The sequence below is a fragment of the Acartia tonsa genome, chromosome 13, assembly GCF_053477335.1.
Source record: "Acartia tonsa isolate MP-2025a chromosome 13, ASM5347733v1, whole genome shotgun sequence".
Classification (NCBI taxonomy): domain Eukaryota; kingdom Metazoa; phylum Arthropoda; class Copepoda; order Calanoida; family Acartiidae; genus Acartia; species Acartia tonsa.
The window spans coordinates 724,170-1,300,885 of record NC_137272.1 but is presented as its reverse complement, the minus strand read 5'-3'; the positions used below and the strand labels follow the sequence as shown (position 1 = coordinate 1,300,885).

Here is a 576,716-nt window from a genome sequence, read left to right as displayed (position 1 = left end):
GGAACTATTTCTACTTTTTGTGAGAGGTCCTAACTTTTATAGCAGTTCCATAAACACCTTTGTACTTTGCAGTTACAGTAGAGAAATAAAAAAAAAATGACTCACTTACTAGAAAAGTAAAATTGCAAACTTATTAGGTTTTTTTAGTTTCTAAGCTTATGCGTTTACAAATTTGTTTGCCCATACTTTGAAAACAGTAAAAGTGTCTGACTATGACGTCAGAAAAAATTAACAATTAACCAATGAGAAGCCAGTATTTACAATGGTAAAATATATAGCGGCCTCTCATTGGTTAATTGTAAATTTTTTCTGACGTCATAGTCAGACACTTTTACTATTTTCCATACTTTATTCATAAAGTGAAAAGTCAAGGACAATATCCAACCCCCACCCCTCATCCCTCTTGATTTTCAAATAAAGTGAAAATATGGGGAAGGAGTAGTTTTCCCATATTGGAATTCCTTTCAGTTAGGTCAGGGTATAGGTTATACTAAAAGTTAACACTCTCCATATAAATGTACTTCTTTCGAAAACAATCGGGGTTGCAGTTCTGTGCTCGCTAGACACTTTAAGTAAAAGCACCAAGGGGACTAGTCCTAGAAAAGAAAAAAATCAATTGATACATGATTCGTTAGTTAGCATTTTTTAAGGATGAGAAGGATTTTGAAATGTTTTGTAACTTACTGTGACAAAAATACATTGCAGGTCCTTAGAAACATCTTTTAACCTTTACATAAAATCTTTATTCCCTTTTTCATGCATCAAACTGCTGAAAACAAGGATGTGTAGAAAAGTAATCCTTATAATAAAGTAACAGGATATCTAAAAGGATAAGTGCTCCTTTACAGTGAAGCTTCTTATAAGTCTGGGAAAATTGTATAACTATTTCGGGGGAGGGTGCCTCCACCCTATTCAGAAAAATTGCTCCAAGAAAAATAGCCTTTGAATAAAATTAGGGGCTTAGAAGGTAGTATGAAGATAAAAAAAAGTTACTTTAGTATATATTTAAGTATCTCTTTACTCCGTTTCTAGAATATAAAAAAAATGATTTCCTGGACAACTATAGCTAAATATTTTAGTTTACTTTATTCTTCTTTTATTTTATTATTTTACTGTACATAATGTACAGAATATTGTGTTTTGATGAGATACTAGCTGTTGCTCCCTGGAATCTAGGGGTTCTGTATTCATAGCATAGGGAGATGCAGAAAATAGCCTAAAACCATCCCGTAACCTTTGGAACTCAATCGGTTCCGTAGTTATTGAGATCTTAAGTGTCAGACAAAATAAACTTTTCTACTTTATATAAAAATGTCTATATTCATATCACTTTATTCTGTTTCTAAATTATAAAAAAATGATTTCATAGACAATTATAGCAAAATATTTTAGTTTCTCGTATTCATTCGAATCCGGTGGACAGGAACCGGTTCTCATCAATACGAAAAAACTATGTCTAGCATCGTATTATAAACCGCTTTCTACGAATATAGAAATGTACAATTCTATATCCGCGGAATACGGTTTATAATACGATGAAAGAAATAACTATTATTTCATTCTTCTTTTATTTTATATTTTACCGTACAAAGATTTTAAAAGTTATTTTAAAGATATTTTGCAAAGAGAGAGGGGACAATGGGCTGTATATTTTATAAATAACGCTTTCTAATTCGTTGGCTTAACAAAGGGTTGGTTGTCTGTTGGATGCTACTTAACCTAATACCCAAGTATCGCATCCCATTAAAAGCGAATTGTGATCTAAATGCTGATCACTTAAAAATCGAAGAAGAATCCCAGACAAAGGTCGAGCTTTACAACGCAATTATAAGACGCGGACTATGTTTCAAGGTGCGTGGAGAGGTCTAAAAGCCGACGCGACACAAAGCGCTCTAGATGTCATCATATAGTATGATCCTTTTTAGGTGATTTTTAAAAAAATATTTTATTTATTATGCTGTCATTCTTTTGATCAATTATTAACTTTATTAATGAAAAACAATTTAATGAAACTTAAGTACTTGTTTATTTTACACTTTAACGAAGAATATTTTTTTTTAAAGAAGCTTTTCTATAATTAAGATAAAGCTCTTATTGTTAACTTAGGGAAGTTAGAATTGTCCTGTCAAATTCAAACGGCATGACAATTCCTGAAACAGTTATAACAGTTATTTTTGGAATAATGAATCTCAGGACAACAAAATGTAAGTATCTCATTATACAATTTTTATTAATTTTGTTTAGACTTATACATTTATACTGTTATTAGGTTTTGACACTCTACATAAAGAGTTAATATTCGTTTGTCCTACTGTCTGATTTAGAGCTTATGGTGTTTTTTTTTTACTTTTTGTACAACAAATTTTTGTATGTTATAACTATCCTATTCATGGGAGTTTTGAAATACTGATTCCTATTACCACAAGGTAAACTGTTATTAGCGAAGCTTCTCTATAATCAAGTCCTAAAAAAGTATGTATGTCCTTAAACAGTATCCTGTATTTGAAAAGTTTTTCATCAAATTTACTTACATTTTTATTAAGACTTATGCATTACTACTCTGCATATTCAGTTTTGACACTCTAGAAGTGTTAATGTTCGTTTGTCCGACCGTTTCAGGGCTTCGCTTTTATGGATGTTGTCATCCTTGTTTTATTTATTTAATAAATTTTCTAAATTGTTTCTCCAGAATATCTTGAATCAATATGCTAATAGAGTCTGAGACAGGGATCTAAAGGGATAAGACAATGGCCGGTAAATTGATGTACAACCCCCAATGATGATAAACAAAATTATCCATTCCGAAGATTACAAGTGGCTGAAACGCTTGGACACTCAACCTCATGAACCAACCAATCAACACAATCAAAATCTACAAAAGTCTCCAAATTTGTTGAGCCAACAAATAAGAAAAAGGTATTATCTCCATTGATGATACACAAAATTTACTTTTCTGTAGATTACAAATAGAGCTTGAAACGCTTGGACACTTAATGAACACCCAAATCAAGATCTATAGTCCCCAAAGTTGTTGAGCCAACGAATACGGCATTATAAAACTTTGGGGACTAGTGTTATAAACAGTCCAATGGCCTTCCCTCCCTCCCTCTCTGGGTCTGATGAGTTTCAAGAATGTCCCCTCCCTTCCTCCCTGGGTCTGATAAGTTTCAAGAATGTCCCCTCCCTTCCTCCCTGGGTCTGATGAGTTTCAAGAATCTGTTCCATAATTTATTCTTTAAACACTTTACACTGAATCTGGGTAATTTCGTAAAGTGCAGATAAATCAAACTAACCCGCAACCATGGTTCAACACGAGGCGCATCTGTTTGTCGACGGGGAGGTGATAGGTTCGAATCTCGGCCAGACACCGACTACTGGCGTTAAAAACGGTTCCTACTATTGTTAAGTCAGATGCGCGATATGAATAGTTAGACTAGGGGGGAATGCCTTGGCTCATAAACAGGCGCAACTCATTACCATGCACAGTCAGACAAAGGTCGTGCAATCAAAGGATTGGTTGTCTGTTAGATGTTCCCTAACCTAATTTCCTTAGGAGTAATCAGGGAAGGAAGGGATATTTGTCTGTTTATAACACAGAGATATAGTCTCCAAAGTTTAATAATAAAGTTTTCTTATTCGTTGGAGGCTTTTTAATGAATTATGATTGGTTGGTTAATTAAGATGGGTGTCCAAACGTTAAAACCAGTAATTGTAACGTACTGAAGGGAAAATTTGGTGTATCATCATTGGGGATGTACGTCAATTTATCGGCCATTATCTTATCCCTTTAGATCTATGAAAGTATATGAGTGTCCTTAACAATTATTTATAATTTTGTCAAACTGTTCAAAGTTACCAACATTTAGTTGAAGTATTTTGGCATGCTAGCCAATTAATTCAACAACAAATATTAAAACCTATTATCATATCCAGAGATCTAAAGGGATAAGACAATAACCAACAAATTGATATACAACCCCAATGATGATAAACAAAGTTACCCCTTCTGTAGATTAAAATCAGTTTGAACACTCTTCTTAATGAACCAACCAATCAAAAGTCTCCAAAGTTGTTAAGCCCAGCGAGTACGAAAGCGTTATTATAAGACTTTGGGGACTAATGTAATAAACAGTCCATTGTCCCATCTCTCTCTGTATGATATCACTAAATCTAAATTTAGTAAACATAGTTTTATAAACATATATATAATTTACATGAATTAGTGTGGGAGGTTTTGTTAGTATTAGTAAAATAGCCTAAAACGACTCTTAAGACTTAATTTTAAAAATAAATTTGCCCATATCTAACTCAGTACATGAAGAATCCAATCGGTTAAGTGGTTACTGAATTCTGAACAGACGGAAAAACATAAAAACTTTACTGCATTTTTTTTAAAGTATTAATAAAGTTCTTTTCATATTTTAAAATATTATTAGATAGTATAATAGGGGTGAAGCGTTTCAAGCCCCTATCTGGCGAAGTCTGGCGAAAGAGCCCCTAGCCTAGTGATTCTATCCAACAAGATACTTCAAGTGTTTACAGATTGAAGGTTTATTCAGAACTAAAGTTATATTACAGAATTACAGTTTATATACACAAAATTATAGATATTGGGTAGGCAATCAAAAGGGGATGGAGATGATGGGGAAGCTCTGTCCAGGTGAGGGAGAGAAGGGTAGGTCAGCTGAGGGGGTAAGGCTGGTGTCCCCAGAGAAGGGGTAGGTAGCTCTGCTGGAAAAGAGGGGAGGGGAAACCCCTTCTCCCCGTTATCTGCTGGCAAGGTGACCGCGTTAATCAATCATTGGACGTTTGGCTGAGGGATCTTTGTGAGGAGATTAGAACACCTGATAACTTATCTACAATAGGCTGGTAGCAAAGCTTCTCTGGGAAGCGACAGTCTGTCGTACTACCACAATAGAATATCATTAAATTTTGTTGGTATATCTATATATTACATTATTTCCCTTAGTACTTACTATTTACTTACTTTTCAGATTAATGTCAGCGAAGCAGCTGATAGTCCCTAATAAAAAATAACGTCAACAATACAAATGACCAATGATAGACCAGTATACATTTTAATTGACCAATGGTAAAATATACACTGTCTATCATTGTTCATTTGTATTGTATGACGTCATTTTTATTAGTCACTATAAGCTGCTTCACATTAACAGCCTTGAAAGCAGTACATGGGAAAAAATCCAAGTTTTTTAGAGCTTTTTAAAATGATTTTATTTCTTTTCTAGTATTTGTTATATTTTATTTCTATACTTAATACATAATACATGTCCATTTTGTCTAAATTCAATTTTGTTTATGTAAATTTTTAAAATGGTCTGCTTCATGGAAAAAGGAATTATATATGAGCTGTTTCGCAAAGATGTACATCAATTTATCGGCCATTGTCTTATCCCTTTAGATCCATGGCTGTTTCGGCATGCTGTCGGAACACCGTGACAAATTAGAGACGTTAAAGATTATACCTACTGCTTCTGTGCCAGTCGCTTAAGAAAGAGTAAACAGATATGGTTCTTCTTTACAGTGAAGCTTCTTCAAATTTCTATCTAGAACCTATAGAGGCCTGCCCTCTTGAGGCGTAGTCGTTTGTAAAATACATTATCAAATAAAAGTAGAATTTATCAACTGTTTCTTTAGACAGACACACAAAATGAGTTTTAAATAAGATGATCAATATTAAGAAAATTTAGAAGCCCTTCTTGAAGTTCTCAAATCTAATTTTATACTGATCGTTTATACGTAAGTTTATAACAGACAAACTGACTTTTGAAATTATAAAATTACTTAGCAATTTCCAATACATTAAAAGACAAAATCAACTCAAAAATGAAACAAAAGAGTACAGATAGGTATAGACCTTTTATCCAGGTAAGATGTTTGCGCATAGAAGTATTAGCCTGGTGTGGGATCTTGCTAGAGGTATTGTCATCTCTGGACTGTGTACCTTTCATCTAGGTAAGATTTGATGATTAGGAATAATGACATAAGCCTAGTACGAGGACTAGTATATTATAAAGCTTGATTTATCCTTAGAAATATCTGACTTAAACATATATATGAATGAAATAAACTTTGGACAAAAAAACAAAGGGATTGTTATATACTTATCCTTTAAATTTGGACGTGTCAGTGTAAGAGAGAAAGATACTCAAAACAACAGTCTTTAAAATATGTTTTTTTAAATATATTCCATAGAATTCCTCTACCCTCAAAAAAGTTATGCTCAACTTAATGAACCAACCAATCAAAATTTTATAAAAGTCCTCAAAGTTCATCAACCAACGAATAACAAAACGTTACTACAAAACTTTGGGGACTAGTGTAATAAACAGCCCAATATTCCCTGATTGAACACTTCATGTTTAAGATCTGAACTATGGTTTTAAGCTATTTTTCAACAACAAAAAATTTTATTGTTTGTGTATAATTTTTTAAAAACTGTTACTTAAGTCGGAAGATGCAAATTAGATCAGTTTCTACTAGAAAAAGATATAAAAGGATAAGAGAGAGAGAGAGAGACAGAGAGAGACAGAGAGAGACAGAGTGAGAGAGAGAGAGAGAGAGAGAGAGAGAGAGAGAGAGAGAGAGAGAGAGAGAGTAAGAGAAAGAAGAAGGGGAAAGAAAGAGATTTTTCTTTTAAGATTTTTATCTGTTTAGAGAAAATAGTATTATTTCATTATATCTTTTTAAAAATGCAGCTTTTCTTTAATTCTTAATGTCGGTCTGTCTGTCCAGTCTGTCCACATGTAACGTTTTGGAAATTGTGAATAACTCGAAATAAGATACATGGCTGGAATTTGTTTTGTTGTGATAATATTTTCGACCTACAAGTATCTACTCTACAACTCACTTGGTCCGTCAGTCTAACTGAAATGAAAAATCGAATTTTAATAAATGTTTTTACATAACACTTTTATCTAGGAAAATTTTTTTTTTATAAATCAGTTGCTATTTAATTTAGATCTGAAACCTATTGTAAAAAATTCAATATGTAAATTTGGCGAACCTTCTCAATGATTTACTTTGTACGTTTGTGTGTATATTCTTTTAAGAATGTTGTCATCCTTGTGAGAAGCGTTGCTACTCAATGATCAAGTTTTGTCCGTTCGTACTTCATCTCACTAATAGCATAAAATACTTTTTACAATGTAAATTAATGAAATTTTAAACAGTTGATAGTGCCTAGTAAAATATGACGTCATACAATACAAATGACTAATGATAGGTCAGTATACATCGTAATTGACAAATGGTAAAATATTTTCTTGCCTCTCATTGGCCATTTGTATTGTATGACGTCATTTTTCATTAGACACTATTCACTAACTTTTTTAGTAGTGTTTTTATTAAATTTTCCTCAAAGTGCCTTTTCGTGCACAGAAACTCTTCCCCTTGTTTTAGAATAAATTATAACTAAGTAGGGGGGGGGGGGGGAGGTTTTCCTTCAGTTTGTTTGTTACTTTAGGTTTGGCTATTTTGCAGGGGGTTCGATATAGGAAAAAACACCCTCCTTCCCCTCATTATTTTCATTTATTAAAACAAATAAGGGGAGATTCAGCACCCCATAGGTACTTTAAGGGAAAGCAATTTTATTATCTAAAGCTATTTTAAGTTGATTTTGCTGCGCTTTTTATGGACATATTTTGTCGTTGTTAGATTACATCTAACCATGATTTAATTTAGCTAATCCAGAAGATTCCCAGTCTGAAAGTCTAAAACAAAGTAAAATCTTTCTCATGTTTGATAGATTTTTTACATGAAGGATCGGACAGTTTGCCCAAATGTCTGTAAATAATGTTAATTGTTAATGGACGCATGTTAGAATCGTCCTACCGGTTTAAAATTCCATTCTATTAGCAGTTACTTTTTAATTTTTTTTTCTCGTATTCATTCAAATCCGGTGGATAGGAACCGGTTCTCATCCATACGAAAAAACTATGTCTAGCATCGTATTATATCCAGCTTTCTACGAATATAAAAATGTACAATCATAAGATTAAAACCAGTTTTTTTAGCCGGTGTCTTTGGCACCTCGGGGCTAAAAAAACTATTATCTAATTCAACAACCATTTTATTAAATCAGAACATATAAGAGGCTTCAGTTTAAGGGAGAGCTATATTGGTCCAGCGATATCTCTCAATAAATACATACAGACAGACAAACAATGAATATAGTAATACTACAACTACTATATAAGTTTAGAGCCTCCTACTCAAGTGTATAGGAGGAAAATTGTAGAGAATCAGCGCTGAGAAACAACAAAAATAATGAAGGTTGCATCTGTAACTTTATCATTCGTGCAGGAAGAATGGGGACAATGGGCTGTTTATTGCACCAGTCCTCAAAGTTTTAAAATAGCGTTTTCTTATTCGTTAGATTAACAACTTTGGGGACTTTAATTGAATTTCTGTTGGTTGGTTCATTAAGTTGAGTGTCTACTAATTGTAAATAACAGACGGGGTAATTTAGTGTCTTATCATTGTACATCAATTTATCGGCCATTGTCTTATCCCTTTAAATTCCTGATCTATCTGTGTAAATAAAAAGGAAAGAAAATATTCTACTATCGTCTGTAGCAAATTTGTAATACTGTCAATTTTCACCGATAGCCGTATTCATTAAACATCTATATTTTTTAATAGTCAAATTACAACTGCTTTATTAATTTCACATTAATAAGATTTTATTTGCATTACAAAAGTATCCTATCGAGCACAATTTATAGAAACACATCTTATCTTCCCATATTAAAAGTAGGATTGCCTTATATATTGGGTAAATTTTGTGTTTTTCACAATAAATCTTAAAAATGAAATATCTGCCAAGAAGGAGCAGCTAGGATTTCATTCTCAATGGATTATGCTTGTCACTAGGTCCTATTTGAATGCTGCCTTGTCCGTTTTGATGTTAATTTTTGTTTATCCTTTATTTGTTAAGGCAGGGTGTGTATAGTTCTTTTACAACATGACGTCATACAACAAAATGACCAATGATAGGCCAGTATACACTTGAATTGACCAATGGTAAAATATATACTGGACTATCATTTGCCATTTGTATTGTATTACGTCATCTTTTATAGGCACTAAAAGCTGCTTCTTTAATCTAGATACATACTCTCTAAAAACAGTAAGAAAGTAAGAAATGGATAAGTTTGTGAATTCGGTCCCGTAGCTCTATATATCATTTTTTCATTAACTTTTTTACTCAATCTAATTTTTCCATTTCTTTTCATCAAAACCTGCTTCTACATGGACAGAAGCCATGAAATTCGAGTATAGAAAAAATTTAATTATTATGAAGAGCAAAAATACGTAATTGTACGCATTTATATGGTTATTGGGCAGCGATTGGGGTAAAAAAGAAGCAGCCTATAGTAACAAATAAAAAATTATGTCTAACATTAAAATTAACCAATATAAATTTTACCATTGGCCATTTACAATGTATACTGGCCTAGCATTGGTCATTTTATATTGTATAACGTCAATTTCTATTAGACCCTATAAACTGCTTCAAGAGAATTTTGAAATAGCTGGTTGGTTACTGTTTTTCTGTGTCCGCTCTTTTTGGTATGCGCAGCTGCTATATATAACTAATGTATGTCCGTCCGTTCGTCCATATTTCACTTTTTACTCAATCTATTTTTTCCATTTCTTTTCATCAAAACCTGGTTCTACATGGATAAAAGCCATGCAATTGAAGGATAGAAAAAATGTTTTTTTTTATGAACAGCAAAGATACTATTTGTACGCATTTTTATGATTATTGGGTAGCGATTGGGGTAAAGAAGAAGCAGCCTATAGTAATAAATAAAAAATTATGTCTAACATTATAATTAACCAATATAAATTTCACCATTTACAATGTATACTGGCCTAGCATTGGTCATTTTATATTGTATAACGTCAATTTTTATTAGGCACTATAAGCTGCTTCAAGAGAATTTTGAAATAGCTGGTTGGTTACTGTTTTTCTGTGTCCGCTCTTTTTGGTATGCGCAGCTGCTATATATAACTAATGTATGTCCGTCCGTTCATCCATATTTCACTTTTTAAAATCTAATTTTTTCCATTTCTTTTCATTAAAACCTGCTTCTACATGTATAAAAGACATGCAATTGTAGGGTAGAAAAAATTTAAATTATTATGAATAGCAAATATACGTAATTGTACGCATTGTTAAGTAAGGTTGTTGGGCAGCATTTGAGTAGGAGAAATTTTAAAATTACTAGTGGATTTCTAGGCATCTAAAGAGATAAGACAATGGCCGATAAATTGATATACATCCCCTATAATGATACACATAATAATCCATTTTGTAGATTAAATTTATTGGTTGAAACGTTTGAACCCTCAACTTAATTAACCAACCAATCAAAATTCACTCAAGTACTAAAAGTTTTGAAGCCAACGAATAAGAAAACGTTATTATAAAACTTTGGGGACTAGTATGATTTAGCCCCTTGGATAATGCAATTCAAGGATAGGACAAAAATTTAAGACAATATTTGGGTATAGTCTCTTTCGTGGCAACGCCTCTTAAGGGGCGATTCGTCGTATTTTCACAGTAGCTTTATTTTAGGTTAGGTTAGGTTAAGTTAGGTTGGGTGATTGCCCCACAGGGTTAGGTAATTGGCCCCGCAGGGTTAGAACATCCCGCAGGGGCTAGAAATTGGAGAAAAGCTACAAAACGATGAATTGCCCCTGAAGAGGCGTTGCCACGAAAGGGACTATACCCCAATATTTGTCACAATACCAGCTGAGTATCTACATGGATATTCAGCTACTATTGAAGTCATTTTTGGATACTCAGCTACCATTGGGAAAACGAGTGGATATTTAACTACCATTAGGGGGGGGGGGGGTAAAACAATTATTTTGGATTTTGTAACAAAGGTTTTGATATGAAATCTAATAGAATTAACTTATATTAGTAGCGCAGCATTTATTTAAGTAAAAATAAATTTAGTAGGTAATGTCAATAATATTTTTTGTCCCAAAATAACTAAATATCAAACAAGTGTTTTCTTTAAATAATTTATTTAAAATAATGAACAAAAGTGAGTTGCAATCACTGTAAGTCATACAGACGAACGGACTTACACTAATGGAATAGCAGATGCGCCATATATTAAATATGGGAGGAGCGTATTATACAATATGTGTGATCGACATGATTAAATAAAAGGGGGTGGAATTTCACGTAATGTTCTACAATTTAACCTGGAAATATTACTTTTTAAAAGTTAAGCTCTTCTATACTTAATGTTAAAGTTAGTCTGTGGGTCTGTCTGGAATGGTTTGCATTTTTTTGTAATTTATACATGTTAGAATTGTCCTATCAATTTAATAAAAAATGTACTATTTAAAATCGTAGCAACACAATAATAGAAAGTCCGTATGTCCATTTTAAACATGTTGCTTTTTAACCTTTTTAACAACAATTTTTTCATATAACATAATAAATGAAAGCAAAGCTTTTATATAATAAGGGTCTGTGCGTCTGTCCATCCATACTTAACTTTCGTTTGTTTAGGCATTTTAGAATTGTCCTATGCATTTCAAAATTTGCGATATGATTCCTGTAAAGTACATTATAAAGTACGTAATTACCAAAATGTCCGTATGCTCAACTAGTCAACTACGCTTTTAATGATTTTGTCATCCTTGTTTTAAAGTGCAAGGTGCAATAAGTGGGTGGAGATTTTTCGGCTTCTTTTTAAACAATAAATAAGGATTGATTTATATCTTAATGGTATTTATTAGTCATAAGTTTGAGGTTATCTAATTTGAATGAAATTCAAAATGTACAAGTTTTATATAAAAATAATGTTTTTTTTATTTTAAATTCAATCTAAATATAACAATACGGGTACAATGTTATAAGCAAAGCATCTCAATAATCAAGTCCTAAAAATGTCAGTATATCCTTAAACAATACCATTTACTTAAGCAGTTTTGCAACAAATTTACTATTATCAATATAATTTTATTTAGACTTATGCGTCCTTTAATTTTAGATCTCCCCTTTTTTGATGTTTTAATATTTGGTCGTAAATCTGTATTAAACTTAAATGCTAGGTGTGAATTGCTTGCATTAATATGCTTTATTATCATGGGAATCATCAATATGAAATGATATAATGAAAATACCTATATGAAACTGTTTTGGATATTCAACTACCAGAGGGGAAAAGTGTGGATATTCAACTAACATAGTGGAAAAGTGTGGATATTCAACTACCATAGTGGAAAAGTGTGGATATTCAACTACTCTTGGGAAATATGCGTGGATACTATTGGGAATTCGTGGATACTCAGCTGTTATTGAGCCCAATATTTTAATCTGTCTACCTCATAAATGTCAATAAAATATTTGAGTTTAAAGAGAAAAGAAAATCTTAATGTACTTTCCCAATTATATTATACAAAAATACCTAACTGTAAAATCATTGGTTAAAAATTTGACATTGCTAGCTTTTACCAAACAAGTTTTAATAATAGTACCTAAATCAAATTAAAAAGATAAAACTTACTGGACGAGTATAATTTACAGACTACAGTAGAATATCAAAATTTCAGGAACTCGCGGATAGGATAATGGATGATAATTTAAACATTTCCTTAAACATTTTTATTTTGTATTAAATTCGTTTTCAATATTTCTGATTAACTTAATTTGTATGCTTGATGAGAAAATGTTCCTCGCTTTAAGTTTTGGATTGACCCACATCGTTCAAACTTTAAGAAAAGTGGAGAATAGTCTCCCTAAAATTTGAAGTGATTTGGAAATCACAGAGACTATAACAGAATGCTGAAGTAAATTGTTTTATAATAATAAATACAAATCTATTCTTTTTAGGTCTGACTTAAATCATATTTGCTTAAACTTTAATAAATTATTATTTTTTATGACTTTAAATAAACAATCAAAATCAGGAAGCTTTCTATAAATTTAAAAAAAACTGTTATTTGACTAAAAACTTAATTTAAATATTATTCAATACAACCTCTATTGGGTAAAACACAAACTAAAATCATAGAAATAAAAATATTCTAATTATGGGGTCATAAAATATGAGACCTAAGGGTGTTACTTTCAACTTTGAAGATGCTGGTTAATTCAGAACAAACAGGGTTATTTCGGACAGGTGTTAATAACAAATTTTATCAGGGATCTAAAAGGATAAGATAATGGCCGATAAATTAATGTACATTCCCAATGATGATTCACAAAATACCCATTCTGTAGATTATAATCAGTGGTTGAAAAGTTTGGCCACTCAACTAAATAAACCAATCAATTACAATTCAATAAAAGTCCCCAAAGTTGTTAAGCCAAAAAATAAGAAAACAGTAAAAGTCCCCAAAGTTGTTAAGCCAACTAATAAGAAAACGTTATTATAAAACTTTGGGGACTAGGGTAATTCACAGACCCATGTCCCCTCCCACCATGGAATTGTATACTACTTTATTATTACACTAGCGGCTACGCGGCACCCCCCCCCCTCATTTTAAATTTTTAGTTAAAAAAATTGAAGAAAAAAAATTTGAATGGGAATTTTTCATTTTTTTGGGGTTGGGGGTGTCCCACCCCCCAAGAAAACAGTTATAAACCTACCCGGGACCTATGAGAAGCTACCCTGTTAAGGAGAACCTGATCGGTTCAGTGGTTATATATTATATTATAAGGATGAATATTCTAAAATATATAAAATTTTACTGGTGGGATTCGAACATAATTTTTCCAAACCCCCCCCCCCCCCTACATACACTCTTTCAATTATCCCTAATATTGAGATTTTTACCCCCTATAAATAAATAAAAACAAGGAAAAGCGAATCACTGAAACGGTAAGAATATAATGGACTAATGGACACTTGTATAGTGTTAGAACTGAATAATCAGAATATAAATGTATAAGAGTCAAAGCAAAATTGTGAGTAAATTTGTTGTAAAACTGTTTGATACACAGAATAATGTTTAAGGACATACTTACATTTTTAGGACTTGATTATAGAGTTGCTTCACTTATAATATTGTACTCTGTTGTCCAAGGAATCAGTATACCAAAAATCAGATCAATCGAATAATTAGATAACATAAAAATTTGTTTTTAAAAAAGTAAAAAAATCAACATGTTTAAAATGGACGTACGGACATTCTGGTAATGATTATAGAGTTGCTACGCTTTCTAAATCCAACCTAACTACTACAGGAATCACCATGCAAAGTTTGAAAATTTGAAATAGATAGGACAATTCTGGCATTCCTAAATTAACGAAAAAAGCTATCCGTTACGGTACTACGGTAGAAGCAGCAGTAGTTACTAATTTATAAATGTTATGGTTGAGATAGATTTATAACTGTTAAAAGTGCTATCCGTTACGGACAGACGTACGGACGGACCGACCCTAATTATAGAAAAGCTCCACTTTTAAAAAGCTTGAACGGCCCTGTCCAATAATAACCTACATCGCCCGAAGACTTCCTTTAAATATTTAGACGTTATTTGGGAGGGGGTGGGGGAATAGCTTCTCACATGTTAAGTTTCATGTTTTACAACATAACAAGGACATGTATATTCATAATTAGCAAAGTACAATAAGTGGCAGAACACAAACAAACATAATATATATGGATGTCATATAGAAATGGCACGCGAAGGGTTAAGAACGCCCGCAGTAATAGACTATACACTTATTAGGTTTAAGATGATATGGGGGAAGGGGGGTCCAAAATGTGTCTGAGTAGTAAAAGAACCCAGTATAAATATTTATGGTAAATATTGATGTAACAGATCTATAGTAAAGATGTATATACAGATAACTACCTCCCTCCCCTTTTCCTTTTTCGTCTGCTGGTAAATTGTCAACTGCTACTTGGCTGTTTTAATATTCTCGAAACCATAGTTTGATTTATAATGACCCTATTGAGAGTCGGCACAAGGACGTTGGAATGGGGAGATACAGTTATTTAATCCCTTCCCCTTCTAGTGTTTGACTCTAATATTGATGTAATCGTATTTTGTATGTAATGCTTATGAAACTGTATTGTCTATTTTGTTTACAGACGTACAGACATGAACATTATATTATAAAGTAGTTGCGCTACAAAAATTCCATGCCAGGGGGATCTTGAAACTTGAGATATTTAACAGCGAAGCTTTTCTATTATTAGGATCAGTCCGTCCTTAACGGATAGCTTTTTATCTTTGATACTTAAATTAGGCATGTTATAATTGTTTTTTGAAACAATGATTCCTAGAACAACAAGGGTGAAGCTCTGAAATGGAAGGACAAACAATCATTATAACTTGTATAGTGGCAAAACTGAATAAGCAGAATATAATTAATACAAAATTGTAAGTAAATTTGTTGCAAAACTGCTTAAATACATGATACTGTTTAAGGACATACTTACATTTTTAGGATTTGATTTTAGAGATGATTTGCTTATAACATTGTACCTTGTTGTAATTGGAAAAAAAACAGATGAATAGACATACGGACTTTCTGGTAACGATTATAGAGTTGCTGCGCTTTCTAAATTTTTCCCTTTTAGGATAGAAATTATCATAAAGAGTTTGAAATCGATATGTTGATTCTTTCTAACCTGTTAGACCTATTGACGTACAGACGGACGAACTGACTCATCACAGAAATTTGAAAAGGTAAATGTTTTATACAAAAGGTCTCCCTCTACAAAACCGTCAAGACTGTTCGAAATTGTGCTCAACTCAATGTTGGTTAGATATGTTTGAAAGTAAGAAAAAAGTATTTATTAATTTAAAATTCAGAACATTTATGTTTTTATTTATTCTTATTATCTATGATTTTTTACAAAATTGTGTACTTATGCATATATAACAAAGATGTAAATTACTTCATAATTGTGATCTTTTTGTCCAAATAAAGATCATACATTTAAAACAAAAACAAAAAATATTAAGCTCTAGTGAGAAAAATTTAAAGTATATTTGACATCCTAATAGTGAAATTTTTGTTAAAACATAGTTTCTTAAAATATTTAATATGCTACAAATATTTTTGCTTTAAAGGTTACAATTTTAGCTGGATAAATGAAACCTTTTTTTGGGTAAGGGGTATCCTAGAATTTGGGAATTTTTTCAACATCATTTCTAATGCTTTAGCATGGCAATGCATCTTATATTAAAAGTCTTCATTCTTTAAGCATGATAAAAAGAACACCACTTTATGGGTTGAGTTTAAGACCTTAAAATTTGAAATATTTTTCACTTAACACAAAGTAAGGAAAGCATAAAAAAAAAGTTTTTAAGTAGCAAGTAGCATGATAAATAAAACACTATTCTTGGTAGGGGATCCTAAAATTTGGGACATTTTTGACTTTGAGGGGGGTAGTAAAAAGCAAAGCTTCTTAAAGGTATGGTAGGTCCGTCTGTGCGTTAGTTAAATTTCAATTACAGATTTAAAAGAAAAGGTGTGAATTTTTTTTCTCGTATTCATTCGAATCCGGTGGACAGGAACCGGTTCTCATCCATACAAAAAAACTATGTCTAGCATCGTATTATATCCAGCTTTCTACAAATATAAAAATGTACAATCATAAGATTAAAACCAGTTTTTTTTTGCCCGTGCCTTCGGCACATCGGGGCTAAAAAACTGGATTTAATCTTATAATTGTACATTCTATATCAGCGGAAAGCCGTTTATAATACAATGCGAGAAATAACTATTCTTTATTAAAGGGCGATTTATCTTGGGAGGTACCTTCTTTTTTTGTGTGTACACCCAAGAATAATAAATCTAGAATCTAATCAGACAGATAGACATCATGTTACTTTTATAAGGATAATACATACATAATATGTTTAATTATGAATGTAATCGATGTTGTATTGAACAGCTAAATAAATTCTATTATAACCCTCTATCCGACATAGTTTCTTAATACCACAGAGGCTCTAGGGTCACTTGAGGCTGGGGGAAAAGCCGAATCCTTTCCAATTTCAATTTTAGTTTCAAAAAGAAAAAGTAAGAAAATATTGTTGGGATGGGGGGGGGGGGAATAATTTTTTTCTAGTGGGGATTTGTTTTAGAAGGGAGGTGGTAACCCTTTTTTTAATTTAAACCATCCATGACCTATGAGAATGAAAGGCTACATTGTATGAGGTAACCGTATAATTCATTACTGACACACAGACATCCTGTTACAATTTTGTATTTTATAATTAGAATTGATTATCCTCATCCTATTGTATAAAGTTGTATTTAGCTTTCTTGGCTATGTAGCAAAGGATCTTGCGAACCACTAAACTGATATGGACATGGTACTCCTTTAAGTTAATCTTCTGATATGTCCAGGAAAATTTTAGGCTATTTTAATTTTAGATTTAACCCATCAGATTGCTCAAGGCTATTTTTCGGCCAAACATATACCCAGGGCCAGGGGCTGCTATTTAGCCAATTAATTCCATTTGAAATTGTCAAAAAATAAATACTTTGTTGGAAGAAAACTTGATTTTTGGGGTAACAGAAAAGGGAAGTGGGTAAGAAGGGATGAAAAAAGGGAAGGATGTTGAAGGAAAATTCTCGCTTAGATTTGTTTGTCAGAATCTCAATCACATTCACATTCCATATAATATAAGTATAACCCTATTACTTTGATAATAGTTAGGGCACAGCCATTAGTATAAATTAGAGGAATAATCCTCTCCATAAAACGAACAATAGTCGTTGTGGACCTCTACCCGTTAGCGTTTAATGTGTAATCAAAAAATTATATTTTTTTTAGTTAGCATTTGAAAAGTTTTGTTTATTATTACATTCATACAGACAATTTATTAATTTATTTGAATTAAAAATATTAAATTAAGTATGTTAATTACATTTTTAATATCATAAGAGGTTTTAAAACAATAAAAAGGTTTAAAATAAACAATACATAGCACCCCCCAGTAAGTAAAATGTAAACTAAAATTAAGGGAAAGCAGTAAATAAAATATGGATACTCTACAGGGGGAGAGAGGTAAAATCCGGGGATGTTTATGGGCAGGGGGTTGGATGTAGTAAAAGAGGGAGGTGCAGGGTGTAGTTAAAATATACCCTGCTGGGGGGAATAGATTTATTACTGTAGATGGCTAAGCAGACATTATGATTTCTTTCATGACTAAGAAGTAATTTATTGCTTACGATTATTTATTACACTAGTCCCCAAAGTTTTACAATAACATTGTATTATTCGTTGGCTTAACAACTGTGGAAACTTTTACTAAATTTTGATTGGTTAGTTATTAATTTTAGTGTTTAAACTTTTCAACAACTACTTTTAATTTACATAAGGGGTAATTTTGTGTACAACAGTTTAACGGTCATTGTCTTATCCCTTTAGATCCCTGCTATCTAACTGACAATATAATATAATTTTTCCTATTGGCCCCATTAAGAAATGACAATCTAGACTTTCTAGATTTATTGTCGGAGTTAACAGAGACACATGAGAACCAGGGAATCCCGGGGATCTAAAGGGATAAGATAATAGCCGTTAAATTGATCTACATAATTGTAGAAAAAAATACATCTTTTGTAGATTACAATTAGTGGTTGAAACGTTTGGACACTCAACTCAATAAACCTACCAATCAAAATTTAAAAAGTCCCCAAATTTGCTGATCCAACAAATAAGAAAACTTATTGTAAAACATTGGGAAAAGACTGGGGACTAGTGTAATAAACAGCCCAATATCCCCTTTCTCCCTGTATGAAAACATATACTCGCCACCAGCTGGGTTAAAGGGGGGTAAATTTAGGGAATGTTAGAGAGAGAGGGGACAATGGGTTGTATATTACGCTAGTCCCCAAAGTTTTATAATAAAGTTTTCTATTTGTTGGCTTGACAACTTGGGGACATTAGTATAACTTTGATTGGTTGATTAATTAATTTGCGTGTTCAAACGTTTCAACAACTAATGTTTATCTACAGTAAGGGTAATTTTATGTATCATTATTGGGGATGTACATCAATTTATCGGCCATTGTCTTATCCCTTTAGATCACTGGGGGTATTAGCGGGGAGGGTGACGGAGGGTTGTAAAATATTTAAAACAAAATTTGGATCAGGGCTAATATACAAAGGAAGGTTAGTGCTTGCATTAACTGGACGCAGAGGTTTAAGAACTTGTTACACAAAAAAAATAATCTGGAATACAAACAATGGCGTGCTAACCGAAGGGGGCATTTTTGCAATTGCCTTCACCTAATGCCCAGCCAGAAACGTCGTAAGGAAAATCGTAAGGAGATATTTACTATACTATCGCAAAAATTGAATTTACGATTTTATAGGGATTAATTCGAATTTGTAGTAAAAATCGTGACTATCGTATGTATCTCGCATTTCATGTTTGTCAACACACACTTACAAACAGACACACAACCAACATTTTCAAAATCATAGTGGTTTATAAATATAGTTTATAAATTGGCCACTAGGTATTCACATTACTTTAAAACCTTTCTGTTATCAAACAAAATAATTTAAAAACTGGTATAACAAAATATCATAATGTGTTAATTGTCTTTTATTGAAAAAAAATTTGTTTTTAAACATTCTCATTTTAAACCACAGCAAGTGTACAAAAATGTCTAAATAGCAATTAAAATAAGATAAATTCAGTAAGAAATTGATTTTTTAATGAACTTTTTATTTACGATTTTAGTACGATATCGCGCGCGATCTATACGATATCACCTGCGATTTCATAGGTGTATCGCGCAGCTCTAAGTACCTTTTCGACCATTTATTGTAACATATCGTCGATGTGCATTGGACGACTATTTAGCGATATCGTAAGAACTCGTGCTCGATTGCTACACGATATTGTGCGCTATAGTAGCGTGATAGTGATGCTACTTTCTGGCTGGGTGCCTATTATGCCCCTCCTAGCCACTGCACCCCGGGGTAAAAATTTTAGAATGAGGGGAGGGGACACTATTTGTTATAATGTCTATAATACCCCCCCCCCCCCATCCTAGACAAAGTACTTTGCACGCCACTAAATACCAAAGTCAAGATACTAAGGTCGTCAGTTTGAAAAGCTATCTCCGAGTAATTTAGTTATTCAGGTTGCAAGGTTTTGAGAATTGCTTAATCATTTTATTTACAGTTACTCTTTTTTAGTTGTTTGACCAGAGACGTAATTAAATTAATTAATAAAGCCTTTCACTATTCAACCATTTTATAGTTGTTGCTCCACTTACAGAATATGTAATTTACAGGGATCTAAAACAAAGGCGGACTAATTGATGTACATCCACAATGTTAATACACAAAATTACCTCTTCTGTAGATTAAAATTAGTGGTTGAAACGTCTAAGCAATACTTAATTTACCCTTCTATAGGTTACATTAACTGGTCAAAACGTTTGGACACTCAACCTAATGAACCAACTAATCAAAATCCATTAAAAGTTCCCAAAGTTGTTATTCTAACAAATAAGGAAACGTAATTGTAAAACTTTGGGGACTAGTGTAATAAACAGTCCATTGTCCCCTCTCTCTCTGTGTATTGCTCCACTCTCAGAATATGTAACTATCCGAGGAATTTAAGTTGTATCATTCAAGCTGTCCAAAAGTTTTATGAGGATATGTCTACCTGTCAAAACTCCTGGGTTCTAGGATTATTTCTTCAAGCTAAATTACCAGAATGAGAGAGGACAGTGGGCTGTTTATTACACTAGTCCCCAAATTTTTACAATAACATTTCTTATTTCTTATACAGAAACCACTATTATGAGAAAGTGTGTCTACCTTAGTGGTTGAAACGTTTAGACACTCAACTTAATGAATCAACCTATCAAAATTCAATACAAGTTCCCAAAGTTTTTTAGCCAACAAATAAGCAAACATTATTATAAAACACTGGAGTCTAGTGCAATAAACAGCCCAATATCTCCTCTCTTCCTGCATTTGACTTCTTATCCTGCTGTAACAATATAATATTACAGTTTATGCTTGACTACAGAAACCACTATTATGAGAAAATGTGCCTACCTCCTACCCAGATTTAACTATTGTAGTCTACAGTACACATATGTTATCAGGGATAAGACAATGGCTGATAAATTGATGTACATCCCCAATAATGTTACAGCCTATGCTTGACTAAAGGAACCACAATTATGAGAAAATGTGCCTACCTACCCAGATTTAACTATTGTAGTCTACAGTACACACATGTTATCAGGGATAAGACAATGGCTGATTATGGCTGATTCCCAAAAGTTTTATAATAACGTTTTCTTATTCGTTGACTTAATAACTTTGGGGATATTTAATTTTGATTGGTTAATCCATTTAGTTAAGTGTTCAAATGTTTCAATCACTAATTTTAATCCACAGAATGGGTAATTTGGCGTATCATCATTGGGGATGTACATCAATTTTTTTTTATCATTGTCTTATCCCATTAACTCCTGCATTACACAACACCGTTATTAGGTAATACAAATATAATACACCAACACATATAGAGCAGCTTTACTTGCAAAAAAATTATAAAACAACATCTAGTAAGTAAACCTAACCAGAGCAACACCCATCAAATCAACACTTGTCAAAATACAAAAATTCTGGTGCAATTTTTAAGCTAAAAATTTGGTGAATCTCTGGACCAATTTTTGCAAAGTTCCAATTTGCAGTTAAAGTTTATTTGATTCAGATTTCTGCATCTATCTATCCATCTACAGGGTGTTTTGATTGAATTTGTATTAAAGAAAACTATACAAAATCGTTAGTAATTTTTTAGCAAAACTATATTGTTTTAGAACTTTATTATACAGGTGCTTTGCTTATAACATTATACCTTGATATAATAGGTATCATTATTCCAAAGATCAGATGAAAAGACTAATTATAACAAATCAAAAAATGTTGTTAAAAATGTTGCTACGCTTTCTAAGTGTTATAGGAATCATCATTCAAAGTTTGAAATCAAAAGAACATTTCTAAGATGTCTAAATCAATGACAAGAGCTAACAGTTACGCAAAAAAGCTAATTATAGAAAAGATTTGCTTTAAAAAATAGGCAAATTATGATATTTTATCAATTTATTATTTCAAGGCAGCACAATATCTTGAAAAACAGGTTGGGACTTCACTAAGTTGGTACACAAAATAATCACCAGGACAACGTGTTACTGAAACCATTTTTCTGCAAAAACAAGAATCTCCATGTCCAGTGAAGCATGCCTCCACAGTCCTCTCTTCTCCAACTTGAATATCATCTGTGTCTCCTCTGATCCAACCACTGCCATAGGTTCCACAGTGATTGATGCCAGGGTCTGATGATGATAGGACAGTTCCTGCAGGCTCCATTATTCTGTAATAGCCTTGTCCCTGCCATCTTGGACTTGTTACATCCCCTGGTTCCAGTCTGTCACAATAGTAAAAGTTGCTATCCAAATCAGAATGAAGATGAACACTTCTACTTTCCTCATCTAAAACATTATATTGAAAACACTGAGGAGATGTGACACAGCTGATTCTACCAGAAGAACAGCCATAGCAAGGTATCACATCCTCACAAATTGAGTATAGAAAACAATATTGCGGAAACGGAGTTGACTTCTCGTACCACGTGTAACCGACACAACCATTCGTATCATAGCAAAGTTGGGCACACTCATCAGAAGATTGGGTAGTAATTTCATCAATTATTGCATCTGCCTCAGCTAAACAGGATCCTTCTAATACTTCTGTAACAGTACCACTATGTACTCCAACAGACTCAAAGATGTCTTCCAAGACAGCAAATTTGTAGCACCAACCAATGACACCATCAAACCTCCAGGTGTAACCCTTGCAGGTGGAATTGGATGCACACATGACAGAACATTCTTCAACAGTTTCAATACCATAATAGGCAACATCTCTGCCAGGTTTAAATTTCCATGTTCCCCCATTGACAGCATTCATACACATTCCCTCCACAAATTCAATTTTGACAGCTAAACGTACAAAAAATATTATAATTAATGTGATAAACATCTTGTATTATTCTGTAATGATTTTAACTAACTGCTTAAAAAATAAAATTTTTATCTTTTGATATTTTGTGGTTTTATTTTTGCAAAGTATATATAATTGTTTAATTTTGTGTAATGTTAAATTTTATAATTGTTCAAAATTATCAAATAAAAACAATTTGAATTAGAAACAATAAAAAGTCATTTTCTATCCTAAAATAGGTCATTTGAAAAATATAGACGTTTATGAAGATTCTCTAGATGTTCATCTAACTTTTATTCTTATTGGTGAAGTATTTGTATAATAGCAATAATAGCTTTAAAGTAATAGCTTTAAGTATTTGTATGATTAACTCTAACACCACATTTATTATATTGACACCCTGTATTTGTATGGCTCACTCTAATACCCTGTTTATTATATGTTGGTACCCTGTATTTGTATGGCTAACTCTAATACCCTGTTTATTATATGTTGACACCCTGTATTTGTATGGCTAGCTCTAATACCCTATTTGTTATAAGTTGATACACTGTATTTGTATAGCTAACTCTATTACAATATTTGGATCATGGAAAGAAAACAAAGTCATTCCTAAATTAGGACAGAAGTCACCTTCCTAGGAAGGACATAAGTAGCCTTCCTTAAGTGAGAATTTGTTAGATGAAGGGCATAACATGCCTCCCTTAACAAAGATTTTGCAAGATTGAGGACATAAGTAGCCTCCCTTCACCTCACAAAACCTAGCTTTTTGATTCTTCACATAGCAAAATCTTGCATAAAATTGGTTTTTGGTCCATCACATAGCAAAATATTGGAAAACTTAGCTTTTCTGTCCTTCACATAGCTAATTCTTGCAAAACATAGCAAAATCTTACAAAACATAGCAAATTCTTGCAAAACATAGCAAATTCTTACAAAACATAGCAAATTCTTGCAAAACATAGCAAATTCTTACAAAACATAGCAAATTCTTGCAAAACATAGCAAATTCTAACAAAACATAGCAAATTCTTGCAAAACATAGCAAATTCTTACAAAACATAGCAAATTCTTAGAAAACTTAGCTTTTCTGTCCTTCACATAGCAAATTCTTGCAAAACATAGCAAATTCTTACAAAACATAGCTAATTCTTGCAAAACATAGCAAATTCTTGGAAAACTTAGCTTTTCTGTCCTTCACATAGCAAATTCTTGCAAAACATAGCAAATTCTTACAAAACATAGCAAATTCTTGCAAAACATAGCAAATTCTTACAAAACATAGCAAATTCTTGCAAAACATAGCAAATTCTTACAAAACATAGCAAATTCTTGCAAAACATAGCAAATTCTTACAAAACATAGCAAATTCTTGCAAAACATAGCAAATTCTTACAAAATATAGCAAATTCTTAGAAAACTTAGCTTTTCTGTCCTTCACATAGCAAATTCTTGCAAAACATAGCAAATTCTTACAAAACATAGCTAATTCTTGCAAAACATAGCAAATTCTTGGAAAACTTAGCTTTTCTGTCCTTCACATAGCTAATTCTTGCAAAGCATAGCAAATTCTTACAAAACATAGCAAATTCTTGCAAATTATAGCAAATTCTTACAAAACATAGCAAATTCTTGCAAAACATAGCAAATTCTTACAAAACATAGCAAATTCTTGCAAAACATAGCAAATTCTTGGAAAACTTAGCTTTTCTGTCCTTCACATAGCTAATTCTTGCAAAACATAACAAATTCTTACAAAACATAGCAAATTCTTGCAAAACATAGCAAATTCTTACAAAACATAGCAAATTCTTGCAAAACATAGCAAATTCTTACAAAACATAGCAAATTCTTGCAAAACATAGCAAATTCTTGCAAAACATAGCAAATTCTTGGAAAACTTAGCTTTTCTGTCCTTCACATAGCTAATTCTTGCAAAACATAGCAAATTCTTACATCACATAGCAAATTCTTGCAAAACATAGCAAATTCTTACATCACATAGCTAATTCTTGCAAAACATAGCAAATTCTTACAAAACATAGCAAATTCTTGCAAAACATAGCAAATTCTTACAAAACATAGCAAATTCTTGCAAAACATAGCAAATTCTTACAAAACATAGCAAATTCTTGCAAAACATAGCAAATTCTTACAAAACATAGCAAATTCTTACAAAACATAGCAAATTCTTGCATAAAATAGCAAATTCTTGCAATAGGGGTCCCAAACTCAAATACAAATTTTCAGCGCGATCCGAACACCGGTTCTGGAGATACGGTGACCTGGTGTCCTTGTCCAAAAATTTTTTGACACTTAGAATATTTACGACCTGGTGTCCTCTCAGTAGGTACGCTTGGTGTCACCTTGGTATTTTTCTTCAAAAAAAGTGTCAAAATATTTTTGGACAAATTTACTAAGGATTCGAACCATTTCCCAAATTTTACCATCGGTACCAAGGACACCAGGTCACCTTATCTCAAGAACCGGTGGTCGGATCGCGCTGAAAATTCGTTTTTGAGTTTGGGACCCTTATTGCAAGAATTTGCTATGTTTTGTAAGAATTTGCTATGTTTTGCAAGAATTTGCTATGTTTTGTAAGAATTTGCTATGTTTTGCAAGAATTAGCTATGTGAAGGACAGAAAAGCTAAGTTTTCCAAGAATTTGCTATGTTTTGCAAGAATTAGCTATGTGAAGGACAGAAAAGCTAAGTTTTCCAAGAATTTGCTATTTTTTGCAAGAATTTGCTATGTTTTGTAAGAATATGCTATGTTTTGCAAGAATTTGCTATGTGAAGGACAGAAAAGCTAAGTTTTCCAAGAATTTGCTATGTTTTGCAAGAATTAGCTATGTGAAGGACAGAAAGCTAAGTTTTCCAAGAATTTGCTATGTTTTGCAAGAATTTGCTATGTTTTGCAAGAATTTGCTATGTTTTGCAAGAATTTGCTATGTTTTGCAAGAATTTGCTATGTTTTGTAAGAATTTGCAATGTTTTGCAAGAATTTTCTATGTTTTGTAAGAATTTGCTATGTTTTGCCAGAATTTGCTATGTTTTGTAAGAATTTGCTATGTTTTGCAAGAATTTGCTATGATTTGTAAGAATTTGCTATGTTTTGCAAGAATTAGCTATGTGAAGGACAGAAAAGCTAAGTTTTCCAAGAATTTGCTTTGTTTTGCAAGAATTTGCTATGTGAAGGACAGAAAAGCTAAGTTTTCCAAGAATTTGCTATGTCAAGAATTAGCTATGTGAAGGACAGAAAAGCTAAGTTTTCCAAGAATTTGCTATGTTTTGCAAGAATTTGCTATGTTTTGCAATAATTTGCTATGTTTTGTAAGAATTTGCTATGTTTTGCAAGGATTTGCTATGTTTTGTAAGAATTTGCAATGTTTTGCAAGAATTTGCTATGTTTTGTAAGAATTTGCTATGTTTTGCAAGAATTAGCTATTTGAAGGACAGAAAAGCTAAGTTTTCCAAGAATTTGCTATATTTTGCAAGAATTTGCTATGTGAAGGACAGAAAAGCTATGTTTTCCAAGAATTTGCTATGTTTTGCAAGAATTTGCTATGTTTTGCAAGAATTTGCTATGTTTTGCAAGAATTTGCTATGTTTTGTAAGAATTTGCTATATTTTGCAAGAATTTGCTATGTGAAGGACAGAAAAGCTAAGTTTTCCAAGAATTTGCTATGTTTTGCAAGAATTTGCTATGTTTTGCAAGAATTTGCTATGTTTTGCAAGAATTTGCTATGTTTTGCAAGAATTTGCTATGTGTTGCTAGAATTTGCTATGATTTGCAAGAATTTGCTATGTGAAGGACAGAAAAGCTATTTTTTGTGAGGTTTTGCAATGTGAAGGACAGAAAAGCTAAGTTTTGCAAGATGAAGGACATAAGCAGCCTTCCTAATGTAAGAATTTGTCAGACAAAGGACATAAGTCACCTCCCTTAAGTTAGATTTTGTTAGATGAAGGACATAAGTAGCCTTCCTTAGATCAATTTCCAGTGACTTCTGTCCTAATTAGGAATGACTTTGTTTTCTTTCCATGATCCCAATATTTATTACATGTTGACACCCTAATTTTGTATGGCTAACTCTAATCCCTATTTATTATATGTTGACACCCTGTATTTGTATGGCTAACTCTAATACCCTATTTATTATATTGACACCCTGTATTTGTATGGCTCACTCTAATACCCTGTTTATTATATGTTGGCACCCTGTATTTGTATGGCTAACTCTAATACCCTGTTTATTATATGTTGGCACCCTGTATTTGTATGGCTAACTCTAATACCCTGTTTATTATATGTTGACACCCTGTATTTGTATGGCTAGCTCTAATACCCTATTTGTTTTAAGTTGATACCCTGTATTTGTATAGCTAACTCTATTACAATATTTATTATATGTTGACACCCTAATTTTGTATGGCTAACTCTAATGCCCTATTTATTATATGTTGACACCCTGTATTTGTAAGGCTAACTCTAATACCCTGTTTATTATATGTTGGCACCCTGTATTTGTATGGCTCACTCTAATACCCTGTTTATTATATGTTGGCACCCTGTATTTGTATGGCTAACTCTATAAATCTGTTTATTGTATGTTGATACCCTGTATTTGTATGGCTAAATCTAATACCCTGTTTATTATATGTTGAGACCCTGTAATTTTATAGCTAACTATAATACCATATTTATTATATGTTGACATTCTGTATTTGTATGGCTAACTCTAATACCCTGTTTATTATGTTGGCACCCTGTATTTGTGCATCTAGCTCTGCTGCGAATGAGATGAATTGAAATAGTCCCCCTGGGTATTTATCTTTCATTCACAAGGAATAAAGATATTTAGAATCTGACTTCATAAAATTTGAGATTTATTTAAAATATTTATTTAATTTGAATGGGAGCTTTTTGACGATTCGGGTTCTAAATAATAAATCTATAGTATAACTACCTAGATACCCTTGTCTGGGACCTTTTCCGTCTGCTTCTAAATTGCTTTCTGATCTTTTGTAGCGACTTGGCTGTGTTAATATTCCTGACACTATTGGTTGATTTTCTAAGATATAATTAAAAGTCGGCACAGGGTCATCAGGAAGGAGTCATGCAGTTATTTTACCCCTTCCCCCCTCTATTCTTTAACTTTAATTTTTAGACTTCTCCTCAAACCTTGAAAAATACTATGCGTCTTAATTGCGGTGTAAAGCGTCTATTCCTCATGTGGCCAACTAACCATTTAATGATTTTTGCCTCTTTTGGGCCAAGGCATTCCTAAGGCAACAATTTATGTCACGCACCTGACATAGCAATTATGACGTGTTGAAATACGAACCTCCCCGACGATGGGCGGATGCGATACATGTTGTTATGCCACGGTTGCGGTTTAGTATAAAGATATTAAAAATCTGACTTTTAAAAAAAAGGTGAAAAAAGTTAGAATTTATTTAAATAATAAATTAATATACTGCCCTTAAGTAAAAAATAAACTAATGATATTGGGTTTCAAAAATGCTTGTTTTTAAAATATCAATTCTTAATCCATTACACCCTATCCTTTGTATATATAGAGTCTACCTATTAGATGAATTAACTACTGAATGCAAACCTAGAAAAAAAATAAGTAATGAATAATTGAAATAAAACAAGGACCATTTCGATCAATAGTTAAGTTTAGGGATCTAAAGAGATAAGACAATGGCGGATAAATTAATGTAGGTACCTTAAATTACGACTTCTGTAGATTAAAATTATTGGTTGAAACGTTTGAACACTCAGCTTAATTAAACAACCAATCAAAATTCAGTAAATGACTCCAAAGGTGATAAACCAATAAATAAGAGAACTTTGTTATAAAACTTTGGGGACTAGTTTAATAAACAACCCAATGTCCCCTCTCTCTCTCTAAAAAAAGATATAGGCAACCCTGTATCATTATAGACAAGAGTTTTTGAGATTGGGTTAGCCTAATATATTTCAAAAAATTTACAAGGTCCCTACCACAGCACCCCAAAATCTGTTTTGGGGGTAAACACTTCTTTAACCTTCCCCCCCCCCCTTGGACGTCTATAATACGATCCAATAATAAAACACTGTTATTGTATCCTTATTTATATAATCCATTTATCCCATCCCTCAAAAACTCTCTCCCAAGGAAAGGGATAAATATTATGACAAACAAATTCTTAAAAGAGAAAAAAAACTTATGTAGGGATCTAAAAGGATAAATTGACATACATCCTCAATGATGATAAACAAAATTACCCCTTCTTCAAATTAGAATTATTAGTTAAACAGTTTTGATTAGTTAATAGTTAGGATATAAATTTGAATAGTTAATGAGGACAAGTAATTTTCAGAGATCTAAAGGAATAAGACAATGGCCTATAGATTGATGTTCATCCTCAATGATGATACACAAAATTATCCCTTCTGTAGATTAAAACATGTGGTTAAAACGATTGAACGCGCAAGTTAATAACCAACCAATAAAAAATGCACTACAGTCCCCAAAGTTGTTAAGCCATCTAATAAGAAAAAGTTATTATTAAACTTTGGGGACTAGTGTAATAAACAGCTCATTTTCCCCTCTCTCTCTGAATAAAAGTAATCATGACAGTTTTGGGAATGTGTTTCAGAATCCTGGCCCCTTTTTTTGTTTTCTAATCTATTAAGTATCAAGTCCGTTTGATGACTACAAACAAAAGTCTTAACTTTACTATCTACAATTAGAACTTTCAGACGAGGGTCATGCAATCCAAGATATAGTTGAATAACTTATTCTTTATCTGATCCTTAAGTGATTTTTTTTTTACAAAAATCTGAACAGATATAAAATTGGCTTTATAGACGAAAATGGTTAAATAATAAGATCGCAATATTATGGAAATGTAAGTTTAAGCAATTGATTTTTAAATGTGCTGAGAGAGAGGGGACAATGGGCTGTTTATTACTCTAGTCCCCAAAGTTTTTTAAAAACGTTTTCTTATTTTTGGGCTCGACAACTTTTTGGAGAATTTGATTAGTTGAGTGTTCAAACGTTGCAAACATTAATTTTAATCTACAGTAGGGGTAATTTTGAGTTTCTTTATTGGGGGTGAACATCAATTTATCGGTTATTGTCTTATCCCTTTAGATCCCTGATAATATGTCCTTCTTGTTCTTTTTCACTTTTCCTTTTTTAGTTTTACTTTTACTACATCAACCAATTTAATTGTTGCATTCTGCTTTTCCCAGGGATTCAAAGGGATAAGACATTCGAGAATAATTTGCTGTACTATGATGATAAACAAAACCATCCCTTGTATAAAAAAGATCATTGGTTTCAACACTTGTAACCAATTGATCAAAATTTAATAAAAGTCCCCAAAGTTTTTGAGCCATCGATGACAAATCCTAAAACTTAAAGTACCATTGAAATATACATTCCAATGGTCCCTTCCCTCTCTCCCTGGCTTTTACCAAATTTCAGAATAATCTATATATAGTTTTAGTGGCGAAGCTTCTTCACAATTCTTAATTGATTTAATTGACAGTCCTCAAAGTTTTATAATAACATCTTCTTATTAGTTAGGTTAGCAACTCTGGGGACTTTTATTAAATTTTGATTGGTTGGTTTATCAAGTTAAGTGTTCAAACATTCCAACCACTAATTTTACGCTACAGAGCGGCTAATTTGTGTATCATCATTAGGGATGTACACCAATTTATTGGCCATTGTCTTATCCCTTTAGATTCCAGATTTTTATTGACAGTAACCTTGATAGACTCTAGAGGACGGTTAGTATTAATTGGTCTCATTTTGGTATATCTCTGTGCCAAATCCTGCCGGTACACTTACTTTGATTACACGACCTTTGTCTTAAAGTACTAACTGTGCATGGTAATAAGCTTTGGGGCATTGTATTAAATTACTTTAAAACGCTTAAAAATATATAATACAATAAGTCCGTCCGTCTGTCTATATATTATTAAAAGCGAAGGCTTCTATTTACAATTAGGGTAGGTCCATTCGTCCGTAACAGTTAGCTTTTTTTGTTAATTCAAACAGGTTAGAATTGTCCTATTTATTTTAAACTTTGCATGATGAATCCTATAACAAGTAGGTACGATTTAGAAAGAGCAGCAACTCTATAATCGTTACGAGAAAGACCGTACGTCCACTTAAAACATGCTGATTTTTTGTACTTTTTGGCTACTAATTTTTGTATGTTAAAATTTCCGATTCATCCGATTTTTGGAATACTGATTCCTATTACATCAATGTACAATGTTTAGAGCAAAGAATCTCTATAATCAAGTCCTAAAAATGTAAGTATGTCCTTAAACAGTAACATGTATTTAATCAGTTTTGTATAGACATGTGCATTAATATTCAGTTTATTCAGTTCTGAGTCCTGACACTCTACAGTGTTAATGTTTGTTTGTCTTTCCATTTAGAGCTTCGCTTCTATGGATGTTGTCATCCTTTTGTTTCTATGCTCCTAGTAATGTTATTTTTCATGATTTTGATTTTTGAACTCTAAATGTAACTAAATCAGAATTAAATTTATTTCTAATTCCATAGCTTTCAAAAAATCAAGGAAATAAGTGCATTGATTTTTATTACTTGAATTTTTTGCCGCACTTAAGTTAATTTGCAATCTAAAACTTAGAAGTTATTGAATGACTTTTTATGATTATGATTATAATAGCTGACCTTTAACTTTTTAAGACTTCTATTATGATTTCACAATAAAGATATATAATGAAATATAATAAATAGTCACCACTCTCTGTTTTTAAACCATGTATTGTATTTACTCAAATTCAAAGATTTTACAATAAAACAAACAAAAAGTTTAAGAAGCAAAAAAGAAGAATTCAACTGTTGTAAACTTTTTCAATAACTTAGATTCCATCCCACCCAAGCAGATGTCGTGTTCATACAAAAACAAGGATGACAACATCCATAAAAGCAAAGCTCTGAAAAGGTATAACAGACGAACATTAACTCTTGTCAGAACTGAATTATGAATGTATAAGTTTTTACAAAATTATACGTAAATTTGTTCCAAAACTTCTTATATACAGAATTCTGAAGGACATTTTAAGACTTGACGTATGGACATTCTGGTAATGATTATAGAGTTGCTATGCTCTCTAAGTTGTACCTAACTACCTCATGAATCACCATGCAAAGTTTAAAATCGGACAATTGACATTCTGAGTTAAGCAGCCATTTTGACAAAACATATAGAATAACCACTCTTTAATGTAATTATTATTTCTTGAATCTTACACAAGAATATCATGTAAAAGTGAAACTTGTAGCCGGCCAAAATAACGACCCACCAAACCCCTTTCTACCACCACTACCCCATCCCCTTCCTACTACTCAATGAACGAAATGACCAATAAGTGATGTCCAACGTTTTTCTGACCTTACAGGACTAATGCCGCATATTTGCTTAAATTGCAGCTAGTGTTAAAATTTGGCACTTAGTTGCAGGTTTATGAAAACACCTTGTTTTATTCTGCATTGCACTGGATGAGAGAAAAAAAGGCCAACTTTTACTTTTTTACATATTTGGGTTTAAAGTGTTTTTAAAAGCGAAGCTTTTCTATAATAAGGGTCGGTCCGTCCATACGTCCGGAACGGATAACTTTTTTTATTACTTTAGGCATGCTAGAATTGTCCTATCGATTTCAAAATTTGCATGGTGATTCCTGTAATAGTTAGGTACAATTAAGAAAACGTAGCAACTCTATAAATGTTACAAGAATGTCCGTACGTCCAAACATATTACTTTTTAACTTTTTTAGCAACTAATTTTTATTTAAATAACTATTCCATTAATCTGACTTTTGGAATATATTCCTAGGACAACAAAGTACAAAGTTACTTATTTAATAATTTATTCTTTTAAGAACAAACTATACATAATTAAATCACATATTAATTTAAAGGAACTATCATACATTTAAATTTAAAAAAAAAACATAAACAATTTAAAGAATAATAAAAACATTAAGCTAACTACACAGTAATAATAGAGTTAAAAAATTGTAATTAGTAAATTGTCAAAATATATGACATTGGACCCGCTAGGCTTCGGGTAGGGTGAGGGGGCTGCTCACAATGGGCTATAGTGTGTACAAACATATAGCATTCATCAGTATTTTTTTTCATTAAATACTGGATAATAATGTTTATGGTAAACATTTACCAAAACAAATAATAATGTTCCCATGTTACTTTGCATGGGCAGACATATGATAATAATAATGATAATCAAATAATTTTGTAGTTAAATATATTTATGTTATTCTTCAAGTAGATATGTTCTTCAAATTGATGTAGTCAAGATTCCACGGAAATAAAGATGGAGAAAAACCGTCTGCTTTGCTATAAATGAAGTTTACTATTGTCACTTTTTACACTATATACAAGATCCACATAGACAGGTATCAATGCTTCTCAGTGCTGATTTCTTATGCAGTGTGTACCATGACATTGAATTTGAAGGGGAAAGTGTCAGAGATCACTGCAAGTCGTCGACAGCAAGACGCCAAAGTTTCAATAAAGAAACCCTCTACCCATAAAAAATGGCAGCTGCCTGGCATGAGTAAAACCAGGAGATAATAACTGAAACATCAGGAGTTATGTAAAAAACAAATTAGTTATCTCCAAGCTAAATTGTTTTGTCCCATATTTACCAATGTGATGATGCGAAGTTAGGTTCAGATTACAGCCAAGCATCACCCAGCGGTCAGGCTTGGGAGGAGGGAGAAGGGGTTAACAGGTTCTTGTAGAATGATGTAGGGAGGTTCTTCCATAAGGAGGGTGAGGAGGAGGGTTGGTCTGCAAGTAGGGTTTGTGGGGAAGTATATTCCCCAACAGATAACACAGAAAAACATCTTGGAAACAAAAAAAGAATTTTTTCTTATATTTTAAGCTGGCTTCACTGAATGGTTTTGGTATGTGGAAATTTCTTCATGCTGGTTTTCTCACTTCTTTACATAAATTGGTTTCAAACACATTTTTTCAACCTGTATTATATATAAGCTGACTGTGTATAAGAAAGACTGAATAATTACAGCCATAATGGGAGCAAGCCCTTAAGCGTCCACACACGGCAAAGGCTACAACATAACTGACAAAGTACAAAGTTATAAACGAAGCATCTCTATAAGAAGTCATAAATTCAGTTCTGACACTCTAGAAGTGTTGATGTTCGTTTGTCCTACCGTTTTAGAGCTTTGCTTTTATGGATTTTGTCATCCCTGTTTTTACGAGAAACAGGTAGGGAACATTGGGCTGTTTATTACACTAGTCCCCAAAGTCTTATAATAACGTTTTCTTATTCGTTATTTAAAAAATTCTTCAATGTTTTTAAGCCAACTATCATGATTGTAAATCATTGGTGACCAATATAATTTTGTCCAATGTCCCCTCCCTACCTTATTATCCCCATAATTACTGGTGCAACAGAAGAATAAATGACATATTCAATTACTATTTCCCCACATCCACATATTAACAAGGATGACAACATCCATAAAAGCGAAAATGAAAAAACCGAAAATTAATATCAGTTTTAATAGCCAACAAAAACTGGAATCAATCTCAAATGTTTCCCTTTTACTATCTGCGGAAAGCTGTCTATAATACTATGCAATAAATACCTATTAATGCCCCTATATATGACTTTTCTTTATTTCCTAAATTATTCAATCGATCACTTTTGCTATTTAAATAATTACATTTTAGGAAATTATAAAATAAGCAATACACAAGTCATGTTAATAAACTTAATTAAACAGACAGACGTACGGACGAAACACAAACAAACCTTGCTTATAGAGTAGCTATGCTACTACAAAAAAGATGATTGGTGTAGAATTATGTGCTATATCCCCTTGGTACAAAAAAAAGAATCTTCATGTACAAAATTGCATAGCTATTCGTTTAAAAGGGAGGGATCCCAGGGACCTAAAGGGATAAGAAAATGGTTGATAAATTGATGTACATCCCAATGATGATACACAAAATTACCCCTTCTGTAGATTAAAATTAGTTGTTGAAACGTCTAAGCAATACACTTAATTAAACAACCAATCAAAATAAAGTCCCCAAAGTTGCTAAGTTATCGAATAAGAAATCGTTATTATACAACTTTGGAGACTAGTGTAATGAACAGGATAAATAGTGTAATAATAATTATCCTCTCTCTCTCTCTTTCTCTGATATAAAAATATATTAAGAGTAGCTTTTCTCCTAATAATAATTTACTTGTAACCTTCTTTCTCTCTCTAGCCATCTCTCTCTCACTCTTCGTCTATTTCTCTCTATATTCAAGTAGGGCTTTATGGCTTAATGGTTATTGAAAGCGAAGCTTTTCTACACATAATGTGTGACCATTCATACGTTTGTAACGTATAGCTCTGATTGTAGATACTAAAATAGTTTAAAACCTTGTTTGGGTTTCTATACAGGGATCTAAAGGGATAAAACAATGGCCGATAAGTTGATGTACATCCCCAATGAAGGATACACAAAAATACCCCATCTGTAGATTACAATTAGTGGTTGAAACGTTTGAACATTCAACTGAATACACCTTTAATAAAAATTCAATAAAACTCCCCAAGGTTGTTAAGCAATTATTATGAAGAAAACGTTATTACAAAACTTTAGGGACTAGTGTAATAAACAATCCATTGTCCCCTCTCTCTCTCTTTGGCTTACCATAGCTTTCAATATCATGTTATTCCCAATGTCGGCTTTGTTTAGCATAGCTGTTATGAATGTTGTCATCCTTGTATTATTACCAAGAGAGAGATAGATAGAATAGGAAATATGATTATCTAATCTTATAGGTAATATATTCTTGGATCAAGAATGATATATGAAGATAGGACTTGTATGAATGTTATCATACTTGTATTATTACCAAGAGAGAGATAGATAGAATAGGAAATATGATTATCTAATCTTATAGGTAATATATTCTTGGATCAAGAATGATATATGAAGATAGGACTTGTATGAATGTTATCATACTTGTATTTTTACCAAGAGAAAGATAGATAGAATAGGAAATATGATTATCTAATCTTATAGGTAATATATTCTTGGATCAAGAATGATATATGAAGATAGGACTTGTATGAATGTTATCATACTTGTATTTTTACCAAGAGAAAGATAGATAGAATAGGAAATATGATTATCTAATCTTATAGGTAATATATTCTTGGATCAAGAATGATATATGAAGATAGGACTTGTATGAATGTTATCATACTTGTATTATTACCAAGAGAGAGATAGATAGAATAGGAAATATGATTATCTAATCTTATAGGTAATATATTCTTGGATCAAGAATGATATATGAAGATAGGACTTGTATGAATGTTATCATACTTGTATTTTTACCAAGAGAAAGATAGATAGAATAGGAAATATGATTATCTAATCTTATAGGTAATATATTCTTGGATCAAGAATGATATATGAAGATAGGACTTGTATGAATGTTATCATACTTGTATTATTACCTAGAGAGAGAGAGATAGAATAGGAAATATGATTATCTAATCTTATAGATATTATATTGCTGGATCAAGAATGATATATGAAGATAGGACTTGTATGAATGTTATCATACTTGTATTATTACTAAGAGAGAGAGAGAGACAGATAGATAGAATAGGAAATATGATTATCTAATCTTATAGATATTATATTCTTGGATCAAGAATGAAATATGAAGATAGGACTTGTATGAATGTTATCATACTTGTATTATTACCAAGAGGGAGAGAGATAGAATAGGAAATATGATTATCTAATCTCATAGATATTATATATTTGGATCAAGAATGATATATGAAGATAAGACTTGTATGAATGTTATTATCCTTGTATTATTCCCAAGAGAGAGATAGATAGAATAGGAAATATAATTATCTAATCTTATAGATATTATATTGCTGGATCAAGAAAGACATATGAAGATAGGACTTGTATGAATGTTATCATCCTTGTATTATTACCAAGAGATAGAGATAGATACAATAGGAAATATGATTATCTAATCTTATAGATATTATATTGCTGGATCAAGAAAGGACAATGGGCTGTTTATTACACTAGTCCCCAAATTTTTATAACAACATTTTCAACCGCTAAATGTAATCCCCAATGACATTACACAAAATTACCCATTCTGTAGATTAAAATTAGTAGTTGGAACATTTGAACACTCAACTAAATTAACCAATCAATCAAAATTCAGTCCCCAAAGTGTTTAAGCCAACGAATAAGAAAACGCTATGATAAAACTTTAGGGACTAGTATAATTTGTCCCCTCTCTCTTTGCATTCTTACATAATTATAACTTAGACTTGATAATTCGTGTAAAATTAATATCTTTGTGGATATATCTAGTCCTACAATTTTCCCAATAAGGAACTTTCTTTTTATACATGATCCATATTTTTTATCGGGGGGGGGGGGGGGGATATATTACTTCTACCTATATTGACAAAATGTGTGTTTGTGATTATAGGACAATATCTGTAATAATTAATTAATTAATAAATTTAACAATTTGTGTGTGTATGGAGATTTGGGACAGCGGAAAGTGTCATGTGCGACGTTATAAAAAATACTTCTATTATCCGTCTTTTTTATAGGGGTTTCCTTCTCCACTTTTCCTCTCATCCTTCCTTTAATGACGTCACACCTGACACTTTCCGCTGTCTTATGAGATTTCAACTAAATATGACAATGCAGGGACAAGGGAAGTTCTTTCTGACCAATAATTTTATTAAAATTATGTAACTTTATCACGAAACCTATATGAGTATCTAATATTATGAATGGTTCAACTCTTATAAAAATCGGCTAGTAGTAAACTACTTTAGAGTATAAATTCGCTAAACCTCATCAAAAAAAGTGTACACTATTAAATTTGAAAACAGCTGAATATTAATCAAAACAAACAATCCATTGAACATAGTGATTTTATAAATTTTCAATTTATGGTCTAATTAAACGATAAAATTATTTTTTTCTTCCATAATAATTTATCAAAACAATGCCCAATAGATCGTGTTATATTTTTGTGTGAATATATATTCATAAAAAATCCAACAAAGATTTCGGAACATGGCCTGTTATTCGTTAAATTTTTGAATACACGTTTATATCATAGGTGATTATTTAATGCATTGCAAACAAATTGATAATATTTCAGCTATATCAAGTAAAGTGATTTTTAATTATACTATTTATGTAATAATTTCAGAAACGTTTGGTAAAATGTAATCAGTTTTAGAGATTGCAAGAAACAATGTCTTGCTGGTAACTATTTTAATTAACATTTATCAACCAGAGGCGTGCTGAAGGGGGTGTTTTATTTCAAATGGATAGGAATAAAATTGACTTATTTTAGTAGCGAAGCCACCATCCAATTCTCGTCGTCAGTCCGTCTGTAAGTGCTTAACACTATGAGGGAAATTAGGTTTACTAAGCTACTGTTAAAGCTACACATATGAATTTTTCTAGCGCATATTTGAGCAAATAACATCCATAGCAGCCGGACTTCTTTAAAGCAGCCTTTTAAGTTTTCTAATATTTTGATTTTAATATATTTTTGTTTTTAATCATATTTTCGAATCAAAAGTTGTGTGGGTAATAGTATCAAAATTAGGTTCCCCGTAGTTCTAAGAATTTTGTATTATAACAAATGGACAAAAGGACAAGTGGCTTTATTGTTAAATTTTACGTTTATTTTATTTAACATCAAAAGGTTAGTCAATTTAATTTCAAAATATAAAAACAGATTGACAAAAAGACATACTACGTCATTTATACACATGAGCTATTCTAAAACAAGGTTGATAATTTTTTTAACCGTTTCAAATATTTATTTCCACGAAATGGGTTTAAACTTATCTAACTCATAGTTTTAAAAATATTAGTATTTTTATTGAAAATCATACTCTTACAATATTTTTTTTCTAAAATGGCAATTTTTACTTTCTTAATTTTTTTTGCGTACTTGCGTAAAAGTTAATTTTTCTATAGAATATCCGGGAAGGGTCCCTTTCGTGGCAACACCCCTTAAGAGGCAATTCTTCGTATTTTCAAAATGACTTTAAATAGGTTATTTTAGGTTAGGCTATGTTATATTGGGTTAGGTGATAGCCCCTCAGGGTTAGGCAATTGGCCCTGCCGAAATAGGAGAAAAGCCACTTTGAAAATAATAAGAATCGCCCCTTAATTCTGCATCAATTTTCTGTGGAAGACACCCTTTTTTATTAAGACTATTGCTATAAATCATTAAAATCTTTATGTTTTATCTACAAGTTAGAGAATCTTATACAAAGACAATGGTTAGACAAACAAATATGATTATAGCAGTTCTGCTAAAATATCATGCATACAATCTTATTTGTGTAAGAAGAAATAATTTAGATATTTGTTCTAGGAGAATTAGTAGAAGACAGCTAAGCACAGCCAATGAAGATATATGAAAATGTAAGAAGAACAAAAGAAATATTTGAAAACTTTCATGGGCCAAATTTAAAGCGGGAAGGGGTAGTTAAAGGGTTAGTGGGAAAAATTATGGAGGAAAATCCTTCCTGGGTATAACAATAAAAAAGTACTTAAAGTAGTAAGACTCAACACGTTTACAAGGTCCTTTAGAAATAGGAAGGGGGGGGGGGTTAATGCAACTATCTCGTAATCAATGATTAAATGGCACTTAGAATCCGAATTTCATTACGAAACTTATTAATACTTGGTATGTATATTGGTTATAGCTTAATCGTTTAGCTGTTTTTTTGCTATTTTCCGGCAAATCTGTCATAAATTACGTAGGAATCAACAGCAAATAGTACCAGCAAATACTGGCCAGAACCGTTTTGGAGAGGCAAAGAGGATTATGTGGAGATTGGTTTCGTGATGGATTTGCCCTGAAAATAGCCAAAAAATGGCTAGTTGCTACTTTTCCAACTTTTTGTTCAATTTAGGGAAAATAGACCTATCAAGGATTACTTATGCCAAGTTTCGTAACGAAATCTGGATTCTAAGTGCCATTTAATCATTGATTACGAGATGGTTGCATTACCCCCCCCCCCCCTCCTTTTTTAAAATTGTAAGCTCTGATTAAAACCTTTCTTAAATTTGACCTCATAGATGCTATAAAATCAATTTCCTTCAAGCTTTTAAATGATCAAACAAATTAAGGTTAAGAAGAATCAATAGCAATATAAAATTATCCAAATAGATATCTTTGAGATCATTTAAACAGATTGGTACAAATATCATTGAAATAAAATGTCTTCTTAGTGGCCAAAAAATTAGCCAGTTGTACTTGAATTAAAGGCTTTGATTTAACATTTGTAATAGCTGTAGCCTGTAGATAGCTAGTTTAGAATATTACATTTCTACACAATAGTATGACTTACTTGCATTTTAGGATTACAACTGAAAAAATGGTTCGGGTGGGTTTCTAAGAAAGGGTGTTTTAAGCTAGACAGGAAAACAATTAGATTATTTTACTGCATTGATATTTGTTATAAAGGTCAGCAATTACATAAAATAAAAAAAATAAGCTATTTCATGAATATATTTTACTAAAATTTGTAATCATTTATAATTTATTGTTACCTATGTATTGTTATCATTTTTAATTGTTTTGTTAAGTTTCTTAATTGATATGTAAATATATCATTAATTTAAAAACATTTTTATATATTATTGTTTAATTCAAAATAAAAGGTTAGTTAGTTTTGTCTAAGTCTGTATTATATTTTTTAATAGCCTCGATCTAGGGGCTTTTTATTCAAATAGGCAGAAGGTGACTACAAAAATAATTTAAATCATTTCAAGACCTAAATATCAAATTAGAATGGCCTGAAACCATTACTAGACCTATTTTAAGATTCTCTCAAAGAGAGAACGTAATCGGTTCAGTAGTTATTGTGATCTTAAGCTTCAGACAACAAATCCAAAATACAGTATATAGGACTAGTGGCTAGGGGACTCTATCTCCGAAGGGGTAAGGAGGTGGAAGACAAATAGTCTAAAACTATCCCAAGATCTATGTGAGGCTTTACTGTAAAGGAGGACCATATCGGTTCAGTGGTTAGCAGTGGTTAGCAAGATCTCTACTGACAAAAAAATTATAACTGGTAGGAGGGGGAAAAGTCGACCTCATCCCATTTCAAATTTGAGTTTAAAAAGAGTTTAAAAAATATTTTTGGGGGGAGGGGGGTAAAGACACCCTCTCCAAAAATAGTTTTAAACCTTCCCAGGACCTATAAGAAGCTTCACAGTAACAGAGAACAATATCGGTTTAGCAGTTAGCGAGATCCCTCAGGACAGACAAAAAACGCTTACTACTTTATATAATAGGATGACGATGATATCTTTTCAAAGATAAAGTTTTTTGCATGCCCATTTTCCTTTAGTTTGTCTGTGTTTACTTACATACATTAAGATTTATCATCTATAATACAAGATTTAAAATATTTTTGTGCAAGCAAAGAAAAGAAAATTTGATGCGCTTTGTTAAATATGTAGTTTATAATCTGGCCGCTAGGTGTCTCAAACAAAAAATATAATATGGGTCAAAGATAGATAAAGTACATAATTAATAATCATTGAACATACATGTGTTTTGAAAATTGTTTATGATACAATTTTATGAAAAAAAAAGTAAGAACAAGAAAAAAATTTAACTGTCAACTGTATACTTGTTAAATGAAATAAATCGTTCTCTATTTTCAGAATTTTGATTAGATAGGCTTATAGTAATATTGTGGTCAACAAACCTGACAAAATCAAGTTAGTATTGCATCATAAATTGATCTTTGACGATCATACTGAAGCTAAAAGTTGATCTAGCTGCAAACTGGAATAATTTAGATTATGGTGAAATATTGCCTCTTACTATTGTTTGCCAGAATAGCCTTCCCTTGTCCCTGATGACAATGTATCTTTAGGTTGCCGAAAATATGAACACTGGAAAGGATTCAAATTATATTTATTTAACAGTGTGATTACTTATATGAATGTATACTGTACACAGGCGAATTTTACAGCTTATACCATTAACGAAATTAAATCGACAAAAAATCACAAAACCTATACGTGATTTTCAGCTGTCGTTGGGGGGATTTCGCTTGTTGGCTATACCTTATTCCTGCGAGTTATCTATCTCAAATTCTTAGAATCGTATTATAAAAGATAGTATCTATATTATCATTCTATTTTTTTCATGAAGTACTCAATAGAATGATTGCTAAACACTTTGATAAAACGCAAAGCTTATTGTACTAAGCTTAACTTCACTTTGTATGTTATGTAAGTTACTTTAAAATATCTGGGGGGGGGGGGGGGGGGTTATTTTACAATTTTACAGATATAGTTACAAGTTAGATTATCAGCAAAATTTTTAACTTTAAATTAATATTTCCTCCAATTTCTCTAAAAAATCAAAGCAATCTTGCAGTGAATTGAGGTTTTATAACCACCCACCCACCCCTAGGGGTCATATATTACACCTTCCTTCAAATAGAATAACACCTACTCTGGGTCTACCATAACTTTCCTGAAGATTGTTAGGCATTCAAGATTTTAACAGACATACATATGATACATACAAAAAGAAAAAAATAATTTTTTTTTACTATAGTGTATTAATAACTGCTAATTCCTTAGAGGCCTCTATGGGCACTTGAGGAGGGGGGAGTTGAATTCGATAACCCTATTTTTTATTTTAGATTTTAAAAGAAAAAGACCACCCCCAATCCCCATTTTTATTTTTTATTTCCCCAAATAGTTATAAATCTTCCTAGGACCTGCGAAAAGTTACCCTGTAAAGGAGCAACATATTGGTTCAGCCGTTAGGGAGATTCTACGGTACACACAGACACACAAACATCCTATTAATTTATTATAACAATAATTTTTCTGTTCCCATATATCCATGCTGTCATCTATAATAATTTCCAAGAAACCAATTATTTGTTATAATGATGACATTATCTAGCAAAAAGAGAGGGGACAATGGGCTGTTTATTACATTAGTCCTCAAAGTTTTATAATAACGTTTTCTTATTCGTTAGCTTAACAACTTTTGGGACTTTAGTGAATTTTAGTTAGTTGGTTAGTTAAGTTGAGTGTTCAAACGTTTCAATCACTAATTTTAATCTATAGAAAGGTTAATTTTGTGTATCATTATTGGGGATGGACATTAATTTATCGGCCATTGTCTTATCCCTTTAGATCCCTGATTATCTAGTAAATTGTTATAATGTCATCAGAACTACAGCTAAGCAGTTTTTTTATCTCCATTCATTTTTATTTCTTTCTAATATTCTTGGAATTAAAGTACATATAATAAAAGTAGACAAGAAATTGCCACGAAACTAACCCACCTATGTTAATTAAAAAGAACAAGTAAGTGTTATACAGTAAGATTATTATAATGCTAAAATAATCACGAAACAAATATTTATTTACCTAATTTTCATAACAAATTTAAAAACAAACTTACAAACTAGATAAAATTAAAAGTCTATATGAAGAACAACAAAGAAAACTTAAAACCACCAAAAGCCCATTAAATAACGGTTTAACCAAATACTTTCAAATTGATAAATTCTAGGCTTTTGATTATTTTATAGATATTTTTACCATTATCATTTCATATCTTATTTGCATATTATATTAGTTTAAATGCTAAATGTAAATTCGCCACAGAACTATTCCCCAGGGAAGGAAGGGACATTGGGCTGTTTATTACTTACATTAGTCCCCAAAGTTTTATAATAACGTTTTCTTTTTCGTTGGATTAACAGCATTGGGGACTCTTATGAATTGTGTTTGGTTCATTAAGTTGGATGTCAATACGTTTCAACCACTAATTGTAATCTACAGAAGGGGTAATTTTAAGGGATTTACATCAATTTATTGGCCATTGTCTTATTCCTTTTGATGTCAATACGTTTCAACCACTAATTGTAATCTACAGAAGGGGTAATTTTATGGGATTTACATCAATTTATTGGCCATTGTCTTATCCCTTTTGATCCCTGACTATTCTCCTAGTAAAGTCTGAAACATTTGTAAATATTTTGCACCAAGTTTAGGCAAAGTGTTTCTAAAGCTTACAGTTTCAAATAGCTGGCATACATCTTGTCAGCTCTCTCTGTTACAGTTGGGGGTATGAATATGTATTCAAAAGATAATAAAGAAAAGATAAGAATACAGGTAGAAAATTCAGGCAAGCTAGCATGTACTAAATTATGGACAATTGGGGGTATGAAACAGAAACAAGGTATAACCAACAAGCGAAAAAAATCTAAAATAATATTTGGCGGCAAATGTAAAGGTCGTCAATTCTACATTTAATGTATTGACCCCCAACGAAAGCTAAATTATGTATAGTTTTCATGATTTTTTTTGGATTAATTTAATTGTTGGTATAAGCTGGGTATGAATATGATTTCAAATAGCTGGCATACATCTTGTCAGGTATATGTTATAGTTGGGGGTATGCATATGATTTCAAATATCTGGTATTCATCTTGTCAGCTATATGTTATAGTTGGGGGTATGAATATGATTTTAAATATCTGGTATTCATCTTGTCAGCTATATGTTATAGTTGGGGGTATGAATATGATTTCAAATATCTGGTATTCATCTTGTCAGCTATATGTTATAGTTGGGGGTATGAATATGATTTTAAATATCTGGTATTCATCTTGTCAGCTATATGTTATAGTTGGGGGTATGAATATGATTTTAAATATCTGGTATTCATCTTGTCAGCTATATGTTATAGTTGGGGGTATGAATATGATTTCAAATATCTGGTATTCATCTTGTCAGCTATATGTTATAGTTGGGGGTATGAATATGATTTTAAATATCTGGTATTCATCTTGTCAGCTATATGTTATAGTTGGGGGTATGAATATGATTTCAAATATCTGGTATTCATCTTGTCAGCTATATGTTATAGTTGGGGGTATGAATATGATTTTAAATATCTGGTATTCATCTTGTCAGCTATATGTTATAGTTGGGGGTATGAATATGATTTCAAATATCTGGTATTCATCTTGTCAGCTATATGTTATAGTTGGGGGTATGAATATGATTTTAAATAGCTGCTATACATCTGACCCCCAATGACAGCTGAAATAACATATATCTGTATTTGGTATGAATATATGTATATATATCTCTTTGGGTGGTGGCATTACCCTGCCCCAAATAGTTATAAACCTTCCCATGTCCTATAAAAAGCTTTACTGTGATCTAGCAGTGATCTAGACCTAAAGCTACACACAGACAAACATGTTAGTTTTGATCGTGGAAAGAAACAAAGTAGTGGGTGTCGTTGTATATTCACAGTAGTTAGGTAGATTATTTTAGGTTAGGTTAGGTAAATGTTAAAGGAACCATGCAAAAAATATACCGCTTTAACTGCTGAAAGACTGCCACAAGTAGACCAAATACCCAAAATTTGAAGCCTCCAGCTTCAAAAACAGAAAAGTTATAGACATTTCAAAATCATATTTTTAGTACAATGAAAATTTTGAAAGTTTTTCATTGCTAATAATAGAATTTTCATTATTAAAATACGTCGCCTAAAAAGAAAATTATAAGCTTATTTTTGGCAGAAACTTAGGATGCCAGTAACTGATAACATTTTTACAATAAAAATACTCTTCTTTATAGTCAAAATCATTTTAAAAAATTCAGTTTAATTTGCGTTGTATTGAGAGTACTGTAGCGTGAGAATGCCAGCCTTTAGGATTTTCAGCTAATCAGAAGTCTGAGTCTGCGCTAAGTCACCTGAACAACCAATCACAGCTGAGCATCTGTATTACTTACATTAGTTTAATTTTTTCCAGCTTTGATTTTACACTTTCAAATGCAATTTAAACCGAATTTTTTAAAGACATTTTGACTATAAAAAGGGGTGTTTTTATTGTAAAAATGTTATCAGTTACTGGCATTCAAAGTTTCTGACAAAGATAAGTTTTCAATTTTGCTTCCAGATGACATATTTTAATTTTGAAATTTCCATCCTAAGCAATGAAAATCTTTCAAAATTTTCATTGTAATAAAATAATCATTTTGAAATGTCTGTAACTTTTTTGTTATTGGAGCTGGAGGCTTCAAATTTTGGGTATTGAGTGTACTCGTGGCAGGCTTTCAGCAGTTAAAGTGGTGTATTTCTTACAGGGTTTCTTTAATTATTGCCCTGCAGGGGCTAGAAATAGCAGAAAAGCTACTGTGAAAATACAATGAAACCCTCTACTTTGTTCCCATAATCAGTTAGATTTATATCATTTTCAGATCATGGAAAGAAAACAAATTAGTGGGATTTTTAAAGTAGTTTTCTTCAATTACTAGCCCATGATCTTACACTGCATGGCCAATTTCCTAACCTTGCGGGGCAATCATTAACATTAACCTGGCCTAACCTAACCTAAAATAACCTTCAAAAGCTTCTCTGAAAATAAAATGAAAATTTTATATGGTCACATACAATATTCAACATAAATATTTTTTTATATAAAAGCTGCTTGAATACCCCCACTGTAAAATGTATGTTCTCTGTCTGCCATCTGCTTTTGCATAGCACTCAAACTATATTCAAGACATTTCAGGTCATTTCTCTTCTCTGCTATCTTTCTGTCTGCCCTATCTATCTACATATTACAGTTGTATCTATCTATATGTAAGACATTTCAATTTTCTTTATGTTTATTAAACACTTTGTTTAATTTCATGTGTTTATATGTAAAACAAATATATGTAAGAGATCCTTTAGTTATGCCAATAAAAACACAGTGTAGGAACAATCCAACATTATTCTTTCATTATCACTTTTCTATTTATTTCAAGTAATAATTCAGCTTTAAACATTGAGTTCACAGAATAATGCTCTTCTTTAATTTCTGTTATCTAAAATTTAGGCGCTCGTTCTATAGGACTGAAATCATGACTGAACATATTGGGTAATAAGTTTAAGTGTGTTTTTCTGTTTGAATCATAAAACATGCAATTAACAATTTCAAAAATAATGTATTTATAGAGTATCTATGCTTGCTGTGAAAAGTCAAACCAAATAGACTTATCGCTCCTCAAATATTTCTTCTCTATATTTAATCTTTAAATAAATAACTGAATTATAGAATTATCAGTTTTCTATATCAAGTTATAGGATTGGCCAGCGACTAGGGGATCAGTTAATAGAAAATAATTTGTTATTTGATGGCTTGCCATGATAGTTACCAAACATGACCCCCTCCAAAAACAAATTTAAATTACTTAAGAAAATGGAATTGAGTGTAGACATCCATCTATTTTAGGTGCCCCTAGAGGCATCAAGGGGGGGGGGTGTATAATAATAAATGTAAAATACTTTCTTGACAATATACTGATTAGCCTCTTCCTTTATTCTTAAGATTATAGAATTGTTAGACCAACTAAAATAAATTTATTAACAGTATTGTGATGTTTAAATCAGCTGATTTTTAAGAGTATATGAAAGGGAAGATTATAATAATAAACAAAGCTGAGATTATGGAAAATTAAATGTATCCTATCTGTATATAAAAGTAACAGGATGTATGTTTGTATATAGGTACCGAAGGATCTTGCTTACCGCTGAACCAATATGGTTCTTCTTTACAATGTAGCTGTAGTTCCTGGGAAGGTTTATAACTATTATGAAAAAAAATATTATTTACTTTTTCTTTACGAAACTTGTGGAGGGTTGAACTTCAACCCTCTGCCCCCCCCCCCTCACCTCAAGTGTTTCTAGATGTATTCGCTAGTTAACATAAACTGGTGAGTTACTGTAGAATGTTTGAATTGGAAAGAAGAGTGATAGAGAGAATTTTTACACTTACAAGGATGTTAACATACATACCCGTGACTTTGGCATAACACGTAGCGCATCCGCTCGTTGTCGGGGAGGTGATAGGTTCGAATCTCGGCCCGTTGCCGCGTCATAACTAAAGACGTTAAATATGATTCCTACTGCTGCTATTTCGGGTTCGCAACAAATATTGTTAGCATAGGGGGAATGTAATGACCCAAAACAGGCACGCAACTCATTATCATGCACAGTTAGGATTTCTCAGGTCGTAAAATCAAAGGGTTGGTTGTCTGTATGACGTTTTGGCGCGTAATTTGGTTCAGAGATACACTAAAATAACATCTAATGGTGTATCCCGTCCCCTAGAGGTTATCTAGGTTAGGTTAAGATCTATCAGTGCCTACACAAAGGTACAAAACAATTATGCTAGCGATTTCCCCTAAAGGGGTATGTCAAGCAAAGAAACCCTTGTTCCTTTTTATTTATTAACAATTAAATAAGGTATGGGGGGCTAGTTTTTCATTTGTTAGTTTTTTTTTACTTTAGGTCAGATTAGGATAAGTTTTATAGGGTATTGGGTAGCCTTGCAGTCAACAAAGAAGAAAACGTTATTATAAAACTTTGGGGACTAGTGTATAAAACAGTCCATTGTCCCCTCTCTCTCTGTGAACCAAAAAATATTTATAAAGATTAAGTAAATTATAGAGTACCTACCCTAAAATAATAAAGCAAATCTCTATTTAATTGAGACTGTACCCCCCACCCATTTTTCGCTTGAAAACGTTGATGCTTTTTTTGAGGTAGGATATATTTCAACAATGGGTGGGGGATAAAGAAACGCGCGAAGTTTGTAACCCCCTCCCTTCCCCCCAAAGAAAAATAGTCATACTAATTGTACATTTTCTGTGACTCCAAGGGGGAGGGGGGTTATTTTTCGAAGAAGAAAAAACAAGATCCACCACAAATAATCCTCGAAAGTGTAAAAAATCATCGAAATTGTGTTAACTAAAATAAATGGCCTGTCAATAATTCATTTTCATCTAGTGGTTCAGATCTTTTATATAGGCTTTTCAGCCAGAATACAAGGATCATAGAATCCATTTGTAGGATTCATTAGTAGATTTAAATCAGAGAGAGAGAGGATAATGTTTTTTTTATAACACTAGTCCCCAAAGTTTTATTATATTTTCTTTTTCGTTGGCTTGACAATTTTGTGGACTTAAGTGAGTTTTGATTGGTTGGTTCATTAAGTTGAGTGACCAAACGTGTTAATAATTAACTGTAATCTAGAGAAGGGGCAATTATGTGTTTTAAAATTCATTTTCATCTAGTGGTTCAGATCTTTTATAGACTTTTCAGCCAGAAGGAACAAGGATCATAGAATCCAATTGTAGGATTAAGAATAATTTACCACCTTTAAAATTACGTAAATAATGACCTAAAACTAAGGTTGCAAAATATAGAGCTAACGGAAGCAATAAAATACTTTGACTGTGTCATAGGTGGGAATTCATTATCAAACTAGGGAACAAAATTTTATCTCAATCAGAAGCTGATAGAAGCAAGAGGGGTTGTTCAACGCACCCCCCCCCCCCCCCTCCTTGACCGAAAAAGGTCCCGACTATTAAAGGTTAATTGTGTTGAAAAAAACAAATAATGGTTAAATTTCCTTTTTGTAGCAAAGTAAAAAATAACTTTGCCATAAATTTTATGAATCGGGTAAACTGATTAGTTGCTGCTTTCCAGGGAAGCTTTAAATAAGCCTATGAGTTGTCTAAGACCAAAGCACCTCTACCCCAAATGCTAAAGTTAAACCTAAAGAATTGGCATTGAACAAATTTTGTTTTACAAGTTAGATAAAAAAAACTAAATCTGCAAAGAACGCGGAAACAAAAGTTTTTACTTAAAATAGTTTGGTGTAGATGTGTTTTGTTCAAGTCATGGAAAAAGGGATAGGACAACGGAATAGTTATTTATTGCATGAAATGAAATGAAATGAAATGAAATATTTATTTTATGACACATAGTAAAATAGGCATACATATATACATGACATAAATAATCACAAACAAGCAGTAAAATTGATCATGATTAATTAATTACAGTATAATAACAAGGTTAATAATATCCACATAAGACAAAAAAAGTTAATATACGTGTCAAGGAACAGTGAGATTATTATTGTTCCTCAAATTATAGTTACCATTTAATTCCCCCCTTCTTGGCCACATATTATTAAAAGACCTGGGCAACAAGTTATTTATGTACTCATAAATAAATTTTAATTTAAAATAAAGTGATAAAGATTCAAAGGGTAAAATATTGAGCTCTTTAAATAAAGGTCGAGAATGACTATAATAAGTTGCTTGCTTAATACATCTTACAGCCATTTTTTGTTTTGTTATGATACCAGTAAGATTTGAATGTGATGCACACGAATAAATAAGGATTCCATAAACCAAATGACAATGAAAAATAGAGAAATACAGAGCCTTGAGGGCTTTTTCAGTAAGTAGACTTTGGCATTTTCGTAGACAAAATAATGATTTAGAGAGTTTTTTGTTCAACTCATTTATATGAACTTTGAAATTCAAGGCTGGGTCCAGAAAAATACCTAAAAATTTTATAGCTGGAATATCACTTTCATGGTTGACAAAGTCAATTCTATGTCTAAGTAAAGGGTTAGGGTAAAGGGTATTTGGTTCATTATCATCAAAATAGAGATTGATTTCATTCCAAGGAATAAGAGAGGGGGTAGGATAAAATATAGTGAATTTTGTTTTGTTGGGATGTAATGACATTTGATTAGCCCTAAACCACTGGGAAATATTTTTGAGTTCTGCATTAACAAATTCAACAAGCTCATTCAGGTTTTTACCAGATGCTAATATAGTGGTGTCATCACAGAAGAGAAGGACTTTTAAAAGTGTTGTTTTAGGCAAGTCATTAAAAAATATAAGAAACAAAATAGGACCTAATATGCTACCTTGGGGCACTCCACTATCTATCTCTAATGGATCAGAATCAAAAAGGCCAAATTTAACAAATTGATTTCTACCTGTTAAATATGATTCAAACCAATTGAGCATATTGCCATGGATGCCAAATTTACGTAACTTCATTAGAAGAGTATTTTTGGGAACACAGTCAAAGGCTTTACGAATGTCACAAAAGATTCCAATTGTATACTCCTTGTTATTCATAGCTTTACTAACGTGATTAAGTAGGTGAATCATGGGATGAAATGTTGAGTTATTTGGCTGGAATCCAAATTGTAGTTCATCAATAAGATTATTTTCAGAAAGATATGCTTGCAAGTTAATAGCAATAAACTTTTCTAGAATTTTTGAAAATATAAGAAGTAGAGAAATTGGCCTGTAATCATTAAGATTGAAAGGGTCTCCGCCCTTTTTGAAGACAGCAGTTACTTTTGCAATTTTAAATTGGTCAGGTACCGAACCAAGTTCAATTGATTTATTGAAAATATGGCATAAAGGATCTAAAATATAATGGACGACTTTTTTTAATAAGAATGATGAGATTCCAAGGTTGTCACAAGATTTTTTTATCTCAAAGTTATTAACAATTTCGGTTATATTTGCAGGTGTGATTGGGGGAATATTAAAAAGATTGCCAGATTCTTCAAGATAAGAATCAGGTGGTCTGTCAGTAGGTGGTATAGTCTGTCGAATATTAAGAGCAATACTAGAGAAATGCCTATTAAATGCCTGTCCTATGTTCTTTTCACCAAGAATGTCATTACCTTCAACAATAATTTTATCAGTTGTAAATTTTCTTTTTGAGTTCAAACCAGCTGCATCTTTAATAATTTGCCAACTCTTTTTAAGATTGTTTTGGTTGGAGACAAGAAGATTACTGTAATATAACTTTTTTGCAGTTTTTAAAACTTTGTTATAAATATTTTTATATTTAGTATACAATTCCTTATTCTCAGTTGTTGGAACTTTTGCTAATCTAGATTGTAATTCAAATTTCTTATTCCTAGACCTTAATATACCGTTGGTCATCCATTTTTGAATGAAGTGGTAATTTTTATTAAATCTGATTTCTTTAACAGGAAAGTTTTTCTCAAAAGAAGATTGAAATAAGTTTTGGAAAATAGCATAGCTTTCTGTAGGGTTATTTTTTTCAAAGACTTCATTAAAAGACAAATTACTTAAGTCATCTTTAAAGCTTTCAATATTATTGTCAGAAAAGACTCTGGTGGAAATTACTTTTGGGCTTGGCTTGTGTTTATTAGTGCTAATAAAATGAAAAGTTGAAAAGTGATCACTCAAATAGGTGGTTATTATTCCGGCAACCATTTGATCCTTAATATCATTTGTCCATATGTGGTCAATAAGTGTAGCTGTATTATTATGGGCTGACACTCTAGTAGGATTAGAGATCAGCTGCAGGAAGCCAGCGCTGAAGAGCATGCTGACGAAATCAGCTGTATAGTTATGTACATTGTAAGATAATAAATCTAGATTAAAATCTCCACAGAGAATAGCTTTACATTTTCTCTCATTAATAGAATCTAAAATACCTTGAAAATGTTCCAAAAAAAGCTCAATTTGCATATTAGGTGTGAGATTGTTTACACCAGTGCTAGGAGATCTGTAAAAATTACCAATAACAAGTTTTTTCTTGTTGTTAAATTCTAATTCAATAAATAAGCTTTCAATAATTTTTTCATGAAAAATGGAGTACTCATTTAGAACAGAGAAATTTAAAGATTTGTTAATATAATATGCTACCCCTCCACCAACGAAAGTTGATCTTGTTTTAAATACAATCGGATGATACAAAGATATTTCAAAAATGGATGGAATGACAATGGAGTAACATTCTTGTATACAAATGATGTCAAAAATAACCCCTTTTTCTTTCCAAAAATAAATTAAATCAGAAAGGCTAGAAAATTTAGCATTTATGGATTGTAAATTTATACTTAAAATAGAAATGTTTTTAGAGTTATTAAATTTTTCACAAAATTGATCAGGAGAATAATATGAACTATCTAAATCAATTTCTTTATAAATATCAAAATCTTCGTTGTCATCATATAACAATCTATGAAAATTGTTGTTACTTAAATTGTCTGTTCCAAGCCTATGGAATGTTTCATTCATTTATATTAGATCTAATAGTAGGAGAGAATAATAATCCCACACACACACATACGTGGTAAAGTATACAGGTAAAATGAAGGGGGAAAGAGTAATCAAAAAGGGAAAAGGGGCGGGAGAAGGAGGGAGGAAGGAAATAGTATATACATGTGAGAGAAAAAAGGGTTGAATTTATCATTTACGGCTAAGAAATTATAGAAGTTTAGGGTGTCCGACAATTTTTAAAACAAGTGATAAGGTTAAGTTATTAAATCAGATTTACTTTAATTGAAGAATGTAGAGGAATTAAATTGTTTCATGAATAAAAAAGTAAAATTAAAAACTACATGAGGTAGATTTTAAGATTAAAATGAAATTAATTCTTTCTATGAATCAGCATTAAAACGAGAACGAGCAAGATCATTATCATTTGGCAATAAACCTGTAGTTTTCACAACTTCACCTTTAGGAGCTCCATTAATCACATCTTGCCAGCCCTGATTTTCATTTAGAGAATTGATGCTGGCAGCTCCAGGACCATCTGAAGACTTCTGACTCCCATGGGCTCCACGAACTTTCATAGCAGGCTGACCACCACGTCCACCAGGCTGCCCCCCACGTCCAGCAGGCTGCCCCCCACGTCCAACAGGCTGCCCCCCACGTCCACCAGGCTGCCCCCCACGTCCACCAATCTGACTGCCACGCCCTCCAGATTCTCTACCTTCTCTGCCTGGACCTTTTGATCTCAATTGGCGATTGTTAGAGGGAAGATCTGCTCGGCTTTTTCTACTAGCTGCTGGATCATGAAGTGCAGCTACAGCATTATCAACAACAGCTGATGGCTCAATCCTTATATCATCTACAAAAAATACCTCAGAGTGCTCAGCTTCAGTAGTGCCATCTCTAGAGGCTGCCTGTCCTTTGCTATCAGCCAGGGAGAACCTAATGTTACCATCAAAAGCCCAAGCAGCCTTGACTCTAGCGTCTTCTTTCAAAGCTAAGAGATACTTGTGATTTCTAGCAGTTAGGTCAGGATAGGCAGAGTAATATTTTACCCCCATAGTGGCCTCAGCAGCAGTTGGATTCGGCATATATTGCCTCTTATATCTAAGGAAAAGATTTCTCATATACCTGGAAACAAATCTTATAATTATGGTTCTAGGTTGATTATTCTGTTTCCTACCAACAAAGTGACCATTTGAGAGAAGGTCAAAGCATTTGGGAACACAGTCAAGCTTTTCAGGACCCCATTTAGTGTTCACATCAAGGACTTCAGGCTTAGGGGTAAGCTTTCTCAACACAGGTTCTATGACAGCATTATAAGCTGTTGTCATACAAGCTTCATCAGCTCCAACTTTTTTGACTAGATCAGAAGGCACAGATAGCCCATGTATCCTGACTGCCCAATTTCTTGCATACTGTTCGTTGCTATTGCAATATAGCTCTAGCTTAGAAACATTAGGTGGAGCTTTTTTTTCACCATCTTTAGCTTGGCATATAAGTTCAATGAGTTTTTCTGCTGTCACATTATGCTCAGTGAGAATCTTTGATAAATTCTCAATATTTTTATCACTTTGAATTTCACTGTTATTAGTCGCCATTTTAAAAATAGAAAATTGTTGGACACCCTAACACCAATAATTTCTATTTATAAGTCATACAGGATATGTAGAAATATACGTCCGGTCAGTTCAGCGGTCAACTATCAACCTGATTGCATTGTATTATATACAGCTTTCTGCGGATATTAAAATGAAGAATAAAACTGGTTTTGAGAATTTTGTTTTAATATTCGTGAAAAATTTTCTTTTATAGGATGCTATATATGATTTTCCAGTATGGATGATAACCGGATCTAATTCACCGGATATTAATCGGTTTCGAAGCCATACTGGAATAGTTATTTCTCGCATCGTATCATAAACAGCTTTCCGCGGATATAAAATGTACAAATATAAGATTAAAACCAGTTTTTTTAGCCCCGAGACCGAAGGCCCGGGCTAACAAAACTCGTATTTATTTTATGGTATTTACTCTTTTGCCCCCACCCTTTATAGTTCTTGATCTTCCCCTACCCACAAAAAAGCTTGTGCTTCTTTGAGTGCATTTCCTCTATATCCCTGACAAAACATAACCGAAGAATTTAGAATTTAGTTTACTGGTTGCCTTTCTTATCTTTTAAACTTTTAACATTTTCCCCATACACCAAAATTGCTCGCTATTTCCTTTTGTAATGTTTTTTGTGAATATTCCCTTGAACAATGTATATAGAGGGGACAATGGGCTGTTACCCTAGCTCCCAAAGTTTTCTTATCTTACAATTTTGGGGACTTTTATTGATATTTGATTGGTTGGCTTATTAAGTTGAGTGTTCAAACGTTTTAACCACTAATTATAATCTGCAAAAGGGGTGATTTTGTGTATCATTATTGGGGATGTACATCAATTTATCGGCCATTGTCATATCCAGTGTTTCCTTTTTTGTCTCAAGGCTAATCTGGGGAGGGGAGGAGGGAGGGGGGTCAGAATGTAAGTTATAAATTGAAAATTGTACAAAAAGTTAAATAAAAACTTTTTCAATTTTAAGAATTGCGTTTATGAATTTCTTTGTGTGTCGAACAAAATGTATAATTGTATTTTAAGTTGAGCAACTTCTATAAAGATTTTATACGTAGAGATCTAAATGGATAAGACAATGGCTGATAAATTGATATACATCCCCAATGATGACACAAAATTACCCCTTCTCTAGATTAAAATTAAAGGCTAAAACGTTTAGACATTAAAGATGATGAATCAACCAATCAAAATTTACCAAAGTCCTCAAAGTTGTTAAGTCAAGGAATAAGAAAACGTCATTATAATACGTTAGGGACTAGTGTAATGAACATCCCATTGTCCCCTCTCTTTCTTTTTCTCTTTACATACAAAAAGAGTTAAACAGATGCCATGCTCCTCTCAAATAAATTAGCTGTAACAATTATAAGAATAGAAATGGCGGGCATGTCTCATAGATAAATAGATAGATATATTATAGATAGATAGATTGATTGATAGATAGATAGATAGATAGTTACAAATAAGAGTTAAACAGATGCCATGCTCCTCTCAAATAAATTAGCTGTAACAATTATAAGAATAGAAATGGCGGGCATGTCTCATATATAAAAGATATATTATAGACAGATAGATTGATTGATAGATAGATAGATATATAGAATAGATAGATATATAGAATAGATAGACAGATACAAATAGAGTTAAACAGTTGCCTTGCCCCTCTCAAATAAAATTAGCTGTAACAATTATAAGAATAGAAATGGCGGGCATGTCTCATAGATAAATAGATAGATATATTATAGATAGATTGATTGATTGATAGATAGATAGATAGATAGTTACAAATAAGAGTTAAACAGTTGCCTTGCCCCTCTCAAATAAAATTAGCTGTAACAATTATAAGAATAGAAATGGCGGGCATGTCTCATAGATAAATAGATAGATATATTATAGATAGATAGATTGATTGATAGATAGATAGATAGATAGTTACAAATAAGAATTAAACAGATGCCATGCTCCTATCAAATAAAATTAGCTGTAACAATTATAAGAATAGAAATGTCGGGCATGACTCATAGATAAAAATATAGATATATTATAGATAGATAGATTGATTGATAGATAGATAGAATGATAGCAGATATAAAAAGAGTTAAACAGTAGCTTTGCCCCTCTCAAATAAATTAGCTGTAACAATTATAAGAATAGAAATGGAGCGAGCATGCCTCATAGATAAAAAGATAGATAGATTGAGTGATAGATAGATAGATAGATAGTTACAAATAAGAGTTTAAGAGTTGCTTTGCTCCTCTCAAATAAAATTAGCTGTAACAATTATAAGAATAGAAATGGAGCGAGCATGCCTCATTTAACAAAACTTTTTATAACTAACTTCAACTAATTTACTCTTTTATATATAGGGCTCTTTTAACATTGAGAGATAGATAGATAGATATATAGGTCCTAACCAGAGTACGAAAATAAAAGGTAAAAAATTCAGGGATTTAGTCAAATGTAAAATGTAGTCCAAAAGGAACAAAAAATTAAGCAACAGGCTAAATAAAAATTTAAGATGAACAATTTAAAAAATTGGTTTATCTCTTTGATTTAAATCCAAAAATGGATATAGTTCGAAGCAGCTTATAAGGTCTAATAAATGACGCCATACAATACAAATGACCAATCATAGGCCAGTATCTATTTTAATTGACCAATGAAAAAATTATACTGGCCTATCATTGGCCATTTGTATTGCATGACGTATATTATATTATGGTAATAGAAAATGCTTCATAAAGTCCTTCTTATTCCTGACATAAATTCATAATTAACGTGCATCCCTCTATTCCATGGTTATAATAGCGTTTTCTCATTCGTTGGGTCAACAACTTTGGAGACTTTCAATGGATTTGGATCTGTTGGTTTATTAAGTTGAGTGTCCAATCTTTTCAACCACTAACTGCAATCTACAGAAGGGGTGATTTTGTGTATAATCATTTGGGATGTACATCAATTTATCGGCCATTGTCTTATCCCTTTAGATGCCTGTGTCATAAGAATATATATATGAAGGAATATTTGTATGCTGGTACAAGACCTATTAAACCCGCGTGGATGGAATAATAAACAGCTACAAGATGATATTGGATATTTAAAATATGGATACATACTTTTTATTACAACAAGGGCAATTTTTGTCACAATAAGCGCCATTTATTTTGATACTAGACCTAATAAACGGGTGTGGATGGAATAATAAACAGCTACAAGATAATATTAGATATTATAAATATGGATTACCACTTTTTCCACAATAAAGGCCTTTAGAAGCAAAGGTATATACTGGTTCATTACATAATAAACCTGTTTGGATGGTATAATAAGAATCTACAAGATGACAATAGATATTTTAAATATGGATACAAACTTTTTAAGTATAACAAGGGCAATTTTTGTCACAATAAGCGCTATTTTATTTTGATACCAGACCTAATAAACCAGTTTTAATGGAATAATAAGCATCTACAAGATGATATTAGATATTATAAATATGGATACACACTTTTTAATATAACAAGAATGATTATGGCCATAAGTAGTAAAAAAAATTACATAATAAACCGGTTTAAATGGAATAATAAGCATCTACAAGATGACATTAGATGATATAAATATGGATACATACTTTTTAATATAACAAGCGCAATTTTTGTCATAATAAGCGCCATTTTATTTTGAATCTAGACCTAATAAACGGGTGTGGATGGTGTAATGAACAGCTACAAGATGACATTAGATAATATAAATATGGATACACAATTTTTTAATTTAACGAGGATAAGTAGTAAAGGTACATACTCTTTCATTACATAATAAACCGGTTTAGATGGAATAATAAGCATCTACAAGATGATATTTAATATTATGAATATGGATACACACTTTTTAATATAACAAGAATTATTATAGCCATAAGTAGTAAAAAAATTACATAATAAACCGGTTTAAATGGAATAATAAGCATCTACAAGATAATATTAGATATTATAAATATGGATATACACTTTTTCAACAACAAAGGCCTTTAGAAGCAAAGGTATATACTGGTTCATTACATAATAAACCAGTTAAAATAAACTAAGAAACATCTACAAGATGACATTAGATGTTAAAAATATTGATACACACTTTTGAAATAAAAAAAGACAATTGTGGTCTTAATAAGCGCCATTTTATGGTAATATTAGACCTAAAAAACCGGTTTAGATGTAATAAGAAACAGCTACAAGATGACATTAGATATTATAAATATGGATACACACTTTTTAATATAACAAGAATGATTATGGCCATAAGTAGTAAAAGAAATTACATAATAAACCGGTTTAAATGGAATGATAAGCATCTACAAGATGACATTAGATATTATAAATATGGATATACAATTTTTTAATAAAACTAGGTTAATTATGTATCCAATGGGTCTATCATATGATAATAAACAATGAATTTGTGTATGCATCTATCCATATTTATTATATCTACTATATGTAGCCAGTGGGTCAATCATATGATAATAAACAATGAATTTGTGTATGTATGTATCCATATTTATTATATTTACTATGTGTAGCCAATGGGTCTATCATATGATAATAAACAATGAATTTGTGTATGTATGTATCCATATTTATCATATCTACTATATGTATCCAATGTTTCTATCATATGATAATAAATAATGAATTTGTGTATGTTTCTATCCATATTTATAATATCTACTATGTGTAGCCAATGGGTCTATCATATGATAATAAACAATGAATTTGTGTATGTATCTATCCATATTTAGTATATCTACTATGTGTAGCCAATGTGACTATCATATGATAATAAACAATGAATTTGTGTATGTATGTATCCATATTTATCATATCTACTATATGTATCCAATGGGTCTATTATATGATAATAAACAATGAATTTGTGTATGTATGTATCCATATTTATTATATCTACTATGTGTAGCCAATGGGTCTATCATATGATAATGAACAATGAATTTGTGTATGTATGTATCCATATTTATTATATCTACTATGTGTAGCCAATGGGTCTATCATATGATAATGAACAAGGAATTTGTGTATGCATCTATCCATATTTATAATATCTACTATGTGTAGCCAATGGGTCTATCATATGATAATAAACAATAAATTTGTGTATGTATCTATCCATATTTATAATATCTACTATGTGTAGCCAATGGGTCTATCATATGATAATAAACAATAAATTTGTGTATGTATCTATCCATATTCATCATAACTACTTTGTGTAGCCAATGGGTCTATCATATGATAATAAACAATAAATTTGTGTATGTTTCTATCCATATTTATAATATCTACTATGTGTAGCCAATGGGTCTATCATATGATAATGAACAATGAATTTGTTTATGTATCTATCCATATTTATTATATCTACTATGTGTAGCCAATGGGTCTATCATATGGGAATAAACTGCTGAATTTCTCGCTTATAGACACACAAACTAATAGACACACACACACATACACACCATGCACACACACATACACACAAACTCATATATACATTAAACATTAGAGTTCCTTTCAAAATTAGAATTTTCGGATCATGTAAATAAAACGAAGTAGTGGATTTCGTCGTATTTTCACAGTAGCTTTTCTTCTATTTCTAGCCCCTGTGGAGGGCTCTAACCCTACCGGGCCTATTTTCTAACACTTCGGGACAATCATGAAGATTTACCCAACCTAACCTAAAATAACCTATCAAAATCTACTGTGAAAATCTACTGACAAAACCCGTTACTCCGTTTTCTTTTTCTTTCCATGATCTGAATTTTCTTTACTTCTTGATTGGAAGGTGTTATCTACATTCTAAATTAGCTGGAAGTCTATTTGTTCCGTAAAATCTCAAAAATGAATATATGTATAATTAGAAAGAGAAGGGACAATGGGCTGTTTATTACACTAGTCCCTAAAGTTTTATAATAACGTTTTCTTATTCGTTGGCTTGACAACGTTGGGTACTTTCAATGAATTTTGATTGGTAGGTTTATTAATTTTAGTGTCAAAACGTTTCCTCCATTAATTATAATCGACAGAAGGGGTAATTTTGTGTATTAACATTCAAGATGTACAACAATTTACTGGCCATTGTCTTATCCCTTTAGATCCCTGACATTTGAAGTATTGCAGACAACCAATCCTTTAATACATGACTTTTTCTGGCAATGCAGGTCTAGGCCAACCTCAAAGGTTGGACATATGAAAAAGTTAACTTAAAAAATGTGGGGGGAGGGTATCAGTGTTCAAAAAGCACTTTGTAAGAAATCACCAAAAATTGGGACTCCCTAATATTCCTATGTACAAGTACACACTTTATTATTATGAGTGCAGCATATATAATAGTATTTTCAATGACACTTCAGGAATATAAAGGGATAAGACAATGACCGATAAATTGACAAAATTACTCCTTATGTAGATTACAATTAGTGGTTGAAACGTTTGAACTATCAATTTAATTTAATTTAAATCACCCAATAAATATTCAGTAAAAGTCTCCAAAGTTGTTAAGCCAACCAATAAGAAAAATTTATTATAAAACTTTGGGGATTTATATAATAAACAGCACAATGTCTTCTTCCTCCCTGATGACACTTACACTATTCCCATCCCATTTTTGGTGCTGTAGTAATACATAATATTAAGCCCCATGGCTAGCCAGATTTTGAAGTGTGACAATAATTGGCCAGCAAGACTTTGGAATCCGCCTTTTAACACATTAAAAGTAGAACATGGCTATAGAGAATAAAAACAGGGATCTAAAGGGATAAGACAATGGCCGATAAATTGATATACATCCAAATTACTTTGGAACCCACCTTTTAATACATTAAAAGTAGAACATGCAGGGAGGGAGATGACACTGAGTGAGCTGTTTATTACACTAGTCCCCAAAGTTTTATAATAATGTTTTCTTATTTGATGTCTTAACAACTTATGGGACTTTTATTAAATTTTTATTGGTTAGTTCATTATTTTGAGTGTCCAAACGGTTCAATTACTAATTGTAATCTACAGAAATTTAGTGTATAATCATTGGGGATGTATTTCAATTTGTCGGTCATTGTCTTATCCTTTTATATCCCTGAGAACATGGCTATAGAGAATAAAGTTTTAAAATTAGGTACACAACATTATTTTAACTTTCAGGGTTCTTTGAATTTTAATTTATTAGACAAAGATGACAACATCCATAAAAATTGGGCATATGGCTCGATTGTTTATTATTATTGTTATTTAAGGTTAAGTTAGGTAAATGTTAATGATTGTAGTGTTAGAGCCTCGTATGCTGGGGCTAGAGGAGAAAAGCTACTGTGAAAATATGACGAAACCAGCTACTTCGTTTTCTTTCCATAATCCAGCTTCTTTTAGTTCCAGGCATGGTTTTTAACTATTTTTTGGAAGAGTACCCCCACCCTCTTTGTATCTTATGGATATTCACATACTTGTTTTGCAGGGATCCAAAGGGATACGACAATGGCCAATAAATAGATGTACATCCCAAATGATTTTACACAACATTAACCCTTCTGTGGATTACAAATAGTGGTTGAGACGTGTGGATACACAACTTAACAAACCAACCAATCAAAATTCACTGAAGTCCCCAAAGTTGTTAAGCCAACAAATAAGAAAACATTAATATAAAACTTTGGGGACTAGTGTTAAAACAGCCCATTATCCCCTCTCTCTGTGCTTGTTTTGGCTTTTGTGTTCCTTTCTCACTAGATGGAATATGTATTTAATACAGTTTTTTGTAAAAATATGTCAGGGTTATTTGTTTCACTTTTAATTTAATAGAAAAAGATAAAACATCAGTAAAAGCGAAGTTCTGTAATGATGGACTAAACGAACATTAATACTTGTAGAATAAGCAGAATAAATATTATGTACATATAAGTCGAAAAAAAGTAAATTTGTTGTATTCCTTTCTCCCTATATGGAACATGTATTTAATACAGTTTTTGTATAAATCTGAAATGTCTTCCTTACATCAACTATTTTTTTCTAGGGTTAATTCATCATTAAAGGGTATTGGTACCCTCCCCCAAAATAGATTAATTCTTCCTGGGATCCAGTGGTTAACGAGATACTTCGCTGCAAACATGCAGACAGACAAAAAGACACCCTGTACTTTATTTTAAGGCTTATTTATTCCTTCCTCCCTAGAACATATATTTAATACAGTTTTTGTATAAATCTGAAAATATCTTCCTTACATCAATCATAAATATATGTCATTGGACATCTTGCCAGTTTAGCAAAATCAGGGATCTAAAGGGATAAGACGATGGCCGATAAATCCCCAATGATGAAACACAAAATTATCCCCTCTGTATATTACAATTAGTGGTTGTAACATTTGGACGCTAACCTAAATGAAGCAACCAATCAAAATTTATTAAAGTCCCCAAATAAAGGAAACGTTATTGTAAAACTTTGGGGACAAGTGTAAAAACAGCCCATGCAATATCCCCTCCCTCCCTGCATTGGTCATCTTTTTAGTTTAGAAAAACATAAAAAGGGAAAATATTAGGAAAACAAGGATGACAACATCCATATGTTGCAAAGGAAAAGAATCACGGAGCGAGGGGACTTTGAGTTGTCTATTATTTTGTTACTTCATTATATGGTAAAAAGAATGTCTATTAATAAATTTGCTTAAGTGATTTTTATTTTTAATCCAGTTTCTCAGCTAGTTCACCCAGGGTCTAAAGGGATAAGACAATGACCAATGGATTGATGTACATCCCCAATAATAACACACAATTACCCCTCATGCAGATTACAATTAGTGGTTAAAACACAAAATAAACAAACCAATAAAAATAAAAAAAAACGTTATTATAAAACTTTGGGGACTAGTGTCCCCTCCCTTCCTGGCTAGTTTACATGTCAATACTTTGGTGTATACTCAATCATAAAAATTGAGATTTATTTTCCACAAAAACTATTTTCACTCAATTTCATGTTACATATTTTCCAGTATGGCTTTCAAACCATTTTACCCCATTAACCATTATATTACATATTCATTCACAGTTGATGATGATTCTACTTTTATTGGTAATATAATACTTCAAATGATCACCATATCTGAGAAAAGTAGGTATCAGGGAGGGATGGGACATTGGCCAATAAATTAATGAACATCCCCAATGTCAATACACAAAATTACCTCTTTTGTATATTACAATTAATGGTTAAAACGTTTGGACACTCAACTTAAAAAACAAACAAATCAAAATCCAAAACAAATCCCACTCAGTTGTTAAGCCAACGAATAAGAAAATGTAATTAAAGAACTTTGGGGACTAGTGTAATAATCAGCCCATTGTCCCCTTTCTCTCTGGATAAATATGAAGTGATTTCTAAAGATGTTAAATAGCTGTATAATACATAATAGTTTTTGCCCCTTGGATAGTTAATGAAAAGTAATAATTTTGAGATGAAATTGTCATGGGAATCTTCTTTATTGAATAATGTCCCCTTAGAGTCACATTATCTAACTAACTTTATGTCATATTTATTCATCATTTCTTCGTTTCTCTATAGATAGATAGATAGATAGATAGATAAATAGATAGATAGATAGATAGATAGATAGATAGATACATGGATAGATGGATGGATAGATAGATTGATAGATAGATATATGGATACCCTTGGAGTCACATTATCCAACTAACTTTACTATAGATATTCATTATTTATTTCACTTTTCTATACTTTAAAACTAATCCGAAGAAAAAAAATACTTATTTTATTATGTTTAAAATTTTAAAGTAGCGGGTTTCGTCGTATTTTCGCAGTAGCTTTTGGTAAGTTATTTTAGGATAGGTAAATGTTAACGATTGTCCACAAAGGGTTGGGAAATTGGTTCCACAGGGTTAGAAATCCCTTGCAGAGGCTATTGAAAATATTAGAAAAGCTAATGTGAAAATACGACGAAACCCGGTAGCTCTTTTTCTTTCCATGATGACGAAAGCTCTATGATCCAGATTTTGTTATTAGAACAGGACAAAAAACGAACTTGACCAAAATAGTTTTGTCAAGCTAGCTCAATAAGTGAAATTATAAAATAATCACACTAATTGTTATATACCTCAATTTTATATAAAAACAATTAATTACATTTGGAAATAATTTTATATACAGTCCCATCCTTCAAGGACGTCCATGGGAGGGGTATGTGGGTTATTAAACCCCCCCCCCCAAAAAAAAAAATATAAAAAAAAACTTGGACGTCCTTGCCATCCTTCTACCACTACAGGGATAGAATAGAGTACAGTTCAGGGATCTAAAGGGATAAGATATTGGCCGACAAACTATATCCTCAATGATGATACCTAAAATTACCCCTTTTTTGGACACTCATTGAAATGAACCAACCAATCAAAGTTCAATTTAAGTCCCAAAGGTTATTAAGCCAATGAATAAGAAGCCGATATTATAAGACTGGAATAGTGTAATAAACAGCCCAATGTCACCTCCCTCCCTGAAATATAGTACAGTTACTGTTTAAGATTGATATGTAGCCATATGTAGTGGGGGAGGAGACATTGGGCTTTTTATTACACTAGTATCCAAAGTTTTATTAATATGTTTTATTTTTCGTTGGCTAAGCAACTTTGGGCATTGATTGTCTTGTTTAATTAAGTTGGTAGACCAACTTGCTTTATAATTTGCGTTTTTTTCTTAATATGGGCATCTGAAGATTACGCAAACTATAAAGCATAATTTTAATAGAATAAGGCTAAATTTTAAAAGTAAATTAATTCCTTTTTTCTTTGTCTGTTTTAAGTTGATCAAAATAATCTCAATGTACTTAAAAATGTCTGGTTTTAAATGAAGGGGCTTTGAAATGCTAAAATTTGTACCTTTATAAGAGTCAAGGCTAAAATGTAGACAAAAGATTTTGGTTAACCTATGATGGAACAGAGAAAAAATATAAAATCACTTTAAAAAGCAGTAAAGAAATATTTATTCAGTTTTATCAAAGTAAAAGTTTATTTTGGATTAAACTATATTCTTTTTTGAATCCAATTTTTTTCTTATAAATAATAAATTCTGCATTTAACTATAACATAAAAAATCTTTTAAGACATTTCTTCAAATCTCCATATCTTTCTCTTTTTGTAATTAAGATTCTCAAGAAAATTATCTAGGTACTAAGATTAAAAGTAAGCTAAAAAAATCCATGAATTTTTGTTGTTTTTTAAAATATTTGCAATACTTATTTTTGCAATGTAAAAATACATATATTCGCGCAGATTTTTGCGTGTGGAGATCTGAATGAACCAATGGGAGACCGAGAGTTAGAGGCAACACCCAAAGTTTCAAATTTTGAAGGCGGACACCATAGCTGACTTCATGGCAGTCCTGGAATACACAGTTGAGAACCAACAATTGACTTGACAAGACCTTCCTCACTCGTTCCCCCATTTGTTCTAACAGCATCTCAAAATAGTTTAAAATGCCTAATTAGTATATTTAAAATGTCTTAGTAAAAATAAAAGGAAATTTGGCTAAAAATAGCTCTTTAACATATTTTTTTATGGCAATTTTTATTTTGCGTCTTAGTTGTTGATGAGTAGGTAGTAGGATGTTTGATTAGATTTCTCTCAAAAATAATATCAATATTGGGTTTCAAAGATTTGTAAGTAACAGGATGTTTGACTAGTAACTAAAGATCTCTATCAAAAATAACATCAATATGCCTTGGTTGTCAAAGATGTTTCAAAACAAGAAATTAAGGTTTATTCATCCTCATGAGAGATACACTACCTGTTGTGATAAATGATAAATGATAAAATATAAAGAACTAAATTAATAAAAAGTAGATGTTGAGTGATTGAAATATCAAAATACACTAAAGAAATATGCCCTGTCCTATGCTTATATACCCAGTAATTTTATGTTTACATTTTAGAACAGGTTTTGTTGTACACATGTACAACGACTTTTTAATAAAATAAACAAATAAAATTGACTTATTATACCTAAAAATAATTAAAGAATTAATAAAAAATGTTAAATAAGCTAAAATTAGATATAAAAAACGATAAAAATTAAATAAAGAAATAAAATAAAACTTACCATACTCTTTGCATCTTCATGATTTTTAGACTCTTTGTAACAATTTACTAATTTTGAGCAATATCAAATACATTTTAAAATACGACAATTTTATGTTTTGCAATACCTAATTTTTCTACAACACTACCCAGTGTATAGAAAGAATAATAACCCAAAAATAGCCGTAGGATCTTAGGTGAGAGTGTCTGGAGGTAGCAGACAAGGATCTTATAAAGCAAACTACTAAGCATAATCTAAAGAAGGGGTAAGTTAGTGTATCTTCATTGGGGATGTACATCATTCTATCTGCCAATGTCTTATCCCTTTAGATCCCTGCATTTAACCCCACTTACATAATCATATACATACTATTGATCAATTATTTACGGTAGGTAATTTATTCATTTTCCAAGATAATCCTTAAAATATATGAGTAACAGAATGTTTGTGTGTCCGTAGCTTATGATCTCGCCAACCTCTAATTGTACTTTAATATGAAGTTTCTAATAGGTCGAGGAAAGGGGGAGGATGGTATATACAATGCATTCCAAAAAAACTCGTTCCGACATTTGTTAGCTTTGAATTGATTGGGGTGGGGTACAAGATGTTACATCAGAACTAGAGACAAACTTTTCTACAAAGTAATTATACTTTATTTTTATCTAAATATAGGGTGAGGTAGGGTATTTATCTTCCATTGCCCTATCGTCCATGTTGTAAAATATTTTAGAGATTGCCAATCCTTTGTAACAATTCACCTGTGACCATTTGTAAATTAAGCCTTACCCCAATTAAAAGATACTAAAAAGGGGAAGGTGGTTAATCCTATTTTGCTATACCTGGCCTAACTTGGACAGGTAAATTAGCTAGTAATGTGTAGACTTTTGTTGAATGAATTTGTTTATATTTTGAACCCACTGTGTTTGTGACTTAAGAGTGAAGTATCTCTACAATTCACACTTGTTTAGCCTTACATGTCTGCAGGATTCACGCTACCACACTGCACTATGTCCATTATTAGTATAGTATGTATAATAAACCAGGGACAAGGGAATGATATTCCGACAAACAACTCTAAAGAAAAATTTCCCCACAACCCCCTTCCTCTTTTCCTCCCCTTCTTTCCCACCCCTCTTCACTTACATGAAAAAACAAGTTATACCACAACCTTACACCACAAGGTTTCATGATTTTTGTCCACATTTTAATAGAATTGATTGTTAGAATAGCTAGGCCTGATAATAAACATGTTGATTTCTTAGCTGTTACATCAAATTGTAGTATGATTTAATTATGAAGATTACTAGGATAATGAGCGGAGTGGTATTAATGTGTAGCAGGGTGAGCCGGTTCGAACCCTACTTAATGGCGCAAGGTCTGATAGATTCCGCGAACTTAAATGGCGGCCGATTAAAAATGCAGATGATGATTTGAATGTGGCTTTATTATAACTAAAGTTTAATACAACAAAGATCAATATATATAGTCAATTACACAAGTTATAGATAGATAGAGGAGGGCGTTGTAGATAACAAAAGCCTGGCTGGCATCGTGCTGGACACGATGAGGGGGGAGAATGGGGGTGAGATAACAGTGGTGCAAAGGCGTAGCTGGGTAAAGGGGAAGGCTCCTCAGATGGTGGTTTGGTGGCTGTTAAACAATGACACATATTCCGTTAACTGTGTTCTATTTATAGCCATCTCTTGATAACAATCAACAAATAAACAAGGTGAAAGCGTAGCATCTCTGTTATACAATCCGGCCCCGTGCTACTACAAATGCATGGCTTCTCTATATCTACATATTATAAGTAAAGTAAATGTTGCATTATTTAAACTGATTTTTTTCATGACTTCTGAATTTTTTAATATTCCAATCGCCGTTACTCTATAACAGTAATATTTAGCTTGTTTTTTTTATTTTTTAAATTGTTTATTTTATTAAAGAAGATGGTAAATGACATAACAATTGATCAGTGTTTAATTTCAATTCTAGGCTTTTCTCAATTAGTTGCATCAGTATATAACATTTTATATATAAAAACATTTATTTTTCAAAATATTAATTACAGAAAGTGCAATTTTTGAGATAGTTCAAAAGTATTACATACATGATAATATTGGATATCTTTAAAATTAAATTAATTAAGTTTTATGTCTTTACTGCAGGGCTTGGCAGTCGTGTGTATGTCACCTTTATGAGTTGGGGTAAACAAACATTTCTACAGTTTTAGAATTCAGATGGAAGTCTAAACCTGACCCAAAGCATCAAAATGGGTTTAACTTTAATGCTTAGTCAAAGCTGCCAAGCCCTACTTTCCTGTGAAATAAATCTGACAAATATGATTGATAAAAACTAACAAATTAACAAATAAATATGTTTCATGAATTACAAAAATAATATAATATATTTTTATAGAAAAAAAGTAACTACTTTAAGTATAACTTAACAATTATTTTTCTTTTATTAAAACTCTTATTCAGTAATGGTTAGTGCTATGTCAATAATATGGATTGGCAAGCAAAAATATATCTTTAAAACTGATTAAATCATAACCATCCATAATAAAATATTGATAAAAACTTGAATTAAATAAATTAAGTTTAACACATGTAGCGTATTAACATGAAAAAAACAATCTGAGCTCATTATTACCAATATAAATACATACTGGAATAGTTAATTATTGCAATTTGCATTGTAATATTTATAATAGACAGCTTTCCGCAAATAGTATAATAAAAATCAAGATTATTTCCAGTTTTGTTAGCCTTGTTAGCCAAAGGCACAAAAGATACAAAAGAAACATAATTTTTCTTTTTCTGAGAATACAAGTAATTGACTTCTGGTACAATATATGAATTTCAAAAATAGTTTTATTTCATATTTAGCAAATGTAGCTTAAATTCTCAGAGGTGAATAGATAATATTTGTCTTGAATATTTTTCGTGTTGTCTATGTGTAATTTTTTAATTAAAAGTAAATTGTGCTTTAGTGGTGATCATAGAATTAAACTTTAAACAATAATAATCAAAATTAAAATTTTACGTATTCTATCTTTTATATCATTCTTTTTCCAATGTCCCTCATAGCTCTGCTATAGAATATTGGCTACTTTACACATAAGTTGCATGTTGGAACCCACCCAAGAGGGAGAGTGGGATCTTTTGGAAATGTGGAAAATTGGTAGTTTTAGTCTACTAAAGGTTTTTGCAAATATAGGTATAATATAAAAGTATATCTTTATCTGAAAGAAATTAGTTGACACTAGTTCTGAGATTGTTGATTTGCCATGTTCTTTGTAATGATAATAATTCCATTCAACCATTCAATGATAGTATTTGCTCTTGACAGATAAATAGAACTCAACAACGGCATCAAAGATACTAAGAGCACTGAGACCCAACCATAAACCCAAAGAACTTCCAAGGTCAACCACAAGACTAAATACATCATATGCATAGACCTCTGTGTGAACTATTATTTCATCTTTTATACTAAATCTAATTGCTGCATTTTCAATCCTTGTTGAGTGCCTATTAAGCTCAGTAAGCTTAAATCTCATGGCTAAACATGGGGGCAAGCACAGCTCTAGAAAATCCATTTTTCCTGCAGTGAAAAATTTGCTCATCTGATCTTTGATCTTTGCTGCTTTTGTTTCAGCTACATGTATTACAGTTCCGTCTTGGCAGGTAAGATTTACACTGTTGTGGTACCAAGGTGGTAAGCAACCATACCAATCCAACAATCTTTTCTTAAATTCTTTTTCATAACATTCTGCATAGCTAGAACCAATTCTTTCATAATCAGTACATTTCCTACCATCATGAATTTTCATATCATGCAGTATGATTTCGACTTCATAATTTAAATAATCATAAAAGTCTTTGTCTTTCGGACCAAAATATATTTTTGCAACATTGAATCCATAAATACTGAACTTATTGATGCCTCTAGAATCAACTATATACAGAGCTGTTGTTTCTTTTACTGTCAGAAATGTTTTCTGTCTTATTTGTAAAATTTCTAAACATGTTCCAAAGGGCACTAAGGCAATCTTTTCTGTTTCTGGCCTATCCCAAGTTTTTGGATCACCATCTCCTGTGTGGGAATGCCTAAGTGAAACTTTAGTGTAGTCATTTTTAACAATCCTATCCTGAATCTCTTTGAAGGACAAGTTTCCATCCTTACCATTCCATGAAAAGCCATCTATACCAGTTACAGTACCTCTAGTAAATGATGTAGATATTTCATAACCATAACTTCTAGATTTGATGTAGTCAAACTGACTAACCTGACAGAGATAGAGCAATGGCCTTTTGATCTCATCAAAGGTAGTTGTTGAGGTTTGTTGAACTATTGGTGCTGAGATATACTTGAAAATTGAATTTTGAAATTGATACACAAACAATCCAAAGGCAAAGATTTGAAACAATCCTCTTGCAAATCTAAAGCTTTCCATTTTGTCAAATCATTGTCATTTCTGTAACAATTAGTAAATGATAAATTTGATTTTTATCCATGTAATGTTTCTTTTTTGATTATCTATAAATTTATAAAACCACTTGTTATATCAGAGGTTACATTTATATTAAAACCCATTTCATTGGTTGTAAATTACAAAGCAGTAGTTATGTTTATATGTAAATACCATGGATACACTGCTGATGTGCCAAATTCTTAAAAGTTTTACTAATTTCAATTGTTTTTAAACATCAACAATTTTGTGATTTTTAGACCCTATAAATCATTTCTATCTGTCATATGATTGTAGTTGGTATAATTTTACTTCTTAATCCTTATAAAAAAGTAACAGGATGTCTGTATGTATATTTGTACCAGAGGATCTCACTAACCTCTTGTTTGATATGGTTATCCTTAAAGCAAAGCTTATCATAGTTCCTGGGAAGATTTATGATTTTATTTTCCAGATAAAACTAACATTCAAAAGAAATCACTTTTAGAAAAAATACCCCCCCCCATCCCCCCCCCCCAAAAAAAAATGGTTCTTTTCTTTTTAAAACTTAATCTGGAAGCCGGGGACTAACTTCCCTCTCCCCCCCCGCCCTCCCTTGATTTTCCCCATTTTCTTCTTTCGATTTCTAAAGAGAGATTAGTGTGTTTAATGAGGATATGCTGGTTGCCCTGCTCATATAATTGGCTTTTTTTCTTAATTTATTCATGAAATTCGCTACTTAAAATCAATTCAGGCACCTCCCTAGTTTTCAAATTACTTTTACAGCACTTCAAAGAATTGTTTATTTTTAGGGTGTAGTCCAACATTAAATTCAATGGCCTGATGCCATTAACAAAAATTATTTTAATCAATAGTCAATATCCTTCCCGGCATGTTGGTCAACCCTCCAACCCCCCCCCGGCCCCCCCCCCCCCGACAAAAAAAGGGTTTTGCAATGAAAAAAGAATTAGGATAAGAAGTCTGTTCAAGTTTTAATGTAGGTGGTTTTTGGTTTGGGTAGGCTTTGTTTGGTTGGATAGGGAATATCCCATTCCCGAGGTGTTAATGTATTAAATGTTAATTCCGGAAAATTTGACTGTCTTTTAAAAAAAATGGATATATCATATGAGGATATATTGACAGGGGAAAATTAGTCGTCAAATTAGGTTTGTAAAAAGTTCCCCCCGTTAGAGGGGAGGGAATGATTTAGTGGGGTTGGATGTGGGGTATCATTATTTTGGTCAGCTGCGAGTATCAATTTATTAGAGTACATAAAAATCTAGTGCAACACCTAAGTAATAATATATCAATTGCTGGAAACATGAAATACCACATCCATCCACAATAAAAATTTCGCTGCGCTATAAATTGTATTATACCCGCCCCTGAACCCCCCACCCCCTCCCAAAAAAAAGGTAGTATTTCATAGGTATAAATAAAATCTTACTATATTTAAGAAACTAGCGGCTACGCCCCTCTAGGGGCACTTGAGGAGGAGAGAGTCGAATTTAATAATTCAATTTCTTATTTTAGATTTTAAAAGAAAAAGTAAAAAAATTTACGTTTGATGTTTGTTTTTCGTTGAACTCTCTTTCTAAAATTGAGAAATTTTAAAAAAATTTAATTTCTCTAGGGAGGGTGGTGGTACCCTCCCCCAAAATAGTTATAAACCTTCCCAGGACATATGAGAATCTACCCTGTTAAGGAGAACCCGATCGGTTCAGCGGTTAGCGAGATCCTTCGGTACAGACAAACACACAAACACACAAACATCCTGTTACTTTATTATAAGGATATAACACAACGTAAAAAATTCCTTGCAAAATGTGATAAAAATCTGACTTACGTTTTGTCCAGGGACCTATGGGATAAGTCAATGGCCGGTAAATTGAAGTACATCACCAGTGATGATACAAAAAATTATCCCTTCTGTATATTACAATTATTGGTTGAAATGTTTAGACACTTATTTTAATTAACCACACAATCAAAATACAATAATAATCCCCAAAGTTGTTGATCCCTTGCAAAAGAAAGCGTTATTATAAAACTTTGGGAACTTGTGTCATAAACAACCCAATGTCCCCTCCCTCCCTGGGTTTGATCACTAGTTTTATTAAAATATAAAGATGCCACCATCTTTGGATTGTCCTGTTGACATATTCAATTAATTGCAAATTTACCACAAAAACTCATGAGAAAAAAAGGAGTCATTTTTCACGTATTTTCCATAAAGTTATGTGTTACTTTTTAGGCTTATCAAGTTATTAAGTCAAACTGTTCTTAATTTTGACGAAATTCATATATATGAAATGTTTATAATTAAGGCCAGTTTGACGTAATAAGCGCATATGACTAATCTCTAACCAGCAGCTTTACGGAAAATACGCAAAAAAAATTGTTTTCTTGTCATTAACATTCCCCTTATTCTTGTCTCTTATCAATTATGTATAACATAAAATTATTTGTTTAAAAACTTACTTTATTCTTGTTTAGTACTTTTTAGAATTACAGAATTTGTATGTATTTATATGTTTTTTGATTTATCAATTTGTGAGCTAAAAAAGCAGCTTATAGTGACTATAAATAAAATGACATCATACAATACACATGACCAAAGATAGGCCAGTATATCATTGGTCTTTTGTATTGTATGACATCATTCTTTATTACGCACTATATGCTGCTTCGTAAATAAAGTATATCCTCTTAACTGAATAAAGGTTTATTGGTTTATTTCAATCATTAGAAATCTGGCTTCAACGGTTTGGTATTTTTTCAAAATTTTTGTGCTTTTTGCTTTGAGAGTTGCTATACTTTTAGGATTATTCCTCATTTTTACAGGAATCTCTATGCAACGTTTGAATATTCCAAAATCACAGTGATTGCTTATTTTAGGAAAGCTAAAGGGATAAGACAATTGCCGACAATTTGATTTACATCTTAAATTCAAATACACAAAGTGACCCTTCTGTTAGATTACAATTTCTGTTGAAACGTTTGGACACTCAACTTAATAAAACAACCAGTCAAAATTCATTAATAGTCCCAAAGTTGTTAAGCCAAGGAATATGAAAACATTTTTATAAAACTTTGAGGACTAGTGTAATAAACAGACCATTGTCCCCTCTCTCTTTGAGAAAACCTAATTTTACAATCAATTTACTTTTTAGTAGCGAAACTACTCTATAATCCACTTTGTATGTCCGTCAGTCCGTCCGTCTGTAACGCTATGGGGGAAATGGGATTTACTAAGCTCCTATAAAAGATAGAAAACTGAAATTTTTAGACAACATTCCCATCATTAAGGAGCACAATTAATTGTAAAACATTCAAGACGATAGGACTGCTTTTTAGCAGGTTTTTGGCTATTTTTATATTTTCCACATTTTTCCCCATATCTTTGGTATTTATGGTCCGATTTTCAAAATTAAATTTCCCGAAGTTTAAAGAAAACTGCAATGACAGTCAGACTGCCTTTTTGCAGGTTTTAGGCTATTTCTATAATTTCAATTTATATCAGTAGGCAAACAGAAAATTTCTTTTCTAAATATGATGCCTCTTATGTTCTCAACATCATGTTCATCATTTGCCATTGACAACGCATGCCCTTTCCCAGTAGAGCAAAAGGGCTAAGTCTGGAGCTGTGGTGCTCTGGAAAGGTCAAATAGATTCACAATTCCATATTGTTTTCTTATTGTCATTAGGCATAAATTACATTTCTTTTTTAAAGCAAAGCTTTTCTATAATTAGTGTCGGTCCGTCCGTCACAGAGAGATAGTTTTTTTCGTTTATTTAGGCATGTTAGAATTGTCCTTTCAAACTTTGCATGGTGATTCCTTTAGTAGTTAGGTACGATTTAGAAAGAGTAGCAACTCTATAATCGTTACCAGAATGTCCATCGTCCATTTTAAACATGTTGATTTTTTTTACTTTTTTAACAACAAATTTTTATGTGATCTAATCATCCGATTAATCTGATTTTTGGTATGTTCATTCCTGGAAAAACAAAGTATAATGTTATAAGCAAAGCAACTCAATAATCAACTCCTAAAAATGTAAGCATGTCCATAGACATTATCCTAAATCAAGCAGTTTTTCAACAAATTTACTTACAACTTTGCTCCGATTCTTATACATTTATATTCTGATTATTCAGTTCTGACACTATATAAGTGTTAATATCCGTTTGTCCTACCGTTTCAGTGCTTCGCTTTTATGGATGTTGTCATCCTTGTTTTTATTAGTTTTAACACAACATTGTTGGGTTTACAATAAAATTTGAGGAATGAAAAATTCAATATCTAACAAATATTTTAGCAATGAACAAAACATAAATTTGAAAAAATAATTCAAATTGATAAATATATTTTAAACATAAAATATCACATCAGGATAACATGTTGCAATAATAATATTCAAATGATAATTTATTTTGCATGAAATTCAATAATGTACTATATCAATGAGGATAACAAAAGCAGTAACAATACCAAACTTCATGCAAGGTCAAGTAAGAATAAATCAATCAAATACCCATAACGGTTCCAAGACAAACGTAGGAGTCCCATACGTCGGAGTGGACAAATCTTTACAGATTAGGTTAGGTTAAGATCTGCATGTACAAATAAGCCATTTAAAAAACCTACAAGACGGTCTAAAATAGGTTAGGTTTGGTTAAGTGTCCACTCCGACGTTTGGGACTCCTGCGTTTGTCCTATGACCCCCATAACAATTGTAGTTAAAAATGATCCAACAACTGCAGGGTTAGAGCGGCTAGAAATTGGAGAAAAGCTTATGTGAAGAACCCAATTATGTCAAAATTAAACCGACGAGGTGCGAAACTGCGATATTATTATTAAATAAATCCAATCTCTTACAGGGCAATTTGAAATTACAATAGTATCATTTAAAACAGTTACAAAAGGATATAAATATTTTATTTACTTTGATTTGAAGTCTTCAAAGTTATTGGTAAACTTACGAATATAATTATATATATAAATTATAATTCTATAATTAGGGTTGGTCCGTACGTCTGTACATCCGTCCATATAAGACAGACAGCTCTTTTTTGTTATTTTAGGCATGTTAGAATTTATGTATTGATGAATTGTTCTTTTGGTGATAAAACTGTCCGTTAAAGTTTAATAGTGAATTATTGTAAAATCCACGAAAAATATACCAAATCCACATGAAAGAGGGGTCAGAGGTGAATTGTACGAAAGAGCAAAGTTGCTTAAAATTTAAAAAAAATTTAATTTTTCTTTTGGTGTTGAAACTGTAAAATGAAGTTTAGTAGTAATTTTTTTAAAAATCCTCGATATTTCCACTAAAACCACATGAAGGAGTGGTCAGCGGTGAAGTGTACATAAGAGCAAAGTTGCTTAAAATTTAAAATTATAAAATTGTTCTTTTATTGATAAAACTGTAAATTGAAGTTTAGTAGAAATTTAAAACCAAATCCGCGAAAATTCCACCAAGACTGAGTAAACATAAATAAGCAAACCTTTAGTTTGTGCATAAATAGACATTCCATGTTGTACATTTTTTTCACTAAAACCAATAGTTTTTGAGTTATGGAATTCTGAACCGTTTTGGCCAATTCTGGCCGACTGCGCACCGCAGAGATAGTAAGTAGTAGAAGGTGAGCATGTTACGGTAATAGAATATGTAGCACTGTGTGTGGTAGTAGTTGTGGTATAAATTGAAGTCGACCAGTAAAACATAATTTTACCCTTTCTCTTTCCAGCCTTAGCTCCTGAGTAACTTGAATCAATTTCCAAATCTCTGCTTTGCCTAAAATTTAAAAATCATTACAAACACTTAAGAAATATTTTTTTATTTTATTAATAAATGCATTTTTTTTAATTTAAAGGGTGCGGAGCGCTTCGCCCAGAGTTAAAAGTTCTGTCATAACCTAACCTAAAATAGTTGTTCTCTGCCATAGTCATAGTTCTGTTAGGGGGGAGAGGTATTAAAATTTTCAAAATTGAAAAAAAATACTTTTGCTTCAAAAACAAAAAATTAATTATAGACATCTCATACCTCCTTAAATATTGATTTTAGGGGGGGGGGACAAGAATTGTAATGTTATTGGGGTTGATTAAAACCTTGTGCATGCTACTTTTTGCAAGCCTAGTTTCCATAATTGAATTTTCCACACAAAAAAAGATGTTGCAAATGAATTTAAATTTTTTTTCAAAAATGACAAAATTGTGCTAAAATTTTATTTGGTCTAATTCCTTTATTATGAGTTTAAGTAGGGAAAAAAACTGGTAATATCATCTTACAAATATTTTTTTCAATTTTGAAAATTTATGTACCTACCAACCCCCCCTCCCTCCAACAGAACTATGAACTCTGGCCGCGGCGCTCGGCACACTTGCCTGCCTAGCCGCAGTGCTTGGCTTCCTAGCCTAAAACCTAACCAAACTTACCTAACAGAGGGAAAGAGTGATTCTGAATTGTTTATGTTATTATTAGGTCCTTCCAAAATATGCCGCTTCTTTTTACCAGTTTGTACGACACAGGAAGGGACTATAAAAAAAAATAAAATCACTTAAACAAAGTAATTGGTACATGAGAGAGTTATGAGATGGTTTTAATTTCTTGAAACAAAAGATAGGAATTGAATCCTATATCAAACCCTTAATGCCATGGATGGAGAAAGGGACTTACAACAAATGTAGGAGTCCCAAACATCGAAGTGGACAAACGCAGTAGTCACAAATGATACTAATAGATAAATGTTTTAGTACATACTAACTGAATACTCTATCACTCACAGGGAGGTCATACCATATCGTCAAGTCAAGTCATTAGAGGGTCAGTTTTAGTGGTCTTAGGTAAAATATCTGACCCAGCATATTACCCTGACAACAAAAACACCTTTGGAAGTGATTTGGACACCTAGAACTGATTCTATGGCCAATATACTAACCCAATACATGATTTTAGAGTACAAAGGGATCCTTGGTTTGAAAAATTTTTCAGATCTCAGCCCACAGATGAGCAAAGGCGTTCTTTAACTTTTTAGAAATTGCAAGGCAAATGAAAGGCAGTTACCGTTTGAACTTACAGTCTAAAATGACATAAGAGTGCCCTAAGGACAGCCTAAAGACCGGTAACTGATTACCTTAATGTTCAGGTTCAAAGATTCATTCTTCGAGTATTTTTGAAAAACCTTGATTTCATCTTCTACCACTTAGAATCAAGATAGAACCAAAAAAAATCATGTTATTGCTTATTTTTATGTATAGAACAGGTATTTTAACTGCGACCCAAAATTTTTTTTTTTTAATTACCTAATGAGGGGGGTATAGCAGAATTTGTTGTCCAGCAAAGTGTACTGGTTGTTATTGTAGTTATAGATGTACTGGTGGAAACCATAAATCTAAAACACTGGGGACTACAGTCAACAACAGCAGCAACCAATATACAGGCCAAAGCAAGAACCTTCATCATTTTTCTCTTAAATTAGAAAAGGAAGTTTACATTTTATTTTATTCAAGTAAAGTTAGTATGGAAGGATATTGTGCAGAATTAAAACCCAACAAGGACGACAACATATTTAAAAGCGAAGCACTGAAACGGTAGGAAAAACGGACATTAACACTTATATAGTGTCAGAACTGAATAATCAGAATATAAATGTATAAGAGTCGAAGCAAAATTTTAAGTAAATTTGTTTAAAAACTGCTTGCTACAGGATAATGTTTAATGTTTATTGACATACTTACATTTTTAGGACTTGATTAAGGAGTTGCTTCACTTATAACATTATACTTTGTTGTCCCAGGAATCAATATACCAAAAATCAGATCAATCAGATGATTAGTTCACATAGAAATTATTGAGTTGCTTTGCTTATAACATTATACTTTGTTTTTCCAGGAATGAACATACCAAAAATCAGATTAATCGGATGATTAGATCACATAAAAATTTGTTGTTAAAAAAGTAAAAAAAATCAACATGTTTAAAATGGATGTACGGACATTCTTGTAGTGATTATATAGTTGCTACGCTTTCTTAATCGTGCCTAACTACTAAAGGAATCACCTTGCAAAGTTTGAAATCGATGGGACAATTCTAACATGCCTAAATTAACGAAAAAAGCTATCTCTCTGTTACGGACGAACGTACGGACTGACCCTAATTATAAAAAAGCTTCGCTTTTAAAAGTATAATTAGAGATTTGTTTTTAATGCATCAATATCCAATATTTTTTAAGCTATATACATGTTTAATGTTTATACTATAAATTCAAATCAATTCTAGATTGTCGAATTATTTTCCTCACATTGGTTCTTTAAATCATAAAGAAGTAGTTCGATTTTTACAGCTGCATTTATTTTAATTTAGATGATTAAATTTTTTTTTCAGTTATTTTAAACAGATTTTGCAATAAGTAATCATCTTTGATAGAATTTTTTAAAAATTTTATCTTAGCAATTTAAATAGTGGAGTTACTCTATAATTCACATTGTCTCTCTGTCCGTCCGTCCGTCCGTCAGTCAGTCCGAAACGCTATGGGGGAAATGTTTTTTTTTGGCTCCTTTTCATGATAGACAGCTTAAATTTTTAGGGATTAAATTTTTTCACATTCTGTATATTTTCACCAAGTTTCATTAAGTTAAATATTTATTAGGGTTCTTGATCGATTCCTATTTTTTAAGTTTTTCTAATTTAATCAACTCATACGGCTGAAACTTTTAGGGATTCAATATTTTCATATTCTACATATTCTCACCAAGTTTCATTAAGATTTGTATAGTGCTTGTGGTGCTAGATTGATTCCTAGTTTTTTCAAGTTTTCATGATTTTCTTGACTCCTATTCAAGATAGAAAGCTGAAAACAAGTTCAAATTCTACATGTTTATCTTGTTTAACACTTAAGCAAGAACAAACCAACGCCAATGAATAAAATTAATGTATATCGATATAAAAGCACATCCTTAAGAATAAGAATTTGGGTTATAAAATTTGACTGTCCCCTCCTCAAGTACCCCTAGAGGCCTCTAGGGTCGTAACCGCTAGTAATATTATATGGTATTATCAGTATGTAATCACTATTGTAAAAGTTTATATGTAGTGTATTATATGTTTATATGTTGGGTAATAACTGGATATTTTTACAAAGTTTTAAAACTCCTGCGCATAAAGCATAAAAAATTGATAAAATTAATATAAAAAGATTAAGAGGATAACGCCCAATTCTCTACATCGACATTTCTCATAAATTGCATTAAAAATATTTTGAAAAATTACTCTTTTTTAAAAAATTGCATTAAAAATATTTTGAAAAATTACTCTGTTACTTGGGTCAGTTATCATTTAAACAAAGATGACAACATCCATAAAAGCGAAGCACTAAAACGGTAGGAAAAATGGACATTAACACTTTGATTGATACATGGGTAATGTTTATGGACATACTCAAATTTTTAGGACTTGATTATAGAGTTGCTTCGCTTATAACATTATACTTTGTTGTTCCAGGAATCAATATACCAAAAATCAGATCAATCGGATAATTAGGTCACATAAAAATTTGTTGTTAAAAGAGTAGAAAAATCAACATGTTTTAAATGGACGAACATCCTGGTAATGATTATAGAGTTGCTACGCTTTCTAAATCGTACCTAACTACTACAGGAATCACCATGCAAAGTTTAAAATCGATAAGAAAATACTAACATGCCTAAATTAACGATAAAAGCTATCCGCCTCAGACGTACGGATGGATGGACCGACCCTAATTATAGAAAAGCTTCGCTTTTCAAAATTATTTTAGGAATTAATTTTAAGTACCCCTTTCAAGTTAAACCAAGTTAAATCATTTCAATGGTGCGCCAAATCGGGGTGAGCCAACTTTCCACCAATGAGAGCACAGCATTTTACGAAATGCCGCGCTATGATTAGCTGAAATTCGGCGCACCCCGATTTGGCGCACCATTGAAATGATTTAAAGATCCAGCTCAGCCTACATCTAGAAATTATTTTTGTTTAGATAATGTAAAAGTTTTGAGCCAAAATATGAACTTGCTTAATTTAAGTTTAGCCTCTAATTAAATAGATAAGGTTGATAGAAAGTTTAAAATTAATTTAGTATAAAATACGATTTGACAGATAATTTTATTACAAAACACGCATGAGGGATGGGTAATAAATAATATAACATTTCTTAAAACTTAACGCAATATTGTTTTCTTATTGTCATTGGGCACAAAATATATTACTTTTGTTTCATTGGTTTTGAACCAAGTTTATAATAAAATTGGATATATTTTAGCCCTGAACAAAATATATATGTAATAAAATAATTCAAATTTATAAGTATATCCTTATACTTAAGTAACAGGGTGTCTGTGTATCTGTGTGTCTGTACCGAAGGATCGCGCTAACCGCTGAACCGATCGAGTTCTCCTTAACAGGGTAGCTTCTCATAGGTCCCGGGAAGGTTTATAACTACTTTTTTGGGGGGTGGGACACCCTCAACCCCCCCAAGAATTGAATAATCCCCCCCAAAAAAAAAAATTTTTTTTTTAATTTTTTAACTAAAATTAAAAATGAGGGGGGGCACGCCCCCCCCAAAAAAATTTTTTTTTTCCCCCCCCAAAAATTTTTTTTTACTTTTTCTTTAAAAATTTAAAATAAGAAATTGGGTTATAAAATTTGACTCTCTCCTCCTCAAGTGCCCCTAGAAGCCTCTAGGGGCGTAGCCGCTAGTTTCAAACATAAAATAATTACAATATTTTCACCAAGTTATAATAAGATTTGTATATTGCTTGGGGTGATTCCTAGTTTTTCAAGTTTTAATGATTTTCTCGACTCCTATTCAAGATAAGAAGCTAATTTGTAGATACATTTTTCCACCTAGTTTCATAAAGACTTGCTTATTGGTTAGGCTGCAAGATCGATTCCTAGATTTTCAAGTTTTCTATATGAGCTTTATGCTCTAAAAGACCATTATATTTAATTTTTTTAAATTTTCGCGATTTATTTGATTCAAGTTTAATTTTTTCTGTATGATCATCCATAATTTTGAGCTTTGCTACTAATGGATGTTGTTGTCCTTATTTATTTATCTCTATTTATTGCAAAGCACTCTAAGATCAATTTAGAACATCTTATTTCTAATTTAAAGAACATCTAAATTCTAATCTAATCTAAAATCTATTTAACCACTTTTCCTCGTATTGAAATAAAACAACATCAAAAAACTTTTGGGAAATAACTTTTTGGAATGGTATGACCAAGAAAAGACCAGTACTGATTTTCAAAAAGGACCAAGAACTTATTTCCATTAAATCTTAAAATGATGTAAGAAAAATGTCATCTGAAACAAAAATAATCGAACCACCGGCGATTTCAGCGGATGTAAAAGTTTTAATACCTAATTTTGACCTTTGCATAAAAAAAACTATATAGGATGGCAAAAAAAACTATATATATGCAAATTCACATTGCAAGTAGATTGGTGAGTATACTTCTATAAAAAGTAGTAAGTTTTTTTTTGTCAGAAGCTAATGATCTTGAAAAATGTCGAATTATTTGTATTCTTACAGGATTTAAAATGTCTAGGTATGGTTTGTGGCTATTTTTCTGCCACTCTCTCGTTCCCTGGAGGCTAAGAGCAAAGCAACTAGTAGAGACAAAAAGTATCAATATTGAATAGACAATGGTTAAAAAGAATCACACAGGGATGGGATCTAAATATAACACAATGGCCGATAAATAAATTGATGTATGTCCTCAATAATGATACACAAAACTACCCCTTCTGTGGATAACAATTTATGGTTGAAACGTTGAAACTAAACTCCCCAATGTCCCCTCCCTCCTTGAGAATGGCCACAGCTTGAGACTAAGAAAGGTGCTGGCAACGTATCCACCTTATTTCTTTTCTTTTGCGACTAAGGACGTCCAAGCTTTTTTTTATTAGTGAGGGGGGGGGGGGGAATGCCATTTTCATCTGAGACCAAAGCAGAAAATATTTCCTAGGAGAACAAGGTACAATGTTATAAACATAGAAATCTTATAATCAAGTCCTGAAATTGTATATATGTCCTAAAGCAGTATACTGTTTTTAAGATTGAGCAACAAATTTATTTATAATTTGTTTAGACTTCTACATTCATTTTCTGCTTATTCAGTTCTGACACTCTACGAGTGTTAATATTCGTTAGACCTACCATTTCAGAGCTTTGCTTTTATGGATGTTGTCATCCTAATTCATACCATATTTTGTCCTTTTACATTTATTTTATATGTACCCATATTTCTTATACCTGTATACAATATATTGTGTATATGTAGGTTTTACTTATAGGTTGGAAATGGAGATTAAATAGAGTAATAATAGGATTTATTTACTGTTTAAAGAGGGGGCTTGCAAAATAAAAATTTTATGTTTTCAAACTTTTTAAAATAAAATAGGAAAGGTATTTTTTCTATGCCTAATCCCAGCAGGGGTCCCTAATACTGAAGGGCCTATAGCTGATTGCCCTAACCCTGAGGGGGAATGAGCCTCCTCAATGTCATAGACACTGCTTACCAAAGCTCCAAATTTTTATGACAGTTTGCCCAGGGATCTAAAGAGATAAGAAATTGCAATAAATTGATCTACATCCACAAAATTACAACTTCTTAAAATTATCATTAGTGGTTGAAACGTTTGAACACTCAACTTAATGAAACAACCAATTAAAATTCATTAAAAGTCTCCAAAGTTGTTATGCCAACGAATTAGAAAACATTAGCATAAAACTTTGGTGACTAGTGTAATAAACAGTCCAAAGCCCTCTTTTTCTAGTTTGCCACTAGAGAGCTTTATTGGGGATATATATAAATTTATCGGCCATTGTCTTATCTTTTTAGATCCCTGCGGTTTGCCACCTTTTCTTCTCTCTCTAACCTGTAACCATGACAGGTGGAGTCCCCAAAGTTTTTAGGCCAACAAATAAGAAAACATTATCATAAGACTTTGGGGACTAGTGTAATAAACAGCCCATTGTCCCCTCCCTGGGTATTTACAATGTCTGTTGGTTTTTACAGGGATTTCGAAGGATAAGACATTGGATGATGAATTGATATCGCCTGGTCCCACAATTACGAGCAACAAAATAAACCCTTGCCACTCTTTCTAATCTCTCCAACCTGAAACCATGACAGGTGGAGTTTATGACAGAAACATACATGTAAGAAAATTCAATTTAGCACTGTGAAAAATATCCACATTTTAAATATGCTTTATGGCCCAGAGAGAGGGAATAATGGATTGTATATTACACTAGTCCCCAAAGTTTTATGATAACCTTTTCTTATTCTTTGTGAATTTCTTTTAGTTGTGTATCATAATTGGGGATGTACATCCATTTATCGGCCATTGTCTTATCTCTTTAGGTCCCTACAGAATGCAATTTAGCACATAAATATGCTTTATGGCCAGATACATTACTTTAAACAAAACTTAACAAAATGGATCGTTCGTTCACAAAGTTTTGGCTTTTGATAGATGGGGGGAATAGTTAGATAGCCTAAAAACCATCCATAAATAGCAATCATTTGGTAATTTTTCAAAGGAAAGTCTTATTAATGTTATTTTCTTGAAACCATTTTTGATATTATCTTGTTGATCTAATCCAAAACCTATGTAACCTTACTTTTAATCTTGTGTATTGTTTCAAAATTAAAAGAAATAATCGAAACGCCTGTCTAATCTGTGTCGTAAGTCTGTACCGATTGATACGAGGGGTTGGATCCAGGTAGAAAGGGGACATTGGCCTGTTTATTACACTAGTCCCCAAAATTTATAAAACGATTTTTTATTCATTGCATTGGCCTAACAACTTTGGCGACTTTAGTAAATTTTGACCTAAATCAAGATGAGTATTCAAAGGTTTCAACCACTAGCTTTATCTACTGAAAGGATGTTTTTGTGTATTATCATTGTAGATGTTATTGTTCATCAATTCGTCGTCCATTGTCTTATCCCTTTAGATCCCTGCTCTATCCCCCAATGAATCTGTAGATGGGGACACATCTGCTAATAATACAAGGATAACAACATCCATAAATGAGAAGCTCTGAAATGGTAGTACAAACGAACATTAACACTTGTAGAGTTTCAAAACTGAATAAAGAGAATATAATAGATAAGTTTAAACAAAATTTTAAGTAAATCTTTTGCAAAACTGCTTAAATACTGGATATTGTTTAAGGACATACTTACATTTTTGGGGACTTGATTATAGAGAAGCTTCGCTTATTATAACATTGTTCTATTTTATCCAAAATCAGTAATACAAAAATTAGATTAATAGGGTAAACATTGCTAAATTGAACCTAAAAGTTATAGAAATCATCCTGCAAATTTTTAAATCGATGGGACAATTCTAACATGTCTAAATTAACGAAAATATCTAATTAGCTATCGTTAAGGACGTACGGACGACCATAATTATAGATAAGCTTCGCTTTCAATAAATATAGTCTGAAGTCTGAACTATATTGTTGAGATAGATATAAGAATGATAAATTTTTAAAATTGAGTTATTCTGCATATTTGAAAATTAAGTTACAAAACGTGCACTGAATTTATTAGTAGCGCGACTACTCTACAACTTGATTTTATAAAAATGATAAAAATAAATGGTCGAATAGACTTAGTTATTTATCGCATCGTATTATAGACAGCTTTATGTGGATATTAAAATGAAAATTTTTAAAGATTTAAACCAGTTTTGTTTTAGCCCACCAAAGGTTAGTTTTGTGATTTTTTTTCCCGAGTCGCCGAATGATTTTCAAAAGCGAAGCTTTTCTATAATTAGGGTCGGTCCGTCCGTACGTCCGTCCGTACGTCCGGCTGTCCGTACGTCCGTAACGAATAGCTTTTTTCGTTAATTTAGACATGTTAGAATTGTCCTATCGATTTCAAATTTTGCATGGTGATTCCTTTAGTAGTTAGGTACGATTTAGAAAGCGTAGCAACTCTATAATCATTACCAAAATGTCCGTACGTCCATTTTAAACATGTTGATTTTTAAAAAAAATTTAATTAGTTTTTTTCGTTAATTTAGGCATGTTAGAATTGTCCTATCGATTTCAAATTTTGCATGGTGATTCCTTTAGTAGTTAGGTACGATTTAGAAAGCGTAGCAACTCTATAATCATTACCAAAATGTCCGTACGTCCATTTTAAATATGTTGATTTTTTTACTTTTTTAAATAGTTTTTTTCGTTAATTTAGGCATGTTAGAATTGTCCTATCGATTTCAAATTTTGCATGGTGATTCCTTTAGTAGTTAGGTACGAGTTAGAAAGCGTAGCAACTCTATAATCATTACCAGAATGTCCGTACGTCCATTTTAAACATGTTGATTTTTTTTACATTTTTAACAACAAATTTGTATGTGACCTAATTATCCGATTGGTCTGATTTTTGGTATACTGATTCCTGAGACAACAAAGTACAATATTATAAGCGAAGCAACTCTATAATCAAGTCCTAAAAATGTAAGTATGTCCATAATCATTATCCTGTATCAAGCAGTTTTTCAACAAATTTACTTACAATTTTGCTTTGACTCTTAAACATTCGCATTCTGATTATTCAGTTCTGACATTATACAAGTGTTAATTTCTGTTTGTCCTACCGTTTCAGAGCTTCGCTTTTATGGATGTTGTCATCCTTGTTAACCTAATATTCGTAGAAAATTGTCTATAATAAGATGCGATACATGTTTTTTTAATATGACTGAGAACCAGTTCTAATCCAGCGGATAATAATCGAATTCGAAGACATATTAAAAAATTAAGTTACTAAACGTGCACAGAATTTATTAGTAGTGCGGCTACTCTACAACTTGACAGAGAGAGACGGGACAATGTGCTGTTTATTACACTAGTCTTAAATGTTTTATAATAACGCTTTCTTATTTGTTGCCTATACAACTGTGGGTACTTTTGCTTGGTTTATTGAGTTTAGTGTCCAAACGTTTCGACCATTACTCGTAATCTACGAAAGGGGTAATTTTGAGTATCATCATTGCGGATGTACATCAATTTATCGGCTATTGTCTTATTCCTTTAGATCCCAGCATAAGAATGCATAGAGAGACAGATCAAAATTTTTAACAATTATGGACAAGGGATAATGTATCTGAAAAAAAATGTTTACATTAAATGTTTTCCAGTGAAAATCATGTTTTAATTGAATACTGATACAACAAAATAATCAGTTGTCTATCTTTAAAAGCAGCCGAATAACATTTTTTTCATAATTAGAGGAGTAAAGGACTGGGTAACATTAAAAGTGAATTCAATTTAAATGCTTATTCTTAATGTTGGAAGCAGCTTATAGTGCCTAATAAAAAAGGACGTCTTACATACAATACAAATGACTAATGACAGGCCAGTATAATTTTATCATTGATAAATTACAATGTGTAGATGCAGAAGCCTATAATTGATGATTTGTATTTTATGACGTCATTTTTTATTGGGCACTATAAGCTGGTTCTTAATAGTGTACAGTTGAACTAAACCCCGAACAAACATATTATGCAAATCTGAATTTTCAAAATAGCAGCTTTATTATTCATTTAGGATGATTTTACAATAAATATGAAATGTAGATGCCTCTTTTGGTTACAAAATTCCACTGTTATTTTTTAATTAATCAGCACCAATAAAGCACAAGATCTCAAAAACAGCATTTGGGGGAAATACTGGTGAACAAACATATTATGCAAATCCAAAACAAAGCAAAAAAAATGTTTTTTTGGCACTTTTCTCCTCTTTTAAAGATTGATTATGATAAAATAATATTTTTTTAAGGGATTTATGCATTAATTATTATGAAATATAGTATAAGGTAGAAATTAATGATTTTTCTAGATAAGAAATGTTTGAAAAAAATAAATTCGATCCCTAGGTATCACTTTAGAGGACAGCTACTGACCCCCAGTCTTATGGATGAACCTAAATACATGTTAAAGATAAAAATTACCCTGAAAATTATACAAAAATGTTTTTTGGTGTGTTGAAAAAATCAATTTTAAAATCTTGATTTTGAGGATGATGACCTTTAAGATGCCCCTATTGGTGGTGATGGTGAGCCATGTGTTATCAAAGTGCATGTCCATGATGACAACTTATATATTAAACTATGATCCAATTTTTGTAGCTATAGCATCCTCCAGCCCAGCGTTATTAAAAAAGAAAAGAATTGCAATTTTATTTACTTTAATTCATAAGGTGAATACTGTAGTTTTTAGAAGATGGTTATATTTCTTGTTGGAAGGCTCCATTGGAGGCTGCTATGACTACAAAAAATGGTACATAGGTTAATAGACAAGTTGTTGTAATGGGCATGTACTTAGATGACATTTGGCTCACCATTACCACCAACAGGAGCATCTGAAAGGTCATCATCCTCAAAATCAAGATTTTAAAATGAATTTTTCAACACATAAAAAAACATTTTTGTATACTTTTCAGGGTAATTTTTATTTTTAACATGTATTTAGGTTCATCCATAAGACTGGGGGTCAGCAGCTGTCCTCTAAAGTGATAGGGATCGAATTTATTTTTTTCAAACATTTCTTATTTAGAAAAATCATTAATTTCTACCTTATACTATATTTCATAATAATTAATGCATAAATCCCTTAAAAAAATATTATTTTATCATAATCAATCTTTAAAAGAGGAGAAAAGTGCCAAAAAAACTTTTTTTTATTGCTTTGTTTTGGATTTGCATAATATGTTTGTTCACCAGTATTTCCCCCAAATGCTGTTTTTGAGATCTTGTGCTTTATTGGTGCTGATTAATTAAAAAACAACAGTGGAAATTTGTAACCAAAAGAGGCATCTACATTTCATACTTATTGTAAAATCATCCTAAATGAATAATAGAGCTGCTATTTTGAAAATTCAGATTTGCATAATATGTTTGTTCGGGGTTTATATTGTAGCTTTGCTACTAAAAAGAAAAAAGCCATATCACAAGAAGGATATGGATTATTTTCAATAAAAATATAGGAGCTAACTTCCCAACCTTCCAATAGCTCTATAAAATATACCTATTAGAGAATAGAGGATCAAAATTTTAAAATGTTGGAAAAATTATTTTGCAATGTTTAATTTTAATTTCTAAGTTCTCTAATAAAGTAAACACAAGCCCATTTTATTGTTTACTTTAATTTCGTAAGGTAAAGTTAATGCACTTAATAGCAGTGTTCCGCTGTTCAATATTAAACACTAAATATCCAATAATTGAACTGGGTTATACAGGGTGCGCCACATATCTAGGGACTTTTTCTAAATTGTAAACAAATTAACATAAAATCGTCAATTTTAAAGATTTTATTAAATTTTAAAAACTGGGTAGCAAATTAGGTATATGACTATTAGATCATTGAATAAAATCGCCGCCAGCATCAATCACCGCTTCTACCCGCCTCCTTAACCGCCGGCAGGCCAAGGTCAGAATGTAACTGTCCAAGCTGGCGAAGTTCTCCTTGATAGTGGCAATGAGGGAGGTCTTTATGGTATGGGTACGTCTATTGGTGCATGCTTCAAAGTAGCCCAAGGTCCAAAAGTCCATTGAATTAAGGTCGGGCTGCTAGGAGGCCCCATTTCCTTAGGAATGTGAGTAACCGCAGGATCCAAATTCACCCAACTTTCAAGCTACCCTTTGACACGGAGGCTCTTATTTGGACCACAGTTGAGCTAGAACGACGTTCTATACCTTTTTGGAAATGGCAGGAAGTTTCATCTAGGGTTGTCAGCGCAATTCATAGTCTAAAATGAGTTTTAAGTTCCATATGGGTCTCTGACGTCGAGAAACGAGAAATTTTCACGATTTAACACGATTTTTGCCGTTTTTGACATCTCTAAATCTGCCACGTTTCACTTTGCCGGAGTACTAAAGCCAAGCCATTTTAGATAAAGAGCTGTAGTCTTTTCTAGTGTCTTACTTATGTATCTAACAGTATCCCCAGCAAGTTGCATAACTCTAGCTCGTCTACAGATGGGCTGAGGTCCGATTTAGTGGGCCCTAGTTGAGAATCCAGATTATACCACCAGCAAACTTCGAATCTGCCTTGTTGAACATAAGCGCGGCCAGCTCGGAGTACGAGCCCATCTTCGCCCAAAGATTTTTTTGTGCTAAAAGGTCATTACCTAAGCTTTATATAGTGGGGTCAAGCGTCCTGATTGGTCAAGTAGTTTTGACGCTATGGCCGTTAAAAAAGTCCCTAGATATATGGCGCACCCTGTATACTAACTAAAAGGCATACTATTTCAATTACTTTCCTTCCTACAGTATACGTTACGAAAAATGACCAGTCTTTAAAATGGTCTAGACCCCCCTGTAAGGAAGTTGTAACCCTATTTTGTGTGTGTGTGATCTTTATATACATGTATGATGGTGTTTGTATCGGTCAATTAGAATTAAGAACATTTTCCGACATTTAGCAGACTCTGAAAGAAAATATTCAAAATGAAAAAAATCAGACCCTTATTTTTTAAAGTAAATTTTACTCAAGCTCAAAAATCACATAGAAAAATTAAGTTTAGCCTAGGGGTTATTCAGAGTTTTATCTCAAGCATAAAATTCTGCTTCTATAGACACCTTACTCAGCTTCATAGCTCTCATACAAGTCATTTGAGCACAAAAAGCATGTATCAAGTACTCAAAATCAATTAAATTTGGGCTTTGTGCCCAGGGTGCCCAATTTTCATATCTCAGCCCACAGAAGGGCTAGAAAAAAAGTTCTTTAGCTTTTTGGTAATGGCAGAAGGAATAAAAGACAGTTACAATTTGAACTCATAGTCTTTAGTGTACCCTTAGGGCCGTTTATAGGCTAGAATCAAGACATTTTCGATTTTCAGGATTCCAGGAATGAGTCTTTAATTTGACTTTAGCTCGCTAACAGTGGAGCTAGGGTTGAGATATTGGAGTTTATTTGGAGTTCTTTACCCTCTCACTGTGGTATCTCAGTGTACTATCCTAGCTTGGTAACTTGATATCTCAAATATCAAGGCGCTGAGACAACTTTTAGTGAGACCGTTTTGGTAGAGGTAGGAAAAAATTCACTCAAAATACATAATTGGTTGATTTTTGACATTTTTAATATCTTCTTTTATAGCCTGCAAAATGTGGGTAATTGTTCTTTAATCTCATTTACCGTAACAAACACCGGTCATTTTTTGTAACGTATACTGTATTTATAAACCACTAGCAGATAAGTCCCTAGAATTCTCTAGGGGCCCTTGAAGAGAGGGGGGGATTCAAAAGCACAATATTTACCTTAGGTTTAAAAAGAAGAAGTTTTTTAAAAAAATCATATTTTTGGGAGGGTTAATTTTTTTTCTAGGGACGATTTCTCTTGGAAGAGTGGTGGTACCCTTACCCAAAAAAGTTGAAAACCTTTCCAGGACCTTTGAGAAGCTACACAGAGATCCTGTTACTTTATTGAAAGGATTGTATTTGTAATGTTACATTTGTTTGGAACCAAAACAATAATTTTGCAAGTAACTTTAAGTGGTCAAGGCATTCCTTCTTCTCTCACTATTTCAGTCTTATGCCCAACATAGTAGAAGTAACAAAGATTTTTTAATGTCTTTAGTTATGATGCAGAGTTGGCCTAAGATTAAAACCTTTTCTGAAAATGAGTGGATTCAATATGTGTTATGCCACTGAGTATTTAATGAATTGTACCTGGTTACAGGCCAGGTCATATCTCCCTACTCTAACAATTAGTTCATTAGTCAGACAAAGCATCAGCACCATTTTAAAATGTATAGTATAACACATTGTTTTTCAGAGAAGTTGGAATAAAAAAATTTGATATTTTTTCTTCTTATAACACCCTGAAATATGTGAGCAAATATTGTCTTAGTTTCGAAATTAATTACATTCCCAGTTTTTGCAGAATCAGTTGGTTCAGTTTTAAGTATTAACTTTGCAAGAATGGACCTTATCAAACTTATTAAGTTTATGTTCTGGACAAAACTTTGGCCTATCAAAGTGGATTCCAAGGGAACCATCAGGCATGATATGTTTCATCTAGCAACTGTTATACCACTAATTGGTTCAATTCTCTCAGCATCTCTGGTGTTGTATTTGAGAATTCCAATTCTGTCAGAGCTAGATTATACCAAAATGAGCCAGAAAATAGAGGTTGGAATGGTAATAGGAACCATATTTGGATGTCAGTTGACAGTAATGACAATTCAAGCATCAATAAGATGCATGGATGCCTCTATATGTGACTCAACAGCAAGACTGAAAAGAAAATTCATTGCTAAAGTCACTTTGCCTCTTGTTTATTCTCAGCTTTTCTGATAACCGCACAATTCAAATTCATCCCAGATTTTTCTCAATCTGATATTCTTGTAAATATCCTTTTCTGGATATCACATGTGTTTATGAATGCTTATGCTTTGACTATGCAAATTAGTTATCTTATATTCATGTATGTCTGCTGCACATTTATGATAGACAAAATGGAAGCAATAACTAACAAGAATAAAATTTCTGTCAAAGACCTCAAAGATATCACTAATTGTACAAAGAAAGTTAGCTCTGCAATGAATATTGTTACTCCTATGTTTTTCTTTATTCTTCAGTGCTCTTTCATCTTTGCAGGGTATTTAACTATTATGGACCAAACCTTTCCTGCCTATGCACTGTTTTTCTTTATTTACTGTCTTTTTCATATTGTCACCTTTCTCAACATGATTGATGAATGCTATGGATTGGCATATCAACTTGCTTGTCAAGCAAGAGAAGAAGCAGCACAATGTAAATCAATATCTGAGATGATAATGATCCAAGCAGCAATAATAGAAATGGAAGCATGTTTTCCAATAACAGCAATGGGATATTTTACTTTAGAAAAAAGCACTCTTACATCTTTGGCTGCTAACACCCTGACTTATCTTATTGTTCTTATTCAGTTCAACTGGGAATGAACTGAGCTAAAAAGTTTTAGTTATTGTAATCAATTTATTTTTTTGTATCAATATATTAAAAGATTGATATTCTATCTTAATGTTCTAAGAATTTGATTGTGTTTTAATAACAAAATATTTAAACCTATAATAGTTTATTGCAGTAATTTATCACTTTTTTTATTTGCATTGATGTATCATATTGATTTATATTATGAATTGCATGTAGCAATTTTTATATCAAATTTTTTACTGTTAGAACTAATCTAACTATTCTTAAATATGATTAAAATTGTGCTTGATGAAAACGGAAGCAAATTTAAATCTAATTTTTCTGATTGTTGTTGTGCTTTTATAATAAAATTATTATTAAAATCCTGTGTATCTTTGAGTATCTCACACTAGAGATGTTAAAAATGAAACCTAAGTCTGCTTTGTTTTGGGCATGACTTCAATAAAATGAGTAGGGGGAATGCCTTGGCCAACAAACAGGCACAACTCATTACTATTAGTACTTCCAGAATAAGGTTGTGTAATCAAAGGGTTGGCTGCTGTTGGGTAACCCAATATCAGGTGAATTGACGCTTTACACCACAATTATGAGACTCAGACTATGTTTCAATCTAAGTGTATTTGGCTAAAAACTAAAGTGACACCTTACCCTCAAGGGTTGTATGTAGTGTCTTTCAGATTATTTCTTAAACTTTATAACAGGCATTCCATGTATTGGACCTCTAAGTCTTATAATTCTATTCTATCCCTTGGATACTCATCAATGATTGAATATACTTTATAACAAACATTCCATTAATTAGTCCTCTAAGTCTTATAGTTCTATTCTATCTAATAACAGACATTTCATGGATTGGACCTCTAAGTCTTATAATTTTATTAGCCTTCTTAGCCCCCTAGAAGTAATTGTATGCAGTATCTTTGAGGTTATTTCTTAAACTTTATAACAGGCATTCCATGAATTGGACCTCTAAGTCTTATAATTCTATTCAATCCCTTGGATACTCATCAATGATTGGATATCAATATTGAGAAAACCTGGAAAACTTTATGAAAAGTTTTTCAATAGTATTTTTGATTACTCCGCTTCTGCTCTTTCCCCATCTATATAGCTTTATAGAAAAATATATGAACATTTTTGTCCATAAATAGCGCATTATGACAGCAATTTGTAATTAAGAAAAGTAACATGTAATCAGAAATCTAAAGCGATAAGACAATGGCCGATGTTCATCTCCAATTATGCTACAAAAAAAATTCCCTCCTCTGTATTACAACTATTGGTTGAAACGTTTGGACACTTAACTTAATGCATCAACCAATTAAAATACATAAGGAGTCCTCGAAGTTGTTCAGCTAACGAATAAGAAAACGTAATTATAAAAGTTTGGGGACTGGATTGGAATAATGTTTCTGACATACCCAAAATGTAATGTAGTTGCACTTCTTACATTTCAAGAATGACACTTTGGCAAAAAACATAGCAAAGTCAAAATAAAATATATAGAATTAGGCATGATTTAGCAAATAAACAGTATAATACAATACAGTAAAAATACAAATTTATTTCTCTTTTGACAGAAATAATCTAAGAAGTAGCTAATAGTATATTTCTATCAATCTTCAGTGAAGGCAAAAAGCAGCTATTACAATAACTTTAGACTCTATATAACTAGAGTTTTATTTGGATATAATATCATTACACTAACTTCATATAAAAGTAACAGGATGACCGTCTGTCTGTCTGTTGCTAAGGATATCGCTTGCTGCTGAACCGATAAGGCACTCTATTACAGTAAGGCTTCTTATAAGTCCAGGAAAGTTTCTAAAAAGTAATTTCTTGTCCCCAAAAAATATCTATCCCACCCCCCTCTCCTACCCAAATTGTTTTTATTTCTCCTGTTTAAAACTAAATTTGAAAATGGAGGGTCGACACCCCCTCTCCATTGCGGCCATAAACGTGAGATAAAAATAAATTAAGCAAAATTTAAATTTGTGATTTTTCTTTAGAACTATTCAATATTTATCCTTGCTATTACAGAAAAAATCCAATTTATTGCACAGCCTTTATTTAAACGTTCTAGCTGTGCTTAAAAATTTGACAGTTTCCGATATACTTTTATTATTGATTTGTAATAGTCATGACGGCGGTGTAAACCAAGGCTCGAACCCTTTACTTGAATAGGACTAACGAATGTGTCACAATTCAAGCAATAGAACAGAAAGGTAGGGGACATTGGGCTGTTTATCACAATAGTCCCCAAAGTTAAAAAAGGTTTTCTTATTCGTTGGCTTAACAACTTTGGGGACTTTAGTGAATTTGATTATTTTGTTTATTAAGTTGAGTGTTTAAACGTTTCAACCACTAATTATAATCTATAGATGGGAAAGTTTTGTGTGACATCATTGGGGATTTACTTCATTTTATCGGTCATTGTCTTATCCCTATAGATCCCTGCAAATTTTGGATATGATAGTTAATTATAGAGAAGCTTTGTTATGCAAAAAAGTGCATTAATTTGATATTAATATTGTTTTATTGTTGGTTTCTATTAAAACTTTTATATTTCTTTGCATTAACCAATCAATCGATCTTTTGCTATAGCACAGCTACTCTGCATAAGTTTGATGGTTATTTTGACATAGAGAGAGAGAGAGAGAGAGAGAGAGAGAGAGAGAGAGAGAGAGAGAGAGAGAGAGAGAGAGAGTGGGCAATGGGCTGTTTATTTCGCTAGTCCCAAAAATTTTATAATAACGTTTTCTTATTCGTTGGCTTAACGACCTTGGGGACTTTTATGAAATTTTATCGGTTGGATCGTTTAATTGAGTGTCCAAACGTTTCAACCACTAATTTGAATCTTCAGAGGGGTTAATTTCGTGTATAATCATCATTGGGGATGCACATCAATTTATCACTCATTGCGCAATGCATTTTCAACAATAACAAGGATGACAACATCCATAAAAGCGAAGCACTGAAACGGTAGGACAAACGGACATTAACACTTGTATAGTGTCAGAACTGAATAATCAGAATATAAATGTATAAGAGTCGATGCAAAATTGTAAGTAAATTTGTTGAGAAACTGCTTGATACAGAATAATGTTTATGGACATTCTTACATTTTAGGACTTAATTATAGAGTTGCTTCGCTTATAATATTGTACTTTATTGTCCCAGGAATCAGTATACTAAAAATCAGATCAATCGGATAATTAGATCACATAAAAATTTGTTGTTAAAAAAGTAAAAAAATCAACATGTTTAAAGTGGACGTACGGATATTTTGTTGATGATTTTGGAGTTGCTACGCTTTTAAATCGTACCTAACTACTAGAGGAATCCCCATGCAAAGTTTGAAATCGATAGAACAATTCTAACATGCCTAAATTAACAAAAAAGCTATCCGTTACGGACGGACCGACCCTAATTATAGAAAAGCTTCGCTTTTAAAAATGACGTTTACGTGTAATAGAAGCAAATCTTTATAAAAAATAAAAGACATATGTAGAAAAAAGGAGAGAGAATAATAGATTAAAAGAAAAGAAATAGATAGAAAAATAGAGAGAGAGAGAAAGAAAGAGATGGAGAGAGAGAGAGAGGGAGAGAGAGAGAAAGAAAGAAAGAGATGGAGAGAGAGAGAGAGAGAGAGAGAAAGAAAGAAAGAAAGAGATGGAGAGAGAGAGAGAAAGAAAAAAAGGAAGGAAGTAAGTGAGTTGTAAATTATCCGCATATCTGAAAATTAAATTAGCTACAGCCAAAGAAGATAAAGTATAGAATAGAATCCAGGTAGAAGATTCTGCCTGGCTAGCCTGAAATAAAATTAGAACTTTTGAAAGCCCTAAATGGCTACAAGGCTTGTAGTAAAATCACATGATTTCAGATATTATCGAGAAATGATATAAAAAATAAATGCCTTTTTTAATAGTATACTAAAAGCCATACAGCCAATCGTCCAGCCATATTTGTCCTATTCACAATGGATTAAAACCTTATAGTATAAGCAAAACTTTAAACAAAAATTCATTTCAACATGAATTTAGTAAAAAAATGACTTAAAAAATATTTGGTTAAAAAATAATGATCACGGCATTTGTATAAGGGTTGCGCATGAATTTGTTTACAAAAAATCCTTAGCAGCTGATTTTTAATTCTTTCAAGGTCTGAGAGTAAAAGATGTTTATATCCAATTATATATTTTTAAGTATTTTAATTTCAATTATTATCATAAATTATTTTATTAATTGTTGAGTTATACGCAAGTTACGTTTACACTTCGTAATCGAGTGATTAATCAAGTTGCGTCATAAAGTACATTGACAGTGGTGAAATGTAAACAATATTTGATAAACATAAATTTAATTTCTATGCAGTTAGAGGAAAAATCTAATACTTTTCGATATATTTTCATTAAAAAGATATTATTTCAGTTTTGTCCCAACTTGACATGTGTACCATTCAAGTTTCATATTATGTTTTTATTGCGCAAGCGCAACTTTTCTTCAATATTCCCTAAAATATTTGAGGTTTTCATTTCTATTCCTCCTTATTCTATGGCTACAGCAGAAGCATATTTGAAGAATCTTTCTCGTATTCATTCGAATCCGGTGGATAGGAACCGGTTTTCATTCATACGAAAAAACTGTGTCTAGCATCGTATTATATCCAGCTTTCTACGAATATAAAAATGTTTATAATACGAAAGCTGTTTATAATACGATGCGAGAAATAACTATTCTATCGAAATAAAAAACATTTCAACGCTTACCCTGAAAGTTCTTGGTCTTGTTTTATGACTTTCTATAAAATTCATACTTTTAAATTAATAGGTATATTCAATAGAACAATTAACACGAACATTATTCTATCAAATAATTATTAGCCTAAAATTCATTGAGGTCAATACAAAATTCTTCTTAGCATCTGATTTTCGGAAAACCAAAATTAAACTGGGTTTAATCCATTAATTTTTCATTTTATAATCCCCAGAAAACTGTCTATTTTGATAAATAACTTTTTTTTATTTTAGACTTTTGTTGTTTCTGATGTAAAATATTGTTAGCCGTTATTGCTTAGCTGCTTATGAATTATATCTAGAGTATCATCCTTGTTTTATATTGTACTACAAATCAGGGATCTAAAGGGATATGACAAATAAATTGATTTACATAACCAATGATTTTACACAAAATTACCTTTTCTGTAGATTCAATTAGTGGTTGAAACGTTCAAACACTCAACGTAATAAACCAACCAATCAAAATTCAATAAAAGTCCCCAAAGTTCTTAAGCCAATGAATAAGAAAACGTTATTATAAAACTTTGGGGACTAATGTAATAAACAGCCCAATGTCCCCTCCTTCCCTGGCGACAAATACATACTAAGTTTAATCAAGACAGTCAAACATATAGTTAGAGCTATAGAGGAGCTATGCCACAGAAAAAAAAATGTTAAAGATTGACTTACGAAATTCAACTGCAAGCAAATAGAAACTACATTTGGTTTCTTACTGTTAATGCAGGGATAAAGAAAACGGTTTATATAAGATAATCAAATTGATTTATTTTTGGGTGCAACCAAAAAGTAAGTATGTCCTCAAACTTTATCATGAATTTAACAGTTTTATAACAAATTTACTTTACATTTTGTTTACACTTATACATTAATATTCTTCATATTAAGTTCTGACACTCTACAAGTGGAAATGTTCGTTTGTCTTTTTGTTTCAGAGCTTTGCTCTTATAAATGTTGTCGTCTTTGTTTATAAGTATTTTTCCCATAATCAAAGAAAATAGCCTAAAACAATCACAGTTCCATTATCTGTTGCCTAAAAGGTAGAACCCAATCGGTTCATCCGTTACCGAGATCTTAAGCTTAAAACAGACAGACAGATATCGTTGTATTTTGTATCATAGATTGTATTGTATATTTATTTATCACTTTATCTGTGACATAATGTATGACCCACCAAGAATTATTTACAATACATTGGGTTTCAGACAGATTGACTTAACATTGCTGTGATAGATAGATATATTAGAATAGATAGATAGATAGAAATATAGAATGATAGATAGATAGATAGATAGATAGAAAGATAGATAGATAGATAGATAGATAGATAGATAGATAGATAGATAGATCGATAGATAGATAGATAGATAGATAGATAGATAGATAGATAGATAGATAGATAGATAGATAGATAGATAGATAGATAGATAGATAGATAGATAGATAGATAGATAGATAGATAGATAGATAGATAGATAGATAGATAGATAGATAGATAGATAGATAGATAGATAGATAGATGGATAGATAGATAGATAGATAGATAGATAGATCGATAGATAGATAGATAGATAGATAGATAGATAGATAGATAGATAGATAGATAGATAGATAGATAGATAGATGGATAGATAGATAGATACATAGATAGATAGATAGATACATAGATAGATAGATAGATAGATATATATATAGATAGATAGATAGATATATAGATAGATAGATAGATAGATAGATAGATAGATAGATAGATAGATAGATAGATAGATAGATAGATAGATAGATAGATAGATAGATAGATAGATAGATAGATAGATAGATAGATAGATAGATAAATAGATAGATAGATAGGTAGAATGATAGATAGATAGAAAGATAGATAGATAGATAAATAGATAGATAGATAGATATTTAAATAGAAAATAAATAGATAGATAGAGAGATTGATGAACAATAATCCTTTCATAAAATTGATAGGATGTGTTTCTGTCTGTGTGTTTTTAGCTTAAGATTTCTCTAACCGCTAGCCCGATATGGAACAGTGAAGCTTTTTATATGTTTGGTTTGATATTTGGAGAGCTTGTACCTCATACCTCCCATGGCAACGAGTCAAAAATTATTATTTCGTGAATTCACTGTTTTAATTTAGATGTTTGATTTTATGATTAATATACACACACACACACAGAGAGAGGGAGAGAGAGAGAGAGAGAGAGAGAGAGAGAGAGAGAGAGAGAGAGAGAAAGAGAGATAAAGAGAGAAAGAGAGAGAGAAAGAGAAAGAGAGAGAGAGAGAGAGAGAGAGATAGAGAGAGAGAGAGAGAGAGAGAGAGAGAGAGAGAGAGAGAGAGAGAGAGAGAGAGAGAGAGAGAGAGGACAATAATCTGTTTTATAAGAACCTTTTCTTATTCGTTTACTTTACAACTTTGGGGGAGGCTAAAGAAGGAGTAATTTTGTGTGTCACAATTGGGGGTGTAAATTAATTTATCAGTTATTGTCCTTTCCTTTTTAATGTCGCTATATTATTTCTTATTCCGCTCTGTTCAAGACGACATTTATTGTTTAGAATTGTGTGCGGCATTTACGGATTACACTGCGCATTATAATTGTTTATTTACATTTTTATATTTTTGTGAGATTTTTTATTGATTTTTGTATTTTTAGATACTTTCTCGTAGCAAAGTTATTATATAATTCGAAATACACGTCTTTAAGCTGGATTTAGTTTAGGGAAACGTGAATTTCTCGGCTGCAGTATAAGAAAGACTGTAATTTTCTTTGTCAATATTCCATTATAAATTCATTAACAGAGCAATCTGTGGTGGCTAGACTGCTTTTAAGCAGCTTTTTAGCCTCTTTTTATTATTAATAAACTATTTTCAGATAACTTTGTTTTGTTTATGGTCCGATTTATAATTTTTATATCATTTTTTAAAATTATGCTATTAATTTGAATTAAATTTGCCTTAATTATTGTTAAAAAGAATAAGGTAGAAATAATTTATTTTGTATGCCTTAACTCATTAAATTCACCTTCAATAAACCATCAAGTTGCATTTGACACTAGAAAAACTTTTTTTATCTGTATTTATAGCTAAAAATAATTTTGTACATATTATATATATATACCTATTGACATTTGGGAATGTTTATTTATTGTAAATACTATAAGCGGCTACGCTAAAAAAAAGCTGAATGCTAAACCATGCAAAAGAGAGGGTTTGCTTCTATTATAGGAAGAAAACTGATGCATATAGAACAAATTCCATGGCTCACCCCAATTAAAGAAGTGTGTAAAAGAGATCAGAGAAATGTATCATGGAAATAATGAAAACAAAAGTAGGTTTTCTCATTATTTCCATGATACATCTTTTCTTATTTCCATTAACCATTTACAAGTTTGGAAGATCTTTTGAAGCTGATCCAAATGCGAATGATATACCTACTTGGAAATACTACAACTGATTATGCTTACAGAAGTTATCTTCCAGAAACTGAACCGTTTTAACAATACTTTTCATCAAATATGGGGGTGGATCCAAATTAACCTCACCATTTTGTAATTAAAAAGTATTTTTGTATTGCAACTAAACCTGAGTATTGGCATTGATTGATTAGTTATAGTTTCTTAGGGTTTGGGCCTAAGTAGTCATGGAGTAGGCTGAAATACTTTTGTATAGCCACTAGTAGTGTTCCGGAGCCGGGAGCCGTGGAGCCGCCATATTTTGCCGGAGCCGTAATTTTAGTTAAAAAACGGCTCCGGCTCCGGACTAGATAAATAAAGAGATTTTTTATAAATTATAAATTGGTAACTCTGTTTTGTCCTTTTTAAGTTTTTCAAGTCCATTTTTATCAAAAATTGAACTTTTAAAACCTTCAAAAGTCAAAAATTAAAAATCTTTTTTTTTATGGGGAAAAAATATATGTCGAGTTTTTCATGATTTTAGGTTGGAGCCGGAGCTGTATTTCCAGATACGGCTCTGCAGAGCTGGAGCCGCACCAAAATCAAACGGCTCCGAAACACTGGCCACTAGGGCTATCAAGCTCCACGTTCAAGCACATTATGACTTGACCCGCAATCTCATGAGAACTACTCATTATTACCTTATTTTCAGGTGTCCCAAATTAAGTCACAATAATGAACGACACTCTCTGCAGAGGAGCTTGAGATAAATGTAGAGCTGATATTATGTACATGACTATTGAGTATCCAAACTTACTCAATAATCCTTCTTACACAACCAGGGGAAGTTGCATAATTATTGTGAAGAAAAATTCAACTCAACACATGCGAATTGAACTCAAACTTCACTACCTTAGCTCAGATTGTTACCACTGAGCCACGATGCCTCTTTGAGTATTAACATTAACTATCTGGGTTTTGTATTGTAACTCAACAACAAATCAAGAGATTGGTATTAAATTGATTTGCTGTTGAGTTACAAAGCAAAACCCAGATACTACAAGGAATCCATATTAGTCAGAGCAGAAGTAGAGGAACATTATGTAGTAAGTTATATTATAAAGTTCAAAGAATTGCTGGCTAAAAAGAAAAACATATGTGAACGTACCTAATGTCTACAATATCCACTGTGAAGAAGAGTGGGGCTTGTGACTTTGTTGTGTAACTATACAGTACACTATACTACAAAGTCACAAGCTCCACGCTTTTTCATGTACTCCAGCTTGCCAGAAACTTGACTTGAAGTTCCAAAAACCAACCTGAAAAGAATAGAAAAGAAAAAGCATCTAAAAACAGTGAATGCGCATTCAAACTAATTAAACCGTTAGTATTATTTTTTAATTTTATATATTTTGTATTTAAAAAGGTAGGTATTTCTTAAAATATGTTCAAAATTTTTTACTACAATTTGATATGTTGTGTTTTTTTACTTTAAAAATTCCTTTATTTTTAATAATATTTAAGATAATAAAAATACTTACCATCTACCTACTTGTAGTACACATTGAGTTCAAAATTTTTATCTGTAATTTTCTTCTTGATTTTTTTCTATTTATGTGAAGTACATAGAATATCGTAGCTACTATATAATCAGAGCATTTCCTGACTTTCTGTTCGAGTTATTTAGAAAAAATTATTATAATGGTGTATTTAGGGTATTAAAATATGATATTGATACAGAGGATAAAAAAACAGATTTTATAATTATTTTAGTAACTAATTGACAATACTGAACTTTAAAATTTTTGTATTTGTTCATTATTTTAATTTCAGTTAGATTTCTCCCTGTAAATCAGGTACCTATCCAATGAATATGTTATTTTCGGTTATACATATATAGAAAATGTGCTCCTAGCATCTAGGAGCTTTATATTTGTAGGAGTAAGGAATGTATAAAAATAGCCTATAACCAAACTTAAATATAAAAATAAGTACCCTAAAAACAATATGCTTATATAAAATGGAGAATTAATACAGTTCAATAGTTATCAAAATCTTAGGCTACAGACAAAAAAACCTTAGGTATTACTTTATATAATAGGATTACCAATTTTTTGTTAAAACAAATATTTAATATGAAATACAATATTTTTTTATTAAAAATGTATTGCCTAGTTTCTCTTATTTATAAACATATCTGTCCATGTAAATTATTTAAAATGTTATTTTTTTCAGACCAAGTTATTATATAACTATGGCCTCGTTTAGTGAACAGATATTGCAGTATGAAAAAATGATGGAGGAAAGGCTGAATAGTTCTTTCGAGAATCGGGACCGGTTACAGAACCATTTCGAGAATAGGGACAGAATCAATAGCTCCTTTCAGGACAGAGATCGGCTGGCAAGTTTTGACAATAGAGACAGGATACCCAGTTCTTTTGAGAATAGAGACAGGCTGAATTTTGAGAATCGGGAACGGATACACAGCTCTTTTGAGAATAGGGACCACTGCTTAATAACCTAAATAAATCTCCTCTTTTAAGTGATTTTGTTCAGTCATTTTATTAAAATATTTGCTAGTATGGCTTCGAAACCGATTAATATCCGCAATGAGCTGCCTATATCACGATGTAATAAATAACTAGGTACCTAGGAATAAGGTAAAGCCAACAAGCGAAATATATCTAAGATGGTATTTTTGGGACAGACAAAGGTCGTCAATTTTAATTATGTATTACCCTCCCCCCCCCTGTTGTTGATTTAAGCTAAATTGATCCCGAATGTTTTCTTTATGTAAAAAATATCCCCTTTTGTTTTCTGGTTTTTAAGTATTGGTTGCCCACCAGGATGAACTCTAATAGTTCCTGGGGAGCCGCGGAACAAGAAACAATTGAACAGAAACACAATCTCGGAGATCCTTGGACAGGGGCAGCTTTGCCTCCTGGCGGAGTCAAGGTAAACATCAGAGGAAGCAGCTTATAGTGCCCATAAAAAAAAACGTCGTCATACAATACAAATGACCAATAATAGGCTAGTAAACATTTTACCATGGGTCAATTACAATAAATGCTGGCCTATCATTGGTCATTTGTATTGTATGACGTAATTTTTATTAGGCACAATAAGCTGCTTCACAACAGATTCAATAAAATTGATAATAGGTTGAGGGGAAAGGGGGGGGGGGTGTAATGAAATCATCGCTAGTCACCAGTTTTATTTAAAATTAGAGTTTGGGAATACCTTAATACCTTTTTCACATAGTTAAATTTTCAAATAAACAAAAGAAGATCTGCTGCCTAAATCTTTTTGCCTGTTTTGTCGATATTTTATTTCTTTTTTAAAAAAGTCTTATGCCTAGGCATATTTATGGCTAAAAAAAACTGGTTTTACCTAATCTAATAATTGTACATTTTTATATCCGCGAACGTTTGTATGTCTGAACATGAAAGAAAAGTAATCTTTTTTTTCAATTTAAAAATGGATCAGTGTTTATTGAAATTAATCTTGTCTTGTTTTTTTTGCAGGTAGAAAAGCCAGTAGCAGTGAAAAAGAAACGGAATCTTAAAGAAATGTACAAGAACAATCCTGATCTAACCTGTGAAATCTGCCATAAATCATACAAGGCAGGCGCTTAAGTTTCAAGGCATTAGATTGAAAATAAGTATGATAAAAAGGACTACCTTCAATTACCTCGTACAGGCGGGATTGCAGTCAAGGACCTTATCGACTTGATGTACTGTCCAGGTCCTGGTCCAGCAATCCAGGAGAACTAAGGATGACTGTTACGCACCCTTCTCTGTTCAAACACCCAAGGATATTAGGTTCAGTAACATCCAACAGACAACCAACTCTCTGTGATGCACGACCTTTGTCTGAGAAGTCCTAACTGTGCATGGTAAAAAGGACTAACTAATGTGTTGACAACTAGTGCAGCTTCAATAAGCTTACATTTTTACAGATGAAATAATACCTAGTAAAGTTACAATGAAACAGTATTATCCAAAATTACATATGTTATTCTCATTATCTGAAAACATTTGAGGTGGATTCTAATAAAGTTAGGGTCGCAGCTGCAATGCTGTTTCAACAAAATTGTTTTTGTGAAAAATCCTACAATACCACATAAAAAATCTACAAAAATCAAATAAATCATAATTATTATTAACATAAGATTTTTAAAAAAATTTTGTTGATTTTTATGTGATTTTGGAGAATTTTTCACAAAAATAATTTTGGTGTGGTAGCGATCCAATTTAAAAAAAAAGAATTGACCTATATACACAAACTCATTATAACATAAGAAAATCCTGGCAAAGCTTAAGGAAATTTAAACAATTAAATTGTCTTAATATTCGCAGATTCATCTGAAATGAATCCGTCCATATTGGAATTAACGGATTTTGGATTCTAACTTTAGGTTAAAAAACTGTCCAACTGTCCTCCTTAATTTCAACTCTCGTCCTTTTCAAAAAGTTTGGATAATGGAAAGAAAACGAAATAGTGGGGTTTTTCGTTTTTCACAGTAGCTTTTTTTTCTATTCTTAGCACCTGCCGGTGGCTCTAACCCTGCGGATAATCAATCATTAACATTTACCTAACCTATAATAACCTATCACAAGCTACTGTGAAAACACGACTAAACCCGCTACTTCGTTTCCTCTCCATGATCCAAAAGTTTTGTATTTTGTAATGTAAAACCTTACAACTTAAGTTTTCTTTAAATTACAGCAAAGAAAAATTCTGAACATGCACATGAAAACCCACTCCGGGATAAAGCCATTCAAATGTGATAAATGTGATATGGCTTTTGCTTTTAAGTCAACCCTGACCAACCACTTGCCCATACACAGGAGTGTATATTCTAGCTATTTATCTATATATCTATTATGTAACTATTTAAATATCTAGTAATACTTCTAAAGCTGAAGGTAACTATCTCTATCTAACTAATTGACTAGCTATCTATCATGCATAATATACATAGGGGTGTATATTCTGCTGGTGAGGGGGGGGGGATTACAGATCTATAGTATAGATGTATATACAGATAGCTACCTCCCTCCACTTTTCAATGACCATATTCGTCTGCTACCAAATTTTTTTCTACTACTTAGCTGTGTTAATATAACCCACACCATTGGTTGATTTTCAATGACCCAATTGAGATTCAGCACAAGGACACTGCGATAGGGAAATACAGTTATTTAACCTTTCCCCTGCTGGTGTTTTACTCTAATGGGGGAATAAAAAATATGTAGGAGGGGAAAAAATGAAGAAATATATTATTCATTCCTGAAAATTTTTTTTCCCATCTTCTTGTGGGAAAAAATGAAGAAATACCTAAACAGTAATGCATTTTTTTCCCTCCTTGTGGAGAAAAAACAAGAAAATTATGTGGGAATAAATAAAATAAAGAGTAGGTACTGAAAACAATTTTCTATTTTTTCCATCTCCTTGCAGGAAAAAAAATATGAGGGGGAGGGGATGAAATATTTTACAGGAGGGGAAAAAAACAAATCTTGTGCAGAATATACACCTTTACCCATACACAGTGATGAGAAACCATTCTCATGTGAAATGTGCGACTATGTTTGCAAAAGAAAGAAGGACTTGAACAGACACATGATTAGTCATATCCCCAAGTAAGTTATTTTATTATTTACTAGCGGCTACGCCCCTAGAGGATTCCAGGTGAATTCTACCCTTCCCTTTTTAAATTTTTGTTTTAAATATTTTTTTTTTATGGGGGGGGGGGGTAATTTTTCAAGGGGCAACTTTGGCACCCACCACCAAAATAGTTATAAACCATCCCAGGACCTATGATAACCTAGAAAAAAGAAATTTTGTTACTTAATCATAATTTAATTTGTTCATTGTCATTTCTTTTTAAGATCCTTGAAAATGGTGGCCTAAAAATAGTATGGTTATTATACAATTGTAAATAAGTACATACCTGTTTACTAATGGATTTTTCCTTGTTAATATTAATAAATGTTTTTCTTTTTTTCAGGCAGGAACGCCAGAACCGTCACACGTGTAGTATTTGTGATAAAACTCTAGTCTCTAAAGAGTCATATGACACTCACATGAAAGGCAGGATATAAAAGAATTAGGATTTTGTAATAGGAATTATTACCTACCCATTCGATGAGTTTAACTTTAATGGTGGCATACTCAATAATGCCAGGGTGATATAATAATTGAGTAGCTTCCACGTGAATTGCGGGTCAGCTTGTAATGTAACGTAGAATACATTCAACCGTGCGTGAAGCTTGAGTATCAATCTAAGATTGGACAAAGGATTCTCACTTCCAGTCTGAATTCCAACTTGACAGAATCAGGGCTACAAACAACAATAACCGCACACTTAAAATATTTTTTTTTCAAAATTAGAATTGTTCATATTTTATTTATAGTTCAAAAATGTACCTATTGGTATTATCTTCTTAAGATTTTTTTTAATTTTGAATTTTCAAGGAGGGAGGGAACATTGGGCTGTTTATTATACTAGTTTCCAAGTCTTATAATAACGTTTTCTTATTAGTTGGCTTTACAACTCTGGGGACTTTTATTTGATTTTAAATTGGTTGGTTCATTACTTTGAGTTTCAAAACATTTCAACCACTAATTGTAATTTATAGAAGGGGTAATTTTGTGTATATTTATCATTGGGGATGTACATCAATTTATCGGTCATTGTTTTATCCCTTTAGATCCCTGGTAGGTACTAAACATTATACTTTGTTTGTCGTTTTACCGACTAATTTTAATCTACATAAGGGGTATTTTTGTGTATCATCATTGGGATGTACATTAATTTATCGGCCATTGTCTTATCCATTTAGATCCCTAGAAATTACTTCTGTAAAAATTACCTATACAACATTGTTTGTATGTTAGCGCAATCCAGATTTACATAGTTTTGCCAGTGCAGAATATATCTAATTCTTTTATATTCTGTCTGAAACAGGTGTTCACGGTGAAAACGGTGGAAACAAAGTTGTTTGTGAGATATGTAATGAAGAAGTCAGTGTGCCCCATTATAAAACACATAAAAACAGGCAAGGACATAGAATTAGCTTATACCAACAACGAAATTGATTCGAAAAAAAATCACAAAACCTATACGTGAAATTTAGCTGTCGTTGTGTGTGGGGGCAGCACTTAGTAGAATTGATGACCTTTTTATCTGCCCTCCAAATATCATTTTAGATTTATTTCGCTTGTTGGTTATAACTTGTATTTATTGGAATCTATAATATCTCAAATTAATGACTTTTCCATATGATTTATTTTGGAGACTTTTAATGAATTTTGATTTGTTGGTTCATTAAGTTGAGTGTACAAACTTTTCGACCAGTAATTTTAACCACTTAACTTGGTATCTACGTCTCTTGATGACCACTGCAGGCATCTGAACATCAAACCTTACGCCTGCTCTGAGTGTCCGGAGGCTTTCTTCAAGAAAAGAGATTTGGATGTCCATACCAATATTCATCAAGGCAGGAGCATGATAAATGATTTGTATTAAACTGGTTTATAGATTTATAGATTTATTAAAAACTTTGGGTACTTCAATATAATATTAATTGTTTGGTTTATTTAAGTGTATAAACTTTTCCACTAATAAGTTTAATACCTAATTAGAAGGTGCAATTTTGTTTGTTTATTTTTACAATTACAATTTCTGATTATTTTTATTAAAACAAAATACCTAATTAACACAGAAGTAAAATGCAGAAATAAGAAGTTTTAATTAATCTGGATAACATGAAAAAAGTAGGATCATGGAAAGAAAACGAAGTAGCGGGTTACGTTTTATTTTCCCAGTAGCTTTTGAAAGGTTAGGTTAGGTGTATGTTAATGACCCCCCTCAGTGGCTTAAAATAGGAGAAAAGCTTTTGTGAAAATACGACTAAACCCGCTACTTTGTTTTCTTTCCATGATTCAAAAAGTATGTCATAGTGTGTTTAAAAATAACTGGAAATGGTTCGGCTTCTATGATTCTATGTAATAATTCTTGTTAACTTATAAATTCATTTATTAAAATAATACCTAACAAAAATACAGGAGTTCGATTTTCATGTGAGCAATGCGATAAAACATTTTATGACAAGGAGCACTTAAAGAAACATACGGCCTATGTTCATACAGGTAGAGTTATTTATCGCAGCGTAATATAGACAGCTTTCCGCCGATTTAAAATGTACAATTATTTTTAGTCCCGAGATGCCGAAGGCACGGGCTAAAAAAAACTTGTTTTATTCTTATGATTGTTAATGTTCATTTTAATATTGGTAGAAAACTGGATATAAATCGATGCTAGGCTTAATTTTTCACTATGTCTGAGAAAGTGAGAACTGGTTCTAATGCAATAGATTGATTGATTGATACATAAGGAAAAAGGATAAGAGGATGAATACTCACCCCCTTTTCATGGTAAAATACTACTTCCCCATCTCTAATTTTTTAAAGATAATTTAGCAGACGAAAATCAAAAGCCGCCCAGGGCTTTTTGTATGTCAATCATAAATAATAATGTGAATAAAAAGAAAAGCGATATTTAGCCAACAGCCGTAGGCGGTCAGAATCAGCTGAATGTTTATTATGAAAAAAATTTCCCCCTTTCTAGAAATGAAAGGATTCATCTTTCATGCACAAATTTCTTTAAATGAAAATAAATTCTTTGTAATTTTTAATTAAAACATTAAAACGACAATATCTAAAAGTAAAAAGTAAAAAAAAATATTTTTTTAGATGTTGTTATTTTAGTATTTTTTATATTTAATAACAAAATTTTCTTTTTATTTTTAATATAAATATTATATTCTAATTATTAAAACTTTACATATTAATTTTGTAATCCTCCCATTTGAAAAGTGGTGGAATAGCAATAAAATTTAGCGCGGCAACAGCGCTAATTAGGCCCCTGGGCCCACTGCCTATTCTCGTCTTCTAGTTGCTTTGATTCCTCTCTTTTATTTTTTTCTCTATGAATAGATATTAATCCACTGGATTCGAAGCGATTTTGGTACATTGTAAATGCTGTGGAGGTGATGGGTTCTATTAAGGCTGAAAAGCATAAAGAAAAGTAAGGAGGGAGAGGACAATGAACTTTTATTACACTAGTCACCAAAGTTTTACAATTAACAACTTTGGGTACTTTTACTAAATTAGATTGGTTGCTTTATTAAGTTGAGTGTTCAAACATTTCAACCACTAATTTTAATCTACGGAAGGGGTAATTTTGTATATCATTATTGGGGATGTAATTAATTGGTCATTGTCATATATTAGATCCCTAATAACTTTAAAGATACTTTTGTTGTTGACAGGTCAAAGATATCCCTGCAACTGCTGTGGATTGCTCTTTAGATCTACAGAACGGCTGGATGGCCATGCAAGGCGAGGATTATTTATTTGAATTTGTTGGTGTTGAACTTTATTTAAAACATAACTAAAGACGTTAAAAAAGGTTCATACTGCTGTTATGTCAGATGCGCGACATAAATAGTTAAGAGTATGGGAAATGCCTTGGCCCATGATCAGGTGCAGCTCATTATATTGCACAGTTAGGACTTCTCAGACAAAGGTCGTTCAATCAAAGGGTTGGTTGTCTGTTAATGTTACTTAACATCCAATTATGTTAGTATCCACCAATTATAAGCGGTTGCCCTTGGGTTCTCTAGAAGATTACTGGAAAAGACAATCCCGTCTCAATTAGGTACCTAATAGGGATTTATTTTGAAATATATTTCATATAGCTGAAACATTGATTAACTAAAATAAATAATCCTCGATGCCAGGAATTGTATCCTTGTTGAGAAGCCCTGGGCGTGTGACCAGTGTCCAAGAAAATTCAGCAAAGAATGCAAACTCAAAGGAAAAAAATCTACGAAATTATTAATTTTGATACTATAATCGGGTATGGTACCTTTCGTGACATCGCCTCTTAAGGGGCGTTTCTTTGTATTTTCACAGTAACCTTTCTCCTATTTTTTAGCCCCTGTGGGTGGGTGGGACCATTTATAATTGATATTTAAAACAAGGATGACAACATCCATAAAAGCGAAGCTTAACAATTCTGGCATAGTAACAAAAGCAAGTGTAAAGCAACAGCTACCAAATCGAATCTGTGAAATCTACTATTCTTTTTTAATTTTATCTTAACGGTTTTATGAATCAGAATCACCCGGCTAGAAATAAGTAGGACAATTATAACATTCCATAATTACTATTCTTTCTAAATTGTATCTATTTTTTTTTTAATGCAACCTTCTCGTAATCAACGCGCAAACGGCACTTAGAATCCCAATTTTGTTATGAAACTTGGCATGAATAATCCTTAAAAGGACTCTCCACAGAAAAATCAACTTTGGATTTTTGAAAATCTAACCTGATACTATTATTCTCTGTTCAATTTTAGGCATTTTTTGTTTTTGTGGCATCGCGATCGAAGCCCTTTGAAAATTTTGTCCGCCGCCTATTTGTACTGCCGCTATAACAATATATACTAAACTTTCCTCCACTCAATATATGTTTGCCGCTAAAGAACATTTGCTCCATTGCAACCGGCCGCTCTACGATTTATCCTCTTCCTTGACTGGACAATCCTGCTGCCTCCATTTTGTGTTCGCCTCCGCCAAATATAACCATCTTTTGCCGCAGTTGCCGCATTCATCGCCCTTCTCCGCCGCTACTCCGCTATACATTGCGTACGTGGCTATACACAACACCCCCAGCCTCCATTTAATTTCTGAACAAGGGAGAGGGGAGCATGTATTAAAAAGCGATGAATAGCGGAGTAGCGGCGGAGAAGAGCGATGAATGCGGCAACGGCGGAAAAATAGAAGCTAAAAATCACTAAAGCAGCACAAATTAAATGGCGGGAGGATTCACTTAAAGGAGGTAAAAAATTTCAAAGGGCTTCGATCGCGATGCCACAAAAACAAAAAATGCCTAAAATTGAACAGAGAATAATAATTTCAGGTCAGATTTTCAAAAATCCAAAGTTGATTTTTCTGTGGAGAGTCCTTTTAAGGTCTATTTTCTCTAAAATAAGATAATGTTGGAAAATTAACTACCTAAACTACAGAAAAGCTTTTAAAAAAAGGCATAAAACTTCAAGCGACACACTAAACCAAACCGTAGATTTTTTTCCTTGTAGAACATCTAGCCAACGAGCATGGAGGGGATGACAGCAATTTATTAAAATGTGAAGTCTGCGGTAAAAGAATTGCTAAAAACTGTCAGCTGATCAAACACATGAGAGTGCATACAGGAATTAATCAAAATCGATTTTAAATGGAATTAAATTTATTTTTGGGGATAATGGGCTGTTTATTACTGTATTTAGTCCACAAACTTTTATATTAACGTTTCTTTTTTTTTCATTTGCTTAACAACTTTGGAGACTTTTTGAATGGTTGATTCATTAAGTTAAGTGTTCTAACGTTTCAATCACTAATCTTAATATATAGAAGGGGTAATTTTGTGTATCAACATTAGTATTGTTCATCAATTTATCGGCCATTGTCTTATCCCTTTAGATCCCTAGGAGTTTGGACCACAATGGTTCTTACTAGAGACGTTAAAAGAGTAATAGTTTCAGTAGGGGAAATGCCTTAACCAGTAAACAGTCCCAACTCATTTTCTCCACTGAAAAATATAAAGTATAAGAAGTAATGGGTTCGAATCTCGGCCAAAATTGTGTTATGGTTAAAGATGAAGAACATGCCTAAATTGGAGCGCAGTGACTAAAATGGCTTGTGTCCCAACTATTGAAAGAATAACAATAATGCACACATCTCTTCTGAAACATAAACAGACTTGATGTAATTTACGGAGTAAGCTTAAACCCCAAAATCTTAACTCTGGAAAGGATAAATAAAATAAGTAAAAAATCACAAATAAACAATACAAAAATATATTAACTTGGTGTATTTTAACTATAGCAACTTGGTGTAATAAATCACTGGTTTGAGTCAGGGAGTAAGGGAGGGGACAATGGATCGAATTTTCAATCTTTAGGAGTCTCAGACTTTGGGGACTGGCTTAAAGGGAATGTGCTAGAATTTAGCAGTTTCTGACTTGAGTTTGGGGACTTGCGCAAGAAATGCCGTTACTCACTATGTTAGTTTTGAATATATATAGTTTTGCAGACAGAGAGTAGTTCAAATATAAATACACGGCCACCCTCCCATACTATATTTCACTTCCTTCATCCCCACCTCCTTTTTAAAAGTAGACGAAAAGGGAAATGGAGAAGGGAGGTGGGGGAAATAAACAGGATAAAAAGGGGCAGGAAGGCGTGCGGGTCATATACTTGCCCATCCAGCTACACGCCTGCCTGCCACTTTTTTTCCGTGTTCACATCACTTGCCCCCAAATCTCTTTTCTCTTTCCCTGTCATCTGAAGAGATCCAGGGAGACATTTCTAGTAATTAATTACAGAATGGTTATGTCAGTCTGTAATACTGGTAATCTTATTTTCAAATGATTGCTTTTTTTCTTGGAACTTTTTTCTTTGTTTATGGTTTTCTAGATTTAATCAACAATCACTTTACAATTTCCACCATATTTTCGGGATTATTCTGGTTTTCATGGCCTTTCTTAAAAAACTCTTAAATTGAATTAATTGGCCATTGTCCCCTCCCTTACTCCCTGGGTTCGAGTCCCATCAGTTCTTCCTGGCCTCTCACTCCTTTCCCAGCTTGGTGTATTTCATTAGGTTTCTTGCCAACATGATGTAGATTAACCTAAACAGGTTATAAAGAGGGAGGCCATTTTCTAGTAAATCCCGTAAAGGTGTGTGTTATAAGGCCTAAAAATAGTAGTAGAACGATAAGGTGCTCTATATATTTGTATTCCCTATTGAATAGAACAATAGGGAATTTTTTTTTTTTTTTTTGATAACCGTACCTGGAATATCTTTAAAAAATAAGAAATTTCTATCAAACGCTTTGTTTGGCTCAAACTGACAAAAATTTAAAAAAAATATAATTATAATAATAATGTTTTCTATAGGTACAAGGTAAAGGTTAAGAACAATCTATACCATTAATCAAAGGAAGAAGCCATTCTTTACAGGTTGATTTATTCTAGGTGACAAAAATTAGTTTTATGTTTGTGGAATTTCATGTTTGTTTGCTTTGAAGTAGAAGGTTTCAATGTGCATTGTTTCATTTCAATTTCACTACAGCGAACAACTACATTTTAGAACATTTTTTTCTGTAAATTAAACTTTCATTATCAAAAAACTAACTTGTTTTTCAACTATATTTTGGTCAATCTTTATTATAAAAAAAAATATTCTGGCTTTAAAATAGGATTTGAAACTAAAAATGACATACTACACAACAAGCAAAGAAAGAATATACGACTTAAAGAAACCTTGATGAAAAGAAAAGACAATTTATACATTTAGATTTTCCATATGACCCCATTTTTTATCAAACTTTATAAGGTATTTTTTTAGACATAAACCTTTGTATACTTTTAGTTTTAAAAGAAATAAAGATTATGATATCTAAATAAAAATGAAAGTAAGAAAATTAAACACTATAAAAGCCATTGACATGCAACCTCCACTTTAAATCTCTTACCTTCTTATATAGATTGTATATCTGAATGTTTTCAAAATTGTCTGTATGTAACTTGTTGTGTTGGTTTGTTTCACTAAGTCATTGTATTAATGATTTGTTAAAGTTTCATTTTAATGTTCACTGCTCGTACAACCTGTAAAGAATGGCTTCTTCCTTTGTTTAATGGTATAGATTGTTCTTAACCTTTACCTTGTACCTATAGAAAACATTATTATGATAATTATATTTTTTTTATTTTTGTCAGTTTGAGCCAAACAAAGCGTTTGATAGAAATTTCTTATTTTTTATTCCAGGTATGGTTATCAAAAAAAAAAAAAATTTCCCTATTCTATTCAATAGGGAATACAAATATATAGAGCACCTTATCGTTCTACTAATATTTTTAGGCCTTATAACACACACCTTTACGGGATTTACTAGAAAATGACCTCCCTCTTTATCATATTAATTCTAACAATAAATTGTACATACTGCTGATATGCTGATACATTATAAGGGAAATACCAAGGTCTAACCCATGACCAAGCACAGTTAGGACTTCTGGACAAATGATCAAATGATTAAAGGGTTGTTTGTCTGTTAGATGTTTTCTGATAAATTGACTGTCCAATGCATTGTATACCAATATAACAACTCTGTTTTTGTCATAATATCCTTTTATTTATGTTGCATTCTACTTTACTGATCTTTTAAAGTTTTTATGCCTTTTTGAAAAAAAGATAGGTATTACATTTTTTGAATATGTGTGTCCCTGGCCTTGGGACATCTAAATGATGATCCAAAAAGTTTTCCAGTCCGTCCGTTCTTTTTTTGTACCTAATCATATGTAAACACCTTGCTTTTTTTTCAAAATTGGATTATCTTTTTGTTGTCTTGAAACTTTGTTAGGTACTAAGTACAAAAAAAGTCATTTGATATTATAAACAGAGAGAGAAAGGACAATAGGCTGTTTATTACACGTGACTAATCATAATAATAACGTTTTCAACAACTCTTTTTGATCTACAGAGGGGGTCATCATTGGAGATATACATTAATTCATCGACCATTGTCTTATCCCTTTAAATCACTGTATTTTAAATCAATTTGATTAACACAACAATACAGGCGAGAAGCCATATTGTTGTGATTCCTGTGGCAAATCCTTCACCCACAAGGCCAGCTATATTGGGCACAAGCGGGAGAAGTGTGTCTACGCCGACAAGGACTTTGAAATGGACGTTGAGCCTGGGAAGAAGTTTGACTGTCTGGTTTGTAATATTGATTTTTCAGGTAGGTACCTACTTATTATTTTTGTTGACTAGGTATTGTGTTCCAGAGAGAGAGGGGAAATGGGCTCCTTGTAACACTAGTCCCCAAAGTTTTATAATAACGTTTGTACTACAACCCACTAGTTAGAGATGTAGCAGTGCGGCAGGTGTCCCAGAATGAACAGCTGCCATTAAAACAATCAAAGAAGCTTTCAATACTCGTTTATTCAGGTAGAATACAGCGGTTTTAAACAACCTAAAATAAAATCACAGAATTAGGTTGTTATAAATGAACTACAAATAAAACAATAAAGTATAATACAGAATTAAAATACTAAAATTTGCATTGCTTTGTTAGTTTCTTTTTAAAGTCTTTTTTCGATTTCGGGCTTTTCAGAATAGTGCATTTCATTAAAACAATCCAATGGTTCATTAGTCAAAGAATGTAAAACTTACTTCTCGAATCCAGCTCTTTCCACTTAATAATTTCCAGAACTACAGGCTTATCAGATCATCTCATCAACATAACCAACAGCAAATATCCACAGCAGTAATCAATACAGAACAATTCCACGGCAGTCAAGGACTTAATACTTCAGACCACAAGCCAGATTTGAGGATAAATCCATATGAATCGGTGTTACAGTGGCAGAATTTCAGTCTAAAAACATCAATCATATATTTTATGTTAGAAGGAGCACCATTTATAGAATAATCAAGGGTAACTCTGTGTTTTTAAGCTTTGACTTTGAGGCTTTCTAATTAATTTGAAGGAATTAATATAAAGGTGAGTATTCTGTACCTTAATTTTAGCGAAGGATCTCCTTTTTCGCTATTGGTTCCAAGTTCTTCGTTCCACTTGGTGAATCCTGTAACGAAAAACCATAATTAGGTGATATTTGGATAGGCAGCAATCTACACTATAACTTTGATTCCAAATTTCATTAGGTAGCTATTCAATCAACAACATTTTACCTATGGTTCTTCGTGCTCAAGCTTTCCCTCTGATCCGTCACGAGGGGCACCAACAAACTTCTCCACTAGAGATAAAGAGGGCAGATCCACTCTCAACAGGCTCAGCTAATTCCAGGCCTTAATAATATCAAATTAAGCCCAAACTTTTAATGGACTACAATGCTTTTAAAGTTAACTTGGAGGCCGTTACGGTACTCATTTATTGGTTCTTTACAATTAAATAGGAACAGTGAATTCAATGGAATCATATCTTCAACTTTGGTTTAAATGAAATCTTTGCATATACGGCTTCGCTGGGTGAATGAATTGACTATTTTAATATTTGTTTTACCTTGTATCTCAGCAGAGACAGTTTAATATTACATTTTGAGAACTTTTTCACTCGTTAGCACTTTCTGAACTGGATTAGCCCATATTATTTGATGTAGATATAGGTTTCTTTATCACTTTTTACATATATATATAATACAATTTAACGATAGTTAATTTAACCAATTTTTGCTTAAAAGAAACAAAATAAGTTGTTAAAAACTAATAAAATTGGAAGTAAAAAGCTCAAATTAATTTTATAAATGCTTTGAATTGATTTAAATGTGTATTTTGTACCAAAAAATAACAATTTTCTTTAAACTTTTAGATAGACTATTTTCCCTTGCTTTTATTAAGATGGCTGACGTTAGACTGATACAACGAATATAGAGATTTGAACGCTTGCGCGTCATAGATTAATCACATACATAGATTGGATAATATTTCATATTATTTCTTACAAAATTAAATATTCTTTGCTAAAAATGAATTTGAAAATAAAAATGGCTTTTGCATTAAACAATTACAATTTAATATAAATTTACGTTTTGTAAGTAATTATCATTATTTCCGATACATATTTTTTGCTCTATGGTGAAGAAATAGGTTGCGTGAATTTACTTTAACATATTTTAAATTACTAAACTTTGGCCTTGTTAGGGAAGCCTTCTCTCAGTCTTCGTGGGGTGATTTGACTGGATTCCTTCTAAATATAAAACAACGTTTTCTTATTTGTTGGCCTAACAACTTTGGAGACTTTTTTTAATTAGTTGATTCATAAAGTTTAGTGTCCAAACGTTTAAAATACTAATTTTAATCTTCAGAAGGGTTAATTTTGTTTATTAACAAATCAATGTACATCAATTTAACGGCCATTTTCTTATCCCTTTAGATTCCTGATTGTGTTCTCATGTATAGGAAATGATAAGATACAAGCATAGAAAAGTTTTTTTTTTACATTTTTACACCAATGAGAAATTTTTAAAAAACCTAATGATCATCGTTTTATGACTGTCACAAAGATCTCCAAAACAGCAGTCACCATATAACTTTTATATTCAAAATTTTAAAAAATTAGTTGGATCATAGAAAGAAAACGAAGTAGCGGGTTTCATCGTATTTTCACAGTTGCTTTTCACCTATTTCTAGCCCCTGCGGGAGGCTCTAACCCTTCATGGCAATTTCCTAACTCTAAATTCATTAACAATAACCTTACCTATAATAACCTATCAAAACCTACTGTGAAATTATGAAGAAACCCGCTACTTCGTTTTCTTTTCATTATCCAATAAGTCTAAGTTATTAGTGTTTAAAAATGTTATAAGTAACAATTATTTTTTGAAAATCTTAAATACCATTTGTTTTAGGCAAATATGAACACGATGTGCACATGAAAAACGTTCACAAGGATGAGAAACGATTTGTGTGTGAGGAGTGCAACAAATGTTTTGGAAGCCGGCAACATCTCTACAGACACAAATTCACCCACAGCACCGAGCGGCCGCATTCGTGTACATTTTGTGCCAAGGCATTCCGCACAAAGTATCACTTAGACAGACACTTGGTGTGTCATTCGGGGGTGAAGCCGTTTGTTTGTGACGTGTGTGAACAGGCTTTTTCAAGAAAAGATCGGCTGAATAGACACATTAAGCAGGTGCACTCGGACGAGCCGAAAGGACCGCTGGAAAAGATATTTGCATGTGAATTATGCGAATCAGCGTTTGCGCGAAAGGAGGGCTTGAAGAAACATGTTAAGAATGTACATGGCAAGAAGAAGTCTAAAAAATCTAAATCTAGGGATGTGTGTTTTAACATTACGAATGCGTTTGATATAATCAATCAGATCGATTCAAATATCATAATAAAATAAAAATCACCATTCAAATACTTCCAAGTTTTTAGATGATTTTATTTTAAAGAAAACGTCAGCTTTTTTGTTTAAATTGGCAATGGTTATATTATTTTTTTTATCTCAATCAACCCCGTTACTGTTAGTCTTAGGTACAAATGCTTGTTGAAATGATTACTAAGATCAATACCTAATGCAAGTTAAAATGTATGGGTCATGGAAAGAAAACGAAGTTGTGGGTTTCATCGTATTTTCACTGTAGCTTTTGAAAGGTTATTTAAGGTTAAGTTAGGTTAAGTAAATGTTAATAATTGCCTTGCATGGTTAGAAAATATGCCCCGCAGGATAAAAGCTACTGTGAAAATTAGACGAAACCCGCAACTTCGTTTTCTTTCCATGATCCAAATGTATTCCTTAGTACTATTTTCTGGCCCTGTCTTGGCTGTTTTTCATTGATTATGTTCTTAGCTAAGTAGTAACAGCCTTTTCCATCCACAGAGGTTTATGTTTTATAATCTGTTAATATAAAAGTAACAGGAAATTTCTCTGTGTAGTTAAAGATCTCGCTAACCACTAGCCCTATATAGTTCTCCTTTGCAGCACAGTTTCTTATAGATCAAGGGAAAGTTAATAACTACTTTTGGGGAGTTTGGAGGAGGGTACCTTGACAAAAATGCTTACTTTAAAACAATAGGCATTGAACCAAGGCATCTTTCAAATCACCAGGGAGGGAGGGGACATTGGGATGTTTATTACACTATTCCCCAAAGTTTTATAATAAAATTTTCTCATTTGTTAGATTAATTACTTTGAGAACTATTAATTCATTTATTATAATCTTCAGAAGGGACTACTTTGTTGAACACCATTGGGTATGTACATCAATTTATCGACCATAGTCTTATCCCTTCAGATCCCTGCATTGAACCAAGGCATCTTTTAAAACACACAAAAATTTCTCTAGTTCAATTCTCGACAGTGGGGAGCCCGAATTTAAACCTGAAAAACGAAAACTACGACCAGTGAAGAAAAGTCCGCGCATTAAGAAAGAGGAGTACTATGACGACGAGGAGGCAACTATGGAGGACGATTATGAAAACAATATTGTAGAATATTCTTGCAACGTGTGTGGGGATTCTTTCTACGCTATGGAAGCACTCATGTATCACAGGTAAATAGTAGGGTTTGGCCGGATATCCGGTCGGATACTGGATATGTAAACTATCTGGACCGGGTAACCAGCTAATTTATAATGCCGGATATCCGGCCGGGATTTCGACAATTTGCCGGGTATCCAGCCAAATAAGTATCCGGCCCAATCCTAGTAAATAGACATATTATATCTAGATGGTCCATTTGACCCCAAAATTCGTCAAACATAAAAAGAGATTCCATAGCAGACAAACTACACCTTTGTTTAATTTTTGCAAGTTATATAAGGAACAAAATTTTTTTGAGTATATAATTTCTAGAAAGCTAACAATATTCTAATATAAGGTATTCAACTATTATTGGTTATACCTGTTATGTGCTTCATGCTAAACTTTGGGAAAAAAATTACAAAATTTAATTTTCCCATGAAAAGCTATATCTTAAGAAATTCGACTATTTGCAGCAGACTTATTATGCCAAAGAAATGAAAAAAATAATCTCTTTTCTATATAAATCTGTAGGGTAAAGCGGGGCGATCTCGGTATTGGGGCAAAGACTTTATTTTTTTACACACCTTCATTAAATGACATTTTTCTCCATGTTCTAATCGACTGACAGAAAAAAACATAAAATCAAATTTGTTCCTTATTAAATTGCCTACAAAAAAATATAAAATGAAATTTTAGGGTACTTATTGGGTCTCAAAGTCGTACAACAAAAAAAATTTTTTCGATTTTTTTGCTTCGGTCGGAAAAACGGTAAGTTGAACAAAAATTGGTAAGAGCTAGAGCTTAAACGTCTGTAGGGGACTTATTAAAAATCTAATGGGCTATCCATTTCCGTTTAAAACTTTAAAAAAGCTTGTATAGTTTTTTCTCAAATCGACTTTTTATGAGGCGGGGCGAACTCTGTTTTTTCACTTTTTATACTGTTTCAATTTTTTTATAAAAAAGTGAAATTTTCGAGAAAAAAAGTCAAATTTCTGGTACTTTGAAATTTTTTTATTTTTTTTTGTAGAAAAAATTGTCCAATCTTCATAAATTCTTTTGTGAATGCTCTTTATTACATTTAGCAACTTTAACCTTTAGGGTATGCTGTAATTAAATCAATATGTCATAGGTTTTTTGAAGCTGGAAAATCGACTACAGATTTTGCCAAACTTCTCTTTTTTTTCAACTTGAATATTTCAAGGCGGGGCGAAGTCTGTGCCGTTTTTTGGATCAATTTTGACAAACTTCCCAAAGTCCTAGGTTTACGTCCTTTTAGGACCTGATCGACTTTTCAGAGATCTTTCTACTGGTCTTGGTCCCATTTTTAAAAAAATAATTTTTACGATTTGCAGGTTAAAAAAAACGAAAAAACACAGAGTTCGCCCCGCTTTACCCTACACAATTTCAACCAATGTCATGTCTGGAATTTACCTTCACTGTTAGATTCTACGTTGGCTGCATCTACGCTGCGAATCTACCACCAACAACATCGGTGCCAAGAGCCAACACCTACAACAGGGAACTATGCCCTGTTTCCAAAGTATCACCGTCATCCACTACCAGCACCAGAGGCCCAGGTCTTTCAGTAAAATCGACAATGAAGTTCTACACTCAGCTCCATCTTTTTAATTAGTTTGACAAAGGATCAACCCCTTTCCAGCCTGTTTGATCCGGCTATTACTGATCAAGGCTGGCATTGAGCAAAATCCAGGTCCTACCTGGATCTGTCCAGTGTGCAGCAAACAAATTTCTGAACACAGACCATCCGAAGAATGCACCAAATGTAATCTCTGGCTCCATGTGAAATGCTCTAAACTTAAAAACGCAAATGCACGAAAAAAGCTACCTAACTGGATTGGACCCTGCTGCCCCCCACCCCCCGTTACCCTTTCTTCCCCCCCTCCCCCTTCATCAAACCCTCCACCTTCCCCCCCTCCCCCCCGCCTCCACTCTATACCAACACCTCAACTTCCATACAACAAACTAAACATCCTACAGCATAACATCAATGGTTTATCCAGCAAAGTAGATCAACTACTATACTTTATAAGGAAACATAAAGTACACATTGCAGCAATACAAGAAACAAAATTTACCATCAACACAAAACCCGCTGATATTAAAGACTACACACTTGTTAGGAAAGATCGCCAAACCAACAAAGGAGGAGGACTCGCCTTCCTTATCCACAGATCCATCCAATTCCAGACTGAAATAACATCTCCAGCACTCGTCAACGATCAACATATTAAAATCCTGACAATAACCATCCCAGGTAGAATGGATGCATTACAAATCAGTAATGTATACATTACCCCAATCAGCAGCTGCCAACAAGATTATGTTCCAGACATTACCAGCATCTTTGAACAGGCCACCCCAAACTCTTTAATCTTAGGTGACTTTAATGGCCACCATTCTTTATGGTATAGTGAATCTACTGAAAACATTAGAGGTAGACAAATTGCAGATCTCATTGGCGACATCCCTTTTGGTATCTTGAATGAAGACACTCCTACTCGAGTCACAGCCAATAGCTCATCATCACCAGATATATCAATGGCATCATCCAACTTACTACCTACCTGTGACTAGAAAGTTTTACCTGCTTTAAATTCTGACCATCTACCAATTATTATCTCTCTAAACACAACAACACAGAGAGTAAAAGCAGAAAACAAAACATTTATCAACGTATCCAAGGCCAACTGGGAGGGCTTTACTGACTTCACAGAAGAAATCTTTGCAAGGATTCCACATAACAACGACGTACACAAGTCTGAAAAATCATTTAGAAACATCCTAAATAAAGCTGCAAACAAATTCATACCAGCTGGCAGGTTACCCAATGTCATCCATGAGGTTCCCACTGAGGCAGCCAGGCTTATAGATGAACGAGATGGCCTCAGAGCCAACAATCCTGCAGACCCTAGAATACCTGACCTAAACAAAGAGATAAATAATAAAATCAATGAACATCAGAAAACAAAGTGGAAGGAACATCTCAATACCTGTGATCCCGGCTCAAAAAAGCTCTGGAATACGATCAAGTCTCTGTCAGGCAAGCCAAACCAGCCAGATAATCAGGCCATTTATTTTGGCGACAAACCTTTCTGTGACAGAAAAAAGCTCGCAAACAATTTCAACAGCCAATACACACCAGGACCAACATCTAAACCAACAAAGCAATTTAGACGAACACTGCGCAACCTTCAAAAATCTACCAAGGACCAGAAAATAATCATCACCACCCAGCAAACATCCGAAGCCATCAAGAAATGTAAAGCCTCGAAGGCTTTAGGTCCAGACAACATTTCACCACTGATGCTTAAACATCTCGGCCCACATGGTATAAGGTATTTGACCAATATCTTTAACAACTGTGTTTCCAAAGCCATAATACCATCACTCTGGAAGACCGCGCGCATCATACCCTTACTCAAGCCAGGCAAGCCATCAGACCAAGGCAAGAGCTACAGACCAATATCTCTTCTGTCCCCAGCCGCCAAAATTCTGAAAAGCATTCTTCTCCCCCAGATTACTGAATCCATACCTTTCGCCCCCCATCAACATGGATTCAGAAAAGGACATTCTACCACAACTGCACTTCAAGAGATTAAAACATACATCGAAAAAGGTCTCAATAAACCAAGGCCAGTTGAGAGAACTATATCTGTTGCTATTGACCTTACCCAAGCATTTGATACTGTCAACCACGAGATTCTGCTGAACGACATCTATGAACTTAACCTGAACCACCACCTTAAAAGATTCTTGGCTGCCTACCTCCGAGGCAGACAGACTTTTGTTGAATTTCGTGGCCGCAGATCCAGGTACAGGAAAATGAGACAGGGTGTACCACAAGGAGGGGTCCTTTCACCTGTTTTATTCAACCTATAACCAAGATGCCTAATCCATCAGGTAACATTAAATTAGTCACGTACGCTGATGATTCAAATGTCCTCAATTCTGGTGTACACCTGGAACCTGTCTGCTCAGAGATTAATGCTTATTTAAACACCTTAGATAATTGGTCCAAAGAAAGGAATTTGTTTATCTCCCCAGCTAAGTCAACAGCCACAGTCTTCAGCACATGGTCTAATGAATGCAGTGAACAGCTAAACATTTCCATCAACGGCACCCCTGTTCCCACTGTCAAACACCAAAAATTTCTAGGTGTAACCTTCGACAATTTGTTGACATTCAAACACCATGCTACCGATATTAAATCCAGAGTTAAATCTCGCAATAACATCTTAAAATCACTTTCTGGCACCACCTGGGGTATGGAAAAAGAAACTATTCTTACTACATACAAGGCAATAGGACAATCAGTAATTAATTACTGTAGCCCTATCTGGACCCCCAACCTGGCAGACGTTAACTGGAAACATCTCCAAGTAGCACAGAGTGAAGCATTAAGAGTAGCACTTGGCTGTGTTAATAAAACGCCCATCGATCACTTTAACACAGAATGCAAAATCATGAAAGTCAAGGACCACTCTGAAATGCTGTCTAGACAATTCCTCCTTGCCACTCAAAAAGATGACCACCCTAATCATGTTAACCTTCACGTCCCTCCACCTCGCCGTATCACTAAGCAAACCCTCCAAACTAGATTTGGAAATGAGATCAGAGACATGATTCCAGAAAGTGGTGTAAACAGTCAAAATTATAAACCACTACTTAAACAAATCCATACTGAGTGTGTAAGAAAATCCATCAACAACCTTACAGTCAATAAAGTTCTAGACGCCCCTCCCCCCCCTGTTAACGAGGCTGAAAGAGACTTTCCCAGACAAACAAGAAGTATCCTATGTCAACTAAGATCCGGATATTCTTCTATGCTCAACTCGTACCTGTCAGCAATTACAGAGAATACTATACAGATAGAAGACAAATGTCCCAAATGTAACCAACCATCACATACAACCAACCATCTCTTCAATTGTCCTGCTGACCCAACCAACTTAACTGCTGAATCACTATGGAACGACCCTCTGGCTGCTGCGACATTCCTTGGCCTAGATACAGGCCAACCCTTCGATGATCATGGATAGACGGGCGATACATTTGGCTACAACAACAACAACCTTCACTGTTCTCTTATTGGCTGATATAGAGAGTATATCTGAATATTAATTATCAACAGATCTATATTATAATTCAAGTTGTATATACAGACAACTACCTCCTTTATTTTTTCAATGACCTTTTTTGTCTGCTTCTAAGTTATTTTATGCTACTTGGCTGTGTTTATAAAAGCAACACCATTGGTTGACTCTCAATGATCCAATAGAAAGGTTGCACAAGGTTGTTGTTATGGGAAGATACAGTTAGTTAACCCTTTCTCTATCTAGTGTTTTACTCTAATGTCTATTATCACAGGGAATATGCGTGTGCTAAGAATGTTATTGGTGAAATCCGAGTGAACGGTGTGGTGGTGGATAAAATCAAGGCCGAGGTGGCAGAGCCGCTAGAGGAGTATTGTTGTAACATCTGCCAGAAGCCGTTTCCAGACCCCAACGATCCAGGAATGTTGATTAGGAATTTTATTGGGGGCGGGTTGGATATACCACCATCTTTGGTCTAAAAACAATATATAGTTTATTGTAGACATGAAAAATTGTTGCATATAATGAAAAACAAACAGTATGCAAGTTACTTATATATTCATTAGATAAGCAGTTCTTTTTTCCAATAATTGAAGTTTATTTTTTTGATTTTTCTCAAAAGATTCCTTTTTTTACAGCTTATTGAAAAAAAATTTATGTTTTAGAACGTTACAAGACTTGGTATTGAACTACTATTATTTTTTTGTAAGTTTCTTTTTTCCCTTAAATACTAAGCATGCTTCAATTATCAAGTCTATTTTAAAACAGGGATCTAAAGGGATAAGACAATGGCCAATAAATTGATGTACATCCTCCATGATGACAAACTAAATTACTCCTAGTGTAGATTAAAATTACTGGTTGAAACTTTTGAATACTCAACATAATAAACCAACTAATCAAAATTCAATAAAAGTCTCCAAAGTTGTTAAGCCAACAAATAAGAAAACGTGTAAAAAACAGCCCATTTTCCCCTTTCTCTTTGATTTTAAAATCCTAATTCTCATCTCCCCATAGAATCTCATATGCGAGCTTGTATCAAGAAGGAGAAGCATGAGGAAAAGTTTCAAGTCTCCAAATTTGAAAATGACGATTCCTGTGATATACGCATCACAACAAGTACAGATGTCATGACTCTAGATGCGTACAAACAGGGATGAACAGTAATAAAATGCTCATTTCTCGAAATCGTACGCAGTCATACGCAATGTTGGAAGGGTGATGCTAATTTCAGATATAAGATTTCGCGATTTCAGAAAAATTTATCTCTATATAATAGCGAATTAGATAATCTTGCATCGTTCTTGAGTCACCCTTCCAACATTGCGTATGACCACGTACGACTACCGAGAAACTACATTATATTACTGTCCATCATATACAGGGCACAGCAGTTATCAAACAAGAAAAGCAGGATATGGAGAATAGTTTAGGACAGGAACCTGCAGAAAATGAGAAAAGTTTTGACAAAGAAGAGGTTGAGCTGAAACTTCAGAAGCTGGGTGTTGAAATTAAAGTACAGAAAGTTGATGATGAATTAAAGGTAAGTTTCTCAGGGGTGTATATTTTCAGGGAGAATGTTTTGATTCTCTATGAAGACAAGAACTCAGGGATATAAAAGGATAAGACAATAGCTGCTAAATTGAAGTATTTCCCAATGATGTTACATACACAAAATTACCTATTCTGTAGATTACAATTAGTGGTTGAAACGTTTGGAAACTAAAGTTAATAAACCAACCAATCAAAATTCATTAAAAGTCTCCAAAGTAGTTAACGGGCTAAGCCAACTAATTCTGTATTTTAATTCTATAGGAAGACTAGAACTACAATATTATTCATCTTCCTTACCAATAGCCTAATCCACAGAAACATTAATTTTCAACGGTATAACTAGGGATCTTAGGGGATAAGACAATGGACAATAAATTGGTATATATCCCCAAACATAAAATCATTATTTACACTTCTGTAGACTATTGATAAAAAGTTTGGAAACATCCATCTAAATTCAATAAATGTTTTTGAGTTAATGAATAAAATAACGAGGTTATGAAACTTTGGGTACCAGTGTAATTTACTTGTAACTTAAATTTGATACCTAATTTCAGGTTAAATGCGACAGTTGGTGAACTAAATCACATACACACACAAACACACATACACACATATATACCTTTAGCTTGATACTTAATTTCAGGTTAAATGCGACAGTTGTGGAACCAAATTGGTACCCAAAAATATAAACTTTGGGTACCAATTTACAATAGCTACACACACACCTCTTTAACTTGATACTTAATTTCAGGTTAAATGTGAGAGTTGTGGAACTAAATTTCTGAATGATAAACATTTAAATTTTCATCTCAAGTATAATGCCGTTTGTCAGGTAAATAGTTGTTAATCACGCATCGTATTATAAACAACTTTCCGCGGATATGAAAATATATACAATTATAAGATTAAAACTAGTTCTGTTGGCCCTGAGATGACGATATATTTTTATATTCGTAGAAAATTTGGATATAATACGATACATTACATGATTTTTCGGTATGGCTGAGAACTGGTTATAATCCACCGGATATTAATCGGTTTCTAAGCTATACTGGAAAAAGATTGTCATTGTCGTCTTTGCTATGAGCGCAGACGTCAATTTAGGTTGCTAATACAGTCCTCAGATATTAATCAATGTGTTCCTCCTAAGTCAGTGTATGGGGTTATATAATATTTATAATAGCCAGCTAGAAAAAACTTTTTATCAGGGTATGCAAGTCTCTCTTACAATATCCATGTATATTATATCCATTTATTTGGATCTTGGACAAAATAGCCTCGGAAAAAATAGCCTCAGGACAAAATAGCGTCTAGGACAAAATAGCCTTAAGACATTTACTTAAGAAAAATAGCCTCAACTGTTACTACATAGGTGGTTTAGGATTTCGTGGATTTTACAAAAAAGTGTTTGGTAGATTTTTTAGTTTAATAATTTTATTTATTTTTACCTAGGTATCATGTACGAGCTGCGGAACCAAATTTAAAAACAAGAAGCATTTGAATTTCCATTTAAAGTACAATGCTGTATGTTTGTCTCCACATAAGATGAAACAAGAAAATTCAGAAGGAAATAAAGATGACGAAAAAAATACACCAAATGAAGAGGAAAGTATTTCTGAAGATGAAAATCCGTTAGATGTTGGAGAAAAAGAACATGCCGAAATGACAAGCGAAGATGCTTAACGTCATTTTCTATAATAATATGTTGTAGTAAAAATTTAAAACAAGGATGACAACAATAATAAAAGCGAAGCTCTCAGACGTTAGGACAGATGATTATTAACACTTGTAGAGTGTCAGAACTTGATAAGCAGAAAATTGATATTAAAGTCTAAATAAAATTTTGTCTATAAAGGTGATTCAAAATATTGTACCTTGTTGTTCTTGGAATCAATATTCAAAAAGTCAAATGAATAGGATAAAGATATACAAAATAGTCGTACCTATTTGTTATAGCAATCATCATTCATCATGCAAATTTTGAAATCAATAGGATAATTTTAAAATGTTAAAATTAACGAAAAAGGCTAACCGTTACGGACGAATGGACCGACCCTTATTATAGTAAAGCTTCAAATTTAACAGTATACCTAATAATAAATCTTGCATTAATTTTTTTTTCCGGGACAAGGGACATAGAACCTAAAAAAACAAATCTGATTCAAATTTACATTTTTGTATATTTAGTCTCATTAAACTTCAGTAACAACAAAAACCGGCATGAAAATATTAGTTCTGTTTCAATGTTTTATACAGTATGTAAATAATTAAAGGTTGACGTGAAAAATTTAATTTTCTTCGGATGTCAAACACCCATATCGCTGTATTTATTAAATGATTACGGGTAAGAAAATGCTGTTTAACAAAGTCGTACGCGGTCATACGCAATATTTGAAAGGTGACGCAAATTTCATTTATCAATTTTCGCGGTAAAATATTATTTAATTTACATATTTTCTCTAAAAGATAAAAGCGATGCATGCAAGATTTTTTTAATTTGCTAGCATGTAAAGATGCATTTCATTTTCTCAAACCGCGTAAACTGAGATCTGAAATTTGCGTCACCCTTCCAATATTGCGCATGACCCCGTACAACTTTTAGAAACGGTATTTTCTTGCCCATCATCTTATTAAATTAATTGTAAAGTGTTTGACTCATATACATACACATTATCTTTTATCATGCTTAAATATTGTTTAACCTGTTTTTAAAATTTCTTATTCCCAGTTTAGTTGTTACCTATGTGTGTAATGTATATTTATGTAATCTTATGGATCTTAAGCAGGGTTTCGGATCCGGATCCGGATCCGCAAAAAATCAATGCGGATCCGAAACCCTGATCTTAAGGGATAAGACAATGGACGATAAAATTAGGTCCATCCCCTATTATTATAAACAAAATTATACCTTTTTCTGTAGATCAAAATTTTTGGTGGAAAATTAAGAAACTGTCAGTTTGTACAACCCAATAAAGATTTAATAAAAGTCCACTAAGTTAAACAAATGAAATAATGAGAAAACTTTGGGGACCAGTAAATATTTTTGTAGTCTAATGTCCCGCCCCTTGTTGGAAATACATTTTAGTCATCAGTGTAAAGTGTAATGCGGCCACTTGTTGTTAAAATAATTGCTGCTATGTAAGGCAAATTAATAAATAGTTATAAACCTTCCCAGGACCTATAAGAAGCTATCTTGTAAAGAAAAAACAAAATCGGTTCAGTGGTTAGCAAGATCCTACGGTACAGACAAAAAATCTTACTACTTTATTTATGTAGAGACTTAGTTTTAGCACGTGTAATTTAGTTAAAGAAAGCTTTTTATCAAATATTACCTTTTTTTCTGAAAATAACCTGTTTTTCAAATTCTCATTAAATTCTAGATATATATATTATATTGTCACTATGTAATTGTAATATAAGTGTTTTATGTAAAAAAAAAAACTAGGTAAGCTTTTTTAAAAATTTAAGTAAATAGTTAAATTAATAAATATTACCTAATTAATCTATGTATAAAATGTAGAATTTGTATAATTGTAAAAATCCGTAATAAAATAGTGATAATACAATGTTTTTATTTTGCTTGAATTTTTGTAATCGAAGTTATCTATATTTAGGTTAACTCGTGACCGTGGCTCAACACGTAGCGCATCCGCTCGTCGTCGGGGATGTTAATATCCTTGAGTGTTAGACAAGAACGTCCAAGCTTTTTTATTTAGGGGAGGGGGTGTTCACCCCGTTATCCCCCCACCCCTTGGACGTACCTGATGTTAGAGTATCGCATACCATTACAAACATATGATGGCTCTGGATTTTTTGATGATAACTAAAAAATCGAAGGTGAATTTCACCCTTACGAGTTAAGGACGGCGTCCAAGCTTTTTTATTTGGGGGGGGGGGGGTAATCTTTATTTCATAGAGGCATTTTTTTTACGGCACCCCCAAATTCACAGGGGGGGGGGGGTAATCACCCCTTTACCCTCCCCCCTTAGACGTCTATGGTTAAGGTATCTACATTTAGGTTGTGTTGTACATGACCTCAAAGTCCCTAATGAACACTAAAATCTCCTGTCAATCCTTTTATCTATAATACAAAGTAGAACGATGTCTGTCTGTCTGTCTGTTTGTTTGTAGCGAAGGATCTGTCTATAATACGATACGATAATTAACTATTTTAAGTTTATATTTATCTTCTTTTTTACTAAAAAAAAATAATTCAAAATGAATATATAAAAGTTTGAGTAGTAAAATATCTCAAAATATTTTTTTCTATCATGCCATTTTAGATAGATTCAGTATAGTATTTACTTATAAAAACCAAAATATAAAAGAATATTTCCTATAATTTTTAAATTCTTTCATCATTAAATCTTTTGTAAATAGTCTTGATGTTAGTATACAAATTAATTAGGTATTTATTTTCAGACAAAAACACGAAAGGAGATTTTTGAGTAAGTTTTCATCGTGAACAAGGTTAATTTTGTCCATAATTTTGCGAAGCATAACAAAACAATAACATTTAAAAATAAAATTATAATAATCTGTCATCTCTAGAGTACATCTGTAATACTTTTACCTACATAGTGACGGACACACCCTACATAAAGGGTGTTTAAAAAAAACCAATCGCTTCACTCTTTTCAATATAAACCCTACAGTTTTGGTCAAAAACTAACAAAAAATGACCCAAATCATGTCCAAGCAATGATAATGAGAAATAACTATTGAATTTTGATTTCTACTCACCTGTCCTGAGCACTACAGCTCGAGTCCTAGCCCTTGTGGAATTTTTTCCCTATGTGGAGAGTGCATATTTTATTACAAATCAAGACAGTTTTGTCTTTTTTTAAAAAGAATAAACTGTCTAAAGTACTTGAAATCTTGCAGATAGACCCCATAATGTTTTGAGTATTTGATAAGGCATATAAAGACCTTTCTATAGACGCCTTAACCAGATTTCTGATTCAATCCTTGCCAATTTGGCATCAAAAGACAGACCAATCAAACATTGAGACATGACTGCTCTGTCTTTAAAAAAAAGAACAAACTGTCTTAAGTACTTAAAATCTTGTAAATAGAACCCATAATGTTTAGAATTTTTGATGGGACATATAAATATCTTTCTATAGACACCTTAATCAGGTTTCTAACACAATCTGAGCCTTTTTGACATCAAAAAGAAAGATCTGTCAAACATCAAGAACTAGAGAGACTTTTCATGTCTAAATGTTTGATGGGTCTGTATTTTTTATGCCAAATTGGCTAGGATTGAGTTAGAAACCTGGTTAAGGTGTCTATAGAAAGGTCTTTACATGCTCCATCAAAGATTCTAAACATTATGGGGTCTATCTACAATATTTTAAGTACTTAAAACGATTTGTTGTATTCTAATCTTCAAGTAAGGAAAAATTCTCCACAAGGGCTAGGACTCGAGCTGTAGTGCTCAGGAGATGTGAGTAGAAATCAAAATTAAATAGTGCTTTCTCATTGTCATTGCTTGGACATGATTTGGGTCATTTTTTGTTAGTTTTTGACTAAAACTGTAGGGTTTATATTGAAATGAGTGAAGCGATTGGTTTTTTTAAAACACCCTTTACATAGTTACTATATATAAGATATGGTTTTAAGGAGATAGTTTTCATTGAATACATCTGGAATAAGGAGGATGTGCTTAAGGACCATTTGGGCAGGGGGGGGGGGGTTTACTCGAGAACCCTTAGAGCTAGAGGGAGCTAATTTTGGATTTAAGCTTCTATGGGGCCAAAGTTACTTTTAAAATTATAGTCGACCCCCCACCCCCCCCAAAAAAAAAATTTTTTTTGGGGGGGGGGTAAAAATTAGGCAATTTGGAATCATTTGAGACCATGTTATTTTTTTCAAAAATTTTTCCCCTTACAAGCAACCCTGCGGGGGGACTTAAGTCATTTTTTTCAAATTCTTGTTTATGAAGGTATATCTTAAATACAGTATGCTACTCTCTTAGTTTTAAAGATAATTGGATGAAATCTTTTTGATTGTGTCACTAATTACCCCAAGTTTTGGTATCTTTAAAAAAAACGGCGGCGGGACCGCCGCTCCCGCCGTCCGCCGCCGTTTTCCGCCGCCACCAAAAAAAGAAATTTTTTATTGCATTTCTCGCCGAATTAGGCAATTTGGAATCATTTGAGACCATGTTATTTTTTCAAAAATTTTTCCCCTAACAAGCAACCCTGCGGGGGGGACTTAGTCATTCTTTTCAAATTCTCGTTTATGAAGGTATATCTTAAATACAGTATGCTACTCTCTTAGTTTTAGAGATAATTGGATGAAATCTTTTTGATTGTGTCACTAATTACTTCAAGTTTTGGTATCTTAAAAAAAAAAAAACGGCGGCGGGACCACCGCTCCCGCCGTCCGCCACCAAAAAAATTTTTTTTATTGCATTTCTTGCCGAATTGGGCAATTTAGAATCATTTGAGACCATGTTATTTTTTTTCAAAACGGAAAACGGCGGCGGATGGCGGGAGCGGCGGTCCTGCCGCCGTTTTTTTTAAAGATACCATAACTTGGGGTAATAAGTGACACAATCAAAAAGATTTCATCCAATTATCTCTAAAACTAAGGGAGTAGCATACTGTATTTAAGATATACCTTTATAAACGAGAATTTGAAAAAAATAACCAAGTCCCCCCGCAGGGTTGGTTGTAAGGGGAAAAATTTTTGAAAAAAAATAACATGAACTCAAATGATTCCAAATTGCCTAGTTCGGCGAGAAATATAATAAAAAAATTTTTTTGGTGGTGGCGGAAAAGGCGGCGGGAGCGGCGGTCCCGCCGCCGTTTTTTTTAAAGATACCAATAGTTGGGGTAATTAGTGACCCAGCCCAAAAGATTTCATCCAATTATCTCTAAAACTAAGAAAGTAGCATACTGTATTTAAGATATACCTTCATAAACGAGAATTTGAAAAAAATGACTAAGTCCCCCCCGCAGGGTTGCTTGTTAGGGGAAAAATTTTTGAAAAAATAACATGGTCTCAAATGATTCCAAATTGCCTAATTCGGCGAGAAATGCAATAAAAAATTTCTTTTTTGGTGGCGGCGGAAAACGGCGGCGGACGGCGGGAGCGGCGGTCCCGCCGCCGTTTTTTTTTAAAGATACCAAAACTTGGGGTAATTAGTGACACAATCAAAAAGATTTCATCCAATTATCTTTAAAACTAAGAGAGTAGCATACTGTATTTAAGATATACCTTCATAAACAAGAATTTGAAAAAAATGACTAAGTCCCCCCGCAGGGTTGCTTGTAAGGGGAAAAATTTTTGAAAAAAATAACATGGTCTCAAATGATTCCAAATTGCCTAATTCAGCGAGAAATGCAATAAAAAAAATTTTAACCCCCCCCCCCCCCCAAAAAAAAAATTTTTTTTTGGGGGGGTGGGGGGTCGAAGATAATTTTAAAAGTAACTTTGGCCCCATAGAAGCTTAAATCCAAAATTAGCTCCCTCTAGCTCTAAGGGTTCTCGAGTAAACCCCCCCCCCCCCTGCCCAAATGGTCCTTAAGCACATCCTCCTTTTACCTACATAGTGACGGACACACCCTACATATAGAGTAGCTATACTAAATAAGATATGGATGTAAGGAGATAGTTTTCATAGAGTACATCTGGAATACTTTCACCTACATAGTGACGGACACACCTTACATATAGAGTAGCTATACTAAATAATATATGGATGTAAGGAGATGCACATTTGGAATAATTTTACCTAAAAGGCCAAGAATTTTTTAGTTTATCTACACATTAAATTACATCAAATATTGTTTATTCCAGGTGCAAGAACAAAAAAATACATCATGTTCAAGTGTCATATATGCTGCAAGGAATTCTCTACAAAAGGCAATTTGAAAACACACGTGCGGATCCATACAGGAGAGAAGCCATACTCTTGTGATACATGTGGTAAAGCTTTCCGTACAAGTGGTGATTTAACCAACCATAAGAGTATCCATACAGGAGAGAAGCCATACTCTTGTGATAAATGTGGTAAAGCTTTCACACAACAAAGTCATTTAATTCATCACAAGAGTATCCATACAGGAGAGAGGCCATACTCTTGTGATACATGTGGTAAAGCTTTCCGTACAAGTGGTGATTTAACCAACCATAAGAGGATCCATACAGGAGAAAGGCCATACTCTTGTGATACATGTGGTAAAGCTTTCCGTACAAGTGGTAATTTAACCAACCATAAGAGGATCCATACAGGTGAGAAGCCATACTCTTGTGAATTATGCCAGAAATCTTATCACTCTGGTTCAGGCCTGTCAAAACATAAAAAATCAGGTGAACATCTCAAAACATTAGAATCTTCTAAGAATACAGATCCATTTTCTGCTTCTACCATTTTTGTTGATTGTGGTGAAGCTGATGTTAAACTAGAAATAAAAGAAGAAGAAACTCTTGATGAGGATCCTCTCTTTATCAACATGGAAGCTGAGGATCTTGAAGAAGGAAAAGAGGAGTAACAATATCAATATCATGGAACATAAAATTAATATAAAAACTTTATGGTTATATAAAATTATTAGTAAAATAGATAACTTAAGCTATGTCTTAAACAATTAAGTGATAATATTTTTAAAATCTTTAGTGTAAAATATAGTAGAAAAATTGTAATTTGAAAAGCTATTCTTATATAAAATTAGTTGTGAAAAACTTTGTGCTTTAAATTCAAAATTATTAGTGAAAAAGGATAAACTAAGCCTAGGTCTTAAACAGTTCAGTGATAATGATTTTAAAATCTTTGATTGATGTTTCTTAAAAATTAAATTTGTGTATGTATTGTGAAATGAATAAAAATGTATTATTTTTGCTTACGAAGATTTTATATTAGAAATTAGTTTACAGATGTTGTGTTATATTTTTATGTAACCCTAATACAATAGTAATATGATGTATGTCCGTCTGTAGCATAAGATCTTGATAACTGCTTCCTTTTGGTTTAGGAAAGTTTTATCTGTGTTAAAAGTAACAGGATGAGACTGTCCGTCTGTCTGTAACTTAAGATCTCACAAACCAATAAACAAATAAACAATCAATCATACTTATACTTTATACAAGTTTCCTAGGTCCAGGGAAGGGTTATAACATAGAATAAGGGTTATAACTATTTTGGGTAAGGTCAAGGAATCAAAAGGAATAAGACAATGGCTGATAAATTGATGTACATCACCAATAATGATACACAAAATTACTCCTTCTGTAGATTAAAATTAGTGGTTTAAACGTTTAGACACTTTATTAATCAACCATTCAAAAATATGTAAAAGTCCCCAAAGTTGTTAAGTTAAATAATAAAAAAAACGTTAATACAAAACTTTGAGGACCAGCGTAATAAACAGCGTCATGTCCCCTCCCTCCATGGGTGATAGCACCTCCGTTCTCTCAAAGAGAAACCGCCCCTAGAGATAATTGACCCCTTCGCACATCCTCTGTAACCCTGTGTACGCCAATGGCCAGAACAAAATATAGATGGAGGGGACATTGGTCTGTTCATTACACTAGTCCCCAAAGTTTTATAATAACATTTTCTTAGTCGTTGGCTTAACAACTTGGGGGACTCTAGTGAAATTTCATTTTTTTTTCTTAATTAAGTTGGTTGTCCATACGCTTCAACCACTAATAGCAACCCACAGAAGGGGAAGCTTTGTGTATCATCATTGGGGATGTCATTCAATTTATCGGCCATTGTCTTATCCCTTTAGATCCCAGAGTACATTTAACAGGACAGGACAGTAACAGGATGTCTGGATGTAACCTGATTTGATAGGATAGCTTCAATTATAACTAGATTTGCAGGGATCTTAAGGGATAAGACAATGGATAATAAATTTATATACATTCACAATTTTGAAGAAAAAATTACATCTTCTACAGATTATAAAGTTATTGACTTAACAGTTTGGACAACACTAGGCGAATATAAACCAATACAAATTTAATTATTTTGAGAAAACGAATGAGTAAAACTTTAGGTACCAGCGTAATTTACAGTCAAACGTTCCCTCCTTCCCTGTATATATGTGTAAGTATATTTCATTCATAACTATTCCACCAATGATTTTGAATAAACATTTGTCAGAAAAAATTTTAGATTCTAGCATACCCATTATTCATAAAACTATTATGCCTCCAACTTTTTCGCAGGTTATTATAATGTTTTGTATTCTATTCTTTGTAAAGTTGGAAATGTGGTCTAATGGATAAGGCACCAGACTTCGGATCTGGGGATTGCAGGTTCAAGTCCTGTAACACTCGAAATCTTATTTTCATTTGTGAATTTTAAATTTTTATTTGTGAATTTTCAATTTTTATTTGTGTAATTTTGTAAGGAATTTAAAATAATGTTTATGATTTTTATTTTCTATTGGCTTCGCTCCTAGCCCCTAGAATGGGCGACTTATCAACAAATATTATAAGCTTAAATAAAGAGTTTTCCAATAAGGCTTCGAATCGGATTAATATCCGTTGGATAAGAACCGGTTTTCAGCCAAACTGAAAAATAATGTATAGCATTGTGTTATAGAATATTTTCCATGAATATTAAGATAAAAATCATAATAGTTATTTCTCGCATCGTATTATAAACGGCTTTCCGCGGATATAGAATGTACAATTATAAGATTAGAACTATTTTTTTTAGCCCCGAGGCGCCGAAGGCACCAGCTAAAAAAACTGGTTTTAATCTTATAATTGTACATTTCTATTATCGTAGAAAGCTGGATATTATACGATTCTAGACATAGTTTTTTCGTATGGATGAGAACCGGTTCCTATCCACCGGATTCGAATAAATACGAGAAAATTAATTCCAGTTGTGCTAGCACGAAGCTTCGAAATTTCAACGCAATCTTGAAACTCTTGTAAAAACGTTTGGAATTTAAAATTAATTTAATATCAATGCCGTTTATCCTTAAATAACAAATAATGTTTTCTATTTTCGTATCCAAGGACAACTACAAAAATGAGTATACAAGGGACAAAAAATATTTCGCAGCCGGCAGTATTCGAACCTGCGCGGGGAGACCCCATCTGATTTCGTGTCACACGCCTTAATCACTCGGCCACGACTGCTGTTAGATAATAAGATAATTAAAAGCGAAGCTTTTCTATAATTAGGGTCGGTCCGTACGTCCGTCCGTCCGAGATAGATAGCTTTTATTCGTTAATTTAGGCATGTTAGAATTGCTCTATCGATTTCAAACTTTGCATGATGATTCCTGTAGTAGTTAGGTACGATTTAGAAAGCGTAGCAACTCTATAATCATTACCAGAATGTCCATATGTCCATTTTAAACATGTTGATTTTTCTACTTTTTTAACAACAAATTTTTATGTGATCTAATTATCCGTTTGATCTGATTTTTGGTATATTGATTCCTGGGACAACAAAGAACAATAGTATAAGCAAAGCAACTCTATAATCAAGTCCTAAAAATGTTAGTATGTCCAAAACATTATCCTGTATCAAGCAGTTTTTCAACAAATTTACTTACAATTTTGATTCGACTCTTTTCATACTTTTATATTCTGATTATTCAGTTCAGACACTATACAAGTGTTAATGTCCGTTTGTCCTACCGTTTCAGTGCTTCGCTTTTATGGATGTTGTCATCCTTGTTTTACATTCAATTAAAACAAGTACAAGATATAACTGTAGCTTAAGATCTTGATAACTGCTAGACCAATACATGGTTCTCATTTACAATGAATCTTTTTGTAGGCCCGGTGCAGGTTTACAACTATTTTGGGGGAAAGTTCCTTCATACATCCAAGATAATTAGAAAACGAAACCACCCTTTAACCCTCCTCCCACTAAAAAATATTTAAAACCACTAAACCTTCCTAATCTAAATTCTCCACTGAAGATCTTTTAAAATTCTTCAAGAGAGGCGAAACCATAAAAAGAAAAAAAGCAAAGGTGCAATTAATCTAGGATAATAATTTGGACACAAATTATTGATATTAAAACAGTAGCTTTTTTAAAAATAAATGTAGAATATAGGTGGATAGTATGACAGGGATAAAACTGTCGTCAATTTAGCTTGCCAATATGGATTCATTTATTGGTCAGATCATTCATTTAGTAGAAGCAGAGAATATAGGGTAAAGCGGGTGGATAGTTGGAATAGTTATTGTAGCCTGCTGCAAGTGTCATTTTATTAGAGAACATGAAATATGGTGTAAGATCCAAGTAAAAATATATCCATTACAGTAGGTTATTTTGAACTATTATAAATTGGTGGGCGACATTTTATATTTTTTCATGTAAAAAAATATGTTAGATATTCGTTGAAAGAGGTACTATCCACAAGATAGTAAAAAATAGTTAGATAAAACTTCTCTGATTTATTGATATCTATAATACAAAGTAGCTTGATGTCTGTCTGTCCGTCTGAAGCTTAAGATCTCGTTAACCACTGAACCGATCGGATTCTACTCTTCAGGGAATATACCTACTGGTCCTGTGGTGGTTTTAGGCTATTTTCTTGGGGGATGGGACACCCCCAACCCCCTCAAAACAAAAAATCCCCCCCCCATTTTTTTTGCAGAACATTTCCTTGGTCCTATTTTTTGCAGAACATTTCCTTGGTCCTTTATTTTGCTGAAGATTTCCCTGACCCTTTTACGAATTTCGCCTTAATTTTTTTGATCACCTCTTGGTGCAAAGCCCCTAGAGGCTAGGAGAGAAGCCGCTAGTACATTATACAAAGATAAACATCCCAGGGTAGAAGGGGACATTAGGCAGTTTGTTACACTAGTCCCCAAAGTTATTATAACATTTTCGTATTCGTTGGCTCAACTTTAGGGACTTAAAGATAATTTTGATTTGTTGGTTCATTATGTTAAGTGTCCAAACGTCTCAACCACTAACTGTAATCAAAAGAAGGGGTTATTTTGAGTATCATCATTACATGATTACATTATAGAATGTACATTTCTATAATATAGATATGTACAATGTTTATAAAACTTTAGGGACCTTATAACTTACAGCCTAATATCCTCTCCCTACCTTGAATTATTATCAATTAAATCACAAAACCTTATCCCAAACTGACCTTGGAGTAAACAATGTAACGCGGCATTATTCATGCAATGCGCACCAACCAAAACAAAAACATTGCACATGACAACAGACAGCTTTCATTTCATTTCGCGGAAAAAGTTTTTGATAAGGAACTTTATTAATATAATAAACACAACTTTTTATTAAGAAATAATAATAATTTTAATATATTTTGCTTTAGATAAGTAAATATTTCAAAAATAATTGCCCTTATAAGAATGTCGACAACGCATAAAACTATATTAATTTTAGTTAATTTAAATAAAGTTGAATTTGTGATTATGTTAACGCATAAAACTCGGTTAATTTTAGTTTAATTTTTCTTAATAAAATATTTTGATTTTAATTGTGTTAACTCAAATTAAGTGAAATTCTCCCAAACGATAAATTTTCTTAAAATACTAAAGAAATTTAAGTAAGATATTTTTTGGGTACCGTTATATTTCAAAGTATGACGAAATAGTTGTTTATTACACTAGTTCCCAAAGTTTTATAATATCGGTTTCTTATTTGTTGCCTCAACAACTTTGGGGACTTTAGTTAATTTTGATTGATTTATTCTTTAAGTGGAATGTTTCAACGTTTCAACCACTTAATTTACCCTACAGAAGGGGTAATTTTGCGTGTCATCATTTGGGATGTTCAACAATTCATCGGCCATTCTTTTATCCCTTTAGATCCCTTGTTATTTAACACATAAAGGCTATTTTTCAGATTTTTTGTTGCATTTCCAAATGATATTATTTTGTTAATAATGGACGAAAAAGAATATCTCAACGTAGATACGGGAAAAGGTAATTTTATTATTCATTGTTTTTTAGTAGCGAAGCTACTGTGTTCTTCTTTTTGTCTGTCCGTTCGTCAGTGTGTAACGCTATTGGGAGGGGGGGGGGGCATAGTTTTCCTGCTGCTATTTGATATGGACAACTAAAATGTCTATTGGGGATTCCCTGAACAACCAAGCATCCATATTTTAGGTATTGGGTCCGTCGGTCGTGCTTCTAAAGAACAGAACATCTGCTCTATATTTCACTTTGTCCGTTTGACTATTAAGAATGTATTTCGCTACTTCTGGAGTAGTTGGTATCCTTGTTTTAATTCAATTATCTCATTAATAGTTTGGTTACTATGGAAAGGAAATATTTATAGCATTAGTCACAAATTGGAATTCCAATTCATTATTAAGTAGTTACTATGTTTTGTTTATGATAAACAAGTGTGCTTTTTTTTTATGTTATAATAGATATGTTTCAAAGACATCTTCTAACCTAAAATAGAATTAAGAAAATATGTAAGTAAGTAATTTAGAGGTTTTGGGAAACGGGATGCATGATTTGTAAATTCGACTCACAATCAGAGAGAGAAGGGACAATGGGCTGTTTATTACACTAGTCCCTAAAGTTTTATAATTGCGTTTTCGGTATTATCCTCTTAGAAATTGAAAAAAAAGAGGATAACGCCGCGTTTTCTTATTTGTTAGCTTAACAACTTTTGGTACTTTGATTGGTTAGACCTTTAAGTTTAGTGTCCAAACGTTACAAACATTAATTTTATATAATATCACTAATTTATCTGCTCTTGCCTTATCCCTTTTGATCCCTGTTGTGCAATTAAATTATTTCCAATCTTTTCTAGAATGGAGAACGCGCCTAACGACAGCGGATGGCTCCAGTATTGAGTTGGATCCGAGTCTCCTAGATCCTAATCCTTCACCTAGAAGTGCCAGGTATAGCTTTTACAGTATGGCTTCAAAACCGATTAATATTCTCTGGAATAGAACAACCGGTTCTCAACCATACTGAAAAATCAGGTATAGCATCGTAGTATAGACAATTTTTTACGAATATTAAAATTAACAAAGCTGGTACCTAGGTTGGTATTAATTTTAGGATTTTTTTGTTTTTTGTTTTTTAGTTTCAGCGAATTTTGATCGGGTTCGAAGCCTTATTAGAAATGTATTTCTGTACGTTCACACAAATCTTTATTCCTTATTTTTGAGATAAAAGTTATAATTTTGTAAAAACGGGGTTTAAACATATTTTCCGATTCCCATCTTTCAGCTACATGTATATAATCATCGTTGATTTTAATCTAAATATTTGGACCATGAAAAGAAAAAGAAGTAGCGAGTTTCGTCGTATTTTAACAATAGCTTTTGATAGGGTATTTCAAGTTAGGTGAATGTTAATGATTGCCCCGCAGTGCAGTGGTTAGAAATAGGAGAAAAGTTACTGTGAATATACGACGAAACCCACCACCTTGTTTTCTTTCCATTATCCAAAATGTTTTCTTTTAAGGAACGAAGACGATGAAAATGCTGAAATGTATGATCCTCTGGACGATTTGGGACGTACACCTCCCAGGACATCCATGATGAAGTGAGTACATTTATACAGGGATCTTAGGGGATAAGACAATTACCTACAAATTGATGTACATCTTCTGCAAAAATGATTCCCTCTTCTGTAGATTGCAATTATTAGTTTAGACAATCAACTTATTGAATCAACCAATCAAAGGTCCCCAAAGCCAACAAATAAGAAATCGTTATTATAGAACTTTGGGGACTACCATAATAAACAGCCTAATGCCCCCTACCTGCCTGAGATTTTCATCTATTTACCAGGGAGGGAAGAGACATTGTATTGTAAAATACATAGGTACCAAAAGTTTTATAATCACGTTATTGATTGATTGATTAATTTGATTGATTAGCCATAGTCTCTTAGGGTTTGGACCTAAGTAGTCATGGAGTAGGCTGAGACACTTTTGTATAGCCACTAGGGCTATCAAGCTCCACGTTCAATCACATTATGACTTGACCCTCTTTCTCATGAGAGCTACTCATTATTACCTCACCCTCGCCGAGTATGGCAGGTGTCCCAAATTAAGTCACCGTAATAAATGACGCTCTCCGCAGAGGAGCTTGGGATAAGGTTAGTACTGATATTATGTACTTGACTATTAAGTATCCAAACTTACTCAATAATCCCCTTCTTACACAACCAGGAGAAGTTGCGTGAATGTATTCAACTGAGAAATTCGAGTTGCCACATGGGGACTAGAACTCGAACTCTCATCACCGTAACTCAGTGCGTTACCACTGAGCTACGACGCCCCTATATAATCACGTTATCTTATTCGTTGGCTTACAGTTATGGATACCCTCATTGATTTTTGTATTCTAACAATCAATTCTACAAAAATCACAAAACCTTTTAAAGTAAGGTGGAAGTATATTTTGTTATTTCATGTGTAAATAACTGCAATCATATCTCCAAGGGTTTTTTTTACTCCCTTGTCAGATAACACAAACAGCGGCTTGGGTAAATCCTCTAACTTGACTAATGGTCATAAATGAGGTGTCTAGTCGCAATTATTTACTTATGACTGACTTTATGTTCTATTTTGCATTATGATTAATTGTAATTGTTTTTTCTTCTATAAATTTACATAAACGTTGTCATATGTATAATAATTGAATTTGAAATATACATACATGTAATTGAAGAGGGGTGGATAAGAAGGGGAGGGGAAGGGTTTTGTGGGGGAAATTTTTCTTTAGAATTGTTTGTCAGAATCACATTCCCTTTTTCATATAAACTAGTAGTGTTCAAACTTTTCATTAATAGATTTATCTACATAAAGGGCAATCTTGTTTATTATCATTAGGAATATATTTCATACCAATTTATCGTCCAATGTTTTATCAATTAAGAGTTAAAAAAGTATGGGTAGAATTTAGAAAGCTAATTGTGATTATAGGCATGGATCTTCAGGAATAAGACAATTGATGATGAATGTATATACATCAGTAATCATGATTATCGAGCTTGGGGTATGGTCGGACCTCCACGTGGTCCAAGCCGGGAACATCCATCCGGATGGCTAACCGACCAGGAGGCCAGAGGAGACAAAACTGTAATGTACAGGGCAACCTGGAACCTGCAGCCGTCTTTTTTTGGCAACGGAGGGGGAGATCAGTAGCCGAGTTCTCTCTCTCCTTAAAAACATGTAGGCCAGACACTGTTAGTGCAAACGCACGAGCAGTAGGCAGTGTACTAACGGTACAGAACGCCCTAGAAGAAGAAGAAGAATCATGATTATTAAAGTACCTAGATTAAAATTAGTGGTTAAAAAGTATGAACATTGAAAACTTTTTGTGTCTTTTTAAACTTTTCCAATTTTATTATTTAATACTTACCTTATCGTTTTAGGAATCGAAAATGGTCGCACGATAGAAAATATGCTAAAGAAATGGAGAAAAGAATTCAAGGTAAAGATTATTATTTAAGAAAACAGAAAATTTGAAAATATTCAATCCTTATATAAAAGTAATAGGATTTTTATCTGTTTGTGTGTGGCATAAGATCTCGCTAACCGCTGTATTGATATGGTTTCACCTTTACAGTATAGCTTGCTATAGGCCCAGAGAAGGTTTTTAACTGTTTTAGGGGAGGGTACATACACCCCCTAAGGATAAATTGAGACCCTTTTGTCTTAGCCGCTAGTGTATATAATATATAAAAATCCTTCTATATACCTAAAGAAGTAAGCTATTTTTGTCTGTAGCGTAGGATCTCGCTAACCTCTGAACCGAAATGGTTGTCCTATGCAGTAAAGCTTCTTATAGATCAAGGGAAGTTTTTTAAAAACTATTTTTAGGAGGATATCTCTTCCCCCCCCCCTCAATGTTTATCCCTTTCCTTTTTAAAACTGAAATGAAAATGGGGGGTAGTCCCCCCTCAACTTAAGTGGCCCCAGAGTCTTCTATGGTTATAGCCGCTAGTATTATATGAACTAGATATAAGAAATCTAATTTATCGTAATGGACCGAACTTTTTTATATTTGTATATTTCATCTAATAACAAAGATGGATCATGGAAAGAAAACGAAGTAGCGAGTTTTGTCGTATTTTCACAGTAGCTTATGATTGGTTATTTTAGGTCAGGTAAATGTTTGCCCCGCAGGCTTAGGAAATTGGCCCCGCATGGGCTAGAAATATGAGAAAAGCTACTGTGAAAATACGACGAAACCCGCTACTTAGTTTTCTTTCCATGATCCATCAATAAATAATCCTTGTTACCGCAGGTCCAAAGTCTCCCTCAGCCCGACAGCTTAGAACCAAATCACTTCAGTTTGCACTCAGAGGAGGCAACTCTCCAAAAGCTAGCAAAGCTAGAAGGGTAGGTCTTACTTTTGTTCCAGTGACTTAAAGGGATAAGACAAAGGTCCATAAATTAAAGTACATCTCCAATGATTATGCACAAAATTACCCCTCAGCCCGACAGCTCAGGATAAAGTCACTTCAGTTTGCATTCAGAGGAGGCAATTCTACAAAAGCTAGCAAAGCTAGAAGGGTATGTTTTACTATTGTTTTTCAGAGGTTTAAATCTTCAGACCTAGTTAAATTTCTTTCCCCTCGCTCTTCTTTTTTTGTTTAGGTACCTACCTATCTAATTTACTCAATAAAATTCAGAATATTTTCGTACCTATTTTTTTTCAACTCTCTCTCCCTCTCCTTTTGGGAGTTGCACCAGGGAACTAAAAGGATAACACAATGGCCGATAAATTGTTGCACATCCCCTTCTGTAGATCATAAGTTTTAGTTGCAACTTTGGACACTCAATTTAATGAACCAACCAATCAAAATTCAATCAAAGTCCCCAAGGTTGTTAGGGCAACGAAAAAGAAAACATTATTTTAAAACCTTGGGGAATAATAGTGCAATAAACAACCCAATGTCCCCTCCCACCAGGCATTATGAAATTTTTTACTTTATTTAAGAATCAACAATCTCTGAAGACCCAGACAAACCTGCGAGATTTTATCCAGGATGATCCAAACCAGTTTGAATACAGCCTAGAGGATTCAGGTAAGGCTTGTCCAGTATGGCTTCGAACCTGTTTAATATCCACTGGATAAGAACTGGTCCTGAGACATACTTAAAATCATGTATCGTTTCGCATTGTAAACAATTTTCTATGAATATTAAAATAGAAACCATAACATTAATAATCGGGACTAACAAGTTACAAAACCGAAAGTATTCTAATAATTCTTCATTTTACTATCCGCGCAAAGCTGATTAATATACGATGCTATAACTAACTTGGTACTATCTTTTTATGTCAAGGACATGAAACGAGGGAGGGGATTTCGGACTAGGTATAAATCACATAGATAACTAAAGTTGTATATTTGTTTGTTAGAAAATTTTGGTTAGGTACTTTTTAATTTTATCAAATTTTGATTGGTTGGTTGCACACTATTTGTGTCCAAATATTTCAATTAATCGTTAGGGATATGTATCTATTTATCGCCCATTCTTTTATCCCTTAAAAACACAGAATGTGGGTTGCTAGAAAGTAGTAGTTTTTTTTATTTTCTTTAAGTGTTAACTTATAATATCAAATTATCATATTTGATAGGTATAATCTTTAACTGGCCACAAAATCACAAACTAGAAATATCATACTTTGAACACTCCAAAATAAATAAACTGTTTGGTATTTTTTACTCAAACATATTTTATTAGGTATAAAAATTTTAGAAAGAAGGTGTATCAACTTTTTTTTTTATAGCTAGCCGGTTCTTTTAGTAAGTAGTAGATGTAAAATTTTTCATAGAATTCAGATATGCAATCGGTTTTTTTTGTAGACCTCTTATTTTTTAAGTAATTTAAGTTTTAAAAAAAAAAATTAAGTCGATTTTAAGGTACTAAAATGCCACAAAAAAAAGAAAGAAAATGGCCATTATGAACAAAAATAGCAAGATCTTTAATTTGACACCTTACTTTTTCAATTCTGTCAGGTAATTATTGAAAAAATCGATTTTTTTAAACCCACGAGAATAAAAACTTTGAACTTAATTTTATCATTTCACAGGTAAAAAAATATGGGTTCATATATACCTTTAGAATCAGAAAAATATTACGAATCCATTGTAAGCAAAATTGAAAAAAAAAGTTTACAATAAAGTATATAAACTACAATAAAAGGAATTATATGAAAATATCATATTATATTATACAGGCAACGTCTTAATTCTTGAATTGAGTATAAAAATGGGAAGGGGGTAAAGAGGGGGTAAAAAAGGGAAGACGAAAGTGTTGCCTGAACAAAAAATATAATTGGCCATTTGTTTATTTTTTTACTTTTTTTCAATTTTGCTTACAATGGATTCGTAATATTTTTCTGATTCTAAAGGTATATATGAACCCATATTTTTTTACCTGTGAAATGATAAAATTAAGTTCAAAGTTTTTATTCTCGTGGGTTTAAAAAAATCAATTTTTCAATAATTACCTGACAAAATTCAAAAAGTAAGGTGTCAAATTAAAGATCTTACTATTTTTGTACATAATGGACATTTTCTTCCTTTTTTTTTGTTTTTTAGTACCTTAAAATCGACTTAATCTTTTTTTAAAAAACTTAAATTACTTAAAAAATAAGAGGTCTACAAAAAAACCGATTGCATATCTGAATTCTATGAAAAATTTTACATCTACTACTTACTAAAAGAACCGGCTAGCTATAAAAAAAAAAGTTGATACACCTTCTTTCGAAATTATTAGGTATTTAAATAGGTTCCTACTTTATTTTCTTTTTACTAAAATTAATAGAAATATATTAAGTTAATCCTAAAAAAGTACTCGACTTAAAAATGAATTCACGAACCTTTAATTAAAGAGTAGCTTTACTTTGTTCCATGTTTTAAATTATAAAAAAAAAACTAATTTCAAGTTTAATAGCGATCAGACAAGCATTTCATGATAGGCGTACTAACATACAGACCTTAAATATATAATAGCTTCACTCATAAAAATAAGGGATAGTGGGGACAATGGGCTGTTTATTACACTAGTCCCTAAAGTTTTGTTATTCGTTGGCTTACCAACTTTGGAGACTTGAGTGAATTTTGATTGTCTTAGTCAATAAAATTTTGTGTTTAAACTTTTCAACCAGTAATTGTAATCTACGCAAGGGGTAATTTTGTGTATTAATATTTGGGATGTACATCAATTCATTGGCTTATATTGTCTTATCCCTTTAGATCCCTGCATAAAAATACTTATTGTAATGTAAGCTTACGGCCATAAGACTCTTTATCCTCAGATAATAAAAGATTATCAAAGATAATGTTGAGGCAGGGATCTAAAAGGATAAGACAATGGTCGATAAATTGATGTACATCCTCAATAATGATGCACAAAATTACACCTTCTATAAATTATAATTATTGGTGAAACGTGTGAACACATAACTTAATGAATCAACCAATCAAAATAAAATTAAAAGTTCCCAAAGTTTCTAAGCCAACGAACAAGAAAACTTTATTATAAAACTTTGGGGACTGGTGTAATAAACAGCCCAATGTCCCCTTCCTCCCTCCCTGATGTTAAAGCCTCTTTTCGCAGTACTATATTTTTATCTCTTTTTTTATTAAAAGAAAGAACATGAATGTTTAAGGTTTGGGTTAATGTTAATAGCACAATGTAATAAACCCCCCTCAACCACCCCGTACAAAAATATTTCCTCCCCTAACCCCTAAAATATTATACCCATTAAGTGATGTTTTAATTTGACCCTCAAAATTAAACATTTTGGGGATAACCCCGGCCCAAGTAATCCACAAAATCCTTATACTAAAGTAACAGGATGTTTGTCTGTGTATCTGTCTGTGTGTCTGTACCGAAGGATCTCGCTAACCGCTGAACCAATCGGGTACTCCTTAACAGGGTAGCTTCTCATAGGTCCCGGGAAGGTTTATAACTATTTTCTTGGGGGGTGGGACACCCCCAACCCCCCAAAAAATTAAAAATCCCCCCCCCCCAAAAAAAAATTCTTTTTTAAAATTTTTAACTAAAATTAAAATTTGTTTTTGCCCCCCCCCCAAATTTTTTTTAAAACTTTTTCTTTTAACATCTAAAATAAGAAATTGAATTATTAAATTCGACTCCCTCCTTCTCAAGTGCCCCTAGAGGCCTCTAGGGGCGTAGCCGCTAGTAAGTATATATTGTAAATAGTACCTACCAATAAGTAATAAGAGAATTTACTCTCCCTTTTAAAAAATCTACAAAACATATCTCAGAATTGATTTCCATTTTTCATTATTAAATTGGAAATTTTGAATTTAATCTAGATAATAATCTAAAAGGTTTTGGATCATGACTAGAAAACAAAGTTTCGGGCTTCGTCGTATTTTCACAGTAGCTTTTGATAGGTTATGTTACTGAAAATACGACGCAACCCGTTTCTTCGTTTTCTTTCTATGACCCAAGGTTTTCAATCATAACAAAAATTTGGTTTAGTCCCTTTCGTGGCAACGCCCTTACGGGGCGATTCTTCGTATTTTCACAGTAGCTTTTCTCCTATTTCTAGCCCCTGCGGAGCTCTAACCTTTCGGGGCCAATTGCCTAACCCTGCGGGGCAATCACCTAACCTAAAATAACCTTTAAAAAGCCATTTTGAAAATTCGATGGGTCGCCCCTTAAGGGGTGTTGCCATGAAAGGGACTATACCCCAGAATTGTTTTCCATGTTTCATTGTCTTCTTTCCATGACCCAAGTTTTCCAATCATAACAAAAATTTACATGAAAAAACTTGATATAGAAATCTGTACTCATGTCTCATCATAATCTAAATATTCTTTAAATATCTCTGTTTATAACGTATCTTGCTATGTTACTATGGGAAAATGATATATATCAGGAGTCTAATTTGTAAGGAAAGTTAATGTAACATGAGTAGCGTAGCAACTCTTGCGTTCTTATTTCTTTATTATGTACTAGCGGCTTTGCCCCCTATAGGCCTCTAGGGGCACTTGAGAGAAGGGGTGGGAGGTTGGAGGTCTACTCTCGATATGGCAGTTTAGTTTTAGAAAGGGTGAAGTTGCCCTCCCCCAAAAATAGTTATAAATCTCCCCGTGACCTATAAAAAGCTTTATTTATAAGAAGAAACATATCGGTCTAGCATGGCCTTTCGGTATTAACACACAGACAGACAAACAAACATTGTAACAATGATTTAGATAGTTTCACGAATTTTGAATCTTAGTTTGAATTAGTTATACTTACATTATTTTTCCATTTTATTAAAACAATTACATGGAAAGATTATGTGTTCAAGTTACCATATAGTTTTCATCAAACTTTGAAATATGTTACACTTGTCTTCCTTTTTCGGCTACGCAGATTAAAAACAGGCATATCATGTCAATATACCTACGCCTAATGTCAAGCAGTTTTCTTTCTACTATTTATTTTGGAGGATTTTGTATTCCAGGAAAAAATATTTCATTGATAAATAGGAAAAAAGCGAAAATCTGCATATTTTCGCGTGCCACTTAATTTTCCGCTAATTTTCTTGCTATTTATCCCGAAATCATTAACTTTGTTTTCGCGATTTAAATTTTTTTCCAAATAAACCCATTAAAATAAAGTAGTTTACATACTAAAGGAATAATGTTTAATTCCATATCTTTAAAGCAACAGTATTTTATCAGTCTACCACATACTGACGTACGGACGAATACGCTTTAGGATTTTGAAAGAAATAATTAATTAATAATTAAAGAATAATAATTAAAAATCCGTTAAAAACATTTTGTGAAAACTTTGCATTTGGTGAAATATCATTGCCGCTTCAATTCCTGTGTTTCCCCTTCATATGATTATCTTGATAGACCACAAGGTCTACAAAGAGAGGGGTAGGTTTCTGGTAGAATCCGTAAAGGTTTGTGTTTTAAGGCTTATAAATAGTAGTAGAACGTTAATATTCACTAAATATATGTGTATTTCTTATTGAATAGAACTATAGACAAAATTTTTTTTTAAAATTAACATAAATTTTTATCGTTCTACTACTGTTTTTAACTTATAACACATAACCTTTACGGATTTTACCAGAAACCTATTCCTCTCTTATTAACAGAATCAGCACTGTCCTAATTAATTTACTTACATTACTCATTCTTTTTATTTTTTTTTGCTATTGTGTACTTTTGGTTGATAATATTTAATAAACACTTTGCAGCCGTGACACTTTAGCGGAGGTTATGAAACACCTTTTCATGCATACTTCCATGTGACAAACTGAAAGAAAAAGTTCTTCATAAATAAAGAAATCTGTAACAACTAAAAATTAAAATCTATGGGGGGAAAGTTAGAAAACTTTACTCTAAATCCTAAATGTAGAACTTTATATGTAGTTACCTAGTAGATAACACCTTTTTTTTTTTAAACTGTCAAGAATTATTTTAAGTCTTAGAAAAATATAAAATTATTTTTTATATTTCATTTCTTTTAGGCCTACACCTTTATTTCTGGAAGTTTTTTAACAGCTTTCCCAATACTTTACTTGTTTTTACCTCATACTTGCCTTCTGTCTTCAGGGAGATAGTATTCATTAATTATAATATTGATATTATAATAAAGCAACAGGATGTCTGTCTGTCTGTCTTTAATAACGGATCTCGCTAACCGCTGAACCGATATGGTTCTCCTCTTCAATGAAGCATCTTATAGGTCCAAGAAGAGTTTTAACTACTTTAGTGGAGGGTATCTAGATATTGAATTCGACAACCCAATTTTTTCATTTTAGTTTTAAAAAAGCAGTAATTTTTTTTCCAGTGGCAATTTTTCATGTGAGGGTGGTGTTATCCTCCCCACAAATAGTTTAAACCTTCCCAGGACATTTTAGAACCTGCATTGTAAAGAAGAACCATATCGGTTCAGCGGTTAGCAAGATCCATCAGTACAGACATATAAACAGAGATCCTGTTACATTATTATGAGGATAGATTTTTTATTCTTTGTTTCATGAAAAGATAAAAAATTAGTCAAATCAGAATTTTTTTTACAAGAATCGGGGGAAAAATTAATTTAACTGCTATTGTCCCCTTCTATCCCTTACAGTTGACAAATTATAAACAAGTTGAATTAAAATGTCGATAATTATTTATAACAGAGAGGGAGGGGACATTTAGCTGTTTATAACACTAGTCCCCAAAGTTTTATAACAACATTTTCTTATTCGTTGGTTCAATAACATTAGGGACTTTCTTTGAACTTTGATTGGTTGCTTCCTGAACTTGAGCGTCCAAACCACTAATTGTAATCTACAGAAGTGGTAATTTTGTGAATCATGACTGGGGATATACAAAAATTTATCGGCCATTGTCTTATTCCTTTAGATACCTGTATTTTTAATCGGCTGATAAAATGTACTAAACGACCTAATAACGTGTTACATTTTAGTGCAGCTTTTCTTTAACTCTGGTAGGTCTGTACGTCCGTTTGTATGTCATTTTTATTGGTACTGATCATTTGTACAACTACAATTTAAATGATATAATTAGGGATCTATAGGGATAGGACAATGGACGATAAATTGATAAACTTCCCCAATGATGATTACCCCTTCTTTAGATTACCATTAGTGGTTAAATAAAACGTTTGGACACTCAACCTAATGAACAAACCATTCAATATTCAATTTAAGTCCCCAAAGTTGTTAAGCCAATGTATAAGAATCCTTTATTATAAAACTTTGGGTACAAGTGTCAGTATCTTATCTACGTGATTTTGGCGGTAGATTATTTCATCATTTAATAAAAAAACGCATAAATAACCCAGTTTCAACTGGTATTAATTGTTAACCCTAGAACTTATATCAACAGATTTAAACAAGAATTGAAAAATAGGGTTAAACTTGAAACGTAATTTTTATCAGTTATCATATAAATTAGTCAAATTTAGCAACTAAAATAACATAGTTTTCTTGCATATAAATTGATTTTAAGGTTCCAAAAATCCTTATACTAAAGTAACAGGATGTTTGTGTGTCTGTGTGTTTGTAACAAAGGATCTCGCTAACCGCTGAACCGATCGGGTTCTCCTTAACAGGGTAGCTTCTCATAGGTCCCGGGAAGGTTTATAACTATTTTGGGGGAGGGTACCACCACCCTCCCAAGAGAAATAACAATAAAATAAAAATAAAAAAATGAAATATTTCCGCCGCATAGTGTCGCTAGCGTAGTCGCGCTGCGTAGAGACATGAATTTAACAGCTGATAACATAGACAAATTATTTCTCAAATTAGATATTTAAAATAAAAAAAACCGGCGTTATCCTCTTAGAAATTTTTTTTTCATTTTTTTTCAATTTTGTACCCCCCCCCCCCCCCCCTCCCCCCCCGACTACCGACGAACAACTATTTTAGGTTATGTTAGGTTTAAGGCTAGGGAGCCGAGCGCTGCGGCTAGGCAGGCAAGGGGGCCGAGCGCTGCGGCTAGGAGGCAAGGGGGCCGAGCGCTGCGGCTAGGCAGGCTAGGGAGCCGAGCGCTACGGCCAGAGTTCATAGTTCGCTATCGGGGGGGGGGGGGGGGGGGTGGGTTACTCAAATTTTCAATATTGAAAAAAATTTCTAAGAGGATAATACCAAAAAACCATTTAAATGCCACTAGAGGCATCTAGGTGCGTAGCCGCTAGTTATAAATAAAGTATATCCAGCTACAGACAACTTCCGATATTTTGTTTGTAGCTAAATATCTCGGAAATTACTTTCATAAATGGTTTGTATTTTTTGGGCAAGTTTAATAGTTGTCTAGGGGTGGTTTTAGGCTTTTTTCCTGACCTCCCCCCCTCCTTGAGGTTAGGGGCGAAGCAACTAGTTTTTGATATTTTATTTTTAAAATCTGGCTATTTTTCAAATTTAGCTAGGTTATGTAAACTCTTTATTATGAAATAGTGTTTATCTGCTCATTAGTAATATTTCTGCTTTTATAGTACAAAGTTATCAAGTGATCTATACATATTTATCAGGGATCTAAAGGGATAAGACAATGGCGGATTAATTGATGTACATCTTTAATGATGATACACAAAATTACCCCTTCTGTAGATTCAAATTGGTGGTTGAAACGTTTGAACACTCAACTTATAGAATTAGCCAATCAAAGTCGTCAAAGTTGTTAAGTCAACGAATAAGAAAACGTTATTATAAAACTTTAGGGACAAGTGGAATAAACAACCCATTATCCCCTCTCTCTTTGGCGTATACGCTTATTAGTAATATTTCTGCTTTTATAGTACAAAGTTATCAAGTGATCTACATAGATAGATAGCAGGGAGGGAGTGGGCTGTTTATTACACTAGTTCCCAAAGTTTTATAATAACGTTTTCTTATTCACTGGCTTAACAACTTTTGGGGACTTTAAATTAAGATTGGTTGATTCATTAAATTTAGTTTCCAAATGTTTCAACCACTATAGGGTAATATTGTTTATCATCATTGGGGATGTACATTTATCAGCCATTGTCTTATCCCTTTAGATCCCTGAGTGTTTATAGTTTTTATAAGCTCATTAGTAATATTTCTGCTTTTATAGTACATAGTTATCAAGTGATCTACATACATAGATAGATAGATATCATCTTAAGTAAATAACAATCAAGTTATTTAAGTTCCATTGACTAAAGTGAACTATGTTAAAAATAGTGTTGCAACTCTAAAATTTACATTGTCTGTTTGTTAGTCAGTTCGTAACGTGATTTTCACAATCTAAACATTTTCTAAAGTTTCACTGAGATTTGCTTCCACGTTAGGGTGCTAGACCTAATCATTATTTAGAGATTACCTAGACGGCTGAAATTTTAGAGATTAAATAAGTTTTTATTATACATATTTTTTTCACCAAGTTTGATTAAGATTTAAATCTTTGTTTGAGTGCTATATCGATTCATAAGATATTAACGTTTTCCTTACTAGCTAAGGCCCTAATCGAGAGGCTTAATACGGCAATTTCATTTGATTTTGTATGATTATAAATTTTCAGAAATTTCTTATCTACTTCCTAGTGGTTCTTTTTGCTATTACAAAACATTTACATTAATTTATCGGCCATTTTCTTTTCCTTAGAGCCCTTATTCTGTATTACTACTAGCCGGTTTGACCCTTGCGGCTAGTTAAAAAGTACTATCGTCTACCTTACTCTAGTTACAGCAGTAAGATATGCTGTTGGGTGTTTTTATTAAACTGCTAAATAATTTAGTTTGGACATCTTTTGCTGAAAAGTTAACACTAGTTATTAAAAAGTGTGTCCATTAGAATATTGAAAACGGCGTTTAGACTAACAATTTTCTTGGATGCATGTTAGGCATTGGTCCACGTAAGGATTTAGTTCATTCTGTATGGGTGGAAAAATACGACCGACCGCCCCACCTCTTTGTCAATGAAATTTCAAGTTTAAAAATAAAAGTTATATTGGTACATCCCTCAGCTTTTTAGATAAAAAATATGATTGATTTAATTCCTTTTTTTTTTTTTTTTTACTTGTATATTTTATTTTGCTTCAAGACAAAAACACTTTTACACCGCTGTGTTTTTTTAGAAAGTTGTTGCATACCTTGATTGCAGTGACAGGGAAAGATCAATGGCTTTTTAAACTTTCAAGTTTTTTTTTTATAAAATCCTTAATCATACATTTTTCTTATAAGCCAAAAGCTTTATTCTCTTCTCATATAGGATGTCTATTTGTGTGTAGAAAAGGATCTCGCTAAAAGCTAAACCGATATGGTTCTTCTTTACATGTAGCTTCTCATAGGTCCTGGGATGGTTTATCACTAACACCCTCCCAAGATAAAATGAACCATCCCTCCCAATTTTTTTATTTTTTAAAAACAAAAAGTAGAATAAAAAATGGAGGGGTCATGGAGGGGTCAACCCTATACAGGACTATAGGGGAGTAGCCGCTAGGTACTAAAAATATAGTGCGCCCTCTAAATATAATAGAAATTGTTTTTATAATGATAATTTTGAGCTAAATGTAATGGACTATGCGTACTATTGTTTATATACCTAAAGCATACCTAAAGTAGTAGGTAGGTAGATTTACATAGTATCGAAAGCATCAAGTTAAAAAATGCGGGCTAGGAATACTTGAGTTCATGTAAAACAACTAAAGTTATAAGCTGCTAAAAAATATTTAGTTTTAACTTTTTTTTGGGGTGGGGGGTTGGAAGGCTGCATTTTAACCACCTTTTCTATTTAAAAGAATTATTGAGATTTAGGTTTGGGATGGAAACAAAGGGGTTATTTTTTTTCGCGTATAATCTGTAAATTTGTGTGTACTGTTTAGTCAAATGCGCTTATTAAGTCAAACTTAAACTGTTCTATATTTGACCAAATGTATAATAAATATTAAATTACCAAAATTAGCAACAGCTTGACTTAAAAAACGCATTTGACTAAACGGTAACACAAAACTTCAAAAAAAAAAAATCACCAAAAAAATGACCCCCTTGTTAAAGACAGTTATTATTACTTGAAATAATTTTCTTAATCGTCTAGTTGACCAAATTGTAAAGAATGCTTGCTAAACTTATTTTATGGAAAAAAAAATAGTAAATAAACAGCATAAAATGTCTGTAAGATATCTTTTCTATCTTTATTATAAGTGTCATTTAATCACCTGGTTGAAATGGATAAAAATGGAGAAAAAGCCAAACTATTTAATATTTAATCTTAAAATTTGAATTGTATTTGGCGCATTTGCTTTTTAAGTTTTGGCGGATTTTTTGCTGGTGTTGTATGAGCACCCTCTCAGGAGGAATACGGGTTTTCCGACTTTAGTAGTCTGAGGTTCAAGGCTGCAATTGTCACTTATCAGATTATATTCTACACTAACACACTACTTTCCGGTTTCTTAGTGCTTAATACAAGAGTTATAACAGTTTAATTTATATATGAAAGTTATTATAACTCAACTGTGATAGTTATGTGATTAAATATCTTTGGTAATATCGTAAGTGGTGAAAAAAAAGAATATAGGAATTTGAAACTTTTTGCTTTTATTGTTGCTGTTGCTGTGCTAATACTGTTTCATGAGGGAATATTTATTATGTTAAATAGTTATTAGTGAAAAGTTAATGATAGTTGTTTGTCAGTGATTTTGTATGAATGTTAGATTAATAACAAAACTATATCTTTTCTATTATATAAAGTAGTAAGTTTTTTTTTGTGCGAAGCTTAAGTTTCGATAACTTCAGAACTTATTGAGTTCTTCCTTTTAGGGAATCTTCACACATGTCCCAGGAAGGTTTTAGGTTATTTTTGAATACCAAGCCCTTAGTTGCTATGGGCGTAGTAGCTAGTTAATTAAACAGTATTAAAGCCAAGTTTCTCTATGTTTTTGTCTTTTTAAGTTTTCATAAACAGCTAGATATTAATGCTCAAAATTTTAAGACAACAAGTTACACCTACCCCTTAACAATTTTTAATATTTTATTGTTTTTTTTTGTTCATTCCCCGCCCCTGAACGGCTACATGCCCAGCAGTTAGATTAAATCATATAAGGTAGTAAGCTTTTTTTGTCTGCAATGAAGGATCTTGCTAACCGTTGAACCGATATGGTTTTCTTTTACAGCGAAGTATCTTATATGTTCTAAGATGGTTTTAGGCTATTTCATTTTTTAAAAAATTAGTCTTGTTATGGTTTTAGGCTGTTTTTTCTGCCCTTCCATATCCCTTCGAATATAGAGCCCCTAGATGCTAGGGGTGCAACCTCTAGATTCAATAAATCTACAAATATATTGACGGAAACAAATGTAAAAACCAGTCTTTAATATCATGATTCATCATGTTATCATTGCATGATAAAAAACTAAATACCTATTCAATATGCTGTTATATAACTCTAAAGATACTGATATTTTATTATAATACTAGCGGCTGCGCATCTAGCATATAGGGGCTGCTCTATATTTGAAGGGATATGAAATGGCAGAAAAATAGTCTAAAACCATACCCAGACTTATTTATGCAAATAGCATAAAACCATCTCTGGACCTATAAGAATCCTCACTGTAAAGGAGAACCTTCGCTAAAGACATAAAAAGCTTACTACTTAAAATACTAGGAAATAAGCTAATAAGCTTATAACTTTATAATAGTGCTAACATCTTTGATATGTTACAAAAGGGGTTTTACCTATCCACCCAAACCCTTCCCCCCTCATAATAGCCTAGAACATGTCAAGGACCAATACTAGGCTTTCCTAAATATTGTAAAACACTTGGTAATACAGTTTATTATGTTTAAAGACGATTTTTCTTGGGAGGGTAATGGTACCCTCCCTAAAAATAGTTATAAACTTTCCATGACCTACTAGAAGCTACATTTTAAAGGAAAACCATATGGTTTCAGTGGTTGTAGAGATCCTTCGGTATAAATAGACAAACGGACATCCTGTCGACACTTTTATATAAGAATTGTTTTGAACCAACTTTATTATTCCTATTCATACTGCCAGTCATTTTATTACAATTTTCAAAAGTGAAACTTTTCTATGATTAGGGTCGGCCTGTCCGTCCGTCCGCTTGGGATAGTTATAGTTAGCTCTTTTCGTTAATTTAAACAGGTTAGAATTGTCCTATCGATTTATAAAATTTTTATGAGGATTCCTGTATTAATTAGGATACAATTTAGGAAGCGTAGCAACCTCCAGAAAGCCCATACGTACATTTAAAACATTATGATTTTTTTCTTTTTTGACAACAAATTTTTGAATGTTATAATTATCCTATTCATCTGATTTTCGGAATACTGATTCCTATTACCATAAGGTACAATGTTAAAAGCATATCATCTCTGTGATAAAGTCTTAAAAATGTAACTATGTCCTTAAACATTATCCTGTATTTAAATAGGTTTGCAACAAATTTACTTACAATTTTGTTTAAACTTTTGCATTAATATTCTTATGCAGTCCGGACATTCAAGTTTTAATGTTCGTTTGTCCTATCGTTACAGGGCTTCGCTTTTATAGGTATTGTGATCCTTGTTATTATGAATTTCTGATATTGGTGTAAAATTATAGAATAAAATGCCAGTCTAAAATGTTTAATTTTTCACAGGTTGAAAAAATCATTCTTTTTCAAAAAGTACATCAAAACATTTCAAACAAACATGTTTTTGTGTTTTAAAAAATACTCTTAATATCTTAAAACAAAGAGTTTCTGCATTAAATATTTACTTTATATTTGATCAAAGAGTTTTTAGTGTAAATTTTTGGCAATTGAATGATTGGATAAAAACAGGTTTTTCAAAAATGGAAAAAGAAGAGGTTTCTGGGATATGAGGGTAAGTATCAGGGATCTAAAGGGATAAGACAATGGTCGATGAATTGATATACATCCCCAATGATTTTACTCAAAATTACCTCTTCTGTAGATTACAATTAGTGGTTAAAACGTTTGAACACTCATCTTAATGAATTAACTAATTAAGTCCCAAAAGTTGTTAAGCCAACGAATAAGAAAATCGTATAATTAATGGTTGAATCGTAAGGACACCTACTTAATAAACCAACCAAGTAAAATTGATTAAAGTCCCCAAAGTTGTTAAGCCAACGAATAAGAATACGTCAATATAAAACTTAGGGGACCAGTGTAATAAACAGTTCATTGAATTTTGATTGGTTGGTTCATTTAGTTTAGTGTCAATCACTAATTGTAATCTGCAAAAGGAGTAATTTTGTGTATCATCTTTGGGTATGTACATCATTTTATCGGCCATTGTCTTGTCTTATCCCTTCTTAGAAGTACGTCCGTAACGGATAGCTTTTTTCGTTAATTTAGGCATGATAGAATTGTCCTATCGATTTCAAAATTTGCATGGTGATTCCTTTAGTAGTTAGGTACGATGTAGAAAGCGTAGCAACTCTATAATCATTACCAGAATGTCCGTACGTCCATTTTAAACATGTTGATTTTTTTCCTTTTTTAACAACGAATTTTTATGTGATCTAATTATCCGATTGATCTGATTTTTGGTATATTGATTCCTGGGACAACAAAGTATAATGTTATAAGCGAAGCAACTCTATAATCAGGTTCTAAAAATGTAAGTATGTTCATAAACATTATCCTGTATCAATCAGTTTTTCAACAAATTTACTTACAATTTTGCTTCGACTCTTATACATTTATATTCTGATTATTCAGTTCTGACACTATACAAGTGTTAATGTCCGTTTGTCCTACCGTTTCAGTGCTTCGATTTTATGGATGTTGTCATCCTTGTTTTTGTATTGTTTGGGACAATTATATTGAATGTGAACATAAAGTATAAATGATAAACTTTGTATTTAAGTGCTCTTCTAAGAATATAGGCAGGAGGGTGTGGACATTTGGATGTTTATTACACTAGTCTCAAAGGTTTTATAATATCTTTTCTTTACCACTCTGTGAACTTTTATTGAATTTTAATTGGTTGGTTTATTAAGTTGTGTGTCCAAACGTTTCAACCAATAACTTAAATCTACAGATGGAGTAATTTTGTGTATCATAATTGGGAATATACATCAATTTTTCGGCCATTGTCTTATCCCTGTAGATTCTTTTATTTATGTACTCTTTCAGAAGATTAATAAAAAGACTATCTATCTATCTATAGTACAGATATTTATAGATTATAATTAAATATTCTGTTCCTAAATTAGATTCTTCTATTGGAATTTTTAAAGTTTATTTTATCATGTATTTTGAATATGTATGTATAATATAAAAAGGAAAACGTTTGTTTCTTTTTACCTTAAAGTTTTATAATAACGTTTTCTTATTTCTTGGCTTTACACCTTTGGGGACTTTTAGTGAATTTTGATTGGTTGGTTTCAACCACTAATTGTAATCTTCAGAAGGAAAAAATATGTATCTCTTTATAGGAGATTTACATCAATTTATCAGACATTGTCTTATCCTTTTAGATCCCGGAGAAATATCATTTTGCTTATATTAACCTAATCAAAATAACTGTTTGAATCATTAAATTTCAGTTGTTTATTTTCAATAGCAGCTGAGAAATTTCCCACATAGCGTTACGGACAAAGTGAATTTAAGAATGCCTTCGTGACTTAAAAAGAAAACCATATTTATTTGAATATATTTTAAAAACCAATGTTTCTTTGCTGAAATCGCATTAACCCATTAACAAAAAATATTTAAAGTTTTTGTATATCGTCAAATTGATTGAAATTTTCTATTGATTTTGATAGCTTATTATGAAGATTTTTTGTGATATTAATATGGATAAAATTAGAACATTCTTTATTGGGAAACCACAAGAAGCACATTTTTGTACCAATTAACCTTTTCTTTAAAAGTATGAAACTCGAAACAAGAACGCCAAAATTAAGAAGTCAATTTGTAGATAATTAAAATAATCCAATTTTAGTAAATAAATCTTTTTGCAATTTTATATATCTAGATTATGTTAAAAAGTGAACTATTGGGAGATTTAATGTAATCAAAATGTTTTGATTAATTTTTCCAGAATATATTCAAGAGATAAATATATTTTATCTTTTAAACAAACATTCTGTACAAACACAACTTACATTATTTCTTCTATGATAGAGTTAGTTGACAACAAAACCAGTGCATAATGTATATTTTGTGAAAAAAATATATGCTTTGTCATAGAGAGAGGGGACAATGGACTGTTCATAACACTAGTCCCCAAAGTTTTATAATAATGTTTTCTTATTTATTAGCTTACCAACTCTGGTGATTTTACTGAATTTGAATTGGTTAATTCATTAAGTTGAGTGTTCAAACTTTTCAACCACTAATTGTAATCTACAGAAGGGGTAATTTTGTGTATCATAATTTTGAATTTACATCAATTTATCAGCACTTGTCTTATCCCTTTAGTTCCCTGATGTTTTGTACATGGATGAAATGAATCTGATGGATATAGAACACATTCTAGATATAAACCTGTTGATCCAATGTTGTTGGTTTACCCCCCACTCCATTTCCAACACCTCTTTTCCCACAGGACATATTTTATCTCTCTCCTCCTTTTTGATATAGTTACTCCACTCTTCCCTCCTCTCTCTTCCTGCTCTCTCTCTGTCTCTCTGTTTACTCCGAGAGTAGAAAATATTCTCTTCCAATTCTTTTAACACAAAGGTTTAGTTTAGTTTTGTTAGCAAGTGCAAACAGAGTTTTGGTTGTGTGGAAAGCAATCATGATAATAAATCATTTTGTGATATATTTGTTTATCATTAGTTAGCTTTAGTTTGTGTGTGTATTTGAGTTTATATTTACCTTTTCTTTCATGTCAAACAACAATTAACCCATTGTTTTACTCAAGCAAAGCACATTTAGTACCATAATATGTTTATATTATTATAATATGTGTTTTTTGAAAGGATATTTTAGTTTTTAATTTAATGCAAAAGCACTATGTGTGCGTGGTTGTGATTTATTTATGATTGAAAAGTATAGTAAAATGTCATAGCTACCTTCTTTCACTGGTAATTAAACTTTAAACTTTCAGTAAACATTAATTGATTAGAGCATTTTAATAAGTGTTGTTAACTTTATATTTTGTTTTAAAAACTTTTAATAAGATAAATTACAATTTAATCTATTTTTTTCAAGAGCACTTAATATTATGTATTTTCTTACATATTCTGCAAAATTTGACAAAGTAAATTTCTCAAGTCAGTAAATTTTGTAAATTCTTGGAATATTAAATTTAAAGATTAAATTCATCTCAGTGAAAATTCATGTCAGGTTTTCCTCAAGGAGATTGTAGCAACTCATTAGTCCTAAAATTTGAAATTTCTTTTAAAATATGACTATCTATGAACAAGAGTTGAAATTCAGTACATTACAGCAGAGAATATGGATTTAGATCACAAACCATACATTAAATAGATATTGTTAAGGTGAGAAATAAGTGAATCATAGTGCAGCTTCAATCTAATAAAATACCTAAAAAAATAAACTTTATGAAAATAAATAATCTATCAAGTACTTTTTAAAATAAATTTTAGGAAGTTAATTAATCTAAAAATTATAAAATTAATTAGAAATTAAAGATAATCTTTTTCATTAATAGTTGAATTAAAAAGAAATAAGTGGGTCATTTTTTTGCGTATTTTCTGTACTTGAGTTTAGTCAAATGTACTTATTAAACTGTTCTTTATTGTGAATATTTCATATATATACATCTGGTTATAATTAGGAACAGTTTGACTTATTAAGCACATTTGATTAAATGCAAATACACAACGTTTCAGTAAAGTGACCTTCTTTCTTATAACCCTGTTTTGTGCATTGAAATATTTATATTCTCAAATTATTCTATTGTTGTAATTATATTGGTTTGAATCTTTCAGAACAATGATTTTGATTTGAAAAATGAAACAGATTAAGGAAATAATATTGATGTCTCTTACTTTATAATCTTTCTATTGTGTTTTACTATTTAATTTTTTTTATCTTTTGCAGCAAAGCTACTCTTTAATTCTAAGACTGTTATAATGTTTGTAGGATTGCCTGTAATGCTACATCAAATTGCTATGTGGAAAAATGCTTTATTGAGCTGTTTTTAAATAAAATATTTCTTTAATGAAGTTTCTTCATGACTTGAGCTTAAGAACTTGTGCTATTAATCTTTCCATTTTATTTTGTGCCATGGTACTTTTGGATTTTGTCATCCTACTTTTAATGTATAACATGTCATATTTAAAGAAGCCAGATTTATTATTTAAAAGTGCAATCATCTCTAAAAATTTTATAAATATTGGAAAATTTGAAAGTATGAATGGGTTTTAAAAGTGGTCAATCATAAAATTTACTTGGCAGAAATATTGGAACATCAAAATACAATAACTAAAAAAAATGGCAAGAAAAGATTTTGATAATAAAACATTTCTCTTTTAATGTTCCTTAGAAGGACCAAAATAATATTCTTCTCTCTAAGAAAGTGAGTTGCTAATTAAATAGTTTCACAGAAAATTTACTCTTTAATTAAAAAATATAACCTGAACATTTTTTTACAATTTCATAAAATAATGATATTATAAAAATTATGACATAAATATGACATTTAAAATTAATAATTTCACTTCATAATAAGTTTTGGCTCTTAATTTTAATAATTTTCTTTTTAAAATTCTGTTACTTCATAAATTTTTCTTTAAAAAATTATTAAAATCTTTTAGAAAAAAAGGTATTAAATATATAATTCTATTCACCACAATTTTTTTCTTTTTCCCCTACTCTGTAAAATTTGAAAGATATGTTTATTTAAAATGAGCTGTTCTTTTTTAGAATGTTTATATTTAATATTCTTTTCAAAAATAGAATTCATGGATAGGAAAATTACATATTTAACTTGAATATGTACATTTTTTAGTAGGACATCAACTCTTTCTTTTTCTATCCTTCACATTTTACAACTAACAATTTAAGCTCATGATTGCACTTTTTCCAAGTATATTCTCTTTTAAAGGGTGTATAGAAAAAACAATTGCTTACAATTTTTATTATAAACTCAACATTTCTTGTTCAAAGTTTAGTTTTGGTCTTTCCAGAGCACTACAGCTCGAGACCAAGCCCATATGGAGAATTTTGCCCTATCAAGAGAGTGCATATTTTATTATAAATTAAAATGGATTTATTTTTGAAGAAAAGATCAAACCATTAAAGTAATTGAAATCTTTGGGATAGACCCAATAATGTTTTAGAGCTTCATTGATGGGTAATGTAAATACCGTTGTATAGACTTAATCTTAGACAATTGGGCACAATAAAGACAGACCCGTCAAACATTGAAAACTCTAAAAGACATAGTCACCTGCCATAATTTTGAGAGTCATCTGATTTCAAGTACTTAAAACAGTAAAATTATTTTTTTATTTACACCCTTTATCTATATTGTTAGGTAAATTTGTGCATGAAATAATTATGCAATAATAACATTATAAAAATTACTTGCAGAAATAATAAATAAAAAAAACAAAATTTAAATTAAATATTACCTACGTCCTACATGTTTTATGAAGAATTAATAGAGATTATCATTAGTGATTATAAATATTATGTTACAGAGAAAATCAACATCTCAGCTAAAACTTCTCATCAATAAGGAATATGATTCTTATGATCTTATATCAATATGATCAAGAAATAGAATGTGTTTTCCATGAGTAGTACAGTAATAACTAGCTAGTAAATGAAATAAAACAGTCATATGCAGTAAGATATAAAATAAAATTATTAATAGCCCCTAATTATCTCATTAAAAAATTCAATGTTTTTAATATTTTTGTGATTTGTATAAAGATTTATGAATACAACTAAAGTGAGAGTCTGACTAAAATCTTAAAATTATAATACCACAAAATTTATTCAATATGTAAAGTGGTGGTTTCTGTTCAACATCAAAACTATTTTATGATATCATTTTACTGTAACACAACACTTGAACTAAATTCCAAGAGATCTCTTCTTGGAATTACTAGTTGAGATTGTAAGGAATCTGATTCTAATTAAAGGATGATCCTTATATTCAAGATACTATACTAACTCCCATAGGAAAGCCTTACAATTGTAATGTGTTGCACAGAACACATACATAATATCAAAATATTCCAGTATGGCCTATAAACTTTTTAGTATCCGGTGTATTAGAACCGATTTTCAGCCATACTGAAAAATCATGTGTAGCATTGGGTTACAGACAATTTTTCACGAATATTAAAATAATAATAATATTAATATAAGTTGCCTTTAACAAAACTGGTTTCTATCTTATGATTTTTATTTTGATATCCATGGAAAGCTGTCTATAATGCTATGGGTTAAATAACTATTCCTGACTTCTATTTCTTGATATGTTATTTATATTATATTAGACGGTAATGTTTTCTCCACATGTTTAAAATTCCACATTTGGTAGTTGGTATTATTTTTTTGATGGGAAAGAAAGGGATGCAATTAAGGGAAAATTTGCATATCCCTTGACCCCTTTTTGATATCTCTGAACTCTGGTGTTACTAAATACAACGTATTGGCTGGATACATATTTAGTTGGAACCTTAGTGAGTGTGACTATTTGTTAACAGGGATTTTTGTTGTATAATATAAACGTTTTTATTGCCGGATATCCGGCCAAACCTACTAGATATTAAATTGTTTGGCAATTTAAAACAGCACCTCTTGATGGAGGTAAAACAGAAGTTGCCTACTATGAGAATCCTGGCATACTTATGGTGGTTCATACTGTTGATGATGCAAATATAGGTAGCTATTACTTTTCCACTATCGCTTTGAAACCAATTAATATCCAGTCGATTAGAACTGGTTCTCAGACATATGAAAAATTATGTATAGCATCATATTATAGGTTTACAGTATAAAAATGTACAATCATAAGATTAATAACAGTTTTTTAGCCTGTGCCTTTGGCATCTCAATATTGACAATATTAGCCAATTTTACTATCAATGTTAGTAAAATATTCAATGAAATATAATTCGTTATTCTAACCTGGAATGAAATATCAAGAGTATGAAACAAAAACATTTAAATTTTTGAACTAAGCAATAAAGTATTACATTTAATTTGAAACTAGCATCCACAGGTGAAGGGTGAATCAATGGCCTAAAAACTATCCTCCAAATACCTATAGAATACTTTAAAAAGTATTATTAACTCTTTAGAGGGAAAATTTTTTTCTACTTTACATAAATCACAATCAAAGGTAAAATACCTTTTACATGATATTTCCTATTTCTTGATTATAATCCAGATATGTGTTTCTATTCCAATATCCTGTGGAAATTGTATATCAATCGGATATACATTATAGTCCATGGACTGGACAGGTTTTCAGCAGGGATCTAAAGGGATAAGACAATGGCCGATAAATTAATATACATACCCAATGGTGATACAGAAAATTACTCTTACTGTAGATTACAATTAGTGGTTGTATCGTTTGGAAACTCAACTTTATGAATCAACCAATCAAATTTCATTAAAAGTCCCCAATGTTGTTAAGCCAACGAATAAGAAAATTTTGTTGTAAAACTTTTGGGACTAGTGCATTAAACAGCTCATTGTCCTATCTATTTTATTTAATTGTTTATCTATTGAAAGATTGCAAAATATTTTTATTGAAAATTAAACAAAGCTTATTGTTGATGATGCAAATCTTAAAAGTGTAACAAAAACAAAGAGTGCTAAATAAATATTTGTATTTATAGTTTTTCTTATCTATGAACATACGTTTGTATGTACATTCATTCTTATTTTAGTGTCATATCATTATAATCAGGGATCTAAAGAGATATGACAATGGCTGATAAATTGATGCACATCTCAAATGATGATTCACAAAATTACTCCTTCTGTCGATAACAATTAATGTCTGAAACGTGTGGACACTCATATGAATTAACAAATAAATTAAAATTCAATAAAAGTCCACAAAGTTGTTAAGAAAATGTTATAAAAAAACTTTGGGGACTAGTGTAACAAACAGCCTAATGTCCCCTCCCTTCCTGCAAATTAGTTTTGTACAATGAAGCTTAGTAGACTAATGCAAGTCGACTTTGGATTGTTAAAAAAAGTACGACTTTTCATTGATTTAGTAGCTTAAGTTTTTAAGAACTTCATAAAATTTGGGAATCTTTTCTGCAACATATTTAGCTTAGTTTACGGCTGATTTTGATTGTACCATTATCTGTAAAAAAAAAACAAGGTTAGTAATTTTTATCCTTTGAAATTATTTTTATAGAAACAATTTAACAATTATACAAGTTGATTTTAAAGACACAATATTTAACTAGCTACCTACGTTTTGACTAAATTTCGACTTTTTAAAATGACATTTTATAGCGGATCTTTGACTATATATTTAAGGTATAATACATCAAATTTACATGTTTCTTTTAGTTTTTGATTTTTCTCTCTTACAATACATGATATTGCCTGTTTTCCAAGCTTAATTAATGTTTTTTTTAGTATTCTTCAAACCTTAATTACAAGATCTCTACTACAATAACAACCAGGGATCTAAAGGGATAAGATAATGACCGATAAATTGGTGTACATCCCCAATGATGATTCACAAAATTATACCTTTTGTAGATGAAAAGTATTGGTTGAATCGTTTGTGAGATACTAATGTTTTAAACAACTTTAAAATTGACCTTTTAATTTTATGCATCTATCAATCTGTCACAGTTGAGAGAGAGAGTGAGATATCCGGGATCTAAAGGGATAAGACAATCGCCGAAAAATTTATGTACATCCCAAATGATGATACTCCAAATTTCCTTTTCACTAGAATACATATATTGGTTGAAACGTTTGGATTCTGTTTCGGTACGCATGCCTTGCCGTACACGAAATCTTAATCTCCAAGCCCTCCGAATGACCAACATGTGAATGTTTACAAATGTGTATTTATTACCATGAAAACGGTGCATCTAAAACAAAAATATAAAGATTAATTACATAATATTAATGGTTTATTATTTTTGTATATCGAGGTTGCGTGATTTCAATTTAATTAAAAATATAAAATTTCTAAAAAACTTTAAATTGGCACGAAACATATTAAATAGCATCAGAAATTGATAATTTTAGATTCAAATGATCAATAAAATTAAGGAAAATATTCGTATGTCAAAAGTTAGCAGTTAAATGGTCTATTTGTTGAAAAATTAATGTTTTAAATTTCTTCGTAAAAATATACCATACTACACTTATTATTAAGAATTAAGATAAATTCTTACCACATTATACGTCAAACTAAGCAGGAAGGCTTATTTGAGATCTTCCACGGATTAGAGCGCATGTATATCCATCCAATACATTATTTTTATTCACGTAGCTCTTCACATGGGAATCAACAAGGAAAAAATGTGCGCGCCTTTGTTTGTTTACAAGCGAAGCGCGGAGATAGTTAGGAATGCCGCGTAACACACTCATTCTCTGGTGTAAGGAAAAGGGAATTAATGGGTTCGAACTTGTCAGGGAATACAAGAAAATCATTCCAACACACACCCGTCTAGTCACTGGGAATCGAACACAATAACTCATCTTAACATCATGCGTGCAGACAGTGTCCACAAAATCACAATCTCATAACGCATAAATTACAAGAGTTTAAAATGGCATGGCCATCAGGCCTAAAATTAATTATGGTAACTTACGAACACCACAATAACTCAAACCGACTCCACTACCACATAAGGATAGGAATAAGGAATGGGAAAAGCATTCAACATTCATGAAATGCACATTTACCACTCACACATCTCATTAATCATGGCCTCATAATCTCAATTAAAGTTAGAATTACAGACCATGTAATTGCGAATACATGAATTAATAATCAATAGTACCTAAACTTTGATTAGGTACCTACATAATAATAGGCAAATGATTTTTATATTAAAAATCGCATCAATAATTAAATAATCAACTCAAACTTTTAATCAAAAGAAAGAAAGATTAAATAATGACATTTTTTCTACTAAATCTTTTTGCTAGAAAAGAAAAATAGAATTTTCATAAAAAACTTCTCAAAATTAAGCATTTTCTCCAGCGGAAAAATACTCGGGCTTACATCTAGACATTCTTAGATAAGATAGGTAAATCCTTAAATCTAACATGTTTAATAAAATAGATACTTAAATCTAAATAAAATATGACTGTAAAAAAAATCATCAAACATCGGAAAATTAAAATTTCATAATTTTAAATCTTCGTGAATCAAAATTGCGTAAAATAAACTTGCAATTGAATTATGCAAATTAAATTACCAAAATAAAACAAAAGCTCAATTATAAGAAAAGAACTTCTCTAAATGCTGAGTTTGCAATTTCTCTCTGTTTTAAGAAGAAAGCAACTTGTACATATTCATACAGTCAAAATTAAGGCAATTTGGGGCCTCAGTTAGAATGAACCCCTCAAGATACAAACTAACCAATCTTTCAATATTAATAATGCCATGTTCCAGCTATCCTGACGGACGTTATGTCTTTCCATCACAATTTTTGATACTGCATAATTTCCGACAGGATTTCTGGCGCAGGGCTCCATCAACTGAAAATAAACATAATTAGTGATGTTTAAATCAAATCAAAAATTAAAAGAATCATGAATAATTCAAGAAACTTTAGAATCATCAATCAAAGCAACCAAAATAAAATTATCTTATGCTTTAGTTTTGCCGTTCTGTAGTATGTCTGGCCGAGGTAACAGAGCTAAGATACACTATAGAGCGGTCTTATTAAGCTTAAATCTTCGAACTCAAAGAATCTACTTAATTCAAGGCGAAAAATCTGCATTTTCTTTAGGTACATCGGTTAAAAGGTAAATAGAAATAATTTTAACATATATGTAATATTAAATTATCTATGTGATCATAATAAATCTTAAAGAAATATTTGTATGATGTAAAATCTCATTGTGTTACTTTTTATCATATCGAATTTCAATTAAACAAGGATAAAAATGTTCGTATTTGCGTAGGTACCTAGGAAAATTTCTGCGAAAAAAATCCCTGGTCCCGGAAAGACTTAAATCATTGAAAAAACTTGCGTAAACGTATAAATAACTTAAGTTTGCATTTCAAATGAAAAAATCTTGCGTCGATTTGAAAGTTTAAACGAAATTGCGTCAAAATTTGCGTTTTTTGTCTTTCGAAAAAAATATCTGATAAATCTACCGTAAAAATAAAATTCAAAGTTAACAAGAACGATACTTATACTAAACTTTGGGTAGATTGATCTTGAGCAGACGTCTTGCGGAAGTCTCGTTACTCGTGGCGGCTGCGTCATCTGATAATTTGAACTTGCAAACCACGGTCCTCCCACCTGGGCGCACTTCTTCCACACGCCCCAATCTGAACTTCTTCATCAAATTTGTGCTATCGTCGATCAGCACCACGTCTCCCGGCTCGAGCAGCACCTTGTTGCTGCGCCACTTGACGGACTTGAGTAGCTCAGGCATGAGCTGCTCCTTGTACACCTGATGGAACTGACGGGTCAACTCCTCCAAGTTCTCCAGCCTCCTGGTGATGGGCTCTGTACAACCTGTCTCAAAGGTGCAGATTGCATCGTTGGTCCTGCCGCCTAACAGATCAGCAGGTGAAATTATTCTCCAGCAATTGACGTCATCTCCTTGGGTGGCATAGGTCAATGGCTTAGAATTCAGGACTCGTGCAGTCTCAGCACACAACACCAATAAATCATTGAAGGTTACAGTAGCACCAGCCAACTTCTTGTTCAACACACGCTTGACCAGCCCAACCTGCCTCTCCACAGTACCCACGAACGAGTGTGCTGCGGTGGGCACCAGATGCCATTCAAAATGCATTCGGGTATCCTTCAAAAGTTCATCCATAATTCGTTTGGCACCAGCCATGTTGGTGCCTCTGTCTGTGGTAACCCTTCTAGGCATATTGTAAAACGCCTGAAGTTTTCTCAAGCCGACCAGCACGGCTTCAGTTGAATAATCAGTCAACACATCAACAAACACAGCCTGTGTAAATCTACAGGCCACAATCAACAACCAAACTTTGTACTTGGTCTTGGAACTCCTGGTACCAACGCCAGGCTTCGTAACTTCGATCGGCCCCGCAAGGTCCATATGCACCTCCTTGAAGGGCACAGAGGGCTCGACACGATCTGGCAGAATATTAGCAATTGCGGGACTCGAACGCTTGGCATATTCAATGGAACATGCAGCACAACTCTTGACCACTTTCATAGCCTCCAAGCGGCCATGTGTGATCCATGCATACCTGCGGCTTTGCGCCAACGTCTTACGATGGCCTCCATGCCCCAATTCATCGTGGGACTGTTGAAGGATGAGCCGCGCCAGCCTGTTGTGGCGGCTGAGCAAGACAACACCTGGGCTGTCCTTCATAATCTTCCTGGGGCCTCCAGCAGCGGCCTCAAGAGCCTCATCTCCTCTCCCGGACATTTTCAATATTGTAAATGTCCTAAGAGGATAACATCCATCATGACCCACAATGGGCCAACAAACCTGGACCTTGTGATGATAAGGTTGAAGGGAGTCGAATTTCCCCTCAGCGTCCATGGTCATCTCCTTCTCTTGGTTGAAGGAAGTCAAAAACAGGTCACAAACAGAATCCATGTATGTATTTGTGAAAGTATAGTTCTCATAATGCTTAGAACTATCATTGTTGCTAACATCATCCTCAATTGTTGTAACGCCACGTTTCTTGATAAGCAGCGTTTTAAAGCAGTTGGCAGCCTTAAAGTGGCTGTGAATTTGCAAATAACGTTATATATATAGGTAGATAACTGGCAATTAGAGATAATTTTTTAAAAATATTGCCTTAAAAAATGACAATTATTCAATTAAATGAAAAAGAATTTTTAAATTTTCTGAACTTTACACTACCGTGAACACCATTTTTAAGAAAACTGAATAATAAATGCATTAAATACGAATAATTGTAGTGATTTATAGATAATTGCATTCAAAATAGTTAATACGTTATGTTTTTTTTTAAAATGACCTTTAAAAGTAACACACAAGATAGTCATTTTAATGATAAAAATGCAAAAAATAAAAAAAAGTAACAGATCAAAACTTGAAATGTTATTTACTGGCCCGGCTTTTTGCGTTACCTCTCTCTCTCTCTCTCTCCTCTCTCTCTCTCTCTCTCTCTCTCTCTCTCTCTCTCTCTCTCTCTCTCTCTCTCTCTCTCTCTCTCTCTCTGTCTCTCTCTGTCTCTCTCTCTCTCTGTCTCTCTCTCTGTCTCTCTCTCTGTCTCTCTCTCTCTCTCTCTCTCTCTTTCTCTCTCTCTCTCTCTCTCTCTCTCTCTCTCCCTCCCTCCCTCTCCCTCTCTCTCTCTGTTTCTCTTCTTTCACTTTGCTATTTCTACCTCTTGGTTAGTTGTTAATTAAATATTATTTAAAGTGTAAAAAGATTAAACCATTCAAATCTATAAAAAGTCATTCTAATCTAAATTTATATTTTCTAATTTCTATTTAATATTCAAAGGGATATAAAAGGGCAGAAAAATAGCTTAAAACCAACGAACGACTTTTTTAATAAAGATAAAATAGCCTAAAACCTTTCCCAAAAACTATAAGAAGCTTCACTGTAAAAGTGAACCATATCGTTTCAGCGGTTAGCGAGATCCTTCTCTACAGATAAAAAAAGCTTACAACTTTATAAAATTGTTAAATCTTTTCATTTAAAACTCACCCTTCAGTATGTGATTGTATGCAGGGAGGAAATGGATATTTGGCTTTTTATTACATTAGTTCCCAAAGTTAATGACATTTTGTTAGTTGGCTAATTAACTTTGGGGACTTTCATAGAATTTTGTGTATATTTTCATTGTGAATATCCATTAATTTAACGGCTCTTGTCTTATGCCTCTAGTTCCATGGTTAATTATGTAGCAATGGGTGTGCGGGTGGTGCGTTAAGTGTGTGTGTGGTTAGTGTATACTACGATAGTGTGTGTGTGCGTGTGTGTGTGTGTGTGTGTGACAAATTGCAATAACTATTCATTTTGGAATAAAAAAAGTAATGTTTATTTTTATGGAAAAACTTTAATAAAATGATTGAATTTTTTGCTGAAGTATATAGCAAATATAATAAATTTTTACTTTTTGAACAATTTAAATCTTAAATATCATTCTTTCTATAGATTTAAGCAATTTTTCTATTGTCTTTATACCGGCTGAAACATACCGAAATTCTGTTAATGATTTTATAAAATAAACCAAACTTTTTCTTTACATTTTAAAGAAAGTTCGAAGACAAATATTATTAGAGGTTTATTACAAAATTATTTCCTAAGTATTGATTTTTTAGTTTTTATCTGCAAGCGAAGAAATGGCTTTTTTTCTTATAGTTTAATTGTTGCTCAGACTTTAACGTTAACTTCGTGTTGAATTGAGCATGGCATTTTAATCAAATTTTTTTCTAACTTCTTGGAGCTTTTAAGAAATTATTGTACGAAAATTACTTAAAAAACAAGGAAAGGTAAATAAAAATGAATTCTGAAAAAACTAATTCGTGATCTCTTTAAGAACTGCGGCCACAGTCCTCCTTGCCTGCCTGTAGGTCCTTCTTGCCAGGGACCTCCAGAAATCATTGTCCACTACCTGTGTGAACATTACCTTGAGCTTCGCCATCTTGGGATTTAGCTCGCTCTCGGGAATGGATGCATTTACCTCACCCGCCGTCTTAACGGGCCACTGGTCCTGTTCCAGGCGCAACCAGCTTGGACCATCCTGGTATGTAGATCCAGGTTGTACATCCTCAATCGTACACAAACCACGCGTCGCCAGATCGGCAATGTTGTGCTGGGTTGGAACCCATCTCCAATCTTCAGGGCTCGTCAACTGTTGTATCTCGGAAACACGATGACTGTTAAAAACATTTAACATAACACTGTCACTGGATAGCTGAGCTAGGGCGCAGCTGCTATCACTAAAAAACACTTTGCCAGAAATGTTGAAAGGTAGGGCTCTGGCAACAGTATCCACAAGCCTTGCCAAAATTAGACAACTAAGCATTTCTAACCTTGGTATAGACTCAATCTTCACTGGTGCGACACGTGACTTGGCGCAACACAAAACTACATCATATCCTCCAGGAACTGGCCATCTCAGGTAGGTGATGGCTGCATAGGCCTGGTTAGATGCATCGCAGAAACCAACAAGCATTGGAAGCCCCAACGGCTTATCAGGAACCATTGAACGTCTGAACGACACATTTCCAAGTGCCGAACGGTCCTGGAGGCTGGACACGAGCTCCGACCTCAACTCTCCAGGTATAACATCATCCCAGTTACATCCATGTATGCAAACTGAGCGCAGACAAAGCTTGGATTTAAGCAGCAATGGCGCTGCTAGACCCATTGGGTCATAAAGTTGTTGCACAATTCTCCAAACTTCACGTTTAGTTATCAACTCAGGTAGACTTCTCCAGAGGTCCTCCAGATCCAGATCCTCCAGTAACTTTCTACCCTTAATCTTCTCGCCGTGGTTGGCTCTGACAGGTAGGAACAACTTATCCTGTTTAGGGTCCCATACAAGGCCCAGAACTTTCACACTGTCAACATCATCTCCAGTATAAACAACAGATTTAAACTTGAAATTGCCAGGTGCAATCATATCCTCCAGCTCTTGGACCAGCTGGACAGCTTCAGGTTTACTATTATGACCGCTCAAACAGTCATCCACGTAAGTACAAGTCTTCAATTTGACCGATGGAGGATCTTGATACAAAACAAATTCAGAACTGAGTGGTTGCTGAACATCTCTCCACACATCCTGCTGGGCTACAACGTCACAACCTCTAATTTTCTCAGATCCATAAACATCTTGAACATCCTGCTGGGAACGTCCACCAAAAATACGACCAGTGAGTCTGAGGGCGGTCACGGCCATATCTCCAGCCAAGGCCTCACCAAAGTTGATGGTTTTGGTAAGGTAGACCTCTGGCTCTCCATCAACTGTATCAGCGAAAAAAACACGTTTCAGCTGAGAATCTTCATAGGTAGCTAATAATGAATTGTAGAACTTCTGAATATCAGCCACGAATGCACACTTATAACTTCTGAACCGGATAAGATTGTGCATCAGAGTATATAATGGAACTGGGCCGTCCATCATAATACTATTGAGGCTTAGCCCCTTGCAGCAAAGGCTAGAATTGGCGCATATCCTCAACGGCATGGAAATAGACTCTTTATATGCGCAGACTAGGCTCGAATAATACACGGGCTTAGTATAAGCTAGGTCTTCTGGCGAAGCTTTCTGATACACTCCACGAGACACAGCTTCTTGAAACACTTGGCAGAAGGTGCTGTATTCACCTTTTTTAATCATTCTCTGCCGGTCACGTAAGCAGATCTTATAGGCCTGCTCTGAATTGTCAAATAACACACTTGGCGGCTGCTTGTAGGGATATGAGGCCGTCCAAATATGGTTCTCAAGATCTAATGTCAGACCTTCTTCAATCAGCTGCCGCTTACGCACATCCAAGGCGGACTGCCCGGCGGCTATGGCGGCGCAATGACGGCAGTTCTTACAACCGCTGCACATTGATGGCGGCTGTATTCCCAAACTCTCAGTACTCAGGAACTCCATCTTGCTGACCTCCAACTTCACAGCTTTACAGGCGACAGGATTAGCAACAGTCCTGCCATCTGCAGACACAACTAAATAGCCTGTACCAAATAGGCTTCTGTACAGTCTAGAATCACCAACCATTTTATCTGCACACGGGAACATAGCTGGTGTTAAATGGCCGATTAAAACATCAATCTTGCCGTCGACCATAGAAAAATTATCAGGCTTCATGTTGAAAATATCGGCGGCGGCTGTAGGATCAATAGAACGCAACCCTTCTTCAGTACCAATGCTGGGCACTACCGCCGCCTCCAGAATATGTGAATTCCGGTTGCGGTCAACCAAACAAATCTTGACTGTAGGACATGCTTGGCTCTTTCCATCTGCCAGAGAAATAGTAGCTGTGCGACCAGTTGATGGCAACTCTAACTTCTTGGCAATACTTCTAGAAATCAACGTCAAATTTGCTCCACTGTCCCACATGGCATTGACGGTGACTTGACGTTTGTCAGCCGCCAACGCCGGGACCTGCTGCAACATCAGCATAAAATTGTTCTTGCTAAACAATTGTGATTCATACACTGCCGCAACTTGTCCACTAGCAACTGATTCATGTAATAATGAATTATGAGGCTGGTTGCAACTGTCAATGGTACAGCTGCCAAGCTTATCGGCTCTGGGACAATCGGCCACCTGATGCCCTTTTTGTAAGCAGAGCAAACAGGCGCCTATCTTCTTGACGAAGACTTTGCGTTCAGGAACAGACATATCCCTAAACTTGGAGCACTTAAACAACAGGTGATCAGAGTTACAACCTTCCGACGGGCAAGGCTGTTTCTTCTTGGTCTTAGCTGGAGACCCAGGTTTACCAACGGCTGTAGCTGCGGCCGCAGGATTACCTTTCTTCTTGGAGGGGGTGTCTACATCGATTGAACACCTCATCAAAATGGCGCCACGCTGTTCCTCTATAATCTTCAACAGCTTAGGAATATTTGGGGTATCCATCGAGCCCAACGCCAGGTTGAGCTTGTCCTGGAAATCACGTGGCAACTTCTTGGATAACATTTCCAAAAGAATAATGGTCAACCACTGGCTTGTGGTGACTTCCTCATCATCATCATCTTTAGTCAGCTGCTCGAGCTGGCTAACTGCACCACCAAACTCTGCTAAGACTGTCACAATCTGGTTGGAGTCCGACGGTTTAGGCTTCTTCTCCCATTGGTTGAAAAGGCAGAGCATCTGACGTGTTTTGGACTTAAAACGTGCGTCGAGGTAAGCCCATTGAGATTCATGTGATTGAATCTGAATTAACTGAAGTCTCAACTCTTTATTTCTGCAGACCTTTTCACTGCTCAACAATAACTGTAAATATGACGGGTCCTGTCCTACGGTAAGCTTTTTAAAATTGTCCTTGAAACTTACGTAGGCTGACTCTGAGCCGTCAAAGCTTGGAAGAAGGCGTTCGTCGACACGATTCATATATCCTGGCGTGAATATAGAACCGGTGCCGAACTGTGGTGTGCCAAACGGCGACACAAATGGCGATGCTGTCGAAGCACCCGCCGTCGTTGTAGGCGGCTTCACAGGTTCAAGCTTAACCTCGGCCAGCCGTTTCATCAAAGCAGACAAAGTGTTTATAATTGGTTCTGGTAAGGGAAAGTATGACCCTTTAATAACTTTCACAATCTTTATGCAACGATCATATAGTTCAGCCTTATGGTCAGGCAAATTATCACCAACTAAATCAACAACACTTTGAATGTCACTGAGCTCCTCCATAGCATCTAGAGCATCTTTCAGAGCGTTATAATCCTTTTGCACAGTAATTATATTAGAATAAATGTCACTAAACTCCTCAAGCTCTTGGATTCTCACACCAAGCTTGCTAAAACCGACCATAATGCTATCGAATGTCTCGAACTTGTCATGGACAAGGATTGACTCCTTAGTGAAATGTCTAACATCAAGCTCTGAAGATTCACTGACCAACTTCATCACTTTATTTAGTTCACTGGTTAGGGCCTCGACGGCTGGGCGCAGCCGTAGTCCCAGTTGAGCGCCTTTATTCTTTTTAGGACCCATGATTGTCACAATAATTAACTGTACTGATTACGATTATAATAGTGTGTGGTAAGGTATCACAACCAACACATTCACAAAACTTCACAGATATTTTCTTAGCCGCATCTGTTCTGTCTCGTTTTCATTGTTTCGGTACGCATGCCTTGCCGTACACGAAATCTTAATCTCCAAGCCCTCCGAATGACCAACATGTGAATGTTTACAAATGTGTATTTATTACCATGAAAACGGTGCATCTAAAACAAAAATATAAAGATTAATTACATAATATTAATGGTTTATTATTTTTGTATATCGAGGTTGCGTGATTTCAATTTAATTAAAAATATAAAATTTCTAAAAAACTTTAAATTGGCACGAAACATATTAAATAGCATCAGAAATTGATAATTTTAGATTCAAATGATCAATAAAATTAAGGAAAATATTCGTATGTCAAAAGTTAGCAGTTAAATGGTCTATTTGTTGAAAAATTAATGTTTTAAATTTCTTCGTAAAAATATACCATACTACACTTATTATTAAGAATTAAGATAAATTCTTACCACATTATACGTCAAACTAAGCAGGAAGGCTTATTTGAGATCTTCCACGGATTAGAGCGCATGTATATCCATCCAATACATTATTTTTATTCACGTAGCTCTTCACATGGGAATCAACAAGGAAAAAATGTGCGCGCCTTTGTTTGTTTACAAGCGAAGCGCGGAGATAGTTAGGAATGCCGCGTAACACACTCATTCTCTGGTGTAAGGAAAAGGGAATTAATGGGTTCGAACTTGTCAGGGAATACAAGAAAATCATTCCAACACAGATTCTTTAATTTATTGAATCAACCAATAAAGATTCATTCCCCAGAGTTGTAAATCCAACGAATGAGAAAATGTTATTAAAAACACTGGGGACTAGTGTAATAAAAAGCCCATTGTCCCCTTCCTCCCTGGAGATATATGGAGATATATACATATTAGAGTGTCAAAGTGAAGTTTAATTTCAATTTAAAAACAAGAATGACAACATTCATAAGTAATTGGGAAATTGAGTTTTATTTTGTGTATTTTAGACTTTAGTAACGCGTTTGATAACCAACGATGATTTATAACTATATTATTTTTACAAATAAAAAAAAACATAATTTGCTAGAATTTATTGAAACATTTAACTGTAACTTTATTTAACCAAATGCCTTTTTATTTTCGTATCCGCAGACAAATGTTCTATTTTAACCCCGTTTAAATTTTTATATAAATAGAAAGCTACAGACAAATTCTATAACAGAGTTGCTTTATCTCTAAAATGCTAAATAGATAAAATATTCAACATAGTATGATCATGTTTTACTTATCTCTTAAGTTATTTTAAAATTTATTTCATGGAAATCCTAGGAAGTTGAAATTTAACCCTTAATACTTTTAATTAGGTTTGACTGCTTTGATAGTAAAAAATTCGGCCCGTTCTCTATAACTTCATTTTTAAAGTTGTTTTTTTTCCTAGGAATCTAAAAGGAAATTATAATGGCCGATAAATTGATATACTCTCTCAATGATTGTACACAAAATTACCCCTTTTGTAGTGTAAAATAAGTGGTTGAAACGTTTGAACATTCAACTTAATTTACCAACCAATCAAAATTCAGTAAAAGTCCCCAAAGTTGTTAATCAACGAACATGAAAATATTATTGTAAAATTTTGGGGACTAGTGTAATAAACAGCCCATTGTCCCTCTTTCTCTGACTTTTTCCAATATTTTACAATTTTATATCAATAGGATGGGGGGGGGGGGGGTAATTTAGTCCCAAACCAACATCAAAGGAAATTGACAAATAAATTGTTGTGGAAAGCGATAAGAAAAATGTAAAACCGCTTTCTTGTCAAAATTTTGAAAATGAATCTGTCTCAGAGATAAAGTAATATGTAACACAGAATAGTTATTTATCACATCGTATTGTAAACAGTTTTCCGTGGATTTAAAAATGTACAATTATAAGATGAAAACTAGTTTTATTAGCTTCGAGATACCGAAGGTATGGGCAAAAAAAACTGGTATTAATATTATGATTTTTAATTTAATATTCGTGGAAATTTGTCCGTAATAGGGTGCTTTACATGATTTTTCATTGTGGCGTAGAACCTGTTCTTATTAACGTATGTTAATCAGTTTCGAAACCAAACCAAAATAATAATTATCATTTTTAATTTGATTATCTCTTTACTTCGAATTTGTCTCTTGAAAATTATGTATTTTACTTTCACTAGTCATACGCTTATGTTCAAACGAGAAATAAGTGTTTTTAAATAATAATAACATTTTATTATACTAGTTTTTTATTATGATTTGTTATTACGGGATTTTAATCATGTTATATTTGTGTTTAATATATATTGTTTAGCCTAACTTTTTGAAGCCTTTAATCTGCTTAACTTTCTTCTATACATTATCTCTTTTTTGCTCTTTATTTAATGACCTACAAAGCTATTTTACATTACCGCTTGTCCGTAATTTCTGTAGAAAGGAAAAGTGATTAATTTTGTCGTTTTTTGTTTTAAAGTTTCAAAGTTTAAAACATTTATTCAGCAAGTGTTTTTGTCCAGATTGAAATAAATTTTCAGAAAGTTTGCTTATTAATATTCCCCTTTTTTTTTTAAAAAATCTAATCTAAAACTGACTTTGTTATTTAAGCTGTCCTTATTTTAGTAAGCTGTCTTCCTTGTTTTCTAATAATATTCCCCATTAGAAAGACTAATTTGCTAGTTTTATATTTTGATTAATGATAATTAAAATTGATTAAGCTTGTTCCTTGTCAACTATAGAAAAAACATAGAAAAAGTTTCTTAAAAAATAATCGAGAGCTTAAAAGATGAAAAATCCCCCAAAAAATATGTTTAAAAATCACCTAGAAATAAAACAACACAGGGTCTTACACATATTTGATACACCTATTGGTTGATTCATTAAGTTGGGAGTTCAAACGTTTCAACCACCTATTTTTATCCATAGAAGGGGTAATTTTGTGTATCATTACTTCGGATATTCTTCAATTAATCAGCCATTGTCTTATCCCTTTAGATCCCAACTAGATGTTACTTAATTACTCAACATACGGCGAACATCTTATTGACTATAAAATCTTTTAATTGCATGACATTTGTCAAAATCTATACTGTAGTTAATTTGCTTATTTTTGGGCCAGGGCATTCCCCTTCACGTACCGGACATAGCAGCAATTCTACAATTGTGAGTGTCCTAAATGATGTCGCATATTTGAAGGTATTATCCATTAATATGAACATTTTTGCTTCTGGACTTCTAGCATGTCATTTTGTTTTTTAGCAAAAAGTGGAAAATCATGTAATTTTTTTTGCTGAAATTTCAATATTTTTTTAAAACATGGACAGGATAATAAGTTATCTTTGAGCTTGTACGTGGGCTAATATAATTTTTAGCTTTCCTATAAAAGATTATTTTTGTATATGTGTGCAGTGCATCCCTGAGAAACTAGAGTAAAAGTAAAAGTAGAGAGAGAAGGGACCATTAGCTGTTTATTACACTAGTCCCCAAAGTTTTGCACTAACATTTTCTTATTAATTGACTTAACATCTTTGGGGACTTTTGTTAATTTATATTAGTTGATTCATTATGTTAAGTGTTAAAACATTTCAACGACTAATTTTAATTTACAGAAGGGGTAATTTTGTGTATTAACATTGGGGATGAACATCAATGAGTCGGTCATTGTTTTATCCATTGATATCTTAGCTAAGACATTTTATACTATCATAACATGATTAAAATTGCGGAATAAATGTCTATATCCTTGTAAAAATATTAGCAAATTTATGTTTGTGATTTTTCCTAATTGGGTAAAATACACAAAAACTAGTATTTTATATTTTCTTTTTTAGTGCTAAAGTTAAAAAAGGATATAAAAACGTAGTTAGTTTATGGATGAAAACATCCATAAATGCGAAGCTCCAAATTTAGAAGGTTGATGATAGCCAGAGAGAAGACAATGTACTATTTGTTACACTAGTCCCCAAAGTTTCATAATAACGTTTTCTTATTCGTTGTCTTATCATTTTAGAGGGAATTTTGATTTGTTGGTTCGTTTAGTCGAGTGTTTAAACGTATCACGCACTAATTTTAATCACAGAAGGGGTAATTTTGTGTATCATTATTGGGGATGAACATCAATTTGTCAGCCATTGTCCTATCTCTTTATTTCCCTAATTAACAACCCAATGCTTAGCCACTCTCCTATTAATCAAACTACTGGTAATTAGATTGGCGTTCTAGATATTTTATTTACACTAAAATATTTCTGACAATCATGAAAAAATCCACTAGTCCCTAAAGTTTTATTATAACGTTTTTTTATTTGTTGGCTCAACATTTTAGAGGACTTGATTGGATGGTTCGTTTAGTCTAATGTTTTAACGTTTAAATCACTAATTATAATCTACAGAAGGGGTGATTTAGTGTATCATTATTTGGGGAGTACACCAATTTATCGGCCATTGTCTTATCCCTTTAGATCCCTGGAAAAAAAAATGCCAGTGAAACCTAAAATTGGTCGGCGTAGGATAACAATTGTAGGCATTACTTTACCACGAGAAGAAGGTAATTCAGGGACGTCTAAGCTTTTTATTTAAGGGGTTTGAAAAGTTTGAGGGGGGTAATCTAATGCATTTTTCAAAATGTTGAGTGGGTAAAATGTGGGGTTTCAATATTTAAGGACATCCCCTTACACCCACCCTTGGAGTCTATGGTAGGCATAGTTATTTTTGGTTTAAACACAAATAGTATAGCATGATAAACAAGTGTATGATGATAGATTAATTGATAAAATTTGAATTAATTTCCGCAGGATACAAACCGGTTATGAAACGTGAATATTAAGCAGACTAATATAGTAATAACCTACGAAAATATAAATGTAAATCTTATGATTAATATCTTAATATCATTTAAGTTTGGTCAACTGGTTATAAAAGCATACTGAAGATCTGTATTATTGGACTTTTAACGACTGCTTCTAAAAACCGGGTTTGTGCCTACAGAAAGATAACAAAAGTCTAAAAAACAAAAACTTTTTGTATGATCATTGAAGTTTTCTTTTTTTTTTACTTTATTGTAAGGTAAAAATGTTCGAAAACAAAAACAAAAATCCGCAAAGCTAATAATTATAGATTTTTGTTATGTTTTAGATGGGAGTAAATCAAGATACCTCGAGGATGAAAGAGGGGAGGATTTACCAGATTTGGGTAAGTTATATTATTTTTTATCCTGTTATATAAAGTAGTAAGGTTTTTTGTCTGTAGCTTAAGATTTCAATAACTATTGAACCACTTGAGTTCTCCTTCTTAGGGAAGCTTGAGATAGATCCTTGGGTGGTTTTAGTCTTTTTATTTTGAATGTTTAAGCCCCAGGATTGATTTAGGATATAGTTATGCCACCTTCCTAACCTTAATACTAAAGCCATATAAATTACCTAGATGCTAGGTGCGCAGCAGCTAGTAAGGGCGGGGGTAAAGTGATGTTTGCCCCCCTCAAACTCTTAAACCTCTTATTTCCCCCCAAAAATATAAAGCTTGGATGTCTTCGCCTTTATAGTTATGTTTGAATTTTTATGTGAGCTTCCAACTTTGTTTTTTTCTCGTCATCCATTTATTTGTGAATGTATTCTGCGAAATAAATCACTTTTTCCCAAGAAATTGATAAAGCAATAAATGAATAAATGATAAAAATGATTATATATTATATTTGGTATAATCTTCAGATTGGAGATTATTGTTTAAAAAGGTATCTAAGGAATAAGACAATAGCCGATAAATTGATTTACATCCCCAATGATTATTAATGAAATTAAACACATCTAACTTTTCGATCTGGACTAAAAGTTATTTTAAGATAATAGCTTCTGGTAGAAAATGTTGATAATAAATGTTAAGTTTTTATGTAAATTGAATGGGAGAAAAGTCAAATTAAATTACAGTGTCATTATATGTTGAAAATAAAGTCTTAACCTAACCTAAAATAACTTATCCAAAGCTACTGTGAAATTACGACGAAACCCCTTTAAGAGGCGTTTTCATGAAAGGGAATATACCTAACTTTTTTTGTGTTAACTTGAATTCAATGATTTCTTTATTTCAGGAAGGTCTCGGGCCAACACGATGTCGCTTGGTCCAGAACACGGGGACTCATTGCGGACAGGAAACACATTACGTCAGGCTGACAGCCTTCCAATGGGATACAGGCATCATAATTAATGGAAAAAAACTAATAAAAAAAAATAATTATACCTAAATATGACGTAGCTCCAAGAGTATGTCCCTAAAGTTTTATAATAACGCTTTCTTATTTTTTGCCTTAACAACTTTGGGGACTTTATTAAATTTGGATTGGTTGGTTTATTAAGTTGAGTGTTCAATCGTTTTGACCACCAATTGAATTGTAATCAAAATTTTGTGTATCGGCCATTGTCTTATCCCTTTAGATCCCTGTTTTCCTTGGGGCTTTTTCTAGTGGGAGGGTGATGGTTCCCTCAACAAAAATAGTTATAAACTTTCCCAGAACCTATGAGAAGCTACACTAAAGAACATTAAGAACAATACCGGTTCGGTGATTAGCGATATCCTTCGTTACAGACGGAAAGACATCCTGTTACTTTATTATAAGGATTAATTATGTTAATGAAACTAGGGTGAAGTCAACAGCTCGGTTCATGGCCCTGAACTCCTTCCCAGTGCCTGTTTCCACAGTTACAGCTTCACAACATCACAGGAACACAGTCAATTTATGGAATATTATGGATGTTGATGACCTCTAGGGGGCTAGGTGTCTTTTCAGGGTTCTAGACCTCTCCACGTACATTTTAACATAATGTGCGGTGTAAAGCGTCCATTCGCCCGATAGACAACCAATCCTTTGATTGCACGACCTTTGTCGAAGAAGTCTTAACTGTGCAAGAGTTACATCTGTTTTGGCCAAGGCTTACGTCGCCCACCAGACAAAGCAGCAGTAGGAACCATTTTCACGTCTTTCGTTAAGACGATGTGTTCAGCTGAGATTCAAACCTATTGCCTTTCCGACGATGAGCAGGTGCTCTACGTGTTGAGCCACGGTCAGGGGTATATATATTATGGGTGATAGATATATCTTACCCCGATTATGATAAACAAAATTCCGTCCATTGGTAGTGGAATAGGAATAAGGGAAAGCCATAGCCAACAAGCAAAATAGATTTAACATAATATTTGGGAGGCAGATAAAAATGTCTTTAATTCTAAAAAGTGTTGCCCTCCAACGACAGCTGAAAATCAACTTTCACGAAATTAATCAATATAAAAATGACCAAATTGACCTTGCAAAACTACCAGTATAACCTCAAGTGGAACACACACCCCTAGAAAAAGATCTTCAGTGTGTGAGAGTCAAGATAGGATTGCTTTTCACAGGTATTCCAGTTTTTTAAAATAAATACATAAAAAAAACGTCTTTTTTGGAGTCCTTACAAAAAAGACACAGGATGTATGTCTGTTTGTTTGTTTGTACCGAAGAATCTCGCTAACCGCTGAACCGAGATGGTTCTCCTTTACAGGGCAGCTTCGTAAAGGTCCTGGGAAGGTATTCTGGTGTCTTCCCTCCATGTGCATGTCGAGCACTGAACCATAAAACCTTACTTTTGGGGCGTCGTAGCTCAGTGGTAACGCACTGAGTTACGGTGGTGAGAGTTCGAGTTTTAGTCCTCATGTGGCAACTCGAATTTGGCAACTTACCCTGGTTGTATAAGAAGGGAGATTATTGGGAGTGGTTTGGACACTGAGACTTAATTGTCACGTACATAATATCTGTACAACCCCTATCCCAAGCTCCTCTGCGGAGAGCGTCATTCATTACTGTGACTTAATTTGGGACACCTGCCATACTCGGTGAGGTAATAAAGAGTTGCTCCCTTGAGACAGCGGGTCAAGGCATAATATACTGTAACTTGAGCGTGGCGCTTGATAGCCCTGGTGGCTGAACAAAAGTGTCTCGTCTTTCTCTATGACTACTTTGGTCCAATCACTAAGAAACAAAGTCCTTACAAATTAAAAAAAACATCACTTAACCTGATCTAAAGAAATAAACAAACAAACAAAAAAGCTACTCTCCTATTTCATTTATGAAACTTCACAAATAAGGGTTGGCGGTTTAATGTCCTCAACAAGGCACCTTGAGGGAAAACTCTGATATTGTTTTAAGCTATTTTTGCTTTAATGTAAACACACATAATTTTAGTATTAAAAGTGATTGCTTTGCCTCATAAACTATCCAAACTCTGAACTATGTAGGACTATAGGTACATTAAGAACTTCTGAGAAAGTCCATAAACCAACAAACATTTTAGTCGCTGATTTGTTAGGCATAAAGCCTTTGAAAAATGAAACAAAAACATTATTTTGTCAAAAACTTACATACTTAACCTTTTTGTACTCCTCTGTCATTTTTTTAAGCTACAAAATAATTAAAATATTGTCTTAAATTATTGTATTCCTACCTTTATGGATTTCTAATAAAGTACTTAAAATACTAAAATTGTATAAACATTAATTAAATATTTTGACAAAACAAATCTAATTCTTTAAATCTTTTGCACTTGCAAATATTTGAAATTGTTTAACAGTAATAAAATATTTGATATGTAATTTTTAGTAGCGAAGCTTTTCTATAATAAGGGTCGGTCCGTCCTTACGTCCGGAACTTGTAGCTTTTTTTCGTTGATTTAGGCATTGATGAATTGTCATATCGATTGAAAATGATTCCTATAAAAATAAGGAAAGAATTAGGAAGCGTAGCAAAAGACCAGAAAGTCTGTACGTCCATCAAAACGTGATGATTCTTTTACTTTTTAAACAACATTTTTTATGTGATGTAAGTGTCTTATTTATCTGATTTTTTAATACTAATGCCTATTTCAACAAGGTACAATGTTATAAGCAGTATCTCTTTAATCAATTCCTAAAAATGTAAGTATGTCCTTAAACAGTTTCCTGTATTTAATCAGATCTGCCACAAATTACTTACAATTTTGTTGGATTTATTTTGTGCCTTTTTAATTCGACACTCTACAAGTGTTAATTTTCGTTTGTCCTATCGTTTCGAAGCTTTGCTTTTACAGATGTATTCATCCTTGTTTATTTGTTTTCAGTATTTTAAGTGCCCTTTTCAAGAGTCAAACAAAGAAGGAAAAACAGAGGTAACATTTTAATCATTAGTTTTTAGTTGCGAAGCTACTCTACAATTCTAAATATCGATACGTCTGTCTTAAACTACGTGCTATAGGCCAGATAGCCATCAAAGGTAATATTTCAGTGGTTAAATCAGTTTCTATTTAGGATGGACGGCTGCCCTGTTTTGTTAAGATTCCTTTAACACAGAGCATCAACTTCCTGTTGGTCTTTTGATAATGTGCTGAAGTAATTTTTGCAATGCATATTCATTTTTTTATGGAGGGCAAACTTGCATAATTCACGAATTTCACATTTTTAGCGTTTTTTTTTACCTTTATTGTATCATATTTTATTACTACACATTACCTACTATTCGCCGTTTTTGAGATCTTAATTCTTTTTGTTTTAGGTATGAGCATGCAGAAAGTTATGACCGTCAGCCTTCTAAAGAAGAAACCATCTATCAAAATGAGGTAAAAAATAAGTATTATATAATATGTTTTCTCGTATTCATTCAAATCCGGTGGATAAGAACTGGTTCTAATCCATACGAAAAGACTATGTCCAGCATCGTATTATATCCAGCTTTCTACGAATATTATATAAAATATCCGCGGAAAGCTGTTTATAATACGATGCGAGAAATAACTATTAAGGTTATTTATTATCAAAACCTTTTCGAATTTAATTTGAGAATAATTGACAAACATTACCTAGGTAACTTCTAGGAATATTATAAAAATAAGAATATCATATTTTATTATTTTATACCAATATTAATGTACTTCAATACTATGATTTAAGTATGTTTTAACCAGGTATGTTCCGGTTTTGGGCTGCCTTTTATCTAACTCTTGTTTGGGTGGGCTGTTTTGGGAACTTTCATTTTTAAGCTGATTTTTAGTGCAAGAGGGGGAGTAGTTAAAAGAGAGGGTTACTTTTATTTTTTTCCTATGCAAGTACAATGGTCCATACCTATAACAATAGAAATAGTTATCCTGTTATATATAGCAGTAAGCTTTTTTTGTATGCAGCAAAGGATCTCTCTAACCACTTAACCGATATGGTTCTCCTTTGCAGTGAAGCATCTTATATGTCCACCAGGGAAGGTTTTAAATTTTTTTTGGAAGATGGTATCTTCACTCTCCCGATAAAAAATGCGCACCACCCCCCCTCTCAAAAAAAAAACTTGATTGACTTCCTCCCCCCCCCCCCTTAAGTACCCCTAGAGGCTTCTAGGGGGAGTAACCGCTTTACATGGATAAATTACTATGTAAATTGTCCTACAAGTGTTTTTATAAGGGTGCCCAAAACCCCTTTGGGAAACAGGGCCTCCAAAAATCAATTCATCCATGATTTAACCAACCCAATATTTGTAATTGCTTTCCCTAAAAGGATTCTTTGAAAACAAATTATTCTTTCAATAACATTCATCTAAAATTTATTTCCCGTAAAACATTTTTCTATTGTTCTGTAGTTCATGTTAAAATTTCAATTGAAGAACATCAAATTCTACTTAAAAATTTATAGATTTTTCGAACAAACAATTAGATGTAACTTCGAGAGGAGAGGATAGAGATTTTTCCAGGAAGGAAGGGACATTGGACTGTTAATTAAATTACACTGGTACCCAAAGTTATATAACCACTTTATCTTATTCGTAGGGTTATAAACTTCTATGAAATCTTGATTGGTTAGTTACAAACTAGTAATGTACAAACTTTTCAACCAATAATTTTAATCTACATTAGGGTTGATTCAGTTTATCATCATTAGGGATTTAAAAAGAGTTATTGTTCATTGTCTTATCCCTTTAGTCCTTGTATTTTTCAGGTTGTGCAAGATTTGGGGAGGGGTGGGGGGTGGCCCAAATTTATTTAATAAGGAAATAGAAATATGTTGACGTCCCTGCCACCGTAGTTTCTTCAGCTTATAATACCAAAGTAGAAGGATGTCTGATTGATTTAAATTCAAGCCTTGGGGGGTGGTTTTATGCTACATACTTTTTCTGCCCCTTTTTACCACTTTCTTTAGATTCTAGTGGCACAACCGCTAATGAACATAAAATCTTAGCATTCGTTCTTGTCCTTATTTATTATTGTCAGGGATCTAAAGGGATAAGACAATGGCCGATAAATTGATGTACATCCCCATTGATGATATTGCTACATAAAATTACCCTTATGTGGTTGAAACGTCTGAACACTCAAATACTTGGACCAACCAATCCTAATTCAATATAAGTCCCCAAAGTTATTAGGCCAACGAATAAGAAAACATTATTATAAAACTTTGGGGACTAGTGTAATAAACAACTTATTGTCCCCTCCCTCCCTAATTATTATTGTCTGAAAAACTTTCCATTAACTGACAATAATTGTTGATTTCATGAAGGAAAGTTGCGTAATTTTACTAGAAAATAAAGTTTTTACTATCTATCTATAATAATACAAAGTAGAACGATGTCTGTCTGTCTGTCCATCTGTCTGTCTGTCCGTCTGTCTGTCTGTCTGTCTGTCCGTCCGTCCGTCCGTCCGTCTTAAGATCTTGGTAACCACTGAACCGATCTGATTCTACTCTTCAGGGAATATACCTACTGGTCCTGTGGTGGTTTTAGGCTATTTTCTTGGAGGGTGGGACACCCCCAACCCCCCCAAAAACAATTTTTTTTGGTAGGGGATTTCCTTGGTCATTTTTTTTGTAGAAGATTTCCTTGGTTCTTTTACGTATTTCGCCAAAAAAAATTTTATCACCTCTTGGGGCAAAGCCCCTGGAGGCTAGGGGCGAAGCCGCTAGTTTAAATATATACTATTATAATTACTTTTTGTAGTACAAGAAAATCTAACGAGTTCTTCGTAAAGGGATTGAGGTTATAGGTACAATCCTTATAAACAGGATTTTGTATGTCATTCTGTTTTGTCTGTACCGAAGGATCTCGCTAACCGCTGAACAAATCTGGTTCTCCTTTACAGCATAGCTTCGCATAGGTCCTGGTAAGATTTATACCTATTTTTGGGAAAGGGTAAAACCACTGCCACAACAGAAATCGCCCCTAGAAAAAATTACCCCCCCAAAAAAATTTAAACTATGTATCTAATATAAATTTTGTATTTTTTTTCTTTTGAAATCTAAAAAAAGAGTTATCGAATTCAACTCCCCCGTCCTCAAGTGCCCCTAGAGGCCTCTAGTCAATTAATTTAGTCGAAATAACTATAATAAACATAAACCTAGTATATTAATTAAAAAATACCACTTGCATAGTCCCCTTTACTGAAATCTCAGTGCTAGTTCTTAATCCTATATCCATGACAAAAAAAGTTGTCCCGGGTTTTTCTAATTTCCTGTATAATAATAGAAATTCCATTCCTATTAATAGCTACACAAATCTATTTTTATCCTATCTGATTATTTTTACCAAAAAGTTATTTTTTTTATATATAACCCAAACAAATTATTTTATAACACGGAGGAAGGGGACATTGAGCTGTTTATTACATTATAATAAAGTTTTATAATAACGTTTCTTATTTGTTGACTTACCAACTTTGGGGACTTTTATTGGATTCTTATTGGCTGGTTTAGTAAGTTGAGTGTCCAAACCTTTCAATCACTAATTGTAATCTACTGAATGGTAATTTGGTGTATAATCATTGGGGATGTACGTCAATTTATCGGCAATTGTCTTATCCCTTTAGATTCCTGATCCTATCTGATTTTTTAAAACAAAGAGTTAATTGTTTTTTTTTATATATAACCCAAACAAATTATTTTTATAACTAGACGATTTTTTCTCAATAAAGTCTCTTAAAGTGACGTTAAGTTATGAATACACCTAAATAAAATAGTTAAATAAGAGATTAAGGGATATAGTACATAAAGATAGGGATATATAGGGATGAGACAATGGCCGATAAATTAATGTACATTACCTCTTCTGTAGATTACAATTCAAGGTTGAAACGTTTGGACATTCAACTGAATGAACTAAACAATCAAAATTCAAAAAAATTCCAAAGGTTTTTTTTGACAGCAACTAATTTTGATTTATCCCTTAATTCATAAATAAACTCTTGACAACGTCATTGAAATTTTAATTGAAATATTTTAGAACTGACAAGGTTGTTCTAATACACTGTAATACGTCATACTGTCGTAATATTTACGTTATTATTATCATCTATTATCAATGGAAATTATTAAATTATATACCTCATTTCAAATTTTGACGTAGCTCTGTATTATTTAAAATATTTAGGATATTTAAAATTATCTTCACATTTTTATATCATCATGGAATATTATTATATTATTAACTAGCGGCTTCGCCCAAAGCCTCTAGGGACTTTGCCCCGAGAGGTAATTAAAAAAAAATCAAGTACCTCTGGAGACGACACCACTACCTAATTTAAAATAATTAAAAATGGGGGGGATTTTTTTCATTTTTGAAAATAGCATAAAACCACTACTGCACTGGACCAGTAAGTACAGGGTGCGGCACATAAATCGAGACATTTTGTAATTTTTAAAGAAATGAACATAAAATCGTCAATTTTAAAGATTTTATTGAATTTTAAAAACTGGGAAGCAAAATAGGTATATGACTAGTAGTTTATTTAACAAAATCGCCGCCAGCCTCAATCACCGCCTCTACCGGCCTCCTCAACCGCCGGCAGGTCCAGGTCAAAATGTACCTGTCCAAGCTGGCGTAGTTCTTGATAGTGGCAATGAGGGAGGTCTTTGTGGTATGGGCACGTCTATTGGTGCATGCTTCAAAGTAGCCCTAGGCCCAAAAGTCCATTGAATTAAGATCGGGCTGCTGGGAGGCCACATTTCCTTAGGAACATGAGCAACCGCCAAATTGACAAAATCCATGTTTTTGCTCTCATTTGGGCTAGGATTTAGCTACAGTGGATTTTAAGTACTCAAAATACGTGTCTCGATGAGCTTAAGACACATAAAAAGTTTTGGGTCAAATTTCCAACTTCTTCCCTGTCGGGCCCTACTGTTTGTGATTTCTTAAGGCTCAAAATCTTTAAAAATCGACCTCATTTCGGCTAGGATTGAGCTAAAATGGATTTAAACACGGCAAAATGTGTGTCTCAATGAGCCTAAGACACCCACAAAATTTGGGGTCAAGATTCCAACTCCTTCCTTGTCGGACCCTACGTTTTGTGATTTTGCGCATTAAACCACCGGCGCATTTGGAATCTGCCTTGTTGAACATATGCGCGGCCAGCTCGATGTACACGTCTATCTTCGTCCAAAGATTTTTTTTGTGCTAAAAGGTCATTACCTAAGCCTTCTATAGTGGGGTCAAGTGTCCTGATTGGTCAAGTAGTTTTCGCGCCATGGCCGTTTAAAATATGTCTCGATTTATGTGCCGCACCCTGTATATTCCCTAAAGAGTAGAATCCGATCAGTTCAGTAGTTACCGAGTTACTTTGTATTATAAATAACTAGCGGCTACGCCTCTAAGAGCATCTAGGGAACTTAAGGTAGGAGGGGGAAAGTCTAATACCTCTACTCCCCCCATTCCCACATTTGAATTACAATATTTTTTTTTTTTGGGGGGGGGCATTCTTCATTGTATCCTTCCCCAATAAAGTTAAAACCTTCCCTGGATAAGCTTCACTAAAAGCAGAACCATATTGGTTCAGCGGTTAGCGAGATCATTTGACACAGACAAACAAAAGCTTTCTTCTTTATATTATTTGATTTCTAAATAACTTTTTTTTATTTACTTTCTTTATATTTGAATTAGTGAGTGAGACAAGGGGAAGTGCTTAAAGAAATAGACTAAAACCAACCGTTTAAAGGTTTCCAGAAAAGCAGGGTTTCGGATCCGCATTGATTGTATGCGGATCCGGATCCTTGAAAATAAAAATAAAATCACCAAATTTTTCAAAAAAAATTTATTCTATAATTTGAAGTCAAAAATACTTTTAATTTTCAAGTCTGAACCTAAACCTTAAAGATTGGCTCTCATCAAGAGAATGTCTGAGATTTTATATAAATTTAGGTAGATTTTTCCATTTTTTCCGCATTTTTTTGAGTCCAAGGATCCGGATCCGGATCCTTGGACTCAAAAATATGCGGATCCTTGCGGATCCGGATCCGGATCCGAAACCCTGGAGAAAAGCCTAACCAAATCAGAACAGCCATTTTGGAGTTATTTAGCTTCAGAAAAAAATCTTTTTTTCTTTATATTATAGGACAAAAAAACTCAGGTATCTAAAAGGATATAACAATACATCCCCAATGAAACTACACTAAACTACCCCTTTTCTGGTTGAAACGTTTCGACACTAAACTATATGAACCAACCAATCAAAATTTGCTAGGAGATTCATTGAATAATAAACAGTTCATTGTCCACTCCCTCCCTGAATTGTAATACATATTTCAGATGAAGGAACTTATCTGGTTGGACCTGCAGGCATGGTTTGCTGGGAAATCCATTGATAATACACAAAATTACCCCTTATGTAGATTATAATTATGACGTATTTCAGGTGAAAGAGTTGATCTGGTTGGACCTGCAGGCATGGTTTGCTGGGAAATCCATTGATAATACACAAAATTACCCCTTCTGTAGATTATATTTATGATATACTTCAGGTAAAGGAACTGATCTGGTTGGACCTGCAGGCATGGTTTGCTGGAAGATCCATTGATAATCAAGACAAGTGGCTGATCAGGTGAATAATACTGAGAATTTTAATCATTTTATCGAATCTCCATATGTTGATTTGAAGTTCTCTTTCGCAATATACATTTGGTTATAACTAAGAACACTTTACCTTAATAAGAGCATTGGACTACAAGAGGGGCGTCGTAGCTCAGTGAGTTCGAGTTCAAGTCCCCATGTGGCAACTCGAATTCTCAGTTGAACATATTCACACAACTTCCCCTGGTTGTGTAAGAAGGGCGATTATTAAGTGGTTTGGATACTTAATAGTCACGTACATAATATCTGTACAACCCTTATCCCAAGCTCCTCTGCGTTGAGCGTCATTCATTACGGTGACTAAATTTGGGACACCTGCCATTCTCGGCGAGGGTGAGGTAATAAAGAGTAGCTCCCTTGAGACAGCGGGTCAAGGCATAATGTACTTGGGCGTGGAGCTTGATAGCCCCAGTGGCTATACAAAAGTGTCTCGTCCTTCTCCATGACTACTAAAGAAACACTAAGAAACTATGGCTACACACACATACACACACATTGGACTACAACCCAACACCCAAATTTACAGAAATACGCGAAAAAAATACCCCAATTAAAGAATCAACTTTTTTTTTTTAGTGAAAGAAAGAGTGCTGATAGTTTATCCATACAGATTTCAACCTACAGGTAAATTTCTTTCTCAGTACGGCTTCGAAACCCGGATTAACATCCGCTGGATTAAAACCGGATCTCAGCCATACTGAAAAATCATGTATAGCATCGACGTATTACAGACAATTATCCATGAGTATTAAATGAAAATCATAAAATTAATTACAGTTTTGTTTGCCAAACCATCCAAGGAACTCTGTGAAGCTTCCATAAAATGGAGAACTCAATAGTTTGTGTTGTTATCAAAATCTTAAGTTTCAGAAAAAAAACTTGACTAGATGGAAGTCCGTCTAATTTTTGGACCGGATTTGAATTCTTACAAGAATCCGTCCAAAAATTAAACGGATTCTCCGCGGATTCTGGATTCTAATTTTTTTGACGGATTCCGGATTCTGGATTTTGGATTCCGGATTCTAGCAATATTTTAAAGGCCTATAAAAAAATAAATTAAGGGATTAAATTATACCGAGTACTGGGAAGAATCTAAAGCTGTTTTTTTCCCTATTTTCTGATCTCTCCACTTGGTGGTGTAGGTGGGGAGAGATGGGGGGTGTTGATCGTTGCCTTCAAAGAGGGAGAGGGGGGGGGGGGTTGAAAGAAAAAACTAAAGACGCCAATTTTAGCCTAACAATTAAGAATCCGAATCTGCTTTTAAAAAACGGACTCCGGATTCGGATTATGGATTCCAAAATTGGGCGGATTCTGGATTTCGGGTCGGATTGCTAACCCTACTTTATATATAATAGGATTGTATTTTTTTTCTAGTTTTCAATACCTAGGTACTAACTTTGTTATTTTTGTTTTTTAAATAAGTTTTATAAATTTGATTCTAGTTTTTGTTACTGTGGAAACAATATTTTTTTCCTGACCTAAAATGAATGTAATGTATTTAGCTTTTTTACTTTTCTTTTTCCTAGGATTTGAAAAATCTAGCGAAAAACAAAATTCTGAAAAAAGTTTTGAAATGAAATTAGTTTGAATGGCAGAAAGAACGAATCCAGGGATCTAAAGGGATAAGAAAATGGCAGATATATGGATGTATTTCTTCAACGATTATACACAAAATTACCCATTCTGTAGATTACAATTAGTGGTTGAAACATTTGTCACTCAATTTAATGAACCAACCAATTAAAATTCAATAAATGTCCCCAAAAGTTGTTAGGACAACGAGTAAGATAACGTTATTATAAAACTTTGGGGACTAGTGTAATAAACAGCCCAATGTCCTCTCCCTCCCTGGAAGGAATGGTAAGCAGCATCCTGATTTTTAATGGGAGCGGAGCTTATCCCAAGGTTTTTGTGTACATTCTGATATTGTATTTATCCTATTAAAAAGTAGTAAGTCTGTAGTAAAGGACCTCATTAACCGATAAACCGATATGGTTCTTCTTTACAGTGAGTTTCTTGTTGGTCCTACTTTATTTTTATAAATAAGTCAGGGTATGGTTTTAGGCTATATTTCTGTCCTTCCATATCCCTTCGAATATAGAGCCCCCAGATTCTAGGGGCGCAGCATTTTTGAAGATTATCTGCTATCATAGAGACTGCAATATTAACACTGATTTTATAGCTTTAGGGTAACGGTGCCAATTTACAAAATATATAAATTTTCTGCCTTTGATAGCATTTGTCTTAATGTAGTCTCATTTGGAACATAAGAAATAGCGGCGTAAAAAAAGTCACCTCTATTTCTCTTGAATGATTGTCTGTAAAATACGGCGGGAAATTCCAGTTCGACAATGTTGAATGTACTGTATTAAAGTAACTGCAAGGTAAAATCCGAGTAACTACATGTTTTAACTTCTTTTAAGACTTGCTTCCTTTGTGTTGGTTTATAAAAGAATCACATTTGCTCTCCAGTATAAAGTAAATACTAAATGTAGACATACTAACATTTACAGACTTGATTATTAAGATGCTTCGTTAAGAACATTATACCTAATGACCCTAGGAATCTATTTTCTAAAAGTGAATGTAATGATTAAACGGACCTTCTGATCATGGAGAACTAAATTGGTTTAGTAGTTATTGAAATCTTAAGCTACAGACCAAAAATATATATAATATATTTTAGGATTAAATATTTATTCCCTTTTTCTAAATATTGCCATTCTTGTTTATTTTGTTGAAAGTTTGTGTTATAAAATATTGATTCTTCTCTTCTGTATAAAAAGAATTCAGGGAGATACAGGGTAATTAACGGGGATCTAAATGGATAAGACGATTGCTGATAAATTGATGTACGTCCCCAATGATGATAAACAAAATCAACCCTTCTTTAGATTACAATCAGTGGTAGAAACGTTAAGACCACCAACCTATCAAATTCAATAAAAGTCCTCAAAGATTTAGCGAACGAATAAGAAAACAAACGTTATCATAAAACTTTGGGGACTAGTATATTAAACAGCCCACTGTCCCCCCCCCCCTCTCTCTCTGTATAATTCTACTTATCCATCTCTCCGTGTCGAAATTAAATAAACTCAACAAAATTCCAAATTGGACGCAACAATAGAATTAGAGAACAATATATATTGACTTGGTAATAAAATATTGATAATTCCTTTATTTTTCTAAATAATAATATCTATGATAAATTCACTGAGTGAAAAAGTCTTTGGTACTTCTTAGTTATTTATTGAAATATATTTCGGTGGACACTGCACCCTCTTCAGTCTAAATGACACAAATCATATTAATTTAATTTACATATTAAAAGATAGGTAAACATAAAGAAATTTGTAGAACTATAAAGGCAAGAAAATGTTGCTAAATAAAGAAAATAATATGATCAACCTTGTAGTTTAGCTGGGTGTTAAAAGTAAACTGATAAAGATTTTTTTTAGCAAGAGGCAATAATCAGCAGGGGGGGGGGTGTTTAAAAATAATATCTAGTTATTTATCGCATCGTATTATAGACAGCTTTCCACGAATATTAAAATGAAAAATTATATGATTTAACCAGATTTGTTAGTTCCCAAAGTTTCAAAATAACTTTTTCTTATTTGTTGGCTTAGTCTACAGAAATGATAATTTTGCGAATTAGCATTGGGAATGTACATCAATTAGTCTGCTCTTTAGATTTCTGTTTATTATATATATGTTTAAAAAAAACATTTCATAACTATACTTTATTCATTATAAAATAAATGTTTCAATAATACAAAATTGATATTCATCTAAATTTTACAAAATTATAAATCAATATATATGTTCAATTTGTTAACAATGAATTTATAATTTCATTAAAATTATATTCTTATTAAATTCCCCTGTACTTTTTTCGTTTTTAAAAAATTAATATTGGAAAAAAGAACATTATTATGATTTAGAGGGAGGTGGGTTGTTCTAATATTCCGTAAAAGTTTGAGTTTTAAGGCTTAAAAACAGTAGAAGAACGATAATAATTCACTAAAAATGTGTATTCCTTATTTAAAAGAACTATAGACAAACATTTTTTTAAAGTTAACATAAATTTTGTCGTTCTACTACTGTTTTAAGCCCTAAAACTCACACCTTTACGGAATTTTAGCACAACCTACCTCCCCCTTTGTCGTTTCTTAAATGTCTTGGTTTGGTTGTTTTAAAGATCTTAATGAACTGATAATATATAATGTTTGGCCATATAAGAGAGGTAGAATGTCTGTCTGGGTGGTTTTAAGGACTGACATGGGTATATTTTACCATGTAGCTTCATATAGGTCATTGAGAGGGTTATAACTCTAAAGGAATAATACAATCGCCAATAAATTGTTGTAAAATCATCCCCAAGGATAATACACAAAATTGACCCTTCTGTATATTAAAATTAGTAGTAAGCTAAAACACTCAACTTAAATAATCCATATTCACGAAATCCCCAAAGTTGTGAGTCAAACAAATAAGAAAACGTTATTATAAAACTAGTGTAATAAAAAGCCCATTACCCCTCTCTCTCTATTTATAACTACTTAAATATTACATTTTGTTATCTCATTATTTTCATTGAATTAAAAATTATATTTTATTAAGGTTTTCTCCTAACCAAGATTCTGAAGAGAAAGATTTAGATAATGAAAATTTAGAGGTAAAATATTAATTACAAAGTCATAGTTCTTTATTAAAATGTAAAATATAAAATGTAGAATTTAATAAAATTGTAAATACTACAGTCGTTTTGAATATCATATTGTTTTATTATACAAACGATTTGCTTCTCACCTAGTATCCTTGGGATGGCGGAGGAGGTAAGGTGAAAGCTTAGATCCACATCATCGATACATTTATAAAGCTTCCATGAGAAAGAGAGGGGTAGGTTTCTGGTAGAATCCGTAAAGGTGTGTGTTTTAAGGCTTAAAAATAGTAGTAGAACGATAATATTCACTAAATATGTGTATTACTTATTGAAAAGAACTATAGACCAAATTTTTTTTTAAAGTTAACATAAATTTTTATCGTTCTACTACTGTTTTTAACTTATAACACATAACCTTTACGGATTTTACCAGAAACCTACCCCTCTCTTTGCGGTTTTTTTTCTCACGGGAGCAACCCTTAAGAAAATAGCTTAAAACCACTTAGAAAAGTAGAGCCAATTGGTTCAGCAAATTTGATTTTGCTTTTTTGGGAGGCGGTTCCTTTTTTTGAGGGGGGAAGGGGTGTGGAGGGTTTCCCATCCCTCAAGAAAATAGCTTAAAAACACCACATGACCAGTGGGTATATTCCCTGAAGAGTAGAGCTCAATCGGTTTTGCGGTTATCTATATCTTAAAATTCAGACGCACAGATTGACAGACAGACATATTATAGGATATATTCTAGATAATTTTGCTATTTTAGGAAGTAATACGAGTTAGTTACGAGCCTCAGACTTCTACAGATTCTGGTCTCAGTACTGCAGAAATTTTCTATGATGCACAAGAAACCATAACATCCAAAGCTAAGCTTAGTCCACCCTGTATAGGTAATGGGGTTTGATAATCATTTTAACAAAGTAACAGGATATCTGTTTGTCTGTCTGTATGTATGTATGTCTGTCTGTTTGTCTGCCTGTCTATTCGTCTGTCTGTCTGTTTTTCTGTCTGTTTTTCTATCTGTCTGTCTGTCTGTCTGTCTGTCTGTCTGTTTGTATGTCTGTTTTTCTGTTTGTCTGTCTGTCTGCAAAAATAGTCTATGCCCCCCTCCATATATTTAGGTTTTTTTCGTTTTAGGGGTTCCTAAAGCCAAGGTGAACTTACCCTGCAGGGCTTTCCAGTATAACACCTAGCCCAACTTGACCTATAGTAATAAACAAACAAATCCCATTATCTATTTTTTTTTTATAGAAATGAGTGTGTTAATATTTAGATCCAAGTTTGGAGTCTGCCTTAGCCAAGCTAGGATTATCCAATCACACCCGCCTTCAACCATCTTCAAGTATTAGTCAAGTTAAGAGAGAACCATCGCCACAACCTATAGAAGGGACGATCAGTGCTTATTTTATATGAGGTTCAGGTTAAAAGAATATTCTTGGTATAAATTTTTGTCTAAAAAGTTAAAGATAAATATGTAAGACATATTATATTGTCATAAGCATTTTAAAACATATTTGAGGTTTCGTGTAACATTTTCACTATTAGAAAGTTCGGGTATTGTCGGTTCCGTGACATTGCCTCTTAAGGGGCGTTTCGTCGTATTTTCAAAGTAGCCTTTCTCCTATTTCTAACTACAGTGAGGGAGAGGGGGGGGGGCTTTAACCATGCGGGGCTAATTGCCTAACTCTGGGAGTAAATCATTAACATTTATCTAAATTAAACTAACCTTTCAAAAGCTACTGTAAAAATACAACGAAACGCCCCTTAAGAGGCGATAACCCGAAAGTTCCTAAGCTGAGACATCCTATTTGAAATAATTTCTTTTATAAAGGAAAAAAATTCTAAAATAAGCATTGGTCCCACCTAAAGATGAAGGAGAAGAAAGTGAGGAAAAACCTGTTACAATTTATCTGAATACTATTGGTGAAGATTCTATAGGAAAATATTCTACTTTTGATATTAGGTATAATTTTGGAATTTAGTAACAAAACAAATAATTTTATAGCATAGATGTATTACCAGACAATCTGGATCCCCGTGTTGAGGACCTTTTACGTCTGCTAGCAAATTATTTTCTGCCCTTTTGTGCGACCTGGCTGTGGTAATATTTCCGACGCCATTGGTTGATTTTCAAAGTCGGCAAAGGGTCCACAGGAAGGGGACATATGGATATTTAACCACTCCAGTTTTATAAAGCTTTACATAGGTTCTGGGATGGTCTTAGGCTATTTGTTTTTTTGATTATATTCTTGGTATTGTTTTATTGTTAACTGTTCATTCTCCCCATCGAATATAGCAAGGGACGCAACCATTAGTGTAATATAAATCCTTGAGTTAATCTTAAAATAAGAAATTGAGAATATTCTGATTCTAGATGGTATCACAATGAGCTTCCCCCAAACCCCTATCCACCAGGTAAGAATGTTATTACTTGGGCCAACAAAACTGGAATTAATCTATTGTTTTTTATTATACTATCTTCGGAAAGCTGTAAGTTAGTTAGGATAGGTTATGTTACATTAATAGAATTTGGGTACGAGGTAGCCCGGATGGTTTAGAACACTAAATTAATAATATTGGTGAGGAGTGGTTGGGGTTCAATGTTCGATAGGTACTTTGAGGGGGAGCACCATTTTTAGAACGCTACAAAAGTAATTATTTAGTAACTTAATTTTTATCACATTTTTCAGCGATCACATCTAAAAAAAACAGAAAGGGAGGGGAAATTAATTTCACTGGTACCCAAATTTTTATTACCAAGTTATCTTGATGCATTAGCCTATAATATTTTTAATTTCGATTAGTTGGTTTCAAACTAGTAGTATCAGAACTTTTCAACCAATATATAAAATATATAGACGGGGTAATTTTGTTTACTAATTACAAATGGGATGTATCTTATACTTTAGAATAACACAAGGTTGAAAATGCCAATTTTTTTTATCTATTTCAGGATTGTGTTTGTGATAGTTTGATTATAACCTGTTCTGAACGAATCAAGAATACTAACAACGCATTAAACGAGGTATCACAAATTTGTTTTATTTAAAAAAAAAGGATCTAGTTTTTTCTTCTACCAATTCCAAAAAAAAAATTTATCTGTATGGTCCTAGGGACATTTATAACATTGTACCCCAAAAAGTTTATCTGTCTGTCCGTTTTGTCCGTTCGTTACGTCCGTTTTACTTGGTTTGGAAGGCCTCCGGGATACTTCAATTTTTTTAAAAATGTGATCTTTTTTTTCTTGATAAGATTTCTCGTTTAAAGGTTAAGGCACCCTCCCTAAAAATATTTTAAAACCTTCCCTGGACATATGTATAAGTAGCTTTACTATTAAGGAAACCCATATTAGTCCAGCAGTTAGCGAGATTCTTCGCTACATACAAAACCCATACTGTACTTTATAAAATAGGACTGTTGAAAAAAATAAGGAAAAATCCTCCAAAAATATGGAAAAAAATACTCCAAAGTAAAAGTACACCTTTTTTATTTTTCCTCTTATAATGTGATGCATTTTTTTCTATACCTAGTAACAAAAGATGAATGAAGTTAATAACTTTTTTTTCAGTTAATTTTTTTAGTAGCGAAGCTACTCTATAATTCACTTTGTCCGTCCGTCCGTCCGTCCGTCCGTCAGTCAGTCCGTCAGTCAGTCCGTCCGTAACGCTATGGGGGAAATGGGATTTACTCAGCTCCTATAAAAGATAGAATGCTGAAATTTTTTGACAACATTCCCATCATTAAGGAGCACAATTGACTATAAAACATCATTGGCGTTCGGACCGATTTTTAGCAGGTTTTAGGCTATTTTTATATTTTTCACATTTTTCTCCATATCTTCAGTGTTTATGGTCCAATTTTCAAAATTTTTTCAGTTAAAGATATCAAAATTAAATTTCCCGTCGTTTAAAGGAACAACCATGAAGGCCAGACTGCCTTTTCAGCAGGTTTTAGGCTATTTTTATATTTTTCACATTTTTCTCCATATCTTCAGTGTTTATGGTCCGATTTTCAAAATTTTTTCAGTTATAGGTATCAAAATTAAATTTTCCGTCTTTTAAAGAAAACAACCATGACGGCCAGACTGCCTTTTTAGCAGGTTTTAGGCTGTTTTTTATATATTTAACATTTTTCTCCATATCTTCAGTGTTTATAGTCCGATTTTCAAAATTTTTCAGTTATACATATCAAAATTAAATTTTCCGTCTTTTAAACAAAATAACCATGACGGCCAGACTGCCTTTTTAGCAGGTTTTAGGCTATTTTTATATATTTAACACTTTTTTCTATATCTTCAGTGTATATGGTCCGATTTTCCAAATTTTTTAAAAATTAAATTTTTTGTCCTTTTAATAAAACAACCATGACGGCCAGACTGCCTTTTATCAGGTTTTTGGCTATTTTTATATTTTTTACATATTTCTTTCCATATCTTTGTATATTTTGATGCAATTTTCAAACTTTTATGGGATATCTGTATCAAAATAATTTTTCCCATTGTTATGAGCATCTTTAATATAATTTACTTTGACCATCGTCATCATGCAAAATAAAACAAGGTTTCATGTTTATTTTATCCAATAAATCTATTCTTGATTTTAGTAAAAACCTTTTAAATCTACGTATTCCAATCGACGATTTTTTGTGCTTCGCTACTTATGGATGTTGTCATCCTTGTTTTATATAAAAAGAACTCTTTCATTTTATACCTAGTTAAATCTTTATATATTTAAAGGATCTAAAGTTTTAAAAACACGTTAATGTCGTTTTCTCATTCGTTTGCCTACTTTGGGTATCTTTATTACAGGGAGGGAGAGGAAATTGGGTTGTTTATTACATTAGTCCCCAAAGTTTTATAATAACGTTTTCTTATTCGTTCGCTTAACAACTTTAACAAGACTTTAATGAATTTTGATTGGTTGTTTTAAACGTTTCAACATATAATTTTTATCTGTTTTTTGTATTTTTCGGCGATTTCTCTTTGAAGGGTGTTGGTTAGGGCGGGTTCATATCGGAATTAGACAAAGAGGGGATATGCAACAGATAAAGTTAACCTTTAAAACATTTATGACCGAAAAAGAATTTTAAAAAATTGAGTTTTAGAACCCGACCACTAAAAAATATATTTGATTACTTAGGGTAAAGCGGAGCGATCTCGGTTTTGAGGTGAAGTCGGTATTTTTTTGACTACCTTCATTAAATGACATTTTTCTCCATGTTCTAATCGACTGACAGAAAAAAACATAAAATCAAATTTGTTCCTTATTAAATTGCCTACAAAAAAGTATAAAATGAAATTTTTAGGGTACTTATTGGGTCTTAAAGTCGGACGACAAAAAAAATTTTTTTCGATTTATTTGCTTTGGTCGGAAAAACGGTAAGTTGGACAAAAACTGGTAAGAGCTAGAGCTTAGACATCTTCAGGGGACTTATTAAGAATCTAATAGGCTATCCATTTCCGTTTAAAACTTTAAAAAAGCTTGTATAGTTTTTTCTTAAATCGACTAAAAGTGAAGCGGGGCGAATTCGGTTTTTTCACTTTTTATACTAACTTTTTCAATTTTATATAAAAAAGTGAAATTTTCGAGAAAAAAAGTCAAATTTCTCGTACTTAGAAAAAATTTATTTTTTTGTAGAAAAAATTGTCCGATCTTCATAATTTTTTTTGTGAATGCTCTTTATTACATTTAGCAACTTTCCCTTTAGAGCATGCTGTAATTAAATCAATATGTCATAGGTTTTTTGAAGCTGGAAAATCGACCACAGATTTTGCCAAACTTTTCTCTTTTTTTCAACTTGATTTTTTTAGGAAATTTTGCTAATAGAACAAATTTTTTTTTGGCCAAATCTATTCAAAATTGCCTGAATTTTAAGGATCAGGCCTTTAAAAACATAAAAAGTTATTTTTTCTAGTAGTATTTTTATGTTTTTTATCAAAAAAATTTTCGAAAAAAAAAGGCAAATTTCGCGTACTTCGGAAAAATTATTTTTTTTGGTAGAAAAAATTGACCTACCTTAATAAGATTTTTTGTGCATACTCTCTATTACATTTAGCAACTTTTACCTTTTGGGCATGCTGTAATTAAATCAATACGTCATCGATTTTTCGAAGCTTGAAAATGCCCTACGGACTTCGCCTCAAGGCGGGGCGAAGTCGGTGCCGTTTTAGAGATCAATTTTGACAAACTTCTCAAAGTCCTAGGTTTACGTCCTTTTAGGACCTGATCGACTTTTTTGAGATCTTTCTACTGGTCTTGGTCCCATTTAAAAAAAATAATTTTTACGATTTGCAGGTTCAAAAAACCGAAAAAAACACCGAGTTCGCCCCGCTTTACCCTATTAATTATACAAAGACGACATTCAAAAAAATTTTGAATCAGAACTATGGCTTCATGGTGCTCCCTGGAAAGGCCTTGAGGAGCTGAATCAGTAACTTTTGTCCGTTTCAAAATATCTCGTTCCTAGCCTTAGAAATCACTTAGAAACCACATTTTTTAAAGGTTTATTGAGAATTGTCCAATTTGTAGAGGTTTTTTAGATTTTCTCAGGCTAGGAACGAGATTTTTTGAAACGGTCAAAAGTTCCTGATTCTACTCCTCAATGCCTTTCCTGGGAGCACCATGAAGCCATAGTTCTGATTCAATAAATTTTTGACTCCCATTTACAAATAGCTAATTGAATGTCTGGTCGTCAGCGGTTTTAAGACTTAGGATAAATTTTAAATCATCCAGAGGTGTATTATACTCATACAAATCATTTGCAGATCCCCGCTTTGGCCTCAGAAAAAAATGTCCAAAATCGACCCACCCTGTTGGTACCCTCCTTTCAAATAAATATAAACCTTCCCGGGACCTATGAGAAGCTACCCTGTAAAGGAAAACCATAGTAGTTCAGCGGTTAGCGAGGTCCTTCGGTACAGACAGACATAGATCCTGTTACTTTATGATCACTTCTAATTTTTCTTAAAATCTGTAAAACCGGATGAATATAAAATCGTCAACTCGACTGTATGACGTTGTAAATTAGAAAAATACTGTATGACGTCGTAAATTAGAAAAAATGTAAAGAACAATACCAAATAATTTCAATTAGAATTAGTTCCTCATAATTCTATGTCGCACATTCATCAATGAATAGCAGATTCATAATTTATACTTGGATCTAAAGGGATAAGAAATGGCCAATGATGACCTACAAAATTACCCCTCTTGAAGCTTAAGATTAGTTATTGAAACGTTTGAACCTAATAAACCAACCAATTAAAATTAAGGTTGTTAGGCCAATTAAGATGAAAACGTCATTATAAAACTTTGAAGACTAGTGTAATAAACAGCCCATTGTCCCCTCTCTCTGTAATTTATACATGATGTGATCCGAATAAGCGTAGCTGATATTTACTTAATTTTTTCTTGGATGTCTGTCGGTTTAACGATTATGAATCAGGGATCTAAAGTGATAAGACAATGGACGATAAATTGATGTGCATCCCCAATGATTACACACAAAATTAGTCCCTCTGTACATTACAATTGAATTAGTTGCTTAAACGTTTGGATACTCAACTTAATGAACCAACCAAACCAAGTTGTTGAGCCAATGAATAAGAAACGTTATCATAAACTTTGGGGACTAGTTTGATAAACAGTACAGTGTCCCCTCCCTTCCTGACATGTAATAATGAGCAGATAGTTTGTCTACAATTAAAATTAAATAATAAAAAATTCGGATCAGGGAAAGAAAACGAAGTAGCGTTTTTCATCGTATTTTCACAGTAGCCTTTCTCCTATTTCTGGTCTCTGTGGGGGGGGGGGGGCTTTTACCCTGCGGGGCAATCATTAACATTTACCTAACCTAAAATAACTTGTCAAAATCTTCTGTGAAAATATGACGAAACTCGCTACTTCGTTGTTCTTTCTATGATCTAAATTTTCTATTTAGATGTAAACAAAAGAATCATTGCGTCATAAATGAAAATAAAATATAGACTTATTAATTAAAGGGTTATTTATAAAGAGATAAAAACTGTATGCAGTGTACTCATTCTTAAATATTATTATTAAAGTAACAGGATCTATGTCTGTCTGTACCGAAGGATCTTGCTAACATCTGAACCGATATGGTTTTCTTTTGCTATGTTGCTTCTTATATGATCTTAGAAGATTTGAAACTATTTTTAGGGACAGGGTGTCGGAGCCGTATAATTTTGATGCGGCTCCGGCTCCAGCTCCGGCTCCTACCTTAAAATTAATATATAAATTTTTGTTCATTATTGAATTTGATAAAATAAAATAAATGATATAAAATATTTTGCTTTTATTTGATTAAAGCTATATAAAAGTAGAATGATGTGTGTCTATTTGTTAAGTAACAATAGTTTTTCAGTTTATTATATGGAAATAGACCGTTGCCAAATTATAATTTTACTTTAAAAAATCATTTTTAGCTAGTCTGGAGCCAGAGCCGTTTTTAACGAAAAATACGGCTCCGGCTCCACCAAAAATGTTGCTGCTCCCGGCTCCGGCTCCGAAACACTGTTTTGGGAGGGTACCACCATACCACCGAGTGAAATCGCACTTAGAAAAAATAACCACACCTCGAAAAATCTGGAAATAATGATTAACTGATGACTTGTGCTTCAGGTTGAAAATATTCTACAGCAGTTAGAAAGTATAGAAGCACTGTTCCCTTTATCCAGTCAACTAGTATTTATTTTACTATCCGCGGATAACTGATGCCTTGTTGTTTAGGTTGAAAATATTCTACAACAGTTGGAAAGTATAGAAGCACTGTTCCCTTTATCCAGTCAACTAGTATTTATTTTACTATCCGCGGATAACTGATGCCTTGTTGTTTAGGTTGAAAATATTCTACAGCAGTTGGAAAGTATAGAAGCCCTTTTCCCATCATCTAGTCAACTTGTATTTATTTTACTATCCGCGGATAACTGATGACTTGTTGTTTAGGTTGAAAATATTCTACAACAGTTGGAAAGTATAGAAGCTCTTTTTCCATCATCTAGTCAACTAGTCAGAGCATATCCAGCTTTTGGTGATGATACTTTTAAAACCAGGTCAGTGTAAAATTTGTAAACCTTTTTGGTGCCCTCGCAAAAAGAAGAACCCCTCCTTTTTTGGTAGGGGGGTTAGCTTTTTTCTGCTTTTCTAACACCTGCGGGGTCCTAACCCTGTACCCTGTGGGGCTACCCTTAACCCCTTAAAACCTAACTCTAAAACTAAATTAAAATATGAGGAGGGTGGGAGTATATCTTTTTATTTTGATTACGCTGAAATTAAATAAAAATACGCTCTCGCACATTTTTTAATTTAAAAAAAGGAATTGAATTCAGACATTCTTCAACTGCTTCGTAGCCGCTTGTTCATCTGATTTTTTGAGCTTCGCTTGTATAGATGTTGTCATCCTTGTTTTTAATCCATTTTGTACTTTAATTTGAAACTTAAAATTAACAATTCCTATTAAACCGAAAATAAGAGTATTTTTTCTTGAAAATACGTTCTGTAGGTAATAAATTAAGTTTAGAAGAATCAGTGATCTAAAGGGATAAGACAATAGCTGATAAATTAATGTACATCTTCAATGATGATATACATAATTTCCCCTTCTGTAGATTGGAATTAGTGGTTGAAACTTTGAACACTCAACTTAATGAACCAACCAATCAAAATCAACTAAAGTTCCCAAAGTTTTTAAACCAGCAAATAAGAAAAAGCTAATATGAAACTTTGGGGACTAGTGTAATAAACAGCCCAATACCGAAATATTTCAGTAATTAAAAAAAAAGAAAATACGTTCATAAATTAAGTTTAGAAGAATTAGTGGCGTTATCCTCTTCAGATTTCAGTAATTTTTTTTATCACATTTAATGTGAGAATGTTGCTATTATCATATTCAAAATAAATGCTGTAATAAGCTTTAAAATATTTAAACACTAGTCTCTCATTGGACACAAAATGACGTCCAATAAGAAAAAGGAATAAAAATATTGGAAAGAAAATTATTTTATTTCAAAATTAATTCTTGGCATTTTGGAATAAAAAATATAGGGGAAAGAAAATTATTTATTTCAAATTTATTTCTGGTCTTGAAATAATATTCATTATTTTATTTTAATTCGAGTGTCAACCAATAAGAAATAGGCATGCTGTTTTAAAAGTTTGGAATAAAAATTATTATTTTTTGTCAATTCCTTTTTTCAGAGTATAAAATGAGAATAAATTTTCCAACATCATTATTGATTTCTAATTTAACATTTCATACAGTGGGTAATATTTATTTCAACATTTTTTGTCATTCAAAATCAAGTGTCACAAAAATAATAATATTTAACATAAAAAAGAAATTTTTAAAATAATTTTGTTTTCTTTATTTGTTGAAGATTTAAGCCCAAGCTTTTTCTGAGGGGGGAGACCCCCCTCAACCCCCCCTCTCCTGAGGGGGGAAACCCCCCTCGCCCCCCCCCCCCCCCTGACGCTCTCTTCTTTAAATCTTTCATTATTTCTGTAATTTATTCTAACTATCTTATAAATTTCAAAACATGAGATAAAAAGGAAATAATTTGCTGTACATTTTTAAAAAATTAAAAAATTGTAAAAAAAAATTCCAACATGATTTTTAATTTTAAATACAAGAATATTTTTTCCTATATGATATGTTAAATTTAAATACAGGAATAATTTTGTACTGTGGAATTGAAGAAATAAATGCTGTACATTAGAGTGGCTTGATTTTCAATGATTTTCTAATTTTAAATGTGCTACATACACTTTCTGTCTGAACATCATATAAGAGACCAAAAAATGAAAAGAAAATATTTTGAATAATGGGGAGGCTCGCTGATGCATGTAAACTTTTAGAAAGACACTTGTGGGGAGAATTTTTTTTTTTTTTTTTTGGGGGGGGGGGCAATTATTTTCTTTCAAAGTATAGCTTTATGCACCTTCCCAATTTTGTATTGAAGAGTAGAATAAGAATAAAAAATCTGTTTTTAAACCTATTGATCCTAGCAAGAAAAATCCATAAATAAATTTAAAAACCAAGAGATTTTACATTTAATTTAAGATTTTTCATGCTTGGATGAATATTTTTTAAAACCAATTTGATATTCTTATATTAATCAACAAGACAAATTCAAAAAGATGCATAAAGCAATACTTTGAAAGAAAAAAAGTTGCACCTCCAGAATAAACTTCTAAAATTTTTAATGCATGGAAACACCTTCCCCCCATTTCCCCTCAAGGACAAAATCAATTTTTTATATTTAGGTTTCTTATATGACGTTTAAACTGTAGATGTTGATTACAAATTCATTGTCCAAAATTGATCCACTCTACTGTACATTGTCATAATTTAATATTTGATGTGGGTATAAACATTAGACATAGATGGTCAATCTGACCCCATTTTTTCTTAAAAAGAAACCTTGTTCACTTTTTGTTGTATATGAAATACAGCCCTATAGGCAACATTATTTGCAACTAAATTTTGCAATGATATAATTTTTAGAAAGATAACTTTATTATAAGAAATTAAATTATTTATAACTAACTTATTATATGTTGTGTCATACGCTTCACATTATATGATGGAAGAAATATTTTCTTCAAATATTTCACCCAAGGAAAGCTTTAACCTAAGATATTCAACAATTTATAGCTGATACATAATGTAAACAAAATTCCCTTGTGCTGTCTCTAGGTTATCTCTATTGTATAAATGAACGTACAAAAGAGGAGGAGAGAGAGAAGGAAATAGACAGAAAAGTGAGGGAGGGGGGAGGGGGAAGAAATATAGAGAAAAATAGACAGAGATATTCATTGTTCACCCTTAGATGATGTAAATTTTTTGATAGACTTTTTGAATTTAAGAAAAAGATAGAGAATGAGACAAAACCAAGTATCGTATTTTCTTAATATTGCTTATACAAGAAAGGTCATTCAAAATTATTTCACCAATATTAAGGTCAAGTGACAAAAATTTAAATTTCCACCTACTTCGCCCCCAGAGGGGGCAATAGTAGAAGGAAAATTCAAATTTTGATCACATGACCAAAATTGTTGAAATAATTTTAATATCCTTTCTAGCATTCACAATATTACGAAAATATGATAAATAACTATTATGAAAATACGTTCATAAATTAAGTTTATAAGAATAGTATTACGAACAGATTTTTACTTTTAATTTTATGTTTCTTTAAAAGCACAAGTTTTCATAAAAACAAATCTTTTGCTTTAAAGGCATTTTACAATAATATTTTCTTATTCGTTGACTCAACAACTTTGGGGACTTACTGAATTTTTATAGGTTGGTTTATTATGTTGTGTTTCAACCACTAATTTCAATCTACAGAAGGGTAAATTTTAAGGTTAATCATAGGGAATGTACATCAATCTATCAGCCATTTTCTTATCCCTTTAGATCCCTGTAAACTAGTACTAGTGTAAGATTATAATTACACATATTAAATTTAAAATACTGGATAATCTTTTTTTTTCAACGTTTTTTGGTAAATATAGATGTCTACGAAGAATAAAACCATTATTAACATTATGTTTATTTTATATGAATTTTATACGTGTTTAAAGTATTTTTTATTTCATATATCGATTTATGTAAGAATATTTGTTTATAGCATCGTATTATAAACAGCTGTCCGTTGATGTAAAAATGTAAAATTATAAGATTTCGCCTCTTTGGAGCTATCAAAATTGGTTTTAATATTATTGTACATTTTTAAATTCGTAGAAAACTGGCTATGATACGTTGCTATACATATTTTTTTAGTATGGCTGTGAACCTGTTCTCATCCACCGGATATTAATCGGTTTCTGTAGTTGAAAAGCTTTTTTTATAATTTCTCGCCACCCTTGAACCGATTAGATCTCTATTTCATTCTAAAATTCCATCTTGGGAAGGGCAAAGGCGATTATGACCAATAGCAGTAAAGTAAAGACAGAAAAACATAAGCATTTTCAATAGTAGCTACGCTATTACTTATTATGCTTTTTTTGAAAATAAGGCATCTAGTGTTCAGTTCTTCCACCAATTCAGAAAATGTTTTCAATGCGTTCTCGTCATGTCTATTGCATTAAAAAAAAGGCATCTAGCGTTCAGTTCTTTCACCAATAGAATTTTTTTTCAATACTTACTCGTCATTTCTATGGCCTTGTGGTCTTATTTTATAAAGCAGATACCCAAAAAGTTTATTTTTAACTGTTATTTTTTTTTCAGGGTTCGAGTATTATGTATGTGGTTTAATCTCACAGATCAGCTCAATAAGAAAATTGAAATACTTGGACAGATTTTAAGAGGTACGAATTAAACTGAGCTGGATTCTTAAAAAACAATTAGGATCGTTGGTGTGGCAAAATTGTTTTTGCGAAAAATCCTCCAAAATCACATAAAAAATCTACAAAAAATAAGATAAAATCATAGAAGGGTTATTAACATACGATTTTATCTAATTTTGTAAGTTTTGGAGGATTTTTCTTAAAAACAATTTTGTCTCACCAGCGATGCATTGACCATAATTGTTTTTAAGAATCCACCTCTGTTTTATCCCATTTTTGAAAGGTATATTAAAAATATACTCTGACACCCGTAGAATCATACTGCAGAGCCAACATCTATTTTATTAGAATTTCAAATTGTAATTTCTTTTATTAATGAAGCACATTTGGGTTCATTTTTATAAGTCTTTCATATTTGGGTAAAATTATCAGCTTATAGATTGTTTTGCTTCAATAATATTGTACTCTAGTACAGAGTAAAATTAGGTCTTTTAATTATATCTATTAAAACTCTACCTAGTATTCTCATTTTTAACTCTGCAGTAGGTATGATTCTACAGGTATCAGTTTAAATTTTTGATATACCTTTCAAAAATAGGTTAAAAACAGTTTATAAAAAGATTACCTAGTTACTAGAGTGTTGCTATGGATATTCTCCAAAGGTTTTGTCGGCGTTTTCTTTCAAAGTGCCTTGTTGAGCACTAATAGTCTAATAACCCTTATTAAAGACAGATAACAGACTAACTTATACCTGAGAACAGTTAGGACTTCCAGACAAAGGTTGTGCCAACATAGGGTTAGTTTTCTAAGGACCGTAGAATTATGTTATTATATAGCAAGATTTGGTTGAGATATACACCAAAATAAGATAATAATTTTTTTAGTATGGCTTTGAAACCGATTAATTTCCGCTTAATAAGAACCGGTTCCACGCCATAACCAAAAATCATATCTCGTATTGTATTATATGTATTATAGACAATTGTCTACAAATAATAAAATAAAAAATCATAATATTAATAGCAGTTTTGTTAACCCGGGCCTTCGGCCTTTCGGTGCTAACAAAAATTGAATTCTACTATTGGCGGAAATTTGTCTATAATACGATGCGATAAATAACAATTCCAGGTTTTGGCGGGCGGCACAAGCACCTTATTCCGTGGCCACAGCTGGACCTAACTGTGACACAGGATTCGGATGAAGGCATCGGCACCATCAACTCAGATGTGGAACAAAAGTAAGTTATCAACCAGGGAGGGAGGGAGGGGACATTGGGCTCATTAATACACTAGTTCCCAAAGTTTCATAATAAAGTTTTCTTATTCATATGCTTAACAACTTTAGGGACTAATTATCAAATTTTGATTGGTTAATTCATTCAGTAGAGTGTCCAAACATTTTAACATTAATTGTAAACTACAGAATGTGTAATTTTGTGTATTATCATTGGGGGTGTACCGATGAAGGAATCGGCACAATCAACTTAGATGTCTAAAGGAATAAGACAAAGGCCGATATATTGATTGTCAACATTCCTCTTTGTAGATAACAATTAATGGTTGAAACGTTTGGTCAATCAACTTAATTATCCATCCAATAAGAATTCAATTGAAGTTCCAAAAGTTGTTAAGTCAACGAATAAGAAAACGTTATTAACAAACTTTAGGGACTAGTGTAATTGATTAACAGCCCAATGCCCCCTTCCTCCCTGAATTGAAAGAAGAATAACAAGTAAACCTATATGCATAGGAGTGAAGACAAGAGTGCAGGATCTACTGAGACGTTTTTGGAGACTTTTAATGAATTTTGATTCGTTGTTCATTTAAGTTGAGTGTTCAAACGTTTGAACCACAAATTGTAATTTAAAGAAGGGGTAAATTTATGTATTTTATTATTAGGGATGTACATTAATTTATCGGCCATGGTCTTATCCCTTTAGATCCCTGTTTTATTCTACTGTATTGAATTTTTGAAAATTACTGAAAACCAGAATAACAAGTAAACCTATATAATATGCATAGGAGTGAAGAAAAGAGTGCAGGATCTGCTGAGACGTCAAGAAACTCCTCTGGCACCCAGTTACAAAATACTTCTCCTCATAAGGTATAGATTACTGCGCTCCTAGCGGCTAAGAGATCTGTTGTAAGGAAAGTGAGAAAATAGCCTAAAACCAACTTTAGAAATAATATATTGATGTCTGTCTTTTTGACTATGTCTGTCTTTAGCGAAGGATCACGCTAACCATTGGACCTATAGATCTCCTTTTTAATACTAAAATTGAAACTGGATTGTCGACTTCCACTTCCACTCGAAGGATCCTGCTAACCGCTGAACCGAATTGGTTCACCTTGACAGGGTAGTTTCTCATAGGTCCTGGGAAGGTTTATAACTATCAAGAGAAATCGCCCCTAGGAAAAAAATTACCTGCCCCACCAAAAAAAAAATCTGTTTAAAGAAAACAAATAAAAAATGAATGGGGGTTCGTTTGAAAGTAATTTAAATAATGGAACATAGCAGGTCGTAGGCTATTTGGAGGATGAATAATTGCATCTCTTGAATGTAATGTCTCTAAAAAAACTCCTTTTTTGAAAATATACAACTTTTTCCCCTTTTTGAAATTGTTTAATGCTAAACAGAGAAATTTAAGTGCAATTCGAATTCAATATTGATTTTTCCTATTAAAGTTTTAACATGTCAATTCCAGGTTTTATCGTCCTCTATTTGATTTTAAAAATAATTTCAAAAACAATTTTTACTCTCATTCGGGAAATTAGAATTTAGACCACATTTCCATTACCTAAACGGGGAAAAAACAGTTTTTATTTTCAAACAATGTTATATCATTCAATCAAAAACCAGTAACAGATAAATTGAGCTATATAGAAGATCCGCCATTTAATTTTTAAAATTGTAGGAAGGAAACGAAAATGGCATGCTAACTTCATTAATGATGTCATAACAATTCTAATAATAATATAATGTTTAGGTTCACTCAGGGTTGGCAAAAATCCGAGTTTTTCTAGAAAAGTCTGCGGACAATTAAAAAGTCCGGTTATAACCAGATAAATCATGGAAAAAACCAGAATTTTCAAAGAAAAGCTAAATTCTACTGTTTTTTTTATGTACATTTTGATTTCTTTCTATTTTTTTCAAATCAAAATTTTGCTTTTCTTTTGTTGTAAATTCTACTATTTTTACACTGCGAACGTCATCTCTTAGTTATTCAAACAATTCTAATAATAATGTAATTTTCAGGTTCACTTTAGACTAACAGCTGATGCGTTGACGTCATCTCCCAGTGATTCCAATAATTCTAGTTCCAGTGAATCTACTGCTGTAGTTACCAGTTCAGGAATGAATGTTTGTTTTCACCAGTCCCCAAAGTCTTTTAATAACATTTTCTTACACGTTTGCTAAACAACATTGGGTGGGGACTATAATGGAATTTGCATTGATTGGGTAATTTGGTGTATCATTATTTGGGGATGTACATTGGCCATTGTCTTGTCTCATCACTTTAGATTCTTTGTTTTCTAGTAGCGCAGCTACTACATAACTAGGGCGTATTCGTGTCCCATTTTGTACGTTTGAAAAAAAATGAGCGAAGGGCCGTCTTTCTATTTCAGGTGCAATTTATTTTGAGTTTTGATGTACACCCCCTCCCCCCTCACAAAAAAAGGGTGGAAACCTTCCCTTGATTTACAAAAAAGCTTTACTCCAAATGCGAATTATTTTGCTACACAAGACAGACAGACAGACACAAGACATCCTATTACTTTTATGCAAGGATTAACAAGCAAACATGACAAATAAAGGTGCGGCTACAGCCAAGATCCAGGGCGACGGGCTGGCGGTCAGAAAACCGGTTAGACAAGAATCAGCTGTCAGTCAGCTGAGCGCTAGCTTTCTCAGGCAAAAAATCCCTTTGTTTTTAAATCTCCGACACTATAGTAAAACACTAGAGGGGGAAGGGGATAAATAACTGTATCTCTCCATCACAATGACCTTTTGCCGACTCTCAATTGTGTCTTTGAAAATCTAAAGTGTCGGGAATAGTAACACAGCCAAGTAGCAGAAAACAATTTGCTAGCAGACGAAAAAGGTCATTGAAAAAGGGAGAGAGGTAGTTATCTGTGTAAACATACTATAGATCTTCTAATAATATTATTTGTTAATGACAGAGAAAACCTATAATCAATCATACTAAAGTCTAATTTAAGTCTGATAAAGAGACTTCACTAAAAAATAAAGGATTTTTTCTCCCCACAGTGATTCCTACACCGATACGGGAGATGGAGAACTTTGCACAAATCCATACAGGTATTTTCTTTTCCAGCATGGCTTCGAAACCGATTAATATCCGTTAGATTAGAACCGGTCCTCAGCCATACTATAAAATCGTATCGTACAATAGACAGTTTTCAATAATATTGAAATGAATATTATAAAATTAGCCCGTGCCCTTGGTATCTCGGGTTAACAAAACTGGTTTCAATCTCATAATTGTATATTTTTATATCTGCGGAAAATAATTGCCTTTAGTACCTACTTCCATTGATATATTTTGCGGGAAGAAATTAACAACTCAATAGCTACACAGAATTAAAATCTTGATTTATTTACAAGCATAGTGTTTGAAAGAGCTTCGCCATTCTTAATATAGGTCTGTTCGCTACAATTGGATGATGAATTTATTTTACCCTTCCTAGAAATAAAAGACAAATAATCATAATATAAATGTATAGGTAAGAGTCATAGCAAAATTTTAAGTAAATTTGTTGAAAAACTGCTTCATACAGAATAATGTTTATGGACATACTTACATTTTTAGGACTTGATTATACCAAAAATAAGATCAATCGGATTATTAGATCACATAAAAATTTGTTGTTAAAAAAGTAAAAAAAACAACATTTTTAAAATGGACGTACAGACATTCTGGTAATGATTATAGAGTTGCTACGCTTTCTAAATCGTACCCAACTACTACAGGAATCACCATGCAAAGTTTGAAATCAATAGGACAATTCTAACATGCCTAAATTAACGAAATAAGCTATCCGTTACGGACGGACGGACCGACCCTAATGATAGAAAAGCTTCGCTTTTTAAAACTACTTGGAATTATACTTGATGTTTAATATAAATATTTACCAATCTATTTAATCTTGTTAGTGGAATAATAAAGTATGATTCAAAATATTACACCTTATACAATAATTATATAGATAGATAGACAATAATATTTCTCTTATTCATTCGAATCCGGTGGATATGAACCGGTTCTCATCCATACGAAAAAAACTATGTCTAGCATCGTATTATATCCAGCATTCTACGAATATAGAAATGTACAATCATAAGATTAAAACCAGTTTATTTAGCCGTTGCCTTCGGCACCTCAGGGCTAAAAAAACTAGTTTTAATCTCATAATTGTACTTTCTATATCCGCGGAAAGCCGTTTACAATACGATGCGAGAAATAACTAATATCCATCTATATAATCTTGTTAGTGGAATAATAGGCACTTAAGTGTTATTCAAAATATTAAAATAATAATTATATAAATATGATGTTATAAAACTGCACGATAAGGAATATTTCTAAATTCAAGTATTCAATTACTTTTGGGGTCGATTTATGCGGATTTTTTGTTTAATTTCTCTATAAAAAATTTTTACCCTATTTGTTTGTCTGACTTATTGATATGCTCAGCTTTGCTTTTATGAATGTTGTCATCCTTGTTTTGTAGACGAATTAGAGTTAAACACTGGAGGGGGAAGGGGTTAAATAACTGTATTTCCCCATCCCAAAGACCTTGAGCCGACTTTCAACTGGGTCTTTGAAATTCAACCAATAGTGTCGGGAATACTAACATAGCCGAGTAGCAGAAAACAAAACAGACAAAAGGTCCTTGGAAAAGGGGGGGGGCAGGTAGTTATCTGTATATACATCTATAGTATATATTGTAGACGCTACGTGGAGAAGATGTTAAAAACGAAGGGAATAAGAAAAACACTGGCCAGCCTGCATAAAATCACAAGAGTCACTCTTAGCAGGAATTCATACAAAATAACAATATCCTTATAATATAGTAACAGGATGACAATCTGTTTGTTTGTCTGTCTGTCTGTACTAAAGGGAATTAGACAAAATTTACTCCTATCTCTAGCCCCTGAGGAACCAATATCCTATCCCTGCGGGGCCATCATTTACATTTTCTTAACCTAACCTAAAAGAAACTACCAAAAGATACTGTGAGATGAAAATACTGCAAAACCCGCTACTTCATTTTCCAAAGATTTATTCATAAACTATTTAAAAGATTTTTTGTCTGTTTTGTATGAACAACCACTCTGATTATCACAGAGCCAAGATAGCACTGGAGCGTCCTGTATCTGCTGATGACATACCCCTGGTGGGACCCAATGTGTATCATCCCCACCTAGAGGAGAGATTTTCTTCTGGTGGAGGAGGGATGGGTTTAGATAGTCAAAAAAAAATTGTGAATTAGGAAAATTTAACTTAGTCAGTGTAGACAATAAAATTTTGTTAATAGTAGAAAACTGTATGTACTCAATTGTTCGTTTTATTTCCAAAGTAAGGGTTAGATTAGATGAGGTATAGAATTGTCAGCAGGGTCTAGCCATGAATTGTAATAATCCTTTAAGCCTAAAAATATTGATATCTAACACCCATCGGACAACCTTTACAGGGAAACCAGATTACAACGAGGACGAGATAGAGTTGTCCAAGTACGGGTGCTGGAACCCGGAGTTTGCCCGCATGAACCTGCCCAGCTTCCGGGCAGCATACCTGTTTCTTGCAAGAGTACCTAGGAATGTTCCATATTGTTTGGTTTCAACTGAAAACGTATTCTGTTTTAAAAATTTCAAAATTCCTCCAATAAGGGATAAGACAATAGCCGATTATTTGATGTACATCCCCAATGATGATACTTTAGTGAATTTTGATTGGTTGATTTATTGAGTTGAATGTTCAAACGTTTCAACCACTAATTTTAATCTAACCAAGGGGTAATTTTGTTTAACATCATTTGTGATGTACATCAATTTATCGGCCATTTTCTTATCCCTTTAAACTGAAAATAACTTTTTGGGCTTTTTAAATTAAAGAAATGTGTTCAAAATTCTTTAAATTAGGGATTTTATCCAAGGGATCTAAAGAGATAAGACAATAAAAATGTACATCCCCAATGATTATACACAAATCACCACTTCTGTAGATTATAATTAGTTGAAACGTTTGGACACTCAATTAACCGAACCAACCATTCAAAATTCAATAAAAAGCTAACGAATAAAAAAAAAGTTATTATAAAACTTTGGGGACTAGTGTAATAAACAGCCTAATGTCCCCTCCATCCTTGATTTTATCCGCCTACTATAGTCATTCAAGCAACATGTAACATAACTTATTTTTTCTGATAACGTATAATTGATAGTGAGGGGACATTACACTGTAAATTATACTGAGCTGGATCTTTAAATCATTTCAATGGTGCGCCAAATCGGGGTGCGCTGAATTTCAGCCAATCACAGCGCGGCATTTCGTAAAATGCTGTGCTCTCATTGGTGGAAAGTTGGCTCACCCCGATTTGGCGCACCATTGAAATGATTTAAAGATCCAGCTCTGATACCAAAAGTTTTATTAACATTAACTCTATTGTTGGTCCAAAAACCTAGTGTCTAAACTTTTTCACCAATAATTTTAATTTATAGAATTGTTATTTTTGTCTTATCCCTTAAGATTCCTGAGCTATTGACCTTTCGTAGTTGCAATTCGCTTTCTTTTGCTAAATACCTAAACTTTTTTAATTTGGAAAACAAAACAAAAATGGAGCATTTTTGTTGCAGAGATCTGATACACGAATGCCTGATTATCCGCCTTGAACAGAAACCTGTAGGTATGTCAATTTATAATAAACTAGCGGCAACGCCTCTAGAGGCATCTAGGAGGGGTGAGTTAAATTTGATAACCCATTTTTTTGTTTTTTATTTATAAAGAAAAAGTAAAACAATTTTAAATTAAAATTCTTTTATTTGGAGGGGGGGGATTTTTTTCTATGTGCGGTTTCTCTTGAGAAGGTGGTGGTACCTCCCCCAAAATAGTTATAAACCTTCCCATGACCTATGAGAAGCTACACTGTAAAGGAGAACAATATCGGTTCATGCATTAATATTCTGCTTATTCAATTATAACACTCAACAACTACCATGTTCGTTTGATCTACCATTACAGAGCTTCGCTTTTATGGGTGTTGTCATCCTTTTTATATTATTCATTTTTATTTAGAACCATCTGAGCTTTCCATACGACAGCTGATGAGAGAATGTAAAGAGGCGCTCAAACTTGCTGTCACGGAGAGACAAAGATATATTCTCAGAGTTAAGGTTATATAGTTAGATAGACGGATAGATAGATAGATAGATAGATATACAGACACACAGACAGACAGCTGATGAGAGAATGCAAGGAGGCGCTCAAACTTGCTGTCACAGAGAGACAAAGATATATTCTCAGAGTTAAGGTTATATAGATAGATAGATATATAGGTAGATGGATAAAGGCGCTCAAACTTGCTGTCACTGAGAGACAAAGATATATTCTCAGAGTTAAGGTTAGCATTTCAATTATTGTTTATTTTAATTAAACTAATGAAAGCCTGCAAGAAATCCACCGCTATACCTGCTTAAAGATTGCCACAAGGAGACCCAATACCCCTAAGAAGCCTTCAGCGGTCAGAGCGGTGATTTTCTTGCAGGCTTCCTTTAAGAAGAATAGCTATCGGTATATCTAATCATCTTAGTAATTTTTTTCAATTTTAAAAATATCATCTGTTTAATTATTTTGTAGGCTGCCATTGTTGATGTGGAGAAGGACAAGGAGTTTCTTGAGAGCTTTGACAGAGAAATGCAAGAATATGATGATCATCTTACTGATACACTTGATGTATATCTTGAATATCTTAGGTAGATACTGGATATAGATAGATAAAATTTCCCATAAAATTGGACTTAAAAAGAGCATTTGACCAAACCGTTACACAAAACTATACGGAAAATGCGCGAAAAAATTACCACCTTTGTTGGTTAAAAAGTTTGGACACTACTTGCTAAGGCACAACCAATCAAGATTTAATTAAAGTATCCAAAGTTTTAAAGCAAACTATGATAGGTATCGTGTTTAAAAAACTTTGGGTACCAGAGTAATTTACAGTCCTATATCTAGGGATAAAGGGTATATTTGGCTGTTTATTTCACTAGTCCCCAAAGTTATATAATAACATTTTCTTATTTAATAGCTTAACAACCTTGGGGAAGTTTATGGAAGTTTATTCGTAGGTTCATTTAGTCTACACGTTTCCACCACTAACTGTAATCGACATTAATGGGGATATGCATCAATTTATTGGCCATTGTCTTATCCCTTTAGATCCCTGCCCATAACTCCTCCCTCCCGGGTTAAATTACCTTTTTTTAAGGAATTTTGTGACAATGATTCAAGGAGACGTATCTTTGCTACTTTCTACTTACCAGAAGAACTTGTTAGAACAGGTAATACAGGGATAAGACAATAGTAAGCACCCCAAGTACACTAGAGTACCCAAGTACATTAAAGTACCCAAAGTATAGGAATTTTGTGACAATAATTCAAGGAGACGTGTCTTTGTCACTTTCTACTTACCAAAAGAACTTGTTAGAACAGGTAATACAGGGATAGGACAATAGTAAGTACCCAAAGTACACTAGAGTACCCAAAGTACACTAAAGTACCCAAAGTATAGGAATTTTGTGACTATGATTCAAGGAGACGTGTCTTTGCTACTTTCTACTTACCAGAAGAACTTGTTAGAACAGGTATTACACGGATAAGACAATAGTAAGTATCCAAAGTACACTAGAGTACCCAAAGTATATGAATTTCGTGACAATAATTCAAGGAGACGTGTCATTGCTACTTTCTACTTACCAGAAAAACTTGTTAGAACAGGTAATACAGGGATAGGACAATACTAAGCTATTTAATTTTTTTCAAGCTTTGCTGAGGTCAACATACAAGGTTAAGTGTTCTTTCTTAAGTTATCAGGAACACGGGATGGAATATCCATAGAAAAATCATTTTACCTCAACTTTACGCCATTTTTTCGCCTGTTAAATATAATACCTAGTTTTTTACTATTTCATTATTTTCAGTTTATTGTAATGGTAATATGCTAATACAATCAAGTTAGGGTTAAACAGCTTTCCATAAGATAAAAAATCCCATGAGTAATTTTTAAGGAATTTACTGAATATGAAAAATCACATGTTACCTGGTTTATTTAATGCTAGATGGCTCTAGGGGCACGTAAAATGATATTATCAGCTATTTACCAAAAAAATATCTTTTCGCCCTTAGATGGGTTAGTTATGTTGAATTCTCTTAGGTTGTTGGTGGTATCCTCTCCCAAAATAGTTATAAATTTTCCCATGACCTATGAGAAGCTACACTGTATCATATCGGTTCAGTGGTTAGCTAGATTCTTCGGTACACACAGACAGACAGACAGACAAAGATCCTGTTACTTCATTACAAAGATAAATATTGTTAATTTTTTTTGTGTAGGAGTGGGATTTTATAAAATGTACGTGTCCCCACATCCCTGGGGGAGAATCAAGGGCTGGTAATACATTTTGTCAGGTAAGCAGAGTGTTATAGATACCTTTCCGTGGTTATTAACATGAAAATATAAAAGATTAACCGGTTTTAGTCTAGCGGATATCAATCTCTCAATGTCTCTTCTTCTTTGAATATTTTTTTCCAGTATTGCTTCGAAACCGATTAGTATCCGGTGGATCAGAACCAGTTCTTAGCCATACTTTAAAATTATGTAAAACATCGAATTACATACAATTCTCCACAAATATTAAAATAAAAAAATAATACCAGTTAATACCCTTTTTCCAACCATTAGTATAAAGGGGTCGAAGGCACGGACCATCAAAACTGGGATGAATTAAATTTTTCATTTATTAAATTTTTCGTGGATATATACGTATGTAAATAAATTTATGTATATCTAATGCAGAACTAGTTAAAATGACTAGCGGGGGGTTTTTTAATTTTTTTATTTTTTTTTTGGGGGGGGGGGTTAGTCCTTAACCCTCATTTTTAATTTTAGTCCTAAAAGGAAAAACTATAATTTTTTTGAGTGGGGGTATTTTTTTTTGGAGGCGGGAGGGGGGTTTATAGGTGTCCCACCCCTAAGAGAATAGCTTAAAACCATCACAGGACCAGTAGGTATATTCCCTGAAGAGTAGTGCCCAATCGTTTCAGCGGTTACTGAGATCTTAAGCTTCAGACAGACAGACATCGTTCTACTTTGTATAATAGATATGATAAATTATAATATTCAACTGTTTAGATGGCCCGAGGTATGTTGTCAGCTATTGAGGATTTCCTACAAACTGGCAACGACGAGATCATGAAGGTAATAAGAGAAGGGAGGGAGGGGTCATTGGGCTATTTATTAAACTATAGTCCCCAAAGTTTCATAATTACGTTTTCTTATTTGTTGGCTTAGCAACCTTGGGAACTTTTTAATTTTAATTGGTTGGTTTATTTAGTTGGGTGTCCAAACGTTTCATTTCCTAATTGTAATCTACAGAAGACGTAATTTTGTGTATCATCATTGGGGATGTACATCAATTTATCGGCCATAGTTCTATCCCTTCAGATCCCTGCTGCTTATATTAATAAATTGAAATAGTAAATATTGCAGCAAAAACAAACAATATTTTTTTTTCAAAAAAAAACAGTTAATTGTAAAACAGCAATAGTTTAAAAATGAAGCTGGGTGTTTTTAGTACCCCCCCCCCCCTCTGATACACCCCCTTAAAACACCCTAGCGTATGTTAATTTGTTTAATTAAAAAAAAATAAACAAATTTTAATTTTAACAAATTGTTAATATAAGAACTACATTTTTTTATATTAGATTAAAACATAGTTATTTCATCATTACAATATTTTTTGTTTCTAACCGGAAAATTTTTCTATATTTTTAAGTGTTCTTTCCAAATGTGATATTTTATTGTATTTCATATTTTTTGTTAACAAAATTTAAAAAAACTAAAGGCCTTCTTCATTTTTATCTAACGGTATCTAGAATCTAATGTATCTGTGTTTAAAGGCAGATAAATAGCCTGAAACCATTTCAGGGCGTAAATCTGAAAAATTTAAAAGCCTAAAACCATTCTCGGACCTATGTAAGGCTTAATCAGTTTAGTACTTATTGAAAGTATCTCTTTTTGGAATGTTGAATACTTTTGCAACGTCATTGGTTTCTAAGCGCGCGCGCGGCGCAAAACTGGTTTTTAATATTATAATTTTCTCTTATGAATGGCAGCGCACCTCTGCTATTTTATTTGAAAGGGGAATTATCAATTTTTATTTCTACTACCATATGACATCAAAGACACATTTCATTTTAAAAATAAATACTTCACTTCAATTTTATTGAAAATGATAGGTATATTTTTTGACATAGAATTTAATAAACTAACTTACCGATTGCTGATATTTTATACCCTAAAAAACGAAAAAAAAATTTAAATTTTTTTGTGATTTCTTTTAGGAGGGTGGTGGTACACTCCCCCAAAATAGTTATAAACTACCCTGTTAAGGAGAACCCGATCGTTTGAGCGGTTAGCGAGACCCTTCGTTACAAACAGACAAACAAACATCCTTTTACTTTATTATAAGGATTATAAGGATATATTTTAATTCTTTATAAGAGACAAAAATAGTAATATTTTATGTTTTTTTTCGCATAAAGACAGTTTTTTTTGTGTAAAAGATTGATTGTGGAAATTTTAATATTTTTAATAAAGTACATGGCCTAAAAAGTGGTTTAATATTATGGCAAATTAATCATCTATGGGACGCATTAAATTTACGAAGCGGTAAAATAACATAACATAACATTTATTTTACTTTATCAATGGTAACACAAAAGTAAGGAATCACAAAGTCAACTAGGACGTAATTTGTTTTTAAGAATTAGGTAATACTTGGAGATGTAGATAGTTGTTGGTAAAAGTTTTTAGATAATATTTTCTTTACAAAAATTAAAAAATATATCGAGGTACAAAGTATGAAAAAATTATTAGATAAGGGAAAAAGTACTGATGAGTTATTTTATTACTGAAAAAAAAAGAATATAGTATTGGTAGATTTTAATGAGGTACAATTATTTATGTTTTCATTAAGTTTATTAAAAATCTTAGGAAATGTTTCACTAGGAAAACTTTCCAAGCTTTTCAGTTTGAGAATCTGAGATCTTATTTGTTTAACCCTTGATGAGCGAAGGGGTGTAAAATCTGAAAGCGGTATCTTGCTAAAATAAGCCGATTAAATTTTTCTATAAAAAAAAACTATAAAAAAAGAACGGGTATAGTCCCTTTCGTGGCAACGCTCCTTTAGGGGCGATTCTTCGTTTTTTTTTACAGTAGCTTTTCTCCTATTTCTAGCCACTGCGGGGCCAATTACCTAACCCTGTGGGGCAATCACCTAACCTAAACTAAAATAACCTATCAAAGGTCATTTTAAAAATACGACGAATAGCCCCTTAAGGGGCGTTGCCACGGAAAGGACTATTCCCAAAAGAACTTATTTTTAATAAAGATAATATGATATATAAAATCTGCAAATAAAATTTTACAACATTTTATTAATATTAACACTTGTTTTCATTTAATTGCCTCTAGGAGCATTTGATTAAAATTTCCCTGGTCCATTTTATCAACACTTGTTTTTCTATAATTGTCTTTAGGAGCATTTGCTCTTTTAACTTTTATTTTGTTTTCTGAGTGTTTGTAAGTTAAAGTTATTGAGTATTGATTATTCGTGCAATTAAAACGAATATCATGTTTTGTTGAATAAGATTTCAATATTATTGTATCCAAAATCTTTCTTTCTTTGTTGCTGAGAGGACGTTTAATTGTAAAATTGGTAAATATATCTGGGTACAATAATCTTATCCTCAGATCAAACCTAAAGAAAAGAAAATAGTTATTCCTTGCATCGTATTATAAACAGCTTTCCGCGGATATAAAATGTATTATTATAAGTTTAAAACCAGTTTTTTAGCCGCCCCGAGATGATGAGGATATGGGCTAAAAAACTGGTTTTAATCTTATGATTGTACATTTTTGCATTCGTAGAAAATGGGGTATAATATGTTGCTAGACATAGTTTTTTTTGTATGGATGAGAACTGGTTCTAATCCACCGGATTAGAATCAGTTTTGAATGAATACGAGAAATTATTTTGAAAAAGTACTTAAAACGGTTTGTTCTTTTTCAATTCTCCAAATGGGCTAGGTCTTGAGCTGTAGTACTCTGGAGAGGTGAGTAGACTTAAGATTTAACATTTTTCTCATTGATATTGCTTGAGCATGAATTAGATTATTTTATTTAGCTTTAGACCAAAACTACGGGGTTATCCTTATAATAAAGTAACAGGATGTGTGTTTGCCTGTCTATTTGTTTGTACCAAAGGATCTCGCTAACCGTTGAACCGATTGGGTTCTCCTTAACAGGGTAGCTTCTCATACATCCCGGGAAGGTTTATAACTATTTTGGGGGAGGGTACCACCACCCTCTCAAGAGAAATCACAAAAAATCAACTTTTAAAAAACTTTTTCTTTTAAAATTGGCCGTTAGAATAAAACTCCCCTCTTCACAAGTTTCTCTAGAGGCCTCTAGGGGCGTAGCCGCTAGTATTGAAAAAAGTAAATCTAACTTACCATTTAGTCAGCCGCCTCATTTTCTTAATATCCACCAGAGGTAAAAAGGAAAATATATGTTCCATTGCTAGATCTGGTAGTTGTTGTAATGGTGATAATTCATCATCCTGAAGCATAAAGAAAATTTTAATCTATTTCCTCGTATTCATTCAAATCCGATTTATATCCGGGGTATTAGAACCGGTTCTCAGCCATACGAAAAATTATGTCTAGCATCGTATTATATCCAGTTTCCTACTAATATAAAAACTTGTTTTAATCTTATAATTGTACATTTTATATACGCGGAAAGCTGTTTATAATTCGATGAGAGAAATAACTATTAGAAAATAGAAATAGAAGAGTAGAAGAATATTCTGAACCCTTTTTTCGTCAAATCTAAGAGAGAACATTCCTAGCAGACAAAAGTATTGTTTACTTTCGACTCAAGCTGATGTGGATTCTTAAAAAATGATAGACTCGCAATTCGATAGTGAGGCAAAATTATTTTTGTGAAAAATCATCCAAAAGCACATTAAAAATCTACAAAAATTAAACAAAATCATATGTTAATAACCCTCTTAAGATTTTATTTCATTTTTGTAAATTTTTTTATTCGATTTTGGAGGATTTTTCACAAAAATAATTTTGCCTCACCAGCGAGTTGCCAGCCTAACTTTTTTTTTAAGAATCCAACTTTGTTTCAAGCTTTCAAATTGTAAACGAAATTTTTGGGCAATTAATTCTGATTCCGCAAAGCTTTCTACTAAGAAAATATACTGTTAACAGCTGACTTTTATGTATGTATGAAATGAAAAAAAACATGCCTTCGTAGGAAAATGTGTACATAATTTCAACCAATGAGATCCAATGTAAATTCCGATGCGATTCTCCTATTGGCTCAATCAGACATTCCCTCTCTTTCTTAGTACCTTTATTTATTAGAACAACAAATTTGACACATTAAATGTTATGTAGACTTTTTTTTTAAAGTGTCAAATAAGTTTGTTTTTAAAAGCATTTTTTGTAAACAAATCCTTGGGAGAATTTCTATAATCCTTTTTTCATTTAATTTCTACCAAAAGGGCCGGATAGTTGCATGAAGTGTATGTAACAATTTTTATTTCAAGCGTAAGTTTCAAAAATACCGTTTAAAATATATAATTTTGTATTACAATAAATAACAATTAAATAGGCACCACCAAAATAGTCATCATGCTGTTTGTGTGGAATCAGGACAGCCATATAAGTTGCATATATTCAAAAAAATATGATTAAATTGAAGTTTAAATGTACTTTGTGCAACTATCCCTTTTGTTATAAAGAAAGTTTTCCATAACATCAGGAATGACTATTTGCTATTTTTTTTACATTTTTATAGTTACTAAATTTTCGATAACCAAATATGCATGGTAAGCTGACAATTTATTAAACAGATTTTTAAAGATGGTTGAAAACTCAATGGCGTGCACATTACAATGGGGGGGGGGGGGGATGAAGCATAGAGGATGTGAAGAAAGGGAAAGGCAACGTAACCAATTTGAAATTAAAGGGGGTTGTTGACTCCTCCCTGCAGACCCCCTCTTGAAGGCCTATGGTTCAAATAATGACATACCAATGGATATAGAATACGTGGATATTGTGACAGATTCTCGCATACCCTGATAAAATATTTCTCTCAGCTGGCTAATATAACAATACCCCTCATTCCCTCACCCCCATATGACTTTACACCATCCCCTCCCTTTACAATATTGACCAATATATGAGGACTGTATTAGCAACCTAAATTTACGACAAAAATTCCACTGTCACAATATCCCCGTATTCTAAATCCATTGATGTACCTTTTGATCGTATCTTCTTTGTAAATCACCAAATTTTCTTGGTATATTACCCATTTTATTTCTAATAGGAATAATCTGCAATATTGATAAGTTTAAATACTTTTGTTTATATTTATTATTAATTTATATATTCATTTGATTGTCCATCATCTATAAAAGCGAAGCTCTGAAACGGTAGGACAAACAAACATTAACTATTGTAGAGTGTTAGATCTGAAAATGTATAAGTTTCAACGAAATTGTACGTAATTTTTTTGGCAAAACTGATGATTAAAGGATAATAAAATCATACATAATTTTTGTCAAAAAAGGTTAAAAATCAGCATGTTTGAATTTAAGCAAATTTAAGTTTAAAAATGTTAACTTCACATTAATATCCAAGTTGCAGACTATAACTAATAATAAAAAAAAACTTAGAATACGGAAGTGTATGGAAAAGTGGTTTTAAAAGGGGAATTCCCTCTTTTTAAAATAATTTAACTGAGCATTGTGCCAGGGAGGGATGGGACATTGGGCTGTTTATTACACTAGTCTCCGAAGTTTTATAGTAACGTTTTCTCATTCGTTTGAATAACAACTTTGGGGACTTGAATTTTGATTGGTTGGTTCATTAAGTTGAGTGTTCAAACGTTTCAGTCACTAATTTTACTTAACAGAAGGTGTAATTGTATCTATCATCATTTTGAATGGACATCAATTTATCAGCCATTGTCTTATCCCTTTAGATCCCTGATTTAACATCACAATATCTCATTACTAAATGTTGAGCAAATGGATAAAAAATGTTAACTTCACATTAATATACAAGTTACAGACTAAAACTAAGAAATAAAACTCGCACAGCACTAGAATTCATAGAAAAGTGGTTTTAAAGATGAAGTCTAAAGTATCATGTGTGCCGTCTAAAAAGGAAGGATGAGTGGAGAAGTGGGAAAGGAAACCCCCAAAAAAGAGATGGATTTTAATGACGTCAAACATGAAAAGTGGTTTTAAAAGGGGGATTACCTTTTTTTCTACACAATTCAACTGCGCAGTGTGCGCGCACGTAGATTTACTTTCTATACTCTCCCCCCCCCCCCTTACCATCCCCCATTTCTTCTTTTTAAAGTGAAGCTTTTTTATCATTAGGGTCAGCCAGTCTGGAACGAATAGCTTTTTTCGTTAACTTAGGCATGTTAGAATTGTCCTATCGATTTCAAACTCTATAAACGGTACCAGAATGCCGTACGTCCATTTAAAACAAGTTGATATTATCTTTTTTTGACAATTATCCTATTTATCTGATTTCTGGAATACTGAATCCTATTACAACAAGGTACACTGCTTTAAGCAGAACATCTCTATAATCAAGTCGTAAAAATAAAAGTATCTTACACTTTTGTTTCCTACCGTTTCAGAGCTTCGCTTTTATGGATGTTGTCCTTCTTGTTTTACAAGTTAACTGCGAGCGCAGTGGGCATTAAGCACGCAAGTCGGTTTAGTTCTCAACTAAAACTGCAAAATCTTATAAAAATACAAAAGCTATTCAACTCTACAATTGTTAGTAAATTTACCCTTTTTCTACGCTATGTTAATTACTTTTTCTTCTCCAGACACATCCCCTTCTTAATGTTTATACATATGGGCGATTAATGGAGTAAGGGGGGTGGTCAAGGGGGGTTACTCCACCCACCAAACTGTAATTCTGTAAAAAAAAATAAAACGCATTCCTTGTTTATAAATAACACTTTTTCTAGACATTTTCTCTACTTGGTCTCTACTATTTTAAAAATAAACTTCAACGAATATTTTAAAAAATCAGAAAGTTAATACTAGTTTTGTTATTCTGGGCCTTAAGTCCCTCGGGGCTAACAAAACTGGTTTTAATATTGTATTTTTTCATTTTAATAATCGCGGAAAGCTTTCTTTAATACGATGTGATAAATTACTATTATAAACCATGACATACTCCTTCCCTAATTCTAATTGTGATTATCATTACCCCATTATTTGATTGCTATTATTGATTGCTTTTATGGTTATACAAAATTAACCCAGGGTTGTAAAGGGATAAGACAAAGGCCAAGAAATTAATTTACATTCCCAATGATGATGCACAAAATTTCCACTTCTATAATTTAAAATTAGTGGTTGAAACGTTTGAACAATCAACTCAATAAACTAACCAATCAAAATTCACTAAAAACCCCAAAGTTTTTTCAGAAAACGTTATTATAAAACTTTGGGGACCAGTGTAATTAACAGCTCATTGTCCCCTCTCTCTCTGAAACTAACTACTTTTTGAATATGACAATATATGGTACACTTAAAAGAAATTTGGAAATGAGTAAAACTATTCTAAAGTGCAGTGTAAATGTCCGTTTATTTTTTTACATACACGTGTTTTCTGTTGTGTGATGTAATTGGTACCCAAAGTTTTATTTGCTAGTTCTTGTTTGGGTACTTTTATTAAATCTTGAAAAAATAAACTTTTTACTGATAATTCCTTACTACAGAAAGGAATAATTTGTGTACAGTCCCTTTCGTGACATCGCCTCTTAAGAGGCGTTTCGTCGTATTTTCACAGTTGCTTTTGTCCTATTTTCAGCCCCTTTGGGTGGGCTATAACTCTACGGGGCCAATTGCCTAACCCTACGGGGCATTCACCTAACCTAAAATAAACTATCAATTGCTACTGTGAAATACGACTAAACGCCCCTTAAGAGGCGATGACATGAAAGAGACTATACCCGATAATTTTATTTTCATCAATTCAAATTTCATTGTCTTATCCCCTAATATCCCTGCTGTGTTTAGAACATGTACGTGTTGGCTGATAGTTACACAGAAGAAGACGAGGATACTGAAATAGAATATCAGACAAGGTATGTGTAGGTGAAGGGAAGGGGAAGTGATGGGGAAGGGTATTGTAAAGGGAAGGAAATGGTGGGGAAAGTGAAGGGAAGGGAAGGGTTAGCTGATTTTTTATAGAAGCTGATGATACTGAAATAGAATATCAGACAAGGTAATGATTGTAAGTAAGGGGAAGAGGAGGGAAGGGAAGGGAAAGTGATGGGGGCGGAAGGGGGAAGAGAAAAGAGGGGAAGGGATGGCTAATAGTTACACAGAAGAAGACGAGGATACTGAAATAGAATATCAGACAAGGTAAGCAGGGAAAGGTGGAGTGAAGGGACGGGGAGAGAAGTGAAGGGGAAGTAAAAAGTAAATGCAGGGGAAGGGAAAGGGTTGGCTGATAGTTACACAGAAGAAGACGAGGACACTGAAATAGAATATCAGACAAGGTAAGAGGGGATGGGAAAGGAGAAGTGAAGGGAAGGGAAAGGGGAGGTGAGGTGAGTGGAAGGGTTGGCTGATAGTTACACAGAAAAAGAAGAGAATACTTAAATAGAATATTAGACTAAGTATGGAGGGGAAGGGTAGGGTAAGGGAAGGGTAGTGAAAGGGAAGTGTTGGGTAGGGGAAGAGTTTACTGATAGTTACACAGAAGAAGATGAGGATACTGAAATATAATATCAGACAAGGTATGGAGGGGAAGGAAAAGTGAAGTGGAAGAGGAGAGGAAGGGTTGGCTGATAGTTACACAGAAGGGTATAGTCGTCTTCTTCACAGAAGAAGATGAGGATACTGAAATAGAATATCAGACAAGGATGGAGGGTAAGGGAAGGGAAAGGAGAAGGGAAGGGAAGGGGAGGATCGGCTGATAGTTAATGATACTGAAATAGAATATCAGACAAGGTAAGGAGGAGAGGAAAGGATAAGGGAAGGGAAGGGTAGGAGGGAGGAAGGTAAGGGTAGAAAAAAGGAAGGGGAGGGGAAGTGAAGAATACTGGAAGGGAAGGGTAGAAGAAGATGAGAATACAGAAATAGAATATCAGACAAGGTAGGGAGGGGAAGGGTAATGTAAAGGTAAGGGATGGAAGTGGAAGTAAAGGGGAGGGGTAATTGGAGGGGAAAGGTTTGCTGATAGTTACACAGAATATGAAGATACTGAAATAGAATAGAATATCAGAAAAGGTAAGGAGGGGAAGGGAAGGGTAGTGAAAGGGAAGTGTTGGGTTGGGGAAGAGTTTACTGATAATTACACAGAAGAAGATGAGGATACTGAAATAGAAAATCAGACCAGGTATAAAAAGGGAAGGGAAAGTGATGGGGAAGGGAAGTGTAAGGTTAAGGGAAGGAAAGGATAGGGGAAAGAAGGGGAAGAGATGGGAAGGGAAGGGTTGGTTAATAGTTACACAGAAGAATATAAAATAGAATATCAGACAAGGTATGGATATGAAATTCAGACCAGGGAGAGAGATCGAGGACAATGGGCTGTTTATTATACTAGTCCCCTAAGTCACATTATACCTAACGTTTTCTTATTCTTAGTCTTAATAACCTTGGGGACTTTAATTGAATTTTGATTGGTTGATTCATTAAATTAATTGTCCAAACTTTTCAACCACTAATTATTATCTACAGAAGGGGTAATTTTTATCATCATTTGGGTTGTACATTATTTTATCGGTTATTGTCTTATCCCTTTATTCATACAGACTGATACAATTACATAAAATTAACAGGATGTATTTTTGTCTAAATGTCTATAGCTTATGATCTCGTTAACTGCTGGACCGACATGGTTCTCCATTTCAATGAAGCCTCTTATAGGTCCGGGGAAGATAAATCGTTCAAGGAAAAAAAAGTTCTTATTTCTTTTTTCGTTTATGACTAAAATTGAAAGTAGAAGGTCGACTTACCTCAAGTGTTTTCAGTTTTTAGTAAACAGAACAAATAATGAGTAGGTATTTAGTATAACTGCCTTATAACATGGATGCTTTATACGGACGTACATACATTTAAAGACGTTAATGTAGACTGTAGAGGTGCTATGCTTATAACATTGTTCCTTATTTAGGAAGAGGTTATTAGAAGCATTTAGAGGATTCCAAAGTTTATTTGCAGGTAATAGTTATTTATCACAGCGTATTATAGTCAGCTTTCCGCGGATATAAAAATGTACAATTATACCTATGATTAAAACAAGTTTTGTTAACTCCGAGATGCCGATGATTGTACATTTTCATATTCAAAGAAAACGGGATATAACAATATAAGATACATGATTTTTCAGTATGGCTCAGAACTGGTTTTAATCCAGCTGATATTAATCGGTTTCGAAGCCATACTGGAAAACATATTAACATTAATCAATCAATCAAAAAATTAGCTCGATATCTCTAAAAATAAGATCAGAACTTAAAATTTTAGTGTTTGGGGGAAAGGGGGCTTTTGCCCCACTAGCCCCTAGAAGGAAAGTTCAAAAATTAAATTTTCAAAATTAGATTTTAACGTGTTAATCAAATAATAAAAGAGAGTTTACAAAAAGATTTAGGTTGATTAGGCCAAAATTTGTTACTGAATTTCATTTCCTATAAGTGTACCCCCCCCCCCCCCCCCCATATTAACTATGATAATTAATAACTATTATTTCAGAGGCTCGAGATAGATCTATCAAGGCCATAGCATTTGCCAAGTTGCTCCGCAAAGATTTGGAAGTAGCTGCTGAGTATAAGGAATAGTGCACTGCCAATACAATACAGTAATAATGAGACAGCGTGTCAAGTTATACTTGGACGTGGAGCTTGAGCTGGCAATGGTTGCTGTAAAAAAAGTGTCTCGTCATACTTCAGGAGTCTTAGGTCTAATCTATTTATTTGTAGGGGAGGGGGGGGGGGATATAATTTGTGTGTGTGTAGCCAAATTTTCTTTAACTAATCATTGAGTAGGACGTGATACTTTTGTATAGCAACCAGTGCCATCTCAAGCTCCAGGTTCAAGAACATTATGGCTTGACTGTCTTATGGAAGCTGTGCAAAATTTGTTTCGGCTAGCTTTTTTACTAGCTTTTTCACATTAAGCCCTTAGGGGAGAAAGACGTGTCAAATAAAGCCTAAGACTATCCCAAGATATTTATAAATCATAATTAGACCACCCATTTCCGAGATCTTTAGCTTATGAGACCATTATTGTATTGTATTGTATGTCCTATTAATATCAGATGACAGTTGACTCAAGAAAACTTCTACCAGTGCTTCACCTAACTGGACATGTACAAGTAAGTAGCAGAGTTAATACGCCCCTAGAGGTCTCTAGAGGCATGTAAAATGTTTCTTTTCAATTTATATTAAGATCAACAGTGCTAGATGGGGTTAATTATGTTTTTTGTGTGATTTCTCGTGGGTTGGTGGTACCCTCCCCCCAAATAGTTTTTAATCTTTCCAAGACCTACGAGAAGCTAACTTGTTGAGGAGAACCATATCGGTTCAGTGGTAAGCGAGATTCTTCAGTAAAAACATACAGACAAACATCATGTTGGGGATAACCATATCGGTTCAGTGGTTAGCGAGATCCTTTCTTACACACATACAGACAAACATCCTGTTACTTTATTATGGATGAAAATCTTTTCAACAAAAAATTGTTTTGTTTAAACAATTTAAAACCTCTCAATAGTACATTGACGATTTTTTATCCAAAAAAAAAACGTTTTCTTATTAATATTATAAACCTTTAAATATTTATTTATAGACGTAACTTTTTTAATAAACTTTTTCGTATTGGAAAAATATAAAAATCATAAATACGTCAAATTATTATATTTATTCATATATTTCTTTTGACGATCAAATTGTTTAAAAATATAAAAAAAAGGATTTAAAAAATATTTGTATCTTATTCCAACAAACACATTCTATAGTAAAAAGTACTAGTAGCCACGCCCCCCTAGAGGCCTCTAGGGGCATTTAAGGTGGGCGAGGGAGCAATAAACCTCGATTTTTGTAGAGGGCATTTCTATACAGATAATTTCTCTTTGGAGGGTTGTAATCACCCTCCCCAAAAATAGTCAAAAACCTTCCCTGGACCTATAAGTAGCTTCACTGTAAAGAAGATCATTATCTGTTCAGCGGAAATCAAGATCCTTTGCTACAGACAAAATTACTACTTTATATAATAGGACTAGCGGCTTCGCCCCTAGCCCATTTGTATTGTACCTTGTGGTAATGGTAATCAGTATTCCAAAAATTACAATTAGTACAATTCTTACCGGTTCAAATTAACGAAAAGAGCTAACTGTCCGTGACGGACGTACGGACGGACCGACCCTAATTATAGAAAAGCTCCGCTTTTTAAATCTGCTAGGTAATTCATGAAAGTAGATTAAAATGAATATTTTTTAGAATTCTCTTAATATTAAAAGACTGAATGACGTCAGGGAGGGAGGAGACAATGGGCTGGTAATTACACTGGTTCCCAAAGTTTTATAATAACTTTTTTCTTAGTCGTTGGCTTAACAACTTTGGGAACTTTTATTGGATTTTAATTGGTTAGTGTCCAAACTTTTACACAACTAAAAGTAATCTACAAAGAGGGTAATTTTGTGCATTAGCATTGGGGATGTACACCAATTTATTGGCCATTGTCTTATGCCTTTAGATCCATGGGAATTCTTTCAAATTAAAAAACTGACGTAGATTATGAATTGAGTCAAGTTGTTAGTATTTACGTGTTTCCATTTCCAGAAAAACTAATACACAATTGTGTCTTGGTCTGGAAATATTCTGATTAAATCATTTTAATAAGGTTTATAAACGCGATGCTTTTCTATATTAAGGATCGGTCCGAAAGTCCTAACGTTGACTAAATGATATCAAACAACTCTACAGAAAAAAACAAGGATGACAACATCTATAAAAGCGAAGCACCGAAACGGTAGGACAAACTGACATTAACACTTAATTGTTTAGTGTCAGAACTGAATAATCAGAATATAAAAGTATAATAATCGAAGCAAAATTGTAAGTAAATTTGTTGAAAAACAACTTGATACAGGATAATGTTTATGGACATACTTACATTTTTAGGACTTGATTATATATAGAGTTGCTTTGCTTATGATATTGTACTTTGTTGTCCCAGGAATCAATATACCAAAAATCAGATCAAACGGATAATTAGATCACATACAAATTTGTTGTTAAAAAAGTAGAAAAATCAACATTTTTAATATGGACGTACGGACATTCTGGTAATGATTATAGAGTTGCTACGCTTTCTAAATCGTACCTAACTACTAAAGGAATCACCATGCAAAGTTTGAAATCGATAGGACAATTCTAACTTTCCAAAAATTACGAAATAAGGCTATCTATCTCGGACGGACGTACGGACGGTCCGACCCTATTTATAGAAAAGCTTCGGTTTTAAAAATTAAATTACCATCTTTTCTTTTAGGTAAAAGCTCCACATTCGAAGCAGCATCTAATATTTATTCCTGGGACAATCAAGCACAAGGTAATTTTATTTTCCAACTTATGGCTTCGAAACCGATTTATATCCGCTGGATTAGAACCTCAACCGGTTCTCAGTCATACCGAAAAATTATGTATAACATCGTATCATATCCAGTTTTCTACTAATATAAAAATGTACAATCATAATATTAAAACCAGTTTTGTTAGCCCTTTCGGTATCTCGGGGATAATAAAACTTGGTTTCATCTCTTAGTTGTTCATTTTCATATCCGCGGTAAGTTGCTTATAATACGATGGGATGAATAACTATTATTTATATTTTTCAGGGCGAGAAGACATTAAACTTAATATTAAACAGTACCCAAAATTATATTAACCCGTTGAATCATTCGTTGACTAAAAACTTTGGGTACTTCTATTAAATCTTAATTTGTTGGTTCAATTCTGTAGTGTTTTCAACAGATAATTTTAAATTACAGAAGGGGTCAGCATTGGGGATGTAAATCATTTGATCGCTCATTGTCTTATCCCTTAATACCCTGGGTATCTTACATGAAAAGTAAAAGAGGTAAGTAGGAAATATTCTCTTTGATTTAATCGTAGCAAAAAGAATCACATTCGTTAACAATTTAAAATTAATAAAAACGCCCCTGGCCTAAAAGTATAATTTAAAAAAATGGAATAATACACGGCAGCGATGTTGAAAAGAGACTATCCAAGGAAAAACACACAGCTCAATTTGTAGGAATATATTTCGATTAAATCACATCTAATCCTTGTCAACCTGCACAAAATTAACCATATTTCATATATTTATAGTAAAATCAGATATATATTTTGAAAAAAAATTAGGTTATTTTAAAGTAAAGAAACAACAAAATAATGAAAAAGTGCTCGAAAATACAAAGAAAAAGTTAAATGTATTATAATGAATATGGTTATCCCTTCTATTTAAAAAAAAACATTTAAAACTTTTGAGGTTACAATAATATTATCAATAATTTAGAAGTTACATATTTACTGTTTCAGTTCTTTTGGTACAAAGTTTTCGTTAAAAAGAAAAACTTGGTGAATTTTGTTAATTGAAATATTAAAGAGAAAACTTTCAGAGCTCGACAGCCGCCCGTAAGCTGCCTATAAGCCTTAGAAAAGGCAAAGTTTTACAATTTTAAAAATCAGCTAGAAGTCTAAACCCAAATATGGCAATCCTTCTTTTCCAAAAGTGTTCAAAGCATAATCAGTGCAGGGTTAAAGTTTGAGGCTTAGTCGCTGAGCTGCCGAGCCTAAAAACATTCAAAACTACTAAAACAATTTACATTTTTTATAATTTAAAAAAAAATAAAACGCATAAAATTACAAATTTTAATAATCTAAAGTTAAGTTTTTTATTCTTTTGTTCATTAATTCTTTTTAATCTCAAGTTTACATAAATAATTTCCTAAAAATTACAAGGAGGGGGGCTGAACTAATCATAGCTTCCGTAAAACAAAGTGCTTTCTTTATTTATAAACACCATAATTTTCATCTATATCCTTATACAAAAGTAACAGGATGTCTATCTGTACCGAAGGATCTCTTTAACTGCTGAACCGATATGGTTTTCCTTTTTAATGTAGCTCTTATAGGTCTTGGGAAAGTTTATAACTATTTTTAGGGAGGTTACCACCATCCTCCTAAGAGATATCACCCCTAGAAAAATATCCCCATAACAGCACTCTTAAGTGCTTACAGAGGCCTCAAGGGGTGTCATAAAACGCGTTGCAACGTCATGAAAGTTAAAAGTTTTGTGGTAAATCATCTAATACCTGTTTTTAGGAAGCTACATTTTTAGCTTATTATGTTGCGGAATCTCTAAAAAGTACCTCTCCCTTTTTTGATAACACTTAACATTACCAGAAATTTGTATTTTATATTTTAAGTAGCAACGCTACTCCATGACTGTATAAGTATGTCCATAAAAGTTGCAGTCGAAGATAAATGTCTCAAGTTTCATATGTAGATTCTTGCAGGGATCTAAAGGGATAAGACAATGGACGATAAATTGATGTACATCCCCAATGATGATACACAAAACTACCCCTTCTGTAGATTTAAATTAGTTGTTGAAACGTTTTAACACTTACCTTGATGAATCAAACAATCAAAATCATGTCCCCAAAGATGCTAAGCCAACGAATATGAAAACGTTATTACAAAACTTTGGGGACTTGTTTTTATTAACTTCGTTACTCATGGATGTTCTAAATCTTTTTCTTGTTAATTTACAAAATTTTATTTTTCTTTTAATAAAAAAGATGATTAATTAGGTTGGATTAGTTGGTGATTAACTTAAGTTTTGTGTTATATAATATTCAATTAATAAACATTTTAATCATTTTCATTTATGTAAGAAGTATTTTTTGGTAGAAAAACTTCTAAGTATTTATTATGTCTATCAGTTGTGGACTTAACAAATTGGTTAGGTACACGTTCTTGCGCAACGGCATGAGAATAGTTGTTTATCGCATCGTATTATAGACAGCTTTCCGCGGATACTAAAATGAAAAATTATAAGATTAGATCCAGTTTTGTCAGCTGAACGTCCGGGCGAACAAAACTGGTATTAATTTTATGATTTTTATTTTAATATTTATGGGAAATTGTCGGTAACACGATGTTACACATGCTTTTTCAGTATGGCTGAGAAACGGTTCTAATCCAGCGGATATTAATCGGTTTCGAAGCCAAACTGGAAATAGGGGTATTAGAAGCGTGTTTTGGTACGTTCATTTTAATGGGGCTCGACAGTAGCACTTTTTCTACAGGCCACCGCTAAATCCTCAAAAAAAACTGCAATTTAAATGCTTTTTACTTTTTAAAAATCATTTTGTTATGGAACAAAACGTCCTTGTTTTGACAATCTAATTAAACAAGTCAGGGATCTAAAGGGATAAGACAATGGTCGATAAATTGACGTACATACATCTCCAACGATGATACACAAAATTACCCCTTCTGTAGACTACAACTATTGTTTAAAACATGCAAATTGCTTTCTTCTCTTGTGTAGTCACTTGGCTGTGTTGATACTCCCGACGCTATTGGTTGATTTTCAAAGACCCAATTAAAAGTTGGTACACGGTCTTCGGGGTGGGGACATACAGTAATTTAACCCCTTACCCCTCTATAGTTTTACTCTAATCTTATAATATTTTAGGAAGAACATATAATAAAATTACTTGATATGCACTGTGGACAGACATCTATTAATGACATGAATCAGGCATTTAAACATTAAACTTTCAATTAACAAGGATGACAGCTCACAAAAGCGAAGATTTAAATACTTACATTTTTAGAACTTTATTACAGAGTTGCTACGCTTATTTAACATTGTACCTTGTTGTAATAGGAATCAGCATTTCAAAAATCAGATGAATTGTACAATCATAACAAACTTATAAAAATGTTGTCAAAAAAGTTAAAAATGAACATTTTTTAAATGGACGTAAGGACTTTTTGGTAACGATTATAGAGATGCTACGCTTTCTAAATCGTTTCCAACTGTTATAGGAATCATAAAAATCTGTTGAATCAATGTTAAAATATGACCAGGGTTATCTAGTACTAACAGAACACAAGCCCGAAGAAGCTGTGCTGTGGGAGGGGGAAACTATTTTTGTCAAACCCACCGCAGAAACCACCATTTCTTTGTCTCAAATTGAGGTAATGTTTAACAACTGGTTTTAATTGTCAAACTATTAATTCGTTTGCTACATACAATATGCTATAAAGACTATGTAATAAATCATAAAGATACTTTATTATAATGAACCTACCTACTTTTTTTAGTGAAAATGAACCACATACTAATAATTTGTAATATACAGGCTATGATTCAGCAAATCAATTCCATTGTAATTTTTCTGCAACTAAAGGAAAGTGGATAAGAAGGGGGGGGGAGAAGGAAGTGGGTTGAGTGAAAATTTTTACTCATATTAATTGTTTGACAGAATCCTGGTCCCTTGTCCTATCTGTCCCATAACTTGCTGAAGTTTATTGCCGTTTCCTCCACCTTTATTGTTAAAGCTCGTGACATATTTACTGTTTAATGTTTAAATATTTTTCCAGTATGGCATCGAAACCGATTAATATATGTGTGGATAAGAACCGGTTCTCAGCCATACTGGAAAATTATGCATCGTATTTTATCCAATTTTCTACGAATATAAAAATGTACACAATCATAATATTAAAACCAGCTTTGTTAGACCGTGCCTTCGGCATCTTGGGGTTAACTAAACTGGTTTTAATCTTATAATTATATATATTTTATATCTGCGGAAAGCTGTTTATAATACGATGCGATAAATAACTATTTTATATATTATGTCCAGGTACATGGAGTACTGTTAGTAGCTCCAACCGCGGTACAACTGGAATCTAGAAGAAAGGAGTTTAGCAGGTTTATTATCTAAAATGTTTATCTTTTGAGTTATTTAATGACTAGCGGCTACGACCCAAGCATCTAGAGGGGAAAATAGGGGCTATAACGAATCAAATCTGAAAATAAAATAGCCTAGTACCATCACAGGACCTATGTAAAGCTTTTCTTTGATTTGTAACCCAGTTCTGTAGTTCTTAAGATCTTAGCTTCAGAAAAAAACCTTCTACTTTATTTAATACGATATAGAGGCACTAGGAATAGAAGAGGTAAACTTCCCAATATAGTAAAATCTTTCCCGGGATCTATAAGAAACTTCACTGTAAAGGAGAACCATAGCAAATTAGGATTATGGGGCTCAAATCTGTTTATGAATTAGATAACAAGATGGGTTGCCAAATTTCAAAAAAAAGTTGCTTGAATTCCTATACATATATGAGAACAAAACAAAAGCATCATTAATGTTTAGGTGTATGCGAGATGTGTTGGTATGTGTTCAAGATCAACGTGCGACTAGCCAAGCCATCGCCTCCAGCCTTGAAGATGTCAAGCAGGGGGCTCTCAGTCTTAGGAATGATAATAATTACAATATTATAGATAGATAGGTAGATACATAGATAGATAGATCAACAAGCGACTAGCCAAGCCATCGCCTCCAGCCTTGAGGATGTCAAGCAGGGGGCTCTCAGCCTTAGGAATGACAACAAACACTAATTTTTTTTTTGTTTTTGTTGTAAATAACTGAAAGAATATTTAAAAAAGAACGTACGGACTTTCTGAATACAATAATAGAGTTGCTACGCTTTCTTAATTGTATCTAACTGTTATAGAAATTATACTACAAAGTTTGAAATCAATAGGACAATTCTAACATGCAGCGTGGCCATATTCTTCAGTATACTGAAAATCTTCAGTATTCTTCAGTATTTGGAAATTGGGGCTTCAGTATTTTCAGTAAATACTGAATATTCAGTATTTGAAAATTTTATTCAGTATTTTTCAGTTTTTGGAAATTTTCATGATTCAGTATTTTCATTATTTCTTAAATTCCAAAAATTTTTGCATAAATAAGATGTTTTTTCAAGTAGTTGATGTCAGATTGTTTTCGGCGCTTCGCGCCTCACTTTACTTTCCTTTAAATTACCCTATAACTTTGTACATTAATTTTGTTTTTTTTATGGTAATCATAGACGTCCAAGGGGGGGGGGGGTAAAGGGGCGATTACCCCCCCAATTTTTTTTTCATTTTACCCCCCCCCCCCCCCCCCCCGTTTAAAATTTACCCTCAACCATTAAGGAGGGGGTATTTCCCCCCCCCCCCCAAACAATTTTGGGGGGTAAATACCCCCCCCAAAAAAATAAAAATCTCTAACAAAAAAAATTTTGCGCGCTTCGCGCGCATTTTTAATACTAAATATTTAATAAAATTTAAATTACCCCCCCCCCCAAAAAAAAATTTTTACCCCAGGGGGTAAATTTTGGGGGGAGTAAAATAAATTTACCCCTGCCAACAGATTTCAGGGGGGGTAATTAACCCCCCCACAAGCAAATTTTACCCCCGGGGTAAAAATTTTGGGTGGTTTAAAAAAAATTGCGACGCGCGAATTTTACCCCCCCCCAAAAGCGAATTCCCCCCCCCAAAAAAAAAATTTTACCCCCCCCCAAAAAAAAATAAAAAGCTTGGACGTCTATGATGGTAATATACATTTTTTTTCAATTTCATCTCAAATATAAATTTTTTAGATATTTGAGATGCTTTTATACAGTATTTTTTTCAGATATTTTTTTTTGTCTATTAATAGAATGAATAATCTAAGGTGAGTACTTTGCATGATTATTAAAGGTAAAGTTTTTTAGCATGCTCTTAAATTAACTAAAAATTATTTAAGTTTTGTAATCATTTAAAATATTTATCAGTCATTTTCTGCTTAATTGGTGCAAGAAAATCTAAGAGGCAAAATTAAAAGGTCTTTAAAATATCCCCCAAATTATAAAGGTATGATATATGAAATTTTGAAATGAGGAATCATATAAAAAAATACTTATTCAATATTTGTATATTTTTGTTCAGTATTTCAGTATTTTTTCTTATTTTAGGATTCAGTATTTTCAGTATTTCCTTTTTTTTCTTCAGTATTTTCAGTATTTTTTCTTATTTTAGGATTCAGTATTTTCAGTATTTCCTTTTTTTTCTTCAGTATCAGTATTTTTTTGGTTGTGGCCACACTGAACATGTCTTAATTAACGAAAAGAGCTAACCGTTATGGACGGACGGATGTACCGACCCTATTTATAGAAAAGCTTCGCTTTTAAAAAGAAGTAAAGAAACAAACCTTTTGTAAAATCTTATAATATTGTCATTATTGTTGTAGAGAGAAAATCAGCGAAGAGCTTATCTCAGTTGAGGAAAAGGTAATTTTAATATTGTTTAGAATCGCTAGGTATTAGTATTTCTATGAAACTTTTTGGATTCTTTGACATTTATTACAATAAAATCGAATATTATTAATGTTTTAGCCCGTGACCGTGGCTCAACATGTAGCGTATCCGCTCGTCGTCGGGGAGGTGATAGGTTTGAATCTTGAGGTCCAATACGGCGTCATAACTAAAGACGTTATAAATGGTTCTTCTGCTGCTATGTGATATGCGCGATATAGATAGTTAGAGTTGGGGTAATGCCTTGGTCCGACTCATTACCATGTTTCCCTGGGCGATTGAGTGCGTTACACTGCAATTCAAAAATGTAGAGATTGATCAAAGCCTGGATGGAATTAAATTTAACCTTCCTTTATTTATTATTTATTTGTATTTATTTCTAGTGTGATACATCAAGTCTTGAGGGACTTGAACCTGTGGATAGAGATACTCTGGTCAGAAGAATGAGGGAGATATTACAACAGGTAGATAGATAGATAATATAGATAGTTAGATAGATAATATTATAGATAGATAGATAGCTGATAGAGATACTCTTGTTAGAAGAATGAGGGAGATATTACAACAGGTAGATAGATAGATAGTATTATAGATAGATACATAGATAATATTATAGATAGATAGATAGTGGATAGAGATACTTTGGTCAGAAGAATGAGGGAAATATTACAACAGGTAGATAGATAGATAGATATATAGATAGTTAGATAGATAATATTATAGATAGATAGATAATATTATAAATAGATAGATGATATAGATAGTGGATGGATATACTCTTGTTAAGAGAATGAGAGAAATATTACAACAGGTAAATAGATAGATAGATAATATTAGAGATAGATAGATAGATAATATTATAGATAAATAGAGATAGTGGATAGATAGATAATATTATAGATATATAGTTGATACAGGTAGATAAGGGGGGGGGGGGTGCGTAATGACATCTATTCTTAATCCGTGAGCAAAATGGTCTAAATATTGAGCTAGACCCTTCAAACTTAGTATATAAGCCTAGTCCTATAGGTATTACATCTAAATGGCAAACAAATCCAAAAATTTTTATTTTTAGGTTAGGTTAGGTAAGAAAAACCCTGCGGAAATGGGGTTTTTAGGCTTTTTTTGGTCTATATTGATGTGGAAGCTTACCTTAAATTGTGTTTTCTTAGGGTTTTAACTTAAATACACTGTGTCTATTCATAAGGACATTATTTAAGATGATTTAGCAAGTTGGGGACCGACCTTAGGGGGCTAGGTGGGTGGCCCGCAGGGGTTAAGTGCATTTTTCCCAATATACATGTTGTGACACATCAAATTATAGGTTTTTTAGGTCAAGGAACTGAAATTCAGAGCTAAAATAAGCATTAGACTAATCTGAAGCTAGCCCCAGCGGGCTAGGTTGATGGCCCGCAGGGGTTAAGTGCATTTTTTCCAATATATATCTTGTTATATATCAAAATATAGGTTTTTTAGGTCAAGGAACTCAAATTCTGAGCGAAAATTAGCATTAGACTAATCTGAAGCTAACCCCCCCGGACTAGGTTGGTTTTCTGCAGGGCGTAAGACCATTTACCTAACCTAACCTAGAAACTTACTTATATTTTTACAGGTTTTTTTCTTGAATAAACTGTGTCTATTAATGAAGACTTTATTTAAGATGATCCAGCAAGTCGGGGACCGACCCCAGCGGGCTAGGTGGGTGGCCCGCAGGGGTTAAGTGCATATTTTCCAATATATATGTTGTGATACATCAAATTATAAGTTTTTTAGGTCAGTAACTCAAATTCAGAGCTAGAATTAGCATAAGACCAATCTGAAGCTAGCCCCAGCGGGCTAGGTCGGTGGCCCGCAGGGGTTAAATGCATTATTTTATATATATATCTTGTTATATATCAAAATATAGGTTTTTAAGGTCAAGAAACTCAAATTCAGAGCTAAAATTGGCACAAGACTTACCTAAAGCTAACCCCCGAGGGCTAGGTAGATTTTCCGCAGGGATTATGTACATTTTACCTAACCTAACCTAGAAACTTACTTATTCTTTTTGTTTTTTTTCCTTGAATAAACTGTGTCTATTAATGAGGACATTATTTTAGATAATCCAGCAAGTTGGGGACCGCCCCCAGCGGGCTAGGTGGGTGGCCCAGAGGTGTAGTGCATTTTTGAGTTGTCATACAATTATACAATTATAGGTTTTTTAGGTCAAGAAACTCAAATTCAGAGCTATTTTAAGCATTAGACTGACCTAAGGCTAACCCCTGCGGATTATATTATATCATCCTTATACTAAAGTAACAGGATGTCTGTGTGTCTGTGTGTTTGTACCGAAGGAACTCGCTAACCGCTGAACAGGGTAGCTTCTCATAGGTCCTGGGAAGGTTTATAACTATTTTCTTGGGGGGTGGGACACCCCCAACTCCCCCAAAAAATAACAATCCTCCCCCCTTAGTTTTTTTTTATTTTTCTATTTTTTTAACTAAAATAAAAAAGGAGTGGGAAGGGCACCCCCCCCAAAAAATTTTTTTTACTTTCTCTTTAAAATCTAATATAAAAAATTGGGTTATCAAATTCGACTCCCCCCTTCTCAAGTGCCCCTAGAGGCCTCTAGGAGGCGTAGCCGCTTGTTTTAAATAAAGTCCTCATTAATAGACACAGTTTATTAAAAAAAACCTATAAAAATATAAGCAAGTTTCTAGGTTAGGTTAGGTAAATGCTCTTAAGTCCTGCAGAAAACCAACCTAGCCCGGGGGTTAGCTTCAGGTTAGTCTAACGCTAATTTTCGCTCAGAATTTGAATTCCTTGACCTAAAAAACCTATATTTTGATAAATAACAAGATATATATTTAAAATAATGCATTTAACCCATGCGGGCCACCTACCTAGCCCCCTGGGGTCGGTCCCCAACTTGCTGGATCATCTTAAATAAAGTCCCTTTAATAGACACAGTTTATTCAAGGAAAAAAACCTGTAAAAATATTAGTAAGTTTCTAGGTTAGGTTAGGTAAATGGTCTTACGCCCTGCAGAAAACCAACCTAGCCCGGGGGGGGGTTAGCTTCAGGTTAGTCTAATGCTAATTTTCGCTCAGAATTTGAGTTCCTTGACCTAAAAAACCTATATTTTGATATATAACAAGATATATATTGGAAAAAATGCACTTAACCCCTGCGGGCCACCAACCTAGCCCGCTGGGGCTAGCTTCAGATTAGTCTAATGTTTATTTTAGCTCTGAATTTGAGTTCCTTGACCTAAAAAACCTATAATTTGATGTGTCACAACATATATATTGGAAAAAATGCACTTAACCCTTGCGGGCCACCCACCTAGCCCCCTGGGGTCGGTCCCCAACTTGCTGAATCTTCTTAAATAATGTCCTTATGAATAGACACAGTGTATTTAAGTTAAAACCCTAAGAAAACACAATTTAAGGTAAGTTTCCACATCAATATAGACCAAAAAAAGCCTAAAAACCCCATTTCCGCAGGGTTTTTCTTACCTAACCTAACCTAAAAATAAAAAATTTTGGATTTTTTTGCCATTTAGATGTAATATCTATAGGACTAGGCTTATATACCAAGTTTGAAGGGTCTAGCTCAATATTTAGACCATTTTGCTCACGGATTAAGAATAGATGTCATTACGCACCCCCCCCCCCCCCCCCTTATAGAAGGGTACAGAAGAGATGTGTATCCAATCCACACTTTTAGCAAAATTAATTCACCTTTCCCCTTCCCCCCTGTTATCTTATATCCGTCAAAACTCCCTCTAAAAGGTCTACTATGCCCTTTAAACAGCTAAGGGTGGTGAAAAGTTAAATAAGTTACACCTTTCAAAAATTCTAAAGAGTATGAAAAAAGTTTTTAAATTTAAATAGTTTTTTATTTTTTATTTCAGTGCTACAAATTCGGGTTCGAGTACCACAAAGAATTGGACCGGCTGATCACAGGAGAAGAGGGGAGGAAATATTTGGCCAGGGGAACTATACAGTTCTCCAAACAATGGATGAAGTAAGATTTAGATAGATAGATAGACAAATAGATAGATAGATAGATAGATAGATAGATAGATCTTGGGTTCGAGTACCACAAAGAGTTGGACCGACTGATCACAGGAGAAGAGGGGAGGAAACATTTGGCCAGAGGAACTATATAGTTCTCCAAACAATGGATGAAGTAAGATTTAGATAGATAGATAGTTAGTTAGTTAGATAGATAGATAGATAGATAGATAGATAGATAGACAGATAGATAGATAGATAGATAGATAGATAGATCTCGGGTTCGAGTACCACAAATAATTGGACCGGCTGATCACAGGAGAAGAGGGGAGGAAACATTTGGCCAGGGGAACTATCCAGTTCTCCAAACAATGGATGAAGTAAGATTTAGATTGTTAGATAGTTGGATAGATAGATAGATAGATAGATAGATAGATAGATAGATAGATAGATAGATAGATAGATAGATAGATAGATAGATAGATAGACAGATAGACAGATAGACAGATAGACAGATAGACAGATAGACAGATAGACAGATAGACAGATAGACAGATAGACAGGCTGATCACAGGAGAAGAGGGGAGGAACTATCAGTTTTCTAAACAATGGATGATGTAAGATTTAGATAGATAGATAGACAGATAGATAGATAGATAGATAGATAGATAGATAGATAGATAGATAGATAGATAGATAGATAGATAGATAGATAGATAGATAGATAGATAGATAGATAGATAGATAGATAGATAGATAGATAGATAGATAGATAGATAGATAGATAGATAGATAGATAGATAGATAGATAGATAGATAGATAGATAGATAGATAGATAGATAGATAGATAGATAGATAGATAGATAGATAGATAGATAGATAGATAGATAGATAGATAGATAGATAGATAGATAGATAGATAGATAGATAGATAGATAGATAGATAGATAGATAGATAGATAGATAGATAGATAGATAGATAGATAGATAGATAGATAGATAGATAGATAGATAGATAGATAGATAGATAGATAGATAGATAGATAGATAGATAGATAGATAGATAGATAGATAGATAGATAGATAGATAGATAGATAGATAGATAGATAGATAGATAGATAGATAGATAGATAGATATATGAATAGATAGATAGATCACGGGTTCGAGTATCACAAAGAATTGGACCGGCTGATCACAGGAGAAGAGGGGAGGAAACATTTGGCCAGGGGAACTATTCAGTTCTCCAAACAATGGATGAAGTAAGATTTAGATAGATAGATATATAGATAGATCTCGGGTTCGAGTACCACAAATAATTGGACCGACTGATCACAGGAGAAGAGGGGAGGAAATATTTGGCCAGGGTAACTTACTATACAGTTCTCCAAACAATGGATGAAGTAAGATTTATAGGGATATGCCAATAGCAGGGATAAGACAATTGCCAATAAATTAATGTACATCCCAAATGATGATCCACAAAATTACCTATTCTTTGGTTACAATTGATGGTTAGGTATAGGTCTAGCGGTTAGTAAAACCCTTCGGTACACATGGACATCCTGTTACTAATAAATCATAACTTTTTTGTTAGATGGTATTATAAGACAAAATGAAATTTTAATTTTAATTACATAAATTTATTTTAGATTTGTGTTGAACTGGTGTGATAGTGGAAAAGGTTTAAGACCTGATTGGGCTTTTAAAGGTAAGATTATAAAAAGGATGGGGGATCCCAAATGATGATAGACAAAATTAAACCATCTGTAGATTAAAACTTTTGGTAAATTGACATACATCCCATTCCCCAATGATGATAATCAAAATACCCCATCTGTAGATTAAAACTATAGTTCAAAAAGTGTGGACACTTTTAAGTTGGAGCCAATAAATCCAACCCGATAAAAGCACAAAAAATTTTAAACCAACAACTAAAATAACAAATAAAACTTTCGGTACCAGTGTAATTTATAGTCAAATGTCTCCTCCCTCCTTGGGGATGGGAAGTAAAATAACAAAATAAGTAGGTACCTAGAGTTTTAGCAAAATGGTCTACTTCAAATTTTAAACATATTTTAAGGAGTTGAATTTTCAATACATGCTGCAAATCCTCAGAACACAAAGTACCTGGACGATTGTGAATTTCAAGGTAAAATTTTTCTGTATAATTAATTAAATCGGTTTTTTTTAATGTCTTTTTGATATTATTTTAGACCATAACTAAAGGGTGAGCAAAAAAAAATGCGTAGATTTTTAAAATTCAAATTGCGCGGCTTGTGTTAATAGTAGAAAAACGTTATGCATACCGCTAGAACCGCTATGAAGTCTATTTTTTGGAAATATAAAAACGATTCATGTGCTACGTATAGTTTAGGAGCAATGTGGTAAAATGTCCCAACTGCCTTAAAACTTGACTTGCGAGTAAATCATTAAAGATTAAAGTATATAAAAAAATATGTACCTTTTTAAAATTCAAATTGCGCGGCTTGTGTTAACAGTAGAAAAACGTTATGCATACCGTTAGAACCGCTATGAAGTTTATTTAATGGAAATATAAGAACCATTACTGTGCTTCTTATAGTTTAGGAACTACGTAGTAGAATTTCCCAACTGGCTTAAAACTTGACTTGCGAGTAAATCATTAAAGATAAAAAAAGGGTGTGCAAAAATGCGGACATTTTTAAAATTCAAACTGCTCGGCTTGTGTGAATAGTAGAAAAATTCTATGTATATCGTTAGAACCGTCATAAATTCTATTTTTTGGAAATATAAGTACGATTTTTGTGCTATTTCTAGTTTAGGAGCTGTATTGATAAATGTGAGAAACATGAAAAATTTTTTTTTTGAGTTTTAAGTCAGTTGGGACATTCTACCACATAGCTCAAAAATTATACGTAGCACATGAATAATTCTTATATTTCCCAAAAATAGAGTTTATAGCGATTCCATAGGTATGCAAAACATTTTTCTACCATTAACACAAGCCGAGCAATTAGAATTTTAAAAATGTACGTATTTTTATTTGCATATCCTTTAATTCAATCTTTTATGATTTACTCGCAAGTAAAGTTTTAAGCCAGTTGGGACATTTTAACACATAGCTCCCTGACTATACGTAGTAGAGGAATCATTTTTATATTTCCAAAAAATAGACTTCTTAGCGGTTCTAACAATATGTGTAACATTTTTCTACTATTTACACAAGCCGCGCAATTTGAATTTTAAAAATCTACGCATTTTTTTTTGCTCACCCTTTAGCTTGGTAAAAAAAAATGCTGTGTTTCTATTTAACACAAGCGGCTACGGCACCTTAAGGGCCTCTAAAAGCACTCAAGGAAATTTTTTTTGGGGGGGGGGGTTTAGTCGACCATCCACTTTCCAATTTAGTTTACAAAGAAACAATAAAAAAATATTTTATGGGGGGTAATATTTCTCCGGGCGGGAGGGGGGTTGAGGTTACCTTTCCCAAAATAGTTATAAACCTTCACTGGATCTAAAAGAAGCTTGGAAAGGAGAAACAGATTTTTCCTGCGTTTATCGAGATCTTAAGCAACAGATACATAGACAGACAGTCATTCTGTTACTTTTATATGCCTAGGGATTTTTCTAGATAAAAATAAATACCTAACTATATATAAATATGTAATAGTTATTTCTCGTATCGTATTATAAACTGCTTTCCGCGGATATAGAATGTACAATTATATATTCGTAGAAAACTGGATATAATACGATGCTAGACATAGTTTTTTCGTATTCATGAGAACCGGTTCCTATCCACCGGATTCAAATGAATACGAGAATAGTTATTTCTCGCATCGTATTGTAAACGGCTTTCCGCGGATATAGAATGTACAATTATGAGATTAAAACTAGTTTTTTTTAGCCCCGAGGTGCCGAAGGCACGGGCTAAAAAAACTAGTTTTAATCTTATGATTGTACATTCCTATATTCGTAGAAAACTGGGTATAATACGATGCTAGACATAGTTTTTTCGTATTGATGAGAACCGGTTCCTATCCACCGGATTCGAATGAATACGAGAAAGTCTATTATTAAATTTTTATCTAACTTAATTTATTTGTACAGATTTCAAGAACCTAATAACCGAGTGTCACAACCATGTAGCTCCAGACCCTGATAGAAAATCCAGGTAAATATCCGCTGGATTAAAACCGGTTCTAAGCCATAAGTACATCTTTATATCCGCGGAAAGCTGTTTATAATACGATGCGATAAATAACTATTATAGCTTCTTAAAATTAGGAACTAGGAAGAATTAAAGAACAGGCAATTTTATGTTATTTACTTGGTGCTTTTCCTTAAATGCCTTGGTTTACGTTTTTCTCCTTAACCTAACCAAACCAAACCTAAATTAATAAACTAACAAAGAAACCCCCCCCCCCCCTCTATCTTATTTTCAATTATTTCAATATAAAGGGGTCCTGTGCTCGACCAGGCAATTTGAGGGAATCCGCCAATTACTCTTAGTTTCTCGTGTTTTTTTTTTACAAATATCAGGAACAAAACATTTTTCATACCTAGCATTTTTTCAATAACAATATCCTGTCGTTCTATAAAGTAGTTGGGTTTCTATGAGTCAAAGTAGGTGGGTAACTGTCTAGAAATGTATAAGTTTCAAAATTATTTTAAATATGACTAATACTATTTACATCCAATCATTCTATTATTGATAAAAATGACAGTTAGCTTTATTTCTTAAAAAGGTATAAGTTTTCATAAAAAAAACTAATCTTTTTTTTATTATTTTAGAGACGGTCCTGACCTGCCCAGTCGTCCTTACTCTAGATCTGGGTCCAGAACCAGCTCCAGAACCGGTTCTAGAACTGGTTCTCCACACAGAGCTATCTCTGTCGATAGCAGGGTAAGCAATCCCCAATGATGATACACAAAATTACCCCTTCTGTAGATTATAATTATTTGTTTGAACGTTTGGACACTCTTAATGACCCAACCAATAAAAATTTTATCAAAGTCCCAAAAGTTATTAAGCCAACGAATAAGAAAATTTTATTATAAAACTTTAGGGACTAGTGTAATAAACAGCCCATTGTCCCCTCTCTCTCTCTCTGGGTTTTAGAACTGGTTCCCCACACAGAACTATCTCTATGGATAGCAGGGTAAGCAGTCAGGGATAAAACAATGGCCGGTAAATTGATGTACATCCCCAATGAGGATACACAAAATTACCCCTTCTGTAGATTAAAAGTATTAGTTTGAACGTTTGGACACTCAAGTTTAAGAAACAACTAATCAAAATTCTATTAAAGTCTCCAAAGTTATTAAGCCAACGAATAAGAAAATGTTATTATAAAACTTTGGGGACTAGTGTAATAAACTGCCCATTCTCCCATCTCTCTCTGCTTAAATATACTTAAGAGGAAAAATGGGGGGGGAGGGGTTTGATTTGTTAGGTTTGGTTAGTGTTTTATATTATTACTAGCAGCTTCGCCCCTAGCCTCTAGGGGCTTTGCCCAAACGAGATGGTAAAAAAAGTGTAAGGTGAAATTTGTAAAAAAAAAAATAATAAGAAGGACCAAGGAAATCTTCCAAAAAGGAAATATTCCACAAAGGAATCTTCTACAAAGGACCAAGGATATTTCTTACAAAAAAAAATGGGGGGGATTTTTTTTGTTTTTGGGGGGGTTGGGGGTGTCCCACCCCCCAAGAAAATAGCTTAAAACCACCACAGGACCAATAGTTAGGTAGATACCCTGAAGAATAGAATCCGATCGGTTCAGTGGTTACCGAGATCTTAAGGGACGGACGGACAGACGGACAGACATCGTTCTACTTTGTATTATAGATAAATGCTTTGATAATCATTTTTTTACTTTTATGAGATGTTGTTTGAATTTCAATAGTTTTTGATAAAAAAAAACCTTTTTTTAGGCCGACTTGGACCGCACAATAATGCCACCACCTACGACGCCCCTATCCCCAGGGAGTCCCACACATCTGCCTGGGGGAAGTACCTCGCCCCTATCCCCCTCACATCAGCTACCGGGTGGAGGGGTCATACCCACAAGCCCCTACAATACGTTGTAAGTATTTTTTAATTACTTAAGTTTTAGATCTTAAGGGATAAGACAGTAGACGATAAATTGATATTCATCTCAAATTACAATAAAAAAATTACTCCTTCTGTAGATTAAATTATTGGTTAAAAAGTTTGGACACTTCTAGTTTGTAACGAACCAATCAAAATTTAATTAAGGTAGGTACCCACCCTCAAACCTCAAAATAGTTATTACCATTTCCTGGAAGTATAATGTGCTGCACTGTAAAGGAGAACCATATTAATCCAGCTGTTTACGAGATTGTGAGCCACCGGGGATCTAAAGGGATACCACAATGGCCGATAAATTAAAGTATATCCCCAATGATAATACACAAAATTACCCCTCCTGTAGATTAAGATGGTTGAAACATTTGAACACTCAACTTAATGAATCAACCTAACATAATTTAATTTAAGTCCCAAAAGTTGTTAAGCCAACGAATAAGGAAACGTTATTATAAAACTTTGGGGACTATATAGTGTAATAAACAATTATCCCCTTCCTCTCTAAAGACAGAAAAATTTTCTTGTTTAGGGGCCGAAGAAAGCGTAGCGAGGGGCACAGACGAAGTGTTCATTTGGATGATATGGACGCAGCCGATATTTCTGTTAAAGTACCTGTTTTTGGTAAGTTGGGAGTTTTTAGTAGCGAAACTACTAATTTTATTTTTCTTATAAATCTTCCTTTTTTATGAACATTGAACATCACTTTAAATCACTATTGACCGTCCGTTCCTCCATAATTTTTGATGATTCGCTAATACTTTTTTCTTTTTAGTGTTGTCATGTTTGATTTAGAAATGCTCTTTCATAAGCTTTTAGACAAATGAATAGTAAAATCTACACTTTTTTATTTCATATCTATGTCAAAAAATCTCCTTGGTAGTAATTTTAGAGATCAATGGAAGAAAAAGAACTTAATTAAAATTATTTCCTTAGCTCGACGCTGGAGTACATCGATGGACCGTAAGTATAAAAATGTGTTGTGTTTTGTTTTTGTGGAAAACAGAACTTTTCATATTAAGATTTATTACTTTTAAACGAATTCTAGAAATGTAAATTTAGCTTGACCGTTTAGTAGTTATTAAATCTTAGTTTGTGAAGTTCATTCTGTTTTTCTTTTTTTGTGTTCTTGTTTTGTGTTTTAGATTTAGTCAATTCATATTTTGTTTGTTTTGTTTTTTAAAACTGTTTATATTGGTTTGCACTTTACTTTACAATACCCCAGATCACAAAAGACAAAGGTCGACCTCTGGAAATTTTAAGTCGACCTATAGAAGTTTTAGGTTGACCGATTTTATAAAGGTATTTGTGGGTTGTACTTGTTTAGGTTGACAGAAATAATCGGTCGACCTTTAAAAGTTATTTGTGAACTGGGCAAATATCAAAAATCCCTGTTAACAAACAGTCACCACAAGCATTATTTCTGTAATTTTAAATAAATTACGATACTAGTAATAGTTATTTCTCGCATCATATTGGCTTTCCGCGGATATAGAATGTACAATTTTATGATTAAAACTAGTTTTTTTAGCCCCGAGGTGCCGAAGGCACTGTCTAAAAAAACTTGTTTTAATCTTATGATTGTACATTTTTATATTCGAAGAAAGATGGATATAGTACGATGCTAGACATAGTTTTTTCGTATGGATGAGAACCGGTTCCTATCCACCGGATTCGAATGAATGTGAGAAAATGATTTAAGTTTTACCTTCTTAAGAAAAGTAGAAGTATGTGAAGTAGTAGTTATAGATTAATTGTCTAGAAGTAGTATAGACAACATGATAGTTACTTGACTTTCAAGTTTTAACCTTTTTTTTATAAAATAAAACACCATTCCATGAAGATAACTTTTTTGCAACTTCAATATTCGGTTATCCGGCCGGATATCCATTATCCTGCCAAATATACATCAGGCCAAACCCTACTTTACACTGCTGTACATTTTACACATAAATACACAATACACATCCTTGCCTTTTATTTATGAAAGTGCTTATGAATAGAATTTTATTATTAGGATAGACTCTTCCAGTATGACTTAGAAACCGATTAATATCCGTTGGATTAGAACCGGTTCTCAGCCATACTGAAAATCCTGTATAGCATAGTATTACAGAAAACTTTCCACGAATATTAAAATAAAAATTATAAATTTAATTCCAGTTTTGTTACCCCATGCCTACGGCTCATCGAGGCCTAAAAATTAATATTATAATTTTTACTTCTTAATATCCGCGGAAAGCTGTCTATGACACGATGCGATAAATAACTATTCATCACATGACAAGAAATATTCTTTGTTTAATAACCTTTTGTTCGTTTTTAATTAGCTAGTTATATTTTATTAGGATATACAATAAACTATTTTGTTTTATTTATATTTTTAGAGCTTGCTTATAGAATATGTACCTTATTTACACAACTAACTTTGTGACGGGGGGAAGGGGGGGCTTGACTACCCCCCATTTTTAGTTTTAAAAAATTATTTTTTTGGGAGGGGGGCGATTTCTTTTGGGTGGTTGTTGGTACCTATCCCTAAAATAGTTATAACCCTTACCAAGACCTATGGGAAGCTACCCTGTAAAGGAGAACTATATCGGTTCAGCGGTAACCAAAATTATTCTGTAAAGACGGACACAAAAACGACAGGCAAACATCCTGTTACTTTGAATTATATGAGGATTAAAATTTAAAGCTAGTACAAAGGATTTTAATATTTTATTTTCAATTTTTGTATCCTTTATCTTCTACGTTGTCTAAATTCTTAGTTAAAGGTTAATTAATGTTAGAAATAAATTGATAATTGGTGGAGTTTTTTTGTTGTCTTTTCATGTACTAGTTAATATTTTTTCCGTTTAACATTTTAATTTTAGTTGTTTAGTATAAGTCATCTGTAAGTTATCTAGACTAAAAAACATGTTGATTTTTAACTTTTTTGACAAGTTTTTGTATTTTATAATTATCCTATTCATGTTATTTTTATAATACTGATTAATATTACCACAAGGTACACAATGTAAGTATGTCCTTAGGCTTAAACAGAAGTTCTGCAAAAAAATTTACTTACAATTGATTACATAAACTTATATTCTGCTTATTAAGTTCTGACACAAGTGTTAATGTTTGTTTGACCTACCGTTGGTACTAAAATTTTTAAATTGAAAAAAAAACCTAGGTACTATAATTTATATATTAGGATATTTGTTTTATGATTTTAAAAAATATTTTTCCTAGCAAACCTACCATGGAGAGAACGAGTAAAGAGGAGTATTGAGAATTTTGAACAAGAGAGGGATGAGACCAGAGTTCATCAACAAACCATAGGTAAATTAATCCGCTTGTTGTCAGGGAATCAATTTAAAACAATAGAGGCGGGATTGAGTTAGATAATTTTATGTCCCCACCCCGTGGATCCTGTGCCGACTTTCAATTAATTGGTCTTGGAATATCAGCCAATAGCGTTGCGAATATTAAAACAGCCAAGTCGCTACAAAAGAGCAGAAGCAATATGCTAGAAGACGGAAAAGTTAACTCCTTAAAGATCCGGATTCAGACTAATCTCTTTCATCCACCCTCTTTGCTTTAACTTGGTGTACATTTGTTTTCATTTGTTAAAAGCGATAGAAAGCGAAGCTTTTCTACAATTAGGGTCGGTCCGTCCGTAACGGATAGCTTTTTTCGTTAATTTAGGCATGTTAGAATTGTCCTATCGATTTCAAACTTTGTATGGTGATTCCTGCAGTAATTAGGTACGATTTAGAAAGCGTAGCAACTCTATAATCATTACCAAAATGTCCGTACGTCCATTTTAAACATGTTGATTTTTAACTTTTTTAACATCAAATTTTTATATGATCTAATTATCCGATTGATCTGATTTTTTGTATGCTGATTCCTGTGACAACAAAGTACATTATTATAAGCGAAGCAACTCTATAATTAAGTCCTAAAAATGTAAGTATGTCCATAAACAGTATTCTATATCAAGCAGTTTTTCAACAAATTTACTTTCAATTTTGCATTGACTCTATACAAATTTATGTTCGGATTATTCAGTTCTGACACTATACAAGTATTAATGTCCATTTGTCCTACCGTTTCAGCGCTTCGCTTTTATGGATGTTGTCATCCTTGTTTTTAATAAAGTTACCCCTTTAACTATTATTTACTTTACAGGACGAGTGTTGGATAAAACCCTGCACGAGGACAGAATCCATATTAAGGCAAGATTGGTCAAATTCTCGTGGCAGAGAGGTGTTAAAATAGGTAAGTACCTAATTAAATATTCATTAACCCTTAACGATCTTGGTTTTTTCTATCTCATTTTCTGTGTGTGAAAGATAGAGGGCTAAGTATAACTGAGAGACTTTTTAAATATGGGTATGACACATAACTAAAGGTTAGAATTTTTTTTTGAATATCTCCATCCTGGCGGGCATGGATGCCAGCAAACCTGACAGGGTCAAATTCTCATGGCAGAGAGGTGTTAACATAGATTTTATATTTATTAATCCTAATATAAAAGTAATAGGGTGTCCAGGAAAGTTTATAATTATTATTTTCAGTATGGTTTTGAAACCGATTTATATCCGGTGAATTAGCCACACTGAAAAATCATTTATAGCATTGTATTAAAGACAATTTCCGCGAATATTAAAATAAAAATTATAGAATTAATACCAATTTGGTTAGCCCCTGGGTCTAACAAAACAGTTTTAATCTTAATGTTTTTTTCTTTTTAATATCCGCGGAAAGCTGTCTATAATATGATGCGAAAAATAACTATTTTTAAAAAGAAACATTCAGATAATTCTATAATTGTTTTATTTTTAAATTAAATTGTTTTCGGTCTAATCATGATTTTAGTTTGTTGAAGAGAATAATCAGATCCGTGAAATCCATTCCAGAATATTCCTTAAAAACATGGATAATTATGTCAGAGAGAGAGAGAGAAAGAGAGGGGGGACAATGGGCTGTTTTTTACACTAGTCCCCAAAGTTTTAAAATAATTTCTTATTCGTTGGCTTAACAACTTTGGGGACTTTTAATGCATTTTGATTGGTTGGTTCATTTAGTTGAGATTCCAATCGTTTTAACTACTAACTGTAATCTACAGAAAGGATTCTTTTTGTGTATCATTATAGGGGATGTACATCAATTTATCGGCCTTCGTCTTATCCCTTTAGATCCCTGAATTTTAACCCTTTTTAAAAAATGATATAATGGTGTTATGGTTAACATTTAAATTCAATTTAAAATTGTTGAAAAATTTGATATTTTACTAAGGAAAAGTTATTAAGTAGGTTTGGGTAAAAAACATAAACAAGGGGGTAGTTGACGAATAACTTGAAATACTTTTCACTTAAGAAAGTCAACAATAATATTCAACTTAGTAATATTTATTTATCGCGTCGTTATATAAACATCTTTCCGCGCATATAAAATGTACAGTTATAGGATTAGAATCAGTTTTGTTATTTACGAGATGCCACAGGCATCGGCTAACAAAACTGGTTTTAAGATTATTATTGTACATTTTTATATCCGTAGAAAACTAGATATAATTCGATCTTATCTAGCGGATATTAATCGGTTTCGAAGCTATACTGGAAATGTTAAAATACCTGTTCCTTCTAGCTTTCCGGAAGAAGGCTTTTCATTATATCTGTAAATAAAAGAAAAGTTTCAAAGTTATTGTATTAAAATCACTTATATCTGCTTAATTTTTACTAATTATTTAAAAATTTACCTTCCATTTAAGTTGGCAAATTTTGAAAAGCATTGATTATCAGGGAACCACCACCCACCAATCTAAATAAAAATAAGTTAGAGATTAGTTCTGGGTGTTATTATATTGTTCTCCCTACTTAATCAACATTCTTGAAAGTCCCCAAAGCGTCCTCTAACTTGTAAATATATGCACGTAGGTAAATTTAAGTGGGATGTGACTTTTTTTGATATTGAAACTCCCCTTTGGCTGTTTTAGGGGGGTGTATCCATTGATCCAACCACCATTTATTTTGGCAGGAGGCTGTTTACACCCCCTTTCTACACGCCTTTCTTTATGAGTTACTGAGATCATACTAAACACACGAATTCACACACAGACAGACACTCATAAGCAAGTATTATTCATGTTTATTTCCAATGAGAAATTTTAGCAGTAAATTTCAGTGACCGAGGGACATTTGTTATGTTAATATAGTCCCCAAAGATTTTGATAATGTTTTGTATTCGTTGGCTTAAAAACTTTGGGGGATATTGAATTGATTTTGTCTGGTTGGTTCATTTAGTTGGGTGTCCAAACGTTTCAACTAATTGTATTCTTCAGACAGGAAAGTTTTGTGTATAATCATTGGGGATATACATATACATCAATGTATCGTCCATTGTCTTATCCCTTTAGATTCCTGGAATCTACTCTTACTGACCTTTTCATCTGTGTAACAATCAATATCATCCTCCCCTACAGATGTCTTGAATGCCATACCAGCCTTTAAATAGTCACCTAAAAGTAATAATATTAATATGATACTAGTGACGGAATCCCTAGCATCTAGGGGCTCTTTTATGCAAATGGATAGGAAGCAGGCAAAAATCTCCAATTTTTTATAGCCCAAACTTGTCGAAACACTCTACTCCCTCTACCACGGCAAATCTTTTTTAAAAGACATAGACACATATTATAGACCACATATGTCATAGGATTTTAAAAATATTGTTTCACTGACCTGCAGTCCCCTGATAATCTCCAAGCAACGAAATTTGATGTCCCGACTTCAAGTTTGATACTCCAAACATGTTGTAACTGTAAAATTTAATAATTATAGATAGATAAAGCTAACAGTATGTCTTGCTGAATCGATATGATTAGTAATATTCAAACTGTTAAACTTCAAACGCTTAAAGTTGAGATATAGCAAAATTTGCCTGACATTGTACCTAAACAGCCTAGGATTCCTTACAATAAGTTTTATTTCATTGCAGAATGTATAATATTAAAACAAAAAGTTAATTAAGTAAAGAAAATAGACATAGAATTGCTTATATTATTAATTTTAGAGAATCTTTGCTATAACTTTAATGGTTATCTATCGCATCGGATTATTAACAGCTTTCCGCGGATATAAAAAAGTACAATTATAAGATTAAAACTAGTTTTGTTAGCCCTGAGACGGCCTCACAAAACTGGATTTAATATTATGATTGTACATTTATTTTCGAAAAAAACTGGATACTATATAATACTAGCCTACAGCTCACGTTGTTCGCTGGTCTGTAATGCTATTGAGAACATTAAATATCTGTAGGGAAAGGGTATAATGCTGATGCAATTATAAGAGTAATAAAATCCGGTAATTAAGAATTCGTTTAGGGCCTGATCTTTCAGAGATAAGACAAAAGGCTTTTTTATGTTTGCTAACCCATGCACCTCTACTCTATGAATAACATTGTCCGGCGATTTATCGTTAATGCTCTAAAATATTTTTTTTCAGCTTTTATCAATGATAATCTTTTTAAATGTTGTGTAAATATTCAAATACCACTAAGCATCATTACTTACTATGTCTGTCTGTTGTGCACCATTTTTGCTTTCATTTGCTTTGCCTTTTATTTTTTTAATTCAAGAGCTTCTATAGTTATGGATGTTGTCATCCTTATTTATTTGTTAAAAGTTTTATTTCTCACCTTCTTCGTTATTCTGTCTATGGTGCTTTGAAATTATTAAAATTACTGTAGGGAAAATGTTTATTTTCCCCTCTGCTATTTAACATAGAAGATTGAATTTTTTTTGAGACCAATGCACTTCTGCCCGCATAACCGTCGATCAATCAGTACTGCATAAACACAACTTTTTTTTCTGATGTCAAAGACTGCTAATATTTTGTTTGAAGATTTGTATGACCACTGCACTGATCATTGTTCGTCATTCTGTCAGTTATGCCCCTTTTCCTTCTTTTTGCTTTTGTGTTTTTACTTTTACAATTAGGAATGTTGCTACATGTGGATATATTATCATCCTTGTTGATGATTTTTAAACTCATGGATCTTAGGAGATAATGTACTATATTTATTTTACATCCCCCATGATGATAAATAAAGGTAAGCCTTCTGTTGATTGAAAAGTTTGGACACTTCTTGTTTAGAAGTGACGAAACACAGATCAAGTTTTTTAGTCAAAGTGGTTACTAAACTTTGGTTTACAGTGTAATTTACAGTCAAATGTTCCCTCCTTCCCTGAGCAAAATAAATTCTGGAATTGAAACTATCCTTCTTACTCTATAATTCACATGGTCCATTAGTCTCTTGGATCGAGATTTCATATTTTAATAGCTAAAATATTTGTTTTCTCAGCTGCTATCAAAATTAGATGGTTTAAATTTTTAATCAAGATTATAATGACACATTTGCAAAATTCATTTTCATTTAGTAGCGAAGATTATCTTTAATTCAAAATGTCCTTCCGTTCGTCTGTTGGCTATGATTAGAGGAAAATGTGATTTTCTCATTTGCTATTCAATGGCTGAAAAGTTGTGTAAATACTCCCTACATAGCTTTCCAGTATGGGCCTCATTTATTGGTCAGTTCATTCATCCAGTAAGAGGGAAGGAAATGGGGTAAAAGGGTTGTATAATGTTGTTAATGATCTATTTCTTGTTAAAAGCAAAACTTTTTTACAGTGGGGGTTTGTCTGTCCATCCGTACGTCACTGACAGATAGTTCTGATTGTTAATTTAGGCATATTAGAATTGTCCTATTGAATTCAAACTCGACAATAAAATTCTTGAAACTGTTATGTCCTGCAATGAAGTCAAAGTAAAATTTTTTTTTACCATTGCTTTACATAGTTGCCCTATCACCATGACGTTAGTATGTCCAAATAAAATATCTTGTATTTAATTTTAAGCTATTAAATAATATAGTTACTATTTTTGGTAAATCTAGATATTTCATGTTAAGTGCAATTACTCTAAATTTCTTTTATAGAATTGATCGAGTTTCTCTTTTAAGGATTTTGTCATTCTTGTTAATCTTATTAATTATCAGAGATAATTACTCTTTTTAATTAATAATTAATAATTACTGTCGCTCTTTGCCTTACAAATTTTATTCTCTTTTTCTTCAATTAAATGAGTCATTCTTTCTCCCTCTCCCCGTTCTCTTTCTCTCCCCCCTCTCTCTCTCTGTCTCTCTCGCTCTGTCTCTCTTTCTCCTTCCGTTCTCTTTCTCTCCTTCCACCAATCTCTCTCTTTCGCTCTCTCTCTCTTTCTCTTGCTTCTCACTCTCACTCTCCCTCTCTTCATACTCAACAAAATAATAAGTTACAACTTTAACGTCTTCGAATATCTGTTAACTTATTTATTCAGTAATTTGTTTTATATTTACACCCAATGTAACAATACACGATTTAACGTTTTGCTTCATTTTTATATATTTTTTTAAAGATTAAAATTCTAATATTTTTCATTTAAAATTTTTGTCCTGAAAGGGTTAAAATGATTAGTTTAATATCTGACCGCATTACGGGGAGTGTCGCACGAATTAATTCATTATAAAACTAAGTTTTCCTATGTTTACTATATTATTAACTTAAGTTTTCTGTTTTATTAATACAAATCAAATACTTCAATGTTATTTAAATAGCAACATGAATATAAAAAATGCATTTATGATGCAAAAAGTAGAATAATGGGTATTATCGTTCTGGGCAATGAGAGTTTAATAGTGATCATTGAAGCACTATGAGTTTTGAACGATGTACGTTTGGAAGATTCGAGCTCATTTATAGACGTTTATTTCCTATATAGATCTGTCATGGATCTTGATGCAATAAAGCAGGCCGTTTTGTAAATGTTAAAAATTGGAAGATTTCATTGAATAAAAGTAATCGCAAATATACTTAGTAAATGATCTTTCAGTATGGCTTAAAACCGGTTCTAATCCAGCAGATATTTATCGGTTTCAAAGCCACACTGGAAATTAAAATACAATGAAATAAAATTATAGAAACCTGATAAAAACTGTTTTATTATGAAAATCTGTGAGTTCAATTTTCAAATCAAATATTTCCTCGGAAAGTTCAGTCAATACATTCAAACTAAACATAATAAAATTATTCATTTCCAGGGATCCAAAGGGATAAGACAATGGACGATAAATTGATGTAGATACATAAAATTATCCCTTCTTTAGAATAAAATCAATGGTTTAAACAGTCGATTAAATGAACCAACCAACCAATCGAAATTAAGTCCCAAAAGTTGTTAGGCCAATAAAACCATTTTGGGAAATAATGTAATGAACAGCTCAATATCCCCTCACCCTTGATTAATTTCTATATTTTAAATTCTACGAGGGAGGTAGAGGTCACTGGAGTCTAAATAGTTTAACCCCTTTTTTCCCCAAAAATGTAACACAAAAAAATTATTTTACTGGTTCTTGTACACAAAAAATGTAAAAAACGATACCACCCATTTCTTCCCCCTGAACATAAAGGAAAGCATTGACCAATATAAATCTATATTAGCAACCTCATTTGACAACAAAAATCCACAATATCGACGTAATCTATATCAGAGTGAGAGAAGGGACAATGGGCTGTTTATTACGCTAGTCCTCAAAGTTTTATAATAACTTTAGTAAATTTTGATTTGTTGTTTCATTAAGTTGGGTGTTCAAACGTTTTAACAACTAATTTTAATATACAGAAGAGGTAATTTTGTGTATCATCAATTTATCGGCCATTGTCTTATCCCTTTAGATTCTTGATTTTTATTCATTAATTTACCTGTCTAATCCTAACCAATACTCATCCCATGGATTACCAAACCCAGTTCTATAAATATTATATTTTAATTAGTTTTGTCAACAAAAAAAAAGTTGAATAATTCCTGCATTTCGCGTTTTCTTGCAGTTGGTTTCCTCAAAGTAGCTGTCGAACAATGAACACCCACCCCATTATTTATTGAAAAAATACGAGAGGGGGGGAGGGGTTATCAACAAGTGCGCAACCTTTTTTGGTATAACACCGAGGTTTTTAGAAAAAATTCTAGAAGAGATAAACCTCTTTTTCCCATTTTCAAATCTTTTTATTCGTGAAGGGAATATTTTAGAATTTAGTATTTTTATTAAATCAGAAATAATTCTTTACAAGGAGGGGGGGGGGAGGCATTAAGGGGAAATAAAAAATACAAAATACTTTTTAAAAAGGCCCAAGTTAACCTGTATTCTTCCAAAGTTTTTTGATGGAATTGTACCTTTCCATTTGATCTTCTCTGGATAACCTAATACAGAATCTATTATATATTGCATAAAATGAGAATGAGCTAAAGGAAGGTTATGATTGGGGAAGAAATCATGTAAAGGATAATGTTTTTCCTGTATTTTTAATTTGTGTGTAACTGTTTAGTCAAATGCGATCATTAGGTCAAATTGACAATTTATAGCCATTTCATTTATATACATTTGGTCAAAATAAAGAACAGTTTGACTTAATAAGAGCTTTTGACTAAATGGTAACGCACAACTATGTTAATTTTGGAATTTAAATGAATTGACTTACAAATTCTTTTCTCTACTAATGATAATAGCCATTGCAATACATGGTTTAAAATCACTTTTGCGTTTCCATCATACAACATGTATGTATAGTTATAAAATAAAATACTAACTGTCCAATGATTTAAATCCTGATCTTCTTGACAGAAAACAAATTTTGGCCTGTTCAGTTGATTTGGTTGTATTTTATAAACTCCACTTCCCCTAAACAATTTATTTTAGCTAAAAAATTTGGTTGAATTGTATACACTCCACTACCTCTAGACAAATCTTATTTTGCTTAGTTTAGTTGGTGGATTTATGCACATTTAACTCTTAAGAAACTTTATTATTTGGTGGAATTATGTACACACCAATACCTCTAATCAAATTTATTTATTTTGCTAAGTTTATTTGGTGGAATTATGTACACACCAATACCTTAAGAATATTTTGCTAAGATTATTTGGTGGAGTTTAAGACAAACCACTACCCCTAAAGTTTATTTTGCTAATTTTTATTTTGTTTATTTTAATACACACCACTGTATTTCTATACAATTTTTAATTTCATATATTTTTTTCAATTATTTGCTTTAATTATTATAATTTGTACCTCCAATTTTCAATCTTGGAGCAATCTCTTGGTAAAGATTTGACTGTTTCAGAAACCTGCCAATTTATAATAATTTAATTTAAGCTTCAGATATTTATCAGTGGCGAGGCTACTCTATACTTTACTTTTTCTTTATGTCAGTTCAAAACGCTAGAGGGGGGAATTTGATTTTCTCAACTGCTATTCTAGATTTTTTTGTTATTTATTGCATTTGTTATTAATTTCATTGTATCATACCTAGACAGTTTAGTGCAAATATTAAAATGAAAAATTATCAGAAGCTAAAACAGATACCTTGATAGAGGTGGCTAAGGTGAGAAGCAATTGTTCAATATGTCCAAGTTGGTCAGAGTTAATAGATGAATCATCGGTTTTCTTATCACTAAACATATAATTAGCATATCAAGTAGTAAGGTTTTATTGTCTTTAGTATAAGATTTCGATAACTACTGAACCGATTGGGTTCTCATTTTTGGGGAAGCTTCACATGGGTCCCTGGGTTGTTTTAGAAGTGTTTTAGGGTTTTCTGTCCTCCCATACCATTTCGAATACAGAGCCCCTAGATGCTAGGATCACATCCGCTAGTATTAAAGATTGAATTAGCCATTAATTGTAAGAATAAAATGGGAGGATGGGATGTTTTCCCACAAAATGACTTTAGAGCACTAAAGCCCCCCTTCCTCTTCATAATTTAAATAATTCAAAAATTAAGGGAGAGGTGATTTCTTTTTCTATTGACTTATCCCTGTGGGGGGTAAGGGTCCTAACCCTGCAGGGCTACCTGGAATTCAATGCAGTTACCTAACCTAGCTCAAAATAAAAAAAATACCACTTTCCTAACTAAATTTAAACTATTTCTAAATGAAGGTTGGAGGGGGGTGTCAGTGTTCTACAAGGCTCTTAGAGGGAAAGTGCTGATTTCCCTAATTTGAAATCAATATATATTATATTTATTTATTATTAAGAAATATACCTGTTTCTACTAGTTTGAAGATTATCAACTTTTCCATTTAAAGAAACCATGCTAAAAAATAACCATTAAAAACATATTACCTAAACACTTCTACATAGTAAAATATTGTACACATTAAACTATGGGGTTGGGGAAAGTGGGTATTTTTAGTTATCGCATCGTTTTATAGACAGCTTTCCGCGGATAGTAAAATAAAGAATTACAAGATTAATTACAGTTTTATAGCCCTCTTGGGCCGAGATCCCGGGCTAACAAAACTAGTATTTTTTTAGTAGTATGGCTCAGAACTGGTTTTATTCCAGCGGATATTAATTGGTTTTGAAGCCATACTGAAATTTTTCTTATCTATATTTGAAACCTAATTTAAAGTTACCTTGTTTGTAAAGAATTCATCACAATATTAAAGCTTTTCACGTTTCCTAACATTTTATATTTTTATTTTAATACAGAGTGAAAGGGGACAATTGTTTTTTTTAACTGGTCCCTAAAATTTTATAATAACGTTTTCTAATTCCTTGGGGACTTTGGTTGGTTGGTGTATTAATTTGAATTTGAAGAAAAAAAACATATTGCTTAATTTAGGTTAGGTTAAGTAATGGTTAGAAGAGTACCACAGGACATGTATCCCGTAAGGATATGACACCCCAGGGTTAGAGTCATCAACAAGGAGACTGTCATTTCTTGGTTGATTAAGTTAAGTCATCAAACGTTTCAACAACTAATTTTAATCTACAGAAGGGGTAATTTTGTATATCATTATTGGGATGTACATTAATTTATCAGTCTTATCCCTTTAGATCCCTAATTTTTATATCTATTAATCAATTTTAAATATATGCTTTAAAAATTGATTTATATTAAACTAACACAGTTTGAATTTATTTAGAGTAAGTAAAAATTAAATTTCTTTTTGATGAAAGAAAAATTAATTGGTTAGATTTTTGGAAGTAAATTTATTATTTTTACGATTGAACAACCACCATGGTAACATTTACTAAATAAAATAAGAATCCTTTCCTTTCCCAAATATAAAGGGAAAAGACAATGGCCGATAAAATGATGTACATCCCCATAATTATACACAAAGTAACCCTTTCTGTATAGTTAAATTAGTGGTTGAAACGTTTAAACACTCAACTTAATCAATCAAGAAATAACTGTCTCCTTGTTGATTACTCTAACGGGCCTGGGGGGTCATATCCTTACGGGTACTTCTCTTGTGGTACTCCTTTAACCATTACTTAACTTAACCTAAATTAAGCATTAAAATTTTGGTACTACGTCAAACACTAGATACGTCAAACAGTAGATGCGACAAACGCTAGACAGACAAACAGTAGATGCGTCAAACACTAGACAGACAAACAATAGATACGTCAAACACTAGACTGCGACAAACAGTAGAATTTTCAATTTCGCGACAAACGATAGAATTTTTAAAGTGCGACAAACACTAGAAGCGACATACGATAGAATTTAAACTTATAAAATATTCATTGCTATTTTCGTTCATAAATACTAAATTCAAAAATCTATCAATGCAGGGATCTAAAGGGATAAGATAATTGCCGAAAAATCTATGTACATAGCGTAAAATTAGTAATTGAAACGTTTGAACACTCAACTTATTAAATAAACCAATCAAAATTCATTCACGTAACAAAAGTTATTTATTCAACAAATAAAAAAACCTTCTTATAAAACTTTGGGGACTAGTGTAATAAAGGGTCCATTGTCCCCTCTCGCTCTGCTATCATTGTCCTTTCCCTGCACATTTGCCCCAAGAGATTGATAAATTTTTTATTGGGGGGGGGGGGGGGAGTGTCTCATCCCCCAGTAAAATAGCTTAAAACCATCACAGGACCATTAGGTATATTCCCTAAAGAGTTTCAGCGGTTACCGAGATCTTAAGCTTCAGACAGACAGACAGAGATCATTCTACTTTGTATTATAGATATAATAGGATTAATTCTAGCGTTTGTCGTATCTATTGTTTGTCGCCTTTAGAAAAAATCTAGTGTTTGTCATATTCTAGCGTTTGTCGCATTCTAGCGTTTGTCGTATCTAGCGTATGTCGTGTCTAGGGTTTGTCTGTCTACTGTTTGTCTGTTTAGCGTTTGTCGCATCTACTGTTTGACGTATCTAGGGTTTGACGCAGTACCAAAATTTTATATTTGATACAATATTCTAGCGTTTGTCGCATTCTAGCGTTTGTCGTATCTAGCGTATGTCGTGTCTAGGGTTTGTCTGTCTACTGTTTGTCTGTTTAGCGTTTGTCGCATCTACTGTTTGACGTATCTAGGGTTTGACGTAGTACCAAAATTTTATATTTGATACAATATGTTTTTTATCTTCAAATTTGCAATCTTAAATAGAGACACTAAAATCAGGGAAGGAGGGACCATTTACAGGGTGCGCCACATAAATCCGGACTTTTTCTTATTTTTAAACAAATAAACATAAAATTGTCAATTTTAAAGATTTTATTGAATTTTAAAAACTGGGAAGCAACCAAGGTATATGACTATTAGATTATTTAATAAAATCGCCGCCAGCCTCAATCACCGCCTCTACCCGCCCCCTTAACCGCCCGCCGACCCTGGCCACCATGTCCCTGTTCAAGCAGGCGAAGTTCTCCATGATAGGAGCAATGGGAGAGGTCTTTTTGGTATGGGCGCGTCTATTGGTTCATGCTTTAATGGCGCTCCAGGCCCAAAAGTCCATTGGATTAAGATCGGGGCTGATGGGAGACCACATCTCCTTAAGGAGTGAGTAACAGCAGGATCCAAATTAACCTATCTTTAAAGCTACCCTTTGACACGGCGGCTCTCATTTGGGCTACAGTTAAGCTAGAACAACGTTTTATACCTTTTTTAAAAATGGCACGAAGATTAAGATAGGGTTATCAGCGCAATACGTAGTCTAAAACGAGTTTCAAGTTTCCATATGGGCCCCTGAAGTCAAGAACCGAGAAATTTTCAAGATTTTTGACGTTTTTGACATCTTAAAATTTACCACGATCCACTTTGTCGGAGTACTACAGCCAAGTCAGCTGGGATAGAGAACTCTTTTTCTAGTGTTTTCACTAGGTATCTGATAGTATCTCCAGCAAGTTTCATTAGTCCATCTCACCTACAGGTCAAATTTAGTAGGCCCAAGTCATAAATCTACGGTAATTTATCTGCGCAATTCGAATCTGCCTTGTTGAACATATGCGCGGCCAGCTCGGAGTACACGTCCTCCATCGTCCAAAGATTTTCATGGGCAACAAGGTCATTACCTAAGCTTTTTATAGTGGGGTCAAACGTCCTGATTGGTCAAGTAGTTTTGGCGCTATGGCCGTTTAAAAAAAGTCCGGATTTATGTGGCGCACACACTAGTCCCCAAAGTTGTCTTAAAAACTTTGGAGACAGTGAATTTTGATTGGTTGATTCATTAAGTTGCGTGTTCAAAGGTTTTAACCACTATATTAATGTACAGAAGGGTTAAATTTTTTTATCATCATTTGGGTTGTACATTAAGGGGGGGGGGTTTAATGCAACCATCTCGTAATCAATGATTAAATGGCACTTAGAATTCGAATTTCGATCTGAAATTTGAGATGGTTGCATTAACCCCCCCCCCCCCTTTATTGGCCATTTTCTTATCGCTTTAGATTCCTACAAAAAAAAATAATTAAAAAAAAATAAAGTCATTCCTTGTAGTTGCTTAATAACAGAGGTTAGTATTCTCGACTCTCTACCAGACTTTTGGCTGGAATCACTATCTAAACAAAAATTTTAATTTATATTTTCATTTTTTTGTTTGTTTGTATGTATGTATAACTATAAGATTTCACGTCTGCTTTGTAAGATATCATATATCAAAAATAATCATAAAAACATTGGCTGCTTAAATGCTTAACACTGTATTTCAGCGGTTTTTCATTTCATAATATAAATTTTGTATGCAGAAGAGTAATTGTGCAAGGAGGGAGGGAGGGGACATTAGGCGGTTTATTATACCAGTTCCAAAGTTTCATAATAATGCGTTGTTAACAACTCGACAACTTTGGGGACTTTTATTAAAGTTTTAAAGACTGGTTTATAAATTTGAGTGTCCAATTGTTTCAACCACTAATGGTTATTTACAATAGGGGTAAATTTGTTTATTATCATTGGGTGTGTACTTCAATTTATCGGCCATTGTCTTATCCTATAAGATCCCTGGATGTAATTTCACCTGTTTGACATTGTACAGGAGCTCCGCTTGTATTTGGTATCAAATCAAACAGGCCATTGAAGCCTTTCTTTAGAAATTCTAAATCTTTCTGAATGGTGTCCAAATCTGATGAGAATCCACTAATCTAAAATATATTTTCAAATGATTGAGTAAAACTTTATTAACCCTTACATGAAAGTAAAAGGATGTACGTCTTTAAAGTGTGTACCTTTATGATTTCGCTTAACGCTGGATTAAAATGGTTTTCCTTTACAGCAAAGCTTCTTATAAGTCAAGGGAAGGTTTGTAACTATTTTTGGGAAGGGTATAGTATCTCAACCCTATCGAGAGAAATCGCCCACCCAATATTTTTTTATAAACTAAAAATGGAAAGAGGTTGGTAGATATTTTCCAAACACCTCCGTCAAGTTGTCCTTAGAGGCCTTGAGGAACGAAGCCTCTAGTATTTAATAAAAATACCTTTAACGAAAAGATTCTTAGAAATGTTGCTGTTAGCGCTACGAATGTACAGTACATGGTTGTCCTAGTAAAATTGTACTTACATCAAAATCAATATTTTCTAATTTTGAGAAAACGATACCAAGTTGGCGTTTCATCTCTAATTTTTCTGCATTTTCAACTCCTTCCTTAATTATTATTCTTTTATTTCGAAATTAAAAATCTGATGGAGTTGTAGATTGCAGCTGCAACTTAGTAAAATTAATTTTAAAAAATATTTCCTAATTTCAGCATTTTTTTGTGATTTTGGGGGACAACGCTTCGTAGATTGACGACCTTTTTATCTGACCCTAAATATTATTTTATTTCACTTGTTGGCTATACCTTATTTCTTGGTTAATTGGTTCAAGTAGGGTGCCAAAATTTTGTATAACTACCCCCCCCCCCTCCAAAAAAAAAATTTCCATGGACAAATCTTTTTTTATTGAGGGGGGGGGGGGGGAAGTCATATTTGTTAAAATTTACCTGATTTTCAATTTTCCCCCATACTTGATCTTACGAATCTAATCTTTTATTTGACGTAATTATATTTTTTCAACAAAAAAAATAGATACAAACCTGACGACCAATAGATCCTTCTAGAATTGTGAGTTGAGCTGATAACTTTCTCACAATAGTTTCTACTTCTATAAGCCTAAAAATATATATCAAAACAAGGATGACAACATTAATAAGAAGCGAAGCATAAGAATATAGTGATTGGCAAACCAATAAAGTGAGTTATAGAACAGATGTTCAGTGACCATAATTAGTATCTATTTAGGAAATTACAAAAGCCTATATAATGGGCGAAGTAAATAATATATAGGATTCTCATTAATTCAGGGAATTTGCACCCAAAATTTCTGCTTAAGCGCAGATGAGAAAATAAAGTTCCCCCATTCCTTTTCCTACTTACAGACGGACGGATGGTCTCGTACATTTCAAATTATAGAGAAGCTTCGCTTGTAAGTAGTTTCTTTAAGAGAAGAAGGGCGTTAACCTCTTATGATTTTTTTCAATTTTGAAATTTTTTTGCTAAAATAGAGACATACTAACATTCATTAATTGAAGAGTATCTGCGATACAAAATGTTACCTATCAGCTACGCTGTTCACTTGTGTTGTACTCTGATGCAATAGGGTTATAGCATTTGGGTCCTACAGTAAAATTAGGGATCTTAGGGGATAAGACAATAGACAAAAAAAATTACTCCTATGTAGAATGAAATAATTGGTTGAAACGTCTGTACAGTCACTTATTAGATTGAAGCAACCAATCAAAAGGGAACTATCCACGAACGAAAACAAGTGATTCCAAGCACCTTACAGCATTGATCCATAGTATTTTTTTAGTGAATATACTCAAGAAAGCATTTGATGATATTGCATCAAAAAACGATTTACATTTCAAAGCTTTTTTTTTCATAGAAAAACATGGTAAAACCCAAGTTTTTAGTTGATAAACTAAATATTAAACATAAACCTAGTATAATCACTAAAAAAATACTATGGATTAATGCTGGAAGGTGCTTAGAATCACTTACTCTCGTTCGTGGATAGTTCCTTTTGACAAAAGTAAATGTTTTAAAGCAAAGGAATGAGAAAGTTTGAATAAAAAACTTTGGGTACTTAAGCAAATAACAGTCGAATGAAAGGGGATCGATCAGAAATTTCTTCAAAAACAATTTTAATTGACAAGTATAATACATGTTAAAGGGACTGTGCATGTAAAAATTTCGTATTTGGTTATCAAACTTTAACATTTTATAAGCATCTTTGGCTATATTGAACAACAAAAATGTCCTATTATTAAAAATATCGAGGATTTATGTCTTGATTTTTCGATTTTGAGATATTATGAATATATCAGGTTTGATAATCAAATATGATTTTTTTTTTCGTGTACAGTCCCTTTTATGAAACTTTAGGTATTTACTTACTCTACTATCAAAGCCAGAATATTGAGTTATCACTGATTCAAATAATAATATTATTACTGTACATTTGGTCAAAAACATTTTCTGTAAGAAGAAATAATATAATTACATTTTGGTAAAGCATTGATAAGAAATGCATTTTATCTGACAGTCTGTCAGTAAGTCTGTAACGCTAAGAGGAGAATGCAATTTTCTCGTCTACTATATAAGATATACAGCTGAAATTTTCAGTGAAGATTCCTATAGCCTGTGTGTATCTAGTGCATTGTTTTGTCCGTATGTTTGTCGTTGAAGCTTTAAAAGACATCAAACTTATTGTTTTATCAACTGACAGGGAGGGAGGGGACATAGGGTTGTTTATTTCACTAGTCCCCAAAATTTTAAAATACGTTTTCTTATTCGTTGGCTTTACATCTTTGTGGACTTTTAATGAGCTTTGATTGGTTGTTTCATTAAGTCGAGTGTCAAAACGTTTCAACCACTAATTGCAATCTACAGGAAGGGTAATTTTGTGTATCTTAATTGGGGATGTGCGTCATTTTTATCGGCCATTGTCTTATCCCTTTAGATTCCTGATCAACTGAACATCTGCTTTATAAATCACTTTGTCTGTTTTTCCATCTATGTTTGTTATGCTTCGCTACTTATGGATGTGGCCATCCTTGTTTTCTTATAACTGTAAAGTGAAGTATTTATCTTATTTTAATTATATTTTGTCTGCTTTAAAGAACTGTCACTTAACAACTGATATCAGACTGATATTAACAAATATAAAATTAGCCAGGGATCTAAAGGGATAAGACAATGGCCGAGATATTTAAACACATCCAAAATGATGATACACAATATTACCCCTTCTGTAGAGTACAATTTGTGGTTTAAATATTTGAACACTCAACTAAACAAACCAACCAATCAAAATTCATTAAAAGTCCCCAAGATTTTGAAGCCAATGAATAAGAAAATGTTATTATAAGACTTTGGGGACCAGTGTAAAAAACAGCCCAATATCCCCTTTCTCTGCATATTTACAAATATAAATCTAGTACATATTATCTATATATATCTTTTGCTTAACCTAATTTCAAACTAGTCCTATTTTATATCTCATTTCTTATAATGAATATTAATAGTCAGGGAGGGAGGGGACATTGGCTGTTTATTACGCTAGTCACCAAAGTTTTATGATAACGTTGTCTTACACTTCGGCTTCACAACTTTGGGGACTTAAAATTGAGTTGTTGGTTTATTAAGTTGAGTTTCCAAACGTTTCAACTACTCGACAGGGGTAAGGGGTAATTTTTGTATCATCATTTGGGATATTTGGGATTTATACATCAATTTATAGGCTATTGTCTTATCCCTTTAGAACCTTGACATTTACAGTGCATTACATTTTAAATATATTTTAGTAGCAAAGTATTTATATAAGTTATGATATTTGCGAACATTAATTAATTAATCATTTAGGCCAGAGAGAGAGGGGACAATTGGCTGTTTATTACACTAGTCCCCAAATTTTCATAATAACGTTTTCTTTTTCGTTGGCTTAACAACGTTGGGGACTTGAATTCATTAAGTCGAGTGTTCAAACGTTTCACCCACTAATTTTAAACCACAGAAGTGGTAATTTAGTGTATCATCATTGTTGATATAAATCAATTTATCGGACATTGTCTTATCCCTTTAGATCCATGTAGTAGCCTAAACATTAACCTATTACTTTTTTTTAGGACAAGGCCATTTTGGAAAGGTGTACACTGCCATTAACAACGAGACTGGTGATATAATGGCCATGAAAGAAATCCCGCTGCAACCCAACGATCATAAAACGCTCAAGTAAGTAACTTTTGTTAGTTGTCTGGGGGGTGTTGGAAAATAAATTACACTACATGACATCTCAATAGTGTGTCCATTTTAAAGTATGTTTTCAAAACCGATATATATTTTTATCCACTGGATTAGAACTGGTTCTAAGCCATTCTGAAAAAATTATGTATAGTTTCGTAATGTAGACAATTTTCCACAAATAATAAAGTCATAAACAAGCCAAAAATTCTTATATTGAAATAGATGCACAGACTTCCTTACAATAATAATATACCTAAATACTTTGCTTCAAAGATTATACCTAATTGATGCATGAATCTTTGTATGAACTCCGAATTCGATAGGACGATATTAACTTGTCAAAATTACAAATAAACTTCGTATAATTTAGTAATGGATTTATTATTACTTGGATCTTACACCGATTGTACTCCAAATACAAGTGAAACTTGTAGCAGACTAAATCAACGGGGAATAGTCCCTTTCGTGGTAACGCGCCTTAAGGGGCGATTCGTCGAAGTTTTAAAATGGATTTTTATAGGTTATTTTAGGTTAGGTCATATTGGGTTAGGTGATTGTCCCACAGGGTTAGCCAATTGGCCCAGCAGGGGCTAGAAATAGGAGAAAACATACTGTGAAAATTAAAAAGAACACCCCTTAAGGTGCGTTGCCACGAAAGGGACTATACACAAACAACGTTACTATTCCTTCCTTTCTACTGGCTGAATAAACTGACCAATAAAAGACGGAAGGAATAGCAACCTAATATACATCAATTCATTTATTTAGGAATGTAGCGGACGAGTTGAGAATATTTGAGTCAATCCACCATCCCCATCTTATTAATCATTTTGGAGTTGAGGTCCACAGGGAGGAGATGTTGATCTTCATGGAGTATTGTCCCGAGGGAACTCTAGAGGTAAATGTCAGAGAGAGAAAGGGGACAATGGGCTTTTTATTACACTAGTCCCCAAAGTTTTACTTAAACGTTTTCTTATTCGTTGGCTTTACTTTTTAACTTTAATTGGTTGGTTTATTAAGTTGAGTGTTCAAACGTTTCAACCACTAAGTGTTAACTACAGAAGGGGTAATTTTTTGTTTGATCATTGGGGATGTACATCCATTTATCGGCCCATTATTCCTTTAGATTCCTGACAAATCACTCCTTTAAACTTGAATTAGGACCCAAACTATTTGCATGAAATAAAGGGATCTAAAGGAATAAGAAATGGGACTCAAATTAAAATTGATGTACAGTACAGACCCAATGATAACAAACAAACTACCACCTCTGTAGATTTTAAATTTTGATACTGCAAGTTTGAATCAACCATTCAAACTTTAATAAAAGTATCCAAAGGTTTTAAGCATACGAATGAGAGACCATGTTAATAAGTTAGTACTGGTAGTATATTTTATTGTGCAATGTCCATTGTCTCTTCCCTAAATGAGTCCACTCCATAAAAACTTTAATTACCCCCACAATTTGATTGTGTGGAATAAATTGTTCTTGTTTTAGGCATTTGTTACAAGCACAGAATCTGGATTAGAGGAATCTTTAGTCAGGAGATATACTAGACAATTATTAGAGGTATATTCCAGTATGGCTTCGAAACCAATTAATATCCGCTGGAGTAGAGCCGGTTCTTAGCCATACTGAAAAATAGTGTATAGCATCGTATTGCAGACAATTTTCCACGAATATTAAAATAAAAATCGTAAAATTAATAGCAGTTTTGTTCGGTCCCTTAGGGCAAACAAAGCTGGCTTTAATCTTATAATTTTTCTTTTAAGGGCCGCGGAAAGCTGTCTATAAAACGATATAATATATTAACTAATAATCTATCTATTTAGGCTGTGGCATGTCTACATGAACATGGAATAGTGCACAGAGATATAAAAGGAGCAAACATATTTCTAACAGATGAAATGAGGGTATGTATCACTATTCTATTAGCTGCTAAGTTAAACTTAGGTTCAATGTTATAGTTTGGGTGCAGTGAAAGGGGAAAGGACAATTAGTAAAATATAATGTCCTCTGTATACTTCCTGTGTTTAAGAGAAATGTTAATTGAAATTTTAGGCCCCAACAAATTTAGGGATAAAGAAAAAAATCACACCCGCCCCTTGCTTTGGTAAATATCCTTAAACCATACCCTTACCTAAATATTTTTTTAAAATTATAGCCTCAAACCATCGAATGACCTATAATAAGGTTCACTGTAAAGAAGAACCAAATCAATTCAGCTAAAGACAAAATTTTTTTACTTTATATAAAGGATAGGGGTGGAGTGGGTGGGGGGGTTCTGTGCTCGCAAGGCACTTTAAGGGAAAGCACCAAGTGTTATATTGCTTTAGGACCTAAAACTATTAGAAATTTATTTTTAATATGTAGGGGGGAAGGGTCCTTTAATCTCAATGCACCTAGAGGTGAAGCACCCAAATGTTATATTGATTTAGAACCTGAAACTTGGAGATTTTGGCTGTGCTGTGAAGATCAAGGCTCACACCACTATGCCTGGGGAATTACAAGGTAATTGTTGTAAAATATACCTGAATATTATGGCAGGAGAATAATTTAGGTTGCAATATCCCCTTGCATTTATTTGTCGGGCCGTTTTTTAATTAGGAGGGGAGGGGATGGGGTAAAGGAGGGGGATCGGGAAGATCATTATTTTAGCCTGCTACAGAGATAACTTTATTATAGAAATTCAAAATCTGGTGTACGATCGAAGAAATAATAAATCTATTTTCTAGGTTTTGTTGGGACCCAGGCTTACATGGCACCTGAAGTTTTTACCAGGAATTTTATTCAGAATTTATATTTTTAGAGAAAGAGGGGACAATGGGCTGTTTATTACAATAGTCCCCAAAGATTTATAATAACGTTTTCTTATTCGTTGGCTTAACAACCTTGGGGACTTGAGTGAATTTTGATTGGTTGGTTTATTAAGTTGAGTGTTCAAACGTTTCAACCACTAATTTAAGGCTACAGAAGGGGTAATTTTGTCTTATCATTATTGGGGATGCACATTAATTTATCTGCTGTTGTCTTATCCCTTTAGATCCCTGTCAATAATTACACAAATTCCAAACATTGAAGGAGTCATTTCTTTAAATAGTCATAGACTGTAAATTACACTGGTAGGGTACCCAAAGTTATCATATTATTTGGTTCAAAACCTTTGGGTACTCTATTTAATTTTGATTGTTTTGTTCGAGTCTAGAAGTATCCAAACTTTTCTACCAATAATATTATATATTTTAATCATAATGATACCCCTTATGTATTCCTGCTCCAAAATATTTTAAAACAAACCAGAATAAAATGACCGCTGCTGGCAGGAATATGACCGAGGGCCACGGGCGGTCAGCTGACATATGGTCACTGGGATGTGTGGTCATTGAGATGGCAACTGGGCGCAGGCCTTGGGCCCAGCTAGAGAGCAATTATCAGATTATGTTTAAGGTCAGTAGAATGTAAAAAAAAATCACATAGAACAGAATACATGAGAAAGACGTACCTGACTGTAAAAAAAATACAGGTATTTATGAATTAAAGGAGAGAGGGGAAAGTTTTTTTTGTCAAGCCTAACCCCTGTTGCCCAGCTGGATCCTAACCTAACCTGACCTAAAGTACCTTATCAACAATAACACAGAAAATATGAAAGATTACACAAAAATAGTATCGCAGTGCAAAAGAAAACTGTCCCACTTTAAACAAGAATTAAACTCTTTATTTTTGTAGGTTGGTATGGGTGAGACCCCTGAAATTCCAGAGACTCTGTCAGAGGAAGGAAAAGAATTTCTACAACAAGTTTTTGTTCATGATCCTACAGGAAACCATTACAACAACAGCTTCAGATCAGCTACGCCTCTAGGGGCCCTTAAGGGGGGGGGGGGATATAAATTCAACCACTTTCCATTGTATTTTAAAAAGAAAAGTTAAACAATTTTTTGGGGTCAGGGGGGGGGGAGTATCGACAATTTTTTCAATGGTATTTTTAAAAAGTAAAAGTAAAAAAAAATTTGGGGATTCATTTTTTCTAGGGGCGATTTATCTTGATTAAGTGGTGGTACCCTCCCCAAAATAGTTGTAAACCTTCCAAGGACCTATAAGAAGGATCTTGGACAAAGTAGCTTCGGACAAAGTAGCTTCGGACAAAGTAGCTTCAGGACAAAGTAGCTTCAGGACAAAGTAGCTTCAGGACAAAGTAGCTTTAGGACAAAGTAGCTTTGGACAAAGTAGCTTCGGGCAAAGTAGCCTCCTTTGTTAATAAAGGTCATGGCCGCAGCGCTCGGCCCCCTGGCCTGCCTAGCCGCGGGCGCTCGGCCCCCTAGCCTATAACCTAACCTAACCTAAAATTTGTAAAAACATCATTTTAAAAATTGTAAAAACAATATTAAAAATTATAAAAATCTACAGACCACTTTTAATAAAATCCACGAAATTCCAAACCACCTATGTATTAACAGTTGAGGATATTTTACTTAAATAAATGTCCTGAGGCTAACATAGATTAGGTTAGGTTAGGTTATATGCTAGGGAGCCGAGCGCCCGCGGCTAGGCAGGCCAGGGGGCCGAGCGCTGCGGCCATGACCTTTATTACTATTGGAGAATAATTTTTCTTTAAGAAGCTACTTTTCTTAAGTAAATGTCCTGAAGCTACTTTGTCCTGAAGCTACTTTGTCCTGAAGCTACTTTGTCCGAAGCTACTTTGTCCAAGATCCCATAAGAAGCTATGCTCTAAAGGAGAACCATATTGGTTCAGCAGTTACAGAGATCCATCGGTACAGTCATACATACAGACAGATGGACACAGATCCTGTTAGTTTTATATAAGAATAGTTTTAGAAAAGTAAATATAGAAGCTATCTTATGTAGGAGGCGATAATTTATTTTAAAAGTATAATTTTCTCAATAACGATTAAGACAGACGGAGTGACAAATTAAGGTACAGTAAAATACACTGCCAGTTTAAACCAACTGTTCACGATTTTATAAAAAGTACCCAAAGTTTTAAGCTAACAAATGCGAAATCGTGTTTCTTATGGTACTATTATAATTTACAAAGCTATTTCTTACATCTTCACTAGCAGCTGAGAAGTTTTCATTCTTCTTATAAAACATACTTATGACTGGCATTCTAAATTAAAAAGATGAAAGTCAGGGATCTAAAGGGATAAGTCAATGGCTGATAAATTTATGTACATTCCCAATGATGACACAAAAATTTACCCCTTCCATAGATTAAAATTAATGGTTGAAACGTTTAACATTCAACTTAATAAATCAACCAATCAAAATTCAGTAAAAGTCTCTAAAGTTGTTGTGCCAATGAATAAGGAAAAAGGTTATTGTAAAACTTTGGGTACCACTGTAATAAACAGCCCATTGTCCCCTTTCACTCTGATGAAAGTAGTAATGGTTAATGATAACCTAGAACGTGCAAGTGCCGAAGATTTGCTCAATCATCAGTTCACAAAGATTTATGAAGATGAAGAAGGTACCCAAAGTTTTAACATATTTGAAGTTTTGATTGATTTTTTTTCATCTGAAAATAATATTCTATCAGGTTTTATGTCTGTGCACGAAAAAAAGAGTTTCCAATATTTTTATCAAAGTTTCATTTAAATACCTTATTTTTTTAGTTTAAGTTATACTTGTGGCTAAAAACCTTTAGTCTTTTTATGGAATTTGGAATATATAGGTCCTGGACATGTTTCTTTTTATTTTGGTGAGTCCTTTGAATTCCCCCCTTAAAATAAATTTAATATTTTCCTATTTGTAGGTGTTCAGAGTATCCCATTGTTTTCATCAGTCAACCCTGGATCTACCTCTCCACATAAACCACTGGTCAGAAAGGACAGCAACAAGTATTGAATACAACCAATCACAATCTGTTTAACATAAAATTAAACCAAACACAACTAATTGTCAAAAGAAATCTACCAATCACAATTGATTGTTAAAAAATAATCCACCAATCACAGAGACCCTTTTGAAATCTTGATTATATCCACCAATTAGAAATTGTCAAACTGGAAACCACCAATCACAAATGACGGAAATTAAATCCACCAATCACAATTTATTGAACTGAAAACCACTAATAACAAAAGAAAACCAATATTAACTTTGATGAAAGAAAATAGAAGAAATCCTCTAATGAGAAATGGCATAAATCCACCAAAACAATTAAATTCTTTTTAAAAATAATCATTTTTTTGTAGAATAATATTTTACATTAACTAGTATTATATTCTATTTACATAAAATGAAACCTTAAAATTTAATAGATAATTTTACCTAACTTATCGATGTGATTACATCAAATATTTATGATATCTAATTGCCTACAATAATTGAAAAGTAGAACTCTAAAGAAAATTAATAATTTTATACCATACCTACAATTTTAGAAGATTTTTATACATTTGAAACTAACTTGTAAAAATCATGTAAGGGTAACATATAAAAATTGGGATTATGGAAAGAAAACCAAGTAGCGGTTTTTGTTGTATATTCACAGTAGCTTTTCTATAGCTTATTTCTAACCCCTTCAGGGCCGGAGCTCTAACACTGCGGGTCAATCATTAACATTTACCTAACCCCTCATAAAATAACCAATCAAAAGCTACTGTGAAAATACGACGAAACCGCTACTTCGTTTTCTTTCCATGATCTAAAAATTGTAGTACCTCTTTGAGAGCATAACAACCTGTAAATTTATATTTCCTAGTAACTTGTAAGGTAACCCCTTTAACTTGTAGCTTAATGTATTCTCTAAAAGGAGTAGTTGCACGGAATGCATTTAAACTTGAATTTAGTGAACCGTATATTTTTTCCTGTTATAGGGCATATATTGGAAAGAAATTCAATTTTCTACCACGTAGGTTTTAAAATATCAAGATCTGAAAATCAGATTCATGTGATATAAGCAACTTATTTGGCTTTTTGAATTCTATAAAAACATTATAGGTTCACTACTCCCAAGCACCCAACTCGTTAAATGCACTTCATGCAACTATCCCTTTCAACCTTTTAGAACTCTAAAATAAATCTAAAGCTCTATGTAAATTGTCATATAATTTTAATGAAAGGCGAAATAATTAAACATGATAAAATAAGCTTTGAAAATAAATTAAACTAAGCTTTATAACATGATTTTAAAGATACAATTTTTAATGTAAATTTTACTTATTGTGGCCTTGCTTCAAAATTGATCATTTAAAATGTCTTGTATGAAAATATTTTTTAGTCTTACTCTTAATATGTATTTTGGAATACTTACAGTTAGGTAAATTCCCTCTTATGGCTCTTTATTTTATACACCAAGCAGGGTTAATAATTTTCAGTTTTTTTTTTTTATTTTCTCCCCCTTTAACATATTTTTCCCCCTCCTCCTTTAGCCGGGGATCCCATGTAGAATAACACCCATGCAATAACCCTGCGAGCCTCTTATAGCCTTTACTTCAACTAAAAGTAATTTCACAGCAATATTATGTTTTTATTGCTGAAGTTAAGATAGGGTGGTTATTTTGTTTACTAAGAGTGGAATAGTTACTTCTTAAAGCGACGCGCTATGGCAGTTTTTATCAAAATATATATTATTTTAACCTCATAGAAATTTGTAACAATTTTTGATGTTATGACCGTTGTGATATTGTAGTTTAAATAACCTTTAGTAAAAATATATTTTTATCAACATTGACTTTATTTTCTACAATTATAGGTATACTTCGGGGATCTAAAGGGATAAGACAATGGCTGATTGATAAAATTATCCCTTTTGCAGATAACAAGTTTTGGTTGAAACCTTTTGACACCCAACTCAATGAATCAAAATTCTATGTAAGTCCCCAAAGGTACAGTGTGTTTTTTTTTATGAGCACTTTTTTGAAAGCAATTTTACTCCACTTATAGTTATCAGAATTTAATGATTAATGGCTTATTTTCTTCGTTTTTTAAGGGAAATTATGAAACAACAAAAAAAATTACAGTTTTTGTTGAAAAAGTACAGTAAAGTTGAAAATTAAAAACTTAGGTGTCAACATCTAAAAATGGTTTTAGCGCATTTTTCTTATGCTCAAATAATCAACCTTTTGCAAGAATGGCTGCTAAACACTTGAAAGTTGAGATATAGAGCTAAAAATGTATACAGATACTATTAGGGACATGTACTAGAACATATCAAAGTTTGAAGGTCATATCTCAACCAGGGAGGGAGTACTGGCCCCCCAAAGTCGACTACAGAAAATCCATTTTTTTAAGAAAAATGCGCTAAAACCATTTTTATATGTTGACACCTAAGTTTTTAATTTTCAACTTTACTGTACTTTTTCAACAAAAACTGTAATTTTTTTTGTTGTTTCATAATTTCCCTTTAAGTTTTGCAGTTGGTACTAGAAATTTAAAAAAGATTATTGTTATCAATTACTATGAATTAAACCAAAAATATGTTTTAAAAAGTTGATTCCTACGAAATTACTGATGAATTTGCCCTAAAAATAGGCAATAAACGGCTAAACGGCTGAGCTGCCAGCCATTACTTTTCCAACTTTTTTTTCGATTTAGGGAAATAAATATGGCAGCTGGTTAATGGCCGCAGCTCAGATGGGAGAGGCCAAGAGTATAATGAGAAGATAGGGCTTGTGACGTGCCTAGAGGTATGTTTTTATGTGTGCTGAGGTCAAAAGTCTACTCATTCTACTCTTGGCCGATCCCAGCTGAGCTGCCAGCCGCCGGCCATTACTTTTCCAACTTTTTGTTCGATTTATGGAAAATAGATCTTCCAAGGATTACTCATGCAAGATTTCAGATCGAAATTCGAATTCTAAGTGCCATTTGCTCACTGATTACGAGATGGTTGCATTAAAAATCCCCCCTTATGTACTTTGTTCTTTTTTATTTTGGTTGATTATTTTTAGGCTCTTCTATTTTATTATTAATACACTTTAACAACTTATTCAACTTTTGTATGCTGGTAATACTTTTTAAAAATATTTGATTCTTATGATTTTATTACAAACTAAAATTCTGTCCCACTCTAATGGCAAAAAAAGATATTTTCTAAGATTTGTTTTATATTCCTAATTTATAGTACACAAATTCGTTAATTATATATTTATTGTAATTTGATTTTTGAAAAATCCATTTATATCTTTTGGTCTATTTTGTCTAAATTGTGAATATGTACATGACAAACCTCATAAGTTTTATTTTTTTTCAGATTGATAGAATCCATAAATAAAAATGAGATCAAGAACTGTAATCTAAAAGCCTAGGTTTATTTAGAATTTTCAGGTTAGGAAGTTATTTGATAAGTAAAGAGATATTTAAAAAAGTTTTAACTGCATCTTGTAAAAACTGTAAACATATTGTTCAATACCTAAGGCAGATTCTTCAGTTCTTAGATATTTAAATTATTTTCCTTTGGTAACTTTGATACCCTAAATGTTTGAAAGTCATTTTATCAAACCAGGCTGAAACTTTCATTAATGAGCATAATCAACAATAAACCAATCTATGGCAGTCAGACTGCTTTTTAGCAGATTTTTGGCTATTTTTATTTTTTTGTCATTTTTTCCATATCTTTGGTGTTTATGGTCCGCTTTTCAACATTTTTGTTAGGTAAGGAATAGGATATCAAAAGGATATTAAATTTCCCATATATTAAAGAAAACATTTATTGCGGTCGGTCTGTCAGTAATCATGCAAAATAAAATAAGGTTTCATATTTATTTAGTAAATCTATTCTGGATTTTAACAAACACTCTTTAAATCTACTCTTGTGTATTTCCATCCACAATTTTTTTGTGCTTTGCTACTTATGGATGTTGTCATCCTTGTTTTCTCAATAAAGATATGAAAAAGATTCAATTTTTAGATTCACCAATTAGACGAAAAGAAACTGATAGTGATGATGGAAACTTATGATGAAAGGCCATTTTCATGTGAAATTTGTGAAAAATCATTTAGCTGTTCTTCCCATAAAAACAGACACATGAGAACACATACAGGTGAGAAACCATATTCATGTGAAATATGTGGTAAATCATTCTCACAATCTAGTGATAAAGACAGACATATTAGAACACATACAGGTGAGAAACCATATTCATGTAATATTTGTGGTAAATCATTCTCAGTGAACAGTAAGAAAGCTAGACACATGAAAACACATACTGGTGAAAAACCATATTCATGTAATATATGTGGTAAATCATTCTCACAATCTGGTGATAAAGACAGACACATGAGAACCCATACTGGTGCGAAACCATATTCATGTAATATATGTGGTAAATCATTCTCACAATCTTCTGATAAAGCTAGACATATCATGACACATACAGGTGAGAAACCATATTCTTGTGATATTTGTAGGAAATCATTCTCACGAGCTAGCGATAAAGCTAGACATATGAAAACACACACTGGTGAGAAACCATATTCATGTGGTATTTGTGGTAAATCATTCTCAGTGAACAGTAAGAAAGCTAGACACATGAAAACACATACTAGTGAGAAACCATATTCTTGTGATATTTGTAGGAAATCATTCACCACTTTAAGTTCCAGAAATAAACACATGGATGCACACAAGAACAATAAAAATGATTTGCTATTAACAATGAAACAATGTTAAACTAAAGAAACTTTCACCTTTAGAAACAAAATCTTTGTCTGAACCAAATAATGAATACAGTCTTGATTCTATTAGTGAAGAAGAAACTGTAACCATAAAAGAAGAAGCAAATGGAACCAAGAATGGAAGTGAAATTTATAATGAGAATAAACCTGTTAGAATGAATCTAAGGTGATTATCCTTTGATCATTTTAAGAACTAAATTTTTTTTGTCTTAAGCCAAAGATCTCGGAAAATGCTGGTCCGAATTAGTTGAATTTATCAGGCAAGCATTATCAATGTATTGGGGTGTTTTTAGGCTTTCTTCTTTCTTGTCTCCTCCAGGGGCTAGGGCAAGCAACTAGTCTATAGTATAAAGTAGTAATGTTTTTTGTCTGAAGCTTAAGATCTCAGAAATTTCTTGTCCAAAATTGTTGTACTTTTCAGAGAAGCTTTATATTATCATGTGTGTATTTTTTACCTCCATCATCCTCCCTAAGAGGCAAGCAACTAGTTTTCTATAAAAACAAGGATGACAACATCCTTAAAAGCAAAGCTCTGAAACAGTGAGACAAACGGGCATTAACACTTGTATAGTGTCAGAACTGAATAATCAGAATATAAAATTGTATAAGATTCGAAGCAAAATTGTGAGTAAATTTGTTAGAAAAACTGCTTGATACAGGATAATGTTTATGGACATACTTACATTTTCAAGACTTAATTATAGAGTTGCTTCGCTTTTAATATTGTACTTTGTTGTCACAGGAATTGTTACACCAAAAATCAGATTAATCAGATAATTAGCTCACATAAAAATTTGTTGTTAAAAAAGTAAAAATAATAACATGTTTAAAATGGACGAACGGACATTCTGGTAATGATTGTAAAGTTGCTAAGCTTTCTAAATCGTACCTAACTACTTCTGGAATCACCATGCAAAGTTTGAAATTTATAATGTTAATTTTTATAAAACTTTGCGTACCAATGTGATATACAGTTCAATATCTCCTCCCTTCGAATATTATTATATAAAATAAAACATATAAAAATATTTAAATAACTTAAATAGAGAAAATGATATTTGAAGAAAAATCTGCCAACCTAAAACAATAAAATATGTTAAATATTTTTAGAGAGAAGTCCATGAAAGCATTCAACTCAATCAAGAAGGAATCTTTAGATAGTTTAGGTAAGCAATTTATATTCTTTGCTTATTTTAGCTTAAACATGGATGTCAATATCCATTAAAGCGGACTTTAATAACCAGACAGTCTTAAAAATCAATTTGAATGGGTTGCAATGTGCTTCAATAAAAGAGTCTCAACATAGATTCCCTCAATGGGCACTGTCTAGCACTGAATATTTCGCCCAATTACTTTTAAATACAAAACAAGAGGGGAGGGTCTGGAAGCGTAGTTTTTTTTATCTCTTTAGATTAGGTTATATTGGGTTCTGAGTAGCCCCGCAGGTATAGGGCACTGCAGGTGTTAGGCATTTATTTAAATTGGGGTAGGGGGGGGGGGGTCGTGTGTTTGATAGGCACTTTTTGGAAAGCAATCAGATTCACCAATTGCAACTTGAAAGATAAATTAGTTTGTCAAACTAAAATGAAATGTATTGTGTATTTTTACTTAATTTGTAGAAAGCAGCATTAAAACAGAGATAAAAGAAGAACCTCAAAGTTTTGAAACAGGTAATAATTTTTGAATTATATATTCTACTAGCAGCTACGCCCCTAGAGGCCTCTAGGGACATTGTTGGAAGGGTAAATAGCATTTTGGGGGAAGGGGGCTGATTATTTTGATTTGAGTCTTTCAATTTTAGTTTTAAAAAGAAGTAATGTACAATTTTTATTTATAGGTATTATTTTTTAGAGGTAATTTCTCTAGCTTGGGTTAAGTTAACCTCCCCCAAAATATTGATAACCTCCCCTGGAATGGTCCTGAGGTTAGCAAGATCCTTAGCTACACAAACGCACACACAGACACCTTTTATACATAATAGTGGCTAAGCCCCTCTAGGGGCACTTAAGGTGGGAGCAGGAAAAGTTGCCCCCACCCCTAATTTTTTTTTGGCGGGGGTTATTTTTTAAAACCTTCCCTGGACCTATCAGATGCTTCACTGAAGGAGAACTATATCGGTTCAATGGTTAGCAAGACAAAAAAAACTTACTACTTTATATAATATCCATACTAAGGATTTGCCTGTTTTAGTTATACCTGAGGAGTATGAAGAGTTGCCTGGAGCTGGAGCCTGTCAAGCCGACATTAAACCAGAATATCTCCCAACTTTCTCAATAAAAACACAATGGTTGAAGTACTAAAAATAATATGGGGATAGATGATATGGAGATTTCAACTCAAACTTTCATCACTGAGCCATGACGCCCCCTGTTCTATGGTTTACTTATTACTAATTAATTATTATTTTTCTTCTTCATCTTACATATTTTCGCCCTTTTCCGCTAAAAAAATTATTGTATTGTTATTTTTTTCAAAACTCAAAATCTGTTTTTTTCATTCTTCAATTACACTTATGATATTATTTCATATTTTTATTTAGATATTAAAGAAAGCCTCCTTACCACAATGTTTTGCAATTAAAATTAACCAAAAAAATTATTTTTATTTTAGTTTGCTTTTAAATGCCAGTAGAACATATGAAATTTCACAGCTGTAACTGATAACGGAATTAATTCAAAAAAATATGTGGTAACTTCAGCTAATTTTTTCATAATTTAAGGGGGTAATATTTCTTAGTAAAGGCGACATTTTAATCTACACCACTAAATAAATATTCTATTTATTTCACTTTTTGTCTATACCTTATTCTCTGTAATTTTAGTTTATGATCTATGCTGTCTTAATTTACCTGTATTTTATGTATTTTTTTTCAGATGCATAGAATGACATAAAAAATGAGAAGAGTATGAACTGCATTAAATAGTCTGGGTTTATCTTAAACATTTCTGGTTAATTATTTGAGGTATGTAAAAAATGAAACTAGAGTTTTAACTGTATCTCAGGGGTGTATATTCTGCTTAAGATTTATTTTTTTTACCCTGCTGCACAAACTTAATTGATCTAGGAGACTTTTGTTGGTTTTATTTATTTTAACAAAAATGTATCTTAATTATCCTTAAATAAAGTTACAGGATTGCATAGTAATCCTTGGTAGGTCTAGTTTCCCTAAATCAACAATCTATGGTTTTGGCTTTTTTTTATATTTTTCTCCATGTGTTGTATTTATGGTCAATTTTTTTTAGGTAAGGATACAATATTAAATTTCCCTTAAAGAAAACATCCATAGCGGGCAGAATGTCTTTTTGGCTATTTTTATAATTTTCACTTATTTCTCCTTATCTTAGGTGTTTTTAGTCGGAATTTCAAACATGTTTGGGATGCAATATAAAAAAAAAATTCCATTGTATTGAGCATCCAGTGTTTAATTTACTTTGACCGTCTGTCTGTCAGTCATCATACTAATTAAAATAAGGTTTTGTATTTTTTCTGCAATAAATCTATTTTTGATACCCTTGATTTTAATAAATACTCTTTAAATCTACTCTTGTGTATTTCCATCCACAAATTTTTGTGCTTTGGTACTTATGGATGTTGTCATCTTATTTTTCTCAATAAGAGATATGAAAAAGATTAAATTTTTAGATTCACCAATTAGACGAAAAGAATCTGATAGTGATGATGGAAACTTATGATGAACTAAATTCTTGTCAAATTTGTTTTAAAACATTTGCTAATGTTTCAAATAGAGACGTTCATATGAGAACGCACACAGGAGAAAGGCCATTTTCATGTGAAATTTGTGAAAAATCATTTAGTTGTTCTTCCCATAAAAACAGACACATGAAAACACATACAGGTGAGAAACCATATTCTTGTAATATATGTGGCAAACCATTCTCACAATCTGGTGATAAAGCTATACATATGAGAACACATACCAATGAGAAACCGTATTCATGTGTAATATGTGGCAAATCATTCTCACAATCTGGTAATAAAGACAGACATATGAAAACACATACAGGTGAGAAACCTTTTTCATGTGAAATTTGTGAAAAATCATTTAGTCATTCTCACCATAAAAACAGACACATGAAAACACATACAGGTGAGAAACCTTTTTCATGTGAAATTTGTGAAAAATCATTTAGTCATTCTCACCATAAAAACAGACACATGAAAACACATACAGGTGAGAAACCATTTTCATGTGAAATTTGTGAAAAATCATTTAGTGTTTCTCACGATAAAAACAGACACATGAGAACACATACCAATGAGAAACCATATTCATGTAAAATTTGTGAAAAATCATTCTCAGATAAAAGTGATAAAGCTAAACATATGAGAACACATACCAATGAGAAACCATATTCATGTGGTATTTGTGGTAAAACATTCTCACAATCTAGTGATAAAGCTAAACATATGAGAACACACACTGGAGAAAGGCCATTTTCATGTGAAATTTGCGAAAAATCATTTAGTTGTTCTTCCCTCAAAAACAGACACATGAGAACACATACAGGTGAGAAACTATATTCATGTGCAATTTGTAAAAAATCATTTAGTCAATCTCACCATAAAAACATACACATGAGAACACATACTGGTGAGAAACCATATTCATGTGGTATTTGTGGCAAATTATTCTCAGAGAACAGTAAGAAAGCTAGACACATGAGAACACATATAGGAGAGAAACCATATTCTTGTCAAATATGTGGCAAATCCTTTACACGAGCAGATAGTAAAGATAGTCATATGAGATTACATACTGGTGAGAAACTGTATTCATGTGATATTTGTTGGAAATCATTCACCACTTTAAGGTTCAGAAATGAACACATGGATGTACACAATGATCAACTGTCAACAATGACACCTGTTTGTGTAAAAATTAAGAAACTTTCACCTTTAGAAATAAAATCATTGTCTGAACAAAGTAATGAAAATATTCTAGATTCTATTAGTGAAGAAGAAACTATTTTTAAAGATCCTCTCACTGTTCAGATAGATGAGGATTGTATGGTTATAAATGTTGAAGATGAGACTAAAGATAAAGATTCTCCTGATTATCTAAATAATGTAAAGAAGGAATTTGTAGAAACCAATATTGAAGATCCTCTTTCTATAAAAGTGAAACCTGTCTTGAATGATATAACTTCTCAAGTTGAAAACATGACTGAAGAGATAAAAGAAGAAGCTGGTGATTATTCCTCTGAAAATATTACCAAAGATTGTGATAATATGAATATTAAAGATGAAGAAACCTCTGATCATGAAAATATTTATGATTCAGAGGTTTGTGACAAAATTGATATAGAAGAATTTAAACTTGAAGAACCTGATGTTTAGAATTAAATTCTAATAAGACATTTTTCAATTTAAAATTCTAAAATCAAAATTTTATATCAGTGCAAATGTTATTGATCATTGTTTGTAATTTTCAATGAATTTGATTAATTTTTTATATCTATTTTCTAAAATTCAGACTTTTTTCAAAATTATTTGATTATATTTCTACTTGTCTTACATAGATTATCTAAAGATATTTTTTGCAAGCTTATAACCTAAAAAAATTCTGTACATTTTGATGTCAATGATACCCAACTTATTCAGATAAGTATTTTTATAAGAAGTTTTCAATTCTACTCTTACTTCTAATTCTTAATATTTTCATGTTTACAGTGAATTAATATGATTTTTATGCCTTTCAGGAAAAAAAACATTTTCACAATTACACCAATAAAAAAATTGTACTTGTTGTTTTGTTTTAAAACTTAAATTCTATCTTTAGTGCTTTTTCTTATACTTTAACAGTAAACTTCTTTTTGTTTAAGTTAACCAAAAATCAGAGGAACTTTGGTATATGATTTAAACAACACTTAGTAACTATTTGGACCACCCCTGAATATATTTATAATTTTAACAAAAGATAATTTGCTTACTCAAAGAAAATTTTTTCTATTTTATTTTACATTTTGATAACTGTGGAACTTATGTATTTTCGGTTTTTAACTTTATGACTTATTCTGTCTTTATTTAGACAACATATTTACCTGTATATATTTCATGTTTTTTTTCAGATGCATAGAATGGCATAACAAATGAGAAGAGTAAGAACTTCAATCAACTAGTCTGTTTTTTGAAGAAAATTTCTGGTTAATTATTTGAGGTATGTAAAAAATGAATCTAGAGTTTTAACTGTATCTCAGGGGTGTATATTCTGAACAAGATTTATTTTTTCCCCTGCTGCAAAATATTTCATATTTCATAATCAGTTGATATTGTTTATTTCAAAGCCCCTAATTTAACATTTCTACCTAATAAAACCAATAAAAACTCTGGGTTTTTTTGCAGGTAACCAGATTGGGTCTAGTTTTGATATAAACTTGGGTTTAACAACCCTGCACAGGTAAATATTTTTCTCATATTCATTCAATCCGTTGGATTAGAACCGGTTCTAATCCACACAAAAAAAACTATGTCTAGCATTGCATTATATCCAGTTTTCTATGAATATAAAATTGTACATTTTATATTTGCGGAAAGCTGTTCATAATACAATGCGAGAAATGACTTTTAGAACTCTAGCTTCCACAGAAAATGGATAAATTAAAGATAGATGTAAAATATTGACGGACGGACATATGTAAATCAAAAAGTAACTGCGCTACTTTTCTAGCTTTTTTATCATAAAATTTTGATAATAATATTGTTGTTTTTAAGTGATAAGAGATGATTTATTCACGGATCTATAGGGATAAGACAATGGCCGATTAACTGATGTAAAACCCCAATAATTATAAACACAATTACCCCTTCTGTAGTTAAAACTAGCTGTTGAAACGTTGAGACACTTAACTTAATGAACCAAAAACAAATCAAAATTCAATAAAAGTCGCCAAAGTTGTTGAACCATCAAATAAGAAAATGTTATTGAAAACTTTGAGGACTAGTATGATAAACAGCCCAATGTCCCCTCCCTCCCTGTGATTTAATACTTGTTTATTTACCTGTTAAACTTAGGTAAACAAACAAGGATATAAACGTGAATAACACTAAATATTAAAATTGTCCTAAACCCCAACGAGGGATGGGACATAGTACTGTAAATTAAAGTGGTACCCACAGTAACATATTCTCGTTGGTTAGCATAATACTTTGGAAAACTTTTTTGAATTGTGATTGGTTGGCACATAAACTTGAGTGTCCAAACGTTTCAACCACTAATTGTAATCTACAGAAGGTGTAATTTTGTGTATTATCATTTGGGATGTACATCTATTTATCAGTCTTTGTTCTATCTCTTTAGATCTCTGGTTTTGCTTAAATTAATGGTAAGACTAAGAGCTATCCGTTATAGACATACAGACACCTTAAGTATAAAAAAGCTTTGCCTTATAAAACAAACAAATAATATTTTTATGAAAATAATGCATTGATTTAATTTTCTTAGTTAATCTTTTAACTCAAAATGAAGCAGTTTTGTTTTCTTCTCTTTCTTTCATTTGTAAATATTTCAATAGGTTTGTATATTTGAAAAGATTTTCTTTAACTTTTGGTTTTTTTTAATTAGGGTAAGTCTGTCCGCAACTGGAAGCTTTTTTCATTCACTAAAGCATTTTTTCATCGATCCTAAACTTAGTATGAGGATTTCTGTAACAGTTAGGTACAATTCCTAAAGTGTAAAAACTCGAAATCATTGCTTTGAGTTAATTTTTAACTTTTGGCAAAATTTTAATGTGATATTGTTATTCTTTTTACCTGGTTGTTTTTTTGTCTGAAGTTTTTAACCCTTTGGATGGTTTTAGGCTATTTTTTTCGTACACTAACTAGCCCTTTGAATACAGAGCCTCCTAAATGCTAGAAACGCAGCTGCTAGTAATCTTTATAAATCAGTGGCGTGCCGATGGGGCATGTCTCCAACCCACCAGAGAAAATTAAAAGGCTGGATACACCTTCCTAAAGCCCCATCCGCCTTAGTCTACATCCCTTAACATGATAAAAGTTTAAAAGGCTACAGCCTCTTTAAGATTAAGGGGTGTGTAACTGGTAAGACCCTGTGCACGCCACAAATAATTTGCAGGATAATAGTTACCTATTTATCGCATGATATTATAAACATCTTACTGCAGATATAAAAAATACAATTATAAGACTAGTTTTTTTTAGCCCCGAGATGCTGAGACACGGGATAACAATACTGGTTTCAATATTATTCAAAGGGGGCAGAATAATAGCCGAAAACTATCCATCAGCTTAAACAGGACCAGAAGGTATATTCTCTGAAGAGTAGAACCAAAGCGGTTAAGCAGTTACAGAGATCTTAAGCTCCAGACAGACATCGTTATACTTTGTATTATCGGAAGATAGGTTAATTTTATCATTTTATCAGGTGGCCTGTGTGACAACAAACAGTATGACTTGCAGGCACTTATACAAATATCAAAAAGGTTAGAGATAGATTAATTTCCTAATTAGAACTTAGGATCATGGAAAGAAAACTAAGTAGCGGGTTTTATCGTATTTTCACAGAAGTTATTTTAGGTTAGGTAAATGCTAATGATTGCCCCACAGGGTTAGGAAATAGGCCTTCCAGGGGATAGAAATAAGAGAAAAGCTCCTATAAATATAAGATGAAACCCGCTACTTTCTTTTCCCTTCCATGATCCAGAACTTGTATAAATATCTTAAAAGGGTAGTAATCCATCATTATAATTTAATTTATCTAAAATTAGCGATTCACCTGTATAAAAATAACAGCTAAAGATCTTGTTAACCACTGGACTGACATGGATCTCCTTTACACTGAAGCTCCTTATAGGGCACCTTCACCCTTTTAAGAAAATTTCCTAAAAGAATATGCCACCCATTTTTAAAAAATCAAGTAGCTGCACTTCTAATAACATATTCAGGTATAGTCTTCTTTGTGGCAACGCTTCTTAAGGGGCGTTTCGTCGTATTTTCACAGTAGCTTTTCACCTATTTCTAGCCCCTAGTTCTAATCCTGTGAGGTAATCTCCTAACCTATCAAAAGCTATAGTGAAAATACGTCGAAATTCCCTTTAAGGCAATGTCACGAAAGGGACATGCCCTCATTTTCAGTTATTTTTCTGTTATGTTTGTCTGTCTGTACCAAAGGATCTTGCTAACCACCGAATCGATATGGTTCTCCTTTAAAGTGAAGCTTCTTATAGGTCCAGGCAAGGTTTTTAACTATTTGAAGGTAACTCTAGGTACCATTCAAATGAAATATAACCCACCCCCCCCAAAAAAAAAATATATATTTTTTACATTTTCTTTTTAAGACTTTTTAAATTGAGAATGGGGGACGAGGTTCAATTTTTCCAACTCACACCTTAAGAGCCCCTAGAGGCTTTTAGGAGGTGTAGTTGCTAGTATAAATATATATATTTTAGAACCTCCAAAGTGCATAAAATACAAAAAAGAGTCAATGATGATGAAAATTTAAATCTTCCTACAGTAAGATAATTTTTTACCAACAACCATGGCTCAACACATAGCGTATCCACTTGTTGTCGGGAAGGTGATAGGTTCGAATCTCAGCCTGACAATCTGTTATAATTAAAGATGTTAAAAATGAGGCATGTAAAGACCTTTCTCTAAACACCTTAACCAGAATTCTAACTCAATCCTTGCCAATTTGGCATGAAAAAATACAGACCCATCAAACATTGAAACATGATAGCTCTCCTTTTTTAAAACAAGAACAAACGGTCTTAAGTACTAAAGCAATTTTTAACACCCTTTATGTTGTCATCCTTGTTTTTATCCTATTATATAAAGTAGTAAGCGTTTTTTGTCTGTCCTGAAGGATCTCGCTAACTGCTAAACTGATATTGTTCTCCTTTACTGTGAAGCTTCCTATAGGTCCTGGGAAGGTTTAAAACTATTTTTGGAGAGGGTTTCTTTACCCCCCTCCACCCCGAAATATTTTTTAACTCTTTTTAAACGCAAATTTAAAATGGGATGAGGTCGACTTTTCCCCCTCCTACCAGTGCCCCTAGAGGCTTCTAGGGGGCGTAGCCGCTAGTTTAGTTTATATTACAGGATGAAATGATAATGGCAGATGGATACCCAGCTGAGACACACTATGCTACAACTGAAGATGGTTATATACTGGCTATGCACAGAATTCCGCATGGTAATCAAAACAGGTAAAGAAAACAATCACTTACAATTTTTAACTGATTTCCATTACTCTACATTAAAAGAAAAGCATTTTATAGAAGTATTTTTTTATTTCAGTTTTTGCAATAAAATTGTATTTTTTCTTCCATTTAAGAATATTTTCAGGGAAGGGAAGGGTCACAGGACTGTAAGTTTAAGAGTGGTTTAAGTTTTATAAACACAATATCTCATTTGTTGGCCTAAAACCTCTCATACAAACCTTCAGTGTATAAACTTTTCCACCAATATTTAAATCTACAGAGAGGTTGATTTTTTTTATTACAATAGGACATCAATTTATCATTCCATTGTCTTATCCCTCATAATCCCTGAAATATTTAAGAAAAGTGGAAGGAAGGCCTGTAGTATTTGTTCAGCATGGACTGACCAGCTCCTCTGCTGACTGGGTGGTCATTGGTCCTCCTAAGGCGCTAGGTTTCCATTTATTTCAACTATAATGATTATTTCCAGTACTGCTTCGAAACCCTGAATTAATATTGGGTTTATTAGAACCGGTTCTCAGCCATACGGATATTAATCAGGTTTAAAGATATACTGGAAAATCTATTTTTTTACTTTTTGATATTAAGCTGTTCATAATCTTGAGTCAAAGTTTGTTTTTTAGTAGTAAAGCTTCTCTATGATTCACTTTTTCTTCCAAAAAACTATGGGGGGGAAATATGAATTTCTCGGCTGCAATTTAAGATTGTCAGCTGATTTTTTTATGAATATACCCCAAACAAAAGTATTTAGTATTCTTCTTACAGGCATGCTACAAAATATATTATTTATTTATTTATAAAGTTTTCGTGATTTTTTTTTATATTCCTCTCTTTTATTTTTACAATCACTGCTCTATAACTCCCCAGGTCTTTTTGCCTTATTATGCATGTTTTTGTACTTCACTACTTATTGATGTGCTCATCCTTGTTTATTTTCAAACTATCGTTTAGGAATAGAGATAACCTATAGACATACTGTCTAGATCAGCCAATAGGAGAATACTAAAGGTACATTCCAAATATCTCATTGGTTTTAGTCTGCAAAAATCCCTTTTTATATTTATATTAATATTTATATCATGTCTATTTGTTTAGGTTATATGCTGGCCGAAGCTGGTTATGATGTTTGGTTGGGTAATTATAGAGGAAATACCTACAGTAGAAACCATTCTTACCTAAATCCTGATAGTGCAGGTATTCAGGGATATGACAATCAAAGGGGGTCATTTTTTCTCGTGTATTTTCCGTAAAGTACAATTGTGTGATATTGTTTAGTCAAATATGCTTATTAAGTCAAACTGGTAGATTCCTCTTAGTATTATTTTTAGCGATTTCGAAAATTTGAGTACCCCCCCCCCCCCCCCCCGACAACAAAATAATAATTTAAGTAAACTATTATTAGGTTGGACAGGAGGAAGGGAGGGAGGGTATATAAGGCGAGACACGAGCCTTGCCTTGCCTCCTTAGTCAACCATGCCAACCAGTTTAGGATCTCAGTCCCTCGCTACAAGGCAGTCGACTAGCAAACAGCTTCAAGCTTTCAGTCTATTTATATACAGAATTCTTACTGTATTGTTTACCCCTTTCCCCTCCCATCTGACCAACAACCCCCTTATCCCCGCCCCCTTTATGTTCTCCCTCTCGTCCGCTCCGTGTCCGCGTTTTTTTACTGTATTGTTTACCCCTTTCCTCTCCCATCTGACCAACAACCCCCTTTTCCCAGTCCCCTTTATGTTCTCCCTCTCGTCCGCGTATTTTTAGGAAGAACAATTTTATTTGTGGGTTGCGTAGCAATATTTAAAAGAAATAGCCTAACCTAAAATAGTTTTTTGAAATTTAGAAAATTAAAGTACCCCCGACAACGAACATCTGTGGCCGCAGCGCTCGGCTCCCTAGCCTATAACCTAACCTAACCTAACCTAAAATAGTTTTTTGAAATTTAGAAAATTAAAGTACCCCAGACAACGAACATCCGTGGCCGCAGCGCTTGGCTCCCTAGCCTATAACCTAACCTAACCTAACCTAAAATAGTTTTTTGAAATTTAGAAAATTATAGTACCCCAGACAACGAACATCCGTGGCCGCAGCGCTCGGCTCCCTAGCCTATAACCTATCCTAACCTAACCTAAAATAGTTTTTGAAATTTAGAAAATTAGAGTACCCCGACATCAAGTTGTGGACACAGGAAAAAGGCAAGCTTCAATTTAATTCAATAACGTGTCCGTGCTGTGGAGAAGCCTCGCTTCGCTCGGCTTCCCCACACAGCACGGACACGTTATTGAATTAAATTGAAGCTTGCCTTTTTCCTGTGTCCAAATCTTTTCCTCCTCCCGCAGACTATCCTGTTACAATAAAAAATTTTGTAACAGGATAACGCCGTCAAACTGTACTTAATTTTGACCATTTCATTTATAAACGTTTGGTCATGATTAAGAATAGTTTGACTAAGATCATTTGACTAAACGCTAATACACAGCTTTATGGAAAATACACGAAATGATGACCTGCTTTGTTTATTTAATTCTCTAATAAAATTATACTAAAGTTGCCACTTCTATAAAAGTACCCAAAGTTTTGAACCAACGAATAAGATAATGTGATTTAAAAGTTTCCTGGATCCTCAGTAGAAACCATACTTCCTTAGGTCTTGAGGAATTATTTTATTTTTATGTCTTTAGTTTTAGATCTTTCTAACCCCAAACTTTTTTCTTTCAGAAGAATTTTGGGACTTTACTTGGGATGAAAGTGCTAAATATGATCTGCCTGCCCAAATATATAAGGTTGTAATGTACATTTATATTTCAGGGATCTTAAGGGATAAGACAATGACGGATAAATTGATGTTAATCCCCTATGATGATAAATAGTATTACCTATTCTTTGGATTTATGCAATTGGTTGAAACATTTGGAAACTTAACTCAATAATCCAACCAAAGTTTTCAAGCCAATGATTAAGAAAACATAGTTATAAAACTTTAGGTACCAGTGTAATTAAAAGTCCAATTTACTCTAACTTTATGATATATTTTCTTTTTCTTTAAGTCTTTAAAATAAGATTTGATTACAAAGTTTTTTTTCTATGTAATCCCTTTTTAGAACACCATAACCCTCAGGCAACATGTCAAAAATTTGGTTATGATCTTTTTACAATTTCAAAGATTCCAAACTATCTTTATTCTTCAAATTGTTTCAGATTATGTTTATGTTAGGTATAAGGTACCTGGTACCCTTGCAGGGTTAGGGCACAGCAGGTTTAATCCCTCGCAAGGGTTAGGCATTTGAATAGAACTACCCCTTAACCCCATTTTTATTTATTTATTTGAAAAGGGAGGTGGCGGAGTTATCTTTGCTCGCTGGGCACTTTGAAGGAAAGCAACACAGCCCTCAAGTAGTTGATATTTGTTTTGAAAAATAAGATCATTTTTACTTTAGGTGCTTGAAGTTACAGGAGCCGAGGAGCTACAGTACATTGGTCATTCCATGGGCACTACTGGGTTTATGGCTATGCATCATTATAACACAGACATACCACAAAGGTTTAGTTTTCTTTGGTTTCTTTATTCTTAGACCAAATGTTAAGTAAATTTATTGCACTTATATTCAAATTATTATTTTGAGGACTGTTTTTGAATTAATCAAGGGGGAGGGTAGTTTTTGTTGTTGATTACTTTTTGTGAGATCTATCTATCTTACTATCTATCTACATATCTATCTATCTATCTATAGCTATCTATCTATCCATCTATTAGGATAAAGCTGGCCCACCTGTTGTCACCCGTAGCCTATGTTAAACATATGGAGAGTCCTATCAGTATACAGGGTGCGCCACATAAATCCGGACTTTTTTCAAACGGCCATAGCACCAAAACTACTTGACCAATCATGACGTTAGACCACACTATAAAAAATTTGGGTAATTACTTTTTGCCCATAAAAATTTTTGGACGATGGAGGACGTGTCCTACGAGCTGGCAGCGCTTATGTTCAACATGGCAGAATCGAAATGCGCAGATAGTTTACCCTGGATTCTTGACTAGGGCCCACTAAATGTGACCTCAGCCCATCTGTAGGTGAGGTAGAGTTATGCAACTTGCTGGGGATAGTGTTAGATACATAAGTAAGACACTACAAAAGACTAGAGCTCTCTATCTGAAATGGCTTGGCCGTAGTACTCCATCAAAGTGAAACGTGGCAGATTTTGAGATGTTAAAAACGTCAAAAATCGTAAAAATTCGTGAAAATTTCTCGGTTCTCGACTACATGGGCCTATTTGTAACCTTAAAACTCGTTTTAGACTATATGTTGCGATGATAACCCTAGCTTAATCTTCATGCCATTTTCAAAAAGGTATTGAACGTTGTTCTAGCTTAATTGTGGCCCAAATGAGAGCCGCCGTGTCGAAGGGTAGCTTGAAAGCTGGGTGAATTTGGATCCTGCAGTTACTCACGTCCCTAAGGAGATATGGCCTCCCAGCAGCCCCGATCTTCATCCAATTGACTTTTGGGCCTAGAGCGCCATTAAAGCACGAACCAATAGACGCGCCCATACCACAAAGACCTCCCTCATTGCTACTATGAAGGAGAACTTCGCCAGCTTGGACAGGGACATGGTGACAAGGGTCTGGGGGCGGGTAGAGGCGGTGATTGAGGCTGGCGGCGATTTTATTGAATAATTTAATAGTCATATACCTAGTTTGCTTCCCAGTTTTTAAAATTCAATAAAATCTTTAAAATTGACGATTTTATGTTCATTTTTTTAAAAATACAAAAAAGTCCGGATTTATGTGGCGCACCCTGTATATCTATCTATATCTATTAGGATAAAGCTGGCCCACCTGTTGTCACCCGTAGCCTATGGTAAACATATGGAAAGCCCCATCAGTATCTATCTATATCTTTATCTATCCATCTATTAGGATAAAGCTGGCTTACCCGTTGTCACCTGTAGCCTATGGTAAACATATGGAAAGCCTTATCAGTATCTATCTATATCTTTATCTATCCATCTATTAGGATAAAGCTGGCCCACTTGCTGTCTCCCGTAGCCTATGTTAAACATATGGAGAGTCCCATCCGTATATATCTATCTATATCTATTAGGATAAAGCTGGCCCACTTGCTGTCGCCCGTAGCCTATGTTAAACATATGGAGAGTCCCATCAGTATCTATCTATATCTTTATCTATCCATCTATTAGGATAAAGCTGGCCCACCTGTTGTCACCCGTAGCCTATGTTAAACATATGGAGAGTCCCATCAGATGGCTGGCAACATTTGGTGATGCTATCAATGTAAGCATTATATTATTTCTCAGGGAGCTAAGGGGATAAGAACAATAAATTGATGATATAAAAAGTTAACCCTTCTGTAGATTAAAATTAATGGTTGCAACGCTTAAACACTTAAATTAATTAATCAAACCAATCAAAATTCACTAAATAGAAAAAGGTTAATAAAAAATATTTATTTACCTTTTTCTTCTTAAAACTCAAATCTTAAGTGACCCTAGAGGCACATAGAGCTTAGCCGCTAATTTTCCTTATAAGAAATAATAAAAGGGATAGTTCTGCGAAGTGTATTTAAAGAGTTAAGGTACTTAGAGTAGTGAACTTTTATATGTCTTAGTAGAATATATTAGGCATTGGATAGATATGATTATATGTTAAAGAATTTTTAACATTGACCAGACCAAACTTTTTTTATTTGACAATATCTAAAAAAGTTAAAGTGATTTGCCACATGAATTACATGAGAATGGTCTATTTTTTTCCAAATGTGTATAGCCAAAACACCAATATCAGAGAATCTTTTTCCACATATTTCACAAGAGTTATAAAAAAATTGAACAGGGGTTCCCCTTGGGACAAGTTACTTTAAAACATTAAAAATAACGTCCGGTTCATTATAGGACAGGTTTTCTATAGATTCTTTTTAAAAAATAAAGAAAACCGTCCGATTTACTTACAATATACACATTATCTCACGCGGAAATACCAACTAACCATACAACATATATATATATATATATAAAGACCATTCTCATGTAATTTATGTTGCAAATCACTAACTTTTTTAGATATTGTCAAATAAAAAAAGTTCGGTCAGATCAATGTTAAAATTCTTTATCACAATCATATCTATCCAATGCCTAATATATTATACTAAGACATATAAAAAGATCACTACTCTAAGTACTATATTAAATATTTTATTGGTCATTCTTTGTTGCTATGTGTAATTTGTTGTATAAAAAGTTTGAAGTTCTTTTAACTAGTAAATGCTATCTAAAGTTGTATTTATGACAAAAAAAGTTTTTGCCATTTATAACATGCAACGAAGTTGAAAATAAAAATGAAAAACTCATTTTTTAAGGAAAATCCCTGGTCAAATCTTTTAATTTTAATCAATAACTTTATATTATGCACTACTACATTATTTAAAATAAAAAAAATTACAGTTCACTATTTTTTTTAAATGCACTTTGTGAAACTATCCCTTTACCATTTTTTTCAGGATATAATGCACTTGCTCGGAGTTGGTGAGTTTGCCCCCAACAGTTTGATCATTGACTGTCTAGCAACTTTTGCCTGCCATGAAGAAATGGCTACAGCGGTAATGTTTCTTTTTTTTGACTAAATCCTATAAAGTCTTATAGCCTGAAAAAATCTCAAAAAATCTTCAAAAAATTGGCATGAAAGACCTGAAAATGGTAGTTGTTTCAGTTATTTCTAAGGCTAGATGAGGAGCAAGATATTTTGAAATTTGATGATTGACTGCCTTGCAACTTTTGCCTGCCATGAACAAATGGCTACAGCGGTAATGCGTTACTTTTGGGCTTAATCCTATATACTTTTATAGCTGCCAGCTTACAGAGAGAGATGGGGCTGTTTATTACACAATTTCCCAAAGTTTTACAAAAACGTTTTCTTATTTGTTGGCTTCACAACTTTGGGGACTTCTACTAAATTTTTATTGGTTGATTTATTAAGTTGAATGTTCAAACGTTTTAACCACTTATTTTAATCTACAGAAGGGGTAATTTTGTGTGTTAGGTTGTTTTAATTCTTACATATTACTTTAGACTCTTTCTGTAATTGGTTAGCCAATTATTTTTTGTAAATGCCTCATCTTAGTAAGTTTTGACCTATGAAGTAAAAAGCATAAAGGAATTAAACTTTACTATGTATACTTTGATATTTCAGAACTTATATTTATGACTTTTTAGGAAGCAATTAAATGTATACTGGCCTATCATTGGTCATTTTTATTGCATGACGTAATTTTTATCAGGCACTATAAGCTGCTTCCTTTTTAGGATCTGTGCGCAAATGTTGGCTTCTTATTGGCTGGTTTTGATGAAGCACAGGTTTCTCATTTTCATTGGTCTTTTTGATATCACAAAAGAATGGGATATAAAAATACCCTAAAGCTATCTCAACGATTAGATTTTAAAAAAGAATAGCATAAATCTCATTAACTCATGAAATCCTGAAATCTTAAGACAAAAAACTTATTTCTTTATTATAATAGGTCATTTTTTTCTATAGATGAACAAAACCCTGCTGCCAAAAATTCTTCACCACGCCCCTGCGGGAACCTCAACTTATACAGTTCTACAATATGCACAGGAAATCATTACAGGTCATTGCTACTACAACCTAGGGAGGGAGGGGAAATTGGGCTGTTATTTCACTAGTCCCCAAAGTTTTATGATAACATTTTCTTTTTCAATTGGACTAACAACTTTGGGGACTTTAATTAATTTTGATTGGTTGGTTCATTAATTTGAGTGTCCATTTGTTTCAACCATTATTTTTAATCTACAGAAGGAGTAATTTAGTGTATAACCATTGTCTTATCCCTTTAGATCCCTGATTACAACATAATTCAGCATAAATTTACATTCTAAATTCTTAAATCATGAACCAATTGCAAATTATTATTACTAATCAATCATTATAAGTAGTGAATAAATATTCAGCGTGGCCATATTCTTCAGTATACTGAAAATCTTCAGTATTCTTCAGTATTTGGAAATTGGGGCTTCAGTATTTTCAGTAAATACTGAATATTCAGTATTTGAAAATTTTATTCAGTATTTTTCAGTTTTTGGAAATTTTGATGATTCAGTATTTTCATTATTTCTTAAATTCCAACAAATTTTGCATAAATAAGATGTTTTTTCAAGTATTTTACCCCCCCCCCCCCCCCCCCGTTTAAAATTTACCCCCAACCATTAAGGAGGGGGTATTTACCCCCCCCCCCCCCAAACAATTTTGGGGGGGTAAATACCCCCCCCCCCCAAAATAAAAATCTCTAACAAAAAAAATATTGCGCGCTTCGCGCGCATTTTTAATACTAAATATTTAATAAAATTTAAATTACCCCCCCCCCCCCAAAAAAAAAAATTTTGGGGTGAGTAAAAAAAATTTACCCCTGCCAACAGATTTCAGGGGGGGTATTAATCCCCCCCCCCAAGCAAATTTTACCCCCGGGATAAAAATTTTGGGTGGGGTAAAAAAAATTGCGACGCACGAATTTTACCCCCCCCCCCCCAAAAGCGAATTACCCCCCCCTTAAAAAAATTTTACCCCCCCCCCCCCCAAAAAAAAAATAAAAAGCTTGGACGTCTATGATGGTAATATACATTTTTTTTCAATTTCATCTCAAATATAAATTTTTTAGATATTTGAGATGCTTTTATATAGTATATTTTTCAGATATTTTTTTGTCTATTAATAGAATGAATAATCTAAGGTGAGTACTTTGCATGATTATTAAAGGTAATGTTTTTTAGCATGCTCTTAAATTAACTAAAAAGTATTTAAGTTTTGTAATCATTTAAAATATTTATCAGTCATTTTCTGTTTAATTGGTGCAAGAAAATCTAAGAGGCAAAATTAAAAGGTCTTTAAAATATCCCCTAAATTATAAAGGTATGATATATGAAATTTTGAAATGAGGAATCATATAAAAAAATACTTATTCAGTATTTGTATTTTTTTGTTCAGTATTTCAGTATTTTTTCTTATTTTAGGATTCAGTATTTTCAGTATTTCCTTTTTTTTCTTCAGTATTTTCAGTATTTTTTCTTATTTTAGAATTCAGTATTTTCAGTATTTCCTTTTTTTTCTTCAGTATCAGTATTTTTTTGGTTGTGGCCACACTGAATATTGTCTGATTATTTTTATATTCTAATGGATAAATTAAGACCTAGAATTTAGCTCTAACTCTAAAGTACATAATTAATTTCAAAATAAGACAAATTTATCTTTCTAAAAAAGAACAAACCATCTTTAGTGCTTAAAATCGTGTAGATAGGCCCCATAATGTTTAGAGTTTTTGATTGGGTATGTGAAGACCTTTCTATAGACACCTTAATAAGGTTTCTCGTATTCATTCGAATCTGGTGGATAGGAACCGGTTCTCATCCATACGAAAAAACTATGTCTAGCATCGTATTATATCCAGTTTTCTACAAATATAGAAATGTACAATCATAAGATTAAAACTAGTTTCTTTAGCCGGTGCCTTCGGCACCACGGGGCTAAAAAAACTAGTTTTAATCTTATAATTGTACATTCTATATCCGCGGAAAGCCGTTTATAATACAATACGAGAAATAACTATTCTAATACAATTCTAGCCAATTTGGCATCAAAAAGAAAGACCTGTCAAGCATCAAGAACTAAAAATAGACAGAGTTGTCCCATCAAAACTTTTAACTTCTAGATTTCAAGTGCTCAAGATGGTTTAAATTGTAAGCAATAGTTTTTTTCTCAACACCTTTTAATTTAGATGGTTTCCATGGATATGATTGGGGAAATGATGAGGATAACCTTTACCATCATGGCTCTACTGAAGTGCCTCAATATAGGTAGGAATCATTATTATAATAAAGTAACAGGATGTCTGTCTGTCTTTCTGTCATGAATCATGGATATGATTATTGAACTGATGAGGATAACCTTTACCATCATGGCTCTACTGAAGTGCCTCAATATAGGCATGAAGCATTATAATCATATAGTAACAGGATGTCTGTCTTTCATGAATCATGTTATGATTGGAGAACTGATAAAGATAACCTTTGCCATCATGGCTCTACTCAAGTGCTTCAATATAGGTATGATTCATTATTTCAGTATGGCTTCGAAACCGATTGATATCCGCTGGATAAGAAACGGCTCTAAGACATCATGTATCTAATTGTATTACATCCAGTTTTAATATAAAATTGTAAAATATCTATTTTGTTAAGGAGAACCATATCGGTTCAGCCGTTAGCGAGATCACTCGGTACACTTCTTCGTTTTCTTTACATGATACCTTATTTTTAGTTTGGAAGATGTAACGACACCCTTGGCTGTTTATTGGGCTCAAAATGATTGGCTAGCTGCTGATAAGGTAATATCAGGGATCTAAAGGGATAATACAATGACCTTTGTACATTGATGTACATCCCAAATAATGATAAACAAAATACCCTTTCTGTAGATTAAATTTACTTTTTGGAACGTTGAAACACTCAAATTAATAAACTAATTAATTTAATACAAGTCCCCAGAGTTATTAAGCCAGCGAATAAGAAACAGTCATTAGAAAACTTTGGAGACTAGTATAATAAACAGTCTATTGTCCCCTCTCCCTTTGGTTATTCATGTCTCAACTATTTTGATTTTTCTACTTTCACCAAACTTAGTTTATAAAATCTTCAACAGATGTCTCAAATATTTCAAATTAAGGATGTGTTGCGAACAGTGAGTCAGCTGCCCAATATTGTTCATGGTATGCTGCACATGATTGAGTTCCCACAATTCAACCATCTTGACTTCTTGTGGGCAATAGATGTGGACAAGTAAGTTGTAACAATATCATTTCAACACAAAAGACGACATTTGACTCTTCAATATTCTATGCGGCAATCATGTGTATCATGTTCTGCCATAAATGTTTATTCATTAGCTAACCTTAATGTTTAATTATCGCTAAATTAACATATGAAATCGTATCTACATAAATAAATCATGGTCTCTTTATTGTTTATTCAAAGGTAAGTAAGATTCCTTTATCAAGGATCTAAAGGGATAAGACAATGACCGATAAATTAATGTTCATTCTCAAGCTGCCCCAGTGCCCAATATTGTTAATGGTATGTTGCACATGATCGTGTTCCCACAATTCAATCATCTTGACTTCTTGTGGGCAATAGAAGTGGACAAGTAGGTTGTATCTGGGATCTAAAGGGATAAGAAATTTGTTAATAAATTGATGTTCATCCTTAATGATTTTACATAAAATTAACCCTTCTGTAGATTAAAATTAGTGGTTGAAATTTAACTTAATTAATCATCCAATCAAAATTCACTAAAGTCCCTATACACTCTTAGCCGAAACTTATAAATTATCTTTTTAGGTTTGTATATGAACCCTTGCTGGAAAACATGAAAATTTGTGAAGAAACAGACTGTAGAGTGTAGACAAGCAAAAAAATATAAATTTAATCTATAATAAAGTGTAAAAAGGATAAAATAAAATATTTGAATAATCAAAAGTAATTGTTGAAAAGTTTAGATGCTACTAATTTGGAACCAACTAATCAAATTTTTTGAGACAATGAATATGATAACATGGTTGAAAAAAACCTTGGGTACCAGTGTTATTCACAGTTCATTGTCTACTCCCTCCCCGTAAAACACCCACGTTGTTCAATTCTCATATATATGTAACAGGATCCCTGTTTGTCTGTCTTGTGTAACCGATATGGTTTTCCTTCACAGTGTTACTTCTCATTGATCCTTGGAAGGTTTATAGCCATTTTGGGGATAGACATTTTGATCGTTTGTGATGATTCCAAAGACAATATGTATCTAATTTAAAATTTAAAACAATAAACTTTACTGATATTTATTTTGATTCACTGTGGTTCGCTACATGCAGATGTTATCATCCTTGATTGGAAATTAAATTTATTATAAAAAATTTATTTTATTTATTCAAAATTGAACAACATTATATTGTTTAACAATATCATTTCTGACATACAGGGCATCCAAATCTTCTCCAGTTAAATGGTGTTTACGCTTCCTGTGTCTGAACCTAAAAAATTACAAATAATGTTTTTTTTTTTCCAGTATGGCTTCAAAACCGATTAATATCCGCTGGAAAATTTATGTATAGCATCGAATTACAGATAATTTTCCACGAATATTAAAATAAAAATTATGAAATTAATACAAGTCTTGATAGCCAGAACCTTTAGTCTCTCGCATAGGCGTCCAAGGGGGGGGGTAATGGGGCGATTACCCCCCCCAAACGATTTTGGGTTGCCGTAGGCACCCCCAAAATTTTTTTCATTTTACCCCCTCCATTCAAAATTTACCCCTACCCTGGGGGTGCCGTAGGCACCCCCAACCATTTAGGAGGGGGTATTTACCCCCCCCAAACAATTTTGGGGGGGTAAATACCCCCCCAAAATAAAAAATCTCTAATTAAAAAAATTTTTGCGCGCTTCGCGCGCATTTTTAGTACTATATATTTAATAAAATTTAAATTACCCCCCCCAAAAATTTTACCCCGGGGGTAAATTTTGGGGGGGGTTACTAAATTTACCCCTGCCAACAGATTTCAGGGGGGGTAATTACCCCCCCCCAAGCAAATTTTACCCCCGGGGTAAAAATTTTGGGGGGGGGGTAAAAAAAATTTGCGGCGCGCTTCGCGCGCCATTTTACCCCCCCCCAAACACAAATTACCCCCCCCCAAAATAAAAAGCTTTGACGCCCCTGGTCTCTCGTGGCTAACAATTATCAAAACTAATTTTAATCTTATAACTTTTATTTTGATTTTTACCGCAGAAAACTGTCTATAATACGTTTTGATAAAGAATTATAATAATTGTTGGCTAATTTTCAGCAGAACAAATGATAGCATGTTGGTGCTTTCCCTCAAAGTTTCTATAGAGCACTGAAACCCTTTCCCCATATTTTCTAAATAAATTGAAAAATGTGGCTGAAGAGGTTTTTTCCCTTTTAAGCAACCCAAGCGGCTCTATCTACTACCCAATATAACCTAACCTGACCTTGCCTAAAGTAATTTGTTAAAATAAAAACTACCTAGCTCCCCCGCCCCCCCTGCTTATTATTATAAATTGGGGTAGGGAGAAAGCCCTACAGAAGTGTAAAAATAGATTTTAAATATTTGAGTGCAAAAGAAAATTTACCTTTTATAACCCTTGCTTTTCATAAGATCGTCAATCATCTGTGGCGAGGAATCTAAAAAGGAATATTTTCATATTTATTTATCGTATCGTTTTATATACAGCTTTCTGTGGATATTAAAATGAAAGACTCAGGCATTTACAATTGGTTTTAATTTCATGATTTTTATTTTTATATTCTTGGAATTTTGTCTGTAATACGATGTTATTTAGATATTTTAGTATTCCAAAAATCAGGATTGGATAGTTACATCACCTGAAAAATTGTTGTCAAAAAAGTATAAAAATCAGCCTTTTATAAATGGACGTACGGACTTTCCGGTAACGATTATAGAGTTGCTACTCTTTCTAAATTGTTATAGGAAAAATAATACAAAGTTTGAAATCAAAAGGGCAATTCTAACCTGTCTAAATTAACCGCTTTAAATAATATTTAATTACTATACCTTTCATAAATTCTCCTGCATGTTCTATTTCTACAGAAAGGACCTAAAACATTTAAAATCATAATTATATTTTACAGGGATCTAAAGGGATAAGACAATGGCCGATAACTTTACGTACATCTCCAATGATGATACACAAATTAACTCCTTCTGTAGATTACAATTAGTGGTTAAAACGTTTGAACACCCAACTTAATGAACCAACCAATCAAAATTCAATAAAAGTTCTCAAAGTTGTTAAGCCATCGAGTAAGAAAACGTTTGTATTATAAGATTTTTGGGACTGGTGTAATAAACATGTGTGTTGTCCATTTAAGGAGTGTTTTTAGCCACTTGTTACAAATTATTTTAAACTTTTTATTATAGATAAGTTACATGCTTGACCTGCGAGATCTCGTAAACGACTTACATACTATTGATCCTTGATACATTTTAGATATTTTATGAATTTATGTTTATTATGTAATTGCTTTTCTTTACATTTTTACGTGTTATGACCGCATACTGTCTTAATTACACTAGTTCACAAAGTTTTATAATAACGTTTTCTTATTCGTTTGACCAACAACTTTGGGGATTTTTACTGAATTTTTGGTTGGTTGATTCATTAAATTAAGTGTCCAAACGTTTTAACCACAAATTGTAATCCACAGATGCATAATTTTGTTTGTCATCATTGGGGATGTACATTAGGGCGGGTTCATATCGGAATTAGACAAAGAGGGGATATGCAACAGATAAAATTAACCTGATTCAAAAAAAAATTGACTCCCATTTACAAATAGCTATACAATTGAATGTCTGGTCGTCAGCGGTTTTAAGACTTAGGATAAATCTTAAATCATCCAGAGGTGTATTATACTCATACAAATCATTTGCAGATCCCCGCTTTGGCCTCAGAAAAAAAATGTCCAAAATCGACCCACCCTAATGTACATCAATTTATCGGCCATTGTACCACAAGTTCGAATCCCTCAATGTCCAATACAAACAGGTTTTAAAACCCAGGGATCTACAGGGATAACACAATGACCAGTAAGTTAATGTACATGCCCAATGTCGATACACAAAATTACCCCTTCAGTAGATTACAAATAGTAGATTTGGACACTCAATTTAACAAACCAACAAATAAAAATCCAATAATATTCCACAAAATTGTTACAAAACTTTGGGGATTGGAGTAATAAACAGCCGAATGTCTCCTTCCTCCCTGACTTATACCTCTATATTAACTTTGTCCAAGTTGATGGCCCGTAGTGATGATACACAAAATTACCCCTTCAGTAGATTACAAATAGTAGATTTGGACACTCAATTTCATAAACCAACCAATAAAAATTCCACAAATATTCCACAAAGTTGTTATAAAACGTTTTTATAAAACTTTGGGAACTAATGTAATAAACAGCTGAATGTCTATTTCCTCCTTGACTTATTGATTAATACCTATATTTGCGACAACTTTTATTACACATAATCTTCCAATTTTCTACAACTACAAAGGGCCTTGTACCTCTATATTAACTTTGTCCCAATTGATGGCCCGAAGCACGGCAAGTTCGAATCCCTCAATGTCTAGGACAAACAGGTTGACAGTGGGATTGTTGAGGGCTGCCAGGATGGACTCCAGTGGGTAACATTGGATCTAGAAACATTTTTTTCAAATAGATTTACCTGACCTCACCTCGTAAGGGTGAGATTTTCCTTCGATTTTTAAGTGATTATCATAGAATCCAGAGCATCATCCGCTTTAAATGGGATACAATACTCTAACACCCAAGGATATTAAGTTTAGTAACATTTGACAGACAAACAACCCTTTGATTGCACGACTTTTGTCTGAGAATCCTAACCGTGCATGGTAATGAGTTGTGCCTGTTTTCGGGCCAAGGAATTCCCCTGTAATCTAACTATTTACTTCGTGAACTTGACATGCCAGCATGAAAAACCATTTCAATGTCTTAAGTTATGACGCAGTGTCGGGCCAAGATTCGAACCTAGCATTCCCCGACGACGAACGGGTTTATCTAATATATTTCTCTAAGTATCAAAAGTGTGACTAAAAGTGTCTTTAAAAATACCTTCAAATGAATTTTTAACAATCAAATCAATTAAGCCAATTAAAAATACATTTTACAGGTGTGCGTTTCTTTCAAGATAAATCAACCTTAAAGTTGAAAATCGAACCCATATAAATTTTAATTTTACCTATTCCATTCAAAACTTAAATTAAAGGTGGAGAGTCGAATTACCCCCTCCTCTTTTCTCAATTGACACCAGAAACCTCTAGAGGAGTATCCACTAGTAGTAAATACAGAGAAGAAAACAAAGTAGCAGATTCCGTCGTATTTCATAGTTACTTTTATCCTATTTCTACCCTATACAGGGTGCTCTAACCCTGCGGGGCAATCATTAACATCTACCTAACCTAAAATAACCTATCAAAAGCTACTGTGAAAGTACGACGAAAACCGCTACTTCATTTTCTTTCCATGATACAAAATTTGGGAATATTCCCTTTCATGGCAACGCCCCTTAAGTGGTGATTCGTCGTATTTTTAAAATGGCTTTTTATAGGTTATTTCAGGTTAGGTTAGGTGCTATTAGATTGGGTGATTGCCCCACAGCGTTAGGCCTTTGGCCCCGCAGGGGCTAGAAATAGGAGAAAAGCTACAGTGAAAAATACGAATAATCGCCCCTGAAGGTGCGTTGCCACGAAAGGGACTATACAACAAAATTTTTATTAATTATTCACCTCAACATTATAGATTTTGTTTTCTTTATTTGCAAATCCTCCCATAGCTCTGAAAATAAAAAAAATATTCAATTTAAATTTTTTTTAGTTTAAAGAGTATCCTATTATATAAAGTAGTAAGGTTTTTTTGTCTGTAGATTAAGATTACAATAACTACTGAACTGATTGAGCTCTTCATTTAAGGAAGGAATAACATAGGTCCTGGGATAGATTTAGGCTATTATTTCCATCATTTCCCCTGCATGTCTCTAGTCTCTAATTGCTAGGGACGCAGCAGCTAGTATTTTCTAAAGTTAAAAGAATATAAAAGATAAAAAGAAAATAACTTACGTTGTGTTTGTATGTGTATCATGTCCAGCTCTAAAAAATAAAAAGTAAATTAAAGTTTTTATTTGAAGTAGTTTAAAATTATTGGTTGAAACATTTGAACAATACTAGTTTTCAACTAACTAACCAATATTCTTCAAAAGTACCCAAAGTTTTAATCCAATGAGGGATGAGTATTCTTTGAGATGTGCTGAATTTTAATTTCCAAATGTGTACCCAGCTTCCGCGGTGTTTCCTCAACCTATCTCAATATTTACCGCTAGCTAAAAAAGCTTCAAAATTTTGAACGTATAAACGATTAATACATTTTTTTAGAAGTTTTTGGAAGTTTGAAGCTTTTTTAGCTAGTAGTAAATATTAGTTAGGATGAGGAAACACCGCGGAAATTGCGTACACATTTGGAAATTAAAATGCAGCACATCTTCTTTCACCCTATGCTAAGTTGTCGCAAAAATAGGTATTAAAAGTCAGTATGTTTTAAATGGACACACGGCCTTTTTTACAATGATTTCAGAGTTGCTACGCTTTTTAAGTCGTACATATCTGTTATAGGAATTATCATGCAAAGTTTGAAATAAATAGGACAATTATAACATGTCTTAAAGAAAATAAAACATTTACGTATAGAAATTGAAGGAGGAGAAATGTGGTGTTTTCTGGGTTCCTATGCTAAGTTGTTCCAAATATAGGTATTTAATAATGAATGTTTTTAATGGACGTACAAACTTTCTTGTAATGATTAGAGAGTTGCTACGCTTTCTAAGTCGTACCTATATGTTATAGGAAATATCATGCAAAGTTTGAAATAAATAGGACAATTCTAACATGTCTAAATTAATGAGAAAAAAAAACATTTACGTATAGAAGTTGAAGGAGGAGAAATGTGGTGTATTCAGGGTTCCTATGCAGCTATTCATCAGATATGCTTTTCTTCCAACCTAAATAGATAGATAGATAAATAAATAGACAGACAGATAGGCTACTAGATGGTTAGATAAAAAGATAAATATACAGAAAGCCAGACAGACAGATAGGCTGCTAGATAAACAGATATAGGTAATCTACATAAAGGGTAACTTTGTAAATTGTGTATCATCATTGAGGATGTAAATCAATTTATCGGCCATTGTCTTATCTATTTAGATCCCTAATTTATTTACCTCTTTACATTCTTCAAAAAATGTCGGGTTAGGCTCAATAAGAACACCTAAAAAAGGGAATATAGAATCTAAAAATAAAACATTGTAGTTAAAGTTAAGTCGTACATATTTTCAGTAGCGAAGCTACTCTATAATTCACTTTGTCCGTCAGTCCGTCTGTCAATCAGTCCGTAACGCTAATGGGGAAATGGGATTACTCAGCTCCTATAAAAGATATAATGCTGAAATTTTTTGACAACATTCCCATCATTTTTGGTGTTTATGGTCCGATTTTCAAATTTTTTTCAGTTATAGATATCAAAATTAAATTACCCGTCGTTTAAAGAAAACAACCATGACGGTCAGACTGCCTTTTTGCAGGTTTTTGGCCATTTTTAAAGTTTTTGCGTATTTTTCCATATCTTTGGTGTTTATGGTCCGATTTTCAAACCTTTTAAAGTTTTTGGGATATCAGTTTCAAAATAATAAGATAGATAGATAGATAGATATTGTACCTGTCCATCCATATTTATATTCCAAGGGAAGCATTTCTTATAATTCAAAATCAGCTGCTCCTGCCTCCACGATAGATGGATAGATAGATACATTGATAGACAGACAGACAGATAGATATTTACCTGTCCACCCATATTTATATTCCAAAGGAAGGGTCTGTGATAATTCACAATCAGCTGCGCCTGCCTCCACGATAGATAGATAGACAGATAGATAGATAGATAGATAGATAGATAGATGGATAGATAGATACATAGATAGTTAGATAGATAGATATTGTACCTGTCCAACCATATTTATATTCCAAGGGAAGCGTCTCTGATAATTCACAATCAGCTGCTCCTGCCTCCACGACAGATGGATAGATACATAGATAGATAGATAGATATTTACCTGTCCACCCATATTTATATTCCAAGGGAAGCGTCTCTGATAATTCACAATCAGCTGCTCCTGCCTCCACGATAGATGGATAGATAGATAGATAGATAGATAGATAGATAGATATTGTACCTGTCCAACCATATTTATATTCCAAGGGAAGCGTCTCTGATAATTCACAATCAGCTGCTCCTGCCTCCATGATAGATGGATAGATAGATAGATAGATAGATAGATAGATAGACAGATAGATATTGTACCTGTCCATCCATATTTATATTCCAAGGGAAGCGTCTCTGATAGTTCACAATCAGCTGCTCCTGCCTCCACGAAAAAACCTTTCTGAAAAAAATTAGTGGTTGAAACGTTTAAACACTTTACTTAATGACCCAATCAATCAAAATTCCCTAAAGTCCATAAGAAAACGTTTTTATAAAACTTTGGGGACTAATTTTTAACAGGACATTTGGCTATGTGTGGGTGTTTGTCTGTAGCTTAAGATCGTGGAACGGTATGGTCAGGGAGGATGGGGACATTGGGCTGTCAATTACACTGGTCCTGAAAGTTTTATTTAGGCTGTTAATTACACTAGTCCTCAAAGTTTATAACCACTCTTATTTGTTGGCATAGAAACTTTTAATTATATAATGTCAAAACATTTCAACCAATAATTTTAGTATAGAGAAGGAGTAATCTTGTTTTATTATTAGGAATGTATAACAATTTATCGTCCATTGTTGTATCCCTTTAGAGTCATGGCATGGTATTACTTTATATTAAAACTCTCCGAAGAGAAATAACTCCCTCCCCCCCACCCCAATAAAATTAAGTTCTAACATTAATGATTAAAAACAGACCTTGAGTTGATATTGGAAAACCATTTCCATAACATCCAGGGCTTGTGGGTGTGCTTCCAATTCTAAATTTTAATCAGTATCAATGAATAAAAGTTGATACTCTAAAGATTGTTTTTTTTTCCAAAATATTTTAAAACTTTCGGGTTTTGTCCAGGGATAGAGGGGACAATGGGCTGTTGATTATTTTAGTCCCCAAAGTTTTACAGTAACGATTTTCGATTTGTCGTAAATTTTAAATTTTTAAAAAGTAAAAAAAGGTTTAAAACTTCCCCGGAACTATGAGAAGCGGTTATCGAGATTCTTTGGTATAGACAGACTCACAAACATCCTGTTACTTTTCTAAAAGAACTAGCGGTTTTGTCCCCAGCTTCCAGGGGCTTTGCCCCAAGAGGTTTGATCAAACTAATTTTTCGTATTTTAGATTTAAAAGAAAAATAAAAAAAAATTGAGGGGGTGAAATTTCTTTGGGGATGGGGAGGGGGTAGTTTACCCCACTATTTAATTTTAGTTTAAATTTTTTTTTTCATTTTATGGGGGGTTGGGGGTGTTCCAACCCCCAAGAAAATATTTATAAACCTTCCCGGGACCTTTGAGAAGCTACCCTGTAATGGAAAACCCGATCGGTTAAGCGGTTAGCGAGATCCTTTGCTGCAAACAAACAGACAGACATCGTTCTACTTTGTATCATAGATAGAAAATAATAATTACCTAGAGATTTTTCAACTTGAAGATAATATTTTTGACTTCTTTTAGCTGGGGGTAATAAAAGATCTCTACCAATAACATCTGGACAACAAAAAAAACATGTCAAAAATTAAAATTAATTTTTCATCGATTTATTAGAATTTTCGGATTATAGAAAGAAAACGAAGTAGCGTGTTTCGTCGTATTTTCATAGTAGCTATTGATAGGCTATTTTTGGTTAGGTAAATGTTAATGATGGCCCTGCAAGGTTAGTATATTCGCCCCGCAGGGTTGGAGCCCTCTGCAGGGGATAGAAATATGAAGAAAAACTATTTCGTTATCTTTTCATGATTCGAATTTTCAATGTATTCTCATATGAAAAAGGCTGTATTTGAATATATATAAGTCTACAAGTCTGTCTCTTTGTCTTATAAGATCTCTAACACTGAACTTTTTATAAAGTATGTATTTCATTAATTTAACTATCGATATACAATTTATGATAATAATATAGGATAAGGTATGAATAGTTTATGGTACAAGGATAGTAGAGCTTGTCCCAATCAACTCTAGAATTTCATGGTCCATAATTCAAAGGGAGGGAGTGGACAATGGCCTATGATTTATACTGATACCCATTTTTAAAGCGAAGCTTTTCTATAATTAGAGTCATTCCGTCCGTCCGTCTGAGATGGATAGCTTTTTTCATTAATTTAGGTATGTTAGAATTGTCCTATCGATTTCAAAATTTGCATGGTGATTCCTGTAGTAGATAGGTACGATTTAGAAAGCGTAGCAACTCTATAATCATTACCATAATGTCCGTACGTCCATTTAAACATGTCGATTTTTTATTTTTTTAACAACAAACTTTTATATGATCTAATTATCCGATTGTTCTGATTTTTAATATACTGATTCCTAGGTCAACATAGTACAATATTATAAGCAAAGCAACGCTATTATCAAGTCCTAAAAATGTGAGTATGTCCATAAACATTATCCTGTATCAAAAACTAATTTACTCACAATTTTTCTTTGACTCTTATTCATTTATATTCTGATTTTTCAGTTTTGACACTATACAAGTGTTAATGTCCGTTTGTCCTATCGTTTTAGAGCTTCGCTTTTATGGATGTTGTCATCCTTGTTATATATTCTCTTATTCGTTGGTTTAAACCCTTAGGTACTTTTATTAAATCTTAATTGGTACAAACTAATTTATAAGAAAGGTTATTTTGTTTATCATTATGGGGGATATGACTAAATATTGTCCTATCCCTTAAGATTCCTGACTGACTTACATGATAGATATTCGTCATCAGCATCTAGACAGTTTAACAGAGGTCTGAAAAAGAAACATAATTATTATACAAGCTAACGGCTAGCCGCTGTCAAATAGTCGACAATTTAATAATAATAAAATATATTGGATATCTGTCGGCCTGTAGCAGAGGATTTTGCAAATCGCTAACCTTTACAGTGAAGCTTTGTTTAGGTCCTAGAAGGTTAAAGACTTATTTGGGAAGGTTACCTCCCATAAGAAATCACCATCAGAATATAACACTCTTTAAATAAAAAACAAGGATGACAACATCCATAAGTAGCGAAGCATAAAAATATGTATAAGAATTTAAAGATTAGTTGTATATTAGGAAATAAATCACGAAACCTTTTCAAAATTTGTTTTAATTTCATAATATTTATATTTCAGTAATACAACTAACAGACTGACGGTTAAAGTAAATTACATACTGGATGCTCAAAACAACAGGAAATTTAATTTTGATATTTTTAACTACAAAAATTTTAAAAATCGGACCATAAACACCAAAGATATGAGGAAAAATGTGAAAAATATAAAAATAGCCAAAAACCTGCAAAAAGGCAGTCTGACCACCATTGATGTTTTCTTGAAACGACAGGAAATTTAATTTTGATATCTATAACTGAAAAAATTTTGGAAATCGGACCATAAACACCGAAGATATGGAGAAAAATGTGAAAAATACAAAAATAGCCTAAAACCTGCTAAAAAGCGGTCCTATCGCTATTGATGTTTTATAGTTAATTGTGCTCCTTAATAATGGGAATGTTGTCAAAAAATTTCAGCCTTTTATCATTTATAGGAGCCGAGAAAATCACGTTTCCCCCAAACTAAGACATACGGACATACGGACATACGGACATACAGACAGACGGACAGACGGACATTTCAAATTATAGAGTAGCTTCGCTACTAAAAATTAAAACTAAGATTTAAAGTGGAGGGTCGAATTCTACTTTCCTCCTTAACTTAAACAACTCAATGAGCCTTAAGGGAAAAGAATAAAAATTTACAGACTCAATAAATAATACCTCTTTTTCATAACTATTTCATCACTCACTACCTTCCCCTAGAAAAAAAATAAAAAAATTGTTATTCGTTGAATCGTTATTTAGGTTAGGTTTGGCTAATTTCAGGGAAATCGCTATAGTTTTTATCACCTGCCTGTAAGAAAATAGATATTTTATTTACCTCATGTAGAAATGGAATAAATTTTCTTTCTAGAAAATGTAAACATTAATATCACAATCAAAAGGGGTTAGATAGTGGGTATCATTATTTTAGCCAGCTGAAAGTAGCACTCTATTAGAGTACATAAAAATATGTTGCAACAAATAAATAAATGTATTATAAATATTTAAAAATTTACAACTATTATTTTGTTTGATTATTGTTTTAGGTCAGGTGCCACGTAGGGTTAGGGTGCAATAGTTATAGGCCATGTAGGGTTAGGCTACCGGCAGGAGTTATGCAAAGAAACCTCCTCTTCCTTTATTTTTTTTTTTTTTAATAAGGGGGAAGGGTGAATAAGCCCTTTAATCAAAAGCCCCGCTTTTTCTATATTTCTCGTTTAAATCACCTTTTCTCTAGATATTCCATTCCCCCTTAATATAATATAATATTTTTTTTGTGATATAAATGTTTTTCCTATATATTCTAAATCTTGAAATTTTTTGAGGATTTCTTCTTCACTCGCTCCAGACTAAAAAAACGAGGACCATCAAAATAGGCTAATAGCCTTATAAAAAATGACGTCAAACAATACAAATGACCAGTGATAGGCCAGTATACATTTATATTGACCAATGGTAAAATACAAATGACCAATGATAGGCCAGTATACATTTGTATTAACTAAAATGTATAATGGCCTATTATTGGTCATTTGTATTGTATGACGTAATTTTTAATTAGTTAACATAAGCTTCTTCCCATCATGCAGTATTTTGTTTCAGAGATCTAAAGGGATAGGACAGTTGGCGATAAAATCATAAATTGCTATACATCCCCAATGATGATACACAAAATAACCCCTTTTGTACATTAAAATTAGTGGTTGAAACGTTTGAACAATTAACTTAATAAACCAACCAATCAAAATTCACTCAATTCCCCAAAGTTGTTAAGGCACTTCTCCTCTCGTCCTTCCTTTTTAGACGTATTTTTATGACGTCACACATGACACTTTTCGCTGTACCAAAATAAACAGACAGAAGAACGGACAAGAAAGCACACTTTAATTATAGAGCAGATTCGCTTGTTAAAATAAGCTTACTTGTAATAATTTTCTGTGTAGATCACAATCCACTCCCAAATTATCAGAAACATAATCACCTTAAAAATAGAATATAATCATAATTTACTGATATAAATGAGTTTTTGTGTTTTTCATTAAAAGATCTCGCTAACCGCTAGATAGATCGGTTTTCATTTTCACACACCCAAAAGAAATCAACAAAAAAAATTTGTTAAATCTATCAAAAAATTGGGACATAGGGTAATTTTTTTTTCCAGTATGGCTTTGAAACCAATTATTATCCGGCGGTTCACAACCATACAGAAAAATTATGTAAAGAATCGTATTACAGACAATTCTTCACGAATATTAAAATACAAATTTGTTGGTCCTGGCCTTCGGTCCCAATAAGGCTAACAAAATTAGTTTTAAGCTCACAATTTTTTCATTTCAATATCCGCAGAATTCTGTCTATGATACGATGCGATAAATAACTAATCTTCATTTAATATTTAAGCATTGGACTTAAGCGGGGATAGTTCAATGAAAGGCAAATTTCAGACGCAGAAAATATTTCAAAAATCAATATGAATAAAAGCGTCGATCCGTGAAATCATGTCATCATGCTGGGTTGTAAAGGGATAGGACAAAGGCCCATAAATTGATGTATGTCCCCAATGATGGTACACAAAATTACAACTTCTTTAGATTATAATTATTGGTTGAAACGTTAGAACACTGAACTTAGGTCCCCAAAGTTGTCAAGCCAACAAATATGAAAAAATTATTATAAAACTTGGGGATTAGTGTAATAAACAGCCCATTGTCCCCTCTCTCTCTGATAAAATGTACATATAATAACTAAAACTGATAGTCAAGTAAAAGAAATAATTCAAGAAAGAAATAAAAAAACATTACCTTTATAAAGATAAAAGTTACCACTAAGATACATAAAACCAGACGTGGTTAGAAAACAAATCACATAGATTTTAAAAGTATTTTGAATTTTTAACTTATTTGTATACGTCAATAAAGTCATGGTTTTGATTATTTACTAATAACTAAACGAGATTTTTTCCCCTACTGATATGTGTTATATACTTGGATAAAGGGATCATTAAGTTGTAAAAAAAGTATTTCATAGAGGAGCAGTTTTTAGTGCATCATATTATAAACAGCTTTCTACGGAAAAAAAATTTACAATTATAAGAATAAAACCAGTTTTTTAAGCCCCGAGATGCTTATGATTGTACATTTTTAAATTTGTAGAAAACTGGATATAATACAAAGCTATACATAGTTTTTTTTTCGTATGGATGAAAACCAGTTCTAATCCACCGAATATTAATCGGTTTCAAATGAATACGAGAAAAATATTACGTCATATTATATAAATGACCAATGATATAGGTACTACGAGCTGTTACTTTTTCCTACTTTCCTTAATACTTCAAATACATAGCTCATGTTATACATTGATGTTATTATATAAAGTGGCCATGAGTTTATTTTATCCCTTTAACCCATTTAAAAAAAGTTATACTAATAAATAACACTTTTGGACGTAATCTATTTTGTATACTAAGTCCAAATTACTATCCCTTTATCCCCTAATAAGGACGCAAGCTCGCACAAATAACTATAGCTATCTGCGTGTATAACCACGGTTGACAAATTAGAAAGTTTTATTAAATTTTTATAAATTCGTAGATTTTTAAATAAAAAAATGCATTTAAAGTCTTCAACAAAGATATGTAGAACCATTTAAATAAAATTTTGAAAAATATTTTTTTGAAAATTTGGCTTTCCCCGTGTTACTAAGCATAAAAATAAATGTATACTGTCATTTGGGAACGATATGTACTCAAAGATGAGCTCTTTTTGGAGAAGTTTTTATAATAGAGAAAGATGAAAAAACAACTTAACAAATGGCTTAACAACTTTGGGGACTTTAGTAAATTTTATTTGGATGGTTATTTAAGTTGAGTGTTCAAACGTTTCAACAACTGATTGTAATCTACAGAAGGAGTAATTTGGTGTATTATCATTGTGGATGTACAGCAATTTATCGGCCATTGTCTTATCCCTTTAGATCCCTGATCCCTTTAGGAAGGTTTATTTCAGAGAGAGAGAGGGGAACTAGTCCCCAATGTTTATTATAACGGTTTCTTATTCGTTTGTTTAACAACTTTGGGGACTTCAGTAAATTTTGATTTGATGGTTATTTAAGTTGAGTGTTCAAACGTTTCAACCACTAATTTTAATCTACAGAAGGAGTAATCATCATTGGTAATGTATATCGATTTATCGGCCATTGTCTTATCCCTTTAGATCCTTGAGTTTTTTTTCTGTAATCACGGAGTGACCTTCCCATAAATAATGAGTAACTCAGATACTGAGGCATGTTAGAATAGTCCTATCGATTCCAAATCTTTTAGGAGGATTACTGCAACAAAAAGGTAAAGCATTGCAATCTTATGAGAAAATTAATGTATGTATCGTAAATTGTTCTAGTATTATATTAACTTGATAAAGAAAATGATTTCTCAGATTTTTAGGCAAAACTTAATTATCAACGTAGCGTCTGTAAATTAGATTTTAATTTTAAATAGTGTCCTAATTATTTAATATTAATTTGTGTAGCTTGGCTTACACATTATAAAATGAATGTATTATTACTTGGACGCTACAATAGATTTTCATGTACTCTAACAAAGCTGTATTCGCAGCGGGCTAAAATAACGATACATTTCCTTTACCCAATCGACCCCTTTTCTATTGGATTAACGTTCTGACCATTAAATGCGTCCATCCTTGCTAGTTCATGCAAGGATCTAAAGGGATAAGAAAATGGCCGATAAATTGATGTACATCCCTAATGATGATACACAAAATTTCCTCTTCTGTAGATTGTAATTATTTGTTGAAACGTTTGGACACTTAATTTAATCAATCAACCAAAATTCAATAAAAGTACCCAAAGTTGTGAAACCAACGAATAAGAATAACGTTACTACAAAGTATTATAAAAAAATCGGTATAGTATTACTTGGATGTTACGTAAGATTTTTATGTACTCTAATAACGACGTACTCGCAGCAGGCTAAAATATCGATCCCCTCCTCTCCTCCTGGATGAACGTACTGACCAATCAAGTCCATATTAGCAACCTAAACTAATGACAAAGAGAGAGGTAGGTTTCTGGTAGAATCCGTAAAGGTGTGTGTTTTAAGGCTTAAAAATAGTAGTAGAACGATAATATTCACTAAATATGTGTATTTCTTATTGAAAAGAACTATTGACAAAAAATTTAAAAAAAAAGTTAACATAAATTTTTTATTGTTCTACTACTGTTTTTTACTTATAACACATAACATTTGCGGATTTTACCATAAACCTACCCCTCTCTTTCTCCTACTATAATATCCACTTATATTCTATATTCATTACTATGAATGTGTTCATCCTTGCTAGTTCATGCAAGGATCTAAAGGGATAAGAAAATGGCCGATAAATTGATGTACATCCCTAATGATGATACACAAAATTCCCTCTTCTGTAGATTGTATTTTTTTGTTGAAAAATTTGAACACTGAATTTAATCAATCAACCAATTAAAATTTCAGTACCCAAAGTTGTGAATCCAACGAATAAGAATAACGTTACTACAAAGTTTGTGTAATAAACAGCCAATTGTCCCCTCACTTCTGTAATTAAAGGATCTAAATTTATGTACATCCCCAATGATGATGCACAAAAATACACCTTCTGTAAATTAGAAATAGTGGTTGAAACAATTGAACACTCAACTCAATGAGCCAATCAATCAAAATTTACTACAGTCCCCAAAGTTGTAAAGTTATAAAACTTTGGGAACTAGTGTAATAAACAGTCCATTGTCCCCTCTTTCTTTAAATTAATATCCACAGTAACCTTGACTTTTTACAATACATTTTAAAGATAAGAAAAAAAGTAGCTGCGCCCCTTGCCTTAAGAAACGAAAAGGAGGTCAATCTCCAACACCTAAATTTTTTGCCTTTGGCATCTCGGGGCTAACAAAACTAGTTTTAATCTTACAATTGTACATTTTTATATTCGCGGAAAGCTGTTTATAATACGATGCGATGAATAAATATTACTGTCTTTAAAATTTTTATTTAATTGTCGTATAAAATATAATACATATAAAATGACGCATGCATATAATCAAATTATTATAAGTACATTACAAATAATTTACAGCAAGGGAAGACAAAAATTTAAAAATATTATAAAATTCATCGTTTTTTAAAACAATTTTTGTCTAATAATAGATTTTGTATGATACATTATAGAAGTTCTATAAAACATTGAAAATTTTTGAGTATTTGCAAATCAATATTTTCCTGAAGATTTTTTTTGCATTGGTTATAAAAGTACTTATTTTCAGTTATTAAGTAATAAAAGAAAACGGATAGTTTTAAGCACAAAAACACAAAATTCATTACAAAAAAATCTGTTTATGATACCATTACTGATAATAGTTATAACCAGGGCTCAGCAGCAACGCATAAGCAAACTGGTTTTAAAAAATAATCATACAAAAGGTTAAATAAGAGGCTTTTATGCGCATGGCTGCCGAGCCCTTATTTCAATAAAGTTTTAAAATACACATAATATATAATTTCTTTACAAAACTAAATATTTATGAGCATTTAACAAATCACATTTATTTGTTAATTAAAATGATTTTGACAATTTAAAACGTCGTCACTAAATGCAATCAAGACACATTGATATAATAGTCATCAAAATACACTTTTCTTCATTTTTAAGACAACTTTGACTAAAAATTTCGCCTTAAGTAGGATATAAGAGTTAAAAATACAAATCAAATACGGTGTTAAAATTAAATAATTTCGGAAAAATTAGAAGGAGCACTGTGGAAAAAATATGCTATAAGATAATTTTGTCATATATTTATAAAAGAAAATAAGCCATTTCCTATAAAAATTTCAGGGATATATTTCAGAATAATATAATTTAACGTCTTAATTGCATTTAGATACAGCGTGGAACCTGATTTTCAATTTATTGTGACTTAAGGACATTATATTTATTGCAAGAAAAAACCCTGAAAAATAATATTTTATCTGACGACTAGTATAGCGAAACGGTTTCATTTAAATCCGTTTTTAGCCGTAGATAAAATAATTTCCAGTATAGCTTTGAAACCGATGAATATCCGCTGGATTAGGACCGGTTATAAGCCATATTGAAAAATCATGTATCGTATCGTATTACAGACAACTTTCCACGAATATTAAGATAAAGATCATAACGGGACCATTAAGACTGGAATTAATCTTGTGGTTCTTAATTTTACTATCCACGAAAAGTTGTCTATAATACGATGCGATAAATAACGATTATTCACTAGTTCGTAATGATTTGGGTGCAAATAGGTCATTAAAATCCGTTGTTTCACCAGGGACAAGGAAGGTTTATCTGAAGCAAAAACTTTTTTTCCCTGGGATTTTAAGGGATAAGACAATGAACGATAAATTGATATAAATCCCACAAAAGAATAAAATTGTTGGGTGAAAAGTCTGTACACTATTACCAACCAATCAAAATTCAATAAAAGTACCCAAAGTGTTTGAGACAACGAATAAGAAAACGCGATTTAAAAACTTTGGATACCAGTATCATTTACAGTCCAATATCCCTTTCCTCCCTAAAATAAATGTAATAGTCATAACAGGCGAAAATATGGGTTAAAACCATTCCTTGTCCGTCGGAATTTACTGTATGTATGCCTGTCAAAAAGGAAACCCAACAACGGATTAAATATGAGCCAGCCAGCAGCCAAATGACTACGAAACAAGTGAATAAATACAAAACATTTACATCTTGATATTATCCATATGCAAGTTTTCTGGGTCAGAGTTCTGAAATAATAAAATAATAATTAGTAAAGTATCAAATACTAGCGGCTAAGCCCTTAATAATTTCTCTCAGGAGGGTGGTGTTCCCCCCCCCCCCCAAAATAGCTATAAACCTTCCCAGGACCTATGAGAATGTACACTGTTAAGGAGAACCATATCCGTCTAGTGTCTAGCAAGATCTTTACACTCAAAAGACAAAGAGAGATCCAGTTATGTACTTTATAAGGATTCTTATTAAGCTGGCAGAGGGGTGTCAGAGGGTAAAAGGCCTTCCATCTCCCTTTTTTCCTAAATATGTACACACCCTGACAAAACTTTGTGCACGCCCCTGATTTAAAAGGATCAAGTTGGCTTACTCTATCTAAATTTTGGCATGTTTTGCTTTACTTGATAAAAAATTGGCTTGCTGTTCTTAACTTGTCAAAATTTTGAATTAATATTATATATGTAGATGCAAGAGACTAGGCACCTAGCTAGATATCTCTTTCTATCTATCTATTTACCTACCTACCTATATATCAATCCACCTATCTATCTATCTATCTATCTATCTAAATAAATAACTATCTATCTATGCACCTGTCTCTAATTCATAGCCTCTAGTTCCTTTTAGCTAAGATGAAGGACAATGTCTGTCCTAATAATACCTATCTATCTATCTACCTGTCTGTCTGTCTGTCTATCTATCTATCTATCTGCCTCTTTGTCTATCTAAGTACCTGTCTCTGATTCATAGCCTCTAGCTCATTCTGGCTAAGATGATTGATCTGATATTATCTATCTATCTACCTGTCTATCTATCTATCTACCTGTCTATCTATCTATTTATCTTCCTATCTTTCTGTCTACCTGTCTCTGATTCATCTGCTCCAGTTCCTTCTGGCTGAGATGATTGACAATGCCAGCCCCAATGCTATCTACCTATCTAACTATCTATCTATCTATCTATCTACCTGTCTCTGATTCATCTGCTCCAGTTCCTTCTGGCTGAGATGATTGACAATGCCATCCCCAATACTATTTATCTATCTTTCTATCTATCTATCTATTTATCTATCTATCTTTATATCTACCTGTCTCTGATTCTTCTCCTCTAGCTCCTTCTGGCTGAGATGATTAACAATGCCAGCCACAATGCTATCTACCTATCTAACTATCTATCTATCTATCTATCTATCTACCTGTCTTTGATTCATCTGCTCCAGTTCCTTCTGGCTGAGATGATTGACAATGCCAGCCCCAATGCTGTCACCCAGCACGTTGATGGCTGTACGGAATCTGAATTATAAAACAAGAATGATTGCGACCTTTAGTGCAGAGATCTAAAGGGATAAGACAATAACCTATAAATTGATGTACATCCCAAATGATGATTCACAAAACTACCCCTTCTATAGATTGCAAATAATGGTTGAAACGTTTGAACTTAATAAAACTTAATAAGCAAACTAATCATAATTGAATAAAAGACACCAAAGTTTTTAAGCCAGCGAATAAGAAATTGTTATTATAAAACTTTGGGTACTAGGAATAAACAAGAGGGGGGGGGGGAGGGTTAAGTACTTTTTAAAAATCCTATGCCTAACCTTTGCAAGGGGCCCTAACCATGCGGGCCTATGCATACTCTATACTATTCTATTCTGAAAAAACTACTGAAATGTATGCAAATATTAAATTTGGTTAGATACAGTGTGTTTTTTTTATGAGAACTTTTTTGACAGCAATTTTACCCCACTTACAGTTATCAGAATTTAATGATTAATGGCTTATTTTCTTCGTTTTTTAATGCCATTAATAAAACAACAAAAAAATATTACAGTTTTTGTTTAAAAAGTACAGTAAAATGTAAAATTCAAAACTTAGGTGTCAACATCTAAAAATGGTTTTAGCGCATTTTTCTTATTTTCAAATCTTCTACCTTTTGCAAGAATGGCTGCAAAACGTTGAGATATAGAGCTAAAAATTATTACAGATACTATTGGGGACATGTACTAGAATATATCAAAGTTTGAAGTCCATATCACAATCAGGAAGGGAGCACTGGCCCCCCAAAGACAACTACTGAAAATCCAATTTTTTTCTTGCAAAGGGTAGAAGATTTGAGCATAAGGAAAATGCGCTAAAACCATTTTTAGATGTTGTCACCTAAGTTTTGAATTTTAGATTTTACGGCTCTTTTTAATTATAAAAACTGAAATAATTTTTTAATGTTCTATTAATTGCATTAAAAAACGAAGAAAATAAGCCATTAATCAATAAATTCTGATAACTATAAGTGGGGTGAAATTGCTTTCAAAAAAGTTCTCATAAAAAAAATAATATTAATTATGGATGGATTAATTATGTAGAATGGTTACCTGTCCAGAAGCCAATCCAGGGATAAGATAATGGAAATAGATTCTGATGGCAGACCCACAGTATCCAGTACCATTACCATAGTTACTAGTCCAGCCTAGATATATAGTAGTGGTTGAAAAGTTTGCGCACCACTAGTTTGACATATATCATTCAAAATTCAATAAAAGTAATCAAAGTTTTAACCTAACAATGGTGTGTATGTAGCCATAGTTTCTTAGTGTTTGGACCTAAGTAGTCATGGAGTGGGACGAGACACTTTTGTATGCTAGCACAAGGGCCAGCTCAAGGTCCACGCTCAAGCACAAGTACTTAACCCGCTGTCTCAAGGGACCTACTCTTTATTACCTCACCCTCGCCGAGTATGGCAGGTGTCCCAAATTAAGTCACCATAATGAATGACGCTCTCCACAGAGGAGCTTGGGTAAGGGTTGTACTAATATAATGTACTTGACTGTTGAGTATCCGAACTACCCAATTATCATCCTTCTTAAACAACCAAGGGGAAGTTGCATGAATGAATTGCGACTGAGAAATTCGAGTTGCCACATGGGGACTTGAACTCGAACTCTCATCACTGTAACTCAGTGCGTTACCACTCAGCTACGACACCCAACAATTAAGATATTGTGGTTAATGAACTTTTGGTAAAGTGCAATTTATCAGGGATCTAAAGGGATAAGACTATGGTTGTTAAATAATCTACATCCCCATTGATGATACACAAAATCACCCCTTCTCTAGCTTTAAATTAGAGGTTGAAAGTTTGAACACTCAGCTTAATAAACCAACCAATAAAAATTCACATAGTCCCCAAAGTTGTTAACCCACAAATTAGGATATTTTGGTGATTGAACTTTCGGGTACCACTGCATTTTACAGTCCAATGTCCCCTCCATCCCCGACAATTACCTGTGGAATACCAGCGGCTCCGATACTGGCGGCTGTAGCAGTTATAGAAATAGCGGCCACCTAAAATGTAAATAGATATTTTCAGTATAACTTGGAAACCGATTGATATCAGGTGGATTAGAACCAGGTTTCAGTCATACTGAAAAATTATGTTTAGCATCAAATTATAGACAATTTCCACAAAATTTAAATAAAACGCATAAAATTGATATCAGTTTTGTTTGTCAGGGCTCTCTGGGGCTAACAAAACTATTTTGATATCATATTTTTTTTTATTTTAATATCCATGGATAGTTGTCAAAAACTAAAGTACATGGTTAAAATTAAATAAAAACTTTTGAGACCTACCAATGCCCCCCTACCTCACTGAAAATATAGGCACCTGCCCAATAGTAAAAAAAAAACTAAAAAAAAAAACTAAAATATTTATTACATGAGATCAAATTGACAATATGTTTACAAATAAAATATTTTATTAATTATTACTATTGTTGTATATTGTAAATCATGATGATTATGGTCGGGTTCATAAAAGGTGTGATCCATGTGATCCAGATTCCAAGAAGGCATGAAAGCTATCCACTGTTACAAGGAAAGCTTGCCTGTAAAGCTGGTTCCGGAATAGAGTAATTAATATTAATAGTAAAATGGTTATGTTGTTGTCAGGAGTGGTGGCTCGGTGGTGGCCCAAGCAGGACAAGGTGGGTTGGTTCAGGTATAGAAGTATTAAACTATAGTAGTCACGTATGATGTTAATATTAATATTTGTTGGTAAAAAATTTTTAGTATGGTGTTCTCTATCTTTAACAAAAGTACAAAAATTTATATCGAATTTAACAGGTAATCCTTTACTTTTTTCAAGTTTAGAATTCTATTAGTTTCAAGATTTTTAAAATCATTAGGTAACTCGTTATAAACACGAGGAAAATTAAACAAAGGGTGTTTAAAAAATGAAATGCATCGAACATTGGGGATGTAGAAATCATCTGCATTGCGCAGAGCATAAGTTCCACGTTGACTGTTTTGAATCCATGTGCCAGAAAAAGAAATTGGGAGTCTTTCTAATTTAAAATCAAGCATAAATTTGAATATATTATAATTGATAAGTTCAGCTAGAGGAAGAATTTTATTTTCTTTAAACAAGGGTGGAGTGTGTTCATTGTATGAAGCTCCACTAAAAATGCGTATGGCTTTTTTTTGAACAATTTTTAATGGTTTTAAATATTTTTCAGGTGCCATACCTAGAATATTACAGCAATATTCAAGGTGTGATTGGACGTGAGCATTAAAAACTAATTTCATGCAATCTTTGTTCAAAATGTTTTTAACTAAATTAAGACTATACAAGGATCTAGAAATTTTTCCATGAATATGTTTACAATGTTCTGATAAATTCAAGTTGCTATCAAGATAGACACCCAACATTCTAATTGATTTAGTATCTTTATTAGGTACCATTTGTACACGAGAAATTTTAGTTATGTTAGATTCTCCTGGTGCATTATTATTTATAAACAAAGGTAGATAAATATTGCTATCATGAACAGGAAGATCAGAAAGAATATTTCTGTTTGAACTAAAGATCATAAAATAAGATTTGTTAGGGTGTATAGAAAGCTTATTTGCTTTATACCAATTAGAGAGATTATCTAAGTCTTTGTTTGATTTAATCATAAGATCCTTTAAATTTTTTGCTGCAGTGATGGTAGAAATATCATCTGCAAACAAATCTGCAAATGCATCTGTACAATTGTGTACATCATTAACAAATATAATAAACATTAATACCCCTAATACACTTCCCTGAAAAGTAGAAATATCTATATTACAAGTATTTTCAGAAAATTCATCCCCAATTTTTACTTTTTGTGTACGGTTTGAAAAAAAACTTTTAAACCAAGATAGTGCAATGCCACGCACACCTGCATTTTCCAGTTAGTAGGAGTAATACCGTTCATTTGAGCAATTAAAATAGCTACGTACCTGTCCAATTGTGGGAGTGATACCGCTCATTATGAGCAATGAAAATAGCTACGCACCTGCCCAATACTAGGAGTGATGCCGCTCATTTGAGCAATGAAAATAGCTGCTACAGCCTCATACAATGCCGTGCCGTCCATGTTTATGGTGGCTCCTATCGGCAGCACAAATCTAAAAAAAAAATGTCAATCACAGAACTCCCCTCCTTATTTTGATATAAAAATGAAGAGAGTGGTAGTTTTTTGTTAATTTGTTTATTATTATTTATCAGGTAAGGATAGGTTATTTGGTTACCAGGAAGCCTCGTAAGGCTAAGGCAGCGTAGAGATAAGACCTACCTGTTTAGGACCTTGCGATGTGGTTAGGTATAAGAAAAATAACTATAACTTATATATTCAGCTTATTTAAAAATAAAAAGGAGGGAGCTTAATGATCGATTGGTACTGTGAAGGAAAGCACCATTTATCTTTATGATGAGAGAATTAAGGTAGAGGGAAAAAGAGGCACTGAAAACCTCAAAACGGTTTTAATCACAAGGAAATTAATCGGATTCAGGGCCATAATATAAATTTATATTAAATATTGAATAAAGTGATTTGTACCTGCTTATTCTAGAATCCACACCGTTCTTTTCCTCTAGACTCTCAATAGTGACTGGTAAAGTGGCACTGCTAGAGGCTGTGCCAAAGGCAGTCATGTAGGCGTTACCCATGTTCAACAAGAATCTATAATAGATGGATAAATAGATAGATAGACTGGTAGAGTGGCACTGCTAGAGGCTTTGCCAAAAGCAGTCATGTAGGCATTACCCATGTTCAACAAGAATCTAAAATAGTTAGATATATATAGATAGAAAGAGAGATAGATAGATGGATAAATAGATAGATAGACTGGTAAAGTTGCACTGCTAGAGGCTGTGCCAAAGGCAGTCATGTATGCGTTACCCATGTTCAACAACAATCTAAAATAAATAGATAGATGGATAAATAGATAGATAGATAGTTACAGGTAAAGTGGCGCTGCTAGAGGCTGTGCCAAAGGCCGTCATGTAGGCATTACCCATGTTCAACAAGAATCTAAAATAGATAGATAGATAGATAGATATATAGATAGATAGATAGATATATAGATAGATAGACTGGTAAAGTTGCACTGCTACAGGCTGTGCCAAAAGCAGTCATGTACGCGTTACCCATGTTCAACAAGAATCTAAAATAGATAGATAGATGGATAGATAGACTGGTAGAGTGGCGCTGCTAGAGGCTGTGCCAAAAGCAGTCATGTATGCGTTACCCATGTTCAACAAGGATCTAAAATAGATTGTTTGTTTGATTAGCCATAGTTTCTTAGGGTTTGGACCTAAGACTCCTGGAGTATGTTGAGACACTTTTGTATAACCACCAGGGCCAGCTTAAGCTCCATGTTCAAGTATGACTTGACACGCTGTCTCATGAGAGCTCCTCGTTATTACCTAACCCTCGCCAGTTTTGAGTATGGCAGGTGTCCCAGATTAAGTCACCGTAATGAATGACACTCTCCTCAGAGGAGCCTGGGATTAAGGGAAGTAATGGTATTATACACTTGATTATTAGGCATCCAAACTACCTAACAATCTCCCTACTAACGCAACTGGGGGAGGTTGCGTGAATACACATTAGAGAATTCGAGACAACATGTTGTGATTGCAACATGCATGGGTTTGAACTCGAATTCTCATCACCGTAACTCAGTGCGGTACCACAGAGCTACGGCGCACCCTTATCTAAAATAGATAGATAGATGGATAGATAGACTAGTAGAGTGGCACTGTTAGAGGCTGTGCCAAAGGCAGTCATGTACGCGTTACCCATGTTCAACAAGAATCTAAAATAGATAGATAGATAGAGAGATAGATAGATGGATAAATAGATAGATAGACTGGTAGGGTATCACTGCTAGAGGCTGTGCCAAAGGCAGTCATGTAGGCGTTACCCATGTTCAACAAGAATCTAAAATAGATAGATAGATAGACTGAGAAAGTGGCACTGCTAGAGGCTGTGCCAAAGGCAGTCATGTAGGCGTTACCCATGTTCAACAAGAATCTAAATTAGATAGAATATAGATATATAGCTGGATAGATATAGATATAAAGTGTGTTACTTTTTTATATGTTTCATCATTATTTTGCCACAACTCAGTCAAAAATGCTTACAAAACATACCTTTTTCGACCTAAAGTACTCAAATAGTTCCTTTACAAGCCCCATCAATCAGTTTTGAGATATCTCTATATTTCAAGGAAAATTGACAAAAAAGGCAAATTTGGGTGTTACCTTTTTATATGCTCAGATACCAAAAATCAATAAAAAAATACTTATTTATACTTTTCTCTCGTTTTTAAAGTTTGCTTCTGTTAAAGTAAATATTCTGGAAGGGATTTATGCATTGATTTATACAGAAACATAATATTGGGTGGAAATAAATTGTATCCAAAAGTATTCTTTTTGGAAAATAAGAAATTTTTCCTCCATCGCCCTAGAGGACAGCTGTTGACCTCTAGTGTTCATGGTTTCTTCAAATACATGTTAAAGAAAAAATTTAGCCAAAAAAGTACATAAAAAAGTATTTTAATGTGTTAGAAAATTAAATTGTTTAACTTCAAATTTGGGGATGCTGACCTTAAAGATGCTCTTACTGGTGGTGATGGTGACCCGGAAGGCATTGAAGTACATGAGCATTATGGCAACACAACTATTGATCTATGTTTTGATTTTTATATTCCTAGCAGCCTCCAATCAAGAGAAATCCCTAAATGATTTTTTTATTCTCAAATTCATAAGGTAAATACCGTGATTTTGAAAAGTTCTTGTTATATTTTTTCATTGGAGGCTGCTAGGAATTTAAAAATCAGAACATAGATCAATAGTTGTGTTGCCATAATGCTCATGTACTTCAATGCCTTCCGGGTCACCATCACCACCAGTAAGAGCATCTTTAAGGTCAGCATCCCCAAATTTGAAGATAAACAATTTAATTTTCTAACACATTAAGATACTTTTTTATGTACTTTTTTGGCTATTTTTTTTCTTTAACATGTACTTGACAAAACCATGAACACTAGAGGTCAACAGCTGTCCTCTACGGCAATGGGGGTTGAATTTCTTATTTTTCAAAAAAAAATTCTTTTGAAGATCATTTATTTCCACCAAATATTATGTTTCTGTAAAATCAATGCATAAATCCCTTCAAGAATATTTACTTTAACAAAATCAAACTTTAAAAATGAGAGAAAAGTAAAAATAAGTATTTTTTTATTGATTTTATGGTATCTGAGCATATAAAAAGGTAACACCTAAATTTGCCTTTTTTGTAAATTTTCCTTGAAATATGGAGATATCTCAAAACTGATTAATGGGGCTTGTAAAGGAAGTATTTGAGCATCTTAGGTCGAAAAAGGTCTATTTTGTAAGCATTTTTGACTGAGTTGTGGCCAAATATTGTTGAAACATATAAAAAAGTAACACACTTTATATACCTAACCCAAGCAGAACTATCTATCTATCTTTCTATCTATCTATCTATCTATCTATCTATCTATCTATCTATCTATCTATCTATCTTACCCTTACCTAAATGGAAGAGTTCTTGTGACAATAGTATAGACCATGTATGCCCAACCCAAGCAGATCTTTCTTTCTATCTATCTATCTATCTATCTATCTATCTATCTATCTATCTATCTATCTATCTATCTATCTATCTATCTATCTATCTATCTATCTATCTATCTATCTATCTATCTATCTATCTATCTATCTATCTATCTATCTATCTATCTATCTATCTATCTATCTATCTATCTATCTATCTATCTATCTATCTATCTATCTATCTATCTATCTATCTATCTATCTATCTATCTATCTATCTATCTATCTATCTATCTATCTATCTATCTATCTATCTATCTATCTATCTATCTATCTATCTATCTATCTATCTATCTATCTATCTATCTATCTATCTATCTATCTATCTATCTATCTATCTATCTATCTATCTATCTATCTATCTATCTATCTATCTATCTATCTATCTATCTATCTATCTATCTATCTATCTATCTATCTATCTATCTATCTATCTATCTATCTATCTATCTATCTATCTATCTATCTATCTATCTATCTATCTATCTATCTATCTATCTATCTATCTATCTATCTATCTATCTATCTATCTATCTATCTATCTATCTATCTATCTATCTATCTATCTATCTATCTATCTATCTATCTATCTATCTATCTATCTATCTATCTATCTATCTATCTATCTATCTATCTATCTATCTATCTATCTATCTATCTATCTATCTATCTATCTATCTATCTATCTATCTATCTATCTATCTATCTATCTATCTATCTATCTATCTATCTATCTATCTATCTATCTATCTATCTATCTATCTATCTATCTATTTATCTATCTAACACTCGCCTAAATGGAAGAGTTCTGGTGACAATAGTATAGAGCAGGGGTAGAACAATAAGGCCATGTATGCCCAACCCAAGCAGAACTGTACCGAAATACCAACCAAGCTTTTCAAACTCCTTGGAGATATCCTAAAAAGAATAGGTTTTAGTAATTTAAAATGCTTGTCCAATCGTAGAACATTAGTAATTTTCTCGGCTGCTGTGATAATGAGATTCTATAAGAAGAATGTGATTTTCTTAGCTGTTATAAGAAAAGATTTTTTTTTGTGAATATTCCCATTTCTTTTTCTAGTCCATTCTACTCGATAACCTACTTTGTCCGTCCTTTCTGTTTGGTTTTTTTTTGTCAATTTTATCATACTTGTAAACAATTGCCTTAACCCTGCGGGATTACCTTGTACTCACTATAACCTAAACTTACCCGATCCAGGGTAATAAACAAATTAACGAAAAAATAGTAGCAACTTCTACCCCTCTTATTTTCAAATTATTTTAAATAGGGAATTTGAGGAGAAACTGCCATAGTAAGTCAGGTTTTACTTACATCCATTTCAGCCATTTGTCCAGCAATAAGAAACAGTACACCAATAGGGGCCAGGTGGATGATCCAATTAGTTACCTAAAAATAAAACAATGTTTAATTTTTAAAAATGAATATAAATTGATATGTTAGCAACTGGGGGTAGCCACAATTTAATTAATTCGAAAAAAACTCGTAAAAGTGTCATGATTTTGAGCATTTTAGGGGACAACGCTTAGTTGTAATGGGGATCTCCCCCCCCCCAAAAAAAAATAATATTTCAGATGTATTTCGCTTGTTGGTTATACCTTATTCGTAAATTAAAACGATTTTAATCCTAAATGGGAAAGGTAAAAAGAATGTTTTTTTTTGTTTCTCCGCTAAGATTTTGCTGGTATCTATTTATGCTAACTGGAAGGAAGATCAATTCTACAATTCTAAAAAATTAAAACAACTAAAAAATCAATAAAATGACCCTTATAACAATTTAGGAGCAGAAAATATTTAATTTTAAAGAAAATTTTGAAAAAACTAACCTTCATCATGACAATACTGACACTCTGGAAAAACCTTAAAAAAATATTAAAAATAAAATATTCATTAAGCTAATTTAATATTTTGAAATTTCCTTCCACGTACTTGAAAGTCTTACTTTTGTGATGTTTGCTTTTAAATGTGTTTTATTTCTTTAAAATAGCATGACAAATATTTAGGTGGTTCCAAAATGTTTGTTATTTGTTATGCAATAAAAACCAACATATCAAAATTATAGAGTAGCTACATCACACAAAAAAAATATAAATTACCTAAGTAGGGGTATTCCGTCTTCACCAGATAGGGCAATGGCGATTCCGGTAGCGATTGAGAACACAACTAAACAAAATAAATTTTTACATAAAAGTAACAGGATTTCAGGATGTGCCTGTCTGTACCTTAAGCTCTCACTAACCGCTGGACCGACACAGTCCCTGGATAAAATACCTCCCTCTATTTTTGGGGAGGGAAACACCATCCTTCCAAGAAATCGACCATAGAATAAAATTACCTCCAAAAATTGTCCCAACAAAATGTTTTTTTACGTTAAAAAATAAAATAAAATAAAAATTGAGTGCCCGAATTCAACTTCCCTAATCACCATCCCCAAGTGCCCCTCAAGGCCTCTAGGGGCCTGAACGCTTGTGATAAATAAAGAAAACTAAATACAATCTAAAAGATAGAAAAAGGTTAGAGTGTATGAGGGTTAGAATTTTATATAATTGGCAGGTTTTGATCTATTTTTAGGGATATGAAATGTATACCTAGACCAAGAATATTAGTAGAAACTGTCCAGTTACTCTTAACTTTATATTCTTATCCATTAGATATAATATATAATAGGATATTACCTAGTCCAAGAATATTAGTAGAATCTGTCCAGTTACTCTTAACTTTCCATGTATTCTTATCCATATTAGATATAATATATAATAGGATATTACCTAGTCCAAGAATATTAGTAGAATCTGTCCAGTTACTCTTAACTTTCCATGTATTCTTATCCATTAGATATAATATATAATAGGATATTACCTAGTCCAAGAATATTAGTAGAATCTGTCCAGTTACTCTTAACTTTCCATGTATTCTTATCCATTAGATATAATATATAATAGGATATTACCTAGTCCAAGAATATTAGTAGAATCTGTCCAGTTACTCTTAACTTTCCATGTATTCTTATTCATTGGATATAATATATAATAGGATATTACCTAGTCCAAGAATATTAGTAGAATCTGTCCAGTTACTCTTAACTTTGTGTTCTTATCCATTGGATATAATATATAATAGGATATTACCTAGTCCAAGAATATTAGTAGAATCTGTCCAGTTACTCTTAACTTTGTGTTCTTATCCATTGGATATAATATATAATAGGATATTACCTAGTCCAAGAATATTAGTAGAATCTGTCCAGTTACTCTTAACTTTCCATGTGTTCTTATCCATATTAGATATAATATATAATAGGATATTACCTAGTCCAAGAATATTAGTAGAATCTGTCCAGTTACTCTTAACTTTGTGTTCTTATCCATTGGATATAATATATAATAGGATATTACCTAGTCCAAGAATATTAGTAGAATCTGTCCAGTTACTCTTAACTTTCCATGTGTTCTTATCCATATTAGATATAATATATAATAGGATATTACCTAGTCTAAGAATATTAGTAGAATCTGTCCAGTTACTCTTAACTTTCCATGTATTCTTATTCATTGGATATAATATATAATAGGATATTACCTAGACCAAGAATATTAGTAGAATCTGTCCAGTTACTCTTAACTTTCCATGTGTTCTTATCCATTGGTTATAATATATAATAGGATATTACCTAGACCAAGAATATTAGTAGAATCTGTCCAGTTACTCTTAACTTTCCATGTATTCTTATCCATTAGATATAATATATAATAGGATATTACCTAGTCTAAGAATATTAGTAGAATCTGTCCAGTTACTCTTAACCTTCCATGTATTCTTATCCATTGGATATAATATATAATAGGATATTACCTAGTCCAAGAATATTAGTAGAATCTGTCCAGTTACTCTTAACTTTCCATGTATTCTTATCCATATTGGATATAATATATAATAGGATATTACCTAGTCCAAGAATATTAGTAGAATCTGTCCAGTTACTCTTAACTTTCCATGTATTCTTATCCATTAGATATAATACATAATAGGATATTACCTAGTCTAAGAATATTAGTAGAATCTGTCCAGTTACTCTTAACTTTCCATGTGTTCTTATCCATTAGATATAATATATAATAGGATATTACCTAGTCCAAGAATATTAGTAGAATCTGTCCAGTTACTCTTAACTTTATGTTCTTATCCATATTAGATATAATATATAATAGGATATTACCTAGTCTAAGAATATTAGTAGAATCTGTCCAGTTACTCTTAACTTTCCATGTGTTCTTATCCATTAGATATAATATATAATAGGATATTACCTAGTCCAAGAATATTAGTAGAATCTGTCCAGTTACTCTTAACTTTATGTTCTTATCCATATTAGATATAATATATAATAGGATATTACCTAGACCAAGAATATTAGTTGAATCTGTCCAGTTACTCTTAACTTTCCATGTATTCTTATCCATTGGATATAATATATAATAGGATATTACCTAGACCAAGAATATTAGTAGAATCTGTCCAGTTACTCTTAACTTTCCATGTATTCTTATCCATATTAGATATAATATATAATAGGATATTACCTAGTCCAAGAATATTAGTAGAATCTGTCCAGTTACTCTTAACTTTCCATGTATTCTTATCCATTAGATATAATATATAATAGGATATTACCTAGTCCAAGAATATTAGTAGAATCTGTCCAGTTACTCTTAACTTTCCATGTATTCTTATCCATTAGATATAATATATAATAGGATATTACCTAGTCCAAGAATATTAGTAGAATCTGTCCAGTTACTCTTAACTTTCCATGTATTCTTATCCATATTAGATATAATATATAATAGGATATTACCTAGTCCAAGAATATTAGTAGAATCTGTCCAGTTACTCTTAACTTTCCATGTATTCTTATCCATTAGATATAATATATAATAGGATATTACCTAGTCCAAGAATATTAGTAGAATCTGTCCAGTTACTCTTAACTTTGTGTTCTTATCCATTGGATATAATATATAATAGGATATTACCTAGTCCAAGAATATTAGTAGAATCTGTCCAGTTACTCTTAACTTTCCATGTATTCTTATCCATATTAGATATAATATATAATAGGATATTACCTAGTCCAAGAATATTAGTAGAATCTGTCCAGTTACTCTTAACTTTCCATGTATTCTTATCCATTAGATATAATATATAATAGGATATTACCTAGTCCAAGAATATTAGTAGAATCTGTCCAGTTACTCTTAACTTTGTGTTCTTATCCATTGGATATAATATATAATAGGATATTACCTAGTCCAAGAATATTAGTAGAATCTGTCCAGTTACTCTTAACTTTGTGTTCTTATCCATTGGATATAATATATAATAGGATATTACCTAGTCCAAGAATATTAGTAGAATCTGTCCAGTTACTCTTAACTTTCCATGTGTTCTTATCCATATTAGATATAATATATAATAGGATATTACCTAGTCCAAGAATATTAGTAGAATCTGTCCAGTTACTCTTAACTTTGTGTTCTTATCCATTGGATATAATATATAATAGGATATTACCTAGTCCAAGAATATTAGTAGAATCTGTCCAGTTACTCTTAACTTTCCATGTGTTCTTATCCATATTAGATATAATATATAATAGGATATTACCTAGTCTAAGAATATTAGTAGAATCTGTCCAGTTACTCTTAACTTTCCATGTATTCTTATTCATTGGATATAATATATAATAGGATATTACCTAGACCAAGAATATTAGTAGAATCTGTCCAGTTACTCTTAACTTTCCATGTGTTCTTATCCATTGGTTATAATATATAATAGGATATTACCTAGACCAAGAATATTAGTAGAATCTGTCCAGTTACTCTTAACTTTCCATGTATTCTTATCCATTAGATATAATATATAATAGGATATTACCTAGACCAAGAATATTAGTAGAATCTGTCCAGTTACTCTTAACTTTCCATGTATTCTTATCCATATTAGATATAATATATAATAGGATATTACCTAGTCCAAGAATATTAGTAGAATCTGTCCAGTTACTCTTAACTTTCCATGTGTTCTTATCCATTAGATATAATATATAATAGGATATTACCTAGTCCAAGAATATTAGTAGAATCTGTCCAGTTACTCTTAACTTTATGTTCTTATCCATATTAGATATAATATATAATAGGATATTACCTAGACCAAGAATATTAGTTGAATCTGTCCAGTTACTCTTAACTTTCCATGTATTCTTATCCATTGGATATAATATATAATAGGATATTACCTAGACCAAGAATATTAGTAGAATCTGTCCAGTTACTCTTAACTTTCCATGTATTCTTATCCATATTAGATATAATATATAATAGGATATTACCTAGTCCAAGAATATTAGTAGAATCTGTCCAGTTACTCTTAACTTTCCATGTATTCTTATCCATTAGATATAATATATAATAGGATATTACCTAGTCCAAGAATATTAGTAGAATCTGTCCAGTTACTCTTAACTTTCCATGTATTCTTATCCATTAGATATAATATATAATAGGATATTACCTAGTCCAAGAATATTAGTAGAATCTGTCCAGTTACTCTTAACTTTCCATGTATTCTTATCCATATTAGATATAATATATAATAGGATATTACCTAGTCCAAGAATATTAGTAGAATCTGTCCAGTTACTCTTAATTTTCCATGTATTCTTATCCATTAGATATAATATATAATAGGATATTACCTAGTCCAAGAATATTAGTAGAATCTGTCCAGTTACTCTTAACTTTCCATGTATTCTTATCCATTAGATATAATATATAATAGGATATTACCTAGTCCAAGAATATTAGTAGAATCTGTCCAGTTACTCTTAACTTTCCATGTATTCTTATCCATATTAGATATAATATATAATAGGATATTACCTAGTCCAAGAATATTAGTAGAATCTGTCCAGTTACTCTTAACTTTCCATGTATTCTTATCCATTAGATATAATATATAATAGGATATTACCTAGTCCAAGAATATTAGTAGAATCTGTCCAGTTACTCTTAACTTTGTGTTCTTATCCATTGGATATAATATATAATAGGATATTACCTAGTCCAAGAATATTAGTAGAATCTGTCCAGTTACTCTTAACTTTCCATGTATTCTTATCCATATTAGATATAATATATAATAGGATATTACCTAGTCCAAGAATATTAGTAGAATCTGTCCAGTTACTCTTAACTTTCCATGTATTCTTATCCATTAGATATAATATATAATAGGATATTACCTAGTCCAAGAATATTAGTAGAATCTGTCCAGTTACTCTTAACTTTGTGTTCTTATCCATTGGATATAATATATAATAGGATATTACCTAGTCCAAGAATATTAGTAGAATCTGTCCAGTTACTCTTAACTTTGTGTTCTTATCCATTGGATATAATATATAATAGGATATTACCTAGTCCAAGAATATTAGTAGAATCTGTCCAGTTACTCTTAACTTTCCATGTGTTCTTATCCATATTAGATATAATATATAATAGGATATTACCTAGTCCAAGAATATTAGTAGAATCTGTCCAGTTACTCTTAACTTTGTGTTCTTATCCATTGGATATAATATATAATAGGATATTACCTAGTCCAAGAATATTAGTAGAATCTGTCCAGTTACTCTTAACTTTCCATGTGTTCTTATCCATATTAGATATAATATATAATAGGATATTACCTAGTCTAAGAATATTAGTAGAATCTGTCCAGTTACTCTTAACTTTCCATGTATTCTTATTCATTGGATATAATATATAATAGGATATTACCTAGACCAAGAATATTAGTAGAATCTGTCCAGTTACTCTTAACTTTCCATGTGTTCTTATCCATTGGTTATAATATATAATAGGATATTACCTAGACCAAGAATATTAGTAGAATCTGTCCAGTTACTCTTAACTTTCCATGTATTCTTATCCATTAGATATAATATATAATAGGATATTACCTAGACCAAGAATATTAGTAGAATCTGTCCAGTTACTCTTAACTTTCCATGTATTCTTATCCATATTAGATATAATATATAATAGGATATTACCTAGTCCAAGAATATTAGTAGAATCTGTCCAGTTACTCTTAACTTTCCATGTGTTCTTATCCATTAGATATAATATATAATAGGATATTACCTAGTCCAAGAATATTAGTAGAATCTGTCCAGTTACTCTTAACTTTATGTTCTTATCCATATTAGATATAATATATAATAGGATATTACCTAGACCAAGAATATTAGTTGAATCTGTCCAGTTACTCTTAACTTTCCATGTATTCTTATCCATTGGATATAATATATAATAGGATATTACCTAGACCAAGAATATTAGTAGAATCTGTCCAGTTACTCTTAACTTTCCATGTATTCTTATCCATATTAGATATAATATATAATAGGATATTACCTAGTCCAAGAATATTAGTAGAATCTGTCCAGTTACTCTTAACTTTCCATGTATTCTTATCCATTAGATATAATATATAATAGGATATTACCTAGTCCAAGAATATTAGTAGAATCTGTCCAGTTACTCTTAACTTTGTGTTCTTATCCATTGGATATAATATATAATAGGATATTACCTAGTCCAAGAATATTAGTAGAATCTGTCCAGTTACTCTTAACTTTCCATGTATTCTTATCCATATTAGATATAATATATAATAGGATATTACCTAGTCCAAGAATATTAGTAGAATCTATCCAGTTACTCTTAACTTTCCATGTATTCTTATCCATTAGATATAATATATAATAGGATATTACCTAGTCCAAGAATATTAGTAGAATCTGTCCAGTTACTCTTAACTTTCCATGTATTCTTATCCATTAGATATAATATATAATAGGATATTACCTAGTCCAAGAATATTAGTAGAATCTGTCCAGTTACTCTTAACTTTGTGTTCTTATCCATTGGATATAATATATAATAGGATATTACCTAGTCCAAGAATATTAGTAGAATCTGTCCAGTTACTCTTAACTTTCCATGTATTCTTATCCATTAGATATAATATATAATAGGATATTACCTAGTCCAAGAATATTAGTAGAATCTGTCCAGTTACTCTTAACTTTCCATGTATTCTTATCCATTAGATATAATATATAATAGGATATTACCTAGTCTAAGAATATTAGTAGAATCTGTCCAGTTACTCTTAACTTTCCATGTATTCTTATCCATATTAGATATAATATATAATAGGATATTACCTAGTCTAAGAATATTAGTAGAATCTGTCCAGTTACTCTTAACTTTCCATGTATTCTTATTCATTGGATATAATATATAATAGGATATTACCTAGTCCAAGAATATTAGTAGAATCTGTCCAGTTACTCTTAACTTTCCATGTATTCTTATCCATTAGATATAATATATAATAGGATATTACCTAGTCCAAGAATATTAGTAGAATCTGTCCAGTTACTCTTAACTTTCCATGTATTCTTATCCATTAGATATAATATATAATAGGATATTACCTAGTCCAAGAATATTAGTAGAATCTGTCCAGTTACTCTTAACTTTATGTTCTTATCCATATTAGATATAATATATAATAGGATATTACCTAGACCAAGAATATTAGTAGAATCTGCCCAGATACTCTTAACTTTCCATGTATTCTTATCCATTAGATATAATATATAATAGGATATTACCTAGTCCAAGAATATTAGTAGAATCTGTCCAGTTACTCTTAACTTTCCATGTATTCTTATCCATTAGATATAATATATAATAGGATATTACCTAGTCCAAGAATATTAGTAGAATCTGTCCAGTTACTCTTAACTTTCCATGTATTCTTATCCATTAGATATAATATATAATAGGATATTACCTAGTCTAAGAATATTAGTAGAATCTGTCCAGTTACTCTTAACTTTCCATGTATTCTTATCCATTAGATATAATATATAATAGGATATTACCTAGTCCAAGAATATTAGTAGAATCTGTCCAGTTACTCTTAACTTTCCATGTATTCTTATTCATTAGATATAATATATAATAGGATATTACCTAGACCAAGAATATTAGTAGAATCTGTCCAGTTACTCTTAACTTTCCATGTGTTCTTGTCCATTGGATCTGGGTCCCCAAACTTCTCTGGCTATTAGTAATTTATAGATCTATAATTGCAAAACAAGGGTAACGACTTTAATAAACGCGACGCTTTAAAACTGTAGGAAAAATGAACATTAATACTTGTAGAGTGTCAGAACTGAATAAGCAGAATATAAATTTGTTTAGGAAAACAAAATTGTAAGTAAAATTGTTGCAAAACTGCTAAATACTAGATACTGTTTAAGAACTTAATTATAGAGATGCTTCGCTTACACCATTGTACTTTTTTTGTCCTAGGAATCAGTATTCCGAAAATCAGATAAATAGGATAAATAATATCTCATAAAAGTTAAAAATCATCGTGTTGGAAATGGTCATACAGACCTTCTTGTAAATCCAAGAAATCATAATGCAAAGTTTGAAATCAATAGGACAATTCTAACATGTATTAATTAATAAAAAGAGCTAACCGTTACGACCTTAATTATAGAAAAGCTTTGCTCTAAAAGAAATAAATTATTTTTTTGCTAAATTCCACTAGAATTAAAATAAGAAAAGTATAAATAAAAAATGTCAATTTGTTTAAAGATTATATCACCTCCATAGTTGGATAAACTATCTGAGTCTGATACTGTTGGAGTAGGGCTTGTGGGATATTTGGAGGAAAACAGTTTCTGAAAACAAAGAGACACCTAGTGAGTGAAATTATAACTATAATTATAGAGTAGGGCTTGGGGGATATTTGGAGGAAAACAATTTCTGAAACAAAGAGTCGCCCAGTGAGTAAAATTATAACTAAAATTATAGAGTAGGGCTTGTGGGATATTGGGAGGAAAACAGTTTCTGAAACAAAATGACGCCTAGTGAGTGAAATTATAACTATAATTATAGAGTAGAGCTTGAGGGATATTTGGAGGAAAACAGTTTCTGAAACAAAGAGACGCCTAGTGAGTGAAATTATAACTATAATTATAGAGTAGGGCTTGAGGGATATTGGGAGGAAAACAATTTCTGAAAGAAAAAGACGCCAATTGAGTGAAATTTTAACTATAATTAAAGAGTAGGGCTTGAGGGATATTTGGAGGAAAACAGTTTCTGAAAACAAAGAGACGCCTATTGAGTGAAATTATAACTATAATTATAGAGTAGGGCTTGAGGGATATTGGGAGGAAAACAATTTCAGAAACATATAGATGCCTTGTAACTATTGAGTCAAATTATAAATATAATTATAGAGTAGGGTTTGGGTGATATTTGGAGGAAAACAATTTCTGAAAGAAAAAAACGCCTAGTGAGTGAAATTATAACTATAATTATAGAGTAGGGCTTGTGGAATATTTGGAGGAAAACAGTTTCTGAAACAAAGAGAGACGCCTAGTGAGTGAAATTATAACTATAATTATAGAGTAGGGCTTGAGGGATATTGGGAGGAAAACAATTTCTGAAAACAAAGAGACGCCTATTGAGTCAAATTATAACTATAATTATAGAGTAGGGCTTGGGGGATATTTGGAGGAATATTGGAGGCATCTCCCCCCCCCAAAAAAAAAATTCCAGGACCTATTGGAAGCTACTATAAAGGAGAATCATAACGATTCAGTGGTTAGAAAAATCCTGAATAATCAACTGACCATCCATCATTGTATCATTTATTGTAATTTAGGAGAGAGACACCTTGTGACATATAATGAAACTAAATATAATAATAACCTAACTAAATCCATCATAGTATCAGCTATTGTAATTATTATTTAGGAGAGAGACACCTTGCGACAAATAATGAAACTAAAAATAATAATTACCTGACTAAATCCATCATAGTATCAGCTATTATAATTATTATTTAGGAGAGAGACACCTTGTGATAAATAATGAAACTAAAAATAATAATTACCTGACCAAATCCATCATAGTATCAGCTACTGTAATTGAGGAGAGAAACACCTTGTGACAAGTAATGAAACTAAATAAATTAATAACCTGACCAAATCCATCATAGTATCATCTACTGTAATTTAGGAGAGAGACACCTTGTGACAAGTAATGCAACTAAATAAATATATTACCTGACCAAATCCATCATAGTATCAGCTACTGTAATTTAGGAGAGAGACACCTTGTGACAAGTAATGAAACTAAATAAATTAATAACCTGACCAAATCCATCATAGTATCATCTACTGTAATTTAGGAGAGAGACACCTTGTGACAAGTAATGAAACTAAATAAATTAATAACCTGACCAAATCCATCATAGTATCAGCTACTGTAATTTAGGAGAGAGACACCTTGTGACAAGTAATGAAACTAAATAAATATATTACCTGACCAAATCCATCATAGTATCAGCTACTGTAATTTAGGAGAGAGACACCTTGTGACAAGTAGTGAAACTAAATAAATTAATAACCTGACCAAATCCATCATAGTATCAGCTACTGTAATTTAGGAGAGAGACACCTTGTGACAAGTAATGAAACTAAATAAATTAATAACCTGACCAAATCCATCATAGTATCAGCTACTGTAATTTAGGAGAGAGACACCTTGTGACAAGTAATGAAACTAAATAAATATATTACCTGACCAAATCCATCATAGTATCATCTACTGTAATTTAGGAGAGAGACACCTTGTGACAAGTAATGAAACTAAATAAATATATTACCTGACCAAATCCATCATAGTATCATCTACTGTAATTTAGGAGAGAGACACCTTGTGACAAGTAATGAAACTAAATAAATATATTACCTGACCAAATCCATCATAGTATCAGCTACTGTAATTTAGGAGAGAGACACCTTGTGACAAGTAATGAAACTAAATAAATTAATAACCTGACCAAATCCATCATAGTATCATCTACTGTAATTTAGGAGAGACACCTTGTGACAAGTAGTGAAACTAAATAAATTAATAACCTGACCAAATCCATTTAGTTTAGTTTAGTTTAGTTTAGTTTAGTTTAGTTTAGTTTAGTTTAGTTTAGTTCAGAGCGTGGAGCGAACAACATCTCTCTCTCTCTAGCCCATGTGTGTGTACTAGTCTGTACAGCACACCCCCCGCTCTTTACTAATTTCCCCTTTACCCCACGTCCGTGGTCCCTCCGCGTGTTGGTACTGGGAAGATATGGTAGCCATGGGCAAACTCGTATATAGTTTTGGCACCATATTTTACACCGCCGTCTAGGTAAAATCGCCAGTGTAAAACCGTTTTATACTATCCTAGTGAAAAATCGCCTAATCAAGTGAAATAAAAATCCGCAGTATTTTATCTATTTCTATTTTAAACTTGGCCACATCATACGAGGGCCAAATCTGTGTCGTGCTCTCATTGGCTAGATAGTAAGTAGCGTCAACAACAAACCACGCTATTGGCTGTTATCAATATTTCCTCGCACCCTATTGGTTAGCTGCATTCAAAATCACCTCCATCTTAGCCACACGGCTTCACTCGCTTGAAAATGTTGCCGGAACAATCATCTCCCGAATTTTGGAAAAAAATGGAAGTGATTTTTGACAAAAAATTCGAGGAATATGATAACAAAAAAGCCAAGGTAAGACACGAAGAAGTTTTTAATACTATCTCTAGCCACAAAAAAGAAATAGATGCGGTTAAAAAACAATTTTCCGAACTTAGTGACAAAATCTCTGTACTTGAACAAATTGATAATTTTAAGGATGCCCAAATATCGGCAGAAACTCTAAAAGCGATTAAGGATAGTATAGCGGTTCTTCAGAGTAAATTCGAAACACAAGCAAATAACGATGACAATTTTAAACGTTATTCCTTCTTTCAGAATTCCTGCCGCGAGCAGAGAAGTAGGGCGTGGAGCCTGCGGGTGACGAACTTCCAGTCACCGCACTGCCGTGAGAAGATCACGATGCTCAAGATATACAACACACTCATTCTGCCCTCACTAAAGATAGCCCACCGTAATGGCCTCCTCGATTTCGTCCCCCAGTACTGGGGGGACGTCATCGAGTACGCACACCACTTGCCGTTCAACCCCAAGAAGAAGGAGATCCCCCAGGCCATCTTCAGGTTTCATAGCCGCGTCCACCTCCAAGCGGTAATGATCTCCAAGCGTCCCGTCCTCGAGGAGTATACAGCTAAGATGAACCAGTACAAGTCAGCCAACCAGAGTGTGTCCCCTGCACCTTATTACCCAGGAAGAATGATGAAAGTACAGTATGACGCGACGCGCTTGAATAAAAGCGTCCAGACGTTTCTGCACTCAACTAAGCTGATCTCCCGTACGAAAATAATGGGAGAGACTGTGGCCTTTCAGATCAAGTCTGGATCTAAATGGCAAAAAGTATTGAATCCATTTGCCGACACACTAATTGGTATGACTAAACAAATACCTGGCACCGAGAAGCTGTTCAACACATCAACGGAGCCCCCCCTGATCAAATACAACAGCGTGCCCTACACAGACAGAGGATCGTTCTTCCCTAACTCAAAGTTTTGCAATCCCCTCATCACAGAGGATGATTTTGAGGATAACTTTGAACCTCCTCCCAACGCTGCCAACATGGACGAGTTCCCACCCCTAGAGCCCGCCACCACCTCTGACACGGCAACTGCCAATGTCCCTGAGGCCGAGGATGAGAATGCCCCAGCCGAGCCGACTCCAACTCCAGCTCCAGCAGCAGCATCCAACGTAGCAGCAGCTCCAGCCCCTGCCACAGCAGCAGCCCGCCCAGTAGCCAAGGAGCCAGAAGCGGACTCAGCTAGACTGCAGCCGCTACCACAACTGAAATCTCTGCCTGCAAGAACTGCAAAGAAAACTAACGACAGTAAGATAAAATAAATAGATAGTTATTTTTGAGCAGATAACAAATACTTACTGTCCTCAAAGACTCTATTACTAATTACTAATTTAATCCATTAGTTCTATGTAACACAGCATATGTTATATGTTGTATCACAATTAATTCTGATCTGTTTTTTTCTCCTTGTCATCGTTGTCAAAAGAATAAAAAACACACGTATAGAATTTAACTCTATTTTAACCTACCTACCCCCTATGTCAACATTTAGATTAAAATTATTGATTACAGATTTTGTATCTAGCAAATACACCACGGGGGGGGGGGGGGAAAGAGTAAAGAGCGGAGGCACATCACCTCCTGACTAAATGTTTTATCTATTTCACTATTATTACTATTGTAAATATGTTTATGTTTTATGTATGCTGATATATATTGTTTTTCAGTCGTTCCCACTGGATGATATACGAGCTAATCCTCCTGCGATAAACCTAGACTCCACACCAGTACCCTACAAGCCTCCCTAATGGATTAAATGAACAGGTACCTGCTAATTTAAATCTTAACCCGACACTAGACCTCCTAAACCCTATTTATGGCCAGCATTTTGATGGATTCAACGAGGAATTTGGTATTAACTGTCAATATATGTCCGAAAATGAAGCAATAACTAAATTAAAATCTTTTAGAGAACAACTGATAATTTTATTTTCTTTAAACTGTCAATCAATTAACTCTAAATTTGATGAATTGGTGGCGTGCATAGACAAATTTAATTGCAAAGGAATACGGCCCAGCGTTCTTGCATGTCAAGAGCTCTGGGCAAATTCCAATGCAAATTTTGATGTGTATAATATCGAAGGCTATAACTGGCATGTCAACCTTAGAAAATCACAAAGGGGGGGAGGGGTGGGTTTACTCGTACAAAAACATTATAAAGTAGTAAGAATGTTTGACAATATCTCTTTTAAAGAACGTATATGTGAATCTATCTGTCTCAAATGTTCGTTTAATGGATTTAAATTCTTGGTGTTGAACACCTATAGACCGCCTAATCAAAGTAATGCTGAACTTGATGAATTTTTTGAAATTTACCTTGAACTATTGGATAGGATTATGTCACTCAACCTACCGTTTTTTATTGTTGGAGACATTAATCTTGATTTGTTCAAGATTAATGAAAACAACAGCCCAAGTATGCGTCTGCTAGAGTCATTAAATTTCAACGGCATTTTGAATACAATTACCAGAGCCACTAGAATCACAAAAAACACTTCAACTTTGATTGACATTTTTGGTGTTGGTAATTTTATTCCAAATCTTATGTTGTCTTGTGTCTTAACATCACAAATAAGTGACCACTTGTTGCTGATAAATGCGTATAGAATTAATGCTAACAAAAAACCAAAACAACCTGATTCTTATGAAAAAAGGTTGCTAGGCGATGATAACATTAATTCACTGAATGACGCACTTTTCAGTACCGATTGGTCAAATGTACTTAACCAAAATGACGTCAATGTTGCCTATAGTAATTTTATAGTAAAGTTTCTTGAGTTATACAACACCTTATGCCCCATTGTAAAAGTCAAAAAAAACTTAAGGGTCCAGCCCCAACAGCCCTTCATGAACGAGTACCTCTTGAGAATGAGGGAGCACAAACACACCCTCCATGACAATTTTCTTAGGGAAAGAACAAGGGAAAGTGAGCTGTTGTATAACTCTTATAGAAACTCTTACAATAGAAATGTACGACGTGCAAAACTTGAATACTATAGATCAAATATAAGAAATTGCGGCAGAGACAGTAAAAAATTATGGCGTTGTTTAAAAGATATGCTAGGATTTGATCAAAAGAGTGCTGAGTGTTCATATTTGGAGGTCGGGGATAGGAAAGTAGAGGGTGACCAAGCTATCGCTAACGAATTCAATTCCTATTTTAGCCAGATTGGAACCTCCCTTAAACCTGAGATCCCAACAACAGAAAAAAATTTTGCAGAATATTTACCCCCCCCCCATCCAAGACTCAATCTTTTTTGAACCTCTCTATCCTTTCAAAGTAATAAATTTGATAAGAAACATCAGGCCCAAAAGGTCCACAGACATTAACGATGTAAGTATGTTCTTAATTTCCCGTTGTGCGGATGTTATCACACACCCCCTTTGCCATATCTATAACCTTTCCCTCCAATCTGGCATTTTTCCTGATGGAATGAAGATAAGCAAAATTATTGTCCTCCACAAATCAGGTTCACTCAATCAGAGGGATAACCATCGTGGTATATCATTGATTGATAACCTAAGCAAGCCCCTGGAAAAATACGTATGCGATAGCTTGGTAAATTTTTTGGATGAAAAAAACTTTTTTAACTGCAGACAATTTGGGTTCAGGAAAAACATTTCAACTTACCATAATGTTCTTGACCTCTCAAATATGATCACTCAGTGCCTAGGTCGAAACAATTCCTGTATGTCCATATTTTTGGACATACGGAAGTGTTTCGACATGATCCCTAGAAATCTGTTGTTTGAAAAGTTAAAGAATGCAGGGATTAGGGGATTACCACTACAATGGTTCCATTCATATTATAGTAATAGGCGTCAAAAGGTGTACTTTAAGGGGCTGTTTTCATCTACATTGGAAGAGATTATCATAGGCGTATTACAGGGGTCAGTCCTTGGCCCAGTATTATTTTTAATTTTCATAAATGATCTTGCAAATTGTAGCCCAGAAGTTTTCATTAATCTTTTCGCTGATGATGCCCTAACCTTCATGGAAAGGAATTCATTAGCGGAATTGATTGAACTCGCAAAAACAACTATCCCTAAGCTGACCGCCTGGTATAACGCAAATGAACTCTTAATCCATCCCCTCAAGACCAAAGTTATGGTCTTTACTTCCCCCAGAGAAAATCTTACCCCTGAAGAAATTCAATTGAAAACGGAATTCAATGTCTACATAGACATGAACAACGTAGGTGAAAGCATCCCTGAAAAGATCACAAAATTAAACCTTGTAGATGATAATAATGAGGGTTTTGTAAAGCACTTAGGAATCAGTCTGGATACAAAATTAAAGTTTTCTTATCACCTTAAAAAAGTACATGCAAAAATTTCAAAGATTATTTATTCTATGCGCGTTATGCGCCACTTTCTTGATAAGAAACACTTAAAGATTTTATATTCCAGCTATATTAAGGCAAATGTGGAATACTGCTGCCTTCTCTTTACAGCCTGTCCAGCCTATCTTTTAAATCCAATTTTGAAAATCCAGAAGGCAGCAGTAAGAATCATAGAAAACTTACCCAGTAGAGCACACACAGCAGAATATTTTAAAAGTAATGGGATTTTACCCATTAATCTATTAATTAAATTTAATGTCTGTAAATTTATGTATAGGTACCTACACGGCTTACAGCCAGAAATTTTTAATAATACCTGGGAAATCTCCCGTGATCGCCACAGGTACAACACAAGAAATGTAAATAATTTTGCATACGCAAATGGAGCAAATAGAAATTTTTTACTAAATTCACCCCTTCATTCTTTTCCCACAATTTTTAACAGTCTCCCCAACAATATAAAACAAATAGTAAATGAAAAAGAATTCAATAGAAAATGTTTCACCTACTTTCTTAACCAAATTGATTTTACGTAGGTACCTATAAAAAACAAAAATCACTTATTTCTACTAATGGTAAGTGTTCTAATATTTATTTATCTATGCCTTAAACTCAAAAATCAAAAAATAGGATCTGTAAGATCCGATCTCTCACCCGGGTAGCTAGGGGGGGGGGGGGGGTATACAGTGCTTCCTACAAAATTTCACCAAATTCCCAAAATCTTAACTTTTTAAACTTAATTATGTTTATTCATACTCATTATATTCATCAAATATCACCAGAATCCTTTTCTCCATCAATCATTAACTTCATCAATTCCATTGTCATTCTTAACTATCTTATTTTATTTCTGGCATCGCCGGAAAAAAATCTTATATTTGTGCACGGAAACACCCAGTTATAGAGTAGCATTGGCGTTATTAAGTTGTTGAGGTATTAGTTTTTTGTGAGGTTGGATATACAACGACGTAAGTTACTTACAACAGCAACAGCAGAGGATTGTTAACGTGAATAATTAATCCATTAATTTGGAGAGGTTATTTATTTTAACAATTTTATACAAACAAATCAAAACTTTTTTTTCATGCACTTTTTATTTATTTAGTTGTTGCTGCGGTTACATAGGTATTAAGCACCAGAGTAAGGTGACTCTAGCAGACTCTAACTACTAAAATATCTAAACGATTGGTTGATACATATTTCCAATTCTTTCATTTATACATTCATCACTAAATTAGGCGTCAATATTTACAGGTGTTCAACCTAACTTAAATCCATTCACTTAGTCTTTTAGTCTTTAGTCTCTAGCTCACTCTCTCTCCTCAAACTCTTCTTCCACCCTTCTCACTCAGCCATACCGTCGGTCAGTTCCTCCTCAGATCAGATCACTCAGTCATTTAATCCTCATTAGCGTCAACAACTTCTGGCAGATAAGGTGACTGACGCCGCGCACTAAGAGTCTGAGCGCATCTTTCCGCGCACACCAAAAGCCTTCCTTCGACGATAAGGACGGCGGCTTGTGTGCGCCGCAAAGAGCACAGCCCGGACAGGTGGCCTGTCAAGCTGCGGGGTTGCCTGACAAAGATAAATGAGCGCAGCTCATTTATCTCGTCATAAACCCCAGCCATTTCGATGTAAACATCGTCCTCAATTTGAACCTCCCAGAGATAAAACTCTGCCAACAAAGAAGCGTTTGTTAAACGCCCAGATAAGTTACTCCAAGGACCGGCCGCCGCGGTCAGAACTCTGGTGCGCAGCCACTCGAGCGCCAAACCTGCCATCTCCTTCTCTATCTCTATTTCCAGTCCTTGATGTCAAACTTCTCTACAGTCAAAATTTCTCTTCTTAAGTCTTAACGTCTTAACGTCTTATTAATCCTTATAAAAGAATCTTCACTCGAAGAACAATTCCAGTAAACTGATGTGTTTCTAAAAATGATTTTTTATCCTTCTTAAATAGAATCAAACAAAAAAGCACATTCTTAATATCAAACTTAAATAAGAATTACATTTCAAAGTAGCAAAGCCACTCTATAACAAACCTAGCCGAACATACTTACACACGATATTAAAACTGCCAATGCACGTCGCCACTTAAATAACTTAAATGAAAGTCTAGTTAAGTCGGTTTTTCTCTAAATACTCAAAATCTTCTTTTAGTTTTCCTTTTTTACTAAATTTTTACTTAGTTTTTTCAGATAATATTCTTCATTTTCTCCTTACTTTACTAGGTACATATGCGCGCCCACCGTACATATGTAATCCTTGTTATTGCAATGTTTAAAATCCATCAAGCCCTCAAGTTTTTACTTAACGAAAAACCCAAATATGTAAATTTATTCTTATTTAATAAACGCCACAGGGATGTAGGAATATAGTGTCGGTTCGGAAATAAATTAGCAGGTATCAAAGAAATGTGGGACTAAAATCCCACGGGATTTAAAATACTCAGTTCTTAAAATCATTAAATCCGGGAACGTTAGGGCGGTGGGAGTCGCAGTTTATAACGGGAATAAAAACATGGCCAACTTCCATGGCACCGATAACATAATTGTATTGGTCTTATTTTTGGAAACCCCGTATGGATTCTAGTGGAATGATTGTTAGATGGTATATTCAGCATACCTTAGTATAGTAGTTTTATATATGTCTTTATATGTCTAGTTAAGTAACTAAAATTGTTACAACTATTTTCTAAGCTCTGAAACGATTTGGTAAGCGCCACGAAGAACTGCGGTTCAACAACCCCGGCCGGGGTTAAGCCATCCACTCGCTTCACAGCTTGCTCAGTGTTCAAATTATATATAAATTGTATAGTAAAATGTAAAATGTAGGTGAACGGGGAAGGAGAAGTTCACTACAACCCTGAGCTAGGTACATAAATAGTAAATGTACTACAGAATCTTAATATGCTAATAAATTACAATCTGATTATTTATCTACCACAATGAAAGTTGTGTTCTATAATATGTATTTATTTATTAATTATCTTGCCTGCAATCTCTTTCAGGAAGAAACTTAGTAACTTATTAATATGCAATCTTTTTCAGGAAGAAACCTAATAGTCAAAAATTGTAAACTTTATTAGTAACTCGCCCTAATTATATGCACCTTAGAGGAAATAAATCTTATCTTATCTTATCATAGTATCATCTACTGTAATTTAGGAGAGAGACACCTTGTGACAAGTAGTGAAACTAAATAAATTAATAACCTGACCAAATCCATCATAGTATCATCTACTGTAATTTAGGAGAGAGACACCTTGTGACAAGTAATGAAACTAAATAAATTAATAACCTGACCAAATCCATCATAGTATCATCTACTGTAATTTAGGAGAGAGACACCTTGTGACAAGTAATGAAACTAAATAAATTAATAACCTGACCAAATCCATCATAGTATCATCTACTGTAATTTAGGAGAGAGACACCTTGTGACAAGTAATGAAACTAAATAAATATATTACCTGACCAAATCCATCATAGTATCATCTACTGTAATTTAGGAGAGAGACACCTTGTGACAAGTAATGAAACTAAATAAATATATTACCTGACCAAATCCATCATAGTATCAGCTGTAGTCACATTCCTCTGGTGTTTTGTGTCGGTCACGTTACTGTTTCCTGATTCTTCTGTCACACCTATATTATACAAATATTAAGAAAGTGATCAAAAGTAACAGGATCTGTGTCTGTCTGTCTGTACCGAAGGATCTCGCAACTCGGGTACTGTTTGTAGATTCTTCTGTCACACCTATATTATGAAAATATTAAGAAAGTGATCAAAAGTAACAGGATCTGTGTCTGTCTGTATGTACCGAAGGATCTCGCAACTCGGGTACTGTTTCCAGATTCTTCTGTCACACCTATATTATGAAAATATTAAGAAAGTGATCAAAAGTAACATGATCTGTGTCTGTCTGTCCGTACCGAAGGATCTCGCAACTCGGGTACTGTTTGCAGATTCAGGTGCTACACCTATATTATGAAATTAGTTAAGAAAGTAACCAATCCTTACATAAAAGTAAAAGGATGTTTGTGTGTGTGTGTGTGTATCTGTCTGTACAAAATGATCCCGCCAACTGCTGAACTGATATGCTTCTAATTTACAGGATAACTTTTCATATGTAGGGGGAATGTTTTTAGCTATTTTGGGGGAGGGTAACACCAACCTCCCGAGAGAAATTTAAATGCTAAAATTTAAAAAGAGGGATGGTCTACTCCTTAAGAGAGAGAAAGAGAGAGAGAGAGAGAGAGAGAGAGAGAGAGAGAGAGAGAGAGAGAGAGAGAGAGAAAGAGAAAGAGAAAGAGAAAGAGAAAGAGAAAGAGAAAGAGAAAGAGAAAGAAAGAAAGAGAGAGAGAGAGAGAGAGAGAGAGAGAGAGAGAGAGAGAGAGAGAGAGAGAGAGAGAGAGAAAGAGAAAGAGAAAGAGAAAGAGAAAGAGAAAGAGAAAGAGAAAGAGAAAGAGAAAGAGAAAGAAAGAAAGAGAGAGAGAGAGAGAGAGAGAGAGAGAGAGAGAGAGAGAGAGAGAGAGAGAGAAAGAGAGAAACAAATAGGTAACTGGACAAGGTGTCTCAAAAATCAGCCATGCGACGACATAAATATGAGGGATTTACCATATCTTTTACTAGAGTTGGCTCAATATAACTATATCGCTATTGGCTAGTTTTCTATAAGTATATATCTATTTATCTATTTCTCAATAAATCAATTTTCCTCCCCCGCCATTACTATCTAAAAGAAAGAAGTAAATATTTATTAATTTAAATGATTTTAAAAAGCTTTTTTTCAATTATATTTTTTTCACATTACCATCACCAAAGGGTTAATATGATTAAAATTTTAGTTTTAATATTTTAACACAAAGGAAGTGTCGCCACAATTGAATTCTTTTAAAATAAAGTTTTCTTCGATTTACTCTATTATGAACGTAAATTTTTTATTTATGAAAAAAGGATTAAATACTTCAATGTAATTCAAATATCAACATGAAGTGAACAACTTAATTCATTCCATAAACAAATAGAATAAAGGTCTTATCGCTTTGGTCAATGAGAGTTTAATGAGGATTATTGGAGCACTATGAGTTTTAAACACTTTACCATTGGAAGACTCGAGCTCATTTATAGACGTTTATTTCCTATATAGATCTGTCATGGATCTTGATGCAATAAAGCAGGCCGTTTTGTAAATGTTAAAAATTGGAAGATTTCATTAAATAAAAGTAATCGCAAATATACTTAGTAAATAGGACGTTTCTTTCCTACATATCCTCTCATCTCCCTCATTTTTGTGACGTCACATGACTGATTTTTAAGACACTTTGTCCAGTTACAACAGAAAGAGTTCTAAATTTCTCTTACTTTTAAAGTTTAAAGCTCTTTTACAATTGATTATATGATATAAATATATTTTATTTATTCAAGTTGAATACATTATAAAAGTAATATTTGTGTATTTATAAAATTTAGAATTAGTTCAATTTATTCAAGAGCATGATTTAACAGTTTAAATAAAGCGATTTTGACATTGAAGTATTGAGCTTTGAATATAATGATTTTAATTCTATATAACAAGCATGACAAGGCAGAGAGAGAGAGAGGGGACAATGGACTGTTTATTACACTAGTCCCTAAAGTTTTAAAATAATGTTTTTAATTTGTTGGCTTATCAACTTTGGAGACTTAGAATTTTGATTGGTTGGTTTATTTAGTTGAGTATACAAAAATTTCAACCACTTATTGTAATTTACAGAAGGAGTAATTTTGTGTATTAACATTGGGAATTTACTAAAATTGTGATATCCCTTTAGATCCCTGCATTGAAGCATTTGAATATAATGATTTTGATTTTATATAACAAACATGATAAGGCAGAGAGACATTAGGCTGTTTATTACTAGTCTTCAAAGATTTATAATAACATTCCTTATTCATTGAATTAAAAACTTTTTTCATTGAATTTGATTGGTTTGGTTATTAAGTTGAGTGTCCAAACGTTTCAACCACTAATTGTAATTTACAGTAGGGGAAATTGTGTGTATAAAGATTGGGATATACATTAATTTATCGGCCATTGTCTTATCCCTTTAGATCCCTGAGTAATAAGTATAGTTTTTAGTGTTCGTGTTTTAAAAAACCTTGGAATTAATGCAAGTGAAAATTTTATAACATAATAACAAGGTTGACAACATCCACTAATCCAAAGATTAGCATATCACACAACGTGACAAACGAAAATTGAGAGAGAGAGAGAGGGGACAATGGTTTATTTATTACACTAGTCCCCAAAGTTTTATATCAAAGTTTTCTAATACGTTGGCTTAACAACTTTGGGGACTTTGATTGGGTCGTTCATTTAGTTGAGTGTTCAAACGTTTCAACTACTAATTTTAATCTACAGAAGGGTAAATAAAGTGGTAGGAATTTTAATGTTGAGTAAAACTGGTAAAGTTTAAAATTGATAAAACGATTTTGACAAACTAACGCACGAGTAATGTAGACAGGTTTCTTTTTTGGAAAGATTATTGAAGAAATATCATGCAAGGCTTAAAATTGATAGGACGATACTGACATACGGAAGGCAAAAACAAAGTATAAGAGCTTCGCCTTTGGAAATAATACAACAAAGCAAACAAATATGAATAGTTATTTATTGCATCGTATCATAGACAGCTTTCCGCGGATAATAAAACGATATACTATAGGATTAATTCCGGTTTTGTTAGACCCTAGGAGCCGAAGGCCCTGGGTAACAAAACTTTATTAAACACATGATTTTTTATTTTATTATTCGTAGAAAACTGGATATAATACAATGCGATAGAATAATTTCCAGTATGGCCGAGAACTGGTTCTAATTCAGAGGATATTAAAAGGACTCTCCACAGAAAAATCAACTTTGGATTTTTGAAAATCTAACCTGAAACTATTATTCTCTGTTCAATTTTAGGCATTTTTTGTTTTTGTGGCATCGCGATCGAAGCCCTTTGAAAATTTTGTCCGCCGCCTATTTGTACTGCCGCTATAACAATATATACTACACTTTCCTCCACTCAATATATGTTCGCCGCTAAAGAACATTTGCTCCATTGCAACCGGCCGCTCTACGATTTATCCTCTTCCTTGACTGGACAATCCTGCCGCCTCCATTTTGTGTTCGCCTCCGCCAAATATAACCATCTTTTGCCGCAGTTGCCGCATTCATCGCCCTTCTCCGCCGCTACTCCGCTATACATTGCGTACGTAGCTATACACAACACCCCCAGCCTCCATTTAATTTCTGAACAAGGGAGAGAGGAGCATGTATTAAAAAGCGACGTACAGCGGAGTAGCGGCGGAGAAGGGCGATGAATGCGGCAACGGCGGCAAAAATAGAAGCTAAAAATCACTAAAGCAGCACAAATTAAATGGCGGGAGGATTCACTTAAAGGAGGTAAAAAATTTCAAAGGGCTTCGATCGCGATGCAACAAAAACAAAAAATGCCTAAAATTGAACAGAGAATAATAATTTCAGGTTAGATTTTCAAAAATTCAAAGTTGATTTTTCTGTGGAGAGTCCTTTTAATAGGTTTGGAAAATTAATTACCTACCTGGTTTAATACTCACTACTAGTATGATGCCAAGAATAACATCGTATCACAGACAGCTTTCCGCGGATAGCAGTATAGCTAAGAACCGGTTCTAATCCACCGGATATTAATCGGTTTGGAAGCCACACTGGAAAAAGAATTACCTACCTGGTTTAATACTCACTACCAGAATGATGCCGAGAATAACAGCAAATACTAAAATATTAATAATGTTAATTTAAATCTAGTGCTATGATGTATGTTCTTTTGTACAGCAAAATTTTATATTTTCAAGTGTTGATTTGAAGATGTTCAACGCAGGTTATGGGCTATTTACAATGTACCGATACCAAAATATTTTTAAGTTGAATATTGTACAGTACATATTACACAAGAATTGTTTTAAAGCATAAGCGTGCGAAAGGGGGTGTCAACACTCCCCATAATATTATCATTACCCAATGTCTACACCTCCAAGGCAAAACCCTATGCACGCACGTAACAAATGCACCTACTTGTAGTAGCTATAAATTTTTCCCAGAGAGAAATGGGACAATGGCTGTTTATTACACTAGTCCCCAAAGTTTTATAATAAGGTTTTCTTATTCGTTGGCTTAACAACTTTGGGGACTTCAGTGACTTTTGATTGGTTGTTTTTTTATTTAAGTGTTCAAATGTTTCAAAAACTAATTGTAATCTACTGAAGGTGTATTTTTGAGTATCATCATTGGGAATGTACATCAAATTATCAGCAATTGTCTTATCCCTTTAGATCTTTGGGAAAAACTGCACCTACTTGTAGTGGCCATATAGTAGACAATAGCTCGTAGACCAATTTTTCCAGACAAGGACAGATCCAAGGATCCTAAAAAGTATTCATATTTCAATTTATGTTTTTTTTTATCTAATAATGATGATAGTTTTATTACACAGATAGCAATAACAATTACTAACGTAGGTCATTAAAACAAAACACTTTACTAAAAAAAGAAATCTATCACTGAATGCGGCAAAAAATCATATTTCTTCCTCTAATCACGGACTGTTTAAATGATTCAAAAATTATATGCTAAACGAAGTAAACTATAAAGGTGCTACTCTACAAATAACTTATTATTACCTATTACTTAATTAGGGTGGGGTTCGATTTTTAAGTGATTATCCGCTTGTAATGGGATGCGATATTCAAACACTCAAGGACATTAGGTTAAGTAACATCCAACAGACAACCAACTCTTTGATTGCATGACCTTTGTCAGATGCGCGACATAGCAACATCTTTAGTTATGACGTGGTGTCTGGCCTAGATTCGAACCTATCACCTCCTCGATGATAAGCGGATACGCTACGTGTTGAGCCACGGTTTCGGGTGAGCAGCTACTCTACAAATATAGTTACCTATTGAGGCAATGAGTGATGGTATAATAAGTGGAATGATGACACTTTTCAGCATGTTAAGAAAAAGGGTTCCGATAAATTTCAGGTACATTACATCCCTATGAAAAAAAATTATTATTATAGGACATTTTAAGTAGCAAAACTACTCAATAATTTTATATGCCCGACTGTCTTAAACTTTTTAGGGGAAACGTGATTTTCTCGGATCCTATAAAAGATACAAGGCTGAAACTTCTTGTCAACGTCCCAATCGATATGGAGCATAATAAAGTATAAAACATCCATGTCGATCGAACAGCTTTTAGACAGGTTTTTAGCTACTTTTATATTTTCAATGTTTTGGGGAGAATGTTATAATAAGTGGAATGATCGAAACTTTTAACATGTTCAGAAAAGGATTCCAATAAATTTTAGGTACATTACATCCCTATAATAAAAACAAACTAATATTATGAATTTCTTGGCTTCTATAAAAGATAGATTGCTAAAACTTCTTATCAACGTCCCCATCGATATGGAGCATAATTAAGTATAAAACATCAATGTCGTTTGGACTGCTTTTAGACAGGTTTTAAGCTACTTTTATATTTACAATATTTTGGAGAAAATGTTATAAGTGGAATAATGACACTTTTTAACATGTTCAGAAAAAGGGTTCCAATGAATTTCAGGTACATTACATCCCTACAAAAAATAATATTATAAGACATTTTTAATAGATAAATATTATTTTAAGTTTTGATTATAAGTCATACTTTTTAATATAAAATAAAATTCCAGTTTTATTGATCAAACGGAGCCAATTTTTTATTTTATAATTCGTGGAAAATTGTCTAAAATACAATACGTGATTTATCAGTTTGGCTGTGAACAGGTTTTAATCCAGTGGAAATAATTGGAATAGTTATTTATCACAACGTGCTATAGGCAACTTTCCGCGAATTTTAAAATGAAAAATTATTAGATTAAATCAGGTATTAAGCATATGATTTACATTTTAATACTCGTGAAAACTTGCTGTATAACTATGTTATACATGATTTTCCATACTGGAAAGATGTTTGTTACCTGGGTAACCAGGGATTTGTTGGATCTTCATGGTTTTTAATTCCAACTCCAACGCCAATACCTTCATTAAAAATAAATTATAGTGTTACATATCTATCTATCAAACTACCTATACAAAAATTGAATTATAGCGTTGTATATTGGTAGGCTTGATTATTTGTGTGTCCAATAAATTGTCGAATATGTTTCTCTATCTGTTTGCTTTTTGTATATTTCTTTGTATCTGTCTATTTGTCTGTATCTATGTGAATATTCATCTCTTTAACTGTCTGTCTGTCGATCACTAATTATCGCCTGTCTCTAATAAGTCGTTGTATCCACCTATACACCTATCCAAAATAACTTTCTATGTATTATCTATCAAATGTCCATCAATTTATCCATTTATCCATTTATCTAAATATTTCTTTCTATCTATCTATCTATCAATTCAACCTTAAATCAACCTACTTATATATCTACCTATCTTACTTTTTACCTAGTTATTTTACCTCATATATCTATCAATTTTTCTATCTATCTTTCCAACTATCTATCTATCTATCCCCAACAATGCAATGCACCAACCTACAATAAATCCTGCAAATGTTGCTATAGTGAGCAAATTTTCCCCGCCCATTTTTCTGTATCTATCTATCTATCTGTCTATCTATCTATCTGTCTATCTGTCTATCTGTCTATCTGTCTATCTGTCTATCTGTCTATCTGTCTATCTGTCTATCTGTCTATCTGTCTATCTGTCTATCTGTCTATCTGTCTATCTGTCTATCTGTCTATCTATATATCTATCTATCTATCTGTCTATCTATTTATCTATATCTATCTATCTATATGTCTATCTACCAACCTATAATAACACCTGCAAAAGTTGCTATAGTGAGCAAGTTTTATATCAATACCCCGACCATCTGTTTGTATCTATCTATCTGTCTATCTATCTGTCTATCTATCTATCATATATCTATCTATCTATCTATCTATCTATCTATCTATCTATCTATCCATCTATCCATCTATCCATCTATCTATCTATCTATCTATCTATCTATCTATATATCTATCTATCTATCTATCTATCTATCTATCTATCTATCTATCTATCTATCTATCTATCTATCTATCTATCTATCTATCTATCTATCCATCTATCTATCTATCTATCTATCTATCTATCCATCTATCCATCTATCCATCTATCTATCTATCTATCTATCTATCTATCTATATATCTATCTATCTATCTATCTATCTATCTATCTATCTATCTATCTATCTATCTATCTATCTATCTATCTATCTATCTATCTGTCTGTATCTATCTAACTATCTATCTATCTATCTCTAACATTGTACTAACCTATAATAACTCCTGCAAATGTTGCTATAGTGAGCAAATTTTCCATCAGCACCCCGCCCATTTTCTCCTTCCTTATTTTAAACATTTTCATTGTTACAAATCTGAAAGTAAATAAGCTGCATTATGTTGTTAAAATTTTTGGTGAAAAAGATAGGCCACTTATTTCTATGTAATGAAAAATTTTAAAAAATGTATTAGATTACCCCCTCCCCCCCCAAATTTTAAATTTCAAATAACCAAACAGTTCCTTATGAATGTAGAAGCCAGGTATCAAAAGGGATAAGACAATAGCCGATAAACTGATGCACATCCCCAATGATGATTACAAATAGTGGTTGAAACGTTTGGACACTCAACCAAATTAACCAACCAATCAAAATTCACAAAAGTCCACAAAGTTGTTAAGTCAACAAATAAGAAAACGTTACTATAAAACTTTGGGGACTAGTGTAATAAACAGCACATTGTCCCCTATTTCTCAGATTAATATTAAAGAAAAAACCCAGACTTTTCCAAATGACGTAAAAGACCCAACCTAAAAAAATCTACTAAAATCTACTTTAAACCAAATGTGATATAGTAATAAGAAAATAGGTTTATTTTGCAAAGAGAGAAGGGACAATAGGCTGTTTAATAAACTTGTCCCCAAAGTTTTACAATAAAGTTTTCTTATTTTTTGGCTTAAAAACTTTGGGGACTTTAGTGAATTCTTATTGTTAATTGTTCAAACGTTTCAACCACTGATTTTGTGTATGATTATTGGGATGTACATTAATTTATCGGCCATTGTCTTATCCAATTAGATTCATGTGAAAATATACTTTGAACCAAATGTATTAATAAAAAATGGGTATGTTTTGGGTATTTCTCAGGGTCTAAAGGAATAAGACATTGGCCAATAAATTGATGTACATCCCCAATGATTATCCACAAAATCCCCCCTCATGTAGATTAAAATTCATACTCAACAAAAATAACCAAGCAATCAAAATTTACTAAAGTTCCCCAAGTTGTTAAGCCAATGAATTTATAAATTTTGGGGACTAGTGAAATAAACACAAAACAGCACATTGTCCCCCCTCTCTCTCTCTCTGACAAAAATCTACTTTAAACCAAATGTAATAAAATGGGTATTTTTTGGGTATTTCTGCATTTATCTAGAATAGATATTAAGCAATCATAGGTTTATACTAGGATCTACAGGGATAGGAACATGGATGATAAATTAAAGTACATTTCCAATGATGATAAACAAATTAAGCAATCTGTATATTTATTTTTTATAGTTTGGAGACTGCTAGTTTGAACCAATCAATCAAAATTAAATAAAAGTACCAAAAACTTTTTAGGAGAATCTAATTAATAACACTTATAGTGTCATTAGAAAAGGCATGTCTGTTAATAACATATTATCCATTGAAACTTTTGTTTAATCTCTAAAAAAGAAATCAGCCATGACTATTTTTGTAAATAGTTAAAATTGTTTTATGCTTTGTGTTATGTTACTGTGGTATCCGCCTAGGATAAATGGCAGACACCAGAGTTCAAATGACTACGGCAGTGTGAACAGACGTGGACACCTATACTATAGAGAAGCTACGCTTCTCTAGCAATCACTAAATAATAAACAGAGTCTATTCAGTTGTTTCTTTATTGAAGGTCTAAGGATTACTAAAGTTGTACAACATAATATAAATACATATGGATTAGGAATAAAGATAGTTAAAGGTAAATCATACAAGTAAAACATAGATATTTGCAATGGTTAGGTAGATGGCTATCCCTGTCCGGGGGAGGCAGGATAGCCCATGGAACAGCACAATAGGTAGATAAGCATAGAGGGGTTGAGTGGTAGGTCTGGGTACTAAAAGGGAAGGTTTGATGATTACTGTGACAACAACAGTCTGTGTGGGGGTGATTCTATCAGGTGAGGGAAGGCTTAGATCCTTTATCCTCAGGGCTGAGGTGGTGCTGATAACTTGGTGGTTGAAGGGGAAGGTTCCTGTGCTTAAGAAGGGAGAGGGAGGGGTAACACCCCTCCCTCCATTTGCAGGACAACTGAGAGATGAAATCAATACCGTTATCTAACATATTTTCAGGTGGCTTTACAATTGTAGAATAACAGGATTTAGCTGGGTGCGTAGCATCACTATAATGTCTTGGTTTCTACATGGCCCAGAGTTGCCGCATACCACATTACGCCATGAAAACTCATTTGATATAAACCAAAAAAAAATCACGAATAATTTCCGTTTCCACAAGATTACATGGTTGAACAGACTGAATATAATATTGTTTAGGGGATATACCTAATCTCTTTAGATTTTCTTAAAAATTAATCAGGGATCTAAAGGGATAAGACAATGGCTTATATATTGATGTCCATTTCCAATGATATTACGCAAAATTAGCCGTTCTGTAGATTAAAATTAGTTGTTGAAACGTATGAGCACTTAATTTAATAAACGAACCAATCAAAAGTTGCTAAACCAACGAAAAAGAAAAAGTTATTATAAAACATTGGGGACTTGTGTTATAAACAAACAGCCCAATGTCCCCTATCTCTGTGAAAATTAATACATGGATGATTGCATCCAATTGTGGGGGTTGAAATAATTCTAAAACAAGGATGACAAACTTCATAAGTAGCTTGGAAGAAAAATGTAACAAGTATTCAAATATAAAAAAAACTAAATAGAAAGAGCAAATATCCACTTATATCAAAGTTTTCCCATTATAATAGCATTAGAGATGGACGCAAGATAAAAAAAAGTTTAAGAAATCATTCTTATTAAATCAAGACATTTCAGCTGTCTATCTCTAATAACAGTCGAGAAAATCACGTTTTCTCGAGACAGACAGACAAACAAATTTTCAGATCAGTTTTTATAAGAAAAAAGGTACAGAGCAGGATTTAAGCTATTTTGATGGGGTTTACATTAATTCATTTACATGTTAAGATTGTTAATCCAATAAATTCAACTGGCGGCTACGCCCATAGAAGGCCCCACTGAAATTTATGGTAGGAGGGGGAAAGTTGACCCTCCCCACTTATGTTCAATTTGAGTTTTAAAAAGAATTAATAAAAAAAAATTTTGGTGGGGGGGGGTTCATTTTTATTGGGAGAGTGGAGATACCCTCCCCAATAATGGTTAAAAACATTCCCTGGATCTTTAAGAAGCTTCACTGTAAAGGAAAACAATATCGGTTCAGAGGTTAGCGAGATCCTTCGGTACAGACAAAAAAGCTTACTACTTTATATATTAGACTAGCGGCTACGCCCCTAGAGGCCTCTAGTGGCACTTTAAATGTGTTTTTTTTTTATTTCAAATATGTATGTCTAATTTCTATGTTGCGTTGAAGTCTCTAAGAATATTTTAAAAATTTTCCATTTTTAGTGATTTCTCTTGGCACGGTGGTACTCCAAAATAATTATACACCTTCCCGGGACCTATGAGAAGCTACCCTGTTAAGGAGAACCCGATTGGTTCTGCGGTTAGCGAGATCCTTCGGTACAAACACACAGACACACAAACAGACAAACAGATAGACATCCTGTTACTTTATTATTTACTAAGTATATTTGCGATTACTTTTATTTAATGAAATCTTCCAATTTTTAACATTTACAAAACAGCCTGCTTTATTGCATCAAGATCCATGACAGATCTATATAGTAAATAAACGTCTATAAATGAGCTCGAGTCTTACAATGGTAAAGTGTTTAAAACTCATAGTGCTCCAATAATCCTCATTAAACTCTCATTGACCAAAGCGATAAGACCTTTATTCTATTTGTTTATGGAATGAATTAAGTTTTTCACTTTATGTAGATATTTGAATTACATTGAAGTATTTAATCCTTATTTCATATATAAAAAATATACGTTCATAATAGAGTAAATCTAAGAAAACTGTATTTTAAAAGAATTCGATTGTGGCGACACTTCCTTTGTGTTAAAATATTATTAAAACTAAAATTTTAATCATATTAACCCTTTGGTGATGGTAATGTGAAAAAAATATAATTGAAAAAATCTTTTTAAAATCATTTAAATTAATAAGTATTTACTTCTTTCTTTTAGATAGTAATGGCGGGGGAGTAAAATTGATTTATTGAGAAATAGATAATAGATTTGTACTTATAGAAAACTAGCCAATAGCGATATAGTTATATTGAGCCAACTCTAGTAACTCTAAATAAACGCAACAACCCAAATTCTAAAATAGATTCGCTTTAGAAATTCTACAAGATAAACTTAAGATTTATCAATTAATTTTGTATTTGTAGAAGTTTATGTTTCACAAATATAGATTAGACTTTGAAACAGCTTTATCAGAGAATATTTAACATATAAAAATTAGTAGAATGAAATTAAGATTTAACCTAGTAAGGATATATTGAAGCGTAACATAAACATGAGAAACAAAAACTCAAATTATCCACATCAAGTCTTTTGACCAATAAATCTAGAATTTTCTAGTGGATAATTTAAAAAGAATTTATATTGCAAATATTAAGATATTATCTTTTTAGTAGCGAAGCTACTCTATAATTTGAAATGTCCGTCTGTATGTATGTCTGAAACGTTTTGGGGGAAACGTGATTTACTCGGCTCCTATAAATGATAGACAGCTGAAATTTATTAAATAAGTTAAATAAGTTATCATTCTTCATATTTTCACCAAGTTTCATTAAGATATGTCAATTAATTGGGGTGCTAGATCGATTCCTAGATTTTCATGTTTTCAGGATTTTCTCGATTCCTATTGAAGATAGAAGTCTAAAATTTTCAAGAATCAAATAAATTCAAATTATGCACACTTCTATAAAGTTTTGGTGAGATTTGCATATTGCTTGGTTGGGGTGCTAGATCGATTCCTAGTTTTTAAGTGTTCTAGCTTTTTTTCAACTCCTAGTCCAGATAGATGGCTGAAATTTTCAGGGATTGAATAAGTTTACATTTTACATAATTCCACAAAGTTTCATTAAGATTTACTTATTGGTTGTGGTGCTAGATCGATTCCTAGATTTCCACATTATAAATCATGAAAGGTTTCGTGATTTTATATAAATTTTTATTCTGTGCTTAAATACTCTATAGTTCATTCTGGATGTTCTTCCATGATTTTTGAGCTTCGCTACTTATGGATGTTGTCATCCTTGTTTTACAATAAGCCAATTGAAGCATGCTAAACTTATTGAGATAAAAAAGAAGCATCATTGCATTATAAGGTCATTCTATAAAAATATTCTTTAGTAGAAATATAGCAATTGTCTGCCGTATTTTGACTTTTTTATTGACTCAAACGAAGATTCTCCGATTATTGAATAATTGAACTAATGTATATCGCCCAGAAGTATCGGCTTGAATAACAGACATCCCACCCGATTTACGCTCCTTTGTCTAGTTCAATCTTGTGCATTAAAATAATCTGCGTTTGTCTATTGTATAACTTCACTGACACTAGATACACTATTTACTAGTTTTGACCCAGACTCAAACCCGACACCTCCACGCAACTCCCAGACATTACCATTACCGAGACCACTCCTGTTAAAACTAACAGAAAAAAACCGTCTTTCTGCGCCATTGAAATCTTCTTTAATTTGTGTTGTATTTTACCTTGTAAATTCATCCTGTAAATCACAGAAAATTCACACGGAGGGAGGGGATATTTGGATGCTTATTACACTAGTCCTTAAAGTTTTATAATTTCGTTGTTTTATCCGATGACTCGACAACTTTGAAGAAATATATTGATTGGTTGGCTAGTTTATTAAGTTAAATGTCATAACGTTTAAACTACTGATTGTAAACTACAGAAGGGGTAATTTTGTAATATTGATTGGTTTTTTGGTTTATTAAGTTAAGTGTCAAAACTTTTTAACCACTAATTGAAATCTACAGAAGGGGTAATTTTGTGTATCATCATTGGGTATGTAAATTTTTTTTGTCAATATCTTATCCCTTTAAATTCCTGGAAAATTCGTCTAAGCTACCATGAAAAATTAAAGGGATAAAGAGATAGGCAAATGGCAGATAAATTAATCTTGATCAAGTAAAGTAAATATATTGGGTGGAAAGTTGGTGAAGATTATTTGTATTTTCAAAGTAATAGGAAAAAAGTTGGTGGAAAATTAATTATTTCTCCGTTGACATCTCCCTCATTGTAAAGAAGATTATTCATGTGAAAATGCTAGCAATTTAAGATATTTTTTTTTTATCGAAGCTTCATATAAATATGGTTTGCACGTCCATCCATAATTCTGTAACTTTCACCAGATAGACCAATCAATTTATGTTCAATAGTTACCAAATATTTATTATAACACTGTCAAAAAATACGTCCAAACGTTTCAACCACTAACGAAATCTACAGAAGGGGACATTTTGTGTATCATCATTGGGGGTGTTTATCAATTTATCAACCATTGTCTTATCCCTTTAGATCCCTGACTTGTAACGAAGCTTCCCGGTGGAAAAGACAACAACATGATAAGAAAAAGATATTCATAATTTTTGCAGTTCTGAGTTGGCAAAAATTTATGCTATTGTACTGGAGGTGCGAATATAAAACAGCGGATCGGGGAAAGAAAGAAAAAATAGCGTGTTTCGTCGTATTTTGACATTAGGTTAATTTGGGTTAGGTAAATGTTAATGATTGCCCCGCAGGATTAGACCCCCTGCACATGAGCAAGAAATAGGAGAAAAGATGAGGGATCTAAAGGGAAAAGACAATGACCTATAATTAATGTACATCCCCATTGAGAACACACAAAATTACCCCTTCTGTTTATTAAATTCAGTAGTTGAAACGTTTGAACACTCAACTTAATAAACCAACCAATCAAAATTCAGAAAAAGTCCCCAAAGTTGTTATGCCAACTTATAAGAAAACATTCTTGTAAAACTTTGGGGACTAATGTAAAAGAACAGCCCGCTTTCTCTGAGAAAAGCTATAGTGAAAATAAGATGAAACCTGCTACTTCGCTTTCTTTTTATGATTCAAAACAGCTAAATACAGATACAATCATATTCACGCGTCAGACAGAGTAACATCCTTAAGCTTCAGCCGTTTTAAGATCTTTTGGAACACACACACACACACACAATCTATTAGTTTTAGTTTATTGGCTTTTATTACTTTTCTCGTATTCATTCAAATCCGGTGGATAGGAATCGGTTCTCATCCATACGAAAAAACTATGTCTAGCATCGTATTTTATCCAGCTTTCTACGAATATAAAAATGTACAATCATAAGATTAAAACCAGTTTTTTTAGCCGGTGCCTTTGGCACCTCGGGGCTAAAAAAACTAGTTTTAATCTCATAATTGTACATTCAATATCTGCGGAAAGCCGTTTATAATACGATGCGAGAAATAACTATTATGTAATTTTTAATTTCAGCTGTTTTGATAAATAAAACACTTTATTGAAAAAAAGATGATTTGTGAAATATCAAATTTCTTCAATAGAAAGAAGCTTTAATGGATGTTATAAAATGCAAAAATAATATGTAGTAGAATGGACTGACAAAAGTTTTAGCCTAACAAACAGACATACTCTATTTTAAATAATGAGGAACGATTGATATAAAATTTTAATTGGTTGGACAGGCGTAAAAATATGAAGTAGAAAACGTCATGGTGGTTCCTAAAATAGTAACAGGATATGTGTCTGTCTTTCTGGTAGTCTATCTAACAGGATGTCTGTTTGTCTATCTGTCTTTTTACATAGCAAACCTTTACAATGTATTTTCTTATAGGTCCCAAGAACCTTTTTCATATTCATTTTTGGGAGGGCGAGAAAAATATTTTATGGAAAAAATAATCTTCATACCCCCTAAGAATTTTCAAAACTTCTTTCACTAGGGACGTAACCGCTTGTAGTTAGGAAAGTAATGAACTTTACTTAACTCTTTATTTAAATTCTTTGGAAGTAAAATCAGAAGTCAAAATGTAATGCACAACAAAAAATTAGAAAATAGTACATGTAAAAAAAAGGTTCCACTTCACCGATTCATTTTACAATTATGGTGTTTCTAAAATTAAATTATTTTTTAAAAATAATTAGCGACAATTGAATCGTAGATCAGTTTGTAAATATTCAACAAACAAACATTTTCTTCTGGTAATATAAAGTTTGTCTGAAGCTCAAGATCTTGCAAAATACTGGTCCGAATTGGTTGTAGCTTTCAGGAAGCTTTATAAATTTCTTGGGATGGTTTTAGGCTATTTTTGCGACTTCCTCTGGCTACCCCTAGAGGCTACTAATCAAATAGAAAAAAAGTATGTTAGCTTATGTATAATTATTTTTTGTTCGTTTTTCTCCTTTCCCGCAATAGAGTTTGGTACTAATGTGCAAATTTTGAAAAAGCCGCAGTTGAAGTTAACATTAAACACTGATTTATTATTTGGTGACATCATAAAAATATACTTTTAAAAAAATTTAATAATAGCAACATGAAGGCTCGTCAATTTCCAATTTTAACTTTTAATTATCATTGTTTTTTTAAAATTTTTCCAGGAATATTAATGGATGGGATAATGGACAATAAATGAATAAATCCCCCAAAATAAATTCGTTAATTTCTGCCTTTCGTGGACGATAACTTTCAGGGGAAAGTAGCATTGGTAACTAATTCAATTTATTTGACATTGTCCTCTCCATTCCCGTATATTGTCATAGACATAGAAAATGATTCTAAAAACATGTTTGGATCATGGAAAGAAAACGAAGTAACGGGTTTCGTCATATTTTCACAGTAGCTTATGATAGGTTATTTTAGGTAATGTTAATGATTTCCCCACAGGGGCTAGATACAGGAGAAAAGTTACTGTGAAAATACGACGAAATCCGCTTCTTCGTTTTCTTTCCATGATCAAAAGACTTAAATCTAAAAATTTAATAGCCTAACACATTCCCAGGAAAAATGTGAAGCTTTCAATAAATGAAGAACTAAATCAGTAATTATAGAAATCTGTAACTACAGACAAAAATCCTTACTACTTTATATAATAGCAAAGTTATTCAGAATAAATTCCATGTCCAATATTTTCATTTTGTACAAGTATTATTCTAACAAACACCTCACTTTTTAAAAAAACAAAGCCAGGGAAGGAGGGGACATTGTGCTGTTTATTACACAAATTTATTAAATTGAGTGTCCTTACGTTTTAACCACTAATTGTAATTTACAGAAGGGGAAATTTTTGTGTGTCATCATTTAAGATGTACATCAAATTATCGTCAATTGTCTTGTCCATTTAGATTCCTGAGTAATGCTACGCTTTTGACAAACAATGACATTGCAATTAAAATTGTGCGTTCATATTTATTAAACTAAGAAACATAACTGCTTAAATTAAAGTCAAATGTTGTTGGTATTTAAAAAAACAAGACCATACTCATCCAAAGATCAGGTTTCTAAAGGGATAAGACAATAGATGCTTAATTTATATGTAGAGCCCTAATGATATGATACACAAAATTAACCCTTCTGTAAATTACAATAAATGGTTTGGTAAAAGTTTTGTTACTGTCTTAACTAAATGATCTTAACAATCAGAATTCACTAAAAAGTCCCCAAAGTTGTTAAGCCAACGAATATGAAAAACATTTAGGACTAGTGTAAGTCTGTCGATATGTTTCTGTCACTTGACTTAAATGGTTTTTCTTTACATTGTGTTATTAGAGTAAGTTTCTAACTATTTTGGGGAGAGGGTACAACCACCCTCCCAAGAAAAATCACCACTAAAAATAGTTCTCACCCTAAAACATTCTATTTTTACTTTTTCTTTCCGCTAATACCAAATAATTTAGAATTGGTTTGCCTTTAAAATTAATTATAATTCAGAACATAATAAAAAAAAATAATTCCACTGGAGATAGATTATGTAATACCTATAATTTTTTATTACTATTTAGATGCTAAATTAATGAACAAGCCATGAATTTAAACTGTTACTAATTTTTTTTCTTGAAAATATTTCTTTAATGAAATATAGGATAAATATATGTAAATGATGATAAACATAATTACCCCTTAGACAATATAGCTTTTACGACCCCAACCAATCAAGATTTAATAAAGGTTCCCAAAGTTTTATAGTCAAAGATTTTGTCTCAGTAAAACTTTGGGTACCAGAATAATTTGCAGTCCAATGTCCGCTCCCTCCCTGATTTTGATCTATACTCATTTTTGAGGGGACAGTCGGCAGTTTAATTCACTAGTCCCCAAAGTTTTATAATAACGTTTTTTTATTTGTTGGCTTAACAACTTTGGAGACTTGAGGTAATTTTGATTGATTGATTATTAAGTTGAGTGTTCAAACGTTTCAATCACTTGTTTTAATCTACAGAAGGGGTTATTTGTGTATCATCATTGAGGAATGAGGATGTACATTAATTTAAAGGCCATTGTCTTATTTCTTTAGATTCCTGTATTTTCGTCCATACTTATCTTTCTATCTGGAAATACCAACTAAACCCACGAATATCAGGGATCTAAAGGGATAAGACAATGGCCGATAAATTGATGGACATCCTCAAAGATGATACACAAATAACCTTTAAATTACAATTAGTGGTTGAAACGTTTGGACACTCAAATAAATAAACCAAAAAATCATAATTTAATAAAAGTACTCAAAGTAGTTAATCCAACGAATAGGGAAACGTTATTATAAAGCTTTAGGGACTAGTGGAATAAACAGTCCAATGTCCTCTCCCTCCCTGGAAAACCAACTAAACCCACGGATAAAGGGATATGACAATAGATGTTAGACAAATATTTTTGGTTTAAGGCATGGCTACTAAAAGGAAAGAGCTTATTTAACTTTTCCTATTTTACCTTATTTGAAAGCTTATTGAGGGAGTTATATAGAACCCTGCAAAAATTATGCTGTTATCGTGACAACGCAAGTATCTGAATACATATGAAATTCAGGGATCTTAAGGGATAAGACCATAGATGATAAATTAATGTACAATGATAAAATTACTCATCTGTAGATGATCACAATTATACTCATATACTCAACTTAATAAACCAACCAATCAAAATTCATTAAAAGTCCCCAAAGTGGTTAAGACAACGAATATGATAACATTATTATAAAATCTTGGGGACTAGTGTAATAAACAGCCCATTGTCCCCTCCCTCCCTGCTTGGAAACACAGGGATTGGACAATGGATATTAAATAACATTTTGTTGTCTTGAAAGAGCTACTAGATTAATCTAGTTTTTGAACTTGTTTAGATTGAAAATCAATGAAATAAACGGCCATTGTCCTAACCCATTATCCCTGACGTAACTATAAGGATGTGAGAAAATGCAGACAAAATAATTTCACTGTAATTCACAAAATAACATCTTAAGTAACCAACAACAATTTTTATAACTTTATTTTTAAAAATCACAAAATATCACTTTTTTTGTCTATAACTATGTTAAAAACATTTTATCTAGTATTTATGTTTGTTATTTGATTTACTTAAATATAAGTATAACCACTTTTACGTATTTAACTATGGTATTTGTTTAAAATACCAGTTTGATACACAATAAGCTACTAGCTACTGCTTGTAGTAGAGTGGCCACTCAACTATTATGTCTAGTGTATACTCTATACACCTTTGCAAGCTAACATAGGCCAGGGAAGGAGGGGACATTGATTTTGATTGGTTGGTTCATTAAGTTGAGTGTTCAATCGTTTCAACCACTATTTTAATCAACTGAAAATAAATTTTGTGAATCATCATACAACAATTTATCGGCCATTGTCTAATTCCTTTGGATCCCTGAACGAACATAGGCAGCAGCCGCCGCGCACAAAAAAAGTGTTTCTTCAAAATTACAAGAAAATTAAGATTATGTATGTATGTTAATGAAACTGAAATTTAAAAAAAATAACCATATGAATAAATAGATCATATTTTTACATTTTATTTAAAATCTACCTAAAATTTAAATAATGACTACCTATTATATTTAACTTTATTGAAATAGCATTTAAATTTAGACACTTGTATGTCTAATATTATATAAGCACTGTCACTCTATATTTCTAAATGGTTGTCTGTCAGAAGATTTTTTAACCTTTGCATTCTATGACAGCCTGCTTTTAGTCAAACGTGCAAATATCAAACGGGTAATAACCGATTTCACCTAACGTATTTTACTATTTAATTCTCGAATTATTTAATTATTATTCGAGAATTATTATTTAGATTTAGCTGTTTCGTTAGAATAACCTTAATAATAAATTTATTTGATGAACTGAAATTAGTTTCCGAATGTGAACACATTTTCCTAGGTGTTTCCCAATCCTATCTCAATATTTGCTACTAGCTAAAAAACCTTCAAACTTAAAAAAAAATAAAAATTTGAATGTATTAACGATTTATACATTATACATTCAAAGTTTTAATTTTTCAAATTTAGATTTTTTTTTTTGGAAGTTTGAAGGTTTTTTAGCTAGTAGCAAATATTGAGATAGGATTGGGAAACACCTAGGAAAATGTGTTCACATTCGGAAACTAATTTCAGTTCACCATTTATTTATACTTACTGCCCATCCATGGTTTTAAAGGGCAGAGAGAAAGCAGGAAAGGAAGAGAGAGAGAGAGAGAGAGAGAGAGAGAGAGAGAGAGAAAGAGAGAGAGGGCCTTAGGCGAAGATTATAATTTGATAGAAGAAAGAGAGATGTATTGTATAGATAGAAATTGAAATCGACTCATAATAAAAATAAAGAGTTGAAGAGTTTAAGAAAGATAGAAAGAGAGAGAGAGAGAGAGAGAGAGAGAGAGAGAGAGAGAGAGAGAGAGAGAGAGAGAGAGAGAGAGAGAGAGAGAGAGAAAGAGAGAGAGAGAGAGAGAGAGTTAGAGATAGAGCAGGAAAGGGAGAGAGAGAAAGAGTGTGTGTGAGAGAGAGAAAATATTAAGGGCCTAGGCGATTATAATTTGATAGAAGAAAGAGAGACAGCTGAATAGAAATTTAAAGACATATAATAGAAATAAAGAGTAAAAAGATTGTAAGAAAGATGACACAATAAAAACTGTCCCGAATTTGTATTAATTTTGAGGAACACGACTCCAGTGACGTCATATTTTTCTTTCCCGAAAAAGGGAAGGGGGGAAGAAAATATCTTCAAAAGAGATGGGAAAAACCCCCTTTTCTCCCATCTCTTTTTTCTTCCCCCCTTCCCTTTTTTTTCTTTCCCCCTTCCCTTTTTCGGGAAAGAAAATATGACGTAACTGGAGTCGTGTTCCTCAAAATTAATACAAATTCGGGACAGTTTTTATTGTGTCCAGAAAGATAGGAAAAGATAGAGAGACAGAAAGAGAAAATAAACTCGAAAGTAAGAGAGAGAAGAGATAAAAACAAGGAAAACGCAATTATTTTAAATCTTTCTCAGATTCTTATGGAGAACCAAAACACTCCATAATTTTAAAAATAAATTGTATATAAGGAGGGAAAGGGGGGGAGGTGGTGTTGTAGTTTTATTTTCCTATGGCTAACCCCGGCGGTGAGCCCTAATCCTTCGGGGCCTACACCTGAGGTGCCCTAACCCTACCCAACATCTAACAAATCCAGCCTAACCCGTCCTGTTATTTTTAGTTTATTACAAAAAATAAATGGGGGGGGGGGAGGGGTACAGTGCTTAACATGCACTTTGAGGGTATACGCCTCCTCATACAATACCTTTATGATTGAGCAGCTGTCAGAGATCTAAAGGGATAAGACAATGGCCGATAAATTTATGTACATATCCAAAGATTTAAAAATTACCCCTTCTTTATACATATTAAAATTAATGGGTGAAACGTTTAAACACTCAACTTCACTAAAGTCCTTAATGTTGTTAGGCCACCAAATAAGAAACTGTTATTATAAAACTTTGGGGACTAGTTTAATAAACAGCCCATTGTCCCCTCTCTCTCTGAACAGCTAAAATTATTCTAAGAAATTATTTACAATACAATAACCTAAAGGTGAAGTATTTAATTAACATACAATTAAAGTAGTAAGGTTCAATTATTTCAAAATCAAATTTAACAAGGAAGCACAAACAAACATGAATGGACTATCAGACAAATTTATATAACAATTTTTTTCTAGGGGTGATTTTTCTTGGGAGGGGGTTAGTATCCTCCCCCAAAATAGATAAAGATCTTCCTAGGACCTATAAGAAGCTACCCTGCATTAGAGAAACATATCGGTTCAGCAGTTAGAGAGATCCATCGGTACACACAGACAGACAGAAATCTTGTTACTTTATTATAAGGATTATAAAAAAACACTAAACCTTTTAAGATAATATATACTTTTTTTTATATCCTATTATATAAAGTAGTAAGCGTTTTTTGTCTGTCCCGAAGGATCTCGCTAACCGCTGAACCGATATTGTTCTTATAGGTCCTGGGAAAGTTTTAAAATATTTTTGGGTAGGGTGTCTTGACCCCCCCCCCCCAAAAAATTTTTTTTTTCTCTTTTAAAACTCAAATTTAAAATGGGATGAGGTCGACTTTTCCTCTCCTACCTTAAGTGCTCCTAGAGGCTTCTAGGGGCGTAGCCGCTAGTAAGATAAAATAAATTATCACATACATTTACTTGCTTAAAAATCTTTGCTTCCTTGGATGTTATTATCCTTTATTGAAAAAAACATGCTTACGTTAATAATGTCAATCAACAGATGTTCAATTTTAGAAATGTTTTATTAAAACAAGAATGAAAGTGTCATAATTCAAAATAGAAGCGAAGTTAAAATAATAATCTGTATACCATATTGTCCAGAAACGATGGGAAAATTGGGCAGTTTATTATAATGATCTTATTCCTTAACTTTTATTGAATTTTGATTAGTAGGTTCATTACAATAAATGTCCAAAAGTTTCAACAACTAATTTTAATATATAGAAGGGATAATTTTGTGTATTATCATTATAGATGGTCATAAATTGTATTTCCCTTAAGATCCCTAATAAAGTCCAATTTCCAGTCGTTCTATAGTGATTCAACTGTCTATAGAAAGAGATCAAGAAGCTTTTTAGTAGCGAAGCTACTCTATAATTCTGTCCGTCCGTCTGTCAGTCACGAAGTGGGGAAAACGTGATTTTCTCGGCTCCTCTTAGAGATAGACAGCTGAAATTTTTAGTGAAGATTCCTATTACATATGCCCATCTAATCTATACAATGTTTGGTCCATCTGTCTACTGGATTGATTCCTAGATTTTCAAGTTTTGCAATTTTCTCAACTCCTTTTTCAAATATAGGGCTGAAATTAATTAATTTTACATTCTACATAATTCCATGAAGATTTATTAAGATTTTTATATTTATTGGGGTGCTGGATCGATTCCCTAGAAGGAAAGTCCCAAAATGAAATGTGTAATGGTTACTTAGTTCAGTTTTATTTAAAAAGTTTTCTTTCTGTGTGTTGATATCTCTTTTACTTCTTGAGATAACTACTGTTGGCCGAAGAGGGGGGCAAGTAGGGGCACAGAAGTTTAACTGCCAGTTTTTGCCGGTTTTGTTGCTGGAGACGCCGATTTTTTTTTAACTGAGCATAATATCTTAATAAGTTGTAACTATAAGCAGTGAAAAAAGTGACAAAAAAGATATTTTTTAGGCCTTTTCAAAGGACAGTTTTGAAATCCCGTTATTTCATTAAAAAAATTTAAAATGCTTAGAGAATGGCTTGGAAAATGAATTTAGGTGTTCTGCATATTTCAATTTAAACACATAAGGTCAAAGATATAATATCCCAAAAATCTTTTGTCAAAGTCTACTTTACACCTAGCGCTGGTGATTTCTATTTTCACAGGCATAAAATGCATGATTTAAGAAAACTTACTGGCGCTAGGTGTAGAGTAGACCTTGACAAAAGATTTTTGGGATAATATATCTTTGTCCTTATGTGTTGAAATTGAAATATGCAGAAGAGCTTAAAACCTGCACATTGCTGAGATATTGTTAAAACCGCCGTGCTACCGTTATCTGTTGATATTTTACATGCCTGGCGCTAGGTCGCCATTAGAGATAGAGAGCTGAAATTTTGTACATGTATTTCTAGGCTCCTACAGTAACTTTTTAGGTTAGCAGAAGACTAAAATTCGAAAAAGTGTATTTTGATGAACAGGTCTAATGCTCATGATCTACATATTTCGATCAAGTTTCCTTAAGATTTGTCTATTTATTGTGTTGCCAGATCGATTCCAGACACAAAGAAAATATTGTAGAAAATCTTCTGAACAAAGAATTAATAAATCCATATGAAGAATTAAGAAATGATTAGAGATATATTACTTTAGTCCTTCCATTTATAATTGCTAATAGATCTGATTTTGAGGAAGACAGCAAAATAACCAGGCATATTTTTTAAAAGCGAAGCTTTTCTATAATTAGGGTCGGTCCGTCCGTCCGTCACAGTTAGCTTTTTCGTTAATTTAACCAGGTTAGAATTGTCCTATCGATCTCAAACTTTGCATGATGATTCCTGTAGTAGTAAGGTACAATTTAGAAAGTCAAGCAACTCTATAATCGATACCAGAATGTCCGTATGTCCATTTCAAACATGTCGATTTTTAACTTTTTTGACAACAAATTTTGTATGTTAAAATAATCCGATTCTTCAGATTTTTTGAAAACTGATTCCTATTACAACAAGGTACAATGTTATAAGCGAAGCATCTTTATAAACAAGTCCCAAAAATGTAAGTATGTCCTTAAACAGTATCATATATTTATGCAGTTTTGCAACAAATTTACTTACAATATTGTTTGTACTGATGCATTAATATTCTGCTAATTCAGTTCTGACAATATTTTTTGATTGTTGTCATCCTTGTTTCTTTCGTTTCTAATAGTAGCTGCACCCATTACATTCATTATTTTGGAGGGGAATTGACGCAATAGAAAACAGCTTGAAACCAAACAAAATGCAGAAAGGGACATTGGACAGTTGATTGATTGATTAGCCTCCAGGGCTTTGTCAAGTCAGTTTGTTGAATTATCTGTTCATGTTATGCCCTCATCAAGTTGTAGAAAATTTGCTGCCATTTTTGGATATCGAGGAAGAGCCTGTACGAGGTGTATCTACCTGGAGCACAATAACACCAGAGCCCCAGCAAAGTCTTCTACCCTACTCATCTCAGAGGATTTATCAAGACATTGGACAGTAATTTACGCTGGTATTCAAAGTTTTATTGATACTTTCTCTTATTTGTTGCTGTGAAAACTGTATGTACTTATATTAAATCTGGCTGGCTGATTTTAAACTAAAAGTATGTAAACTTTACAAAATTGGTAATATTTCTTGTGGATGTACATCAATTTATTGTCCACATTGTCTTATTATATAAGATCCTTTGGGAAATGTGTTATTTTTATGTTAATGATTTGTTCAAGCATATGGGGAAAAAATATAAAAAGTAGAATCAAATCGGTTCAGTGGTTACCGAGATTTTAAGGAACAAACAGACGGACAGACATCATTCTACTTTGTATTATAGACTAGCGGCTTTGCCCCTAGCCTCTAGGGGCTTTGCCCCAAGAGGTTTGATCAAACCGATTTTTCGTATTTTAGATTTAAAGAAAAATAAAGAAAATTTTTTTTTGGGGGTGGGGTAGTCGACCCCACTATTTTACTTTTAGTTTTTAAAAGAAAATTTGTTTTTTTTTGGGGTGGTTGGGGGTATCCCACCCCCCAAGAAAATAGTTATAAACCTTCCCGGGACCTATAAGAAGCTACCCTGTAAAGGAGAACCCGATCGGTTCAGCGGTTAGCGAGATCCTTCGCTACAAACAAACAAACAGACAAACTCTACTTTGTATTATAGATTACGAAATTTACGTACAAATATAAAAATAAAAGATGTATATAAAAAACTTATATTTAGAATTAAAAGTAGAAACAAATTTTACAATTTGTATTATTAAGTTTAAATTTAATGAGTTTAATTTTCAATTATTAAAATTCACAATGAAGTTTTCTGTAAAAAGTTATTTGATCATGGAATGAAAAAAAATATTGGGTTTTGTTGTATTTTCACAGTAGCTTTTCTTCTTTTTCTAGCCCCTGTGGGGGAGCTCTAACCCTGCAGGGCCTATTTCATAAAACTGCAGGGCAATGATTAAAATTTACCTAACCTAAAATAACCTATTGAAAGATACAGTAAAAATCGAAAAAACCCGCTACTTCGTTTTCTTTCCATGATCAAAATTTTTAAATTGATTCAAAATTGACACTCATTTCATGATTATGTTTACAAGATTTAACAAAATTTAGGTGCAAATATACAAATAAAAGATGAAAGTATATAAAAAAACACTCATATTTAGAATTAAAAGTAAATCAAAATTTTACAGTTTGTAATAAGTTTAAAATTTATAATTATACTTTTCAAGTTTTGCAATTCACAATAAAGTTTACAATCAAAAATTTTTTGAAATTCAAATTGTTTACAATTCAAAACTTTAACCCTCAAAAGTTGGGCCCTCATCAGGACCCTAATTATTGATAGAATTAGATAGAAATACTATAATGATAAATACTGTGAGGTTTTCAAAGTCATAAAACTTAAAATAACCAAAAGATTTTAAATTTACAAACATCTTGAGATTATGTTTTTAAGATAAAAATGAATGTTATGCTACAAATAACATATATAAAAACACTTATATTTAGAAATAAAAATAGATAAAGGTTCTTTAACATCCAAAATTTTAGAATTTGTATTAGATTTAAAATTGTTAAGAATACTTTTAAAATTGAAGTTTACAATAAAAAATTAATAGAAACCTTTTTTTAGTGTTGTTTACAATTTCAATCTATGAACCCTAAAAGATTTTAAATTTACACACATTTCAAGATTATGTTTTAAAGATTTAAAGGTATTTTAAGTTTTAGCTACAAACATACGAATAAAAGACATGCATAAAAACAATATATTTTAAGATTAAAAGAACATCAAGTTTTTAAACTTTTGTACAACCAAAATATATTACTACTAGCGGCTAAGCCCCTAGAGGCCTCTAGGGGCACTTGAGGAGGGGGGAGTCGAATTTGATAACCCAATTTCTTATTTTAGATTTTAAAAGAAAAATTTAAAAAAATATTTTGGGGGGTTGACAATTTTTTTTTTTTTTTTTGGGGGGGGGGTACCCCCCCCCATCATTTTTAATTTTAGTTAAAAAACGAAAAAAAATTTTTTTTTGGGGGGGTTGGGGGTGTCCCACCCCCCAAGAAAATAGTTATAAACCTTCCCGGGACTTATGAGAAGCTACCCTGTCAAGGAGAACTTGATCGGTTCAGCGGTTAGCGAGATCCTTCGGTACAGACACACAGACAGACACACAGACAAACATCCTGTTACTTTAGTATAAGGATTTACATACAGTTTAAGAATATATATGATTCTTCAAGTTTTATAAAGAATTGTCTGATGTGAATAATCAACTTTCAAGAGCGAACAACAAATAATAAGACAAAATATACTATTAGATTTTAGACCAACGCTTACATGACCTCATTGAGTTTACCATCTGCAAAGCAATATCAGTGAGGCTAAACACTGAGATTCCCAGCCAAAGACCAAGGGAACTACCAATGTCAATCAAAAAGTTGTAAAAGTCGTAGCTGATCACTCTGTACCTTTTCTCAACTTCTTTTTTAAATCTTAGGTTAACCCTTGCATAGGTTTTCATTGTAGTCTGAGCATTACAGACCTAATCAGATATTAACAGACCAACCGGACACTGCCAAAATAACAAACTCAATAAATAAACTTTTTCACATATATTTCATAAAATGAACATAACAAATAAAAAACATACTTGTTTGAACAAATGAGGGGGAATTCCAGGACAATTCCAGGGCTGACCCAAGTTGTTGACACAAACACTTAACTGCAAAACTAGCTGTCAGTACAGCCTGTATTGAGTAAGGCACCAGTCAAAACAACAGTGGGTAACACAAACAATACACGGCTTCCGAAAATTCTGTAATCAAATAGACATATTTAGAATAATGTAATAACAATTATCACTTATAAATGCCCTATTAAAATATACAAAATAGAAAGAACTTATTCAAATTAGATCAAAAATAAATGGTTTTTTGATAGAAATTAATATTAAATTGAATTTAAATACCTGATTAAAATCTGCTTATATAACTAAAAATGCAACTTTGATCTTAACAGCGATAGCTTTTATAGTTTACTGGCCTAATTGATAACAAAGTAAACTGGTTTAAATCATAACAATTTGTGTACATTTTTATAAAATTTATTAGAAAGACTTATTTTTTAAAGAAAATACTAAAATACATTATTTTATAGATTTAACAATATTTTATATTTTTTCATAATTTTTGGTCAATTTAACCCTTTAGTGAAGATTCATATTTAGCCAAGATGCTCATACGACACTCCCACAGCGAAGGAATAAAAAAAAAAAAAAATGATAACATTTTTCAAACAATAATCTTGATCGTATGAGCTTTGACTACTTTAAGTTATACAATAGGTTATAGGCAAAATCTTAACCATAGTAAATTCAATCAGCAAAGAAAGTGAAATATATTTATGAATTGAACAGTACATTTGATTTGTTTTCAATTACAAACAAAAATATGCACAAATATGTGCAACATTACAACAAACTTAGATAAGCTAAGGTTTCAGAACAGATAATCTTTAAACAAAATATAACTTTGATAAATAATCTAAGTATGTGTGTACAGCTTGAATGTACAATAAATATAAGATGGATGAAAATCCAAAATTAATAAAGTTGTAGTACATAGGAAAGAGTTTAAATGTGCACAGTTTAAATGTGCATAATAGTAGGATGATGATAATCCAAAGGATAGCAAAGAATGAAGTGCATAAGAAAGAGTGTGGATGTGCACAGCTTGAGTGTGCATAAAAGAGTAACATGAATAAATAATCCATATATGTGCGCACATATTAATGTGCATAAAGATTTGTGCACATGTTCATGTGCAAATGAAATAGTTAGAGATGAAGAATACAAAGATGTGTGCACATGTTGATGTGCATATGAAATATTTTTGGATGAATAATCCAAACAGTTATGGATGAATAATCCAAAGATGTGGGCACATGTTGATGTGCAATTGAACTAGTTATGGATGAATAATCCAAAGGATGTGTGCACATATTGATGTGCAAATAACATTGCTATGGATGAATGATCCAAATGTGCACATGTTAATAATGTGCAGGAATGTAGCATGGAACAGTTTACAAAAATTAGCACAACAGAAAAAGAACTACATATTGAAACATATGATTTACTTAAATTGCCAATCATAGTATCAATATATATTTTCATTTTAACCAAATATTTGAAACATATGATTTACTCAAATTGCCAATCATAGTATCAATATTGTTTTCCAAATATTAGCACAACAGAAAGAAGCTGGTTATGATCATTTTTGTGTATGTGCTAAAATCATAGGGATGAATTTAAATAAACACATCAATAATGTGCATGAATATATTGGTGAAATAATTTTCCAATACAGGAAGAAGTTTATGTGTAAGATTAAGAAAAGATTAAGTGGATGTCTAATCCAAATGTAGGTTTAAAGTACTAACTCAATATTTCCAGGATACAACATGTTAGATGTATAAGTGTGCAAAACATAGATTCAGCCTAAATAGCAAATCATAGTTTCACACTTGAATGTAAGGTAAGGAACAATAAAAGTAAAATTTGTGCAAATGCAAATTTCCTTTTAATTAAACCCAAGAGTAGTTGCTTCATTGGCATCAATCACATTTATAGACTTACCCTTGAAATGAGTTGTTCCATCCTTTATAAATTTGATATTGCTTTTGGTTGAAAGTTTCTTCCATTGTTGTTCTATTATTTCTTTCAGAACATAGAAATGAAACTCACCTTTAGGTTGATCCAAAGCTTTTTCCTTCTCAATTCTTTCACTGAAGGAATCTATAATAGAATCAGGCATGTTAGAGACAAGTTGCTTAACATAGGTAGAAGTGAATATAACACTGTCAATATCATTTTTATTGACAAGATCTGCCTGACAAAGACTTTCAACCTGAAGTAGACTTTGATATACTTTTTTATAGTAATCAATTTGAGATTGATCAGAAGAAGGCATTGGATGTCTGAGAGATGCTATTGCTTGCAACCTTGACTCAGCAATAGCTCTTAAATCTCCATAGCGATCAATGAGATGGTCCTTTATTTTATTTATATCATCTTGAAAGGACTCTACTTCCCTTTTGATAGAGTCACTTAAGTAAGTTGTGTAAATTAATAAAGCTTGATCAGCTGGACTACATGCTTTCTCAGCAAATCTGAAGAAAGTTGACAAGAATGTATAAATCGTCTGTCCATATGGAGAGCCATCAAATATTGGAAGATCTATAGATTTCAGAAGATTTTTCTCAGAAGACAAATGGAGATGATAAGCTTTTTGTTGTTGAGTAACAGATGACTCCCAAAGTTTAATTTTTTCCTGAGTCCTATCTATTAACTCAATACATTTCTCAAGCTTCATTTTTTCAGCTTTCATTTCAAGATTATGTAATTCCTTCTTTAGACCTCTGAGAGTTATTAAATCAAATGATTGAATTTCAATTACTCTTGCACGAGAAGTGGTATTATTTACCTTCTCCTGTACAATTTCATTAATTTGTTGGCAACAGAACTGAATTTTTCTGAGAAGTCTTGAACAATTTGACATTAATCTACTAGAGTCATTAGTAGATGAGAAAGAATCATGTGCTGAGGATAAAACACATTGGTTTGATGGAAAAATTTCCTTAGGAACTGTGGGTTTTAATAACCTAGGAGTTTCTTGTATTTCAGAGACTTTAGATGAATCAAGATTATCATTAACAATGGTTTCTGAAACAACACAAGAAGATTTTTCTCCATGTTTGATATTAGAAGATGAATCATTAACGTGTACAAGAAAGTCTGATCTTAACTCCTGAATCTGATCAGCCAAAATCTTAAGACTTTCCTTGAACATTTTATTATTTTCATGAAGAGTTTTGAATTCCTGGACAACTGCATTCTCAAAACTCAACAAGCTTTTGTGTGTCTCATTTTTTGCTTCAATGCATTTAATCTTAATACAATTGGATTCATGAGATATCCTATCTTGTAACAATCCTTCAAATTTTGACTCAAGATGCTGAGAGAAATGAGAAAGCTCCTTTCTCCAATCAAAATAGACAGAAGAAATTTTATTTTCCAAGTCTTTCTTGCATTTAACAATTTCTTGCTCAAACCATTTTTTGTCAACAAAAGGCTGATATATTTGACTGGGTAAAGAATGATGAGCTTGTGGGTAAGAAGAAGGATCTTGTATGTGACAAGAGTTAGTGTCATAGTCTTTTTCTATTTGGACTGTATTATCAAGGACAGGTGAAGAAAAACTATGGGAGTGCTCATGATCATATGTATAATTTTTTGCCTCTTTGGGAATGTCAAATCTGAATTTGACCTCAGAAGATTTTGTCCTGGTGGAAGAATGTGATGAAGATTCATTTTTGTGGACAGACAAGAAAAAATCTATCAAGTTTGGGATCTTTTCCTCCAAATCCTCAACAATTTCCAAATCCTCAGGGACCATATTAGGAGGAAGCTTTCCTATCCAATCCTGAAGGTCACTTAATTCTTCCAGCACAAGAAAAGAACTCAAATTAGAGACAAGAGTTGGATTTTCAATTGCTTGATAAAGCTCACTTATTCTAATCCTAAAGTTAACAAGAAGCTCATGTTTACCATGCTTGCCTGAAGGGGTGAAGCTCTCAATGAAGACCTCATCTTCAATGACAATATCATTATTGTCCCATTCCAGTGATTGTTGACAAGATGCAGGAAGAGGAAGCCTTTGCCTGGGAGTCTGATGAGATTCATGTTCCTGAGAATGCAGTGGAGTTTCTGGGAGAAAAGTATTTGCAGTTGTATTTGGGACATAACTGCTAGAAGAAGCTGTAGGAATCTTATTCCTTTGAAATATACGACCTAAAACTGATACTGGTCTTCTTGGAGAAGAACTGGACAAAGGAGAAGCCAAAACAATACCATTTCCTCCTTGCTTAGAGAAAGAAGCAATAGGATTAACTATTAATTGCCTTGAAGAAACCTTTGGTGATGTTCCAGATAAATTAAGAAATTGTGAGGGTAGAGACTTAGTTGCTCTAGACGACTGTGATTGAGTTTCTACAGAAGGGGATTTTTGAAAGGAGTTAAGCAAGGTTTCCCCTCCCTTACTTAGTAGTAAAAATGCTTTTGACAATAGGTTTGTGGGTGGCATAGTATGATCCAAATTTTGGATTTCTCCCCCCACTACTAAACTATTTCGAGAATCATTAATAGTGGATGGGTTGGGCAATACCTGGGAAGAACCTCCCTGGCCTTCCCCTACCCCTTGGTCAGAAGGCAAGAGGTTTGGGTGAACACCTATCCCTTCCTTCCTTGATTTAGACCTGGTTTCCATAGTACAATTTATATGTGATATAATTTAAGCCACTATTTATTGGTTTGTTGAAATATTTATAGAAAAAAAAAATATGTGGATGTACTTATTAACCTAAGTTACACAAATAACACAAGCATTGACTATATTTATTTCCTTAAAGTGCAAGTTATGTATTTAAACAACACATGCATCGACTCTAAGGGATTATTTAAAGAAGTTTTAGTGTATATTTTGTTTCTGTGTATTTTACATTGCGTGTAAGATGCCAAGTATTGCTTATTAATATTGATCCTTAATAGCACAATTTATGTATTAAATAACACAAGCATTGACTATATTTATTTCCTTAAAGTACGAGTTATGTATTTAAACAACACATGCATCGACTCTAAGGGATTGTTTTAGGAAATTTAGTGTGTATTTTGTATAATGTGTAAGATACTAGGCAACACTTAATTGAGCAGCAAGTTTTAATAACATAATTTAAATAAGAGAAATAGTGCGCGTATCGTATGCCCGCACGTTTTTTCTACATCCCGCTGTATTGTGTTTACTCCAATATTATATTTATACTCACACACAGAGAAAAACTTACACAAAGAGAGAAATTTTACACACAGAGAGAGACCTACATACACGGAGAAAAAATTGCATGCTCCGCGTGTTATCGTGTTTGCGTAATGAAACACTCAATAGATACATATAATAATTATGATAAATTGATACTATGATATTATCAAATAATAATAATACGATAATGGTTTGTAAATTTAAAGAAATTAACGTAAAATTAAAATTTCTAAATTATTAAACCATCAAGCAACAATAAACATTAACAGTATTTACACTTTTTCGCCTTCAAAGAAAGCACAGCTATTATGTATGAATATAATAGAGTACAAGTTAAAGTGTATTACTTAAAATAGATAGATATGTTGATAATAGAATATAGAACAATAAACTATTTGATACGAAGATTTTCATAAATGTACGCTTCGAGTTAGGTTTCTGGCGACGTATTTCCGGCGAAAATACAACAAAATTTACTTTATCTTTCAAAGTTTAGGATAAAAATCAACGATTTGACTGTTGACTGTAAAATAAAGTAGAGTTACTAAGCTGAAATTACTAAATATAGTTTGGCTCTGTGTGAGAGAGGTTTAGTGATTTTTTTTTTTTTAGTATAAACTTTCAGCTTTTAAACTCAACTATATATGTGAATGATTTTGTTATTTTGGCAGCGATTTCATGTAGAACTAAAAGAGAGCATAACTATTGTCAACAAATAGTAATTCAAAATAGCTTCCTTTAGTTAAGCATTTAATCAGAATTGTAGTCTGAGCATTACAGACCTAATCAGATATTAACAGACCAACCGGACACTGCCAAAATAACAAACTCAATAAATAAACTTTTTCACATATATTTCATAAAATGAACATAACAAATAAAAAACATACTTGTTTGAACAAATGAGGGGGAATTCCAGGACAATTCCAGGGCTGACCCAAGTTGTTGACACAAACACTTAACTGCAAAACTAGCTGTCAGTACAGCCTGTATTGAGTAAGGCACCAGTCAAAACAACAGTGGGTAACACAAACAATACACGGCTTCCGAAAATTCTGTAATCAAATAGACATATTTAGAATAATGTAATAACAATTATCACTTATAAATGCCCTATTAAAATATACAAAATAGAAAGAACTTATTCAAATTAGATCAAAAATAAATGGTTTTTTGATAGAAATTAATATTAAATTGAATTTAAATACCTGATTAAAATCTGCTTATATAACTAAAAATGCAACTTTGATCTTAACAGCGATAGCTTTTATAGTTTACTGGCCTAATTGATAACAAAGTAAACTGGTTTAAATCATAACAATTTGTGTACATTTTTATAAAATTTATTAGAAAGACTTATTTTTTAAAGAAAATACTAAAATACATTATTTTATAGATTTAACAATATTTTATATTTTTTCATAATTTTTGGTCAATTTAACCCTTTAGTGAAGATTCATATTTAGCCAAGATGCTCATACGACATTCATAGGATGATTAGGCTTTCCCGTGCTGTGAAGTTGTACATCAATTGTGGTTGTCAGACACGGATCTGTGCAGTTGTCTTGGATTGCCATAGGCTCCAAATCAATCAGATTATATATATATGATTTCCAAAAGTCTGTCTCTTTTAAAAACTTTTGCTTTTGTTTTACATCATAAATTTCATTACATTTTCCAGTTGGAGAAAGATAAGGTGGGTTGCATCCAAGTATAGGAAACATAACACTCTGAATCTTGGAATCAACACAGTCTGCATAGGTACTTTCAACATCATCATAGTACTCACAAGCATCCTTTTGTAAAGGATTTTCATTTGATGTTAGGCTGATCTTAACAGTGTACCACTTTTCAACACCAGGTGATAGTGCAATCATTTCACCACTTTTTGATGAAAAATTTGGATTTGGATAAGTGTGCTTATATTTATCTGCCAATAGAACATAAACTGTATGAGTCTGATTCATTGTGTAAATGATTAATTCTGTTGGATTATATTGTCTAATCCTAATGCAAAATCCATATCTTGCTAGAAAAACCTTTTCAACTTTCCTTGCATGTGCAATTTTAGGATTTTTATCGTTGTTCTCTAGGATGTCTGGCAAAATATCATCAAGCATTTCATCAAAGGTTTTGTTCATATGCAAACCCCAGGATATCACATAATAACCAGGTTTTGGATTTGTTGATCCAGAAAGTAACATATTTCTAGTTGAATATCCATGTTCATATAAAGCTGTTAAGTTGTATTGATCATCAGGACATACATAGATGTCTGGCAGGTCTACTTCTGATATGTCAAGCATTTCCACAACTTCATTGGTTGCTGGATCAAGAAGCCTAATATAGATAATGAATTAATTTTAGACTTGATCCAATCAACTTACTAAATGCAAGACCTTAGAGAGCCTAACATGTTTTAATGCTGAACCCTTAATTTATCTATCTATGACAAAAACCTAACCTAACCTATAACATGATCATTTAAAGAAATACATGGTGCAATCCCAAGGGAGTCTATATTCAAAGATATATGGAAGGGTAGAAATATAGCCTAAAACCAACTCAGAACCTATAAGAAGCTTCACTGTAAAAAAGAACCATATTAGTTCATTGGTTAACGAGATCCTTTGCAACAGACAAAAAAATTACTGATTTATATATAACTATTGGCTTCGCCCCTAGCCTCTAGGGGCTTTGCTCCAAGAGGTGATAAAAAAAATTAAGGCAAAATTCGTAAAAGGACCAGGGAAATCTTCAGCAAAAAAAAAAAAGGACCAAGGAAATGATCTGCAAAAAAAAAAAATGGAGGGGAATTTTTTGTTTTTTGGGGGGTTGGGGGTGTCCCACCCCCCAAGAAAATAGCCTAAAACCACCACAGGACCAGTAGGTATATTCCCTGAAGAGTAGAATCCGATCGGTTCAGTGGTTACCGAGATCTTAAGCTTCAGACGGACGGACGGACGGACAGACAGACATCAAGATACTTTGTATTATAGATAGTATAATGAAAACTACTAAATTCCAATTGATTAAACTTAGTTAAATTTAATTATAATGAGGTTCAAAAATGCCTGTAAATAGTGTAAATAGTAATAGCTATTTATCACATCATATTATAAACAGCTTTCCGCAAATATGAAATAAAAATTTATAAAATAAAAACCAGTTTTGATAGTCAAGGCGATCAAAACTGGTATTAACTTTAAGATTTTTATTTTAATATTGATAGAAAATTGTCTGCAATACGATGCTATACATGATTTTTCAGTATGGCTGTAAACTGGTTCTAATCCAGAGAATATTAATCAATTTAATATTAGAAACATACATTACCTTTGAAGTCCAATGCTGCATTGATAAACAAGCATAGCAAAGGAGAATATGAACACTATCAGTTTAAAAATCTTTTCTAGATTCATCTGAAATCAAGACCTTGTTGTTTGAAAATTAATATATCTGTAATAGGTGCCCATTTTGACAGATTATAGCATAGTTAAATATAATGATAAAATACTTTTGGCTTAAAATTCCCGAAATTCCACATATTAAAATAATGGACTATTATACAGGAAGTCATTTTTCTAGGCACTAAAAATCGCTTTAGAATTACAAAAACTGTTTACAACAATTCTTAAACTAATTTGATAATGAATTTGTTTGATAAAAGTATTAAAACTATTCTTTCAGAAAAATTTATATATCTTAAAAACCAGTACAGCAATAGGACCTTTTGTTTTTCAATAATCAAATACAAGTATTAGTTATTTCTCACATCGTATTATAAACGGCTTTCCGCGGATATAGAATGTACAATTATAAGATTAAAACCAGTTTTTTTTTAGCCCCGGAGTGCCGAAGGCACGGGCTAAAAATATGGTTTTAATCTTATGATTGTACATTTCTATATTCGTAGAAAGCTGGATATAATACGGTGCTAGACATGGTTTTTTCGTATGGATGAGAACCGGTTCCTATCCACCGGATTCGAATGAATATGAGAATAGTTATTTCTCGTATCGTATTATAAACGGCTTTCCGCGGATATAGAATGTACAATTATAAGATTAAAACTAGTTTTTTTAGCCCCGTGGTGCCGAAGGCACCGGCTAAAAAAACTAGTTTTAATCTTATGATTGTACATTTCTATATTCGTAGAAAACTGGATATAATACGATGCAAGACATAGTTTTTTCGTATTCATGAGAACCGGTTCCTATCCACCGGATTCAAATGAACAGAGCCGAGTAGAAAGTCACGCAGGTTTATTAAACGTAACAAATATAGACGTAAACTTAAACAGCTAAGCCGCAAACCAGTGCAAAATCTTGTGATTAATTACAGCTCTAATATTTTAACCAATGATCAAATTAATTTAATGAACAAACATACGTCATTTGTTCCATTGCCAGATAAAGTTAATTTAACTCAATTGTCTTATGATTTTAAACGGTTTTCGCGTAGTATGAGATGGAGGGAGAAAAATGCAGATTTAGATTCAACAGCATGTCCTGAGAAAATATTCAATGTTAAAAAATTCGGTTTGCCTTCTAATGCCCCCTCTGCGCCCCTTGGAAATTTTTTATATGGAATAGAAAGTGATTTATCTATTCTAAAAAGTAAAAAAGTCTATTCTAACTTAAAAGAAAGTGAAAAACAAGCCCTCCAATCTCTAGTTGCTGAGCAAAAAGAGGGTAATATCGTGATTCAAAAGGCGGATAAGGGAGGGGCATTGGCCATTATGGATCGCAATGATTACATAAATAAAGTAGAATCGGAACATTTAAATTATAAAATTACCACTCAAGATGGTACCTGCCTACCAGTCTATCGACGTATTGATCCGAGCATGGTTAAAGTACATTATTGTAAAATTAAAGAAACTGTTGAACAAGCAGAAAATAGGGGATTAATAAACAATGAGTTAGCCGCGCAACTTTTGCCGGACCAACCATCTGAGGCACGCGCGTACGCGATGCCTAAAGCACATAAACCTGTTGCTGATGGAGAAAAACTACCCCCAACACGCCTAGTTATTAGTGGGTGTGCATCCAATACAGAGAATATTTCCCACTTTGTAAATCATTATTCTAAACATATTCCAGAGCAAACTGATTCTTTTATTCAAGACACACCTGATCTTTTAAGGTTTCTGGAGGAAGCAAATAAAGGCCCAGATATTCCAAGCAATGCAATTTTAGTCTCAATTGATGTAGTAGGACTCTATCCTAACATCCCTCAAGATGAGGGAATAGATGCTTTTAGAGAAGCCATGCATGAACCTAAATATGGCCAATCAAGTATGTGTATAAATTTTATAATAACACTTTTGCAATATGTGTTACAATTTAACAGCTTCATTTTTAATGAAAAATTTTACCTTCAAGAGTGGGGTACCAGTATAGGTACAAAAGTAGCCCCAACTTATGCAAATATTTTTATGAATAAACTAGAAACCGAAATGCTTAAAAAGTTTAAAGGAACGCTTCCGGCCTTTTGGAAACGTTATATTGATGATATTATATGTCTATTTGTTGGAAATGAAAATGATTTGTTAAAATTTTTGACTTTTATTAGTTCTTATCATCCTACTATTAAATTTACATGTGAATATAGATTAAATGATGTTATCGTTAAAACCAAATGGAAAAATGGCAACCTTGATGTTAATAGATTACCAATTGGAAATGTAAGACCTAGGTCAATTGATTTTCTTGATTGTACAATTTGGATTAATGATCTTTGTAAATTTGAATGTGATTTATTTACAAAAGATACAGACAGAATAACTTATTTAATGCCTCAAAGTTGTCACCCCAGTTTTATTTGTCGCAATATACCTTACTCTTTAGCATACAGATTAAAAAGAATTTGTACTTCAAATGAAAATTTTCTGTTAAGATTAAATGAACTCAAAATAAATTTATTAAGCCGTGGTTACAATGCCAAAATTATTGTAAATGCCTTTGACAAACTCAAAAATATTCCACGCAGTAAAACTTTAGAAAAAGTAATTCATCCAAAACAAAATAATAGAGTAATGTTTTCTTTAACTTATGACCCAAGAATTATAAATGTAAATGATAGTATAAAAAAGCACTATGTTATTGCAAATAAGGATCCCAGTTTTAAAATATCTTTTCCGAAAATGCCTATGGTTGGGTACAAAAGAGCACGCAATTTAGGCGATCACTTGATCCGTGCTAAATTGTATCCCATCCATAGGTATGAAATGAGAAATAGAAATGGTTTCTTTAAATGTAGTAAACGAGATATTGGTTGTGATTTGTGTAACCATAGTCAAAACATAACAGAACATGTTGCTAGTCATTCAAAAAAGAAATATCCTATAAAATCTAAAATTAAATGCTCTGATAGTTATATTATTTATTCAATTCAATGTAAAAAATGTGATATGCAATATGTAGGCCAAACTACGACACCTGTGTGTAGACGCTTTAACAGCCACTCATGGGATATCATAAATAAAAAGATTGAGAAACCTGTACCAAAGCATTTTAACAGTAGAAACCACTCTCATTCAGATATGATTTTTACACCTTTTGAAAAATTAAATAAAAAAGATAAAACTTTATTAGATGTTCGTGAAAAATATTGGATTTTAGAAAAAAATACTGTAATCTTTGGATTAAACAGAAATTATTAATTGCCAGTTGCAACCTTAAATTTTTTTCTTGTACCTCCTTTTTTTGTCTTTATTATATATAACATTTTTGTAATAGTTATTTAACCCTTTAAACAGATGATTTTCAACAACCACCCAAATTTTGACCATTTTGACCGCCTGTATTGTTATCAAACTAATTTTCCCCCAAAAAACTCATTCTATTCTTGACAATGCACGAAGATACTGCTAAATTTTATGTGAAAAAATGTATATAAATAACCATGTAAGTTGTTTTATTTTATAGAATTTTTTTATTACATATTTTAAATTTACATAGTCCTGTTGTTACTACGCTTTTTGTTGATATAATTGTCCTTGTTTCTTTAAATTTTGACCATTTTGCTAAAATGATTTGTTATGTTATTGTGTATATAACCATTTCTTATACTTTTTTTTGTGAAAAAAATTTAATATTTTTTTAGACCCTGATGATGTTTATGCCAATAAACGAAAAATTTCGGTGCCTGATGTGTTGATTTTTATCCTTGTTGGGGAATAGAATAGTTGGTGCGCGTCCTTTTTATGAATATACGGATTCAAATGAATACGAGAAAAGTTAATTATCACATGATTTTTGCAGATAGTAAAATACCAAATATTAGATTAATGCTAATGAATGTTTCTCTATACAATAAGACATATGATTTTTTAGTATGGCTTAGAACTGGTTTTAATAGCGGAAATTATTAGGATTTGGAGCCATACTGGAAAACAAGACCTAAAACAGTCATAGATAATTTAACACAGAATAAATCCTTATACTAAAGTAACAGGATGTTTGTCTGTACCGAAGGATCTTGCTAACCGCTGAACCGATCGTGTTCTCCTTAACAGGGTAGATTATCATAGGTCCTGGGAAGGTGTATAACTATTTTGGGGGAGGGTACCACCACCCTCCTAAGAGAAATCACAATAAAATCAAAAAAAATTTAAATATTCCCGCCGCATAGTGTCGCTAGCGTAGTGGCGCTGTGTAGAGACATGAATTTAACAGCTGATTGACCATAGACAAATTATTTCTCAAATTAAATATTTAAAAATAAAAAAAATTTAAAAGCACTATAGGCCTCTAGGGGCGTAGCCGCTAGTGAAACATATTTTATATCTAAAGTGAGGGATTGAGAGAGTGAAGTAATAATGATTTAAATTTCATTGTCCTTTACCTTCTTGATTCAGCAATAAATAAAATAATTTCTTGTATTCATTCGAATCCGGTGGATAGGAACCGGTTCTCATCCATACGAAAAAACTATGTCTAGCATCGTATTATATCCAGCTTTCTACGAATATAAAAATGTACAATCATGAGATTAAAACCAGTTTTTTAGCCCGTGCCTTCGGCACCTCGGGGCTAAAAAAACTGGTTTTAATCTTATAATTGTACATTCTAGAAAGCTGTTTATAATACGATGCAAGAAATAACTATTACAAAATGTTTTTTTTTACATATAGTCGTTAATTTTTATTACATTTCTAAATCAATTATTATAGAAACATATTTGCTAAAAGGTCTCTACTAAACTGTTATGGTTAGGTATTGTACATATTAAATTACTATGGTTACTTTATATAAAAATAAACAAACATACCCTAATACTTTTAGATTGTCCCATATTTCATTTTTGAAACTATCGCGAGGAGAAAAACTTTTTATTACGGTAATTTCTATTTTTTTTAAAGTTTACCAAGCTCAAAACAATCTGAATTTTCCTATCTCAAAGGACTAATTAATTAATCTCTCTCAAGGTGATCTTAACTTTTCAACGTGACATATTCCAGACCTGACAGAAGGAAAGTTAGAACCAAAAAAGGACAAGTAGATAAGACCATGACGTGTCATAAAGACGAATCTTTCCTCAAAATCCAATTACTCATCAAAATTTGTATCATACGAATTATAGATTACAATATGAAACCAGTTCTTTCAAGTAGTAAAATGTAGGTTTGTCTGTCTGTAAGAAATTTTTTGTACCTAAGCCATTTATATATGACATATTAGAAATATTGAAACACCCTAGTTTAATTTTTAAATTACGTGTTAGAAGTTATACATATACAGTATGACCCTCGAAAAAGTATTTTTTAGCATCTGCAGCCCTTATTTCTCAATGAATTATTAAAAAATGTATACGTCCTTGTTCTCTATAGATTTCCACATAAGTAGATATAAAAATATTTTTTTTACCTCCATTAACACAGGAGATTTTTAGAGCTAAAATTTTGAAAAAGTGACTGAGGAAAAAGTAACTTTTAACATGAAACAACTTTTTTAGCAAAATTAAGGTAGAAGGCCTTTTATTTTTGTTACTAGCAGAAACTTTATACAAAAATGAAAAAAAAAATTTAGGCTTTGAGTAAAAAGCATTTTTTTACACATATTTTTTGAGTCTTTTTAGTTTAATGATATTTTGAAAAACTTACTTATTAGGCAAATTTGTTTTAGATTAAAAAACCAAATAAATCTTTATGAATATAGCAGGAAAATTGTTTTTGTTTCATAATCCTAACTTTAATAACAAAGAAGTTATAAAGAAAATAAAATTAAAACATAATGATTTTTTAGTCTAAAAAACTTAATTAACCCCCTATTAAATGATTGAGATGTCAGAAAAGGGGGCGGAGCAACTGTCATAATTAATCCTTTTAATAAATAAGGGTAAATAAATAACCTAAAATTTGCAAATAATCAATTCATTCAGTAGTATTTTTTGCCATATAAAATTGATATTTTTTGGTGGAATAAAAAAGAAATAATTAGTTAATTTGTTTTTCTTTGTGTATTATTATTCAGTTGCCAGAAAAACATAATATAACCATCCAAAAATTATGAGAAACAAAAAAAAATTATTTTTCTCAGTCACTTTTTCAAAACTTTAGCTCTAAAAATCTCCGGAGTTAATGGAGGTAAAATTAAAACTTTTATATCTACTTATATGGAAATCTATAGAGAACAAGGACATATACATTTTTTAATAATTCATTGAGAAATAAGGGCTGCAGATGCTAAAAAATACTTTTTCGAGGGTCATGCTTTATATTATACTAATATTACATGTTGCCATCACATCACAGTTGACTTGAAGAAGAATGGTGTCTTTTTGAAGGGAGCAATTATAATTTGTAGGTTATCAGGATTAATGTATGTATTAGATAAAACCCTAGGTATTGAGTATGTGATTATAATTATTATTAGTCAGATGAATCAAAATTGTTGGGGTTGCCAATAGGACTCCTAAGTTATTGGTAATTTTTTCTTTTTAAAATTTTCAGGTTAAACAAATCTTTACCCTCCAGAAGCAGATAATGTATATAATAGATTCCAGGTAGAAAATTCTGCCTGGCTAGCCTGAAGTAAAATTGGAACTTTTAAAAGTCCAAAAAGTAATCTGGCTTTTAGTAAATCACAAGATTTCAGTAACTATTCAAGAAAAATATTTAAAATAAATACCTTTTGTAATAATTTACTAAAAGCCAGAACAACTCGCATCCAGCTTTCTTTATCCTATTCACAATGGTTTAAAATTCAATTTTATGTGCAAGCCTTAAAAAATTTTACAAAAATATTGGTCTCAAAATTTATATTATAGGTAGTGCTCCTATGTTTGTTTTTAAACAGCTGATTTATACATACTGGTGAGTACATCCATGCAAGAACTTTTGGGGAAGGGAGGGGTTGGACCCATAAAACTGACCCTTAAAAATTAAAACTGTGGTAAATCATACTTATCAAAATCAAAACAATATACTTACAGATAAAGATAAATTTTCATCTCTGTCCAAAAGGACCAAGCAATTAATGTTTATATCACTTCCATTAGAGGTGTTTCTAAGTAAGACACTAATATTTTTCAAGGGTTGAATAGTACCTTCTAATCACTGAGAAACGTGATAAAATGTTCATAATACTAATTTTTACTTATTTTAAATGTAAATAAATGAAAATAAAACAAAATATTTAACAGTATATAGTTTATAATACAAATTAATCTCTTCTAGTTTTGTCTAACTAGTCACTGTGATCTGTACTTATCTTCTTTGTACTCCCCAACCCCTTTGATGTAATTCATCAACATTTGATTATGTTACTGGAGAAGATGCCTCTTGGCCAAGAGAATCTTTATTTATGACTTCAGCTTTCTGTTGCTGATTAATTAAATTTTACCAATAGGGTTTTTAAGGCTTTTTGTCAATAAAATCAGCTGTCCTTCTTGAAAAGCAGACAAAAAATATTTTCACATACAAATATATTTGGACGTATGTAACTCAAAGAATATAAAGTATAGAATAGAATCCAGGTGAAAGATTCCACCTGGAGAGCCTGAAATGGAATTGGTACTTATGAAAGCACTAAGAGTTCACAAAGCTTTTTAGTAAAATTTCAAAATAAATGCCCTTTTTAATAATTTAATAAAAGCCACCAAAAATGACTGTAAAAAATGTGACAGAATAAATTAGATAAGATTTAAAATTTTTATATATCTTATGATTATCAATGAACCAAAAAAAATTTAATCAAGTTTTTTTCCACTGCTGTAATTTGCACTTTGATATATTTTTTCAATGCACAAGTCAAATTTATCATTAAAAATTCCGAGAAATATTCTAAAATGATATTTTAGAGTAGCCTCGTTACTTCAATAACTCTATAAAAACCTATTTTTTATTCAAATAAACTGTGAATGGCGTACTATGTGAGGTTGGTGAATTTTACGTTCCAGCCTAGGTTCATTAACAAAATAAATTAAATTAAACATTGTATATATCGTGTTTATTTAGGTGTTTGCCAATGGATATTGGAAAAAAAAATGGTTAATGAATAAAACTGAAAATGTGTAGGAATACTAGAAAAACTAGAAAAATAGGAAAACAAGAGGCTACGTCCCTAGCATCTAGGTGGCCTTTAAACCGGTTTTTAAGGCATAATTTGTTGAAAAATCATTTACTAAGTATATTTGCGATAACTTTTATTTAATGAAATCTTCCAATTTTTAACATGTTCAAAACGGCCTGCTTAATTGCTTCAAGATCCATGTCAGATCTATATAGGAAATAAATGTCTATAAATGAGCTCAAGTTCTCCAAGAAATATTCGTTGAAAACTCATAGTGCTCCAATAATCCATAATAAACTCTCATTGCCCAGAACGATAAGACCAATTATTTTACTTTATTAAAAATAAATTCATTTTTTTCATTCCATGTTGCTATTTACATTATAATGAAGTATTTAATTTCTAATCATAAAAAAGAAAATTTAAATTTATAATATAACTAATTTAAGAAAACTCTGTTTTAAAAGAATTCGATTGTGGCGACACTTTGTGTGTTCAAATATTAAACTAAAATTGTAATCATATAATAAACCCTTTGGTGATGGTAATGTAAAGAAAAAAATATAATTTAAAATCTTTTTAAGATCATTTAAATTATTAAATATTTACTTCCGTTTAAATAGTAATGCCGGGTGAGGAAAAGAGATTTATTGAGAAATAGATATGCATATAGAAAACTAGCCAATAGGGAGATAGTTATATCGAGCCAACTCTAGTTTTTGAATATTTGAAACATAAATGACCTAGAATAGTAAATATGGTGCAATAACATTTTATAGTAAAACAACGTTTTTTACTTCAATCTTATTTATCTTTAACTTAAAGTTTCATGCTTTCGCAATCTTCAGAAAGATACTAATGATTTTTATAACATAATTGGATGATTTTTTCAATAAATTTTAGGAGATTTTTCAACATATTTAATTTTACATAAAAAAAAATAAATACTAATTTTGAACAGCTACATTCTTTAGTTTATTAAGAAGGTGATATTTTCTGTGAATGGTGCAATAACTGTATTTTTGTCATACCCCCCTAAAAATGCAAGTGTGAATTGAGAGAGTGAAGTAATAATGATTTAAATTTCATTGTCCTTTACCTTCTTGATTCAGCAATAAATAAAATAATTTCTTGTATTCATTCGAATCCGGTGGATAGGAACCGGTTCTCATCCATACGAAAAAACTATGTCTAGCATCGTATTATATCCAGCTTTCTACGAATATAAAAATGTACAATCATAAGATTAAAACCAGTGTTTTTTAGCTGTGCCATCGGCACCTCGGGTCTAAAAAAAACTGGTTTTAATCTAATAATGGTACATTCTATATCCGCGGAAAGCCGTTTATAATACGATGAAAGAAATAACTATCCTTAACCTTAACAAATTCTCTTTAAATCTCTTTATTCTTAACTATGACTTATGGATGTTGTCATCCTTGTTTTATTTACTTTGTATTATTTCCTTTTATTTGGAGTCTAGAGGCTAGGGGCCGAAGCAGAAGGGAGGGGGACAATGGGCTGATTATTACACTAGTCACCAACGTTTTATAATAACGTTTTCTTATTCGTTGGCTTAACAACTTTGTGGACCTTATGAGAGTTTTGATTCGTTTGTTTATTAAGTAAACGTTTTTACTACTAATTGTATACTTGGGGATGTACATCAATTTATCGACCATTGTCTTATCCCTTGTGATCCCTGGGGCCTAAGCCACAATATATAATAACTAGCGGCTTCGCCCCTAGCCTCTAGGGGCTTTGCCCCAAGAGGTGATAAAAAAAATTAATATTTATTGTTTTTAGTGAGAGAATGTTGCTATTCTTTCATTCAAAATAAATGCTGGAATAAAAAATATTTTTTAACAAAGGACCTAGGAAATCTTCAGCAAATAAAAAAAAAAAAAAAAAAAAAAAATGGGGGGTATTTTTTTGTTCTTGGGAGGGTTGGGGGTGTCCCACCCCCCAAGAAAATAGCTTAAAACCACCACAGGACCAATAGGTATATACCCTGAAGAGTAGAATCCGATCGGTTCAGTGGTTACCAAGAACATAAGCTTCAGACGGACAGACAGACGGACGGACGGACGGACGGACAGACATCATTCTACTTTGTATTATAGATTATTTAGTCCGAAATGGTAGATAATCCTTTCAAAATGAATGTATGATTTTTGTTTTCCAATTTATTTCTAATAATACTTGTCACAAAATTAATGAAAACTTATCAAAACAAGGAGGACAACATCCATAAAAGCGAAGCACTGAAACGGTAGGACAAACGGACATTAAAATTTGTATAGTGTCAGAACTGAATAATCAGAATATAAATGTATAAGAGTCGAACCAAAATTGTAAGTAAATTTGTTGAAAAACTGCTTGATACAGGATAATGTTTATGGACATACTTACATTTTTAGGACTTGATTATCGAGTTGCTTCGCTTATAACATTATAATTTGTTGTCCCAGGAATTAATATACCAAACATCAGATTAATTGGATGATTGGATCAGATAAAAATTTGTTGTTAAAAAAGTAAAAAATCGACATGTTTAAAATGGACGTACGGACTTTCTGGTAATGATTATAGAGTTGCTACGCTTTCTAAATCGTACCTAGCTATTAAAGGAATCACCATGCAAAGTTTGAAATCGATAGGACAATTCTAGCATGCTTAAATTAACGAAAAAGCTATCCGTTACGGACGGACGGACGGACCTACCCTAATTATAGAAAAGCTTCGCTTTTAATATGACATTTGTATAAATCAGGGAAGAAGGCAGGGAGGGAGAGGATATTGGACTATAAATTTTCCTGGCACCCAAAGTTTTATTCATTGTAACTTTGGGTACTTTTATTGAAGATTTATTGTTTGGTTCAAAGTGGCAGTGTTTAAACTTTTCAACCAACAATTTTAATCTACAGATAGCGTAGTTTTGTTTTATCACCATTGCAAATAATTTAAATCCCAAGATCAATATATGATGGTTATTAATTTTTTTCCAATTGTACTATGAATTATTCTAGTAACCAGAGTTCTGTCATATATTTATGTTGTGATGTCATATATTTAAGTTTGCAGACATATTTTAGTTGTTACTCTTAATTACTCTTCAATTGCTCTCAGAAAGAATAAAGAGAAAATATATTTAAGTCAGTTGATATTGAGAGTCCTAACACAGAACATTATCTGGTTTGGGTTCGAGTCTTTATTAAGACCAATACAGCTATTTACAGACATCCTACTACTTTAGCTAGTTTGCATAGGCAGATATTCTACCCCTTCAAAGTGCATAGTTAATTAATACATTGTATTAATTAAACAGACAGTCATCCTGTTGCTTGGTGTCCTGATATACAGACAGACATCCTGCTACTTCAGAACTTTCCAGCTTAAATAATCAGTAGTTTTGAATTATTAATATATTTAATCATTTCTAAATAAAGTATCTATATATAATCTTATTTACTCAAAAACTGCATTTAATCCAATATAATAAATACTTAAAAATCTGTTTGCATTTTGAATTGAATATTAAGTCTACTCTATCATTAACTTATGTAAGTCTGTCTATGTCACATTTGGCGCAGTCTTATTGTGCTACGTGTTATTTAGACCTGCTACTGAGTTAAGGGTGGGGGAAGTGGTGTTTAATTTGAATTCAATCACTTTTTGAGATTTTTTTATCTCGGATTTTTCACAGTTTTGTTTTATTTTTTTTATATTTCTAACTTGATTTATATTTTAGGTTTCTGTGGAATTTCATTCTTTAACTCTTCTGATCTAAATTTCACGGCGAATCTAGTTCTAGTGCTCGGATATGGCTGATGGAGAAAAAGGAGAGCGGGGTAAAAATGAAGGCAAGCGTGGACGGCCGCCTAAGCGTCCTCGGGAGACTGACAGTCAGGATGATGATGGAACTCCCGAAAATTGGGAGGAGGATGATGCTGTGGCTGAGGATGTTGGTGCAGGTGCCAATGCAAATGTGGAGTCGGCGTTGCGCGAGGTGGAGAATGACGTTGTGCCTGAAAGCATAAAAAAATATGTTAGGGCAATGTTAAAGGAGCATACGACTGTCAAAGGTCAGGTGGATAAGCTAACGGCGGCGAATAAACGGCTGGAGAATAAGGTGAAAGAGTTCAAGAATTCTGATGAGCATAAGAAGTTAGGCTATGATGTTGATTTGGCTACTATTAAGAAAAAGGTGGCGCAATTGCCAGCGGATGGGGATATTAGCGGTTTTTTGTATGAGACAAGTATGGGGGCTAGTGTATCTGCAGTCAAGTTGACGGGAGATGATTCGTTTAATACATCTTTCATTAATCGTTTGAGTGTGGAGGCTAAATTGGATTCTACAAATTTTGAGGCTAAAAGGGTGAAAAGTGCTCCTGGACATCTGAAGTTTTCGCAGATTGAGTTTTTGGGTCCGGTTGGGAATGGAAATTGGATGAATGTTCGTGAGAGTTGTCTGACCGAATATGAGAATCAATTGTTGGATATATTTCCTTTAATTGAGGAGAGGGCTGAAGTGCTTAAGGCCTATAAAAAGGTGGCCGGCGGTAGTGTAAGCCAACAGACTGTAGAGGAGCAGTTTAAGGAGTTTTGTCTTGTAAGAGGAGTCAAGTGGGATAGTGATTTTGTGCGGGATGCTCCATTTTGGGATGGAAACATTGATTTTGAGGATTATTTCTTATCCTTATGGAGGGTTGCTCGGTTCGCAAAGTTGGAGGATCCTATGCTTTTCAAGGACGTCCTGTACAATAGGATTTTTGAGTGCAAAGGGAAGAAGATGGGGAGGCTTATTACGCCGGAGGCTAATGCTTCCCTAAGTGCTTTAGGTTATTACCTGTTGATAAGAAGGTTGGTGATACCCTTTGCAGATACAGAGTCAGCTACTGAATTCTTCTACGCCCTGAAACAAAAGAGTGGTCAGAATGTGGATGTGTTCTTCAATGCTAAGTTACGGCTGTTTAGGCTTATGCATCCTGGTCAAATTTCTAGACAATCTTGGCGTGATTTTTACAATAATGTGGCTAAGAATTTGCTGTTTTCTGATTTAGCTAGAGATATGACTAATTTCATTGAATCTATGCATTACCTGGAAGATTACAGTGCTTTCTTGACTTATTTGATTCGCAGAGGTCAGCATTACATAAGCTGGGCCCGTTCTGGACACGTTTCACCTGAAAATGTAACGTCCTGTTATTCTCAGGCTATGGAAGGGTTGAAGCTAGAGGATTCTAGGGAGGTAAAAGCTAGGCCTGTAATCAGTGAAGTGCATGTATCTGATTGGGAGGGTAGGACTGAGATTGGCGATAATAATGCGTGGATTGAAGGGGATGATGATATTCCTTGGGATCAGGTTGAGAACGTGATTGGGGCTCTGAATTCGAAGGCTAAAACTATGATTTGTTGGTATTGTGGGAAAAAAGGTCATGTAGTGGCTAGTTGCTGGCAGAAGAGAGACGGTAAGCCGCCAGCTCCTGATTCTCGCATAGGAAAGACCAAAGCTAGGTTTTTCTCAGCGGGTAGCGAAAAGAAAGAAGGTCCTGGAGTGCCTAATAATAGGGTAATACCTGAGCAGTTTCTGAAGAAGACAGTCAATCAGGTGGGGCCTGCTGTGGATTCTGAAAAGAGCAGAGATGAGAAACAGTATGAGGCTATGATTGCTGACATAGCTAGGAACAATTTTCAGCAATATCCTATGTAATGGATATGATTGATTCGATATACAAATTTCATTTTGGGATGAAATTTATAGATCGTTCTTTTATTCGTATTCATTATATAGGTTATAGTACTGTAGTTGATTTTTTTTTCTGGGTTTGCTATGTGTAATTAGTTAATTTTGCTGTTTTGTATTCATATAATTGCTCTCAACTTTATAAAGTATTACTGTCTTGCTTATTCTTCAGTCAAGGTGTGATCGTGTTAATGAAAACAATATATATATATATTTATATATATATATTTACTATATATTATATTTTGATAGGTACCTATGCAAAGTTGGAGTAAATGTTAAAACTTTGAGAGGTACTTACTTGTATGAGAAAAGACTTGGTGTATAGCTGTGTGATGCTGGTAGTCTGGAAGATGTACAGGATTTCATAAATCGAACAGTATGTTGGCGGCTGGTGACGGATGGAGGGCTGACTGCTGTGTAGTGGAATGATGTATATCTAAAATTTAAAATTAATTAACATGGATATATTAATTATTTGTAATCCTGCATTGAGATTTTAATTCGAAGATATATGGATAGAAATGACTAGTGTTTTCAAGAGATTGTGAAGTTTTTGAAGATAACGAAAATGCCTATTTGTGTAGATTTAGATTTCTTTGTGCCAGGGGCTGATATTACGGTGAAGGAGTTAGGAATTATTGATACAGGAAATAATTTTAATTCTTTAATATCTAGAGAAATTCTTGATAAACATGGAATTGAGTTTTGTCCTGCTAAATTATCAGCGTATTCAGTAGATTTAAAGAAAGTTAATATTATTGGATATGTCGAGTTGAAATTTAGATTTGCTGGAACTCAAGTTGTGTTTACTGAGATATTCTATGTACCTGAGGTGACGAGTAGGTTGGTGAATCTTGGATCTGATTTCCTGAAAAAGAATAAAATTAATATTTGTTTGGATGAGGATAAGTTTGAATTTTGTGGGGAATCTGTTCCTATTAATTCCTGTATACAGAAACAGGTGGTGGCGGAGATACAGAAAATTCCTATTTTGTCCGGACGAATGAATTCTGAAATTCCATCTAAACCTACCTTGCCAGGGATAAAGGAGGGGGGTGGGTTTGGAGAGTTATATTCAACGAAGTATAATGTGAAGTTGCTGGACAAAACTATTTTTTATCCTGGAGGATCTACAGCTGTTGTGCATGTGGCTGGATTAAAGACTGATGGGTTTTGGTATGTGTCCCCTAATTCTTCTAAGATGACAAGTGGCAATGGGATTATGATTATTGAGGGAGTGTATCAGCCACGGAAAGATGGATCCTGCGTGGTTAATTTAGTTAATGCGTCAATAAAACCTATTACCTTGCTGAGAAATGTGAAGATGGGGCATTGTTTCGTCATGGATAATCAAGATGTCACCTGTAATAAAACAATTAATGAGTTGGATAAGCCAGAAAAGTTGTCGGGGCAAAAAATGCATGAACGGGTACAGTTTATTATTCAAAAATTGAAGTTAGATGAAAACCAGATGATTAAAGAAAATCCAGAATTGAAACCTAGGATTATTAAAATTTGTTTGGAAAATTTTGATATCTTTTCAATGAATGATTCAGATATTGGTGATTGTCGATTAATGACATATAATATAGAATTGTTACCTGGAGCTAAACCTGTGAAGGCCAGAAATATTCCGTTGAATCCAGAGTACGATGCTAAGTTGAAAGAACAGTTAACCAAATGGTTGGACGCCGGCATTATTGAAGAGGGTTTCTCGGATTGGTCTAGTCCTATTTTTGCTGTGAAAAAGAAGGCTGCACCTGGAGCAGAGGCGAAGTTGAGGTTTGTCATCGATTTTCGCAATTTGAACAACGTGACTAAGCGGGTGGCGTGGCCGCTGCCACTGATTTCTGATAATCTGACGAAGCTGGGTTCTGGCAAGGTGTTCAGTACTCTTGATTTGACAGCTGCCTACCATTCGATGACTCTAAACCGTTGACAGCTTTTAGTGCAGCAAACAGGATGTATTTGTTTAACAGGTTGCCATTTGGGTTGTGTAATGCACCCAGCCTGTTCTGTGCTCTGATGGATAAGGTGCTGTCTATCCTGCCAGGAATGTATGGATTCTGTATCAGTTACTTGGACGATCTGATCGTGTTTTCATCAAGTCCAGAGGAACATGTAGAGCATCTGCAGGCACTGTTTCAAGTTCTTAGGCAGGTCAACCTGAAATTGAATTTAGATAAGTGTGATTTATTGACTAGAGAATGCCATTATTTGGGGCATATTATTAGTGCCGATGGATTGAAAATGAATCCTGCATATTTGGAACGGATTAAGGATTGGGGCAAGCCTAGAACAGGGAAGGAGTTACAGAAGTTTTTGGGATTTACCAATTATTACAGAGGATATTTTGCTGATTATGCCAAGAGGTCGTGCATGTTGGATAGTCACAGGAATGACACTATAATAAAGTGGACAGAAGAATTGAATAGAGTATGGACTGAATTTATGGAAATGTTCAAGACTGAGATGTGTAAAGGCTATCCTCAATGGGATAATCCTAATCTTTTTATCGTGGACGTAGATTATAGTTCTCAGTATTTTGCAGGGATTATTTCGCAAGAACAGGATGGTGTAGAGAGAGTGTTCGGTGTCTGTAGTAAAAAGTGTAATGCTGCGGAACAAAATTATCCTTCTTATAAAGGAGAATTAGGTGCATTAGTATATGCATTAAAGAATTTTTTACACTTTTGTAGGTTTCGTGAATTTTTGGTTCGGACAGACAGTATTTCACTAGTGCATTATAAACGTTGGGCTAAAGGATCAATAAACGGTGTCACCTATCGATGGATAACTTTCTTGCAAAGTTTTGACTTTACAGTTATCCATCGACAGGGGACTAAGCATGTGAACGTAGATTATTTGTCGAGAACTGAGTTAGATTGTAAGGAACATCGACTGAAGGATTGTCAGGAGTGTAGAGAGACAGATAATAAAATTTTGGATCCTTACCTGGATGATTCACCATTTCTGGATCAAATCTATTCCATTATGCAGGTACATTCTGCAGAGGATGAGGTGGATGTTGAGTTTGTCTGGCAACGTAGTCTTCAGCAGGACGAGATTCTAAATGAAATAAGGTTATGGATATTGGAAAGGAGACAGTTGTCTTCTTATGAGAGGGCGGAGTTATCGGGCAGAAAAGAACTATTGTACAATCTTATTGGCCATATGTATGTGCTAGAGGGGGTTGTAATTTTCAGACAGCCTTTGGCCGAAGGGGGTTTTGTCGAGAGGCCTGTAGTGCCTCTTTCCTTATACAATGATATATTTGATTCAGCTCATGGTGGATATGGTTCTGGACATAGAGGTGTGCAGGAGACAATACGTAAAATAAATGAGAGAATTTTTATGCCTGGCGTGAACAAGTTTGTGGAATCGAGAATGCGAAGTTGTATTACATGTTTGAAAAAGGCTGGAAGTAATCCTAAACATGTTTCACCTATAACTCATTCTGTTCAAAGTAGTGAAGTTTTTGCTAATATGTCAGTGGACCTAGTTGGTCCTTGGACTCCATGTTATCATCAGGGACAGACGGTTAAATTTGTCTTAATCATGGTTTGCTTATTTTCTAGATATGTTTTTACATGTCCGTTGGTTGATGCTAAAACTGAAACAACTGTAAAGGCTATATTGGAAAATTTTGTACCTACCTATGGTTTATTTAGGGCTTTGAGATCGGATAGAGGTACGAATTTTACAAGCAGTGTGTTTAAAGGGGTGATGAAAGGATTGGGGGTGGATACTGTCCTAGTTCCTCCCAGGAATCCAAATTCGAATCCTGTAGAGAGGCAAAATCAGAGTTTGTATGCTGCTTTGAAAGTAGATGAAAATCATGGAACTAAGGACTGGGCTAAAAAATTACCTTTGGCTACGTTAGTGATTAACTGCTCCAAGAGTTCTAGAACTGGCTATTCTCCATTTTTTCTGGTTTTCGGTCGTCAGCCACGTATTCCCCTCGATTTTCTATCACCAGTTCCGTCTGTTGAATCTTCATCCTCGCGGTCGTATTTGGAATTTCTGAAAAATATGGAGGATGTAATTAAGAGAATTTCTACAAAATCCAAGTTATATTTAGAGGTTCAAAATAAACACAGAGTACAGAAGGAAGCATTGAGGGTGACAGATGTTTGTTATGCTTTCTTTAATATTGTGAAGACTGACGTGTCCAAGAAATTACAGTCTTTTTATGGGGGGCCTTTTATTGTGGTTAAGAAATTTTCGGATGCATTGTATGAATTGGCACCTTTTAGGAATAATCCTATCAAGAAAAATCAGGTTGTGGCTAGAGATAAAATTCGAAAAATTCATGCTCGAACGGAAGTTTTAGGAGAGGAGGTTAATTTTAACGTTTTTCCTTTACCTGAAATTTGCCCTTCCGATGAGATATTTTTGGAGGTGGATAATATGCCTGTAGAGAGGGAAACTGTAGAGGAGAGAGAGAGTGAAGATGTTGTGTATTTGTCATCTGAAAATGATGGTTTTGAATTGGCAGAGGAAAGACAGAGTGACGAGATCCAGGAGAAGGAGAGTGAGGTTGCGGTTGATAATGACAGAGTTTCAGGGGATGGAAATGAGTGGAATATTAATAGAGAAAATATACCTGTAGGTGAAGGAGTAGAGGTGGGAGTGACAGATGAATCTGTGGTGCCTGCTCCTGTAGTTGAGGGTAATTTTGACGAGGTTGAGATTCCATCGGAACAGTCGTTTTTGACTATGGCGCCGCCGCAATCTTCACCTGAAAGATTAGTAACAATTAAGAAAAGTGGATCACGGGTGGCGAAATATTTATGGGACACTGGGAGGAGGTTAAGATCTCAGGTAGGGGGTCCTGTGGTACATGTTCAGATAGGAACTCGAGGACGGAAAAAGTAGGGAAAGGAGAGCTGATAATAATTATTTTTGATATTATAATATTATAAAAATATACTATAATAAGAGTTCATGAATTGTTATTTGATTATTTTAATAACAAATATGTGCTGACAAAGCTAGTAGGTGGAGAGTTGCTCTACAATGAAAGGCTAAATCAGTTGATATTTGCGGGTGGACTGGTGAACAGTTATCAGCTAATAATGTCTGGTCATAATAATAAATTCAAATCAGGTAAATATTTTTTAATTTGGGGATTGTGTTTAATATCCTGTGGGGCTGACGTGATACCTGTGCTAGTAAAGGAGTGTGTTGGCGATGGTCCTGAATTGAGGGCTTCAGAATGTACAGTGTTTGGACAGCATGAATTTAATGGAACAATCAGTGGTCACCTGTTAAAAAAAGTAGGAGTGAGATTTCTGCCCGCGGTACAATGTCACGTCGACAGAACGGTTCACACCTGGTATTGTGGCAAATATAGCCATATACATTTAGGGGCACCAGCTGTGGTTAGTAGTGATGAGTTAATTTCTAGTGAAGATTGTAAAAGGATGGAGGAACAGAGGGTGTTAGACATAGATGGACGACGGTTGCCTGTAGCGTTTTATGACCGGTCAATGACTTATTTCATAAATGGTACCATTCTGTATGAGGATATGATGACGTATGGAATTGACCCTCAGTGCAGAGGGGATGGTATTTATTTAAATAATACCTTTGTGCCTAACACTTTTCAAGAAGTTCAAATTACAAGTTATTTGAAAAATATACAAATTTCAATGTTACCTGATAACAGTTGTTTTCTTGAGGATCAGTTCATTGGTGCACATTGTCTGGAGTCTGATCTGCGGCTTGGGCTTGATCGAGTGATAGTTCACAATAAATCACATGAAGATAGACGTCATTTTAGTTATTTTCGGACTGTTGAAATTGTAAATTTAACTTTGTTTACATTTTCTAATATGGCGGATGATGCTAGTAATCAGGGTGGCCAAAGTTGGTTGGCGATTTCTCCACAGTTTTCGTTGGGATTGAAACTGGGGAAAAAAGTGGAGTTTTCTGACTTTCTGACTGATTTGCATTATTTTCATACCAGCGTTCCGGATCTATTTTTGTGGATTACAACAGCTAAAAAGAATTTTTTTCCTTGGATGCGTAGAAAGGAGGAGGATGGTGCTTTATTATTACAGCTAACTTCTTCATACCATCAGGTGGAAAGGATTTTGCAGGCAGAACAGGGGTGTTGGGAGAATAATTTGTTTCATTCCAACATCAAACAAGTCGGAAATTTGTTGGTACAACATCTAGGGGAGATGGAACTTGTGTCTGTGTGTAAAAAAAGATGGTTGAATGTGACTTTAGGAGTGAATTTGCCGTGTTATCTTGGTCATTTTTCTTTGTTCATGGACAATAGAATTGTTGCTGTAGAACCGTTCACAAGATTAGTTAAAAATGTTTCCTTGTTGATGGCTGTCGAGTGCAGGAAAAATCCAGTATTTGTGAGAGTTAAACCTGGATTATATCTGGGCAACAAGGGGGCAGGAATGCAGCTGGTTCAGACTAAACGGCTGGAGGATAGTTGGCTGAAGGTACCGTTGAATTTTGAGCATTTGTTGGATAAGGGAGAGATAGGACAGGTGTTGGAGTCTGTGGAAGAGGCTAAACTTTCGGAATTGGCTGTTAATTCACATGCTTTTGTTGTAGAGGTTACAGAAGATTGGTTTGTACATCTGTATAATACCTCGATTGATTGGTTGACTAATAGTTGGCAGCATTTTGTTATGGCTGTGATTGGTGCTGCGGGGGTGGTTGTTGGATTGCTGTGTGTTGGTTGTTTGGGCAAACTGTGTAACTGCGTTAAATTTTCGCGTTATCCTTCGGGGAGGCAGTAATTAAAATTTGGCATCCCTGATAAATATAAATTGTGTAAAGTATTTCGTTTTGAATGTCGTCTTATATATGAAAAATGTTAAAATATTAAAATGTTAATATTTGAATGAATGAATATATATTTTCGAATCTACATTTGATAAGATTACAATTTTATAAAAAATTTATAATTTATATAACATGCAGACCATGGTCAACACCCTCCTATGATATGCTTCAATCAGTGGAGTCTTACAGTTGACCAGGTTAAATTTACAGGGTTACAGTTTAAAGTGCTTTAAAGCTACACCAAGCTTAAGAAAACCAGCAGGCTTCCAATGAGATGAGAAAAGGAAGGCTGATATAAACCTACTTTTGCTGATAATTTCATTTTTTTATTGTGTTGAGAGTATTTTTTAATTAAGTCAAGTTTTTTTGATGTAGGTCTATATTTTTGCATATTTTTTACTTTAAAAGTGTATTATTTTATAGTGTATTTTCAAAGTGTAATTTTTTTTTGTAAAGTATTTTGTTTTTTAGTGTTTATTTTTATGTTTGTCATTTTTTGTAGTTTAGGTATTTGTTTAGTTTTTTTTTTTTTAGTGTATTTTAGTAATTTTAGTATTTTTAGTAATTTGTCTTTTAAAGTAATTTATTTTATGATAACAAGTCTTTTTTCCTGAAATAAATTAGATGATTTTAAAAAATTTAAAGTGTTAAACTTTTATTTATGAATGTTATATTTGATATGCTTATTAGGCAAATTCTTGTTTTATTTATGAATGTTATATTTGATATGCTTATTAAGCAAATTCTTGTTGCGTAAAAAAGAAATAGTTGTTATTTTATTTAAAATGAATTATTATATATGAAAATAAAGAAATATTTAACATTTTTATTAAGGAAGGTACTTAACATAAATATCTTTATTTTCTGTGTGCATCCATTTCTCTCGATGTTTAAGTAAGGATTACTTGGAGCTTCTAATCAAGGCTTGTCCTGCAGACAAGTAATGTGCATCCCTAACAATTTTAACATTCTTTTTTGGGATTGTTCTAATTTTAAAAGTTTTATTTTGTAAGAGTAAGAGTATAGTCTGATTAGCAGCGGATTGGGCATATTGTGTTTATATGTTGACCAGATATGAAAAAAGTATTTCAGTTTGTATATCATAATATTTTTGTTTTATGTTTGTTTTACTAATTTTACCTTTTGTGTTTGTGAGTTGATCTGAGTACTTTTGAAAAAAAACTTGCTACAATTGTTAGCAAAAAAAAAAAAAAATTTAGTTTCATTTTGAAATGTGTTTGATTTAGTCACTCACTAGTATCACATTTTTAATTATTTTAATGTTTGCACAGAGAGACATGTTCTCTCTATGACTGCCTTTCCTCAACTCTGATTATATATTTAATTATTGATTATTGATTTAATTATTGATTATTATCAGGAAATGGAGATGGAAACGAGAGGCGGTATCAGCGGGCGTCTGGACGGCGGGAGGAGCGTGAACCGTCTGTTGAGATGCTGGATGCTGGTAGAGCTAATCGGCGGCATGTTGTGTATAAAAGAGATGATAGGAGGCAGTATGAGGTAGAATCGCCCAGGTATGAGCCTGGGTATGATGACGAGGACGATGTTAACAACGTGGGCCTTGAGGTTGAGCTTGATTCCAGGGATCGTCTGCCTAGTGAACAGAGTGGTTCGGAGCTAGACAGTTGGGCTGAGCCTCCAACGGACAAGCCTGAACAAAAGGTGGCAGATACTAGTTCTGGTGAGGGACGGCGCAGGTTTGGTAAGTTTGTGCCAAAACAGGCTGCTGGGTCGGTCAGGACTAAAGGAGCCAGCAAGGCTTATGATGATGCTGGGGAAGGTACTTCCAGAAGGGGCGTGGTCAAGCGTCCTGCTGGGGCAGATTCTCTTGGGCCTAAACAGAAGAGGGAGTTACCAGATTTGCGTGCTGAAGTCGAGAGAAATAAGGCTGAGCGCAAGAATGACAGACGTGGTTTGGCGCCGCTCAGTGATGAAGATATAGGTAGAATCAGTAATTCTGTTGCTGTGACTTTAAAGCCTATGGTTGAGGAAAAAATTCGTGAGGCTGTAAAAGAATCAGTCAAAAGTTTGAACACTGCACAGAAACTTTGGCAGACTGACGGTCATAAACGGATTAAAGACATGTTGGCCACGCATAAGAAGGATCTAATGGAATGCATTAGGAAGGTAGATACGGAGGTACAGCAAATGGTGGCTACTACTGCACAGCAAAAGGCTTCTTATTTGGTACAGCGTGTACAGACAGCAATGACTGATAATTGGGAAAGTAGTTCAACCAAGTTGGGACAACAGGTGGGGCAACAGGTAGAAAGTGTTTGGCAGGGCAGGGAACTAAGGTTCAAGAGGCTATTTCTGAGATGGCGCAAAAAGAGGCTGAAGTGCAAAGGCACCTGTCTAATATTTTTAGCGAGCTGTCCGAGATCCCGCGCAGAATAAACAATGACTTACCGGCGGCGGCATATTGGCAGCTGCAACAGGCTGGGACTTCTGGCGGTGCTGAGGCTAACAACGGGGTGATGATGGTTTCGGGAGGTGTTCAGGTCGCTGGTGGTGTTGAGATGGAGGTGGCAATGCCGGCAGATGGGTCAGGGGTTGCTGCAGAGGTGGCTGTTGCGAATGATACTGCCTCGGCTGTAAATGATGCTGTGATGGTTGCTGTAGGAGGGCCAGTAGCTGCTGCAGCGAGTAATGCTGTCATGGCGGCAACAGTGGGTGTCTCGGCTGAGGTTGGTGGAGGGGCGCTGAACACTCCTCCTCCAGTGGGTGAAGGAGATGAAGGACTTGAGGCCGGGGTTAATTTCGATGTAGGTTCACCCAGTGAAGACGTTGATCCCAGTTTGTTGGATCAGCCTGATGGATGGTGAAACCATGCTTAGCTGGATGGTTTCAGAAGGGGGTAAATGTCATATATTTATGTTGTGATGTCATATATTTAAGTTTGCAGACATATTTTAGTTGTTACTCTTAATTACTCTTCAATTGCTCTCAGAAAGAATAAAGAGAAAATATATTTAAGTCAGTTGATATTGAGAGTCCTAACACAGAACATTATCTGGTTTGGGTTCGAGTCTTTATTAAGACCAATACAGCTATTTACAGACATCCTACTACTTTAGCTAGTTTGCATAGGCAGATATTCTACCCCTTCAAAGTGCATAGTTAATTAATACATTGTATTAATTAAACAGACAGTCATCCTGTTGCTTGGTGTCCTGATATACAGACAGACATCCTGCTACTTCAGAACTTTCCAGCTTAAATAATCAGTAGTTTTGAATTATTAATATATTTAATCATTTCTAAATAAAGTATCTATATATAATCTTATTTACTCAAAAACTGCATTTAATCCAATATAATAAATACTTAAAAATCTGTTTGCATTTTGAATTGAATATTAAGTCTACTCTATCATTAACTTATGTAAGTCTGTCTATGTCACAGTTCTATACTCACGCTCTTTCATTCGGTGACTTAAAACTTTGGGAAATTTTAATGAAGATTTATTGGTTGTCTTACGATTTGTCAAAAAATAATTTTAATCTACAAAAGGGGTAATTTTGTTTATTATCATTGGAGATGTATATCAAATTCATCGTTCATTGTCCTATGCCTCAAGATTCCTGGGATAAGTAGGTATAAATTATAAAATATTGTCCTGTTCTTGTATTTCTGTGAAGGATAAAATTGATTCTATCCAGCTTATACCAATAACAAAATTAATTCAAAAAAAATCACGAAACCTTTACATGATTTTCAGCTGTCGTTGGGGGTGGGGGGGGGGGGGGGGGGGCAACATATAGTAAAACTTGTCGACCTATTTATCTGCCCACCAAATATTTTTCTAGATTTATTTTGCTTGTTGGCTATACCTTTTATTCCTTGGTTCTATCCAGTAAAGCATAACTTTTGATTGTTTGAATTTAAAAAAAAAATCCATTTAATATTTATTGTTTTTGAGCCTTTAAGCTTAGGTTGATAAAAAGACTAGGAATATAAAGAAACAAGACAATTTCCAATAAATTAATGTACATCACCAATGATGACACACTAAATTACTTCTTATGTAAATTAAAAGTAGTGGTTGCAACGGTTAAACCAACCAATAAAAATTCTGTAAAAGTCCCAAAAGTTGTTAGACAACGAATAAAAAAACGTTATTATAAAACTCTGGGGACTAGTGTATTTAACAGACCAATGTCACCTTCCTCCCTGGTAAAATTGGTTCTATCTAGTAAAGCCTAGTTTTTGATTGTTTGAATTAAAAATAAAGATTCTTTGATTAATCCATTTAATATTTAATGTTTTCGATTTTAAACCTTAGTTTCCTTAAATAGAGGCATTTAAAGTGATATAACATCGGGCATATCAATTTATCGGCCATTTTATTAACACTTTAGATCCCTGTGAGGCATGAGTCTTCTCGAAGAATTTGAGATTTGGGAATGGCTAGCCTTTATAAAGTATTTTCTTTGGAGGGCTGAGCTGGTATATTTTTCTTCGTTTTATTTAAAATTTTAAGATGAAAAATCACGAAACCTTTCTGTAATTATACAAAAATAGTTTCATAAAAAAACATAGTTGGCAGTTTACCATTGATTAATACATTTGGGGTGGTTTATAGCAACACAGTGCCGTGTCTTTTTAGTAGGTTCAAAAGCCAACCATTTGATTGACTCTTTGTATGGAAGTCTTAACTCTTAACTGTGTATAGTAATGAGTAGCTCCTGTTTTGGATCAAGGCATTCACTCTACTCTTACATCTTACATAGCAGAAATAGGTACAACTTTAAACTTCTAAAGTTATAACACTACTTGGGTCAAGATTCGAACATATCACCTCCTCCCCAACGACGAGCGGATACGATACATGTTACAGTTTCCGGTTGGTGGCACGTCCATTTAAAACATGTTGATTTTTAACCCCCTTTATAACAATTTTTTAAGTGTTATATTTATCCTATTAATTTGGTTTATAAAAAATGATTCCTATTACATAAAGGTATCATGTTATAAGCGAAGCATCTGTATTATCAAGTTCAAAAAATATAAGTATGGCCTTAACCGATTTTCTGTATTTAATTTTTTTATGCTTATTAAGTTCTGGCACTCTACAAGGTTAATCTTTGTTTGTCCTACCCTTTCAGAGCTTCGCTTTTATGTATGTTGTTATCCTTGTTTTTTTTTATCGAATTATGTAGTGTTAATATATGTTGGATGTAAGCCAGAAAAAAAACTATTATAGACAGATAAATATATTATTATCCTTTTTATTATTATCGCAGCCATTATAGGTACCTAATCTTATTTATTAGAAATTATACATATTTACTGTTTAATATACTATATAGGGCATGCAATGCATTTCAAAAAATGAAAAATCAATAGTAATATTTTTCAGAGAGAGGGGGACATTGGGCTGTTTATTACACTAGTCCCCAAAGTCCATTGATAACGTTTTCTTATTCGTTTGCAAAACTTTTTTGGGACTTTTATTTTTATCGGTTGAGTGTTCAAACGTTTAAACTACTAATTTTAAATTACAGAAGGGGTAATTTTGTGTATCATGGATGGTGTACATAAATTTATCGGGCATTGTCTTATCCCTTTAGATCCCTGCTTAGTTTTACTATAGGACTTATTTAATGTTAAATTTGTATAGCCTAGTAACCTGTAAAAAAGATATAGTCTATCAACTTACAAACGGAATGACGTAAATACAGTTCCTAATGATAGAGTGGCTTAGCTTCTAAAATCACAAAAAAAGTATCATATAAAACCTTTATTATTTAGAATTTCTAACTTGAATTTGACAATTAAATATAAACAAAAAAGATATGGATTATAACATTATTTTACATTTTCCTTTGGTTCATTTTCGATCTTGTATTTAATTAAACTGATGTTTTTTTGTATTAGAAAAGGGCAATTTACCATTAGGATTATGTTAAAAGTTTATTGTTAGTTAGATTATAATATACTTAAAGAATAAATGTAGACTTTTAAATTTTTTAACAGAGATTCATTAAAAATTAACAATACCTTTAACCCTCATTTTTAGAAGCAGCTTTTAGTGCCTATAAAAATGACGTCATAAAATACAAATAACCAATGATAGGCCAGTATTCATTTTTATTGACTAATGGTTAAATGTATACTGGCCTATCATTGGTCATTTGTATTGTATCACATCATTATATACTCTATAACCTGCTTCTCATTTTTGTAACTTTTTTTTTATTTAACTTAATACTAAAAAATGCTTTATTAACAAGTCGACAAAATTCATAATAAGAAATAATTTTAATGATAGATTTTGAATATTATTATGCATTTATTTTTTTTGATAAAATTATATAGAAGAAAAACATATAAATTATGAATTATCAGTAATAAGGTTGAATCAATAAGGTTTTTTGTATAACAAAAAGCAGCTTATTGTGCCTCAAAACAATGACGTCATACAATACAAATGACCTATGATAGGCCAGTATAAATTGTAATTGGCCAATGGCAAAATGTATACTGGCCTATCATTTGTCTTTTGTATTGTATAACGTCATTTTCTATTAGGCACAATAAGTTGCTTCTATAATAAGTATAACAGCGATCAAAACAGTTTTTATTGCTAAAAATATAAAAAGCTTTTTTTGTAGAATTGAGAAAATCTAAAAATTTGAGTAAATGCATGTTTTTAATGATATTATGTATTTTTGAACTCTGAAAAATTTGTAAGTAATCCATCAAGTTTTTAATAATAAGGTAATAATGGTTGAAAAAAACGGCGTTTTTATAAGCATAAAAATCTTATAAGGATAGCCAAATAATAATTAAAATGTATATAAAGGATAATAATATTAATAATTATAAGTGTTTTTCTAAGGTTTATATATAGAATATGGGTATAATAATAACTTCTAAAGAGCTTTTTAAAATCTGTTTTTTTAGTGCATATTTACAGAGTATAGTAATTAATAATAACTTTTTTTCTTTATAACATTATATAAAGATCACATTCACTGTTTTTTTTGTTGTTTCTAATTCTCCTTTGCATAATAAGCAGTTGTAATTATTAATTTATAAATTGCATAGATAAAATTATCATAAATAGGTGCTGAAAAGACCTAAATTTAATAACTAATTTTTAGGATTTTTAATGCAAAAATCACTATGATTCTTAGTGTTTTTTTATGTATAACTTGTGATATGCTAATACGTCCATTTTTGTTCATGCAGGAATTGTCTTTGATAAGCTGAGACGGGAAAAATCTTCCAAAATTTTGGTAAAAAATCCACCAAATTTTTTTGTTGACTGACTCAAAGCGTTTGATAGTTGACAGCAAGGTTCTTCAGCTGTTGAGAGGAGAGGGTTTGATTGTTGCTTTTTTAGATTGATCAATATGACTTTTAAGCAAAATTTCAGGATTTCAATAAGCTTTTTTTTTAGGACAAACATTCTTCTTTTTTTGCTGAGATTAATTTTGATTGCTGATTTATGCCCGTTTGACTTGCGATGTTTTTGTTACTGTTCGTTCGACAATCCTTCCAGTTCCGTCCCTTACCACACGAGTATTTGTGGAAATCTCACGGTCACTGAAATAAGAAAGTAATAAATCATAAAAAAAGCTTCGCTTTAAAAGCATTAAATTTTAAGGGAAACAACTTATTTTGTCTATTGGTTAAACTATATTTGAATAAAATTACAGGAAAAGAGGGGACAATGGGCTATTTATTACACAATTCCAAAAAGTTTTATAATAACGTTTTTTTATTCTTTGGCTTAACAACTTTGGGGACTATAGTTATCTTGATTGGTTGGTTAATTAAACTGAGTGTCAATATGTTTCAAACACTAATTGTAATCTACAGAAGGGGTAATTTGTATTAGAATTTTTGATGTACATCAATTAGTCGGCCATTGTCTTATCCCTTTAGATCCCTGATAAAAATATCATAGTTTTGTTGAATTGAATTTTGAAACGAAGTAAAATTTGAAAATTGCTGTAAAAATAAGTTTCAGAATTATAGTGAGTTTGCTTACCTAGCATTTTTAGATTTGCTGACGCTAGTGGTTCTTATTGGAACTGGGGGTGGAGGAGAGCCCTTCGGGGTTGCACTTGGTCCAGCCTTCGATACCGTCTTGGAACCTGGAGCTTCTACAGATGTTTTCCTAGCAGCAGCTATGCCTGTTTTGGTGCTACTGCCAGCTGTCATCTTGGCTGATGTTGAACTTGTAGTTTTAGCTACAGCAGTTTTTGCAGATGTTGTTTTTGTGGCAGCTGTTTTAGCACTTGCCAATCGATCAGATGATTTTTGGGATACTATGGGCTTGGAGCGGGCAGTGATTGATGAGGTTCTTGGGTTGACCTTAGGTTTGGCTCCACCACTACTGCTGGAGTTACTGCTGCCTGCTCCAGCTCCAACTCCAACTCCAGTGGCCGCTGACAGGCCCCTGGCAAACATGGAGGTTGCTGATGTAGGGGAGATTACCTTGACAGGCGACTCATGGTGGCACTCGCAAGAACATTCCTCAGGTGACACAACTCTGTCTTGTGCTCCGGTTGATGATGTTGATGAGTGTCTGTGGGTTGTAGTTGATGTCTGATGGCCGTCAGGAAATTCACCTGACAATCTTTTACGTGCAGAGTCTGAAGTACTGTATTTTTTAACAGTCTTTTTGGCCTCTGGCAGTTTTTCGCAGTCGACCCAGTCACTTTTGGTGGTTACAGCCGCTGCACTCATCTGTCTGGCAGGCATTTGCTTCCTAGGTGCTCCTGTCAGGGGTAGGTTCTTGGGCACAATTCTGGCTCCAGGCGCTTTGCCCTCCACATCAGATTTTGACTTGACCAACATTTTAGATTTTGAAAGCTGATGTGGCAATTTTACCTTAATCTTGTCCTCCACCTTCTTAGGGTCTGCAACAGATGCAACTGGTTTTGTTGAAGGTGTAGCACGTGCAAAGTTATCCAGTTTACCTGGTTGTGTTTGGGATTGCATGCTTCTTGGTCTCTCAATACTGCTCAGCTTGCATTGATCACTAAGACGTTGTTTTGATGGAGTTATGGCAACTGTTCCACTGCGTTCCTGTGGCAAGGTTGTCTCAATGTAGGGGAACTCTCCATCAGCCGATTCTTGCCTCCACAACTGAGCTCCCTCATCATCGCTGCCAAGATCCTTGGATTTCTGAGCCTTAAGCTTCTTTTTAATATAATCAGCCTCACTTGTACTACGCTCAGAATTTTCTAGCTCAGGATCGGAATCTGGAGCTTGCAAAGCTTTTACTTTGTCCAAAGTTGGTTTGGGAGCTTGATTTAGCCAGTTTTCTTCTACAGCAGTTAGAACTTTGTGAATTAGATCCTTTTTCAAGTCTTCCTCACTTTCAACGGAAGCAGTCTTGCTGACAGCCTTGGATTTTACCTTTTCAGAATCAGCACTGTCAGCCGAAGCTGATTTACTCATTGCCTCTTTTTTATCCTTATCTGAATCTGTTGCAGATTCTGTTGCACTGCTCTTAAATCCTTTCTTAGGCTCATCATCAAGAAGATCAATAGAGTTATCTCTTGAAATCATATCATTGTCATCTTCTGATTCTGTTTCTGAACTGTCACTTGTCTGTTTGCGAAGCAGTTTTGCTGGCTTATCTTTTTGCTTCATAGCTTCTTTGGATGTTGTAGGTGGTGGGGTTACAGGTTTGGGCTCTGGCTTGGCTGGGGCAGTTTCAATCTTTTCCTCCTTTGGTTGTTGGGAGGGTGGGGATAAAATTTTAGCTGGTTCTTTTTGTTGTTCAGGTTGTTTTGGTGGTTCCTTTTGCTGAACAGGTTGAGGGGGTTGCTGTGGTTTTTGTGGCACAGCTTGTTGTGGTTGTTGTGGTTTTTGCTGAACAGGTTGTGGTGTGGGCTGTGGGACTTTTTCAGCCTTCTTAAACATGGAGAAAAATCCTCCAAGCTTTGATTTCGGCTCTTCCTTGGGTTTGCTAGAATCGCCATTAGTTGCAGGAGCAGATTCAGTTTGACCCTTAAACATGTCTATAATTGATTGTTTCTTGAGCAAGGTCTTTTTTGCTTCAATAGTTTCAATTACAGTTTTTTCCTCATCCTTTGTGGGTGTTTTATCATCATCATCAGAGGTCACAGACTTGGCGTCAATAGTTTCATTTTCGCTTTCAGATGTCGTTGCAAATATTTTCCCATCCTTTTCGTCATCGGGTTGCCCGTTGCTGCTGGGCACAGGCGAGGCAGGACCGCTGCTGCTGGGCACTGGGGAGGCAGGACCACTGCTGCTGGAAGAATCAAACGAAGCTTTGGGAGTTCGAGGCACTTGATCATCTACACGCTTAGCACCTCCTGCTCTAATGCCTGACTGAAGCTTGAGAGCAGCTTGTAAAGTGTCTCCATCACAAATATTTGTCTTGTCCCCCTTCTTAACAAAATCCCTGTACTTCTTCCGAGCCTTGAATCCCCGGAACACGCTTTGAATTCTCACCGCGGCTCCAATCAAAATTGCTGACTGCCTGGCCTTCCTTCGCTTGTATGCCCTGAAGTTCTTCTGAATGGTGAGAACTGCGTGGAGCACTCGTTCATCATCTGTTTTCTCCTCCTTGCTGAGGAATGCATTGGCAGCATCAGCCATCAGCTCCATGCGCAGCTTTCTCCGGACATGGAATCCTAAACAAAAATATTCAATCAGTTTTTATAAAACATCTACAGAAGCGAAGCTCGAGAATGGAAAGACAAACAAACATTAACACTTGAAGAGTGTCAGAAATGAATAAGCAAAATATAAAAGTATTAGTCTGAACAAATTTGTAAAATGTGTTTTTTTTTGCAATACTGCTTAAATGCAGGATATTGTTTAAGGACATACTTTCATTTTATAGGACAACTGTAATTCAAATAAGACGAGTAGAGTAGGTTTGAAGGTTATTTAGATTTAAAAAGAATTATAATACAAGCATAAGATTTTAATGGTTAAAATTTCTTACAGAAAATTTATTTTATACCTTTAAAATCAAAAATGATATTTAACATTTTGTTCTATTATGTAAATATTTTTTTTATTGTCTTTCTAGTTTTGCTGACTTATTAAGACTGAAAAATAACTACTTAGCAGTCTGATGCATTATAAATTATGATATAAGAATCAGGATCTAAAGGGATAAGACAATGGCCAATAAATTGATATACATCTCCAATGATTATACAGAAAATTAACTCTTCAGTAGAATAGAATTAGTGGTTGTAACGTTTAGACACTCAACTTAATGAACTAACCTATCAAAATTCAAGAAAAGTCACCAAGGTTGTTAAGCCAACGATTAAGAAAACGTTATTATGAGACTTTGAGGACTAGTGTAATGAACAGCCCATTGTCCCCTCCCTCCCTGTATAAGAGCAGATAGAAAATCTGTCCTTTCGTAAAACAAATTATGGACAAGTACATTAAGTGGTAGCGAAGATTCTTGAGAAAAAAAGGTGAAATTCTTAGAAAATGAGGAGAAAAAAGAGGGTATAAAATTAAGTCTAAAGGACTGACTGACCGACAGAAATAAGGATATAATTGTCAAATTTCAAGTATTGCAAGAAGCTCTTTATAGTGCCTATTAAAAAGGGGTTAAAATTTAAAAACTTTCAGTCAATGTATCCTGAATGACGTCACATTAGAATAATATAAATTCTAAATGACGCCATTGGGGATGTTTCGGCACTTAAATAATAGGCACTTTAAAGGGTTTTGGGTTGCTACTTTAACCGACACGACTAAATTGTATAGTAGCTGCAATACTAATACTAAACATTTGTTTGTAGATATGTAAAAGTATTAAAGTAGATTTTGTTACACAAAGGCAGATATTTTTATATATCTTGAAGCAAAGCTCCTCTCAAAGTCTTTCTGTCTTATTTTCATACACTTTATACTCCTCAAAGATTTCTTGAAACACCTAATTTTTTTTTGGATTAAATTATAACTAGATTAGGTTGTACAAACTATCAGTGGAAAAACTTTTCAAAAAAATAAGTAATATAAGTAATAGAAATAAAATTATTTTTTCTCTATTCTTACAATAACAGTATTAACACCTTTACACCCTTAATCCCCCCCACCGGTGAATTGCTGTGCACGCCACTTAATAAAAATTAAAATATATAAAAAAGCTATACTCTTTAGAATTGAGTTGTACTGAGTTAAAATAACTAAAATTAATCTATGAATATGCGTGGAGGGAGGGACATTGCGTTGTTTATTACACTAATCCCCAAAGTTTTATAATACCATTTTCTTATTCATTGGCTCAGCAACTTTGGGGACTATTGAATTTTAATTGGTTGATTTATCAAAAGGTTGAGTGTCCAAATGTTTCAACCACTAACTGTAACCTATAGAAGGGGTAATTTTGTGTATCATCATTGAGGTTTTACATCATTTTATCGAACATTGTCTTATCCCTTTATGAAAATGACAGTACACTAAAATTGCAAAAGTATGTTTTATTTTACACCAGTAATAATTTCTTTTACAAAACCAAATCCAATTGCATCAGTAAAACATTTAAATTCAGGGAGAGTGAGATTGTTAAGTTCTCTGTAATACATTTTTTCAGTATGGCTTTGAAACTGATTAATATCCGTTTAATTAGAACCGGTTCTCAGGCATACCGAAAAATCATATATAGCATCGTATTACATACATTTTTTTTCACGAATATTAAAATAAAAATCATAGAACTAATACCAGTTTCTTAGCCTGGTTTTGATTTATTAACTTTTTACTTTAAATATCCGCGAAAGCTGTCTATAATACGATGTGATACATAAGTAATGCCCTTATCATATCAACAAAAGACTTAATTATAAAGATATGGCTTGCAAAATATTTTCATTTACAGCCACCTTAAAAACAATCCCTAATCATCAAATTTTTGTCAGAGGGGGAGGGTGTAGAAATTTCATAGAACACTCCTAAAAAGAGAGGGGGTGGGGTTGATAATCACCCCTCCCCCCCCTCTGGACGTCCCTAGTTAGAGGCCTGTATTAAACAAAATGGTATCAAACTTAACCTATTTTTTGCACTATTTTATTTTCCCTAAATTTATGATTATATGCAAACAGTATGAAATATCAGTTTATGAAATTGCTAAAATTATTAAAGTTTGGATTGCATTTATGTCAGGTATCTAGAGGGATAAAACAATAGCCTATAAATTTATGTGCAGTGTACTTCCCCAATGATTATACACAAAATTACCCCTATCTGTATATTAAATCTTGTGGTTGAAACGTTTGAACACAAAACTTAAGCAAACGAATTCAGCCGTTATTGACAATTTTCGTATGAAATAAAGGGTTTTGAACTTGAAAACCCAGAAATACCATGGGAGGAAGGGGACATTGAGTGACAAATAAATTGGTACCCAAAGTTTTATAACCATGTTATTGTTTGGCTCATAGACTTTGAGTACTTTTATTAAATTTTGATTGGTTGGTTTCAGACTATTAGTCTAGTGTCCAAACTTTTCATCAATCTTTTAATATACAGATGGGGTAATTTTGTTAATCATCATTGGGGATAAACACAAATTAGCGTCCATTGTCTTATCCGTTAAGATCCCTGAAAGTGTAATGATATTAGTTACCTTTATAATTTTTCTGAATCATAACCGCAGCAGAAGTCATCTTTCTAACCTCCTCCTTCCGGCGCTTCCGAGCAATGTACTTCTTAAACGCCCGTTGGATTGTCATAGCCGCAAACATGGTCGCCTGCACATTTGATACTTTGGGTTGCAGCTGCTTTTTGGCGGCTGCAGCCGCTTTTTCTTGGCGTTTTCTGGCGGCTACGCCGCGCCACCAGCGCTGAAGGGTGACAGCGGCCATAGCTATTTCGTCAAACTGCCGGGTTTTACTCTGAATATTAAATAATGTTAATTTATTAAAAATTAGGACTTGCAGATAAATGGTGATAAATAAAAGTATTATATTTTGAAAAATAGCAATCCTATCCTATTATATAAAGTAGTAACCGATATGGTTCTCCTTTACAGAGAAGCTTCTTATATGTACTGGGAAGGTTTATAGTTTATAAATATTTGGGAAGAGCGTATCTCTAATCTCCAAATAAAAAATCCCCCTTCCCCCATAAAAATTTCTACTTTTTCTTTTAAAAATCTACATTGATAATGGGGGGGGGGGGGCGACTTTTAAGTGCGCCTAGAGGCTTCTAGTTGAGTTGCCGCTAGTAAATTAAATAGTAAGAAATTCTGTAATTTAAACGCGCATAAAAACTTGCTTTTAAATTATTCTTTTTGCAGAATTTCTAGAATGTTTTTTAACATTTTTACTAAATTTTTATTTAATAAAAATATATTTGTAACAATACTGTTATTTATCATCAAAAATTATAATTTTTGCATGTTTGTTAAAAAGCAATAGTGCAAAAATAAAAGCTTTTAAAATTTAACCATTTTAAAGACAATGCCTTTTTTTTACTTCCAATAGAACTATATAGTATATATATCTCCCGTTTTTAAATTTAATCTATCTATTAAATCTATATCTATTTTATATAATTAAATCAGTATTTTCTCATTGGATTAATCTTATTCTTATATTCCTCTCTGGAAGTTAATTTGAAAACTATAAAACACTTTCCAGTATGACTTCGAAACCGATTAATATCCAGTGGATTAGAACTGGTTCTCAGCCATACTTAAAAATTATGTATAGCATTGTATTATATCCAGTTTTCTTAAAATATAAAAATGCACAATCGTAAGATTAAAACTAGCTTAAAAAAATAGTTTAGATCTTATAATTGTACATTTTTATATCCAAGGAAAACTGTTTATAATACGATGCGATAAATGGCTATTGTTTCTTGCCAATTATCTTTAGTAAGAAATCTTATTTTATAGCTTAGGTTTTTTTATTGTTTTCAAACTCGTTTTCCAGTGAGAAGTGAGAAATAAATATTTCTTTTGGTTTAATTTAAATTTTTTTTTTTAAAGTTTAAATTCTTTTTGTAATCCTATACAACAAATAAAGAGGTAAAGTATAGTTAATGAGTTCAGTAACTTAAAGTATTTTTATTTGTCCATTGAGATCAAGCTAACCACTTTCTTTTCCCTGGATAGTTATGGGCAAATTTATTTCTGAATTAATTTTAAGTAATCTGGGATATGGCAATGGCTGACAAATTGATGGACAACCCCAATGATGATAAACAAAATTAACCTTTCTATAGATTAAAAATAGTGGTTGAAACGTTTGAACACTCAACTTAATGGATCAAAATTCACAAAAGTCCCTAAAGGTGTTAAACAACCAAATAAGAAAACATTGTTAAAAAACTTTGGGGACTAGTCTAATAAACAGCCCATTGTCCCATCCCTTTCTGTTTAAAATACTTTTCATGGAACTACACCTAGGAAAATGTATAATGTTTCTTCTTGCTTTTAAATTTGTTTTACAATCTAAATATTTTTCTTTTCCAAGAAACAAATTTGAATTAGATTTAACCAGATTTGTTTACATGAGAGAGAGCTATTTAAAATTTAAACAAATACAATTACATCCATAAGCTATGAGTTGCTTCTGATGACAAAAGAACAGTAAACTTATGTAAAGTAATATGTTAAGAAATAATATTATTGAAGTACTTTCATAAAAAATTGTAAAGAGCTAATGAAATTTTGTTTAAAACGTTTCAACCAAAAGAAATATTATAACATTTAAAAATAAACAGAAACAAATTGTTCATCTGTAAAAAGCAATTGGAACTTCTCAACTCATTTAATTGGAGAGTGAAAGGTAATGTAGTTTTCTTTCAGATAAAAAATCTGTTTCTAAAACTAATGGATATCTTAATTTAGTGCAATATCTAATCTACTGTTTAAATACATAGAAATATTTACCCAATACTTTTTTTTATTTTGTGCATCCACCGAATCTACAGTGCTCTGTCTACTGTCCATCTTGGGATGTGCGGGGCGTTTTTTCACCGAAGAACTCTCAGCATCAGAATCATCATCAATTTCTTCATTATCATCGTTGTCAGTCGCTTCTGACTCAGTCGCGGATGAATCAGGACTTGAATCCGGAGCCTGGCGCCTTTGCGAGTCCTGTTCTGATTCAGAACTGGAATCTGATGTGTCAGCCCTGCGAGTAGGTCGCTTATCATCATCACCTTTGGATTCATCATCACTTGAATCATCATACGAAGAAGTGTTGCTGTCTGTATCAGAAGACTGTTCGCTTTGGGATTTTTTCTTCAGTTTTTTCTTTTGTTTGTTTTCCCTGATTTTCTTGAAGAATCTTTGGATAGTCATAGCGGCAATAACAACATCAGCAGGATGATGTTCATATTCACCTGACTTGTCCTCAGTGACTGCCACAGGCGGCAAAGTCATCATTTTCTTGGGTTTTTTCTTCATGTCATATTCATCAACTTGTTGGGGCACACTTTGTTTTATCCTCTGTCCAGCAGGGGAGACTGTCATACGAGGCTGGAATTTAGATGCAAAGAGTTCCTTCCTTTGAGCAATTTCTAAGTCTTCATTAGATAAATCTATGGATTGTGCTGGAGTTTTGGGCAGTGATCTGAACTTTGGATGGGCAGGCTTTTCTTGTTTCAGCTTCACCATCCAGGCAGCTTCTGACAGAGCTGTGGCTGAAACAGCTTGGCGTTCCTTTTGTTTCCTCAATGCCTGTCGGGCTTTGAAACCCCTGAAGTATGCTTGAATTCTAATTGTTGCTCTGGCAATGTCAGGGCATGACAACATTTCCTTTTCCTCCTTCAACTTCTGAACTCTTTTCTTTGCCTGGTAGGCTCTGCACATGGATTGAATTTTAATTGAAGCTTCAGTTTGTTCTGCCTCTTGAAGATCACTTAAAATATCTCTCTTTTGTCCAACCTGTTTTCTTGCCTTGAATCCTTTGTAGGCAGCTTGAATCTTAACAGCTGCCATTGCAACATCTGCAGCATTCAAGTCAGGAAGATCTTCATTGCAGGATTCTTTCAGCTCTTTCCTTGTTCTGAAACCTCTGTATGCTGATTGAATTTTAAGTGTGGCATCTTTTACTTGATTGTTGGAAAGGTCTGGAAGATCATCATCCTCAGTTTTCAAGTCTTTTCTAACCTTGAAACCTTTATACGCTGATTGGATCTTAATTGCAGCTTCTTTAACATCTGCTGCATTGAGATCAGGTAACTCTTCTTCTTCCTTTTTGGTTTTAAGATCTTTTCTTGTTTTGAAACCCTTAAACACACTTTGAATTTTAATAGCAGCATCCATAACTTCTGGAGCACCAAGGTCAGGTAAATCTTCATCAGTAGCCTTTTTCTGTTTCCTTACTTGGAATCCTCTAAACGCTGACTGGATTTTGACTGTTGCATCCTGAACCTTTTCACAGTCCAGGTCAGGTAGGTCTTCAGCTTCCTCCTTTCCTTTCTTCATGTGTTTCCTTGTTTGGAATCCTCTGAACACGGACTGGATTTTTAGGGTGGCATCTGCAACATCTTTACAATTAAGATCAGGCAGATCATCTTTCTGATCATTGAGCTCTTTTCTAGTTTTAAAACCTCTGAAAGCAGATTGTATTTTAACAGTAGCATCTTGAACTTTTCCACATTTTAGATCAGGAAGATCCTCTTGTTGTTGAAGTTTCTTTCTAACTTGGAACCCTCTGTAAACTTTCTGAATCTTTATTGTTGCAGCAGCAACGTCAGCAGCTTTAAGGTCTGGTAGGTCCTCACCAGCCTCTTTCAGATCTTTCCTTGTTTTGAATCCTCTATATGCAGATTGGATTTTAACTGTTGCATCCTTGACCTTTTTGCATTTAAGATCTGGTAGATCTTCTTGTAATTTCTTTCTGACCTGGAAACCTCTGTACACTTTTTGAATTTTGATTGTTGCTGCTGCAACATCGGCAGCTTTAAGGTCTGGAAGATCTTCTCCAGCTTCTTTAAGATCCTTTCTTGTCTTAAAACCTCTGTAGGCTGATTGTATTTTAACAGTAGCATCCTTAACCTTGTTACACTTTAGGTCAGGTAAGTCTTCTTTCATTTTCTTCCTGACTTGGAATCCTCTATAAACCTTTTGAATCTTAATAGTTGCAGCAGCAACATCAGCTGCTTTAAGATCAGGCAAATCTTCATTATGGCCTTTAAGTTCTCTCCTCGTTTTAAAACCTCTGAAAGCTGATTGGATCTTCACAGTTGCATCTTGAACTTTCTCACACTTCAAATCTGGCAGATCTTCCTTTTCCTGAAGCTTCTTTCTGACCTGGAAGCCTCTGTAAACTTTTTGGATCTTGATGGTAGCTGCTGCAACATCAGCTGCTTTCAAATCAGGCAAATCTTCATTCTGGCCTTTAAGTTCTCTTCTTGTTTTAAAACCTCTGAAAGCTGATTGGATCTTGACAGTTGCATCTTGAACATTTTTACACTGCAGATCAGGCAAATCTTCCTTTTCATGGAGCTTCTTTCTAACTTGGAATCCCCTATAAACTTTCTGGATCTTAATAGTCGCTGCTGCAACATCAGCTGCTTTCAAATCGGGCAAATCTTCATTCTGGCCTTTAAGTTCTTTTCTTGTTTTAAAACCTCTGAAAGCTGATTGGATCTTGACAGTTGCATCTTGAACATCCTTACACTGCAGATCAGGCAAATCTTCCTTTTCATGGAGCTTCTTTCTAACTTGGAATCCTCTATAGACTTTCTGGATCTTAATGGTAGCTGCTGCTACATCAGCTGCTTTCAAATCAGGTAAGTCTTCGCCAGCTGCCCTCATTTGCTTTCTTGTTCGGAATCCTTTGTAAACTGATTGAATCTTTACGGCTGCTTTTTGAACATCTTTACACTTCAGGTCAGGCAAATCATCCTTCATTTTCTTCCTGACTTGAAAGCCTCTGTAAACTTTTTGGATCTTTATGGTAGCTGCTGCGACATCAGCTGCTTTTAGATCAGGTAAGTCTTCGCCAGCTGCTCTCATTTGCTTTCTTGTTCGGAATCCTTTATAGACTGATTGAATCTTCACAGCTGCTTTTTGTACATCTTTACACTTTAGGTCAGGCAAATCTTCCTTCATTTTCTTTCTGACCTGGAATCCTCTATACACCTTTTGAATCTTGATTGTAGCAGCTGCAACATCTGCAGCCTTTAGGTCAGGCAAATCTTCATTCTGATCTTTGAGTTCTTTTCTTGTCTTGAATCCTCTGAAGGCTGATTGGATCTTGACTGTGGCATCTTGAACATTCTTACACTGCAGATCAGGCAAATCTTCCCTTTCTTGGAGCTTCTTTCTAACCTGGAAGCCTCTGTAAACCTTTTGGATTTTAATGGTAGCTGCAGCAACATCTGCTGCTTTGAGGTCAGGCAAGTCTTCACCGGCTTCTCTCATTTGTTTTCTTGTTCTAAAACCTTTGTATACTGATTGAATTTTAACTGCAGCTTTTTGTACATCCTTGCACTGCAAATCAGGAAGTTCCTGTTGTCTTTGCCGCTCCTTGTAGGCTCTGTAGGCACGTTGGATTCTCACCACAGCTAATGCAGCATCAATCATATTAAGTTTAGACATACTATGACCAGCTGCTTTCATTTCCTTCCTGGTCTTAAAGCCTCTGTATGCAGATTGTATTTTGATAATTGACTTTTCCTCCTTCTTCTTTTGCACAGTCTGTCTTGCTTGGAAACCTCTGTATACTGTTTGAATCTTAAGGGTAGCATCAGCAACATCTTTAGCCTTTAAGTCAGGTAAGTCATTATCCTGTTTCTTAAACTGCTTTCGTGTTTGGAATCCTTTGTAGACTGCTTGTATTTTTATTGCAGCCGCAGCAACATCAGCAGCTTTCAAATCAGGAAGATCTTCATTTGTTTCTTTCAGATTCTGTCTGGTTTTAAAACCCCTAAAGGCTGATTGGATTTTTACAGTGGCATCTTTAACCTTCGCACACTGAAGATCAGGAAGGTCTTCTTGTGCCTCTTTTGCATGTTTCATATCTTGCCTAACTTTAAATCCTTTAAAGGCAGCCTGGATCTTTACAGTGGCATTAGCTACATCAGCACTCTTCAAATCAGGTAGATCTTCATTTGCTTCTTTAAGATCTTTTCTTGTCTTAAATCCTCTGTAGGCTGATTGTATCTTAACAGTTGCATCTTTAACGTTTTTACACTTCAAATCAGGTAGGTCATCCTTGTTTTGCAACTTCTTTCTCACCTGGAAACCTCTGTAGACCTTTTGAATTTTGATTGTAGCAGCTGCAACATCAGCTGCCTTCAGATCAGGTAAATCTTCACCAGAATCCTTGAGATCTTTTCTTGTCTTGAATCCTCTATAAGCTGATTGGATCTTGACTGTTGCATCTTGTACTTTAGAACAATTAATATCAGGAAGATCATCTTGAGGTTTCTTAAACTTTTGTCTTGTCTTAAAACCTTTAAATGCTGCTTGAATTTTGACAGCAGCATTTGCAACATCAGCACAGCCAAGGTCAGGAAGATCTTCCCCTGCATCTTTCAGATCCTTCCTAATTTTAAAACCTCTGTATGCAGATTGAATTTTGATGGTTGCATTTTGAACATCTTTGGATTTGAGATTAGGCAAATCTTCTTGTTCTTTAATCTTTTGCCTTGTCTTGAATCCTTTAAATGCTGCTTGGATTTTAACTGCAGCATCTGCAACATCTGAACAATTCAGGTCAGGTAAATCTTCTACTTCATTATTTTCAGTTGTCTTAAGCTCCCTTCTTGTCTTAAAACCTCTGAAAGCTGATTGAATTTTGACAGTAGCATCCTGGACTTTTGAACATTCTAGGTCAGGAAGATCTTCTTCTTCTTCTTGTGCTACCTTTTGTTTTGCCTGTCTGACTTTAAATCCTTTGAAAGCTGCTTGAATCTTGACAGCTGCATCTGCAACATCAGAACAATTAAGGTCAGGTAGGTCCTCTGTGTCATCCTTAGGAGCAGTAAGTTCCTTTCTTGTTTTAAACCCTCTAAATGCTGACTGAATCTTAATCGTAGCATCTTGCACCTTAGCACATTCAAGGTCTGGCAATTCTTCCTCTTGTTGTTGCTTAAGCTGTTGTCTAACCTTGAAGCCTTTGAATGCTGCCTGGATTTTGACAGTGGCAGCAGCAACATCAGCAGCCTTTAGGTCTGGAAGATCATCTCCAGCTTCTTTCATCTGCTTCCGTGTCCGGAAACCTTTATAGACTGACTGGATTTTAACAGCAGCCTTCTGAACATCCTTGCATTTCAAATCAGGTAAATCTTCAGCTTGATTTTTCTTTGGATGATATTTTCTCACTTTATATCCTTTAAACACAGATTGGATCTTAACAGCTGCAGCTGCTACATCTGCACAATTAAGATCAGGTAGATCTTCTTCAGCTTCTTTCATATCTTTCCTTGTTTTGAAACCTTTGTACACTGATTGAATTTTAACAGCCGCCTGCTGAACATCTTTGCAGTTTAAGTCAGGAAGATCTTCATTGACAGTTTTGGTTGTTTTCTTAGAGACCACTCTGGGATTTTCAACTGTGTATGTTGCTGATCTTAGCGGCTTCTTCTTGACCTGCAGAGCAGCCGCTGTCTTTTCAGCAGTCTTTGTAATTGCATTGATTTCTTTCTTAATCTCATCTTTGTTGACAACTCTCTTTGTTTTTGGTGATGTTACTTGTGAAACAATACTGAAAACACTATTGTTGTTTTTCCTAACTGTATTTGTCTTTGCAGAAGTTGTTTTAGATATGCTCTGCTTTTCTTTTGTGCTGTCTGCCTTCTTTTCTTGCATCTGTTTTCTTGTTTGAAAACCCTTAAATTGAGACTGAATCTTTACAGCTGCCTTTTCTAGACTATCACAATCATCAACACCAAGCTCTCTTGCAATCTTGCGCTTCTTGTACCTCCTAAAGGCAGTTTGTATGGTAATGGTAGCATCCACAACATCTGCCCAGGCAGCCCTTCTTTTCCTTTTCTCCATTTGCCTGACTGGCTTCTTTGTTCTGATTTGAACATCTTTCTGTGCTTCAATAACAATGCTGGGAATGCCAGATTTAGCTGCCTTGCCATCGTGGGATTCACTCTTGTCATTCTTATCATGATGTTGTCGTATTTCCTCTCTAGCTTTGAATCCTCTGTAGGCTGATTGAATTTTGATAGCAGCTTTGACAGCATCTGCTGCCTCCGAAAACTTCAGGAATCCTTTTGACAAAGCTGTGTCTTGATGTGGCAGTTTAGCTGCTGTCTTCTCCTGCGAAGCATCTCTTGACTTATCAGTCTTTGTAGCTTTAGATTTAGGTGTCCGCTTGTGTCGGGCTGTTTTCTTTTCATCTTCAGATGAAGTTGATCCTCTTCTCTTTGGTTCTGTTCTTCTTCGTGGGCTCTTGGACTGTTTACTACTAGTTGTTTTACTGTGCTTTGTGTCAGTTTTATCCCTCAAGTGTTTCTCCTTATGTCTATCCTTAGCTTTAATTTGTTCATTAACTACTTTCTTTTCAATCTTACTTTGTACCTGTGTCTTAATTGCATTGGAAATTTCCACGGCTTGCTGATAAGAATCCTGCTTGATACTGGCAGAACTCTCATCTGGAGAATGTGACTCCATGGCCCTCTGATAAGAATCCTGCCGGTTCTTCCACTTTGGATCCTTGACAGCGAGCTGCATTGACGATTGGCTTCCCTCGATAGCCTTATTGTAAGATTCTTGGCGGTTCTTAATCTTTTTCGGAGAAACTTTTGGCACTTTGTGATCAGCATCAGGTGAGGTAATCCAGACAGGCGCTTCGACAGCCATCAAGTATGAGTCCTGTCTCTTCTTCCACTCAGGTTTGGTTGCAGCAGATGGAGCAGCATTGCCATTATTATTATTAGCCGGTTGTTCTGGAGTGGCGGGTTCCACAAGGACCCCTTGAATGGCGGCCTGATACGACTCCTGGCGAGTCTTCCACTTTCGCTGTTTCGGTTCTGAAGGCGGGGTGGGAGGCTGGTCAGCTGTGTCGCTGCCAGCACTCCCCGTGGGACTGCACACAGCCTCCAGGTATGAGTCCTGGCGACGTTTAAGGCCACCATCAACCTTGTCAGGTTTGCTGGCACCACCACCGTTGTTGGCGGTGGTGTCCTCCTCTGACATGTTGCAATAGAATGATCTCAGCTCACCAATTTCTTTTCTGGTTTTATAGCCTGGGAAATAAAGTTGTGTTGTATTTTTTGTTTATAAATTGAAAAAATATTGCAATTCAGATACTTTAAAATAACCTATTTAGAAATATATAGGTTAAAATGTTTTAAGTTGGAGACATTTTTTGGTATAAATATTAATTATAATTTAAATACTGTATAATAAACTAGCGGCTTCGCCCTTAGCCTCTAGGGGCTTTGCCCCAAGAGGTTTGATCAACCTAATTTTTCGTATTTTAGATTTAAAAAGAAAAAGTAAAAAAAATTTTTTTTTTTGGGGGGGTATTTTTCATTTTTTGGGGGGGGGTTGGGGGTGTCCCACCCCCCAAGAAAATAGCTTAAAACCATCCAGGACCAGTAGGTATATTCCCTGAAGAGTAGAGCCCAATTGGTTCAGTGGTTACTGAGATCTTAAGCTTCAGACGGACAGACAGACGGACAGACGGACAGACATCGTTCTACTTTGTATAATAGATTGCTGTTTTTTTTTATTGCTTAAAGTTATTGTTACCAAAGAACAATCGCAAATTTGTTAGATTTTTAGTTTTTTTTAGGAAAGTAGGAAATTTTTAAAAAAAGAATTTGAAAAGAAAACATGGGCTTAAAAATATTTAAAGATGTGTCAACATACACTAATTAAAGATTAGCTGCGCTACTTATATATTTTTTTAGAAAATGACGTCATGTATTACAAATGACCAATGATAGGCCAGTATGCATTTTTACAATGTTTACTGACCTATCATTCGCCATTTGTATTGTATGACGTCATTTCTTATAAGGCACATAAGCTGCTTAATTTTTTATTTAAAAATTTGCACACAACTTGACCTTTGAAAATAGCTTGTATAACACAAGCCGCCTTATTCTCCTCCCCATTATCTTGATGCTTAATATTAGCATTACTATCTCCTCCTGCAGTGGTAAAAGCATGCACAGTCTTGTTCACCAAATTATTCTGTTCAGTTTTCAGCTTATCAATAACATCCTGCTCCTGCTTGGTTCGTCGTTTTATCCTGTATAATATGTCCTCGTTTTCGTTGATACATTCTTTGACCACGCTTTTGACGGATTCTGTTCGCTTGAGAGCTATTTTCCGCTTGATTTCTTTGTCGATGTAGTCTTCATCACTGTCTTCTTCCAGTGCCATTGTGTACGAGTCTTGTTTTTTCATCCTGGTAAGGGATTAGAGGTGTCCAAACTAGTTATTTACGCCCCTAGAGGCCTCTAGAGGCACTTCGGTTGGTGGTGAATTGAATTGCCCGCCCCCCTAGTTTTAGTGTCAAAAAGAAAATGTACAATCCCTCCTATTTTTTGGGGGGGAGGGGGGTGGTACACTCTCCCAAAATAGTTATAAACCTTCCCAGGCCCAAAAAGAAGCTACTATATAAAGAAGAACCATATCGGTTCAGCAGTTAGCGAGATCCTTGAGAACAAACCAGCAAACATCCTGTTACTTTATTATAGGATTGCGAGTTAAAAGTTAAATATAAGAAGCTTTTCTATAATTAGAGATTGCTCATGAACTTTTTATTGTGATTTACTCCAGGGATCTAAAGGGATAAGACAAAGGACGATAAATTAATTACAATTAGTGGTTAAAATGTTTGGACACTCAACTTGATGGACCTACAAATCAAATTTAATAAAAGTCTCCACAGTTGTTAAGCCAACAAATAAGAAAAAGTTATATTAAAACCATAGGCGTCCAAGGGGGGGGGTAATGGGCCATTTGGCACCCCCAAAATTTTTTAAACAATACCCCCCCCCAAAAAAAATTACCCCTACCTTGGGGGTGCCGTAGGCACCCCCAACGATTTTTGGGGGGGTATTTACCCCCCCCAAACCATTTTTTGGGGGGTAATTACCCCCCCCCAAAATAAATGTTCTTTAAAAAATTTTTTTTTGGGGGGGGGGTATTTACCCCCCCCAAATTCAATGTTCTTAAAAAAAAAATTTATGTACCCTAACTGAAACTCTTAAAATTTTTCTATTGGAATATATTTTTGTTTTGGTTAATTGTTGTTAAAATCCCAATTTTCTTTAGTTTCTCTCTCTTTTTATTGTCTTTTACATAATTTGCATCGTGGCAACGCCCCTTAAGGGGCAATTCGTCGTATTTTTAAAATGGCTTTTGATAGTTTAGTTTAGGATAGGTTATATTGGTTTAGGTGATTGCCCCACATGGTTAAGCAATTGGCCCCCCGCAGGGGCTAGAAATAGGAGAGAAGCTTGTGTGAAAAAAACGAAGAAACGCCCCTTAAAGAGCGTTGCCACAAAAGGGACTATACCCCAATATAGTCCAACCAGTTAAAACAGTTCTTAACCATGATAACAAAAAATTTAATAGTTTGATCATGTTTTATTTGCTTGGGCCTTTATAAGGGCTAAAACCATCCCGGGGATCTATGATGTAATTGTAAAGCACTGAAGATTCCATAAAATAGATACCTAACTAAATTAAATATTTCATTAAATAATGAAAAAGAATTTCTATAGGCGTTTTTTTTTGGGAGGATGTCAGGGTGTCTCAAAACTAGTTATAAAACTTACCAGGACCTATAAGACGCTTCACTTTAATGTATAATCATATTGGTTCATTGGTTAGTGAGTTAATTATTGTATTTTTATGTTCTAAAGAATGAGATACTACTATATATTTGAATAGTAGTGGCGCCCTTAGCATCTAAGAACTCGTTTTTTCTAAAGGGTAAAAAGGGAGGAGAAAAATAGCCTAAAACCACTCAAAGGATTGACCTATAGTAGTGTGGAACCATCATGGGATCTATGTGAAGCTTTCCTAAAAAGGAGAACTCAGTATTAAAAGTAATGAAATCTGAAGCTATAGTCAAATAAACCTTACTTACTACTTTATGTTATAGGATAGTACTTATTAACTTAATAGATTAGGTAGGTGCTTTTTTTACATAATTAAATTACCCCCCCCAAAAATTTTACCCCCGGGGTAAATTAGTTTGGGGGGGGTAATTACCCCCCCCCCAACAGATTTGGGGGGAGTATTTACCCCCCCCAACAGACTTTAGGGGGGGTAATTACCCCCCCCAATCAAATTTTACCCCCGGGGTAAAAATTTTGGGGGGGGTAAAAAAAATTTCGGCGCGCTTCGCGCGCCATTTTACCCCCCCCAAACACGAATTACCCCCCCCCCTAAAATTTTTTACCCCCCCCCAAAAAAAAAGCTTGGACGCCCCTGATTAAAACTCCGGGGTCTAGTATAATAAACAGCTCAAGGTCCCCTCCCTCCCTGAATTTACCTACTATATGCACCAAAGCTTTTAGCTACCTTTCTTAACTATTTGAAACATTGAATAAACTGACATAACATGTCATATTGCCAATGCCATTTCTTATTATTCGTGAAAAAGCAGGGAGAAAGGGGAAATTGGACTGTAAATTACACTGGTACCCAAATTTTTATGACCAACATATCTTATCTTTGCTTAAAAACTTGTATTAATTCCTTCAAATATTGATTGGTTAGTTCAAACTTTTAACCAATTATCTTAATCTATGGAGAGGGAATTGTTTATCATCATTGGGAATCAATTTATGTTCCATTGTCTTATCCCTTATGACCATATACTACCATTATTATTTGCTTTAATCTATAATTGGTTTTGCTTTTATACATGTTGTCATCCTTGTTTTTTACTATCTCCTATATAGACAGATCTATAAAACACCTCTTCCCATGTTTTTTAATTTACATTATTTTAAACACAAAAGTAATGAATATTTAATTCAATTAAAAAAGGCAAATATTAAGATTATTAATAAAAATGTACAAAGGAAGCTAGTCTATAGTCCTGTCCATAGGGGCGATGTAAAAAAAGGGATTAAATTAAGACAAAAAAGTTCTAAAAAAATATTGATTGAAAAAACAGACAACAGATTTAAACAAGCAACTAAAGGAATAAGACAATGGCCGATAAATTGATGTTCATCCCCAATGATGATACTCAAAAGTACCCCCTAAGAAGAATAAAATTATTGGTTAAACACTCAACTTAATGAACCAACCAATCAAAAGCCAATGATTAAGAAAATGTTTTTTAAAAACTTTGGGGACCAGTGTAATAAACAGCCCATTGTCCCAAGTCTCTCTAAATATCATACATAGAAAGCATTATCTTCAGGGTTCTTAAAGGGATAGGACAATGGACATCTGTTTTAAATGATTGCCAATTTTCTTCAACAAATAATTTTTCAAAACTTTAGTTTTTTGTCTCCAAATTTTTTTAGTCTTATTTTGTTTTGTTGTTATACATAAAAGCTTATAAAGTCTGTTAATTTTTATATGTTCCATAATAATATTACATGTATTAGGCCATTACTTAGTCAAAAATGCTTTCAAAACAAACCTTTTTTTCGACCTAAAATACTGAAACAGTTATTTACAAACCCAAGTAATCAGTTTTAAAATATCTTTGAAAATTGAAAATACTAAACAATATGCAAATATGGTTTTTATATTTACTAAATATTATGTTTCCATGAAATAGAAAGATATTTCACAACTAATTACTTGGGCTTGCAAAGAAACTATTTCAGTATCTTAGTTCGAAAAAGGTTTATTTTTGTAACCATTTTTAACATAGTTATGGCCAAAAAACATGTTATATTATGATCAAACATATAAAAAACAAACAGACTTGAAAAGAGTAAGAAAAGGGAAGATAGAATTGCCCTGTAATGTGTGGACACCTCTACCTAAGATTAATATTTGTTGCTGGGGGGACACATACCCCGAGTCTGGAGGAGGGGCCAGTACTCCCCGGCCGTGAACTTTCGTCGTCGTCTCCAATACTGAAAAAGAAAATTAATGAGAACTAGGATTGGGCCGGATTCATATTGAAGTAGTAAGTAAAGTTTTTGTTCATAAATCTTGTATTATTATACAAAAAAAAGGTTAAAACTTATGTCTGTGACTGTATGTCGTACGTATGTCCGTATGTCTGTCTATACTTTATATGTCCGTAAATCTGTAATATTAATGAACCGTTTTTTACTTATTGCTAAGTAGTACCAAGAATTTGGCTTAACAACTTTGGGGACTTATAATGATTTTTAATTGGTTGGTTAATTAAATTGAGTGTCCATAAGTTTCAACCACTAGTTATAATCTACAGAAAGGGTAATTTTGTGTATTAACCTTGGGGATTTACATCAATTAGTCAGCCATTGTCTTATCCCTTTAGATCCCTGGGTGCAAAGAGTGTTAAGTTTAATATTAATGTATTCAAGTTTCAACTGTATTTCATTTCTAGGTGTGTCATCACTTCTGTATTAATATTATTACAGCTAATTGCCAATGCCGTGAAATAAAGTCTTTTATTCAGGGATCTAAAGAGATAAGACAATGGCCGATTAATTAATGTACATCCCCAATGATGATATACAAAATCGCCCCTTCTGTAGCGTAGGATTAGTGGTTAAGTTAACGTTATTATAAAACTTTGGGGACTAGTGTAATAAACAGAGCATTGTACCCTAACTCTCTGCATTTCAAGGTGTATCATCACTTCTGAAATAATATCATTACAGCCCATTGCCAATGCAGCCAAATAAATCTTTGCCATTGTTTATTATCCTTTTGACAAAAGTTCTATTATCATTAGAGGGTTAATATAAAAATTAGATAGTAGGCCATACTTTTACCATTTTCTTTTAAAAAAGTAACAGGATGTCTGTAATATACCTCCAACCTCCCAAGATAAATCTTCCATGGAAAAACTCTTGCCCCCCAAATCGAATTTTGCCTTGCCTGAAGTGCCCCTTAGTTTTATTATATATAAAAAATAAAAATCTAAATTTTATTCTTTCCCTAAGTAAGAGTATGAGCTTGTGTGCTGTTTAATTCTCTTTGAAGATTTATGGAGCGGTGTACTTTCACAGTCGCAAAATGACACAATAGCAAATTATAAGGAATTGTTTTATAATGATTGCACCTCTTGCATTTAGGTGTATTCAAAGGGGCAAAAAGGGGCTAGACAAATAGCTTAAAACCAGGGATCGGAAGCCTCGTGTAAGCCGCGTGTAAGCCTCAGTGAAATCGTCATTTTATCACTATAAAATTTAGCTGGATGTATAAAACTGTCTCTTTAGTAGACAATCCTTCTTTCAAAAATTTATTTTTCTGCTCACAAGCAGGTTTAAAACTGAGGCTTATGCGCGGCTGAGGCGCGGCTTCCGAACCCTGCTTAAAACCACCCAATACTTAAATCTGAAAAAGAAATAGCTTAAAACCATCACGGGACCTATGTTAAGTTAGAGAATCCGTTCTGTTCAGTAGTTATTGAGATCTTAATATTTTGAAAAAAAAGACAGTACTACTTTTATAATAGGATGTAAAAATCTACCTGAATTTAGGTTTTTCGATGGTTTGGTCCTCTGGTATGGATCTAAAGCTGTGGTCTTCTTCTTGGGGAGATCTTGACATCCTAGAAAATTGACAATTATGTCCCAAAAGATACAAAAATAAATGTATCAACTGATATACTAATAACCTAATAAGAAATCGGGAAAGGGTCTTTGCCTCCACATAGCCCTTGCCAACTCTTTTCTTTTACTTTAATGCAACACTGATTTAAGAATATTTTACTGGCAAAAGAGAACATTGCAGCTTGAATTAGGAAGAAAAGTAAAATATGAAATATAGGTTCAAAACTTTGAATTTTAAATATGCATGAAAGAACACAGCAGTTTGAAATATGTGTAATGGTCTGTACAGGTTTGAATGTACTGCACGTAAGGGACATAGCGGGAGTGTGTTGTGTATTATGTAATTTTTTTATATAATAAATAAAATCTTAAAAATTACGTCTTTCTGTAAATTTTTTTTTTAATTCAGAGTAATTTTACTAAAATTGACTAAGAACTCCATTCAAACAATTCTACAAATTGACGTCCTTATTTTGACTTTTTTTAAAAATTGCATAAAAACTCACTTTATAGCCTCGACATATGAATCTTCCCATTCCTTAAGAGTACCTGGTTAAGCAAAAAAGGTCTTAAAACTTACTTCATTGCCTCGACATATGAATCTTGTTTCCTGATGGATATTTTTTCTGGCTCCTCAAATCCTCGGGATTCAGTGTCGGGTGACACTTCTCCAACAGCCTAGATAGATAGATAGATAGATGGATAGATAGATATATATAAGGATAGATGGATATTTTCTCTGGCTTCTCAAATTCTCGGAATTCTGTGTCTAGAGACACTTCTTCTACAGCCAAAATAGATAGTTTGGTAGATAGATTGATAGATAGAAAATTAGATAGATAGTAAATTAGAAAGTTAGATAGAAAGCTAGGTAACTGGCTAGATAGATATTTAGATAGATAGACAGAAAAGTAGTTAAATAAATAGATAGGTAGGTAGCCAGAATAGATAGATAAATAGGTAGCTAGTTACGTGATATTCAGGTTTCGGGGAGAGAATTTTTGATTACCTCTACCCCCTGGCCCTCTGCTGTTTCATGGTACCCAAAGTATCCTTTGGGGACGTAGCCGCTAGTGCATGTCAAAATTAACTGAAAGTTGTTGAATTCTTTAAAAATTTGCTGTTGAACTAAATTCCTTGAATGTTCCTTTCTGTTTCAAATAATTTTTATAAATTTTCAAAAGTTTTAGTGTTTTCTGAAAAATACAATTTTTTGCAATATAAAAAAAGTAAAAATAGCTGAACGTTTTAATAATTGATATATGAAATACATAATTTTTGAAAACCACGCAAAATAGTGCCCAAAAATGACATCATACAATACAAATAACCAATGATAGGCCTATACACAGACTAAATTACTTATGGCAGGCCAATATACATTTTAATTGACCTAGGCCAGTATGAAGTCAAATTTATGGGCACTATAAAGCTTCGCGCCTTTCTCAAGAAAAGAACAATACATTTTGTGCCAATAATAATCGTTATTGAACAGCGAAAAGTTGAATGAAAGATGAAATTTTTAAAATTTGTTATTAAATATATTTTTTTTCTGTTTTATTTGAAAAACTTTAATTGAGTTTTAACTTTAAGTTGATATTTTAGGAATTATTCTTGCAGTTTCAAAATGTTGAAATAATGTTACAAAAAAACTTAGGGATCCAAAGGGATACGACAATGTCCGATAAATTGATGTACATCCTCAATGTTGATACACAAAATTTACTAAAGTCCTCAAAGTTGATAAGTCAACGAATATGAAAACGTTATAATAAAACTTTTGGAACTAAAGTAACTCTGGATTTTATTACCTTTAGATATGATTCTTGTTTCCTGACCCTTGAGGGTGGCTCTCTAGGGGCCTTCTTCTCCTCTCTTGCACTGTGCTCATCCTTGGTAGATAGATAGATAGATAGATAGATAGATAGATAGTTAGATAGATAGATAGATAGATAGTTATATAGACATGTAGTGAGATATGATTCTTGTTTCCTGACCCTTGAGGGTGGTTCTCTGGGGGCTTTCTTCTCCTCTCTTGCACTGTGCTCATCCTTGGTAGATAGATAGATAAATAGATAGATAGATAGATAGATAGTTAGATAGATGGATAGATAGATAGATAGTTTTCTGACCCTTATAGATAGGTAGATATATAGTTTCCTAACCCTTGAGGGTGGTTCTCTAGGGGCTTTCTTCTCCTCTCTTGCACCGGCTCATCCTTGGTAGATAGATAGATAAATAGATAAATAGATAGATAGATAGATAGATAGTTAGATAGATGGATAGATAGATAGATAGTTTTCTGACCCTTATAGATAGGTAGATATATAGTTTTCTAACCCTTGAGGGTGGTTCTCTAGGGGCTTTCTTCTCCTCTCTTGCACTGTGCTCATCCTTGGTAGATAGATAGATAGTTAGTTAGATAGATAGATAGATAGATAGATAGATAGATAGATAGATAGATAGATAGATAGATAGATAGATAGATAGATAGACAGATAGATAGATAGATAGATAGATAGATAGATAGATAGATAGATAGATAGATAGATAGATAGATAGATAGATAGATAAATGTAAAAATGTAAACAAACCTCAAAAGATCCTCCTATAGCTCTCTGATAGGAGTCTTGTTTTCTGTATTTCAATATACGCTTGGTCTTTCTCATTGCCAAATCCTAAAAATAATATTTTTACTTAAAAAGTATTAAAAATGATTAATTTTTATGTGGTGATATGGCATCTGAAAAGAAACTATTCGGCCCCAAAATTTTCAAAACTATCAAATTTAAAAAAACAGGATGTAATACAAATGACCAATGAGAGGCATACATTTAAATTGACCAATGGTAAAATGTATACTGGCCTATTATTGGTCATTTGTATTGTATGACATCATTTTTTATTAGGAACTATAAACTGCTTCGCTTTTTTGTTTGTATAATTGAGCATGCTTTCAAGTGGGAAAAATTGGAAGTATAATAATTATCTTCCAGGTGCCATATACCTATCAATTAGAAAAAATAGGGTAAATAGATAAATAAAAAATATAACAAAAAGTATGTTTAGTATAATATACCTATATTTCTAGTAGTTTTAATTATTATGTATGTTTCATTTTATTTTAAATAAAAAAGTATTTTATAGAAATCATTTAGGATAATAAATGTTGCTTTAATTTTCATCTAAAAATAAATTAAGTATGGTCAAAAAATACACTTTATCGTAGGGTTTTTTCGACTGATTTTTATTTCAATTTTACGTGTTTTGATAGTATACCGTCTTTTTTGTAGCATAGCTACTCTATAATTCACTTTGTCCGTCAGTCAATCTGTAATGTTATAGATGAATCGGTCTGTCGGCCAGGCTACAAAATATGTAAATATTTATTTCTTGAAAGGATTCTTGATTTCAAAGTACTAAAAATTACATATTTTACTTCCATTTTTTTCTTTTTAAAACCGAAGATTTTCTATAATTAGTGTAGGTCCGTCCGTAAAGATTAGCTTATTTCGTTTAACGGTCAGCTAATTAATTTAATTTAGACATTGTCCTATTGATTTCAAACTTTGCATGATGATTCATGAACATTTTAGAAAGCTATATATCAACTCTATAATCGTTACCAGAAAGTCTGTTTAAGACATGTTGATTCTTAAACAATTAACAACATATCCACTGAACAGCTGCTCTATAATTTACTCTGTCCGTTTGTTCATCCATAATTTTATTGCATCTTGCTTCTTATGGTTACTGTTATCCTTGTTGTTTCTCATTCAGGAAGAAAGGGGACAATCGACTGTTTATTACACTAGTCCCAAAAGTTTTACAATAACATTTTCTTGATTAGTTAGTTCATCAAGGAGAGTGCCCTAATGTTTCAACCACTAATTGTACTAATCTGCAGAAGGGGTAATTAACATTGGGGATGTACACAAATTTATAGACCATTGTCGTATCCCTATAATTCTCTGGTTGTTTCTCATTTAACACAGAAATATATAATATTGGTGCATTTATACCACATCATACAAAATAGACTGGCTCATTATAAGAGATACAAAAGCGTCATTCGTGACGTCATATAAATACGTCTAAATCCATCTCTTTTCAGGGGTTTCCTTTCCCACTTCTCCTCTCATCCTTACTTTAACCCATTAGTGCCGAGCGCCACTTTTATGGGCCGATCGAGCTGAAAATCTCAGGGAAGCTTTATAATGGTAAAAACAGAATTCCAATTTTTTTGTTTTGCTCTAGTGGCGTGCACAGGAAAGTTGCAAAAAAACCCGGTTTGGCCTGGCCATAAATACCAACCAGGCATTATTACCCATTTTGGGCGGTTTCCGCCGGCATTAAAACCCGGTTTTGTAGTAAAAACCCGGTTATTTCGACCAAAAATCAAAAAATGTAATTTTTGAACGCCAAAAGTGAGATGAACACTTTTTAGAACTTTGATACGATCCGAAATTGAAAACTACACAACCTCATGTAATCTATAGAGCTACAAGTAATATACGAAGCGATTTATTTCAAATTTAGTGTTTCGGCTATAGATGCCACTGTTTTCGGGAAAAAAAACCCTGTTTTGTTGTTGTTGTCAAAAAAGATCTATTAGTAAAACCGGGTAATAAAAATTTCAGACTCCTGACTCCCATGCCGAACCGGGCTTATATAGGGCGTAAAAAAACGATAAAAAAATCATATAAAAAATAATAATTGAAATAAAACGAATTCACAAATAGATGTACTTGTCAATAAACTTTAGATTTCACGAAAAAAATCAGCGACTTTACTATAAAAACAAAAAAGTTAGATAGGGTATTTTGAATTTTCATGATTTTCAAACTTTGTTGAGCTATACCGGCAAACGGAAGTAAGCAAAACTGCCAGCTCCAGGGGGAAATGAAAGCCAGGGTAGTAGAGGGGGGATTCATACTGAGAATGATGCAATTATGAAGCTGGAAACCGTTTTTTTTTTACATTTTCTGGAACCGGGTTTATATACCCGGTTCTTCACTAATGGGTTAATACGTATTTTCATGACATCACACATGACACTTTCCGTATCTCCTTATTATACACAAATTGATGACTGTCCGTCCGACCGTTCTTTGTTGATTTAGACATGTTAGAATTTTTCCTTCGATTTCAAACTTGGTTAGAACTTTTCTGTAATTTTAAAATAAATTTAACGTTTGATGTTTAAAATAATTAAGCTTAAGACGATTAGGCAACTGTTCATTTTTTTGGGGAAATTAGTGATTATTTGAAGATTTTGAGGCATGCACGGTCTAAAAATACTAATCTTGGGCTAGTATTAAGATTTTGAAACTATAACCATTTCTTCTATTTGTAAATTGAGCCACCCTAATACTAGATAGCACTCTCTCTCCTATCTCATAATATTGAGCCACCCTAATACTAGATAGCACTCTCTCTCCTATCTCATAATATTGAGCCACCCTAATACTAGATAGCACTCTCTCTCCTATCTCATAATATTGAGCCACCCTAATACTAGATAGCACTCTCTCTCTCCTATCTCATAATATTGAGCCACCCTAAATACTAGATAGCACTCTCTCTCCTATCTCATAATATTGAGCCACCCTAATACTAGATAGCACTCTCTCTCCTATCTCATAAATATAATATTGAGCCAGCCTAATACTAGATAGCACTCTCTCTCCTATCTCATAATATTGGACTATTGGGTATTGAAAAAAAACATATCTTTGTGGAAATAGGGAAAAATTAATGTGATAAACATTTTTTTAATGGAAAAATAAAACAAAAACACATTTTGTATAGGAAATTATTTATGTTTTTTAATGGTTAATCTTTTTGACATTTATGATCTGTCTGTCCGTCCGACCGTTTGTAACGAATAGAACTTAAAGCTAATCGCAAGTTAAAGTAGGCCTATAACATTTACAGTGGGTTTTGCACTAGAGAAGCATCTCTATTATTAGGTTCTGAAAATATAATTTTAAGTTGTCATACTAGCCAAATACAACATAATATATACGAAGTTTTTGAACATTTTTCAGGTAAACTGTAATTGCACATTTAGGACTTCCATGCAAAAGTTGTGCAATCAAATAGTTGGTTGTAATATTTTGGTAGTTAGAGTTATTGGATCCACTATAGATGGCCCTAAGTTGTTTGCAATTGTCCCCAGAGGTATTTATCTGGTATGTATTAAATAACCCACCTTGACCTAAGTATGGCAGGTGTCTTTCTTTTATCCTATTATATACCTAGAGACTTCCAATTGTCATCCATAAATAAAATGTTAAAAAACTAACTCGTGTTTATATAATATATAAATATTATATAAAGTAGTAATGTTTTTTTTAAGCTTAAAATCTCCATAACTACTGAACTGATGAGTTCTCTAATTTAGTTAAGCTTCACATAGGCCCCTTGATTATTTCAGGCTATTTTGATTTTAAAATTTAAGCCTTTGGATGATTTTAGGCTATTTTCAATCAGTGCCTCTAGATGCAAGGGGCGCAACCGCTAGTAAAGAAATAAAGGAAGATAAAACAAAAGAAAAAATATAAATAAATAACATTGAGATTTCAAAATTGATATGATTATGATTAAGAAAACAATAAAAAGATAAAAAGAACAATTAAATGAAAGTGTTATTAAAGGCATTAGGGTATAATAATGTACCAATTTCCAATTAGAGGATTCTCTTAACTTTTAGGTATTAACTCCATGATTTCACCAATAAAGTCGAAACGTCCATTTTCAACAAGCTTATATAAATTTTTTTATTTGTTAAAATTGCTTTATTAACTTTTTAAATGGTGATCCTTCGAACAATTAGGCAAAAGCGTAGGTATATATGTCACAATTCTGTACATCTTAATATAAAAGCGTAGCCACTCTATATCTGTTAATTCTCTATCTGTCTATCTCATCTTCGCTGTAAAGGGACGTTGTGAACTTGTGATCCTTGTTTTACTTAAAAAGTAACCCGCTCTAAAAAGATACATGTAACAAAATCTATGAATTATTACTATATTCAAATAAAACATACAGAAGTAGAGAAGGGTCATACATAATAAATACATACAGGTGTGGGGTTTAATCATTTCCGCTTATGAACACATCAGCATGTAATATTTGCGGAAAGTAGGGGATATTTAGCTGTTAATTACACTATAGCACCCAAAGTTTTAATATTCGTTGGCTTAACAACTTTGTGGACTTTTATTTCATTTTGTCTATCATTGATTGGGGATGAACATAAATTTATCGACCATTTTCTTATCCCTTGAGACCCTGAATATTCACAAAAACACACAATAGCTAATAATTAAGATAAAGGGGATGTTTTTTTGGGTGTTAGATTATAGTCAAATGCACTATTTATGTCAAAGTGTTCTTAATTATAACCAAATGTATATATACATGAAATAGTTCATAAATATGAACACCTAACTTTTAGGAATTACCCAAAAAATGACACTCTTAAATGATAAAAGTATAGCGATGAGGATGGAGCAATTTGTTCTTTAGAAATAATATGCAGTTTTGATGTGGAAACGAACGCCTACCCATAGTGGTACATTGTCTGTGTTTTTAATATATAAAAATGTATAGAGCTGAATTCTGAGTAGCGAAGCTACTATACATAACGAAGGTATGTCCGTACGCAGGGATCTAAAGGGATAAGACAGAAAAGTTTTGTTCATCCCTTATAGTAATACACAAAATTACCCCTTCTGTAGATTGTAATTAGTAGTTGAGACGTTTGGACACTCAAATTTATCAACCAACCAATAAGAATTCAATAAAAGTCCCCAAAGCTGTTAAGCCAACCAAAAGAAAACGGTATTATAAAACTTTGGGGACTAGTATAATAAACAGCCAATTGTCCCCTCCCTGTCTGTTTTGTTATAATATACAGTTCTAATGCGGAGATGAACGCACATCCAAAGTGGTACATTGTCTGTGCTTCCAATATATGAAAATGTACAGAGCTGAATTCTTAGTAGCGAAGCTACTATACATAACGAAGGTATGTCCGTACGCAGGGATCTAAAGGGATAAGACAGAAAAGTTTTGTTCATCCCTTATAGTAATACACAAAATTACCCCTTCTGTAGATTGTAATTAGTAGTTGAGACGTTTGGACACTCAAATTTATCAACCAACCATTAAGAATTCAATAAAAGTCCCCAAAGCTGTTAAGCCAACCAAAAGAAAACGGTATTATAAAACTTTGGGGACTAGTATAAGAAACAGCCAATTGTCCCCTCCCTGTCTGTTTTGTTATAATATACAGTTCTAATGCGGAGATGAACGCACATCCAAAGTGGTACATTGTCTGTGCTTCTAATATATAAAAATATATAGAGCTGAATTCTTAGTAGCGAAGCTACTATATATAACAGATGTATGTCCGTACGCAGCGATCTAAAGGGATAAGACAATGGCCCATAAATTTATGTATATCCCCAATGATGATACACAAAATTACCCCTTTTGTAGATTACATTTATTGCTGGAAACATTTGGACACTCTACAAAAATTTTAATATACAATATGTAAAATTTAGTTTTCATTAAAAATATTGTAATTTGTATTTTCTGTGCTACTTAGAATAATATTTTTTCTTGTTTTATATATAAAAACGTAGGAATAATAAATTTTCTTTGCTTAATAATACAGAAAGAAAAAATAAATCTAAAAGAATATTAAAGTAATAAAGAATAGGCCTTTCCATTGATTATGGAAAGAAAACGAAGTAGCAGGTTTCATCGTATTTATACAGTATTTCCTTAAAATAGCATAAAACATACTAGAACCTTTACAATGTATAAATTCAAATAATCCAGAGTATTATCTGCTTGCAATGGTATGCGAAACTCTAACACCCAAGGATATCAAGGTTGAGTAACATCCAACAGACAACCAACCCTTTGATTGCACGACCTTTATCTGAGAAGTCATAACTACGCATGGGGATGAGTTGTGCCTGTTTATTGACCCGCACATCTGACGTCTGGCAGCAGTAGGAACCATTGTTAATGTCTTTAGTTATGACGCGGTGTTGGACCGTGATTTGAATCTTTTAACTCCCAGACGACGCGTTGAGCTAACGTCACGAGTAAGTTTGTAGAATAGCTGTGCAACATAAATATTAAAAAAATACATAATAAAGACTTATTAAAATACAGATAGATAGATAGAAATAAAATAAAAAAGGGGGGTATAGGTAACAGTGCCCTGATAAAGTTATTTAACTACGGAACCGTTTGATTATATGTCATAATTTGGTCAATTTGGTTAACAATGTGTAGAATTTTTTTATATATTTTAAAGAAAAGGATTGTTCAATATACAGGATATTTCAAAGATATGATTTTCTCTTAGGGCTCGACAACCGCAAGGATAACTTTTAACTTTAAACCCCTACTGGATGTCCAATCAATCCTATTGTTTGAACAATTAAATATTTTGTGCTTTTACTGACAATTAAGACAATAATTAAAAACCCATTTTTTGACACCCTGTTTAGTATTAAGTTTTTTTTGGACACCTTTAATATTAATACTTTGGACACCCTTTATAGAAATATTCTAAGGACACCTTATATTTTGTTATTTTGGAAACCCTTTACATTAAGATTTTGGACAGTCTGCGTATAATTATTTTGGATACCCTATAAAATTAATATTTTGGACACCCTGGATATTTTTCATTTGGAATCCTTTAATATCAATATTTTGGACACCCTATAAATTACATATTTTTATTTTAGAATCAAATCTATCCATATTTTGGACACCCTATAAATTGATTATTTAAATTCTATACAGATTACTATTTTGGACACACTGTGTATAACTTTTGAACAACTTATATAATGAATATTTTGGACACCCTGTGTATTGAACAATCTCAAATTAAACCCATGCATACAATTACCTCTTCTGTCCTCTACAAATTAAATTCATTTTTAACTTAAATATTTAATACATTTCAGGCAACAAAATACAAAATAAATAACATATAAAGTAAGCTAATATAATTACTATTTGATTTTACAAATAAAACAAAAAAGGTTTCTTAACTTTTTAAATAAATCATTTTAAAATTTTTAAAAAAATTTAAATTACCACTTATGAATACGTTTTTGAAGCTTTTTATCATTTTATAGTATCTATAAAATAATGACGACATACTGGCCTAACACTTGTAAATTAAAATGTAAACTGACTGGCCTGCCACTGGTAACTTAGTCTTAGTCGGCCTATCATTGGTCATTTGTATTGTTTGACATAATTTTTGTGTAGGTACTATAAAGAGCTTCCGTTTTTCATAAATTAAAACCTTTGTAATGGAGACTTTTTTTGGTCATGGAAAGAAAACGAAGTAGCGGGTTTCATCGTATTTTTACAGTAGGCTTTCTCCTATTTCTAACCCCTGCGGGGGCTCTAATCATGCGGGACAATCATTAACATTTACCTAACCTATCAAAAGCTACTGTGAAAATACGAAGAAACCTACTACTTTGCTTTCCTTCGATGATCCGACTGTTGAAATCTAAAAGAAAAATGAAGCAAATACCTTTTTGATTCCGCTCTCCACCGCTTGTTCATAACTTCCTTGTTTTCTGACATTTCTTGTTCTTGTCCTTCCTCCCTGGTAGATAGCGGATGTATATGAATCCTGAAAAAAAGTTATTATTATTTTTTTTTACAAACATTTAGGCCAGATCTTTAGTATACATGTATATAATTATACAGATCCTTTTCCATTAACCTTTTTCGTCTGCTGGCAAATTGTTTTCTGCTACTTGGCTGTGTTAATATTACCGACACTATTTGTAGATTTTCAAAGACCCAATTGAGAGTCGGCACAAGGTCATTGGGATAGGGAAATACAGTTATTTTAACCATCCCTCCCTCTAGTGTTTTACTCTGACGGCCGGACTATGCACTGAAAAAAGACTTATCATATTTATATCATTGTTAAAATGAATTAAATTAAAAACAAGATTTTTACATAAACCAGAAAAATAGTATAGTCCCAAAAGGACTCAAAAAGACTGAAAAAGGTAGAATATGCCCTATCTTAAATGAACAAACTAACAGTATTTCATTCTCGATATTAAAAATTCTAAAAATCATACTTTTTAATCATCTAAAATTTCTTAAAATGCCGTTAAAAGTTTTTTAGCATCAGCAAAACTGAAACTGACTTTGAAAGAGCTATAAGTGATATCAGAGAGAGAACAATGGGCTGTTCATTACACTAGTCCCCAAAGTTTTATAATAGTTTTATTTTTGGGGACTTTTTTATTTGTTGGTTCTTTAGGTTTAGTGTTCAAACGTTTCAACCACTCATTTTACGCTACAGAAAGGGTAATTTATGTATCATCATTGGAAATGCAAATCAATTTATCGGCCATTGACTTATCCCTTAAGATCCCTGCCTCATTCCCTGTAAGTTTTAAAAATTGCAAGATAATATTTCAAGGAGAAATAGAAAACTAATTCAGGGATAGTGATATGGAACCTCAAGAAAATTTAAAACTTTTTTGCCTCCATTTTTTTACTGACCAAAGATATATTTAGATACATAAGAGGTAGCTTAAAGCTTAAAAATGACGTCAAACAATACAATTGACCAACGATAGGCCAGTATTTAGACACATAAGAGGTAGCTTAAAGCTTAAAAATTTCGTCATACAATACAAATGACCAATGATAGGCCAGTATACATTACAATTTACCAATGGTATTTTTTTTTGTATGTTGAGCCTTGGCTCGACATGTCATAGTGTAGTTGGTCATTTTATTGTATGATGTCATTTTTTATAGGCGCTATAAGCTGCTTCGATTCAAGATTAGATTTATCCAAAGATATTCTTAGACAGTATATCTAATACGTTAAAAAATTGATCAGTTCATTCATCTAATTTATTATTATTGAGTTAGGGATGAGGTAAAGTGTGGATGGAAGCGTGGGGAAGGGGGTCGTTATTTTAGCCAGCTACAAGTTTTTTTTACTTTAGAAGACTACATGATAACGGGACTTTATTACTAAAAAGGATCTATCAAAGAGTTGGTAGTTTTAGGGGTGTTACATAACATCTTTTGCTTCCCCAAAAAATTTTCTTCAAGTTCCATATCCTTGTCCATTGAGAAATTTCATCGAAAATGCAAAATTTTCAAATTTTTAACTTTTCAAAGAAACCTTTTGTTTCAATATTTCATTTTTTTGCATTTTAATAGATTATATAATACTAGCAGCTACGCCCCTAGAGGCCTCCAGCGGTACTAAAGTAAAAACGAGGGTTGGGAGAGTAGACCCTCTTTTAAAAAGAAATTTTTTTTTTTGGAAGGGATAACTTTTGTTAGTGGAGGGTGTTGGTCTTGTTATTATATTACTTTTTTGCCATGAAAGGTTGATAAGAAAAGCCTCAAATAAACAAGTCTATCTAGTGCAGAATGACCTGTTTGATGATAGAAAAAAAAACCTTATACTTTCTAAAAGGATTCTATTCACGTGGAAAAATATGTTCTTTAAAAACAGTAGTAAATAGTAGGTACTTTTTATAACTAAACTCAATTTACTAAAGCGCATCCACACGTCGTCGAATCTTGGCCCTACACCGCGGCATAACTGAAGACGTAAAAAATGATTCCTACTGCTGCTATGCCAGATATGTGACATAAATAGTTAGAGTAGTTGAATGCCTTGGCCTATAAACAGGCGCAACTCATCACTATGCGTAGTTAGGCCTTCTCAGATACTTCTCAGTTACTTAACCTAATATCCAATAGTGGGCGTTACAGTATTGCATCCTATTACAAGCGGGTCACTTGAAATCAGTCATATCGTTAGTTTCAAAAACTAATTTACGGCTTCAAAATATTAAAATTGGTGCCAAATATTGCTAAATTCCCTAATTTTCATACTGGGGGTTAAACGTGTGAAAGAAAGGGGTTAAATAGGTATTTGATAAATATTGAAATAGCTATACATTTTCATACGGCCAGGATATCGTTGTAAATCACTAATTATCCCTTTCAAAAACTTAGCTAGACCGTTTAATTTTATTGGGCAATTTGAGTTTTTAAAAAAATAGTGGATTTCTCAAATAAAATAGCCTGTTCATATGATCACGGAACCTTCGCATATTTCTAGCAAAATTTTTTTTTTGTTGGCTTTTGTCTGAAGCTTAACATTAATAAATACATAAATTTTTAAAAGCAAAAAAGAAAGATAAATATACGAATTAAACTATAAGAAGCTACCCTGTAAAGGTCAGCTAGATCAAAACAGACGCACACACGCACATTCAACATTTAAAATTTGTGCCGTGTTGTTATTTTTGTTTTTTTGGTCAGTAGCTTAAGATTAAGAAATATCTGAACTAGTATCCTATTAGTATTATATAGGCTATTTTTTTCTAAATACTTACTCTTCTTATATTTATTTAAGTCTCGTTGCAAAAGATCCCTCCCCTAATATATGATATGATATGTCATCGGTCAACTTTTGCTAAAAGAGGTGGGGGGGGGGGGGGGAGTATAGGTCAAGTGAAAGTTAAATCCTAAAGGGTATTTATATTTCCATCCAAAGTTGCAAGTCAAATATGAATATGAAAGGGGGGGGGGGGGTTAAAATGTATATTGTCCTTGTTCACGTGACTAAGTTGACCCTTTTATCAATATACCTTGTATATTGGGGAATATTAACAAGGATTAAAACATCCATAAAAACTAATACTGAAACTTTATGACAAACGGATACAGGAAGCAAATGCCTACATTACCAGAAATGAAAAAAGCTATCCGCTTTCTTACGGATTGACCAGCCCTAATTATAAAAAAGCTATTGTTCTGTAAGATTAAAACGATTTCTGAAACTGTATAACAAACGGATAATAACACTTAAATAGTTTCAGAATAGTCGATGGAATCAAATGCCTAAATTACCAAAAAAGCTATCCGTTTGTTACGGACGGACAAACTGACCCTAATTATAGAAAATTATTGTTCTGTATGAAGATCTCATATTTCTCATGTGAGTTCAGTTAAGTTGACCCTTCCAGTTTCCCTTCCTTAATCAGGTGACATAAATTTTTCCTCCCCGCCCCCCCCCCCCCAAAAAAAAAAAATATTGTACAGCGATTAAGCGAAGATGTTGGCCCAAAAGCTTTAGGTACTTATATTAAAGATTTATTATCGCAGGTATCTAAAGGGATAAGACAATAGCCGTTAAATTATTATACATCCATATTGATGGTAAACATAATTACCCCTTCTGTAGATTTCAATTAGGGTTGGAAACGTTTGAACACTTAAGATAATAATGATAAATTATTGAATTTTGATTAGTTAAGTCCTCAAAGTTGTTTGTAAATAGGAAATTTTCATCAATTCATCGTCCATTGTCTTATTCTTTAAGATTCCTTGTAAAAACGAAAATTTAGTTTAAAGTAAAAACAAGAAAAATTAATCCATAAATGGGATGCTATAAAATAAAATATTTACACTTTCACTCGAAGTACCTTGATGAGCACTGAAACCTTTAATTTTGGGTCAGGTTGTCAGGATAGGGTGTATAAGGAGAAGGGGGGTGGCATTTTACTTAAAACGTTTTTTATTTGAGGCATATCTTTGAGCAAATAAAATGAAGTTTTTTTAATAATTATTTTTAAAATATTTTTACTCTTACAATGGTACATTTTAAAATCCACGGAAAGCTGTTTAATGTTTATAATACGATACTATAAATAACTGTTTTAGTGTGGCTACGAATCTAAGTTTTCCCTCTTGATAGGTTATGAGTCATACTGAAAAAACATGTATTATATTGTAGAAAAACATTGATTGCGCGATAACTGTTTACAATATGCACAGCACAATTACAATTATAAAAATGGGACCCCTTTTTTTAGATTAAAATAATCGGTGGAAAAGTTTGGACACTGTCTTTTTGTAGACACATCATACCCAGGGATATAGGGATCATTGAGCAGTAAATTACATTTTTACCTAAGGAGGGAGAGTACACTGGACTGTATTTACACAGGTATCCAAAGCTTCATTACTATCCTTGCTCTATGGTTAGCTTAAAAACTTTGGGTACTTTTGTCTAATTTTGATTGGTTGGTTCTGAACAAGTATTGCCCAATCAATAATTTTAATCTACAACAGGGGTAATTTTATTTTCAGTATGGCTTTGAAATTAATATACGCGGGATTAATACCGGTTCAAAGCCATACTGGAAAAATGTTAGACAATTTTATATGAATATTAAAATGAAAATAAAAACATAATATCAATGCCAGATTTGTAAGCCCAGGACTTCAGCCCCTCAGGGTTAACAAAACTGTAATTAATCTTTTAATTTTTAAATTTACTATCCGCGGAATGCTGTCTATAATACGATGCAATAGATAACTATTATCATCATTGGGGATGTATTTCAATTAAAAATTAATTTTTTTTATCCCAATTAAAATTGGCGCTTTCACTCAGGGTACCTTGTTGAGCACTAAAACTCTGAAACCTTTAAAAAATTTAAAGAACAACTCTAACATGCCTAAATTAACGAAAAGGTATTGACAGACATACAGACATAAACAGATGGACAGTCACAGACCGACAAACTGACGGACAGACAGACGGACATATACATTAAAAAATATTTTGAGTGTTAATTTAAATATGCATTAAATTAAATTAAAATAGGCATGTCCGAATTTTTCTATCAATTTCAAAATTTGTATGGTGATTCTTGTGGTAGATAGGTAGACTTTAGAAATCATAAGAACTCTATGATTGTTACCTGAATGACCGTACGTCCATTTAAACAGCAAATTTTTGTGTTATATAATTATTTGATTGATCTGATTTTTGGAATACTGATTCCTAGGACAACAAAGTACAATTTTGTAAGCGTAGCATCTATAAAAATGTAAGTATGTCCTTAAACATTATTCTGTATTTAAGCAGTTTTTCAACAAATTTACTTAAAATTTTGTTTCAACTTTTAAACATTTATATTCTGATTAATTAGTTCTGACACTCTAAAAGTGTTAATGTTCATTCATCACACCTTTTCAGAGCTTAGCTTTTATGGATGTTGTCATCCTTGTTTACCTATTTTGACCCCACCCTTTTTATTTTTTTTATGAGCAAATCATTTTGTTATTCAAATTTACTTTTTTAAATTAGTCAATGGGTTAATGTTTGGCTTTATTTCTTAAAACGTTTTTATGATGCATTTGTTTGAGCAAACAAGGAGGGAAGTGCCATTGGACCGTAAATTACACTTGTACCCAAAGTTTTATAACCAGTTCAACTTGGTGAATTGGTATAGGGTAGGGCTTTACATTATATGATTCAATATTAATATTAATTTAGTTGGAACGCTGTTGATAATACGATGCAATAAATAACTATTCCATTATGGCATTGTATACTTTTAATTTCTGCTGGTTCTGAGCCATACTTAAAAATAATGTGTATTGTCGTTTTATAGACAACTTTCAAAAGATATCCTTATACTAAAGTAACAGGATGTCTGTGTGTCTGTCTGTGTGTACCGAAGGATCTCGCTAACCGCTGAACCGATCGGGTTCTCCTTAACAGGGTAGCTTCTCATAAGTCCCGGGAAGGTTTTTAACTATTTTGGGGGAGGGTACCACCACCCTCCCAAGAGATATGACAAAAAAATCGAAATTTTAAAAAACGTTTAGGAGACTTCAACGTCAAATGAAGAGGTATCGTAAGTAAAAAATTATAGTAGAGACTTTATCAAACAAAAACATTTAAAGTGCCACTAGAGGCCTCTAGGGGCGTAGCCGCTAGTTTAATTATAAAGTAAAACATTTTACTTGTTTTGATAGCCTAAGATTTCGGACCTTAAAGCCAACTATACTGGAATTAATCTCATAATAATTTTTTTATTTTAATATCCATAAAAAGTTGGTATTAACACGATATGTTTTATTTTAACTGGATTAAAAGGATCATTTAGATATATACCCAGGGAAGGAGGGGACATTTTATAAAAAAAACTTTGGATAATTTTAGAGATTTTGAATTTTTGGTTTCTAACTAGTTGTGCCCAAACTTCAATCAATTAAATTAAAAATTTAAATCCACAATAGGGGTAACTTTATTTATCACCATTATTAATCCCTTAGTTGTGCCTGATTATGGGTAAAAACATTCCCCATACTCAAACTTTTTTTGTCGCGCCACTGACCTAACCCAACTTAACCTAGCTAATGTAACCTATCAAAATCTAATATAACAAGAATGACAATATTCATAAAAGCAAAGCACTAAAATGGTAGGACAAACGGACATTAACACTTGTATATGGTCAAAACTGGATAATCAGAAAATATATGTATAAATTTGTTGAAAAAATGCTTGATACAGTATAATGTTTATAGACATACTTACGTTTTTAGGACTTCATTATAGTTACTTCGCTTATTATATTGTACTTTATTTTACTATTGTCCCAGGAATCAATATACAAAAACCAAATCAATCGGATAATTAGATCACATAAAAATTTGTTGTTAAAAAAGTAAAAAAATCAACATGTTTAAAATGAACGTACGGACGTTCTGGTAATGATTACAGAGTTGCTGCGCTTTCTAAATCGTACCTAACTATTACAGGAATCCCCATCTAATATTTGAAATCGATAGGACAATTCTCACATGCCCCAATTAACAAAAAAGCTATCCATATGGGACCATACCCAAATTTAATTATCGCAGAAATCTAAAGGGATAAGACAATGGGAGATTGATTGATGTACATACTCAATGATGGTAAACAAAATTACCCCTTCTATAGATTACGATTAGGGGTGAACGTTTGGACACTATCCATGCAACGTAGAACGATGTCTGTTTGTTTGTAACGAAGGATCTCGCTAACCGCTGAACCGATCGGGTTCTCCTTAACAGGGTAGCTTCTCATAGTTCCCGGGAAGGTTTATAACTATTTTCTTGAGGGGTGGGACACCTAGGGGATTGGGGCAAAGCCACTTGTAGTTAATAAACCAACCAATCAAAATTCAATAAAAGTCCTCAAAAAATATGAACGTTATCATAAAACTAGTAAGTAGTAAAGAGGAGGGAGGGGACTCGAGTATTATTATTATAAAGTCTCCTGTATTTATTTAAATGTATGATTTATGGGGATTAACCCTCGGAATATGGGGGGGGGGGGGGGTGGTGGTAAGTAACTGGTAACATGATATTACGGTCAGCCAAGGTGTTCGTACAGAAATGTTGTAAGAATTATTCTTTAGAAAATTCAAGCTATATTTTAAATTTGAGAACTTAAGTAACTGATATAGATATTATATTAATTATTATAAAAAAAAAATTTTGTTTGGTATATTAGATAAATAAATAGCTATTTCTGATCATTGATACACCAAAGTCAAGCAATATTTTGAAAAATTAAGTATCACATATAGATATTATAAAAAAACCTTTGGTTGGTATATTAGCTACTTCTGAATCTGATGCATCATTGTAACCCCCCCCCCCCCCCCCACGCCAGAATTCATTAACAATATATGTGCACCTGTTTCTCTACTTTGTGTGTGACTCACGTATAAGATATTTTAAGAAATATGATTGGGGGGGGGGGGGGGGTTACATAACATTTTTAAAAAATAATACATAATTAATAAATCTACAAAATCCTATTTCTTTATTTGAACTGACAAACACAACAGAACATAAAGTAACTGGAAAAGTCAAAAGATAAATTAGCAATAACAACTTTGGAGACTTTTTTTCTTTAATTGTGATTGGTTGGTTTATTAAGCATGAAATGCTGCCAAAATGGAAATAAAAAAACAAGCGAAATTAGCAATAAGAACTAAGATTAACTATCTTGATAATCTGGCTACGAGATTGCGTGATGCTATAAAAAAAAACTATTCACCAAACCTCTATTATTCAAGTCATAAAATTCTACTGAGGTCATAAACCTTATTCGTATGTTAATATTTTCCGGAATTTTTATGATTTTCTGACAATGTTTGACCGTAAAGATATGTGAACATATGTAGTATTTTACAAATACATCCCAAATCTAGCATAAGTTGACCCCTTCTCTCCGTATGAAAATGTTAACAGAGGTGTGAAGTCTCAATTTCCGGTCGTTTGAATATATCGGGGAATTTGTATATTTTTAGGGTTATTTTAGTATTTTGAAAATATTGAAAACAGTAACATTTCTCTACGAAATCACCCATCGTTTACGATTTTGAGTATGTTTTGAAAAATACTATAAACTAAAACTATCATTGCTTGAAATCGAAGCAGGATCTAAGTGCTAAGTAGCTTTATATTGGGTGTGTCAACTGTTCATTAAGATCTTAGAAACAGCTGAGATGATAAGAAAATTTCATAAATTCAAAGGCTTTCTTTGCCTTAAACAAACACCTAGCTTTGCTGATTTAAAATATTTTAGTTTTTACATTGTAAGGCTTGCTTTGTCTTAAGGAAACACATAGCTTGCTGTTTTGAGAAAACACCTAAAGTGATTTATTATTCTAAGCTGCATTTTTGAGAAAAAGTTAGAGTATTCTATAATCTATAAGAAACCCTATACTATCTCTTAAACGGCTAAACCCTGTGGTTCACATCAGAGTGAGAGAGCGAGAGATGGGACAATGGGCTGTTTGTTATACTAGTCCCCAAAGTTTCACAACAACGTTTTCTTATTCGTTGTCTTAACAACTTTGGGGACTTTTGATTTTGATTGGTTGGTTAATTGGGTTGATTGTTCAACGTTTCAACCACTAACCTAAATCTATAGAATGGGCAATTTTGTGTATCATCATTTGCGATTTACATCAATTTATGGGGCATTGTCCCTGAGTTCAAATGAATCAAGAAGGAAAATGGTAAGAATCTTTTTGAAAGTGGACATTAATCCATCTTTCTTATTAGAACAAGAACGTCATTGTCCAGAGGTAAAACAATTAATGAAAAATACCATATTATGTGTTACATGCACGAAACATGCATTATTTCAGATGTCGTTAGGGTCCAACGCATTGTGAAATTGACAACATTTGATTTGCCCCCCCAAATATTATTTTAGATTTATTTCCCTTGTTGATTATTCCTGGCAGAAAATTAGTTTTCTAACAAATAACCAATAATTTCAAAAAAATATTTTTTAAAAGTAACAAGAAGATGAAACAACAACAAGTCAAATCTGTAAGGCGATTTTTTTTTGAATTAGTCACATAACTATCGAAAAAAGGTTATCTTAAATTCCGACCGAGAAAATCTTAATTTTAAGGATGAACGGGCAACAGACCATTTTAGCAGATGATAGGTGTTAGAAATGTTTGCTAAAATTTCATAAATCTATCATGTCATAAAAAATACCTCATGCAGTGAGAAAGGAAGTCCCTAAAAAGGAGATCAATTTAGACGTATTTTTATGACGTCACACATGACACTTGAAACTTTTTTCTCTTGTTAATGTACAGTCAGAAAGACAAATTAAATTAAAGAAAGGCTTCGCTAATAAAAAAGTATTATAAAAAAACGTTTTGCACCACCTATAGAAATATAATGTTAAAATAAATAGCCAATGCAATGGGGCACAAAAAATCAGGGAGGGAGGGGACAATGGGCTTTTTATTGAACTAGTCCCCAATGTTTTATGAAATGTTTTCATATTCGTTGGCTTTATAACTTTGGTGAATTTAAGGGATTTTAATTGGTTGGTTTATGAAGTTGGGCGTTCAAAAATGGGGATGAATTTTGATTGGTTGGTTTATAAAGTTGAGTATCTGAACTTTTCAACCACTTTTTATAATCTTCAGAAGGGGTAATTTTGTGTGTCATCATTAGATATGTACATCAATTTATCAAACATTGTCTTATCCCTTTTGATCCGTGCAAAAAAATGAGGATGTAAAAATAAAAGGTTTTTGCAATTTTGGTTAACATGTAATTATGGGCTAAATCCCATTATATCTTTATTTTTACAGGGATCTAAAGAGATAAGAAAATTGTCGATAAATTGATGTACATCCCCAATGATGAAGTACAAAATTATCTCTTTAGTAGAATATAGTTAGTGATACAAACTTTTGAACGCTTAACTTAATCAACCAATCAAAAATTCACTGAAGTCTCCAAAGTTGTAAAGCTATTAAATTAGTGTATTAAACAGCCCATTGTTTCCTCACTCTCTGATGTTTTTAAGCGTAAAGATTTTCTTTAACCCTTTAGCTATGTTAAATCTGTAATTTATAATATAATGATAGATACCAACCAAAAAGGGTTAGTTTTGCTCTTATGATTGGTGTTATCTTTGTTAAAAAATGTCACATACATACCTTTTTTAACCTTACCTAAATTATTGATCAAAAAACCTTTTTTTTTCTTAAAATCTTTTTGGTCCATTTTTTGTTTAATTCAAACTAATATTTCATTTTTTTTGTGACAATAATGGCCTATCAAACGAATTTTGAAATACATAAAAAAACTACTATTTAAATGAGGCTAATGAGTTTAACTGTTTAAACACGCCTCAAATTCATCATTCTAAATTTATATGCATATTGAAACAGGGATCTAAAGGGATAAGACAATAGATGATAAATTAATGTACATCCCCAATAATGAACTACAAAATTAGCCCTTTTGTAGATCAAAATTTGTTGTTGAAACGTTTGAACACTCAACTAAATTAACCAACCAACCAAAATTTACTTAAGTCCCATAAGTTTTAAGCCAACGAATAAGAAAACGTTATTGTAAAACTTAGGGTAATAAAGAGCCCATTGCCCACTCTCTCATTGATTCATAATGAGTTTTAACTGTTTAAACACGACTCAAATTCATCATTCTTTTTTATGCATTTTGAAACATTAGGCGGTTTCTAAAAGTGTCATAGCAAGACAGTAGGATATTTACTTTGGCTTGACTGAGACTTTGCTGTCAAACTGCTGTAAACTTATAACTTCAAACCCCGGCATACTAATTGCCACTTTAATGGGACACATTAGCTTCAATTTATCAAATTTATTACCGCGACCAATTCATTTAAATATCAGCACAGCTATTCTAAAAATTAGTACGTACGTCCATAACAAATAACTATAAGGCAAAGTTACTCTATAATATCAGAGATAGAGAGGGGACAATGGACTGTTTATTACTCTAGTCCCAAAAGTTTTAATATAATGTATTCTTATTCATGTTTTTTTTTACAGTTCGTGAATTTAAGACATGGAAGAATCGATCTATCAAATTTCAAACCTTGTATGGGGATTCTTGATTCCATTTAAAAATATTTTATTTTGTTTTAAATAATTTTTCTCCTCATTTTTCTCTTATTTAAAGCTTTATTATGTTTTATAATCCAATATCAAAAAGCTATGAATTTTAATAGAATTTTGGTGGAAGTTTATGCTAATAAGACAATTTAATTACCATATAATTTAATGAAAACAATTTTATATTGCAGCTATTCTTGTTAATAATTTTCAATAGCGAAGCTACTCAATATTTTGATTTGTCTGCCTGTCCGTCCGTCAGTCTGTAACGGTATAGTTGCGATTTTCTCAGTTAAAATCAAAGATTTTTAGTTGTTATAGATATTTCAGCCGTCTATCTTAATAGTAGCCGAAAAATCATATTTCCCCCATTGCGTTAAGAGCTAAAAAGAGTAGCTGCACCTCTAAAAAAAATAAGTTATTTCCATTTTTAAGCTTTCTTTTTTATATATAGGACAAGAAATTGAACAATTATTGTACTGCTATTAACCCCATCAAATGGTAAATAGTTGAATATTGAAAATTATGTTCATACAATAAAGGTAGATTTTAATTTAAGCTAAATTTCAATATTTTGGAAAACTACTAATTATACCATCTTACTATGTACAGTTTTCTGCAAATAGTAAAATAAAAACTTATAAGGTTAATTCCAGTTTTACAAGATATAATTTTATTGTTCGTGGAAAATTTAATATTTTTTAGTACGTCTCAGAACCAGTTTTAATCCAGCTGGATTAATGGCAAGAAATTTCTATTATTTAACACTATTCCAGTAATGAAATTAAAGTCATGGGCAAAAAGTTCTATGTTGATATTCTTCACATGATAAAAACACTACATTGAATATAATTAGCTGCCTATTGTTATAAAACACACTTTATATGATATTGTTTAGAATATTTTTATATCGTATAATAATATGAAAAAAAGAACAGTAAGTATTATACAGTAAACGGAAAATTGACAAATTAGACAAATGATAAGATAAATTTTACAAAATCTTGGTAGGTATTGTAAGTTAATCACTAAATATGACCCTTTACTAACATATGTTTGGACTATCTGAATAATAGACAGACTTTCATATATATAAATTTGGTATTAAGATCAGAGCTGGATCTTTAAATCGTTTAGTGGTGCGCTGAATCGGGGCGATCCAGTTCACCCCAGTTTGGGGCGGCAATGCCACTCGTTGAATACCATTGCCGCGCCAGTACCGCGGTGATTCGCCCATTCCATTTTGATTTAAAGATTGAAATCTAATAATATCTAGGTGCGCCGAACTGGATCGTCCCGATTCAGCGCATCACTAAACGATTTAAAGATCCCGCTCAGTTTGACTTAATAAGTGCATTTGACTAAACGTTAACATGCAACTAAAAGAATAGATTTGAGAGTTATTCAAATGACACTGTTTGTGCTGTTGTATTAATATACGGTTTTAATGTTCTGATAATATGAAACATTGACGGAAGTGAAGGAACACATTAAATTATTTCACATAAATATTTTATTATAAGGTCTTGGAAATAAAATAATGTATGTACATTTACACATTCACAATAGCCAGGGATCTAAAGGGATAAGACAATAGCCGATAAATGTACATCCCAATTGAAGATATACAAAATTACTCCTTCTGTAAATTGTTATTAGTGGTTGAAATGTTTGAACACTCAACTTAAGGATCCAACCAATCAGAATTCACTAAAAGTCCTCAAAGTGTTAAGCAAACAAATAAAAAAACGTTACTATATAACTTTGGGGACTAGTGTAAATAAACTGCCCATTGTCCCCTCTCTCTCTCTGAAATAATGTACATTCACACATTCAATACAGGGAGGGAGGGGACATTGGACTGTTAATTACACTAGTCCCCAAAGTTTCATAATAACTTCTTTTTTTTTCGTTGGCTTAACAACCACTAGTTGTAATCTACATAAGGGGTACTTGTGTGTATCATTAGTGGGGATGTACATCAATTTAACAGCCATTGTCTTATCCCTTTAGATCCCTGTGTACATTTACACAATTAATATCATAAAGCCAGGTAGGGAGAGGTCATTAAACTATGAATTATGCTGGTCCCCAAAGTTTTTATGAACACGTTAACTTTGGGGACTTCTTAAGTTTTTTGTGCAAAGCATGATTTTTTGTATATCATAATTAAGGAAATAAATTAGTTTATCGTCCATTGCCTTTACCTTTAATTTCTCTGTTTAGAACAGTTTAAAATTGTAGATAAGTCTTTAAGTCTATTCTTACAAAAAAAGCGTTTTTAGCGAAAAAAAAATAACCTATACTCTAAAATTAATTATTCGTCTAGTATGGCTTTGAAACCGATTAATAACCGTTGGATTAGAAACGGTTCTCTGCCAAAAATCATGTATAGCATCGTATTGCAGATAATTTTCCACGAATATAAATATGAAAATCTTCTATAACCATTTTTGTAGTTGTCTATAAAACGATGAGATTTATACCAATTTAACTAATTTTAGAATGTAAATTAACAGGAATTTTTTTAGTTTCACTGTATAATACTTTAACTTGTTTTTAAATGTTTATGCTGAACATTTTTATTGTGAAAAATATTTAATTGTTTGTCAACAGCCTATTATTGATAGTTTAGTTTTCAAATTACAATTATAAGTAAAACTAAGGCTATTATTAACGTCATGTTTCAAAATATTAAATCATTAGGGGGAATATCTTAGAATATTGTAGATTGACGTTTAGGTAGCTAAATAAACAAACCATATATGACTATCATTGGTTAAAAAGTTTAGACACTAGCAGTTTGAAACCACTTAATTAAAATTTAATAAAAGTACCCAAAGTTTTGAGTGAATCAATAAGAAAACGTTGGTAATTTTTCTCTATTTACATGAATGGACTCAGCTTTTAAAATCAGGAAAATCTAAAAAAAAACTAAAATTTGAAAGGAATAATAAAGATGCTTAACTTGTAATATTATGCCTAATTATCCAAGAAATCATAATCAAAATTATAACTCAACATACTAAATAAGTAAACATATATTTATTTTCTCGTATTCATTCGAATCCGGTGGATAGAGACCGGTTCTCATCCATACGAAAAAACTATGTCTAGCATCGTATTATAACCAGCTTTCTACGAATATAAAAATGTACAATCATAAGATTAAAACCAGTGTTAATCTTATAATTGTACTTTCTATATCCGCAGAAAGCTGTTTATAATACGAATATAAAAATGTACAATCATAAGATTAAAACCAGTTTTAATCTTATAATTGTACTTTCTATATCCGCGGAAAGCTGTTTATAATACGTTGCGAGAAATAACTATTATTGACTATTATAAATATTATGCAATTCTATAGTAGTAATTCATAGCGGGAAATTACCATGATTCAAATTTGTTAAAATCTATTACTTAAACTGTTTTAAACCTATTTTTATATCATGTATCAAAAATATTCTATGACACCAGTAGAATCAGACTGCAGAGCCCAAATTTGAATTAGGTCCCCAATAAACTTTTTTTGGGGGAATTAAAAATTAATTTTTACTGTTGCTCCCATCATTTTGACCAGAGCAAAAGGTCTTTTTTACTCGGGGTTATATTGTGGCTTTTAGACCAATTTATATAATTCACTTTATATTGATACAATAAAAAAAAAACACCTTACTATGTTCATTGGAAATATTTTTTTTTCTAAAACAATTAATTTCATTGAAAAATCTAATACTAAAATAAAACATATAATTCTGAAGTCTGAACCAATTAGAAGTCTTGTTTCATTTCAGTTCTTTACAATTCAAAAAAGAGTGTTTTCACAAAATGACTTATTTCCAATGTAGTTAAATAATTTTTATTTAATTAAAATGAAAAGAATGAAAACCATAGACATAAAAGATACATACTTTTAAAAATATTTTAAAATTAAGTTTGAATAATCTTGTATTTTATCATATTTGTATATGTGACAAAAATAAATTTGTTGTATTGCATAAACGTTTGTTGTCATCTTACACTATTTAACCCTTTACAGCCAATTTTTATGTGTTTTAAATAAGTGATAGAAAACAAGCACGATAATGTTAATTCATTGATATATTGTAAAGAATTAAGTTTTTAAAGAATTAATTTAGATGAAATCAAAAGGCCAAACTTTACTCTATACCAAAATACTATATTTATGAAGCAAAACACTCTAAAAGCTACGAATTTTACCCAAATAAAAAAAGACCTTTTGCTCTGATCAAAAAGGACCACAGCACAACAGTAAAAATTAATTTTTAAATCCCCTCAAAAAGTTTATTGGGGACTTAATTCAAATTTAGGCTCAGCAGTTTGATTCTACTGGTGTCATAGTATATTTTTAAAATATATTTTAAAAATAGGTTAAAAACAGTTTAAAAGGGTATGGGTTATCCTTATAATAAAGTAACAAGATGTTTGTCTAGTTGTCTGTACAGAAGGATCTCGCTAACCGCTGAACCTATATGGTTATTTTTTACAGTAAAGCTCCTGGGAAGGTTTATAACTATTTTGGGGGAGTGTATCGCCACCCTCTCAAGAGAAATAACCTCTAGAAAAAATTACCCCCTAAAAAAAATTTTACTTTAAAACAAACTTAAATTGAAAATTGGAGGAGTCATCTTCCCCAACTATCCTACATTAGGTGCCCCGAGAAGCTTCTAGGTCTTTGTATTGTATGACGACATTTTTTATAAGCACTATAAGCTGCTTCTAGCTTATTGTTTACTAGCGGCTTCGCCCCTAGCCTTTTTTTTTTTTTTGGGGGGGGGGTATTTTTCATTTTTTTGGGGGGGGGGGGGGTTTGGGGTGCCCCACCCCCCAAGAAAATAGTTATAAACCTTCCCGGGACCTTGGAGAAGCTACCCTGTAAAGGAGAACCCGATCGGTTCAGCGGTTAGTGAGATCCTTCGCTACAAACAGGCAAACAAACACACAAACAGACAGACATCGTTCTACTTTGTATTATAGATGAACACCCTTTAGAACTGTTAAATATATAACTTAATGAGTAAAAAATTATCTTCAGAAGCAATATCCTTATTCCTGAGCTTGCTTAGTTTGTAAAATTGCCTCATAAAACATTTTAAATGTATATATTATGCTAAATGGTGTGTATTTACTTCTGCAAATTTATCATATTTTTCACTTATATTTCCCATTTGTCTTTTGCTTTCATTATCAAACAATTACAGATTATATCAAAAACGAAATTAATTCGAAAAAAAATCACGAAACCTATACATGGTTTTCAGTTGTCGTTGGAGGGGGGGGGGGGCAACACTTATTATAATTGACGACCTTTCATCTGCCCCCAAAATATTATTTTATATTTATTTCGCAGGGATAAGGGATAGGAAACCTGGCCATAAATTAGGTCTCGGCCTGGTTTTGAAAGGGATCATGCAACTTTTACCATTTGCCTAATTTAATGACCTTACTGGCGGACGGCTCATATTGGCTACCGCTCTAAACCAATAGTGTTCTGTGATTGGTTGATACAAAACAAGCCCAAATCACAGATGGCGGAAATTTTAGAAGCAGACAATTCTAGAAAAAATAATGATTTCGTCTGCTACGAAAAAATAAATATAAATGGTGTTAGATCACATTAGTTTAATTATTAAATCTGCTTAGAGTTAAACATTAAAAAAGGGCCATACAGAAAAAACAAAAATAACGGGATTATTCTTTTTGGAAAGAAGGTAGCTACGAATTTTCATTTGGTAGTTTATAAATTAGATGTTGTATTTTGAATTTTCAAAATTTAGTACAGAATTGATACAACACCTTAACCCTAATTTTTGTACAATACAACACAGTACAGATATATCATTACATTATAGTATCCAAAGAACTTGATAGAATGTTACCCAAGTGCATATTTATTTATTTATTTTGAATTTTAATTAGCAATGAAATTTTCAAATAAAATTTTTACTCATTAATAAAAATGCAAATAATACAAACTAAAATCTGTCTGAGGGAAACCCAACGATAGCTTTCTGACAGTTCAAATTACCAAAGTAAAAGATAAAAAATTTTGGGAGAGAAAAAACTTCATTTTAACAAAAGCCATTAATATATAGGTTTATAAAAAGTTATGTTTTTTACTTTAAACTAGCTACCTGAATTTGATTCTATACTTTATCTACACACACACACACAGCTTTTTTTATTAGCGTTTAGGACGAACCACTGCGTCATCCCAAAACTGGTTTATTAGGCCTAGGCTTGAAATAGGCCTGAAATAATATTTTCCTACGTTTCCCATCCCTTATCCTTGTTATTTCGCTTGTTGGTTATACCTGTTTTTAGTAATAAAAATATTTATTTTATGATAAAATAAACTGAAGTTTATCAAAACTAATTAAAATTAATAGTCTTGGAAAGAAATATGGTGAGGCATGATAATAATAATTAATTTTCTTGCAAAAAGAAGAAAAATTATATTGTTTATTTTTAGAAACGAAACCACTCTATAAGAATAATTACATAGTTTTTTTTATAACAGGGATCTAAATTGATAAATGTACATCCATAAATGAAAATTAGAATTAGTGGTTATGTCGTTTAGACACTCTACTTAATGAACCAACCAATCTAAATTCACTAAAGTCCTGAAAGATATCAAGCCAATTAAGAAAACGTTATTATAAAACTTTGGGGACTAGTGTAATAAAAAGCCCATTGTCCCCTCTCTTTAGGGTCCCATCTCCTAAGATACAAAACCTACATACATCAAAGGTTATACTTTTGAGAAAAAAGATAATTTTTAAATCATTATTTAAATGGAAATATCTTAATTTGCAGTTTTTTTCTGCGGGGTTTGCAAAATTTCCAAGGATCATCATTTCTATATTCTATAATTCAACAGAAGCGAAGCTTTTCTTCTATAATAAAGGTCTTTACGTCAATATGTCAATATGTCAAAATGTCCTTTTGCAAAATGTTTCACATTATTTGATTTTTGAGGCATATATCCAGTATTTAATTGGCATTTCCCCCAAAAGTGCCTTGTTAATTATAGAAACCTTCTTAATTTAAAAATAAATTGATAATAGGGGAATGAGGTAGTTTTTTTTGTGTGTATTACGTTAGGCCAGGTTAAGTCAAGTTAATATGTAAAATAAGTAGACCCACTGGGTTAGGGCCATCATAGGCGTTAGGTATTTGAAATATACCAAACCTCACTTGTTTTTAATTTAATTAAAACATAATGGGAGGGGGGCATCAGTGCTCGATGAGCACTTTTAGGGAAAAATTCTCTGGAACCATTTTTTCTTAGGAGGGTGGGTGAACCCTCCCCCAAAATAATTAAAATACTTTCCCTGAACATATAAGAAGCTTCACTGTGAAGGAGAACCATATTGGTTCTATGGTTAGCTATATCCTTTGCAACAGACAAAATAGCTTACTACTTTACATTATACTAGCGGCTACGACCCTAGAAGCCTCTAGGGGCACTTAAGGTAGGAGGGGGAAAAGTCGACATCATCCCATTTTAAGTGTGAGTTTCAAAAGAGTAAAAATAAATTTTTTGGGGGGAAGGGGGTAAAGACACCCTCCTAAAAATAGTTTAAAACCTTTCCAGGACCTATGAGAAGCTTCACTGTAAAGGAGAACAATATCGGTACAACGGATAGCGAGATCCTTCGGGACAGACAAAAAACGCTTACTACTTTATATAATAGGATAATTACTGTTAAGATAACTGTTCATGATGTTGTCATCCTTGTATTCTATTTCCCCTAATTCTGTGTTTTCTTATTGGCATTTGACACTTCCATTCCACTATTCATTGCAGTTCTGCAGATATTGTGCATTCTCTCAGGACAGGGATAGGGCATCCCGAAAATAATTTGACACTTCCCATTCCACTATTCATTGCAGTTCTACAGATATTGTGCATTCTCTGGACAGCAGGGATAGGGCATCCCAAGAATAATTTGACATTTCCAATTCCACTATTCATTGCAGTTCTACAGATATTGTGCATTCTCTCGGGACAGGGATAGGGCATCCCAAGAATAATTTGACATTTCCCATTCCACTATTCATTGCAGTTCTACAGATATTGTGCATTCTCTCATGACAGCAGGGATAGGGCATCCCAAAAATAATTTGACATTTCCCATTCCACTATTCATTGCAGTTCTACAGATATTGTGCATTCTCTCTGGACAGGGATAGGGCATCCCAAAAATAATTTGACATTTCCCATTCCACTATTCATTGCAGTTCTACAGATATTGTGCATTCTCTCGGGACAGGGATAGGGCATGCCAAGAATAATTTGACATTTCCTATTCCACTATTCATTGCAGTTCTACAGATATTGTGCATTCTCTCGGAACAGGGATAGGGCATGCCAAGAATAATTTGACATTTCCTATTCCACTATTCATTGCAGTTCTACAGATATTGTGCATTCTCTCGGGACAGGGATAGGGCATGCCAAGAATAATTTGACATTTCCTATTCCACTATTCATTGCAGTTCTACAGATATTGTGCATTCTCTCGGAACAGCAGGGATAGGGCATCCCAAGAATAATTTGACATTTCCTATTCCACTATTCATTGCAGTTCTACAGATATTGTGCATTCTCTCGGGACAAGGATAGGGCATGCCAAGAATAATTTGACATTTCCCATTCCACTATTCATTGCAGTTCTACAGATATTGTGCATTCTCTCTGGACAGGGATAGGGCATGCCAAGAATAATTTGACATTTCCCATTCCACTATTCATTGCAGTTCTACAGATATTGTGCATTCTCTCGGGACAGGGATAGGGCATGCCAAGAATAATTTGACATTTCCCATTCCACTATTCATTGCAGTTCTACAGATATTGTGCATTCTCTGGACAGCAGGGATATGGCATGCCAAAAATAATTTGACACTTCCCATTCCACTATTCATTGTAATTCTACAGATATTGTGCATTCTCTCGGGACAGCAGGGATAGGGCATGCCAAGAATAATTTGACACTTCCCATTCCACTATTCATTGTAGTTCTACAGATATTGTGCATTTTCTCATGGCAGCAGGGATAGGGCATCCCAAGAATAATTTGACACTTCCCATTCCACTATTCATTGCAGTTCTACAGATATTGTGCATTCTCTCGGAACAGCAGGGATAGGGCATCCCAAGAATAATTTGACATTTCCATTCCACTATTCATTGCAGTTCTACAGATATTGTGCATTCTCTCGTGACAGCAGGGATAGGGCATGCCAAGAATAAATTGACATTTCCCATTCCACTATTCATTGCAGTTCTACAGATATTGTGCATTCTCTCGGAATAGGGATAGGGCATCCCAAGAATAATTTGATATTTCCCATTCCACTATTCATTGTAGTTCTACAGATATTGTTCATTCTCTCTGGACAGGGATAGGGCATCCCAAGAATAATTTGATATTTCCCATTCCACTATTCATTGCAGTTCTACAGATATTGTTCATTCTCTCTGGACAGGGATAGGGCATCCCAAAAATAATTTGATATTTCCCATTCCACTATTCATTGCAGTTTTACAGATATTGTTCATTCACAGGACAGCAGGGATAGTGCATCCAAAGAACAATTATTTACCCTCCAACTTTTTGATACAAAAATCAGGCACTGGTAGTAGCAGTTTTTTCCTCAACAAGCCTTCAAATTTTTGGACAATCAAAAAATAGCTTAAGCTGTGAAGTAAAATACTTTTTTACTTTAAAGTGTACTAGCGGCGATGCCTCTAGCTTCTAGGGGATCTGTATTCGAAGGGGCATCGAGAGGGGCTAGAAAAACAGTTAAAAACTATCCAAAGACTTTATCAAAACCCTTACTACTTTTTATAACAATATAAAGACTGGAATTTAAAATCATTAAAAAAATAATTAAATTTTTTTCTAGATATATGTCCCTACCCTCATCAATAATTGCATTTAAATGACCAATGATAGGCCAATACACAGGCTAAATTACCAATGTAAGGTCAGTATAAATTTCAATTGACCAATGGTAGGCCAGTTTGACGAAAATATTTTTTAGGCACCATTAAAAGCTTCCAAATTTTAAGTTACGCTTTTTTTAGGAATAGAGGCTAGGGCGTAACTGCTAGTAAGCATATAGGAAGACTGTATTTAAAACTCAGTTGATTTTATTTCTAAATATCTGTCCATACCCTCATCAATAATTGCATTTAAAAGCTGAGCTACAATTATGCCAAATGTCCTCTATTGCCAATTTTCAGAGATATAGAGACTTAGATTTGGAATAGTTATTTATTGCATCGTACCATAGACAGCTTTCCGCAGATATCAAAATGAAAAATTAAAAGATTAAAACCAGTTTTCTTAGCAGGAGCACGGCCTAACAAAACTAGTAATAATATTATGATTTCTATTTTAATATAACGCGATGCTATACATGGTTTTTCAGTATGGTTGACAACCACTGTATATTAATCAGTTTCAAAGCCATACTGGAATAATTATTCTTAAGTGATAAGCTTTCGATTTAGCTGGTAGCGTGTATGTCAACATAGAAAATGTACATAATTTCTGCTGCTACTCTGTCTTTCAGTCTAATTATAGGGTTGGTTGTCCGTAGTATGTTGCCTTACTTATTTCAGCATTGACTGGATCATTTATATCAAAAGAATAAACTTTTCTCTTGAATGACCTACATAACTACTATTTGATTATTTGAATCTCCATTTTAAGTTGAACCAAGTAAAGTTAGTTTTCAATCTTATTGCCAAAATTTAATCTATTCATCTAAAGTTAAATTTATCCTATAATATAAAGTACTAAGCTTTTTTGTTTGTAGCGAATATGGTTCTCCTTTAGAGAAAAGCTTAGTATAAGCCCTGAGATGGTTTTAGGATATTTTATATTTATAGATAAGTCTGGGTATGGTTTTAAGCTATTTTCTACCCTTCAAATATAGAGCCCCTAGATGCTAGGGGCGCAGCCGCTAGTATTATATAAGCGAATAATAGGAAGCAGTTTGTAGTGCCTAATTAAAAAAAGTCATAAAATACAAATCATTTTTTATTAGTCACTATAACCTGCTTTAAATAACAGTTAAGAATTTGACTCAAGGAATACTTTTGATTCAGTAATTACTTTGTTACTGTAATGACTTTAATTTAACGTTTTTAAAATTTGAAACTTTTAATTTTATTCTGAACCTGTAAAAAGAAATTTTAGTATTTTTTAGACTTAAAAAGAGCATTTGACCCTGTTCATTCTGTGAGCATTGTTTGAATCACCCCTATTGTTATTGTGCAACGCGGGAAATGCACTTCAAACATAAAGAGACAGCGAAAACAGGAAGAAAGAAGGAGATGGATTAAGAAGAAAAGAAGAGTAAAGGAGAGAAAGCCAGGTAGGGAAGGGACATTGGGATGTTTATTACAATAGTCCCCAAAGTTTTAAAGTAACGTTAATCATTGGTAGGTTTTAACAACTTTGGGGACATTTAGTGAATTTTAATTGGTTGGTTTCTTTAGTTGAGTGTCCAATGGTGTTAACTACTAATTGTAATCTACAGAAGGGGTAGTTTACATCAATTTATTGTCCGTTGTCTTATTCCTTTGGATCCCTGGAGTTAGCTGCAAACATCGAAATGAGAATATGATGTATTTGTGCGGCTTTAGCTGTTTTAATATTACAGCAAATTATCAGGGATTTAAAGGGATAAGACAATGACGGATAAATTGATGTGCCTCCCTAATGTTAATACACAAAATTAGATTACTTTTAGTGGTTAAAACGTTTGGACACTAAACTTAATAAGCCTACAAATTAATATTCCCCAATGTTGATAAGCAAACGAATAAAAAAAAACATTATTATAAACCTTTGGGGACTAGTGTAATATATAAACTATTAACCAGCCCATTGTCCCCACTCGCGCTGATTTGTGTGGGTTTACCTGTTCTAATATAATAGCAGAATTTTACACAACTTATTTTAATAAACATTTACCTTTAATAGTTTACCTTTAATTGTTTAGAAAACCACGTAGGGCCATGAATTTAAAAAGGGTCTAAAAGCAACAAGACAATACCTAGGGTTGGGCCGGATACTTTTTTGGCCGGATACCGGATATCCGGCTGATTTCTAATGCCGGATATCCGGTTCCGGCCAGATATATGGCAAACGTTCGATATCCCGCAAATTACCGGATATCCGGCCGGATGACCGGATATCCGGCGTCAAAAATCAGCCAGATATCCTGTAACCAGATAGTTTTAATATCCGGTATCCGGCCGGATATTGAAAATGGCCGGATATCCGGCCGGATAACCGGCAAAACCGGATATCCGGCACAACCCTATTACAATGTCTATTCTAGCAAGATCTTATTGTAATTCCAATAAAGTTTTATATTGTTATTAATTGATTGCTGGATGTAATTTGTTGTTTTGAAGGAAATGTGAGTGTTGCTAACTTCTAGTTATAAAACTGAAGGATAATTCTACTTTGGTGTTTTTTTAAAGGAATATTTGGTCATATTATGAAAATATGAAAATTGCAAAATGTCAGTCATATCGTTAGTTTCAAAAACTAATTTACGGCTTCAAAATATTAAAATTGGTGCCAAATATTGCTAAATTCCCTCATTTTCATACTGGGGGTTAAACGTGTGAAAGAAAGGGGTTAAATAGGTATTTGATAAATATTGAAATAGCTATACATTTTCATACGGCCAGGATATCGTTGTAAATCACTAATTATCCCTTTCAAAAACTTAGCTAGACCGTTTAATTTTATTGGGCAATTTGAGTTTTTTTAAAAATATTGGATTTCTCAAATAAATTAGCATGTTCATATGATCACGGAACCTTCGCATATTACAAAAAAAATTTTCTAGCTAAAGTTTTTTTTTGTTGAAATATACATGAAAAAATTTAAATAGATATAAAATTTGTATAATAGATAAGATTTTTAACACTGAAAGGTTTTTTTACTTAATATTTACTTAATATGCACGTCATTATAAAGTATAAACATTGTTTACTGAAGCAAAATGTTGTCCAGATTAAATAGTGATTGTCAAAGAACCACTTTATCTTGTTTGACTTGTAATTTTACAGTTCGTATTTGTAAAGTAGCGGCACTGCAGAAAAAAAAATTTATCTTCAGTTAAAATTTCCCTCCTTTTTATGAGGTTCTTATGATAATACTCCACTGTAACTTAAGAAGGGGTCATCTTAAACGGGTCAACATATGGGAGAGGGAGAGGATTAAGAATAAAATGAGAGATAAAAAACAAGGATGATAACTTCCTTAAAAGCAAAATAGTAGTACAAACAAACATTAACACTTGTATTTTGTCTGTTGTTATAACTGAATAATCAGAATATAAATGTTTAAGTAAAAACAAAATTATAAGTGAATATTTGGAGTTGCTATGCTTTCTAAATTGTACAATAGAACAATACTAACATGCCTAAATTCTAAAAAATCTATCAGTTCCAGATGTACAGACGGACGGACGTGCAACCAACCCCAATTATAGAAAAGAAAATTATGATAAGAGATATCAGTAAAAGACGGAGCGGCCTTGATTATAGAAAAGCTTCGCTGTTAAAAATTGGTCCTTAGAAACACATTCTTACAAAGGTATATCTAACATTGTATCACATAAAAGTTAATTTTTAAAAGCGAAGCTTTTCTATAATTAGGGTCGGTCCGTCCATACGTCCGTCCGTCACTCCGTACGTCCGTCCGTAACAGATAGCTTTTTTCGTTAATTTAGGCATGTTAGAACTGTCCTATCGATTTCAAACTTTGCATAGTGATTCCTGCAGTAATTAGGTAAGATTTAGAAAGCGTAGCAACTCTATAATCAATTTTACATCGACTCTTATACATTTATAATCTGATTATTCAATTTTGACACTATACAAGTGTTAATGTCCGTTTGTCCTACCAGTTCAGCGCTTCGCTTTTATGGATGTTGTCATCCTTGTTGTTTCTATAAATGCTCATATTTAAACTTCCTATTGTATAGGATTATGGGGGGTGGGGTGTGTTCACAGGGTTTTTTAACCCCCCCCCCCCCCTCCCATATTCAATTGAATATGATTTACTTTACAAGGCATAGGAAAAAAACAAGCCGTTCTTATTTTCTCTGCTCCCTTCCTGAACTACAAATGAATTCTTAAGAGCAACTTTTTTTATGGGGGGGGGGAGGGAGATTAGAATATAGAATTAGTTTTTTTCTTTGGCACCTCGGGGCCAAAAAAACTGGTTTTAATCTTATAATTGTACATTCTATATCCGCGGAAAGCCGTTTATAATACAATGAAAGAAATAACTATTATTGTCCATGTTTTACCTTTTACCTTTATTTTGGCAGAAAATAGTAGTAAATCATATTCAATTGGATATGGGGGGGGGGCAACTCTGTTTAACTTTAGCCAAATAAAGGAAATCAGAGGGTTTATCAACAAGGATGACAACATCCATAAAAGCGAATCAGTAGTACAAACAAACAGTAACACTTGTAGATTGTCAGAACTGAATAATCAGAATAAAGTATAAACAGAATTATAAGTTAATATTATAAAGTTGTTCAACTTTCTTAATCTATCAGTTCTAGATGTACAGACGGACGGACGTGAAACCAACCCCAATTATAGAAAAGCTTTGTTTTTAACAGCAGTAGATATAATTAACACTCCTTCCCATAAATCTTTACAATAGGAACTTGATGTTTAAATATGAGCAGTTTTAAAAGTTAAAAGAAACAAAATTTAACTTTCACTTTTAATTAAGAAGCTTTATTGTTCATTGGTTCAGCGGTTAGTGAGATCCTTAGTTAGAGCATGACTTGGACCTTTCTAGGGAATAGGTAGAAAGCAATCAATTACAAATCTGCAAAATTAATCTTTTTTTAAAAATAGAATCTGTTTGTTTTGTATTGATTCTCTGCTTGTAAAACTTATATAATAAGCTTTTTTTTTAAGCGAAGCTTTCTATGATTAGGATCGTTCCGTCCGTTCAGAACAAATAGCTATTTTTTGTTAGCTAAAATTTAAATTGGATAGGGAAATGGGCGGAGATATGTTATATATAGAATCTGTACTTATACTTTTGTCTTTCCAACCCCTTCAGTATTCTCATGCAATAATTTTTGTATGCCTTAAAACAGCTATTTTTTTAGAAAAATAAAATATCATTTTGTATGTAATAAAATAGTAATAAAATGTTTAAAATAGTTGTACGGACATTCTGGTAAAGATTATAGAGTTGTTACGCTTTCTAAATTTTAATTTTAATTTGAGCATTTATAAAAGTTATAAAAACAGAATGACAACATCCATGAAAGGGAAGCTCTGAAATAGTAGGACAAACAAACATTAACACCTGTAGAGTGTCAGAACTGAATAACATTATACATTGTTGTTCTAGGAATCTGTATTCCAAAAATCATATCATTCAGATAATTATAATGCATAAAAATTTGATGTTGAAAAACTTGAAAATCAACATGTTTGAAATGGACATACGGACATTCTGATAACGAAAAGAGCTAACTGTTACAGACGTACGGACCGACTCTTATAATAGAAAAGAAGTTGAGGTTTTGATTTGAGCAAGGGGTCGAACTTGAAACCTTACTTTTAATAAAGCAGAGCTTTTCTATGATTAGAGTCGGTATGTCCGTCAATTACGGTTAGGTATGTCCTTTAAACAGTATTCTGTATTTAACAATTTTACAAAAAAAATGTCGTATGATTTTGTCAAAAATAATACATTTATAAGTCCAAGCAAACGAATGAGAAAACGTGATTATAAAACGTTGGGTACCAGTATAATTTACACTTTACAGTCCATTCAATCCCTACTTGCCTTCCGGGTTTTTAAAAATGGACAAACAATGAAATAATATGAAATATATACATGGATATACTGAGAAAGAAAATTTGTAGTTAATTTAGCTTGCTAACACAGAACTCGTTTATTGTTCATTAGTTCATCTAGTAGAAGGGGAGTGGGTAGATTGGGGGGTGGGGGGTATGGTTATTTTAGCCAGCTATGAGTTTCACTTTATCAGAATACATGAAAATATGATGCAGCATCCAAGTAATAATATTTCCGTTGTAGTAGCGCCTCTAAAATGGAATGGACACACACACAAATAATCTATGATTCATACCCATATCAACAAGGATCACAACATCCATAAAAGCGAAATGAAAGAAATAGCTATCTGTCTTAAAGAACAAACGAATTAAAAAGTAAAAACTTTGTATATTTGTTTTACATAGAAAAAGAGTAGTTTTTATTGCAAATCAAATATAATTTTTTTCATTTGTTTTTTATCCGTGGAGATTAACAGACATCCTATTATTTTATTCTTTGGTTTTCAATGATAACTATGATATATAGACAGAACAGAAATGTACAATCGTTTGATTATTAAAACCAGTTTTTTTAGCCCCGAGGAGCCGTTTAACTATGAAAGAAATAGCTATCTGTCTTAAAGAACGAACGAATTAAAAAGTAAAAACTTTGTATATTTGTTTTACATAGAAAAAGAGTAGTTTTTATTGCAAATCAAATATAATTTTTTTGCATTTGTTTTTTATCCGTGGACCGTGGGACATGAAATTACGTTGTTTCTCTTAAATAAATTAATAAATTCTGCAGATTAAGCATCAAATCCTCCCCCCCTCCTCAAGGGGAAATTAGGAGAATTCTTACATGTCTACCTAATAAAACATCCATAAGTAGCGAAGCTCTAAAATTATGAATAATAAATAGACCATTTGGAACAATGTATGGTTGTCTTTTGAAGCATTAAGCTAATAGAAAAACGTTAAAACTTAAACAATTGAATTTACAATTACATAATCCTAAATTTGCCTAAACTTAAAATTGTTTATTTCTTATCAGTTCAGCATAGAGAAAGATTGATTATATTAAGTAGGGTCAAGCGGTGTGTTTTTTTTTCGGTTTGTTGAACCTGCAAATCATAAGGACTTAAACCTAGGACCCAATACTTTTTTACAGTATAATTTGATAAGTTATTTTATGTTAGTTAATAATGAAAGATACTGTGAAAATGCGATATATAAAAATTAAAAATCTGTTCGTTTTAATTAATTTCATTGCTTCTTAAATAGCGGATGAGGAAACAAATACTATGTATTATCATAATATTTCCATATTGTTTTCACTTGGAAATTTTCTTTATTATTTGGCGAATATTATCACTTTGCCTTTGTATATTTAAATCTAAAATTCAATATCAATTTTTCAAATAATACAATAAGACCCAATAAGTACCCTAAAAATTCATCTCACAAAAATTTCATTTCATACTTTTTTGTAGGAACAAATTGGATTTGTTGTTTTTTTTCTGTCAGTCGATTAGTACATGGAGAAAAATGTCATTTAATGAAGGTGGGGAAAAAACTGAGATCGCCCCGCTTTACCCTAAGGTTTAATTATTTAATAAACATGTTTAATGCTACATTGTGAGATTTTTACAAATTACACCTCTAAATATATAAAGATAGAATATAGATTATTATTATTGTCCACTGTCCTATCCCCTCCTAATATTTATGTTTTTCCCCCTTTTTTTTTGGGGGGGGGGGGAGCTATACAGAATCAGATATCCTATTACCTCCTAATATTTATTACATACAACACCAACCCCAATTTTTAAGCCATGATGAAGATTGTTTTGAGATCAATCATTTAGCAAAATATTGTATTTTTTGTATGAAAGAATAATAAAATGAAATAAACTTATTAATACAATTGAAAGTAACAGGATCATAATAATGTATTGTATTTGTATTTTCAATTTTGTTTGAACAATATGAAATAAACCTATTATTTATTACAGCTAATTTGTTATTTAACAATCTCCGCTAACCCACCCAACTCGAACTCTCATTGGTCTGTTTGTTTCGTGTCGTCCGACAGATTTTGCGCTCTCCTTGGTTAGGCTCGGAATTGGTAAAGTTAAAGCTAAGAAGATGTCTTTATTTATATTACTAGTAAGTAGTAAAGAGGAGGGAGGGGACTCGAGTATTATTATTATAAAGTCTCCTGTATTTATTTAAATGTATGATTTATGGGGATTAACCCTCGGAATATGGGGGGGGGGGTGGTAAGTAACTGGTAACATGATATTACGGTCAGCCAAGGTGTTCGTACAGAAATGTTGTAAGAATTATTCTTTAGAAAATTCAAGCTATATTTTAAATTTGAGAACTTAAGTAACTGATATAGATATTATATTAATTATTATAAAAAAAAATTTTGTTTGGTATATTAGATAAATAAATAGCTATTTCTGATCATTGATACACCAAAGTCAAGCAATATTTTGAAAAATTAAGTATCACATATAGATATTATAAAAAAACCTTTGGTTGGTATATTAGCTACTTCTGAATCTGATGCATCATTGTAACCCCCCCCCCCACGCCAGAATTCATTAACAATATATATGCACCTGTTTCTCTACTTTGTGTGTGACTCACGTATAAGATATTTTAAGAAATATGATTGGGGGGGGGGGGGGGGGGGTTACATAACATTTTTAAAAAATAATACATAATTAATAAATCTACAAAATCCTATTTCTTTATTTGAACTGACAAACACAACAGAACATAAAGTAACTGGAAAAGTCAAAAGATAAATTAGCAATAACAACTTTGGAGACTTTTTTTCTTTAATTGTGATTGGTTGGTTTATTAAGCATGAAATGCTGCCAAAATGGAAATAAAAAAACAAGCGAAATTAGCAATAAGAACTAAGATTAACTATCTTGATAATCTGGCTACGAGATTGCGTGATGCTATAAAAAAAATCTATTCACCAAACCTCTATTATTCCAAGTCATAAAATTCTAGTAAGGCCATAAAATTTCTTCGTATGATAATATTTTCCGGAATTTTTATGATTTTCTGACAATGTTTGACCGTAAAGATATGTGAACATATGTAGTATCTTAGAAATACATCCCAAATCTAGCATAAGTTGACCCCTTCTCTCCGTATGAAAATGTTAACAGAGGTGTGAAGTCTCAATTTCCGGTCGTTTGAATATATCGGGGAATTTGTATATTTTTAGGGTTATTTTAGTATTTTGAAAATATTGAAAACAGTAACATTTCTCTACGAAATCACCCATCGTTTACGATTTTGAGTATGTTTTGAAAAATACTATAAACTAAAACTATCATTGCAAAATGTAATACCTCAATGAAACACATGAAAAGAGAGAGAGAGAGAGAGAGAGAGAGAGAGAGAGAGAGAGAGAGAGAGAGAGAGAGAGATAGGAGAATCAACGTGTTTTATATTATTTTTATGCAAACATATTCTTTTATAATTTGATAAGATTATCATATTTCCATAAAACATACAACATTATTTGGATTTTCTTGACAACTGCACTGGAAAAATCGTTGGACAGAAAAACTATACCAACTTTTCAGCTAGTTTTCTGGGATCCAAAGGTACAAGATAATGGCCGATAAATGGATGCACAACCCCAATGATGATACACAAAATTGCCACTTCCACATTTAAACATTTAAATTAATGAATTAACCAATTTAAATTCAGCAAAAGTCCCCAAAGTTGTTAAGAATAAGAAAACGTTGTTATAAAACTTTGGGGACTAGTGTAATAAACAGTCCATTTTACCCTCTCTCTCTCTCTGCAAAATAGTTTTTTCTCTGGTTGCTTTATCACTGTTATGATAAATCCTAGGCCTTATACATACATCATTATTATAATACTAAGAAAACAATATTTTGCATAGGAATAATTTTTTTTAGCCCGTGCCTTCGGTATCTCGGGGCTAAAAATAGTAGTTTTAATCTTATAATTGTACATTTTTATTTCCGCGGAAAGCTGTTTATAATACGATGCAATATTACTGTTTTGATAAATCCTAGACCTTGTACATACATCATTTTTATAATACTAAGAAAACAATATTTTGCCTAGGAAAACTTAATATATACAGGAAGGGAGGGGACATTGGACTGTTATAATATTCCCCAAAGTTTTATAATAACGTTTTCTTATTGGTTGTCTTAACCAAACTTAATTAACCAACCAATCGAAATTCAATTAAAGTCCAAAAAGGATGCTGTGAGAATTGGTGCAAAAAATATGACGTAACAAAAAAAATGGCCGTTATTGACCAATGGCGGCCACTACCTTTGCCGCCATTGGTCAATAACGGCCTCTCATTGGCTAATTTTTTTTGTTACGTCATATTTTTTGCACCAATTCTCACAGCATCCTTTTTGGACTTTAATTGAATTTCGATTGACTGGTTAATTAAGTTTGGTTTTTCAACCACTAATTTCATTCTACATAATTGGAAGTTTTGTGTATAATGATTAGGGATGTACATAAATTTATCGTCCAATCGAACTAACCAATCACAACACATAAAAGTACCAAACGTTTCCTGCATTTTGATACAAAATATTGGTGTTAGAAAATAGTGTTTAGTGTCTTCGGTTAATTAGAATAGTTTATTATCGCATCGTGTTTTAGACAACTTACCACAGATATTAAAATAAAAAATATAGAATTAAAACCAGTTTTGTTAAACCAGAGGGGCCGAAGGCACGGCATAACAATTATTTACATTTTTATTTTATTTTAATATTTTTGGGAATATTTCTGTAATACGATGCTATACATGATGTTCCATTATTGCTCAGAAACGGTTCTAATCCAGCGGATAAGAATCGGTTTCGAAGCCATACTGGAAAATACTATTATTACCTGTTTAGTGATGGGCTCTACGGTTATTTAGAATAGTTTATTATCACATCGTATTATAGACAGCTTACCATGGATAGTAATATGAATAATTATAAGATAAAAACCAGCTTTGTTAGTCCCGAGGAGCCGAAGGCACGGCATAACAATTATTTACTTTATGATTTTATTTTAATATTTTTGGAAAATTGTCTTTAATTCTATGCTATAAATGAATTTTCAGTGTTCTAGCCGGTTCTAATCCAGCGGATATTAATCAGTTTCGAAGCCATACTGGAAAATACTATTATTACCTGTTTAGTGATGGGCTCTACGGTTATTTAGAATAGTTTATTATCACATCGTATTATAGACAGCTTACCATGGATAGTAATATGAATAATTATAAGATTAAAACCAGCTTTGTTAGCCCCGAGGAGCCGAAGGCACGGCATAACAATTATTTACTTTTGGAAAATTGTCTTTAATTCTATGCTATAAATGAATTTGCAGTGTTCTAGCCGGTTCTAATCCAGCGGATATTAATCAGTTTCGAAGCCATACTGGAAAATGATATTATTACCTGTTTAGTGACGGGAAATTGGGCTCTACGGTTAATTTCCTCAATTAAATCCCTCTCTGGTCCATCCTAGAAAACAGAATTAAATTATATTTATTAAAACTATTATTCTATAAAATAATTATATATTTACTTATCTGCCGAACAAATTTGGTTCTTATTAACAGATTTTCCGTGTGAAATGTTCACATAACTATTTTGGGGTTTACATCGCCCTCTATATAGAAGTCACCCAACAGAAAAAATGTCCCCAACAAAGATATTTGTTTACTTAAAAAAATGAAAATGGTCGAGTCGACTATCCACGTCCCATGAGAGCCCTTAGAGGCTATGTGCGTAGGCGCTCAACATTTTTTAGAAGTAAAAGGATATCTATCTGTATATCGGTTATATATGTCATATGCATATCTGCAATTTAGACTGCTGCCGCCACCTAAAAATTATGTGTATGTTCTGATAATCTAAGAATTGACATCCCGATAAATTTTTAAGAAATTTTCTTTAAAAAAGGGACCTTAAAGCAAATATCTTATTATATAAAGTAGTAAGCTTTTTTTTGTCTGTAGCGAAAAATCTCGTGAACCACTGAACCGATAAGGTTCTCCTTTAGAGTGAAGCTTCTTATAGGTTCTGAGTTGGTTTTAGGCAATTTTTATGCTTCAAATAGAGTCCCTAGATGCTAGGGGCGCATCCGCTAGTTACAAATAAAGGGATTAATAAAGGGTTGTTTTGCCTACCCATTTCCCAGAAAGGACCTGATCTTTTGGGATAATTGATGGTATTGATCTTTAATTATTTTCCTAAACTTTTCATACATGATGAAACATTAACATGGATATATTGTAATGGCGAAATTCAGTAGATTACAATTAGTAGTTGAAACGTTTGCACACTCAAATTAATAAAGGTTGAATAAGATTGTTCTCTATTTTTTTCCTAATTCTTTCATACATGATGAAAAATACTGGGGTCCAAAGGAATAAGATAATGGCCACTAAAGTGATGAACATCCCGAATGATGATACACAAAATTACCCATCTGTAGTAAAATAAAATTAGGGGTTGGAACATTAGACACTAAACCTAATGATCCAACCAATAACTGAAGTCGCCAAAGTTGAATAAGCTTTCGAATAATAAAATGGTATTATTAAACTTGCGGACCAGTGTAGTAAACAGCCCATTGTCCCCTCTCTCTCTGTGAAAAATATCCAACTCAAAACTTTTTACATGGATATATTGTAATGGCGAAATTGGCAATAAATTCGGCTGGTTCAAGGTAACTTGGTGTTATTAGCCTCTTATAAGTACAGCTACTTCATATCAGGGATATAAAGGGATAAGACAATGGCCGATAAATTAATGTTCATTCCCAAAGATGATACACAAAAATATCCTTCTCAAAACTAAATATGGATATATTGTAATGGCGAAATTGGCAATAAATTCGGCTGGTTCAAGGTAACTTGATGTTATTAGCCTCTTATAAGTACAGCTACTTCATATCAGGGATATAAAGGGATAAGACAATGGCCGATAAATTAATGTTTATTCCAAAAAATGATACACAAAAATATCCTACACGAAATTGGCTATAAATTAGGTTGGTTCAAGGTAACTTGGTGTTATTAACCTCTTACAAGTACAGCTACTTCATATCAGGGAAATAAAGGGATAAGACAATGGCCGATAAATTAATGTACATTCTCAAAGATAAAACACAAAAATATCATTCACGACATTAACAATAAATTAGGCTGGTTCTAGGTAACTTGATGTTATTAGCCTCTTACAAAGTACAGTATAAGTACAGTTATGCGAATTTAACTTTTAATGGGAATTAATTTTATGAGTTGTTTTCTATTCATTTTGTACATTTTGATCTGAAGAAAATCAACCATAGCTTAAATTTTTGTTTTACATGAAAACCAAAAAGTCATTGAAAAACTTCGTTTGCCTTTAAAGAATCTTCACTTTAAAAGGTGAACTATATCATTTAAAGGTTAGTGAGATTATTTGCGACGCACATACAGACAGACATCTTGTACTTTTATAATTGTATTTGTATCCACAACTCTCCCATTTCTTTAAAATCTAATAACCTCCCAAATAATGGAACAAAACCTGTCATCAATAAAATACTTTTTTAACTGACAAAAGTTCGAGCATAGCAGTTTATTTTCTAGGAGGGAGAAGGATTTTCATTGGTTGGTTTATTAAGTTGAGTGTCCAAACGTTATAACCACAAATTTGTAATTTACAGTAGGGGTTATTTAGTGTAATATAATTTTATTGGGGATGTACATCAATTTATTGGCAATTGTCTTATCCCTTTAGATCACTGTTATTTTCTAGCATATAAACGTAGGTAGATTTTTCAACATTGCATCAAGGTAGTGTTTAGGATTTGCAAAATCAAAAATTGCACTACAGTTTTGCCAGATTTTCAACTTTTAAATGCAAAAATAGCTTAATGGAAAAAGGTATTACGAAGTGGGGAGGGAGGGGACATTGGGCTGTTTATTACAATAGTCCTCAAAATTTTATAATGTCGTTTTCTTATTTGTTGGTCTCTGGGGACTTTAGTGAATTATGATTAGTTTGTTTATTAAGTTGAGTGTTCAAACGTTTCAACCACCTATTTAACTCTGCAAAGGGGTAATTTTATGTATCATTATCGGGGATGTACATTAATTTATCGGCCATTGTCTTATCCCTTTAGATCCCTGTTTGTCGATACTTGGATTACAAAATATCTACACCAATCACACCCTCTTTTTAATAGTGAAGCTACTCTATAATTTCCTTTGTCAGTCCGTCAGCTATGGAACCTCTATTTACGAAATGTGATTTACTCGTCTGTTATTTTAGATAGATTACTTTGTCTGTCAGTCTGTTGGTGCGTTTGTCATGCAATATAAGAAATATAAATATATGTTTTTTTGTGGGGGGGGGGGGGGGGTCGGAATTCTTGATTTTTTTTATTTTCTGTGTCTTTATCTGCTTTTTATTATCAATGGACATTTGCTGTATAATGCACTCTGTCCATTTGTCAAGAAGTAGCTTATAGTGCCTAATAAAAAAATGACGTTATACAATACAAATGACCAATGATTATATATTTTACCATTTGTCATTTGTTAAACTATAATTTATGGATGTTGTCATCCTTGTCATATTTTGCAGTATCTTTGTAAATAATTTTTTTCAAATTTTGCACAGGTTTAAGTTTACATTTTAAACTTGTGTGTAGTAAACATTTATGTAATGACTCATAGGGATCTAAAGGGATAAGACAATAGCTGACTAATTGATGTACATCCCCAATGTTAATACACACAATTACCCCTTCTGTAAAATAAAGTTAGTGGTTGAAACTTATGAACATTCATTTTAATAAACAAACCAATTAAAATTGAATAAAAGTTCCCTAAGTTGTTAAGCCAATGATTAAGAAAACGTTATTATAAGACTATGAAGCTATTGTAATAAATTGCCCAAGGTCCTCTCCCTCCCTGTGTTATAGCAATTTGTGGCTTTGCCCACTTATGTATGTTGCCTATCCCCCACATTTTTTTTGTAAAGCATTAGACGTCCCAGCATCAATCAATGATTGCAATTCTAACTAGATTAGGGGCTGGCACTGGGTTTTGCCTAAGGGATTCGAGAAGTTCACCTGACTCTATTGACCACGCATATTACATTGTAAAATGTAGTCTTGCATAAAGTTTAAAGTAATTTATCGCTAAAAAATCTAAGTATTGCCCTGTATAGTTTATTTACAAATATATAAATAAGATTTTAATCATTTTAAGTGTCTTAAATTAGGAAAACTCTAATTTCTAAAAGTTTAAATTTTTAATCTTTTAAAATAAAAACAAGAAAATTTTTTTGAAAAAATCATTATTCATAAAAATAGATTTAACAAAATTTAATAATTGGTTTTGGATATTCAGAGCCTCTATTGAGTAAATTACAAACTAAAATTTAAATGAAAACTAATTTTGATTTTCGAAACATATGTTTTCAATAAACTTGTAAAATTTAACATGCAACAACAAATATTTAACTTAGTGGCTGTATTAGCATGTTAAAGAAAACATAAATAATACAGGTGTTATTTTAATTTATAAGTGTTTTCTTAATCTAACAATTTTTTCAGTGGGTTTTTAAAATTTCTATTAAATCTAAACCTTTTTATAACATGATTGACTTCAATTAATTATCTAAAGTCTTTAAATCTAACATCATCCGTTTTAACTGATTGTAAAATCTAACTGACAACCAACCTTTTGAAATCTTTGGGGATTACAGTGAATTTTGATTGTTTAGTTCATTATGTTGAGTATAGAAACGATTCAACCATAAATTTCAATCCACAGAAGAGACAATTTTGTGTATCATCATTGGAAATGTACATGAATTTATTGGCCCTTGCTTTTTCCCTGTAGATCCTTGGATAACTCCTACTATCTATGTAAGGTATATCCGTAAGTTTATCTAATAATACTTGACCGTCAGCTGAACGGCAATATTTTCTTTCTTTTCAAATTAAATGACAATATCTAACGAAAGAGGGGGGGGGGTAGGATTTCACCCACAAGCCAAATACTATAACATTTGATTTAAACAAAGACTAACATATCAGAAGTATTATAGAGGAGCTTTACTACAAAAATATAAAATTTGTATTTTGTAATTAATTCTATTCTATATTAATCTAGACTGAAATTAATTTAGACTAAAAATATATAAATTTTGTCTGTGGTTAGCCAACTAGCTACAAAATGTTTTTACTTTATAACTTAAAATTATATAATCTTAGGAAAATTTGAGGCAAAATGTATTAGCTATACTAATATAAAGTGAGAAAATCACTTGACGTAAAATATGTGTTGGTCTTAATTTAAATCTAAATTTTGAATACATTTATGTCCTACTGCATTAGCTTGTCTGATTAAATTCATATAAAAAAGCAACATGATAATTGACGAATTAAAGATATGAATAGCAAAAAGAGGGTTATTTTTGGTAGGTGTAACCTTTTAATTAAATGCTCTTATTAGGTCAAACTGTTCGTAATAAGAGTATTTGACTAAATAGTTACACTCAACTTTACGGAAAATACGCGAAGAAAATGACACCCAAAATTACATTAGATAAATAGTAGAATAGTAATGTCTATAAACATAGCAGTACTTTTTTTTACACTAGAAATTTCGCTGAAATGTAACATTACCACAGTTTCCTCTTTATCTATATACATGATATCTAAAACATGGTGTCACTTCACTAGCGCAAAGAATTACATCCGCCTAATTCTATATATTCGCTCTTGAGTCTTCGTCCCTAACTTTTAAGGGAGGGTGAAGGAGGCCATTAAAATAGCATAAAACCACCCAAAGACATCTATAAAGCTTTTCTAAAAAGTATTTTTATTGTTTCCGTGATCTTAAAAAAAACTTACTACTTTATAAATTGCACAATAATAAGATGCACCCCTAGCATCTAGGGGCTCTGTATTGTATTAGATGGGATAGGGAAGAAAAGAAAAATAGCCTAAAACATTAAAAAAGACTCAAACCTAAAAATAAAATACCGCCATTGGACATATGTGAAGCTTCCCTGAATTGAAAAACTCAATCGGTTCAGTGGTTATCAAAACCTTAAACTACCGACAAAACAATTTTATTGAAATATATGCGCGGAAGTATTTGCACACCTTGATATACATATTCAAAAGTTTATAACAAGTTTGAGGGTTTCCAGCGAAGCTTTACTATATTAATTATAAATTCTTTTTTCAGTGTGGCTTCGATACCTATTAATATCCAATGGATTAGAACCGGTTTTCAGCCATACTGAAAAATCATGTATATCATAATGTACAGATAATCAAAAATAATACAATTAATTCCAGTTTTGTCAGCCCGATAATTCGGCCCCTTGAGGCTAACAAAACCTGTTTTCATATTATAATTTTTCATTTCAACATCAGTCCCAAAAGTTTTCTAATATCTTTTACATAACAACCTTGGGCTATTTAGTTAATTTTGATTGGTTGGTTCAAGTTGAGTGTCCAAACGTTTCAACCACTTTAAGTAATCTAAAGAAGCGGTAATTTTGTGTAATGTCTTATCCCATTAGATCTCTGTGTAAATAAGTAAATATTTCTTGTTCCAATCTTTTTATTAAAGCATAAACTATAAATTTAAAATTTATGCATAACCTAAAAACTAAAACTGAACAAACATTCTAATTAGATAATATTTTAGATTAACTTTTACCTAATTTTTTTTTGCTTTTTCTGAATATTAACTTTAATTATCTAACCGCTGATAAAATCCAACAAAAAACGAGTTTTAAACTAAATGTTAAATGTCTTATGTAATAAGATGTAGCAAAATCTTTTTAAAACAAGAATGAATTATTTCCCCTCCGAGAAATATGGCCACATAAAAATATTTCTTTCGAAAAAACATAAATTTTGGTTGAGATATAAGTACATAAATAGTCCAATGTCGGTTCAAGGCAGTTTTTTTTTTATCTATTTTGAGGATAGCTGGGTAAAATCCATATGAAAAAATATCCAAAGAACCCCCTAACCCCCACTTAGGTTGGTGGGGATTTTAGCTCCTTAATTATACATAGCACAGAAATGGTTCTTATATTTCCAAAAACTAGAGTTTATAGCGATTCTAACGGCAAGCATAAAATTTTCAAGCCATGTAATTTGAAATTAAAAAACCGCATTTTTGGCACACCCTTTACCCTTTAATTTGTGTCTAAATTGTAACTCTTTAAGTGTATAGCCTCAGATTATTGAGAGCTTATTGGATCATTTATCTTTCTACAGGGGGTTGAGATATAGGACAATAGACGATAAATTGAACTTCTTAAGTTGAAAATTTAAATCTAGTGCATTCAAAAATCTTTTCTTTTTTATCAAATAATAGTTTCTTCGCCAGTTGATTCTAAAACATTAATTTTAATCTACAGAAAGGGGTAAATTTGTGTATCATTTTTGGGTATGTATTGTACATCAATTTAACGGCCATTGTCCTATGCCTTTAGATCCTTGGGGTCATTCAAAGTCAACGTAGACAAATTAATTGCATTTTGATTGACAGAATATTAACATTTTTGATTATTTTTTTATTGTTTTTGTAAAGAAATTTTGGATAAATTTATTAGTCGCCTGTGCATTATTATTATATTTGTAGCGTGATAAAGTGTCTCCAAAATCAGCAATGTGACGTAATGAAAATAAGGGAGATGAGAGGAGAAGTGGGTAAAGAAAACCCCTTAAAAAAGAGATGGTTAATCCATCAGTTTTATGACGTCACATGGTTGATTTTTGAGGCACTTTGTAATGTTCCTTTAACTATTCCATTTTAAAGTGTTTTCTACAAAAGTGTTTAATCAATTGGTTGTTTCTCTATGGGTCATAAAGTCGATATGAACAATTAAATTGCCTTTTGATTGACAGAATGTCTATAATTTTGATTTTATTTTTATTATTTTTGTAATTGAGAAATATAAAGAAATGTAATAATATAAGTTGGATAAATTTATGAGTCGGCTGGACATTATTATTATATTTACCTTTTTATTTGCATTCCAAGAATATTTCTAGAAATTCTTGGTGGGCTTACTCTTATTTTTAGTAGCGGAGCTACTCTATGATTTACTTTGTCTGTCCGTCCGTCATTCTAGTGGGGAAATGTGATTTTCTTGGCTGCTATCAAAGATTCATATATGAAATTTTCAGTGAAGATTTTCATGACATATGCGAGTCTAGTCTATAAAGTCCTTCTGTCTATGACTCATGATTGAAAGGACATATAACTATAAACTCATATTTAAGAAGGTTCATTTACTTCTTTTATTTTTCATTAAAACTGAAAATCTGACCTATAACTCAATTAGTCCATTTTTCCGTCCATATTTTTTATTCTCCGCTACTTATGGATGTTGTCATCCTTTTTTTGTCTCAAGTAAAAAACTGATAATACTTCTTTTTTATAAACTAATATCTTCTATGGTTTAAGTTCACTTAAATACCATTCAGTAAAAATAAGCTTTAATTCATTTAATTGAATACAGTAATAGTGTCTGACTGATTATGACGTTAAAAAAATAATTAGCCAATGAGAGGCCACTATAGATTTTACCATTGGTCAATAATGGCCTCTCATTGGCTAATCTGTTTTTTACGTCATAATCAGTCCGACACTATTACTGGGTTCTTTTTTATTCTCCGCTACTTATGAATGTTGTCATCCTTTTTGTCTCAAGTAAAAAACTGATAATACTTCTTTTTTATAAACTAATATCTTCTATGGTTTAAGTTCACTTAAATACCATTCAGTAAAAATAAGCTTCAATTCATTAAATTAAATTAAATAAACTGTCTATTAAACATTTCATATCTAGGGCTTTAATCATAACATTTCAAAAACAGAAAATTTATTCTTTAAATATTTTTCAAAAATCAATCAAAGAAAAAATGCTAAACTTATTCTTTTGGTTAAATATTTGCTTTGGTAGCTTAGAAACATTGGGATAATATTAAGGCTAAAATAAAAAAAAAATATTTTAAATAATTAACAACACCTTGACTTTACAATAACGTTTGATTAAAAAAAACTGTTTCATTTCAAGATAAAAGTACTATGAATATATCTATCTATCTATCTAACTATCTATCAATCTATCTATCTATTGAATCATATATCTATCTATCTTAATATTACCTCCGAACTTGTGACACTGACAGTCTCCGCTTGCATATCCATACTAAAATAAAAAAATATATATTAATTCGAAAAAATCCTCAAAATTTATTATAAAGTTTTCTTAGTCGTTGAATTCAAAACTGTGGGACTTCGATTGGATGGTTCATTTAGATGAGTGTTCACACATTTTAACTACTAATAGTAATCTACAGAAGGGGTAGTTTTGTGTATCTTAATTGGGGATGTACATAAATTTATCGGCCATTGTCTTATCACTTTAGATCCCTACAAATCCCAATATTAGAAAAATAATTTTGTTCATTTTTAAAAAATAAATTTTAAAAAACTTCATTACTATTGCACATAATCGTTCCTTTTCTGAACTAGCGGCTATCTAGCATCTAAGAGCTCTGTATTTGAAGGAGTAAGGAAAGTAAGAAGATAGCCTAAAAACACAATTTGATATAAAAATGAAATAGCCTAAAACCATCCAGGAACCTATAATGGATAAGTCAATTGGTTCAGTAGTTTGAAGTCTTAAGCTACAGACAAAAAAAAAGGCTACTACTTTTTATTATAGGATTACATAACATATTTTTATGCTAAAAAATATGGCAATGTTTACAACATGGTTTATTATGTATAAGTTGTTTACAGAATATTATATATCTTTACTTTAGCTTAGCTAAATGTTTTTTTTTCATTTATCTTAGTACTTATAGTTATTCATATATTATTTTCTCGCAGTTACACTAGTCCCCAAAGTTTTACAAAGTTTTTTTTGTTGGCTAAATTAAATTTGGGGAATTTTACGGTATTTGATTTATTATTTATTATTATTATTTGACGGTTTATTAAGTTGAGTGTACAAACGTTTTCACAACTAATTTTATGCTACAAAAGGGATAATTTTGTGTATCATTATAGGGGATGTACAACAATTTATTGATCATTATCTTATCTTAGATCTCTGAGTTTCTCGTCTGATCGATTGAATTTTATAATTATTATTTTTAGTATGAAAACTTGATTTTCTAAGCTGCTAATATAGTTGGATGTTAAAATTTTTTTATAGAGATTCTTAAGACCACTCATTATCTACTCTTTGAGCTATGTCTTTTAGAACATATGGGAAAAAGGGATACATTTTTATTGTAATGGCTGCTATTAAAGCTAGATGTCTGATAAGTTGTCATTTACTTAGCATGAATATCATTTAACTTTTTATTAATTTCTTTTAGATATTCTAAATATTTTATAATTTCATGGTATGCGTCTGACGGATTTTGTTATTCTTGTTATATTGATATAATTATATAACTTAATTATAAGTATACGATATAAGTTACATAACATGATTAATATGATTTATCTTAATCTATGATCTTTTTTTTTACTTCACTATGTAGTACTAGCGGCTACGCCCCTAGAGGCCTCTAGGGGCACTTGAGGAGGAGAAAGTCGAATTTAATAATTTTTTTGGGGGGGGGTGGCCCCCCCTCATTTTTAATTTTAGATAAAAAATTAATTTTTTTTTTTTTGGGGGGGGGGGGGGTGAATTTTTCATTTTTTAGGGGGGTTTGGGGTGTCCCACCCCCCAAGAAAATAGTTATAAACCTTCCCGGGTCCTGAGCTACCCTGTAAAGGAGAACCCGATCGGTTCAGCGGTTAGCGAGATCCTTCGGTACAGACACACAGACAAACATCCTGTTACTTTAGTATAAGGATATAAAGCTATCAAAGTAAAATAAAATAGACAGCTAACGTCTTTTTAATATGTAAAATTATTTCTAAATTAACTGTTATATCTCATAATTACCACTAGTCTTATCAATCAATTCAGAGGTGGATTCTTAAAAAAAAATTTGCCCCACTAATCGCTTAGTGGGGCAAAATTGTTTTCGTGAAAAATCCACCAAAATCACATTAAAAATCTACAAAAATTAAACACAATCATAGAAGGGTTATTAACATAATTAGATTTTAATTTTTAAATTTTTTTTTATGTGATTTTGGAGAGTTTTTCACGAAAACAATTTAGCCCCACTAAGCGATTAGTGGGGCAATTTTTTTAAAGAATCCACCTCAGGTCTTTAAGTAAATAACAAAATATATAACTTTAAAGTTCTGTACTTTACTAAATGAAAAAATTGTGACTAAATTTGATTTTTTTGACTGTTTTTTAATTATACCATATTTATTTTTTTTTTAAAAGCAAGAAACAAGAAACACAAATTAATGCTAAACATCCTTTTTGAACCAATTAATTTCTCTATTTAGGGTAAGCTTTACATATGTCATGTGATATTCTTAGACTATTCTATTATTAAAATTTAAGTTTTGAGATTGTTATAAGCTAATTTTCTAGCCCCTCTTTGCCCTTTGAGATACATACACGTGGATGCTAGGTGCGTAACCGCTAGTATAGTTTAATGTAACAACATAGAGATCTCTATTTACCATCTAATATAGGTTAATGTAACTATAGAGACCTCTATTTGCCTGTCTGTCCCTTAGGAATAGACCTAGGTGTCCGGGATCTAAAGGGATAAGACAATGGCGGATAAATTGATGTGCATCCACAATGATGATACACAAAATAAACCCCTTATGTAGGTTACAATTAGTGCCTGAAATGACACTCAAACACTAAACTATAATAAAAGTCCAAAAAAATTGTTAAGTCAACTAATTAGAAACGTTATTATAAAAGTTTGGGGACTAGTGTAATAAACAGCCCATTGTCCCCTTCTTCTCTGCGTAGGTATAGGCCTGGGTGTCGAATTAAAACTACTAAATATAGATACCAGGACATTCAAAAAATTTTAACCAATTAATTAAATAATTTATTCTATAGAAGGAGTATTTCTGTGTGTAATTATTGGGTATATATTGTCCAATGTCTTATCCCTTAATACTCCTGATAAATACCAATAATAATACTGTGCATTGTTGTCAACACATATAGGAATACTAGGGGTATTTTGTTTTTAATAATTGAATATTTTGTCTTATCCCTTAATACTCCTGGTAAATACCAAAAATAATACTGTGCATTGTTGTCAACACATATAGGAATACTTGCGGTATTTTTACAATATAACAAAAAATTTCAGTTTTAAACGATTATAAAACACTATTGAGTGCCGGATGGGATGTTATCCAATACCTTAAGGGATTAAACAATGGACTATAATTTGATATACATATATCCCCAATGCTGATGAACAAGATTACCTCTTCTGTAGTTTAGAATCTTAGGTTGAAAAGTTTTTACTATAATAATTAGTAACTAACCAATAACCATAAGTAACCAAAGTTTTGAGCCAACGTGGTTATTTTGGGTGCGGTTCAATTTATAGTCCCATATGTCCTACCCACCCCATACTTGAAATTATGCGAAGGTGAATTCACACCTTTCTTTTGGTGCATTGTCAGTACTCATTTATTTTTGTTATCCAGGGATACAGGGAGAGGACAGTAAACAAAAATTTAATATTTATCCCATATGTTTTTTTATGTTAATTTAATTTTCTCATTTTTTTTGCCAAATACAATGTTCTAAAATTAATTTTAGTTATTTTCAAGTGTTTTAGGAAATGCAATTGAAGATTATTAATTGCATTGAATTGTAGACACCTTTCCGCGGATAGTAACATCAAGAATTGTAAGATTAATTCCCATTTCGAGGAGCCGAAGGCCAGTGCTAACAAAACTGGTATAAATATTATAATATTTATTTTCTTGTTCGTAGAAAATTGTCCATTACACAATAAGATACATGATTTTACAGTGTAGGTTAGAACTGGTTCCAATCCGTCAATAATTTACATGTTCAACATACAGACTCTTATAAAGCTTTTCCAAAAACGTTACCTAAGCGTTGGTATGGGCTTTCCTCCACAGAATGACGTCTCAATTGCCACGTTCGATGCGGTTGATCTAAAATAATGAATATTATTAATAAATACATAGATAGGTAAAAGATAGATAGATATGAAGTTAGATGGAAAGATAGAGATATATAGAAGAATATTAATATACTGTTGAAAAAAAGAGTTGAAAATCTAAAAGTAATTGAGACAGAGAGATGAATAAGAAAAGTCTGTTTTAGACAAATTAAAAATAACTGAGGTGGATTCTTGAAAAAATAGTATTTCTAAATTGGCTATGGTAGCCAGATTTTTAAATTTGTTTTTGTAAAAAAATCTTCCAAAATTATATGAAAAATTTCTTGGATGTGTAAATTACAGTCCTTCAATCTTATATCAATAACTCTTCTATAATTTTGTAGATAAATTTGTACAAAAGTGAAATTTTATTATCTGGCTACCATATCCGATTCAGCGACTTTTTAAGAACCCACCTCTGTATATCGATGAAGAATCAATTAGAAAAATAAATAGAATCAACAAACAACAAAATAAGGATGGCAACATTTGCAAGTATCGAAGCACAAAAATCATGGATGGACAAATGACCAAAATTATAAAGCAGATTTTTAAAATTAAAATTTCATGTGGAGGGTCAAATCCTTCTCCCTCTCCCATTCTTTCGAGTGCCCCTAGTGGCCCCTAGTTCAAAAACATAATAATCAATTAAAAACAAATATATAATAAACCATTCAAATAGTTTTTAATTAATTCCATTATACTGTCAAAAACAATTTTCACAATCAATTCAACATAAGCTTCAAAAACATGCAAAATTTTCAGGAATGTATCGTATATTAAAGACAGCTTTCCGTGGATATTAAATTAAAAAGTATTAGATTAATTCAGGTTTGTTAGCGGAGGCCCAGGCTAACAAATCAGTCATTTATATTATGATTCTTATTATAATACTCGTAGAAAACTGGCTTTAATACGATACGATACATGATTATTCAGTATAGCTAAGATACGGTTCTAATCCAGCAAATATTAATTGGTTTCAAAGCCATACTCGAAATTAGATTCTCCCCAAAAAGTCTTTTGTATTAAATTAATGTAAATATTAGCTAAAAAAAAGGCTTGTAGATTCTATCTAGGGATCTAAAGGAATAAGGCAATGGCTGATAAATCTATGTAAATATCCAATTAAGATACACATAATTACCCCTTCGTTAGATTAAAATTTGTAGTTAAAACGTTTTAACACTCAACTTAATTAACCAACCAATCAAACTTCACTATAGTCACCAAAGTTGCTCAGCAAACGAATAAGAAAACGTTATTAAAAAAACTTTGAGGACTAGTGTAATTAACAGCTCATAGTCCCCACTCTCACTGGATTAAATCCATAATTCCCTGAATATTGGTTATTGCTAATTACCCACATAAATTTTAAAGATTTATGCCTTTTTTTTGCAGGGAGGAAGAGAACTTTGGACTGTTTGTTACACTAGTCCCAAAGTTTTATAATGAATTTTTCTTATTATGATTTGTTGGTTTATTGAGTTCAGTGTCCAAGCGTTTAAATCAAAAATTGTAATCTTTAGTAGGGTTAATTTTGTGTATCATCGTTGGGGATAACCATTAATTTATCGGCCATTGCATCCATTTAGATCCTTTAGAGATGCCGAAAGCAAGGGCTAACAAAACAGGTTTTACATTTTAATATACGTAGAAAACTAGATTTAATACAATACGATGCATGATTTTTCAGTGTTGCTTAGAAACTGTTATATCTATATTAATCTTTAATACAAAGTAGAACGATGTTTGTTTGTCTGTCTGTTTGTTTGTAGCAAAGGATCTCGCTAACTGCTGAACCGATCGGGTTCTCCTTTACAGGGTAGCTTCTCATAGGTCCTGGAAAGGTTTATAACTACTTTCTTGGGGGGGTGGGACACCCCCAACCCCCCCAAAAAAATCCCCCCCCCAAATTTAAAAAAAAATTTCTTTTAAATCTAAAACACGAAAAATTGGTTTGATCAAACCTCTTGGGGAAAAGCCCCTAGAGGCTAGGGGCGAATCCGCTAGTATTAAATATATTAATAGGTTTCGAAGCAATACTGGAAAAAAGGTTATCTGACGGCAAAAATGATGTATGATAAAGTATTGCACCAAAAATATTATAAATAATCGATTGGTGTTGCTCAAATAACGTGAAATGATAATTAGAAGTGCATCCCTAATTATGATACACAAAATAAACCCCTTCTACATATTACAATTAGGAGTTGAAACATTTGGACACTAAACCTAGAAAAAACAACCAATCAAAATTCAGTTAAAGTCCCCAAGTTTGTTAAGCCAACGAATAAGAAATTGTTATTATAAGACTTTGGGGCCTATTGTCACCTTTCTCTCGCTGTATTATTTTATATTGGTTATTTTCGAAATGTATATTATTATTACTACATTGTAAGACCATCTTAGATTAATATAAAACCCATGTTCTATCAATGATAGATATAAAAAACGACAAGCATTGGTCAGGGATCTAAAGGGATAAGATAATGGCCGATAAATTGATTTACATTCTCAATGATGATACACAAACGTATCCCCTCTGTAGATTAAAATTAACCAACCAATAAAAATTCATCAAAAAGTCCCCACAGATGTTAAACATATAAATAAGAAAACTTTATCATAAAACTTTGAGGACTAGAATAATAACCAGTTTATTGGCCCCTCTCTCTCTCTTATAAAAAAATGATCGATATCAAAAAAGAATATTTGTAAGAAACAAGAACGGCATTGGTATTATCCAGGGATCTAAAGGGATAAGACAATGGCCGATATATTGATTTACATTCCCAATGATTATACACAAAATTAACCCTTCATTATATTTAAACATTAGTGGTTGAAACGTTTAAACACTCAACTTAACAAGATTAGTTTGAAATGAAAACTTGTGCATTTTGAAATTGAAAGATCTGAATGCCATTAGGGTATTTGTTAATAACTGTGCAGTAATTATCATCTACATAAACTTCTAGTCATAAGTGCATTATATAAAAATATAATGTATCATCTGAAGTCTGATAGTTTTTAGTAGCGAAGCTACAATATAATTCGAAATGTTGGTCCGTCCGTATGTCCGTCTGAGACAGAAAGGGGGAAACGTGATTTTCTCGGCTCCTATAAAAGATAGAGAGCTAAAATTTTTAAAGATTAAATATGCTAACAGTCTTCATAATTTCTCTATTTTTCATTAAGATTCGTCAGTTGGTTGAGGTGCTAGATCGATTCCTACATTTTTAAGTTTTCATGATTTTCTCAACTCCTATTCAACATAGGCGGCTGAAATTGTCAGGGATTGAATACTTTCATATTCTGCATACCTTTATTAAGTTTTCATTGAGATTTGCTTATTAGTTTCCTAGATTTTTAGGTTTTCATGATTTTCTTTACTCCTATCTGAGATATACGGCTAATATTTTTAGGGATTAAATAAGTTCACAATTTACATCCCTACAAAGATCATTAAGATTTGCTAATTTGCTGAGGTGCTAGATCGATTCCTAGATTTTCACGTTATAAATCGTACAAGGTTGCGTGATTTTTTAGTTTAATGTTTTTTTTTATGAAACTGCAATAAAGTTATTTTTTTCAGATACCTATTACCCATTCTTAATTTTTTAGCTTCGCTACTTATGGATGTTGTCATTCTTGTTTATATGTTCGATCATGTATATGGCCATAACTCTGTCAAAAATACCTTCAAAACTTTCGACCTGACATAATGAAACAGTAACTTTATAAGCCCAAGTAATCATTTTTGTAATATCTTTCTAATTCATGGAAAACTAAGAAAATACATAATTAAATATATAAAAAAACTTTATGTGGAACAGACAGATATAATTATTTGCTTTACATAGTTAGACAAACCTAATAAATATTTAGAAATTACCTTTTAGCAACAAATTTGGAAAATGGAAAAATTGGCTTATTATGCACTAAATTTCATATTAGTTACAGGGTCAAATATAGGTATCTTAATACTTAATGTTAAATTATACTTTAAGAGGTTATAATTAAATAGGTATCGATTTTGCAGCATTTTCTGTATTTATTAGTAATCTACTTTTTTTTCTACATATATTATATTATAGTGATAGACAGAAGAAAAAAAAAACAATGTGTATTCTACTATCAGATCATGCATTATTTATTACAGAGAAATGCTGAATGGTTGGCCATCATTTCTGCACAAAATATCAAATTAGCAACAATGCTTATAGTAAGCTGCAGCTTTAGAAAAATACAAACACCCTAAATAGAAAAGCTTGAAAAATTATGATAATTGCTGATAAAGAGGGTCAAATTTTCGCGTATTTTATATAAATTTGTGTGCTAAAAATTGGTCAAATGCGCCTATTTAGTCAAACTGTTCTTAAATTTAACCAAACATGTTCATAATTAAGACCACTTTGACTTATTTAGAGCATTTGACTACAACCCAACACCCAACTTTACAAATTACGCAAAAAAATTTCCTCTTAGTGAAAAAAGTTGTAGTATTGGATGTTTTTAAAGAGAATTGTATTCCCTTGTTATAGAATCCATGCATTGCATACACTACATACATACAGGGATCTAAAGGGATAAGACAGTGGCCAATAAATTGATGTATAAATCCGATAATGAGATAAAAATTACCCCTTCAGTGGATAAAAATTTGTGGTTGAAATGTTTTGACACTCAACTTAATTAACAAACCAAACTAAATTCAATAAAAGTTTCTAAAGTAGTTAAGTCAACGAATAAAAAAACTTACAATATAAAACTTTGGGGACTAGTGTAATAAACAGGCCAATGTCCCCCCCCCTCCCTGATTGCATACACTACATACACTACATACATATAATACAGATTACTGGATGAATAATAAATATGTATGTAGTTCCCTTTTTCAAATGGAAAAAAAACTTCATTTTATATCTTTGAATAGCCTATAAGCCCCCTGAGGCTTTTATTGGCACTTGGGGGTAATTCAAACCAAAACTATGAATTTAAGTTTAAAAAATAAATTGTAAATTTTTTTAAGGGGCAATTTCTTGACCGAAAATCTCATATTTGTAAGTTCTAAATTATGTTTTCAATACTTAAAATTTAAATTTGATAACTGTAGTTTTTTTTCTAATAAAGCTTATGTAAAAGTATAAGATATGTAAATAGATTGAGATTATTCTTTTTCATGTTTCAATAATATATCTATAAAATACAAAATGTAATATAATTATTTTGAAGTAAAGTTTCAAATTTGTTCATGTAACTTTTTTTTATGGCTTACTCTGTAAAAGAATAAGATATGTACCAATGGTACATATCTCGAGATTATTCCCACTATTCTCAAGGTCAAAAGAATATGTTTCCTCAGGGATCTAAAGGGATAAGACCATTATGAGCCAACCAATCAAAATTCAAAGTCTCAAAAGATGTTAAAAACGTTATTATAAAACTTTAGGGACTAGTGTAAAAAAAAGCCCAATGTCCCCTTTCTCCCTGCAAAAGAATATGGTTCCTTCATATGCACAGATACATATAAAAAAAAAAAATTGTATATTACAAAGGGGGTCAGTTTTTTCTCATATTTCAATAAAGTTTTGTGTTAGCGTTTAGTCAAATGCGCTTATTAAGTCAAACTGTTGTTAATTAACAACATGGTCAATGGTCAAACGGAAGAACAGTTTGACTTAATAAGCGCATTTGACTACAATCTTACACACAACTTTACAAAAGATATGCAAAAAATGACTCTGTTTTTCTCAAATTTTACTTATAGATGAAACATGTTTTTTTGTTGTAAATGCTAATCTCTATCAAAGGCAAGTAACACATACAGATAAGGCCTCGATCCCAATGTGTTACATTTTTTTCATTATTTGCATGGATTTAGGGGCCAATATATCTTCGATCAAATCTATCAATAGAGTAAAAGGAAGGTTTTAAACTTCATTACAAAATATGTACTATTCGAAACCAATCAATATTTGCTGGATTATAACTGGTTTTAAGCCATGTAAAAAGTCATGTATATCATCGAAATATTGACAATTTTCTACGATTAATTAATTTCAAATCATATATTAATACCAGTTTTGTTAGCCCAACCTTAATCTTTACTTTTTCATTTCACGATTCGTAGAAAGCTGTTTATCTACCTTCAAATGACCTACTCCCAAACCCCTGCCATTATTAGAGAAGACACATCGTGCTTCCCAAAGTCCTTCTGTATAAATAATAACATCACAACTACAGGGTGACTTTAACTGGAATTCTATTGTAAAACTATGGTGTTATATGGCTATAGAAACCAGTGGTGTAGTATGTTTCACTTCCTATTTAGAGTAAGACAAGGCAAGCTTAATTAATAAATGTATACATTGTACATTCATTATATTATTCTTACACTAGCGGATACGCCCCTAGAGGCCTTTAGGGGCACTTAAGGGCATGGGAGAAGTTCTCCATCCACTTTAATTTTAATTCTAGGGTGGAGTCACCTTTCCTAGGGGCGAAAAAACCTTTCCTGGCCCTATAAGCTGTAAATAAGAACCATAACGGTTCAGCAGTTAGCGAGACCTTTAGCTACAGACAATAAAAGGCTTTAAAAGTTTTGGGTAATTTAATTAATTTGTTTTTGGGTGTCTCATCCCCCAAGAAAATAGTTATAAACCTTCCCGGGACATATGAGAAGCTACCCTGTCAAGGAGAATCAGATCGGTTCAGCGGTTAGCAAGATCCTTCGGTACAGACACACAGACAAACAAACAGACAAACATCCTGTTACTTTAGTATAAGGATTTTGATCTACAGAACTGTTTATGATTTCGAAAATCATTTGACAAATCCTTATAATAAAGTAACATCATGTTTGCCTGTTTGTACCAAAGGATCTCGCTAACCGCTGAACATATATGGTTCTCCTTTACAGGTCCTGAGAAGGTTTATATCTTTTTTTTTGGGGGGGGAGGGTCCTAACCTCCCAAGAGAAATTACCCCCTTTCCCCTCTTTTTCCAAACAAATTAAGGCTAGAGGCCAGATGTTAGTAGTATATTGATAAATGAAGTAAAAACAAATATAATATATATATGAGACACAATAAATAAATAAAAGTTACTTTTCCTCTTGATATTTACTCCCTATAATTTCAGGGATGTAAAGAGATAAGACAATGGCTAATAAATTGATAGACATCCCCAATGATGAAACACAAAATTACGACACCATGGAATCTGTCCCGATTTTGTATAACTTTTGCGGAACATGTTCCAGTTACGTCATATTTTTCTTTCCCGAAAAAGGGAAGGGGGAAAGAAAAAAAAGGGAAGGGGGGAAGAAAAAAGAGATGGGAGAAAAGGGGGTTTTCCCCATCTCTTTTAAAGAGATTTTCTTCCCCCCTTCCCTTTTTCGGGAAAGAAAAATATGACGTAACTGGAACATGTTCCGCAAAAGTTATACAAAATCGGGACAGATTCCATGGTGTCAAAATTACCCCTACTGTAGATTACAATTAGTGGTTGAACCGTTTGGAAACTCAACTTAATTAACCAACCTAAAACCTAAACAGCTCAATTTCCCCTCCCTATAAATTACTATAGATATAAGGTAGCTTATTTTACTAATTTACATCCTTATAAATCTACAGAAGGGGTAATCTTGTGTATCATCATTGGGGATGTATAACAATATATCGGCCATTGTCTTATCCCTTTAGATCCCTGCATATATTCTATTTTCCTTGAATATTCCCCTGATAAATGTTTGTAAGAGTATCCATTATTGTTTGACCATATGATCTCCTTACATTCAGGGATCTTAAGGGATATGACATTGATAAATTGATGTACATCCCATATGAAAATACGCCAAGTTACCCCTTCTGTAGATTGCAATTAGTGGTTGAAACGTTTAAACACTCAACATAATGAAGCAACCTATTATTAATTCAATAAAAGTACCCAAATTTGAAAAGTCTACAGATTAAAAAAAAATTGGGACTAGTGTAATAAACAGGCCAATGTCCCCTAACTCTCTGACTTTGTTATAAAGGAGCAACGCTATTAAAAGCTCGACAAAAAGAAAGACAGAAAGGACAAGTAAAGATAAATTATTCTTTTCCTCAATATTTTCAATCTAAGAAAGGCGTGTTTAGTTTTAGATATAAAAGTGTTACATACAAAAGTGTAGAAGGAGATAAACAAAAAAGATAGATAGATAAAAGACCGCCCAAGACCACTGAAACTCACAAAAATGGGACAGGGAAAAGTGCCATGTGTGACGTCATGAAAATATGTCTAAAAGGAAGACTGAGAGAAGAAGTGGGAAAAGAAACCCTAAAAAAGAGATGGATAATCTCTTTTTTTTATAACGTCACACATGACACTTTTAGCTGTCCTACCAAAAATTTATCATGCAATGATTCAAAGTCTTTAATTTTCTATTTAAAATATGGATTTTTATCCACCTCACAATAAGAAAAATAAAAGCTTAGACGTCCTTGCTGGAGATCCGGAAAGTGTCATGTGTGACGTCATAAAAATATGTCTAAAAATGAGGGATAGAGGAGAAGTTGGAAAGGAAACCTCTAACAAAGAGATGGATAATAGACATATTTTTATGACGTCACACATGAATATGGCTTTTATCTCCCCTTCCCATAAAAAAGTTGGACGTGATTTTTAGTAACAGTTATACCATATTTATTCATGAAACCAGCCTAGCTACTCTATAATTAAAGCTCTTACCTTGAGCTTCCCGTCCGTCTGTCTCCGGATCCTGCAGGACTACTGAAATTAAAAAAAAACAATTTCAATAATGTAATGAACACTTTCAAATAACTAATCAACTGGTTTCAATATAAATTGGAAATGATGACACACAAAAATTTTTATATTAAAATTAGTGGTTGAAATGTTTGAACACACAACTTAATAAAAAATAACTTAAGTCCCGAAAGTTTTTAAACCAACGAATAAGAAAATGTTAATTTAAAACTTTGGAGACTTATGTAATAAATAGCTCATTATCCCCTCTCTCTCTACCTTATTGTACTGTTTTAAAAAGACCAGACCATTCTTTGATATAAAATATACAATAAATCTAACTAACACTACCGTAGTCATTTATAGACCTTTATTGTAGAGTAGCTATTATTCTAAAATAAATGTACTATAAATATATCCTATAATAGTGTACCACCAAAAAATATTGTATCGGAAATAATTTGGCTATTGATAATGTGGACTTCTTGGGTATTTACCTTATACATTCAATAGAGCATCTATACCACCATTTTTAGAATAGTTTAGAAATATAGTTTTCATTGCAAAAAGCTAATTGGCCACAGACGTATAACTACGGATATGACGATGTACATTAAATTGATGCACACCCCAATTTTGATTAACAAAATTACTCTTTCTTAATTAAAGTTATTTGTGGAAAAAGTCTCCAATTTAGTATTCAACAAAAAAACTTTTTTATATTTATATTTAATTTACATTTTAATGTCCCCTCTCTATCAAAAAATATGAAATTAACTAAATAATTCTAATGATTATAAAACACGCACTTCCTTTAATTAAATAAAGGTTTGAAATGGAGGGGGGGGGGGGGGTTATGTGTTGTTCAGTGTTCACTTGCCTATAAATCGTATTAGCCCCATAAAAAATATTTCTTTTGCTTTATATCATCTTGTATGTAAGATTTATACACTGAATATTTATGCATATATTTTCAAGGAGGGTGGGGACATTGGACTGTATATGACACATGTACCCAAAGTTTTATAAACCCACTGCACTGGTTGGAAGTCACCAGTAAAAAAAAACATTTCCTTTGCTTTATATTATCTTGTATGTTATATTTATACACTGAATAATTATGCATATCTATTTTCAGGGAGGAAGGGAACATTGGACTGTAAATAACACTGGTACCCAAAGTTTTATAAACGATGTTATCTTTTATACTTATATTGAATTGTGATTGGTTGGTTCCAAACTAATAGTGTTTAAACTTTCTAACCATTAATAATTATATAAATAAGGTAAAATTTTCTTTATCATCATTGGGGATGTACATCAATTAATTGTCCATTGTATTATCTCTTTATATTTTTGAAGCATTGCATCTCACTCTAACATTTCAAATGCAAAATTAAGTAGAACATTTCTTTCAGAAAGGTGGTATCTAAAGGGATAAGACAATAGCCGATAAACGCATGTACATCCCCAATGATGATACACAAAATTACCCCTTCTGTAGATTCAAATAATTGGTTAAAACGTTTGAACACCCAGCTTAATGAATCAACCAATCAAAATTCACTAAAGTCCCCAAAGTTGTTAAGCCAACAAATAAGAAAACAGTATTATAAAACTTTGGGGACTAGTGTAATAAACAGCACATTGTCCCACCCCTCTCTCTGGATAAACTTCTTACCTTCCAGTGACATGTCTCGATCTTGTGCCACTGCCACCCCCCGGGGTGGTGGTCTCCTCCCCCCATGCATACCTTCGGCCACGTCTCTCCCCCTCATCACCTCCTCCGTGTCTCCTGAAAAAAGGGATTATTTTGAACATCATCATTGGAGATGTACATCAATTTAACGGCCATTGTCTTATACATTTAGATCCCTGCAAAAGAGTCATTATTCATTTTTCTAGAATAAACGCATTTTTGGTTCCTCTTTTGGAATAGAGATAGGAAGAGAAAGAATGAGAGTGAGAGAGAGAGAGGGAGATATAGAGGGGGAGATAGATAGATAGATTGATAAAAAATAAAGAGAGAGCGAGAGGGGGGGGGGGGGAGAAAAACTGAAACTAAAATAACGCGCAACTTCAGTTTTATTTTTTCTCACTAGGAATCCTATTTAATTTTGATATTACCCAAATTTTAGTCTAAAACCATAAGAAACAAATGTGAAGCTTTCTTAAAAGCTCAATTGGTACGTTCATTAGCTAGGTCTTAATGAAAATCATCTTACATCTTTAAAAACTATCATCTGCGCTATTAGCATCTATTGTTCTGTATTAGAAGAGCAGAAAATAGCCTGAAACCGTTCAAATATTTAGATTTCAAAGTAACATAGCATAAAACTTTCCAGAGACCCTTAAGAAGGTCCCAAAAATAAAAGAACTTAATCGGTTCAGTAGTTATTTAGATCTTAAGCTACAGACAACATTAACTAACTACTGTATATAATAGGATGGAAGTATGTAAAAAAAATAGTTTTTGAAATATGTAGAATTTATATATATATATGTATACTATTATTAAGTTAAGATTCTATTTAGATAACCTAACCACATTCATCAAATATGCTTTTAAAACTAATTTACCAAGAGAAAGGAATAATGCAATGGCCGATATATTGGTGTACATCCCCAATGAAGTTACAGTTTTGTAAATTAAAATTAGCGGTTGAAACGTTTGAACACTAAACTTAATTAGCCAACCAATCAAATTCACCCAAGTCACCAAAGTTGGTAAGCTAATGAATAAGAAAACGTTATTATAAAACTTTGGGGACTAGTGTATAACAGCCCATTGTCTTGTCCCCTCTCTCTCTCTGAATTTTCTAAAGTAAAGGGATAAGACTATTTCAACTGTTTTTGTTTCAAGCGAAACATGACATTTTATGTAAATTATTTTTTTAAAACTTAAAGAGATTGCTGCTTTATAAAAAACTAGCGGCTGCCCCCCTAAGGATTGCGGAAAAAAAGACCCATTACCTTTTTTTCTAGCTTTTATGGGGAACTACCCTCAAAATAGTTTTAAAAAACGGTTAGCGAGATTTTAACAAAAACAGATTATTACTTTATATAATTGGATACATGAAATTAGGTTTAACCAGATTTATTACATTAAAAGAATATAATTTTTCGTTTAAAAAGTATGAATTTATGTTTTTTATGAGAATGTTTTCAAAATTTTGATATTAATCCTGAATATTTAATATTTGTATTTTAGAAATATAAAGTAAAAGATACAACTTGTATTCAACTAATATTTCCATTTTGAAATTAAAACAAATTTAGATTTTTTAAAGAAAACAAGCGCCTTTGTAATTTAACATGGATGACAACATCCATAAAAGCGAAGCACTGAAACGGTAGGACAAACGAGCATAAACACTTGTATAGTGTCAGAAAAACTGAATAAGCAGAATATAAATGTATCAGTATTAACAAAATTGTAATAAAATTTTTTATAAAACTACTTAAATACAGGATACTCTTTAAGGACATACTTACATATTAGGACTTTATTTTTAAGATGTTTTGCTTATAGTATTGTTCATTGTTGTCATTTGAACCATTATTCCAAAAAATAGATAAGTAGGGATAAAAAAAATTTTGCCAAAAAAGTTTTCATAATCAACATGTTTTAATTTGACCTACGGCGTTACTGGTAAGGATTGTAAAGTTGCTAAAATTTCTAAATTGTACCCAACTGTAACAGGAATCATCATGATCAAGTTTAAAATTAATTAGACAATTCTAACATGCTTATATTAGCGTAACAGCTATCCGTTACGGACATAATTTTTAGAAAAGTTTCGTTATTTAAAGAAGAAAATATGAGTTAGAAAGAAAAATAGACACACATTAATATGAATTTAGATTTTCTCCAAATTTATTCTAAACTTGAAATAGTCCCAAGACAATAGAATAGTTATTTCTCGCATCGTATTATAAACGGCTTTCCGCGGATATAGAATGTACAATTATAAGATTAAAACCAGTTTTTTAGCCCCTAGGTGCCGTAGGCACGGGCTAAAAAAACTGGTTTTAATCTTATGATTGTACATTTTTATATTCGTAGAAATCTGGATATAATACGATGCTAGACATAGTTTTTTCGTATGGATGAGAACCGGTTCCTATCCACCGGATTCGAATGAATACGAGAAATATCTTTATTCACAAGACAAAAGAGCAGGGAGGGAGGGGATAAAGGGCTGTTTATTACACTTGTCCTTAAAGTTTTATAATTATGTTTTCTTCGCTCAACAACTTTGGGGCCTTCAATTGAATTTTCAATGGTTGGTTTTTTAAGTTAAGTGTCCAAACATTTAAACCACTAATTTTGAATTACTGAGGGGGTAATTTGTGTATCATCATTGAGGATGTACATTAATTTATCGGCAATTGTCTTATCCCTTTAGATCCCTGAGAGAGATAATGAGGAGAGAAAGAGAGAGAGAGAGAGAGAGAGAGAGAGAGAGAGAGAGAGAGAGAGAGAGAGAGAGAGAGAGAGAGAGAGAGAGAGAGAGAATGAGGAGAGAAAAAGACAGAGAGAGAGAGCAAGAAAGAAATATATACTTATTATGAAATGGCGAAATTCATAGAGGGTAAAAATATTGTGAGAAGTTTTTAAAAACTTTTTAACAGAATAAGTTAATTATCCCTTTAATTCACAATTAGGCCCCCCTTCCTTATTTTCATCTGATTATAGTGTTTTTCTAGCGTACAGAGCGTGAGAGATAAGCCCCAAAAACGCAGAGGGATATATACAAGTTTATTTATACACATTATTACTGAATTAGGATGGGTTAAACAGGATAACAATGATTCCTTCGCTTCATATAATTTGGGTAGGAAATGGCAAATACAAAAAGATTTACATTAAAATACATGATTTATTTAAACATATATATTGTATAAAAGAACATTATTTTAGTGGGCGCATAGCTACTTCATAAGTTAGTATGTCTCGCTACATTTTTATCTCTTAAATTCAACATAAAACTCATCAATCATATTCAAATAAGTATTTGTTTTTGGTCCATTTGTAGTTAGATGGGAAATTACCAAATAAAGTTGATAAAGTTTTCATCTTATATGCCTATTAAACTTTTTCTCAAGAAATAAAATTTCTTGAATATAGAAGTCATAGAGGGACAAACGGACAGATGGGATGTGCGGAAAGTGTCCTGTGTGACGTCATAAAAATACGTCCTTATCAATATGTATTTTAGAGGTTTTCCTTTTGCACTTCTTCTATCATCCTTCATTTTTAGACAGTTATTTTTATGACGTCACACATGACACTTTTCGCATATCCGACAGATGGACAAACGAACATAAAAATAGTGCAATCGTTAAAATAAAAAAAAATATTAATGTTTATATGTATGCTTTTATAACATTTAACCTTAATTATGCCTATATAATTAGATGTATTCAGTCAAATCAACTAAAAAGTATTTTTCAAAGAGTGATTTTTTCACAGGGATCTAAAGGTATAATACAATGGCCGATAAATTTATGTACATCCCCAATGATAATACACAAATTTACCCCTTCTGTAGGTTAAAATTAGTGGTTAATGCGTTTGAGTACTCAACTCAATAAATAAATCAATCAAGATTCACGAATCACTAAGCCCCCAAAGTTGTTAAGCAAACGAATAACTTTGGGGACTAGTGTTATTAACAGCCCATTGTCTCCTCAAAAATTGTGTTACATTTGAAAGACATCCCACATTATTTGTATGGAGCTTGAAGAAAGTTTTAATTAAAAGATAAACATAAACTCATTGTAGAACAAAACAAATGAGTAAATTACATGTTTTAATATCATCAACTTTTAGTAGCGCAGCTATTGTATAATTAGGTTACGTCCATACGTCCGTCACACCATAAAATAATAATGTATTTTTATGTTTGTTTATCTGTCAATTTTTCTGTTATCTGCCCATAAATGGTACACTTAGCTCTTTTACTTAATTTTGACATGTTAGAAAATCCTATCGATTTAAACTTTGCATGAAGTTTCCTTTGGCATTAAGGTACGATTTAGAAAGCGTAGCAACTCTATAATCGTTACCAGAATTTTTTGAATAATGATTCCTATTACATCAAGTTAAAATACATAAGCTAAGCATCTCTAAAATCAAGTTCTAAAAATGTAAGTGTGCCCTTAAACAGAATCCTGCATTCAATCAACTTTATAACAAATTTACTTAAAATTTAGTTTAAACTTATATATTTATATTCTGCTTATTCAGTTCTAACACTCTAAAAGTATTAATGTTCCAGAGCTTCGCTTTTTATGAATGTTGTCATCCATGTTAATTTTTCTGTAAGTCTCTACAGCAAAGACGGTTACCTTAAATCAGCGTCCATGAGGCTAAGTTCACTAGAAGCATCTATCATACGCAGACTAACATTGTCGAAAGGACCATGGATGTCTGAATCTTGGCTTAACCTGAACAAAAAAGGATAAATTAATGGCAATGTAAAGGATAAATTATTGTCTGAATAGACAGACAGAAGGACAAAAAGACAATAGGTCAGACAAACAGACTATAGGACAGACAATAATGGATAGATAGACACTAGAAGCATCTATCATATGAAAACTAACATTGTCGAAAGGACCATGGATGTCTAAATCTTGGCTTAATCTAAACAAAAAAGGATAAATTATTGGGGATGTAATGGGTAAACATTGTCTGAATAGACAGACAAAAGGACAGAATGATAAAGGAATATACAGACGATAAAACAGACAGACTATAGAAAAGAAAACAAATGGATAGATAGACACTAGAAGCATCAATCATACACAAACTAACATTGTCGAAAGGACCATGGATGTCTGAATCTTGGCTTAACCTGAACAAAAAAGAATAAATTATTGAGGATGTAAAGGGTGATGGACAGACAGACAATAGGATATACAGACAATAAAATAGACAGACTATAGAACATAAAACAAATGGATAGATAGACACTAGAAGCATCTATCATGCGCAAACTAACATTGTCAAAAGGACCATGGATGTCTGAATCTTGGCTTAACCTGAACAAAAAAGAATAAATTATTGAGGATGTAAAGGGTGATGGACAGACAGACAATAGGATATACAGACAATAAAATAGACAGACTATAGAACAGAAAACAAATGGATAATTAGACACTAGAAGCATCTATCATGCGCAAACTAACATTGTCAAAAGGACCATGGATGTCTGAATCTTGGCTTAACCTGAACAAAAAAGTATAAATTAATGGGGATGGGCAAATATTGTCTGAATAGACAGACAAAAGGACAGAAAGGCAAAAGGATATACAGACAATAATGGATAGATAGACAATAGAAGCATCTATCATGCGCAAACTAACATTGTCGAAAGGACCATGGATGTCTAAATCTTGGCTTAACCTGAACAAAATTTGAAATTATTGAGGATTTTATGGCAGATATTGCCTGAATAGACAGACAGAAGGACAAAATGATAAAGGAATATACAGACAGAAAAACTATAGAACAGAAAACAAATGGATAGATAGACAATAGGACAGACAGATAATAAGACATACATAATAGAACAGACAGATATTAAGACAGACAGACAGAACAGAAAGACTGATATACTTAAAAACAGACATACAATATTATTTATACATTATAATGAGAATTCTGGTATCTATCAGTATTAAGAAAAGAAAAGAAAAAAACATTTTGTCTGTTTCTCGAATAAATTATTCATTATACAATCTTCTATGTGTCTACATTTCTATTAATATCTACGTTGTTTTCAATTTATTTTTTATCTATCTATTCATACAGTTATCTATTGATCTGTCTATATGGATAAAGATATTAAAATATTTAGTTAAACTATTTAAAGGGATAATTATTTTTTACGCCACATATTAGCTTTTAATGCAAGATTTTTAATGTTAGAAATGCATCAAAACTCTTCTAAAATATATCTAAAATTATTTATAAATTACTTGCTACTAATAGCATAATTATCCACATAAGAAACAGTAAAACAATTATTTATCATAAATTGTCTAATCCATGTAGGTTGACTTAATTTGTAAGTTGAAAGACTTTCTAATTACTCTTGATATTCTCTTATGATTACAGGGATATGCTTATAGTAGATAATTTAATCTTCCTAAATAAGTAAAATCCAAATTGGTCAAAAAATGTCAGTATGTCAGTACTTTCTAATTTTGCTGAAATGTAATTAGTTTTCTCTAATATACATTGGCTTCGTTGGATTTGATTAAACTTTCATTATTTTCTAATGATGAACATATTCTAAATTTTAATAAAACCCAAACATTTGATCCTGCAGTGCCTAATCTCCTTGTGGCTCTCCCAAATGTTATTAAATGATACCTAACCTAAAAAAAGTAAGAAATATTTTTATCCTAAATTTGGTTTATTGTCAACTTTTGTAATAAATTGACTGTCCAAAATTTTTGTTGTCTTTATTCTAATATTGGACACGAACATTTTTTCTTCTCCATTTACATTTCCTTGTATCTCAGGGGGGTAAATTCGATATAAGTCAAGACAGGGAGGCAGGGGACATTGGGCTGTTTATTACACTAGTCCCCAAAGTCTTATAATAACGTATTCTTAACAACTTTGGGAACTTTAAATGAATTTTGGTTGGTTTATTAACTTGAGTGTTTAAACGTTCCAACCACTAATTGTAATCTATAGAAGGGATATTTTTGTATCATAATTGGGTATATATATCAATTTATAGGCCATTGTCTTATCCCTTTATATCCCTGGGTAAATTTGATATAAGTAAGTAGAGGAGAGGTGTAGCCCGCAGAATAAACCAAATAAACTTTTAATTTTATTTTAAACTTTTTCTTTGTGTTGTCTTCTACGTGTTTAGAGTTATCACATGGATCTAAAGGGACAAGACAATGGCCGATAAATTGATGTACATCCCCAATGATAATACACAAAATCAATCCTATAGTATATTACAATAAGTGGTTGAAGCTTTTGGACACTCAACTGAAGAAACAAACAACAATCAAAATCAATAAAAGTCCCCAAGGTTGTTAACCCAACGAATAATAATACGTTATTATAATACTTTGGGAACTAGTGTAATAAACAGCCTATTTTCCCACCCTCTCCCAGGGTTATTATCAACGGATCTATTGCAATGTAAGTAAAAACATGATACGGGTTCTAGAGTTCTTTTCAAAAGTTAAATAACAGTCAAATTACACTATACGTATAAGTAGACCTGTTTCTTTAAAACAATGTATACACAGGAACAGAGGGGACATACAGCTGTTATTAACTAGTTCACAAAGTTTTATAATAATGTTTTCTTATTCTTTGTCCCAAGAACTTTGGGGACCTTCAATGGATTTCGATTAATTAAGTTGAGTTTTAACATGTTTCAACCACTAATTATATTCTACAGAAGGGGTAATATTGTACATTTTCATTGGGGATGTATATTAATTTATCAGCTATTACCACATCCGTGTATCCCCGAAGAAGATATATTGCAAAGCAATGACAAAATTTGCTCACAAACACACAAGATAAAGACTAAAGCACAATGGGCTAGTATTGTGCACAAACACACAAGATAAAGACTAAAGCACAATGGGCTTATATTGTGCACAAAAACACGAGATAAAGACTAAAGCACAATGGGCTATATTATGTACAAACACAAGAGATAAAGACTAAAACACAATGGGCTATATAGAGCACAAACACACAAGATAAAGACTAAAGCACAATGGGCTATATTATGTACAAACACACAAGATAAAGACTAAAGCACAATGGGTTATATTGTGCACAAACACACAAGATAAAGACTAAAGCACAATGGGCTTATATTGTGCACAAAAACACGAGATAAAGACTAAAGCACAATGGGCTATATTGTGCACAAACACACAAGATAAAGACTAAAGCACAATGGGCTTATATTGTGCACAAAAACACGAAATAAAGAATTAAGCACACTGTCTTAAACTAAAATTTGGTTCGTATTAATAAAAAAAATCAGTTATTTTGTCCGTTAAGATCTTGCTAACCAATGAATTAACTAAGTTATCCATTTTAGGAAAGCTTTACAAAAGTCTATAGATTGATTTATGCTATTTAAGTGCCACCCCTCCCCAAGATGCTTGGGGTGCAGCCACTAAATACTAATAAGCATTGAATACAAGTGTTTATAGCTGGCTAAAAGGCACTAAGATAAGCTTTGGTTTAAAGTTCTATACCTATTTAATAAAGCTAATCTAATAATGATAATGGGACTATAGCCTTATGTTAATTAAATAACAGCTGAAAAGATTAGCAAGGTTCTTGAAAAATAAATCCTTAATGTTTTTACAGAGAAAATGCAGAGAGAGTAGGGACAATGGGATGTTTATTACACTAGTCCCCAAAGTTTTATGATAATGTTTCCTTTTTCGTTAACTAAACTCGTTGAGTGTTAAAACGTTTCAACCACTACATTTAATCTACATAGGGGGTAATTTTGTAAATCTTCATTGGGATATACATTGTACAATATTTTATCGGCGATTGTCTTATCCCTTTAGATTCCAGTATATAATGCGCTATTGCTAATGAGTGTAAACTACTGTGTTAAATGCGGTGTTAAAGTCAAGCTGTATTTAATTATCCCATATTATATTTGGATAGGTGAAATTATGCTCAATCGTACTAAGATCTGTAAAAAGTTTCAACCAATTAGATGTCTTTAATGTACTGTCAGAATTCTCCTACTGGTTGATTTCCTTGGCTTAAAAAAGGGGGGTTGGGGATTTCTGCGATCATTAGGCATTTTTGGGGTAAACATCCTTTTTTCTCCGCCATTTCATACAATAGTAAAGTTAAGTGTTTTAGTTATAAAGGAAAAGGACTATAAAGATGATACGCATCTAAAAAACTGCAAAAGTATACATATAAAAAAGTTGTGTTAAAGTTAGTAAAAGTGTCATGCTACATAAACTTGGCTGTACATTCCCATTCTCATATTACTCTGATTTTGGAGTACTGTTTCCAATTAAAACAAGGTACAATTTTATTAGCGAAGCAACTCCATAAACAAGTCCTCAAAATGTAAGTATGTCCTTAATCAGTATCCTATAGGTATTTAGGGAGTATTTAAACATATTAACCTAATTTTTTTTCAAATTTTTATACAATTTTATTCTGCTTATTCAGTTCTAACACTCTACAAGTGTTAATGTTTGTTTATTCTACCATTTTAAGCTTCGCTTTTATGGAAGTTGTAATCCATGTTTTATTTTATTTAGTGTCATTCTTTGTGCAATTGTGAAATTAAGCTCAAGCGGACGTGAAAACCCAGCATAAACTTTACACTAAATGAATAGTTTTTCAATACATAAGTTGCACAAGTGTAGTGTAAAGGGATCTAAAGGGATAAGACAATGGCCGATAAATTGTTGTACATCTCTAATTATTTTATACTAATTTACCCCTTCTGTAGATTACAATTAGTGGTTGAAACGTTTGAACACTCAACTTAATGAATCAACCGAACAAAATTCACTTAAGTCTTAAAAGTTGTGATCCAACGAATAAGAAAACGTTATTATAAAACTTTGGGGACTAGTGTTATAACCAGCCCATTGTCCCCTCTCTCTCTGGTTGCAACTTTAGCATGTTAATGTACAATTAATAAATAATAACAGTATTTTTTGGTTTTTGTTAAATCTTATTTTTTTTGTATACCTTACACCACTCAGTTATGGTAAACTAGTCCATTTTAAAAAACTTTTAAACACTTTAACCTTTAACTTTTTTCCCCGTATTCAGTCATGTTACAACCGTCCTATTCATATTAAACCTTAAATTTTAATACTTAACAATAAAAAAATAGGATATTGTACAACATTTTAAGAAATATTATATTTCTTTAATGTAAAAATAGATGCTACTCTATAGTTTGAAATATTTCTTTGTGATAAAACTAAAGGAAATCGCAATAAATTCAGTGGCAAAATTAAATATCCAGTCCATAATGGTTCGAACCCAAACCTTAAATAATGCTTCTTCGGGAGGTAGGGAGAGAGAGAGGTGGACAATGTGTTTAAATAAATTTGCAGCACAATTGGAGAGATTATTTTATCTTACATTTTCTTATCATTAAATTTCTAATGTTTTTATCTTATTTTAAAAAATTTTCTCTTAGATGTTTGTATTTTTAAGTAAACCTAGAACGTACTTTTAAAAAAAGCATCAAATTTCTTATTTCAGAAGCGGAGCTACTCTACATAATATATATTTTTTATGGTGATTTTTTTTAATAATATCCTTACTAGAATAGCGTTAAATGACAGATATAAAATTTTAAATGCTTGTCATAATACTAACACAAATTAGCTTTTCTCCTATTTCTAGCCCTTGCGGGGGTTCTAAACCTGCATGGCAACCATTAAAATTTACCTAACCTAAAACAAACTATCAAAAGCTACTGTGAAACTACGACTAATCCCGCTACTTCGTTTTCCAATTAGGTCTTTTGAATTTAGTGAATAGCACGTTGATAATAATTCAGTCATTAATACTTTCATCTAAATAATCAAGAATCTAAAGGAATAAGACAATGGCTGATAAATTGATGTACATCACACATGATGATACACAAAATTACATCTTCTGAATTATCAAAATTAGTTGTTGAAACGTTTGGACACTCAACTTTATAAACCAACCAATTAAAATTCGACGAATCCCGTCAAAGTTGATAAGCCAACAAATAAGAAAACGTTATTATAAAACTTTGGGAACTAGTGTAATAAACAGCCCATTGTCCCCTCTCCCTCTCTGGCCGAAAACAATTAATTATAAATACAAAGTTTCGCTACCATCGGATGCGTGTTATCTTATTTTGTTTTTCAAGGGAAGGAAATTAAATATTAAGCTTTGAGTGAATAATATAATAGTTGTTTATTGCACCGTATTATAGACAGCTTTCCGCGGATATCAAATGAAAAATCATAAGATTAAAATCAAATTTGTCAGACCCGAGGGGCGAAAAGCCCGGGCTAACAAAACTTTATGATTTTTATCTCAATATTTGTAGAAAATTGTATGTAATACGATGCTATACATAAAAATTGATTATGGCTGAGAACTGGTTCTTATCCAGCGAATACTAAATGGTTTCAAAAGGCATGCATTTAGTGTGTATTCACTTTTGCATATGAACTCATATTATCAAACTATCAAAGGATCTTAAGGGATAAGACAATTGACGACAAATTTAAATAAAACTCAATTGATTTTAGATTTATCCCTTCTGCAGATTGAAATTAACGGTTGACACTTTTAGTTTGGAACCGACCGATCAATATTTAACCCAAAGGTTAAATATAACAAATAAGAAAACGTTGTTATAAAACTTTAGGCACCAGTGTAAATTAACACTTTAATGTCCCCTTAAAATCATTAAAGATTAAAACCAGAGAGAGAGAGACAGTGGGCTGTTTATTACACTAGTCCCCAAAGTTTTGTAATAAGTTAATAATGTTTTCTTGTTCGTTGTCTTAACAACTTTGGGGACTTAATTTTGATTTGTTGATTGATTAAGTTTAGTGTCCAAACGTTTCGACCACTAATTGTAATCTAGAGTAGGGATAATTTTGTGTATAATCATTGGGTATGTACGAACATCAATTATCCCTTTAAATCACAGTTTTCGCAATTTTGAAACACAATGCTGTTTTGATATTATACATATATGCGCAATTAAACGCACGTCAAAATATTATTTTCTCGTATTCATTCGAATCCGGTGGATAGGAACTGGTTCTCATCCATACGAAAAAACTATGTCTAGCATCGTATTATATCCAGCTTTCTACGAATATAGAAATGTACAATCATAAGATTAAAACTAGTTTTTTTAGCCGGTGACTTCGTCACCTCGGGGCTAAAAAAACTAGTTTTAATCTTATAATTGTACATTCTATATCCGCGGAAAGCCGTTTATAATACGATGCGAGAAATAACTATGCTCTCATTCTCTCTACATTTTATGTGTTATTTTGAGAAAATAGAATTATAAATAATACATTTCACAAAACAATGATATAGAAATGGGGGATAGTTATTTCTGTATCCGAAGGCACAGGCTAAAAAAAACGGTTGTAGTCTTATGATTGTACATTTTTATATTCGTAGAAAGCGGTTTATAATACGATGCTAAACATATTTTTTTCGTATGGATGAGAACCAGTTCCTATCCATCGGATTCGAATGAATACGAGAAAATATCATCTATAAAATCTTATTTCAAATACTTCTAAAACCTATGAATATGAAAAATATTTGCCATCTAAGTTAGTTGCGCTTTTATTTAATTAGTCCCCAAAGTTTTATATTAACGTTTTCTTATTGGTTTGCCTAACAACCTTGGGGACTTTCGTCAATTTTGATGTTTGTAATTAATCTCAAACAGACTTTTACATCAGACTTTTTTTTTGTAACTAAAAAACCTTATCAATTTATTTTTTGATTCAAGTTAGTTTGTCAAATTTTTTGTTTTATTAAGCTTTACTTTTATTGATTTTATGGATGTATTGACCCTTGTTTTTTTTTTTGTAAATTCTGTAAATGTTTTATCCACTGATTCATGAATCTATTATTTGAATGAATCAAGAAAAATCTGGTAGCAAAATGAAATAACATTAACATATTACAAAAGGCAGGTATGAGGCAATGGCTGATACAATTATGTACTTCCCAAATGATGATATACAAAATTACACTTTGTCTAGATTACAATTAGTGGCTGAAACTTTAAGACACTCAAAAAACCTATCAATCAAAATTCATTAACAGTTCTAAAAGTTGTTAAGACATCGAATAAGAAAACGTTATTACATAACTTATAACTAATGTAATAAACAGTCCATTGTCCCCTCTCTATCTGTCTCTGATCAAAATAATAGAACAATTTAATAAAGGATACAAAAAAATATGAATATGACCTTAACATTTTAAAATCCAATACAAATAATAAAAAGTTATAAATGTTAAAAAAAATGAAATAAGTTTATGCTTAAATGTCAAAAACTTGTATGTTCAAATATTTTGCCTTTATAAAGATTTCGTTTTATTTGATATTTAGAAGGTTTATTTTTTACCAGTAAAGGTGCTTGATATAAACAGGTGTATGATTATTACACTAGTCCCCAAAGTTTTAAAATAACGTTTTCTTATTCGTTGACTTTGTGGACTTTTATTGATTTTTGATTGTTTGATTCTTTATGTTGAGTATCCAAACATTTCAACCACTCATTGTAATCTACAGAAGCGGTAATTTTGTGTATCATTTTTGAGGATGTACCTCAATTTATTGGCCATTGTCTTATCCTTTTAGATTCCTTGCTTCCATACCAATTCCATTAGAAAGTTGAAAACTAAAGTCTAAAAGTGTTCTCACAATACAAATTTAAACTGCGAATGACCACAATATGGCACAGTGCCTTTGAAGGTGCTTTGACTTTAGTGGCAGAACCTAAACTGGGACATAGTGCAATAAAGTCAGTCATAGATCCTCTCTATATATGATTTATTTAAGGCTGAATTTCCGTGACCTTAGCAAAGCAATTGATAAAAATGGCCATTAATTAACTCACTTCAGGAGTGGTTTTATGAAGAACTTTATAAAAGCAAAGTTGTTCAAAATTTTAAATAAATAATCTTTGCTTTTCTTGTCATGATTATGCGGTAACTCCTAGTGGGTGAAAATTGAACTTGAAATTTTCAAATTTAATTTTCTGAAAAACCGCTGCATTTTAGATTTTATTGAAAAGTGAAATGAAGTTACCTAACCTAGGGTAATGAAATGCACTATGTCCCAATTTAGGTTCTGACACTAAAGTCAAAGCACCTTCATTTGCACTGTGATGGTTTTAAATAAATAAAGTGTTCTAGCTATTTATCGTATTATAGACAACTTTCTGTGGATATCAAAATGAAAAATTATCAAATTAAAACTATTTTTGTTAGCCCCCAAATGCCGAAGGTAGGGGCTAACAAAACTGGTATTGATTTTATAATTTTTATTTTAATATTCGTGGGAAATTGGCTGTAATTCGATGCTATGCACAATTTTTCAGTATAGCTGAGAACCGAATCCTCCGGATATTAATCGGTTTCGAAGCCATACTGGAACTGTTAATTTGATGATTTTATTGGTACCCAAAAGTTTGACGGGTCGTATGGACACCCCAAATAACTTTGAGCCTAATTTAGTGATTAATAATTTATGGGACGAGAAACCAATTTAACACAAAATGAAACAAGACAATATATTCATACAGGGAGGGAGGGGACAATGGGCTGTTTCTTACACTAGTTCCCAAAGTTTAATAATTACGTTGGCTTAACAACTTTTGAGACATTTATTGAATTTTGATTAGTTGGTTTAGTGTCCAAACTTTTCAACCGCTAATTTTAATCTACAAAAGGTTAATTTTGAAGGCTTTAATAGAGTATAGATTTAGAGAGTATTGGACTATATGATATAAACACGTTATGTTATTCGTTGGTCTCAAAACATTGTGGGTCAACGTTTATTTATGATTGGTCAGTACAATTTTCCAATGATGATTCACAAAATTACTTCCTCTGTAGATTAAAATTGATTGTTGAAGAGGTTTGACACTCAACTACATTAACTAACCAATCAAATTTAATAAAAGTCCATACAGTTGTTAAGCCAACGAATACGAAAACGTTATCAAACAACTTTAGGGACTTAAGCATTAAACAGCCCATTATCCCCTCTCCCATTTTTCACAATCACTTTTTAAAAAAAGGCTGTTGTCGACATAAAAAAACATTCAATTTAATCTTAACAAAATGCTTTCAGATTAAACATCAGAAAATAAATATAAAAGATCAAAAAACGGAAAAGAACTATCAAATTTGATATGAATAGTTGGCAATTTACCTCTAATAGAAAGTGGAACACAATTAAGGCGTTTGTGATAAATAACATAACTTAAAGCATGGACGTTTAAGTTTTTTGAGGAGGGTAAAAAGAGGTTATTCAATTTTTCTAGAGAGGTAATCTAATGAAGTTTCCTAAAATTTTATCGAGTTTAAAAGGAGGGATTTTAAAAGTTAGAGGGGATAAACATCACTTTAACCCCCCTTAGACGTCTATTTTTTACACGATTATTTTAGGTAAAGTAACAAAAATATAGGTCCATGCAGAAACAAGACCCGCCCGCAGGGATTGGCCTGCAAAGAATGAAAACTAGAGGTGGAAGGGGAGGGGTTTTCTATGGTCCACTTGAAGTTTCTAGGGTTAACCCCCTGTCTCGTTTGTTTAAGTTATGTAAGTTTTTTTAATATGATGGAAAAGAGATAAAAAGCAGAGATTTTTGAATAGCTTTTTTATTTTTAGTAGCGAAGCTACTCTATAATTCACTTTGTCCGTCCGTCCGTCCGTCCGTCAGTCAGTCAGTCCGTAACGCTATGGGGGAAATGGGATTTACTCAGCTCCTATAAAAGATAGAATGCTGAAATTTTTTGACAACATTCCCATTATTAAGAAGCACAATTGACTATAAAACATCTTGTGCGGTCGGACCGATTTTTAGCAGGTTTTAGGCTATTTTTATATTTTTCACATTTTTCTCCATATCTTCAGTGTTTATGGTCCGATTTTCAAAATATTTTCAGTTACAGATATCAAAATTAATTTTCCTGTCGTTTTAAAGAAACAATCTTGAAGGCCAGACTGCCTTTTAAGCAGGTTTTAGGCTGTTTTTTTTTTTTATTTTTAACATTTTTCTCCATATCTTCAGTGTTTATAGTCCAATTTTCAAAATTTTTTCAGTTGTAGATATCAAAATTAAATTTCCCGTCTTTAAAGGAAATAACCATGACGGCCAGACTGCCTTTTTGGCAGGTTTTAGGCTATTTATAAATATATTTAACACTTTTTTCCATATCTTCAGTGTATATGGTCCGATTTTCCAAATTTTTAAAGTTTCAAGGATTTAAAAATTAATTTTTTTGTCGTTTTAAGAAAACAACCATGGCGGCCAGACTGCCTTTTATCAGGTTTTTGGCTATTTTTATATGTTTTACATATTTCCCAAGATCTTTGTTTATTTTGATCCAATTTTCAAACTTTTATGGGATATCAGTATCAAAATAATTTTTCCAATTGTTATAAACATCTTTAATATAATTTACTTTGACCATCGTCATCATACAAAATAAAACAAGGTTTCATATTTATTTTATCCAATAAATCTATTCTTGATTTTAGTAAAAACCTTTTAAATCTACCTGTACGTATTCCCATCTACGATTTTTTGTGCTTCGCTACTTATGGATGTTGTCATCCTTGTTTAAATGTAAAGTAGAGTGATTTTGACGATTTTGGGCTATAGGGTGATAATACAACCCTTCTATAAAAAGTATGTCTGCCAAAGATCTCAGCAACTACATTACCGATTGAGTTTTGCCTCTTACTGATCATAAAAACCAAGGAACTAAAAGGGATAAGACAATGGGCGATTAATTGATGTACATCCCCAATGGTGATAAACAAAATTACTTCTTTAGAAGATTACAATTAGAAGTTAAAACGTTTAAACATTCAACTAAATGAACTAAATGAAGTTTTGGCTATTTTGTTCAGTGATTTATTTTTACCGTTTTGAGCGACAACCGCATAGTTTTTTTTTGCCAAGATAAGAGTCTGAAGGAATTCAATTTAACCAACAAGAATGTGGGAAAAATCCACGTTTCGTAAGCGAATCATACAAAAACAACCCCAACTTTTTTATTAGTACAGCTATTCGTTATGTAAGGCTTTATCGACAAAAAGTTTAATTAAAGGGACGCAATTAAAGAGATTTTGAGAGCTTAAAAGTGATACTAAACCATAAAAAATATTGATCGTTGAAAAACTATACTTTTTATGGAGATAGAAAAATGGATAAAATGATGAAAAATATTAATAAAAATATTTTTAACCAATAAATCAATAATCTAATATGTATATTGGCTTTAGCCAAAGAAGGAGTAATATTCATCTATATAAATATTTTGCTTCATTCAGAAAAAAAACATCTGTATTTTAGACAGGTATTGCTAAGAAATCACCGATTTATTATTCAGATTGAAAAAATACGTTGCAGTATTGGGTTGATCAAAATAAAAAGTTTACATTCTCAATCAGATGAATAGGGTAATCATATCACATAAAAAATTGTTGTTAAAAAAGTAAAAATCATCACGGGATATTATATCCATTGCAATTTTGTTCAAAGTAAAAAATACTAAATGATTTTGTTAGGTAGCTTAATCAACTTCTAGTAATAAATGCTTATATTTCTTTAAAAAGGGTATTTTTTGCGTTTTTTTTCTATTTAGTTGTTTGTTTATTTAATTTAATTTAGTTTAATTATGACCAAATGTATATGTATGAAATTATCATAATTAAGAACAGTTTGACTTAATAACAGCATTTGACAACAACCCAACAACCACAACGGAATTACGCCAGGAACAAGGTATAGACAACAAGCGAAATAAATCTATAATAAAATTTAGGGGGCAAATGGAGAGGTCGTCAATTTTACGATATGTTGCCCCCCAACGACAGCTGAAAAACAAGTATAGGTTTCGTGATTTTTTTCTGAATTTATTTTGTTATTGGTATAAGCTGGAATTACGCGAAATAAAAAAAATGTCCCACTTTTCTAGTTATAATTTAGTGATGTTTCAACTTCTGTACGTACATACATAACCCTAGTTAAAAATTAGTTCAGCTTCAAATAATCTGGAAATTGTAGACTTAAAGATTCTCTTTCATGTGAAATTTACTTTGACAAAAATAAATATCATATAAGAATTTAATCATATATACAGGGAAAGAACATTGGACGATAAATCATTCTTTCCTCCCCTCTTTTTCTGGTAGTTGAAAACCTCAAGTTTTATATTCGTAAGCTCAAAAACTGTAGGTACTTTAATTGGTTAGTTCCTCACTACTAATACAAAACTTTTCACCTTAAATTGTAGTCTACACTCTACAGTGGTAGCTTTGTTTCTCGTTATTGGGGATGTAAACTTATTTATCGTCCATTATCTTTTCTCTTAAGATCCACCGTTGGTTAAGGTTTTAAGAATTTTAGATCTTGAAATTCTTTCAAGGTGTTTATCTTTCTAGTTTAAAAAGCATAAATCAAAATAAATATATTCTTGCATATAAATTATATCAGGAATCTAAAGGGATAAGATAATGGCCGACTAATTGATGTACATCCCAAATGATGATACTAAAAATTACCGCTTCTATAAGTTACAATAAGTGGTTGAAACGTATGGACACTCATTTTCATAAACCAACCAATCAAATTCAATGTTGTTAAGCCAACGAATAAGAAAACATTATTGTAAAACTTTGAGGAGTTGTGTAATAAACAGCCCATTGTCCCCTCTGTCTCTGTAATGATATAGCTTTAAAAAACTCATAAATAAATGGAATAAAAATCAATCTTGACCTTTACTTTTTTATATTAAATCATGCTTCTGAAAGCTGGTAACTATTAGATGAAAGAAAGGCTGTAGAAAAATATTAACCTCTCTAAAATTTTGGTACAAGATCAATTTATCTTTCGTTGACATATCCCTAGAATTCCTCAAATCAACCAAAACTTGAAACCCAGGTAAAGTTTGAAAATTTCACATATACTTGGCCAAGCTTATGCCAATTTGGTCAGGGATCTAAAGGGATAAGACAATGGCCGATAAATTGATGTTATGTCCCCAATGTTCATACACGAAATTAACCATTATGTAGATTAAAATTAGTGGTTGAATCGTTGAAACACTCAACTTAATAAACCCACAAATCAATATTGCAAGCATACATTAAAATTTTTGAATAACATATATTTCTCTAACATTAACTTAGCACTGCGTCCAATGTTTCTAACTTTTCAAAGTTTGAGGAGATATTATTCTCATAAGAGACGTTTTCGTGTAGCAGCAAATTTTTGTTTTTAGTAGATTTTCAATGAAAATATTAGAAGATTTTTTTGTCTATTTTTGGAAAATGTTTTTTTTCTAATTACAATTACACCTCTAAAATATGCTAAAATTTTCAGAGAGAGTGGATTTATTACACTAGTCCCCCAAGCTTTTTAACAACCTTGGGGACTTCAGTGAATTTTGATTGGTTCGTTGATCAAATTAAGTGCTCAAGCGTTTCAATCACTAATTTTAATCTACAGAAGGGGTCACTTGTGTATCATCGTTGAGGATGCACATTAATTTATTAGCCATTGTCTTATCCCTTTCGACCCCTGCTGCTAAAAAAGTGCTATGATTCTAAAGTGTAATTTTGTATAAACATAATCTCGAAGAAGAACAGATTTAACTTTTCCAATTTTGTCACGGTCAGCATTTACTTCCGCGCATACAGGGACGTCACAGTTTTTTGTTGGGGGGGGGGGGGGGGGGGCGTTAAAATTAAAATCAATGTTTGAGGGGGATAAACACCTTTTATCTCCCCCTCTTGGTCGTATAATATTATCAAAAGTAAATGAGCTTAGAAAATTAATTTATTATTTTGTATTGTCCGTTTTTGCGAATAATATGAAATACTTTGATGTTAATATTCAAATGGGATTGCACACCTTTTGTCACAGATGATAATTGTTTCAGAAAGAGAAGGGGCAATGGGTTGTTCATCACACTGCACTGGTCCCAAAGTTTTATAATAACGTTTTCTTATTCGTTGGCTTAACAACTTTGGGGACTTTAGTTAATTTTGATTGATTGATTCATTAAATTGAGTGTTCAAAAGTTTCAACCACTAATTGAAATCTTCAGAAGGGGTTATTTTGTGTGTCATCGTTTTGGATGTATATCGGATTATCGGCAACTGTCTTATCCAATTAGATCTCTGAATGATAATTTATGCCAACCAATTCTAAAATATGACTGCTTCAATAAAGAAGATTAGCAGAGATTCTTTATAAAAATAAAGCACGATTATTGTTGATAATTGCTAAATCATTATCATTTAAAAAAAATAAATCTAAGCATAATTTTGATTTGCAGATAAGTTAAATGCAAATTCAGCGCTAATGTAAAAATGCTTTTTCTTATGTGAAAACTTTTAAAATGATTAGAAAAAGGAACAATTTAAGATTCTAAAAAATGCATCGCATCTCTCTCTCTCTCTCTCTCTCTTCCTCTCTCTCTCTCTGTCTTTCTGTCTCTCTCTCTCTGTCTCTCGCTCTCTCTCTCTCTCTCTCCGCATCTTTTATCTTTGAAATTGAAACTGTCATTTTCAGAATAATTTTTCTACATTAAAACTCTTTTATTTCAGCTTGCATGAAAATTTAAATTGCTTTAAGGACTGAATAAAATTATTCCATGTACTTATCTAATTGTTAAATGTACTGTAAATCTAAATAACCATTAGTAAGTGTGCTATATTTAAGTTAAAATTTTGCAATGATGGACTAAATCCTATAAAACATTTATAGGCTTGCTTAGAACATAGATTTTCAAAGCCTTACATCCTTATAATAAAGTAACAGGATGTTTGTCTGTGTGTTTGTATGTTTGTACCGAAGGATCTCGCTAACCGCTGAACCGATCGGGTTCTTCTTAATAGGGTAGCTTCTCAGAGGTACCGGGAAGGTTTATAACCCCAAAACCCCGCCCCCCAAAAAAAAATTTTTTTAAAATTTTTTGAACTAAAATTAAAAATGAGGGTGGGGCACCCCCCCCCAAAAAAAAAAAAAAAAAAAATTTCGCCCCCCCAATTTTTTTTTTTACTTTTTCTTATAAAATCTAAAATAAGAAATTTAATTATTAAATTCGACTCTCTCCTCCTCATGTGCCCCTAGAGGCCTCTAGGGGCGTAGCCGCTAGTAGATAAAAATAGTATGTAAGACTTAAGGAACTCTAATTCTTAGGACAGCCTAGGATAAAAAAAAGTTAGGTATGCATGTTTTACAATTAATTCAGAATAATGATATAGCAAATAAAGACGTTATGCTTATACCATAATCAAATGTTTACACTATAGTAGTATCTATTCGGGCTCCTCAGCAGCCTAAAAACCTTAGGGAAATTAACTTTTTACAGATTTAAAAATCAGCTTGAAGTCTAACTCAAATATGGCAATCCCACTTTAAAAAAACAAACATATGGGTTTAAATTTCAGGTATCCAGGTTCTAATTCTTCACTATCTATCTTACCTGGATGTCCTGGTAGCATATCTGTATCCAGGTTCTAATTCTTCACTATCTATCTATCTTACCTGGATGTCCTGGTAGCATATCTGTATCCAGGTTCTAATTCTTTACTATCTATCTATCTTACCTGGATGTCCTGGTAGCATATCTGTATCCAGGTTCTAATTATTTACTATCTATCTATCTTACCTGGATGTCCTGGTAGCATATCTGTATCCAGGTTCTAATTCTTCACTATCTATCTATCTTACCTGGATGTCCTGGTAGCATATCTGTATCCAGGTTCTAATTCTTCAGCTGATCGACTAAAATAAATATTCTTATAAGAAATACCATTCTTACTTACAAATACTAGGATGATTATCGGCCATTGTCTTATTTCTTTAGATCCCTGGTATTATAAGGTTATCAAGTTCAAAATATAATTATAAAAATATTTTATAATTATGAATAACTATATGTGCAATAACAAAAATAATAGGAATTTTGTTATTTTCTTATTATTTACCAGGGATCTAAAGGGATAAGACAATAGTCAATAAATTGATGTACATTCCCAATGATGACACACTAGTCCAATTTCCCCTCCCTCCCGGATATTAAACCCAAATAAAATTCGTTTATAAAGGTATTTTACATTATATTTACATCAACTTCGAGGCCAGTTGTAAGCATTAGTTCTATAGAAAAAAAAACATAGAATTTCTTCATTGTTATAGAGAAGCTTTGCTAAAAGATAATAGTTATTTCTCGCATCGTATTATAAACAGCTTTCCGCGGGTATAAAATGTACAATTATAAGATTAAAACCAGTTTTTTAGCCCCGAGATGCCGAAGATGCTAGACATAGCTAGTTTTCGTATTGATGAGAACTGGTCCTAATCCGCCAGTTTCGAATGAATACGAGAAATATTATTATTTTTATTGGGTTAATGTTGCAAAAAAATAATTTGTTTTCAGGAAGTGGGAGTAAAAAGGCTGCTTAAATTTACCTAAACCCAATTAAAATCTATAAAAAGCAAACTTACATACTTTAAAAATGGAACATTGGGGAGGGGTTGGTGTTAAGATTTTTTTTTCTATCATTGATCTGTCCCTGGAATCCTGTAAAGTTTTCCATTACGAATCAATCATTTCCCCATTTTTAGTTGTCATTACAATAGTGTTGAAACAGGGATCTAAAGGGATATGACAATGGCCGATAAGTAACAAAATTTCCCAAAGTTGTTAAGCCAATGAATAAGAAAATGTTATCATAAAATTTTGGGGATTAGTTTAATAAACAGCCCAATGTCCCCTCTCTCCCTGCATTGCAATAGTGTTTATGTATAGTATTTATGTTGTGTTAATGTACATTATACAAATAATAGGTAGGAGTATTCAACAAGGAAGACTAAAACACATTTTGACCTAATAAATTAGTTTTACTACCCCCCGTTTTTTTTCCCTAAAGCAGCTTATAGTGCATAATAAGAAAAAGACGTAATTCAATACAAATGAACAATGATAGGCTAGTATACATCGCAATTGACCAATGGTAAAATGTGCACTGGCCTATCATTGGTAATTTGTAGTGCATGACGTCATTTTTTATAAGGCAATATAGGCTGCTTCATGTCCAATAGGGGTAGTCCAGGAATTATACAACCTAAAAACCCAATGTTAGCCTCCGAATATAAGATCCCCCCCCCCCCCCCCCACCACCTACTATGACTAAAACACCTATATTAACTTAATAAATTAGTTTTACTGACCCACCGTTTTTCTCCTTAGGTATAACCCTCTTTGTCATAAGGAATACTTATCCTCTGTACACAAAAAAAAATAAATTGTACAACCTTGAGTGCCAAAAAATTTAAAGAGTAGCTGCACCACTAAAAAATGTGCAAAAGCTGTCAAAAAGTTGCTTATAAATAAAAACAAATAGTTGGTGGGTAAAAAAAGTTTTTGTTACAACTATTCATAAGTTAGGTCATCCGTGTCATACCACTACTAAACAATTGGTAGTGTTATCTTTATAACATTATGTTTGTTATGTGTCATTTTTCGAAATGTTCATTTTAACAGTAAATATTTTTATGGGATTTTGGAAGGGTTTTAGCCATTTTAGGAGTGATAGCTCTACAACCCAATAAAATTCACATGTGAAAAAGACTTATTTTATAAAAAAAGGGGACGACAATATACCAAAAATATCTTCTTTTTTTTTGGGGGGGGGGGGCGTGGGAGGATAAACTGCTAATTCTAAAAATAAAACTAAAGATGGTCGTTTTTCACTCCCCCTTAAGTTATCCGGTAGTATATCATTATCTATTATACAAAGTAGCTTGATGTCTGTCCATCTCTCCGTCTGAATTTTAAGATTTCGTTAACAATAGGGGATTTGACTTCCCTTCACATCTTGGGGCGAAGCCCTTAGGCTATAGAGGCGTTGCCTCTAGAAGTTAATAAAGAAGTCTTGAATCAATAAAAATAAAAATATGTTTGTAAAAAAAACCTGGTTTATTGCAAAACTAAAATGCAGCAATAAAAATTTGAATGTTAAACTTGCATTAAATATCTTATTGTGGCCACTGACTGCAAGGATGGAGGGGACAATGGGATGTTTATTAGTCCCCAAAGTTTTATTATAACGTTTTCCTATTTGTTGACTTGACAACTTTGGGGACTTCTATTAAATTGTTATTGGTATAATCAGTAGGTTCGGTTTCCAAACGTTTCAACCAATAATTGTGATCTTCAGGTGGGGTAACTTTTTGTATCATCAATGGGATGTACATTAATTTATCGGCCATTGTCTTATCCCTTTAGATCCCTGTCCCTGAAAAGCTTAGGTCATCACAACTGGGGTGATAAAAGTGCAAATATAATTTATATAAACGGAATTATTTAAAATTATATTTGTGGATTTTTCAAATATTTTTTACTGCAATGCAATGGAAGAAAAATATAGTTTTTATTTAAAAGGTGGGGATTGCTTGGAGGTTCGAACTTCCTTCTTTAAAAAGGATGAGGATTTCAACCCTATCGCCTTCACTTTAAAATTCATTTTGAAATTCAAAATAAAGTTTTCTTTAAGAGGGGTGAAGAAATAGTTATTCATCGCATCGTATCATAGAGAACTTTCCGTGGATATTAAAAACAAAGAATTATAGGATTAAAACTAGTTTTAATTTTGATATTTTTAATTCAATATTGATGGAAAAATGTCTGTAATACGATGCTATACAAGTTTTTTTTTTACATGGCTGAGAACCGGTTATAATCCAGCTAATATGAATGGGTTTCCAAACGCCATTTTATTAAAGGGTTAATACACCTTCCCCACAACTATTTAGACACCTTCCCCTGACCTATATGAAGTTTTTCTATGAAAGGGACTGTGAACGTAAATTTTTCTCATCTTAATATCAAATCTTAACATTATCTCATTCATAATATCTTACAGATAGAGCAAAACGCGCTTTTGTTTGCTTAAAAAACGGCTTTTTCCGACGATTTTTATAAGGTACGGGGAAAGGAAGAAATTTTCCGTATTATATAAAATGTGCATTAAATTGCTTTTTTCTCCCATTATAGCTAAAATTAAACTTTTTCACATAGTTCTAGATTTTTCCTAACAGTTAAGCTGACTTTTAACATAATCCTTGCTTTAATCCAATGTATAGTTACTTAGAAATTGATAAAATAAGCAATATTTTTTATTGAAAACCAAACACAATAACAAAGCCAGAAACAGGTTTTTTATTAGTATCCAATTAACTTTAAATGGCCCATCTCTCGCCCACCTTTAATTACAAATTTGTAAATAATAAAGACGCAATATTTCTTTATAAACAGTCTGATAAAAGTGTAAACTAATTCTCCAAAGTGGGTTATTTATTGTTCAACACAATAAAAAAGGATATTATTATTTTATATAACCTATGAGATTCAACCCTTAGTAGACAGTGAGGTATTTTTTTGTCAATAATACGAATTTAAAATATGTCTTTATTACCTAATTACTACGTTATAAAAAAAACGAATTGGCAATTTTATAGCATAAAATAAATCCTTAACAGTAAGTAAATTGTTTCAACTATATATGACAAGTTAAATATCCCTACAAACATTATAAGAAACAAAAACGTTCAGATTTTCCCTGTTTTTTCCTTTTTCCCTCTCAAATACCATAAAATCAAGGCATTATTTCTGGATATTTTTGTGAATAGGACATTTTTGGTTGATCAGTGTAGTGAAATGTGCTTAGTAAATGTTAAGATTTGATAATCAGATGAGAAATTTTTACGTTCACACTCCCTTTAAGGTGTGTTTAAAGATCTATTTACCTGATTTCATAAGAAGAAACACCCTCGGTATAACCAAATGTTATCGAATTATCACGGTTCCTCTGAAAACAAAATAAAGATTATAAAAACACCCTCAGTATAACCAAATGTTATCGAATTATCACGGTTCCTCTGAAAACAAAATAAAGATTATAAAAACACCCTCAGTATAACCAAATGTTATCGAGTTATCACGGTTCCTCTGAAAACAAAATAAAGATTATAAAAACACCCTCAGTATAACCAAATGTTATCGAGTTATCACGGTTCCTCTGAAAACAAAATAAAGATTATATAAAAACACTCACAGTATAACCAAATATTATCAAAATATCACGGTTCCTTAAAAACAAAATAAAGATTATAAATCAGTTACCTAAACAAATACAACCAGCAAATTCCTTTATAAAATCAGTCACCCTTAATCTTGTATAGGTCGACTTAAAGCTTTCAGAGTTCGACCTATAGTCTTGTATGAACTGGCCTTAAGATTCGTTGAAACTTCATGAGCCAACCAATCAAAACACTAAAGCCCCTAAAGCTGTTAATTCAACGAATAAGAAAACATTATTATAAAACTTTAAGGCCTAGTGTATATACAGCCCATTGTCCCCTCTATCTCTGAGTTGCTGTGCTACTTAAAACGACGTATAAAGTCTGATTACAATTGAACTCAAATTGAATAAAATTAAAAGAATTAACAAAAAGTTGAGTAAAATTAAAATTCATTTGAATTGAACATAAAAAGAGCTAATTAAGTCTCTCATTCAGCGAAACAGATTAAAAATGTCTGCTACTGAACTTAAGTTAAAATTTTAGTTTAATTGTTGCTTTGTAGCGTCACTAGCGATTGCGACCCTAGGATCTAGGGGCTCTATATTTGCAGAAATATGGAAGAGCAGAAAATAGCATAATACCATAGTCAGATTTATCTATGAAAATCAAATAGCCAAAAACCATCTCACGACCTATATGAATTTCCACTGTAAAGGAGAACCATATTGGTTCAGCGGTTAGTACGATCTTTTGCTACATACAAAAAAATCTTAATACTTCTATATAATAGGATGATACAAATATAATCTAACTCACAAAGAGCATTCTTTAAATCTTTTTTTCTACCTCTAAATACTTTTTTTGTTTATATATGTATATTATGCCAGGAATCTAAAGAGAAAAGTAAATGACCGATAAATTTATGTACAACACAAATGATGATTCACAAAATTACCCCTTCTGTAGATTAAAATAAGTGGTTGAAACATTTTCTATGTTAGGAGGTGAGGGGATGGGGGGGGGGGGGGGGTTGAAGGTTTACTAGTAAAAAATAAGTTATTTAGCCAAAAAAGACAGACTTTAATTGGAAAGTTAATGGTGCCAAAAAAGAATAATCTAATTTTGGTTTAATTCCACCAACTTATGAGTGGACTTTAGATCCCCCCCCCCCCCACCACTTATATAAGTATTCTAAATACTGTAGGTCTCTTTCTCAAAACCTTCTCTTAACCCAACCTAATCAAAACTAGTATCAAAATTAGGTATTTTTATCAAAGGTTTTCTCAGTGTTCCACTTTCAGTTTGAATGTAATGATATACGTTACCAATGGGAAAAATAATCTCTGAATTATGAGTAGAAAGCAATGAAAAACCAAAGGCATACATTAATTTTTATAAAAAAAACACTCTCAGATCTTAGCATTTTTAAAAACATAATTAGGTTTAAAGTAAATTTAGAAGTAAACTTTTCAATGGTTAAAGAGTGTAGTATAAACATTGGTATTTATAACAATTAAATTGAAAGTTGGCAATTATAAAATTAGCAAAAGGCAATCAATTTGACTTTTAAATGGCATTTGATCACAATCAACCATTACAAATAACCAAACCAAATATTGAACAAGTAAGAAAAGTTATTCCAATTTTAGTATGAAATTCTGTCTCTGCCCATATAGCTTGTAGATATTAGAATGAAATTGGGTTACTAATCGATTAAAATAATTTGTCCTTTCCATCCCAATTGATAACAGGAAGGAGCTATTTATTTCCAGATAACAAATTCATTTTACTTGAGATAAAAGGATAACTAGATAAAATATAAAGTCTAATATTATAGGTGTTAATAATTATTAAAAAAGAAATTAAAAAACTTATACGGCTATATATTCAAGGAGGGATGTTATATCCTCTTATCATAAGGTGCAACATGAAAGTCCATCTAAAGTGGTGATTTTATGTTAGTTTTTTTCTAGAAGCCCAGACCCTTGAATCCCTGGAATTGAATGGCCTTTCTCCTTTCAGTTTCTGGTTCACTGAATAAACAGGAAATCCATTATATTGCAGTCAACTCCACAACACACAGAGAGAGATAGGGTTGCCGGATTCAAATATCTGAGAAAGAGATTTAGGGTTGCCAGATTTAACTCCACAACATCGAGAGAGAGATAGGGTTGTCAGATTCAAATATCTGAGAAAGAGATTTAGGGTTGCCAGATTTAACTCCACAACATCAAGAGAGAGATAGGGTTGTCAGATTCAAATATCTGAGAAAGAGATTTAGGGTTGCCAGATTTAACTCCACAACACAGAGAGAGAGTTAGGGTTACCAGAAGCAACTCTTAAAGAAAGAGAGATAGGGTTGCCAGATAAATCTCTTAGAGAAAGTAAAATAAGGTTCCCAGATGCAACTCTTAAAGAAAGATAGATAGGGTTGCCTGGTGCAACTCACTAAGAAAGAGATATAGGTTTCCCAGATGAAACTCCACAACACACAGATAGAGATAGGGTTGCCAGATGAAACTCTTAATTAAAGAGAGATACAGTTGCCAGATGCATCTCTCTAAGACAATGAGGTAGGGTTGCCAGATACAGCTCTGTAAAGGCGATTTCTCTCCAGAAGGTGGTTTTAGCCTCACCCAAAACAAATATAAACATTTCCAGGACCTATGCAAAGCTACCCTGGAAAGGAGAGCCATATCTGTTAGCAAGATCCTTTGGTAAAAACAGACAAACATCTTGTTACTTTATTATGAGGATAAAAGATGAAGAATGTTAATAATATGTGTGTATCCTAGAATAGAGAATGTGTTTCATGTAAACCTTGTGACATGATTTAATTTAATTAAGCAGACTCTTTTCTTTCTTTATTGAATACACAATACATGTCAACATTTTCTTATTCCTATAAGAATGATTTATATATACACTATATTTTACTTTTACTTTATATTTTAAAAAAAGGCTTCTTTGGTATTAATTTAAATAAATGAAATACATAGTAACTTTGGCAGCGTTTTAGAAAAAATATTTTTTTTTGTAATTGATTTGCTCTAAAATATGGCAGCCAAGACTTTCTATGTGAGATTGATTTCTGTAAATATAATTAGAACTATAATTAACTATTATAAAAGGTTGTACAAATATACTTTTCTTTACTTTGTTTTATCAAATACTTATAGCTAGAAATAATCACCAAAAGTATTTTGTATTAGACATTATTATTGATTTTTGGTAGATTAAATCAACAATAACCTTCATATATTATTTATATATACTTTCAGCCACTTGTTTTTGTAAGAAAGTATATAAACATTCTGTTATTTATTCTATCATACATAAAAATTATTTCCATTTTTATCATTATAATTACAATTGGATAAAGCAGATTTTGATTAATGATATTCATTGTGAAAACATATATGATTAAATATCAGTTAGGGTTCTTCTTTAATAGGATCCCTATTAAATGCTTTAAATGATTAGGTAGGTATGTTAAAGCTTCCTTTACAACGTTTGGTCAAACAGAAGTTCTTAAAGTGGGAAAGTTAGTTAAAAAAAATATAAGAAAACTAATATATATTGTATTAGTTATTAAATGCATCATATTATAAACAGCTTTCCGCAGATATAAAAATGTACAATTATGAGATTAAACCAATCTAACAAAACTTGTTCTAATTCTATGATTGTACATTTTTATATTTGTAGTAAAGAGGATATAATACAATGATAAAATACATAATTTTCAGTATGGCTGAGAAATGGTTTTAATCCACCGGATATTAATCGGATTTGAAACAAAATTGGAAAAGATATTATCACATGATTATGCAATCTGTAGATAAATTCTGTTTATTTGTAAAATTCTTGCTTGAAAACTACTCACACCTCCTTAACCTTCAACAAACAAATGCCTCAAATAATAGACAAATAAATAGATGGATGTGGATATTTAACCTCAAGGTCTTTAGAGTATAGAGATTTGTTTAAATCAATAAAATGTATGACAAAAGTATCTCTAAGAGTGTCTTTCTCCCTCACCAATATTCTATCCTTTATGTAAGGCTTGTTGTTCATTTAACTCCCATGTATCAGATAAAAGATCTGAACACTTTCTCAGTTTGGAAGAAAAATAACTTTCAATTTGGAGACAATTTCAACTTTAAGATTAAGTACATTCCCAATTAAACTTCTTAAAAGTGTTTGCTAGTCTAAAGTTTAATCTCTGTTCTTGCTAACCAATGCGGGCAAATATTGGAATGCAGAAATACCTTCAAAGAGCTGAGAGATTATCTAGAATACATATTATATATTGGCTCAGGGCAAGTGTTAGGTTTCTGCAGATTTTATTCTAGAAAACATTTAACTTATGACTGGTCATTGAAATAATATGAAATATAGATGACCATTGTGCTGTAAATGTTTTATTTATCCCTACTCCAGCGTTTTTTTTAGTTATTGGACTTCTAAATTCTTATTAGCCTAAACTTATAGTCTAATAAAATCAATGGCTAACTTTTAAAAACAATAAAAAATAAACAAAGGTTATGCATATATTTTCAGATAATGTTAAATTTTTGGTATTAGAATTAAGTGGTTTGTTTTAAGATAATTTGCATCAAATATGCATTTTGTACTGAATCTTAAAAGAAAATTATTTGATATTTGTTTTTAAATATTTCATGAAAAATCATTGAAAATAAATAACCATTATAAGCCCCACATCAATCTTCTGTAGTACTATAATAAGATGAAAATATATAAAAAGGTAGGATTTTCCTTTATCTAAATCTACATCCAATTTTCTTGGGTGTAGGTTCAGAATTCAAAGGATATGATCTCTAATGATATATTAAAGTATTTAGTTTGATAATGCTGTTTTCTAGTCTAAAATATTATCAAATATGAGAAAATAACCTGTTTTGGTATTAATATATTTGCTCTTTGCAGGTAATTGGACAGGTATCATGTTTCAATTAAAGTTTTCCTACTGAACAATATAAAAAGGATTGTAATCTTTCTATATACTTTTTTTGTCTGTAGCGAAGGATTTAGCTAACTGCTGAACTGCTCCTTTACAATGAAGCTTCCTATAGGTCCTGAGATTGTTTTATGCTACTTTTCTACACTTTTATATCCCTTCCATAGAGTCTCTGGATTCAAGGGTCACAGCTGCTAGTTCTGATTATATAAGGACAATTGTTGTTATTGTAGGTTGCTGGTTGATTAGTTATTTTGAACCAGAAAATATAATATCTATTTAATGACAATATATCTTGCATTCCTGAAAAGTAGACAGGTTTTTGTAATGTTGCAAAATGGGTAAACTAGATGGAAAATGTGAAGATTAAGTATTGAGGCACCTCACACCACCACTGTGGGAGAGATTCAGACATGATATGTGTCTGGATTATTCAAAGAACATGAAATATAGAGTTGCATAGACTGCTTGATATGTTATTTATAAATATTTATTTATTTAGCACCTAAATTTTGATAAAATGTGCAACTACCTTATAAAGCTACAGGCTGTTAACCTACAGCTGACAATTGATATACAATAATTTGAATTTACTTTAATGTACTATATCATAAATGTAATAATTCTAAATATTTTATTCCTTGAATAGGTACAAGCTTATTTGTGTTCAACATGAATAAAAAACTTGAGCTATAACTCTTATTTGAGTTGAAGGGCCCCGAGGAGGGTTGGATCTAGACATGTTTTATTGGTGAAAATCATTCATTGGGCCAGGAAAATCTGTAGGATAATCTTTTTGTGTGTGTCAAAGTACATTGTTAGATTAGGATCAAGCCTCTCCTGAAACTAAGTTAAGTGATACATATCAGAGAAAAGCTACTCAAAATTTGGATTTTTAAAAATCAATTCATAGAAATATTTAAATTTTTACTTGCACTTGCCCTATATCAACTAGAAATATCTCAAGAAATGTTTGGCGAGAAAACTGCCTTTCCAGTATGGCTTTGAAATATCTGCTGGATTAGAACCGGTTTAAAACCATACTAAAATATCATGTATTGTTTTGTATTATATCCAGTTTTCTACAAATATTAAAATGTACAGTCAAAATAATAAAATTAGTGTTGTTAGACCATGCCTTTTAATCTCCGGAAAGATGTTTATAATACAATGCAAAATAGCAATTACCCAAACAGTAAAAAGATTTTTGAAGAAAGGAAGAATTGATCATAGAGGGGTAAAAAAATTCACTAAATTTGGTCCAATAAGATGGTTTCCTCAGAAGAAATTAAATGAGAAGAGAGACAACATTTTATTTAGACAAGGCTTTTAATCTTAAGATTTAACATTTTCAATTTATAAATTGAATTTACTGCCTATCCAATTTTGTTAGCATAATAGATTTTGAAGCATGTGTCTATCATGATTTGCATAATCTTGTCACAAACACAAAAAATTTATAAGACAACATTTTTGCACTTAAGAAAGAATATTTCTCACATCGCATTATAAACAGCTCTCCACAGATATAAAAAGTAAAATTATAAGATTAAAAACAGTTTTTATAGCCTAAGATGCTGAAGGCACGGTCTAAAAAACTGGTTTGAATCATATGATTGTTCACTTTTATATTTGTAAAAACTGGATATAATACTATGCTAGACATAGTTTTTTTTGTATGGATGAGTATCGTTTCTAATCCACCGGATATTAATCAGTTTCAAATAAATATGAGAAAAATGTATCTTACTTGAATTTGCAGGCTGTGCAGCAAATGAGTAATTTAAGAGTGCAGAATAAATCCTGATTACCTTCTCTTGATTACAATGCAAAAACTTGGCTACATGCATTTACCTCAGGGAGGGGGGCATGGAATGCTGATTACTTTTTTTAATATTTTTATTATTAAGAGTTTTATTCAGTGGATGTGAAACTGGAAAATAATAGTTAACTTATTTATGTTATTAATCAAAAATTATTCCAGATTTTGGGTAGAAGACCTTTTATTTTTTTTTATTTATATATACAGTTTATTGTGAATGATAATTATAATAAGGTAGTAAGATGAGATTAGTCTGAACTTAATGACATAGGTAAAGAGCCGTTACGATGAAATATAATTATAGAAAGGAAAGTATTCTTTATGCAGAAAGAAAAAAGAAGCAACATTTTCTAAATTCTTTTTATTGTTGATGTGTTGCAATTTCTAAATATCTTTATTTAAATTTTTTTCTCCAAATCCTGTAATTTCTTATTTGCACCAGAAGTGCACTCAAGATTATAATCTTTTCAAGTTGTGTTAACTTTTTTTGCTATACAAGTAAAAACAGCATGGGTAATTAAGATGTTTGTGTTTTACTTTATTTAAGCTTCATTATAATAATATATAGTTTTTGTATTTAAGTGCAAAATAACTTACATTGTAATGTATTTTTGTTTTTGTTTTTTTCTTTTATGGAGTTGAACCATTATAAATATTCAGTAATGTTCTATTATTAGTTCCTATACAAAATAACTATAAAAATAATTTTCTTTTTAAAAATACAATTTCACATATGAATAATCACAATGAATGACAAGTCAAATGTATACTGAAAAAGATTAACTTGTTTAATGTTAGAACAGTTTTTTAATCAATATTGTGATATATTTTTTTTTAACCATTTCAGCGTAGTTATTATTAGTATTTGTATTATTAGTTTAGGAAGGGTATTATTATTTTTATTTTGTTTATAAAAGATTTTTTGTCATAAACTACCAATGGCTTTTTTATTTTGCCAAATTCTTTATTGTTTATTTAATAGCTCTAGAACTAAATTAACCTTTAATTCACTGGTAGAATGGCTAACATTATTGGTATTAAAGTTGAGCATAGTATCTGGATGTAAAGTTTAAACAAATACAAACAAGTGTAGCCTGTGTATATATTGGAAAGTTAAAAGCATTTAATTTAATTAAAAACTATTCTCAACTGAAGCCTTAAAGTAGGTTCTTCGTTGCTCTATTTGCATAAACTTTTTAGATTCAACAATTTCTTTGTTTTTTCTTCTACTTTATTTGATTTAAAACATGGGAAAATAAAACAAAACTTTTTTTGTCTTTAAAGATTTTGTGCAAGGGCTTGGCACTTGCAGTTTTATATAGCTATCCATTCATAAGTAAAGTAGTCTACTTTGCTAGCAATCCCAGGGATTTTAGGGATAAGGCAATGGCCAATAAATTAAAGTTCATAACCATTGATGATACACAAAATTATCCCTTCTGTAGATAACAATTATTGGTTGAAATGTTTGGACACTCATCTTGAACCAACCAATAGAAATTCAATAAAAGTCACCAAAGTTGATAAGCCAATGAATAAGGAAAAGTTATGATAAAACTTTGGGGACTAGTGTAATAAACAGCCCATTGTCTTCTTAATTAGCTAACAAGACATAACAGCCCACAGTATTTTAAAGCTGATATCATTTTTATTTCTTTACTCCTAGAGTCTCAAATTTCAAATTGACAATAATTTTATATAAAATAAACAGATACACAGACATCCAACTACATTGCAATACAATTGTTTTTACCTGTGTTTGAAAAAGATCTCTTTCAGATACAATAGAAACTTGATCTGGAGGGATAGTTCCCCTCACATGTGTACAAGGACCTCCCTCTTCTCTGATTCCTAAATATATTAATATTAAGATCTGGGGGGATAGTTCCCCTCACATGTGTTCTCTTCTATGATTCCTAAATAAATTTAAATAAACTAAAGCAAAAACCAACAGCAAAGTTAAAATAAATTAAAAATAATAATCCTACATTATATGGTAGTGAGATCTTTTATCATAAAATATTGAGTTGAACTTTTTAAGGAAGACTCATGAAAGCTTTGGGGTGGTTTAAGGCTATTTTCCTGTATACCCCTCCGTCCCAAAGAAGCTAGGGGCGAAGCAACTAGTATTTGAATAACATAATATTATATTCTGTGTATTATTAGTTCTGTTCTTATAAACTTAATTGACCTAAATAGAAAAAAATAGCACCTTATATATTACTTAGTAAATAAGCAGGCTAAAGGGATAAGACAATGGCCGATAGATTGACATATATTATAATTATTATAAACAAAATAACCCCCCGTGTAGATTACAATTAGTGGTTGAAAAATTTAAACACTCAAATTTATAAACCAGCCAAAAGTTCCCAAAGTTGTGAAGCTAGCAAAGAAGAAAACGTTATTTTAAAACTTTGGGGACTAGTGCAATAAATAGCCCATTGTCCCCTCTCTTTCTCTCTCTCTCTGGTAAATAAGGGAGTGTAAATTAGACAAAAAGATCAGAAAAAAAAACAATTATGCTAATTAGAACTAATGAAAATGTATACAAAATTAGGGATCTAAAGGGATAAGACAATGGCCAATAAATTGATGTACATCCTCAATTACAATAAACAATAAATTACCCCTTTTTAAAAATTACAATAATTGATTGAAACGTTTGAACACCCATCTTAATAAACCAACAAATCGAATTTCAATGAAAGTCCCAAAAATTGATGAGATAAAGAATAAGAAAACGTTATTATAAAAGTTTAGGAACTAGTGTAATAAACAGCCCAATGTCCCCTTCCTTTTTGAGTAGCAATGCTATATTAAATAAGATCCTGTCTAGAACCTGCTAGAGGTTATTCAGAACTGTTCTCGGTTATAAAAATAAAGTAAAAGTGAAATAAATACTCTTTTTACATTAGTCAAGGGAATATTCCTTTTGTCCATTTATTAGAAGCGCAGCTAATCTTAAATTGACGCAGGGAGGTGGGACAATAGGCTGTTCATTACACTAGTCCCCAAAGTTTAATAATAACATTTTCTCGTATTCATTCGAATCCGGTGGATAGGAACCGGTTCTCATCCATACGAAAAAACTATGTCTAGCATCGTATTATATCCAGTTTTCTACGAATATAAAAATGTACAATCAAAAGATTAAAACCAGTTTTTTTAGCCGGTGCCTCCGGCACCTCGGGGCTAAAAAAACTAGTTTTAATCTTTTAAATGTACAATCCATATCCGCGGAAAGCCGTTTATAATACGATGCGAGAAATAACTATTCTAATTGGTTGGCATAACAAGTTTGGGGACTTCAGTGAATTTCATTGGTTGATTTATTAAGTTGAGTTTTCAAACGTTTCAACCACTAACTTTAATCTACAGAAATGGGAATTTTGTGTATAATTATTGGAGATGTACATCAATTTATCTGCCATTGTCTTATCCCTTTAGATGTAACCACTGTTTTACACTCCCTTTTCTCACTCATATATACTACATTTTATTTTACTATATTTGTTTCTTGTTAAAAATACAAGTTGCAACTGTGCTACTTATGTGAATAAATGTTCTTGTTCTTTTTTACATTCACCACATAAAAGAGCTTTACAGGCCTTAATGATATTTTATTGTTAGGTATTTATGTACAATGTATCATGACCTGTCTTGGGATATAACTATTAGTATTTTATTGTTAGGTATTTATGTACAATGTATCATGACCTGTCTTGGGATATAACTATTAGTATTTTATTGTTAGGTATTTATGTACAATGTATCATGACCAGTCGTCTGATATAACCTTTTGTACATTAATCAAATTTTTTCGAAAGTGGCGAGCTTCCTTTTTTGGGTTCTTCCGTCTTTCTGTAACGCTACGAGAAAAATATGATATTCTCTGCTGCTATTTAAGATAGATAACAGATTTCATTGGTGAAGGTATCCCTTCCTAAAAGACATCACTTATTTGGTCCGTCAATCTGTCTGTTATTCTATAAAACACATACATAATTATTTTTCGTACCTAAGGTTCCAAGATTTTTTATAATTTTGATAATCACTTATTCCATCTCATTATTTTCTCTAAATGAATTATACCTAATGGACAACAAGTAAGAGAATTAACTATGGCTACAACAGGTATACCTTACAGTTCATTATCCAGTCTCTTTTTGGAATGTACAATAAATCTATAAATATAGATGTATAACCAGACAATTTCTTGGATCCCACTGTAGGGGACCTTTTCGTCTGCTAGCAAATTGTATTATGTGAGTTGGATGTGTTAATATTCCCGACGATATTAGTTAATTTTCAAAGACCCTATTGAAAGTCGGCACATGGACCTCGGGATGGGGACATACAGTTATTCAATCCCTTCCCCCTCTATTGTTTTACTCTAATGGATAGACAGACTATTAGCTTAAGGTATTAGTCATCAAATGTATATAAATGCAGTCCATACCTTGGCTACTAATTCTATGAAGCCAATCAGCAAGCGAGGGGACACTGGGCTGTTTATTCATTAGTCCCCAAAGTTTTATAATAACATTTTCATATTCGTTATCGTAACAACTTTGGGGGTTTCAGTGAAATTGGAATGGTTGATTCACTGAGATGAGTGTCTAAACGTTTCAACACAAATTGTAATCTACTAAGGGGTAATTTTGTGTAATAATATTGGGGGATTTACATCAATTTATAGGCCATTGTCTTATCCCTTTTAAATTACTGGATGCCATTACATCCGCATAATGGAAAATAATGAAGTAAAAGAGAAAGCACAATCCAAACTGTAGTAATTATTTGCAGATGTCTAGCACTAGTGATTGTACACCACACTTTATATACTTTTGATCAAAGTTGACAAATCTTTTGGTTTTCAAACAGATGTTTGTGGTGTTTGAAAATCGCAGCTACTCTTTAATAGAATATCAGAGTATATCTGCCTAATGACTTATTTTTTTTATGTAAAAATAGCTTCAAGCCAACAGAGGCCTCTAGTGGTATGTGAGGTTAGGAAAATATTCTTGAAAAAGAAAAAGTGAAAAAATTAAGGGGGCTCATATTTTTTTAGGGGCGAATCTTTTGGATTTTCAGTTTGGCTTAATAGTTATAATCCTTCCCAGGACTAATAAGAAGCTACACTGTAAAGGTGAATCAGATTGGTTCAGTGGTTAGCGAAATACTTCGGACCACACAAGACAGTCCATTTCAATGAATGATAGATTAAGCTAACATCTTGTAGTTTCGCAGGCATACTTTCCCTAACTCTTGTAATTTGTGTAATAGAAATAGGAGAGTAGAAGAATATTCTGAACCCTTTTTTCGTCAAATCTAAGAGAGAACATTCCTAGCAGACAAAAGTATTGTTTACTTTCGACTCAAGCTGATGTGGATTCTTAAAAAATGATAGACTCGCTATTCGATAGTGAGGCAAAATTATTTTTGTGAAAAATCATCCAAAAGCACATTAAAAATCTACAAAAATTAAACAAAATCATATGTTAATAACCCTCTTAAGATTTTATTTCATTTTTGTAAATTTTTTTATTCGATTTTGGAGGATTTTTCACAAAAATAATTTTGCCTCACCAGCGAGTTGCCAGCCTAATTTTTTTTTTAAGAATCCAACTTTGTTTCAAGCTTTCAAATTGTAAACGAAATTTTTGGGCAATTAATTCTGATTCCGCAAAGCTTTCTACTAAGAAAATATACTGTTAACAGCTGACTTTTATGTATGTATGAAATGAAAAAAAACATGCCTTCGTAGGAAAATGTGTACATAATTTCAACCAATGAGATCCAATGTAAATTCCGATGCGATTCTCCTATTGGCTCAATCAGACATTCCCTCTCTTTCTTAGTACCTTTATCAATTTGTGTAATCAAAGAAAAAACAAGTTTTAATTATTCCCTTTTTTCTTTCTCCTAACTCTTCTTGAAAACTTTTTATTTTATCTCGCATTCATCTTTTCCACTGTGTGAAAACAGGAATCTCAAGAGATATGGCAAATGACGTTAAATTGATGCACATCCCCAATGGTGACACAAAAAATTACCCCTTCTGTAGATTAAAATAGTGGTTGAAACCTTTGAACACTCAACTTAATGAAACAACCAATTAAAATTCACCGAAGTGTCCAAAATTGTTCGGAAACTGTTTTTTTTTTAATGCTTTTTACTCCCTTAATATCTAAGCTATCTTAGTAAAATAAAAAGTATTAGGCAGCCTACTACTGACCGTTTTCTGGTATAGTTATGAAAAATCCGCAAAGTTAACAGAAAAAAATGTACAAGTTAATACATAACAGGTTGATTTTTTTGCTTTTTTATATCATATAATATTATATGAAGTAAATTAATATTGATTTTATGTTATTTACTATTTTCTTATTATGTTTTTTTTTTATAAATAATAATATATATAAAAACACAAACATAGTGTTTCAGGGATCTAAAGGGATAAGACAATTTCCGATATATTGATATACATTCCTAATTATGATACACAAAATTTCCCATTCTGTAGATTACGATTAGTGGTTGAAAAGTTTGGACACTCAACTGAATGAACCAACAAGACAAAATTCAATAAAAGTCCCCAACGAATAGGAAAACTTTATTATGAAACTTTGGGGACTAGTGTTACAAAACAACCTAATGTCCCCTCCCTCTCTGACATAGTGTACACATATTAATGTATAATAGGACTATAATTAGTCCTTAGAGAATTCAGAGGGTTTCCCTAATTTTTTATGTCCTAAAATCACAGCAGTCCGTCAACACATGCTTGTTTGCTATTGTGCTATCATTCTCTGTGATTTATTGGCATTAGGACCTTATATTAGGTATTAGGTATGGAGGAAAAGGTAATAATAGTGTTTCTCTTCTTATTTGATTTTTAGTAGCGAAGCTACTATATCCTTATAATAAAGTAAAAGGTTGTCTGTTTGTTTGTCTGTCTGTACCGCAGGATCTCGCTAACCGCTGAACCGATCGGGTTCTCCTTAACATAATAGCTTTTCATTAGTCCCGGGAATTTCATAACTATTTTGTGGGAGGATATCACCACCCTCCCAAGAGAAACCACAAAAAATTTCGAATTCAAAAAAAATAAGAGACTTGAACACAACATAGAAATTGAACTTACTGAAAAAAATTACCCCCTTCCCAATTTTTTTCTTTTTAAAACTTTGCCATTAGAATTCAACTTCCCTCTTCTCAAGTTCCCCTAGTGGTCTCTAGGGGCGTAGCCGGTAGTAAATTATATAGCAGTTAATAACCATAAATTATTGAAAACATACTATGATAGAATAACGAAAATACCTTAGATATAATTAATTAATATGAATTTTAAATAAAGTTGAGTGTTCAAATATTTCAACCACTAACTTTAATCTACAGAAGGGATAATTTTGTGTATCATCATTTGGGATAAACATCACTTTATCGGCCATTGTCTTATCCCTTTAGATCCATGATAACAATATAAAAATACCCAGGGATCTAAAGGGATAAGGCAATGGCCGAAAAATTGGTGAACATACCCAATGATGATACAGAAAATTAGCCCTCCTGTAGGTTACAATTATTGGTTGAAACGTTTGGACAATTAACAAAACAATCAAAATTCAATAAAAGACCCCAAAGTTGTTAAGCAACGAATAAGAAAACGTTATCATATTACACTAATGTCTTCAAATGAAGCAAATGAAGCAAATGTAAATGGACGTACAGACTTTCTGGTAACGATTATAGATTTGCTACGCTTTCTAAATTATACCTAACTAATAAAGGAATCATCATGCAAAGTTTCAAATCAATAGGACAATTGAAACATGATTAAAAAGTTAAATACCTGGCAGTGGTTCTAATTCTTCTGGACTTGAACCCGCGCCTGTATAATCACTGAGGTCTTCAAACGAAGCAAAGGGGGCGGGGCCAGCTACTGCTTGCCGAGACTTGTAGGATCCTGCAATAGATATAAATGAATTATATTTAATAATAATAATAAAAAAGAAAATATGTAAATACTTTTATATGATTTAACATAAAATGAATAAATAAGGTTATAAATAATACACTGTGTTTCATAATGATATTCTTCAGTTACAACAACATTTTGATACTGACAATAAAATCACACATCAAAAGTTTCAAAGATTTTTACAAAAAACATTGGAGGATTTTTCATGACATAATTTGAATTACTACTTTTTTTTATATTTGGCATAGATTGACAGTATACAATTAGTCATTTAAAATTACATAGATAAAAGTAAGATTTTATAGACATATTTTTATATCACAAACAAATGAATTTATCCTGTGTTATCCTATGTCTGTATCCTTGCATGCAGTAGTTAGAGCATTCCTCATTGTAATATTTCCCCACCCTTTTATTTCAGGGATCTAAAGGGATAAGATAATGACCGGTAAATTAATGTAAATACCCAATGATGATACACAAAAGTACCCCTTCTGTAGATTAAAGTTAGTGGTTAAATGTTTGAACACTTGACTTAATGAACGGACCAATCAAAATTTACCAAAGTCCCCGAAGTGGTTAAGCCAACACATAAGAAAATGTCATTAAAAAAACTTTGAGGACTAGTGTAATATACATCCCAATGTCCCCTCCCTTCCTGGTATTTAGCGCATTCCTCAATATAATTCTACCCGACCCTATAATGTACCTCTCAATTAGGATGATTTCAGGGATCTAAAGGGTAAGACAATGGCCAATAAATTGATGTACTTCCCCAACAATGATGATAAAATTATTAGAGTAAAACACTAGAGGGAGAAAGGGTTAAATAAGTGTATCTCCCAATCGCATTAACCTTGTGCAATCTTCCTATTGGGTCATTGAAATTCAACCAATGCTATCGCTTATATTAACACAGCCAAGTAGCAGAAAATAATTTAGAAGCAGACGAAAAAGGTCATTGAAAAAGGAAGGGAGGTAGTTATCTGTATATACATCTATACTATAGATCTGAGCTGAATCTTTAAATCATTTCAATGGTGCGCCAAATCGGGGTGAGCCAACTTTCCACCAATGAGAGCACAGCATTTTACGAAATACCGCGCTGTGATTGGCTGAAATTCGGCGCACTCCTATTTGGCGCACCATTGAAATGATTTAAAGATCCAGCTCTGTTATAAAATTAACTTTTTTTGTACGTTTGAACACTCAACTACATAAACCAACCAATCAAAGTTATTAAGCAAACGAATATGGAAGTGTTATTGTATAACTTGGGGACTAGTGTAATAAACAGCTATTTGTCCCCCCCCCCTCACTGAATTCTACCCCACCCTATTATGTACCTCTCATTAGGATAATCTAGATTAGGGTGCTGCAAATTAACAAAAACAAAAAAAAAGAGGTTGATTACTAATTTATTTTGATATAAGCAATTTTAAAAATCAAAAGAGGTAAAAAAAGAAACTAGGATAGAATGAAGGCAGCGAAAAGCCATCCCATAAAAAAACCTAATATGGTAAAATATGTCTTTAAAACATATTATTTTGTAGCGACTATAGGGGTATGAATCGATTTTTATAATACTATCCTCCCCAACCTAACAATCACAAACTTGATTATAAGTAGAATCAAATCTACGAGTAATTTGTTGACTGTTATACAGTGTGTTTTTTTTTATGAGAACTTTTTTGAAAGCAATTTTACCCCACTTATAGTTATCAGAATTTAATGATTAATGGCTTATTTTCTTCGTTTTTTAAGGGAAATTATGAAACAACAAAAAAATTACAGTTTTTGTTGAAAAAGTACAGTAAAGTTGAAAATTAAAAACTTAGGTGTCAACATATAAAAATGGTTTTAGTGCATTTTTCTTAAAAAAATGGATTTTCTGTAGTCATCTTTGGGGGGCCAGTACTCCCTCCCTGGTTGAGATATGACCTTCAAACTTTGATATGTTCTAGTACATGTCCCTAATAGTATCTGTATACATTTTTAGCTCTATATCTCAACTTTGAAGTGTTTAGCAGCCATTCTTGAAAAAGGTTGATTATTTGAGCATAAGAAAAATGCGCTAAAACCATTTTTAGATGTTGACACCTAAGTTTTTAATTTTCAACTTTACTGTACTTTTTCAACAAAAACTGTAATTTTTTTGTTGTTTCATAATTTCCCTTAAAAAACGAAGAAAATAAGCCATTAATCATTAAATTCTGATAACTATAAGTGGGGTAGATTTGCTTTCAAAAAAGTTCTCATAAAAAAAAACACACTGTATTATATTCACTATTTGTTTATCAGTTGATATAGGTCTAAGTGTAAAAAACATACCTCTCAATGCACCCCCCAACTGATTTAAGAATATCTATAATACAAAGTAAGACGATGTTTGTCTGTCTGTTTGTTTGTTTGTCTGTCTGTTTGTTTGTAGCGAAGGATCTCGCTAACCGCTGAACCGATCGTGTTCTACTTTACAGGGTAGCTTCTCATAGGTCCCGGAAAGGTGTATAACTATTTTCTTAGGGGGTGGGACACCCCCAACCCCCTAAAAAAAATGAAAAATACCCCCCCCCCAATTTTTTTTTTAAACTAAAACTAAAATTAAAATAGTGGGGTGGACAAACCCCACTCCTCCCCCAAAAAAATCCCCCCCCCTCAAAGATAATTTTTTTTACATTCTTATTTTAAATCTAAAATACAAAAATTTGGTTTGATCAAACCTATTGGGGCCCAAGCCCCTAGAGGCTAGGGGCTAAGCCGCTAGTAATGAACAAAATATCCATCAAATTAGTGAGTCAGATTTAAAAATTACTCAACCCAATCAAAGCAAAGCTGCTCTATGACTTTCAAATTTTAATTTTCGCTTTTCCTATTTCTATAAACCTCTATTCTTAATTCATGCTAGATGTGAATATAAAGTGTGTTACTTTTTTATATGTTTCATCAATATTTGGCCACAACTCAGTCAAAAATGCTTACAAAATAGACCTTTTTCGACCTAAGATGCTCAAATACTTCCTTAACAAGCCCCATCAATCAGTTTTGAGATATCTCCATATTTCAAGGAAAATTGACAAAAAAGGCAAATTTGGGTGTTACCTTTTTATATGCTCAGTTACCATAAAATCAATAAAAAAATACTTATTTTTACTTTTCTCTCATTTTTAAAGTTTGATTCTGTTAAAGTAAATATTCTTGAAGGGATTTATGCATTGATTTTACAGAAACATAATATTTGGTGGAAATAAATGATCTTCAAAAGAATTTTTTTTTGGAAAATAAGAAATTCAACCCCCATTGCCCTAGAGGACAGCTGTTGACCTCTAGTGTACATGGTTTTGTCAAGTACATGTTAAAGAAAAAAAATAGCCAAAAAAGTACATAAAAAAGTATCTTAATGTGTTAGAAAATTAAATTGTTTAACTTCAAATTTGGGGATGCTGACCTTAAAGATGCTCTTACTGGTGGTGATGGTGACCCGGAAGGCATTGAAGTACATGAGCATTATGGCAACACAACTATTGATCTATGTTCTGATTTTTAAATTCCTAGCAGCCTCCAATGAAAAAATATAACAAGAACTTTTCAAAATTACAGTATTTACCTTATGAATTTGAGAATTAAAAAATCATTTAGGGATTTCTCTTGATTGGAGGCTGCTAGGAATATAAAAATCAAAACATAGATCAATAGTTGTGTTGCCATAATGCTCATGTACTTCAATGCCTTCCGGGTCACCATCACCACCAGTAGGAGCATCTTTAAGGTCAGCATCCCCAAATTTGAATTTAAACAAATTAATTTTCTAACACATTAAAATACTTTTTTATGTACTTTTTTGGCTAAATTTTTTCTTTAACATGTATTTGACAAAACCATGTACACTAGAGGTCAGCAGCTGTCCTCTAGGGCGATGGAGGATAAATTTCTTATTTTTCAAAAAGAATACTTTTGGATACAATTTATTTCCACCCAATATTATGTTTCTGTATAAATCAATGCATAAATCCCTTCAAGAATATTTACTTTAACAGAAGCAAACTTTGAAAACGAGAAAAAAATATAAATAAGTATTTTTTTATTGATTTTATGGTATCTGAGCATATAAAAAGGTAACACCCAAATTTGCCTTTTTTGTCAATTTTCCTTGAAATATGGAGATATCTCAAAACTGATTGATGGGGCTTGTAAAGGAACTATTTGAGTACTTTAGGTTGAAAAAGGTATGTTTTGTAAGCATTTTTGACTGAGTTGTGGCAAAATAATGATGAAACATATAAAAAAGTAACACACTTTATATCTTATGATATGATTTACTATGCAGATTAAGAGATATAAGTTTTCCGGAATTTTAATGTAGGGAGTAGATTTGAAATCTGCATCAAATTTTAAGGATTTTTTATAAAATTCGTTTTTTGTAAAATTCTTTATCTAAAAGCGAAAATACATTTTAAGTTAATTAATTTTGACCAATAGGATAGGTGGATTTTAAACTACCCGCGCTCTAATTGGTTGAATGATGTACGACATCCAATCAGAGCGCAGATTTTTTTAATCCACCAATCACAGATGCCAAAATTAATTAACTTAATTTGTATTTCCGCTTTTAGATAAAGAATTATACAAAAAACGAATTTTATAAAAAATCCTTAAAATTTGATGCAGATTTCAAATCTACTCCCTACATTACAATTCCGGAAAACTTATATCTCTTAATGCAGATAGCCATCAGGGATCTAAAGGGATAAGACAAATGCCGATAAACTGATGTACATCTCCAATTATTTTACACAAAAATACCCCTTCTGTAGACTTTAATTTGCGGTTGACACGTTTGGACACTCAACTTAATAAATCAACCAATCAAAATTCATTATAAGTCCTCACAGAAAACGTTATTAAAATCTTTGGGGACTAGTGTATTAAACAGCCCAAAGTCCCCTCCCACTCTGGCCAATACCCCTAGTAATCAATTAACCTATTTCTATCACCCATAACCATTTATAGAATATTGTATGAAAGGGTAAATAGCAGAGTTAACAGGAATAAATAATTTCATAAGCAACAAAACATTATATTTACATGGATATTTTCATTGGATTTTTTTTCAATTTGTCATTGTAAAACATTTTAAAAATTGTATTTTTGAGTTTATTTTTGTTTATTTTCAGGCCTTATCTGAAAGTTAGCTTATTTTAACGAGCCTAGAGTAATAAACATACAATTCCCCTTCATTTTTTATTTGTTTTAAAATAACGGGGATGGTTAATAGTGCTCAAAACGGTCTTTGAGGAAATTCATAAGTTACTAAAGATAGAATATAACACATAAGAAGTGTGGGGAGGAGATTTATTTATTGAGAATTGTCACATCCATGTAAGCCTTGAAGATAAGAGATAAAGTGCACTTAGATATAGATAGATAGATAGACATTGAAAGATAGATAGATAGATAAATAGAGGGAGAGAGAGAGTGAGTGAGTGAGAGAGAAAGAGAGAGGGAGAGAGAAAGAGAGAGAGAGAAAGAGAGAGAGAATGAGAGAGAGAGAGAGAGAGAGAGAGAGAGAGAGAGAGAGAGAGAGAGAGAGAGAGAGAGAGAGAGAGAGAGAGAGTTACAGAGAGTTAGAGAGAGAGAGAGAGAGAGAGAGAGAGAGTTACAGAGAGTTAGAGAGAGAGAGAGAGAGAGTTACAGAGAGTTAGAGAGAGAGAGAGAGAGAATGATAGATAAATATATAAATAGATGGATTGCCCTTAGATAAAAAGATAGAAAGGTAGAAAGATAGAGAATAAGATAGAAAGAAAATGAAATAAAGGTAGAGAGAGAAAGTTAGAGATAGAAATATAAACATGGTGCAATTAGATATAGATAGCTAGATAGATAAATAGATATAAAGACAGATATATTTGAGATTGCTATATGCAATAATCTCAGCTGTATTTTGTTTTCTAAACCCAATTTAAACAAGGATGCAACAATAATAAGGACGTACCTTAAAAACATTAATATAATTATTGGTGATTATACCACTGCTATTAAAGATAAAAAGCTTAATTTTTAAAAAGTAGATTCCCCTCTTTAAATATATATCTAAAAATATTTAGTTTTTGGCGTTTTCTGTATTAATATGTAAGGTTAAAGAGATGTTATTTTGCAAGGGCGTATAATTTCAGGGATCTAAAAAGATAAGACATTGGCTGATAAATTGATGTACATCCACAATGATGATACAAACAATTCCCCTTCTAGTGATTAAAATTAGTAGTTGAAACGTCTAAACACTCAACTTAATGAAACAAACAGTCAAAATTCACTGAAGCCCCAAAATTTTTTGTAAAACTTTTGGATGTTGCCATCCTTATTTTTATGGTAATTATTTATCGAACATTTCATATCCAGAAATTCTTCAGGCAGCAAATATTCAAATTATATAAAATTCTAAAACTTTTTCGGGATCATGTGTACTATGCCATGTAGGGCCCAGAGAAAAATGGGGCAATGAACTGTTTATTACATTAGTCCCCAAAGTTTTGTAATAACATTTTCTTATTCGTTCACTCAACAACTTTTGGGAGTTTTAAAGGATTTTCAGCGGTTGATTTATTAAGTTGAGTGTCCAAACGTTTCAACCACAAATTATAATCTAAAGAAGGGGTAATTTTGTGTATCATCCTAGGGAATGTTCATCAATTTATCGGCCACTGTCTTATCCTTTTACATCCCTGCCATTATGCTATAATTTCCAATGTACAATAGCCTTATGTCAAGCCATTTGTTGCTGATAAAATTGCTTAAAATTATCGTATAATTTACTTGATCATTTTTTTCTATCCGAAACTTTTCCTTTTAGTCTGTAAAGTTGGATATAGTTGATATCAAAGTCCTACTGTGACAACAATATGACAGTATAGTAGTTAGCTTGATTAGACAGTAATCTGCTGTTATTCCATACCTTTAAATATTTATATTTTGTGGATTTTTTATTAAATATTTTCTATAAGTGGTATTTTTGGGAAAATTTTACATAATACACTAATATCATTTAAAATGTTGGTATATCCGATTATAAAAAGTAGTAGGTTTTTTGTTTGTAGCGAATGATCTCGCAAACCGCTAAACCGTTATGTTTCTCCTTTATAGGGTAGGGGGAATAAGGTTTAACCAACAAGGGAAATAAATCTAAAATAACATTTGGGGGGCAAATGGAGAGGTCGACAATTTTACGATGTGTTGCCCCCCAACGACAGCTGAAAACCACATATAGGTTTCGTGATTTTTTCCGAATTAATTTCGTTATTGGTATAAGCTTGGCATCTCTTAGTACGAGAAGGTATATAATTATTGTGGGGGAAGGTATCTCCACCCTCCCAAGAGAAATCATAACTAGAAAAATCTAGAAAAATTATCTCTCCCTCAGTTAAAAGAAATTTTTCACTTTTCCTCATAAAATAAAATTGAAGGGTCTTCCCAAACCCCCAAGAGGCCTTCAGGGGCGTAGCCGCTAGTTTATTATACTTTATTAAGAGTAGCGAAACAGGAAAAGATCTTTTCTTTTGGGTTCTTACTATTACTGCACTATAATATTTATGGAGTAGATTGTCCTTGTTTTAACATTTTTAAAAGCAAGCAAAGCTTTTCTATAATTAAGGCCCGGCCATCCAACCGTCCGTCTGTCCGTCAGTCATGGTTAGCTTTTTTCGATAATTTAGACATGTAAGTATTGGCCTATCGATTTCAAACCTTGCATGGTACAATTTAGTAAGCGTAACAACTATATAAATGTTACCAGAAAGTCCGAACGTCTATTGAAAACATGCTGATTTTTTACTTGGAATACTGATTCATAGGACGTCACAGTACAATGTTATAAGCGAAGCTTTTCTATAATCAAGTCCTAAAATGTTTCGCTTATTCAGTTTTGACACTATTCAAGTGTTTATGTTTGTTTGTCCTACCGTTTCAGAGCTTCTCTTTTATGGATGTTGTCATCCTTGTTTCTAGGAATTTTATTCTATTTCCTGTTTGAAGTTAACCTTTTAAATAATCTACAAAATCAGACTGTATATTTTTTTCGCAACCATTTTGATCACACAGAGAGGGAGGAGATATTGGACTATAAAATAAACTGATACCAACATTTTTATAAACAAGTTATCTTATTCGTTGGCTTAAAAAACTTTGGGTGCTTTTATTAAATTTTGTTCAATGTTCAATTTATCGTCCATTATTTTATCTCTAGATATAACAATATAACAAATGTTTTGAGTAAATCTAGTTCTCCAGGATTTGACACGTTTGAATACTCAACTTAATAAACCAATCAATTAAAATTCAATAAAAGTCCCCAAAGGTGTTAAGCCAACGAATAAGGAAACGTTATTATAAAACGTTGGGGACTTTAAGTGTCCTATTCTTGTTTCTTAACTGATTACAAAAAACAAAACAACTTTTACGTTTTTAAGTGTCTGAGTTGTAGATTTTAAAGTTTTGACCTAGTCGTAAGTTAGGTTTATACAATGTAGTAAAAAAATCATAGCAGTCTATGGCAAAGACATTTTTCACAGAGAGAGAGGGGACAATGGGCTGTTTATTTTACTAGTCCCCAAAGTTTTATACTAACATTTTCTTATTTGTTGACTTAACAACTTTGGGAACTTTTATTGAATTATAATAATTAGATGGTTCATTTAGTGTCCAAACGTTTCAACAACTAATTTGAATTTAAAGAATGGGTAATTGTGTGTATCATAATTGGGAATGTACATCAATTTATCAACCATTGTCTTATCCCTTTAGATCCCTGCAAACAATTACTATAGAACCGACATACCCCAAGTTTAAACAGATTCTACTCTATAAACATAAATTTGGTTGTTTTATTTACCAACCCGAGAGCAAAATTTATTTTTAAACTGAAAATAATATTTTGTTCAGAAATCTACAAGTCTAAACTGAAATAAGGATAAATACAGAAATATATTATAACTTTTAAAAACAAAGAAAAAAGTTTATTATTTTAATAAAAAGATGAAGAATTTAAAGGTAACTGTATTATAGAAGGTTTTCTTGTGTTTAAGATTTGCCTAAAGAAAATAGACCACACAAAAAAAAACTTTTGAATCATGTTTCTAAATATCTTTTAAAACTGTTTTTCCAGTTTTGTTAGCCCTGAGGGGGCCGAAGGACCGGGCTAAGCAAACTGGTTTTGATTTTAATATTTGTGGATGTCTGTAATACGATGCTTTACATATTTTTCAGTATGGCTGAGAACACGTTCTAATCCAACGGATATTAATCGTTTTCAAAGCCAACCTGGAAAATGTTTTCAAATAGCAAATATACGGATTTAAAACATGGAGGACAAAGGGCTATAAAAATAAAATTCCAAGCCCTATATATATTCAAAGATTTACTACATTTATTTTCAAGCATTGTACAGCTTAATTATGTACTTTGTAACTACACTAAGTTTTAAATTGTTCAGAAAATTAAGCACTTAATTAATCCAAGAAGGGAGGGGACATTAAACAGTATATTACACTGGTACCCAAAGTTATATAACCACATTATCTTATTTGATAGCTCCAAAAAATTTTGATAGGTTGGTTCAAAATTAGTATCTAGTAGTATCAACCAATAATTTTAATCTACAGAAAGTGTAATTTTGTTTATCATCATTGTTGATGTAGTATATAAATGATTTTACCGTTGTTTTTCTTCTCTCTTAATATTCTCAATAAACTCTGACCTATCCTAACTTATAAGAATCTTATAGGCAGGCTAGGGAGCCGAGCACTGCGGCCAGAGTTCAAAGTTCTGTGGGGGGGGGGGGGGGAATACTCAAATTTTCAAAATTGAAAAAATTTTTTTTTAGAGGATATTACCGAATCTTATCTTTTTAACTCTAAAAATTTCTTAAAAATTGCGGAAACGGGGGGGGGGGGGGTTGGGTTGCATTTTTATTGTGTACGAATTTTGCAAATACTGCAAGTGGATCATTTAACACTAACATTCTGGTGTACCACAGGAATCTAAGGGATAAGACAATGGCCGATAAATTGATGTACATTTTCAATGACGATAAACCAATTACTCCAGCTTCTGTACATTATAATTTGTGGTTGAAACGTTTGAACACTCAACTTAATGAATCAACCAATTAAAGTTAAACAAAGTCCCCAACGAAATGAAAACGTTACTATAAAACTTAAGGGACTAGTGTAATAAACAGCCCATTGTCCCCTCTCTATCTGATTCTGCACATTACTACTAAAACTTTCTTAAGATATGTATATTTCCTATACTTTTTATAAAAGATATAAAAAGGAGGTTTGAATGCTCCACTGACAAACTAAGGAAATTGACCTCAGCTAAAGTTTATGGTTGACTTTCTTTGCATTTAAATCTCATATAAAAGTTGAATTGGGTTTAAAATTTCAAAACCGAAACAGGGATATGTCACGTAAAGAAAAAACACATTTTTCGTATTCATTCGAATCCGGTGGATAGGAACCGGTTCTCATCCATACGAAAAAACTATATCTAGCATCGTATTGTATCCAGCTTTCTACAAATATAAAAATGTACAATCATAAGATTGAAACCAGTTTTTTTAGACCGTGCCTTCGGCACCTCGGTTCTAAAAAAACTGGTTATAATCTTATAATTGTACATTCTATATTGGCGGAAAGCCGTTTATAATACAATGTGAGAAATAACTATTAGTTGTTTTTTTTAGGTTGGGTTAGGTTATATAAAGGTTAGAGAAGCATTGCTAGTACCCCCGGGGATAGAACCCTGCAGGATTTGAGAACATTTACTGAATATGGAGGGTGGGGTTGACCGATAAATCGTTAGAAAGAATGAAATTAGATAAAATTTAGGGCCCAACTGAATTTCCTCATTCCTATTATTTTGTGATAATAATTTAAAATATGGTAGGGGATTTTTCTTTCCTATGTCTTACCCTATGGAGCCTATACTAGCGCTACCTATACTACATAGCGGGGCTACATTTTACCCGACATAAAAGTGGTGAGGTGGTCTCAGTGCCTAACTAGGAACTTTGAGGGAAGCATCAAACTTTCTTTTCTAAATTAGTTAAGAAAATATGACAAAAGAAAAGGGTTACGTCATGCATAGAGATAAAAGTTAAAAGTAAATTTAAATCCAAGAATAGGCAAATGGAAAAATTATTAACTTTTTTGAAGTGAGAACGGTTTATCTTACATTTACCTATCCTTGTATTTTCATACATAGAGAGAGAAAAAAAATTGAAAAATATACCTCTTGTCTCCATTGTATTGTTGAGAGAGATAAAAATTCCATGTTACAAAGAGCCTACATTGACTCTCTAGCTACCACAGGCGGTCAAGCAGGCGGGGGTGTGTGTGTAACTAGCTGGCTTGCTCAGGCAGGTTGGTTGGTGTGTGCGTGCAGCTAGCTGGACTGGCACAGGCAGGTTGGGCGGGTGTGTGCGTGTCGCCAGCACAATACAGGCAGGTAGGAATGTGAGGGTGTTCACACACAGGCAGGCAGGTGTGCGGGAGTGTGTATATGTGTGTGGGTGGTTGGTTAGTCACACTAATACCTAAATACAAAGGAAAATATGTGTTAAAAAAGATGCAAAGAGAAAAATAAAAAAAGTCTTAAAGGGATATTTCATCTGAGAAGAATAAAAACTATTTTGCTTCTTTAAAAATGACATATGTGATACATTTTCCTTAATTTCCCTTCAAATGAAATATTCCTTCTTGCAATAAATAGATAACAAACATATAGAATAAAAGAAAAAACACATAGATAGAAAAAGTTTGTAAGAAAAATGATATTTTTATGTCTTGATAATTAAATCAAATATAAAAGTTGTAAAACTTGTTTATATTGGATGACTTTTACCTTTAGAATAACAAGGATGACAACATCCATAAAAGCAAAGTGATGAATATGAAAATTAAAATATACAAAAATTTGTAGTGGAAAAAGTAAAAAATCAGCATGTTTTTAATTAAAGGTATAGACTTTGAAATGAATATAGAGTTGCTCCGCTTTCTAAATCGTACATAATTGATATATGAATCATCATGCAAAGTCACTAGGACGATGCTGTGAGTATTGGTGCAAAAAATATGACGTAACAAAAAAAATTAGCCAATGAGAGGCCACTATAAATTTTACCATTGGTCAATAACGGCCTCTCATTGGCTAATTTTTTTTGTTACGTCATATTTTTTGCACCAATACTCACAGCATCTGCTAGGACAATTCTAACAAGCCTAAATTAACAAACAAAATAGCTATTCAAATGGAAGGATGGAACGACCCTAATCATAGTAAAGCTTCTCTTTGATAAAGATGATGTGCCAACATCAATTATTTTCCTAATTTCTCAGCTTCTATTAGAGCTAGAGGAATAAAAATCACCAGAATGAAGGTATTAAAAAAATTTCAATAATCAGTTATTTGAAAAGTAACTTAGTTATAGCCCTCTATCTTATACACATACAAAATGAGATCAAAAAAATATATGTTTCATTCTTATTTGTTATTTTGATTTGAAAACATTTATTTTTATTTTTCTATTCATTTAAATAAAATATAACATTGCAAATGTGTTACCATGTTGAACTGAAAAAAAAGGGTTTTGTGCATAAAAGAGACACGAATAAAGATTCTTAATTTTCGGAGAAGTTACCTATTAGTCATGGGTAGGTTGTAAGCTTTTTAACTAGGATAGGAAGCCCCCCCTCCCCCTAGAGATTTGCTACAAGGAAAAAAACCAACCCACCAAAAAAAAATTGATTATTATAATTTTTTGTACAAAAAAATTTATAGGATGTAAAGACTTTTAATAATACAGGGTGTTTTTTTTAATGGAACAAAAGTATTGCTCAATATAACCCACTTGCCATTGACAGAAATTAATAATCTATATCTTAATTTCTTCATTGGGTTGGGGAGTTTTGTATAAGCAAAAAATATTTAGCGATTTTCAACAAATTATGCCTTAAAATCCGTTTTTTCAAAACCACCTATTTTTGGAAGATTTTTGGATCATGACCGATTTAAAGGGTGTGCAAAAATGCATACATTTTAAAAATTCAAATTGTGCGACTTGTGATAATAGTAGAAAAATGTTATGCATATCGTTAGAATCATCATAAACTCTAGTTTTTGGAAATATATGTATCATATTGATACTATTTGTAGTATAGAAGCTACGTTGGAAAATGTAAGAAAGGTTGAAAACTTTTAAGTAAGTTGGGACATTTTACCAAGTAGCTCCTAAACTATACGTAGCACAGTAATAGTTCTTAAACACCCAAAAACTAGAATTTACGACGATTCCAACGATATGCATAACATTTTTCTACTATTAACACAAATCACACAATTTGAATTTTAAATATGTACGCATTTTTGCTCACTCTTTAAATTGGTCATGATCCAAAAATCTTCCAAAAATAGGTTGTTTGGAAAAAGCGGTTTTTAAGGCATAATTTGTTGAAAATCGCTAAATATTTTTTTCATATACAAAACTCCCCAGCCCAATGAAGAAATTAAGATATAGATTATTATTTCTGTCAATGGCAAGTGGGTTATATTGAGCAATACTTTTGTTCCATTAAAAAAAAACACCCTGTATTTTAAAAGTTATTCTACTTTTGGGTAGACTTTTAGTTATCACAGGAGAGATAGGGGACAATGGGCTGTTTATTACACTAGTCCTGAAAGTCTTATAATAACGTTTTCTTATTCGTTTGCTCAACACTGAGGACTTTTATTGAATTTTGATCGATTGATTTATTTAGTTGAGATTCTAAACGTTTCAACAACTAATTGTAATCTACAGAAATTGGGGATGTAAATCAATTTATCGGCCATTGTCTTATCCCTTTAGATCCCTGCTTTCCATCCCTGTCCTTGCATTTGTGCATTTCTGTTAAATCAATGTAAACCAAAACCAACATTTTTAAAAACATAAAAAAACAAAAAAAGGTTTTAGTAGCGAAGCTACTCTATAATTCACTTTGTCTGTCCGTAATTCCGTAAGTCCGTAACGCTATGGGGAAGCGTGATTTTCTCGGCTCCTATTCAAGATAGACAGCTGAAATTTTTAGTGAATATTCTCATGATATATGCCCATCAAATATATACATTGTTTTGTCCATCTGTTATTTGGGGTGCTAGATCGATTTCTAGAGTTTTCGTGATTTTCTCAGCTCCTTTTCAAGATACAGGGCTGAAATTTTCAGGGAATAATTAATTTTATATTAAATATATTTTTCCCAATTTTTATTCAGATTTTTCTATTAAATGGGGTGCTAGATCGATTCTTAGATTTTTAGGTTTTTATGGTTTTCTCGATTTCTATTCAGGATTGAATTTAAAATTTTCCTTATTTTACCAAGATGAATTTTAATTGTATGATACTGCTTTATTGTAATTTTTCCCGATATTCATTCATTTATTGAGCTTCGCTACTTATGGATGTTGTCATCTTGGTTATAAAATGAATTACACACCATTTAAATAAACCAAGCATGACCTCATCAAATACAAGCGAAATTATTTTTTTTTATAAATTATTTTATCTTCCTGTAATATTTTTTTGTCATGAAATTTCAATAACCACTAAACTGATTTAGTTGTTCTTCAAGGAAAGCTTCACATAGGTCACGTTTTAGGCTATTTTTCTGTCCCCCTATCTCACTTTTTGCATGCAAAGTCCACTGTATGCTAGGGGCGCAGCCGATAGTAAATCAAATTATAATAAAAAATAATACTTATAAAAGCTTTTTAAATATTTTTAATTTTCTGTATTTGTGTATTTGTCATAATGTTGATATATTTTTCAAAAACTTTTTGTGACTTTCTTGTTAAATGACGGATTAATTAATTAGAACATTAAATGCTTAAATTATATGACCTAACCAATATCATAATAAATGATTTGTTGACATGCTTTATATTGCACCAGCTTGATATTGCTGTGCTACAAACGTGCAAAATCACCCTTGTAATTTTATTTTCTATGTCTTGGTGAGGTATCCATTAATGTAGACAAAATACAATTACAAAACAAACTGTAGATTATTTCTTTGCTTTTCAAAGCGAAGCTTTTCTATAATTAGGGTAGGTCCGTCCATCTCTATAATCAAGTCCTAAAAATGTAAGTATGTCCCTAAACAGTATCCTGTATCAAGAAGTTTTTTTAAAAAAATCCGGTGGATAGAAACCGGTTCTCATCCATACGAAAAAACTATGTCTAGCATCGTATTATATCGAGCTTTCTACGAATATAAAAATGTACAATCATAAGATTCAAACCAGTTTTTTTAGCCCGTGCCTTCGGCACATCGGGGCTAAAAAAACTGGTTTCAATCATATAATTGTACATTATATATCCGCGGAAAGCTGTTTATAATACGATGCGAGAAATAACTATACTTACACTTTTGCTTTGACTCTTGATTAATTTATATTCTGATTTTTCAGTTCTGACACTATATAAGTGTTAATATCCGTTTGTCCTATCGTTTCAGAGCTTCGCTTTTATGGACGTTGTCATCATTGTTATATAGCTACTATTATCATAGAAGAAATGTAGTTATAGTAGGTCTTTGTGTTTGTATGCCTCTTAAGATCTCTTAAACGGCTGTAAATGAATCTGTTTATAATATTTGAAACCAGTCCACGGATACGTATATGATAAATCAAAGGCATAGCAAAGAGAAAAACTGGAAATAGTCCCTTTCGTGGCAACGCCTCTTAAGGAGATATTCGTTTTATAGGTTTTTTTTTAGGTTAGGTTCGGTTATAATGGGTTAGGTGATTGCCCCACAGGGTTTGGCAATTGGCCACGCAGGGTTAAATGCCCCCGCAGGGGGCTAGACTTAGGAAAAAAGCTACTGTGAAAAATACGAAGTTGCCACGAAAGGGACTATACCCGAAAAACTTATATTTACCTAACCTTTTTGATGGAGGTAGGGATCTAAAAGGATAAGATAATGGCCGATAAATTGATGTACTGTACATCCCCAATAATGATATACAAAATTACCCCCTATTTAGATTAAAATTAATGGTTGAAACACTCAACTTAATGCATCAACCAATCAAAATTCACTAAAGTCCCCAAAGTTGATAAGTTTGCTAATATGGAAACGTTATTATAAAACTTTGGGGTCTAGTGTAATAAACAGCCAATTGTCCCCTCCCTCCCTACAAAAAATGTTTTTCTAAATATTAACAAATGTCTGAAAACATTAAAGCAAAGTTAATGTTCAAATAATTTCTCTATTTCTCAAATAAAGCTGGGTAATAAACATAAAATATTTACAGGGATCTAAAAGGGATAAGACAATGGCCAATAAATTGATGTACATCCCCAATGATGATAATATTACAGTAGATTAAAATTAGTGGTTGAAACGTTTGGACAATCAATTTAATGAACTAACCACGCAAAATTTTTAAAAGTTCCCAAAGTTGTCCATACAATGAATAAGAATACGTTATTATAAAACTTTGGGGACTAGTGTAATAAGAAGCCCATTGTCCCCTCTCTCTCTGGTAATAAACATAAAACATTTACCAAAATAGAAAAATATTAATAAATTTACACGAAATATGTTTTAAGGGAACAGCTACTCTGTAATTGTTAAATGTCCGTACGTCCGTCAAAGCCTAAAACTTATAGTAACAGAGTGTTTTTGTTTAAATATTAATGATTAATATTGGTCCATGGCAGGTTTAAGACTATTTGAAGGAGGGATACTTCATCCCCTCACTTTTTTAACAAGAGATAAATATAGTGTTTTATCTCTTTTGGACGAGGCTCCTAAAGGCTAGGGGCAAAGTAAATGTTCCAAGGGAAAGTTTTTTTTCAAAGAGATAGAGTGGACAATGGGCTGTTTATTACACTAGTCCCCAAAGTCCTATAGTAACGTTTCTTATTCGTTGGCTTACAACTTTGGGGACTTCAGGGAATTTTAGTTGGTTGGTTAAATAGTTGAGTGTTCAAACGTTTCAACCACTAATTTTAATCCACAGAAATGGCTATTTTGTGTTTATTATAGAGGATGTACTGTACACCAATGTATCCTCCTTTAGCTTATCCCTCAGGTCCCTGATGTTTTTTTTTCTATTTGAATTTTCTTTATATGCACCAAAATAACTTTTCTATGATATCAAAATAATCCGATTTTCTGAAATGGATTAGTTATTGTATATAAATCAATCTAACAAGAATGAATTAACCATGTAAGCGAAGCTCAGCAATCATACAATCAACTGAACGAAGCTTTTCTATAATTACAATCGGTCCGTCCGTCAGTAAGTCCGTCCAGGACAGTTAGCTCTTCTCGTTAATTTAAACAGGTTAGAATTTTATAAGTTTTGATTATCCTATTCATTATTGGATTACAGATTCCTAGTACCAAAGGGTACAATGTTATAACAAATCTTCGCTATAATCAAGTTCTAAAAATGTAAGTATGTCCTTAAACAGTATCCTGTTTCTTAGAAGTTTTGCAACAAATTTAATTACACTTTTGTTTAGACTTATGCATTAATATTCTGCTTATTCAGTACGGACATTCCACAAGTTTTAATATTTGTTTGTCCTACCATTTCAGAGCTTCATTTTTATAGATGTTGTCATCCTTGTTTCTTTTTATTTAAGTAATATAATATTACTCATAATTGCAAACTCGTATGTAAATAGTTTTATTACTAATAAATCAACACATTTAAGCTGTGCTTAAAAGTAAATTAAATTCTTGAGCTTATTGCTACAGTTTACGCTGTATACATTTTTAAACTTTGGGATCTAAAGGGATAAGACAATGGCCGATAAATTGTTGCACATCGCTAATGATGATAAACGTAATTATCCCTTCTGTAGATAAGTGGTTTAAATGTTTGAACACTTGAGCAACCAATCAAAATTTACTGAAGTCCCCAAAGTTGTTAAGCCAACGAATAAGAAAACGTTATTTTAAACTAGTGTAATAAAAAGCATATTTTCCCTTCTCTCTCTGTTTTAAACTAATAGAACGAATCTAACATGATAAGATATAAAGATTAATTAGAATTTAAGACATACGGACAGCTTGTCTCTAAATATAGAAAAGCTTTTTCATTGTACTACAGTATCTCATAATGCAGGGAGAATTGGGGACATTTTGGGCTGATTATTGTACTAGTCCCCAACGTTTTATAATAACGTTTTCTTATTCATTGGCATAACAACATTGGTTGGTTCTTTAAGTCAAGTGTCAACAACTAATTGTAATCTAATTTTGTGCATCTTCATGGGGGATGTACATCATTTTATTGGCCATTGTCTTATCCCTTTCGATCCCTGCTTATAATGTCATGTTAAAAATAAGAATTAATCCTAATTCGGATAATTGGGGAAAAAAGTCCATATAAACATTAAATCTATAAATATACTTAGCAAGGACGTCCAAGCTTTTCATTTTTGGGGGAGTAAAATTGGGAGGTAAAGAAAGTGTAATGTGAGACGTCATAAATATACGTATAAAAAAAGAAGGATGAGAAGAAAAGGTGAAAAAGGAAACCCCTAAAAAATAAATGGGTTTAGTCGTGTTTTTATGACGTCACACATGACACTTTCCGTCTATTTATGAAATGAGGGATTTCAAAGGTTCATAAAATGAAGTTCCAATTTCGAATTTTGTAAGTATTGGGAGTTACTTTTTTTTTAAATTGGCAACCCCGTTTCATGTGTAAATAGTCAGGGATCTAAAGGGATAAGACAAATTGATGGACATCCCCAATGATGATACACCCAATTACCAAATGAGTAGATTCAAATTTGGATTGAAACGTTTGAACACTCTACTTAATGAACTAACCCATCAAAATTCACCAAAGTCCCCACAGTTGTTAAGCCAACAAATACGAAAACATTATTTTAAAACTTTGGGGACTAGTGTAATAAACATTCAAGTATTGAGAGTTACTTTCTTTTAAATTTGGCAACGCCGTTTAATGTGTTAATAGTAATCAACTTTTTACTCTAATCTTTAAATAGAACATGAAAAAACGTTTTCTTGGCTTTATACAAATCTATCAAATCTATATAAAGAAATAAAGATCTATTTTGGAGAATAACAAACATTTTGTAGTTTTAATTGGGAGTTACTATATATTATTTTTCTAGGGGCGATTTCTCATGGGAGGGTGAATAGTTGTAAACCTTCCCTGGACATATAAGTAGCTTAACTGTTAAGAAGAACCATATATGTTCAGGGGTAAGCAAGATCCTTTATTTAAATTTTGATTGGATGTTTATTAGGTTGAGTGTCCAAACGTTTTCAACTACTAATTGTAATCTACAGAAGGGGTAATTTGGTGTATCATTATTGGGGATGTACATCAATTTATCGGCCATTGTCTTATCCCTTTTATCTTAATTTTGTATATTCCAATTAAAGAAACGAAACAACTAATGTTCGTTTGTCCAATCATTTCAATGCTTCGCTTTTATGGATGTTGTCATCCTAATTTTTGTATATTATTATTTATATCGACTGCAATGGTGAAGTCAAACTGTTATAAACTACTCACAATTAAAAAAGACAAAACAACTAATGTTCGTTTGTCCTACCATTTCAAAGCTTCGCTTTTATGGATCTTGTCATCCTTGTTTTTGTATATTATTAATTATATTGACTGCTATGGTGAAGTCAAACTGTTATAAACTACTTACAATTAGAAGAGAAACAAACAACTAATGTTCGTTTGTCCAAACATTTCTGAGCTTCGCTAATGTTGTCATCCTTGTTTTTTTTTGTATATTATTAATTATATCGACTGCTATGGTAAAGTCAAACTATTATAAACTACTTCCAATTAAAATAGAAACTTTACAACTAATGTTCGTTTGTCCAACCATTTCAGAGCTTCACTTTTATGGATGTTGTCATCCTTGTTTTTGTATATTATTAATTATATCGACTGCTATGGTAAAGTCAAACTGTTAAAAAACTACTTCCAATTAAAAGAGACAAAACAACTAATGTTCGTTTGTCCTACCATTTCAGATCTTCACTTTTATGGATGTTGTCATCCTTGTTTTTGTATATATTATTAATCATATCTACTGCAATTGTAAAGTCAAACTTTTATAAACTACTTCCAATTAAAAAAAACTAATGTTCGTTTGTCCTACCATTTCAGAACTTCTCTATTATGGATATTGTCATCCTTGTTTTTGTATATTATTAATTATATCGACTGCTATGGTAAAGTCAAACTATTATAAACTTCTTCCAATCAAAATAGAAACTTTACAACTAATGTTCGTTTGTCCTACCATTTTAGAGCTTCGCTATTATGGATGTTGTCATCCTTGTTTTTGTATATTATTAATTATATTGACTGCTATGGTAAAGTCAAACTGTTATAAAATACTTCCAATTTAAAGGAACTAAATACCTAATGTTCGTTTGTCCTACCATTTCAGAACTTCGCTTTTATGGATGTTGTCATCCTTATTTTTGTATATATTATTAAATATATTGACTGCTATGGTGAAGTCAAACTGTTTATAAACTACTTCCAATTAGAAGAGAAACAAACAACTAATGTTTGTTTGTCCTACCATTTCAGAGCATCGCTTTTATGGATGTTGTCATCCTTGTTTTTTTTGTATATTATTAATTATATCGACTGCTATGGTAAAGTCAAACTGTTATAAACTACTTCCAATTAAAATAGAAACTTTGTAACTAATGTTTGTTTGTCCTACCATTTCAAAGCTTCACTTTTATGGATGTTGTCATCCTTGTTTTTGTATATTATTAATTATATTGACTGCTATGGTAAAGTCAAACTGTTACAAACTACTTCCAAGTAGAAGAGACTAAACAACTAATGTTTGTTTGTCCTACCATTTCAGATCTTCACTTTTATGGATGTTGTCATCCTTGTTTTTTTAAATATTATTAATTATATTGATTGCTATGGTGAAGTCATACTGTTATAAACTACTTCCAATTAAAAGAAGCTAATGTTCGTTTGTCCTACCATTTCAGAGCTACGCTTTTATGGATGTTGTCATCCTTTTTTTTGTATATTATTAATTATATCGATTGCTATGGTGAAGTCAAACTGTTTATAAACTATTTCCAATTAAAATAGAAACTTTACTACTAATATTCGTTTGTCCAACCATTTCAGAGCTTCGCTATTATGGATGTTGTCATCATTGTTTTTGTATATTATTAATTACAAGCGGCTACGCCCCTAGAGGCCTCTAGTGGCACTTTTAATGTTTTTTTTATTTAAAATATCTAATTAGAGAAATAATTGGTTTATGTTTCGCTCAAGTCTCTTTTTCGGAAGGGGTAATTTTTTTCTAGGGGCGATATCTCTTGGGAGGGTGGTGGTACCCTCCCCCAAAATAGTTATAAACCTTCCCGGGACATATGAGAAGCTACCCTGTTAAGGAGAACCCGATCGGTTCAGCGGTTAGCGAGATCCTTCGGTACAAACACACAAACACACAGACAAACATCCTGTTACTTTATTATAAGGATATCGACTGCTATGGTGAAGTCAAACTGTTATAAACTACTTCCAATTAAAAGAGACTAATGTTCGTTTGTCCAACTATTTCAGAGCTTTGCTATTATGGATGTTGTCATCCTTTTTTTGTATATTATTAATTATATTGACTGCTATGGTGAAGTCAAACTCTAATAAACTTCTTCAGATTAAAAGAAGCAAAACAACTAATGTTCGTTTGTCCTGCCATTTCAGAGCTTCGCTTTTGTATATTATTAATTATATCGACTGCTGTGGTAAAGTCAAACTGTTATAAAATACTTCCAATTAAAAGAGAAAAAACAACTAATGTTCATTTGTCCTACCATTTCAGATCTTTACTTTTATGGATGTTGTCATCCTTGTTTTTGTATATATTATTAATTATATTGACTGCTATGGTGAAGTCAAACTGTTATAAACTACTTCCAATTAAAAGAAACTAACAAACAACTAAAACTATGCTAACTGTTGCCAACTAGTTTTTACCAGGGAGGGAGGGGACAATGGGCTGTTTATTACGCTAGTCCCCAAAGTTTTATAATAATGTTTTCTTATTTGTTGGCTCTACAACTTTGGGGACTTTTATTAAGTTGAGTGTTTAAACGTTTTAACCACTAATTTCAATCTACAGAAAGGATTTTTTTTGTTTTTCATCATTGGGGATTTAAATCAATTTATCGGCCATTGTCTTATCCCTTTAGATCCCTGGTTGCCAACTAGTTTTTTACAGGGATACAGGTTTAAGCACATGGATTTTTAATCAATTTCCCCGTCAATTTTTAATTTTAGATTTAGGTGATAGAAAGAATCGTAGATTTTTTTAACGATTAATGGAGGAATAATAAATCCACTAACTAAGATCCTTTCTAATCTATGTATTTTTCTAATAAATACACCGAACGATCAAAAAGTGTTCTAGTTATATTTCTTATACATAAGTTGAGCTTCATTTTAATGCATGCTTACATCCTTGATTTTATTTGATTGAAAAAGTACACTCTCTGCTGCTATTTTTTGTAGGTGTTATTTTTTAACATAGATATAATTATCTCTTTTTAGTCATTTAGTGCTTTAAGAAATTTGAAAAAAGTCCCTTTTTTCATGTGATTTAAATTTAAATTGTTTATACGTTGTGATTTGTTTTATTTTCTAACAAAGTATAAAAATCATTTTGATTTTAATCTGTTTATAAAGAACAAAAACGTTTCATTACATTAAATTTACACATTAAAAATGACTAAATCGCCACATCGATTTAAAACTTTACAGCATAGCAACTCTATGATTATATTATCCAATAGTTTTGAGAACCATTTTAAAATCTATTTATTATTATCATTTAAGAATAAAGAATGTTGATTTTTAAATTTTTTTTGGTGCAATTAGGGATTATGTTAAGAGCGGGCCAACTCTATAATCAAGCCTTGAATTTTAAGTATGTTCGTATTAAGCATATTGCATTTAAGTAAATTTTGGACATTTCTACACGACATTTTTGTATGCGTTGTTGCTTACAGTATAATTGTATATGTCAATATTCGTGTTTATGTCTGATTTGTTTGAGCTTCGCTTGAATAGATGTTGTCATCCTTGTTTCCATGTAATTTAGCAGTGTATGATCCAAAAATGGCATTTTTTATGTCAATCAAAATCTATATACCAAACATTTAGATGTATAAAAAAAATAGTTAGGTTCAATTAGTAAACAAAACATTCAAAAAAGTCATAAAACTGTTTTGCCCTTAACTTTTCTTCAAGCCAAAATGTATCATTTAGGCAAATTGTGATGTAATTTTACTTTTTTGTGTACAGCTTTTGTTATACTTTTAAGGAAACAAAGGTTTACAGAAAATTTATATTTAACTGGCAGAAACGTTAGAGGAAAAACAGCTTTCTTTAGTTGCCTTATTCTTTTCCCTTAAAAGGACTCTCCACAGAAAAATCAACTTTGGATTTTTGAAAATCTAACCTGAAATTATTATTCTCTGTTCAATTTTAGGCATTTTTTATTTTTATGGCATCGCGATCGAAGCCCTTTGAAATTTTTTACCTCCTTTAAGTGAATCCTCCCGCCATTTAATTTGTGCTGCTTTAGTGATTTTTAGCTTCTTTTTTTGCCGCCGTTGCCGAATTCATCGCCCTTCTCCGCCGCTACTCCGCTGTACGTCGCTTTTTAATACATGCTCCCCTCTCCCTTGTTCAGAAATTAAATGGAGGCTGGGGGTGTTGTGTATAGCTACGTACGCAATGTATAGCGGAGTAGCGGCGGAGAAGGGCGATGAATGCGGCAACTGCGGCAAAAGATGGTTATATTTGGCGGAGGCGAACACAAAATGGAGGCGGCAGGATTGTCCAGTCAAGGAAGAGGATAAATCGTAGAGCGGCCGGTTGCAATGGAGCAAATGTTCTTTAGCGGCGAACATATATTGAGTGGAGGAAAGTGTAGTATATATTGTTATAGCGGCAGTACAAATAGGCGGCGGACAAAATTTTCAAAGGGCTTCGATCACGATGCCACAAAAACAAAAAATGCCTAAAATTTAACAGAGAATAATAGTTTCAGGTTAGATTTTCAAAAATCCATAGTTGATTTTTCTGTGGAGAGTCCTTTTAAAGTCTAGAGATACGGCACTTGTTAGAAAAACATATTTAACCTCCAATTTATGGCTTTGCATATAAATATATAGTTCATATAAAGTAAGGAATTTTGTCTGAAGCTTATGATCTTAAAACTGCTGAGCTGATTAGGTTCTCTATTTTAGTTCAGCTTCATTTAGATCCTTTGATAATTATAGGCTATTTTATTTTCAGATTAAAGTCCTAGGATGGTTTTAAGCTATCTTTATACCCCTTTTCTTCCTCTGTGAATACAATTTTCCTAGAATCTAGTGGCGCAGCTTGAGTTTTGATTATTGTATCAATAATAGCATCTTTTTGATCCAAAATAGGAAGAAAAACTTTATATTTATCAGAGTAATAAAAAGATAAGTTGGAGGCAAAATAGATTGTTCTAAAGGTTCTATCCCTGTAACACGAATAAAAATTTAAAATATACCTCTTTTTATGACAAAAATGAGTTAAAAACTACATTTTTAAGGCTCCTTCATGTCTCATGACGGCACAGAAACAAATCACTGAAAATAAACCTCTACAAAAACACTTACTTTTCAAAATTAGGATTGTTCACTAAGTCATTTTAACGTTAATTTTCACTAATAAATGCTTAAATTTGAGATCACTTGAGATAGGTAAAAATGTAACTTTAATTACATATATATGTTATATATATGTAGTACACATATACACTAAAACACAGAGGAATTAGGGGGGGGGGCAGAGATAGTTAAGAGAGATATATTCTTCAATTCTCTTAATATATGATATTAAGGCCGTACCCTGCATAAGACTAGTGTATTAAAGGACCATGCTAAACAGCCAACTCTAGTAACTATACATACAACTTTTGTCCTCAAGTCCTAAGGCTCATAATATAACAGTAACTGTAATAGTACCTAAAAGATTTAATCCTATTGTGATATTCTAAAATTTGATTGACAAAGAACCCGTCCACAACCAATCCACCCTCTAAATTCACCCCCACGCCTTTTTTGAGGCTGTTCTTCTTCTTCGGCCATCAAGGCACCACACACACACACACACACCTTCCTTCTTTCTCGAGGTCGCCACCACTCGTCACGTGGGGAACTGA

The 576,716-nt window shown here is 32.5% G+C and overlaps 10 protein-coding genes and 5 long non-coding RNA genes across 20 annotated transcripts; 6 read left to right on the top strand and 9 right to left on the bottom strand.

Moving 5' to 3' along the window:
- Positions 1-103,675: 103,675 nt before the first annotated feature.
- LOC145334881 (uncharacterized) lies at positions 103,676-130,796 on the top strand. The gene is made up of 20 exons (XM_080180494.1): positions 103,676-103,939; positions 104,284-104,391; positions 104,961-105,059; positions 106,165-106,286; positions 106,989-107,078; positions 107,447-107,529; positions 108,407-108,497; positions 108,847-108,938; positions 109,507-109,590; positions 110,772-110,841; positions 111,243-111,319; positions 112,604-112,718; positions 116,149-116,312; positions 118,942-119,371; positions 120,388-120,594; positions 125,954-126,099; positions 126,697-126,835; positions 127,066-127,222; positions 127,988-128,068; positions 128,689-130,796. The coding sequence occupies exons 1-20, from the start codon at positions 103,691-103,693 to the stop codon at positions 128,917-128,919; spliced, it is 2,835 nt and encodes a 944-aa protein (XP_080036620.1). The 5' UTR covers positions 103,676-103,690; the 3' UTR covers positions 128,920-130,796.
- LOC145303911 (uncharacterized) lies at positions 116,497-117,678 on the bottom strand. Its single transcript, XR_013873862.1, has 5 exons — positions 117,597-117,678; positions 117,266-117,382; positions 117,093-117,159; positions 116,747-116,951; positions 116,497-116,546 (listed from the first exon to the last, which is right to left on the bottom strand). It is a non-coding gene; the product is annotated as an uncharacterized LOC145303911 (long non-coding RNA).
- Positions 130,797-131,662: 866 nt separating the features above from the next.
- LOC145304103 (uncharacterized) lies at positions 131,663-136,085 on the top strand. The gene is made up of 2 exons (XM_080145865.1): positions 131,663-131,684; positions 135,046-136,085. Exon 2 carries the CDS (start codon positions 135,069-135,071, stop codon positions 135,738-135,740), a length of 672 nt encoding a protein of 223 aa, XP_080001991.1. The 5' UTR covers positions 131,663-131,684; positions 135,046-135,068; the 3' UTR covers positions 135,741-136,085.
- A 4,965-nt stretch (positions 136,086-141,050) lies between these two features.
- Mekk1 (mitogen-activated protein kinase kinase kinase 4) lies at positions 141,051-283,466 on the top strand. The gene is made up of 67 exons (XM_080146397.1): positions 141,051-141,138; positions 141,980-142,070; positions 142,642-142,722; positions 144,562-144,620; positions 145,437-145,531; positions 146,133-146,220; positions 183,575-183,631; positions 184,524-184,626; positions 185,073-185,153; positions 185,750-185,827; positions 187,561-187,608; positions 187,992-188,055; positions 194,201-194,280; positions 194,886-194,933; positions 198,933-198,987; positions 199,739-199,862; positions 200,246-200,360; positions 200,843-200,910; positions 201,347-201,387; positions 201,926-201,997; positions 207,936-208,042; positions 212,221-212,300; positions 213,408-213,516; positions 214,301-214,382; positions 215,535-215,632; positions 216,096-216,191; positions 216,549-216,599; positions 218,253-218,339; positions 218,650-218,759; positions 218,999-219,119; positions 220,158-220,207; positions 220,597-220,694; positions 221,158-221,273; positions 221,786-221,858; positions 222,910-222,984; positions 223,709-223,774; positions 231,714-231,781; positions 233,818-233,864; positions 234,396-234,475; positions 234,961-235,017; positions 237,195-237,254; positions 240,411-240,476; positions 240,809-240,919; positions 241,591-241,658; positions 242,107-242,208; positions 244,009-244,048; positions 244,456-244,536; positions 247,968-248,080; positions 249,723-249,781; positions 250,154-250,222; positions 252,163-252,226; positions 252,847-252,958; positions 253,987-254,138; positions 254,691-254,782; positions 255,095-255,121; positions 257,393-257,482; positions 258,335-258,424; positions 275,655-275,760; positions 276,541-276,670; positions 277,271-277,342; positions 277,606-277,686; positions 278,212-278,284; positions 278,509-278,558; positions 279,101-279,220; positions 279,500-279,590; positions 281,196-281,258; positions 281,544-283,466. Exons 1-67 carry the CDS (start codon positions 141,099-141,101, stop codon positions 281,633-281,635), a joined length of 5,433 nt encoding a protein of 1,810 aa, XP_080002523.1. The 5' UTR covers positions 141,051-141,098; the 3' UTR covers positions 281,636-283,466.
- LOC145304514 (uncharacterized) lies at positions 225,254-229,966 on the bottom strand. Its single transcript, XR_013874104.1, has 3 exons — positions 228,918-229,966; positions 227,092-227,198; positions 225,254-226,337 (listed from the first exon to the last, which is right to left on the bottom strand). It is a non-coding gene; the product is annotated as an uncharacterized LOC145304514 (long non-coding RNA).
- Positions 258,966-274,002, bottom strand: LOC145335477 (fibroleukin-like). The gene is made up of 19 exons (XM_080181238.1): positions 273,925-274,002; positions 273,081-273,142; positions 272,562-272,637; positions 272,048-272,131; positions 271,506-271,629; positions 270,984-271,050; positions 267,658-267,705; positions 267,285-267,335; positions 266,606-266,693; positions 266,312-266,367; positions 265,831-265,921; positions 265,382-265,443; positions 264,948-264,995; positions 264,171-264,257; positions 260,890-260,966; positions 260,590-260,666; positions 259,908-259,969; positions 259,783-259,823; positions 258,966-259,072 (listed from the first exon to the last, which is right to left on the bottom strand). The coding sequence occupies exons 1-19, from the start codon at positions 274,000-274,002 to the stop codon at positions 258,993-258,995; spliced, it is 1,359 nt and encodes a 452-aa protein (XP_080037364.1). The 3' UTR covers positions 258,966-258,992.
- Positions 283,467-286,400: 2,934 nt separating the features above from the next.
- On the top strand, positions 286,401-289,255 carry LOC145304513 (uncharacterized). The gene is made up of 4 exons (XR_013874103.1): positions 286,401-286,574; positions 287,519-287,574; positions 288,028-288,078; positions 288,599-289,255. It is a non-coding gene; the product is annotated as an uncharacterized LOC145304513 (long non-coding RNA).
- A 24-nt stretch (positions 289,256-289,279) lies between these two features.
- Positions 289,280-292,494, top strand: LOC145304510 (uncharacterized). Its single transcript, XM_080146392.1, has 2 exons — positions 289,280-289,370; positions 290,051-292,494. Exon 2 carries the CDS (start codon positions 290,084-290,086, stop codon positions 291,764-291,766), a length of 1,683 nt encoding a protein of 560 aa, XP_080002518.1. The 5' UTR covers positions 289,280-289,370; positions 290,051-290,083; the 3' UTR covers positions 291,767-292,494.
- On the top strand, positions 292,491-308,514 carry LOC145304511 (lipase 3-like). 3 transcript variants are annotated; one of them, XM_080146395.1, is made up of 17 exons: positions 292,491-292,586; positions 292,772-292,826; positions 294,810-294,867; positions 295,834-295,897; positions 296,486-296,592; positions 296,949-297,040; positions 297,703-297,801; positions 299,323-299,387; positions 300,042-300,145; positions 301,806-301,899; positions 303,122-303,220; positions 303,924-303,974; positions 304,156-304,249; positions 306,407-306,485; positions 306,949-307,015; positions 307,354-307,466; positions 308,025-308,514. In XM_080146395.1, exons 5-17 carry the CDS (start codon positions 296,492-296,494, stop codon positions 308,086-308,088), a joined length of 1,122 nt encoding a protein of 373 aa, XP_080002521.1. In that variant the 5' UTR covers positions 292,491-292,586; positions 292,772-292,826; positions 294,810-294,867; positions 295,834-295,897; positions 296,486-296,491; the 3' UTR covers positions 308,089-308,514. The 3 variants fall into 3 exon arrangements, with proteins under 3 accessions (XP_080002521.1, XP_080002522.1, XP_080002520.1); XM_080146396.1 differs by lacking the exon at positions 292,772-292,826 and having other exon boundaries at positions 292,509-292,586; XM_080146394.1 differs by lacking the exons at positions 292,491-292,586; positions 292,772-292,826 and adding an exon at positions 293,867-293,940.
- A 90-nt stretch (positions 308,515-308,604) lies between these two features.
- On the bottom strand, positions 308,605-319,481 carry LOC145304379 (protein Star-like). The gene is made up of 14 exons (XM_080146255.1): positions 319,451-319,481; positions 319,291-319,328; positions 318,237-318,280; positions 316,957-317,034; positions 316,249-316,310; positions 315,652-315,733; positions 314,516-314,562; positions 314,214-314,293; positions 313,359-313,388; positions 313,029-313,077; positions 311,787-311,918; positions 310,271-310,313; positions 309,828-309,879; positions 308,605-308,707 (listed from the first exon to the last, which is right to left on the bottom strand). Exons 2-14 carry the CDS (start codon positions 319,299-319,301, stop codon positions 308,605-308,607), a joined length of 813 nt encoding a protein of 270 aa, XP_080002381.1. The 5' UTR covers positions 319,302-319,328; positions 319,451-319,481.
- Positions 319,482-319,900: 419 nt separating this feature from the next.
- LOC145304509 (uncharacterized) lies at positions 319,901-321,543 on the bottom strand. Its single transcript, XR_013874102.1, has 3 exons — positions 321,414-321,543; positions 320,535-320,593; positions 319,901-319,961 (listed from the first exon to the last, which is right to left on the bottom strand). It is a non-coding gene; the product is annotated as an uncharacterized LOC145304509 (long non-coding RNA).
- A 3,892-nt stretch (positions 321,544-325,435) lies between these two features.
- On the bottom strand, positions 325,436-364,947 carry LOC145304740 (excitatory amino acid transporter 3-like). 2 transcript variants are annotated; one of them, XM_080146706.1, is made up of 20 exons: positions 364,835-364,947; positions 363,478-363,538; positions 362,410-362,507; positions 361,808-361,876; positions 361,180-361,227; positions 356,994-357,084; positions 346,135-346,210; positions 345,492-345,582; positions 337,473-337,539; positions 337,203-337,236; positions 336,691-336,765; positions 336,185-336,275; positions 335,277-335,310; positions 332,272-332,394; positions 331,729-331,840; positions 329,690-329,749; positions 328,780-328,874; positions 327,604-327,700; positions 326,385-326,425; positions 325,436-325,608 (listed from the first exon to the last, which is right to left on the bottom strand). In XM_080146706.1, the coding sequence occupies exons 1-20, from the start codon at positions 364,923-364,925 to the stop codon at positions 325,566-325,568; spliced, it is 1,497 nt and encodes a 498-aa protein (XP_080002832.1). In that variant the 5' UTR covers positions 364,926-364,947; the 3' UTR covers positions 325,436-325,565. The 2 variants fall into 2 exon arrangements, with proteins under 2 accessions (XP_080002832.1, XP_080002831.1); XM_080146705.1 differs by lacking the exon at positions 335,277-335,310 and having other exon boundaries at positions 325,437-325,608; positions 336,151-336,275.
- Positions 364,948-407,430: 42,483 nt separating this feature from the next.
- LOC145304378 (uncharacterized) lies at positions 407,431-409,098 on the bottom strand. Its single transcript, XM_080146254.1, has 4 exons — positions 408,779-409,098; positions 408,483-408,539; positions 408,005-408,045; positions 407,431-407,613 (listed from the first exon to the last, which is right to left on the bottom strand). Exons 1-4 carry the CDS (start codon positions 408,966-408,968, stop codon positions 407,431-407,433), a joined length of 471 nt encoding a protein of 156 aa, XP_080002380.1. The 5' UTR covers positions 408,969-409,098.
- A 10-nt stretch (positions 409,099-409,108) lies between these two features.
- Positions 409,109-411,348, bottom strand: LOC145303932 (uncharacterized). Its single transcript, XR_013873873.1, has 3 exons — positions 411,046-411,348; positions 410,133-410,246; positions 409,109-409,343 (listed from the first exon to the last, which is right to left on the bottom strand). It is a non-coding gene; the product is annotated as an uncharacterized LOC145303932 (long non-coding RNA).
- Positions 411,349-419,742: 8,394 nt separating this feature from the next.
- On the bottom strand, positions 419,743-576,444 carry LOC145303854 (uncharacterized). 3 transcript variants are annotated; one of them, XM_080145507.1, is made up of 24 exons: positions 576,063-576,444; positions 562,712-563,015; positions 551,300-551,413; positions 545,195-545,292; positions 536,363-536,424; positions 532,283-532,336; positions 515,114-515,212; positions 510,441-510,554; positions 508,742-508,783; positions 499,929-499,994; positions 496,071-496,113; positions 487,318-487,383; positions 454,195-454,296; positions 453,553-453,564; positions 446,198-446,281; positions 445,415-445,495; positions 444,184-444,281; positions 443,522-443,602; positions 441,873-441,968; positions 437,973-438,316; positions 429,880-437,144; positions 427,606-427,873; positions 422,017-424,639; positions 419,743-421,568 (listed from the first exon to the last, which is right to left on the bottom strand). In XM_080145507.1, the coding sequence occupies exons 2-24, from the start codon at positions 562,722-562,724 to the stop codon at positions 421,469-421,471; spliced, it is 11,925 nt and encodes a 3,974-aa protein (XP_080001633.1). In that variant the 5' UTR covers positions 562,725-563,015; positions 576,063-576,444; the 3' UTR covers positions 419,743-421,468. The 3 variants fall into 3 exon arrangements, with proteins under 3 accessions (XP_080001633.1, XP_080001634.1, XP_080001635.1); XM_080145508.1 differs by lacking the exon at positions 453,553-453,564; XM_080145509.1 differs by lacking the exons at positions 453,553-453,564; positions 532,283-532,336; positions 536,363-536,424; ... (2 more) ...; positions 562,712-563,015; positions 576,063-576,444 and adding an exon at positions 532,035-532,105.
- Positions 576,445-576,716: the final 272 nt, after the last annotated feature.

Bases quoted from the DNA above. Each gene is read 5' to 3' on its own strand.
- LOC145334881 (XM_080180494.1), top strand. From the start codon at position 103,691: ATGGCCTCGTTTAGTGAACAGATATTGCAGTATGAAAAAATGATGGAG. The intron at 105,060-106,164 runs GCAGGCGCTTAA...TTTAAATTACAG, and splicing joins TCTGCCATAAATCATACAAG to CAAAGAAAAATTCTGAACAT. The intron at 108,498-108,846 runs GCAAGGACATAG...TGACCACTGCAG, and splicing joins TATAAAACACATAAAAACAG to GCATCTGAACATCAAACCTT.
- LOC145304103 (XM_080145865.1), top strand. From the start codon at position 135,069: ATGTTCAAGTGTCATATATGCTGCAAGGAATTCTCTACAAAAGGCAAT.
- Mekk1 (XM_080146397.1), top strand. From the start codon at position 141,099: ATGGACGAAAAAGAATATCTCAACGTAGATACGGGAAAAG. The intron at 242,209-244,008 runs GAATGATAATAA...TTATTGTTGTAG, and splicing joins CAGGGGGCTCTCAGTCTTAG to AGAGAAAATCAGCGAAGAGC. The intron at 275,761-276,540 runs GTAAGTAACTTT...TCATTTATTTAG, and splicing joins AACGATCATAAAACGCTCAA to GAATGTAGCGGACGAGTTGA.
- LOC145335477 (XM_080181238.1), bottom strand. From the start codon at position 274,002: ATGTTTTTGACCAAATGTACAGTAATAATATTATTATTTGAATCAGTG. The intron at 267,706-270,983 runs AGGAATGACTTT...ATATAAAATGTT, and splicing joins TCTGTTATTAAGCAACTACA to AGGAAACGTGAAAAGCTTTA. The intron at 260,967-264,170 runs GTTTCTATAATT...TAAATTTTACAG, and splicing joins AATAAAACAGTTTTTATCAG to TTACAACATGTTTGGAGTAT.
- LOC145304510 (XM_080146392.1), top strand. From the start codon at position 290,084: ATGATGGAAACTTATGATGAACTAAATTCTTGTCAAATTTGTTTTAAA.
- LOC145304511 (XM_080146394.1), top strand. From the start codon at position 293,889: ATGAAGCAGTTTTGTTTTCTTCTCTTTCTTTCATTTGTAAATATTTCA. The intron at 297,041-297,702 runs GTTTCCATTTAT...CTATTTGTTTAG, and splicing joins TGGTCCTCCTAAGGCGCTAG to GTTATATGCTGGCCGAAGCT. The intron at 300,146-301,805 runs GTTTAGTTTTCT...TCCATCTATTAG, and splicing joins AACACAGACATACCACAAAG to GATAAAGCTGGCCCACCTGT.
- LOC145304379 (XM_080146255.1), bottom strand. The intron at 317,035-318,236 runs GTAAGTCAGTCA...TTTGTTGTCCAG, and splicing joins TGATGACGAATATCTATCAT to ATGTTATTGGTAGAGATCTT. The intron at 310,314-311,786 runs GTACAAGGCCCT...TAAATGTTTTAG, and splicing joins GGGACAAAGTTAATATAGAG to GTCCTTTCTGTAGAAATAGA.
- LOC145304740 (XM_080146706.1), bottom strand. From the start codon at position 364,925: ATGAAAATGTTTAAAATAAGGAAGGAGAAAATGGGCGGGGTGCTGATG. The intron at 332,395-335,276 runs GTAAGGGTAAGA...CATCTATTATAG, and splicing joins ACAAGAACTCTTCCATTTAG to ATTCTTGTTGAACATGGGTA. The intron at 331,841-332,271 runs GTACAAATCACT...TTTTTTTTTTAG, and splicing joins GTGGATTCTAGAATAAGCAG to ATTTGTGCTGCCGATAGGAG.
- LOC145304378 (XM_080146254.1), bottom strand. From the start codon at position 408,968: ATGACAAACCTCAACTTCGCCTCTGCTCCAGGTGCAGCCTTCTTTTTC. The intron at 408,046-408,482 runs GTAATAGGTTTT...ATTCTTTTTCAG, and splicing joins TCTTCACATTTCTCAGCAAG to GAAATCAGATCCAAGATTCA. The intron at 407,614-408,004 runs GTACATAGAATA...TTTAAATTTTAG, and splicing joins CAACCTACTCGTCACCTCAG to ATATACATCATTCCACTACA.
- LOC145303854 (XM_080145507.1), bottom strand. The intron at 441,969-443,521 runs GTAGATTTTTAC...TTTCTTTTTCAG, and splicing joins ATCGAAAAACCTAAATTCAG to TATTGGAGACGACGACGAAA. The intron at 421,569-422,016 runs GTAAGCAAACTC...TTCTTATTTCAG, and splicing joins AGCAAATCTAAAAATGCTAG to TGACCGTGAGATTTCCACAA.